Raw genomic sequence first — 576,716 nt, forward strand, 5'->3', positions numbered from 1 at the left:
TGGAAGTTCACAGTTCACGTATTGCTGAAGCCTGGCTTGGAGAATTTTGAGCATTACTTTACTAGCGTGTGAGATGAGTGCAATTGTGCTGTAGTTTGAGCATTCTTTGGCATTGCCTTTCTTTGGGATTGGAATGAAAACTGACCTTTTCTAGTCCTGTGGCCACTGCTGAGTTTTCCAAATTTGCTGGCATATTGAGTGCAGCACTTTCACAGCATCATCTTTCAGGATTTGAAATAGCTCAACTGGAATTCCATCACCTCCACTAGCTTTGTTCGTAGTGATGCTTCCTAAGGCCCACTTGACTTCACATTCCAGGATGTCTGGCTCTAGGTGAGTGATCACACCATCGTGGTTATCTTGGTCGTGAAGATCTTTTTTGTACAGTTCTTCTGTGTTATTAAATAGCACATTATGTAAAAAGCATAATGTTTTTAAAAGGAGTTAGACATAACAGAATACAGAAGATATTATTACATTTATATAAAATTCAAAAAGAATGCTTGAAGCTATGTTTGTTTAGAGATACATGATCAAGTGGTGATTTAGAGGAAAAGCAAGTGTGTGAACAATAAGATGGTGAGGGGAGTGGTCTTAGTGAGGAAGGAGGGGTCTGGGATCAGAAAGGTCATGGTGGGCTTCTGGGGTGCAGACATAGGGAGCAGTCACATCGGTGTTTATTCTGCTCTTCATTAAGCTACAAATTTATATCTTTCTAGATGTGTAGTGTTTCACAATATAAATATAAAAACAATATATTTTGCCTGTAGGAAATTCAGAAAATAGGGAAAGTACAAAATAAAAAAAAGACAGGCCACCTATGATCACTCCTTCTGAAAGTAACCATGGTTGACATTTTGGTGGGAATCATTTTAGAAGGAGTTGACCTTGGTAGTTAAGAAGTGGACTTGGGAATTAAACAGACCCAGCCAGATTCAGATCTTGGCCCCTGCCTTATACTAAAGGTAAAAACTGGGAAAAGGATTAAAGTTCTTCAAAGGGGGAATAATAATACTAATAATAACAATACTTACCTTGGCAAGATGTCATGGGGATCAAATGAAATAATGCATGAAGAACATCTAAACCTAATAAATGTTCAATATGTTAGCTATTTTTAGCTCATTCCAGTCTTTAAAAACTTATGTGTATTATATATGATCTCTGTGTTACATGCATATACGTATAATAAATGTTTTTACAAAATTATGATTGCGCTCTTAACAATTCTGACTTGAGGCGATTTTTTAAAAAGTAATTATCCATCACTGAACTTCTCAGAGGGACGCTTCTGTACAATAAAGCCTGAATAATCTGGTGTAACTTCCAAAGCAGCCTGTAACCAGCGTTGGTCCATCATTCTCCAGAGTGTCTGCCTAAGCCTTGGCTTACCTCACTCCCTTTGCTGGTGCCCCTTCTCCTTGTTTGCTGGTTGAGTTTCTGCTGATTCTTTGGGAACTAGCCTAACTTCTCCTCTGTGAAATGTTCCCAGCTGAGGCAGGAGAGAGCAGTCCTCTCCCTGCAGATTTCCTGGGCCATGGAAGCCTCAGGGGGAGGAGCCCCCATTCCCTTTTAGCTCCAAGGCACAGGTGGAACCTTAGTTACTACTTACCAGTAAGGGTGGTGAACTGGTCCCAGGCTTGTTTCCGGCTGATCGGAAGACCATTAGAAATGAGGCTCAGGTCAGGGCTCAGGGTGGGGATAACCTGCACAGATGCTAGACCTTTGAGCAGAATTTTAAACCCATCAAGGCGGTATGACTCCTTCCTATCTTCTAAAAGCTGAAAACAAACTGCAGATTAAAACATAAGGGCTCATTCTCTCACATAGAAAAAGTCCAGAGATGGTGGTCAGGGCTTGAGAATGGGAGCTGGCTCCCATCTATCTGCTTTTCTTTTCTGGGGGGCTGCATTATGAGAGGTCCCAGCTGCCGGAAACCCAGTTTTCACATGAAGAAATGAACGCTTAGAGAGCTGAGTTCACTTGCCTGAGGTCACAAAAGACGGAATTGGGATTTGAACCAGTTCTGTTTGATTTTGAAGCCCTTGTTCCTTAACTGTCAGGTTGGAATGGGTCTTACTCCCCTTTGGCTTCCCTGGTGGCTCAGACGGTAAAGCGTCTGCCTGCAATATGGGAGACCTGGGTTCGATCCCTGGGTCGGGAAGATCCTCTGGAGAAGGAAATGGCAACCCACTCCAGTACCTGTGCCTGGAAAATCCCGTGGATGGAGGAACCTGGTATGCTACAGTCCATGTGGTCACAAAGAATCAGACATGACTGAGTGACTTCACTTTCCCTTTGGGAAAAAGAGGGCCTGAGAGAGTTAAAATGACTTGGAAAAGATTATAAACCAAGTGAGTAGGAACACCATCAGGACCCAGGCTCCCAACACTTGCTGCTGAGATGCTGACATCATTGCCCAGAACCTCAGAGCAGCACCCCAGGCAAGCTGACTGATGTGGCCCAGATCATCCTCAGGCTCCTGCCCACTCTGTGCCATTCTAACCTAGAGGCATCCGGGCTGATCAAGGCCAGAGGCGGACTGGTGAGGTTCCAGGAGAAGCCGCAGACTTAGCAGGAGGGAGCAAGAAGCATCTTTTGATTTGTGAGCTAAACCCCTTTGATCTGAAAATCAATAAGAGTAAACTGGTTAGAACCACAGAAGCCTTTCTCTGCCGTGCCTTGCCTGCACTAGCTCTTGAACTCGCTGCTGTCCTCAGCACTGTGACTCCCCCCGGGATGGCCCCTGCCCTGGCCCCGGAGGACAAGCAGGCAGCAGATGGAGTTATCATTCTGCCAGCACCAAACTGGCAGTGTTTTCACTGATTCCAGCCCATAGTGTGACTTCAGTATCTCTTCCCCACTGACTAGTAGGGGCAGCTGTCCCAGAGTCATAGCTGTAGGACGAAGGCCTGGATTTAAGAGATCTTTATAGAATATGCCAACTGGACCATAATCAAACTTCCTGGAGACACTACAGGGAGCGCCATAGGACTACTTCAAGACTCCTTAGCCTCGGTCAAGGACTGAGCGCTGTGACCAGCCAGGCATTTGCAGCCTGGGGCCTGTCTGTCCTGTCAATCACTCAGAAACTTTTACTGACCACCTGATCAGTTTCAGGAGCACCTAGGATCAACAGACCCAAAGCTGGAAGGGAATGCTATAGTCAACTTGTCTACTCCTGAATCTCTACGGCAAAGCAGACCTACTGGGAACATTTTCCGGTTGTAAATCATTTGGCAGCACATCCTTAGCACTCTGAATAAGCGCCGAATGAATGAAAATATGAACAATGCTGTAATGAATGACTTAGCCATGAAGTTCTTCAGGAAACTCTGAGAACTCACATCAGCTGTACAGGAGTCGAGACAAGTGTGAGCTCAAGAATCCAGCACCTGGGTGTTCCTGACACTCTCCTCACTGAGCAGGGACCTGTCACCTGATCTCTTGTCCTGTCACGGGCAGATTTCCTTGTCTCTGGTGGGTGTAGTATGGTGATTGAGACAGTGAGTTTCAGCGTCCAGCACATCTGGGTTCAAACCCAGCCTCTGTCACCTGTTAGCTGTGACCTTAAGAAAATTACTTCATCTTTTAGAGACTCAGTTTGTTCATCACCCGAATGGAGCAATAGCTGTACATGCATATTCCTCCTGGTAAAGAATTCTATGAAGAAAAGTAAGGCAGTTTGAGGGGGAGAGGGCATGCAATGGTGGGCTCTGCTCTTAGTATACAATCTCTTCAGGGAAGACCTCACTGATGAAGTTGATGTTTGAGCAGAAACTTAAAGGATATGGAGGAAGAGGCTTTGTGGTCCCAGGGCAGTGCAGTCTAGGTGGAGGGATTATCAAGTGAGAATGCTCTGATACGGGGATGCGCTTTGATGTTGGGTACTATGTGAGAAGAAGTGAATGGGCTCAATGATGGTTTTTGGCCTGAGAAACCGAAAGAATGGACTTTCCATTTATTGAGATGAGAAGGACTGTATTTTATTGTGGGAGAATTTAATTTTTAATAAACTTTTGACATTAGCATAGTTTTTGATATATAGAAAAATTGTGATGATACTATAGATCCCCTCACACCCAGGTTCCCTTATTTGTATTATATATTAGTATACAGTTATCACAATTAGTGAATCAATATTGATACATTAGTGTTGACTGAAGTCCACCCATTATTCAGATTTCTTTGGTTTTTACCTAATGCCCTTTTTCTGTTCTGGGATCCCATCAGGGTACCATAGGACATTCGCAGTCATGTGTCTTTAAGCTTCTCTGTGTCAGTTTTTCAACATTTCCTTGTTGGGTTTTTTAAAAAATGAACTAAGCAGTTGTGAGGAGTGATGGTTAGGTATTTTGTAGAATATCCCTCCACTAGGATTTGTCTAATTTTTCCCTCCTCATAATTAGGGCTGTGATTTATTTGGAGTAAGACCTTAGAACTAGAGTGCTCTGCTTATCGTATCACACCAAGGGCACATTCTACCAACATGAATTATCATGTTGATGTTAAACTTGATCATCATCTGGATAAAATGGTGTTTCTCAGGCTTCTGTACTACAAAGCAACTTTCTTATACCTTTTCCAGGCTGTACTCTCTGAAAGGAAGTCATTCTGTACAATCTACACTTAAGAAATGTTATGATCCACCTCCTTGAGGGCAGAGTATCTTCATAAATTATTTGTAAATTCTTCTGCATTTAGCTAATCTCCTCAATTTACTTATTCATTCAGTCATTTATGTTAGTATGGACTCATGGATTTTTGCTGTATCAGTTCAGTTCAGTTGCTCAGTCGTGTCCGACTCTTTGTGACCTCATGAACTGCAGCACGCCAGGCCTCCCTGTCCATCATCAACTCCCAGAGTTTACCCAAACTCATGTCCATTGAGTCGGTGATGCCATCTAACCGTCTCATCCTCTGTTGTCCCCTTTCCTCTTGCCTTCAATCTTTCCCAACATCAGGGTCTTTTCAAATGAGTCAGCTCTTTGCATCACATGGCCAAAGTATTGGAGTTTCAGCTTCAACATCAGTCCTTCCAATGAACACCCAGGACTGATTTCCTTTAGGATGGACTGGTTGGATCTCCTTGCAGTCCAAGGGACTCTCAAGAGTCTTTTCCAACACCACAGTTCAAAAGCATCAATTTTTTGGCGCTCAGCCTTCTTTATAGTCCAACTCTCACATCCATACATGACTACTGGAAAAACCATAGCCTTGACTAGACGGACCTTTGTTGGCAAAGTAATGTCTCTGCTTTTTAATATGCTCTCTAGGTTGGTCATAGTTTTCTTTCCAAGGAGTAAGAGTCTTTTAATTTCATGGCTGCAATCACCATCTGCAGTGATTTCGGAGCCCACAAAAAGAAAGTCAGCCACTGTTTCCACTGTTTCCCCATCTATTTGCCATGAAATGATGGGACTGGATGCCATGATCTTAGTTTTCTGAATGTTGAGTTTTAAGCCAACGTTTTCACTCTCTTCTTTCACTTTCATCAAGAGGCTCTTTAGTTCTTCTTCACTTTCTGCCATAAGGGTGGTGTCATCTGCATATCTGAGGTTATTGATATTTCTCCTGGCAATCTTGATTCCAACTTGTGCTTCATCCAGCCCAGCGTTTCTCATGATGTACTCTGCATATAAGTTAAACAAGCAGGGTGACAATATACAGCCTTGACTTACTCCTTTTCCTATTTGGAACCAGTCTGTTGTTCCATGTCCAGTTCTAACTGTTGCTTCCTGACCTGCATACAGGTTTCTCAAGAGGCAGGTCAGGTGGTCTGGTATCCCATCTCTTGAAGAATTTTCCACAGTTTATTGTGATCCACACAGTCAAAGGCTTTGGCATAGTCAATAAAGCAGAAATAGATGTTTTTCTGGAACTCTTACTTTTTCAATGATCCAGTGGATGTTGGCAATTTGATCTCTGGTTCCTCTGCCTTTTCTAAAACCAGCTTGAACATCTGGAAGTTCACGGTTCATGTACACTTTGCTGTATACTTTGGGTTATAATCTAGTACTACTTTATTTTGTTGCTGAAGTTGTTTGGCCATTGAGAGTTTTTTCATTTGGCTCCTGTGTCTTTTTGACATATCTGTATCATTATTATTTCCTTACAATTAGTGTGCTCCAGGCTCATCTTGTATATTTTCTTCCCTAGTCTCTAGAATTAGCTATTTCTCCAAGGATCCCTGGTTTCTTTTATTGAAGAATGGTATTACCAAGATCTAGAAACCAGTTCTGCTAGTTGCTACTGGGACATTGTTGTTTCTAGTCCAGGAGCTCAAATTTGGTAATATTTATTTCAAGCCTCTCATTTGATGTCTAAGTTGAGATGTGTACACAAATGGCAGTCCTGTATAGAGGTCTGGAGTTGAGGGAGGGATCTGGGCTGCAGAGGCACGTTTGAGACTCATCATAGTGGAAATGATCATAAAATTACAAGACTGGATGAAACTTCCTAGCAAGCAAAAAATAATTAACGAGAGATGAGGAGTAAGCAAAGAAGGTGAGGTGTGGCCAGTGAGATAGAAAGGCAAGAGGAAAGATTTTTCAAGAAAGAGATAGTGATCAGTTGTGCCAAGTGTTGACAATATTGAGGAGATGGTTGAGTGAAATGAGCACTGAGAATTGATCAGTGGATATAAGCCACGGGGAGGTCATTGGTAATCCTAACCACTACTCTTTTAGGGAAGTGATGGAGACAAAAAAAAGCCTGACAGCTTCAGAGGAGACAGGGAAGAGAGAACCCAGAGACATTGAGTTTGGATAGCTTTGTAGAGTTTTGTTCTAAAGAAGAGTGGAGAAATGGGGCAGTAGATGGAGAGGAATGTGGATCAAGAGAAGTATTTTTTTATTGTAATTTTATATTAGAGTATAGTTGATTAACAATGGTGTGTTAGTTTCAGGTGTACAGCAAAGTCATTCAGTTATACATATACATTATGTATTCTTTTTCAAATTCTTTTGCCATTTACATTATTACAGGCAGTAGGTCCTTGTTGGATATCTATTTTAAATATAGCAGTGCCCCAAATTCCCAATCTATCCTTCTCCCTCTGGTAACTATAAGTTTGTAAGAGAAGGATTTTAAAATTTATCCCTTTTAAAAATAGCTATTACTGTGTGTTTTATTCTTAGGAGAATAATCCAGTGGAAAAGAGAAACAATGGTTCAGTAGCAGCTGGGGACAATAGCTACAGTGTTTATTGAGAACTTACTATTTGCTAGCTGCTAAATGCTTTGCATGTACCATCTTATCACTTCAGTTCAGCTCAGTCACTCAATCATGTCCGACTGTTTGCGACCCCATGAATTGCAGCATGCCAGGCCTCCCTGTCCATCACCAACTCCCGGAGTTCACTCAGACTCACATCCATCGAGTCAGTGATGCCATCCAGCCATCTCATCCTCTGTTGTCCCCTTCTTCTCTTGCCTTCAATATTTCCCAGCATCAGGGTTTTTTCCAATGAGTTAACTCTTCGCAAGAGGTGGCCAAAGTACTGGAGTTTCAGCTTCAGCATCATTCCCTCCAAAGAAATCCCAGGGCTGATCTCCTTCAGAATGGACTGGTTGGATCTCCTTGCAGTCCAAAGGACTCTCAAGAGTCTTCTCCAACACCACAGTTCAAAAGCATCAATTCTTCAGTGCTCAGCCTTCTTCACAGTCCAACTCTCACATCCATACATGACCACAGGAAAAACCATAGCCTTGACTAGGCGGACCTGTGTTGGCAAAGTAATGTCTCTGCTTTTGAATATGCTATCTAGGTTGGTCATAACTTTCCTTCCAAGGAGTAAGTGTCTTTTAATTTCATGGCTGCAGTCACCATCTGCAGTGGTTTTGGAGCCCAAAAAAATAAAGTCTGACACTGTTTCCCCATCTATTTCCCAGGAAGTGATGGAACCAGATGCCATGATCTTTGTTTTCTGAATGTTGAGCTTTAAGCAAACTTTTTCACTCTCCACTTTCACTTTTATCAAGAGACTTTTTAGTTCCTCTTCACTTTCTGCCATAAGGGTGGTGTCATCTGCATATCTGAGGTTATTGATATTTCTCCTGGCAATCTTGATTCCAGCTTGTGTTTCTTCCAGTCCAGTGTTTCTCATGATGTACTCTGCATAGAAGTTAAATAAGCAGGGTGATAATATACAGCCTTGACGTACTCCTTTTCCAGTTTTGAACCAGTGTGTTGTTCCATGTCCAGTTCTAACTATTGCTTCCTGACCTGCATACAGATTTCTCAAGAGGCAGGTCAGGTGGTCTGGTATTCCCATCTCTTTCAGAATTTTCCACAGTTTATTGTGATCCACACAGTCACATAGTCAATAAAGCAGAAATAGATGTTTTTCTGGAGCTCTCTTGCTTTTTCCATGATCCAGCAGATGTTGGCAATTTGATCTCTGGTTCCTCTGCCTTTTCTAAAACCAGCTTGAACATCAGGAAGTTCACAGTTCACATATTGCTGAAGCCTGGCTTGGAGAATTTTGAGCATTACTTTACTCGTGTGTGAGATGAGTGCAATTGTGCGGTAGTTTTGAGCATTCTTTGGCATTGCCTTTCTTTGGGATTGGAATGAAAACTGACCTTTGCCAGTCCTGTGGCCACTGCTGAGTTTTCCAAATTTGCTGGCATATTGAGTGCAGCACTTTCACAGCATCATCTTTCAGGATTTGGAATAGCTCAACTGGAATTTCATCACCTCCACTAGCTTTGTTTGTAATGATGCTTTCTAAGGCCCACTTGACTTCACATTCCAGGATGTCTGGCACTAGGTGAGTGATCACACCATCGTGATTATCTGGGTCGTGAAGCTCTTTTTTGTACAGTTCTTCTGTGTATTCTTGCCACCTCTTCTTAATATCTTCTGCTTCTGTTAGGTCATGCCATTTCTGTCCTTTATCAAGCCCATCTTTGCATGATGTCCAGTGTCCCCTTGGGTATCTCTAATCTTTCCCATTCTGTTGTTTTCCTCTATTTCTTTGCATTATTCACTGAGGAAGGCTTTCTTATCTCTTCTTGCTATTCTTTGGAACTCTGCATTCAGATGCTTATATATTTCCTTTTCTCCTTTGCTTTTCGCTTCTCTTCTTTTCACAGCTATTTGGAAGGCCTCCCCAGACAGCCATTTTGCTTTTTTGCATTTCTTTTCCATGGGGATGGTCTTGATCCGTGTCTGCTGTACAATGTCACGAACCTCATTCCATAGTTCATCAGGCACTCTATCTATCAGGTACTCACAAAACCCTACAAGGTAAACATGATTCTTATTTAGAATACTAGAAAACTGAGGGCCAGAGAGATCAAGCAACTTGGCCAAGGTCTAACAGCTTGTGAATGGCAGATACAAGATTCAAATCCAGGTTTTTTTTTAAACCAAAGTTCATGCTCTTAGCCAATATACTGTCTCTTAAATCTTTGGGAAATTCCCTCTTCTCTTTCCTTCATTTGCTTCTTTCCTCTTCAGAAGAATTTTTAGAACAGTGGACACTGTGTGGGCTGATAACCCTTTCTGTGGTTGGGCTATGGAGCCACCACACTTCTCTTGAGCCACATAAACAAAGCAATAATTTCTGATGTTCCTCTTCTCCTGTGTGGATCCCAAGATCTCTCCAGCCAGCCAGCCAGCCTGCTAGCCCAGGAATATACGGAGCACCTGATAAATGTTAGATGCTAGGGCTACAATAGCAAATGGACACAGTGAACGCCTACTCTCACAAGACTTACCATCCCCTTCCTGAAACCTTTGGACAAAGGAGGCCAGTTCTGGGGTGAAAAGTACCAGTGACCTTTTTCTGTCCTCTGGTCTCAGGCAGGTACTATAAGGAAGGCAGAGGGGTTGGGTGTAGCACAAAATGGACAAGCAGGGACTCTGGTGAAGTGAAAAGTGCATGCCCTACCTCAAGCAGGAGGCCACTCCCGAATTCCTCCTGAATGTGGTCCCCAGGCCATATTGTCAGTGTTGTCAGATATTTGTATTTTGTCCAAAGAAGGTGGAAAATTAACATTTTTATGTGAGAACTCCCAATTTAAAGATCTAGGCAACTTATTCTAATAAATCTTCCCCTGTCTGTTCCCCCTTTTTGTGCCCCCAACGTTCCCCTCTCCCCCATCTGTGGGTCTGATTCACTCTATAGGCTGTTGGTTTGCAATTTTTGCTTTACGGCAACCCAGTGGATTACCTAGCTTGATAGCCCCCGTTTAGGAGATGCAATTTCATCCTTGCTAGTCTTTGATCTTATTAAAAATTCAGATGAGACTTTAGCCTTGCAACTATTACCACTTAAGAATACTTTCTCTGAAATATGCCTTCTGGTTAGTGAAATTACTGAAGTATCCCCAGAGAATGCATGCATAAACATGCATTTAGCTATGTGGGTGTTATGATGTATAGAACAGTCTTATGGACTCTGTGAGAGAGGGAGAGGGTGGGAAGATTTGGGAGAATGGCATTGAAACATGTAAAATATCATGTATGAAACGAGTTGCCAGTCCAGGTTCGATGCACAATACTGGATGCTTGGGGCTGGTACACTGGGACGACCCAGAGGGATGGAATGGGGAGGGAGGAGGGAGGAGGGTTCAGGATGGGGAACACATGTATACCTCTGGCGGATTCATTTTGATATTTGGCAAAACTAATACAGTTATGTAAAGTTTAAAAATAAAATAAAATTAAAAAAAATAAATAAAAGCTACCTTGTTTAAGTAAAAAGCTTGAAAGAAATATATCACAGGAAAACTCTTTGGTGTTTTGGAGCCCACTTTGATAGGAACAGTCAGAGCACGGGAACAGGACAACACAACTCAGAAACTTGGAACTGGGACATAGCCAGTCTTTAATGTCTAGGTCACTGAATTGAATCCACCCGAAGGCAAAGCTGTCTAAAACATGTAACCATCAACTGCTGCTCAGTGGACTGTGTGAAGGACTCGGGATCTTGATTTGCTATCGTATTTAGACTTTCTGTACCACTTTGTGGCTGAGCTTAGGTGCTGCCCTTCACGACATATGCGTAAACGCTACCAGCATGGTCATTCCCTGTTTAGTGGCTGCAGACACCCAAGTGGAGAGAGGATGGGCTTCTGTATTTAGAGAGACCAAGAAGAAGCCAAGATTTAAGTTTTGATCTTGAATGTATGTTCTTTGTCCACCATGTATAATACAGTGTTTCCTATACGCCACGTGTTCTTATATTGCTATGATTCTTATCACAGCTTTGTACCACCTGTGTTCTTATCTATACAATTTAAAAAATGCCCCATATTTTTGCTTAAATAATTAATTTTATAAGGAAAATTTATCTCACCACCATTAATCTGAAACCATTATTACTGGCCATGAATAGAAGCTAACAATAAGGTATGATAAAATTACATAAGCGTTACAGTTTTGTAAATGTTTGTCCGTGTATTAATTGTACTTATTTTGCATGCCGTTAGTGGAATGCACTATGTCTAAAGCCTTCTGTGAGGAAAGAAGAGTATGCTTAGCTTTGAGTGTGTGTAAGCGATAGGTCAGGTTCACCTTCCTCCTGTATCTCTTTCTGGGTAGCTATTAGTTCATTCATGCATTCATTGACTCGACAGTCATTAGATCCCTACTCTGAACCATGCAGTTTCCCAACCCTGTGATCCCCTCCTTTTTTCTTTTTATCTCTCCTGAGTGAGATTATTTCCTTGGGTCATGAATGGTGGGGTGTATTGCCCTGATATTTTGTTATGCTTCTTTGGCTGCAAACTGGGCTGATCTTCAGCCAGAACACACCATAACAGTCATACCAGTTCCTTATGACTGCTGTCTGCCCTGATTGCTCAGGGCATCTGGTTCAAATGGGTTGGTTGCTAAATTTTTTGAATATAACTATTAGTGGCAAGCATCAGAAATTGATTAAAATAAGTTTAAGCAAAGGGGTGTTCATTGGAAGGAACTGAGAGCTCAGAGAATGTTTTAAAGGCTGAAGAATCAGGCTGGGCAGAGCCAGGGCCAATCTGGAGTGCAGCGATGCGGGAGACACCAGCACGGTTAGTACTTGATGCTGCCCAGGAACGGACCCCACAAAGGTCAGGCTCTTGACTCACCACCAATCAAGACATAAAATCCAGAGCATGCCTGACTGCCTCAGGCTTCGGTCAGCTGGACGCAACTTGAGAAGCAGAGTGTTAGGCGCAGGTATTTATATCTCAAAGAAAAGAAGTAAGTTCTCAGAAGGAAATAGAGGTGCTTTTAGAAAAGGGAGGTAGAGGCTGGGTGATCAAAAGGCAAGATGAACCTCCAAATACATTACGTTTTCAGATCTGGCAGAGAAAAACTTAGTATTTCTAAACTTAGAAAAGCTTAAAAGTTGTTTATCAGGGGAATAATTGTGAGATGGGAAGAAGACGAGTTTTGTCATAAACCATAGCATTGGAAAGTAATGGCAATATTTACCCTTTAATCATTTATCAGAAAGAAGTACATTTTTCTCTCTCAGCGATTTTGCATCTCCATTGCATGATTGTACTGACATGGCGTCACTGACTCGATGGACGTGGGTTTGGGTGGACTCCGGGAGTTGGTGATGGACAGGGAGGCCTGGCGTGCTGCTGTTCATGGGGTCTCAAAGAGTCGGACACGACTGAGCGACTGAACTGACTGACTGACTAAACCTGCCTGTTTATTTATTTAATTGGGGTAAAGCTGCATATTTAGTGAGAAAGATCATTGTACCTGGAGTGAAAGTTTCTCATTTCCCCAGGAGTTCCTCTCTGACTTCATGTAGGTAAAACAAATAAACACCCCTGTCCCCACAGAGGTGGGATTTAATGAGTAGGATATTTATCCCAGTTCTTTCACTGAGTAGCTTATGAGAAGAGATCTTTGGCAAGATGCTTTCCAGGAAGCTTTTCTGTAGCCTGAAGCCAAGACAGACTTCCCAGTGTCTCTCCTGGGTTGATGTTACCCAGATTGGTATTCTGAAGCATCCAAATCTTGTGAGGCCTCCCCAGTTCATGAGCATTCCTCCTGATGAACCGACTTTTAGGGACTACTCCTCAGTTTATCAGCCTTGTGGAGAAAAATAGTTTTCTTGATTATTTAGCATCAGGCAGATCAAGCCCCAGATATCTGACTGAATTTTTGACTCAGTAGGTTTGATATTTGGAGTGCTAACTTCAGTTCTCCAGAGTTGTGGTGTGTTGGGTCATTGTTTTATTGTGGCTAGACGAGGAGAAATGGCATGTGTGACTTTAGTCGAAGGGAGACACCAATAGTCAGTCAAGCCAGAAATAGTTTGAGAATGGATTTTTCTAAAGAAAAATGAATCAGTGGTTTTCTAGCTTTTGACACATATATGCGTGTGTGTATGTATGAATATGTATATATATATCTCAGTATACACACACATGCAGGATTCATGAAATAGTACTTTGTGCAAATACACTGTGCTTTTTAAATTTCATCCTTTTCTTTTAAAAATTCTGGTCACAACCCTTTAGTATTGATTTTGCTATAACCACAGTTTTAAAAAGACTGGTATAGATGGTCCAAGTCCAAAGCCAGCACCTTCTGCCCTATTTGCTGTTAGTGGAGCGGTCCACAGTGCTGATTTCTGCCCACTAAATAGATTTGGTATGTGAAAAAAGGCCTCCTAAAAACCTCTTGAGTTAGCCACCAGGAGATGCACTTTTATGCTTGGTTTCTCTTCTTTCCCATCTTGAAAAACATTCTCTGACTGCAGGGCTAGATTTATCAATGCAGAACTCTGTGCAGTGAAAACAGCCCTTGCTTACTGTCAGTCACTGTTCTGAGAAATTTGCCTATGTTATCTCTCTTAATCCTCATAGTAACCATGTTTGCAAGAGGTGGACATCATTCTTAATATTCATTTAAAGATAAATAAGTGAATTCCCGAGGAGATTTCATAACTTGCTCAAGGTTGCACAGTTACAAGGAGGTGGAGTTGAAATTCAATCTAGACCTCTCTGACTTCAAAGATTTTTAATAAAACATTCTCCTTAAGATGTGTGAGTATGAGAGTTGAATAATTTAGATCAATTCCACAGTGTAGTATTTACTTTTTAGCAGAAGGTTCAAATAACAGTACTCAGCCCAGGGCCCAGAACTGTGGCGGCTTGTCACAGGGCACAGCTGCATGAGATGCTCCGTGCGTGACTGGCCAACACCAAGGACTAAGCCTTGCTGATGGCCAAAAACACCTCCCTGTGAACTCAAAGCACCCTGCCATCTGGAGAAATGCTTCTCTTACATTTTGAGGGATTGCTAAACACAGCAAGGCCTCCTGCAGCAAAACATACCTTCCACATGATTATCTGCTGGCTTTGAGATGATCCAGCCAGAAAGAACACAGCCAACTCCAGAGAGTAAGAAGAGAGAACACATGTTCAAAGAGCACCTGCATTTGCCATCCATGTGAATACACCCCCTAGTTCAAACCAAGGAGTTTACCATGGCTTCATAGATGGCTGGTGTTATACCAATGCAAGCTTCCCCAAGGTCACCTGGGAATTGCAATATTTTACAGTCCAGACCTCTGACATGAACCAGATGGCTCCCTTCTTTTTTCATAATAACATGTTTTCGTCTTCTCATCCTCTGTCTGACATTTATGGAGTACCTGGTCAGATGAGCAAAGAAAAATAAGGCAAGGCTCATCTGCTCTTGAAGCTGATGCAGTCTCCTCCCTTCCAGAACTGCCTATCACAGGGCTTTGTGCATTGCCCGAGGCTTCACCTGTCTCTCTCTGCTCTTCTGTTCTGTTTCTGTAAACTCTTCCCTACTTTCCCCAGAGATGATCACAAATTACTGTGGGCAAGGAGACCAGCACATGATGACAGGCAGGATTTTAAAAAAGGAAATTTTCCCTGTGTAGACACTGTAGGCTTGTCTCTCCATGGTTCTTCAGCTTTCAATCAGACATGCCGATTAGATCTCCATAAACAAGCAGAATATCAAATGAGAGTGATTTCAAAATGGTTAAACATAAAAAGTTGTTCGGAAGTCTGCTAACACTGTGGGTTAATATTTCTTTATTTTTTTAGCCACTATATGCAGCATGTGGGATCTTAGTTCCCTAATGAGGGATTGAACTCATAACCTCTGCAATGGAAGTGCAGAGTCTGAACCACTGGACCACCAGCGAAGTCCCATGTGGGTTACTATTTCTTACTCTATGTTCTCCATCTATATGTATTATTCCGCTCTCAACCTGCAATCTCTTACCTACTATACAGGATTCTGGAGACTATTTTGCCATCATCTTTATCAGAGTTGACAAGTAGCACTTACATAGTTTCGGTGGTTGATCAACTGATACTTTATAAGGATAGGTACTGTTGTCTCTTTAGATCTCCCTCTGACTGCACATGGCAGGTGCCGAATACACGTTTGTTGAGTTGATTCATTTAAAAATTGATCTGGGCAAGCACCACCATGACAGTTTCAGTGCCAAGATGTTGGCTACAGCCCAGGTCCGTCTCGAAAGGGTTTTCATGTTCCTGGATGGTATAAAATGGAACAGTCTCAAAAGGAAATATTGATAAAATGAGAACTCTGAGAGTCAGCAAAGCTCTCTGGATTAGAGGCTAAGGTCCTATCAGCCAGTGTCAACCGCTGTCTTTTCTTACAGTGCCCTTTGCTTGTCCTAGGATGTGATTATAGGGATTATAGGAATATAGAAAAGATAGGAAGGCTAAACTTAAGGTTGTGAAATATTACAGTGAGAGAAGGTTGAGGGACATGTGGACAAAAGGTGACTGTTTGAGTTATCTGGAAGATGATTAAAACCTCGTTCCCATCACTGGGCAAACATCCATTCTCAACAACATCTCCTAGAATTCCACAATCCAGACAGAGTGCTCTCTCTCCCCTGTTCTCTCAGGACCCCGGAATGCCCCAAGGGTCTTAGAATTTTAGAGCTAGAAATAACTTTCAATATCACCGAATCCAAGAGATCTTGTCCTATAAGTGAATCTTGGGCTAATTTAATTCCTTCAGTTGTTCATTAATTCAGTCTCTCATCTTAAAGAGCTACTGAATGCCAGGCACTGAGCTTGTGTTGCTACAGGGCCACAGTCGTAAACAAAACAGAAAGAGTTCTGACTATCTTCTTTGCTCTTTGGTAGTTTACATTCTGATGGAGTGATACAGAGAGAAAGCCAGTCAAATAAACAAATAAAATGAGATAGTTTCAGGTCGTGATGAACACTGGGAAGAAGATAAAACCAGGTAGACAAGGTGGAATGGATTGGGAAATCAAGGTCAACATAGGTACACTATGTATGAAGTAGATGGCCGGTGAGGGCCTGCTGTAGAGCACAGGGAAAAAAGAAGGTACGATCTGCTTGTAGGACGTATATATTAAATTAACCTTAAAAAGTGCATTCCAGTATACACTATGCAGACAAATGCTGTTTGGTTCCGCCTATACAAGGTACCTAGACGAGTCAAATTCTTAGAGTCAGAAAGTACATTGGTAGATGCCAGGGGCTTGGGAGGTGGCGAGGGAAAATGGGGAGTTAGAGTTCAACGTAGACAGAGTTTTAGTTTAGGAAAGTAAAAAATTTCGAGAGATGGGTGATGGTGAGAGTTGCACAGCAATGTGAATGTACTTAGTGCCACTGAACTGCACAGTTAAGTATGGTTAAAATAGTATGTTTTATATTATGTGACTTTTACCACAATAAAGAGAATTATTTTTTTAAAGCCAAGAAACAAAGCAAAGCAAGGTAGTGAGACAGGGCCTGGGCAAAGGGACGGCCCTGGGCAGAAGGGAACGCGCCTCTACAGTGAATTTTTGAACTGGGATCTGAGCAATGAGGAGTCAGCCTTGCGAAGGTCAAAGTGAAGAATTTTCTGGTTGCTTCTCTGGCAGATACCTCAAGGTGAGAATAAGCTGTTATATTCAAGAACAGAAGGAAGGCCAGCGTGACTGGATTACAGTGAGGGCAGGGGAGGCGATGCAGTGCTTCTAGCATGCATGATTTTGCAAGTCATGGCCAGGGTGTTTTGAATTTCGTCCTTTGTGCACTGGGAACCACTGGAAAGTGTTAAACAGGGCAGCAAAGTGATCTGATATATTTTTTTAAAGGGCTACTCTAGCTGTTGAGAAAAACAGTCCATTGGAGGTGGCAACAGAGGAGTGTGGAGTATAGGAAAGAGACTTCTGCTATGAGCCAAATGAGTGATAACCCCTCAGTCATATAGTGAGTTAATGGCAGGGCCTGGGGGTAAAAGATTAGATTTGCTTCAATAGTTAATGTATTTGGTACAGTTGAAAAAATTTAAAAATATAAGAATAAATATCATTTATTAAGTGCTTGTTATTGCCAGGCTCTGTGCAACATGCTGCATATGCATCATCTTATTTAATTTTTATCATAATTATGTAAGGTAGATTCTGTTTTTCTTTCTATTTTATGGATGCGGAAATGGAAGCTTCAAGAATTTCAGTATACTGTCCAAGTTCACACACGTGGCAAGTGACAGAAAGGCAGACTGGGGATTAAAATGCACACTAAGTCCCAGAGCCCACAAGCCACAAAGATGAGGCTCATTACTTGTAGTAAGGGCAGTGTTGCTCAAAGGTTAAGCTGGTAAGTGTTGGAACCAGAAAGCCTGCATTCATATCCCACCTCCCTTGTTACTAACTCTGTGACCTCGGGCAAGTCCTTTCTTTTTTTTTTTTTTTTTTTTTTTTAATAATATGCTTGAATTTTTTGCTGTATGACATCCCTCTCCACCCTTTCCCCCTGCCACTTCCCCACCGTGATTAGCAATAAAACTCTGGAAAGAAATAACGACCCGTGGACATTGTCTTTGCAAAGAATGGAAAAGCTGGGAAGACTGGGTCCCCTGTTATAGCCACAATTTAGAGTAGATGGTGCCTGCAGGGGAACAGAAGCTGATTCTCTGGATCCCTGGGAAGAAGGAGAAGTGTTAGGGATATTGTGAACTAGGCCCAATAAGCAGCCTTGGGGCCCAGTAGGCAGAAAGGCCTCCTAGGTTCCTTGGTACACCTGTGGTCTGGTCTCTGAAACCCAAGTTCATTGTTTTCAGTTTGTTCAGAGTCTGTGCTCTTACACCTGAAGGTCAGCAGGGGGCAGTGCAGCCAACGTGTTGCTTGTGAGTGAGGGGCTGCTTGCTTTTCACACAAGGGTCTGAGGAGGAGTTTCTGTGCCTTAAAACTGTGCGTATCTGGGCAGGTTCTGGGTGGATGAATCCACCCTTTCTCTTGTCCAAGATCCTATTCTACCTGCTTTCCTTTTGTCTCCTGTTCTGCTTGGCTTCCTCACCTCTTCTGCTCTGCCTCATATCCCCAGACCTTTTATCTTCATAAAACGTGCTCCTTGCTGCTGCTGCTGCTAAGTCGCCTCAGTCGTGTCCGACTCTGTGCGACCCCATAGACGGCAGCCCACCAGGCTCCCCCGTCCCTGGAATTCTCCAGGCAAGAACACTGGAGTGGGTTGCCATTTCCTTCTCCAATGCATGAAAGTGAAAAATGAAAGTGAAGTCGCTCAGTCGTGTCTGACCCTCAGCGACCCCATGGACTGCAGCCTTCCAGGCTCCTCCATCCATGGGATTTTCCAGGCAGGAGTACTCGAGTGGGGTGCCATTGCCTTGGGTCCTCCTAAATATTCTGTGCGAGAGACAGGGTCAGGTTAAGTATTTGTCATTTGCAGATGAAGGCCGAAGGCAGTGCCTGGTCCCTAGCTCCATCCTTTCCTCCAGTGTTCTCATAGGATATGAAAGCCAATAGCTGAGACTGATCTCATTTACTGTTGTAGGGAAGGCTATTATGCCCCCAGGGCACCACGGGCACTTTGGAATTAGAGCAAAAGCTGCCAGAACAGTAAGCTGAGAAGGGGCTTGATCAGAGTTGTGGACTCTCGGGTCCTATCAATTTCCTAGGGCCCTCCACAGAAAGGATGAAAAATCAAAGGGCTAACCTTTGAATACACACTTGGGACCAGACAGGTACAGATCAATCTTTATGCTTTTTAAGAAGAGAAGCTACCAGAGCCTCTGGTTCAGGGCCCAGGTGGTTGGAGAGAGCCAGCCAGTGCTAAGGCTGTGTCCTTTGTGCAGAAGTGTCGTATTGCCAGCAAGTTTCTGTAGCCCTCTAAGCCTCAGTTTCCTTTCATATGAGGGGCAGTTATAATAGAGCAGTTGTGACAGAGTCCACACATACTCTGCATTCAGCCAGTATTGCTACTGGTGTTGAAATAGGAGGTTTACTGTTTCCATAGCTACTCATTTTGGAAGATGGATTACATTGATGGCCCCGGTTCATGACTCGCCGTATCCACACCCTTTGTGGTTGAGAATTTCTAGTCCCTGCCCTCTCCTGACTCAGGCTCGCCTTGGGTCTTGCTTTGGGCATTAGAATGTGGCATCTGTTAGCCTCAAGCCTCCGGGGCCTTGTAGTCTTCTGCAGTCTCTTACTTGTTTTGAAACCCTGCCACTTCTGTATGAAAAATAATGGGCTGGACTCCTGGAGGATGAGGGCCACGCGGAGCACAGGCCACTTGTCCCAGCTGAGGCCGTCAGACTGGGCTGCAGCCCATAGACCCCCAGTGGTGTGAGAGAGGCCAATTAAGATCAACAGGACTGCCTACCTGACCCATAGCTGACCTCAGCTACTTGAGTATGTCCGACCAGGAGAACTGCTCAGCTGGCCTGTACAGACTCATGAGCAATAACAAGTACTTATTGTTTCATGTTGCTTGGTTTTGAGAGTGTTTACTATGCAGCAATAGCTAACTAATATGTTACTTAAAGGTTTGTGTGTGCCAGTTGAAGAAGAGGGCTTACGCTAGGTGAGACTATTTGAAAGGTTAGTAACTATATTACTCTTTGGAAGATTACTAACTATATTACTGAGTACTTAGGAGAACTTGATATGTATAGAGTCTCAAGTTTAGGCATCATATGTAGTGGTTCAGAGTAAACACTGGAATAAAACAGACCTGGTTCCAAATCCCTGCTCTACCAATTACTAAATGTGTACCTTTGGTCAAATTTCTGAACCATTTCTATGACTCAATTTCCTCTCCCATAAAATGGAGATAATAATGGTTATTGGGAGGGTTGCTGTGATGATAAAGCAAATGTATGCCTAGTGTTTAGGATGGTGCCTGGCACACATTGAGTGCTCAAGAAAGACTACCCACTCTTCCTTTGTTTTTTGACATTTGTTTATTTGGCTGTGTGGAGTCTTAGTTGCTGCATGCAGGATCGTTAGCTGCAGCATGTGGGATCTATTTCCACCACCAGTGATTAAACCCAGGCCCCTTGCATTGAGAGCACAGAGTCTGAGCCACTGGACCACCAGGGAAGTCCCCCAGTTTTCCTGGTAATGGTGAATTTAATCTCCAGAGGACATCTCCACATAGAACCCTGTGGTTGCTGCAGGTCCAGTGGGTAACATAGGCAGGATTTTGCAATTGATTCATTTAAAGCTTTGATAAGAAAATTATGATTACATATATATTCCCCCCTTTTTAATTATAAAAGTAACATACCTTAGGCAAAAGGGAATCTAGGGGGAAACTCCTGATTCAAAGAAAATTTGTATTGTGAGCTGTGACTTATAATTATGAATATTGATCTCTACTTCAGTGCATCAAAGTATACCTTATTATTTTTAAGGAAGAAATGTGCACACCATGCTGAGTTGTGAGACAGGGGCATAAATCTATCTTTGTTGAAAATTATAACAATTTACCTCATATTTAATTGACCAAGGAAGCAAAGCAATTATCCACAATATATGATGTAGGGAAAAAATCATGACTATATGAGCTCTCATGTAAAAGTTTAACTCGGCAGGATATCTCAAAAGGAAATCAGATTTTGGTTTAATATTCAGGACAAAACTTCCTGCCATGATCAATTCCTCACTGGCTTTCAGATGGCATTCACTGATGTTTATTCCTGATGGAGAAAGAAAGCTCCTCTCTCCTGGTGGGGTGGGGGGGCGGTGATGAGGAGTCAAGGTAGAAAGTCTTCCCAGTCTAGAGAGAGGCATGATGTGTCTACTCCTTGTTCCTGAGCAGAATCAGGCTGCATGAGCATTCACTGATTCTGTTGACTCTCAGCTGATTTAATTTAAAAAGTAATCAAAATAAAACTGACCCTTTCCCTAAAAGCTTGGCTTCTTTCATTTTGCCTTCATCATGTAATTGGAGTATGTGATGTTACCTACATGCCTGTGAATATCCACAGTACTGCTGATAACAGTCTAGGGGTTCCTGATCCCTGGAGTGTATCAGGGAGCTCCAGGGTCCTGTTGTAGAGGGAGTGGCAAGTTCCTCCAATCCCCTTACTCACTAGTGGATCTCACCCCTCCTCACACAGATCAGATGGAGGCTCTCCGTCTGTAGGCCACTTGTGTGTGTTATTCCAAGAATCACAGTGAATGCACTTGACATTATCACAAACATTTATCTGTGAGTTGTCTGGAAGAGATACTGACTCCCCAGTGGGCTACAGAGGAAATCTGTGATCACACCAAAGTTTGTGCTAGGCTGCCGTGCGACTCCCGCTCGGGTGATCCTGAGGTTCTTGGGTCACACCTTCCTGCAGCTTCACTCCCGGAGGGCAGCAGTGTGGGTGGGTTGGAAAGAGCTGTTGGGCAACCAGAGTCCAGCAGTGGGGCTGTTCCAGATGTTTATGGAGCATTCCCCCTGGCTTAGTTGGCATTTGGGCCTTATCAGTGGTTAAACAGTATGACTATCACCCCTGGTTACAAGTGACAGAAACCTAAGGTTTTTATTGTACCTGTCCAAATCCAGGAAGCATTGCATGTCTGTCTGTCTGTCTATCTCTCGGTTTCTTCCTCTCGCCCCACTCCCACACCCATATGTGGCTCTGCTTATTTTCAAGCATAGCAAAAGATGGCTGTCTCATAGCTCCTATTTCTGTCCATTTCAAGGCTCTAATAGAAACTAATCAGAGTCTCTGAATCATAATTCTGAATTCCTGGGGGAAAGTATCTAATTGGCCAGGTTTGGGTTAGGTGCATCTCTGGATGGTGGCTAGGGGGTCCCAGTCACATTATGGAATCTTACCATCTTGCCGGCCCCTGTGAGTGATGGGGTCGGCAGTTAGTGGAGAAGGACACGGTGATAGGTGGCTTCTGAGATGGCTCTCAGTGATCATTGTGACTATTGGCATCCACAGGAATTATCCTCTGTGTGATCCCCTCCTCTGGAATGTGAACTGGGTCTGGTGACTATTGCTTCTAAAGTGAACAGACTGCCCAAATTAGGTTGCAGAAGACTGGGACTTTCATCTTGCTCAGACTCTTTCTCTCTGGTTCTTGTTTTATTTGCTCTGGTACAGCAAGCTGCCATGTTGAATTCTGTGGAGAGATTCACGGGGCAAGGAACTGAGGGTGCCAACTGGCCAAGTGCCAGCAAGGAACCAAATCCTGCCAGCAACCCTGAGAGTGGGCTTGGAAGCAGATCCTTTCCCATTCTCTTTCCCTTGAGATGACTACAGTCCCAGCTGACACCTTGATTATAGCTTTGTGAGGGACCCAGAGCCAGAGGCACTCAGCTATGCAGAGATTCCCAACCCATAGAAACTGTAAGATAATGATGTTGTGTTTAGCCGTTAAATTTTACTCTACCATTCCAGAAGATCCACCCCAAAGCGCCTACATTTCGGACTAGTCTGTTATGCAGTGGTAGATAACCAGCTGGGAATGTGGTGACTGGAGGGGCTCTGAGGTCAGTTAGGTTCATGTCTTGTCCTGACTTCACCGTGAGCCAGCTGTGTGGTTTTGTACAAGCTGTTGAACCTGTTCAAGTCGCATTCTCTTCTGTAGAAATGACATAACAGTAATATGGTTGTTGGGAGGGCTAAATGAGTAACCCAGTGCCAGCACCGAGTTTAGTTATATTAATATTCATTCATTCTCTAATATTAATATCAGCAATATCAGCCAAGTTTAGCTATTGTTACTGAGCTTTCACAGCTCTGCTAACTCCATACTCTTGGGTTATTGGTTGCCTCAGTTTCTTCAGAGAAGTGGAGAATTCTGTGCCCTTTACAGGAATGATATAGAGAGGAACATAAAATACCCCCAAAATACCTTTAAAGCAAATAGCTTTTAAACTGGTAAATATGGAGGACTGTTTTCATTTTACTCTTTTCGGTTTCCTGGTAAATAACAATTTCATATCATGGAGAAGTTAAATTACAGAATTCGTGCTCTCCAGTTCCAAGATATCAAAAAATATTTGAGTTGATAGAATTTGTTTTTGCAACTTCCTTCCTACAAAGGCATCCAACAACCTTCTGCAACCAATTATTTTGTGCATGGAAATGCCAGGGCACTAGGCAGGTGGCAATCCATCACCGAGACGGAGCCCGAAGATGAAGAGCAGGGGGGATGATTGTTGGTGCTTAAAAGGTTTCTGCCTTCTGAAGCCAAAGCCCGTTGTGTCAAAGGTTTGATGGGATTTGCTCATTAATTCCAAGCTCCAATGCTCAGTTGCCATGTTTTCATTACTCCTTGGGGATGCTGTTTTTCTCCCACTGGCAGCTGTGGACTTTGTGTGATGGTGGGAGATGTCAGGTTTTCAGATCTCCCACCCATGTCACCTCCATTCCCCCTCTACTTCATCCCAAGACCACTGCCCAAGCCCAGCTTCCCCATGCATCTCCTTCTGCCATGCTGTGGGTTTATTACAGTGTCGGGGGCTCAGCCTGCCTCCTCTCATCTCCACTCCTTCACCCTGCTGGACTCCTTTCCTTCCTGAGCTGGCTGCTGAGTGGCGAGCAGCTTGGCTCACCCATTTTTGCTGTCCCCACTCTTTTCTGTCAAGTACCACAGAATCCCTTTCTGTGTTAAGGGTGACAGTACTCCTGGCTGAGAAAACACAGAACAGAAGAAAGAGTAAATGAGAGGTGTAGTCAGATACCCTTTGAAAAAACATACCAAGATTCTTGAAACGGGCCTGCCACTGCCACAAGGCTGGCGTCTGCTATGTTCATCACATTTCATCTCCTCCCCCACCCAACCTTGTCCCCAAGGATGGTAAAGTGAGATAACCAGTCTCCTCACGATGGAAAAAACACTGCTTTTTTGCTGCCAGAATCACTCTCGCCTGTCACTCAATGAAATAAGCCAGTTGAAAATAATTACCAGCAATGACCAAACAGGGAAAGAGCTTATCCTCATGCTATAAACTGAAAAGCATCCAGCAAAAGGCGGGGGGAGGAGGGCTCGGGATGGGGAGCACATGTGTGCCTGTGGCGGATTCATTTTGGTGTGTGGCAGAACCAATACAATATTGTAAAGTTAAAAAAAAAAAGAAAAGCAGATTTTGGTGTGACTTAGTGCAGCCCCTATACCACCCTTTCCCCCAGAGAGTGATACATAGGGAAACGTTGAGAATTCCCACCATCCCCTGATTTAGACAGCAACAGCACAGCAGGCATAAAACAGATAAAAAAAAGTCTACAGAGGAAATTAATAAGAACATGGATTCAGTAAGACAAGGCTTAAAACAAAACAAAACCCACCTACTTCAGTCATGAAATTTAACAAACCACAAGATGAATAGAGAGGTCAGGAGAGAAGAACTAATGCGACACTAATTACCAGGTGATCATGGAATAAATTCTGTAAGCTCATGAGGGAAAGAAAATCTACATGTCCTTTGAGAATAAAGGAGACGTTTTTAAGCTTGCTCAAACTTTGCACCTAGGTGCCCTCTTCAGAAAAAAAAACAAACTCTTGGAACCATGATAAAAAGACATAAATGGAGAAAGCATAGTAAAAGGAAATGCATCAGCTTTTTATTATGACACCAAGGTTTGGGCCTGTTCAACTGCAAGAGTGCATTCCCATCTATTGACACGGGGAAGGCTGTGGGAAGCAGAGGTGTTTGGGACTGGAACTGGATCTCAGTGAAATCTGAGATGCCTAGGATGCATTCAAGTGGAGGTATTGAGTGGGTAGTTTTGTATATAAGAGACTAGAGGTTGGAAGAAAGATCTAGGTTGGAGATACAGGTCTAGGAATCATAGAGGTAGAGGTAATATTTATGGCTTGAGATTGGATGAGATCACTCAGGGAATTAGTGTAGAGAAGGTCAAGGAATGAGCTGTGGTTAATCTCAATGTTAAGAATCAAGAGAAAGGAGAAATGAACAAAGAATACTAAGCGTGAAAGTCAGTGAGGAAGGAGGTAAACCAGAAGGTGGTGGTGTCAGGAAAGCCAAGGGAAGGGTGGGTATTCAGGAAAAGTAAGTGATGAACTGTGTCAAGTGTAGCTGAGAGATCAGAATAAGATGAGACTTGAAAATTGTCCCCTGCCTTTGGCAATGCAGGAGTCCCAAGTGACCTTAACAAGAGCTGTTTCAGTGGAGTTGTATAGTTGAAAGCTTGATTGGAGAGAATTTAAGAGACAGTTTTCAAGAAATGCTGTTGTATTTGAGGCAAAGAAAAGAGGAGGTAACTGGTTGGGATGGTGGGGTCAAGATAATGCTTTTTTTAATTAACAGATTTTATTTTTTTAAGGCAGTTTAGGTTTACTGAAGATTGAGCAAGTAGTACAGAGTTCTCTCTCCCGTCTTCTCAGGGTTTCCTCTCTTATTAACATCTTGCATTAGTGTGGTATATTTGCTACAACTGAGCCAATATTGGTACAATATTATTAACTAAAGTCTCTAATTTATATTAGGGTTAATTCTTGGTGTCATACAATTCCATGGGTTTTGACATGCATCGTGTCTTGTGCCATTATAGTATCCTACAGAATAGTTCCACTGCTGTAAAAAAAAAAAAAAAAAAAATCCCCTATGCTCCAAGGATAATGCTTTTTAAGATGGGACTGCATATGGTAAATAAAAGGGAAGAGGGACAATTCTAATTCTGTTAAGCAGTTGGCCAGCTGGCTTAGCCTCAGCAGTGAGCTCTGGGTTGAAGAAGTAACTCAAACAGTCATCAGCTTATTTAAGGATTGCCTGGAGATCAATGAGCCACCTTAGCGGGGCATGTAGACTGAGAAGAGTGGAAGGCCTAGTGGAGAACTCTGGGGACACCAACATATAAGGCATAGCCGGAGGTACTGGAGCCCACAAAGAAGTTGAAGGAAGGAGCATAGGAGGAAAACCAGGAGGTTGTGTTGTCACCAAACTCACAGGAGGAGAATGTTCAAAGAAGGAAGACCACAGGGTTGATTAGTGCCAGGAATTCAGTAAGGATAAGGGCAGAGAAGTCCAGGTTGGATGTAGCAATAATGGAGGTTATTTCAGATCTTCAGTGAGAGACTTTAAGGCATATGAAAGAGGAGAAACACATTTTTCATGAGCTAAAGAATTACTGGGAGGTGATGATGTGAAAGCCATGAGCATACAACTCTTTCAAGAACTTTGGCCATGAAGGAGGTAGCAGAGAGATAGGACAATGATTGAAGCAAAACATGAATATGAGAGACTTATTTTCAAGATGGTAGAGACATGCATATGTAAATGTTGATGGAAGCAGGAGAGAGGGTGGGGGGAGAGGCTCCTCTGCGCCTATGGCATGCAGTTCAGCGAGAGAGATACAGGAGAGGGAAATGATTGATTGAATCAGGTCCCCTGATAAGGTGGAAAGACCTTGGACACAGAGGAGGGGTTAGTCTTAGACTTCTATTGAATTATGACAGGAAGACCAGAGAGTAGGTACAGACAAGTTTGGGATGAGTGGCAGAATTCTGAAGGAGTTCTCTCCTGATGGCTTCTGTTTCCTTTGTGAGGGAGGAGGTGAGGTCATCTCCTGTGATGATAGGGTAGGAAATATGAGAAGAATGGGAGAAGTCCAAAGTCTCTGGAAAAGAAAAAGACTAGTCACTTGGAAACACAGAAAGGGAATCAGGGAAATAGAAGGGAGTTTGTTCCATATTCTTCTTTGTCTACTGAAGTGAAGTGAAGAGAAGTCGCTCAGTCGTGTCCGACTCTTTGCGACCCCACGGACTGTAGCCCACCAGGCTCCTCGATCTCTGGGATTTTCCAGCATCAATACTGGGATGGATTGCCATTTCCTTCTCCAGGGGATCTTCCCGACCCAGGGATTGAACCCGGTTCTCCCACATTGTAGGCAGACGCTTTACCATCCAAGCTACCAGGGAAGCCCAAGAAATGTACCTCTTCTCTTTTCAAAATGTTAAGGGGATTCAACATCGGTCTTTACTTCCATCACCAGTCACATCCACAACTGGGCGTTGTTTTTGCTTTGACTCCCTCTCTTCATTCTTTCTGGGGTTATTTCTCCACTCTTCTCCAGTAGCATATTGGGCACCTGCCGACCTGGGGAGCTCATCTTTCAGTATCATATCTTTTTGCCTTTTCATACTGTTCATAGGGTTCTCAAGGCAAGAATACTGAAGTGGTTTGCCATTCCCTTTTACAGAGGACCACGTTTTGTCAGAACTCTCCACTATGACCCGTCCATCTTGGGTGGCCCTACACTGCATGGCTCATAGTTTCATTGAGTTAGATGCTGGACAAGATTGAAGGCAGGAGGAGAAGGGGACGACAGAGGATGAGATGGTTGGATGGCATCACCGACTCAATGGACATGAGTTTGAGCAAGCTCTGGGAGTTGGTGATGTACAGGGAAGCCCAGCAAGCTGCAGTCCATGGGGTCACAAACAGTTGGACATGACTGAGCGACTGAACTGAACTGAAAGGGGATTCAAAATGAGTGATCAAGAAGGTTGTGGATCAGTTGGTCTTGGATTCCTCTAGGTCTCCTGAGAGTCATTTTCAACAAGCTCCTTGCCTCCTTAGTTGGTTCTCTCATGAGCCTTCCTCAGCTCCTGGGCTTGGAGGTGTGAAGGGATTGTTCATGTGAGTCCAGCAGGGACTGTGGAAGTGGAATCAGGATGCTGGGATTCAGGATGAGACAGAGAGGATGTTTAGTGAGGGAACTAGACACATAGGAGTGTCTACTTAGTATCTTCTACAGCAAGGTCCCCAGCCTATGGCCCATGGGCCAGATCTGGCCCACTGCCTGCCTGTGTAACAAATGCATTTCAGTACAGCTATGTCTGTGGTTGCTTTCCAGCTGTAACATCAGAGTTAAATGGTTGTGACAGGGGCCTTATGGCCCACAACGCTGAAAATATTTACTAGCTGGCCTTTTTACAGAAAATGTTTGTCAACCTCTGTTCTAGAGGAAAGATGGAAATGTTTTGGAGGAAGGATAACCTTGAGAAAATCCCAAATTCTGAGTCTGTTTCCTTTTCTGAAAAATAAGGACACCATTCATTAAATCGTTCTTTCATTTAACAAACATTTATCGATTGCTCACTATGTGCCAGAAGCTGGGAGAGAGAGATCAATAAGACCCAGCCTTGTTCTTTCAAAGCCCAATAGCAGAGATAAATGGGTAAGCAAATAGCTGGCATACTTAGAGATAAATGCTCTGTGCGTGCCATGGGGATGAAGGGAGGCGTCTCACCTGGCCCAGATGGATCTGGGAAGGCTTCATAGGAAAACAGAAGAGGAGGGACTCATCACATGGAGGGTTGCTGTGGATGAGGATGAAATCAGCCAGGGATTCTTGCAGGCTGAGGGGAGATCAAGGGGAATGAAGGAGGGTGAGTACTTGGAAGCACCAAGATAGAAAGGGTAGGTGAAGGGAAACAGAGAAGGAGCAGTGAGAGAGGCAGAAGGAGAATCAGGAAAGTGTCAGGAGTACCCGTGGGACACAAAGGGCCCCCCGATTCTACCACCCTGCCCTTGATACCCTGCCCTGACTAACTGATCACTGCCAGTCCAGCAGGGCCCAGATGTGGTTTCACAACTGACTCAACACAGTATTCAGAGCAGGCACCATCAATCAGCATTTGCCCCCGTGATGAAACCCAGGGTGATCTTAAAGTATACACAATCGATTTGTTAATTACAAAGCACCCCCAAATTGTACTGTGGTATTACTATCAACTGTTAGTAAAATAAAATGCAAGAAAAACTCAATAATATGGTAATATGTGTAATTCAACCCAGGCATCAGAATTGAAATCTATTTTGATAATGTAAACATAACACAAAACATAACCTATTTTTAATAGATTCATTATACTCTTTTCAAATTGAATCTGAGATGCACACTCATTCCTGAAAATCATTCATACATATGATTTCATTGAGCAAATGGATTTCTACAGTGTGTGGGAGTTTGAATGGATTGAAGCATGAGGCAGATTGTCCTCTTTTTTTATGCTTAAAAGTTTTGGGAAATATTTCAAACATTCAAAGAAGTAAAGAGAATAATATAACACCCGTGTATCTACTACTTAGATTTTTTGAAGTGCTAGCATTTTGCCACTGCTTCAGAACTTAATAATAAGAGTAAAAACATTGTGGATACAGTTGAGGTCCCTTTTGTGCTTCTTTCTCATCCCTTCTGTCTTCCCAGAGCTTACCACTCTCTGAAAGTTACAGTGTGCATCTTCCTCCTCTGTGGTTTTATATTTTCCCTACATTTGTATCAATAAACATGAAGCAGATTTTTTTCATGTGTTTTTAAACATTACACAAATGGTAAGGCAGTATAAAACTTCTGCCACTTGCCTTTATCATTCTCCTCTGTGTTTTTGAGCAGCAGCCCTGCTGATTTGTGTGTTCATTCATTTTACGAAGCTGGTCCTCTTTACATTCTTTGAAACCTGCCCAAATTGTTAAAGACAGTGAATACATTTGACAGCTTCTCAGTGACAGATATGAAATAATTTGGTCTCAATTGTCTTCTCAGTTTTCGTTTTCTCTTCCTTCATCTCCCTCCCTCTTTTCCTCTCCTGCTCTGTTATGGGTTTTGAATGTAAAAAGAAATAGTGAAAGAAGGAAAATCCTAAAAGGAAGGTCTGCACCCTATCTTCCAGAAAAGAATAGATTTCCCCCCCACCCCACCAGGAGCAGCTAACATTTATCAGATACTAAGTGCAAAAACCTTCACTAAGTGCTTTATATTCATTTGTTAATCCTCAGTGTGACCCTTGGAGATCTTCCTTGCCCCAAGTCACAAAGCTAGTTTGTGAAGATTTTAACCTAGACACTCAGATGGTAGAGCTGATAAAGGCTTAACCCTTCAAAAAGAGAAGCCATATTGAGCCCAAGTAGGGACAGTGTTAGGTGAGCTATTAACAATAAGAATCCCCAGGGTTAGTGCTTTAATAACTTTTGGTATTGATCTCACTTCTAAGTTAAGTATCACAATGATTGTTAATAATAAATAATAACAAAGTACTTACTTTATTCACAAGCTTGAGAGTTAACCTCAGATTAATTTTCTCACCTGAACTTCAGTCACCCATTGATTTCAAACTCCTGCCAGGATATTTCTGCTTGGCTATTCCTCTATCATCCCTTACTCTGTAAGTCCCAAACAGTTATTTCTTTTCTTCTTGACCATTTCTAGTTGCTGCAAATTCTGGCCTCACAGCTTGGTGTCCATGGCTCTCTATACTCTGGTTCTTCACTGCCTGCTGTGGATTGAATTGTATCCCCACAAAATTCATATTTTGAAGCCCTTCCCCTCAATGCGATGCTATTTGGAGATGGGGCCTTTGGGAGGTAACTAGGTTTAGGGACAGGACTGAGCACCTAACACTAAGTTTAGATGAGTTCATGAGTGGGGATTCCCATGATGGGATTAGTGCCCTTGTATGAAGAGACCAGAAAGCTGACTCACTCTCTCTGTGTCTTGTGAGGACACAGTGAGAAGGCAGCCTTCTGCAAGCCAGAAAGAGAGCCCTCACCAGGAACCAATCTTCACGCACCTTGATTTCAGACTCCAGCCTCCAGTACTGTGAGAAACAAAGTTCTGTTGTTTAAGATACCTAGTGTAGGGTATTTGTTATAGCAGCCTAAAATGACTAAGACACTACCTATATAGCATTTTAATCTCATTAAGTTTCTATCCCTTTTGAGCAATTATCCTTCCTCTTGCCTGTTTTTCCACCTGTGTTATTTTTCTGAGCTAGCCTGGGACTTCCTCTACCCAAATAATAGCAGCCTTTTAAGGAAAAAATTAAAGTCTCTTTTCCCTTCCAGTTCCTCCTTCTTTCAGTTCAGTTCAGTCGCTCAGTCGTGTCCAACTCTTTGCGACCCCATGGACTGCAGCATGCCAGGCCTCCCTGTCCATCACCAACTCCTGGAGTTTACCCAAACTCATGTCCATTGAGTCAGTGATACCATCCAACCATCTCATCCTCTGTCATCCCCTTCTCATCCTACCTTCAATCTTTCCCAGCATTAGGGTCTTTTCAAATGAGTCAGCTCTTCACATCAGGTGGCCAAAGTATTGGAGTTTCAGCTTCAATATCAATCCTTCCAATGAGTATTCAGGACTGATTGCCTTTAGGATGGACTGGTTGGATCTCCTTGCAGTCCATGGGACTCTCAGAGTCTTCTCCACCACCACAGTTCAAAAGCATCACTCTTCAACATCCAGCTTTCCTTATAGTCCAACTCTCGCATCCATACGTGACCACTGGAAAAACCATAGCTTGGACTAGATGGACCTTTGTTGGCAAAGTAATGTCTCTGCTTTTGAATATGCTATCTAGGTTGGTCATAACTTTCCTTCCAAGGAGTAAGCGTCTTTTAATTTCATGGCTGCAGTCACCATCTGCAGTGATTTTGGAGCCCCAAAAAATAAAGTCTGACACTATTTCCACTGTTTCCCCATCTATTTCCCATGAAGTGATGGGACCAGATGCCATGATCTTCATTTTCTGAATGTTGAGCTTTAAGCCAACTTTTCACTCTCCTCTTTCACTTTCATCAAGAGGCTTTTTAGTTCCTCTTCACGTTCTGCCATAAAGGGTGGTGTCATCTGCATATCTGAGGTTATTGATATTTCTCCCAGCAATCTTGATTCCAGCTTGTGCTTCATCCAGTTCAGCGTTTCTCATGATGTACTCTGCATATAAGATAAATAAGCAGGGTGACAATATACAGCCTTGACGTACTCCTTTTCCTATTTGGAACCAGTCTGTTGTTCCATGTCCAGTTCTAACTGTTGCTTCCTGACCTGTGTACAGATTTCTCAAGAGGCAGGTCAGGTGGTCTGGTATTCCCATCTCTTTCAGAATTTTCCACAGTTTATTGTGATCCACACAGTCAAAGGCTTTGGCATAGTCAATAAAGCAGAAATAGATGTTTCTCTGGAACTCTCTTGCTTTTTCCATGATCCAGCAGATGTTGGCAATTTGATCTCTGGTTCCTCTGCCTTTTCTAAAACCAGCTTGAACATCTGGTAGTTCACGGTTCACATATTGTTGAAGCCTGGCTTGAAAAAATATTTATTTTAATATATATATATATTTATTTATTTTAATGTAAAAATATTTATTTTTAAAATATTTATTTATTTGGCTGCACTGGGTCTCAGTTGTGGCATGTGCAATCTTTGATCTTTATTGTGGCATGAGGGATGTCTAGTTGCAGTATGAGAAACATTTAGTTGTGGCATTTGAACTCTTAGTTATGGCATGTGGGATCTAATTCACTGACCAGGGATCAGACCTGGGCCCCCTGCATTGGGAGCATGGATCTTAGCTGCTGGACCACCAGGGTGCTGTGCTGTGCTTATTCGCACAGTCATGTCTGACTCCGTATGACATCATGGACTGTAGCCCTCCAGGCTCTTCTGTCCATGGGGATTCTCTAAGCAAGGATACTGGAGTTGGTTGCCATGCTCTTTTCCAGGGGAACTTCCTAACCCAGGGATCGAACCCAGGTCTCCTGCATTGCAGGGAGATTCTTTACTGTCTGAGCCACCAGGGAAGCCCAGACCACCAGGGAGGCTTCTCTATTTGTTTTTTAATGGAAAGAGATACCATTTTTGTCTTTTGTGATACGAATCTCTATTTCCCTCAGTATTTTATTATGAAAAATTTTAATAGAGAAAAGCTGAAAGAATTATGTGTCCACTACCTAGATTTTACAGTTGTGAACATTTTGCTATACTCACTTTATCATTGATCCATCCTTCTATTCATCCACCAACTCATCTTCTGTGTTGTGCATTTCAAAGTAAGGTGCAGATATAATAAACTTCTCCCCTAAACACTTCAGCATGCAAATGGTTAACCTAAAGCTCAATATTTATTTATGACTCTTTTTTATAAAGCAAAATTTTTATTTAGTGGAATGCTAATCTGAATTATACCATTTGATGACTTTTGACAAATACATATACCTCTTAACCTAAATCCCCTATCAAGATACAGAGCATTTCTATTACTCCAGAAAACTCCCTCTGGGGTTTTGGAACCACAATTTGTACATTGTCACCTCACAGAATCTGAGGATGTAATTAGAGACTCAGCAAGTCGATTGGTGATAAATGATCACAGAGGCAGTTTATGTTTTGTTTGCTTTGACAGAGAATTATAATCAGAGTAGAGGCTGGGGAGCCAGTTGTTTTAATTCTTGTATGCTACTTATGTTGTATCATGCCAATTGAAGATGTAAAGAGCTCTTAGGAACTGGAAAGAATAACCAACTGTACCTGGCTTGCACTCAGACACTGTGTATGATCATTAAAATATATTTTTAAAAGTTGATACTAAATGCATTCACATAACTGCATTTTAATATAAATGTGCAAATTAGTACAGGGCCTGGTGATTTTCTTTCAATTCTTTAAAGTTTTAAATATTAATTTAATTCATTTGTAACATTTCATCTATTCCCTCCAAATTAGCAACAATCCATCTTCTTGCTTTTAGGACAAAATGAATAAAACTCATCTTTAAAAAAAATTACTGGCCTACTATAAGCATTTCTGGCCATGAATGTGGACTATAAAGTGGTTTTTAAATTACTGGGGGCAATTTCTAGGAATTCTCTCTGGAACAGATTGGCCTTGGAGTCAGCCGACCTAGGTCCAAACCTTGACTCCACTACTAATTGACTTCATGACCTTCAGCAAATTTTTTAACCACTCTGGTCCTTGATTTCTCTGTTTATAAAATGGAGATGATACATATATTGACCTCATAGAGCTGTTGAGAAGAATAAGTGAAAAATGGCAATTTTCAGGGGTTAGCACATATTATGTACTCAAAGGTTAATGTTGTGATTATTTTAGTAAAAATAGACTCACTATAAGTTTTTTTGTTTGGAATGTTTCTGATATTTATAAACCTTGAGGAACTTGGTGATTGTGTTTAAGGGATTACATATCCTTTGTCTAGTCTTTGGTCCCATGCAAGAGCAATAGCCATAGCTTTTAGTTAATATTTACTAAGGATCAGATGTAAAAAGCAACCAACTCCCATCAGTAGTTAAAATAAAAAAGATTCACAACACAGAAAGTTGGTAAGGATGTGAAGCAACCAGAATGCTTGCATACTGTGGGTAGAGATATAAAATAGTGTAAGCTCTTTGGAAAACTCTTTGGGGGTTTCTTAAAGAGTTACACTTACATCTTCCTCAATGATTCTCAAAATGACAATAATGCTGAGGTTGAGAAATCATGATCTGCTTCATGACCCAATCATATCATGGCTAGATACTTACCCAAAGGTATTTACCCAAGAGTACAGAAAATCAGTTCAGTTCAGTTCAGTCGCTCAGTCATATCCGACTCTTTGCAACCCCATGAATAACAGCACGCCAGGCCTCCCTGTCCATCACCAACTCCCAGAGTTCACTCAAACTCATATCCATCGAGTCGGTGATGCCATCCAGCCATCTCATCCTCTCTTGTCCCCTTCTCCTCCTGCCCCCAATCCCTCCCAGCATCAGGGTCTTTTCCAATGAGTCAACTCTTCACATGAGGTGGCCAAAGTTTTGGAGTTTCAGCTTTAGCATCATATGCTCACAAAAAAAACTTTACTGGAATGCTTTGTTTACTGGAATGCTAAGTCGTGTGACTCTTTTGTGACCCCATGGACTAGCCAACCAGGGTCCTCTGTCCATGGGATTTCCCAAGTAAGAATACTGGAGTGGGTTGCTGTTTCCTTTTCTAGCAGATTGTCCCAACCCAGGGATTGAACCCATGTCTCCTGCATTAGCACAGATTCTTTACCACTGAGCCACCAGGGAAGCCCCACTGGAATGCTTACAACAGGTTTATTCATAATAGGCCCAAACTGGGAATAAACCTCACATGTCCATCAGTAGGAGAATAATAAATTAAACTGTATTCTATCCATACAGTGGCATACTACTTAATAAAAAGGAACAAACTACAGATACAGAAGACAACATGGATGAATATAGTCAGGGTTCAGAACATACTACCCCTAAATAGGGTGCCTTGGCATATTGAATATTTTAAGCTAAAGGAATGTAAGAAGTGGTAGGCACAGGAAAGACTCTGACCTTGCTCTGAAGCAGGTTATAAGAACCTTGGGTGAGAGATGCCCTCCCTATACCTAGAAGAAAGAAACATCCTTCTCTCCAAAGATGGGAGGACTCCAAGAGGAATCTGGAACATACCTTGTGAAATTTTCCCCAGTTTAGTACTCTTGTTGTTGTTCAGTTGTTAACTCATGTCCAACTATCTGTGACCCCATGGACCACAGCACGTCAGGCTCTTCTGTCCTCCACTATCTCTTGGAGTTTGCTCAAATTCATGTCCATTGAGTCAGTGATGCTACCTAACCATCTCATCCTCTGCCACCACCTCTTCCCCCTTTGGTTTCACTCTTTCCCAGCATCAGGGTCTTTACCAATGAGTCAGCTCTCTACATCAGGTGGCCAAATTATTGGAGATTCAGCATCAGTCTTTCCAATGAATATTCAGGGTTGATCTCCTTTAGGATTGACTGGTTCAATCTCTTAGTAGTCCAAGGGACTCTCCAGAGTTTTCTCCAGCACCATGGTTTGAAAGCATCAGTTTTTTGGTGCCCAACCTTCTTTATGGTCCAACTCTCACATCCATACATGATTACTGGGAAAACCATTGCTTTGACTATACGGACCTTTCCTGGCACAGTGATGTCTCCACTTTTGAATACTCTTTCTACGTTTGTCATAGTTTTTCTTCCAAGGAGCGAGCGTCTTTTAATTTCATGGCTGCAGTCACTGTCCACAGTGATTTTGGAAATCACAGCCCAAGAAAATAAAATCTGTTGCTGCTTCTACTTTTTCCCATCTATTTGCCATGAAGTGATGGGAACAGATGCCATGATCTTAGTTTTTTGAATGTTGAGTTTCAAGCCAGCTTTTTCATTCTTAGACTCATTTGTCACACTTTCCCATGACATTCTACTTCTTATCAAACCTAGTATAAAAACACTCAGGTTTAAACCTAGTGTGAGAAACAGTGTTTTTCAGATCCTCATTTCCTTGTGAAGTCTCTCTTGTCATGCAAAACATTAATAAATTCATATGCTTTTCTCTTGTTAATTTATCTTTTGTTACAGAGCCCAAGCCAAGAAACCTAGACTAGTAAAAGAAAGTTTTTTTCCTCTCCTACAATACTAAAAAAAAAAAAACAAAAAATTACAGTGAGTGGAAAGGGGCTGGAAATGAAAATTTCAGACTGTAATGATAGAATATATATGACATCTAGAGTAGGCAAAACTAAAATATAATGTTAGAAAACAGATCAATGTTTGCTTCTTGGGGGTGAGAGATTGATTGGGAAGGGGCTCAAGGGAACTTTCTGGAATAAAACTATACCTGGAAAATTTTTCTAAAAATGGCAACCAACTGGTGTTAGGAAGATCTTGGAAGATCTTTTTTCTTCCAAACAGCTTTGCATTGGTTGCCCATGAAACTCTCCAACCGTTATATTTTCAGTGTTTCATTTTAGCTAGCCAGTATGTAACTGTTTCAATATGGGTTTGGTTTACATCTCTCCAATGACTAATGGAGTTGAGCATGTATTTATGTTTATTGACCTTTTGGATATCATCTTTTTGAAGTTTTTGTTCTGGTCTTTTGCCCATTTTCCTAATGGACGTCTTTTCTCATTTGTTTTAGGCGATATATACTCTGGATGCAATCCTTTGTCACATATGTGTATGGTAAATATACATATACATATATATATATTTCCCCTTCACTCTCAGTGCTGTCTTATGATGAATAAACATTCTTAATTTTAGTGTCAATTTATGTGTATATATATATTTTATGATTATTGCCTTTTCTGTCCTGTTATAAACTTTTTGCCTATTTCAAGATCATGAAGATGTTGTCTTACATTTTCTGCTAAGAGTTATTGTTTGATCTTTAAGATATAGATTGACAATCCAAATGAAATCTGTTTTTGTTTATTATGTGAAGTAAGAGTCCAGATAAAGCCTTTTCCATATAAAATAGATATTCAAATGTCCTAGCATCCTTTTTTAAAAGATAATTTATTTATTTGTTTTGACTGCATGGGGTCTTTGTTACTGCGTGAGGGCTTTCTCTAGTTGTGGCGAGCAGGGGCTTCTCACTGCAGTGGTTTCTCTTTTTGCAGAGCGCAGGCTCTGGGTGTATGGGCTTTGGTAGTTGTGCCACACAGTCTTAGTTGCCCTGTCCCATGTGGGACCTTCCCTGACCAAGGATCAAACCCATGTCTCCTACATTGGCAGGTGGATTATTAACCACTGGACCACCAGGGAAGCTATTTTTTTTTTTGAAAAGACTTTTCTCCACTGATGCATATACTGGAAGAGTTGTAAAATTTGTATGTGTATACACACACACACACACACACACACATGTATATATATGACATAAATGGGTCAAACTCCACATATAGTTCTATATTCTCCTATTTTCATATGACACTTTTGGCATATATAACCTATTAATGGCTGCATAGTAGTGTTAGTCGCTAAGTTGTGACCAACTCTTTGTGACCCATGGACTGTAGCCCGCCAGGGTCTTCTGTGCATGGAATTCTTCAGGCAAGAATACTGGAGTGGGTTGCCATTCCCTTCTCCAGGGCATCTTCCCAACCCAGAGCTCGAACCCAATCTCCTGCATTGCAGACAGATTCTTTATCACCTGAGCCACCAGGGAAGCCCATATATATGCGTTAGTATACAATATTTATTTTTCTCTTTCTGACTTACTTCACCTTGTATAATAGGCTCCAGTATTGTTATTGATGTTATTAAGATGCTATGATAAACATTTTTTTCCCAAAGTGAGTGTCAGTTGTTTTCTAAAGCTAAATTGCTAGGAGTGGGAATTGCTGGGCTAAGGTGCAAGGTTATTTTAAAGTTTGCCTTCTGTAAAAGTGAAAGTGAAAGTTGCTCAGTCATATCCAACTCTTTGTTCCCCCATGGACTGTACAGTCTATGGAGTTCTCCAGCCCAGAATACTGGAGTGGGTAGCCATTCCCTTCTCCAGGGGATCTTCCCAACCCAGGGATTGAACCCCAGGTCTCCCGCATTGCAGGTGGATTCTTTACCCACTGAGCCACCAGGGAAGGCCTTGCGTTCTGTAAGGTAGTAACAGTTTTTGCTCTCCCCCAAAATATGTAAACTTGTTTTCCATATTCTCACCAATAGCCATTTCAGATCTTTTAAACTATTTGCTAAGTTGAGTGAAAATAAACCTTATTTATTATTATTATTTTTTAAAGTCAAATAGCTTTGTGAAGTGAAAGTCACTCAGTTGTGTCTGACTCTTTGCAGCCCCATAGACTATACAGTCCATGGAATTCTCCAGGCCAGAATACTGGAGTGGGTAGCCTTTCCTTTCTCCAGGGAATCTTCCCAACCCAGGGGTCGAACCTAGGTCTCCCGCATTGCAGGCAAATTCTTTACCAACTGAGCTATCAGGAAGCCCAAATAGCTTTGTACTATATCCTTATCGGTTATTTTGCTTTTTGAATGGCCTGTTCAGTCTTCTCCCATTTTTCTTTGAGGTTATCTTGTGAAAGTGAAAAGTGAAAGTGAAGTCGCTCAGTCATGTCTGACTCTTTGCGGGACTGTAGCCTACCGGGCTCCTCTGTCCATGGGATTTTTCTAGGCAAGGGTTCTGGAGTGGGTTGCCATTTCCTTTTCCGGGGAGGTTGTCTTATTCGTTTATAAGTATATGTATGTTATGATAACAGTGTTTTTGTAGTTTCCCTAGTTTGGCTTTTTAACCTCATGTTCTTCTGAGCACCAGTTTTAACTCAGCCAGTGCTAAGAGCTAAATGCTACAGCAAAAGGAGAGAACCTCGGGCGTCCAGGGCCCAGGTGGGCGGGGCCAGCGTGTCTGGGACAGGTTGTCCTCGCCCCATTCCACGCCTCCACCTTCGGGGGGCGGGGCCAAAGGACGCTCGGTGTGAGCGCGCAGTTGCCATAGCGGCCGTTGGGCGGGGGGGCTGGCGCTTCCCAGCTTCAGCACCCAGCGGAGAAACGAAACCGAGAGAGCAGAGGTCTCTTACGAGCATCGCCGACGTGCGTAACGTTGACGTAAGACGCCAGCTCAGCCTTGAGGCGCACGCGCAGTGCGTGTGTTCGGGACTTTGGGCCTCCGTCCGCCGGGGTCTCGCGGCGGCGCGGACTGGAGGTGTGCTTCCGGTCTGCGTGTTCTTAGGGCCGCTCCTTCCTCCTTCTCGACCTTCCGGCGCGCCACCTCCCATCCCAGTGCCGGGGGCTCGGAAGACCTGAAGTAGAGATGCTCTTGGGAATCATCCCCAGGAGTGGAAGTGGAGAATGCCCTCCTTGAGTGAGCAAAGCGAGTGAAGCGCAGCCTCTCTAGACTCTGGGGGCTAAGGTGGGCGTGAGCGAAGGTAATCCAAGCCCACTTTCTGAACCTGGGTCTTCCTTCGACTTTACAGTGAATTAGGCAGAGGCTTGGGCCGGGTCAGGGACTGGGCCGCTCGAATGGAACTTGAGACTCATTTCCACCTAGAGGAAACGAGGTTTTGGGTGCCCCTGGCGCAAAGTAAGGCGCTGGATACACACTAGGCATTATTTTCGCTGTTGCTGTGAGGAGGTGGAGCTGTTGGCACTTCTAAAATTCCTTTGCAAGTGTTAACTGGAGGAGTAACAACTATTAATGAGACTGTGTTAGTCCGGTGAATTTTGCGGGTATTCCCTTCGTGGCTTTGGGCAGGGGTATATAACTTCCTACTCAATTCTGCAAAACAGCAATGATAAAACTGACCCTCGTAGCAGAATGATGATGCCACAAAGCTCTTTCATAAGAGGGACAGAGGAACCTTTTCCAGAGGATCATACTGAAAACTTTTTCCTTGTATCTCGTAAACATATGCATTTTTGTTTTTGTTTTGTGTGAGGTGCTAGAGTGACGTTGAAGTCCTTAGCTAAGACTTATATTCAGAACCTGGTCAGAGGCACGCCTTTTGGGCTAGTCTGATATCCCTTTCGGAGAACCTCTTTAGTTATTCCATGAATACTTACTGAATGCTTTCTGTGTACTGAGCACAGTTCTTACTTCTTAATAAGTGAGTAAAGAAAACAAAGATCCCTGCCCATTGCAGCTTAGGTTGTAGTTTTGGGAAGGCATAAAAAATAGTAAACATAAATAAGTAAATTCCCTGGTGGCTCAGACGGTAAAGTATCTGCCTGATATGCTGGACACCCGGGTTCATTTCCTGGGTCGGGAAGATCCCCTGGAGAAGGAGATGGCAACCCACTCCAGTACTCTTTCCTGGAAAATTTCCAGTGGAGCCTGGCTCCACAGTCCATGGGGGTCGCAAAGAGTTGGACACGACTGAGTGACTTCACGTTCACTTTTTCACTTTCACATGTTAGAAGGAAAAGAGTGTCATAGGAAAAAACAGCAAAGTTCTTACCTTTACCATTGTTAATGGAAGATGCAATTTGAAATTAGAATGGCAACTTAGGCTTCATAGAAAAAATGACACTTCTGTAAATTCTTGAAGGAGATAAGGGAAGGGAAGAGCATTCCAGGTGGAGGGACTGACTGTCCAGACTCCTCTTGCTGTGTGTCTGGGCTTTTAAGTGAACAGCAAGAGAGCCTGTGGGGCTGCAACACAATGAGAAAAAGGGGTAGTAGGAGAAAATTAGGTTAGACATGGGGTGGGGCTGGAGAACAGACATCTTCAAGGGCCTTGTAGGCTATATAGTAAAGACTTTGGCACTTACGCACTTTGAGTGAAATGGGGAGCCATGGCAGCACAGTTTTGAGCAGAGCAGCCATACAATCTAACTTAGCTTTTTCAGAGTTACTCTACTGCTCCTGCTGCTGCTAAGTCGCTCTAATGGGTGTGTTTCAGAATAGAATGGCGGAGGCAAGGGTAGAAGCAAAGAGAGGAGTGAGAAGACTGTGTCAGTAGTTCAGAAGAGAGTTGACAAGTGTTTCTAATCAGAAGGTTGGTATCTGGAGTGAGTGAGAAGCAGTTGGATTCTGGGAATTTGGTAGTAGGAAACAGTGTTTGGATAAGGTGTGTGTTATCAGCCTGAACATTTTTCAACATGCTATGCTGTGCTATGCTCAGTCACTTCAGTCGTGTCTGACTATGTGTGACCCCATAGTTGGCAGCCCACCAGGCTCCCCTGTCCCTGGGATTCTCCAGGCAAGAACACTGGAGTGGGTTGCCATTTCCTCCTCCAATGCATGAAAGTGAAAAGTGAAAGTGAAGTTGCTCAGTCGTGTCCGACTCTTAACAACCCCATGGACTGCAGCCTACCAGGCTCCTCCGTCCATGGGATTTTCCAGGCAAGAGTACTGGAGTGGGGTGCCCTTGCCTTCTCCATTTCAACATGATATACAGTTTATTATAAATATATAATTTTGGTCCATGTTCCACAGGTATAGGTGGGAAGAACAGTGGAGTGTTTGAATCACTTTAGTTGTTCTCCTGTGAAAGTAATTACTTATTAGCTTAGGTAAGATTTCAGAGCTTACTTACAGCCATTAATTGGTATGTGAAGTTAATGACTAAAGTCAGACTTTTTCCAAAATAGAATATAGTTGAAATCTAAAAGTTGTAGTTTCCAGTAAGCAAAGTGTGAATTAGGACAGAATAACTTGTTGTAGTACTCGTGCATTTACTTTTAATTAAAATTTTAGTGAATATGAAAATGCTTCCTTTTTGCCTTCTTTCAGAAGTTTGTCTAAATATTCTAACAGTAAAAAAACAAAAAACAAAATAGATCTAAGGTAAGAAAAATACATTAATAGGTAATTGTGACTGTTATCCACAATTCTGGGGTAAATATATGGTGGCAAACAGAAATGACTAAGATAAATGTTACTTCAGGAAGTTTGCGAGCTCGTGGGCTTTCCTGGTGGCTCAGACAGTAAAGAATCTTCGTGCAATGCAGGAGACCTGGGTTCAATCCCTGGGTTTGAACGATCCCCTGGAGGAGGGCATGGCAACCCACTCCAGTATTCTTGCCTGGAGAATCCCCATGGACAGAGGAGCCTGGTGGGCTACAGTTCATGGGGTCGCAAAGAGTCAGACACAACTGAGCGACTGAGCACAGAAGGGCACAGACAGACTTGTAAGTAATTTAAACAAAATATAAAAGGATGAAAAAGTATTTTGAGGACAAAGTAAATGCTAATGGAATGCAGCCTTCTTTTGTTACTGTTTATTGTGGTGCTCACTTGTCTTTTAGCTCCTGTTTTAATCTTCATACTGATGTAGTATGTATTGAATATGCTAAATAAACGCAGAAGTCATGAACTGAAGCACCTGTTGATTAACACTGCCAACAAGTACCATGTAATACTCATTGCTGTCTCTGCTGGAATTTAGAACTTTTCCAACACTATACCATTAAGCCTTGCTTCCTTCTCTTGCACCCCTTTCCGTTTCCAGTGGACAGATGTTTTTGGTTTCTTAGACAGTATTAGAGCACACAATGTAGAGTGACTATTTGTAATTTATATATTCATTAAGGATATTTCTTCAGTTTAAAATTATTCTATCAAAGTATATTAAATTTTTGTGGCAATAAAAAGATAATATTTTATAATATAAACATGGAGCTGTCTGACCGATCATATGAGGCAGGAGTCTGAAGTTTAGAGTCTGAAGTTTAGGGTGAACTGTAGGTCAGTTTCAGTGCTGAGTGAGAGGCTAACCTGTCAAGTTCACCACAGTTGACAAGTAGTGCGGTGACGGGTGTTTGCTGGTGGGTGGCCTGTAAAGGTGATTTGGTACCACCAAAGTGCATGACTTAGCAGGAGTCAAACCTGGACAGAGGACATATTTGGCAGTCCTCATAGGTGAGTTTAAGTGGGTGGACATATTTGGCAGTCCTCATAGGTGAGTTTAAGTGGGTGGGGACAGAGAGGTCATAGCTGGACCGGTGCTGGGTTCAGGTGCTGGAGTCTCCTGGAAGGAAGTGAGATTTGGAGGGAGCTAAAAAACAGAGCTAAAAGTCATTTGTTAATAGTTTGAGCAAAAGGATAAATCTTCCTCTAAGCATGTGTTTGGGTCCCTGTGGGTGGTGGTCTCAGCCATGGGTTCAGAACTTTGGGGAGGAACTAGGTGGGTTACTTTGGTAATAGGAGCTGCCATTCACTGATGAATGTTCTTTCGTGTATGCTAACATGTTTCATCCTCATCTTAAAAAATAATACCTCAAGTTTTTAAAGAAGAACTGATGTAAAGTTATTTACCCATGGCCACTTTACTAAGCTGTAAATAACAGTACTGGAATTTGAGCCTAGGTTTATTGGACATCAGTGCTTTTATTCTTTCTCTATTTCAAACTGCCTCAATATGTAATGCATTGTATTCACATTATGTACCTATTTTATGTGATTTGTCATGATTGTGATCCAGTTTGCTGTGGATTAGATTTCACTCACTAATAAAATTTGATTCACTTAATTGTGTGTTTTCTTTTTCTAGATTTTAATTTGATTTGAAAATGAGTAAGTGCAGAAAGCAACCACTGGGTTCAAGTCCTGAGACATTCAGCCCAGATGTTCTTGCTGACATTTTTGAACTCTTTGCCAAGAACTTTTCTTATGGCAAACCACTTAATAATGAGTGGCAGTTACCAGATCCCAGTGAGATTTTCACCTGTGACCACACGGAATTCAGTGCATTCCTTGACTTGAAGAACTCCCTAAATGAAGTGAAAAACCTACTGAGTGATAAGAAATTGGATGAGTGGCATGAGCACACGGCTTTCACTAACAAAGCTGGGAAAATAATTTCTCATGTGAGAAAATCTGTAAATGCTGAACTTTGTACTCAAGCATGGTGTAAGTTTCATGAAATTTTGTGCAGCTTTCCACTTATTCCACAGGAAGCTTTTCAGAACGGAAAACTGAATTCTCTACACCTTTGTGAAGCTCCTGGAGCTTTTATAGCTAGTCTCAATCACTACTTAAAATCCCATCGATTCCCCTGTGATTGGAATTGGGTAGCTAATACTCTGAATCCTTACCATGAGGCAAATGACAATCTTACGATGATTATGGATGACCGACTTATTGCAAATACCTTGCGTTGCTGGTACTTTGGTCCAGATAACACTGGTGATATCATGACCTTGAAATATCTGACTGGACTTCAGAATTTCATAAACAGTATGGGTACCATTCACTTGATCACTGCAGACGGAAGTTTTGATTGCCAAGGAAACCCAGGTGAACAAGAAGCTTTAGTCTCTTGTTTGCATTACTGTGAAGCTGTCACTGCTCTGATGACTCTTGGAAATGGTGGCTCTTTTGTTCTGAAGATGTTTACTTTGTTTGAACATTGTTCCATAAATCTTATGTACCTACTAAACTGTTCTTTTGATCAAGTTCATGTTTTCAAACCAGCTACTAGCAAGGCAGGAAACTCAGAAGTCTATGTGGTATGTCTCTACTATAAGGGAAGAGAGACAATCTATCCTCTTTTATCTAAGATGGTGCTGAATTTTGGGTCTGAAATGACCAAGAAAGCTCTCTTTCCCCATCACATGATTCCAGAATCTTTTCTTAGAAAACATGAAGAATGTTGCACATTCTTTCATAAATACCAACTAGAGACTATTTCTGAGAACATTCGTCTGTTTGAGTGCATGGGAAAACGGGAACAAGCAAAGCTGAATAGCTTAAGGGACTATGCTGTTCAGTATTTCATGCAAAAGTTTCAATTGAAGCCTCTTTCCAGAAATAACTGGCTAGTGAAAAAATCTAATATTGGCTGTAGTACAAATACAAAATGGTTTGGGCAGAGAAACAGATATTTTAAAACCTACAATGAAAGGAAAATGCTGGAAACCCTTTCCTGGAAAGATAAGGTGGCCAAAGGGTACTTTAACAGTTGGGCTGAAGAACATGCTACGTATCATCCTGGGCAAAGTTCTCTTTTGGAAGGGACAGCTTTCAATCTTGAGTGTCACTTATGGCAGGTTTTACAGGGAAAGAAACTGCCAAAGGTAAAGTGTTCTCCTTTCTGTGATGGTGAGATTTTAAAGGCTCTTAATGAATCAGTTGAAAAGTCATTAGGAGGAGCCTTGAATTCTGATCTTAAGTTTAGGCCAAAACAGCAGCATTGTTGTTCTTGTCACGTTTTTTCTGAAGAATTGATATTTTCTGAGTTGTTTAGCCTTACCAAGTGCCTTCAGGATCATCAGGATGAAGAACCCAGCACCCAGATAAAGTGCCTGCTAGTGGGCTTCCCAGCTCTCCATAATATCAAAATGCCCATACCATTGGAAGTTCGACTCTTGGAATCAGCTGCACTCATGACTTTTAGCTGTTCATTGCTTCATGATGGAGACCCCACTTACCAGCAATTATTTTTGGACTGCGTACTACATTCCTTGCAGCAGCTTCATACAGGAGATGTTATGATTTTGCCTATACTTTCTTGTTTTACAAGGTTTATGGCTGGTTTGATCTTTGTACTCCACAGCTGTTTTAGATTCATCACATTTTCTTGTCCCATATCCTCTGAGCCCCTGAAGACTTGTGCAGTCCTGCTTTGTGTTGGTTATCAGGATCTTCCAAACCCAGTTTTCCAGTATCTGCAAAATGTGAATGAATTGTTGAGAGATTTGGTTAACACTGAGGCACCCCAGCAGGTTTTACAGTTTGTGCCAATGGAGGTGCTCCTTAAGGGCGCACTACTTGATTTTTTGTGGGATTTGAATGCTGCCATTGCTAAAAGGTACTTGCATTTGATTATTCAAGGAGAGAGAGAAGAAATCATCGGCAGCCTTCAGTTATGAAGTTGATCTCATCCTTTCTGAGATTTAACTTGATGGCTTCTTACAGTTTCCATTGTTATTGCATTCCTTTGCTATTAATTTAAAACCTTCTGTTTTGAAGAAAGGCTAAGTTTTGCATCATTTAAAGTCTCACTTTTTTTCTGGAAAACCCATCAGCTAGTCTGACCTCTAGGGTATAAACACACACAGGCATAGAGCTTCCTATATGGTAGAAGATATGTAATGATGGTATTCAGCCTCATGCAGAGAAGTGTGTATAAGCTTGGACATACCATGCGTGCATATGCAGTTTAGTTGGTTTTATTTATCTGCTTAAGATTTGCACCTGTGTGCTTCAGGTTAGATTTTTTTTTCCAACTAATTTTCTCTCAATGGCTAATACTGTTATGAATTGATAGAGGTCTTTGATGAAAAGAGATGAGCCACTCCTCAGCAACATTAATTTCCTTTAATATTGACCATGTCCGTTACTAGTTTGGGGAACTCATCATTCTAGACATCTTGATATGTGCCATTCATTGTGTTCAGGCCACTGATCCAATTTACTTGTGTGGTTCAAATGAAGCTACTGTGCTGTTTTATAAATATTTTACTAACTAAAGTCCAATTAGAAAGGCTATCAGGACAGCTTTAAACCAAAGATCATATTTAAAACAATGAAGAATTACTGTGTCCAAAACAGTCTTATATGAGTGAAAAGTTTCATTTAGCAATGGAGTGGTGATTTTAGCTTCCAGGAAATAATGTGTGAACAAAAAGATTTTTTTTAAATTGCAAAATAATGTTGATGGTCTCATATTGGGGACATACAAATGTGATGAACGTAGTGAATACTGAGAAATTTTGGCACTTTGAGAATGATGGTATAACATGAACGTTTTTTCAATCTTCACAAATCCTTTTTTCCATATGAAAGTAGCACTTTACCAAAAGATTAACCATGTGATGTTTATTTTTCAGTTATGTTTGATTTCTTTTGCATTAAATGTATGTGTCAATATAATCAGGCTATTATGGCCAACTATGTTAAGCAGATCTTTGTACTTTGAAATTTCACAAGGTGATATATTTGTATTTTCACATGTGCATTTTAGAGATTTTTGTTAGTTATATAAAAAAATAAATATTCTTTGATGTATTTTGTTGATGAATATTAACCTGAAGTTTTTCATGTTCTTTGCTATTTTGAGTTCCATTATAGATTCATGAATAAAGTCATTAGCAGAGAAATTTTGTGTTCGTTCTTTTAAAGAGAATCATAGGGGAATTTAAAAATATAACTTGGAAACACTTTTTTTTAAGGAAAGCTTTAATGGAATCTAATGTTCCTTCATTTTCTCTGATTTGTATTCATTAAAATTTATTCCTTAATGTTGCAATATTTACAGAAGCTCTACTTCGGGAAAGAAATGGAATACTTAAGGGACAGAGGAAGAGGTTATATTTAGTTCTTGACAGGGAGGATGTGAGTGTTGGAGGTAGATTTCTGAAAGAAATGTGATTTCCTACTGGTGACTTTATGAAAGCGGTTACAGTTGTGTAATGGTAGACATCTGATAGAAAATTGGTTACCAAGAGAGAATTAAAAACCACTCTTGGGAAACCATTTTGCACTTAAATAGACTTTATGCCTTGGTTAATGTGGTCCAATACAGTGACTCAGTTTATTTTTACCTGTTTTAACTATTTGATTAGAATGAAGTTGAAAGCCTAGGGCCAGGTTCTGATATTAAAACTTTAAGCCCCTCAAATAAGTATTGAATGCTTAGTTGTTTTTACTGTTAACCTGTGTTGGGATATGTAACATACTGGTGTATACTAGAATGTATTTGGTTTTTAATCAGTGTTTGGGATCAGTTGCTTTTCATCTGGCTTACTGAATTCAGAGTTGCTCTAGACGTGAGATAGAACTCAAGGAAGATTTGAATTGAATGGGGTGTAGCTGACAGGTACCAGTGATCTGTAGAAATTGCTCTGAGAAAAAGGGAAGGAAAAATAATGTCTGAGAAATGGATGAGAAAGTAGAGGAAGACCATAAGATGAGATGATTTGTGTAGGTTATCAAGGTAGTAGTTACTGTTATTAAAAATTTTCGGGGGTCTTGAAATTTTTGACTTAATTGTGATGTTTTTTGAAAAGAATTTTTAACAGCCAGGAAATTTAAATATCACAGTTGTGTTTCCTGACAAACTCAGAGAAAGTGGTCTTAAAATACACTTAATTTCTTCAATATTGTCTTATGTTTTCCAAGAGAAAAGTCTTGTATTTTAGTGGGGGGTTTTATATATCATGCTAATGTCAAAGTTTTGAAAATTTCTGGGTCAATGTAAAATCAAAATTTGTGGACTTTGTCCATCTTTATAGTCATTATTTTGTTTAAAAAGATTTGCATTAAAAGTTTTTTCTACTCTGAAGATAACTAAATGGAACAAAAGTAACACGTTATTAGAGGAGTTGAAAAAAATCTTCATGCTTTTGTTATTTTATTTAATCTTTGATGAGAATACAAGTCCTTTTAAATATTTAAACCTTATCTTTTATTTCCAGATATTTAATTGAATATTTTTAACATTTGTTAAGGTACTGTGGTGTGAGTATATGAAATACCTCACTTTTTTAGAATGAAAGTGTTGATTATAAACCCAATTAAATTCTTATTTTTGTTGTTTAAATACTTAATATTTTTCATTGGTTCTTTAGAAATGGCACTGTATTTTGTTTAGTGTATTTTTGCTTTTTAAGATAAAAGTAAGAAAAAGGAGATGTTTTAGTTTTGTTTCAGTTTTTTGAGTCATTTTAAGCAATAAATGATTATTACTTTTTATAAAACCAGTACATGCTTATAAAGATTTTAACCGAAGCATGAGAGATTTTCTGTTAATTTTTATGTTCTATAGCCCACTAGGCTCCTGTGTCCAGGTTTTCCAGGCAAAAACCTGGATCTCTGGAGTGGATCTCTTCTCCTGTGGATCTTCCTGACCCAGGGATCAAACCCATGGCTCCTGCCACATCTCCTGTGTTGTAGGAGGCAGATTCTTTACTGCTGAGCCACTGGGGAAGCCTAATAAAAAAATAAAACCATTAATTACACTGTTATAATTAGGTCTTAAATTCCCTTTAGATTTAATATAGTAATATCTAGTATATCCTTTATTAAAATGATGAAAAATTATTATACATAGATGGTACTACAGATTTGCAGGGCCTGGCTGAATATTTGTTTATACATAGTTACTACTGCACAGAGACTCAATTATTTGGTAATAGGCCTCCCCACTTTTTTTTTTTTTTTTTCCTTAAGTTAGATTAAAACTCATTTCTGGCTGATCTTAGCAGAATTAACTATAAAACAAAAATTTCAAGGTTCCCGAATAAATTTCTTTTTGGATAGTAGATGCTTTTCTGGTTGGCCTAATGGCCAAGTACCAAAAAGCTAAAAGGTCGATGCTGCGTATAGTCGCTTATAATATCTTGGTATGTTTTAGGGCATGTGATTAAAACAATAATCCTCAATAAATTTATGATTTTGTATTTCTAATCAGTGCACACTTTATATAAAACAGTTTATATTAATGTTTTTAATAAGGAATTTTTCTCCTCATTCTGTTGTTTTTTCTTAGTTTTGGCCAGTACAGAAAATGAAAGTAACTTATCTTTAGATAAGCACAAGTTTATATTGGAACGTTTTGATTTGTAACCGCAAATATGGAAGATACCAACTTTTCTTTATGAATATGAAATATTTTAGTGAAAATATTTGGAAATTACCAGTCACTGAGCATAGGTTAGCATTTGGTTTCATTCAACTGAAAATTTTATGTAAAAGTGTAATCAGCTTATGTTCACATAAAGGTTGTATGTGCGTGTGTGCTAAGTTGCTTCAGATCAGATCAGTCGCTCAGTCGTGTCTGACTCTTTGCAACCCCATGAATCGCAGCACGCCAGGCCTCCCTATCCATCACCAACTCCCGGACTTCACTCAGACTCACGTCCATCGAGTCAGTGATGCCATCCAGCCATCTCATCCTCTGTCGTCCCCTTCTTTTGCCCCCAATCCCTCCCAGCATCAGAGTCTTTTCCAATGAGTCAACTCTTCGCATGAGGTGGCCAAAGTACTGGAGTTTCAGCTTCAGCATCATTCCCGCCAAAGAAATCCCAGGGCTGATCTCCTTCAGAATGGACTGGTTGGATCTCCTTGCAGTCCAAGGGACTCTCAAGAGTCTTTTCCAACACCACAGTTCAAAAGCATCAATTCTTCAGCGCTCAGCCTTCTTCACAGTCCAACTCTCACATCCATACATGACCACAGGAAAAACCATAGCCTTGACTAGATGGACCTTTGTTGGCAAAGTAATGTCTCTGCTTTTGAATATGCTATCTAGGTTGGTCATAACTTTCTTTCCAAGGAGTAAGCGTCTTTTAATTTCATGGCTGCAGTCACCATCTGCAGTGATTTTGGAGCCCAGAAAAATAAAGTCTGACACTGTTTCCACTGTTTCCCCATCTATTTCCCATGAAGTGATGGGACCGGATGCCATGATCTTCATTTTCTGAATGTTGAGCTTTAAGCCAAGTTTTTCACTCTCCACTTTCACTTTCATCAAGAGGCTTTTCAGTTCCTCTTCACCTTCTGCCATAAGGGTGGTGTCATCTGCATATCTGAGGTTATTGATATTTCTCCCAGCAATCTTGATTCCAGCTTGTGCTTCCTCCAGTCCAGCGTTTCTCATGATGTGCTCTGCATATAAGTTAAAGAAATAGGGTGACAATATACAGCCTTGATGAACTCCTTTTCCTATTTGGAACCAGTCTCTTGTTCCATGTCCAGTTCTAGCTGTTGCTTCCTGACCTGCATACAAATTTCTCAAGAGGCAGATCAGGTGGTCTGGTATTCCCATCTCTTTCAGAATTTTCCACAGTTTATTGTGATCCACACAATCAAAGGCTTTAGCATAGTCAATAAAGCAGAAATAGATGCTTTTCTCAGCCCTGTCCAACTCTGTGACCCTATGGATTGTAGCCCTCCAGACTCCCATGTCTATGGGGATTTACCAGGCAAGAATACTGGAGTGGGTTGCTGTGCCTGCCTCCAGGGGATCTTCCTGACTCAAGGATCAAACCTGCGTCTCTTAGTCTCCTGCATTGGCAGGCAGGTTCTTTACCACTAGTGCCACCTGGGAAGCCCAAAAGGTTATATACTCAATTACAAACACAGTGTTCCTCTAATTTGCTGAAGATCTTGATTGTCATGTCTTTATAGCAGCCTAATAGATTAACCTGGTGTAGTCATTCTGTGTTCACTTACACCAAGTGCAGGAGCATGAGTTTAACCTGTTATCAGGGATTTAATAATATTTAATATTGCAGCCATCTGGTGATGTCCATCTGTAGAGTCTTCTCTTGTTTTGTTGGAAAAGAGTATTTGCTGTGACCAGAGCATTCTCTTGGCAAAACTCTGTTAGCCTTTGCTCTGCTTCATTTTGTACTCCAAGGCCAAATTTGCCTGTTATTCCAGGTGTCTCTTGACTTTCTACTTTTGCTTTCGAGTCCCCTATAATGAAAAGGACATCTTTTTTTGGCGTTAGTTCTAGAAAGTCTAATAGGTCTTCATAGAACCATTCAGCTTCTTCAGCATTACTGGTTGGGGCATAGACTTGGATTACTGTGATACTGAATGGTTTGCCTTGGAATCGAGCAGAGATCATTCTGTCGTTTTTGAGGTTGCACCCAAGAACTGCATTTGAGACTCTTTTATTGACTATGATGGTTACTTCATTTCTTCTAAGGGATTATTGCCCACATAGATATAATGGTCATCTGAGTTAAATTCATTCGTTCCAGTACATTTTAGTTGCTGATTCCTAAAATGTTGATGTTCACTCTTGCCATCTCCTGTTTGACCGCTTCCAATTTGCCTTGATTCATGGATCTAACATTCCAGGTTCCTATGCAATATTGCTCTTTACAGCATCAGACTTGACTTCCATCACCAGACATCCACACCTGGGTGTTGTTTTTGCTTTGGCTCTGACTCTTCATTCTTTCTGGAGTTATTTCTTCACTGTAGCATATTGGACACCTACCGACCTGGGGAGTTCATCTTTCGGTGTCATATCTTTATGCCTTTTCATACTGTTCATGGGGTTCTCAAGGCCAGAATTCTGAAGTGGTTTGCCATTCCCTTCTCCAGTGGACCGCACTTGTCAGAACTCTTCACCATGACCCTTGATATCTCCATCATGACACCTGATGCAAAGAACCCACTCACTGGAAAAGACCCTGATGCTAGGAAAGATTGAAGGCAGGAGGAGAAGGGGATGACAGAGAATGAGATGGATGGTATCACAGACTGAATGGACATGAGTTTGAGTAAGCTCTGGGAATTGGTGGTGGACAGGGAAGCCTGACAGGGGTTGCAAAGAGTCGGACATGACTGAGCAACTGAACTGAATATTGCAGCCACATTGTTGGTTTGTGGCTTAAATTTTTTATGACATAGTTAAACACATTTGTCGAGATCGTTCTTTTTCTCTAAACTATTTATGTACACTATGTTGAGCAGATACTTTTATTTTAAAAAGTCTTCATAGCTTTGTGGATAACCCTATTTTGTTTACATGTATATCTACATTGTTTTCCTCTTTAAGATTGTATGTCAACACCTAATTAATTTACTGGGCAAGACAGATGTGCTTTTATTGTCTAGACTTTTGGGAGTTTCTGTTCTGTTGCCAGTGAACTCCAGGGCTGAAAAATTAGTCTTTCTATTAGGCTAGCTTAGAAAATTCAAAACAAGCACAAACATCCTAAAAAATTTCCTTTTTTTTTTTTTTTTTAGAGTAAACATTATTCCTGCAACTATTTAATAACTCTAGTAATGTTAGTCTGTTCCTGGAGCTATTTTTATTGCACATACTTTTTGGGTTGTTCAATTTGAAATTAATTGATTTTTCTATTCTCTAAAACATTTTATTTGTAGTATATATATTTTAATGAAGTATAGGGCTTCCCTGGTGGTTCAGATGGTAAAGAATTCTGCCTGCAATGCAGTAGACCTCGTTTTGATCCCTGAGGCAGAAGGATCCCTTGGAGAGGGTATAGCTATCTACTCCAGTATTCTTACCTGGAGAATCCCATGGACAGAGGAGCCTGGTGAACTAACAGCCCACGCAGTTGCAAAGAGTCAGACACAACTGAATGACTAACAACACACTACTGAGGTATGGTTGATGCACAGTTCAGTCGCTCAGTCATGTCCGACTCTGCGACCCCATGGACTGCAGCATGCCAGGCCTCCCTGTCCACCACCAACTCCTGGAGCTTATGCAAACTCATGTCCATTGAGTCAGTGATGCCATCCAACCATCTATCCTCTGTCATCCCCTTCTCCTCCCACGTCAATCTTTCCCAGCATCAGGTTCTTTTCAAATGAGTTAGCTCTTTGCATCAGGTGGCCAAAGTAAGATTTTCAGCTTCAACATCCGTCCTTCCAATGAATATTCAGGACTGATTTCCTTTAGGATGGACTGGTTGGATCTCCTTGCAGGTCAAGTGACTCTCAAGAGTCTTCTCCAACACCACAGTTCAAAAGCATCAATTCTTCAGTTCTCAGCTTTCTTTATAGTCCAACTCTCACATCCATACATGACCACTGGAAAAATCATAGCTTTGACTAGATGGACCTTTGTAGGCAAAGTAATGTCTCTGCTTTTTAATATGCTGTCTAGGTTGTTCATAACTTTCCCTTCCAAGGAACAAGCATCTTTTAATTTCATGGCTGCAGTCACCATCTGCAGTGATTTGGGACACCCCAAAAATAAAGTCTCTCACTGCTTTATGTTTCTCCATCTATTTCCCATGAAGTGATGGGACCGGATGCCATGATCTTCGTTTTCTGAATGTTGAGCTTTAAGCCAACTTTTTCACTCTCCTCTTTCACTTTCATCAAGAGGCTCTTTAGTTCTTCTTCTCTTTCTGCTGTAAGGGTGGGTTCATCTGCATATCTGAAGTTATTGATATTTCTCCCAGCGATCTTGATTCCAGGTTCTGCTTCATCCAGGCCAGCATTTCTCATGAGGTACTCTGCATATAAGTTAAATAAGCAGGGTGACAATATACAGCCTTGATGTACTCCTTTTCCTATTTGGAACCAGTCTCTTGTTCCATGTCCAATTCTAACTGTTCCTTCCTGACCGGCATACAGATTTCTCAGGAGGCAGGTCAGATGGTCTGGTATTCCCATCTCTTTCAGAATTTTCCACAGTTTATTGTGATCCACACAGTGAAAGTCTTTGGGATAGTCAATAAAGCAAATAGATGTTTTTCTGGAACTCTGTTGCTGTTTTGATGATCCAGCGGATGTTGGCAATTTGATGTCTGGTTCCTCTGCCTTTTCTAAAACCAGCTTAAACGTCTGGAAGTTAATGGTTCACGTATTGTTGAAGCCTGGCTTGGAGAATTTTGAGCATTACTTTACTAGCATGTGAGATGAGTGCAATTGTGTGGTATTTGAGCATTCTTTGGCATTGCCTTTCCTTGGAATTGGAATGAAACTGACCTTTTCTAGTCCTGTGGCCACTGCTGAGTTTTCCAAATTTGCTGGCATAGTGAATGCAGCACTTTCACAGCATCATCTTTCAGGATTTGAAATCACTCAACTGGAATTCCATCACCTCCACTAGCTTTGTTTGTAGTGATGCTTTCTAAGGCCCACTTGACTTCACATTCCTAGGTGAGTGATCACACCATCATGATTATCTTGGTCGTGAATATCCTTTTTGTACAGTTCTTTTGTGTATTCTTGCCACCTCTTCTTAATATCTTCTGCTTCTGTTAGGTCCATACCATTTCTGTCCTTTATTGAGCCCATCTTTGCATGAAATGTTGCCTTGGTATCTCTAATTCTCTTGAAGAGATCTCTAGTCTTTCTCATTCTATTTTCTTCTATTTCTTTGCACTGATCACTGAGGAAGGCTAGTTGATGTGTACAGCATTATATAAATTTTAAGAGCATAACTTAGTAATTCACGATTTGTAAAGATGATATTCCATTTTAGTGGTACTTACATTGTTCTTTCTTTATTTTCTCCATTCTTTCATTTTTACCAGAATTACAAACTCAAGGGCAAGGCATAATGATATACTGATTTTATATCTCAGATTGTCAATACAGATGTCTATAGAATATTATGTGATTTTTTAAAAATTACATAAAACTTTAAAACATATGCAACATTAAAACTAGGTAACAACCCTCCCATGTACCTTCACCCAGCTTCAATAACTATCTATATTTTGTTAAAACTTATTTTATTCTTCCACTTTTTTTTTCTTGGAGTGTTTTAAAACAAATATCTGTAACATACCACACCTGACAAAATTAATAGTCACCCAATACTTAAGTCTGTGTTTAATTTTTATAGTTTGTCTAAAAAATGGCTTTTTCAGTTGATTCAAATAAGGATCCAAATAAAGCTCAGATGTTGCATATACTTAGTATGTCTCCAGAGTCTCTCCATCTTTTGAGTCCCTCTCCCAACATTTTCTTCTCCATGCCAATTTAACTCTTCTATAATTTTGTACATTCTGGATTTGGCTAATTATTTTATCTTTTAACTTGTATCTCTATGCCACACATTTTCTGTGAATTGATAGTTAGATCTAGAGAATTGATTGCCTTTGGCCCCGGTACTTGGTAAGCAGTGTTGTGTTGTATACTTTTTTTTATCATGTCACAAAGCACGAAATGACTGATTGCCCTGTCTCAGTGACGTTAGGATTAGTTAGAGATTCAGGTACTAATTTTATTTCTACACTACTAAGTTTTCTATCAATCTTTCACTTAATAACATTAGCTTCTATTGAATATTGGTTTTTAGCTCTACTAAAGCTGGATGCTTGGGGCTGGTGCACTGGGACGACCCAGAGGGATGGAGGGAGGGGGGTTCAGGATGGGGAACACGTGTATACCTGTGGTGGATTCATGTTGATGTATGGCAAAACCAATACAATATTGTAAAGTAATTAACCTCCAAAAGAAAAAAAAATCCCTACCAAATATCAACAACAACAACAACAAATTCCAAATTAGTGGTTTCTAACCATATTATGCAGAGAAGGCAATAGCACCACACTCCAGTACTCTTGCCTGAAGAATCCCATGGACGGAGGAGCCTGGTAGGCTGCAGTCCATGGGGTCGCTAAGAGTCGGACGTGACTGAGCAACTTCACTTTCACTTTTCACTTTCATGCATTGGAGAAGGCATTGGCAACCCACTCCAGTGTTCTTGCCTGGAGAATCCCAGGGATGGTGGAGCCTGGTGGGCTGCTGTCTATGGGGTTGCACAGAGTCAGACTCGACTGAAGCGTCTTAGCAGCAGCAGCAGCAGCAGCAACCATATTATGTAGTAATTGGACTTTATAATATGTTCTTGAAGTCAGCTGTTTGTTTTTTTCTGAATAGTTTTTTTTTTTCCTGAATAGTTTGTTGTGGATAAGCTGGAGAAATGCTTGCTGTTGTTCAATTGCTCAGTTGTGTCCAACTCTTTGCAACCCCCATGAACTGCATCATGCCAGGCTTCCCTGTCCTTAACTATCTCCCAGAGTTTCCTCTGACTCATGTCTTTTGAGTTGGTGATGCCATCCAAACATCTCATCTTTTTTTTTTTTCAAATGAGTTTTTTGGCCCTTTTTTTGATCTTAGTTTTTTGAATGTTGAGTTTTAAGCCAACTTTTTCACTCTTCTTTCACCTTCATCAGGAGGCTCTTTAGTTCCTCTTTGCTTTCTGCCATAAGAGTGATGTCATCTGAATATCTGAGAGTATTGATATTTCTCCAGGCAATCTTGATTCCAGCTTGTGAGTCATCCAGCCCGGCATTTAGCATGATATACTCTGCATATAAGTTAAATAAGCAGGGTTACAATATACAGCATTGATGTACTCCTTTCCCAATTTTGAACCACTCTGTTGTTCCACATCCAGTTCTAACTGTTGCTTCTTGTCCTGTATACAGGCTTCTCAGGAGACAGGTAAGGTGGTCTGGTATTCCCATCTTTTGAATAATTTTCCACAGTTTGTTGTGATCAATATGGTCAAAGGCTTTCATGTAGTCAATGAAGCAGAAGTAGATATTTTTCTGGAATTCCCTTGCCTTGTCTATGATTCAGTGGATGTTGGCAATTTGATACCTGGTTCCTTTGTCTTTTCTAAATCCAGCTTGTACATCTTAAAGTTCCTAGTTCACATGTTGTTGAAGCCTCGCTTGAAAAATTTTAAGCATGACCTTGCTAGCATGTGAAATGAGTGCAATTGTGTGGTAGTTTGAACATTCTTTGGCATTGTCTTTCTTTTGGGATTGGAATGAAAACTGACCTTTTCTAGTCCTGTGGCCACTGCCAGGTTTTCTGAATTTGCTGGCACATTGAGTGAAGCACTTTAACAGTATCATCTTTTAGGATTTGAAATTGCTCATCTGGAATTCCGTCACTTCTAGCACTTTGTTCATAGTAATGCTTCCTAAGGCCTACTTTAGATCACACTTCAGACTTCAGGATGTCTGCCTGTAGGTGAGTGACCACAGCATAGTGATGATCTGGGTCATTAAGACCTTTTTTTGTATAGTTCTGTGTATTCTTGCCCACCTCTTCTTAATCTCTTCTGCTTCTGTTAGGTCCTTAAGGCATTTTTAATTTTTAAAATTGAGGTTACTAGATCTGCATATATATTACCTACTTATCTTATTAACTGTTCTCTTAATTATACTGCGTGTATTGGCCTGTTACCTACAGGTTGCCACATTAGTAACGTGAAGTGAAGTCGATCAGTTGTGTCCGACTCTTTGCGACCCCATGGACTGTAGCCTATCAGGCTCCTCCATCCATGGAATTTTCCAGGCAAGAGTGCTGGAGTGGATTGCCATTTCCTTCTCCAGGGGATCTTCCCAACCCAGGAATCGAACCCGGGTCTCCCTCATTGCAGGCAAACGCTTTACCATCTGAGCCACCAGGGAAGCCCCATTTAAACCTCATAAAAATTGAGGTTAGTTGATATATAATATTAGTTTCAAGTATACAACATAGTGATTCAAAATTTTTGTGGTTTATACTCCATTTGTAGTATAAAAATATTGGCTGTATTCACTATGCTGTACAATACATCCTTGTAGCTTATTTAATTTATACATAGTAGTCTGTTACCTCTTAATTCCCTACCCCTGTTTTTCCCTCCCTGCATTTGTCCCCCACTGGAAACCACTAGTTTGTTCTCTATATCTGTCAGTCAGTTTCTTTTTTAAAAAATAATTTTATTTATTTATTTAGCTGCTCAGGGTCTTAGTTGTGGTGTGTGGGGTCTAATTTCATGAGCGGCATCAAACCCTGGCCTGCTGCATTGGGAATGTAGAGTCCTAGTCGTTGGACCACCAGGGAAGTCCCTGTCAGTTTCTTTTTTGTTATATTCACTAGTTTAATTTTTAGAGTCCACATACAACATAACATATAGTATTTGTCTTTCTAACATATTTCACTAAACTTAATATTCTCTAGGTTCATCCATGTTGCTAGAAATAGCAAAATTTTGCTCTTTTTTATGGCTGAGTAGAATTCCATTGTGTATGTATACTACATCTTCTTTATCTACCCATCTATTGATGGACACTTAGGTTGTTCCATGTCTTGTCTATTGTATATAATGCTGCTATGAACTTTGGGGTGCATGCATATTTTTGAACTAGTGTTTTTGTTTTCTTTAGACAAATACCTAGGAGTGGAATTGCTGGATCATATGGTAGTTCTATATTTAATTTCTTGAGGAGCCTCCATATTGTTTTTCTTAGCGGCTGCACCAGTTTACCGTCCCACCAACAACATACAAGGGTTCCCTTTTCTTCACATCATTGCCAACATGTTATATGTGATCATTTTGAAGATAGCCATTCTGATTGGGTGAGGTGAGATCTCATTGTGGTTTTGATTAGCATTTCTCTGATGAGTGATAGTGAGCATCTTTCCATGTGCCTGTTGCTGCTGCTACTGCTGCTAAGTCGCTTCAGTCGTGTCCGACTCTGTGCGACCCCATAGACGGCAGCCCACCAGGCTCCACCGTCCCTGAGATTCTCCAGGCAAGAACAGTGGAGTGGGTTGCCATTTTCTTCTCCAATGCATGAAAGTGAAAAAATAAAGTGAAGTCGCTCAGTCGTATCCGACTCCTAGTGACCCCATGGACTGCAGCCTACGAGGCTCCTCCATCCATGGGATTTTCCAGGCAAGAGTACTGGAGTGGGGTGCCATTGCCTTCTCCGATGTGCCTGTTAGCCATCTGTATATCTGGAAAAATGCCTGTTCGGATCATCTGCCCATTTTAAAATCAGGTGTTTTTTTGTATGTTTGTTTTTAAATCAGGTTTTTTTTTTTTAATATATTGAATTTGAGCTGTTTATATATTTCAGATATTAATCCCTTATCAGTCATCAGTTCAGTTCAGTCGCTCAGTTGTGTCCGACTCTTTGTGAGCCCATAGACTACAGCACACCAGGCTTGCCTGTCCATTACCAACTCCTGGAGCTTGCTCAAACCCATGTCCATCGAGTCAGTGATGCCATCCAACCATCTCATCCTCTGTTGTCCCCTTCTCCTCCTGCCTTCAATCTTTCCTAGCATCAGGGTCTTTTCAAAATTATCTTCAGTTCTTTGCATCAGGTGGCCAAAGTATTGGAGCTTCAGCTTCAGTATCAGTCCTTCCAATGAATATTCAGGACTGATTTCTTTTAAGATGGACTGGTTTGATCTTCTTGCTGTCCAAGGGACTCTCTCAAGAGTCTTCTCCAACACCACAGTTCAAAAACATCAATCATCAGTGTTCAGCTTTCTTTGTGGTCCAACTCTCATATCTGTACATGACTGCTAGGAAAACCATTGCTTTGACTAGACAGACCTTTGTTGGCAAAGTAATGTCTCTGCGTTTTAATATGCTGTCTAGGTTTGTCATAGCTTTTCTTCCAAGGAGCAAGCGTCTTTTAATCTCATGGTTGCAGTCATCATCTACAGTGATTTTGGAGCCCAAGAAAATAAAGTCTCTCACTGTTTCCATTTCCCCATCTATTTGCCATGAAGTGATGGGACTGGATGCCATGATCTTAATCTTTTGAATGTTGAGTTTTAAGCCAGCTTTTTCACTCTCCTCTTTCACTTTCAACAAGAGACTCTTTAGTGCCTCTTTGTTTTTTGCCATAAGTGTGGGGTCATCTGCATATCTGAGGTAATTGATATTTCTCCCAGCAATCTTGATTCCAGCTTGTGTTTCATCCAGTCTGGCATTTCTCATGATGTACTCTGCATATAAGTTAAATAAGCAGGGTGACAATATACAGCCTTGACATACTCCTTTTCCAATTTGGAACCAGTCTCTTGTTCCATGTCCAGTTCTAACTGTTGCTTCTTGACCTGGATACAGATTTCTCAGGAGATAGGTAAGGTGGTCTGATATTCCCATCTCTTGAAGAATTTTCCACAGTCATATCATTTGCAAATATCTTCTACCATTCAGTAGAACTTTTTTTTCTTGTTGATGGGATTTGTTTGTTTGTTTGTTTGTTTTGCTGTGTAAAAGCTTTTAATATGGTCCCATTTATTTTTGCTTTTGTTTCCTTTGTAGTAGAAGACAGATCCAAAAATATTTTCTTCTAGGAGTTTTATAGTTTCTGGTCTTATAAATACTTAATTTAAAAAAACACTTCATCAGTTTTCAGATAAGTAAGATGGTGTCTTAGTAACTTCTAGGGGTGACCAGTGAAAATTTTTTTATAGTTTTTAAAAAAAATTATCTTTAGAAACTTCTGGGTGCTTATTTAGATGTATCTTAATGAATTACAGTTATTGTTTTCATTTGATGCTCAAGTTATCCTAATTGGCATGGGTGGGTCAGAGAGAGGATCCTTCAAGTTGATACTAGGTTATTTTTTAAATAATTCAATCTCTGATAATTTCCATACTTTCTGGCACAACTCAGTTCCATCTTTTATAATTTCTGCCCATACCTGCTACCATCCTGACCTTAGTGGGAATGTCTGTAGTACTGTGCTTCTCAAACTTGGTCTCAAGACCCTTTTACCCTTTTAAAAATTATTGAGGAATCCAAAGAACTTTAGTTTATGGGAGTTATATCTGTTGATATTTTCCATATCAGAAATTTAAACTGAGAAATGTTTTATTAATTCAAAAATAATGATAAAACTTTTATGTTAAATATTTTTTTATGAAAAATAATTTTCCAAACAAAAGTCATGAGAAGCATGGCATTGTTTACATTTTTCCAAATCTTTTTTTGTTTATGTGTTTTAATAGAAGACTGCTAGGTTCTCATATCTGTTCTTACATTCAGTCTGTCGCAACACAGTTTTTGTTTTGTTGAAGTACTTAACATCTGGCCTCACATAGCTATGTGGTTGGAAAGGGAGGAGTATTAAGCAGCCCCTTTAGGTAGTTAGGAATATTCTCTGATGCCACACCAGAATCTGACAGATGATAGTTTCTTAAAATTCAGTTGCAATGAAGAATGTTAAAGTAAATTAATGTCCTTTTATACTCTGTTACACTAATATCCATTGGTCTGTCTTGAGCTTTGAGTGGGTCCCTCACAAAACCCACACTTGGTTTTGTAATGCCATGAATTTGTCCTTTGGAAAATATCAGTTCCTTTAGTTTTGCAGATCTTGCAAATGTTGACACATTTGATTATATGGTATCAAAAAAGAATCACATTTTTAAACATCTCAACTAATGTCTCCAACGTAATCTAACTACTGAGAAACTCATGCTCACGATGGTGAACAAAATTTTTCTTAAATTCTGATTTTCACTTGTGTGCTTGAATGTTATGGCAGCAAATATTGTCAGTTGTTTTCCTTGAAGTGATAGATCATTTTATCAATTTTTGAGAAAATATCTGTCAAAAATACGTCTGAATAACTACAGTTTATCTGCTGGTTGTTCTTTAAGGTAAAAATGGTATTCCATGAAAAGTGTAAAGCTTCAATTTACAACTCAGTCTCACAAATGCTTTTCCTGAAGACAGCCATCATGCTTGGATATGCAGCAGAAGTGCTTTGGGTATAGTTTCCATTTCTTCTCCTAGAATATTAAAGACGTGTGCTCAGGGGTCGAGACTTAATGAAATTCATCATGTTTATTACTTCGTCAAAGATATTCTTTTTTAAAATATTTTATTTTGTTTATTTGTAATTGAAGGATAATTGTTTTACAATGTTGTGTTGGTTTCTGCTGTACAACAGTGTGAATCGGCCATCAGTTCAGTTCAGTCTCTCAGTCATGTCCGACTCTTTGCGACCCCATGAATCGCAGCACGCCAGGCCTCCCTGTCCATCACCAACTCCTGGACTTCACTCAGACTCATGTCCATCGAGTCAGTGATGCCATCCAGCCATCTCTTCCTCTGCCGTCCCCTTCTCCTCCTGCCCCCAATCCCTCCCAGCATCAGAGTCTTTTCCAATGAGTCAACTCTTCTCATGAGGTGGCCAAAGTACTGGAATTTCAGCTTTAGCATCATTCCTTCCAAAGAAATCCCAGGGCTGATCTCCTTCAGAATGGACTGGTTGGATCTCCTTGCAGTCCAAGGGACTCTCAAGAGTCTTCTCCAACACCACAGTTCAAAAGCATCAATTCTTCGGCGCTCAGCTTTCTTCACAGTCCAACTCTCACATCCATACATGACCACAGGAAAAACCATAGCTTTGACTAGACGGACCTTTGTTGGCAAAGTAATGTCTCTGCTTTTGAATATGCTATCTAGGTTGGTCATAACTTTCCTTCCAAGGAGTAAGCTTCTTTTAAGTATGTATATATCCCCTCCCTCTTGGAATCCCCGCCAATGCAACCCTTCTGGGTTGTCACAGAGTGCTGGCCTGGGTTCCCTATGTTATATATAGCAGCTTCCCACCATTTATCTGTTTTACACATGGTAGTGTGTATAGTTGGTGATGGACAGGCAGGCCTGGTGTGCTGCAGTCCATGGGGTTGCAAAGAGTCGGACATGACTGAGCGACTGAACTGAACTGAGTGTGTAAAAGTGTATATATGTCAGTGCTGCTCTCAGTTTCTTCCCCCTTCTCCTTTCCCTGCTGTATCCACAAGTTTGTTCTCTATGGCTGCATGTGTATTCCTGCTCTACAAATAAGTTCATCAGTACCATTTTTCTAGATTCCATATATATGCATTATATCAAAGGCACTCTTAAGTAAAAATGGCTTCTCCTCCCCCCACTATAATATGGTGATGAAGAATGACTCTAGTATAGTTTGTTGCCACTATGGTGATTTATGCTGACACCAGCAATTTTGTTCGTTGCTTTTGTATTACATTTACTGTTAACATAGTGAAAAAGGGAAATAAATAATGTCTTGGTTTGGGTCCACACACCACACTTTGAGAACTGGGGCTCTTTTCCCCATTATATCAGCTGCTGAGATTTTACAAATTTATTTTTATTTATATTAATGAGGTAATAGTTACTATTTTTGAGGCTTTTAAAAGCATAAATGAGTGTTTAATTTTTCCATTTTTTAAAATCTGTGAAGATTAGCATAGAGTATATTTTTCTCTTTGGCTCTACTAATATGATTAATTGTATTAATGGATTTCCTAATAGTGAACTCTTATTACATTTCTGAAATAAGCACTGCTTTATCTTGATGGATTATTGGGTTCTGTTTGCTAATACTAATTACAATATTTGCTTTAATATTTACAAATGAGATAGGTTTGTATCTTTGTCTTATTGAGCAGTATTTTTCTGGTTTTGTAATCAATATTATATTTGCTTTATAAAAATAATTTGGATGTTTTCTTTTTTCCCCAACTCTCTGAAGTAGTTTAAATAGTGTTTGCATAATCTTTGAGGTTTAGTAGACTTCTTTGTGAAACAAGCTTAGCTTGGTATGTTTTTGGCAGGGGAACTCTTATGATTTCCTATATTTCTTTTTCCCAGGTGGACTCTAGTGGTAAAGAATCTGCCTGCCAATGCAGGAGACATAAGAGATGCAGGGTCGATACCTGAGTTGGGAAGATCCCCTGGAGAAGAACTGGCAATCTACTCTAGTATTCTTGTGTGGGAAATCCCATGGACAGAGGACCATGGATTTGCAGAGTCAGACTCGACTGAGCATGTGTGCGTGCACACATATTTCTTTTTACAAAATTCATTTGTTTAGAGCCTCTGTTTCTATTAGTGTTAGTTTTGATATATTTACCTAGAGTTTTGCTTATTTCATCTAAATTTTCTCAAGCATTTTCTCTTGTAGAATTGCATAGAGTAGTCTCATAATTTAAAAAAAAATTGCTGTGTTGAGTTTTTCTTTTGTGTGCTTATACTTTTAAAAATCAGGTTAACTCTTTCTATTTTGTTGCTTAATTTTCAGAGAACCAGCTTTTTTGGTTTACTTACTGTTTATTTCTGTTTTCTAACTCATCAATTTCTGCTTAAATTTTTTAATTGAGGTATAATTTATATATAACATTATTTCAAGTGTGCAGCATAGTGATTCAGTATATGTATATATTGCAAAATGACCACCACCACTAGTTAGCATTTGTCATCATACATAAGTTACAAATTTTCTTTTTCTTACAGTGAGAACTTTGAAGATCTACTTTCTTGGCAACTTTCAAGATTACAGTATTAACTACAGACAGTTGACTCTTGACCAACATGGATTTGAACTATATGGGTCTACTTACATGTGGATTTCTTTCACTTAATACATATTATATACATATACTACACTATCCACAGTTGTTTGAATTCGTGGTTGTGGAACTATGTATATGGAAGGTGACTGTAATGTTATACTTGAATTTTCGACTGCATGAAAATTCAGTCCTGGGGACCTGGGACCTGGGACCTATATTCCCTGTATAGGTCACGGGACCTCACTTTTACATTTTTAATTTTGTATATTCTACATATAAATGAGATCATAGGTTGTCTTTCTCTGACTTATTAATATTTCACTTAACATAATACCATTTAGATCCAACCATGTTGTCACAGATGGCAAAGTTATTTTTTTTATGACTGAGTAATCCATTGTATATACACCACATATCCTTCATCCACTCATCTGTTGATGGATAGCTTGCTTCCGTATCTTGGCTATTCTAAATTTAATGCTGCAGTGAACATTGAACATGAAAGTGAAAGTTGCTCAGTCGTGTCTGACTCTGAAACCCCATGGACTATACAGTCCATGGAATTCTCCAGGCCAGAATACTGGAGTGGGTAGGCTTTCCCTTCTCCAGGGGATCTTCCCAACCCAGGGATCGAGCCCAGGTCTCCCACATTGCAGGTGGATTCTTTATCAGCTGAGCCACAAGGGAAGCCCAAGAATACTGGAGTGGGTAGCCTATCCCTTTTCCAGTGGATCTTCCTGACCCAGGAATCAAACCAGGTTCTGAATTGCAGGTGGATTCTTTACCAACTGAGCTATGAGGGAAATGCATATATATGTGTGTGTGTGTGTGTATATATATGTATTTGAATTAGTGTTTTTGTTTTCTTTGGGTATATACCCTGAAGGGAAATTACTGGATTACATGACAGTTTTATTTTTAATTTTTTGAAGGCTGGGGAAGCTGGTTCCTGTTATTGATGAGGGAAACTTTCTAAGGCTGAGGAGTTTCCTCTTAGTACTGAGCAGGGCCAGCCTGGGGGATGGCATTGATGCAGACAAAATGAAACTATTCTTCCTATCTTTTTTGTATGGTTATTTTCAATTTTTTGGCTCTGTTGTGTTGCTGAGTGTGCTGCAGTCCGTGGGGTCACAAAGAGTTGGCACGACTGAGCAACTGAACTGAACTGTGTTGCTGATGCTTCTTAAGTGGACTCCTGAGCTCTCCCAGAGCTATTTTCATTCATGGATCGGTGTCTAATTGTTAACCCTTTGTGGGGGGTGTTTCCTACTCCACAGTCTTGATGAAGTCACTCTTGTTTAGGCCTTTAAAAATGTCACACTATTGTCTTTTAGGTGCATGATTTCTAACAAGATGACTGTTGTAATTGTTATTAATACATTTATTTCTCTTTAGTAATTAATATGTCTTTTTTCCACCTTTGATTGCTTTCAAGATTTTCTCTTTCTTTTGTGTTTTCGGAGGTTGAATTTTAATATGTATACATCTGACTTGGGTATTTATCTTGGTTGGTAGTTTAGATCTATAGTTTGATATATGCCATTAATTTTGGAAATTCTTAGCCATTATCCCTTAAAATATTTATTCTATCCCAGTCTTTGTCTTTTTTCCTTCTGGAGTTGTAATTGCATATCTATTAGATCATTTGTTGTCTTATAGTTCTTGAATGTTATACACTGTTTTTATTTTTAAATGTTTTTTTCTTTGTTCAGTTTGTATATTTTTCAGATTTGCTGATTAAGCTTTGTTAAGTCTACCGAAGAGACTGTCAGTAAGAGTCTTGATCTCTATTACTGTGTTTTTATTTCTAGCCTCTCATTTTTTTTCCTTATAGTTTCCCTTTCTGCTGAAATGACTCATTTGACAATGAGTATTGTCTACTTTTTCCACCAGAGCCTTTGCAATATTTTTCATAGTTATTTAAAATTCCTATCTGATAGTACCAATATCAGTGTCATATGTGAGTCTGGTTCTCTTAATTATTTTGTCTCTTGGCATTGTGGGTTCTTTCTCTTGCTTTTTTGAATACCATGTAAGTGGTATTACTACATAAGTGGTATTATTATTATTTTTTAAATAGGGGAGATAGAGAAGAAGGATCTGCGCAGGGCTCCATGGCCTTCCTGCACAGCTGCTCTTGTCCTCCCCTAAGCCTGTACCATGAGGACTGCTTTCTCAGGATTCCTGTCATAATTTTTTTGTGAGTACCCATTGAAATCTGTTGAAAGAGGGGCCAGTGAGTGATGTGAAGTTCCCTTTATCTGCAGCCTTTAGAGCTCCAAATTCTGTCACCAGCCAGTACTTAGCCTCCACCAATACAATTCTAGGTGAATTCTTCTTACAAGTATTCAAATGCCCCAAGTAAACAAATGCTTGCATTTCCCATCTCCCTGTGGGCATTTGTCTCTCAGATTTGGGGCTAGCTGACATTTCTTCAACTTCAGCTCTTTGATGGATTCAGGAAAGGTCATTGACTTGCAGTTTGTTGAATGTTTTTTTTCAATTGTAAGGTCTTTTTCCAGCTATTGATACCCAAGTAGAAACCAGAAACCCCAAACTTACTCCTTCTTTTTACCCTGCTCACCACCCCCTGCCCCCAGAATCTCTACTGGTAGGATGACTCTTTGTCCTGGTTTACACCAGTATAGTCCCCCTTTCACTCAAGAGTTTTCTTTATTTGAATGGTAAATTGTGTGATCACCCTGTCCTTGAAAATATTACATAATGAGATTTCACTGGGAACATATGTTAACTTTGGATGAATTTGTTTATCTTGGATAAAAATCAAATATTGAAGGTCATCTTGGCTATATTCAAAACGACATGGAGGTGTACATGAAAGACACATCAACCAAATCCAATGTGTAGACTTTGTTTGGGTCCTGTTTTAGTCCAAAATAATTATTTTTACACAATCAGGAGCATTTGAACATGGACTTAGGTATAAATATTGTTATTCAGTTAAGTATTATAAAGATATTACATTATGTTTTTTTAAAAATATTATTTGTCATAAATTCTGATGTATTTGGAAGTGAAATGTTATGATAGTGTGAATTTATTTAAAAATGCTCAAAAATAAAAATGAAGGTGAAGGGAGAGAGAAATTTGATAGGTAAAAACAAGAATGACAAAATATCGATAATTACTGAAGCTAGATAATATATAATTATTTTATTATCTCATATTTATTGTAGTTTTTGTCAACTTCCATAATAAATACTTTAAAAAAGAGAAACAGGAATATAATCAGGAATCTTTTTTTTAAAAGGTAATTATCCTAAAGTTGGGCTTCCTTGGTGGCTCAGATGGTAAAGCATCTGCCTGCAATGCAGGAGACCTGGGTTCATCCCCTGGGTCGGGAAGATCCCCTGGAGAAGAAAATGCAATCCACTCTAGTACTCTTGCCTGAAAAATTTCCGTGGACTGAGGAGCCTGGTAGGCTTCAGTCCATGGGGTCGCAAAGAGTCAGACATGACTGAGCGACTTCACTTTCTTTCACACTTTCTATCCTAGAATTTAAAGTGGTAAAGGTGAAGTTTTCTTGTGGCAGATCAGAGGTCAGGCAGCCCTGCCTAAAATTTCATTTGAAAGCTTCCTGTGCTTCAGTGGGTATTCAGGTAATCAGATAATATGTTACATTACAGGTATAGGGAGGGAGGGGAAAAAAAAGAGGTGAAATGCCATGGTTTTAATGTAGTTCAGTCCTGCAGACCTCCACTGGACCCAGAGGAGGGAATGAACCTTGCAGGTGTCTTATTAATCCTGGTTCAATTTAGTGTCTATTTTGTGCAAACTTGAGCTTCCCTGGTGGCTCGGACGGTAAAGAATCCTCCTGCAGTGCGAGAGACCTGGGTTTGATCCCTAGGTTGGGAAGAAACCTGGAGAAAGAAACAGCTGCCCATTGCAGTATTCTGGCCTGGAGAATTCCATAGACAGAGGAGCCCGCTGGCAGGCCACATCCATGTGGTTGCAAAGAGGTGGACACGACTGAGCAACTTTCACTTCACTTCGTGTAAACTTACCTTAGAAGGGGTATGTTTTGCTTTGCTTTGCTTTTATCCAGGTTCTCAATGTTGCTCTATTCTCTCCTGTTTTCATAATATGGAGAGACAAATGCCTTGGGAAGGGGATATCAAGGCTATAAACTCCATGGGGGCAAGGACTATTCACTGCTTTGAACTAGGGATACCTAGTACCATTACTGTACATGAAAAGCATTTAATAAGTAATGGGTGGTTTATGTCAGCTTCATTTAAAATGAAAACAACATTGTGCAGTTGCATATAGACTACCTTTCTTTCAAATATATGTATGGAAATAATTAGGAGAGGACAGTGATTCTCTCTTCCCCTCTAAAAGTCCTTAGCTCTAGTTCAGCTAAGAAATCAAGAGACTGTAATATCCTGTCTACAGAAAGTTGAAATGACAGGTACCCTTAAATAAACAGGTGTAATTAATCATGGTGCTACTTGTTTTGATGAGCATGCGAGAGTGACAAGTTAATAATAAATCTCCAGCTCATACAGGGGAGGTGGCTAAGGAGATGCTGTGGTTTAATTTACATCTTTGGAAGGCAGCGAAGATTTAATAATCTCTCTGCCTTATATATCAAACTAACACCCCAGAGGCAGAAAAGCAAACCATTTTTAACTGTTAATCTGAGAAGCAATAAAATCTTGTCTCAGGTCAAAAATAAATTGAGTTTCTGGTGGTCTCAATGGACCCTTAGGATGTGTGATTTATTCAGATTCTAAAGCGCTCAAGACCCCTGGGGACCTTGGCTGCAAAACCAGGCAAGCTGGGAACACCATGGGGATTGCCAGTCCAGTCAGAAGACTAGACCGAGGGCAGTGACTGATTTTACCTTAGACTTACCCAATAATTTATTTTACCTTCTGTGTCAGCTACAAATAGATTATGGAATACAAACCTTTGTGAATTTGAGATTCAGTTCTAAATGATTGCTTTAGTTCTGTTTAGGTTAATTGTCATATCTTGTATAGTCACTCAGTCGTGTCCAACTCTTTGTGACCCCATGGACTATAGCCCACCAGGCTCCTGTGTCCGTGGGATTCTCCAGGCAAGAATACTGGAGTGGGTTGCCCTTTCCTTCTCCAGGGGGTCTTCCCAACCCCGGGATTGAACCCGGGTCACCTGCATTACAGGCGGATTCTTTACCGTCTGAGCCAGGGAAGCCCTCACTTCTGTTAATACTTGCTGTTAAAAGCTCAAAAACTGTTTTGAGGTTTTTACTAAGTGTAGGATTTTAACCTGACTAGAGAAACTGGGATACAGGAAGGGAAAATAATCCTTCACGGCACAATGAATCACTTGTGAAGCCTCAAGTGTTCAGACTTCCAGCTCTTTGTTTCTAAAGGAGCTAAACTATGAGGTACATTCAATTTATTAATTTGGAAAACTGCCTCCTTATGGATACCAGTAGAGAAGATGCCATCTTCTTTGTTTAAAGAATGGACCAGAGCTAGTTGAGGATCCCAAGAGAGACACAGAAACAATTTAGAAATAACTTGAGTCACCCACTCCTTGCTTGAAGGGAACCAGACTCTTGGTCTTTGGGGAGCCACCCAAATTGACTGAGGGAAGATGGAGGAAAATTCCCTGGATCCCTGCAGGGTTAATTTATTCAAAAAGGAAATTGAAAAATACTCAACATGCAAAAGTCTTGTGAAGAAAATAAAGGAAAACCACAGAAAATGCCACAGGCTGAGGAAGACCGCCCTTTGGAAGCTGTACCACAGGAGGCAGAAAGAAATCCTCAACCTTCTGAAGAAGGTTTAAGCCAGGAAGCAGAAGGAAACCTTAGAGGAGGGCTGACTCAGCCTGGTTAGGGATATAAAGAGGATGCTCCTATTAAGCATTTAGACCCTGAAGAAATGACAAAAGGAACAGATGAGTTGGAAAGGCTTAGGGAAGACATAAAAAGAATAAGAAGCATGTTTGTGATGATGCATTGGAAGCAAAGACATTCACGCAGCCATCCATATCCCATGTGGTTTAGGCCTTGAATTCTTTTTTGTCCGATATTAAAATCTGGCCCCTGCTTTCTGTTAGCATTTCCTGATGTATCTTTGATTTTTGCTTTATTTTGATCATCTGGTGGAGTTTTGTTTTAGGTAGTTTTCCTTGTTATCAGCATCTGCATTTTGTATTTTGACACATTCTCTAGGTCTATTTTTCGATTGGGAAATTTCACACATATGCATGAAAATATGTTCATTCCAACATAGCAGGTTACAAAGCAGCATATTCAGGTATATCAGTTCAGTTCAGTTCAGTCGCTCAGTCATGTCTGACTCTTTGCGACCCCATGAATCGCAGCACGCCAGGCCTCCCTGTCCATCACCAACTCCTGGACTTCACTCAGACTCACGTCCATCGAGTCAGTGATGCCATCCAGCCATCTCATCCTCTGCCATCCGCTTCTCCTCCTGCCCCCAATCCCTCCCAGCATCAGGGTCTTTTCCAATGAGTCAACTCTTCGCATGAGGTGGCCAAAGTACTGGAGTTTCAGCTTTAGCATCATTCCTTCCAAAGAAATCCCAGGGCTGATCTCCTTCAGAATGGACTGGTTGGATCTCCTTGCAGTCCAAGGGACTCTCAAGAGTCTTCTCCACCACCACAGTTCAAAAGCATCAATTCTTCGGCACTCAGCCTTCTTCACAGTCCAACTCTCACATCCATACATGACCACAGGAAAAACCATAGCCTTGACTAGACGAACCTTTGTTGGCAAAGTAATGTCTCTGCTTTTGAATATGCTATCTAGGTCGGTCATAACTTTCCTTCCAAGGAGTAAGCGTCTTTTAATTTCATGGCTGCAGTCACCATCTGCATGGTCTAGTGCTTTTCTCCACTTTCTTCAATTTAAGTCTGAATTTGGCAATAAGGAATTCATTATTTGAGCCACAGTCAGCTCCCAGTCTTGTTTTTGCTGACTGTATAGAGCTTCTCCATCTCTGGCTGCAAAGGATATAATCAATCTGATTTCAGTGTCGACCATCTGGTGATGTCCATGTGTAGAGTCTTCTCTTGTGTTGTTGGAAGAGGGTGTTTGCTATGACCAGTGCGTTCTCTTGGCAGAACTCTGTTAGCCTTTGCCCTGCTTCATTCTGTACTCCAAGGCCAAATTTGCCTGTTACTCCAGGTGTTTCTTGACTTCCTGCTTTTGCATTCCAGTCCCCTATAATGAAAAGGACATCTTTTTTGGGTGTTAGTTCTAGAAGGTCTTGTAGGTCTTCATAGAACTGTTCAACTTCAGCTTCTTCAGTGTTGCTGTGTTTCTTGACTTCCAACTTTTGCATTCCAGTCCCCTATAATGAAAAGGACATCTTTTTTGGGTGTTAGTTCTAGAAGGTCTTGTAGGTCTTCATAGAACTGTTCAACTTCAGCTTCTTCAGTGTTGCTGGTCAGGGCATAGACTTGGATTACCGTGACATTGAATGGTTTGCCTTGGAAACAAACAGAGATCATTCTGTCGTTTTTGAGATTGCATCCATTTTGGACTCTTGTTGACTATGATGGCTATTCCATTTCTTCTAAGGAATTCCTGCCCACAGTAGTAGATATAATGGTCATCTGAGTTAAATTCACCTATTTTAGTCCATCTTAGTTCACTGATTCCTAGAATGTCCATGTTCACTCTTGTCATCTCCTGTTTGACCACTTCCAATTTGCCTTGATTCATGCACTTAACATTCCAGGTTCCTATGCAATATTGCTCTTTACAGCATCGAACCCTGCTTCCATCACCAGTCCCATTCACAACTGGGTGTTGTTTTTGCTTTGGGTCCATCCCTTCATTCTTCCTGGAGTTATTTCTCCACTGATCTCCAGTAGCATATTGGGCACCTACTGACCTGGGGAGTTCATCTTTCAGTGTCCTATCTTTTTGCCTTTTCATACTGTTCATGGGGTTCTCGAGGCAAGAATACTGAAGTGGTTTGCCATTCCCTTCTCCAGTGGACCACGTTCTGTCAGACCTCTCCACCATGACCCGGCCATCTTGGGTGGCCCCACACGGTATGGCTTAGTTTCATTGAGTTAGACAAGGCTGTGGTCCGTGTGATCAGATTGGCTAGTTGTCTGTGATTGTAGTTTCAGTCTGTCTGCCCTCTGATCCCCTCTCTCAGTGCCTACCGTCTTACTTGGGTTTCTCTTACCTTGGACGTGGGGTCTCTCTTCACAGCTGCTCCAGCAAAGTGCAGCCGCTGCTCCTTACCTCTGATGAGGGTAGCTCCTCTTGGTCACCGCCCCTGCCCTTGGGCGCCGGGTAGCTCCTCTCGGCCGCGCTCATGCGCTGTCACGGCAAAGTCTCAAATTGTGTGTGTATATGTACATGCATATATCAGAAATTTAACTGTACTTGTTTCTGTGTGATGTTTTTTATTTCTTAAATGCATTTTTTTAATGAACACATCACACACATGAAGAGAAAGTTTTTTTTTATTAAGAGTCAATCAAATAATTTGCAACCAGCTTATAAAGTCAATGGGGGCACCTAAACTCTTGATGATAGAACTATTAAAAAAATGTAAACCTCAAAATACCTCTGGATCTCTTAGCCAGAGGAATAAAACGGCAATTATTACAGGGGAAAAAAAAAAAAAAAAGAATGGACCGTAATGATCTCAGAGAAATAGGAAGGTAGAATTATGTGCATTTGCTGTATGTACAAGTGTATTCATTGTTCTAATTTGCTATGAAATAATTTTTATAAAGGAATTAGGTTGTAAAATATGATTTCATCTTTTTACACATGCTGCTTATAATTTCAGCTGAATCACTGTGATGTTTAATGCACTGTTGCAGGAAGTAGAACATAAAAATACTCAATTCCCCTCATCTCCTACCTCCCTCCAGCCCCCATGGCTTTAAATTATTGCAGTAAATTAGGGTTGCATTTTGTCATGTCTTCTAAGGGCACACTGACTGGCATAGCATGAGCTTCAGCCTGTAACTAGCATATCCATTCAACTTAGTAATTAAAAAACCACCAGTATCACCCCAGACATACTTGGGCTGCTTTCACCTGCCTCTGTTTGAGGAAGGCTTTATTCTCCTGGTCAGAAATTTGGGTTGGGTCAGGTAGGAGAATTCTTAGAGGAAGATCCCTTTCTCATTTGTAATTGACTTAGCAAACATCCTTTGCCTCCCTTAGGTCATGAGGATGATGGGACATATAAGGACAGAGGCACAGAGCGCTGTGTCAGTTTCCCATGGCTACTGTAACCAGGTACTTAGTGTCGTAAGCACAAATTTACTATCTTCCTGTTCTGGAGGTCAGAAATCTAAAATCAAGGTATTGGCAGGTGTGTCCTTCTCAAGGCTCTAGGGAAAAGTCTGTTTCCTTGTCTTTTCCAGTTTCTAGAGGCTGCCTGCATTCCCTGGTTCATGGCTCCTTCCTTGAATCACTTCACTTCCTGTTTCTGTTGTCACATCTCCTGCTATTCAATATGATCTCCTCTTTCCCTCTTACAGGGATTCTTGTGATTACATTGAGCCCTGGATAGTCCAGCATAATCTCCTCACCTTAAAATCCTTATTCATACCTGCAAAATCATAGTTTTCATAGAAGGTAACTCATGCATTCCAGGAATTAGGATGTGAATGTATTTGGAGGTGGCTTTATTCAGCACAGAATTTGGCATTGAGTAACTCTGCCACTCTCTATGTTAGTTTGACTATTACGTGAGTTTCTTAATGTTTCTGAATATCAAGTTTCTTTTCTGAGAAATGAAGTAAATAATACCATCTCCTAGGGTTGTGTGAAGGTTGAAAGTGAAAGTGAAGTTGCTCAGTCGTGTCCGACTCTTTGCGACCCCATGAGCTGTAGCCTATCAGGCTCTTCCGTCCATGGGATTTTCCAGGCAAGAATACTGGAGTGGGTTGCCATTTCCTTCTCCAGGAGATCTTCCCCAACCCAGGATTTGAACCCGGGTCTCCCACATCATAGGCAGACACTTTACCGACAGAGCCACCAGGAAAGTCAGGGTTAAATGCCTGAAAACAATTAGCATTGTGTCTGACACGTATTACTAGTTCAATGAACAAGTAGTTAATGGATTATTGTTTTTACTATTCAATGATGAAAGGGCACAGTCTCACCTCTTTGAGGACCTCTCAGTCTAGTGGAGAAGATCAACAGCTGAACAAGTCATTATAAGTCAGCATGAGGCAGTGTTGCATGGACTATATTTGTCACAGGCCACAAGGGTCCTTCATACATGATTTCATTCAGTCTTTTGTAGATGTGTAACTAACATGAGTTTTGGGGCAAAGGAAGGGAAAACATAAAAGGTTGTTCTGAGGCTATGACTGACATGGAATGTCAGGTCCTGGAAGGTTGTGTATTTTTATTTTGATGACCTCATATTTTTTCCTAAGGAAAAACTGTTTACTGCTCTTGAGATAAAATGTTAACTCTCTTGGACTTGGAATATGTGCCATTTCACAAGTTAGGGCCTTGGACGTCTCATACTATATCATATGGTAAAAGGAGAGACAATAGTGTAGGTCTGTAAGTGAAAGTTGAAAGTCTTCCTGTTCCTCTGTCTTCTTGCTGCTGACGTTCACACCTTCCCTCCCCCAATGGGAAAGAGTGATGATCTTTTGGAAATGTTCCAGGATTCTTGTTGGGCCATGTGTGCTGGTAACTGGAGTCCCTGTGTGTGACGAAGTCACATTCTTGAGTGGGTGCCATTTGTGTGTCTCTCCCATCATTGTGGCTTGAGTGGTGAGGACCAGGGTCCACTCTTTTCCTTCTGTGTGCCAGCTGGCCTGAGCACATGTGCTCTCCCTCTTCTGTCTTGTTTCCTAATTCTGCTCTCATTTCACCTAGCCCTTCAGCCACAGGTGACACCAACTCTTCATTTGGCTTCTAGAATATCGCTTTCTTATGTTTTCTTCTGCCTCATGCTCAGTTGGGTCTTTCTCATTTCTCTGACTTAATATTCAAACTTAAAAAAACTCAGTCCCCAAGACCTCTTCTCTTTTCTGTCTCTATTTATCCCTTTTTATGGATTTAAATACTATCTATATATTAATGATGCTGGCATTAGTTTTCCTTTGCTGCTGTAACAAATTACCAGAAACTTAGTGGCTTAAAACAACACTGATTTATTATTTTACAGCTTTTTAGGTTAGAAATTTGACACAGTCTCACTGGGCTACAGTAACTTGTCAACAGAGCTGTGTTCCTTTCTGGAGTCGCCAAGGGAGAATCCATTTCTTTGTTTTTTTTTTCATCTTCTAGAGGCCTTCTACATTCCTTCATTTCAGTTCAGTTCAATCACTCAGTCGTGTCAGACTCTTTGTGACTCCATGGACTGCAGCATGCCAGGCCTCCCTATCCATCACCAGCTCCTGGAGTTTACTCAAACTCATGCCCATTGAGTTAGTGCTGCCATCCAACCATCTCATCCTCTGTCATCCCCTTCTCCTCCCACCTTCAATCTTTACAGGATCTAGGTCTTTTCCAATGAGTCAGTTCTTTGCATCAGGTGGCCAAAGTATTGGAGTTTCAGCTTCAGCATCAGTCCTTTCAATGAACATTCAGGACTGATTTCCCTCAGGATGGAATCTACGTTCCTTAGTTTGTTTTATTCTTTATCCAAATCTTATATCTCTGAATCTTCTTCCTTTGTCAGCTCTCTCTCACCACAGCTGAGAAAAATTCTCTGCTTTTAAGGTCCCATCCGATAAGATTGGGTCCACTCATATAATCCAGGATAATCTCCCCACCTCAAGGTCCATACCCTAACCACATTTGCCAAGTCTTTTTTTGCCATTTAAGAGAATATTTTCACAAGTTTTGAGGATTAGGTCATAGACATCTTTGGAAGAACATTGTTTTACTTACCGCAGTGTCCAAGTAAATGTCTCCAGCCTAGACCATTCTCCTTAACTCTTAAAACCATATATTCAGCCACCTACTTGACATCTCTGTTTGGATGTTTAATAGACATTTCAAAGCTATTTGTCCAGAACTGAGCCCCAAGCAACACACATACACATACACCATACATACATATATATTTATGAGTGTACATAAGAAAAAAACTTGTACATATATATATATGTTTGAAAAGATTTGTCTCTTGACCTTAATTTTGGTGCATGGTATACATCTTATCCCAAAGGTAGAACTGATAATTTGAGACTTCATAATGTATTCTTTTGTTGACTATGATGGCTATTCCATTTCTTCTAAGGGATTCTTGCCCACAGTAGTAGATATAATGGTCATCTGAATTAAATTCACCCATTCCAGTCCATTTTAGTTCGCTGATTCCTAAAATGTCAATGTTCACTCTTGCCATCTCCTGTTTGACCACTTCCAATTTGCTTTGATTCATGGACCCAACATTCCAGGTTCCTATGTAATATTGCTCTTTACAGCATTGGACCTTGCTTCTGTCACCAGTCACATCCACAACTGGGTGCTGTTTTTGCTTTGGCTCCGTCTCTTCATTCTTTCTGGAGTTATTTCTTCACTGTTCTCCAGTAGCATATCGGGCACCTACTGACCTGGAGAGTTCATTTTTCAGTGTTGTATCTTTTTGCCTTTTCATACTCTTCATGGGGTTCTCAAGGCAAGAATACTGAAGTGGTTTGCCATTCCCTTTTCCAGTGGACCACATTTTATCAGAACTCTCCACCATGACCCGTCCATCTTGGGTGGCCCTACACTGCATGGTTCATAGTTTCATTAAATTAGACAAGGCTGTGGTCCATGTGATCATATTGGTTAGTTTTCTGTGATTGTGGTTTCCAGTCTGTCTGCCCTCTGATGGACAAGGATAAGAGGCTTATGGAAGCTTCCTGATGGGAGAGACTGACAGGGGGAAACTGGGTCTTGGATGGAGGGGCCATGCTAAATAAATCTTTAATCTAATTTTCTGTTGATGGGTGGGGCTGTGTTCCCTCCCTGTTATTTGACCTGGGGCCAAACTATGGTGGAGGTAATGAAGATAATGGCAATCTCCTTCAAAAGGTCCCATGTATGCACTGATACTCTCAGTGCCCCCAACCCTGCAGCAGGCCACCACCGACTCCTGGACACTCCTGGGCAAGTCTGGGTCAGTCTCTTGTGGGGTCACTGCTCCTTTCTCCTGGGTCCTGGTGCGCACAAGGTTCTGTTTGTGCCTGCCAAGAGTTTGTTTCCCACCTGTGTAAATTCTGGTGGCTGTATGGTGGGGTCAATGGCAATCTCCTCCAAGAGGGCTTATGCCATACCCAAGTCTACTGCATACAGAGCCCCTGCCCCTACTGCAGCCCTCTGCTAACCCATACCTCCTCAGGAGACACTCAAACACAGTTCTGTCTCAGTCTCTGTGGGGTCTCTGGGACCTGTGCACACAAGGTATGTCTGAGCCCTCTGAGTGTCTCTGGCGGGTAAGGGGTTTGGTTCTAAACACGATTTTGGCCCTCCTACCATCTTGCTGGGGCTTCTCCTTAGCCCTTGGACATACAGTATCTCCTCAAAGTCACTCCAGTGCTGTGCAGTCACCGCACCAGTGCCTACCATCTTGCTGGGGCTTCTCTGGCCTTGGACATTGGTTATCTCCTTACAGTCACTCCAGCACTGTGCAGCTGCCGTTCCAGTGCCACTCAGCTACTGTGGGCAAGAATCCCTTAGAAGAAATGGAGTAGCCATCATAGTCAGTAAAAGAGTCCGAAATGCAGTACTTGGATGGAATCTCAAAAATGACAGAATGATCTCTGTTCATTGCTAAGGCAAACCATTCAGTATCACAGTAATCTAAGTCTATGCCTCGACCAGTAATGCTGAAGAAGCTGAAGTTGAATGGTTCTATGAAGACCTACAAGACCTTCTAGAACTTACACACAAAAAAGATGTCCTTTTCATTATAGGGGACTTGAGTGCAAAAGTAGGAAGTCAAGAAATACCTGGAGTAACAGGCAAATTTGGCCTTGGAGTACAGAATGAAGCAGGGCAAAGGCTAATAGAGTTCTGCCAAGAGAATGTACTGGTCATAGCAGGCACCCTCTTCCAACAACACAAGATAAGACTCTACACATGGACATCACCAGATGGTCAGCACCAAAATCAGATTGATTATATCCTTTGCAGCCAAAGATGGAGAAGCTCTATACAGTCAGCAAAAACAAGACCAGCAGCGGACTGTGGCTCAGATCATGAACTGCTTATTGCCACATTCAGACTGAAATTGAAGAAAGTGGGAAAACCACTAGACCATTCAGGTATGACCTAAATCAAATCCGCTATGACTATACAGTTGAAGTGAGAAATAGATTTAAGGGACTATATCTGATAGACAGAGTGCCTGATAAACTATGGATGGAGGTTCATGATGTTGTACAGGAGGCAGGGATCAAGAACATCCCCAAGAAAAGGAAATGCAAAAAGGCAAAATGGTTGTCTGAGGAGGCTTTACAAATAGCTATGAGAAGAAGAGAAGAAAAAGGCAATGGAGAAAGGGAAAGATATACCCATCTGAATGCAGAGTTCCAAAGACTAGCAAGGAGAAACAAGAAAGCTTTCCTCAGTGATCAGTGCAAAGAAATAGAGGAAAACAATACAGTGGGAAAGACTAGAGATCTCTTCAAGAAAATTAGAGACACCAAAGGAACTTTTCATGCAAAGATGGGCTCAATAAAGGACAGAAATGGTATGACCTAACAGAAGCAGAAGATATTAAGAAGAGGTGGCAAGAATACACAGAACTATACAAAACAGATCTTCACAACCCAGATAATCATGATGGTGTGATCACTCACCTAGAGCCAGACATCCTGGGATGCAAAGTCACATGGGCCTTAGGAACCATCACTACGAACAAAGCTAGTGGAGGTGATAGAATTCCAGTTGAGCTATTTCAAATCCTAAAAGATGATGCTGTGAAAGTGCTGCACTCAGTATGTCAGCAAATTTGGAAAACTCAGCAGTGGCCACAGGGCTAGAAAAGGTGAGTTTTCACTCCAATCCCAAAGAAAGGCAATGCCAAAGAATGTCGAACTACCACACAATTGCACTCATCTTGCACTCTAGCAAGTAATGCTCAAAATTCTCCAAGCCAGGCTTCAACAATACGTGAACCGTGAACTTCCAGATGTTCAAGCTGGATTTAGAAAAGGCAGAAGAACCAGAGATCAAATTCACAACATCCACTGGATCATCGAAAAAGCAAGAGAGTTCCAGAAAAACATTTATTTTTGCTTTATTGACTATGCCAAAGCCTTTGACTGTGTGGATTACAACAAACTGGAAAATTCTTCAAGAGATGGGAATACCAGACCACCTGACCTTCCTCCTGAGAAATCTGTATGTAGGTCAAGAAGCAACAGTTAGAACTGGACATGAAACAACAGACTGGTTCCAAATAGGAAAAGGAGTACGTCAAGGCTGTATATTGTCACTCTGCTTATTTAACTTATATGCAGAGTACATCATGAGAAATGCTGGACTGGATGAAGTACAAGCTGGAATTAAGATTGCCAGGAGAAATATCAATAACCTCAGATATGCAGATGACACCACCCTTATGGCAGAAAGTGAAGAAGAACTAAAGAACCTCTTGATAAAAATGAAAGAGGAGAGTGAAAAAGCTGGCTTAAAACTCAACATTCAGAAAACTAAGATCATGGCATCCAGTCCCATCACTTCACGGCAAATAGATGGGGAAATAGATAAAACAGTGAAAGACTTTATTTTTTTGAGCTCCAAAGTCACTGCAGATGGGTGACTGCAGTCATGAAATTTTAAAAGATGCTTACTCCTTGGAAGAAAAGCTATGACCAATGTAGACAGCATATTAAAAAGCAGAGACATTACTTTGCCACAAAGGTCCATGTAGTCAAAGCTATGGTTATGTGAGAGTTGGACTATAAAGAAAGCTGAGTGCCAAAAAATTGATGCTTTTGAACTGTGGTGTTGGAGAAGACTCTTGAGAGTCCTCTGGACTGCAAGGAGATCCAACCAGTCCAGTGTAAACAAAATCAGTCCTGAATATTCATTGGAAGGACTGATGCTGAAGCTGAAACTCCAATACATTGGCCACCTGATGTGAAGAATTGACTCATTTGAAAAGACTCAGATGCTGGGAAAGATTGAAGGCGGGAGGAGAAGGGGATGACAGAGGATGAGATGATTGGATGGCATCCCCGACTCAATAGATATGAGTTTGAGTAAGCTGAGGCCTGGTGTCCTGCAGTCCATGGGGTCTCAAAGAGTTGGACACGACTGAGCGACTGAACTGAACTGAATGTATTCTTGGCTTTGGCTCAGCTTTTTGTGACATTAAAAGATTATCTGGGACCAACTGCAAAACCTCTTCTTTGTAATCCTGTCTGTGAACCATCAGTGGTATAGCAGGAGGGGTCAATGCAGACATAAGGACTTCCTTCCCTCACTGGGTAGGGGAGCTGGCCTCTGGCCCTCACAGCTGTTCCCTGCTTGAATAGTCATAGTTGCTGGGTGCTCTTTGATATCCTGAGCAGCTGTGACATCAGGCAATTTAGTGCAGAATAATTCATCAATTAATCTCTTGGTTATTGGACATTTGAGATGCTTGTGCCTTTGTTCATACTATAAATGAGGTGGGATGTGGCATGACTCCTGATTGTCACGCATCTCTCAATGGATGGTTGTCCCCCTGCCCAACCAGTGACCCATGGGGACCTCCAGAGCCCAGAGAAGAATAGCAACGGTGTTAGGAGTTGGTGAGACAGATTGCTGTGGTTCATTTGCTAAGTTGTGTCTGACACTTTGTGACCCCATGGACTGCAGCACACCAGGCTTCCCTGTCCTTCACTATCTCCTGGAGTTTGCTCAAACTCATGTCCATTGAGTTGGCAATGCCGTCCAACTATCTCATCCTCTGTCATCCCCATCTCCTCCTGCCCTCAATCTTTCCAGCATCAGGGTTTTTTCCACTGAGTTGGCTCTTCGCATGAGGTGGCCAAAGTAGGCAGCCTGTGGATCATACACAAACCCCTCAACACTGGCAGTGACTCAAGACTTTGTCTGACACCATATGAAGTATATTAGAATGATACTGAGTGAGAGCTAACTTTGGGTCCCCTTTTAAAACTGTAACTGAGAAGTACATTATTTGAAAACTTTAATACTGGAAACACTGGGGACAATGTAGTGTCAGGATATCATGGTTCAAGCTTACTGCTCTCTTGGAATACTTGTAATAAATAAAAGAAATATAAATTGGTGTCTGTGCACTTCAGCAGAATTGTCCAGAGGCCTGCTTTTGCCAAAGCTGAAAAAATCCCTTGGAAATCCTCAGCTTCGCACTTAATTACCACCTCCTTTGGCTGTTTCTCTTCTATTCCTTTTCTCTCTTCCCCCTGTGATTTTCCTTTCTTGTTGCCAAAACACACTTTCTCTTCCAGACACCATCTGTTTTCAGAATATATTTGCATTTCCTTTTTCCTTTCCAGAATGGCCCTCCTTTGCTTCCAGTGTTTTCCCCTCAGTGTACTGCTTCCACTGGCACCCCCATGCATTGGTGGGACGGAAAGCTCTGACCTGCCAAACTGAAATATGACCAGTAACCCAACAGAGACCTTCTGGTCTTGAATGTATGCAGCCACCCTCCTAAGGACCTCGGGGTGCCAGGATTGGTTTGTGGTATGTCTTTAAAACAGCTTTTGTTTTTAACTTCAAAGAGTTCCAAAGTATCAAAAGGAGAAAGTGAAAGTAATTCTCTGCTGTGCCAGTCACATTCCTCAGAGGGGCATGACCTCCTCAGCCACACACAGTGACCGTAGTGACCGCTGTCAACAGTGTGGCTTGTATCCTTCTAGCTGTTTACTATGCACGTATCAAAATGTGCAATATGAATACATAGAAATGCAAAGCAAATTGGATTAATACTATACATATCGTCTGCAGCTTGCTTGCTATTATTTTACGTAAATGTCATGGGCATCTTTTCATGTCAGTACACATATATTTTTCCTTACATCTAACACCTGATATTCTACTGTATGAATGTACAATAATTTATTTACACAACCCATTAATGATACATGATAATTCCAATATCTTATTATTATTTCCAGCACCTAACACATTTATCTTTATCCTTGTACAGCTATATTCTGTAGGACAGTTGGAATTGCTGCATCAAAGGGTACATGTATTTTGAATGTTGCTGAGGACGAAATACATGTTTTAAAGGGTTATGTGTTTTAAACATTGATGTATACCATCCTAAACTTTAAATATAATCACTAATATAAGCACAGCATTTTCTCCCTTCAGTTATCAGATATTATGAGATAAATAATACTAATTTGCAGAGTGTGAAGCATTTCACAAAGTGTTTTTATTCAACTTAACACTCACAGATATTCTATAGGGAGATAGTATTGTCTCTCAGTTTACAGGTGAAGAAACAAGCTCATCAAAGTCAGGTGATTTGCCTAAGGTAGTACCTTTGGGTGGCAGGTCTGGGCTTGAGTCCATCTTTTATCTCCAAGCCTGAAATTCTTTGGCCGACAGCAGTACTGGCTTCTCATGGAAGAGCACCTGCTGCTGTGTGAACTGACTGAGCATAGATGCAGGGGGAGAGGGAGCTTGGAGGCGATACTGGTCTGCCCACCCCTGTGGCATACCCATGGACATACAGACATTTCTGTCTCTGCCATCACTTCCTTGGTGATGTTGTTTGGTCACAGCTTCAGATACTCTCTGTATATCAGTAACTCCTAAACTTATATTTCCAGTTTAGAACTCTCTCCTTGACATATCCTATATGGAACCCTTGATCTCTCCTCCTAAACTTGCTCTGCCTATAGCCATCTCACTTTGCCACTCCCTCAACCTTTCAAGGCCAAGTTCTTTCTTTTTTAAATTAAAGTATAGTTAACTTGCAGTATTTTGTTTCTGGTGTACAGGTGAGTGACCCAATTATACATATATATTCTATTTCACATTCTTTTCCACTGTACTTGATTATAAGATATTTATATAGTTATCTATGCTGTACAGTAGGACCATGTTTATCTATTTTATATATAGTAGTTTGTATCTGTTAATCCTAAACTCCTAATTTATCCCTTTGCTTGCTTTCCCCTTTGGCAACCATAAGTTTGTTTTCTATGTCTGTGAGTCTGTTTCTATTTTATAAGTAAGTCCATTTGTGTCATATTTTAGATCCCACATATACATGGTATCATCTGTTACTTGTCTTTCTCTGTCTGATTTAACTTCATTTAGTATGATCATCTCTAGGTCCATCCAGATTGCTGCAAATGTTCAGGTCCAAATTCTTGATTATTCTTATTCTCTCATACCCCTCATTCACAGAGAATAAGGTGAAGGCTAGATGCCGGTTACTGCCAGGTTTGTAATTAAAATCCAGGCATGCCTTGCTTTAAAATGCACCTCGATCATCCTGCTTTATTCTGATCCCACTAGCCTGAAATGTGGTTCTGATTTGACTCTTATAATTTGTACTCTAGTTTAGGAGTGGTATTTAGACATGAGATCACATTCTTAATAAATTATTTCTCCTGGTTTCTAAGACTGCAAAAATTGAAAGTCTGAGTTAAACTTATTGAAAACATAATCAATTTTAGCTCAGGAGATCATTGTGCCTGGCCTCTTGAAAACAAGTCCTTCCTAGGTCAGTTTTTCCATATTGATGCGTATGTGTTGGGGGAAGAAAAACGGGGATGAGAGGAATTCCAGAGGGAGGCTCTTGCTCTGTTGCTGTTCTCTTCCTATCAAAAGTATGGGATCACAACGAAGGTCTTCCAATGGGAAGGCCACTGATTTAGGGCGTTTAAAGCAGGAGCTGAGGCAAAGTGGTGGATCTTTCTCCATGAAAAGGAGTGCAAACTCATAAGTAACATGGTGAGAAGCTTAAGTTATTGATCAGAAAGGGGGATTTATCTTGTTAAGAGTTGTTGATTTTAATTTTAGCATGTACTTTTGGTGTTTGTGTTTTTGTGCATATGTTTTTGTATAGTAAGAGAACATACTTAGAAAGCAAAAGCTGAACAGTATACATGCTATTTTAATTATAATTCATTTGTCAACTGGGACCTCCCTGGCCTTAGGAAATTTAGGTAAACTTAATTCAAATCCTCAGTTTTCCAGCCTGGTTAGAGTTTGCCTGGGAGAGAGGGAGTTCCTGGAATGGGAGCTTTCCAATGCTAACATTGGAGAAGTCCCACACAAATTGCAACAAGTTGGTTATTCTGAGCTTGACTGAGTCCAGAGCGCTTGCTTAATTTTTTCTTCTACCTTGTTGTGATTCTTGTATAGAGGCTTTCTTGATTCTGTCCCAGGAGGGCCTGCACACAAATCTCAGTTCCTTCATGGATTTCCACAGAAGATTCACTTGGCACTATGAATTTAATGAAGTAAGCACCTTTCCTGAAGACTTAAGATGCACATATTCCAATGAACAGCCTTTAACTGTTTTTTGTTTTGTTTTGTTTTGTTTTGTTTTGTTTTGTTTTTGGTGTTTTAGCATCTTTCTCTTTCTTTCTGTTCCTTTCAACAAAGTAGCAAATTTATTCTCTTATTTTACCCAGAGTATTTCTGCCTCACAAGGTCCTTGGAGGCAGGGGTCCCACCTTTTATTCCATAGGGTACACCAAGAAAGGTGAGTCTCATCTAAGAGGAAGCCTCTTACCCAGCTACTTAGAGAATAAAATCGTGTCCATTATGTTACAGATTGAAGAATATTTTATATGAACATAAGCAAAAAATTTTGACCTGATTTGGAAATTATTAAACTGCCTTCCTTTTTTACTCTTTCCTAAAATCTTGTTAAGATGTAACTCCACCCCCAATTATACAATGTCATTTTTTCCTTCTCTCCTGGAGCTTACCAGTAAAGCCTAAACTGAGGGTAGAGCTTAACTATCTTCTTGTTTTAGGGACATTATGGAATTTTCCCTTGAGGTATGTGGCTTTATGTATTAACAAACCCCTCAGGATCCTGGCTATGCGAGGGGAATCAAGTGTGCAACTTAGAAACAAGTGATGCATCTTAACAGTAAGCATTAAAGATTCACTTCTGACTTGGACGTGATCATAAGAAAGTGTCGAAACCATTCATCAGGAAGGAGCTAGAGGAAAGTGAGGTCAGATGGATGAGACTCTGGATGGCCTGGAACCTCTGAGTTAAAGGTTCTTTTTGGTCTTCTTGGAATTGACACACCTGAGCAGGGATGGGAACCTGTGTATATCAGAGGTCAGAAGTCTCACTTGGTCTCCAGTTCCTCCTACTCTGTATTGTCTGGACTGGGGGAGAAACAAGGGGTGTTACTGTTAGAGAAATTAGTCAAGAGAAGTGGGAGGCATGGGGAAAGGCATCCATGGGAGATAAACGATGGGTCAAGAGAGTATAAAATGTCTAGAAACTTCTAGAAGCCTGTGCCAATGTCCCTGTTTGAAAAGTTGTGGTTTGGAGACTACAGAATAATAATAATAATAACAATAATAGCTAGCATTTATTGCACGCTTGCTATATGCTAGTTGTTGTTTAGTCACTGAGTCATATCTGATTCTTTGCGACCCCAAGGACTGTAGACTGCCAGGCTCCTCCATCCATGACTTGGTGTTTAATGCACACATGGAAAGGTATATAACCTGGAAAATACAAATTGAAACTATAGTGTGATAGTGCTGTAAATCCACTACAACATCTGAAATGAAAATGTCACAAAATTGTTAGGATGTGAAGCAACTGAACTCTCATTCACTGCTAGCAGGGATTTAAATTGGAACAACCACTTTGGAAAACTGATTGGCGATATGTGCTAAAACTGATACCCTTTGACCCAGAAATTCCACTTGAACCAGAAGTGTATGCATGGTTTCACCAAAAGATATGTATAAGAATTTTTGTAGCAGCACTATTTGTGATAGCCCTCAAATGGAAACAGCTGAAATCTTCATCAAGAGTAGAAGGGTAAATAAATCATAGAATATTTGCAAAGTGGCTTAGTAGACAGCAACGAGAGTGAATGAACTCTATGTGCAGCACGATGGATGAATCTCATTTGCTCCTCAAAGTAACTTTATGAGGTAGTTATTATTGTTAATTCCATTTTACAGGTGAGAGAACTGAGCACACAGAGTAAGTTATTGCCTAAGGTCCACGCAACCCGGAAGTGGAGTAACTGGGATTCAAACCCTGGCAATTGAGTTCCAACCCTTAACCACTACACGCCACTACCCCCCAACCTCTGGCTGTATTATCAGCAGATACTTGGTGTGTGTGCTGCTTTAGTATAACACACCCAGAGGCACAGGGTGGAACCGGTGCAAGTGGGCCCTGCAAAAGGCATCTACCAGCTAATTTTGGTCACCATGTCACAGGCTGTGTATAGGCGCTTCACCTAGAGTATAATCCTCACAACAGCCCTCGTTAGTGCGTACTCTTGTGTCCATTATTACAAGTGGGGAGACAGATATGGAGGTTAACTGGTTGTCTGAGGTCATATCACGGGTATGTGATGGAATTAGGATTCCAAGCCAAGTCTGTGTGCTACAGGGTCTGTGCCCTTCACTGTCCCACCATGTGCCTCTCCTCAGCACCAGGAAAGCAAAGCTGCAGGGCCTACATCCTAACAGGAGCCACCACTTCTGGTCACAGAGCTTGAGGTCTTTGAGCTATATCAACTGGCAAAAACTGAAAATTTAAGACCAAACTTGAGGTTTCATGAGGCCATGTGACTTCTAAGTAAAGTGTCTGTCACAGGTTATCTTCACCCACCTTCAAGGGAAAAAGAAGCCTGCATTTCCATGGCCTTGACCACATCTTCCTAGAAACAAGAGATAGATGGAAATCTCTGCAGTTTTGAAGCTATTCCAAATTGCTCCCCAGCATACTGTAAGCATGGCCTCGTTCTAACAGCCAGATCTGAGAGGACTAGTACTGGGAAGAAAGGGAGGGTTACTTAGCAGATGGTGGGGGTGCGTGTGGGGTTCCTTGGTGAATTCTAAAACAGGCATGGGCCTGCACCTCAGGGTTCTCTAATGAGAGGAGCCCAGCCTCTAGGCACTAGCTGCTCGAGAAACAAATATCAGGCCTTCCGGCATTGCCAAGAGCAGAAGACATCAGGGACTCAGGTTCTTTTGCTTGAAGGTTGCTAGAACAATGAGAAGGTAGGAGGGTTGAGGACGTTTTTATATTTCTTCCTGATTGTAGAATTTCTTCATCTCCAGCTGGAACCATTACAGTAGCTTCTTACCTGGCCTCCCTAACTCCAGCCCTTCTCCTCCCTGATTGACCTTTCTCGCAGACCACAGGGAGAAAGTCCGTATCTGAAACTCTGGCTGCCACTTCCTCAAGTACACCATAAAGTTGAATATGGCCATGTCTTTGTAAATGCTGAATCCTCCCACTTGACATGGCATGAGCCTGCTTATCTCTGAAGCCCCAGTATTAAGCTCTGTCTTTGGTGTGACTCTTCCTTACCGTCTCCCTAGGTAAAATTCATTGTTAACTCCTCATCCACTCCCCAAATGATTTTTCTTCCCAATTTTAACATCCCTGCTCTGACAGTGTACTATCATCATTTGCCATCCTATCTCTGGTATAGACTGTGGTCATCTTACAGGCAGGAGCTGGGGCATATTCCTCCCCATATGGCTCACACCTAACAGTACACAGCCTGTCTAACCACTCAGTAAACATCTGTTGGATGAAATCCAAAAGCACAGAGGTTTAAGGTATGTGATCGTGGTGTGTTTGCACCCCGAACACAGCCACTGGAAAATGAAGTGCTCTTCTCTGGCCAGCTTTGCCCTCTCTTGTCACATTGCTATCTCACCCATATATACCCCTTCTGAATTTCAGCATTAGTACTAGAAAGTCTTAGCACAGTGGTAAAGAATCTGCTTGGCAGTGCAGGAGATGCTAGAGATGTGGGTTTGATTCCTGGGTGGGGAAAATTCCCTGGAGAAGGAAATGTCAACCCAGTCCAGTATTCTTGCCTGGGAAGTCTCATGGACAGAGGAGCCTGGAGGGCTGCAGTTCATGGGATTGCAAAGAGTTCAACAAGACTGAGCACACTGTAAGTCTAGCTTTTAAGGGTAGGTGATGAGTTTCTTTCCTCCATCTCAGTTTTCTCATTCAGGTGGGTGGTGGGAGAGGTGACAGAGTTATCAGGGATGAGATCTAATGTAATGAAGTATTTGTGGGTGGGGAACAAGAACTTATTGGTTCCCTGGGCCCCTAGCTCCCTTGCTGCTGCTGTTGCTGCTAAGTCGCTTCAGTCATGTCTGACCCTGTGCGACCCCATAGACGGCAGCCCATCAGACTCCCCCGTCCCTGGGATTCTCCAGGCAAGAACACTGGAGTGGGTTGCCATTTCCTTCTCTAATGCATGAAAGTGAAAAGTGAAAGTGAAGTCGCTCAGTCGTGTCTGACTCTTAGCGACCCCATGGACTGCAGCCTACCAGGCTCCTCCATCCATGGGATTTTTCCAGGCAAGAGTACTGAAGTGGGTTGCCATTGCCTTTTCCGCTAGCTCCCATGATGGGTTAGCAAATATCAAACGCTAACTTTAATCAAAGTTTAATAAGGAAACTTTGAACAAATTTTATTTTTTAGAACAATAAGATAAAGCATATCACTTACTCAGATTGCCTTAGTTTTTACCTAATGTCCTTTTCTGTTCCAGCATGCCACCCATTAAATTTAAGTAATCCTGTTTACGTGGGCTTCTCTCTGCTGTGACGGTTTCTCAGACTTTGTTTTAGATGATCTTGACGGTTTTGAGAAACCCTGGCCATGTATATGGGGCAGAAATGGCAACCTGCTCCAGTATTCTTGCCTGGAAGATTCCATGGACAGAGGAGACTAGTGGGCTACAGTCCATGGAGGTTGCAAAGAATTGGACATGACTGAGACGCTGAACATTCACGCATAGCCATGTATATTGTAGAACATCCCTCAATTGGAATTTGTCTGATGTTTTTCTCATCTTTAGTCTGGAGTTACGGAATTTGAGGAGGAAGATCACAGGTGAAGTGTCATTTTCATCATGTCATAACAGTAGTATAAGCAAACTTTTAAAAATGTGAGCATATAATTACCCTTCCTTCTCCTCAAACTTATGTTCTCTTCTGTATTTCCTAACACGATTACTGCCACCATCACACGCACAGTCACAAAGACTGGAAACTGCACCTACTGTTTCTTCTCCATCTTCCATCTGACTAGCCATCAATTACTAAGGTGCTTCTACTCCAGTAGCTCTGTACTTTCCCCCTTATCTGATTCAAGCGATCTCTGGTTAAATGTGTTATTTTTTTCCATAAACTGTAACCGCAGTTCCCTAACTAGTCTCTCTGATTGCATTTCCTTTCCTCTCCACTTCCTTCTTCCTATCAGTTAACTGTTGGTTCAACATCAACTCCATCTTTGGAAATTTCAAAACGGTATTCCATCACATACACACACTATGTTTAAATTTCTTTTTTAAAAATTTTTATTTATTTTTAAATTGAAGGATTTTTGCTTTACAGAATTTTGTTGTTTTCTGTCAAACCTCAACATGAATCAGCCATAGGTATACATATATCCCCTCCCTCTTGAACCTCCCTCCCATCTCCCTCCTCATCCCACCCCTCTAGGTTGATACAGAGCCCCTGTTTGAGTTTCCTGAGACATACAGCAAATTCCCATTGGCTATCTTACATATGGTAATGTAAGTTTCCATGTTACTCTTTCCATACATCTCACCCTCTCCTCCCCTCTCCCCATGTCCATAGGTGTGTTCTCTATGTCTGTTTATTCATTGCTGCCCTGCAAATAAATTCTTCAGTACCATCTTTCTAGAGTCTGTATATATGCGTTAATATATGATATTTATTTTTTTCTTTCTGACTTACTTTACTCTGTATAATAGGCTCTAGGTTCATCCACCTCATTAGAACTGACTCAAATGCGTTCCTTTTTATGGGTGAATAATATTCCATTGTGTATATGTACTTTATTATTCTTTATTATTCATCAACTTCTTTATTATTCATCAACTTCTTTATTTATTCATCTGTCAATGGACATCTAGGTTGCTTCCATGTTCTAGCTATTGTAAATAGTGCTGCAATGAACAGTGGGATACACGTGTCTTTTTCAGTTTTGGTTTCCTCTGGGTATATGCCTAGGAGTTGGATTGCTGGGTCATATGGTGGTTTTATTCCTAGTTTTTTAAGGAATCTCCATACTGTTTTCCATAGTGGCTCTATCAATGTAATGTTTAAATTTCTTGATGTGGAATTCAAGGCTTTTCTGGGGCTAGCTCCAAATGACCTCATTTCCCATATTAAATATTAGTTCCCTTACTTGATGTTTAATGGTTTTGGAGAATTTATTTATCTCAAAATAAATGGGTGTTTTCTTAAATCTGCCCCCCCAAAAAAATAAATGAAATGATATGTGCATGTATGTGTGTGCATGCACAAGTGATGTGCACACCTCCCTGGGTGTGTGTGCCTCTTCTGGTCATGACTGTAGCTGGGAAAAGAGCTTTGTGCATGGCTTCAAGGCTAGAATGAATAGGACCAGTTCATTTGCTGCATAGTTTGTGTCAAGTTAGAAAAGATGAGAGGGGAAAATAAGGTGAGGAGAAAATACCCTTTCCCAGAAGTGTATGTGGGTGTTTAACAAAGCATCCACTCATTTTCCTTTTCCTTTTTTTGTGTGGCTGAAAACCACAGCATCTGTCGTCTCACAGTTTCTATGGGGCAGGAGTGGTTCGCGGTTTCTCCCAGGGCTGCAGTCAGGGTATTAGCGTCTCTACTCTTTGTTTTGCACTTCAATCACAAACCCTTTCTAAATTCACTGACTAAGCTTCAAGTACTTCAAACTTTACCGAAGAGAGCTTTTGTCACACTATGGGAATGGTGTTTAAATGTAAATTAAATTCTTTCCTGCCTGGGAGAGCCAGTTGTCCATGTCACAAGATGTGAACTGAGTCTATTATGCTTGATTGTATAATATGGCTATCCTAAATTTTAATGAGCAAAAGAAATTAGCTTTCAAATTCCATTTGCAAATTATTTATGTAAGTCTACAGTCTTCATTATTAAAATTTAAAGTGCACAAGGAATTTGTGAAAGTCTCTTGGGCAGTCTGCTGAGGAATGCGTAAGGCCATCTGGGTCAGGGACCACTTTTGTGCCCAACGCTAGACAGAGAAGGGCTAACAGAGATGCAGAAGCAAGAATGGGGAAAGCAGGGGCCACGGCTCTGAGAGTGCTCACACCCAAGACTGGATAAGTCATTGGATTAGTCAATCAGGAAGGCCATTGCTGATTTTGCATATTTAGGCATATTGAGCTGTTTGCAGCTCTGTTATGGGGAAAGGCAGAGATTGTGCAGAAATTGTCACCACTGGTTTGGAAACTTTTCATTTCCTGATCTCCTAAATAATGAAACTGTTTTATGAGAGTGGAACAAAAACTGTGATTCTGGGATGGGAAACAACCGCAGCTCACCTGATAAGAGCAACAACTGTAACCAAACCACCAGTGTTTCCACATTCTTTGGGGATCCCATTTGTCCACAGTATAAAGTCCTTCAGTCTCACATGCTTTTGATAACTGTGTTGCCAGCAACAGAGATAAGGGCTGTTTATTTAGAGTTTAGGTGGTGGTGTGCAGACACTGACAGACCAAGGCAGTTGGTGAGAAACAGGAAGAATACATAGAACACATCATATATTAATAATTTCACTTAATCCATGCAGACTTAGACTCTATGTCCTCATCTTCATTTTGGCTTTCAAGAAACACACAACACACACAGCGCTATCCACCATGTATATGTCAGTCATGTTCCTCTACTAGGTTTTGTCCACATTAGTAGAATAGCTAAGGATATTTCAAAATGCTAATTTTTGATGTATTATCCATGCCATGTCTACCTTTGTTAGTGTAGGTGTGCAATGTTTGATTATACAAATGGTCAGCCATGTTGCTGCTACTCTTTTAAATTTTTGTTTCTCCTGTTTCTGTAGGTGGATTATTTTCTTAAATACTAGCATAATTTTAGATTTTACCTTGTTGTTCATTCCCCACCAAAAGTTGTTGCCCTCAGTTTTCAAAGTCTTAACCATCTCCGGACGGTCAGCAGCTAGGACCAAGTCATGTCAGGGTCATCCTTGGCTGTTATTAACCTCTCTGATATGGCCATCTGCTTTCCTAATGAGGCCTGGGGCTGAGGGCTCTCTGAAGCCGCAGGGTTGGTCTAATGAGAAGACAAGGGCAATGGGTACTTTTAAATTGGACTTTCTTGTCTTGTTTCTTCCCAGGAGTTAGCCTGGACAGCTAATGAAAGACCACTGGCTCAGTGTCTGCTTCCTTCTGGCTCCTTTGCCTTCTTGTCATTAGCCTGGAGGCTGTACCCTTTGATGTTTAGTCTAGCAGGAAAATTAACCCCTGAGAATTTTCCTCTCTTGTTCCTAGTATCAGACACAATTGATAGAGTCTTGGATACCTAGGTGTTTGAGAAATCTGGGCTTAAATGAATGAATGTATGAGTTCTTATATATTCCTTTCTATTCTGTAAAAGGATATAATTATCAGAACAAAATTTTTAAAGAATTTTTATTTGAGTGTAATGGGCTTTACAATGTTGGGTTGGTTTCTGCTGTGCAGCTAAGTGAATCAGTTATATGTATACATATATCCCCTCTTTTTTGGATTTCCTTCCCATTTAGGTCACCACAGAGCATTGAGTGGAGTTCCCCATGCTATACAGTAGGTTCTCATTAGTAATCTATTTTATACATAGTAATGGATATATGTCAAATCCCAATCTCCCAATTCATCCCACCTCCCCTTCTCCCCTCGATATCCATATCTTTGTTCTCTACATCTGTGTCTGTTTCTGCTTTGAAAATAAGTTCATCATTACCATTTTTCTAGATTCCACATATAAGCGATATTATTAATATATGATATTTGTTTTTCTCTTTCTGACTTACTTCACTCTGTATGACAGTCTCTAGGTCCATCCACATCCTGCAAATGGCACGATCTCATCCCTTTTTATGGCTGAGTGATATTCTGTTGTATAATATATCCATTCCGTTGTTGATGGACATTTTAGGTTGCTTTAGGCATGATCTGTTCTAGAGTGAGGATTCAATACAATGTTTGATGAATCCATCAAAGAACCTATTAGTAAGTGAATCAGAATTTTACTTGTCTCTCAACAGCCGCTTTAAATTCAACCTCTCTTAACACTTTCATGACAACTACAGCCAACCATCGCCATGCTCTTCTTAACTGCTCTTGTGTTTGTTGAATGTTTTTATAGAATTTTACAGTGCTGTTTATTTTATGATGTGTTGTACATTAATATTTGCTTGTCTGTGTCCCTTCTCTCCCAGTGATTTTGTAGTATAATTTTCTAGAGAGAATAGATAGTTGTTTTTTCCCCCTCAGGCATGACTAATGTAAACTGGTATGTTTACTATTGATAGTTGCTTGCATATCTATGTGTGCTATTTCACATGCAGACATATTCACTCGTTGTTGTACTGCTATACCTCTGGATCCTACAAAAACAGGAATTCTATTTTGTGAGATTTTCATCAAAGAAAGGAAAACAAATACTGCATCTCTAATTGTGTAACTGCATTATCAACTGTTTTCCTAATAGGGGATGATTTTTACTTTGCCAGGACATTGACAAGAAGCAAAAGCTCTGCTTACAGTTGATTGTCCATGCCCGATGATAGGAGGAATCTTTCACAGACTAGCTCTGGCTACACCTCTTTTAAACTGTAGATCTTCTCTACCACACACTTTTCCAGAGCCACATGACACTTTCATATCATGAATCAATCCTAGATCCTGGGGGTTCTCATCTACTATTTCTTCAATTATGTCTCACTGCCTATAGACACAGCAAGTGTCTGCTATCTTCGCTTAACAAGTGTTGGTCTCTGGGTCTTCTCTTGACAGTTAATCACTAGCAGTATATGTCTGTTGACTGTTCTTGGATTTGCATTTTTAGGAAGTCCAAGGTAGAATAAAATCTGATTTTAAATTTGCTTCTAGCCCAGACACTGACTGTATTGACTAAGGGCATGAAGTCATCCTCAGGACCTGAGATAAGATATGTTTCTCCCCTACAAGCAAAAAACAGTGGGTGATTAAACATGGTGTGGACAGTTTTTTATTCCAAGGCCTAATAACTTTGTAATTAGTCTTTTAATTGTTAAGCTGAGTCTGATGTTCTAGCAGGAGAAGTTCAGTTCTACTAACTGAATAACTATAAATCACTGATATTAAAGGGGCAGGCCTGGGAGATGGCATGCCACAAAGAACCAGAGGGGAAACTGGGAGTTGTGTCATCTTGGTTAAGACTTTAGACCCAAGTCGGACAGACCTAAGTCCTGCCACTTACCACCTGTGTGATTTGGGGCAAGTCACTTACACTTTGTGAGCTTCTGTTCCTCACTTGTGAAATGAAATAGAATAACCCCATGGGATTGTGAGAATTCGTGTATAAAGCACTCTGCACAGAAGCACATAGTAAGCACTTCAGAAATGTTAGGTTCCATTTATTTACTTCTAATGTTTCTGTCTCTTCTAATTCTATATCTCTCATATTTTTGGTTTTTTAAACCTTTTACCAGAACCCAGCTTCTTCAGCTGTTTTTCAACAACAACTCTTGATAGCAGGGGCCAGGGCTTAGTCATTTTCTGCCTAAATAATGCCTAAAAACATCCCTTTGCACATAATAATCCCTCCCATTCATTCAGCAATTTACTATTTCCAAGATGTTTTTCTCTGCTGTATAACTCAGTCTTGAAAACCAGTCTCCGGTGTTCTCTGCTCTTCTGCTGCCACACCCAGCTGGAGCCCAGCAGAGGACCACACACTAGAGGCTCCTCCTGTGGAGATGCCCGGCTGCCTCTGTTGTCATTCAGATCCTACTCCTGGAGTCGCCTCTTCTGAGAGGCCTCTGGCTCATCCCCTCAGTCATTCTCTAGCAGAGCGCCCTGTTGTACTGTTTCAAGCACTTTTCACATCTGATACATTTATTTGTTTGTTTATTTCTTATCCAACTTCTCATGCTGCTACTGCTAAGTCACTTCAGTCGTGTCCGACTCTGTGCGACCCCATGGCAGCTCACCAGGCTCCCGTCCCTGGGATTCTCCAGGCAAGAACACTGGAGTGGGTTGCCATTTCCTTCTCCAGTGCATAAAAGTGAAACGTGAAAGTGAAGTCACTCAGTCATGTCCAACTCTTAGCGACCCCATGGAATGCAGCCTACCAGGCTCCTCCATCCATGGGATTTTCCAGACAAGAGTACTGGAGTGGGGTGCCATTGCCTTCTCCGAACTTCTCATGTTAGAATACAGGTTTTGTGAGAGCAGAAATATCCTCTCTTCCCTTAGGGTGTACATTCTCAACAGGGATGATATTATCCCCAGGGGGCAAAATTATCTTACTCTTGAGGAGACAATTATCTCACTCTTCTTATGTATATAGCACAGATTTATGTGTAGTACACAAATAAATATACAGTATATATATATGGCATTCGAATCTGGGAGGCAGAATTAGGACCAAAAAAGTCTCCTTAGAGGAGCATGGGCTTCCCTTGTGGCTCAGCTGATAAAGAATCCACCTGCAATGCCGGAGACCTGGATTCAGTCCCTGGGTTAGGAAGATCCCCTGGAGAAGGGAAAGGCTACCCACTCCAGTATTCTGGCCTAGAGAATTCCCTGGACTGTACAGTCCATGGGGTCGCAAAGAGTCAGACATGACTGAGCAACTTTTACTTTCACTTAGTGGAGCATAATGAAATAAAAGGTTGAGAACATTGCTTCAAAGTATAGAGCAATGATGAACACAGAGTAGGCTCATAAATACTTTTTTTTTTCTTTGAGTGATTACATTATACCCTTTAATCACTGTAGAAACTGAGGTTCAGAAAGATGAAGCCACTGGCCTCAGGACATGAAGGTAATAGATGATAGAACTGAGTCTCAAACCTAGGTTTCCTCAGTCTCGTGCTTGTTTTACTTAATGCTCAATATATGCTTTCTGAGTTGACTTGAACATATTAAACATTCCCACAAGAGGAAACAAATACTTCCTAAGTGACTAATAGACAGTCTCAGAAAGTCAGTCTATTCAGAAGAATCCAGCTAGCCTTCTCCAGGGACATTAATGATGCTTGGCTCATCTTTGAAATGGGAGTTGGTTCCATCTCCTACTCTTGGTAAAATAAGAATGAAAAGTGAGCAGTATTTTAGTGTCTTAGTAATTGTTTCACAGCATGCCTGGGCCAAAAGGAATAACTAACAACTCCATTTATTAAGTAAACACATCCAAATAGCTTAATAAGCACTTCTGTTCTAACACTTTAGTGCTTGTTGAACACTGCACACCTTCTCAAGCCTTGGAATCATGTAGGCCACCACTAGTCTTATTTTCTGCTACACACTGATTTTCAAGTGGTGCTTGCTTTCATCACAGCAATTACTAAAAACCACCTTTGAAAAGATTTGGTCTTTGGAAACAGTAAAATAAACTAATATCAAAACTGAACTACCTCAAGCACTGGCTTCCCTGGTGGCTCAGACGGTAAAAGTTCTGCCTGCAGTGCAGGAGACCCGGGTTCGATCCCTGCATTGGAAAAAATCCCCTGGAGAAGGAAATGGCAACCCACTCCATTACTCTTGCTTGGAAAATTCCATGGACTGAGGAGCCTGGTAGGCCACAGTCCATGGGGTCGCAAATAGTCAGACATGACTGAACGACTTCACTTTCACCTCAAGCTAGTAGTTTCTGACAGATGTTGCTATGATTTCCATGATGATTTAAAATAACCTGAGATACCCCTCTGAGTTGACGGTGGCACCTGAGGTGCCTCAGTATATGCTTTCTGAGTTGACTTGAAACTCAGCAAGTACTGTGGCAGCAAACCAGGCAAGATCTGATACTGGCTTGAGACAGAGTGGTGGCAGGGGAGTTAGAAAGAAGTGGGAAGATTTGCAGAGAGGTAGAAGTGAAAAATTGAAAGCAAGGAGAGCTGGTCCAGAAATGGTAAATGAACAAGATGTGGAGATAAAGGGAAAAAGATTTGAAAAATGAAGTCTGGCACCTGGATGTTTGGAGAACTCATATGTAGTAGATGGCTTTCTGCCCAGACCACCTTCACTTCCTGGAGAACTGACAGCCACCCTCCACACAGGAGTGGCCCTGGCAGTCATGTTCATCCAGTGTGATCCATCTCTCTGGCAGAAGTGAAGGGGCTCAGTGGATATGTTGTTGTATGTGAGTTAGCCTAAACCAGTTAGATTTTCTCTCCCAGGGATTTGGAATGAAAACTTAATGCAATTGTTTCTTATGGCTGCTGCAACAAACCACCAATAACCAGGTGGCTTCCTGCAATAGAAATAATTCTCTCACCGGCTGGAGGCCAGAAGTCCGAAGTCAAGGCATAGACAGGGCTGCACTTTGGCGGCTCTGGAGAGAAGCCTTCCTTGCTCCTTCCAGTTTCTGATGGCTGTTGGTGGTCGTTGGCTTCCTTGGCCACGTTTCTTCAGGCTTTGCCTTTGTGGTCTCACTGCTGTTTCCCTTTTATGTATCTGTGTCTTCTCCTATTCTCTGTCTTACAAAGCCAGTGAATTTAAGGGTCCACCTGGGTAATTGAGGATAATCTCGAGTTGCTTTACTTAATTACAACTGCAAAGACTCTTTTTATAAGTAAGATATCATCCACAGGGTCTGGATTTTAGGACACAAGCACATTCTTTTAGAGTTACCATTTAACCCACTACACTTAGAGACAGAGATGAATGTGAACCGAGAGTATGGGTATGTGAGGCACTGGGTTGATTGTTTTGCAAGATTTGGGTAGAAAAGTAGGGAAAGACAAATCTAACGTAAAGGAAAAAAATGACATACATGGAGAAGCAGAAACAAAGGGACATTTGGGTCCAGAGAGAAATATGTAGACAGAGGAACCAGGCTTACTTTAGCTTCAGTTTCTATTTTCGGTTCACTTGGTGTTTGTTCAGTTCAGTTCAGTCTTTCAGTTGTGTCCGACTCTTTGCAACCCCATGAACTGCAGCATGCCAGGCTTCCCTGTCCGTCACCAATTCCTGGAGCTTGCTCAAACTCATGTCCATCGAGTCGGTGATGTCATCCAACCATCTCATCCTCTGTTGTCCCCTTCTTCTCCTGCCTTTAATCTTTCCAAGCATCAGGGTTTTTTCCAATGGGTCAGTTCTTTGTATCAGGTGGCCAAAGTACTGCAGCTTCAGCTTCAACATTAGCCCTTCCAATGAACATTCAGGATTGATTTCCTTAGGATTGACTGGTTTGATCTTGCAGTCCAAGGAACTCTCAAGAGTCTTCTCCAACACCACAGTTCAAAAGCATCAATTCTTCGGCTCTCAGCTTTTGTTACAGTCCAATTCTCACATCCATACATGACTACTGGAAAAAACATAGCTTTGACTATGTGGACCTTTGTTGGTAATGTCATGTCTCTGCTTTTTAATATGCTATCTAGGTTTGTCATAGCTTTTCTTCCAAGGAGCAAACTTGTCTTATTTAATCTTCAACAAGCACCTGTAGGGTGCTTGCCCCTGTTTGAAAGATGTGGGAGCTACATGAAGCACAGAGAGGTTAATCAGCAAACTCCACATAAGGAACAAGTTCAGAGCTGGAGTCATCTTATAATAGTAAGAAAAATCATTGCTCATGTATGGAGCAACTACTGTGTTCTGAGTCTTATACACATTTTGCTCTAAGGCCTTTTATAATGATAAGTCTGTGATTTCTGCAGGTTCTTACCCAGGGTCCTCCTCTGCATGGGTCCAGTGGGCCAGGACTGCTGGGGTGGGCTTGGTGTCTTGAGGTCCTCAGGGTTACTGTCCTATTTTGCTCTGAAGTCTGAAAAAGCCTCTGTCTTCATAATCTTGTCTGCTCGCTGACCCAATTATTTGCTCACAACTTAGAAAGAACACGGAGAAGGCAATGGCACCCCACTCCAGTACTCTTGCCTGGAAAATCCCATGGACAGAGGAGCCTGGTAGGCTGCAGTCCATGGGGTCGCTAAAAGTCAGACACAACTGAGCAACTTCCCTTTCACTTTTCACTTTCACGTATTGGAGAAGGAAATGGCAACCCACTCCAGTGTTCTTGCCTGGAGAATCCCAGGGACGGGGAGCCTGGTGGGCTTCTGTCTATGGGGTCACACAGAGTCGGACACGACTGTAGTGACTTAGCATAGAAAGAACAAGGCCCTAGCTTCATCTCTCTCACTTGACCAAAATGTAAGATTCCTTGAGGGGTCAGGCAGCTTAAAACAAATGGAGAACTCTTTACACTTCCTGTTAGCCTTTTTGGTTAAAGAGAAGTCTAGGTTAACAAAAATGATTCCTAAATCTGATCTACTTTTTAATATCATAATTAGCATTCAGTTGGATATCCCTTTCTGCATATGTTTCTTGTTTGTGTTTGTTTTCCCTTGTGTTTGCCTGCCCCTCCATCGCTCTGACACTGAGGCCACACCAGGCTTCCATCGTCGTGCAGCAGCTGCAGCGGGGCTCTGTGGAGGAGCGGCCATGGTCACTGGCCACAGCTCTCGGCAGCCCTGCAAGGCCTCTGGGGATGGGGGCTTATATAGTCTCAGGTCTGATGCCGAGGTTCTGTGTGACTGGATAAATGTTTTCCTCCCCGTAATAGTATACACTTTAATCCTTAACTTTTTTCATCTACTGTTCCATACACTTCAGGTATAACCCATGTTGCTGCCTATATTATAGCCTGTCTCATATATCTTATGTAACCCTAAAGTTAAGCAAGCATGACTTGTGGGTCACAATCATAAAGCTGCTTAACTTTTTTCTTCTAGTCTCCCTTTAAAATGGTCTGTGGGACAAATTGTTTTCCTGCTTTTGGGTGAACTCAGTCGGATGCCAGGACTTTTATGGACACTCTTGGGGGTCAAAACACAGCCTCAATATGTTTGTCTAAAGTGATTATCAAAACTTTTAACTTAAAATTATGGCTTCTTCCTTTTTCAGTTTGGTCCTGATGCAAACAGGAAACCTGCAGGTGGGGAATGAAAGCATGGTCACTTTCTGCTTTTTTTTTCCTGGTGTTTTCTACTTGGGTTCATTGCCAGCCACTGTACCTGTGCCTCCAGTTGAGTTGCCTTTTTCTGGCTCCTCTGAGATTAGATTGGGAGGAGGGAATAGAGAAGGCATCAAAGAAATTGTCACTTGTCTGATCCTGCTTGATTAGGTTGATACTTCCTCTTGTGGGGCACTTTCAAGAGTCAGAAGACTTACCCTCATTACTGGGTGTCTGTACCCTGCATTTCTCTTGGTGGGGGTCAAACTCATTTCTGTTTTGCTTGGTTCTTTGCTTTTCCTTGGTCCGAAGAACCTGACAGTACCCTTAGCTTCCCTGTGCTGAGGCATCCTTGTCTCACCAATTTCGCTCTTAGAAAGGACACCAAATAACCATACACATTTCTTAATAGGAATCTGTAACATCAGAGAAAGCACTCATGCATATTTTTACCCTTAATAAACCCTAGGGGAAGGTGATGGTTTGTTCCCAACCAAGCAGTTCTTCCTTTGCTCTGGTCTCTGCCCACTAGTCCGCTCAACTCTTGCTCTTTAGAACAATTAGGTAGGATTCAGACACAAGCCCACTGTGCCTCTTAATATACTAAACTTATCTAGTGGTCCCCTCAAACCTCACTTTGTGGACTAGAGGTGAGGAAATGGGGCTCAAGCTCTTTGAACAGATCTTCCTTAATCACCTGCTCCTGCCCCTTTTATACGCTTCATGTGTTACTGTCTGCTCTTGTGTAGGTATTGTCTTCTCATGTGTGCTCAGTCGCTCAGTCGTATCTGACTCTGAGTGACCCCACGGATTGCAGCCTTCTGCCTCCTGCCAGGCTTCTCTGTCCATGGTGATTCTCCAGGCAAGAATACTGGGGTGGGTTGCCATGCCCTCCTCCAGGGGATCTTCCAAACCCAGAAATTGAACCGGGTCTCCTGCATTGCAGGCCGATTCTTTACCAGCTGAACTACCAGGGAAGTGTTGTCTTCTTGTGTCTCAGCTCAAATACCATCTCCTCAATGTGAACTTCCCTAACCATCGTGTCTAAAGGGCTCTTTGCCTTAGACATCTCCATCGTATCACCATATTTTATTACTGCATCGTAAAGTGATCTTGTCTATTCATCTGTTGTGTCCCACACCATAAGGAGAACTCTAAGAAATCAGGGACTCTGTCTCAATGATTGCTATCTTCCAGGGGCTAGAAAAGTGTCTCTGTGGTAAATGTACAACCCATAATTAGTGATCAATAGATAATTTATTCAATGAATGAATAAAGGTCAAGAGTTAGAGTCTGGGAGGCGTCTCAAGGCAGGATTTGAATGAGGCCACAGTCTAAGTGGAATCTGGGAAAAACAGCACTATATTTTTATCTGCATTCTCTGAGAAGAAAGATGGGGGTAAATGCATGGAATAGTTATTCTCTTCGACTTTCCTGGGCATCTGGCAGCCTGGGTTCTGTTTCTGGCTCCTTTAAGACTCGATAGTTATGGACCATCCTACTTGGTACAGGGACATAAATTTTTGCAGATAACTTAAGGGTTTACAGACCTCCTGAAGAGGGAAAAGAACTCTTAAAAATTTATGGAGAGATGAAGAACCTCACTGCAACACCGGCAGATAGGCGTTAAATAAGATAATGCATGATGCACTTTTAAAGAACTAGGACAAGTGTCTGGTGAGAGAGGGTGCCTTTGGGGAGAGAAAGTGTCTGATGGAAAGGAAATGGCAACCCACTCCAGTATTCTTGCCTGGAAAATCCCATGGACTGAGGAGCCTGGTAGGCTACAGACCATGGGGTACAAGTATCGCTGTCTGGCGGTTGCTATGGACGCTTGCCTTCTCCAATCATCGAGCGGCTTGCTAAGCTGTGCAGCGCTGAGTGGTTGCTGTGGCAACGGATGGTAACAGCTCCGCTACGAGGCGGCACAGGAGAGCCAGCTGCTTGGAGCCGGGTTGGGAAGCCCTTGCTACAGCGTCTGTGAGTTGGACGCGGGGTCTTGGTGGGGAATGGGGCGCGGAATTGACAGGGGGTGGAGGTCACCGGGGTCGAAGGCCCTCGCAGTGGTCGTGGGGTCGCAATATGACGGGTATGAGGACTGGCTGGGGCATCCCCTCGTGCTCCAGCTCTTTGTCCCAGGGGTTCCCTAAGCTTTCCAGATCCCATCTCTCCCCAGCCTCCTCATGCTCTTTCTCCTCACCCCCTCTCCGATCAATAGTGGAGCCTCCAGTTTCTGTTGGTTCCCCAGAATCTGTGTGGATGAGGAGCAGACATTAGCCTGAAGGAGAGAGTTAGAAGTTCACCTTGCTTCTAACTTCTAATTAGCTCGGCCTTGGGCAAGTCATTTTCTGTATTTCCTTAACGGGAAAATGGGATGCCGTACCCCCTCCTCCCTTCTTCTCAAATGCATTCCCGGTATACCCTGATATGATTTACCTGTGTGGTCTCACTGCATAGCTGCGCCTGTGAAGTGCCTAATGATTAACCGCCCTTTACAGTTCTGCAGTCTGGGTTCATAGAGTGCCCCATGGTTAGAGCTGTCGGTATAACTCTTAACCACCTGGTGTCCCGTTCTCTACGTGTCCTCACTTGTTTTACCTTAGATTTCTTGCTCCCTGCCTCTATAGGGTCTTGGCCTTTTCTCTCCAGAATACTTCAACCAGTATGTATTTTATCTGGATGATTCTTCCCCACTCTCCTTTGCTTTACTCCTTAAAGTCATTGAGATCCTACTTAATGTTTAGTAGTAACCTAGATGTTTTGCAGGAAAAAAAAATGTGATGTTAAGACAGGATTTGTGCTCTTGATGGGCTTATTTAGTAGAGTCATGTTTTACTACTGTATTAGGTTGGGGATGCTAAGGTCAACGTTGAAGGCAAAGCCTTCCTTGCTGCACTTGGGCTTTCTCGAGGTGTGGTGAGCAGCGGCTACTCTGTAGTTGAGGTACGTGGGTTTCTCATTGTGGTGGCTTCTTCTGTTGCAGAGCACCAGCTCTAGACGCACAGGCTTCAGTAATTGTGGGCTTAGCTGCTCTAGGGCATGTGGGATCTTCCCGGACCAGAGATCAAACCGGTGTCCCATGCACCGGCAGGCAGATTCTTAACTGCTGGACCACCAGGGAACTCCCTGTTGCATTATGTCTTTGTTCTAAATTTTGCTGTAGCCTTCATTTCATTCTTAGCTTCTTCCTTGAGAACATTGAAGAGGCTGTTGCTATTCATGTGGCTACCTGGACATCATTCTGCTTGGTGGACTGCTAAAGCCTTAGAATCATTCATGCATCCCTCTGGGCTCTCCTCAGTCTGCACTGGACTGACTGTTGAGCATTGATGAAATGGACACAAGTGTTCTCAGGACTAAAAACCATCTCACCTCATTCTACAGCCCACTGACTAAACAGCAAAGACAATCACCCAGCTATTATAAAGGTTATTTTTTTGTCCTTTTATTTAACTGAATATGAATAAATTGAATTTCCATCATCCCCATTGATATAACTCTTTTGAAGTCTTGTTGTAGAGATTGTACTTGCCCTGTATAGGCATCAACACTTGATATTATCAGTCTTTTAAAACTTTGTCTTTCTTATGGGAAAATAATGTTTACCACTTTGTTGTAATTTACGTTTGCTGGCTTACTAGTGAGATAAAGCAGTTTATGATTATTTACTACTGATAATTGATCTTCTGTGGGTTGTCATTCTTTATCTTTGTCCAATTTAAATCTGACTGTCCTTTTTATATTGATCAGTTGGGGTATTTTACATACCCTTGGTATTGATACTTTGAGATATTGATACTATGTTGAGATAAAATTTAAATTAATATTTTATCCCAGTATGTTCTTAGCTGTTTTAAAAAGTCAGATTTATTATGCGTAATTTACATACTGTAAAATTCACCTCTATTTTTTCTTCTAGTTTTATTGAGATATAATTGACATACAGTACTGTATAAGTTTAAGCTGTATAGCATAATGATTTGACCTATATTCAGGATGAAATGATTATCACAGTAAGTTTAGTCATCATCCATCATCTCATATAGATACAAAATTAAAGAAATATAAACAATTTTACTTGTGATGAGAACTCTTTAGGGTTTATTTTCTTAACAGCTTTCATGTATAACATACAGAAGAGTTAATTGTATTTATCATGTACATTACATCCCTAGTACTTACTTATCTTATAACTGGAAGTTTGTACCTTTTGACTTTCTTCGTCCGGTTCCCCCTCCCTCAACCCATTATTACTGGTAACCTGATCTCTTTTTCTATGAGTTTGCTTGTTTTTGAAGTATAGTTGACCTCCAACACTGTTAGTTCCTGTTATACAACATCATGATTGAATATGTCTGTGCCTTTAAAAATGATCACTACAATAAATCTAGTTATCTGTCACCACTCAAGGATATATAATTATTGAATACATTCCCCACACTGTACGTTTAATACCCATGACCCACTTATTTTGCAACTGGAAATTTGTGCCTCTTAATCTCCGTCACCGATGGCTGTCCTCCCTTCACCTCCTCCCCTCTGGCAACCACCAGAAAAACCATACAGTTTGTTCTCTGGGTCTATGACTATCTTGGTTTTGTTATGTTTATTCATTTGTTTTATTTTTTAGATTTCACATATAAGTGATTACTTTTGGTATTCTTTTTCTGACTTATTTCACTTAGCACAATACCCTCTAGATCCATCCATGTTGTGACAAATGGCAAGATTTCATTCTTTTTATGGCTGAGTAAAATTCCACTGTGTACATATACCACATCTTCTTTATCCGTTTTTCTATTGATGGACATTTGGGTTGCTTCCATATATTGGCTATTGTAATAATGCTGCAGTGAACGTTGGGGTGCATGTGTCTTTTCTAATTAGTGTTTTTGTTTTCTTTGGATAAATACCAAGGAGTGGAATTGCTAAGTCACATTATAATTCTAGTTTTAGTGTTTTGAGGAATCTCCACACTGTTTTCCATAATGGCTGCATCAATTTACATTCCCACCAACAGTGCACAAGGGTTTCCTTTCCTCCACATCCTCACCAAAACTTATTTGTTGTCTTTTGGATGATAGTCTTCTGAGAGGTGTGAGGTCATACCTCATTGTGGTTTTGATTTGCATTTCTCTGATTAGTGATCTTGAGCATCTTTTCGTGAACCTGTCCATCATCTATAAAGAACCCAGAAATGAATCCACACTTATATGGGCAATTAATCTATGACAAAGGAGGCAAAAATATATCATGGGGAAAAGACAGCTCCTTCAGTAAACAGTGTTCAGAAAACTGGACAGCTACATCCAAAGGAATCAAATTGGACTACTCGCTCATACTATGCACAGAAATAAATTCAAAATGGAATAAAGACTGAAATGTAAGACCTGTAACCATAAAACTTCTAGAAGAAAACATAAGCAGTATGCTCTTTGACAATGATCTTGGAAATATTTTTTGGCCATGTCTCCTCAGGCAAGGGAAACAAAAGCAGAAATAAACAAATGGGAATACTTCAAACTAAAAAGCTTTTGCAAAAAAAAAAAAAAAAAAAAAAGCTTTTGCACAGTGAAGGAAACTGACAAAATAAAAGGCCACTTACAGACTGGGAGAAGGTATTTTCAAATGCTATGTCTGATAAGGGATTAATATTAAAATATACAAAGAACTCATATAATTCAATGTCAAAAAAGCAAAAGACCCAACTAAAAATGTTCAGAGGATCTGAATAGACCCTTTTCCAAAATTTATTCCTTTTAGATGTAGATGTACAGTTCTGTGGGTTTTGAAAAATTGCTATGTATCCATGTAAATGTATAGAATGATTCTGTTAACTCAGAAAGTTCTCTTGTTGCTGGTTGTAGTCATTCCCAGAAAAGTCTTTGTATCAACATATGTTATTATAATTTTTGGATAAATACCTGGGAATGTGATTACTAGGTTCTATGGTAAATATATGTTTAATTTTATAAGAAACTGTTTTCCAAATTAACTGTAGCATTTTGCATTTCTACCAGCACAGTATGAAAGTGTCATCTGCTCCACATCCATGACATCTAGTGACAGTCTTGTTCATTTTAATCATTTTTGTAGATGTATAGTGGTTTCTCATTCTGTTTCAAATTTGCATTTCCGTGATGCCTAATGACGTTGAACAGCATGAGTTTATCGATTATTTTATCTCTTCTTTGGTGAAGTTTGCGTTTGTATCTTTTGCCCATGTCTTATTCACTTGTCTTCTTATTGAGTTGCCTTTTGGAGTCAAAAGTTTTAAATTGTGATGAAGTCCAATTCACTATTTTTTCTATTACGTATTATGTTATCTAAAATTCTTCACCTAACCCAAAGTAACACAGATTTTGTTCTGTGTTTTCTTCTTGAAGTTTTATAGATTTAGTTTTACATTTTATTTCATGTTTTGTATATGAGAAAATTTAGAATTATTTAGGGGAAGGCCCAACAATCCCTCTGGCTTATGTGGGAGAGTGATTCATGTGATCACACAGGATAGGGAAAGTTATTACCTATTATTAATTAGTGGTATAGTTTTACGAGCTTCACAGTAGCTTTGAGAATGTTTTTACATGTTAACATAAAAAATATTTAGAAGAGGAAAACTCTCATCAAGTGTGAGAAAACCGACATAGCCTATGAGTGAGTATTGAAGCTATGTTTAAACTGGTAAACTGGGATCTGCATAGAGTAGAGATGCTTGACTCTGGATTTATGTTAATAGTTTTGTTTGTTGTTTGTTTTGAGGTGAAAGTTTTTTCAGGGAGGAGACACACTCCATAGACAGAGTGTGGGCCATCTCAGAAGGCAAGAGAAGCATTCGAGGCACCAGGTTATGGGGTTGTCAATTTTTATAGGGGTGGGTACTTTCATAGGCTAAGAGTGGGAGGAGTATTCCAGCTCTTCTGGGGAAAGGATGGGGACTTCCAGGAATTGGGCCACTGCCCACTTTTTGATGTTTATGGTCATGGTGCCTGTGGGTGTGTCATTTAGCATGCTGATGTGTTTCAGTGAGTGTATACTGAGACTCAGAGTCTAGGGGAAGACAACTGGTCTGCCATCCTGGACCTTGTTGTTTCTGCTGCTGCTGCTGCTGCTGCTAAGTCGCTTTAGCTGTGTTCGACTATGTGCGACCCCATAGACGGCAGCCCACCAGGCTCTCCCATCCCTGGAATTCTGTAGGCAAGAACACTGGAATGGGTTGCCATTTCCTTTTCCAATGCACGAAAGTGAAAAGTGAAAGTGAAGTGGCTCAGTCATGTCCGACTCTTAGTGATCCCATGGACTGAAGCCTGCCAGGCTCCTTCGCCCATGGGATTTTCCAGGCAAGAGTTCTGGAGTGGGGTGCCATCGCCTTCTCCCTGTTGTCTCTACTCAGTTTGTTGTACCCTCAGGCTCTGTCATTCTTTTAAAGGTTGTACCCTGCCCACTTTCCTGCCTCATTCTCCTTTCAGAGATTTTACTCCCATAATCTTTTGGGGAACAGAAAGTCGACAGTCTTCTGTAGCTGCTTCAGTGCTGAGTGGTTACTGAAGTGCTGTGTCGACCCTGCCTGTCAGGGAGTAAGCATTTCTGCATGCCTGATCTAGGGGCCCCAGGGGCAGCATGACTTCTTGTTTTGAGTTGGTATGGGATGGAATCCTCCCATATGGTTCTAGTTGTTATCTTATGTTTATGTTTAGTTTAGATTTTATGTTTATTTTCATCTTTTGGGGAACAGTGTTCATAGCTTTTAACTGATTTGAACCTTGGAGGTTAAAGATCCCTGGTTTAGGACAGCACATTTCGGAGTGCAAGGCACAGTGACACACTCCATCACAGTTGCTGTTGTTAAAAGTGAAGAAGCAGCTGTTTCCGAGGGCAGATTTTTTCTTTCATATATTTTCTCCCAAGATCTATTTCCTCATTAACAGTTGCAAATGAGCTTAGCATTTGGCTGCTCTTCATTTAAATGTCTTGCAAGGGGAAGCCAGGCTTGAAATAAGGCAAAAATCATTGTCGGATCATGACTAGAAGGATTCGAGTTGGACAGAGCATAAGTGAGGAATTGACATGTCGCACAATGCCTCTACCGCAATTTAACTTGAAAAGCTGTGCAGTCAGTCTTTTTACATCTTTGAGGATTTAAAGTGCTTTAGTTCTCTGATTTTTTAAGGGTCATCTTTATCTGTTGCAGTGGTAGAGGAGAGAGGGCTTTTTTAAAGTGTTTCATGTGTGACTGAAAGACTTGTCAGAAAGTATATGGTATTGTTTAAGGGGTGATCTTCATCTTAAAATGAATACCAAAAAGTCAACTCATCTTACTTTGAGGAAAAATTAGTGTGACATGACTAAGAAAGAAATCTCATGTAATTTCACTGTCAGTTCATAAATCTCCTGAATTTTATTTTAAAATCGCATCTTCTTGCTTTAATAGGCTATCTAAAATGTCCTAAATATAAGGTTGCTCTATTAATATTATGATCTCACAGCGTTTATCTCTCTTTATTTTTTTAAACTACTCTTATAAATCCAAGTTAAAAAACTTCGCCCCCAATTTTGTGTTCTGTACAACTATGTTGTTGATGCTTGTTTTTATTATAAACAATCCACCAGGTTTGCGGCAATGACTTTGAAAAATCCTTAATTAAAATAAATTTCAAGGTTAAGCTATTTTTATTCATGCCTGGAAACAATCACCAATACTTGTGGCTTTTAGAATAATAACAGTGTGGTAAGCATATTTCAAAACCAAGAAGGCTGAAATTTATGTTTATGAAAGCCAAAAAATTAGTCTTGCAATACTTTGGAATGTCCCAGGTAATTAATTATAGGTGATGTGTGATTATATGAAACCTCAAAGATTTGAACAGGAGGTAGAAAACAGGAGCCTTAGGTATTTCATTTCTGATATAATCCCTGTCACTCTCAGAGGGAATTAAAGTTTAATAAAAAGGAGTAACAGAGAAATATAATCCAAGAATACTAATTAATAACTTTAGCACCACCAGAATGAGATTCTGTAATAAATAGTAGACTGCCAGTTGCTAAATCATGAAATATTGCAGAGAGGAAAAAGGCAACAACACACTCTTTCACTATATGGCTTCTTATGTTAAAACTGTTAGTGGTAGGGAAGTTTTGTACTTGTTAATCATTTGTGTTTTTGCATCGCTATTTGTAATTACAATTAAACAGATGGTTCCTAAAAAGATCGTGTGCTCTTAGCAATTAAAATCATGGCAGACAGCTTTTCCTCTTCCCCAACATACAATTAAACTGAATAGAATCACACATCCTGTGGATTCCTCTGAGTAAAGGTTCTGTGCAGATTCAAGTAGATGAGCATTCTCTTCCCCAGCCCTGACATTTTAAACCCTGCAAGTTGAGAACAGTGAAGCTGGCAGAGAACTTCCAGACTTGGGTTTTAGAAAGTAGTGAGCCCTCTCTGCTTTCCGCCCAAGTCCTATTCTCACCATATGGGGATTAGTAGAATTTGTTTTTAAGTGGGATCTTTGGAACAACCTAACAACCATTGGATGTATTGTTTCTGATATGGCTTTCTAAATTCTGGGAGCTCAGCTAGCCAGTGAAATTTCTCAAGGGCACAGGAAAATTTGTCTTTTTTTCTTTGTCAGACAACTAATGTTGACTTTTGCTTGTGAAGAAAAAATTCTTTAGAGTTTTTAATCTAAAGAAGATAGAATTTACTTTGAGTTCTGGGGAAAACAAATTCTACCTTAGGTTTCTGTTACAACAAATTAACTTCAGGAGATTTTTCAACAAGGACTCAGCACCCCATGAAATATTTCGCTCACTGATGTATGGCTTTGCGGTTAGTGTCCCTTCCTTGAACCAGACCTCAGCAGTGTTAATGGGTCTCCCCCAGAGGAGCCTGTGGTGATTTGCTCACAGGTGAAACCTTGGAAATGTGTTTTGTTTGCATGAGCATAGATAGGCCCAAGTATATGTTTAATGATTTTTGGGTACAGGCTTTTGTGCCCACAAGTAAGTGGTTATTTGCTGGTGTAATTAACCATCTGCACCTTATTATGAGAGTGCAGCTGGCTAATTATGCCTGGCACTCGTAGGGCAGGTTAAACTTCTCATCTCCATAAAAAGTGGATTTTCAGCAAAGGACACTACCTTTACAAATGAGTCCCTAAATTTAACTAGTTCAGTTTGAGGTCACCACTCATGGGTTTGTTTTGTTTTGTTTAGAAGAGAAATTTATATACGGGTAATGATGTTTCTCTTTGGTAAGTAATGAATACAGAGCCATAGGACAGACTTCCTTTATTATGAGTTAGGCACAAATGATATCCCTGCTGAGTTAAAATTATTTTGGTTTCTCACTTTGGAAAAGTTGTTCATTAGTATGGATTTACAAGTATTAATGAACTTATATGAATGACAACTTGGATCATTCATTGAGACTTCAAATGGAATGATTTGTGTATTAACCATTTCAAAATCATTTTCAGCAATAGTTGTTCATTTTTCTTGTAACTTGTTGGATGGATTGTTTGAGAGAACAGCAGAATGCTGGAGAGCAGAATCTAAAATATCAGTGTAGGTTAAAGTTGCAGTCAATACCAATTAACTAAGTTTGAAGTAGATCTGCTATGGGGAATCTTCCCACATTTGTTTATCCAAAATTGTCTTTAATTTACTCTTGAAAGATACTTTTGCTGACTATAGAATTAAAAGATGGCAGTTTTTTCTTCCAGTAAATTTGATTGCATAATTCTACCATTTTCTGTCTTCCATTATATTGGGAAATTAGCTCTCAATTGAACCATGTCCTCTTTGAACATAATTTGTCTTTTTTTTATTGGCCTTTTAAATGATTTATCTATTTTTAGTTTTCTTTACCATCTCTAAGATGAGTCTAGGTATGGATTTTCTCCCATCTATCTAGCTTGGGATTTAGTGGACTTCTTGAATCTACATATTGGTCTTTTTCAACATTTCGGTAGAATCCTCAGCTATCATTTTTTTAAATATTGCCTCTGACTCATCTCTTTGCTCTCAAGGCTCCAATGATATCAGCTCTTTCTCCTCCATGTCTCTTAACTTCACTTGTATACTTAAGAAATTTCTAAATTTAGTTACTATACCTCTTATTGTTCGATGTTCTTTTTGGATCTTATGAAATCTTCTATATGACTTCCCCCTACAACTTCCCCCTACAATGTTTTATTCTTAAAAGTTTCCAAATCTAAAGAAAACTTGAAATAATAGTACCTAAGTGCCCTTTACTTAGAGTCATTAGTTGTTAACTTTCTGCCACACTTGCTTTTGTGTCCTTTCACATTGCTCCTTTAAATACATTAACAGATACTTTCTAAGAAGAGCAAAATTCTTTCAGGTAATCACAATATTGTTATCACAGTCCATAAGCTTAAAATTAATGCCGTGTTAATAAATTCTGTATTCATTTCCCCCCCAATTTTCAATAATGTTTCCTTTTTCTTTTTAAATTAAATTCAGGATTCAGTCAAGGGTCATGTGCTTCATTGAGTTTTTAAGGTTTTTAGTCTCCTTAGTGTCCAATAGTTCCCCTGACGTATTGGAAGAGGGCAGGGGGACGGTGTAGGTTTTTGCTATTTCGAATATTAACATTTTTGAAGAGTCCATTTGTTTTCACAGAATTGTTGTATCATTTTTTGGTTATAGATTCCTGTGTGCTAAAGAGATCTTCAGGCTTATCTGTTAGTACTTCAGGCCGAGTAATATAGTTATTTCATAGTTTGTATCCATTAAGTACCCTCTGTGAAGTCTTTGATGATCTACTGTCTGTTCGGTTCAGTTCAGTTGCTCACTTGTGTCTGACTCTTTGCGACTCCATGGACTGCAGCATGCCAGGCCTCCTTGTCCATCACCAACTCCAAGAGTTTACTCAAACTCATGTTCATTGAGTCGATGATGCCATCCAACCATCTCATCCTCTTTCGTCCCCTTCTCCTCCCTCCTTCAATCTTTCCCAGCATCAGGGTCTTTTCAAATGAGTCAGTTCTTCACATCATGTGGCCAAAGTATTGGAGTTTCAGCATCAGTCCTTCCAGTAAATATTTAGGACTGATTTCCTTTACGATGGACTGGTTGGATCTCCTTTAGTCCAGGGGACTCTCAAGAATCTTCTCCAACACCACAGTTCAAAAGCATCAATTCTTTGGCACTCAGCTTTCTTTATAATCCAACTCTCACATCCATACATGACTAATGGAAAAACCATAGCTTTGACTACATGGACCTTTGTTGGCAAAGTAATGTCTCTGTTTTTGAATATGCCATCTACGTTGGTCATAACTTTTCTTCCAGGGAGCAAGTGTCTTTTAATTTCATGGCTGCAATCACCATCTACAGTGATTTTGGAGCCCAAAAATATAAAGTCTGTCACGATTTCCACTGTTTCCCCATCTATTTGCCATGAAGTGATGGGACCAGATGCTATGATCTTAGTTTTGTGAATGTTGAGCTTTAAGACAACTTTTTCACTCTCCTCTTTCACTTTGATCAAGAGGCTCTTTAGTTCTTCTTCACTTTCTGCCCTAAGGGTGGTGTCATCTGCATATCTGAGGTTGTTGATATTTCTCTTGGCAATCTTAATTCCAGCTTGTGCTTCATCCAGCCCAACATTTCTCATGATGTTCTCTGCATATAAGTTAAACAAGCAGGGTGACAATATACAGCCTTGATGTACTCCTTTCCTAATTTGGAACCAGTCTGTTGTTCCATGTCCAGTTCTAACTGCTGCTTCCTGACCTACATACAGATGTCTCAAGAGGCAGGTCAGTTGGTCTGGTATTCCCATGCTTTAAGAACTTTTCACAGTTTGTAGTGATCCACACAGTCAAAGCCTTTGGCATAGTTAATAAAGCAAAAATAGGTGTTTTTCTGGAACTCTCTTGCCTTTTCAATGATCTAATGGATGTTGGCAATTTGATCTCTGGTTCCTCTGCCTTTTCTAAATCCAGCTTGAACATCTGGAACTTCACAGTTCATGTACTTTTGAAGCCTGGCTTGGAGAATTTTGAGCATTACTTTACTAGCGTGTGAGGTGAGTGCAATTGTGTGCTAGTTTGAGCATTCTTTGGCATTGCCTTTCTTTGGGATTGGAATGAAGACTGACCTTTTCCAGTCCTGTGGCCACTGCTGAGTTTTCCAAATTTGCTGGCGTATTGAGTGCAGCACTTTCACAGCATCATCTTTTAGGATTTGAAACCACTCAGTTGGAATTCCATCACCTCCACTAGCTTTGTTCATAGTGATGCTTCCTAAGGCCCACTTGACTTTGCATTCCAGGATGTCTGGCTCTAGGTGAGTGATCACACCATTGTGATTATCTGGGTCATGAAGATCTTTTTTGTATAGTTCTTCTGTGTATTCTTGCCACCTCTTCTTAATATCTTCTGCTTCTGTTACCTTCTATATTCTGCTTCTATCTTCTACTGTCTGTAGTTTCTGTTAATTTTGCTCACGGTGTCTTGTTTTCTTGTGTGAGGTCTTGTTTTTTTTTTCTTCATTGTCCTTAAAATATTATTTGTAGGGATTTTAGTTTTTTAGTCTCTGATAGGATGGTGCCTTCCTCCATAGGAGATTTGTATTTGCTTCTGCCAGGCACCTCAGGATTTGTTAGTCTGGGACGACCCTGAACCTAGCTCATGACTTGAAGTTCTGTGGACAACTTAAGTGATAGGACCTGGGCTGCAAATTTGAGTCAGAAGTGACCCCACCTTTTCAGATATTTTTTCCCCCTTGTTTTTCTTTTTATTCTTTCTCTTTTTAGCACCATGATAGATTTTATTGCGGCTTCCTGGGGATGGTGATGGCGTCATCAGTTTTCATTGTGGGCCCCAGGCTAAGGTGAAAAAGGTCTCTAATTGTACTTCCCATCTTGAGTGGAGTATGATCATTGTTTCCTATGTTATTGCCCACCAAGGTCACCAAAACCAAAGCCCAAATTTATCTGGATTAGCAAATGCCCTAAGGCAGAAGTTGGTATGGGTTCTAGTGCTTTGCTCACTTCTCTGGTGTTTGATTTCCTTTAGATTTTGGTCTGGAAATTGTTGACTATATTGAAAACTCTTTAATACTTTAAAGGAGATTAAATTTTTTTTTAAGGATTCCCTCATAGCTCAGTCGGTGAACAATCTGCTTGCAATGCAGGAGATCTGGTTTGATTGTTGGGTCAGGAAGATCCCCTGGAGAAAGAATTTTTAGTTGTGTTCATAGGACTTGTTGGTTCACCTGTTACCTGCCGTTACTGGAAATGGAGGTCCTGTTTAGTTTTAGAAGAAAGTTTATAGTTGTTCTGATTCGAGATATAGGCTGGATACAGATATTTTTCATAATGTTAATGGGAATCGATCTGGCCAAGCCCTTTGAAAGCACCACACTCAGAACTTTCTAGTCAATATATAACACTGTGATAACTGAAAGAAGAAAAATGGCCCTGTAATACACCAGACAGCTCAAGTATAGTGTTTTAGTTTGTAACCAATCTCTGTCATTGGTTTTCATTACTGAATTCTGTTATGACAGCCATCCAATATGAATGAAAGGAATTCCATTTGACATTTTAATAAAAGGTGGACATGCAGGATTTAAGAAGTAGCTGCTTGTGAGGGTGTATGAGACAGTGATCAGTGTGGAAAGCTCTCTCTTGAGCAGGGCTGGGCAGGTGCTGCTCACTTTCTTCTGGGGTTCACCACATCCTTAATGGCTAGTGGAGACTGATGAAAGCATTAGTCCCTTTGTTCACTCATGTTTGTTGAAACCATGGAAGGGTCACTGAGTAAATCCAGATTTGCTCTTATGTGAATGGCTTGCTTTTATTAAAGAGACTCTGTGAAGGGAAATCTGATTCCCAGGCATAATTATTTTTGTCAGAGAATTTGGTTAACAAATAAGATCACTTTTAAATAATGTTGCAAATAACTCTAAGTTGTTAGTACTTGAAGAAAATGATGTAAAATGTATCAATTTCTGTAAAGGATTTTTTCTGTGTAGCCCTCTATAGACTTTCATCCTTCAAAGTGTGAAAATGAAATAATTTTAGTTCTTTCTTCTGGACTCACACATTCTGGATGACCAGAATATTTGGACCCATGTGAGCTTCTGCAGAGACCTTGTCACATGCCAGTCATATTCAAATATGGGCTTGGTAAGAGCAGAATAATTTATATATGGAATTCCTGTCCTGGGTTTTATAATCTCATATCTGATGACTTTTCATGATTTCTAGATTTCTAGGCATCCTGGAGAGTATATCTGATGGTACAAATGAATTAATCTATATAGTGTATATAAATACAAAATGTATAAACTTACTCTCTCATATCCTAATAGAAGTGAGGCATTTTCTACTGTTTTTGGAAATAAAACTCATGTCTTTGCATAGTAGTTATTTATAAATCATCCGCCTAATTGCCAGGAGTAATTTTCAGGTAAATGTAAAAGTCCTAAAAATATAACAGTTATCACTAGAGAGTGTCAGATTTCAAGTGACAGAATCTTACTTCAAATTTCAGTACTGCTCAAACAAAATAAGAAATTTATTAGTTTGTGTAGTTGGGACACTAAGACACTAGGATGGCTCATAAGATCAAAAGATGAGCTATAGATATCAGGGCCTCAAAGTTTAGAACTGCTTTCAATATGATTATGATTCACTTATATTCATCTTTGTTCCTGCCTGTCATCCATGCGTCCTGCTGACATTTCTGCTTTTATCTACATGGCATTGTCCTGCAGAAAACTTTCTCCATGTAGTGGAGAAGATGCCTGCTGATATCTTTAAATTCATTTTCAGCCCAGAAGGTCCGAAGAAAGAACTTCTCTTTCTCAGTGTTCAACTATCACGCAATGGAAGATTCCAGTTGACATTATTAGGGTCACATTGCTCACACTCAGGAACAACCAGAGCATAGGAAAACAGATTACCATGATTGGCCGGGTCTGCCTCTGCCTCTGGAGAGGGCAGTAGGTTCTTATAGAAGGAACAAGAATGGGAGGGAGAAATTAATACTGGACAACTCAAATCCTTTACAAAAATAGATTGTTAAAAAGCATTAAATACTGTTAAAAAGTATTCCTAACTGAGTATGCATTCTTGAATCCAAGTAACATAAACAGATTTGAGAAAATGATCCACTAAACCCATTGTAGTATCATATGAGAAGATAGTTTCTCATGTTAGAAAAATTCTGTAGAGGAATTGATACAGCACACTGGAGGAGAGAACAATTGAATTAGAGATTTTTTTTTTTTTTTTGGTTAGGAATAGAAATTAATACACCCAAGATTTTCCTTTGCTTAGTTAGATTTCTTTCACAAAGAAGTCATTAAGAGATCATAGACTGTAGCTTATTTTTAAATTATTTTTTATCTTTGCTAAACCGGCAGGAGTGCCATTTCATCTGTTATTATTAAAATAAGTCTTCATTGATGTAATGGTTAGATCCAAAAAAGGGATTTTAGTTAGCAGTAAATGATAATTTCAAAATCTCTTCTTCACTGCAACAAATTCAAGAATACATTTGAATCAGTTCTACTGAGGTGGATGAAACTGGAGCCTATTATACAGAGTGAAGTAAGCCAGAAAGAAAAACACCAATACAGTATACTAATGCATATATATGGAATTTAGAAAGATGGTAGCGACAACCCTGTGTGCGAGACAGCAAAAGAGACACAGATGTATAGAACAGTCTTTTGGACTCTGTGGGAGAGGGAGGGGGGGATGATTTGGGCGAATGGCATTGAAACATGTATAATATCATATAAGAAGCGAATCGTCAATCCAGGTTTGATGCAGGATACAGGAAGCTTGGGGCTGGTGCACTGGGACGACCCAGAGGGATGGTACAGGGGGGGAGTTGGGAGGGGGTTCAGGATGGGGAACATGTGTACACCCGTGGCGGATGCATGTTGATGTATGGCAAAACCAATACAATATTGTAAAGAAAAAATAATAATAAAAAAAATTAAAAAAAACTCAACATCATAAATAAATATGCATTTGTTTATGAATTTTCTACAATGAAAATAATATGATTGCCTAGCATTCATAAGCATATAAAATAGATTACTTTTGAGTGATGTGCATTTGTATGTGGATTGAAGTAAATTCTCCAAATGAACATTCATCATGTGTTTCATGAAACCAAAGGCATTCAGAAACCAAAGGCATTCTTACTGTGCTTTTGCAAGCCTACTGGTTTTTAGACTCTGGTGGTAACAGAATCAATGGCATATAAATTAGCAGTTATTTTATTTTAGTAAAGCAAACATGGATTTAAAATAGCTTGTCTGCCATGCTTAAATTAGTATATTTGACAAAATGAACAGGTCTGTCAAAAACTGCTTTTACATGTTATGGTCTGGAACCGTAACTCTCAAGTTATTTATGCTATAGTAATACATTACATTAATTAATTGAAGAAAGAAGGGAAAACCACTAGACCATTCGAGTATGACCTAAATCAAATCCCTTATGACTATACAGTGGAAGTGACAAATAGATTCAAGGGATTAGATCTGATAGACAGAGTGCCTGAAAAACTATGGACAGAGGTTCATGACATTGTACAGGAGGCAAGGGTCAAGACCATCCCTAAGACAAGGAAATGCAAAAAGGCAAAATGGTTGTCTGAGGAGGGCTTACAAATAGCTATGAAAAGAAGATAAGTGAAAGGCAAAGAGGAAATGGAAAGGTATACCCATTTGAATGCAGAGTTCCAAAGAATGGCAAAGAGAGATAAGAAAGCTTTCCTCAGTGATCAGTGCGAAGAAATAGAGGAAAACAATAGAGTGGGAAAGACTAGAGATCTCTTCAAGAAAATTGGAGATACCAAGGGAACATTGCATGCAGAGATGGGCATAATAAAGGACAGAAATTGTATGGTGTTCTTGCCTGGAGAATCCCAGGGATAGGGGAGCCTGGTGGGCTGCCGTCTACGGGGTCACAAAGAGTTGGACACAACTGAAGCGACTTAGCAGCAGCAGCAGCAACAGAAGCAAAAGATATTAAGAAGAGGTGGCAAGAATACACACAAGAACTATACAAAAAAGTCTTTACGACCCAGATAATCACGATGGTGTGATCACTCACCTAGAACCAGACATCCTGGAATGCAAAATCAAGTGGGCCTTAGGAAGCATCACTATGAACAAAGCTAGTGGAGGTGATGGAATTCCAGCTGAGTGGTTTCAAATCCTAAAAGATGATGCTGTGAAAGTGCTGCACTCAATACGCCAGCAAATTTGGAAAACTCAGCAGTGGCCACAGGACTGGAAAAAGTCAGTTTTCATTCCAATCCCAAAGAAAGGCAATGCCAAAGAATGCTCCAACTAGCACACGATTGCACTCACCTCACACGCTAGTAAAGTAATGCTCAAAATTCTCCAAGCCAGGCTTCAACAGCACATTAACTGTGAAGTTCCAGATGTTCAAGCTGGATTTAGAAAAGGCAGAGGAACCAGAGATCAAATTGCCAACATCCGTTGGATCATTGAAAAAGCAAGAGAGTTCCAGAAAAACATTTATTTTTGCTTTATTGACTATGCCAAAGGCTTTGACTGTGTAGATCACTACAAACTGTGAAAAGTTCTTAAAGCATGGGAATACCAGACCACCTGACCTGCTTCTTGAGACATCTGTATGCAGGTCAGGAAGCAGCAGTTAGAACTGGACATGGAACAACAGACTGGTTCCAAATTAGGAAAGGAGTACATCAAGGCTGTATATTTTCACCCTGCTTGTTTAACTTATATGAAGGGTACATCATGAGAAATGCTGGACTGGATGAAGCACAAGCTGGAATCAAGATTTTCAGGAGAAATATCAGTAACCTCAGATAATGCAGATGGCATCACTCTTATGGCAGGAAGTGAAGAAGAACTAAAGAGCCTCTTGATCAAAGTGAAAGAGGAGAGTGAAAAAGTTGGCTTAAAGCTCAACATTCAGAAAATGAAGCTCATGGCATCTGGTCCCATCACTTCATGGTAAATAGATGGGGAAACAATGGAAACAGTGACAGACTTTATATTTTTGGGCTCCAAAATCACTGCAGATGGTGATTGCAGCCATGAAATTAAAAGACGCTTGCTCCTTGGAAGAAAAGTTATGACCAACGTAGATGGCATATTCAAAAGCAGAGACATTACTTTGCCAACAAAGGTCCATGTAGTCAAAGCTATGGTTTTTCCATTAGTCATGTATGGATGTGAGAGTTGGACTATAAAGAAAGCCGAGCACCGAAGAATTGATGCTTTTGAACTATGGTGCTGGAGAAGATGCTTGAGAGCCCCTTGGACTGCAAGGAGATCAAACCAGTCAACCCTAAAGGAAATCAGTCCTGAATATTCATTGAAATGACTGATGCTGAAGCTGAAACTCCAATTCTTTGGCCATCTGATGTGAAGAACTGACTCATTTGAAAAGACCCTGATGCTGGAAAAGATTGAAGGTGGGAGGAGAAGGGGATGACAGAGGATGAGATGGTTGGATGGCATCATCGACTCAATGAACATGAGTTTGAGTAAGCTCCAGGAGTTGGTGATGGACAGGGAAGCCTGGTGTGCTGCAGTCCATGGGGTCGCAAAGAGTTGGACACGACTGAGTGACTGAACTGAACTGGACTGATCATTGAGAAAGAAAACAATAAATGATTAAACTGACCATTAATCATTAAACAAATATTTATTGATTCCATTCCTGGCACTGTTAATATATTAGGCATATATAGTAGTGGTGAGCACAATGGTTGAGGTGTCTGAACTCCGAGAACTTGCTCTCTGGTGAAGACAGATGTAAAAATCTAGTTACACAGGCAATTTATTCATTATATGAGAAGTGCAATTACTCTCAGAACATATAACACGGGGCCTTTCAGGGTGGTCAGGGAAGGCTTTCTAGAGGCAGTGATGTTTCAACTGAGACCTGTAGGATGAGTCCAAGCAGGGGAAAGGGTATAGAATGGCAGGAGATAGTTTCAGAAGTTGTTATCCCTAAGTAACCCTATAGTTGGATCAGGGGAAATGGAGAAGCCTGAGAACCTAGTCAAAATGGGGACAGAGTGTACCAGTAGGGCTAATGGACTTGGAAGAAGAGGCTGGTTATTCCAGAGATGAGAACAATGCATTTCACCATGTCATCTGAGGGTGTCTGTGATAAGTGAGTCTCATAATCCAGATCCATACATGGATCAAGACTCTTTCTGAAAGACAAAGGCCTGTCTAGTCAGAGATATGGTTTTTCCAGTAGTCATGTATGGATGTGAGAGTTGGACCATAAAGAAGACTGAGTGCTGAAGAATTGATGCTTTGAACTGTGGTGTTGCAGAAGACTCTTGAAGAGTCCCTTGGACTGCAACGAGATCAAACCAGTCAACCCTAAAGGAAATCAGTCCTGAATGTTCATTGGAAGGACTGATGCTGAAGCTCCAATACTTTGGCCACCTGATGCTAAGAGCCAACTCATTAGAAAAGACCCTGATGCTGGGAAGGATCGAAGGCAAAGAAGAGAAGGGGATGACAGAGGACGAGATCATCACCGATTCAACAGACATGAGTTTGAGCAAGCTCCGGGAGTTGGTGATGGACAGGGAAGCCTGGCGTGCTGCAGTCCATGGGGTCGCAAAGAGTCAGACACGACTGAGGACTGAATAACAACAAAGCTCGGAGAGTCTCAATTTTAATATACCTGTTCAAAATTTTTTGCTTTTTGGGGTTTTTAAGGTGAGAAGGCGGAGAAGGCAATGGCAGCCCACTCCAGTACTCTTACCTGGAAAATCCCATGGACGGAGGGGCTTGGTGGGCTGCAGTCCATGGGGTCGCTAGGAGTCGGACACAACTGAGTGACTTCACTTTCACTTTTCACTTTCATGCATTGGAGAAGGTAATGGCAACCCACTCCAGTGTTCTTGCCTGGAGAATCCCAGGGACGGGGGAGCCTGGTGGGCTGCCGTCTCTGGGGTCGCACAGAGTCAGACACGACTGAAGCAACTTAGCAGCAGCAGCAGCAAGGTGAGAAGGAGCTAGAAAAACATGCCTTTGGTTGCTTGATAGACAAATTAAAAATGTTTACTTTTGGGCACTTAAATAGCTGCAAGTAGATGCACTAAGTGTGCATCTCAGCTAATGGTAATTGTATATCAACTTTTACCTGAAATGAGACAATCAAGATGTCAAGATATCAGCTCTGTATATCTTAGATAAGTGGCATGAATGGGATATCCAGGTAATTTCAAACATCAAGCCTCTAAGTAGACGTCTACTTGTCCTGGGTGCTGTTTGTATTGTGATTATTTTATATTTTATCTTTGAAGTTTCAAAAAAGTTGGTGTATTGGAAGATTCTTTAGGCGTGGGTTACGATTTCTCCCTTTATACCATCTACACTCAGTGAATGTGGATTTCTGCTTCTAAGAATGATAGACTAGGTAATACAGGCCCACCCTCCTGCTGAGGGTGACTGGAAAAAGTGGACAGATTATAAACAAAGGCCTGCTTCAATTCACTAGAAGGTTAACGTATAGTGAAGTTATCAGGCCACATCCAAGGGCAACAGCAACCCAGGGACTATCCTTTTATAATAAACCAGTGATCTAGTAAGTAAAATGTTTCTCTGAGTTCTGAGGGCCACTGTAGCAAACTAATTGAACCTGAGGCTGGGGTTGTGGAAACTTCTGATTTACAGTCAGTGGGTCAGAAGCACACATGCTGGGCTTGCGACTAGTGTCTGAAGTGTGGGAGCAGTCTATAGGACTAACACTTAACCTTTGGGATTTGATGCCATCTCTATGTAGATAAATTACTTCCTATTGTGGGGAACACCCCTCCTGCCCCTGCCATACCACACACACAAACACACATGCATGTTGGAATTGGTGACCAGAACAAAATACAAAATACAGCTCTATTTTTCTTTTCTTCAGCATGGTCAAATAAGAGGATCTTTCTGAAATTTGTCTCTCTTTTATCTGCCTAGGCTATAAGCCACACATCCTGCAGAGACAGATTGTTTTCAGGACATATTTCAGGGGAAAAGAGCAAAGCCCAATATGAAACCTATGAAATTGAAGAAGTCCAATTTAAAAGAGATCTGACACATAAGAAACCAAGAAGCATAGCAGCTTTAGAAACAGAAGAAAACCAGAAGCAGCAGCAGGATTAAAATATGAAAATTAATCCTTTTACTCCAAGTGCCTAGAGAACCCGTCACTGGTAACAAGTCATGTTGCATTTACTTGAGCATTTTCTGCATTTTTTTCTTCGATATTTTCCTGCTAAAATGGTACTTTGGGGTAAAGAAATATTTATCAACATCCCAGAGTATGTAATGGCCCCTGTCCTCACTTTGGCAGTAACAGAACTTGAAGACATGTGAGCAGTTTCATATGATGCTCTTACTTATTTTTAGCAAGCAAAGTTTAATTAAATGGAATTTCCATCTTTTCTAGTTTTTTTTTAAACCAAACTTTCTGCTAGTAACACTAAGAACAATTATATTTACTGTACAAAGTGACATACAGTTATTATGTCATTTAATCCTCCTAATAAACATAAGAGATAAATGTGGAAGATGGCTTCCAAGATGGCTCCCAATGACCCTTACTTCCTGGTAATTATGTCCCTGTGTGGCCTCTCTCATATGGAATAGGGCTGATCTGTGTGACAAATAGATCTTGCCTAAATGAGAGTGTGTGACTTCTGGGCCACAGAGGACACAGCGCAGCTTCTCCCATTGTCTCTGGGACTACTCTCTGTGGAAGTAGTCAGTCATCGTGCCATGAGGATGCTTAAGCATCCCTGTTGAGAGGCCCATGAGAGAAGGGACTGAAACCTGGAGAAGAAAGGCATTCTAGGTGTTATGTATAAGTCTGGAGGTGTGTGAGCCCCTGAGACTTTGTGATTTGTGAGTTGAGCATAAAGTGCAAGAAGGGCAGGTTTCTGGAATGGATGTCATGCTGAGAACCTTATGGAGTATTCCGGACTAAAGGATTTTAGGTAGGGAAATGGCATTACCAGGTTTTCCCTTTAGAACAGTCACTGTGGCTGCAGTGTAGAGAGTGACTAGGCTGAGGGGGTGGAGTGGGAGTGGACACCCAATTCTGGAGGCAGGGAGGTCAGTTAAGCTGTTGCAGTCACCGAGACAAGCCATGGGAGTAACATTAACAAAGGAAGGCAGCAGGGATAAAAAGGCATAGGTGAATTTGTGAGATATTAGGGGATAGAATCTCAGGGTAGGGGCAGAATAGTGTCCCCTTTGAGAGTGTGGACTCTGGAACCAGAATGACTCTTCTCCTTGCAGCTCTCCCCTTTCCTAGTGTGGGAACTGGGGCAGGTTACTTACCTCCTCTGTGCCTCTGTTTCCTTATCTGGGATATGGGGAGACTAATAGCACCCACATCTAGGTGGTTGTAGTGATACACAGGTGATTGATAGGTATGTGGTATTATTTAATCATGGTATTAATTTGCATTTTCCTGATATCTGGTAATGTTGAACAACTTTTCATATGCTTTTTGCGCTTGATACATCTTCAATGAAATGTCTCCATGTCCTTTGTCTATTTTCTAATTGAATTGTGTGTTAGGTAGAATAATGTCACTTTTCCACCAAGTATGTCCATGTTGAGTCTTCCAATCCATGAACATAGATCTCCTTTTTACTTAGATGCTTTCTGATTTTTTAAATTGGCTCTTTGTCATTTTTAGTATACAAGTCTTGCATATGTTTTGTTCAACTTACTTTGTTTTTGAAGGAATACAGTTATAAATGGTATCGTATTTTGGTTTCCACATCTTTATTGTTAGTATATAGAAATGTGAATGATGTTTGTGTGTTCATACTCACTTGTTAGTTCTAGGAGGTTTGTTGTAGATTCTTTGGGAATATCTATGTAGACAGGCCATCTGCATCTAAGGAGAGTTTTTTTCCTTGTTTTCTGCTCTATATGTTTTTTATTTCTTTTTTTTTTTTCCTTCTAGCATTGACTAGAACTTCTAATACTATGTCTGATAGCCATGGTTAGAGTGGACCTCCTTGCCTTGTCCTCAGTCTTTATGGGGAAAGCATGCAGTCTTTTGCCATTCAGGATGATGTCAACTGGGCTTCCCAGGTGGCTCAGTGGTAAAGAATCTTCCTGCCAGTGCAGGAGTTGGGGGTTCGATCCCGGAGAAGGGAATGGCCTATCCACTCCAGTATTCTCGCCTGGGAAATCCCATGGACAGATGAGCCTGGCGTGCTATAGTCCATGGTGTTGCAAAGGAGTTGGATATGACTTAGTGACTAATCAGCAACAGGGATGTCAGCTGTAAAGTTTTTTGTATATTTTCTTTATTAAGTTACTCTATATTCCTAGTTTTCTGGGAGTTTTTCTTATCATGAATGTTGTTGAATTTTGCCAGATGCTTTTACTACATAAATTGATATGATCATATGATGTTTCTTCTTTAACCTGCTAATGTGATGGATTACATTGAAATTTGAGTGTTTAACTAGACTTATATTCCTGGAATTAAACTATTCGGTCATGGCATATAATTATTTTTCGTATTGCTAAATAACTTGTTAGGATTTTGATAATATTTTGTTAAACTTTTTTTTCACTTATATTCATGACAGATACTGGTTTTTAGGTGTTTTTTGGGTATTACTTTCTTTGTCTGGTTTTGTCTTAGGCCTCATAAAATGAATTGTAAAATGTTCCCTTTTCCATTTTCTGAAAAAGATTGGTAGTATTGGTGTTAATTCTTCTTTAAATGTTTCCTATAATTCTCCAGTGAAACCATCTATGCCTAGAGATTTCTTTTTTTTTCTGAGTTATAAAATTATAAATTCTTTTTCCATAATACTTTGAGTTATTCAGATTATCTGTTCATATTAAGTTGTGGTAGTGTGTTTGAGAAATCGAAGCAATACATCTAAGCTGTCATATTTATGAGTGTGCAGTTGTTTATAGTGTTTCCTTATTATTCTTCTGATATCTATATGGTTTGTCCTTTTTTATTAAATTCCTAATAGTGGTAGTTTGTGTCTTCTTTCTTTACTGGAGGTTTGTCAGTATTATTGGTTTCTCCAGAGAATCAGATCTTTGATTAATTCTCTCTATTGCTTTTCTGTTTTTAATTTTACTGATTTCTGTTCTTATCTTTATTATTTGCTCCTGTTTGCTTTTGTTTTGTTTGGTCATCTTTTTCTTTTTCTGGACGTAGGTGCTTAGATGACATAATTGACTTTTACTGTTTTCTAATCTAAAAAGCCTCTTGATGAAAGTGAAAGAGGAGAGTGAAAAAGTTGGCGTAAAGCTCAACATTCAGAAAACGAAGATCATGGCATCTGGTCCCATCACTTCATGGGAAATAGATGGGAAACAGTGGAAACAGTGTCAGACTTCATTATTTTTGAGCTCCAAAATCACTGCAGATGGTGATTGCAGCCATGAAATTAAAAGACGCTTACTCTTTGGAAGGAAAGTTATGACCAACCTAGATAGCATATTCAAAAGCAGAGATATTACTTTGCCAACAAAAGGTCTGTCTAGTCAAGGCTTTGGTTTTTCCAGTGGTCATGTATGGATGTGAGAGTTGGACTGTGAAGAAAGCTGAGCACCGAAGAATTGATGCTTTTAAACTGTGGTGTTGGAGAAGACTCTTAAGAGTCCCATGGACTGCAAGGAGATCCAACCAGTCCTAAAGGAGACCAGTGCTGGGTGTTCATTGGAAGGACTGATGCTGAGGCTGAAGCTGCAGTACTTTGGCCACCTCATGCAAAGAGTTGACTCATTAGAAAAGACCCTGATGCTGGGAGGATTGGAGGCAGGAGGAGAAGGGGACGACAGAGGATGAGATGGCTGGATGTCATCACTGACTCAATGCACATGAGTTTGGGTGAACTCCGGGCATTGGTGATGGACAGGGAGGACCGGCGTGCTGCAGTTCATGGGGTCACAAAGAGTCGGACACGACTGAGTGACTGCACTGAACTGAACTGAACTAAATCTAAATATTTAGTGTTATAACTTTCAACCTCCTCCAAATTTTGAACTGTTGTGTTTTCATTTTCATTCAATTCAACATACTTTTGGTTTTCCTTCTTTGATTTGTGTTTATTTAGAAATGTGTTGTTTAGTTTCTAAGTATTTGGAGATTTTGTGTTATCTTTCTGTTGTGTGTTTCTAATTTGATTTCACAGTGGTTAACCAGCACCCTCTGTATGATTCCAGTTCTTTTAACTTTGTTGAATTTTATTTCATGGCCTGGAAAATCATCTATCTTTGTATATGTTGCTTGGATACATGAAAAGCATGTACATTTCTGCTGCTGTTGGGCAGACTGTTCCATAAATATTGATTAAATCATGTTGGTTGTGTTATGTTCCTCTATATCTTGTTAATTTTCTGCTTAATATTCACGTTAATAGTTGAGAAAGGCATGTTGAAGTCTCCAACTACAATTGTGGATTTGTATAGTTGTTTTCATTTTTTGTGTCATATATTTTGAAGCTTGGTTCAAGTCATATATTTTAAAAGTTGTCTGGTGCATTTATAATTACGATTGTTGTGTCTCTTTGGTAGATTCACCCTTTGACATTACATAATGTCCCTTTTTGTTCCTGGTCATTTTCTTTGATTTGAAGTCAACTTTATCTAATATTACTATAGCCCTTCTTGCTTTCTTTTGACCAACATTTGCATGATATACGTCCTCCCTCCTTTTGCTTATAATCTATGTATGTCATTATTGTTGAAGCGATTCTCTTAATCATAACTATTGTCTCCATCCCCTCTCAGGTGTTCGTGTTTGCACGCAAGCACTATTTACTAGTTTAGTGAAGTGGGTCATTTTCCTGTAACATTTTCTGCATTCTTGATATGGCTTAATTATGTTCTTACACATGTTCCTCCATTTCCTGGTCTCCTGTACCCTAGCTGGTAGATCTAGAGATTAATTAGATTTAGGTTAAGATTTTTGTTAATAGCGCTACACAGGTGGTGCTGTGTGCTACATCACGTCAGGAGGCACATAATATGTCTGGTTTTCACTCTTTTAGTGTTAAGATTGATGTAGAGGGCTCAGGTGTTGTTAGCCTGTTTGAGCCATTATAAAGTTCTTTAACAACATTCTTCCTAATGGTTCTGGCATTGATGATCCTTCGTTTCATTAGAGGCTGAAAATGGTGATTCTTTTTCTGTCATTTCTTCTGCATTTATTAGCTGGAGTTTGTCTATGAAGAATAATTTCCCCTCATAAACTATTTGGATAACTTATGATGCAATTTGTACAGAAAGGGACAGGATAAATGGTTGATTCTTCCCTGTTATTGTTTCCAAACTAATTAGTTTTGTGTCCTAGCAACTTCCAAAGGTGACCAATGATTGTTTTTTAGTATCTTTTTTGAACTCAGAGTTTTAAAGACGAATCCATTGCACCCTTTGTTTTTGTTTTCCCAAATTGTCCTGTCTTTGGTGAGTGAAAACTCCTTCAAGTTGCTCTGGGCTCCTTAGACTCGACCCCAGTAGCCTTTGGTAACGTCCTTGTCTTTCAGTATAGTAGAATGTCCCGAGTTCATCTCATATATTTCACGCCCCAGACCTTGAGTTACTCGTTTCTCTAAGGCGCATGGTTTCTTTTAGTGGGAAGTAGATTGAAAGACCACGTTACGTCCTGGGACTGCCATTGCTCACTGAGCTTTCATTGCTTCGAGGGTCTTTCAGTAGGCAAGTTATTTAAAAGGAGAAAATAATCATGAGCTGAAACTCGTATTTGCCATTTAAATTTAAGATTATAGTATTTCTTAATATAAGAACTTTTATGGTTTTATTTTTTTTTTATGTTGAAATGCTTGATTCCTAACAATATTGATATTGCTACTTGTTTTTAAAATATTATTACTAATATTAGGACAATAAGACTACTATCCAATGATGATATATAGTCAAAAATCATGTTTTAAGGTTGTTTAGAATAACTGTTTTCTCTTTGTAGTTATGACACCAACTTGATATACAGCAAGGTTTATTTGTTTCACTTTTCAACTTTTAAGGATTGATTTTTTTTTAATGTTTTAAAATATATTTTAACAGCTTTATTGAGATATAATAATTCACATTCAATTCAGGATGCAATTCATCCATTTAAAGTGTACATACAATTCACAGTTTTTAGTATATTCACAAACATGTGCAATTATTACCATAGTCAGTTGTAAACATTTTCATTTCAAAAAGAAATCCCATACCTTTTAGTTATCACTCTTCTATCCCTTCATTCCTCCCAGACCTTTGCAATGACTAATCTACTTTTTCTCTATAGAGATTGTCCTTTTCTGGTCACTTCATGTGAATGGACTCACACAATACATATTTTCGTGTGTGTGTGACTGGCTCATTTTACTTAACAAAATGTTTTTGAGGTTTTTCCAAGTCTCTGTGATCCAAGGGAGTGGTTCAGTCTCACCCTTGGTTCTGGGATTTTCACAAAGGTGTCTTGTCTATGGATAATTGCTGTTAATAGATGGTCTTTTTGTGAGTGGGACTGAAGTTGGCAACTACCTATTCTACCATGTTGGTGATATCACACTTCCTATTTATAATAATTATGTGTATTGTATGTGATTTATCATTAGTCTTTATTTAGTATGTCATCTTTGCTTTTTCTAAAATTCCTTTTGATATTTAGGAACATTAATCTTTATGTTCAGCAGTTTTCTTTGTATGTAAACCCTTTATAGTGCCTATATTTTTATCTCTTGCTGTATAACAAATTACCCCAGATTAATAGGTTAAAACAATATTTGTTTTCTCAGTTTCTGTAGGTCAGGAGTCTAGAAGATGCTTAGCTGGGTGATTCCTACTTAGGGTCTCTCATGCATCTCCAGTCAAGCTTTTGGCCCAGACTGCAGTCATCTCAAGGCTCAACCGGGGCTGGCAACTCTGCCTCCATTCCCATGGTTGTTGGCAGGCCTTAGAAGACCCACTGCCAAGCCCACTCATGTCATTGCTGGCAGGCCTTGGCTCCTCACCACATGGGCCTCTCTATAGGTTTCTCAGTGTCCTTACAGTTAGTAACTGGTGATCCGAGAGAGAGCCAGACAGGGCCCAAGATGGTACCAGTTCTCTTTATAATTGATTTCACATGTGACATCCATCACTTGTGCTGTTTTATATTTGTTACAATACCTAAGTACAGCCCACACACAAGGGGAGAAGGATTATATAAATACCTGAATGCTTAGAAACAGGTATCATTGGCTGCCATCATAGGGGCTTTCTACCACAAATCCCTTAATTCTTCTTTATTCTATCTCATTAAATGGTTTGATTCCTACCTCTTATATGACTACTACTAATCTTAATCTACTTTTTGGCTTTCTTTTCTTAATTTTCATGTAAAATTGTGTCCTTTTTGTTGGATGAGCCCATCCTCTATTATATTCATCAGGAAGGGAACATGTTTGTAATAGTCCCTGGGCTTTGGCGTGTTCAAAACTCCTTTTCTGTAGCCTTGATGATGGAAGGAGAGCTTGGTTGCTTGTAAAATCTCTGGCTCAGGCTTTTTAAAGTTTTTGGAAAATATTCCTCCTCTGTTTGCCCATTTCATGGATTGCTTTTACAAAGTGTACTGACATCTAGTTCTCTTTTTTTCATACATTATTTTGACTTTTTGTCTGGATGCTAATTTTAAAAATTCTTTACACTCTAGTAGTTCTTCCAAGATATATCTCAGAGTTGATCATTTTGGGTCAACCTTCCTGGGTAACCACCAATTCCTTTTGCTTGTTTTTTTAATGGAAAATTTTCTTGGATTATAGTTTTAAATATTTAGTTCTCCTCCTCCAGTACTTTATTTTTCTTCTTCATTGGCTCCAGTTATAGCATGTTAGAACTTCTTTAGCTGTTTTCTATTTCAATCATCTTTTTTTTTCTGATTGTTTTTCTTATTTTAAAATTTCATATTAATTTCTTTGGGTGTTTTATTGCTTTATTTCAGTGTACCTTATTACATTTTCATTCATATCTATTTTCCTTTATGCACCACTTTCCCTTCCAGTTTGGTCTGGTAATGCCTTACTGTCTTTTGAACTTTTAATGCTTTTAAGGTTTTTTAATTTGATGTTTATCCAGCATTTCTCCCCTACAGGGTTAAAAAATCTAGCCTGCTATTACTAAAAATAAAAATCCCTACTTAGTCATAAGTGAAAGTGTGAAAGTGACCCTGTGGCCTGACTATACAGTCCATGGAATTCTCCAGGCTAGAATACTGGAGTGGGTAGCCTTTCCCTTCTCCAGGGGATCTTCCCAACCCAGGGATCGAACCCAGGTCTCCTGCATTGCAGGCACGTTCTTTACCAGCTGAGCCACAAGGGAAGCCCCTACTTAGTCATAAATGGATTCCCAAAGTTGCAAATGTCCTAGTAGAAGTATAAGGAAATATATTCAATGGGGAAATGTCATATTTCTTTGATTTGGAGGTATTGGGCAGCTGATTAATGCCTTATTTATTACTATAAACTTCAGAACATTTTCAGAAACTTCTTCCCCATATCATCTCATGCCGCCTTTTTTAATTCTCTGCCAGCTGTGAAGGCCTGAAGCCTTATATTTATTCTGTTTGAAGGGTGTCATGAGAGAGAATTGTCAAATAAGCAGATAAAGTAGCAAACTATGAAGTATATTTATTGAGCAGTTTTTTGTTTATCTGGGGAAGATAAAAGTACCAAAATGTAAAAGCTGCTTGTGTTTTCATGTCTTCCCTGAGCTTAGTCCAGAATCACTTGTTTTGTCTAAAAGGGGTCCCAGAGTTTGGGATAAGGCTAACTCTAGACTGGCTCATGGAATAGACTCCTACAGTTAAGGCATTGGTTCCAAGTACTGGATGTATTTTTGAAGATCAGTATTTTCTAAACCTTCTTGTATTTGAAAAAGCTTCAAAAAATGTGACCTATATTCAGAAATTAACTGCATTTGTTCTAAAACTTTTTGTTTTTCATTCTTAGGTAAACAGAGGAAATAGCTAAAAATGACAAGTAGAAGTATTGAGGAGTCCATGGGGGCTGTTCATATGGGGTTAGTCAGAACACTTAAAGGATTCCAAAGCAAGATTTTACCACCCATGAGTCCAAAGGTGGTTGCAGAAGATGAAGTAAATCGAATGGTAATGTATCAGAGAATTTCAGAGTAAAGTATCCCCTATGAGAGGAGAAGTATCTCTCAGAAAAATACCTTTCTCCTCTGGAGAATGACAATGGCTGCCTGGCATTCTCAGAATATCAAACAGGATATCAAATATTCTCAGTTTAGTTAACATGGTAGCTTGCTACAGAGCATAGATACCTTTTAAAGCCTGGGAAGTTTTTGAAATTACATACATCAAAGTAGAGGCTTAAATTGCTTACATTAATCAGTTGAAGTAAGACTATACAGACAAAGCAATGAATAGTAGTTGTTCTTGGGTAAGCCCTTGCTGGGTTATTTAAATGATAGGTAACATTTTTTCTCATGAGATTAGAAAGTGTTAAAGCACTTTATGTTCTTATTTGGGTAAGTGGATGTGACTGGCTATTGTATCTGATGATCAGCTGAGAGCTCTTTGGAAACAAGATATGCTCTTATGATTTCTAAAAAGTTCAAACTCATTCCTAGGCAGCACAGTCACACTTCCCAGATCCTTTACATTTTCTAAGACTTCTCTTTAACCAGGTATAACATGATAAACACCCAAAAGCTTTGCTTGCATGTTGTAACTTCGGTTGAGAAATAGAAATGTCTCAGACTCTTTAGCTCTGAAGCCCTTAAGTGATTTTAGAAACCTAGAGTTTTATGCTCTTCTGAGCATAAATGTTAAGCTCATTGGACATGCTCCTGTGCAGTTTCTTGCCCTTCCTCTCCCCAACCCCATGTTCTTTTGTGTGATTCCTTTAAAATCATAAGGAAACGGCAACCATATGTCATTTCAAATTATTGTGCAAAAAGCTCAGAAGTGCATGGGTCCTTCCCTTGTTTGTATTATTTAGTTATTTTAAATGTTTTATAAGGGAACTTAGTGGCATTCCAGAATTATCCTGAAAGCTATAAACACAAATTATTCATTACTGGCACTTAGGAAAACACTTTTTCAGTATTACCACTTATGAATCTTCAGCTCCTGTTGTTTTCAATTCTAGCTGACACCCTCGGAGTTCCTGAAGGAAATGTCCCTCACCACAGAGCAGAGACTGGCCAACACCCGTGTGATGTGCCGACCACAGATCATTGAACTTTTAGATATGAGGGAAACAACACATCAAAAGGTAGCTGCTTTCTGTTGTATTTGTGTATAAGGTAGATCCTGGAATAATGTGACTGTTCTAAAACAGTAAGAACTAAGCAGTACTTATTGTTTTGGGGCCAACTAATCCCTTATTGAATTTGTTTTATATTTTCTTTTTCTACATCTGTTGATGTTGGTATCTATAATTTGATACCAAGAATTGCAGAGTACAAGTAACTTTTGATTAGTCACATTTCTTCCTTAGCTACTTCTGAACACTATGGTTTACATAGTAAGAGTAATCCCGAGAATTATATTAGTCAAGCCCAATTGGGTTATCTTTCTAGAAAAAGAAGTCCCTTCTTAACTGAGCTGTCATTACTAGAAAGGAAGAAGGGGGAATTGTTTATTAAAACAGGCATTTTTGTCTGTTCTGGCTCATTTCCAATAACAAATACATCCTTTTAGTCTGTAAAGAATAGCTATTTTGATGTTTCTGTTTTTGAATGTAAACTATATATTCCAGGCTTTAGGAACATGTTTTTAGAGTGGGTCTTATTTCCTACTTTTAAATTATTTTCTTGAATTATACGCTTCAGTTTTTATGCACAAATTATGGTATGAGCCTCCCTTAGTTGAACTCCTGGAGATTAGACCCCTCTCAAAGGGTTCCTAGCTATTCCTGAGGGTTTTTCAGAGTGATTTCCCTCAAGAGGAGTGATTGCCTCAGGCTGTTTTGCTCTCCTTAGCATGCCATTGCCTCTCCTGTCTAGGATATGCATACAATTTACTCTTTTTCTGAGCCCTGCCAGCTTTAGTTATTCATTGCTTCCTCTTTTTCCCATGCTGCTGCTGCTGCCGCTAAGTCGCTTCAGTCGTGTCCAACTCTGTGCAACCCCATAGACGGCAGCCCACCAGGCTCCCCCGTCCTTGGGATTCTCCAGGCAAGAACACTGGAGTGGGTTGCCACTTCCTTCTCCATAGCCCCCCCTCTAACTTCAAGGCAGGGAACACAGCTTCTTCCAAAGCTAGTTCATCATAATTAAGGGCTATCTGCTTCTCTCCCAGAGCATAACTAAAACCAGACTGTGTGTATTGTTGTGTGCTACTGCTTGTGGATGTGTTTTAATGTATTTTGATTGAGGCTCTTAGTGTACCACATCTCATCTTCTTTCATCTTCTGTTAACTCAGTCAGTTATTTTTTTACTTTATTTTCCTGAGTTTCATTTGTTTCTTATTTAATGAGAGTCATACCTTTCTCATTTCCTCAAGAAGAGATTATGGAAACTCTATGTCCTTTATTTTATATGTTTGACAATATTTGCTTATTGCCTTTAGAGGTGAACTATAGACTTGTTGGATGTACAATTTTTGGGCCACATGTTTTCCCTATAAGAGCTTTGCAGGCATTTTCTTCACTACCTTCTGGTTTTAAATGATGATATGAGGAAACATTGAAAGTGAAAATTGCTCAGTCGTGTCTGACTCTTTGCAACCCCATAGACCTAGTCCATGGAATTCTCTAGGCCAGAATACTGGAGTGGGTAGCCTCCGCAGGGGATCTTCCCAACCCAGGTATCGAACCTAGGTCTCCCACATTGGGGCCGAATTCTTTACCAGCTGAGCCACGAGGGAGAGCCCAAGAATACTGGAGTGGATAGCCTATCCCTTCTCCAGTGGATCTTCCTGACCCAGGAATCGAACCGGGGTCTCCTGCATTGCAGGTGGATTCTTTACCAGCTGAGCTATAATATTAACTTGTGTGCCCAAAGGTTGTTTATTCTTATTTGATATCCAGTGATTTTATTAGGGAGGCTTCCCAGGTGGTGCTAATGGTAAAGAACCTGCCTGCCAGTGCAGGAGATGTAAGAGATGTGGGTTCAATCCCCGGGTCAGGAAGATCCCCTGGAGGAGGAGATGACAACTCACTCCAGTGTTCTTGTCTGGGAAATCCCAAGGACAGAGGAACCTGGTGGCCTATGGTCCATTGGCTCGCACAGAGTCAAACTTAGCATGCATGCAGCATGCACAGTGTTATTAGGATGTGACTAAATTTTTCCTAAAATATTATATCTGTTACTTTTTGCTAGAAAGTTTTCTTGGATTATCAAGTATTCATGCCATTTTTGTGTTTTTTTTTTCCCCTTTAGAAATATCAGTGGTGAAGATGCTGTATCTTCTTTGCCCTTCTTCACCTTGTATTTCCTCTCTAATCCATTTTAAACTTTGTTCATTCCCATTTCATTGTAATTACATTCATCAGCATCCTCTGTATCCCTTCTTTGAAGTGTGTGTGTGTCTTAAAATTCATTCTTAAGCTCGATCAGTTCAACACCTTTGGGTCGTCTCACAGCATTTTACATAGTTAGTATCTTTTTTGTACCTTTTAATTCACTTGTGTCTCAGATATCACACTCCTTTGGCTTTCTTCCTACTTAACTGGTTGCTTTTTTCTTATTTGTTGGCTCTTTCTCGTTTTCCTAATCACTAAACATTGGAGCTCCCCAGTACTTGCTCTTTAAACTTCTTTCTCTTCTGCACTCACTCCTTAGGTGGCCCCTTGTAGGAACGAGGTTTTAAATTTCACCTTTTAAATGATTACCTTCATAATTATATCTCCTACTGTGGTCTAGCCCCTGAACTCTGGATCATATATTCAGCTCAGTGTATGATTGGCAGCTCAAACTTAAAATCTTGAAGATCTAAATTTTGCATTACATTCTTTCCCTAAAGTCATGATCTTTCCTCCATCCACCATGTAATACCTCCATTGATCTGTTTTCCCAGGCCAAAAACCTTGGTGTTATCTCTGATGCCTCTGTTTTTCTCACATCTTATGTGAAATCCAACAAGGCTAGTGATCACAAATACATCTCTATAATCAAACCACTTCTCACCACCTCTGCCACCACCATCCCATCCAACCCATCATCATCTAGACTCCTAAAGTAGCCTCCCTGTGTCCCTCTGATCACCCCATTATCAGTTCTCCACAAAGAAGAGTGGTTTTTTAAAATGTAAACTAGAACAGGTTGCTTCCATGTTGAAAACTGCCTAGAAGCTTCCTGTTACCCTCATAATGAGAAAGTCCTGCAGCATCTGAGCCTGCATCCTTCATAGTCTTTTCCTTTGTCTCTTCTGCAGCTCATTCTCCTCTAACTGCACCTCCTTTTGCTGCTCTTCAAACACTCAAAGATACTTCTTACCCCAGGGTCTTTGCACTTGTTATTCCTTCTAACTGGAATGCTGTTTTCTCAGATCTTTGCATGATTTCAATGCAAATCATTCCATAGAGAGGCCATCCCTTGACTGCCTATCCCCATTCATGCCATCTCCTTGTCCTGCTTCGGCTTTCTTTATAGCTTTAACACTGCCCGACCTTGTTTTATGTATTTTTATTCTTTATCCATTTCCTCAAGAATTTTAGCTTCATGAGGCAGTGGTTTTATTGGCTTTCTTCACTACTGTATGCTCAACATATGGAAAGCATTAGAAATTCAATTAGCATTTATTGAATTGGTGCTTGAATTTTTTATCGCTTTTGATTGCTTAATCTTCCCTGGAACTCTTGAATATTTGCTTTGTGCTCTCTGATTTTTTTCTATTATGTTCTTTGAACTTATGATGAAGTGGTGTAGTTAAGATTCTTATTGTTTTCATGGCAACCAGAAAAGTGAATATTCATTTGACGTTTTCTTTGCTTCTCTTTTTCTTTTTTTGGTGAGTGTTTTTGTATAGATCCTGGTTTATTTGTCATTGTGATTATTATTATCACTCATCTTTGAAATAAAGAACGGAATTCTTCCTGGACTTGCTGTTTTCAGGTAGTTAATGTTGAGGCAGGGCTGGTAGTATTGCAGTCCAATAGGAATTCGCCATGATTCTAGGGGCAGCTCTTTATGAAAGAGGATTGTATGTGTTTGTTTATTTGGAAAGAGGATGAGAAGAAGGGAGGAGATGTGACAGATTTGTGTTAGCCTTTTCTTCCCCCCAGAGTTCCCCAGCTATGATTCTTCTAGCCTGTCTAAATGATGGACTCTTCCTATAAATATGCATATTAGTGTATTTTCCACACACCTGCCAGTGGTTCAGTGTAGATTTTTTTTTTCTTTTAAAATAAAGTGATTGGGTATTTCTTCCCATTAGGGAAGTCCATAGAGTTTCTTTAGTTTCTCTCAATAATGGTTTGTAGATTTTCCAGATAAAGATCTTACACATCTTTCATTGGATTTATTCCTATGTGTTTTATGTTTTAGAATGTGGTTTTAAATGGTATTGTTTATAAATTTCATTTCCTAAATGTTCATTGCTAGTACAAAGAAATATAATTTATTTATGTTGACTTTTTATTCAGTGACCTTGATAAGTCACTTATCAATTCTAATTTATGGGTTATTTTGAATTTTTTAAAATTAATCAATTTTAATTGGAGGATAATTACTTTACAATATTGTGATGGTTTTTTGTCATACATCAACATGAATCAGCCACAGGTATACATGTATCCCCCTCATCCTGAACCCCCCTCCCACATCCCTCCCCACTCTATCTCTGGGTTGTTCCAGAACACCAGCTTTGGGTGCCCTGCTTCATGCATCAAACTTGTTCTGGTCATCTGTTTTACATATGATAATGTATATGTTTCAGTGCTGTTCTCTCAGATCATCCCACCCTCGCCTTCTCCCACTGAATCCAAAAGTCTATTCTTTACATCTGTGTCTCCTTTGCTGCTCTGCATGTAGGATCATCAGTACTATCTTTCTAATATATGTGCATTAATATACAGTATTTTTCATTCTGTTACTCCTTTTAAAGTGTTTCCTTGGTTTTTAGTGTTAATATTCATAGGTATGTGTAGTAATTTCTTATCTTTTCCAGTCATTTCTGCCATTTTGTGACTATATGATTAATTTATTCTTTCAACTGTAGTTTCCAGGAATTGACCTGGATCAGGCGTTATTCCAGCCTTTTCCATCAGAAATCATATTTCAGAACTACACTCCCTGTGAAGTCTATGAGGTCCCACTGGTTTTGAGGAACACTGACACAGTGAGTATGTTTGCTGGGATGGCTGTACCTTTTATGGATATATAAGAAGGGATTAGATAGAATGGGATCCTGTAAGGTCTTAGATAAGCTCTTTAATTTGATAGACCTAGGAAAATAGATGAAGACATGCCCTTTGATTAGGAGCTTGATGAAGTCAGGACTGTTCTGGTTGTTTTGTTGCTAAATGCTCAGTCCCAGGGCAGTACCCGCCATGGTAAGCTCCCATGTGCACTAAGTATTCTGTTGAATAAAGGATTAGCTAGACGAGTGTCATGCAGTTCTCACCAGTGACCATTTGGGAGAGGTTTTCATTTAAGACAGTGCCATTACTATTCATGTTTACATACTCCACATTAGAGCCACTATTTCCCACTATTATAGCCAAAAATTCTAGCTGTAATAAAGGAGGGGAATTAAGTGAAGTCTCTGCAAGAATTAAAGGCAAATGGGAAGACTTGCAGTTATATTCACTACAGTAGCTCATTAAAGGAATCAGTGATGCCTTTCAGAGAAGGTATCAAGTCTACTCATATGAATTGCAGTTGTTGAGCCAATGCGTTTAGATTATGCAAATTATATTAGAAAAAAACTTCAAAAAGAGAAGTTCCCGTTTTCTCTTTTCCATCTCCCGCCTTGTACCTCAGATAGCCTTCAGAATTTGTCTACATATAGATTTGGATGGCTTCTCCCACTGTCTGTTCCTTGTTTCTTTGTGGTTGCAACTGAGGATTTCTTCTCCATCATGATGCCTTTTCCCTTCAGAGATAAATTAGGGTTTATTTCCAGAAAGAGTATTAAATGACCCAAGATTTTCTTCACATATAACAATGATGAAAGAAAGAATAATGCAGAATGTCAGCATGAAGCACAGTTAAGCGTGAAAAGTAATCAGATAGGGAGGAAGACATTAGAGAGATGCTAAATATCAGGTGTTAAGGACAAGTAGAAATACTTATAGGAGACTTAGAACAGTGAGACTAAAATTCTAGGTATGATAAAAGTGGGAAATTAAGTGAAGACTATGCAAGAAATCAAGGCAAATGGGAAGACTTGCAGTTATATTTACTACAGTAACTGATTAAAGGAATCAGTGATGCCTTTCAGAGATCAATGAGGTTATTTAGCGACAGCAAAGTCAGACTTCAGAAGATGGAACATTTAGTTCTTCACTGCAGGAGAGTTAGCCAGAGAAGCTCATGGGATGGAAGCTAAACAGTAGGCAGAGGGAAGAAAAAGAACCCAAGATGTTTATACTCAGGTTCGTATATCTCAAGAAGAGATCAGTTACAGAGGGCTGCCAACCGGTTTAGTTTCTCACTTTCAGTTCTCTTTTTCCCTTTCTCCACTACTTTTGGACTCTTGTTCAAGTTTTTTTAGGCTATTAAAGGCAGAGAGGACCTAGAACAAAAGGTACTCCTCCCTGGCCATCAACAAGAAATGATTGTCAGTGGGTGTAGTGAGCATGTCAAGGATAAGAGGCGTGTGTTAGCCTTGTCTACCAAAGGACACTCAGTTCTTGTGGATAAAACCCACACCTCTTGGACAGATGCTGTTGGAGTATTGGACCCCATGAAAAGAAGGTCCTCATCCAAGAAAGTTCAGCTGCCAACAAGCAGACAGGTTCTCTAGGCCAGGCAGGCTTGTTCTTGGTAAGTTAATCCCAGGGCCCTTGTACAAGGTGGCTGATGTAAGCCTGCTTCTCTACTTCCTATTTCATGAAGGAACCACTGAGATAAATTTAGGACACTGAAAAATGCTCTCTGTGTCACTCACCTTTGGCTTCCTCACTGGCTTGGAATGCCAAAGACAGAGCCTGGTTGTTGTTCTTCTATCTCTTTTGAACACACAAGTTGAAAGGAGGCCATGAACACTCTACAAGCCACAACACAATTCACTTGGGGTACAATTATAAGCACCCAGACTCCAGAGTCAGATTAATCTGGGATCAGATTCCAGGTGGGTGCTCTGCTAGCTGTAGACTTTGGGCAAGTCACTTCACTTCTCCAAGCTATGGGGATAATAATTGCACCCATTTCAGTAGGTTGTTTGGAATATTAAATGAGATAATGGATGTAAAGTATTCAGATCAGTGCCTATTATTAGTAAGCACTAAAGCAGTGTTAGTATTATTACTAGTGTCGCTGTTGTTTTCCTTTCTAGTTTTTAATCCACAGTTATGATCTTACTAAAAGTACTCCCAACAAGCTTATATGACATCAGTTAACACATCATGAATGCCACTGAACTTTTCTCTTAACAGCAAAGCCAGTTCTATTCCTATCAGATATGCACACATCTCTTACTTATCTCCCCAGTCTCTAGTCTTCAGATCTGTCTGAATTCTCTTTGCATTTCTTCTTCCCTTCCACATCTGGGCTCCAGCTTTGAGAGGCTGTGGGGTTTCTTGTTTCCTCATTTTCCATCTGAGACTCCTAGGACAGATTTGAGATTGCTGGATGGCATCATCGACGTGACAGTTAGAACTGGACATGGAACAACAGACTGGTTCCAAATAGGAAAAGAAGTATGTCAAGGCTGTATATTGTCACCCTGTTTATTTAACCTATATGCAGAGTACATCATGAGAAACGCTGGACTGGAAGAAACACAAGCTGGAATCAAGATTGCCGGGAGAAATATCAATAACCTCAGATATGCAGATGACACCACCCTTATGGCAGAAAGTGAAGGGGAACTCAAAAGCCTCTTGATGAAAGTGAAAGTGGAGAGTGAAACACTTGGCTTAAAGCTCAACATTCAGAAAATGAAGATCATGGCATCCGGTCCCATCACTTCATGGGAAATAGATGGGGAAACAGTGTCAGACTTTATTTTTCTGGGCTCCAAAATCACTGCAGATGGTGACTGCTGCCATGAAATTAAAAGACGCTTACTCCTTGGAAGGAAAGTTATGACCAACCTAGATAGCATATTCAAAAGCAGAGACATTACTTTGCCAACAAAGGTCCATCTAGTCAAGGCTATGGTTTTTCCTGTGGTCATGTATGGATGTGAGAGTTGGACTGTGAAGAAGGCTGAGTGCTGAAGAAGTGATGCTTTTGAAGTGTGGTGTTGGAGAAGACTCTTGACAGTCCCTTGGACTGCAAGGAGATCCAACCAGTCCATTCTGAAGGAGATCAGCCCTGGGATTTCTTTGGAAGGAATGATGCTAAAGCTGAAACTCCAGTACTTTGGCCACCTCATGCGAAGAGTTGACTCACTGGAAAAGACTCTGATGCTGGGAGGGATTGGGGGCAGGAGGAGAAGGGGACGACAGAGGATGAGATGGCTGGATGGCATCACTGACTCGATGGACATGAGTCTGAGTGAACTCTGGGAGTTTGTGATGGACAGGGAGGCCTGGCGTGCTGCGATTCATGGTGTCGCAAAAAGTTGGACACGACTGAGCGACTGAACTGAACTAAACTGAACTGAACTTTCTTCTGCTGTCTTTAAATCTTTTTTTTTTTCTTTTAAAAAGAAATCCTCTCCTGTTCCTGTGTCCCTAGAACCTCTACGTCTGACCACCCCTCTTCTCACAGTTACATTTCCTTTATTGCTGGGGGCTGTCCAAGATAGGTCTATGTACTCTGGGTGAGGCAAGCAGGACAGAAGAATAAGACTTTAAAAGGATGGAAGTGTTTGAACCTGCTCCGAGACTGGCCTTGCTGCCAGTCTACCTTCTACTGCCCTCTGTGTTCTTGCTTCACAGTAGTGTTGGGTGGGGCAAACCTGTAGGGAAGGAAAGTAGAGTTAGGCCAGGGTTTGATTCTGAGCTCCATTGCTTGGTGAAGCTGTAACTCTTAGGGAAAGTGTCTGTTTCCTCATCTGAAGAATGAATTGTAATGAAGCTCAAAGGTTATTGCGAGGATCAAGTGGTGCCTCATGTACAGTGGATGAGCCATAGCAGGAGTGCAGTGTGATTTCTTCTCCCAGAGTAGTTCTCAGATGTTGGAAAGTCCAGTGCAGCTCCCCAGTGTGTGTAGGTGGGGTTTTAGATGATTAAGCAGTTAGTTTTCAAAAAATAGTCACATTTAAATAATAAAATAAAATTTTTCAATAATAGTGCCCATTACTGGGTTTTTCTTGCAGATTCCAAGGATGGTGAAAGTTGTTGAGGAAAGTTCACCTTACTTTAAAGTGATCAGCCCCAAAGATATCAGCCACAAAGTCGCTCCAGGAGTGCCATCCGTGTTCCGAATCCTCTTTACACCAGAGGAAAACAAGGTAACAGCAGCGCTGGCAAGACAGCGGTTGGATGCTTGTCGCTGGCAGTTTGTAATTCTGAACATTCACGGAGGTGGTGGCGGTGGTAGTGGTGTTGTCGATGGTGTTGGGGTCATTGATGGTATTGCTGGTGGTAGTGGTGAGAGGAATGGTCAGGGTGGATGAGAGGAGGGGATGGTGCACCACTGGGAACAGGAAAGAACTGTCAAACAGTCATGAGGGCTTATATGAGCTGCAGTAGCCAGACTGTAAAGAAGGGTAGCCTTCTGCATGCTTCCCTGGCACCTACCTCAGCATATTTATGTTGGACAGTGCAGCTGGAGAGGCACCAAAAAGGGAAAGACGTGGTCCAGGTGTAGTGAGCTGAGACAAAGGGTAGAGATCACGGCTTCTTGGGAGTTTGGGATCCTAGTTAGTTACATCCTTCCTCCCCACCCTGTAATTAGTTTAGGAGAGAGACCTAAGATTCAAATGCTGATCACAGTATCGGTCTCATTAATGGCAAAGAATGTGACCAGGACCTGAGGCCCAGAGAAGGCCTCCTTCTGCTCCCTAGTGACAGTGGATAACCAACCCTCGGGGAAGGGCTCACCTCACCAGTAGCTCTGCCCAAGCGCAAGTGGCGAAGCTAGAGCCGAAAGCAGAGGCCTGCCCTGTCTTCTTACCCCTGTCTGCACAGAGCCTGAGCTCAAAAAGAAGCCACTTCCGCCCAGCACCACCACAGCCATCAGGCCTCTAGCCCATTTTCAGGCTCTCTCTCCTCAGTTGTGTAAATTCCAGTTACTTCTGGAAGGAAGAGCTAGCTTGAGGGACTGGGAGGGTGGCTTCTCCCCACCCTTTCTCCAAGAGTGCAAGATTGCAGGTTGCGTTTTCCTCTGTAAGGGGCAAAGTGGGGACTTGTGTGGAAGAGAAAAGGATTTTGCCAGCATGACTGAAGGAACGAGGACAAAAAAAAAAAACAAAAAAAAAAACACAACACACCAAGGCTAAAGTAGGCATAACAAAATGCCAGTGTATATGTCAGGTTAATAGTGTGTAGGCTTATCTGCGGTGTGCCATTACAGGTGGGATCAGAAGAACATGATGGGGATAGTGAACTAGCTTTCACTCCTTTCTTCTCTATCACTAATACTTTTCAGCTGCTGTAAATGTCATTAGCGGTGTTCCTGCTGCTGTTGCTACTGTTTCTACTTTTCTAGAGAGCAGGGATAGAGGATTTACTGTGACCTGCCAAGCGTGGATCACTGTAGTCAGTGGTTAGAAATTTCATTATATAATACTGTTGTTATTAATTTTCCACTTTGTAGTATTACTGTTTATTTCTTGGATTGTGTTTATGAACTTTTAATTTTGTTTGGGGTGTTACCGAAATAACCAAAAAGATAAATAGGTCCAGAAGTAGTGTTTTTTGCTGTACATTATTGAAGTCCTGATTTTTTTTTTCTCCAGGTTCTATATCTGAATATTATCTGTGAAGAGAATGGTTGGATTTAGTTTGGGGGTCAAATTCCTACCCTGTCATTTTATTATAAAAACTGGCTATAGTAAGCCTTTGTGCAGCTTGAAATGTAAAGCTTGCTGGATTCAACGGGTTGGCTTTCCTTAATTTTTTTTCTATGCTGGAGAAGAAAAAAGTCTTCTGTTGAATAAGTATTATTCTACCTGCAGGCAGTCTGACTGAGAAAGGGATACACAGAACTTTCTGAAGAGGTGGAATGTGCTGTGTCATCAGAGGTGTGTGGGTTCCATGGATGAATTCATTTGTCAAAGTTGTACACTCAGTATTTATGCTTTCTCAATATCTAACTTTTACCTTAAAAACTTAAAATGTAGTAATAGCAATAGAAAGGCAAATGGATAGAGGCACAGATGAAGCCCTAAGGCCAGAACGTTAGTTACTGTTGAATCTGGGTGATGAGTACATGGGGTTTGTTATACTCTTCTGTTTTACTTATAAATGTTTTTAATTTCCCCTCATCAAAAACTAAAAGCAAAGGGAGAGATTTTTAGAACTACTTATCTATACAGCAAATAATATATTTTAAGTGAGTTTATACCTATTTTATGGAGAAGGCAATGGCACCCCACTCCAGTACTCTTGCCTGGAAAATCCCATGGATGGAGGAGCCTAGTAGGCTGCAGTCCATGGGGTCACTAAGAGTCGGAAACGACTGAGCGACTTCACTTTCACTTTTCGCTTTCATGCATTGGAGAAGGAAATGGCAACCCACTCCAGTGTTCTTGCCTGAAGAATCCCAGGGACGGGGGAGCCTGGTGGGCTGCCGTCTATGGGGTTGCACAGAGTTGGACACAACTGAAGTGACTTAGCAGTAGCATACCTACTTTATAAATATGAAATGCCAGCATTCCCACTGAGGATTACTCCATGGTTGTATTTCGTGGCTGCTTATCTTACTCCTAGCTTTTTTATTCCCTCTTACATTCCATTTCACCAACATTGCCTGTGGTCTATTGGGAAAGCCCTAATTAAAAATAAATCAGTTAAATGTTGCTTTAGTATTTCTTCTAAGTATTTGAAAGTTATCAAGGATTACATGCATCTGTGAGAGGAGATAGGCTGAGAGTAGTGGCTGACTATGAGAAATTTATACCATTTTCAGTACATTAGGATTTTGTGTTGGATTGGGCTCTAAGCTGTGAATTAATTGACATAATGTGTGTTTCTGAGGATGTAGTGATCCTTTTACTGACTGTCTAAGACTACTGGTGGGTATTTGGGGAAGCACCTGCTGCTAGTTTTGGTCCCCATTTTTCCACAAAGATCCTGCCATCCTGCACCATCAGCAGGGCCCCATTGCAGTAGTTTTTCTGGTTGTCTGGGCATCTACATTTACTCTTACTGTTGGAAAACCAACAGGGTGTGCACAGAACAACCAGCTGGGGTTAGTCCTGCTGTCTTCAGTGCTGATCCAGAATGTAGCAAAGCGTCAGCAAGACCAGATTTATTTTAGGAAGAATAAAAGTCAATCTTTTCACTGTATCATTTTTTCTCCACTTGGCCAAATTGATAGCCAGAGTGCATAAGTGTTTTTCCTCCTATCCCCTGCTGATCTGAACACACTTCATTCTCATTTACCCTCCTCACATCTGGAGGGTGAGATATGTAAATTGCAGCATGCCACAGTTTAATAAGCCAGTCCTCTTTCAATTGGATTTTCAGCCCTCTTTGTATATTAGCATGTCAAAGATTATAATGCAGTATACATTTTTTTTCCCTGTCATCTAGTAATCTAGCTTCCTGGAGATTTAACTTGTTAAGGATGCCAAATACCCAGATAACAGGTGCAGCAAATTCATTTTAGCTTTCCTTATCTCTTTTCACACGGACTTGAAAAAAAAGATTGGATATGTTATTTATCTAATAATCCTAGTGTACATGTCATGGAAGGTAGAAACATAGTAGTCAGTGTTATCATAACACTATAAAATTCTGGAGCCTGGCATCTTTCTTGACCTCTTAAATTTGTATCTTTACTATTAAAAAGAATATAAGAAATACTAGGCTTTTGTAGGAAAGCAAAACTGGGTACATCCTTGGACTTAAGACAGCATTAGTTTGCAACAGTGTTGGCATATGAAAATGGTAGCAGTGGTTTACAGAAAATATGAAGTGATCTATTTTTTTTTTTTTTTTAGTTATTTCGTCACATATCTGACTAGCTTTATTTCTGGAGATTTTAATCATTTTGATTTGCATCAGATTTTATTTACTCTGAAAATGCTTATTTTCAAATGACATATATTTATGTTTTTTAAATTTTATTTTTAAATTTTACATAATTGTATTAGTTTTGCCAAATATCAAAATGAATCCGCCACAGGTATACATGTGTTCTCCATCCTGAACCCTCCTCCCTCCTCCCTCCCCATTCCATCCCTCTGGGTCGTCCCAGTGCACCAGCCCCAAGCATCTAGTATCGTGCATCAAACCTGGACTGGCAACTCGTTTCATACATGATGTTTTACATGTTTCAATGCTTGCTCAGTTGTGTTTTAAGAAAATGCCTAGCTTGTTGTCAGAATAGTTTTCTTGGTTTGTTACTATGAAATTTAAAGAATATGGCCCAAGAAGAATAGAAAAACATTACAATAATTTGTTATCCAGGTGTACATATTTTTTGAAAAAGCTTTAAATTTTTTAATTGGAGAATAATTGCTTGACAATGTTGTGTTGGTTTCTGCCATCAGATCAGATCAGTCGCTCAGTCGTGTCTGACTCTTTGCAACCCCATGAATCGCAGCACGCCAGGCCTCCCTGTCCAGCACCAACTCCCAGAGTTCACTCAGACTCATGTCCATCGAGTCAGTGATGCCATCCAGCCATCTCATCCTCTGTCGTCCCCTTCTTCTCTTGCCCCCAGTCCCTCCCAGCATCAGAGTCTTTTCCAATGAGTCAACTCTTCCCATGAGGTGGCCAAAGTACTGGAGTTTCAGCTTTAGCATCATTCCTTCCAAAGAAATCCCAGGGCTGATCTCCTTCAGAATGGACTGGTTGGATCTCCTTGCAGTCCAAGGGACTCTCAAGAGTCTTCTCCAACACCACAGTTCAAAAGCATCAATTCTTCGGCACTCACCCTTCTTCACAGTCCAACTCTCACATCCATACATGACCACAGGAAAAACCATAGCCTTGACTAGACGGACCTTTGTTGGCAAAGTAATGTCTCTGCTTTTGAATATGCTATCTAGGTTGGTCATAACTTTCCTTCCAAGGAGTAAGCGTCTTTTAATTTCATGGCTGCAGTCACCATCTGCAGTGATGCAAATCAGCCATAAGTATACTATAGTGCTAGCATTTTGAATTAAAATATAGATTTTTTAAATTAAATATATTTTAATATAAATATAAATATAAAATATTAAAATATAAGATTGGCCACAATAAGCAATTCTTGTTGACAAAAATAATGATAGGGATTTAGTTTTCTTCCTGCCTGGAATTCGCCCTCCCTGGTTCTGTCTAGGTTCCCCATGTAATCCAGGTGCTTAGCATAGGGCCTAACATATAGGAAATTGTGATAAATATTTGAAAAGTGAGATAAGTAAGTTCATCTCAAGAAAATAAAAGGTAGTTTCTTCAACTTGAAGATGGTCTAGAGATGATAAAAGCAAAGGCATAAGAAAAAGGAGCTCAAATATCTTTTTGTGCCATCAATGTATTCAGTTCAGTTCAGTTGCTCAGTCATGTCCGACTCTTTGTGACCTCATGGACTGCATGCAAGGCTTCTCTGTCCATTACCAGCTCCTGGAACTTACTCAGACTCATGTCCATCAAGTCGGTGATGCCATCCAACTATCATCCTCTGTTGTCCCCTTCTCCTCCTGCCTTCAGTCTTTCCCAGCATCAAGGTCTTTTCCAGTGAGTCAATTTTTTGCATCAAGTGGCCAAAGTATTGGAGTTTCAGCTTCAGCATCAGTCCTTCCAATGAATATTCAGGACTGATTTCCTTTAGGATGGACTGGTTTGATCTCTTTGCTGTCCCAGGGACTCTAAAGAGTCTTCTTGAACACGACAGTTCAAAAGCATCAGTTCTTCGGCACTCAGCTTTCTTTATGGTCCAACTCTCACATCCATACATGACTACTGGAAAAACTATAGCTTTGACTAGACAGACCTCTGTCAGCAAAGTATTAGATGTATCAATGTATTAGATGTTAACTTTTCCCCTGTCTTTTCAACCAGGAGAAAGATGTCTAGAAGTCTTCTTTAAAAGTGTTTCTCCCCATTTTGTTTCATATCTTCGTAGTGAGTCACATCACTATTTTCTAGCTTTCCCAATTTGATAAATGTCACTTTGTAATATGGCTAATGAGGCTCTTAGGCATTCTCTTTATTAAGAACTCTTGATAGTGTAGTATCCAAATAAAGATATTAATATGAATATTATTTCACTCATTCTACACCAGGCTCAGTGCTATAAGCCAGGATCCAGTGGAGAATAGCAGAAGCTTGGCTTTCTTGGGGGCTTATTCATTCCACAATGAATAAACAGACATATCATTTAATATCAGATAGTGACATGATAGAGAACAGAAAATGGTAGAGAATGGAGACCGTTTCCTTTCAGTAGGAAGATCAGGAGAGACTTCTTCAATGAGGTGACTTTTGGGTAGAGAGCTGAACTGGGCAGATATTGTTGTCTGGGAGCAGAGCATCACTTGTGGAGGCCCTGTGACAGAAGCATGTCTGGCAGCAGGTCAGGGAAGTGGATGGCCTGTGTGACTGGAGGAGAGGAAACTGCTCAGAAAATGGTAGGAGACAAGGTTTGTAGAGGGTGAGACCATGAAGTATCTTAGAAGTCATACAGAGTAGAATAGGAAGCCATCATAAAGTACTTAAGCTATTTTTTAGTATGGAAGCTTTCACCCGTATGCAGGAGTATAGAAAATGGAATAGTGAGGTGTCATCACCCAGATTTTCAAGCTATCAGCATATGACCATCTTGCTTCATCATCCTGTCCCCCTGCCGCAGAGGATTTTGCAGCAACTCCCATACATCATTTCATTGTACTTCATTGTTTGTCTCTAAGTGATAAGGTCCTTTTTAAAAGTTAAATCACAGTATATTTATCACATGTAAAAATTGACAGTAGCTCCTTAATATCATCAAATATCTAGTCAGTATTCAGATCTGCCCAGTTGAGTAATAAACATACGTATATGATGTATATGATGTATTTGATGTATTTGTAGATGTAGATGTGTGTACATATATATGTAGATTTGTATATATGTATATGTTTATTTTTTAAGTTCATTTTCTTAAATTGGGATCCAATCAAGGTACTAAGTGCATCTTCACCAGATTCCATAGAGTGATCCTCCATCCCCCCTGTTTCCTATAGACTAGTAGTTAGATCTAGAGGTTTAGTTAGATTCATGTTTGATTTTTGAGGGGCCGGAATTCTTGGGTGATGTGGTATGTCCTATTGCATCACATCAAGGCACAAAATGTCTGTTGTTATGCTTTATTTTTATAACGATATAATGAACTTCCTGAGGTACAATTCATACAGGAAAGATAGAATAAATGCTTGATTCTTCCCCTTTTTCTACCCTGGTGAGTTTTGATTAGGAATTACGTATCTGACTTACATTTTAAGTTCACTCTGGTCGCTCTGTGGAGAATAGACTGAAGAGGGTGTGAGGTGTAATGGCTAGCTGTGTACCCTTGACATCTATTTTTCTCTTTCCTCATTGGTAAGAGAATCACAAATTTTGATTGGATTCATAGCTGCCAGAGATAAAAGGCTGCTTTTCCCCAGCCTTCTTTGTAGCTGCTGTGTCTACGTGTTGGCCAGTGAGACGTGAACAGGACTTCCAACACGTGTACTTGATGGAAGCCGACCCAGTGGGAGGAGTGAGGAAGGGAAACAGGAACTCAGTTTTATATGTTAAGTTTAAATTTCGCTTTAGACATCCAAGTAGAAATATCAAGGAAGCAGTTGGACACAATGGTCTTCAGTAAAGGGGAAGTGTTGGGGCTACAGGCAAACATTTAAAAATCATAAATCATAAATATAAGTACCACCCTTAGTGGTCAGCAGAGTATGATGCTAAGAAGAAGTAGTCATGAAGTAGGACAGAAACCCAGAGACTGCAGTGCTTCATAGTCCAGATGGATTGTTATTTTTTAGTCACTGAGTTGTGTCTAACTCTTTGCAACTCCATGGACTATAAGCCCACCAGGCTCCTCTGTTCTCCACTATATCCCAGAGTTTGCTCACATTTGTGTCCATTGAGTTGCTGATGCTATCTATTTCTTCCTCCACCCCTTGTCCTTTTGCCTTCAGTCTTTCCCAGCAGGGGGGTCTTTTCCAGTGAGTCAGCTCTTCACATCAGGTGGCCAAAGTATTGGAGCTTCAGTTTTAGCAACAGTCCTTCCAATGAATTTTTGGCGTTGATTTCCTTTAGGATCGACTGGTTTGATCTCCTTAATGTCCAAGGGACTCTCAAGAGCCTTATCCAGCACAACAATTCAAAAGCATCAGTTCTTCAGTGTTCAGCCTTCTTTATTGTCCAGCTCTCACATCTGTACATACTAGAAAAACCATAGCTTTGACTACACAGACCTTTGTCAGCAAAGTGATATCTCTGCTTTTTAATATGGTATCTAGGTTTGTCATAGCTTTCCTTCCAAGGAGCAGCATCTTTTAATTTCATGGCTGCAGTCACCATTCACAGTGATTTTGGAGCCCCCCCAAATAAACTTTACCACTGCTTCACTTTTTCACCTTCTATTTGCCTTGAAGTGAAGGGACCAGATACCATGATCTTAATTTTTTGAATGTTGAGTTTCAAGCCAGCTTTTTCACTCTCCTCCTTCACCCTTATCAAGAGACTCTTTAGTTCCTCTTTACTTTCTGCCAATAGAGTGGTATCATCTACATACCTGAAATTGTTGGTACCTCTCCCAGCAGTCTTGATTCCAGCTTGTGATTCATCCAGCCTGACATTTCATACGATGTACTCTGCATAGAAGTTAAATAAGCAGGGTGACAATATACAGCCTTTTTGTACTCCTTTCCCAATTTGAACCAGTCCATTGTTCCATGTTAGGTTCTAACTGTTACTTCTCGACCTGCACACAGGTTTCTCAGGAGATAGGTGGAGTGGTCTGTTATTCCCATCTCTTTAAGAATTTTTTACAGTTTATTGTGATCCACACAGCCAGAGGCCTTAGTGTAGTCAATAGATAAAGTATATTAAAAAAAGAAGCACTAAAATATTTATGACATTTTGACTCCACTTGTTTGACTTAGTGTGACTAGAATGCTAGATTTCTAATTAAAACAATAGATATGCAACAAGCAACAAATATTTACTCTATAGCACAGGGAACTGTAATCAAGATTTTGTAACAACCTGTCAGTTCAGTTCAGTCGCTCAGTCGTATCCGACTCTTTGTGACCCCGTGAACCACAGCATGCCAGGCCTCCCTGTCTATCACCATTTCCCGGAGTTTACCCAGACTCATGTCCATTGAGTTGGTGATGCCAACTAACCATCTCATCCTCTGTCGTCCCCTTCTCCTCCTGCCTTCAATCTTTCCAAACATCAGGGTCTTTTCAAATGAGTCAGCTCTTCACATCATGTGGCCAAAATATTGGAGTTTCAGCTTCAACATCAGTCCTTCCGATGAACACCCAGGACTGATTTCCTTTAGGATGGACTGGTTGGATCTCCTTGCAGTCCAAGGGACTCTCAAGAGTTTTCTCCAACACCACAGTTCAAAAGCATCAATTCTTCGGCGCTCAGCTTTCTTCACAGTCCAACTCTCACATCCGTACATGACCACTGGAAAACCATAGCCTTGACTAGATGGACCTTTGTTGACAAAGTAATTTCTCTGCTTTTTAAAATGCTGTCTAGGTTGGTCATAACTTTCCTTCCAAGGAGTAAGCGTCTTTTAATTTCATGACTGCAGTCACCATCTGCAGTGATTTTGAAGCCCCCCAAAATAAAGTTCGCCGCTGTTTCCACTGTTTCCCCATATAATTGCCATGAAGTGATGGGACCGGATGACATGATCTTAGTTTTCTGAATGTTTAGTGTTAAGCCAACATTTTCGCTCTCCTCTTTCACTTTCATCAAAGGCTCTTTAATTCTTCACTTTCTGACATAAGAGTGATGTCACCTGCATATCTGAGGTTATTGATATTTCTCCCAGCAATCTTGATTCCAGCTTGTGCTTCCTCCAGCCCAGCGTTTCTCATGATGTACTCTGCATATAAGTTAAATAAGTAGGGTGACAATATACAGCCTTGACGTACTCCTTTTCCTCTTTGGAACCAGTCTGTTGTTCCATGTCCTGTTCTAACTGTTGCTTCCTGACCTGCATACAGGTTTCTCAAGAGGCAGGTCAGGTGGTGTGGTATTCCCATCTCTTTCAAAATTTTCCACAGTTTATTGTGATCTACACAGTCAAAGGCTTTGGCATAGGCAACAAAGCAGAAATAGATGTTTTTCTGGAACTCTCTTGCTTTTTTGATGATCCAGCGGGTGTTGGCAATTTGATCTCTGGTTCCTCTGCCTTTTCTGAAACCAGCTTGAATATCTGGAAGTTCACAGTTCACATATTGCTGAAGCCTGGCCTGGAGAATTTTGAGTGTTACTTTCCTAGCGTGTGAGATGAGTGCAGTTGTGTGGTAGTTTGAGCATTCTTTGTCATTGCCTTTCTTTGGGATTCGATTGAATACTGACCTTTTCCAGTCCTGTGGCCACTGCTGAGTTTTCCAAATTTGTTGATGTATTGAGTGCAGCACCTTCACAACATCATCTTTTAGGATTTGAAGTAGCTCAACTGGAATTCCATCACCTCCACTAGGTTTGTTCATAGTGATGCTTCCTAAGGCCCACTTGACTTCACATTCCAGGATGTCTGGCTCTAGGTGAGTAATCACACCATCATGATTATCTGGGTCATGAAGATCTTTTTTGTATAGTTCTTATGTGTGTTCTTGCCACCTCTTCTTAATATCTTCTGCTTCTGTTAGGTCCATACCATTTCTGTCCTTTATTGAGTCCATATTTGCATGAAATGTTCCTTTGGTGTCTCTAATTTTCTTAAAGAGATCTCTAGTCTTTCCTTTTCTATTGTTTTCCTCTATTTCTTTGCATTGATCTCTGAGGAAGGCTTTCTTATCTCTCCTTGCTATTCTTTGGAACTCTGCATTCAAATGGGTGTATCTTTCCTTTTCTCCTTTGCTTTTCACCTCTCTTCTTTTCACAGCTATTTGTAGGGCTTCCTCAGACAGCCATTTTGCTTTTTTGCATTTCTTTTTCTTGGGGATGGTCTTGATCCCTAATAACCTATAATGGAAAATAATCTGAAAAATAATATATGTGTATATGTATAACTGAATCACTTTGCTGTGCACCTGAAATATTCTAAGTCAACTGTACTTCAATAAAATCAATTTATTATGAAAAACAAAAGTAATCCACTGCGCCCAAAGCTATTAAGAATAGAATAAAGCAAGGATGTGGACTTAGCCTTTGGGTTTGGCAAAGTCATTAGTGACCTCGGTGAGAACAGTTTCTGTGGAATGTTGGGTACAGAAGCCTGATGTGGTGGGTAGAAGAAAGAATGGAAAATGAGGAGGTGGTGATATTGAGTATAATAACACTGTTGAGGAGTTTTGCTATAAAGAGTAATTGGAAAATGGGGCAGTAGCTAGAGGTGGGTGTTGAAATTGAGGGTTGTTTCTTTAATATTTAAGGTGAGGCTATTTAAGCATTGTTATAAGCTGATGTTTATGTAAGCGATTTAAGCACTGTTATAAGCTGATGTTTATTTAAGCAATTTAAGCGTTGTTATAAGCTGTGAATATTCCGTGAAGAGGGAAAATTGCTGCTTCGGGAAAATCCTGAGGTGAGTAAAAAGGTTGATCTAGTATTCGAGGCAAGAAGTTGGTCTTAGATAAGAACAGGAGTGAAGGCAGAGTATATGGACTTAGATACAGGTACACTGGTAGATTTAAGGTAACTCAGCAAAAAAGCTCAAGAGGCTATTAATTACCTTAAATGGATGAATCATGAGGTAACCACATTATTGTTATATACTAATGATAAAAGTGATCAAAATAAATTTGAAATTCCTTGGGTGTCTTCACAAGCCAAAGATCAGAGGTTATTCCCTTTTAATAGATGGAAAAGTGTAGGTGCCCCTAAGAAGCTGAGACCTCAGCTAAATCATATGAAGACTCAAGAGTGATAGAGAATAAGGCTCATGAGACCTGATTAGTCTTGTTTTTAAACTGATTGGGACTTGAGAACTGATTCTTCCCTTTAGAAAGGTAAATTTCAGATTGAGAATATACTATAAAGTAGTTTTAAGTGGATAGGAAATTTATAATGTTTTTCAAGGACAGTGAGTATTAGATGTGCTGAGTCCTAATCATACCTGGTTTTACTGTGTTAGCCCTTCCACCTCAAGTTTAGGAATGGAGAAAAGGCAGAAAGAGGATTGCAAGGGCTTAACCATGGGCTGAGCTCACTCTTGAATGCCTGGGGAGTTGTTTGCTGCCGTAGAAGACACCATTTTTCTTTGCCTAAGACATTAAAGGACAGAATTATTGCCACATTTGCTTTCTGTCATGAAGCTAATATAAAATCAAGATTCATTTTTTCCACTTCTCGGAGTCAAATCTGCCACTTTTGTATTCCACTGCATTTTTTTTTTTTAAAGTTTGGAGGATAGGCATGTTGGAAGGGAGGCTAATGGACAAAAAACTGGATTGGAAATTTCATCTGGAGACCATTTAGCATTTTTAGGATGTAAAGTAATTCATGACTAAGTCTCTCATAGTAGAGGAGAAAGAGTGAGGAATAAATATTTTGGCTCTGAATGGTGGCCTGGTTGCTCTGAATTTAAGTACAGTGGAAGGAAGTACATCAGCTAAAGCAGTTGCTTAGCTTGCAGGCTGATAAATCCTCCCAAGTCACAACACATGGATTAATTTTAAGCCAATAGAGCAATATATAATTGTATATTATATAATCTAATATAGTCATCTTAAATATAGAACTTTAGTGATTAGAATACATTTTTAAGGAGTTGTGTGAAGAATTCCTTCATATTCTTTTATGTGAATTGATTATAAAAAAGTATATAATTCTGATAAAATTTCAAATCTTCCTCATTGGGAAATTTGAAAAGATTTGAACACATCCCTGTGAATATTTCAACTAGCCTCCTACACTATTTTCAGCTGTCTTCAATTCCTTATAGAACAAGATAGAGAATTATGTAAATATAAAAAACATTACTTGCAGATCACCTCTCTTCATGGATTCAGCAGCATCTTTTGTTCTCTCTGTCAAAGCCTCAGTTAATAATATTAAGTTTCCACATATGCCAGCAACTTCCAGTTTCTAATTCCCAACAAAACCTTTGCTTGCTGGGTTTGATCTCCTAAGAAAAAGTGAAAACAGTACTTATCTCTTTAGGATTCTGATGTAATCAGACTAGACTGTTTCATTGTTGAATTTTGTGGAGTTTTCTAGGATCAAGTATGCTTCATGTGACTTGTACCTCCTTATATCTGAATGGCATAATTTTTGAGCCTGCTATTACTGTGCAGAAACCAGAATTAATTGAAGAACTAAGAGTCCAATTCATGAAATTTAAATAAATTTCATGAATACTGCCCACTAATTTTCATGACTTGCTCCTACCTTAGGACCTTTATGTTTGCAACTCCCCTCACCAGGAGCACTGCATTTCTAGATCTTACGTGACTGGGTGTTTTCCTATTCAGGTCTCCATTCAGAGGTCACGTCCTCAGGGAGGCCTTCTTGGCTGTTCTAACCTAAAGCAGCCCCTTCCTGTATTGTCATTTCACCATTTTGCTTTCTTTGAAGTCCGTGTTGTTTTCCAAAATTATCCTGTTCTATCATTATCATCATTAATCACCAGGATTACTATTATTATCCTAACAAGAGTACAAATTGAGTTTTTCCTACATGCCTTGTGCAAATCATTGTGTTTTATGCAACATTTTTGTAATGACAACTACCATGCATTGAATACTTACTACTCACCAAGCACTAGGCTAAGCATTTGTTGTACTAAGCCGGGTCAGTGTCATCTCTTGCTTGGACTGCTGCAGTGGCTTCCTAACTGGCCACCCTTTTTTCATCTTAGCCTCCTTACGGTTCGTTGCCTGCATAGCAGCTAGTCATTCTTCTAAAACAAGTCAGGTGCATCATGATCAGCTTTCACCATCATTCATGTTTTTGGCCGTCCTCAGGTTCTCCCAGTGGCTTACAAACTCCTATGTCATCTGGCCTCCCACCACTTCCTTGCTGTATCTCTAACCCTCCTTGCCTTTTTCCCCTCGGGCCATGGTCTCTGAATCATCCTTTGCTCAAATTACCACCCACCCCCATGGTGTCATTTCTCCCTTCACTTAGGTTTCTGCTGAATTGTCACCTTCTCATAGAGGCCTTTCCCCACTCACTTATACCTAATTTCTCTTCACTCTGCATCATATTACTCATTTGTCTGTCTTCAGTAAATACCTGTTGAGTGTTTACTAAATACCAGGTCCTGTTCTCAACACTGGGTATGTGAAGTCAGTACAATGGGCAGAATCCCTGTCGGCATGGAGATATGGGGTAGGCATAACATAGACTAAATAAATAGGAAGCACGTAAGGTCACTTTGGGAAAGCTAAAGCAAACGAAAGGCTCAGGTTGATGGGACAGGAGAGGGAGAGTTAAGTTTACAGTAGGGCAGGTGGGGGAGGCCTACGGGAGACAGTGGACATTCTGCAAAGTCCTGAAGAAAGTGAGGGAGTGAGCGATGTGAATAACTACATGGAAGCGTGTTCTGCATGGAAGGAGCATTGAATTTGAAGGCTCTGAAGGGAGAGCATGTCTAAAATACTCAAGGAGCAGCAGGAAAGGCTGTAGCTGGGGGACAGGAGCCAGTGGGGGAGGGAAGTATGGCTAGAGAAATGACAGGGGTGCCAGATAATAGCGGTCAGCGCACCCCACCTCTCTGTTTGGGAGATTTTGAACAGAGGAGCCTCCCGAGCTGACATGTCTGACCCTTGTGTGAAAAATAGACTTTTGGGGAGCAAGGTTTGAAATAAAGGGTCCAGTTAGCCCTGAAAAGATTGGAGAGGGTAGGGTCAGGTCAGGATGGCAGAGTAGAGATAGTGAGACCTAATTGTGGTCTAGATATATTTTGAAGGTCAGTCCTATATGTTTACTAAGAAATTGAGAAATAGAGCAATCAAGGATGTCTCATGCCAAGATATTAAATCCAGGTCTCTGGAAGGGTGTAGATGGCAGTACCGAGATGGGGAGGCAGTAAAGGGACAGATTTAAAGTGGAAAGAAGGTCATGATCAGGACCTCAGTCAGCATCGTGGAGCTCTTGTGGGCATGAGAAAAGGCTGCTCCTGTAGACTGATTCAGTAGGCACGGTCAGAGTGAACTGGATTTCAGGCCCCATTCTTTCCCTTGGCAGGGTCTCTCTGTGCACAGTTGTAGGCAATGCATTAGTCAGGGACTTTGCTCTGGGCCATGGTAAGTTTGTAGCCATTGAGATGCTGATTGGGCTGCTGGGTGTGAGTTTGGAGTTCAGGGAGGCAGAAAGACTGCAGATTTAAGGCTGTGTCGTCCATGGGGTCGCGAAGAGTCAGACACGACTGAGTGACTTCACTTTCACTTTTCACTTTCATGCATTGGAGAAGGAAATGGCAACCCACTCCAGTGTTCTTGCCTGGAGAATCCCAGGGACGGGGGAGCCTGGTGGCCTGCCGTATATGGGGTCGCACAGAGTCGGACACGACTGAAGTGACTTAGCAGCAGCAGCAGTAGCAGCATGAGACCACTCCTAGCTGTTTTATCTTTATATTTTTTAATATATTTGTGTATGTATTACATTGTACATTAGATATGCTTTATTTACTCATTCATTGTCTCCGCCATCACTGTGTAAGCTCAAGGTGATCCATGTCTGTGCTTACTACTCAGTTGTACACCCAGACCCAGCTCAGTGCCTGGCACCTGAACACTGATTAACGTGGTTGGATGAATACACTAATTGAGAGTACCACTGCTTTTTACTTGTCCTGTGGATTTCATGAAATTGAGTGCATGGCCTTAAGGTCTAATTTTCAGTTTGTCAGACATTCCTGTTTTCTGCTCAGTACTTCAAGTCCAAAGAGGTTTGAAAACCCTCACCACTGAAAACCATTTGTTATGTGATTACCAAAAGGAAACTTGAGTTCCAAGAGGCCATAATGCTTAATCAGGATTGCCTTGCAGCCAAAAACACATGCTAAAATGATGGGGAAACTTGAAGGAAAATGATCCTGGTTTAGATAGAAACTTCCTTTCACGGTGATTCTGAGCTTCTGGCCTATTCTTGAGGGGACTGTTAACACTTCGCTTTCACGTTTAGGTTTGCTTGTTGGTGAGGGTTTACTTTTAACTTTGGTGCATTGAGGGTAAGAATTCCAATTTCATGAGAGGAGATAGAGGGTGACTTGATTCAGTACTTCTGTTGCATTTATGCATTTAAACTTAAGACAGGGGAAGATAGATGCCCAAGACCTCAGCATTTTTATTTGGAATGGTCAGTAATGGCTTTGCACATGAGGTGAGGTTTGAAGTTGTTCTGTGCTCTTATCTATTGTTGTATAAAGACAGACCACTCCCAAATTCAAGTATTAAGGCTCATAAGACTGTTGTTTAGCTAAACTTGATGGGACCCACTTATGAGTTGAGTAAGCAACTGCTTAACTTGGCTGGGCTCTCTCACATATCTGGTGCCTCAGTCTGGTCTAGCATGGCCCTGGCTGGGATAACTGGGCTGCCATCTTGCAGTAGGCTAGACCAGACTTACTTACATGGCATGATTTCAAGAGCTAGACCGGAAATGCCCAAAACTTCTTGAGGCTTTAGCCTGGACCTGGCATAGCATACCTTCTACCAAATTCCATTGGTCAGAACACAGTTGAAGAAATAGACTCCACTCATGATGGAGAAGCTGTACAGTCATATTGCAAGAGTGTGGTTAGAGACCATTAATTGGAGCTATCAGTCTAATAGATGGCTTGAAGGATAAGTTGGTAGGGTTTAGAAGGAGGACATGAAGTTACTGGTATGAACCTCCTCTGGTCTAAAGAAGAATGCACCTCAACTATCGTGCATCCCACCTCCCTAATGTCTGAGAAACACAAGAAGTATATAAGCTTCTCTGTTGGCTTGTAGGTTTTAATTAATCTCATTGAATTGTAATTAATCTCATTGAAAGTACATCTTTCTTGAGAAGGTTTCATAAAATATATATATATACACATACACTACACTGTTTTCCAAGATGCTTAGCATACAGCCATATTTCTGGTAGTTATCTTGATCATGTTAGTGTTTTCACAAGTAATGATTGTCTCCTTCTCTTGTAGGATTATGCCCATATGTTGACCTGTGTTACTGAAAGAGAAAAGTTTATTGTGCCCATCAAAGCTAGAGGTGCACGAGCCATCATAGATTTTCCTGACAAGCTGAATTTTTCCACTTGCCCTGTCAAATACAGCACTCAGAAGATCCTGCTGGTACGAAACATTGGCAACAAAGATTCTGTATTTCACATCAAAACTCATAGGTATGCATTCCTTCAGCTCTTGGTTTTGATTGATTCTAGCTAAATCTAGTCCACACACGTAATTTCCCAGAGTAGCAGTCAAGATGCAACTGCTTATTACAATCTTCAGTTGCAAGGATGGGAGACCTCCTTGATATGGGGCAGACTTCCTCTTCATCCCATGAGAAAACCAAAATTCAAGATTACCTATTTGGTTAAGGTGGTTTTCTGAAATTCTGGATAAGAGACTGAGCAATAGAGAGATTGTCTAACTTGCTCAAGAGCACACAGCTAGTAAGTGAAGGTGTTCAATGTTAATCTGATTATTTATTTGGTAGCTACAGTGTAGTAGACGGTGAGAGTACTAATATGGACTTCAAGGACCTCTCTTATAAGGCAGGAAAGAACAGTTGTTATGGGACATGAAAATGCTGGCTGATTAGCAGGACCATAATAAGAATGGCCAGCTTGGGAAGACAGGAGACAGAAGGTCAAGTTCTTTTCTATGGCTTTTTGAAAAATAGTGCAGATCCTGGGCTGAATCATGAATTCATTTTCATAAGGGCTTTATCTGTGGAATCCTTTGCTAGTTTAAGGATACATCTCTTCAGAAAGGATTAGCATTTACTTCTGCCTGGTTACCAAAGGTTAGACCACATAGACGTCCTTTCTGGGAATTTCTTGGCTTAGGGTTTCCTGGACTTAGCATGCGTGTCCAAACCCCAAACCTGTAGAAGACACGTGTCCAATATGAATTCCCTAGAGTCCCTCTTTCCCTCCCTTGGAACTCAGATAGACATTTTTCCTTGTGCTAATGTTTTGGTAGCCTTTGACGTTTCTCAGGTTTAAATGGGGATTTTGTTACCAGTCCCCCTGACTTCACCATCCCAAGACCTTTTCTCCTGCTTTAGCAGGGCTGTTAAAACCCAGGCTTCAAGGGCTCAGTAGCCTACTGTTCTGGTTCTTATTTTCCTGAGGATTTGAATCCTGCGGATTTGCCTTTTCTTTCTTTCTTTTTTTTTTACATGCTTAGCTACACATTTGCATAAGTTTTTTTTTTTATCCAGACTTCCTAGGTATTTTCTGGTGGGAGAGTTTTCAGGTTACTTGGTCTGCTATGTTATAAGTAGCAGGGATGCCATAATATATGTTGAGGCACATCCCACAGGAGGGAATTCATGCTTATTCTTACATGTGTCCCAGGAGCATCACTATATGTAAACCAGTTCATGTAGATTCAAGTTTCTGTCTGGCATCATTTGTTCCTGGCTGAAATCTACTTTAATATTTCTTGTAGCACAAATCTAGTAGATATCCTATCAGTTTTTGTCTACCTGAAGAGAAAGCATATTGTCTTCATTTTTGAAAGTTTTTTTCTCTATAGAGTTGTGAATTCTGTATACATTTGATGAATATAGAATTATATGTACATTTTTTAGTACTGGAAAGATGTCACTTTATTGGCTTTTGGCTTACATTTTTCTAATGAGATTTTAGAGATTTCTAGCTTTGTTCGTCTATAGGTCTATAGGTAATTATATCTTTTTCTTGGGCTACCTTCAAGATTTCTGAAGGTATTTGTTTTTTAGCAGTTTAAATGTGATGAATCTAGGTGTGGATTTTGTTTTTGGTTATTTTTTGTTTTAAGAATTTTATTTTGCTTTTATTTTGTTTTGCTTTTAATCCTGCATGACATTCTCTGAGCTTCTTGGATCTTTCACTATTTTTGGAAAATATCAGCTATTATCTCTTCAAATATGTCTTTTGCTTTTGCTCTATCCTCTTTTATCATTTCTTCTGCTTGTAGGAATGCTCTGTCTGCCACAGGTGAACTCCTTGGCACATGTCTCATCTTAATTAGGAGCAGGGCATTGCCCATTTTTGTTTGCCCTGCAATGTCAGCTCTCTTATGGGTTTGAGAAAAATTGTGATTTTGTGGTTTATCTGGTTTTTTTCATTGTTAGGGTTGGAGAAACACTCTTTCAAGCTTTCTTCCTCCTGGGTGGAAGCAGGACTCTGACCCACTTTAGATAAATCAGTCAGCAGAAGCAAAGGAAAAACTCTTGTAAATCAGTGTCTGTTCATATTGTCAAAGTACTTATAAAGCTTTTGTTTGCATTTTGTGGTGAGACTCATATTTTGATTGAAGGGAAGGGAGCAAGTTGTTTAACTGGCTCGCTGTCACTTAGAAAGAACCAATCTCTTTACATTAAGAAAAAAGACTCTTCATAACTGCCATCCATAATACATGTTAAAAACTTCCTGTTACATTGATATTGTTCCAGTGAAAGAGAGAATCCGCATAAGGTGGAAAAACAAACACAGGCAGCATATCTTCCTGAATTGTTTGGCTGAATCTTCAAAACTACACATAAATGGCAATACATTCATATAAAGTAAAATGAAATCACAGAGTTAATAGTATGAATTTGCAGGAAAATATCTAAAGCTTTTGTATCCATACAACTGAAAGTGAATCATAATGTAGAAGCACTTCTAAGGTAAAATGGTGAGCTAACTCAAGGACTAGCCGGGAATCATAATGACATTAGAAACTCATAGTCCCACATTTTAATTTTACAGATGAAAGAAGTAAGGTCTGAGAAGGAAAATGACTTATTCAAGTTCTCCCAGTAAGTTAATAATAAAACTTGGGTTAAAAGCCAACATGGGCCAGTTCTGGCCTTGTTTACCTTAAGATCCATTCCTCACCCTTCCAGACTTTGCTCAGCATCAGTGTTGGGCTGTGTTAGCCCCCTAGCCTGCATACCTGCTGGATGCCAGCTGTGTCTGTCCAGGAGGTGGGAACTAGAAGGAGGTTGGAGAGTGGGAAGGGGTCACAGCATTTCTCTTTCTCCCTCTCTGACTTCAGTAGAGCCCCCAGCAAGCAGGTGCATCTCCTCTACCGTTCTAGTTCCTGTCAGACAGACCTGCCATGGTTCTAACTTCCACCCGGTCCCCAGGATCTGCTAACACTTCCTCCTCTCCTTTTGTCTCCAGCCCAGTGATGGAAGTGGCTTACTGCTGTTACCAATCCCTGAGCTAGTTTGCCATCCTAAGTTGGGCTTTTCATAGCTTTCATCTTCTATATAATCAAATTCAGTTGAATTTCCTGTTCATTTTTGTTTTCCTGTGTAGATTCTGCACCAAATGGTACTTTTATGTTCTTTCCTCTAAATGTGTGTATTCCAACCATAATGTCAATTCTGTGAGTTACTTCCAAATCCTTCCAATAAATCCCCTTTCTGTCTAAGTTAGCCAGAATTGGTGTCTGAGGAATGCAGCTGATTTTGTGGTCACATTGTATTAAATCCGAATGTCTGGGGAGATCCCCTGATGACTACCCTAAAAAACGTGTAGGTGATTATGTTGCCCAGGCAGGACTGAGGACCCCTCTTTCATTGACAGCATGGTTGTCAGCAGACATAGTGGAGCAGTAATAGTTTGGGAAGTCAAAAAGTCTTGCTTCTTTTATGGTCATTATACAGTTAGAAATATCTCTCAGGAAATTGTTTTAAAAAAGCAGATCATATTATTTTCATTGAAATAATAGTTTAATTAATGGCTAAGTTTATAAATAGGTTCATATAAATAACAAAAACTAAAACTCTCTTTATGTGTCTGTTGCTCCCATTAGAATATGAGCTTCTCAAATGCAAGGATTTTATCTCTTTTCATTTGTATGTCCCCAGCATCTAGCAAAGTGTCTAGAATAAATAAGTGCTCAATAAATGTTTATAGGATGCCTAACCAACAGTATATCACAACAACAGAGCTACAACTATAAACCTCTACAATAATTTAAAATAAAAAACATGCTCCAAGTACAATAAAAGAGGCATAATGTTTTTTTTACACTATGAAAGGAGCCTCAATGTGCTGTAAAATATACAGAGAACACAAACAATAACTTATCAACTTTATTACAGATTTGACCTAAAACTCTTGTAGGTACCAGAATAACTTTGACTATTAAAGTAGGATTAATTTTGGAAGGTGAAATAGAAAGAATGAAGAAGCAATTTCAAAATCTAAAATCTCAATTTAGGAATCAATTAATAAGATTCTCTAAAGGAAAAAAATACTAATTTTATACTCAGTGTTTAATATAATACAACCAATATTTAGTCTTCTGCTAAAATATTGAATCATTTGGATGGGATCATTTTAGTTTTTACAAGCAGTTCATAGTGAATTGAACAAAAACACAAAATCTTTCTCATGGCTCATGATTTTTCACAAACCTGAATTCCCTCCCTGATCAAGTATGCAGTATTAATGAGGATGTGATATCAAAACCAGACATTCTGGTAGACAGAGCCAGCCTTATACCCTGGAGGAACAGCACCTTTTACCTCTTTGTAAGATCATTTTCTGGTACTTGGTATTCTCTAGCCTTTTCAGTCTGTCTGCCTTTAGTAAAATGAATACAGAATCAAATTATAGACATGTTTAAGCACCAGAACTTAACACACGCTCTCCAATTAATGTCTGATTTATTGAGGCAGCTTAGGCAGCTCTAAGTAGCAATGGCTGTCCCAGGTGACTTTCTAACCACTGAAGAAGTTTAGTGTAATATAAGCCCAACAATCAGCACAAAAAGGAAGAAACTGTTACCACTCTTTAGAATTAGAATTTCTAGAGGTCCTAAGAAGAGTCCCTTTGTCCACAGAAAATTAACTTAGGTTCTGTAATGTAATACTAATTCATTCCAGAACTGTTATTTTGCTACTGAGAAATGATTGAAAAGAAAATGAAAATACAGTGTAGGAAGAAAAATATTAGGAACTAGGGAAGCAGAGATAGAAGAAAATACTACATTCTTTTTCTCAAAGCCAGGAAGCTGGGGCCAGTTCTTGATTCTTTCTGAGCCTTTAAGAAAGGAAAGAACTTCAAAGACAGTAAGACTCACCTTCATCTCCCATCAAGTAGAAATTCTTAAGATACCAGAAGTCTGCTCCTTCTGTATTCCACCAAAATGGTAGAAAGATTAAGTAAAAATTAGATATATTTTAAATTTCCCTTTAAAAGTTGATTATAATTCAATTCAACATGTTTTGAGAGGCTCTTATGAGTGAATAGCTGTGCATGGGCTGGTGAGAGACACAAAGATAAATCTAACCAGGTGGTTTCCACGTTCAGGGATAGTTTGGGGAGATAGGGAGAACTTGAACTTGATGGCAGGCTTCCATCCCTGCTGTACCACTCACTAGTTGGGTAGCTTTGGGCAACTTGCATGTGCTTTTAGAGCAAACGTTTCTCATGTCTAAAATGCAAATAACAGGACCTGCTTTCTCAAGGTTTTTGAGGACTAAAAGAATTGACAAATATGAAATGCCTACTGTAGTATCCAGCGTAGAGTACATGCTCTTGAAATTTTGTTTGCTTTCTCTTTCCTTTCAAAAGTCTCTAGCTATTGAGAGAGACAGGCATGAAGACTTATTGTAGTACAAAGTAAAAAGTAAAAATAAAGTTACAGCTTCCCCTGAGAGGAAGGAGACTTTATTAATAAGAGGAAGAATCTGAAAAGATTTAAGAGGTAACTCTGAGTGTGGGCTCTGATGGGTGACTTTGGAAAGGAGTATGATGGGGAAAACAGTGAATGTTCTTATACAACTCAAGCAGTTCTGGAATGTGTAAGTAGGGGGCACTGTCTGGCTGGAAGGAAGAGGAGATGCAGTGCTGGGGAGGGTTATGGGTGAAGAGACTAAAACCCTCCCATCCTGTGCACCCCAGCCTGATGTGAAATGTGACAGGTATACAGGACATTTGGACAGATGTATCTGTTTGATGCGGAGAAGGCAATGGCACCCCACTCCAGTACTCTTGCCTGGAGAATCCCATGGATGGAGGAGCCTGGTAGGCTACAGTCCATGGGGTCACTAAGAGTCGGACACGACTGAGTGACTTCACTTTCATTTTTCACTTTCATGCATTGGAGAAGGAAATGGCAACCCACTCCAGTATTCTTGCCTGGAGAATCCCAGGGACAGAGGAGCCTGTTGGGCTGCCGTCTATGGGGTTGCACAGAGTCGGACACAACTGATGTGAGAAAGCCAAAACTGGTTGGAAACAGATTTCTTGGGACTTTAAATGTCCCAAGACTTTAAAGTTGAGTTGAGTAACTTACCCAAACTCATGACTGATGAGTAAACTCATGACTCATGAGTTTGGGTAAGTTGAGTAACTTACCCAAACTCATGACTGATCTGGGTTTTGAATTTATTCAGTTGACTCCAGGCTAGTAAAACTACTACCTTATGGTGCCCCTATAGCAGTGCCTGGAGCTCATAGGAGCAGGATTGGTGCTGAAGGTACAGGAAAAGGACAGACAAAGGAATGGGAAATTAGTGAAAGAAAAGGGCAATCCAAGTAGAGAACACCAGAGAAAATTAACAATTGTCCATGGTAGGAAGCACTTGAGATCCTGCAATGATAATCTGAGGTACCACCAAGTGCTACCCAGACTGTAAGCTCCATACCCTCAAAGAAGAAAGGTTAGGTTTTCTGAAATTAAGTTCATTATCTAAGGGAAGATTTTAAGGAATGAAGACTCTAAAAATGCTTGCATTGAAGTAAATAATCAGAAACAGCTTAGCCTGCCAGATACATTGTCCAGCACATTACTTTGAAAAACAAGCAATTTAAAGAAGTGAAATGGACCATGGAAAGAATTAAATGGGCTGGGTTTCCTGTTTAAAAGGAAGAGCTCTGTAAGTTATTTAAGGTACATCACGATCAGATCCACCTTCTCTCACTGCTCCTTTCCAGGGCAGTTAAACTCAATTATTTCCTGTTCCCAGATCTACCCTGCCTCCTCATAAGGTCTCCTTGCCTAAATTCTATTTTCAAGAGACAGATGTCCCCTTTCCAAATGCTCTCCATCCTTTTCCAGCTTACTCTCACCCAGGAGGCTGACCTGTTTAAGAGGTCAATAGGCTTCTATGCCTTTGGCTTTTGGTTGGGGTCAGTCAGTGGGAGCCCCAGCAGGCAATCAGAAAAAGGATATGAGGTCAAGACAGTTTTCACCCTAGAGTCTTACATGTGAGGCCCCCTGGAATGACTGTAACTCTTGACTAAAGCCCTTGGAGCCTTCTCATAGGCCACCGGTGGGTTTCCAAAACCACTCCTCCTTCTTGGCTCTTTGGGTATTTGTGCTCTTTGGTAAGCGTTCTACTGTTAATAATCCTGGGTGATCGCATCGTCTCTTGTAGTTTCCCTATATCCCTTCACCCTTTTATTATAAATAGACCCTTTGTTAAACTGCACTCATCTCATCCTCATGCAATTGTGTGATCACTTTCCTTTTGAGACTTTGATATGGTTTTTCCATTGTAAAACCTTCTCTTCTCTGAACTCTTCCCAAAACTTGGTTTTTATCTCTTTGAAGGTACTGTTCTTTTGCAAATTACAGTATTTGCATACATGTTATAAGTCCATCCCTCACTGGAATCAGTCAGTAAATGTTCAAAGAATGGCTAAATGGCAAAGATACAAACAAGACTATTATGCACCATTTAAGTTTTTCTTACATTTGTTGTTCTATATCTGTTATTTTAATATTAATATAAAATTTTTCCACATTAAGGAGAAAGTATAATTCTGAATCACTGAATTGTGGTGTAGGGTGTGCTCTGTCTGCAGACCTGGAACTTGTGTTTCCTCTCCCCTTCCCCTCACACTAGTCAGCAGGGTGTTCTGAGGGTGTGTGTCTCCTTGTGTGTTGCAGGCCCTTCTCTGTAGAGCCGTCTGTTGGAACTCTTAATGTAGGAGAGTCCATGCAACTGGAAGTGGATTTTGAACCACAGACTGTGGGCAATCACAGTGAAAGACTTATTGTGCATTACGACACAGGTATGCCATTATTCTTTGGTAAAAGTTCTACATGTTATGAAAGGTTGGATGGAAAACATGATTAAGCAAAATAGGAAATGCTTATTTTGATTGCATTAGATTAAAGCTAAGACCCACAAGGTAAAGAGCTAAAGAGTAAATGCCTCCAGCAGAAATAATGTTGAGCCACATATAAATCCCACCTACCAATTTCTCCAGTGCTTGAAAGCCTGAGAAATACAGGGCTCAGAAGGAAGGGAAGGAAACAGTTACCCAGAAGTTACACTGGTAGACTGAGGTTATTTATATGTAAATGCAAACTCGAAGTTAACTTAATATTCCTTAGGCTTTCAGTTTACTGCTGCCTTTGTCTAACATTTAAAAAATATAAACTCCAGTTCAGAATGTTCTTCTGTGTGCCCTCTAGTCTGTGTAAGATTTGGTTATTTAATCCTTAGAATATGCAAATGTCTTACTTAGCATCTTACTTAAATCTGGGGCTTTGTTGCTGCTAGCATTTTCTTAGAGGCCCTGCCCTGCATAATAATGAATATTCACTTACTGTTTTTGCAGCTATTTGCTCTGTGGTCATGTAGATTGGGCGTACATTATGCCAGTCTCCAAAATTGGTTTGCAAATTAATATATGTTATCTTGTTGTTGTTGTTCAGTCGCTAAGTTGCATCTGACTCTTTTGCGACCCCATGGACTGTAGCCCACCAGGCTCCTCTGTCCTACTATTTATTATTTCATGATTTTTCTCACTTTTTCTCATTTCTTCTTTACCCATTTATGTTGATTGAGCCAGATTGTCTGTATCAGAAGGGCACTGTAGGGAGAAAACAGTGCACAGTCAGGGAAAAATCAGCAAATAACATCCAGGTTCAGAATTGCTGGCTTTGTGGATGTGTGTCTGAGCAGGACCAATCAAGCCCTTGCTTAAGGACCTGTGGGTAAGTGGTTCTGGCTCCACAAAGCCCAACATAACAGCAACTCATAATCAGTGGCACAGTCTATATTTATCTTTAAGGAGTGGCAGCTGCGCTTTCCTGGAGCAGCCCTGAAGAGAGACCCCACGTTCAAGGTAAGAGAAACCCAAGTAAGACGGTAGTCGCTTAGAGAGGGCATCAGAGGGCAGACAGACTGAAACCACAATCACAGACAACTAGCCAATCTGATCACACGGACCACAGCCTTGTCTAACTCAATGAAACTAATCCATGCCGTGTGGGGCCACCCAAGACGGCCGGGTCATGGTGGAGAGGTCTGACAGAATGTGGTCCACTGGAGAAGGGAATGGCAAACCACTTCAGTATTCTTGCCTCAAGAACCCCATGAACAGTATGAAAAGGCAAAAAGATAGAACACTGAAAGATGAACTCTCCCGGTCAGTAGGTGCCCAATATGCTACCGGAGATCAGTGGAGAAATAACTCCAGAAAGAATGAAGGGATGGAGCCCAAGCAAAAACAACACCCAGTTGCAGATGGGACTGGTGATACAAGCAAGATTTGATGCTGTAAAGAGCAATATTGCATAGGAACCTGGAATGTTAGATCCATGAATCAAGGCAAATTGGAAGTCGTCAAACAGGAGATGGCAAGAATGAACATCGACATTCTAGGAATCAGTGAATTAAGATGGACTGGAATAGGTGAATTTAACTCAGATGACCATTATATCTACTACTGTGGGCAGGAATCCCTTAGAAGAAATGGAGTAGCCATCATAGTCAACAGAAAAGTCCTAAATGCAGTACTTGGATGCAATCTCAAAAACGACAGAATGATCTCTGTTTGTTTCCATGGCAAACCATTCAATATCATGGTAATCCAAATCTATGCCCCAACCAGTAACGCTGAAGAAGCTGAAGTTAAATGGTTGTATGAAGACCTACAAGACCTTCTAGAACTAACACCCAAAAAGGATGTCCTTTTCATTATAGGGGACTGGAATGCAAAAGTAGGAAGTCAAGAAACACCTGGAGTAACAGGCAAATTTGGCCTTGGAGTACAGAATGAAGCAGGGCAAAGGCTAACAGAGTTCTGCCAAGAGAATGCACTGGTCATAGCAAACACCCTCTTCCAACAACACAAGAGAAGACTCTACACATGGACATCACCAGATGGTTGACACCAAGATCAGATTGATTATATCCTTTGCAGCCAAAGATGGAGAAGCTCTATACACTCAGCAAAAACAAGACCGGGAGCTGACTGTGGCTCAGATCATGAACTTCTTATTGCCAAATTCAGACTTAAATTGAAGAAAGTGGAGAAAAACACTAGACCACTCTGGTGTTGGAGAAGACTCTTGAGAGTCCCTTGGACTACAAAGAGATCCAAGCAGTCCATCCTAAAGGAAATCAGTCCTGGGTGTTCATTGGAAGGACTGATGTTGAAGCTGAAACTCCAATACTTTGGCCACCTGATGTGAAAAGCTGATTCATTGGAAAAAACCCTAATGCTGGGAAAGTTTGAGGGCAGGAGGAGAAGGAGACGACAGAGGATGAGATGGTTGGATGGCATCACCGACACAATGGACATGGGTTTGGGTAGACTCTGGGAGCTGGTGATGGACAGGGAGGCCTGGCATGCTGTGGTTCATGGGGTCGCAAAGAGTCGGACACGACTGAGTGACTGAACTGAACTGAACTGTGTCCATGCTTCACTGGTTGCTAGCAAGACAGATCTAGCCTGGACTTAGCTTAAGCAGAAGGGGCAAGTTTCAGCCCTGGTAGCCCAATGGGGGAAGATTAAAAGCAGAGTACATAAACCATCATGGATGTCAGTTTTTCAAAGTAGTGCCATTTTAGTCTCCCACTGACAAAGCATGGGAGTTCCATTTGCTTCACACCCTTGCCTGCCCACAGTGTTGTATTGTTCGTTTTAGGCATACTGGATATATAAAGTGATGTCTTCTAGTGGTTTTAGTTTTTATTTCTCTAATGATTAATGATGTTGGGCACCTTTTCATGTGCTTGCTGGCTTTTAATTTATCTTTTAAAATTATGTTTCAAATCTTTTGCTCATTTTTTATTGTTTTTCCTTTTATCATTAATTTGTAAGAGTATTTTACAACTTGTTATTCTGAATACTAATCATCTGTCAAGTGTATGTATTGTTAATCTTCTGTTCCATTCTGTAGATTGCCTTTTCATTTCCCTAATGATATTTCTTGACAAGCTGACATTTTTAATTTTGATGATTATAATCTCTATTATAATTTTTTTTTCTTTTAAGATTAATGCTTTTTGCCTTCTTGCCAAGAAATCGTTACCTTTTCCAGGATCATGAATATGTTCTCTTATGTCCACTTTTATAAGGGCAGTAGTTTTAGCTGCTTTGTTTAAGTTAATGGTTTATCCTTTATTTCATTTTTGCATATGTGTCAGGTGCAGATCATGCTTCTTTATTTTTACCCTGTGGGTTATTAGCCGATCTCCTTTCTATTATTCTGGAATTCCACAACTACTTACTATATTATTCTCTTATATATTCTACTATTTGTCTATTATTTATTCCTTTTAAGCTGTATTTTATGTTTCCCATGTTCTTGTGGACTTCCCTGAATGCTTCCTATGCGTTGTCCCATTCAGTAATTTCTTCTTCAGTGAATACTCATCTGCTGAATTTTAATTTTTCAATTGTTTATAATTGTTTTAATTTCTGAAAGTTTATTTGGTTCTGTCAAATCTGATTGCTCTCTACTCTTATTTTTCATGTTTCCCTTTTATTTCTTTAATATAGTAAATATAGTTATATTGTATATTTAGTAATTCAGCATACTAAGTCTGCTCATCTATTTATTTGTTTATTTTGTTGTTTGCTGTTTCTTATGGTTTTCTATAATGGTATCTGGTAGAGGAGGAAAAATGTCTTTTATCCTCTGTTTTGTTTTTTAAGATGTGGCCCCTGTAACAAAGGACAGATTAACAAGAGAAGAACATAAAAATGTTTTTAATATAAGTTTTATGTGATATGTGAGCAGCTGGTAAAGAATTTGCCTGCAATGAGGGAGACCAGGGTTCGATCCCTGATTTGGGAACATCCCCTGGAGAAGCAAAAGGCCACCACTCCAGTATTCTGGCCTAGAGAGTTCCATGGACTGTATATGTATATCCATGGGGTTGCAAAGAGTCGGACACAACTGAGCAACTTTCACTTGTAACCTACTTGAGCCTTCATAAAGAAATGATCTGAAGAAGTAGTAAAATCTGAATTTCTTTATGCTAGGTTTGCCCTTGAGGGTGGAAAGTTGTGGGAAAATGTGATAGGACCAAACAGTGTTTGAACTAAGCATAGTAAATTGAGGGATACAGTAAGGCCTGTTGATTCAGATTCCTCTTGGTATCCTTCTGTATTTGAAGGTAAACATACTTCTTTCTACCTGGTATTGAAAGGCACTTCTCACATAGGGGATCTTATTATCTGCTTCAGGGGAGGTTAACAAAGTCCCTCTTGCACCTGCCATTTCTTATATTCCTTCAATTTGATATATTTAATATGTCAAGGTGCCTTGTTTGGTGGTAGTATGTTATGGGTCTCATATCTTATGCATCTTTGTGTTTTATAATTTTTGGATTTAGCGTCATCACTTTGGGCAGGTCCTGGACTTTATGTCCTGTCCTAGGCATCCAATGTAATAGTTAAAAACAGAAGTTCAGTTCAGTTCAGTTCAGTTGCTCAGTCGTGTCTGACTCTTTGCAACCCCATGAATCGCAGCACGCCAGGCCTCCCTGTCCATCACCAACTCCCGGAGTTCACCAAAGCTCGTGTGCATCGAGTCGGTGATGCCATCCAGCCATCTCATCCTCTGTCGTCCCCTTCTCCTCCTGCCCCCAATCCCTCCCAGCATCAGGGGCTTTTCCAATGAGTCAACTCTTCGCATGAGGTGGCCAAAGTACTGGAGTTTCAGCCTCAGCATCAGTCCTTCCAATGAACACCCAGGACTGATCGATCTCCTTTAGGATGGACTGGTTGGATCTCCTTGCAGTCCAAGGGACTCGCAAGAGTCTTCTCCAGCACCATAGTTCAAAAGCATCAATTCTTCAGTGCTCAGCTTTCTTCACAGTCCAACTGTCACATCCATACATGACTACTGGAAAAACCATAGCCTTGACTAGACGGACCTTTGTTGGCAAAGTAATATCTCTGCTTTTCAATATGCTATTGAGGTTGGTCATAACTTTCCTTCCAAGGAGTAAGCGTCTTTTAATTTCATGGCTGCAATCACCATCTGCAGTGATTTTGGAGCCCCCCAAAATAAAATCTGCCTATCTGAGGTTATTGATATTTCTCCCAGCAATCTTGATTCCAGCTTGTGCTTCTTCCAGCCCAGCGTTTCTCATGATGTACTCTGCTGCTGCTGCTGCTAAGTCACTTCAGTCATGTCCGACTCTGTGCGACCCCATAGACGGCAGCCCACCAGGCTCCCCCGTCCCTGGGATTCTCCAGGCAAGAACACTGGAGTGGGTTGCCATTTCCTTCTCCAATGCGTGAAAGTGAAAAGTGAAAGTGAAGTCGCTCAGTCGTGTCCGACCCTTAGCGACCCCATGGACTGCAGCCTACCAGGCTCCTCCATCCATGGGATTTTCCAGGCAAGAGTGCTGGAGTGGGTTGCCATTGCCTTCTCCAGATGTACTCTGCATATAAGTTAAATAAGCAGGGTGACAATATACAGCCTTAATGTACTCCTTTTCCTATTTGGAACCAGTCTGTTGTTCCATGTCCAGTTCTAACTCTTGCTTTCTGACCTGCATACAGGTTTCTCAAGAGGCAGGTCAGGTGGTCTGATATTCCCATCTCTTTCAGAATTTCCCACAGTTTATTGTGATCCACACAGTCAAAGCCAAACAGAAGTTCACAGGATAACAAAGGCTGGTAGGGCAAAAGACAGCCTTGGCACTAGATTATTTCCTGATAGTCTTCATTTTGCTTTAATGTTCTTATTTTCCTATCAGGTTAGTGATCAATTTTAAAGTAATTTTAAAAATGTTTTATTGAGTATTTTAGTTATTTCAATCTCTAGTTTAATATGTTGCTTAAAACTGACTCTAATGTATGTCTTTTTTCACATTATAAGCAGCTGTATTTATGCAGTAGTTATATTGCCCATACATCATCAGTAGAATCAAAACTTGACAGAAGACTTCAGTGAGAATCTAATCTAGTCCCTAGCTTTGTTTGCACATGGAATACTGACATCCTAAGAAATTAAGTGGCTTGCCTGTAGCTCATATAAGTAGTCAGAAGCACAGTTAGAACCCAAACTCAGACTCTCAACTCTCTTGCAGTGCTTTTTCCTCCATAGTGGATAATCTCCCTAATCTCTTATCTACATACACATTGTTACTCCCTTAATCTGTTGACTTTAAAATGGAGCTATCTGTACATCGTCCTAGCAGCCCTCAATCAGGGTTTTACTTTTATGCAAGTATTTGGATTGACACACATACTTACATTTATAGTCCCTTGCTAAAGAAAGTGAATATTTGTATATTAAAATTTAGTCATGCATAGAAAAGTTGATTTCTGTACACTGAGGTTCTGGTGTCAGCTTTAATTTTTGAATAAAGTCATTTTCTAAAGATTGCAGACAGAGATAAACTGTCTTGTAGCATTTTCCTTACATGAAAAGAACTGCTGTTAAGAATATGCTTTCATCTTTATTGTGGGTTATCAATGACCAGGACTTATAACCTTTCATTAGTGAAAAACAGTAATGACTACCTAAACACAATTAATCACAGAGCTTTTCCAAGCAGCCTTGATCACATTGGCTTGTCATCTCACTAAATAAGCATTTGATTGAACTTTCTGCAGCTGTTTGAAGTATGAATTGATTTGAGGAGGGAAATTTAGCATCATTTTTTCTTCATACTTCTTCCAACAATGTTCCAGAAGGAGAAGCAGTGATACTCCTCAGCAGGAAGTACTCAATCACTTTTCTAACAGTTGTGTTTGTGCCCTTCCATTGCTGGTCCTCCACTGGATTTAATTATTGATTAAATACAGCTAGGACATGTTGTTTTCTTGACATCTAGAGCTTGAACCAGTGCTCTAGTAATTATGGGGGTCAAGTGTAAATTTCACCAATATCTAATATTTTACTATTATCATTTTCCTGAATCATATCTCTCCCCTCATTTCCTCCTGTGCATGCCCTTCCATAGTGAAATCAAGTTTGTTCAAGCAATTGATTGCACCCCAGGGATGATTTAGTTATATTTTTATTATAGTCAAAAACTAAGAAAGAAATGAAGTAACTTGATGGTTTTTACAAACTACAAACCTCCAGAAGAGATTAGGAACACAGTTTCTCAAGGCTACATTAATAACAGTGAAGCAGAACAAAAACCAAACTAAAACAAAACCAGAACAACTAGTAAATTAGTTCTATCATTTGATTAAAACTGAGAGGTGAAAATGTTGACTATTGGGAGACAAATAGCTGCAGTAGGAAGTGGCAACCCATTCCAGTATTCTTGCCTGGAAAATTCATGGACAGAAGGGCCTCGAGGGCTATAGTCCACGGGCTTGCAAAGAGTTGGACCCAATTGAGCATGCATGCACACATGCACAGGAGACAAAGAAATAATTGCTTAACTTTCACACTTTTCAACTGGGTATTGAGAAACTTTATATAATCTAAGGGTTCAAAGAAATATCAGTATTCAGAATAGGCTTAAAAAAGACATAGGTTCTAAGATTTTGGTTACTTGAATGAGCGTTAGAAGTAGGAACATAGCAGTGTTTTTTTCTTTAATGCCTGGTAATGTTGCTATAACTTAGAGCTGACATTACTGGCATAAATAGGAAGCAGAGCTAATGCATTTATTCAGCATTTTTGAAAATGTTATGTCTTTTATTAAAGTAGAGATAGTTCAAGATCAGAAGTTGGCAAATAGGCTCTTTTCCACAAAGGTGTGATGATGTATTATTAAATATATAAGCAATCATAATATTAATACTTCACAGAGCAGCTTTATGGTCAGTTATATATTTTACTCTAATAAACCATGAAGAAAGTATTTTTTTCCTCCTAAAAGCCAATAAATGAGTACCAAATTATGATACAGTAATTGAGTGTGATATGCTGTCTTGCAGTTAAAACTGCTAAATAATATACATCTGAATATAACTGTTACAGGAAGGGGGACCCCTTCCAGGGCCCAAAACTGGGCTCTTGTCTAACACTCAGAAATGAATTGTCCGAGGAGACACATGTGCTGACAAAGCAAGAGATTTTATTGGGAAAGGGCACCCGTGTGGAGAGCAGTAGGGTAAGGGAACCCAGGAGAACTGCTCTGCCGCGTGGCTTGCAGTCTCGGGTTTTATGGTGATGGGCTAGATTCCGGGTGGTCTTTGGCCAATCATTCTAATTCAGAGTCTTTCCTGGTGGCGCACACATCGCTCAGCCAAGATGGATGCTAGCGAGAGGGATTCTGGGAAGTGGACGGACATGCGGTGTCTCCTTTCGACCTTTCCTGCACTCTTCCAGTTGGTGGTGGCTTATTAGTTTCGTATTCCTTATCAGGATCTCCTGTCATAAAACAACTCATGCAAATGGTTACTATGATGCCTGGCCAGGGTGGGCGGTTTCAATCAGTGTGCTTCCCCTAAGGTAACCATGCAGAATTCACGGGTGGTCCAGTGTTTAGGATCCTGAGCTTCCACAGCAGGGGGCCTGGATTTGATCTCTAGTCAGGGAAATAAGATTTCCTGCATGCTGCCAGGTTAGGCCAAAAAGATGAAAAATAAAAAGCCCTGCTAACTGACTATACTCGTGCAGATTTCCCTGTATGAGCTTTCTGTCATTTGTGCAATTACTACACTGAATTATAAACATGTGCCATTAGAAAATCGAGCAAAACATCATTACTGTTACCAAAAAAAAGAAATGTTGTAACATGGCTTTAGAATCAGTGCAAATATTCCTTGACCTAGGAATATTTTTTTGTCTATATTTTGGTCACAATTTTGTTTTCTTTGTCTCTTATTCCACAGTTTAGGATAGGGAATGGCAGAGACTAGATGGTTAGAGATTGTTTAGATAAGTGGAATGTTTTTGAAAATTACATAGCAAGTGAGAAGTCTCAAATCATTAGATGTTAGTGCTTACAGAGAACATCTCTGTAACTCTCTTCTTTTTGAAGGTGAGTAAACTGAGGCCTGGGCTTCTCTGGTGCCCCAGTAGTAAAGAATCTGCTAGCCAATGTAGGAGGCGTGGGTTGTATCCCTGGGTTGGCAAGAGCCCCTGGAGAAGGGAATGGCAACCCACTCCAGTATTCTTGCCTGGGAAAGCCCATGGAGAAAGGAGCCTGGTGACCTACAGTCCATGGAGTCACAAAAGAGTCAGACATGACTTACTAACAAACAACAAACTGAGGCCCAGAGGCATTAAGTGACGGTACATCTAAGTAAAGTTTGAACTTGAACCAGCTCTTTGGTTCCCTCTGAGGCCAGCAAATTTTCTATAATACAATAATACTTTCTATAATACTATAGTATTAAATTACAGATCAAATTGCAACATCCATTGAATCTTAGAAAAAACAAGAGAATTCCAGAAAAACATCTACTTCTGCTTCATTGACTATGCTAAAGCCTTTGACTGTGTTCAGTTCAGTTCAGTTCAGTCGCTCAGTCGTGTCTGACTCTTTGCAACCCCATGAATCGCAGCACTCCAGGCCTCCCTGTCCATCACCAACTCCCAGAGTTTACCCAGACTCATATCCATCAAGTCAGTGATGCCATCCAGCCATCTCATCCTCTGTTATCCCCTTCTCCTCCTGCCCCCAATCCCTCCCAGCATCAGAGTCTTTTCCAATGAGTCAACTCTTTGCATGAGGTGGCCAAAGTACTGGAGTTTCAGCTTTAGCATCATTCCTTCCAAAGAAATCCCAGGGCTGATCTCCTTCAGAATGGACTGGTTGGATCTCCTTAGATCACAATAAACTTGAAAATTCTTAAAGAGATGGGAATACCAGACTGCCTCCTGAGAAGCCTGTATGCAGGTCAAGAAGCAACAGAACTGGACATGGAACAATGGACTGGTTCCAAATCAGGAAAGCAGTGCATCAAGGCTGTATATTGTCACCTGCTTGTTTAACTTATGTGCAAAGTACATCATGCAAAATGCCGGGCTGGATGAAGCACAAGCTGAATCAAGATGGCTGGGAGAAACATCAGTAACCTCAGATATACAGATGACACCATGCTTATGGCAGAAAGTGAAGAGAAACTAAAGAGACTTTTGATGAAGGTGAAAGATGAGAGTGAAAAACTTGGCTTAAAACTCAACATTCAAAAAACGAAGATCATGGCATCCGGTCCCATCACTTCGTGGCAAATAGATGGGGTCACAATGGAAACAGTGACAGACTTTATTTTCTTGCATTCCAAAGTCACTGCAGATGGTGACTGCAGCCATGAAATTAAAAGATGCTTGCTCCTTGGAAGAAAAGCTATGACCAATGTAGACAGTATATTAAAAAGCAGAGACATTGCTTTGCCAACAAAGGTCCATGTAGTCAAAGCTATGGATTTTGCAGTAGTTATCTATGGATGTGAAAGTTGGACCATAAAGAAGGCTGAGTGTTGAAGAATTGATGCTTTTGAACTGTGGTGTTGAAGACTCTTGAGAGTCCCTTGGACTGCAAGGAGATCAAACCAGTCAATCCTAAAGGAAATCAATCCCAAGTATTCATTGGAAGGACTGACGCTGAAGCTGAAGCTCTAATACTTTGGCTACCTGATGCGAAGAGCTGACTCATTTGGAAAGACCCTGATGCTGGGAAAGATTGAAGGCAGGAGGAGAAGGGGATGACAGAAGATGAGATGGTTGGATGGCATCACCAACTCGATGGACATGAGTTTGAGCAAGCTCCACGAGATGGTTAATGGACAGGGAAGCCTCGTGTGTTGCAGTCCATGGGGTCGCAAAGGGTCGGACACAACTGAGTGACTGAACAGCAAAAACAATACTATAATACTGTAGTATTATAGTATACTGTAATACTAATAATAATTTGCACACTGCCTTCTGTGCAGTTTAAGAATACCGATTTTGGCATTGCCATTGACACTGGTGTGCTGGGTAAGCCAAGATCAAGTTGCATAATTTGTTTCCTGAACCCATCAGAGAAGGAGTACTTCTGAAGATGTTTGATTCAGCAGTTCACATGAGAAGTGAATTTGACCTTGCCGTGACCAGGAGATGAGAAACCCTCTTTCCATCAACTTGCTAGTTCCCTAGAGAATCTATGGCTCCGCTCATATATTTTATTTACTGTCCTCCATTGTCTGAAAGTAACTGAAACCACAGAATGAAATGCATTGTGGATATAGCTGGCTTCACATTTTGGGGGCAAAATTAGTTTTGCTCATGTTTGTTTTTGCTTGATTGATAGTAGCAAAACATGCAAGAAGTAATGAGACCTTCCACAAAATACGTCTTTACTGGAACATAATAAATGACTGTGGCTAACCTCATTTACAGTGACTGCAGAATTCAACCCCTGAAACTGATAAGAAACTATAGTGGTAACAGGCACTCACAGGGCACAAAAAAATACCGATGGTGAGGTACAGTAACCTTAACCATTCTCTCAGGCTTAACACCCTTGCCATCTTTCCTATCACTCGTCTAGCTGGGGAGAGGGGCCCTGTTTACACTTGTCTTCATGAAAGTAGATGTGAATAGCAAGTTCTTCAACAGCTATGGAAGCAAGACAAGAGTTATTGCTTTGTGATCACTTTGTGATCTGATGACTTTTGGAAGATAGTAGTGAAAAAAATCAATATTAGATGGCTCTTGAAAAGAATACAGTGGCTTTTGTTATATTTCTGGGAAGGAACATTTTGCAGTGAGCAACTTAAACTGATGACATTAGTCTGTCTGACGCCTAGATTTGGATGAAATAAGTAAGCCCTGGAATCTTTTTCCTCGGTTAGATTTTTAAACAATGAAATATTTCAAATAAATGAAAAGCACAGAAATAATGTAATCAACAGCCATTATATTTAACATATCTCAACATTTTGCCATATGCTTTTCTTTCAGATGTTTTATAGATAACTAAACTGATTATAGATGTGCAGTTGCTCTGTTATTCTTTTCTAATCTAATTCTCATGTCTTAGTCCTCAGAGGAGCCATACTGGGTGCATATTAATGCCATTCCTGCATATTACTTATTCATAAACCATTGTCTTGAGTAGTCTCAAACTTCTTGTAAATGGTATTATATTGTGTATACCATTTCCCAACTTGACTTTTTCATTCAATATTATCGTTATTTTTGTTTGTTGAAATATTTTTAAAATTTATTTGGCTGTGCTGAGTCTTAGCTGCAGCATGCCGGGATCTTTAGTTCCCTGACCAGGGGTTGAACCCTGGCCCCCTACATTGGGAATGTGGAGTCTTAGCCATTGGACCACCAGGGAAGTCCTTCAACATTATGTTTTAAAGATTTAAACACATAGATATATAGCTCTGATTCATTTTAGCTAATGCAGCATGCTCCAGCATGTGAAAATACTATAGTTTATCGGTACTCCTATTGAATGTTAGGATATTCCTAGTTTTTTGCTATTATAAACAATGCTGCAATGAGTGTCTTGTATATGTCTCATGCAGCTGTGTGAGATTATCCTTAGGGATAAATAACTAGAAGTGAGATTGCTGAGTTACAGGGCAAATGTATCTTGAGCTTTCAGTTCAGTTCAGTTGCTCAGTCATGTCCGACTCTTTGCAACCCCATGGACTGCAGCACTCCAGGCCTCCCTGTCCATCACCAACTCCTGGAGTTTACTCAAAATGACATTTATTGGTCAAGTGGTTGTACCAGTCTGTATTTCTATCAGCAGTATATGAAAATTCTTGTTTTTCTACCTACTTGTCAATATACTGACAAAACAGCATTGTTAAATGGTTTGATTTTTGTTAATCTAATGGTTATGAAATGGTATCTTCTTTTTTTTCTTTTATATTTTTCTTATTACTAGTGCTGTCTAGCACATTTAAATGTTTCCTGGATGCCCTGTAGTCCTTTTTTTACATCAGAGTTTTGGATAAGTAATGTAATCAGATAGCCAAAAAATAAAGCAATATTTGAAAAGTGCATATTGAAAAGTACTATTTCCATCCTACCACATTCACCTGACCTTTCTTTCATTTTATTGGTTTCTTGTATATCTTTCCAGTGTTTTTATACAAATAGATGCAAACTTGAATTCATATTCTTATTTTCCCACCTTACACAAAAATAACATACTGTTGGGTTGGCCAAAATGTTCATTCGAGTTTTTCTGTGTAATATGTTATGAAAAAAAACTAACGAACCTTTTGGCCAAACCAATATGTATATTGTTCTAAACCTTGATTTTTCCACTTAACTGTATATCTTGGGGCTCTTTTCTTTTCACTAGGTACTTTTTAATCCCTGCACAATATTCCACTTTTAGGTGTAACACAGATTTTTTAACCAGCCTTCTCTTGATGAATGCTCTGTTTTTCTCTACTTTGTTGTTATAAGAAACAATACTGTAAGGAATACTCTTCATCTTGTTCTGAATTATCTATATGATAAATTTCTAGAAGTGGGCCATAGGATAGTTTTGTAGTTTGGTTCTAGTATTTGATTCTTTGTGAGTCTGCTTCTATTTTTGTTGTGTATGCTGTTTTTAACTTACAAAGCATTGTTTCTTTGCATGTCTGGTTATGTTTGGCTTTTTTAAAAAAAATGTTGAACAATTTGGAACATTGGATCAGGTACCTTACTCTAAAGAGAAATGAGTTCTTTTGTCCAGGTTTCTGAGGACAAAACCAGTTCGTAACAACCAAAATCAAGGTTTAAAGTCCTCTAAAAGACATAGGCAGTTCCACCATAATACTTTTTTTGTGTGTTAACCTCTCCCTTCGATAGGCCTAGGACTTGGATTTCTATGTCTCTTGCCACCTTCAGAATGATATCTTCTTTGATGAATGATGAATGAAATCAATTAGTATGAAATCAATTAATACATGAAAAGGCGTTCAACATCATCTATAATTAGTTATTCAGTTGCTCAGTCGTGTCTGACTCTTTGTGACCCCATGAACCACAGCACACCAGGCCTCCCTGTTCATTACCAACTCTTGGAGTCCACCCAAACCCACGTCCATTGAGTCGGTGATGCTATCCAACCATCTCATCCTCTGTCGTCCCCTTCTCCTCCCAGCATCAGGGTCTTTTCAAATGAGTCAGTTCTCCGCATCAGGTGGCCAAAGTATTGGAGTTTTAACTTCAACATCAGTCCTTCCAATGAACACCCAGGACTGATTTCCTTTAGGATGGACTGCTTGGATCTCTTTGTAGTCCAAGGGACTCTCAAGAGTCTTCTCCAACACCACAGTTCAAAAGCATCAATTCTACAGCGCTCAGCTTTCTTCACAGTCCAACTCTCACATCCATACATGACCACAGGAAAAACCATAGCCTTGACTAGACAGACCTTTGTTGGTAAAGTAATGTCTCTGCTTTTGAATATGCTATCTAGGTTGGTCATAACTTTCCTTCCAAGGAGTAAGCATCTTTTAATTTCATGGCTGCAGTCATCATCTGCAGTGATTTTGGAGCCCCCCCCCAAAAAAAGTCAGCCACTGTTTTCACTGTTTCCCCATCTAATTGCCATGAAGTGATGGGACCAGATGCCATGATCTTAGTTTTCTGAATGTTGAGTTTTAAGTCAACTTTTTCACTCTCTCACTTTCATCAAAGGCTATTTAGTTCTTTGCTTTCTGCCATAAGAGTGATGTCACCTGCATATCTGAGGTTATTGATACTTCTCTTGGCAATCTTGATTCCAGCTTGTGCTTCCTCCAGCCCAGCATTTCTCATGATGTACTCTGCATATAAGTTAAATAAGTAGGGTGACTATATACAGCCTTGACATACTCCTTTTCCTATTTGGAACCAGTCTGTTGCTCCATGTCCAGTTCTAACTGTTGCTTCCTGACCTACATACAGATTTCTCAAGAGGCAGATCAGGTGGTCTAGTATTCTCATCTCTTTCAGAATTTTCCACAGTTTATTGTGATCCATAATTAAGAGTATGCAAATTAAAGCAACAAGTTTCCACTCATCAGTTAAATTTAACTCATCAAAAAGCTTAAAAGTTGACAAGAATGCATATCTTTATTTGGAAAGGAAGTACATGAAAATATTAGCAGTTCTTTCCTCTAAAAAGCAGGCCTAGGGTTGAGTGAAGGAGGAGAAGTTGTATTCTTTTCATGGTATGTGCTGTTCAGTACTTAAATTTTTAACCTCATGTATATATTTTTTAAATAAAAATGTAACATTTTAGAGGCAAATGCCTAGACACTTAACTTTTTCTTTACACTTTGGGAAACGTTTTGATGTGATCAAAGTAATACGGCCTAAAAAAACGTTTGCACTATATAAAGGGCTATCAGTTTACTAAATACCTGTTCAGTTCATATAGTTGTGAATGTAGCAGAAATATTTGCTAAAAAAAAGTCCAAGTGATTAGACCTTCTGAGTTCTAATTAAAATGGTAGCAGCAAAGATCAACAGACGTTCATGATTTTTAAGGATTTCCTTTTTCTACCTTGATGTCAGAGTAAGGTACTTGCTGTGACATTGCAGAGATCAGATAAAATAAAAGTCTGTAACTTGTGTCTTCTTGGAAGCCCAAGGGCTTTCATATTCCTAGACTCAAGGCAGTTGATGCATCCTGAATGAAATCAAAACTTAAATCACTATGCTGAATAAAGGTGTTCTTAACATTAAAACATTTAAAGTTTTAACCAATACTTTTGTCTTTCTCTTTTTTCTTTTTCATGTAATCACTGTCCAGGCATAAGTATGTATGTATGTGCATGTGTGTTTCATTTTTGTTTTGTTATAATTACTGTTGTTGGAAATATGGTTCCTTTTAAATAGTCAGTTTTCTGTTAATGAAGTTATTAATGCCACCTTTCTGATCCCCTTTGTTTGGACTCAGATCCTCTCATGCTGAGCAGCTCTTCCCAGATGTACTTGGTGCAGTTAATTTAAGAAATCCAGTTTATGCTTGGAATAAAGATGAGGCTAATAGTTATAATTCTAGAACTCAGGTGCCCTCATGGTCAGGTTGTTCGATTTTAAACTATTACAAAGAAGTAAAAGATTGGTAGCACTTACCACAATTCATATTTTATGTATTCTTTTTACAGTAATCAAGAAAGATAGTTTATTTCTCTATAATTGTACCAATCATAACAATTCAGATTTCTGATCACGTCTTATCTCTGACTGACAGGGAAGAGGGGAGAATGAAGTGTCTAATGCTTGTGCAATATTCCCTGACTTCACTGTGGGGGAAAAATAGCTTAGTACCATAGTTCTAGAATAAATCTAAAAGTGCATTTATACTTTGTTAATATTCTAGGTGAAAAAGTGTTTATATCTCTGTATGGAGCTGCCGTAGACATGAACATAAGGTTGGACAAGAATTCCTTGATCCTGGAGAAAACTTACATATCTCTGGCCAATCAGCGAACTGTAACTATTCACAACCACAGTAGCATCATTGCCCATTTCCAGTGGAAGGTATTTGCTACCCAGGAAGAGGAAGACCAAGAAAAGTACAGGTTTGTAAGAAAAATCACTATCCATATAATTTGAAGGAACATGAAACTTAGTTATGAAAATTCTGTGGCTTTTGTGGTAAGTTTCTAACCAACTCAAGCAATGTCAGATGTATTATCATTTGGGTCCAGTATACAATGCCCCTTGTTTCATTTAAAGAACCTAGACTGAACTATGTGAAACACATTGTCTGTCCTCAGTTAATCTTATCCTGCTTATGTTAGTAATTTATCAGTAGCTGGTTTCCTGAATTTTAAAGACCAAATACATCATTCTTCACTATTCTCTCAAAACAAATCTACATGTCTTTATTTCTTTTTATAACCCTAACCAGATCAATCAGTTTTTATAGGGTTTCTAAAAGTAATCTCTTTTGGATTGGGATCATTGTGGACTACTTTTTTCCCAGTGAAAAGAAACTTTCAGAGAAGACAAAGAATGGGGGAAATGAAGGCTTAGATAAAATGGCTTTAATAATTTCAGTTTTAGTAGCATTGCTCAATCCTCACTAACTGTATAACTTAATAGAGGTTTCTTGTTGGTATTTTAATCTGCTGCTTTTTAAAATGATACTTTAGGCAGTGGAGAAAATTAATAAAATGGAAAGCCAAACTTTTAATTAATCTCATCACTGTTAAATTTTTAATATTTCTCTTTTTTACTGAATCTATCATTGACTCTTTTAAACTCCATTTGCAATTTTAGCTTCCCCCATCCTCCCTGAATTAGCACTTTTGCTGCTTTCATTGGAATTTATTTCAATCTTTTTTATTTGCCTCTCCATTTTCATTAAAGATTAGCCCCAAGAAGCTTCAAAGCTCTGTTCAACACCAAGTTAGTATGTGATAAAAATAAAAAGTCTTAGGTCTGTGGAGACCAGGCAGAAATCTCCCAGCGAGCTGTCCCTAATGAATCAGAAGGAGCGGTGACAGGGGTAGGATGCCGCGGACCAGAGGCTTGTCATCCAGACAGTGAGCTTTAATCATCACATTGCCACTGTGCCACCTTTAAAAAGTGAGAAAAGAAAAGCCTTTCCTGCCTAAAAACTTCATGTTGCCTCACAGCGTAGAAACACCAGTAGTTTAAAAAGACAAGAGGAGACCTCTTGTCTATTGCTTCATCGGTCCGGATTCTTCAGCTGGCATGTATGTACCAACAATCAGAATGGTCCAGGTATGTTCAAAGATAAAAAACAGAGCAGGTACAAATGCAGAAACAGCAGTAAAGTAGTGTTTCAGTACCCTCCTTGTGCTGTGGGCATAATCTTTTGGGGAGAAAAGAGTATGCACTATCAGAGAAGAAGTGTTAGTTGGTGGCTCAGTCATGTCCGACTCTTTGCGACCTCATGGACTGTAGCCCACCAGGTTTCTCTGTCCATGGGATTCTCTAGGCAAGAATACTGGAGTGGGTTGCCATTCCCTTCTCCAGGGGATCTTCCCAACTCAGGGATCAAACCCGGGTCTCCTGCATTGCAGGCAGATTCTCTGCAGACTGTCTGGGCCACCAGGGAAAATCATCAGAGGGAAAGCCAGTTTTAATTTCAACTATGTCTTTGTGTTTGACCAAATGTATAGGACGTGACTGATGCCATGCCTATGTCCAAAAGATATGTAAGGAAGTTATTCAATAGTGAAACTCAGGAAAAAGTCAAACCAATTGCTGTCAGAAATTCTAAGAGATTATAATTTTAACCACACGTGAATGGACATTTCTACCCTCCCCCACACTTCTTGTCCCCGCAAACACTCATGGCCCTATCTGTAATATTATCTTTGAGGCTTATTCTTCCTTTTCTTTTGCATTGTCTCCCTTGCTCTTTCTGTTAGATCCTCCTGGCTGTTTTTTTGTTTGTTTGTTTGTTTTGTTTATTTGTTTGCTTTTTTTGTAGCAAGGAAACAATATAATAGAGCATTTTAACCATCACAATTGGAAGCCCAAATTTATCATCGTGGATCATACCCCTCCCTTAAATGATGAACTTGAAAAGTGGCTTCAGATGGCTAAATAAGAATGTTTTGCTGTGTATGGGTGACACACAGCAACATAACTCATATTGCTACAAACTGGATTGGTTGGTCTAAGTGAAGAATGGATTGAATTTTCTGCCCCATCCCCTCTTCCTACCCTTCTCTTAGGGTAAGAGGCCTTATCTCTTATTTGACCAGGTATCTCTTCTCTCCCATGCCTCTCTTGTTCCTTGATACATTCCCAATCATGCCACCAAGTTTCATATTATTAGCCATGGATTCTTGTCCTAGACTAACGAGCAACAAAATGCCCATCACCTCAAACAGCAAAGAAAGAGGCTATTCTTTACTGAACATCTAGTTCATATCTTTGGATAGGTGCCCCTTTCATGGGTGGCTGTACTCTTGCTGTGAGTGTAGATCCTCTCCTCCTCTGTGTGACAAACCCTTAGCTTGTCTCTTAGGCTCACATCAGCAGCAGATCAAGCAGAATGTTCTTGGATAGCTTGCTTATGGGCCAAGGTTTGCTTGTCCCTAAGAAACAGGAAAGGTCCATCTAGTCAAGGCTATGGTTTTTCCTGTGGTCATGTATGGATGTGAGAGTTGGACTGTGAAGAAGGCTGAGCGCCGAAGAACTGATGCTTTTGAACTGTGGTGTTGGAGAAGACTCTTGAGAGTCCCTTGGACTGCAAGGAGATCCAACCAGTCCATTCTGAAGGAGATCAGCCCTGGGATTTCTTTGGAAGGAATGATGCTAAAGCTGAAACTCCAGTACTTTGACCACCTCATGCGAAGAGTTGACTCATTGGAAAAGACTCTGATGCTGGGAGGGATTGGGGGCAGGAGGAGAAGGGGATGACAGAGGATGAGATGGCTGGATGGCATCACTGACTCGATGGACGTGAGTCTGAGTGAACTCCGGGAGTTTGTGATGGACAGGGAGGCCTGGCATGCTGCGATTCATGGGGTCGCAAAGAGTCGGACATGACTGAGCAACTGAACTGAACTGAACTGAAGAAACAGGAGTGAGATCTTTAGCTTCTGGCATAAATTCTCTCTTGAGCTCCCCAGGAAGACCAGTGCAAGAATCCCTGGAATAATCTTTTTATGTTTCTCTGCTACTCCTAGTGGTGAGCGAGCTCTTTTTTCTCCTCTTCCTTCAGTAACCTCTGTAGTTAAGGTGTAGAGAGAAAGCTTGACTTCTGTCCTGAACTTGCAACACAGGTGGTCTAAACGGGCCTTAGGCATACTTTAGGAGACTCACATTTCCCTTTGCAGCATCCCAGTGACTTAAGATTTTAAAACTTCAGTGTAGATTTTAGGTGAATTCAAGAGTCTTCTCACTGCTTTCCAGTTATAACATGGCTTAACACTCATCCCAAGGCATTCATCTAAGGGGCTGAAACTTGCTGCGTGATCACTTCGAGAATTCTAATCCCTTTAGTATTACGGACATCCTCAAGGTCCTATTCCAGCCATCATAGTTTCTTGTTCTCCAGCATCTTGATGCTGTGCCTGAGCAAAGGCACATCTGAGCCCTCTACCTTTCTGGCAATTTATCACTTTCATTCTACAAAGGAAGTCTTCCTCTCTGCCTTCCAAAACATGTTGGTATGAACCTTAGGACACACATTCATATTTGGGGACCTCAGGCTAATCTCAGGCTCCAGACTCTGACAATGGTGATATTATTTCCCCTAGGAAGAAGTTCTGAACTTATTTTTTTTCCATTTTTTTGAACCTTAGGAATCAGATATAAGAACCTTTGAAAATGATCTTTTGGTTCTCTCTCTTTTCTGACATTTTTCTAGGAGTTACAGAAAATTAATCCCTTCAAAAATTGAGACTGAATTCATTCCTCCTTACTTCCTCTATCTTGGCCTTAGGGATTATAAAATATCCTACAAGATACTTCCATCCTCATTCTCATCACAGTTTATTATTTCCAGAGACACAGCATGGGCTTTTGAGGATTTCTGCTCCCCATTTCTCCATCAAGGTCATGGCCATTCTCTCAATAACAGCTGCTCTGGTTCTGGATTCACTGTGTACAAGAACACAGAATCCTCAGTGGAGCCCCCTGCCCCAAAAGTGATTAGCATGGATGTGTTCCAAAGCATTACAGTGTTGGAGATGACATATTTCTCTAAATAAATCAGTTGTATTTTGGCTTTCAGCCTACCACCCAGGTAGTGATAAATTTAATCTCAGTTGTGTTTGGGGAGCTCTTCCAGGTGGCGCCAGTGATAAAGAACCCACCTGCCAATGCAGATTAGACATAAGAGACTCCAGTTCAATCCTGAGTCAGAAGGATCCCTGGGAGAAGGGAATGACAACCCACTCCAGTATTCTTGCCTGGGAATCCCATGGACAGAGGAGCCTGGAGGGCTACAGTCCATGGGGTCACACAGTCAGACACGACTGAAACGACCTAGCACAACACTCCCTTTCCTAGTCATATAAGAACCTAAAGACTTGAGTGGTACTTGGTAAACAGGAAGAGGACCTCTAGTACTTCCTTTATGACAGGCATCACAGAGTTATTAATGCTCTCTGTCCAGTATCACACAGTCCATTTGAAGTTGGATGGCTCCATCCTTTCCATACCAGGTGTGGAGGGGAATGTTTCTGCCAGCCATGATGGCTGAGGTTCTTAGTTTTTAGTCTCGGCATTCAATCACCACCTCTGGGGATGCTGCAAAGGGGCAGGTGCAGGTCTCTAGGGACCCAAGATGAGAGGGCAGAACTGGCTCAACACTGCTGTACTTGAGACACACTGTACTCCCCACTGAGTATGGTCCACTGACTGAACCCTAGTTGATGCCTGAAGGTGATGGATGTTTGGGCTACCAGACCATTTGCAAAATGGGTTAAATCCATGATTTTACTGAAAGAGAAGGCTAGTGTATTGTTACATTCTGTGATGAGAGGCATCTTCATCTGAAAAACAGAACACCTCTGAGTGCAGGAGCCAATGAGTATCAGCCAGACAAGATAGCATAACAATAGACTGAGGTATATAGAAGTCTTTGTTGGAGTCAACCCAGCTCACAGTGGTGTGACACATTGCCTTCTTACATTCAGCCATGGCTGTAATTCTGTATAGATGGCAGAGAGGATGACAGCTGGTGTCCTCACCACCCGCCCCCCCGAACTTCTCATTATACAGTGGTCACTGACTCAAGAGTCCCAACAGCGTGGGAGAAAAGCAGCATTTTTGTGTTGTCCTCCTTTGTTTCCTGGTGTAAGGGTTGAGTTCATCATCCTCCTCAATTCATAAAGCATTATCGTCTTTGGTCCACACAAGGCGTTTTATCCCCACACCCCACTCCCATTAACCCTCATATATAAATGTAATATATATGAGTCCCATTATTTGTTAACCAGTACTTCAATCTGGTACATCAAATTTACCCACATTTTTTGTGTTATTACAAGCACTTTGGTGAACCTCTTTGTTGCTCTTTATTTACATTCATGATTGTTTCTTTAGGATTTGTTCCTAAGGAATCAGATCAGATCAGATCAGTCGCTCAGTCATGTCCGACTCTTTGCGACCCCATGAATTGCAGCACGCCAGGCCTCCCTGTCCATCACAAACTCCCGGAGTTCACTCAGACTCATGTCCATTGAGTCAGTGATGCCATCCAGCCATCTCATCCTCTGTCGTCCCCTTCTCCTCTTGCCCCCAATCCCTCCCAGCATCAGAGTCTGGAAACAATGAGTCAGCTCTTCGCATGAGGTGGCCAAAGTACTGAAGTTTCAGCTTCAGCATCATTCCTTCCAAAGAAATCCCAGGGCTGATCTCCTTCAGAATGGACTGGTTGGATCTCCTTGCAGTCCAAGGGACTCTCAAGAGTCTTCTCCAACACCACAGTTCAAAAGCATCAATTCTTCAGCTCTCAGCCTTCTTCACAGTCCAACTCTCACATCCATACATGACCACAGGAAAAACCATAGCCTTGACTAGACGAACCTTTGTTGGCAGAGTAATGTCTCTGCTTTTGAATATGCTGTCTAGGTTGGTCATAACTTTCCTTTCAAGGAGTAAGCATCTTTTAATTTCATGGCAGCAGTCACAATCTGTAGTGATTTTGGAGCCCAGAAAAATAAAGTCTGACACTGTTTCCACTGTTTCCCCATCTATTTCCCATGAAGTGGTGGGACCGGATGCTATGATCTTCATTTTCTGAATGTTGAGCTTTAAGCCAACTTTTTCACTCTCCACTTTCACTTTCATCAAGAGGCTTTTGAGTTCCTCTTCACTTTCTGCCATCAGGGTGGTGTCATCTGCATATCTGAGATTATTGATATTTCTCCCAGCAATCTTGATTCCAGCTTGTGTTTCTTCCAGTCCAGCATTTCTCATGATGTACTCTGCATATAAGTTAGATAAGCACGGTGACAATATACAGCCTTGACAAACTCATAGATATGTATTAATAAATTCCACCTGGAGGAATACATGATTTCCTCTCTTCCTGTGGACTGAGCTCCTTTAATTTGCCTTGACCTGCCCAGCAGTATAGCACGATGGCTGCTTTGGTTACCTTGTGTTCCATCAAGCAAGAAAAAGGGAGCACATGATGCTTTCTTCACTGGGACCAGAACACACTGAACCCACTTCTTTGACTTCTTTATGCTGTGTGACCAAACGACCCTGAACACTGAAGTTATTTTAGAAAGAGTTATTTGACATTGCTGAGCATATGGTTTGCATGAAGTCAGTTACAAAATAATTGGGGCTGGGACTGGATTTAAGTGACCCTAGCTTCTCACTCAGTATTCACATTACTAAATAATGTCTTTCACCACTGGTAATACTAGAAAAATGCTGGGAAAATGGTCATGTATCCTGGCAGGTCTTGAAATTCAGCCTTCAGATGAAGTCACAGACACAAGGAGTTATGTGAGCATATCTTCAGTAATGAGTAGAAGGTCGTGAAGGCTGCTTTTCTGACTTATCACAAGGGATGTGAAGATCTAGAGAGAGAGAGAGAGAGAGAGAGAGAGAGAGAGAAAGGATGTGTCTCCACTTGTAGTCTGAGTATTTTATAAGTTGACAGCTTGGCAATTGCCTGGGGTTCATAAAGGGAGAAAACTGGCATTTCTTGAGCAACTGCTTTGTTCCAAGAATTACCCCATGTCTTTGATCATATTTAATTCTCAACACATTTTTATGATGGAGGATCTCCTATTCTTTCCATTTTGTTGATGATGGCACTGAGGCTTAGAGGGTTTAAGCAACTCCTGAAGTCACAGAGTGAGTAAATAGAGTGTGGAATTAGTATCAAAACCTAGTCTTTGCTGGCTCCAGATTCTGCAGGTAGTAATGGCTAGGAAAGCTTTCAAGCTAAGCAAGTTTAGAAGAAACAAAAAATTTCCCTTGAAGTATGATAGGCAGGGTAGATGTTAAATATTGAAAAAGCATCCTTGAAAACACAATTACCTAGAGGAAAATATTTGTGCAAATATCTGTAAGGGCTCAGGAGTAAGCATATGAGCATTGAGTAGGATAGGAAGCCTAGGGGACTTCTTGAAGGAAACAAACTGAAGTTCTCGAGAGGATAAGATATAAGGTCTCTCAGCTGGTATTTTACAGTCTCAGGCAAGGAAGGACACCCCAAGGTCATGGGTGAGACTATTCACAAGAGGATGGGCTGGAGGGGAGCCCTTTACTTCATGGAAGTACCTCATAAATCTCATGTTTCTTCTTCTTCTTTTTTTTTTTTAGGGTCTGTGATGATCTTAGCAAAAAGGAAAAGAGTGAGACTGATGAGTTTCTTGAGGAGTGCATTATTGATCCTTCTCTCCGACAACGTCTTTCCATTCTCTCCCGAACTTTTGAGAATCAGAGAAAGCTGGTTCAGGCAGACAGCATGCTCTTCTTGAATACCATTTTCACTATTGAGCCTCTGGTAAGCAAATAAATACAATAAACCTTGCAATAAACGTAGTGGGGAAGGGGGCTTAATGTGATGTGAGTACTCACTCTGAGATTGATAACGGTGTGATCCAAGAGCGTAAAGATTCCATCTGAGGGACCTCATTGTCATTATGTGCCAGTGAATGAAGGTTAATGGTTAGAACACTCAGAGGTGACATTTATAGAGGTCACACTCTATGCCCCAGTTGCTGATAAGCACTTCATACATGATACCTACTTTATCTCATTTATATATATATTATTATCAGTTATAATTAGTCTCCCATTCTATAGATGAGGAAATTAAGAGTTAGAGAAATTGGATAACTTACTGAAGGTCAGGCAATTAGTGTCAGTAGTTAGAAATTTATCCCTGATTGACCTCACTCTAGAGCAGGGTTTCTCAACGTCTTCACTATTGACATTTGGGGCTGGATAATTCTTTGTCCTGTATACTGTAGGATATTTTAATAGCAGCTCTGACTTTTACCCATTGGATGCTAGTTGCAAGAACCAAATCTCCATCCAGATGTCAGATGTCCTCTGGTGGGCAAAATCATTTGAGTGGAAAACTGTTCTGTCCTTAATTCACTCAATAAATACTTATTGACTGCATGTTCTGTACCAGGCACTGCGTACTGGGCATTGATGAACAAAACAGACATTGTCCTTGACCTCACTGTCTAACTACTGAGACCTGAGCTAGAGTTAGAACAGAATCTGTCTGATTCCACAGACTAAATTCTCTCTTTTTTTTTTTTAAGGTATGCAATGTAGTGAATTGATATTTCTATAGATGGTACTCCATTTAAAGTTATTACAAATAATGACTATAATTCCCTGTGCTGTGCAATATATCCTTGTTCCTTATCTTTTTTATACACAGTAGTTTGTATCTCTTAATTCCATACCCCTACCTTGCCCCTCCCCACTCCCTCTTCCTACTGGTATCCACTAATTTGTTTTCTATACCTGTGAGTCTGTTTCTGTGTTGCTGTATATATTTGTTTTTTTTTTCAGGTTCCACATGTAAGTGATAACATAGTATTTGTCATCCCCATCTGACTTATTTCATTAATCATAATACTTTCTTGGTCTATCTACTTGTTGCAAATGGCAGAATTTCATTCTTTTTTATGGCTGAGGAAAACAGAATGGGAAACACTAGAGATCTCTTCAAGAAAATTACAGATACCAAGGGAACATTTCATGCAAAGATGGGCACAATAAAGGACAGAAATGGTATGGACCTAACAGAAGCAGAAGATTTTAAGAAGAGGTGGAAGGAATACACAGAAGAACTGTACAAAAAAGATCTTCACGACCAAGATAATCACAATGGTGTGATCACTCACCTGGAGCCAGACATCCTGGAATGTGAAGTCAAGTGGGCCTTAGAAAGCATCACTACGAACAAAGCTAGAGGAGGTGGTGGAATTCCAGTTGAGCTATTTCATATCCTGAAAGATGATGCTGTGAAAGTGCTGCACTCAACATGCCAGCAAATTTGGAAGACTCAGCAGTGGCCACGGGACTGGAAAAGGTCAGTTTTCATTGCAATTCCAGAGAAAGTGAAAGTGAAATCGCTCAGTCGTGTCTGACTCTTTGCGACCTCATGGACTATAGCCTATCAGTCTCCTCCATCCATGGGATTTTCCAGGCAAGAGTGCTGGAGTGGATTGCCATTTCCTTCTCCAGGGGATCTTCCCGACCCAGGAAATCCGCATTTCCTGGGTCTCCCGCATTGCAGGCAGATGCTTTACTGTCTGAGCCAATGCCAAAGAATGTTCAACTGCTGCTGCTAAGTCACTTCAGTCGTGTCCGACTCTGTGCGATCCCATAGACGGCAGCCCAACAGGCTCCCCCGTCCCTGGGATTCTCCAGGCAAGAACACTGAAGTGGGTTGCCATTTCCTTCTCCAATGCATGAAAGTGAAAAGTCAAAGTGAAGTCGCTCAGTCGTGTCCGACTCTTAGCGACCCCATTAACTACAGCCTACCAGGCTCCTCCATCCATGGGATTTTCCAGGCAAGAGTACTGGAGTGGGGTGCCTTCGCCTTCTCCGAAGAATGTTCAAACTACTGCACAATTGCACTCATCTCACACGCTAGCAAAGTAATGCTGAAAATTCTCCAAGCTAGGCTTCAACAGTATGTGAACTGTGAACTTCCAGATGTTCAAGCTGGATTTAGAAAAGGCAGAGGAACCAGAGATCAAATTGCCAACAACTGTTGGATCACAGAAAAAGCAAGAGAGTTCCAGAAAAACATCTACTTCTGCTTCATTGGCTATGCTAAAGCCTTTGACTGTGTGGATCACAATAAACTGGAAAATTCTGAAAGAGATGGGAATACCAGACCAACTTACCTGTCTCCTGAGAAATCTGTATGTAGGTCAAGAAGCAACAGTTAGAACCGGATGTGGAACAACAGTCTGGTTCCAAATTGGGAAAGGAGTACATCAAGCCTGTATATTGTCACCCTGCTTATTTAACTTATATGCAGAGTACATCATGCGAAATGCCAGACTGGATGAAACACAAGCTGGAATCAATATTACCACAAGAAATATCAATAACCTCAGATAGGCAGGTGACACCACCCTTACGGCAGAAAACAAAGAGGAGCTAAAGAGCCTCTTGATGAAAGTGAAAGAGGAGAGTGAAAAAGCTGGCTTAAAACTCAACATTCAAAAAACTAAGATCATTGCATCTGATCCCATCACTTCATGGCAAATAGATGGGGAAACAATGAAAACCTTGACAGACTTTATTTTTTGGGGCTCCAAAATCACTGCAGATGGTGACTGCAGCCATGAAATTAAAAGACACTTGCTCCTTGGAAGAAAAGCTATGACCAACCTAGACAGCGTATTAAAAAGCAGAGACATTACTTTGCCTACAAAGGTCTGTCTAGTCAAAGCTATGGTTTTTCCAGTAGTCGTGTATGGGTGTGAGAGCTGTACCATAAAGAAAACTAAGTGCTGAAAATTGATGTTTTTGAATTGTGGTGTTGGAGAAGACTCTTGAGAGTCCCTTGGACTGCAAGGAGAGCAAACCAGTCCATCCTAAAGGAAATCAGTCCTGAATATTCATTGGAAGGATTGAAGCTGAAGCTCCAATACTTTGGCCACCTGATGCAAAGAACTGACTCATTGGAAAAGACTCTGATGCTGGGAAAGACTGAAGGCAGGAGGAGAAGGGGACCACAGAGGATGAAATGGTTGGATGGCATCACTGACTCGGTGGACAGGAGTTTGAGTAAACTCCGGTGTTGGTGATGGATAGGGAAGCCTGGCGTGCTGCAGTCTGCGGGGTCACAAAGAGTCAGACACTACTGTGGGACTGAACTGAACTGTATTACACGCCATACAACACCTCATCTTCTTTATCTGTTTGTCTGTTGATGGAATTAGATTGCCATAGATTAATTGACTGTAGGTTTGTGGGTTTATATCTGGGCTCTCTATTCTGTTTCATTGATCTATATGTCTGCTTTCTATTCAGTTTTATTGATCTATGTGCTGGTACCACACTCTTTTGATTAGCTTTTTAGTATGGTCTGAAGTCAGGGAGTGTGATACTTTGAGCTTTGTTCCTTTTTCTTGAGATCGCTTTGGTTATTTGGGGTCTTTTGTGGCCCCAAATAAGTTTTAGGTTTACTTGTTCTAGTTCTTTGAGCAGTGTCATGGGTATTTTAATAGGGATTATATTAAGTCTGTAGATTGTTTTGGATAATATGGCCTTTTTAATGATATTAATTCTTCCAGTCCATGAATACAAGATACTTTTCTACTTATTTGTATCATTTTCTATTTCTTCATCTGTGTCTTTAGTTTTCAGAGTATAGGTCTTTTAATTCCTTCATTAAGTTTATTCCTAGGTATTTTAATCTTTTTAATGCAATTGTAAATGGAATTGTTTTCTTGATTTCTTTTTAAATTGTTCATTATTAGTGTATAGAAAAGCTACAGATTTCTGTATATTAATCTTATAGTCTATAATGTTACCAAATTTATTTATTAGTTCTAGTAGTTTTATGGAAGAGATTTTAGGATTCTTTTTATATAGTATCATGTAATTTGCAAATACTGACAGTTTCACTTCTTCCAATTTAGATTCCTTTTGTGTCTTTACTTATCTGATTTCTGAGGCTGGAACTTCTAATACTATGTTAAATAGAATTGTCAAGCGTGGGCATCCTTGTCTTATTCCTGATTTTAGAGAAACAGCTTTTAGCTTTTTACCACTGATTATTATATTAGCTGTGTATTTATTGTAAATGGGCTTTATTATGTTGAGATATGTTCCCTCTATACCAACTTTGTTCAGAGTTTTTATCAATGGCAGTTGAATTTTGTTGAATGCTTTTTCTGAATCATTTGAGCAGTGATCGTGTGGGGTTTTAACCTTTGTTTTGTTAATGTGGCATGTCACAGTGATTTATTTGTGTATATTGAACTGTCCCTTCATCCCTGGAACAATCCCACTTGATAATGATGTATGATCCTTTTTATATATTGTTAAATTTGGCTTGCTAATATTTTGTTGATGATTTTTGTATGTGTGTCCTTCATAGATATTGGCCTTTAATGGTCTCCTGATTTTTTTTTTTTTTTTGGCAGTATCTTTCTCTGGCTTTACTGGAGGAGGCAGTGGCACCCCACTCCAATATTCTTGCCTGGAAAATCCCATGGACGGAGGAGCCTGGTGGGCTGCAGTCCATGGGGTCGCTAAGAGTCGGACACAACTGAGCGACTTCAGTTTCACTTTTCACTTTCATGCACTGGAGAAGGAAATGGCAACCCACTCCAGTGTTCTTGCCTGGAGAATCCCAGGGACGGGGGAGCCTGGTGGGCTGCCATCTATGGGGTCGCACAGAGTCGGACACGACTGAAGTGACTTAGCTTAGCTTAGCTTCTCTGGCTTTGGTATCAGGGTAATGGACTCATAAGATGAGGTTGGGAGTGTTCCCTCCTGTTTAATTTTTTGGATTAGTTTGAGATTGATAAGTAGTTTAATAGACTCTTCTTTATACGTTTGATAGAATTCCCTGTGAAGCCATGCAGTCTGGGACCTTTTTTCTCTTAAAATTTTTTTGATTACTAATTCAATTTTGATACTAGTAATCGATCTTTCAGATTGTCTATTCTTTTCCTGATTTAAGCTTGGAAGATGATATGTTTCTGGAAATTTACCCATTTCTTCTAGGTTGTCTAATATGTTAACATATGACCATTCATAGTATTCTCTTACAGTTGTTTGTATTTCTGTGATATCAGTTGTAATTTCCCTTCTTTCATTTCTTGTTTTGTTTATTTGCATTCTCCCTCTTTTTCTCTTAATAACCCTGGCTAAAGGCTTATCAGTTTTATTTATCTTGGTGTCACTGATTTTTTTGTTGTTGTTGTTCTCTATTTTATTTAGTTCCTCTCTTATATTTATTTTTTCCTTCCTTCTACTGATTGTAGGGTTTGTTTGGTCTTCTTTTTCTAATTCATTTAGATAATAAGTTATATTGTTTATTTGAAATTTTTCTTGTTTCTTGAGGTACAACTATATTGCTATAAATATATGTCTTAGAACTGCTTTTGCTGTATCCCATGGATTTTGGAAAGCTGTGTATTTATTGTCATTTATTTTGATGTATTTTGATGCTTTCTTTTTTGATTTCTACCATGACCCATTGATTTTTAGTAGCATGTTGTTTAGTCTCCATGTGCTTGTGTTTTACCCATTTTTCTTCCTGTAATTGATTTCTACTTTCATACTGTTGCAGTTGGACACGATGCTTGATATAATTTCCATCTCTTAAATTTGTTTAGACTTGTTTTGTGACTTAGCATGTGATCTGTTCTGGAGAATGTTGCATGTGTACTTGAACAGAATGTATATTGTGCTGCTTTGGAATGGAACGTCCTATAGATATTTATGAAGTACAGCTGGTCTGATATGTCATTTAAGGTCATAGTTTCTTTATTGATTTTCTGTCTGGTGATTGGTCCATTGATGTAAGTGAGATGTTGAAGTCCACTACTATTATTATATTGTTGTAAATTCCTCCCTTTATGTCTGTTAATATGTTTTATACTTTTATGTGCCTATATCACAGAACAAACTCCTGACCACTCTGCCCCACTGCCTCAAAATGAATAACCAGCATCTTCTGTATGTGCTAGGCACTGTATGTTATTTTAAACTTAGCAAGCATAGACTGATATGAGGATAAAGACAATAATAGGAGTTAAGAAAGCCCACAACTAGTTTGAGCTGCTGGATTGTTACCATTCAGATCTGTTGGGCACAAGGACACATTAGAATAAAAAGTCATTTGTGAGAAATGCCACTGACTTATATACAGCAGTTTTCCTTTTATCTGTACCTCGAAATTATGATTACAAGGTATAACATAGAAAAGGTACTCCATGGCTAAGTAAGTTTGAGAAACACTGGGTTCCATATTGTTTGAAAGGCTTATTTTGCTGTTAGATGGCTAAAAGTCTTTCATATAATAATGAGCATTATAAATCTTTAAGAGGAAGCCTTCCCCTTGGAGATATCCTTTGGAACTAATATTTAGTAGAATTGGCTATGTGAATCACTGGTAAAGATTGTCAGGACACTAATTCAGAGGCTGAGGTGATTATCATAGGCTACAAAGTTAGAGTAGGCTTTTTGAGAGCAGAGCCTTGAGTTGGATCTTGCAGAATGGAACTTTTGGAAAACAAAATTGGGGTTTCATTCAAGGAGTGGTTCGTTTAGAGCTCCATTAACGGTTCAATTTTGCTTGAAGTAAAGGGTTCATGTAGGAAAATAAGGTTGGAGATGTGGATTGAGGCTGAATCTTCTCTCATGTCAGAAGACAACCTAGGGTTCAACTGAGCCAAGGGATCTTCAGATATAATGAGTTAGACCAGAAAGAGGTTAAGTCAAGGTGAAAATATAGTCTTGGAAGGACAGGACATGTACCTGTAAAAGTAAGCCATACCCAAAGATGTGAGAAGCTCAAGAAGGCATTACAAATCCCAGGCAAGTAAGTTGCCGAGTGGGACAGAGGCAGGGAGGAGCAATCAGTCAGGGCAATCTTAGACATGGCTGGCAAGGCCCAGAGTGTGGGCAGTCCAAGATTTTTCCCAGCTGGTACAGAGAATCCAGGCTGATGCCTGCTGTCCTTTTATCATAGCCTTCTGGGGTTGGGTGACTCTGGGATGGCAAAGATTGGTAGTCAAAAGGAGGTGGGAGGCCCACAGGTAAGGCTTGTACATATTAAATTCAGAAGTAAAAAGACTAGGCTTAACCTCAGATTTTCTTTTCTTCATGCACAAAACCCAAAGCTTCTCATTGCAGATGTTAAATGTGTTAATATGTGGCATTTAATATTATTTTTGAATTCTAAAATAGGAACTGAATTGGGCACAAGGCATATTTTTACCATTAGGAAGAAAACCACTTTATAAGATAGTGATACACAGATATGATATCTTTTAAATAAATGAGACTAATTTTGTTTATGTTGTATGAAAAGAATCTCCAGGAAGGGGATAATATTTGCTTAGTATATAAGTGATGCTTATAGCATCTGTAATGATTTTATCTTTTCTGTAAAGTATTCAGGCTTTCTTCTCATGATAGTATTTATTAGTTGATTCTTGATAATTTTTGCAAGTTGAAAAATGAAGTCATGAATTTTTCCTAATGTCTTCCTTAGTGTTTTTCTGGTAGAAAGAGCAGAACTCAGTATCTGTTATAGTGAATTATTTATTGATATTAAATTTCCTTTTTTCCTACTTAGAGACCCTGATAGTTTTATAGAAATACAGTTCTTGCGAGTGTAATGCAATCTTACCTTGTAAATTACTTTTGAAGTTATTTGATGGGAAAATTTTGTAACATTAGCTTCTTGACTCAGATGTGAACTATGAGTATTTTCCACCGTTGAGATTTTGGTTTTATGATACAGGTAAATGAATTCAATGAGGGAGCTGGTAAAAGATTTATAGTAGAGATTAGATCTGACCTGAATATTGGAGGAAGGGTAAGATTTAAGAAAGGAAGAAGAATGTTTCCAATTGGTAAAGTTATGGAAACAAAGAAAAGAGAAAGTGTTAGGTTCATAGCCTATTAAATAGCAATGAAATGATAAGTTTGTCTGGAGCCGGTTGTCATGGAGAATATAAGAACTGAGACTGAGAAGGAGAGTTGGCATGTCTGGGCTGCCCTGGCAACCTGTTATGCTATGGCTGACTGTCTCCTACACTGTGTTTCTGTAAACACTGGATCTGACAGGTGGTAGTGTATGTTCCCTGCAAAAAGGGAATTTTGCAGTCAAATAATTTTGGGAAATACTGATTCAAGAGACTGTGACTCTCAAAGGGCAAAGTGCAAACAGTATTTCCCCATGACCAGAGACCCCTTTTGCCAAAAAATATATACTGGAGTCAGTGTTCTGTGGATCCTAGTTTGATAACTGATACTGAGGGTTTCTGAGACTCAGTTCAGTTTTGGATCAGGCACAGGGAGTGTTCAGCGTGTTTCAGAAAGATTATCTTAGCGTCCACTTGTGGATCAAATTGGAGGAGGATGCATAGAGGTGGGATGGGTAGTGCAGGTCAGGCAGGGGAAATTCACTAATGCAGGGAAGGTCAGGAAACTGAACATCTGCTGGCAAGTGGAAGGTGTGCTGTGTGAAGGTGATGCTGACCTGAAACAGCCTGATGACAGTCGGAAAGCAATGGAAATGGCAGATGTGAGAGATGCTCAAAAGAAAGACACCTAAGTGCTTTTTGGTAGACTGGCTATTGAGGGTGAGACATGGTGAAGAATCACATGTCTTCTCAGATATAAACTAGAGTGACTGGGAGAATTATGACTTTAATAGGAACTGGCAAGCCAGAAGTCCTGGGTTTCACTCCTAGCTTTGCCAATAGCAAATGTGACCTTAAGCAAGCCATTTCATCTCCTGTGGCATCAGTTGCCTCGAATACCAGATAAGGATATTTGGGTAGGGCATGTTGATCCTTTTTGGCTAGTAGGTAACGATTCTCTAGTCTGACAGACTCTGAGCTCCTTAAAATCAAGAAGTGCCTTATCCTTATCTGTACCCCATGCATAGCACAGTACCAATTAATGGGTGGATGAAGGAATAAATGAACAAATGGAAATCAGTTAATGATGATAAATTTGGTTCTGAACAGGTTGAATTTGAGATGACACTAGATTTCCAAATAATTTTGAAAATACAGTACTTAATTTGTGGGATGGGAATCAGGTCTGGAGGCAAGATTTGTGAGTATCCTTTGGAGGTCTTCACAGAAGGGATGAAGAGCATATGGAAATTCTAAAATAAGAACAGAGCACAGGAAGAAATTTGCAGCAGGCCTAAGATAGCCCCCAGGTGCTCACCTTTAGAGGCCCTGCAAAGAGGGGAGAGGCTGTTAATTCACAGAGAAGGAAGGCCAAGAGGAGAATCAGCTGGCTGAGAGCTCACCAGGTCATCCTGCATGTCTTTCTACCCTATTATGCCTTGTCCATCACCATTTTCTACTGAAGGATCTTCTGAATCTTGCTCATGTATAAGATCAGTTGTGCCAAATGGCCACTATTTAATTTCTGACAGTTGAGCTATGCATCAGTGATTAGTTTTCTTTATTAGGATGTGATTCTTTTTAATTAGTTTCTTGATATGATCTGAGTTCACAGTAGAAGCAGGGATGATTAAAACCAAGCAGTGCCACCTACTGATCTAACAGTCAGTCTCTAATTGATGGCCTGCTCAAAAAATAAAATTAAAGGTTGTTGTAGGGGTTTAGAGACTACCTTGCTTTCTGTTAGGTCCTTCAGCCTCTTTGTCCACTAAGGAAGGATATTTTCTTCAAATGAGGTTAACTTAAAAAGTAAGTTTAAAAACCAAAAAGAAAAAAAATGGTACTTTAGGGTCTGAAAATAAGTAATAAATGATATGCTTATTTTCTCAGACCTTTGTCTATATATCTGGTTCTTTAAATGCATCAGCTAAAATAGAGGTTAGTTTAGCCCTTATTGTGTTCCTTGCATATTGAGTGTTTTATGGGAACATTGTTCCTCTTTTAGAGGCTCTTTCAATTTAAAGCAAGTAGATTCAAGATTAAGAAATCAATCACTGTCCATAAATTGTCAAAAGGTGGTGAGGGTTTGAATTTAAATCACATTTTGTTTATATGATCTTGTGAGAAGTAGTTTGACTCAGTGCTGTAAGAATGATCCAAAACTCTGGAACTACAGGTTCTTACTCTATTCTATAACCTTTTCACCGCTTGACACCTGGTTGGTTCCACTGTCTCAGTTCACTTTCTTCTCATCATGCTCATTGAATACCATTGCTATAGGGTCTGTTGGGAGAATCTTGGGGAGTTACGCCTGGGCATCTTTGGATCTTGTGTGGTCACAGAGTATAGAAGTGGAAGTTTGTCTTTTGAGAGACCCCAGACATGTTCATTAGTGGAAGAAAGGTATGGGCAAAAACACAAGAAGTAGGCAGTTTTGGGCAAATACATGAAAACTGGATGGAAGGGATTTTTTTTAACTTAGTTTGTAATTTATTGATATTCTAATAGTAATCACTGACATTCTAATAGTAACAAAAATTGTTGTTCTAGTCATTAAAACATGTTGTGTATTACTGCTATTTACATCAAGTTCCTCATGTCAGTTCTTTTGATAACATCTCAAAATACTAATGTCCTTAACCTAAAATTTCCCTTTATTCCTTACCTAGGGAAGGCACTAGGTTCTATAGAATACTGATCATTTCTCAAGCCACCTACATCCACACAGGTTTCTTTCCCCTTTGGGAAAGAATCACAAAATTGAGTCTATTATGCATGCGTTGTGCCTTCCAGAAAAACGAGTGAAATGGACTACTTTCAGAAATGTAATATTCTATTTTACTAGATGGACTCTAGCTGTACAGAATTTTGACAGTCTTATTCTCTAATTTCCTTTGCTTATGTCTCTTGAGTACCTTGAGTGAGAGAGATTTAAAGACAAAAAACACAGTTCTGAGAATTGAGAGGCAGAAGAATATTACAGGGCAAAAAGAGAGAATTAAGATTTGGATTTCCATGGGCATCTAGGAGTCCTCTGAGAAATCACAGCATAGGTGTGATAGCCTTGCTTCTGAACTCTGGTACTGCTACTCAGGTCACATTTTTAAAATGCAGCAATTTTCTGAATGTTGAACACTAGATACTTTCTCAAAAAGAAATGTCTGAGAATTTAAAGATATTTGCCCAAACTGGCCTTAACTGATTGACTGACTGACATCAGGGAAAACATGTCTGCTTCTTTTAGCAAGTGTCTTCCATCAAAGCAGACTTCATCCAGTATTCCTAGGAAGCTTGAGCTTAATTTAACTAAGTCTTTTAAAGGGAGAGAAACTTGATAATTTCTTTATTATCATGTAAGAAACAGTAAACCGTGCTTTGTCGTCACCTAAGCCTGCAGAAAACAGGGGATTCAGCAATTCAGACTTTGAAAGCACAGCTCAAATTTAGTTTACTTTATTTTTCTCAAATTGGCATCGCATGTGAGCTCAGCAGAACTAGGTTGGGTGGGAGCCCAGATGGCTAGCAAAGTGGAAGGATTGAGCTTTTTACTGCAAACCCCTTCCACTTCTCGTACCATTAGTCGTGAGTCACATTGCAAACGTGGGGGCTGACTTCTTGGAAATGGACACCGGAAAGGAGAAAAGAGGACAGGGATGTGCTGAGAACAAACTGTCCTTGACAAGTCATGGCTCTTCCATCAGCATGGTTTTCCCATTCTTCACCCTTTATTATTGTTCATCCTCTCAGATCTTTGTGCGCAGCTAAATCTTTTCCATTTGTGCTGGTATATTCACTGTTGTATTTGAGAACCAGTGGAGGTAGAGGGAGACTTAGGGAAGTCTTAGAACCATCAAGGTTCCTCATGGCTTGTTAAATAAATTAAGACCGTTCTTTGTTGAAAGTGACGCAGGTCTCGCTCTCTCCAGAGGAATGTAGGAACATCACATACAACTACCTCAGCTCCACAAAATCCCACTGGAGTTTTTGCTGTACCTGGGTTGGAGTATCTCACCCAAAAGAGATCTTCTGTGAAACATTCTCCGAGAGATGGCCAAATCTTTTTTTTTTTAAGATTTTTTTTTTAGATGTGGTGGACCGTTTTTTAAAGTCTTTATTGAATTTCTCACAATATTGTTTGTTTTATGTTCTGGTTTTTTGGCGACAAGGCATGTGGGATCTTAGGTCCTTGACCAGGGATGGACCCCACACTCCCTGTGTTGGAAGGTAAAGTCTTAACCACTGGACCTCCAGGGACATCTCCCCGGAATAGCCAGATCTTAAAACCTTGTCTTAAAAACTTTTCTGGTCTGAATCAAAACTTGCCTAAATTCAGTTTCCTCTCCCAGGAGATATACTGAAAGAGAAAAATCTCTTTGCGTGCCATGTGCCAATTCAGTCTTTTCTTTTTTTTTTTTTTAATTTTATTTTATTTTTAAACTTTACATAATTGTATTAGTTTTGCCAAATATCAAAATGAATCCACCACAGGTATACATGTGTTCCCCACCCTGAACCCTCCTCCCTCCTCCCTCCCCGTACCCTCCCTCTGGGTCGTCCCAGTGCACTAGCCCCAGGCATCCAGTATCGTGCATCGAACCTGGACTGGCAACTCGTTTCATACATGATATTTTACATGTTTCAATGCCATTCTCCCAAATCTTCCCACCCTCTCCCTCTCCCACAGAGTCCATAAGACTGTTCTATACATCAGTGTCTCTTTTGCTGTCTCGTACACAGGGTTATTGTTACCATCTTTCTAAATTCCATATATATGCGTTAGTATACTGTATTGGTGTTTTTCTTTCTGGCTTACTTCACTCTGTATAATAGGCTCCAGTTTCATCCACCTCATTAGAACTGATTCAAATGTATTCTTTTTAATGGCTGAGTAATACTCCATTGTGTATATGTACCACTGCTTTCTTATCCATTCATCTGCTGATGGACATCTAGGTTGCTTCCATGTCCTGGCTATTATGAACAGTGCTGCGATGAACATTGGGGTACACGTGTCTCTTTCCCTTCTGGTTTCCTCAGTGTGTATGCCCAGCAGTGGGATTGCTGGATCATAAGGCGGTTCTATTTCCAGTTTTTAAGGAATCTCCACACTGTTCTCCATAGTGGCTGTACTAGTTTGCATTCAGTCTTTTCTTTCAATGATAATTACAATAGTTTACCTTTAGTTTTTAGCTTCTATTTTTTCTTATTTCTCTTTGAGACACTTCTATTAATATTTGCCCCAGGTGACAATAAAGAGAACCTTCCATTGATCTGGAAGGTTCTAAGAAAGTCATTGTGGATTATAGCTGCTAATCAGTGCTTCTGTTTTTTCTCTTATTGTCTAATAGAAATTTGACTTTAACTGGATATTTTTATTTCCCAAGAGAAATTCTTTAAATTTTTCTTAAATACGATAAGATAGCGGAAACCATTCTACCAAAAGAATATTTCCATTTTGGTAGAACCTTATGAAATCCATGACACATTATAGCTGCTCTTGAAGTCATTATTCAGCAACCTTGTTCTGAATCGGCTGTACCCTGACCCAACCGGGACAGCTTGGTGAAAATCCTCCAGCGCCCTTCTCAAGAGCTGCACCATGCTAATGTTGACTGTGTCATTCATAGGGACCTCCTGCCAGTCACCTTCCAGAGCACCTGAAAGTTTGGGTGTGCAGCACGTCCTACTGTGTCCACTGGATGAACACCAGGTCCCACTGGCTTCAGTTAAGCCTGATTGTTGGGTGTAGTGTTTTAAAATTTCTCCTGACAGTTTTTAAAAGCAGAGGCCTCACGTTTTGTTATAATTGCAGCAGGGTTCAGGAAATTAAAGAAAAAAGTACTACAGAATCCCAGCTCTGCCACTTAACTGTTTGATGCAGCCTTGGGTGAGAGACTTAACTTCTCCTTGCCTTGGTTTTCACATGTTTAAAATGGGGATAATACTCCTTCACAAGGTTGTAAAGATTGAACTAAATAGTGTACATCAGCACTTAACACAGTACTGGGAACATGAGCTCTCACTTAATAGAAAATAGAATGGTTTGAAGTTAAATACAGTTCAGTCTTATGTTGTGTCTAATCTCTTGCCAGATTAGAGAGTATGATTGGAAAGTGTAACATTTGAGTGGGCAAACGTTTGGATTATTCTTCTAAATGTAAGTTGGGAATTAAAATGCAGCTGTTTTATGATAAATATAGGCAGAGTCATATTGTAAACTACTTTCCAGATAAAACAGTGTATCCATGTATGTAAGCTCAATTGCTCAGTGATGTCTAACTCTTTGTGACCCTATGCACTACAGTCCACCAGGCTCGTCTGTCCATGGGATTTTCCAGGGAGGAATACTGGAGTAAGTTACAGCCCATTCTTCTTGTACTTTGGGCTTTGATTTTCAAAATTTTTCAAGAAATAATTCTTCATTGGAAAGAAGGAAGGAAGGAGATGGGTAATAGATAGGAGGGGAAAAGGTGATTTTAAAGTATTTTATTTTTATCTAAAGATTTTCAATAGAGAATTTTTAAGTCAGTTCAGTCACTCAGTCATGTCCAACTCTTTGTGAACCCATGGACTGCAGCACACCAGGCTTTCCTGTCCCTCACCAACTCCCAGAGTTTGAGCATCAAGTAGGTAATGTCATCCAATCATCTCATCCTCTGTTATCCCCTTCTCCTCCTGCCATCAGTATTGCCCAGCATCAGGGTCTTTTCCAATGAGTTGGTTCTTGGCATCATATGACCAAAGTATTGCAGCTTTAGCATCAGTCCTTCCAATGAGTATTCAGCACTGATTTCCTTTAGGATTGACTAGTTTGATCTCCTTGTTCCAAGGAGTCTCCAAGGGACTCTCAGGAGTCTTCTCCAACACCACAGTTCAAAAGTATCAATTCTTTGGCACTCAGCTTTCTTTATTGTCCAGCTCTCACATCCATACATGACTACTGGAGAAAGCATAGCTTTGACTAGATGGACCTTTGTTGGCAGAGTATTATCTCTGCTTTTCAATATGCTGTCTAGGTTGGTTATAGCTTTTTTTTTTTCTTTTTTTTACTTTACAATATTGTATTGGTTTTGCCATACATCAACATGCATCCACCATGGGTGTACATGTGTTCCCCATCCTGAACCCCCCTCCCACCTCTCTCCCCATACCATCCCTCTGGGTCATCCTAGTGCACCAGCCCCAAGCTTTCTGTATCCTGCATCAAACCTTTTCTTCCAAGGACCAAGTGTCTTTTAATTTCATGGCTGCAGTCACCATCTGCAGTGATTTTGGAGCCCAAGAAAATAAAGTCTGTCATGGTTTCAATTGTTTCCCCATCTATTTGCCATGAAGTGATAGGACCAGATGCCATGATCTTAGTTTAATAATGTTGAGTTTTAAGCCAACTTTTTCACTCTCCTCTTTCACTTTCATCAAGAGGCTCTTTAGTTCCTCTTTGCTTTCTGCCATAAGGGTGGTGTCATCTGCATATCTGAGGTTATTGATATTTCTCCTGGCCATCTTGATTCCAACTTGTGTTTCATCCAGTCTGGGATTTTGCGTGATATACTCTGCATATAAATTAAATAAGCAGGGTGACAATATACAGCCTTGATGTACTCCTTTCCCAATTTGGAACCAATCTGCTGTTCCATGTCTGGTTCTAACTGTTGTTTCTTGACCTACATACAGATTTCTCAGGAGGCAGGTAAAGTATTCTGGTATTCCCATCTCTTTCAGAATTTTCCAGTTTGTTGTGATCTACACAGTCAAAGGCTTTGGCATAGTCAATAAAGCAGAATTATATGTTTTTTCTGGAACTCTCTTGCTTTTTCAATAATCCAACGGATGTTGGCAATATGATCTCTGTTTTCTCTGCCCTTTCTAAATCCAGCTTGAACATCTGGAAATTCTCACTTCACATACTGTTGAAGCCTAGCTTAGAGAATTTTGAGCATTACTCTGCTAGTGTGTGAGATGAGTACAATTGTGCAGTATTTTGAACATTCTTTGGCATTGCCTTTCTTTGGGATTGGAATGAAAACTGACCTTTTCCAGTCCTGTGGCCACTGCTGAGTGTTCCAAATTTGCTGGCATCTTGAGTGCAGCATCATGTTTTAGGAATTGAAATAGCTCAGCTGGAGTTCCACCACCTCCACTAGCTTTGTTCATAGTGATGCTTCCTAAGGCCCACTTGACTTCACATTCCAGGATGTCTGGCTCTAGGTGAGGGATCACACCATTCTGGTTATCTGGGTCATGAAGATCTTTTTTGTATAGTTCTTCTGTGTATTCTTGCCACTCGTCTTAATATCTTCTGCTTCTGTTAGGTCCATACCATTTCTGTCCTTTATTGTACCCATCTAAGAGGAGAGTGAAAAAGCTGGCTTAAAACTCAACATTCAAATAACTAAGATCATAGCATCCGGTCCCATCACTTCATGCAAATAGATGGGGAAACAATGGAAACAGTGACAGACTTTATTTTCTTGGACTCCAAAATCACTGCAGATGGTGACCACAGCCATGAAATTAAAAGACACTTGCTCCTTAGAAGAAAAGCTTATGACTAACCTAGACAGCATATTGAAAAGTAGAGACATTACTTTGCCTACAAAGGTCTGTCTAGTCAAAGCTATGGTTTTTCTAGAAGTCATGTATGGATGTGAGAGCTGGACCATAACGAAAGCAGAGCACTGAAGAATTGATGCTTTTGAATTGTGGTGTTGGAGAAGACTCTTGAGAGTCCCTTGGACTGCAAGGAGATCCAACCAATCCATCCTAAAGGAAATCAGTCCCGAATATTCACTGGAAGGCCTGATGTTGAAGCTGCAATACTTTGACCACCTGATGCCAAGAACTGACTCATTGGAAAAGACTGTGATGCTGGGCAATATTGAAGGCAGGAGGAGAAGGGGACAACAGAGGATGAGATGGTTGGCATCACCAACTTGATGAACATGAGTTCGAGCAGACTCTGGGAGTTGGTGATGGACAGGGAAGGCTGACATGCTGCAGTCCATGGGGTTGCAAAGAGTCGGACTCGACTGAGTGAACTGAACTGAACTGAACTTGCATGAAATATTCCCTTGGTATCTCTAATTTTCTTGAAGAGATCTCTAGTCTTTCCCATTCTATTGTTTTCCTCTTTTTCTTTTCAGTGATCACTACGAAGGCTTTCTTATCTTTCCTTTCCATTCTTTGGAACTCTGCATTCAGATGGGTATATCTTCCCTTTTCTCCTTTGTCTTTGGCTTCTGTTCTTTTCTCAGCTATTTGTAAGGCCTCCTCAGACCACCATTTTGCCTTTTTGCATTTCTTTTTCTTGGGGTAGTCTTGTTCCTTGTCTTCTGTACAATGTCATGAACCTCGGTTCATAGTTCTTCAGGCACTGTGTCTACAAGATCTAATCCATTGAGTCTATTTGTCACTTCCACTGTACAACTGTAAGGGATTTGATTTAGGTCATACCTGAATGGTCTAATGGTTTTCCCTACTTTCTTCAATTTAAGTCTGAATTTTGCAATAAGGGGCTCATGATCTGAGCCACAGTCAGCTCCCAGTCTTGTTTTTGCTGCTTGTATAGAGCTTCTCCCTCTTCAGCTGCAAAGAATATAATCAATCTGATTTTGGTATTGACCATCTGTTGATGTCCATGTATAGAGTCATCTCTTGTGTTGTTGGAAGAGGGTGTTTTCTGTGACCAACGCATTCTCTTGGCAAAACTCTGTTAGTCTTTTCCCTGCTTCATTTTGTACTCCAAGGCCTAATTTGCCTGTAACTCCAGGTATCTCTTGACTTCCTACTTTTGCATTCCAGTCCCCTATGGTGAAAAGGACATCTTTTTTTGGTGTAAGTTCTAGAAGGTCTTGTAGGTCATCATAGAGACATCATAGAGAATTTCTAAAGGTCCTATTTAATCATTGCCAATATCATTTTTTAAGGAGATCATTTTAATGTGATACCCTTCTCATGATCGTATTAATTGCTTATCATGAACCAGTGGCTGTATGTTCACAAATAGCTTTCAAAATGTCTCTAAACTGTCCCTGTCAAGACACTTGGTTGTTCTTGTCCCAGAAGTTCCATTTCCAGAAATATTTAATATTTGGGCCCAAAACACAAACATAGCAAATTAACTTTAAACTTGAAAATTCAAAGTTGATTTCTTCTAGCAGGTCACTTATAAGTGAAATGTAGTGGTGGTTCTGAGGGGAAAACAAAAGATTAAGACCAAGAAGGAAGATCATTACAGTAAAACTGAAGGCCATTTTACCAGTTATTTTCAACAAACAAGATAATGGGCATCTGCAGATTATATTCTACATTCTCAGTCTCTCATTTGGAGCAGGAAAATGGACAACGATGGGAAAGGAGTTGTTTGTGGAAGGCAAAGGAGAACAGCAGGGGGTTCTGGGTGATGAGGCTGGTTTCACAGGCCTGGGAGGAAATGATACTGATGTCAGAGCCAGCGGGGAACATTCTGAATGTTTTGGCTCTCAGAAAGAAACTTTAGAACTGAGCAATAAAGAAAGAAAAATTCTTTTTCAGAGATGACATAAATGACATGGTAGTTAACTTCAGAAATGTCTGAAAAGTAATATGAAATATATCAAAGATACATAAGTAAAAATGGGATCATCTTAGGCTGATGACCTGTTTCTGGTATTTGCACTCTCAGTGAGTTTTTGCTGTTAAAAAAAAAAATTAAGTTCTTTAACTTTTATTTTAATTCCAGCTAAAAAATAAAAGTGTCCTTCTACATGTTCCGAACTCCTTGATATGACCTTGTGTGAGAAGCATCCCTCTGTGACAGAAAACTGAATGACCATACTTCTGTTTTTTTTTTAATTTTATTTTATTTTTAAACTTTACATAATTGTATTAGTTTTGCCAAATATCAAAATGAATCCGCCACAGGTATACATGTGTTCCCCATCCTGAACCCTCCTCCCTCCTCCCTCCCCATACCATCCCTCTGGGCCGTCCCAGTGCACCAGCCCCAAGCATCCAGTATCGTGCATCGAACCTGGACTGGCAACTCATTTCATACATGATATTTTACATGTTTCAATGCCATTCTCCCAAATCTTCCCACCCTCTCCCTCTCCCACAGAGCCCATAAGACTGTTCTACCAATACAGTATACTAACGCATATATATGGAATTTAGAAAGATGGTAACAATAACCCTGTGTACGAGACAGCAAAAGACATACTTCTGTTTTTACAGATATACTCAGCACTCTTAATGCACATTAGCTGCTACAAGCCCAGGAGAGGGTTTAGAATAGGATTTGTCCTTGAATTATCTCCTGGGGCTCAGTAAAAGCTGTAAATTACTAGCAGATGTCGTAGACACAATAAAACCACTGCTGCCTAGGATAAGGAAGCAAGGTACCCACAGTCGCATTCTCCCAGTCTGAACACCCGGTGGGCTCAGATTCTCTTGTATTGGTCTTCCCTCGCCATGCAGAAGGCTTTCTCAGCCTCCAAGCCATCCATATCAGACAGTCTGCTCCTGGATCACATCCAGATGTTAGTGCTCCTTCCTCTGGGAGATTCTGATAGCCTCTCTGGAGCATGTCTGTCCCACCTTTTCCCAACTCACCAGTTGGAGGAAGGCATGGCAGCCCACTTCAGTATTCTTGCCTGGAGAACCCCATGGGCAGAGAAGCCTGGCAGACTATAGTCCATGGGGTTGCAAAGAATCAGACATGACTGAGTCAGTAAGCACAATCTGATAATCAGACTTCTTTGAAGATGGGGTGTGCAAAAGTGCCTCTGGGATAATACTTAAGTGTATTCCCTTCTTGTGTGCACATGGGCCCTGGATTTTCTTGCTTGAATAATGTTTTTGAAAGTGGTTCAGACCAGGCCAAACCATAAGACTTGAATTTATCCACAGGTAGTGAGCTTATCTGTCTTCCAGCATATCCTTTCTGGGGCATTTCCTACCATTTTGGTGAGGCTTTTCCAGTAGAGATTTTCTAGGGATCCACGATGGCCTCTGTGGTCAAGCAGTTTGAATGGGAACAGGTTAGCTGTATCCATTCTATACTTCCAAACAAAGCAGAGTCTGATCCCTCCAGGGGAATACATTTGTCTTGTGGGTTAGGAGTAAGCCCAGGTCTTCAACCATTCTAAGATGGACTAGCCACTGATATACCACTGAATAGATGAACCACCTTTTCTGCTTGGCCTCTCTGCTCATTCTAGCCACAAACATTCCCAGCACTCCATATCACCAGAATCCCCACAAATCAAAATGGGCCAGGTATTCACTATTTATCAGAAGAGAGCAGATACCAGTTACAAGTTTGGAAAAGGGCTACAGTGAGATGCCCAAATAAGTGAAAGTGCTTCAGATCTGATCAGATCAATCACGTCTGACTCTTTGCGACCCCATGAATCGCAGCACGCCAGGCCTCCCTGTCCATCACAAACTCCCTGAGTTCACTCAGACTCATGTCCATCGAGTCAGTGATGCCATCCAGCCATCTCATCCTCTGTCGTCCCCTTCTCCTCCTGCCCCCAATCCCTCCCAGCATCAGAGTGTTTTCCAGTGAGTCAACTCTTCGTGTGAGGTGGCCAAAGTACTGGAGTTTCAGCTTTAGCATCATTCCTTCCAAAGAAATCCCAGGACTGATCTCCTTTAGAATGGACTGGTTGGATCTCCTTGCAGTCCAAGGGACTCTCAAGAGTCTTCTCCAACACCACAGTTCAAAAGCATCCATTCTTCGGCGCTCAGCTTTCTTCACAAAAGTGCTTAGGACTTCCCTATTCCCTGCATGATCTCAAAAGTCCCTGTCAGATCTAAAACTGTATGACTTTTGGGTTCCAGTTGAGAAGGTGGCAGAAATAGGTTGCAAAGATGAATAGGCAACTGCCAATAACTACACATTGTGCAAACTGAATGGATACAACCAATTCAATAAATATGTTGAACACTTACTCTGAGCCACCTCTGGTTTAGGTGCTGGAGATAGACGAGCACCCACCCTCACAGAGCCTTCATCCTAGTGGGCTGAAGGGATGTGAGAGCTCCCAGGACCCACGTGACCCCCACAGCCCTCACTGCTCCTTCTTGGAGTCTCCATGCCCTTTATTCTCCTGAAGCAGGGACATACAACCTGAGAAGCACACTCACCAGACAGTTACCTTCTTAAGCAAACCCAAATTGACTCTACTTTTGTCTTCCTTGCCCTCTTGTTTGATATCTGCATTTTAAACCACTTTTGTGTCTGCTTACTTCTTTATTCCAACACTGTGTTCATGTCAAGTCAGAATGGAAATAGAACATGCATGTTGGATTGTTGAAACTGGATCCTGATTATTTATCGTCACCTTCCTTAGTTTTTTATTTAGTTGGTAGGAGTGTTTATACATTTTTGGATGTGCTTATCACCGATACTCTACTTGGCCTTATTTATAAAAACCTTAGAAAAAAACACATTTTCTTCCCTAATTTTTCTGATATTTTCATGTTAGTCATTCCAAGTGGCAAAAGAATAACATCAATCATAGCAAGCCATTATTTGCTGAGCTCTTACTGTGTACTAAATGTGGGTCAAAAGCATTTGACGTCATGATCCCTCATCATGGAAGCCCTTTGAGGCAGGTACTATAACGTGTCCTTTTACAGCCCTGAGAGGTTACATGGTTAGTAGAAAATGTTTTTCAAAAGGGTATCTCAAGGGGATTCTGATATTGTCGTATGTTGCATTACAGTTTCGAACCTCAGTTTTCTTATTACAACTTTTGAGTAGTTGGAGTTAAAATGAGAAATAATATCACACAGGATCAGAACCAGAGTTTGATTTGGCCATCATTCTGCCTCAGACCATTGCTATTTTCACAAAATAAGAGTATTTCCTTACGCTGTCACTCAAAGGTTCAGAATGGGGTTTCTCCATCAAGTGAATTAGATAACTTCTTTGCGTGTGAAAAGCAGTATCTGGATCTTATGTAGCTAAAGCACAGATAGCAGTTATCACATATATTTTAAGATATTTGTGTACATTTTTATCATCCCTCTAAGAGATGAGCTCCATGCAATCTTAGACCTTGCCTTTCTTAATCTCTGAAGCCCAACGCTGTACACGCATTGGCATACAATGAATGTTAGTTGAATCTACAAACTTTAGAAAATGCCCTAAGTACTCTAGCTTCCTTTAGTAAGTAATTGTAAATCCATTTACTCACTGAAATGATCTTTGATGCTTTTTTCCAGCTTGTATCACCTCTTGACAAGTAATAGAAATTTCCTATCTATTGGGTAAAGTTGTGCTTTCTTTTATTTTTTGTCAAAATATTTCCTTCAAATTTCCTAGAGTTATAATAACAGCATTTAAAGCAGTGTCTTCCCTTCATCATATTGTTTGTTTGTTTTTTAATTTTATTTTATTTTTAAACTTTACAAAATTGTATTAGTTTTGCCAAATATCAAAATGAATCCGCCACAGGTATACATGTGTTCCCCATCCTGAACCATCCTCCCTCCTCCCTCCCCATTGTTTTTTAATGATTCTTTCATGTTTTTAGGAAGGCGATGTCTGGCCCAATTCATCAGCTGAAATCACTGTGTACTTTAATCCCCAGGAAGCCAAGCTCTACCAGCAGACCATCTACTGTGACATTTCAGGTAAAGACTTCCTTCATGTGGTAAATTCAGGTTACCAAGGGCCCAGCGCATAAAGTGGTGAAGTGCTGTGTGTGTGAGAATATTGGGGTTTATGTGCAGTACATGATATCGGGAGGAGAATAATAGAGGCAAGTTAAGCACTTCATACTTCTTTCTAGAACAGATCAAACTTTGAAGTACCTTATAATTGTGGTGTGCTGGGTGGGGATGGAAAACCATGGATCTAGGTTACCCCTTGATTTTGAGAGCAGTAAGAATATTAGTTGGAATTCTCTTGCTTTTTCTATGATCCAAGCAAGAGAATTTCAACTAATATTCTTATTGCTCTATAAATCAAAGAATAATTTGGATCATAGAAAAAGCAAGAGAATTCCAGAAAAACATCTATTTCTGCTTCACTATGCTAAAGCCTTTGATTGTGTGGATCACAACAAATTGGAAAATTCTTTAAGAGATGGGAATACCAGAACACCTTACCTACCTCCTGAGAAATCTGTATGGAGGTCAAGAAGCAACAGTTAGAACCGGACATGGAACAGTGGATTGGTCCAAATTGGGAAAGGAGTACATCAAGGATGTATATTGTCACCTTGCTTATTTAACTTATATGCAGAGTACATCATGAGAAACACTGGGCTGGATGAAGTACAAGCTGGAATCAAGATTGCCAATAGAATATCAGTAACCTCAGATATGCAGATGACACCACCCTTATGGCAGAAAGCAAAGAGGAACTAAAAAGCCTCTTGATGAAAGTTAAAGAGGAGAGTGGAAAAAGTTGGCTTAATACTCAACATTCAGAAAACTAAGATCATGGCATCTGGTCCCATCACTTCATGGCAAATAGATGGGGAAACAGTGGAAACAGTGAGAGACTTTATTTTCTTGGGCTCCAAAATCACGGCAGATGGTGACTGCAGCCATGAAATTAAAAGACGCTTCCTCATTGGAAGAGAAGCTATGACCAACCTGGACAGTATATTAAAAAGCAGAGACATTTCTTTGCCAAAAAAGGGCTGTCAAGGCTATGGTTTTTCCAGTAGTCATGTATGGATGTGAGAGTTGGATCATAATGAAAGCTGAGCACTGAAGAATTGATGGTTTTGAACTGTGGTGTTGAAGGAGACTCTTGAGAATCCCTCAGACTGCAAGGAGAGCAAACCAGTCAACCCTAAAGGAAATCTGTCCTGAATATTCATTGGAAGGACTGATGCTGAGATGGAAGCTCCAATACTTTGGCCACCTGATGCAAAGAACTGACTCATTTGAAAAGACCCTGATGCTGGGAAAGATTGAGGACAGGAAGAGAAGGGGATGACAGAGGGTGAGATGGTTGGATGGCATCACCGACTTATTGAACCTGAGTTTGAGCAAGCTCTGGATGATGGGTAAGGAAGCCTGTCTCTGGGGTCGCAAAGAGTTGGACATGACTGAGTGACTGAACTGAAGAATATTAGTAGTAACAGTAGTATTTGCTCAATAGTAATAGTATTAGTTGCTCAATCATATCTGACTCTTTGTGACCCCATGAACTGTAGCCCTCCAGGCTCCTCGTGTACGGGATTCTCCAGGCAAGAATGCTGGGGTGGATTGCCACATCCTTCTCCAGAGGATCTGCTTGACCCAGGGATTGAATTCTGGTCTCCTGCATTGCAGGCAGATTCTTTACTATCTGAGCTACAGGGAAGTCCCAGAGTAAGAATATTACTTGACACAAATTCTCACAATGTTATGTTTTATTCTTTTTATAGTATTTGGATAGTTAATTTTTTCCTTTTTAAGTTTTTGTCAGAATAATGCATGCCAAGTGAGATGGGAAGGTAGCCTGGCAGTGGCCAGAGCCACAAAGAAGGTATACTGGTAGGGTGGCAACCTGATGGCTTCAGGAGATTGGATACATATAGAGGAATTAAGCAAAAAAATAAGTATATTGAGGATAACAAGAGCTAGTAATTTTCACTCAGAGAAGGGAAATAGAGATATGGGAAGGAGGAAGCCTAAGATGAGCCCTTTGTTATTGGAGTGGAATGGTAGATGTCATCTTAGTTAATACCAGCAGTAATAGAGCAAATCAACCTCATATAGCACCTGCTAGGATGCAGTGGAAACACAGCATCTCTTCAATGATATTAAATGCTTACTTGGGTCTAATCACAAGGAAGCCTCAGACTAACCCAAGTTGGAGGACAAAACATCATGACATCTGGGTGCAACATGTGAGCCTGGATTGGATTCTTTGCTACAAAGGAGATTATTGAGAGCAAAGGAATATAAAGAAGTTCTTTGTACTACTAAGGAGAGTTTTATATATTTTAAAAATGTTTCAGAATTTTAAAAAAAAGCTGATATCAATAAATAAGTAAAATTACATATAGTAAGATTATAAAGCTAAATAATAGTCTTATTTCTTCAGTATTGCTTTCTAAGAAGTACTTTTAGCTGTTTCTTGCTTATATGGTTATTTGTTGATTTATCAACTTCACATACTACTTTTGAGTCCTCAATATAAAAAATGAGGATTCAGTTCACTTCTATCTTCTCTACCCCTTTGTGGACTTAATAGATTATAATTTACATGCAGTAAAATTCACTTTTTGGATATACAGTTCTGTGAACTTTGGCAGATGTAAACAGTGATGTAGCCACCACCAAAAGCAAGCGTAGAATATTTCCACCACCCAGTAAAATTTCTTCATGCCCCCCTTTGCAGACAGTTCTATCCCCCACCTTAATCCCTGGTAACCCAATTATTTTTATTATATTTATTTTACTTTATGAGGTTTACTTATGGTCTTAAATAGCCTTTACTTATATTTAGAACCATACATTTGTGTCCATCAGCTCTACAATATCCTTGGGTGAGTTGTCTGCCCACTATAGTTCTCCCTCTTCTGTGAGTTCTACTTTTGTGTTGTCATGGTTGATAACCACATTCAAGCCTTCTGTTTTGTCTACATAAATTTTATACACTGGAGGGCCAAACTGTACTCTGGGATTACATTTTATCCTCTATTGGTTGAGTGTTCTGACCTTAAGTTGCTCAAAGAATGTCCCTAAGGTCTGAATCTTGTAGATTCTCTTTCTTGACTGTCCACCACCTTCTCACAACTATACCTCATTTTAACTCACTTCATAATTGACTTGACTCTTCCATACAGTTTTTGGTATTTTCCCCCCTGTGGTTTCTAATTTCTCATTTTTAAAATTTATATCTAAATTTAGGGTTCATGCTCTTCTTCTCCTTGAAGATATTTCCTCAGAGCCCATCAGCTTTCTATTCTAATTTAGATCATTTACTTCCTGCACAGTTTATATCCAGGAGTTTTTTTTTTTTTTTAATTTCCATGTGCGTTCCATTATATCTTTTGACTCTCATTTTACTCAAGTAGTTTCCTCAGAAGGTGTATCTAGATGGGAAACTTTGATCCTTGCATGCAAGAAAATGTCTTATTCTCCCTCCATACCCACTTGATGGGCTTTTCAGGTTGTGCTACAGATAAAGAACCTGTCTGCCAGTGCAGGAGACTTAAGAAACACGGCTTCAATCCCTGGGTCAGGAGGATCCCCTGGAGGAGGGCAGCAAACCACTCCAGTGTTCTTGCCTGCAGAAGCCTATGGACAGAGGAGCCTGGCAGGCTACGGTCCATTGGGTTGCAAAGAGTCGGACACGACTATATTGGCTTAGCATGCACGCATGCACCCACTTGGTAGTTCAGCTGACTAGAATTCTAGGTTCCAAATAATTTCTCCTCAGAACTTTGAAGACCTTGTGCCAAATTTATTATAAAACTTCAGAAGCTTGAAGTCACTCAATTCTCATTCTTTTATAGGTGGCTTGGTATTTCTCTCTTATATTTTCTAGGGTTTTCTTTTTGTATTTGGGATCTGAAATGTTGTGAAGGTATGTCCAAGAGTGAGTTTTTCTAGTTCATTCTCCTCAGCTTTCTATGGGCCAAGTCTGACTACTCATATGTTACTTCAGCTCTGGGAATTTTTTTTTTTTTAACATACTTTCCTCCATCTTTTTCATTTTATTCTTTTGGAAATTTTAATGCTCCAAAGTTAAACATACAGAATTTATCATCTTTTGTCAAAGAACAAGATTTCAATCCTCAAACATGAATAGTAAATGATATTAAACACCATTTAAAGCTATTAAATAAGGATGCCTAGAGAAATACATTTCTGACATTTATTAGTCAGAAAAATCCAGGTAGCTTGTATCTTGCATTCATAGGACTCCTTCCAGTGTTTTCTGGTCTGTGATTGTCTATTTGTATATAAGAATAAGAAAATGGGCTTAATTTTCAGGATAGCTTGTGCTACTTACCTCTTTGTAGGTCTCCCAGGAATATGGCTGTGGTGGTTATTTTAAACTTGGAGGGAGAGTAACAAGAGTGCACAATCATTAGTATCCCCAAGTGCAAAAATCCCACTGTTCTGTTATAACCAGCATGTTTCCAGTCCATATCTATACGTATAGTCACTCTTCTCTTTGTGTAAAGGGGTTAGGCAATTTAGAATGGGCTGCCCAACCCAAGACTGTGCCATTTTCCACTTACCCTAGGTGTGTGTCCCTTCCTGATGATATTTCCCTCACCTCCCCTGGATGTAGCCATCACCTTGACTTTTAAGATAGTCATTTTCTTATTTTCGTGTATTATCACCTATGTATTCATTCCTAAGCAAAACAGCATAGTTTTACTCGTTTTAAAAAATTTTGTCTTACGCTGTTAGTACTTGAAAGATAAAGCCACTCAGTAAATACTGATTAAATGAATGAGCAGATAAGTGAAAAAAAAATGAATGAATGAGTGAATGAATCCTAGTTTGATCTGGTCTCACCCTTGCGCATGGACGCGGGATTCTCAAGATGTCAGTAGGATGAATGTAGAACGCGCTACAGATTTCTGGACTGACCCGTTTCCACGCTTCACATCAGCATCATCGACCCCAGACTACTTAGTGGATCTGGAGGAAATGTTGGTACGTCAGTGTTCAGACATAGGCTGGAAATGGTCCAGTGGCCCCCACATCACAGGTGCTGGGATCTCCCTCCCATCGATGGCTCCCCTGGGATGTCGTCGTGCTTGGCCTTATTCCAGGGGGCTGGCTGCTCTCCAGGAGGTTCCCAAACATTACATAACTAATTGTATTTATCTGTTGTTTTCTTTGCAATTCTGAATTCTGCCACAGAATTCACATCCTGGTTAAAGTGAATGGTGTAATTTTCCATCTGCATGACATTCTTTTTTATTTTGTTAGTGATTTATTTAAAGATATGATTGCCAGGAAAGGGTTTTGTTTGCATAGTAATTCCATATTATCTTCTCTGTAAATTCCATGCAATTCTGTGTGTCTTTTCAAGGGCTGGTGCTGATTCCTTACTATTATCTTCAAAGGGTTGGTGAAACCTCCTGATTTTAGGTCACTAAGAAATACTTCTTAGGCAAATAGAAAAGCTCCTTCCCTTGCTTTAATTTTGTTTTCGTATATGGTTTGAGCACATAAAAGGAGAAACATACAGATATGCTTTTCCTTGTACTTTTTTGCAGAAATGACAGCATACTTTACACAGTAGTCCTAACACTACTTTTTAAATGCTTCTTAGAGTTCTTTTACAAGTGGTTGACCAGAGATTTTGATATTTGGCAAATCTAATACAGTTATGTTAAGTTTAAAAATAAAATAAAATTAAAAAAAAAATAAATAAAATAACATCAAAATAAGCTAAAATAAATAAATAAATAAATAAAAATAAATGCTTCTTAGAGACTATTCCATAACACTAAGTTTAAAAGGGTCATTCTTTTTCATGGTTGTATAGGAATTCTTTGTATTTATATACCAAATTTTACTTTTAACCTTTTGTCACTGACAAATAGAACACAGATTTAGAAATGTACATATTGTGTGCTGTGGTAGGCAGACTGATGGCCTCCCCAAGACGTCCATGTCCCCAGTATCTGTGGATATTTTACATTGCATGGCAAAAGGGAATTAAAGTAGAAAATGGAGTTTAGGTTACTAAAGAGCTAACCTTAAGGTATGGAAAATGTCCTGGGTGACTCAATCAATAATAATCACAAGGGTCCTTAAATGTTCAAGAGGGAGGCTGAAATATCAGGCTCAGTGTCAGAATGCTGCCCTGTATGAAAGATTATACCAGCCATTTCTGGCTTTGAAGCTAAAAAGGCCAAAGAATTCAAGCAGCCTCTAGGAAATAGGTAAAGCAAGAAAAGGTGTTTTCTCCTAGACCCTCTAGAGAGGAACACAGCCCTGCCAACACCTTGATTTTAAGCCAGTGAGACCCATTTTGGATTTGGACCTACCAAACTTTTAAGAGAATAAGTTTATATGTTAAGCCACTGAGTTTGTGGTAGTTTGTTGTAGCAGCATTAGAGGACTAATATACGTGCAAGAAGAATCCATTTCCTCCTCCAGTGCATGAAAGTGAAAAGTGAAAGTGAAGTCCCTCAGTCGTGTTAGACTCTTAGCGACCCCATGGACTGCAGTCCACCAGGCTCCTCCATCCATGGGATTGTCCAGGCAAGAGTACTGGAGTGGGGTGCCATTGCCTTCTCTGAATTATGGAGCATACATTTTGTAACTGCCACCAATATCAATAATAGAATATTTCGAACCTTCTTTAGGCTCCTGTGTGTTCCTTCCCCATCACACTCCCTTCACTCCAACTTCCCCCTAGGTAATCATCATTTTCTCCTTCACGATCATTATCTCCTTGCTTTCACTTATAGTTTATATTCCTGTGTTCAGTTCAGTTCAGTTGCTCAGTCATGTCCGACTCTTTGCGACCCCATGAATCACAGCATGCCAGGCCTCCCTGTCCATCACCAACTCCTGGAGTTCAGTCAGACTCACGTCCATCGAGTCAGTGATGCCATCCAGCCATCTCATCCTCTGTCGTCCCCTTCTCCTCCTGACCCCAATCCCTCCCAGCATCAGAGTCTTTTCCAATGAGTCAACTCTTCGCATGAGGTGGCCAAAGGACTGGAATTTCAGCTTCAGCATTATTCCTTCCAAAGAAATCCAGGGCGGATCTCCTTCAGGATGGACTGGTTGGATCTCGTTGCAGTCCAAGGGACTCTCAAGAGTCTTCTCCAACACCACAGTTCAAAAGCATCAATTCTTTGGCGCTCAGCCTTCTTCACAGTCCAACTCTCACATCCATACATGACCACTGTAAAAACCATAGCCTTAACTAGACAGACCTTTGTTGACAAAGTAATGTCTCTGCCTTTCAATATGCTATCTAGGTTGGTCATAACTTTTCTTCCAAGGAGTAAGCGTCTTTTAATTTCATGGCTGCAGTCACCATCTGCAGTGATTTTGGAGCCCCCCAAAATAAAGTCTGACACTGTTTCTACTGTTTCCCCATCTATTTCCCATGAAGCAATGGGACCAGATGCCATGATCTTCGTTTTCTGAATGTTGTGTAGCTAAATATTACAATTTAGTACTGCCTACTTTTGGAATGTACATAACTGGAATCAACCTACATGTCTCATCCACGTTGCCGCTTGTAGCTCTAGTTGCATTTCATCTTCATTGTTGTGAAGTATTCCATTACATGAATGTGTGTTCAGAGACAGGAAGTGGCTGGGAAGGCCGATGTCATTGGTCTTGAGGGAAGCCTCTTGGAATGCGTGAAATTTAACCCCCATCTCCAAATGCAATTTTTTCTTTGTTTGAAAGCTTCTATAACTGGGCACCATGAGTACAAAGATGCACAAAAGCATAGCTCCTGCCCTCAGAAAGATAGAACGGAGTGGGGGGAACCAACGCAGAAACTAACAGCTATGTAATGCCATACAGTGAATGAATGAAAATTATTGAAACGAATAGCTCTGTCTTGCAGTTTGCATGAAGGTCCCAGAGAAAGTGACCCTTGAAATATTTGTTAGTCAAGTGGAAAAAAAAGGAGGGCCTCGGCATGACAGGCAGGGAAACACTTGTGAAAACAGAGAAACACTATGTAAAAATATGATGAGCATGAAATGACAAAGAATTGTAAGTTCTTAGGGTGCAAATCAGAGAGAAACCGAGATTGGGAGGGGACAGGCAGGGGCAGGAAATGAAGCTGTAGGCTGGTGTATAGTAGGTGGGAACCAGTTCTCAGAGGCCTGCCCTTGACTGGCTGACTAAGAAGCTCAGACTTCATCCTCAGGGAGCAGGGAATCCCTAAAGGGCTCTAGTGGGGAGTGACCAGCTCAGACCTGAATATGGCAAATATAACATCATTAAAACCTTTTCAGTTAATCTGATACTGAATTTTTTTAATTTAAAATTTTCAGATTTTCTTAGAAGTGGTTAAACCTGTATATTAGATATTTATAAAAACTTGCTGGTGGTTTGATCTAGGTCTCAAAGCTGATCTTTCATCCATCTTGACTTTCCTGTGAAATGTGAAAATACCTAAGTTAAAGATTCAGTTCAGTTCAGTTCAGTTGCTCGGTTGTGTCCGACTCTTTGCGACCCCATGAATCGCAGCACACCAGGCCTCCCTGTCCATCACCATCTCCCGGAGTTCACTCAGACTCACGTCCATCGAGTCAGTGATGCCATCCAGCCATCTCATCCTCTGTCATCCCCTTCTCCTCCTGCCCCCAATCCCTCCCAGCATCAGAGTCTTTTCCAATGAGTCAGCTCTTCGCATGAGGTAGCCAAAGATTACCCTTAAAAAAAAAAAAAAAAAAAAAAAAAACTCGAAGGGAAACCACACATATTTGGTTTGAATCACCATATGAGAACTTCAAATGAAGTGACACTTCCTGATTTAAACTGTGAAATATATTGCTAGAGAACATGGCTAATGGGTACTTCAGAGTCAAATTCAGAAAAGCAGCATGGTGGAAGTGACTCCAGATGTACCCACTTCCTTGAAAGGTCCAATTAAGGTGAAACCTCATTGTCTGTTTTCACTCTGTGCATCCCAAGAGAAACATCTGAGTTTTTAGCACAATTTGGGACTTTTGAGGTTTATCCCAATTAAACTAAAGAATGGAGGTTTAGGAAAGAGAAAGTTAAATTACTCAAGTCATTAAAAACGTTTGGGGCATTTCAGAGTATTGGTGGCTCAGTGATAAAGAATCCACCCACCAATGCAGGAGACAGGTTCAAACCCTGTGACAGGAAGATCCCCTGGAGAAGGAAATGGCAACTCACTCCAGTTTTCTTTCCTGGAAAATCCCATGGACAGAGGAGCTGGCAGGCTATAGTGCAGGGGGTTGTGAAAGAGTCGGACACTTTCGACTCAGTGGCTAACACTCTCACTTTCGCTTTCATGTGAGTGATATGCTACATAGTTGTAAGTTGGCTTTCTCAAAACTCATCAGATTGCACCCTGATAATAATATAAGGTACGTTATTCCTATGGATGTGAAATTATTTTCTTAATTAGCTACTTTAAATTACATTCTCAGCTATCAAATATTTCAAACATAAAGAAAAATACAGAGAATAATATACCAGTATCATCTTTTATACTTACCCAAATTTAAGAAAGCTTGAACAAATAGAAATGTTCATGATTTTGGTCAGGAAAATCAACATTATAAAGAAGTCAGTTCTCCCTGTAAATGCAATGTGATCCCAGTGTTAATATAAGTAAGGTGTTTTGTTTTGTTTTGTTTTTTAATTAGGTTCATTCTAAAACTCCTTTAGGGAAGAAGTAAATTCCTAATTGCCTAGAAAATTCTACAGGAATAATGTGGGAGGACTAGCTACACTATACATTGAAGCTTATTTAAAACCTATAGTAAATACAATTGTATGGTTCATGAACATGAAGAGAAGGTAACCATCAAATCAATGTTTATTTTTATTTTCATCCTTATTAATCATCATCAGTAACAGCAGCATGTCCTAATCCCCTAAAATCCTATCCTCCCCCAAATCCATATGTCCCAGTGTCCTATGTGAGCAAAATAAAAACCGTCATTTGCTTAAGTCACTTTGCTCTTTTTATCTTTTGATGCATAACAGTTCAGTTCAGTTCAGTCACTCAGTCATGTCTGACTCTTTGCGACTCCATGAATCGCAGCACGCCAGGCCTCCCTGTCCATCACCAACTCCTGGAGTTCACCCAGACTCACGTCCATCGAGTCAGTGATGCCATCCAGCCATCTCATCCTCTGCCGTCCCCTTTTCCTCCTGCCCCCAATCCCTCCCAGCATCAGAGTCTTTTCCAGTGAGTCAACTCTTCACATGAGGTGGCCAAAGGACTGGAATTTCAGCTTCAGCATCATTCCTTCCAAAGAAATCCCAGGGCTGATCTCCTTCAGAATGGACTGGTTGGATCTCCTTGCAGTCCAAGGGACTCTCAAGAGTCTTCTCCAACACCACACTTCAAAAGCATCAATTCTTCGGCGCTCAGCCTTCTTCACAGTCCAACTGTCACATCCATACACGACCACAGGAAAAACCATAGCCTTGACTAGACGAACCTTTGTTGGCAAAGTAATGTCTCTGCTTTTGAATATGCTATCTAGGTTGGTCATAACTTTCCTTCCAAGGAGTAAGCGTCTTTTAATTTCATGGCTCCAGTCACCATCTGCAGTGATTTTGGAGCCCAGAAAAATAAAGTCTGACAGTGTTTCCACTGTTTCCCCATCTATTTCCCATGAAGTGATGGGACCAGATGCCATGATCTTCGTTTTCTGAATGTTGAGCTTTAAGCCAACTTTTTCACTCTCCACTTTCACTTTCATCAAGAGGCTTTTTAGTTCCTCTTCACTTTCTGCCATAAGGGTGGTGTCATCTGCATGTCTGAGGTTATTGACATTTCTCCTGGCAATCTTGATTCCAGCTTGTGTTTCTTCCAGTCCAGCATTTCTCATGATGTACTCTGCATAGAAGTTAAATAAACAGGGTGACAATATACAGCCTTGATGAACTCCTTTTCCTATTTGGAACCAGTCTGTTGTTCCATGTCCAGTTCTAACTGTTGCTTCCTGACCTGCATACAAATTTCTCAGGATACAGATCAGGTGGTCTGGTATTCCCATCTCTTTCAGAATTTTCCACAGTTTATTGTGATCCACACAGTCAAAGGCTTTGGCATAGTCAATAAAGCAGAAATAGATGTTTTTCTGGAGCTCTCTTGCTTTTTCCATGATCCAGCGGATGTTGGCAATTTGATCTCTGGTTCCTCTGCCTTTTCTAAAACCAGCTTGAACATCAGGAAGTTCACGGTTCACATATTGCTGAAGCCTGGCTTGGAGAATTTTGAGCATTCCTTTACTAGCGTGTGAGATGAGTACAATTGTGCTGTAGTTTGAGCATTCTTTGGCATTGCCTTTCTTTGGGATTGGAATGAAAACTGACCTTTTCCAGTGTGGTGGCCACTGCTGAGTTTTCCAAATTTGCTGGCATATTGAGTGCAGCACTTTCACAGCATCATCTTTCAGGATTTGGAATAGCTCAACTGGAATTCCATCACCTCCACTAGCTTTGTTCATAGTGATGCTTTCTAAGGCCCACTTGACTTCACATTCCAGGATGTCTGGCTCTAGGTCAGTGATCACACCGTGATTATCTGGGTCGTGAAGATCTTTTTTGTACAGTTCTTCTGTGTATTCTTGATGCATAACAGACTACCCTCAATTTAGTGGTTTAAAACAACTAGCAATCACTTAATTTGCTCATAAATCTGTGATTTAGGATTCAACAAGGGCAGCACTATTTGCTCCACATGAGGAAAACTCGGCAAGCTTGAAAGTAGAGGCTGATAGCGTTTTTTAGCTCATCCATATCTGGCACTTGATCCTAGCTGCTGGCAGGGCCCTCACCAGGTTCTGTTTGCTGCAAGCCCTGTTGTGGCCTCTCCGTGTGGCTGCTTCCTTCCTTGTGGCATGAACAATGGACTCAGTTGTTGAGATGAGAAATCTCCTGCAGTCTAATTGTCATTTCTTTTGGTTATCTGTCTTTTTTTTATTAGATTAATATTAAGAATTACTTTATGCTTTGGTGTTGTACAATTTCACCTAAATGGATTTACCTTTTTTTATCCTACTTCAAAGTTGGTATGCTTCTTTAATATAGGAACCTTTTACCTGTGGCGGATTCATTTCGATATTTGGCAAAACTAATACAATATTGTGAAGTTTAAAAATAAAATAAAATTAAAAAAAAAAAAAAGCTCAGTCCCTAAGGCTTGCAGGAACCAAAAAAAAAAAAAAAAAAAAAAAAAGAACCTTTTATCAATTCTGGAAAATTCTCAGCAGTTATCTCTTCAGTGTTTTCATCTCATTATCTCAGTTTTCTCCTTCTGGAAATTCTTTTTTATATATATGTCTTTACCATGGAATCAAAAAAATCTTTTCACTTCTCCTTTATATATTTTTTTCTTTTTGCCCCCTGCAATGAAAGCACAGAGTTTAACCACTGGATCATCAGGGAAGTCCCTCCTTTACATTTTTTCCTTGTGTGATACATTCTGAGTTTTCTCTAAGATTTTTCTCCCAGTTGACTCGTCAGCTATTTCTACTCCATTTATTTAGTTTTTATTTCATCAATTTGGCTTTTCAGTTTTAGAAGTTCTATTTTGTTTTAATACTTTCATTTATCTCCTTCACATGGTTTCTATTCCTTCATCTACATCTTTAAAGATTTTGAGAATGCTACATGTTAGACTTTTTTATTATCTCAAACTTTTGGAATACTAATTTACATATTTGTGGTAACCACTGATTTTCCTCATATTGAACTGATTCTTCAGATGACTTGAAACATAGGTGTTGTTAGCTCATCTTTAGCATGTGCTGTGGAATGAATGTTTGTGTCCCTACCCCCTCACTCCCAAATTCATATTTTGAAATATAGTGCTCAGTGTGATGGTAACTGGAGGGTAGTACCTTTGGATGTGATTAGGACATGAGGGCAGACTCTTCATGAATGTGGTTAGTGCTGTTTATAAAAGAGACCCCAGAAAGCTCCCTTGTCCCTTCTTCCATGTGAGTGAGAATATAGCATCTGTGAACCAGGAAGCAAGCTCTCACCATACGCTGAATCTGCCAGTACCTTGATCTTGGACTTCCCAGCCTCCAGAACTGTGAGAAATAAATGTTTGTTGTTTAACCCTCACAGTCTATGGTATTTTATTATAGCAACCTAAACGAACTTAGCACAGCATAAGTACTAGATCATGAATGGTCCTTCAAAACAATTTTTTATTTCTTCAAGACCTTGCAACTTTTATTTTCTCAGCTTCTAATTCTTTCACTTATGTTGCTGTTTGGTTGCCCAGTTGTGTCCAACTCTGCAACCCCATGGCATACCAGGCCTCCCTGTCCCTCTCCATCTCCCGAAGTTTGCCCAAGTCCATGTCCATTGCATTGGTGATGCCATCCAGCTGTCTCATCCTCTGATGCCCTCTTCTCCTTCTGCACTCAATCTTTCACGTATCAGTTCAGTTCAGTTGGTCAGTCATGTCCAACTCTTTGCGACCCCATGGACTGCAGCACGCCAGGTTTCCCTGTCCATCACCAGCTCCCGGGGTTACTCAAACTCATGTCCATCGAGTTGGTGATGCCATCCAATCATCTCATCCTCTGTCGTCCCCTTCTCCTCCCACTGTCAATCTTTCCCAGCATCAGGGTCTTTTCAAATGAGTCAGTTCTTCGCATCTGGTGGGCGAAGTATTAAAATTTCAGCTTCAGCATCAGTCCTTTCATCTATAATAAAGTGTAGATTTGGATCCTGTACCTATACATGGGACTTTGAGTTCTAGCAGGGGTGTCTTTCCCTTATTCAGACTGCAGGGTAGAAGACAGGCTTCATCACTGTCTCCCTAGCCCTATAGGTAGAATTTTTCTAGTTCCCTTTTTGGAAAGAGGTATCCTTTCCAAGGTCCTGGACTTACGCAAGGATCTAAGTTCAGTTCCTCATTCCCAGATAGGAGCATAGCCATATGCCCTGTTTCTGTGAGGGTACTTAAACTGAAGCCATTACATCATAAGATTGTATATACTTTACAAATCTCTGAGTTCTTTTTTTAATTTCTGAAAGTGAAAATGAAAATCGATCACTAAGTCATGTCTGACTCTTTGATGACCCCATAAACTGTAGCCTGCCAGGCTCCTCTGTTTGTAGGATTTCCCAGGCAAGAATACTGGAGTGGGTTACCATTTCCTTTTCCAGGGGATCTTCCTAACCCAGGGATCAAACCCAGGTCTCCTGCTTGGCACATGAATTTTTTATTTCTAGCACCTGATAAATTCTTCTTTTTTTTTTAAGATTTGGATGAGTATTAAGCTACATGTCTGTCACACTTTTAATAAGTTCTTTTTGTATTTAAAGTGAAAGGATGTGCTGAGTCAGCTTACTCTGCCCTGTTGTCAGAAGTTAATGTAGTTAACAGTGTTTATATATTTCTTGAGGTAGCGTTCTTAGAGAATCTGCATTGAGTCACTCTGGCTGCTCATTAAAAATGTGGGTTCTTGGTTTTCATCTATGTTTATTGCATCGAAATCTGGAGATTGTGCTGAGAGCATCTGTTTTATTGTGGACTAAAAAGTAAGTGTGTAGCAAAGTTGTAGGAAATGATTTATATAGAGAGAAATCAATTGTGTTTCTAGACAGAGAACAATGGGAAATTGAATTTTTAAAAAAGCAATATTACTTACAAAAGCATTAATAAATACAAATTACTTAAAGATAAACTTGACAAAAGATGTGGAAAACTATAAAACATTGCTGAGAGAAATTAAAGACAAAACTGAATGAAGAACTGTACCTTGTTAATATAGGTAAATTAAATATTAAGATGTCATTTTTCTCCAAAATTCATTTATAGATTCAATACAATTCAAATTAAGATCCAAGTTGCTTTTTTTTTTTTGATAGAAATTGACAAACTTATTCTCAAATTCATATGGAAATGCAAAGAATTTAGAATTGTACCAAAACAACTTTGGGATAGAAGAATAAAATTGAAAGGCTAAGCTATGATAATCAGGATAGACACTTTCTAGGTGGCTCAGTGGTAAAGAATCCACCTGCCAATGCAGGATGCACAGTAGATGCAAGTTTGATCCCTGGGTTGGGAAGATTCTCTGAAGGAGGAATGGCAACCAGTATTCTTGTCTTTCAAATTCCATGGACTGACCCTCGTGGGTTACAGTTTATGGGGTCGCAAAGAGTTGGACATGCCTAAGTGACTGAGCATATACACAGTCAAGATAATCCAGGATAATATCCCCATCTCAAAATTCCCAATCACATCTTTTGTCGTGTATGATAGTATTCACCCTTTTGTGGAATGAGGTAACATTTATAGGTTCCAGGAATTAGGACGTGGTTATCTTTGGGGCCATTATTTGGCTACCACAGAGCCTATGTTGCTGCCCAGTTGTTTTAGCTCTTTATGCTTTGTAGTCCATCTTTCCTACTGATTCTAGCACCTGCTGTGTCATAAGTCAAATTTACATATATGTGTGCATTTATTCTGAGTTTTGTATTCTGTCGCCTCAGTTATTTTGCACTGTTTGCCTAATACCACACTCTCTTAATTACAATGTATTTATAATAGATTTTAGTATGTGAAAGGGCAAGTCCTCTCACTTTGTGTTTCTTTAGAAATGTCTTGGTTAATATTGGCCCTTTAATTTTTACACTTAAATTTTATAAAGAACCATCAAATTATACCTACTGGCATTTTGTTTAGTAGCACATTAAAATTATAGACTTAGATCAGTTGGAGAAAACTTGACAATTTTATAACATTGAGTCTTCTCTTCAAAACATAACCTAGTTCTCCATTTATTTAGATCTTTCTTAATATCTTTCAGTAAAGTTTTACAATTTGTTCCTTGAAGGTCTTAAGTATATTTTATTAGATTTATTCCTAGGTACTTTATATTTTTGTTGCTATTTTAAACAATATCTTGAAAGTTAATTTTTGACTGTTGCCCTCTGTAGAAATGCAGTTGATTTTTTACATTAATTTGGTAACCATTAATCTTACTGTGTCTTATTAATTTTAAAAAATGTTTATAGATTCTTTAGGATTTTTCAGGTAAGATCATCCTAAAATGTTAGTAATGATGATTTGTTCTTTCTATTTATACATTTTCCCCCTTTTTCTTGTCTCATTGCACAAGAATGGAGCTCAAGTATCATATTGAACATCTAGTGTATCTTAGATGGCAGGTTTTTGAAAGCCCATGGTTACATTTTCTGGTGTTTGATACAATGTAGTCTAGTACATTCACAGGTTTTAGGGCCTGGAAAGAGATTTTATAGCACATCTCCCTGCTTCTTACCTGTGAAACCAGGACACTATAATCATAAATGAGAAGCTTCCCTATTTTAAAAATATTGTAATATTTTGATCTTCTGTTAAGGAATCTGTCCTTAGAGCTTTCTAGTTCCTGCAGGCTTGTCCACCTTGCTGCCTTTTGCCAAAACAAGAAAAATCCCTGCTTCGAAAATCTTGTGGAAATGTAGCATTTGTAATGTAACACTAAAATTTAAATTAACTCTTGCAAATGCAAGTCTGGGTATTACTTTACTCCTGTTCTGCTCTGGGTTAGGGAAATGGCTAGCTACAAATAAGACAGTCACCTTTGAAGTAATTAATAATTCCCAAAGAAACATTGGCTCACTGCTTTATTATAACACCTCTCCTCTTTTTTTTTTTTTTAAAGGAAGGCAGTCAAGGTAACAGATTGGGAAAGCTTTAAGCCTGACAATAATGAATAGGCTTGCAGTTTATTCCACAATACATTTGCAGTTCTCTTTCTTTGCCATTCTGAAAGTTGGATCTCTGTCAAAATACTTTTCTCTTGACCAGGGAGTATGAATCACTGCCTTCACAACAGGTTTGAAGATTAAAAGTCTAAAATACTGAAGTAGGGTAATAAGGTTTGGACTCTCTGAAAGTTTTACTGATGTTCTTGAGTGTTGTCAAGCTAGCACCTGATCTGTACTTCCAGAGATCACATGGATTGGGGGAACCCTTTGAATAAATCACCTGTCCCAAATATTACAAGCAAGATTACAAGCAAATATTACAATTACAAGATTGCTCTTGTTTCTTGTAATCAAAGCAGTCCTTGCATAATGACCACGGTGTTGCCAAGCACTAGAGGGGACAGAGACGAATGTGTGTGTGCATGTGTGTATGCTCAGTTGTGTCTGACTCCTTGCGACCCCATGGACTGTAGCCCTCCAGACTCTTCTGTCCATGAAATTTCCCAGGCAAGAATACTTGAGTGGGTTTCCATTTCCTTCTCTAGGGGATCTTCCTGACCCAGGGATGGAACCTGTGTCTCCTGGGGCTCCTGCACTGGCAGGTGGATTCTTTACCACTGTGCCACCTGGGAAGCCCAAAGACAAATATCCTTGTTTTTAAAAGGATAGTCATGGAGAGAAGGTATTAAAGATACAGAACCTAAATAGCAATAGAAGACAATGAAACATAAAATATCACAAGGAGTTATAATGATGATATTTAGTTAACTAATAACCAGTAATATCACTTGGTTGTTCAAAATGTATTTGCTGTAATACTGAAAATTACATCTAATGTAGCATCAAAATTATTTCAGATTTTTAAAATGTTACACGCAGAGCAAATACATAATTTTTCCTTAAATAGCTTGAAATTATAGTGGTATAAGGAAAACCTATTAAAGTATCAAATATTTAGAGCATTGATTTTTGAGGGAGAACATGGAGAGACAGAAACTATTCAACACTGTTAATACTATTGATGTTTATGTGTAAAGTAATGCAACCATTCTGGAAGATAATACAGCCATAACTGTCAAACTATCAAATGTGCATCCTTTTGTTCTGGCATTAAACTTCCAATTGTGGTGAGCTGGGTAATTTAGATTAACTTCCTCAGTCTCTCTCTCACATACACACAATCTCAGAGCAACTAAAAGAATAAAATAACTAGAAAAAATATTTTTTTAAACTTGTTTAGAAATCAAAAGAGAGCTGCCAAGACACTGAAGGATTTGTAGGCCAAGATCCATGAGAAGAAAGAAACCAAAACAATCAGATCTGGGGGGATCTCTTTATTCTCAGTGACACTGACTTTTGGGCAGATACTGCACAGACTGAAAAATTAATGGAGTTAGGAAAGAAAACATAGGAGTTCATGGGATGTTCATGAACCCTGGAAATCGCCCATGCATAAAGGTGGGAGTCAGTAAAGTGGGGGCTAGAAATAAGTCCTTAAAAGAACTAGAGCTCAGCTTTGGATCATTTTTCAGAAGTAGATTTGATTAAGATGCTTCTCCACCAAGGTTCCAAGAGATAATTAATCCCTAATCCAACCAGTCCATCCTAAAGGAGATCAGTCCTGGGTATTCATTGGAGGGACTGATGTTGAAGCTGAGACTCCAATACTTTGGCCACCTGATGCGGAGAGCTGACTCATTTGAAAAGACCCTGATGCTGGGAAAGATTGAGGGCAGGAAGAGAAGGGGACGGCAGATGATGAGATGGTTGGATGGCATCACCGACACAATGGACATGGGTTTGGGTAGACTCCGGGACTTAGTGATGGACAGGGAGGCCTGGCGTGCTGTGGTTCATGGGGTCGCAAAGAGTTGGACACAACTGAGCAACTGAACTGAACTGAATCTTCTAAGGTATCTTTTATATATGAGAAATTTAACTTCTCTTCTGTATGTAGGATGGTTCTCTCTACATACTCTTCTTGGTAGAACTGAGAAAATAGTCACTTCAGTGATTTGGTGCAGGGCTTAATTCTGTCACAGACTCTTGCTGCCAGTGGTTAGATTCGGTTATCTGGGATCACTAATATCCCCTAGTTACCACCCAGTTCCTGGAGGAAGATAACATCTTATTAGGGTTTCAAATTATATCTACAGTTTCTTACGTACACTGACCAACCAGCCCTCCATCAAAAATAACCAAGTATATAAGGAGGTAACACAAACTGATGGAATATTAAGGTAAATAATGAGAACAAACCCATAGAGAGCCAAGTAATAGAATTTTTCAGACACAGATTTTTTAAAATGTTCTCACTGAAAACATTGAGCAGAGGCCTGGGAACTACAAAAAATCCAATAGAAAGTCTTGCACTGAAAAGCTATAATGACAAATTAAGAACTCAGTAGATGAATTTAATAGCCTGTTAGGTATAGCCAGAGGTAGATTTTGTAAACTGGAAATTAGATAAAATAATGAGTACACTAAAGCATGTAAGGACAAAATGCAGAAAAGAGCATAAGAACTGAGGGGAATGGGGCAAAAAGCTTGTGTGTATGTGTGTGTAAAGAAATGGGAAAATGAAGCATAAGCATTATTTGAAGAGTTAATGACTTAAAATTTTTCCAAATTGTTGAAAGATATTCATCCATAGATTCAAGAAATGCAGTAAATCTCACAAAGGATAAATCCTAACCACGAGAATGTTATGGTAAAACTGCAGAAAAACAAAGAAAACCTTAAAGCAGTCAGAGAAAAGACATATTATCTCAAATGAGCAATAAGACAATCAACTGAATTCTCAACAGAAATGGTAGAAGACAAGAAAGAATAGCATGATGTCTTCAAAGTGCTTAAAGAAAATATAGAAAACTGATCATAAATGTATTCAATGACATTAGTTACACTATATGTTGTAATGAGAAGTTGGAAACCACTTAAATATCCACAGAAGGGACTGGTTAAAAGTATTTGGTACATCTTTAGGTGATGATATGTAAAAATGTTCCAGATATATTCAGTCAGTTCAGTTCAATCGGTCAGTCATGTCCAACTCTTTGCGACCCCATGAACTGCAGCACCCCAGGCTTCCCTGTCCATCACCAACTCCTGGAGCTTCCTCAAACTCATGTCCATCAAGTCAGTGATGCCATCCAACTATCTCATTCTCTGTCATCCCCTTCTCCTCCCGCCTTCAATCTTTCCCAGCATCAGGGTCTTTTCAAATGACTCAGTTCTTTGCATCAGGTGGACAAAGTATTGGAGTTTCAGCTTCAGCATTAGTCCTGCCAATGAATATTCAGGACTGATCTCCTTTAGGATTAACTGATTTGATCTCCTTGCAGTCCAAGGGGCTCTCAACAGTCTTCTCCAACACTGCAGTACAAAAGCATCAATTCTTCAGCACTCAGCCTTCTTTATGGTCTAACTCTCACATCCATACATGACTACTGGAATAACCATAGCTTTGACTAGACGGACCTTTGTAGGCAAAGTAATATCTCTGCTTTTTAATATGCTGTCTGGGTTGGTCATAACTTTCCTTCCAAGGAGTAAGCGTCTTTTAATTTCATGGCTGCAATCACCATCTGCAGTGATTTTGGAGCTCAAGAAAATAAAGTCTGGATTCCATTTCTTCTACATGAAAGAAGCTGCAAAGTGAGGGTCAGATGAGACTCCTGGACTCAGATCTGTTAATGCCCTGGCTCCTTCTAAATCTAGGAAAGATCAGTGTGAACAAGTCTCTTGGAGCCCCATGTCAACTCTCATCTTATGGTCATATTTTAGAGACCATTTCTCTTTTATTTAGAGATACTATTTTCCTTTATAAGAAATTTAAGGATACAGTTAAAATATGGGGTTGAATTAAAAAAAAAATTTTCCGCTAAAAGATGAGTCTCACTTTCAATATAAGCTGTCCTCTAAAGTTTAGAAAATAATAGTATTTTTGTTTCTCAAAGATAAGCGAATTATTTAGCATTGGTTAAATTATGTGCCCTCAGTCCATTGCAGGGAGCTGTTGCAATAATCTTGACTGTTTTTGTTAATAAGAAGTTGTGGGTGATCTAGGGTAATAGAGCATCACTTAGGTAATAAAATCTAAATTGTTTTTACAGGTCGAGAGATCCGTCTGCCCCTCCGAATCAAAGGGGAAGGAATGGGACCAAAGATTCATTTCAACTTTGAGTTGCTGGATATTGGAAAAGTTTTTGTTGGATCTGTACATTGTTATGAGGTAAACATTAGGATTGTTCACTGAGACTCAGAAGTATGTGCTGTTTTTGTTTGATTTTATGTGTTTTTATTGATAGGAAATTTTTGCCATCATGTTTTTTACTGTTACACCTATTTGGACCCCAAATGATCAGACTCCTCTTCATCCATCCCAGTCTTACTGAAGGAAGCAACTTTTTCCATCCCTTTCAGCCCTTCTAACTTTACAAAAGGCATCAAATTCATAATTTTATTGATTTTATCAGCATCATTTTATGAATGGCAAAGGGGGACGCCATAAATATTATGCATCTCCCTATCTGTTTAATTCTTGTTCTCTGACAACATAAATCCTACAGATCAGAGAATGGAGGACCTTTTACATTTTCCAGAATGTCCTAATGAGGATAGCTATTTTCACACTTCAGAGTTTTCTCTAATTTAAAATTTTAATTTAATTTTCTCTGATTTAAAAACCAATCATCCTGATTCCTGGAAGCAATCTCCCTGTTTTGTCTTTCCAATTAAATAGAAAATGATTTTTTTACATGGTGTTCCCATGGGTTCATGAGGATCAAAATTACTGCAGTGTCATTTCATCATTAAATTCATGTCTAGGACATTTGTTTACACTATATAAAACTATAACCTAGAAAGGTTATTGTAGAAAGATTCCTAAATTGTGTTTATATTTGTATGGATGTAATAACAAAAGCCTTCACTTAATGAGAGACAAACAGGCATCAGGTTCCATGCTTAATTATGTGTGATGGCTACATATGCGTGTGTCGTTTCTAATTTTTATGTACTGTTTTATAAATGAGAAATACGAGGCACATAGCAGTTAATTCAGCATTCTCACCCTTCAGGTGTGTGGACCACACATGTATTATTAGTTCTCTTGGTCCTCACAAAACCCATATGAAGTAGATACAATGACTGTTCCCATTTTATAGCTGAGGCAGGTAGATAAGGTAATGCTACATACTACAACAAACAAATACAATAACATATCTATTTTGTTCCTAACATAAAGTCCCAGATAAACTTGCTCATCAGCAGAGGGCTCTCCTCCTGCAGAGGGTCAGGAACTCAGCCTCCTTCTATCTCATGGCTCTGCCCCGCCTTACCCCTCACATGCGACTTGCAAGATTGCGGTCTCACGTGTAGACACTGACAGTAGAAGAAAGAGCATGGAGGGATGCGCACAAGAGGTTTTTACAGGAGGCAGCACCATCAGTGGCATGTATCACTTTTGTTCACATTCTATTAAGGTCTGTGACTGCAAGGGTGACTGGGAAATGTAGTCTAGCTGTAGGCACAGGAAGAAGAGGATATGGGTCCAGTGAGCAGCCAACTTGACTCGGCCACATTTGTTAAGTAACTTGGCAAGGTCACATAGCTTGGAAATGTTAGTGAGCAGTGAGTGACTAGGGCCCTACATCCTGGGGCAAGAGAAGGCCCTTTGCTGGCTTGTCCATCTCTTGGCATCTCATTATGGGCAAATCCAGTCTACAGGCAACTTACCTCTCAGCCAAGCCTAACCTGGCATGGAAGGTAAGTGCCCAGCTGATGTTGAGAGCTTCCTACTGTGTCATTTGTCATCACATTCATCAGAGTTAAGGATAGCCCAAATGGGATGATTTGAAAGGTAAATAGAGATGTTAATGTCATGTGGACGTGGAATATACCTAAGAGCACACGTTAAATGAAGCGATCAGTTGCGTGACTGTCATAAAATGAAAAGTGGCACACCCACCATGTTGCATTGTGCTGTATTGCATTCTGAAAAAAACAGTCACTTAGAGGGAAACAGGTATGAATTCTTATTGAATTGATATTCTGCCTATAGTTTATCTAGAATAAATTTCACTTATACCATACAGACTGTGTCTTATAGATGCTGCAGCAGAAAAGAGCATTTAGTTCTGATGCAAAATGGATAGGATTTGTCTGAATATAATAATAATTTCTTACAAATTTTAAGAGAAGTGTACTTGAGCCCGTCACTTCCCACCCTCCCACATTTGAACAGTAACAAACCACAGCCAGCTAAATAAGTGTTAAATGAAGTGTAGCATTAGACTGGACAGTTTTGAGAGCTGTGCAGTGCCAGAGAAGGACATGGTAAGGTGCTTCTTATAGGAATATTTTGCACACACTGCGTATTTAATGCTGATGCCTCATTGCATCTCTGTTTCAATTTATTACATTACCTACTTGAGACAAATTTGAATAACTAGCTATTTCTCTTAGTCATTGCTGAGCTTAGCAGATACATAAAGAATAATCCCCAAGCGTATACACTGTTCCCCAGTGTAATTAGAAGAAAAACAAATGAGAGGTGAAGTTCTTCTATAAATTTCCCCCTCTCCAAGGAGTTGGACTACAGGGTAAGAGCGTTACTAGTAATCAGAAGATGTCAGAATTGTCCTGCCAAACAATTTCCTGGATTCCGTATATATAAGCAGTTTCTGGTTTGTCAGGGGGGAGAAGAATGAAATGCATATTCTTGAAAATAGAGTTGGCCCCTTATAGAAAACCTGAGTAAGACAACAGAAAAGGCAGTCCTTGCACCAGCTCAGAGAGGAGAACAAAGGTCCTTCAAGTTACCACCAGTACCTTTGAGCTGCCTTCAAGTTACCACTAGTACATATCAGTTGCATCTTAAGCACAGATAAATATTAAACCCATTCGGCTCAACACTGGGTATATAAATATCAATCACTGTCCTTTGTGAACACTCATGGCCACTCACTAGTCTAAAAGTAATTTAATAAATTTCATTTTCATAGCAATTTGAGAAGTTAGTAGTACTTATATTTTACAGGTAGAGAAATAGGCACAGAGACACTAAGCAGGTTCTGCATGGTCACACAGCTTATAAAGTCAGGGAAAAGCTGGGATTTGAACCCAGGCATTTGACTTCTGAGACCATGGTCATAATCACTTTTCTACATGGTCTTTTTAAAAGGAGTAAAGAATAAAACATGATTCCTATGACCAAGGAACTTAGAACAAGGGAAATGGTAAATAAATGTAAAAAGATGAGTAACATCAAGTAACAGGTATTTTTTGGTGACTCATCCATCTTCTCTTGGCAGGAGCAGTTTCTTCCTTTGCAAGAGCCCCTGTCTCTATCCTACTTATGCTCTTGTTTCCTTCTTCTCTGCTCCTCAGGAGGCAACCTAATCTAGTGGACCCCCTACACCCACCTAAGTCCTATTACCTTGGTTACCTAGTCCTCTTCCCTTATTACAACATCAAACATCTAGTCTGGGCCTTGAGTGCATTATCGCATTTAAAAATATAAATAGACTAGATATCCTCTACCATACCTTCCTACAGCTTTGCCATCCCCATTTTCTCTTTTTACCACTAATATTGTCAAAACAGCAATCTGGAACAGTCAACCACTATTTCCTCTACACCTGCGCACTCCCTAAACATTTGTACTCTGGATTCCACAATCACGCTCTTTTGGAATTACTTTCTTCTTTGAGGGCAGGGATGGCCTAATTAAAAATAAAGTATCTGTAGCATTTTCTCACGGAGAAGGCAATGGCACCCCACTCCAGTACTCTTGCCTGGAAAATCCCATGGATGGAGGAGCCTGGTAGGCTGCAGTCCATGGGGTCGCACAGAGTCGGACACGACTGAAGCAACTTAGCAGCAGCAGCATTTTCTCAAAGCTTATTCTCCTTGACCTCTGTCCACATTCAACCTCTTTTGGAAATTCTCTCTTGGCTTGCTTAGTTCCTGACATGCCTCATATACCTTTTTGAATCTTTCTTCATTATCTCCTCTTTTTTTTCCCTCCAGTGTTTGAGAGTAGCAGGTTGAGGGCACTTTCTACATAGAGAGAATGGCTGTTCACTTGCTCAGGTGCGAACGCTGGCAAGGAATGGAGACTGTGTTCTAGAAGTCCAGGCATAGAACTGTGTGGCAATACTACAGGCTCACGGCAGCACTGTGGCAAGTGGCGGCAGGAGCAGTGGACAGAGCCAGCGTAGAGGCCTCTAAATGCCAAGCATGAGCTTTTTACACACACACCTAGTGTGCAATCAAATATGGGCAAATTGGTTCCAGAAACCAATATATAGGAATAAAACTTCTCTGTAGTAAAACAGTAGCTTGCATAAGCATCCCCAAACAGTTATCCCTCCGTTAGCGTTTGAGATGAAAATATCACAATAGAATGAAATCTAATGGTGCAACAAAGAGAATCTTTGCAATCTGAAATCCACAATTATATCTTATCTACATTATTCAAGCTACATTATAAAGATAGGCTTAGATAGTTCTTGCTCCTCTGTTCTAACTTGATTTTTACTTTTCAGCATGTCACTTAATCCCAGCCTTCTCATGTGTATAAGAGAAAGACCTACCTTCCCTTGATAATTTCATGGATAGAATAAAAGGTATTTTAAGGTTCTTCTTCAGTAGATGTGATTATGATCAGTCTTTATAGCATAAGTATAATACGTATGACTAACTCCATTTTAAAGAGGAGATAAAAACACAAAATTATTTTCTGGCTTGGGACTCCTGTCTTTAAACAGAACACTGTTCATTTTTCCCCTGAAGTTTTTCTTTGGAGCTGTCTTCCTGCAGCTGTCTCTGTGTTGGTGCTTATATGAAAATAAATCGGAGTCCCGTTGCCTACTTTTTTCATTCCTGTCTTTTTGATACAGGCAGTGCTATCCAACAAAGGCAGCATTGATGCCCTCTTCAATGTGATCCCTCCAGTTTCACCTCTGGGGGCCTGCTTTGTTTTCAGCCCCAAAGAAGGCATCATCAAACCAAGCGGAGTCCAGGCTGTCCAGATCTCCTTCAGTTCTGCCATCCTAGGGCACTTTGAAGAAGAGTTCCTAGTCAATGTGAATGGGTCACCTGAGCCTGTGAAATTGACCATTAGGTAAGTTGCTTCTACAAGTAATATGGAAACTGAAGTTTTTACCTACTGCTTTCTTAAACTTTGAAACTAGATCACTTCACCCATTAATGGAGAATTACTAGGTTGACAGAATGTTTATTTTTTGTTAATAACACTATTGATACCTATCTGAAAATAACAATATGACTCCCTACTGATTACTTTTTAAAATCCAGGCACAAACATAAAATGTAAAAATAAAATCCTCTCATAAAATTATTTTAAAAACCAGAACTAGATCATGTCTTGAATATCCATATCTGTCTTTGTTGATATGAATATGTCAATATATAAGGGAGTTTTAAATTTCTACCAGTGTTTCTCTAGTAGACATGTATAACTTCTTGTAACATGGATGCAGCTGCTCTTTTGGGATCTAGTTTTTCTTTAAATTATAACCGTATAAAATAAAGACTTAAATTAGTTTCTGCTTACTCTCTCTGTTTTAGTATGTTTAGGGAAAGTAAGTTACTAACACCTGGATAAAATCATCTTCTATGACTAAGCTTTGGCTGTTACCCTATTAATAGTTTCTCTAAACTTTCATCTTTTGTTTTTTTCCCCATCTTTTGTTTTTATTTTAAGGAAATTATTTAAATGGTCTTACGTCTAATGCCGTCAGAAATGATAAAATCTACTTATAATGTCTGTCAGTCAGTGTGAGACACTTGGAACTTTTGTGCTAGACATCTTTTGATCCCTTCCCTGGCTGCTCTGTTTGTCTTCAGGTTTTAAGAAGAAGTTTTCTGTGACCAGCCCATTGGCAGACCTATAACTTTGTTTCCTGGTGCTTTATAAGTTCATGTCTTCAGAATAGATTGCAGATTCTATTTGGATTCCCACAGCAACAGGTTGTTAATTAGTTGATAGTCTCTCTTATTTTGGTTCCGTAGCCTAGCAGTGAGAAGGCAATGGCAACCCACTCCAGTACTCTTGCCTGGAAAATCCCATGGACAGAGGAGCCTGGTAGGCTGCAGTCCATGGGGTCGCTAAGAGTCGGACTCAACTGAGTGACTTCACTTTCACTTTTCACTTTCATGCATTGGAGAAGGAAATGGCAACTGACTTCAGTGTTCTTGCCTGGAGAATCCCAGGGACAGGGGAGCCTGGTAGGCTGCCAACTGTGGGGCTGCACAGAGTTGGACATGACTGAAGCGACTTAGCAGCAGCAGCAGCCTAGCAGGACCTCACTCCATCCACAGCTGAGGTCTCTCCCTTGGGTTCTAGAGATGACATAGAAAAGAGACAAGCACATTTCTGAGGCCTGAATGATCCTAGGAAAACTTATTGATCTTAAGATATCTACTGAAAATGTAGAATCTTAAGATTGACTCGAAGGTGATTACCATTTCTTCTCAATTCTTTGACCTAACTATCTCTGTTATAGGGTGCATTACATTCTCTCAAAATTCATATGTTGAAGTCCTAACACCCAGTACTTTACAATGCACTTGGACATAAGACTTTTAAAGAAGTAATTAAGGAAAAATGAGGTCATATGAATGGGCCTTAATCTAATATGAATGATGTCCTTGTCAGAAGAGGACATTAGGACAGATACACAAATAGGAAAAGACTGTGGGAAGACACAGGGAGAAGGTACCCATTTGTGAGCAAAAGAGAAAGTTCCTCATAAGAAACAAACCCTGCCAACACATTGATCTTGGACTTCCAGCCCACAGAACTATGAGGAAATAAATATGGACACAGTTAACAACAGATCCCCAAAATACATGAAGCAGAAGCTTACATAATGGAAGAGAGAAATAGGTAATTGAACAGTAATAAATGGAGATGTCACTACCCTACTTTCAATAATGGATAGAACAGCTCACCAGAATATCTTAATAGAAGAGCTGAATAATACCATAAACCAACTACACCTAACAGACACCTGTAGAACTCGCCACCCAACAGGTACACTTGGAGCATTTTCCAGAATAGACCATGAATGAAGCCATAAAGCAACTCTCAATAAATTTTAATAATTTGAATCATGCAGAGTGTGTTCTTCAACTATAAAGGAATAAAATGAAAAATCAAAAGTAGAAGAAAATGTAGAGAATTTACAAATATGTGGAAGTTAAAAAACACTCCTAAATTACCAATAGGTCAAAGAAAAAAATTACAAAATACTTTGAGATAAATGAAAGCAGAACAGAGTACCAAAACTTATGAGCTGTGGTAAAAGTAGTGCTTTGAGGGAAATTGATAGCTGTGAGTGCCTGTATTTAAAAAGAAAAAAGATCTCAAATCAATAACCTAAATTTCTACCTTATGAAACTTGAAAAAGAAGAGCTAACTAAATCCAAAGCAAGCACAAGGAAGGAAATAATAAAGATTAAAGTGGAAATTAATGAAATAAAAAAGAAAAACAATAGAGAAAAATAAAACTGAAAGTTGTTTTTGTTTAACATTGTATTGAAAGTTCTATCCAAGGCAATTAGGCAAGAAAAAGAAATAAAAGATTTCATGTTGAAAAGGAAGAAGTAAAACTATCTCTCTTTGCAGATGATGTGATTTTATATGTAGAATATTCTAAGGATTCCACCAGAAAGCTATAGAGCTAGCAATTGAGTTCAGAAAAATTACACAATATAGGCTCATATACAAAAATCAATTGTATTTCTGGAGAGTAGCAATAAAAATTCAAAAATGAAATTAAGAAAATTCCTCTTACAATAGTTAAAAGAATATCAGTTCAGTTCAGTTCAGTTCAGTTGCTCAGTCGTGTCTGACTCTTTGTGACCCCATGAATCACAGCATGCCAGGCCTCCCTGTCCATCACCAACTCCCAGAGTTTACCCAAACTCGTGAGTCAGTGATGCCATCCAGCCATCTCATCCTCTGTCATCCCCTTCTCCTCCTGCCCCCAATCCCTCCCAGCATCAGGGTCTTTTCAAATGAGTCAACTTTTTGCATGAGGTGGCCGAAGTATTGGAGTTTCGGCCTCAGCATGAGTCCTTCCAGTGAACACCCAGGACTTATCTCCTTTAGGATGGACTGGTTGGATCTCCTTGCAGTCCAAGGGACTCACAAGAGTCTTCTCCAACACCACAGTTCAAAAGCATCAATTCTTCGGCACTCAGCTTTCTTCACAGTCCAACTCTCACATCCATTCATGACCACTGGAAAAACCATAGCCTTGACTAGATGAACCTTTGTTGGCAAAGTAATGTCTCTGCTGAATTTGGTAATAAGGAGTTCATGATCTGAGCCACAGTCAGCTCCTGGTCTTGTTTCTGTTGACTGTATAGAGCTTCTCCATCTTTGGCTGCAAAGAACATAATCAATCTGATTTTGGTGTTGACCATCTGGTGATGTCCATGTGTAGAGTCTTCTCTTGTGTTGTTGGAAGAGGGTGTTTGCTATGACCAGTGCATTTTCTTGGCAAAACTCTATTAGTCTTTGCCCTGCTTCATTCCGTATTCCAAGGCCAAATTTGCCTGTTACTCCAGGTGTTTCTTGACTTCCTACTTTTGCATTCCAGTCCCCTATAATGAAAAGGACACCTTTTTTGGGTGTTAGTTCTAAAAGGTCTTGTAGGTCTTCATAGAACCGTTCAACTTCAGCTTCATCAGCATTACTGGTTGGGGCATAGACTTGGATTACCGTGATATTGAATGGTTTGCCTTGGAAATGAACAGAGATCATTCTGTTGTTTTTGAGATTGCATCCAAGTACTGCATTTCGGACTCTTGTTGACCATGATGGCTACTCCATTTCTTCTGAGGGATTCCTGCCCGCAGTAGTAGATATAATGGTCATCTGAGTTAAATTCACCTATTCCAGTCCATTTCAGTTCGCTGATTCCTAGAATGTCGACATTCATTCTTGTCATCTCTTGTTTGACCACTTCCAATTTGCCTTGATTCATGGACCTGACATTCCAGGTTCCTATGCAATATTGCTCTTTACAGCATTGGACCTTGCTTCTATCACCAGTCACATCCACAGCTGGGTATTGTTTTTGCTTTGGTTCCATCCCTTCATTCTTTCTGGAGTTATTTCTCCACTGATCTCCAGTAGCATATTGGGCACCTACTGACCTGGGGAGTTCCTTTTTCAGTATCCTATCATTTTGCCTTTTCATACTGTTCATGGGGTTCTCAAGGCAAGAATACTGAAGTGGTTTGCCATTCCCTTCTCCAGTGGACCACATTCTGTCAGACCTCTCCACCATGACCCACCCGTTGGGTTGCCCCACTGGCATGGCTTAGTTTCATTGAGTTAGACAAGGCTGTGGTCCTAGTGTGATTAGATTGACTAGTTTTCTGTGAGTATGGTTTCAGTGTGTCTGCCCGCTGATGCCCTCTTGCAACACCTACCATCTTACTTGGGTTTCTCTTACCTTGGATGTGGGAAGTATGGAAAATCACTAGACCATTCAGGTATGACCTAAATCAAATCCCTTATGATTATACAGTGGAAGTGAGAAATAGATTTAAGGGCCTAGATCTGTAGAGTGCCTGATGAACTATGGAATGAGGTTTGTGCCATTGTACAGGAGACAGGGATCAAGACCATCCCCATGGAAAAGAAATGCAGAAAAGCAAAATGGCTGTCTGGGGAGGCCTTACAAATAGCTGTGAAAAGAAGGGAAGTGAAAAGCAAAGGAGAAAAGGAAAAATATAAGCATCTGAATGCAGAGTTCCAAAGAATAGCAAGAAGAGATAAGAAAGCCTTCCTCAGCGAGCAATGCAAAGAAATAGAGGAAAACAACAGAATGGGAAAGACTAGAGATCTCTTCAAGGAAATTAGAGATACCAAGGGAACATTTCATGCAAAGATGGGCTTGATAAAGGACAGAAATGGTATGGCCCTAACAGAAGCAGAAGATATTAAGAAGAGATGGCAAGAATACACAGAAGAACTGTACAAAAAATATCTTCATGACCCAGGTAATCACGATGGTGTGATCACTGACCTAGAGCCAGACATCCTGGAATGTGAAGTCAAGTGGGCCTTAGAAAGCATCACTACGAACAAAGCTAGTGCAGGTGATGGAATTCCAGTTGAACTATTTCAAATCCTGAAAGATGATGCTGTGAAAGTGCTGCACTCAATATGCCAGCAAATTTGGAAAACTCAGCAGTGGCCACAGGACTGGAAAAGGTCAGTTTTCATTCCAATCCCAAAGAAAGGCAATGCCAAAGAATGTTCAAACTACTGCACAATTGCACTCATCTCACACGCTAGTAAAGTAATGCTCAAAATTCTCCAAGCCAGGCTTCAGCAATACGTGAACCATGAACTTCCTGATGTTCAAGCTGGTTTTAGAAAAGGCAGAGGAACCAGAGACCAAATTGCCAACATCCGCTGGATCATGGAAAAGGCAAGAGAGTTCCAGAAAAATGTCTATTTCTGCTTTATTGACTATGCCAAAGCCTTTGACTGTGTGGATCACAATAAACTGTGGAAAATTCTGAAAGAGATGGGAATACCGGACCACCTGACCTGCCTCCTGAGAAATCTGTATGCAGGTCAGGAATCAACAGTTAGAATTGGACATGGAACAACAGACTGGTTCCAAATAGGAAAAGGAGTACATCAAGGCTGTATATTGTCACCCTGCTTATTTAACTTATATGCAGAGTACATCATGAGAAACGCTGGACTGGAAGAAACACAAGCTGGAATCAAGATTGGAATCAAGAAATATCAATAACCTCAGATATGCAGATGACTCCACCCTTATGGCAGAAAGTGAAGAGGGACTAAAAAGCCTCTTGATGAAAGTGGAGAGTGAAAAAGCTGGCTTAAAGCTCAACATTCAGAAAACGAAGATCATGGCATCTGGTCCCATCACTTCACAGGAAATAGATGGGGAAACAGTGGAAACAGTGTCAGACTTTATTTTTTTGGGCTCCAAAATCACTGCAGATGGTGACTGCAGCCATGAAATTAAAAGACGTTTACTCCTTGGAAGGAAAGTTATGACCAAGCTAGATAGCATATTCAAAAGCAGAGACATTACTTTGCCAATAAAGGTCCGTCTAGTCAAGGCTATGGTTTTTCCTGTGGTCATGTATGGATGTGAGAGTTGGACTGTGAAGAAAGCTGAGCGCCGAAGAATTGATGCTTTTGAAGTGTGGTGTTGGAGAAGACTCTTGAGAGTCCCTTGGACTGCAAGGAGATCCAACCAATCCATTCTGAAGGAGATCAGCCCTGGGATTTCTTTGGAGGGAATGATGCTGAAGCTGAAACTCCAGTACTTTGGCCACCTCATGTGAAGAGTTGACTTATTGGAAAAGACTCTGATGCTGGGAGGGATTGGAGCAGGAGGAGAAGGGGACGACCGAGGATGAGATGGCTGGATGGTATCACTGACTCGATGGACATGAGTCTGAGTGGACTCTGGGAGTTTGTGATGGACAGGGAGGCCTGGCATGCTGTGATTCATGGGGTAGCAAAGAGTCGGACACAACTGAGCAACTGAACTGAACTGAATGTCTCTGCTTTTGAATATGCTATCTAGCTTGGTCATAACTTTCCTTCCAAGGAGTAAGTGTCTTTTAATTTCATGACTGCAGTCACCATCTGCAGTGATTTTGGAGCCCAAATAAATAAAGTCTGACACTGTTTCCACTGTTTCCCCATCTATTTCCCATGAAGTGATGGGACCGGATAGCATGATCTTAGTTTTCTGAATGTTGAGCTTTAAGCCAACTTTTTCACTCTCTTCTTTCACTTTCATCAAGAGGCTTTTTAGTTCCTCTTCATTTTCTGCCATAAGGGTGGTGTCATCTGCATATCTGAGGTTATTGATATTTCTTGATTCCAATCTTGATTCCAGCTTGTGCTTTCTCCAGCCCAGCGTTTCTCATGATGTACTCTGCATAGAAGTTAAATAAGCAGGGTGACAATATACAGCCTTGACGTACTCCTTTTCCTATTTGGAACCAGTCTGTTGTTCCATGTCCAGTTCTAACTGTTGCTTCCTGACCTGCATATAGGTTTAGTTGGGAATAAATGTAACAAAAAAAAGTGTTAGACTTGCACATTGAAAACTACAAAACCTCATCAAAAATGAATTTAAAAGAAGACCTAAATAAGTGACATAGATTAGAAGACTTAATATTAACCTATGATGGCAAAATTTCACAAAGTGATGTATAGATTCAACATGATTCTATCAAAATTCCAGCTGTCCTTTTTGCAGTAATTGATGAGCTGATATTAAAGTTTATATGGAAAGGCAAGAAATCCAGAATAGCCAAAATAATTTTTTTAAAAAACCCTAAATTTGGAGAACTTCTATATCCCATTTCAAAACATACTACAGTTTTGATGCCGTAATCAGGAATGTGTTATACTAGTATTAAGATAGACATGTAGATCAATGGCACAGAATTGAGATTCCAAAAATAAATTCATATGGTTATGGTCAGTTTATTTTTATCAAGAATATCAAGAAAATTCAATGGGAAAAAGGATAGTATTTTCAACAAATGATGCTAGAGCATCTGGATATCTACATTGAAAAGAATAAAGCTCCATGGAAGCCCCCCTCCATCTCACACTGTATACAGAATTAATATGGACTTCCCTGGTGGCTCAGATGGTAAAGAATCCACCTGCAATGCAGGAGACCTGGGTTCGATAACTGTGTCAAGAAGATGCCCTGGAGAAGGGAATGGCAACCCACCCCAGTATTCTTACTCAGATAATCCCATGGACAGAGGAGCCTGGTGAGGTACAGTCTATGGAGTCACAAAAGAGTCGGACATGACTAAGCGACTAACACACACATAGACCAAAGACCTAAATGTAACAACTAAAACGATAAAACTTTTAAAGTAAAACATAGTTGTAAATATACATGACTTTGAGATTAGGCAAAGGTTTCTTAAATATGACACCTAAGTATAAGCAATCAAAGGAAAAGTAAGTAAATTAGACTTTATCAGAATTTTTAAATTTTGTGCTTCAAAGGACACTATTAAGAAATGAAAAAAGCAAACTACAAAATGGGAAAAAATATTTGTAAAATCATGTATCTGAAAAGGGGCGTCTACCTAAGGTATATACAGAACACTCACTAACCAAAAGACAACCCAGTTAAAAATGGGCAAACCATCTGAGCAGACTTTTCTCTAAAAAAGATATGCAAATAACTAACACCATATGAATAGACTCTCAACATCATTAATCATCAAGGAGATGCAAATAGAAACCACATTGAGATACAACTTCATACCTGTGTGGATGGCTATAACTTAAAAATAGAAAATAGCAAGTGTTGTAGAGAATGTAGAGAAATAAGAAGCCTCATACACTGATGGTGGGAATGTGAAATTTCCAGCCACTTTGGAACAGTCTGACAGATTTTTCAAAGAGGTAAACTTTGAATTACCTTATAATCTAGCAATCCATTCCTAGATACCTACCCAAGAAAAATGAAAATTGAAATCCACACAAAAACTTGCACGTGAATGTTTAACACTGCATTATTCTTAGTAGCCAAAAGGTGAAAATAATCCAAGTGTCTCCCAGCTGATGAATGGATAAATAAAAGATGGTCTATTCACACAATGGAATGTTATTGAGACCATAAAAAGGAATGAGAAAAGAAAGAAGGATGTACCTGCTGCAACATGGTACCTGTTAAATGGGTGAATTTATAGCATAGGAATTATATTTGAATGAGGCTGTTATTTTTTTTTAATTTCCAAGAGCCTATAATATTGAATAATAGTTCTGTCATTTCATGGGTGAATTTATAAATCTCTCCTCTCTTCTAAAGATCCCAAGCATGCACTATGTAGTGTTGCATGTCACTAGGAGAAGGCACTGGCACCCCACTCCAGTCCTCTTGCCTGGAAAATCCCATGGACAGAGGAGCCTGGTGGGCTGTAGTCCATGGGGTTGCAAAGAGTCGGACACAACTGAGCAACTTCACTTTCACTTTTCACTTTCATGCATTGGAGAAGGAAATGGCAACCCACTCCAGTGTTCTTGCCTGGAGAATCCCAGGAACGGGGGAGCCTGGTGGGCTGCCGTCTATGGGGTTGCACAGAGTCGGACACGACTGAAGCGACTTAGCAGCAGCAGCAATGTCTGAATAGATCAGGATGTACTTGGGTTTTCCACTGTGAATAACAGTTTAGAAATCTTCTAGGAACCTTCCTACAAGTAAGATTGGACTAGTTAATACTCCAGGTATTCTGTGAAGTTTAGGTCTCTTCAGTCTCTGGACCTTACCATTCATACCAGCTCCCATGCTTATTTTTTTTTTTTTTTGAATGTTCATTCCTTGTTTCTTGCAAAGGAAAGGAAAATCTGGCTGTGGAAAGAATGTTTATTTCATCCTAAAACTAATTACAAATTGCTAAGAGAAGTATTCTTGTCTAAATTGCATTTGTCCAGAATTGTTCTAGCATGTCATACCACAAACAGTAATTTTGAAAACTTGGTAAAATATCTGGTGTCACAAATAAATGTCTAATGATAAAGGTTGAAATATGTGTATAATTTATTATTTATTTTCAGTTCCACACAGTAATACTCATTTTACTTATGGCTTTGCCAGGGATACTGTCTTGGGCCTTATAGCCCAGGAAGTCTCTATAAAGTTTATATTGTGGATTCTGAAATTTTATTTCTTGTTCTTTTACTGTCAGGTAATCTTTCCTCAATACCACATAATTTTAGCTAGTATACGTTGAAAGTTATCAAAACTATTGCTGAATTTTTTTCTATTTCTGTTTATTTCTTCTGCTGCATGACACAGTACTTAAAGTGGTTGGATAAACAGCACTGTACAATTGAAGTGGTTTTTTAAAATTACCTATAAACAATTTTGTACTCTCCTATTTTTACATATGTGACTTTATGAAGTTTAACTGTAGCATATTTTTCATTTAGTCTGTTTTACATAACATCATAATAATTCAATCACTCTATTTATTAGTCTTTAAAATTCTAATCTTAACAGACCACTGCATTGGTGTTGGGTACCATCTTGGCAGAGACTGTCCTAGTATTCAGAATCCCTGTTTGAATGGATGTGACAGTGTCTAAGCCCAGTTGGTTCAGCTGCCATTCCGTTAGTTATATGTGCCTTTGAACAAATGCGATTTAACTCTGGTTTTTTTCTGCTTCACTGATTAAACGACTGCATTGTGCAATTTTGTGATCTTCTTTCCTATATCTTTATGCTTTTGTGCACCGCAGACACTTTTGATCTATTTGTTACTTTGGCCTCCCCAAAACTTTTTTTACAAGTATCTAATCTGTAGGCTCATTTGACTTCATTCTCAGCTGGATCCTAATTCCTCCTGAGTACCAGCTGCTCCTTCTGAAACCACTTTGGATTATTAGCATGAAATAGAATAGATGGTCCTGGGAAAGGCTTTTAGAATTGAAACTTCCTGTACTGAGTCTTTGTTGTCATCTCTCCTCCCAGGCTTGCAGGAGCCTCTCAACATATTACAGTCAGATTTCTAGCAGCCGGAAGTGTCACTGGGGCACCAAGTGCATTCAGCGTGGCATGACACACCTACATCACCAGCATCTGGATCTGGGTGGATTAGAAGACTCAGGCTTGGTGGGATTTCTGGTATTTGTGTGTCTATAACTTTTGAAAGCCTGGCACACAAATGGGGAAATATTTCAGTTCTTACCTTTGGTCTAGAGATTTTAGGGACATGGACCATGGAAAAAGGCAAGAATAAGCAAGTACCTGATATATTAGTTTTCTATTGCTGCTGTAACAAATTACCACAAACTCAGCTTAAAGCAATACACACATATTCTAAGTATGGTCTTACTGAGCTAAAATCAAAGTATTGGCCAGGGCTGTGTTTGTTTATGGTAGCTCTTGGGGAGCATTCGTTTCCTAACCTTGTTCGGCTTCTTGATGCCGCCCACAGTCTTCAGCTCATGGTCTCCCTCCTCCATCTTCAAACCTAGTAAAAGCTGGCTGAGTCCTTCTCACATTGCCTCACTCCTACCTTGTCTTCTGCCTCCATGTTCTGATTTTAAAGACCCCAGTGATTACATTGAACCCAACTAGATAATTCAGGCTAATGTCCGTATCTTGCGTGCATGCCTGCTAAGTCACTTATGTCGTGTCCAACTCTCTGCAACCCTATGGATTGTAGCCCTCCAGGCGCCTCAGTCCATGGGGTTCTCCATGCAAGAATACTGGAGTGGATTGCCATGCCCTCCTCCGGGGGATCTTCCCAACCTAGGGATTAAACCTTCATCTCTTACATCTGTAATATCTCTTACATTGGTAGGCAGGTTCTTTACCAATAGCAGCACCTGGTAAGCCCAATTTCCAAATTTTAAGTTCAGTTAATTAGCAACTTCAAGTCCTTCTGCTACCTTAATTATTCTTTGCCATGTAACCTAATATATTCATAGATTTTGGGGGTTGTTAGCACATAGACATCTTTGGGGACCATTATACTATCTACCACACCTGAAGTCAGCTAGAAGCTATGGAATCTCTGTTATTTATTTTAAGCTAGCATCACTCCAAGATCATCACTGCAAGAGCCTTGCATGAGAGGGAAACAGAAAATCAACAGCTAAAGAGTCCTTAAAGCCCACCTATTCCCATCTTCTCTTTTATATGTTAGGGAAATAACCGAGACCTGCAGAGGCAAAGTGATTGACCAAGATCACAGCTAGTTGGTGCTAGGAACTGGATTAAAACAGGTTTATAAAAGTGTGGGCCAAGGAATATTGGTATCATTGATAGTCTTTGATGTCTATACCTGGATTAGACCTATAATTTTTTCTTGTCTGAGTTAATAACTTTTCATGTTGTGTATCTGATCCACATTAACATTTTGTGCCATTAGTTCAGTGATGTATCTTCTCTGCCTCATCACTGGTAGGAATATGGTAGTAAGTTAACCATAGCATCATTTGCTAAAACCCAAAGGTTTGAGAATTGTAAAGGAATTTTAAGAACCATTGTGATTGACCATCATCTCACAGTTTCTGTGAGTCCAAGATGATGCTGTAATTGATTAAATGCCAAATCATGGTTTTCAGTGCTCACTGTTGATTGTTACCACTTCTTGATTGTTACCTTGAAGTCACTGGATTCTCTTTCCATTCCCTCAATGTGTATTCTTACTTCCAGAGGCTGTGTCATTGGACCTACCTTCCATTTTAATGTTCCTGCTCTGCATTTTGGTGATGTTTCCTTTGGTGAGTACTTTTCCATTTTAAATTAGATATTGAGAAAAATTCCTTTTCCCTCTACGTGGGAGGGAGAAGGTTTACAAAGAATTTCTCTTACCATTTTGTGTGGGCAATAGCTAAGAGGTTCTAGAATTGTTCTTCCTCTCTAGCACTTTGGTGCCATTTCCTAGTTTTTAGGTGAAAATTTTAGCCATGTGCTGGACACTAGTTGTCAGGCCATGGGTGTCCACCCCAGTTCCTGCAACAGAACAACAGAATGCTTTATGTTTCACTCCACTATCTGAACATTCTGAACACTCTGTTTTTATGCAGATTTTGACTTGCCACTTTGGCCACACAGCCTGTCAACAGAGATGCTCTCAAATTTAAAGTGAACTCAATGGTGGTTTAAGTCAGGTGTTTTATCACTTCAAACTGAAGACTCTTCTTTATTGTTGTATCGACTTTTTACTCACTTGCTTCCCTGAGTCGTTTTCTCCCATCTGAACTTCCCCAATAATAGAAATGATAACAACAGTGGAAGCAAATTTACTTATTAATTGGTTCTTTCTTGTATTCCAATTGCTGCTAAGTAATAATATAAAATATGACATTTAAACACTTTAGCAATCCTAGGGGGAGGCACTCTTTAAGGTTCCCATTTTAAAGATAGAAGACCTGAGCACTGGAACAGTTAAATAACTCCTAAAGGTCACACAGCAGTAGCAGAATTAGTACTTCAATTGAGATCTATCTAAATCATATTTTGTCAACTTGGGTGTTGACATTTGCACCTAGAGAAGCAAAAATTGATTCCTGGGGGTTGAGAAGGTCCACCCTACCCAACCGAATCTTTTTCCTTGGTATTTATTTCTCTTGTTAGAGAGAATTGAGTCTAATTAAAATCATATTTAATTAACTGATTTGATGATATAAAATTAGTTTATCACAATGGTTCTTTTTGGGAGGTGATAATTTTTTAAAATTGAGAAACCCTGCTGCTACTGCTAAATTGCTTCAGTCGTGTTCGACTGTGCGACCCCATAGACGGCAGCCCACCAGGCTCCCCCATCCCTGGGATTCTCCAGGCAAGAGCACTAGAGTGGGTTGCCATTTCCTTCTCCAATGCATGATAGTGAAAAGTGAAAGGGAAGTCGCTCACTCGTGTCCGACCCTCAGTGACCCCATGGACTCCAGCCTTCCCAGCTCCTCCATCCATGGGATTTTCCAGGCAAGAGTACTGGAGTGGGGTGCCATTGCCTTCTCCAAAGTCTGAATCTTTATTCCTTAATTATTTCCATTTTGTTCTATTGTTTTCCATTTTGACTTTTAATTCTTTTGCTTCATTTCAAGTTGGCCCATCTAACTTGGGGAAAAATAGTTCTTAAGAAAAATCGTAATGCCTTTATAAATTGCTTTAACATGTGGGTGTTGTAAAAGTTTTTGAAAATTCAGAGCACATGTATTTACACAATGCCTGCACCCTGACCTATGTTATATTGGCTAAGGCAAATACCATAAGAAGGTTTATATAAATGAAGTTGAATGTCTCTTCATGTAGAATGTGAAAATGGCTAGAGAGATGTTTACAAATGTGTAGGGCATATTAGAATGATAGACTCCTTTGAAGGAAAATAAAAGTGACCTACAACTTGAAGGGTAACCGTGAAGGGTAACTGTGACAGATGCACAATAAGAGGCGATACAGAAGCTAGACTCTTGTGATTTGAGAGGCTAGAAGATGCTACAGAGCCATGGCCCAAGACTACCCAAGTCTGAGATCTGAGAATTTACTTACCTTCAAAACCCAAGAAGCCTTTTCTTTGAGTTTGGAGACGGATTCCTTAATCTTCTGTCTGTTATGACAAGAAAGGTTAACAATAGCATACCCTTTTTCCTTGCCAACAGGAAATCTAAGGCTGTTTGATTTTCATAACACTTGGGTCAGTGAATTTAAGCTACTTTTCTGTGCTTCTGGATTCTGCACTGACCAAAGTTAGGGACAGTTTTGTAGCAATCTTTCAAAATTATCTTGTGATAATATTTTCAAATTCCAGAATTGGAACTAGAGTCTTCATGACTCCAATACCAGGTATCATGTATTTCTCCAGGTAGATTGGCCTCCTACCACAAAGAAACATGGTTCATTGGAGAATTATTTATTTGAAGCTCTCTAATTATGACCCCACCTATGCAGGTAGGGCTTTGATGAGAGAGATAAAATAAAGCATGTTACTGGCTCAGGGATGAAAGACTAATAGAGGTGTACATTGATAGTTCCAGATGCAAGAGAGAAAAGAACTGTTACAGAAGCCAACCAGACACTGGAGGACTTCTTAAATTATTTCAGGATGACATATATATTGTGTGGAGTTAAGCAAGGTCTGCAGGGACTGTAGTAGGGCTGGGTAGTACGTTAGGGTAGCTGAAGTTGATAATATCATCCCCTTATGGGCACTAAGGCCCATTCTTGAAGAGGTATCAGTTACAGACTAGTGGTGGAGACTTGGCATTTACTTGATTACAGATAAAGATCTAGATTTGGCATCACAGAGTCTGCTGGTATTGATGATATTAGGATATTGTAATTACCATAAAGTAGGTAAGAGGTAATAGTACTATTGGTTGGTATCTAAAATATTTAAAGTATGGCTATAGCAAGCAGAGATAAGAAAGCCTTCCTCAGTGATCAGTGAAAAGAAATAGAGGAAAACAATAGAATGGGAAAGACTAGAGATCTCTTCAAGAAAGTTAGAGATACCAAGGAACATTTCATGCAAAGATGGGCTCAATAAAGGACAGAAATGGTATGGAACTAACAGAAGCAGAAGATATTAAGAAGAGATGGCAAGAATACACAGAAGAACTGTACAAAAAAGATCTTCATGACCAAGATAATCACGATGGTGTGATCACTCACCTAGAGCCAGACATCCTGGAATGTGAAGTCCAGTGGGGCTTAGAAAGCATCACTATGAACAAAGCTAGTGAAGGGGATGGAATTCCAGTTGAGTGATTTCAAATCCTAAAAGATGATGTTGTGAAAGCACTGCACTCAATAGGCCAGCAAATTTGGAAAACTCTGCAGTGGCCACAAGACTGGAAAAGGTCAGTCTTCTTTCCAATCCCAAAGAAAAGCAATGCCAAAGAATGCTCAAACTACTGCGCAGTTGCACTCATCTCACACACTAGTAAAGTAATGCTCAAAATTCTCCAAGCCAGGCTTCAGCAATACGTGAACTGTCAACTTCCAGATGTTCAAGCTGGTTTTAGAAAAGGCAGAGGAACCAGTTGATCAAATTGCCAATATCTGCTGGATCATCGAAAAAGCAAGAGAGTTCCAAAAGAACATCTATTTCTGCTTTATTGACTATGCCAAAGCCTTTGACTGTGTGGATCACAATAAACTGTGGAAAATTCTGAAAGAGATGGGAATACCAGACCACCCGACCTGCCTCTTGAGAAATCTGTGTGCAAGTCAGGAAGCAACAGTTAGAACTGGACATGGAACAACAGACTGGTTCCAAATAGGAAAAGAAGTAGGCTGTATATTGTCAAGGCTGTATATTGTCACCCTGCTTATTTAAATTATATGCAGAGTACATCATGCGAAATGCCAGGCTGGATGAAGCACAAGCTGGAATCAAGATTGCTAGGAAAAATATCAATAACCTCAGATATGCAGATGACACCACCCTTATGGCAGAAAGTGAAAATGAACTAAAGAGCCTCTTGATGAAAGTGAAAGAGGAGAGTGAAAACATTGCTTAAAGCTCAACATTCAGAAAACTAAGATCATGGCATCTGGTCCCATCACTTCATGGCAAATAGATGGGGAAACAGTGGAAACAGTGGGAGAACTTTATTTTTGGGGGCTCCAAAATCACTGCAGATGGTGACTTGAACCATGAAATTAAAAGACACGTGCTCCTTGGAAGAAAAGCTATGACCAAATTAGATAGCATATTAAAAAGCAGAGATATTACTTTGCTGTAATGTCCGTCTAGTCAAGGCTATGGTTTTTCCAGCGGTCATATATGGATGTGAGAGTTGGACTATAAAGAAAGCTGAGCACTGAAGAATTGATGCTTTTGAACTGTGGTGTTGGAGAAGACTCTTGAGAGCCCCTTGGACTGCAAGGAGATCCAACTAGTCCAGCCTAAAGAAGATCAGTCCTGAGTGTTCTTTGGAAAGACTGATGTTGAAGCTGAAACTCCAATACTTTGTTCACCTGATGCAAAGAGCTGACTCATTCAAAAGACCCTGGTGCTGGGAAAGATTGAAGGCGGGAGAAGGCAACAACAGAGGATGAGATGGTTGGATGGCATCACCAACTCAATGGAGCTGAGTTTGGGTAAACTGGGAGTTGGTGATGGACAGGGAGGCCTGGCATGCTGCAGTCCATGGGGTCATAAAGAGTCGAACATGACTGAGCGGCTGAACTAAACTGCTGGAGATTGTGATGGTAGGATTGGATGCTGGATGACATATCTAATAATTAATTAGTTTGACTAACACTACAGTATCAAGAGAGTTAAAGTATAGAATTTGGGTAGTGATTGTCCCTGAAGTAACACTGGGGCATTGATAACTCCTCAGATTGATCAAGGAATGAAATGGACCAAATCATCAGTGGTATGCCAGGTGATAGATCAAATGGGGCAGGATACGTATCTGCAAAGTCATTATTTTTCAGGTGGTACAAGAACTTGCTGAATGAGAATAAGAAATTTGGAAGGCTCTGGGTTCTCAGTGGATTTGACCATTAGATAATTTAGAGAAGTTAGGGTTTGAGGGCAGAGTTGTTGGGATAAATAAATATAAGCATCACAAAATACACACGGCCTCGTATGAACTAACAGTATTTTACTCAAGGAGAAGTATTTAAGTTAACTTTAGGAAGGTATAAAGTAGAGAGTTATGGGCAAAGCTTATTTGTTGTGATCATAGGAAGTTCTTGGAAAAATTGGCAGAAGAGATTATAGTAGGCATAAGCAAAGCCTAGATTTGAGGAAGGGATCATTAGCAGTAAAGGGAAACACAACAGTAGATATCAGAAGGATTAAGGATTAATATGACCTTAAGGTAGCAATAGAGAAAAATATGGCAGAATGATAAGAACGAAAGTATACAAGGTAAAGTGTGAAACTCAGTAATACCAGGTGTGTTGCAAAATCTTGTTCTGTCACTCACAAGCAGAATCTTTCAACTTCATGTAGAGTCTGCTGTTTCTGAGGATCTGAGAATAGCAATCTATTGCTGAAGGTCACTGATTTCTGAAAGTTTATTTTAGCAAATTTCCACTTAAGATCTCCAGCTGTCAGAATTGAACATTTTCCTTCGCAGCCTTGTGATCTTTTGCCCCTAGTTTCCTTAAGTTTCTTCTTCGGGGCTTTCTAGGTCAGATGAAAATGCACATCTTGAATGAGAATCAAACCTCCTGAGACTGCAATCTTTTAAGTAATTATTTAAGTACTGGGAGAGATATGAAGGTGTCTGTTTGAGTCTTTGAGGCATTCTGGCCAAGCATGTTGTTAATTATTTGAAGAAAAGGCACATAGATGTTGATTTTTTTTAAATGTATTAGATGTAAAGTACTTGCATTCAGATGGACAATAGAATAGTAATTCGGATTTGATGCAGCCAGAAACCTAGGAATAACATTTGTATTAATGAATGTTTGATATTTAATAAAGCAATATCCTTTTGGGGGGGGGAGCTTCTACACAAGCAATACAGGCTATTACAAGTAGTTGTATAAGGAATTGTTCTAGCTAGAAGGTTTTAATTGACTTTATTCTCAGAAAAACGTACAGATTCAGTAACGTAGTCTGGGCAGTGGTTTGGAAAGACACATGTGAACCTTTATAGGATCCACTTCCAAATTACACCATACATTTGAAGAGTGTTTATCCTGTAAATGGTAAAGTAAAATAAGAAAGAATCTGTAGTTTTAAGAGTCATTTTGAAAAAGTTAAGAGAAGTCAGATGAAGCAATTTTATGATTGTGAAAATGACTTTCTAGCAATATCTCTGGAATTTCCAAGAATAATCTTTCAAGTGCCCTTAATCACACAATTCTTCCATAAAATGTCTCTTCCAAGGAGGTGTGAAATTATAAGGGAGACGTGGATGTGTTTCCTCCAACAGTCCTAATGTGTAGACAAAGGCTCAGAGAGGGAGAAGTAGATCAGTTCAAAATATCCCCAGCGGTACTGCAGCAGTTACTCCAGGGGACGAGTTGTATTTCATCACAGTAGGTTTCAACATAGAAAGAGAAGTGTTTACATCCAGTAGAAATATGCATGTTTATTCTCTTGTGGTTTTAGAGCATTCTTGTTCTGAAAATGGTAGCAGATACAATGACCACCTAGGGAATCCAAAATCAGAGTTTGGTTTATTGCTTGCCAGGCAAGGAGGAGCCACAGCTCTTAGGAAAAGAGCACGAGTCGCCCTGAACTGAATCTAGGAGGGCTAGAAATAACACCGAAAAGCAGTTTTGTCTCAGGGAGGTGAAAGCTTTGGCCAGCTAGCCTTTGGCCAGCTCAAAAGCAGACCGTAAAGTCTCTCTCAGGAGAGACTATTATTCGATTTTGTGTCATCCACTGTAAGAGCAAGAGCCTCAGACAAGTCTAGGATGAATTATATAATGTGTTGGCAGGCTCTGGGTCACACAGCAAGCAAAACTGCATGGGCTTCTCCTTTCACACACCAGCAAATAAAAAGAGCAAATATACTGCTATTCCTTGGGGGAAATTGTATTTCTATGTAAAAATCAAATGCAAAATGTGCTTCTAGAAGATTACTCAACAAACTGATTATAGAGACTGCCTCTGGAGAGGGGTCTGGATGATGACAGAGTGGTTTGTTTCATGTCTATTGTTGTTACATAGTAAGTGCATAATAAGTACTCATTGAATGAATGAGTGAAATGTATTTATTGGTTGTGCAACTGAAAACAATACCGGGGAGAGTTGGAAATAAATAGCAGTGATGAACTGCCTGTCCAATTCATTTAAGAGCTTTGGCCCTGAGAGGGGAGGTTGAAGTTAAAGGGAAGCTATCATAGGGCATTTATTTCTCACCTTATATTTTGTTTTCCAGGGTTTCCTCATACCTTGATATGTTCCCTCAATAATACCTCCTTGGTCCCCATGACCTTCAAACTGCGTGTCCCTGGGGATGGCGTTGGCCAGCAAAGCATTTCAAGTTGTGAGCAGTATTCAGACAACCAAAAACCATTTTGGAACAAGGATGAATTACCTGTAATAAGACCAAAAGAATTCACCATAACCCCCAGCTGCGGCACCATTCGCTCCCAGGGATTTGCTGCTATCAGGGTAAAGTGCTCAGCCTTCCAGCACATGTAGCCATACAGCTGAACTGTCAAATAGTTACTGAGACCACATCTAGCATTTGCTTTATATGCCCAGTGTCAATGAGAGGGAGTGCCTCTAATTCACATGGAAAAGTGGGTCTATTTCTACAAGGAAGTAAACTACTGTGGCAAAAGAAACCAGATACAAATAGATTGGGCCAAAGAACTGACACTGCTTCAGTAGGTTTCCATCATTCTGAATGCATTGCCTGTATCAGAACAGTGGATTCTAGCAATTTCTGCTAAAATCACTGCTCAGTGCCTAATAGTTCACTCATCAATGCTAAGAGCTCATTAACAATCAGGTCCTCCATTAGACTCAAATCATAGTAAGTATCCAGGTTTCTGCCCCAGATGATATCCAGTTTATTCAAGTTTTTAACCTGAATTTGAGCGTCCTGGTGAATGTGGACGTGATGTTCCCAGCAGTGCTTTAAGGTCCACAGTGTGACGCTTGGCTTCTGGCCTCATAGTGCCAACAGCAGAATTGTTCCAAAGCTAACTGAGAAAGGTTTTAACTGTCTCCCATCATTTACTTTTGCTTCTGGAAGCAGTTAGGTCTAGCAACACTGAAGGCTGCTAATTTTAAGTGATTTTATCTCTTCTGGAAAAGAAAAAAAAATGACTTTACAGCTAAGGTGATAATTTTCTCTTTAGTCATTATCTTTCAATATTTAATTCAGCTGTGAGTTTTACCCCCCAAATTTGCTTTAAATGCTTCATAATACCTCACCATGAATTTATTCATCCTAAATCTATTCTAGGAGGTTTCAGCTTTTCTAAGGGTTTCTTCAGGGCTACAGTGAGGTTTGATATCACATATTGTTGTAACTTCCCATTTGGGCTCCTGTTACAAAATACCAGAGCCAGGGTGGCTTATAAACATCAGAAATTTATTCTTACAGTCTGGAGGCTGGAAGCCCGAGGTCAGAGTACCAGCATGGTAGGGTTCTGGTGAAGGCTATTTTTCAGATTTCAGACTGCTGATGTCTCCTTGTACCCTCACCTGGTGAAGGGATGAGGGAGCTCTCTGGGCCTCTTAGAGGGGCACTCATCCTGCTCAAGAGGGCTCCACCCTCATGACCTCATAACCTCCTAATAATCAGCACTTTGAGAGTTAGGATTTCTGCATGTACCTTTGGGGTGGGAGGTGGGGACATCAGCATTCAGATCAGAGCAGTTGCTAATTGTGACTTGCCCAAGGAGAGGTGCAGCTGCAATGAACGAATTGATTTTTTACAGAGTAGTGCTTAGCTTACATATTACCTACCATTCCCCCCCGTTTTGTGGATCTTCTCCCATGTAGTTCAGGAAGATTCTAGAAGACAGCATCTATCCAGCAGGTTTCTGCCAGAACCACTTCCTCTAACCAGAGCTCAGAGACATAAGTCAGGGTTAGAGCCAGTCCAGGAATCTGGACGCTGTAGTGGCTGCTTCTCTCCAAAGCTGCCAAGTTTTCCTTCCAAATCAGCGACTCCCTCTTTGCTTTATTTTTCCTTTGTATTTCAGAAAGCTTTCTCCAAGCCTCAGTTTTCCCTCCTGATCTGCACTTTAACCACGTCTGTCTGGATTCAAATTTGCATCCAACAATTCCCTTTCCAACCAAAAAAATTTTAATTAGTACCTGATGCATAATTTATAGATAGAAGAGCCATAACCTATGCCAGAAGCTGTTTTCTACACTTACAAGTATCTCTTTCAATACAAATCATTTAAAGCAATTAAAAATTGTGACAAGGCTTCAAAACCCTAAATGTCAAGTTTCACAACAATAAATACAAACATAGGGTAAAATATATTGGTCAGATACTGTCCTTGGATTAACCTTTCTTCAGAGTTTCCTATTTTCTGCTCTAATATGAATACGGGAGGTGGGGAGGAACGACAAGATTTTGGTTAAAAAAAAAAGACTAGTTTATTTCTCACACCATTTTTATCACTGACTTGGTTATATTCATTTATTTTGCCGTAAGTGAAATCTAGCTGTAGTGTTTTATTGTTGTACTGAATTTTCAGAATTTATATAGCCCAGAGGCATAGGGAACACTTTAAATTGCAGTAATTAAAGTTTGTTTGATGTTGATGTCCTTTAGGGCCTGGTTTTCCCTCATGCCAGATCTGTGGCTCCTTTGATACTACCCCCTCAGAATTCAGCAGACCTATTATACCAAAAGCCATTTGTTAGAATCTAACCTGGCCTTTGAAACAACTCAGCATGCCCTGACCCTGAAACGGAACCTGTTTAACTAAAAATGTTAAATGCCATACATCCTCTAATAAAGTACTTAGAAACCACACTCATCCGTGTGGTCCTCTCCTGGTCCGCTTCTCCCCTGTGCAGGGGGAGAGCTGGCCTTTTAGAAGAGCAGCTTTTTACCTTTTTCTTTCCAGGTGACCTTATGCTCCAACACTGTGCAGAAATATGAGCTGGCCTTGGTGGTAGATGTGGAGGGCATCGGGGAGGAAGTGCTGGCGCTCCTAATTACAGCAAGGTATCACACTCACCTGCTTTCTCTTTCCCAGTCTCCCCTAAGCCACCAGTAATGGGCTGGCTCTCGAGAAGGAAGGCGGCACAGGAGCAACCAACCAGTTTACTGCCTTTCCTGGGAAAGGAAGAAGAATCTGATATTGGAGTGACAAAGTTTTATATGAGAAAACGCACCTTTGGTGGAGATATGAGGGGGGATGCGTATGTTAGGTGTTAAGTATAATAGTGTTCTTTAATGGGCCTGATTTTCCATGTGTATACTTGACAAGGTTTTATCAGGAAGAGATGAGCAGTTGCTGGTTTTTATTTTTATCTTTAAAGATAGTACTCCAGAGTTCTGCAGCAGAAAGAGTGGTGCTCATAGCCCTGCTCCAGGACATTGTCAGTAGGACTTAAAGGCAGGCTGCAAGTGGCCCCCCAAAACAAGGCCCTCACTAACATCATAAACTCCTCAGAACCATCACAGCTTGTCTCTCTTTTTTAATAGAGGCAACAGTGGGTCCTGGAGTCAGGTTAAGATCCTGGCTCTGACATTTGTTGACTGTGTCTCCTTCACTAAATGTACAGCCTTTCTCAGCGTAGTGTGTCATGTACTGATGCTGACCATGGTCCTAAATAAAATCATAGGCCGTGCTCTTGCCAAAGTAAGCAAGTGTCCAGATCTGGGACCTGACAGTGTGTATGAAAATACCATCTGAAGGAAACAGGCAGTATTCCAGTACCTAGAGTGTAGGACGTTCATGAACCTTAGGAAGATGTACCTTAAAGAAGGTACAGGTATGCTGGTTGGTGGGGTCATCATAACCAGCACCATTTCCTCTGTCTTGGGCTTGAGTGAAGTCAGGGGACAGCCCTAAAATAACTTGAAGGTCAAGTTCTTGCCACAATCTGCTTCATATTCCCTCCAGAGACTTCACTAATCATTTGTTCAACAACAGTGGAAAAACTCTTTTGTTTGGTCTTCTCTATCCCAAAGTTTGACCTTTTGTCTAGGCTTGCATTTCTTTTCTATTTTTCTTTTATTCTGATACTTTCCAATGCCTGTTCCCTGCAGCTCTAAGTAGAAAATCCTGAATTTTAAAAAGGTGGGGGATGGGTTCTAGGAGGCGATGAGTTTTCTAGCATGTATACTCTGTGACCAAGTCAAATGCTAAGAGTCCTGTCAGCCCCAGTGTTTCAGGTAGTAAAGGATAAGCTTTACCAAAATCACTGGGTCAACTGACAACTCCCATTCTAACTAAAAGTGAACCCTCATCTTGCGCTAAAACCCGAACTTGCGGTCAAGACTCTCGTATCACTACTTTTGGAGCAGTCTGTAGGGACTGCTCAGAGACTCTCAACAGAGGAGCTGCTTTTAGAACGTGCTCCCTAAAGTGATTCTCCCAGAGAGCCAGCAGTGTGACTGGCCAGGCAGGGACCCCAGGCTCATCCTCTCATGCTGAGCCATCAGGGGGTCCCGCGCCATCCCTTCATTCACACCATCTTCTGTGTTGCCCCAGGAAGAGTTGATGCTAATGTCAATCCCTCGAATTATCTTCTTTCTACCTATGAGCAAAAATGGGACTCTGGGAGGGAGAGTAGCTGGCTCCAGGCTGTGCTTGGTGAGGTCAGCATCTGCACCTGGCCCTGCCTGATTCACACGCCAGCACCCCTTACCATGGCACTACCGTGCAAGTGCAGCAGGGCAGGGCAGACCTGGGACTTAACAGACGCAAAATAAAACCCAGGTCACCTAATAATAGGCCAGTCTGCACACACAGGCCTTCCATCCCTCCTCCTCTCCCCACAACACCCCCTTCACACTGAGCACCGCTCTCACAGTGCCCGTTCTGGGTCGAGCAGCTGCCTGAGCCCACTGATCTGAGGCAGCTGTTCTGCATGGAAATTAGAATTATTACCATTATTCAGATGGTGCGAGCTGTTGCTGGTCCTCAGGGGACTCTGACTGGTCCAACGTGTCACAGCGAGTCAGGACCCTGTTTATCATGGAAACAGATCCACTAGCCTAAGGAACTTGTGCTTTGGGGGCTCCTTGCCAGAGAAAAGGCCAAATATGAAAAACAATGGAAATGTTAGTCATTACCCACAAAAGAGAGCGTTTAAGGCGTCCTGCTTCTAGCCCTTTTTTGATTAAAAAGTGGTTACTAGGGGCTTAGAGATGACAGGAGAGAAGATGTGAAAATGATTAATGTAGTTATTAGAGGAACACTACTGTGTGACAGTGACAGATGTGTTTACCTTGGGACTCTGTGTCCTCCATATGTAGACAAGCTCTCCCTTCATCCTTTTCAATTCCTTAATGGGCTCCTTCCCTCGAGCAGGTGTATTGTACCTAACCTCCACGTGGTTAATACAGAGGTGGACTTCGGGCGTTGCTTCCTCAAGTATCCATATAAGAAAACGATCCAGCTTGTCAATGATGACAACCTCCCAGGATGCTACCGGGTCCTGCCTCAGGCGAGTTACTCTATCCGTTTTCAGTGTTGCTTTTCATTCAGTTGAATTCCTTCGGTGAGAAAGAGAAGTCCTTTGAAAGAGCCATTTTCCTGACCACATGATCTACGTAATTCTGATTTTTAACTGTGGGATAACCTGGGGGTGGGGTTATAAAGCCACAGCTGGATTGCCCCCTGTATAAGTGAGCAGCTGCAGGTGGAAACAGTTGTTAATTTCCGAGGGACATTGCCTTTGATAAAGAGGGGAAAGGGTCAATTAGGCCAACATGCAGAAGTTGCACCTGCAAATAATTGCCTGTGAATTCACCATGCATGGGAAATAAGGCAGAGCTGGGAGTTTTCATTTATCTCTATGGCTGTGACTTGAACAGAATCACTAAGATATGCTAATACAGTATTTATAAATGAACTTTTTGTACCAGAAAGCTAGAGATAATATATGAAGGAGAAAGGAGGAACTGTTCCATAATGTTTTATGAAATGGATCTATCCACATGCCATTATACCTATCTAGGTGGGAGACTAAGCACTATACCTATCTAGGTGGGAGACTAAGCACTTAAACACTTGGAAAAACAATTCAAAAATATCTGTATAGACTCGAGTAAATGGAAAGGGACTAATGAGATACGGTTTACCAAGGAAGTGTTTGGGTTTAAAACTCAATTCTATAAGTACTACTCTAATAAAAATTCACGCAGAAAATCAAATGGTTTTATTTGGCTACAAGTGCAAAATAAAAAACCAGTGAGGTGACTCCATGGTGCAATGAATAGTGCACTGGACTTCCAAAAGACTGGTGTTGGGGCCACAGAACCAAGGCAGGTTTAGGCTGCATCAGAGAAACACAGTATTCCACAGCTAAAGGAAGGAGAGAGCCACCTGTCAAAGCAGTGCTGGAGTATTGTCTTCAACTCTTGATAGGATGTTTTTTTTGATGGAAACTTGAAAAATAGAGAATCATGTTTAGAGTAACCAGGTCAACCTACGCCATCTGGAAACCCAAGTCATCTGAGGAGCAGGCAGGGCGTCTAACCTGGAACAGACGATTAACTGGAATGAAATAGCTACCCCTAGTCAAAAGACTCAGTGAAGGCAATGGCACCCCACTCCAGTATTCTTGCCTGGAAAATCCCATGGACCAAGGAGCCTGGTAGGCTGCAGTCCATGGGGTAGCTAAGAGTCAGACACGACTGAGCGACTTCACTTTCACTTTTCACTTTCATGCATTGGAGAAGGAAATGGCAACCCACTCCAGTGTCCTTGTCTGGAGAATCCCAGGGACAGGGGACCCTGGTGGGCTGCCGTCTCTGGGGTCGCACAGAGTCGGACACGACTGAAGCAACTTAGCAGCAGCAGTCAAAGGACTGCTGTATAAAAAAGGGAATTCAAATTATTCTGTGGGCTTCTCTGAGACAAAACCAGAAGCTAAGAATGGGGGTGACAGGAGACACCTTTTCTAGCTTTCAGGTGTTCAACAGCAGAACAGGCTGGCCACTCACAGCACATGGTCACCTAAAGAGCTCAGAACAGAGCCTGAGTCACATAGAGTGATGGGGAAGCTGTTACTGCACAGCTGGGCTGGGAAAGGGTGAGGCGCCAGCCTCAGGGGGACCAAAACAGTAATCAAGCTAGTGTTTTCATGCCACACTTGGCGAAATCAAAAGTATCACAAAAAATCCATGATAAATAAGATATCAAAACATTTGGTAAAGGTAGAATCAGTGTTACTGATTTTCCTCAGGGTCCAGGAAGGCTAGGCAGATTATTGCCACAGAGGGATGTTGAGTTATGATTAGGTCAAGTTGGACCAGACCAGGTACAGAAAAACCATGGGGTGCTCCAGGCAGGTGAAACTGGCCCATCTGTCCTTCCTTCCAGAAGTGGGGTCTCTGAAAAGTGTTTCCCCAAATTATTCAAACTTATTTGACTAGGGGATTTTTTTTAAATTTTTTATTGAAGGATAATTGCTTTACAGAATTCTGTTATTTCCTGTCAAACCTCAACATGAATCAGCCATAGATATACATATGTCCCCTCCCTCTTGAACCTCCCTCCCATCTCCCTCCCCATCCCACCCCTTTAGGTTGATGCAGAGCCCCTGTTTGAGTTTCCTGAGCCATATAGCAAATTCCCATTGGCTATCTATTTTACATATGGTAATGTAAGTTTCCATGTTACTCTTTCCATACATCTCACCCTCTCCTCCCCTCTCCCCATGTCCATAGGTGTGTTCTCTATGTCTCTTTCTCCATTGCTGCCCTGTAAATAAATTCTTCAGAACCATTTTTCTAGATTATGTATATGTGCATTAGAATATGATGTTTATCATTCTCTCTCTGACTTACTTCACTCTGTATAATAGGTTCCAGGTTCATCCACCTCATTAGAACTGACTCAAATGTGTTCCTTTTTGTGGATGAATAATATTCCATTGTGTATATGTACTACAACTTCTTTATCCATTCATCTGTCGATGGACATCTAGCTACTGTAAATAGTGCTGCAATGAACAGTGGGATACATGTGTCTTTTCCAATTCTGGTTTCCTCAGGGTATATGCCTAGGAGTGGGATTGCTGGGTCATATGGTGGTTTTATTCCTAGTTTTTAAAGGAATCTCCATACCATTTTCCATAGTGGCTGTACCAATTTACATTACCACCAACAGTGCAAAAACATTCCCTTTTCTCCACACCCTCTCCAATATTTATTGTTTGTAGACTTTTTGATGACAGCCATTCTGACCGGTGTGAGATGATATCTCATTGTGGTTTTGATTTGCATTTCTCTAATAATGAGTGATGTTGAGCATCTTTTCATGTGTTTGTTAGCCATCTGTATGTCTTTCTAGGTCTTTTTCCCACTTTTTGTTTGGCTTGTTTGTTTTTCTGGCATTGAGTTGTATGAGCTGCTTGTATATTTTGGAAATTAATCTTTTGTCAGTTGTTTCATTTGCTATTATTTTCTCCTGTTCTGAGGGTTGTCTTTTCACCTTGCTTATAGTTTCCTTTGCTGTGCAAAAGCTTTTAAGTTTAATCAGGTCCCACTTGTTTACTTTTGCTTTTATTTGCATTACTCTAGGAGGTGGATCATAGAGGATCTTGCTTTGATTTATGTCATTAAGTGTTCTGCCTATTAGTATTCCTCTGCTTTATTGACTATGCCAAAGCCTTTGATTGTGTGGATCAAAATAAACTGTGGAAAATTCTGAAAGAGATGGGAATACCAGACCACCTGACCTGCCTCTTGAGAAACCTGTATGCAGGTCAGGAAGCAATAGTTAGAACTGGACATAGAACAACAGACTGGTTCTAAATAGGAAAAGGAGTATGTCGAGGCTGTATACTGTCACCCTGCTTATTTAACTTCTGTGCAGAGTACATCATGAGAAACACTGGACTGGAAGAAGCACAAGCTGGAATCAAGATTGCCAGGAGAAATATCAATAACCTCAGATATGCAGATGACACCACCTTGATGGCAGAAAAGAGGAACTAAAAAGCCTCTTGATGAAAGTGAAAGAGGAGAGTGAAAAGATTGGCTTAAAGCTCAACATTCAGAAAATGAAGATCATGGCATCTGGTCCCATCACTTCATGGAAAATAGATGGGGAAACAGTGTCAGACTTTATTTTTTGGGCTCCAAAATCATTGCAGATGGTGACTGCAGCCATGAAATTAAAAGATGTTTACTCCTTGGAAGGAAAGTTATGACCAACCTAGATAGCATATTCAAAAGCAGAGACATTACTTTGCCAATAAAGGTTCGTCTAGTCAAGGCTATGGTTTTTCCTGTGCTCATGTATGGATGTGAGAGTTGGACTGTGAAGAAAGCTGAGTGCCAAAGAATTGATGCTTTTGAACTGTGGTGTTGGAGAAGACTCTTGAGAGTCCCTTGGACTTCAAGGAGATCCAACCAGTCCATTCTGAAGGAGATCAGCCCTGGTTGTTCTTTGGAAGGAATGATGCTAAAGCTGAAACTCCAGTACTTTGGCCACCTCATGTGAAGAGTTGACTCATTGGAAAAGACTCTGATGGTGGGAGGGATTGGGGGCAGGAGGAGAAGGGGACGACAGAGGATGAGATGGTTGGATGGCATCACGGACTCGATGGACGTAAGTTTGAGTGAACTCCAGGAGTTGGTGATGGACAGGCAGGCCTGGAGTGCTGCGATTCATGGGGTCACAAAGAGTCAGACACGACTGAGCGACTGAACTGAACTAAACTGAAGAGTTTTATAGTTTCTGGTCTTACATTTAGGTCTTTGGTCCATTTTGAGTTTATCTTTGTGTGTGGTGTTAGGAAGTGTTCTAATTTCATTCTTTTACATGTAGCTGTTCAGTTTTCCCAGCACCATTTATTGAAGAGGCTGTCTTTGCCCCATTGTATATTCTTTCCTCCTTTGTCAAAAATAAGGTACCCATAGATGCATGGGTTTATTTCTGGGTTTTCTGTGTTGTTCCATTGGTCTATATTTCTGTTTTTGTGCCAGTACCGTTCTATCTTGATGACTGTAGCTTTGTAGTATAATCTGGAGTCAGGAAGGTTGATTCCTCCAGCTCCATTATTCTTTTTCAAGACTGCTTTGGCTATTTGGGGTCTTTTGTGTTTCCATATGAATTGTGGAATTTTTTGTTCTAGTTCTGTGAAAAATACCACTGGTAATTTGATAGGGATCACATTGACTCTGTAGATTGCATTTGGTAGTATAGTCATTTTCACCATGTTGATTCTTCCTACCCAGGAACATGGAATATCTCTCTGTCTGTTTATGTCATCTTTGATTTCTTTCATTAGTGTCTTATAATTTTCTGTGTACAGTTCTTTTGTCTCCTTAGGTAAGTTTATTCCTAGATATTTAATTCTTTTTGTTGCAGTGGTAAATGGGATAGATTCCTTAATTTCTCTTTCTGATATTTCATTGTTAGTATATATAAATGCAAGTGATTTCTGTGTATTGATTTTGTATCCTGAAACTTTGCAAAATTCACTGATTAGCTCTATTAATTTTCTGATACTATCTTTAGGGTTTTCTATGTACAGTATCATGTCATCTGCAAACAGTGAAAGCTTTACTTCTTCTTTTCCGATCTGGATTTCTTTTATTTATTTTTCTTCTCTAACTGCTGTAGCTAGTACTTCCAGAACTATGTTGAATAATACTGGTGAGAGTGGACACCCTGTCTTGTTCCTGATCTTAGGGAGAATGCTTTCAGTTTCTCACTATTGATAATAATGTTTGCTTTAGGCTTATATATATGGCCTTTACTACGTTGAGGTAGGTTCCTTCTATGCCCATTTTTTGAAGAGTTTTAATCATAAATGGTGCTGAATTTTGTCAAAGGCTTTTTCTGCATCTATTAAGATTATCAGTTCAGTTCTGTTCAGTCACTAATCCATGTCTGACTCTTTGCGACCCCATGAACTGCAGCACGCCAGGCCTCTCTGTCCATCACCAACTCCCAGAGTCTACCCAAACCCATGTCCATTGAGTCAGTGATGCCATCCAACCATCTCATCCTCTGTCGTCCCCTTCTCCTCCTGCCCTTAATCTTGCCCAGCATCAGGGTCTTTTCAAATGAGGCAGCACTTTGCATTAGGTGGAGAAAGTATTGGAGTTTCAGCTTCAACATCAGTCCTACCAATGAACACCTAGGACTGATCTCCTTTAGGATGTACTGGTTGGATCTCCTTGCAGTCCAAGGGACTCTCAACAGTCTTCTCCAACACCACAGTTCAAAAGCATCAATTCTTCAGCGCTCAGCCTTCTTCACAGTCCAACTCTCACATCCATACATGACCACTGGAAAAACCATAGCCTTGACTAGATGGACCTGTGTTGGCAAAGTAATGTCTCTGCTTTTCGATATGCTATCTACGTATGTGAACCGTGAACTTCCTGATGTTCAAGCTGGTTTTAGAAAAGGCAGAGGAACCAGAGATCAAATTGCCAACATCTGCTGGATCATGGAAAAAGGAAGAGAGTTCCAGAAAAACATCTATTTCTGCTTTATTGACTATGCCAAAGTCTTTGACTGTGTGGATCACAATAAACTGTGGAAAATTCTTCAAGAGATGGGAATATCAGACTACCTGATCTGCCTCTTGAGAAATTTGTATGCAGGTCAGGAAGCAAGAGTTAGAACTGGACATGGAACAACAGACTGGTTCCAAATAGGAAAAGGAGTACGTCAAGGCTGTATATTGCCACCCTGTTTATTTAACTTATATGCAGAGTACATCATGAGAAACACTGGACTGGAAGAAGCACAAGCTGGAATCAAGATTGCCAGGAGAAATATCAATAACCTCAGATATGCAGATGACACCACCTTGATGGCAGAAAGTGAAGAGGAACTCAAAAGCCTCTTGATGAAAGTGAAAGTGGAGAGTGAAAAAGTTGGCTTAAAGCTCAACATTCAGAAAACGAAGATCATGGCATCTGGTCCCACCACTTCATGGGAAATAGATGGGGAAACAGTGGAAATAGTGTCAGACTTTATTTTTCTGGGCTCCAAAATCATTGCAGATGGTGACTGCAGCCATGAAATTAAAAGATGTTTACTCCTTGGAAGGAAAGTTATGACCAACCTAGATAGTATATTCAAAAACAGAGACATTACTTTGCCAATAAAGGTCCGTCTAGTCAAGGCTATGTTTTTTCCTATGGTCAGGTATGGATGTGGGAGTTGGACTGTGAAGAAGGCTGAGCGCCAAAGAATTGATGCTTTTGAACTGTGGTGTTGGAGAAGACTGTTGAGAGTCCCTTGGACTGCAAGGAGATCCAACCAGTCCATTCTGAAGGAGATCAGCCCTGGGATTTCTTTGGAAGGAATGATGCTAAAGCTGAAACTCCAGTACTTTGGCCACCTCATGTGAAGAGTTGACTCATTGGAAAAGACTCTGATGCTGGGAGGGATTGGGGGCAAGAGGAGAAGGGGACAACGGAGGATGAGATGTCTGGATGGCATCACTGACTTGATGGACGTGAGTCTCAGTGAACTCCGGGAGTTGGTGATGGACAGGCAAGCCTGGCGTGCTGCGATTCATGGGATCACAAAGAGTCAGACACGACTGAGCAACTGATCTGATCTGATCTGATCTGATCTAGGTTGGTCGTAACTTTTCTTCCAAGGAGTAAGTGTCTTTTAATTTCATGGCTGCAGTCACTGTCTGCAGTGATTTTGGAGCCCAGAGAAATAAAGTCAGCCACTGTTTCCACTGTTTCCCCATCTATTTGCCATGAAGTGATGGGACTGGATGCCATGATCTTCGTTTTCTGAATGTTGAGCTTTATCATTTGGTTTTTGTCTTTCAATTTGTTAATATGGCGTATCACATTGATTGATTTGGGTATATGAAGAATCCTTGCATTCCTGGAATAAACCCAACTTGATCATGGTGTATGAGCTTTTTGATGTGTTGCTGAATTCTGTTTGCTAAAATTTTATTGAGGATTTTTGCATCTATGTTCATCAGTGATGTTGGCCTGTAGCTTTCTTTTTTTGTGTTGTCTTTGTCTGGTTTTGGTATCAGGATGATGGTGACCTGGTAGAATGAGTTTGGAAGTATTCCTTCCTCTGTAATTTTTTGAAAGAGTTTTTGAAGAATAGGTATTAGCTCTTCTCTATATGTTTGATAGAATTCTTCTGTGAAGCCATCTGGTCCTGGGCCTTTGTTTTGGGGGAGATTTTTGATCACAGCTTCAATTTCAGTGCTTGTAACTGGGTTGTTCATAATTTCTATTTCTTTCTGGTTCAGTCTTGGAAAATTGAACTTTTCTAAGCATCTTTGCATTTCTTCCAGGTTATCCGTTTTATTGCCATATAGTGGTTCATAGTAGTCTCTTATAATCCTTTGTATTTCTGCATTGTCTGTTGTAAGCTCTCCTTTTTCATTTCTAATTTTGTTGATTTGATTCTTCTCTCTTTTCTTGATGAGTCTGGCTAAAGGCTTGTCAATTTTATCTTCTCAAAGAACCATCTTATAGTTTTATTAATCTTTACTATTGTTTCTTTCATTTCTTTTTCATTTATTTCTGCTCGGATCTTTATTTCTTTCCTTCTACTAATTGTGAGGTTTTTTTCCCTTCATTTTTCCAGCTGTTTTAGGTGTAAAGTTAGGCTGTCTATTCGATGTTTTTCTTGTGTCCTGAGGTAGGATTGTATGGCTTGAAACTTCCCTCTTATAACTGCTTTTGCTGCATCACATAGGTTTTGAGTTGTGTTTTCATTGTAATTTGTTTCTAGAAATTTTTTTATTTCCCTTTTGATTTCTTCAGTAACCTGTTGGTTATTTAGAAACGTGTTGTTTAATCTCCATGTGTTTGTGTTTCTTACAGTTTTTTTCTTGTAATTGATATCTAGTGTCATAGCATTGTGGTTGGAGAAGATGTTTGATACGATTTCAATTTTCTTAAATTTACTGAGGTTTGATTTGTGACCCAAGATGTGGTCTATCCTGGAGAATGTTCCATGTGCACTTGAGAAGAAGGTGTATCCTTCTGCATTTGGATGAAATGTCCTGAAGATATCAATGAGATCCCTCTCATCTAATGTATCATTTAAGCCTTGTGTTTCCTTATTAATTTTCTCTTTTGATGATCTGTCCATTGGTGTAAGTGGGGTGTTAAAGTCTCGTACTATTATTGTGTTACTGTCAATTTCTTCCTTTATGTCTATTAGTGTTTGTCTTATGTATTGAGATGCTCCTATGTTGGGTGCATAGATATTTACAATTGTTATGTCTTCCTCTTGGATTGGTCCTTTGATCATTATGTAGTGTCCTTTCTTATCTCTTGTAATCTTCTTTATTTTAAGGTCTATTTTGTCTGATATGAAGATTGCTACTCCAGCATTCTTTTGCTTCACATTTGCAAGTATATTTTTGGAATATATTTTTCCATCCTCTCACTTTCAGTCTATTTGTGTCTTTAGGTCTGAAGTGGGTTTCTTGTAGACAGCATATATATATGGGTCTTGTTTTTGTATCCATTCAGCCAGTCTGTGTCTTTTGGTTGGAGCATTCCATTTACTTTTAAAGTAATTATTGACATATATATTCCTATTGCCATTTTCTTAAATGTTTAGGGTTGATTTTGCAGATCTTTTTTCTTCTCTTGTATCTCTTGACTATATAAGTCCCTTTAACATTTGTTGTAAAGCTGGTTTGGTGGTACTGCTTGTCTGAAAAGCTTTTGATTTCTCCCTCAGTTTTGAATGAGATCCTTCCTGGGTACAGTAATCTTGGTTGTAGATTTTTCCCTTTGAGTACTTTAAATATATCCTGCCATTCCCTTCTGGTCTGCAGAGTTTCTGCTGAAAGATCAGCTGTTAAACATATGGAGTTTCCCTTGTATGTTACTTGTTGCTTCTCCTTGCTCCTTTTAATAGTCTTTCTTCGTGTTTAGTCTTTGTTAGTTTGATTAGGAGCCTGGTAGGCTGCAGTCCATGGGGTTGCTAAGAGTCGGACACGACTGAGAGAGTTCACTTTCAGTCTTTACTTTCATGCATTGGAGAAGGAAGTGGCAACCCACTTCAGTGTTCTTGCCTGGAGAATCCCAGGGACAGGGGAGCCTGGTGGGCTGCTGTCTATGGGGTCACACAGAGTCAGACATGACTGAAGTGACTTAGCAGCAGCAGCAGCAGCAGCAGTTTGATTAGTATGAGGCTTGGCATGTTTCTCCTTGGGTTTATCCTGTATGGGACTCTTTGTGCCTGTTGGACTTGATTGACTATTTCCTTTTTCATTTTGGGGAAATTTTCAACTATAATCTCTTCAAAATTTCTTATATCCTTTCTTTTTCTCTTCTTCTTCTGGGGCCCCCTATAATTCAAGTGTTGGTGCATTTGATGTTGTCCCAGAGGTCTCTGAGACTGTCCTCAGTTCTTTTCATTCTTTTTACTTTATTCTGCTCTTCAGAAGTTATTTCCACCATTTTATCTTCCAGCTCACTGATTCGTTCTTCTGCTTCAGATATTCTGCTATTGATTCCTTCTAGAGTATGACACGACTGAGTGACTGAACTGAACTGAACCGAGAGTATTTTTAATTTCAGTAATTGTGTTGTTTGTCTCTGCATGTTTATTCTTTAATTCTTCTAGGTCTTTGTTAATTGATTCTTGCACTTTCTCCATTTTGTTTTCAAGGTTTTTGATCATCTTTACTATCACTATTCTGAATTCTTTTTCAGGTAGTTTGCCTAGTTCCTCTTCATTTATTTGGACATCTGTGTTTCTAGTTTGTTCCTTCATTTGTATAGTATTTTTCTGCCTTTTCATTTTTTTTTAAACTTATTGTGTTTGAGGTCTCCTTTTTCCAGGCTTCAAGGTTGAATTCTTTCTTCCTTTTGGTTCTGCCCTCCTAAGGTTGGTCCAGTGGTTTGTGTAAGCTTCTTATAGGTTAAGATTTGTGCTGAGTTTTTGTTTGTTTTTCCTCTGATGGGCCAGGCTGAGTGAGGTGGTAATCCTGTCTGCTGTTGATTGGGTTTGTATTTTTGTTGTTTGGATGAGGCGTCCTGCCCAGGGGGTGCTAATGGTGGTTGAGTGATGCTGGGTCTTGTATTCAGGTGGTTTCCTTTGTGCAAATTCTCACTATATGATACCCTCTAGGGTTAGTTCTCTGGTAGTCGAGGGTCTTGGAGTCAGTGCTCCCACTCCAAAGGCTCAGGCTTGATCTCGTTCAGGGGTGACTCTTGTTTAAGGAAATGTCCCTGTTGTATGTCTGTGGCTTAGAGTTGTATGTTGTGGCTTCTTTCAAGCCTGAACAACTGTGGTAGTGGCCTGGTAGCCCGCTCGGGTGTCCAGGTGGATGACTGAGCAGCCCAGGCGGTGGCTTGGGTGTGGGCTCCCAACCATGGGATTTTTAAAGTTTTATTTGTGTTACATAAAAACTTAGTAATGTGCTGCAGAACAGGGTTCTTAGGAACACACACTAGTAAACAATGGACAACATTCATTCATTCACCTACCTGTTTTTTCCATTTAAAAAACACATACTGAGCATGTGTTTTGGGCCAGAAAGTGGGCAGATATTGAGGAGAGAGGCCCAGGTCATGGCCTAAGATGTTTATAGCCCTTGGAGAAGATGGACATGTTAATAGTGCATGCTGAGGAAAGGGACTGAGGGATGCTCCCTGAGAACAAAGGAAGTGCCTGGACTTTAGGGCCCGGACACCCCTGGGGGTTTCAGGATGAGTTGGGGGCAGGTCAGAGGGTACGGGCATTGCAGAAAGAGTAACCGCAACTGCAAAAGTTTGGAGGTGAAAGCAGTATCATGTGTTCAGGAAATGCCAGTGGCCTCTACTGATGGAGTGTACAGGGGTGAAGTGGATGGGGATTAAAGCATGAAGGTGCAAAAGGCCTGTTCAAGGAATTTGGCCGTGGGAAGGCGTTGTCCTGAGCTAACTCACATTGTGGATGATTCTGCACTTTTCTGGGTCGCACACTTTGGATTTGGGGCTTGTGCACCTCTCTTAGCCAGAGTTGCTTTTGGCTGAATTGAGGTGGTCATCCCCATTCACTTGCTTTAACAAGGGTACATTATAAGACCCTCTGTGGATTCAGGACAATGCTTGTTTCAAAATAATGTCATGTGCTACTGGTTTCATACTGAACCTGAGGCTTGCTTATCCTTCTAGCTTCTCTCCCCCACCAGGTGTATCAGGATGTGCCCGCTGTGCTGCTCTCGAGTCCCACGCCCTGTGGGATCATCCCCCCGCACAGCACGGTTCACATACCTCTGACCCTGGAGACCCAAGTCACTGGGGAATACAGGTCCACAGTTTACATCTCAACCTTTGGGAGCCAGGATCCCCCAATGGTGAGTGCCTGTTTTCAGAATTGCAGTTCTAAGTGCCGTGCTTCTTGTGGGGACATTCTAACCTTTGCCTGTAAGGTACTCACCATATTTGCATATCCTCTAGTTGTTGGTCTTCTACAGTTCTTTGATTTTCTCTCTGCAGTGGTAAAATACCAGGGCTGTTACTTCGGGAATCTGTTTTGTGGACACATCTGAAAATGGTGATTTATAGCAATTGATTTTTCTCACACATACAGACACACCTGGCCCCTCTCCAGACCCATGAAACCAGAATCTCTGAGGACAGAGGACGAGCACACCCCTTCTCAATAGTTCCTACTACAAAGCTAGGTATCCCTCGCTTGCTACATGTGGTCTCTGAGATTGATTTCCTCCACTGCTCACCAGATCTTTTCCTGTAGGTTATTGGATATGTATACACAACTGTATGCTACAGCATATCCTATTATATTCTTGGACTTATATTACCGATTAACCTTAATTACTCCAAGCCTGAGAAAAGGGAGACATGGAAAGCTCTCTGCTGCATGAGCTGAATCAAAGGATGAATCTTGAAGGAAGTTACCCAATAGGCTATGAATTCCTAGCCATCGGATTTACTTGGAAGCTGGGTGGTGTCAACATGCATTTGTTTGAAGTGATTCTGATTGCTTAGAGAGTATAATAAACTAGGGTTTTGCTTTTATCTCTTCCATATAAGATCATGTAGATAAGCCATCTGACATAAAGCAGCATCATTAAGCTGAAAGGTGCCACAGTCCAGGTAACCTGCTAGCCTACACACCTGCCCTGCACAGATGCAGCACAGATGTACCTTGCTGAGCAGGAAACATTTTATGAAAGAAAAAGACCCCCTTCCTTGGGCAGACAGAGTGCCTGGCCGAGAGCACAGCAGAAGGGAAGGAGAACAAGGCAAATCTCAGTCCCTAAGCTGCACAGCTTTGGGTGGTGGGTGCCCCTGTCGTAATGCTAGCACAGCAAAAGGACTGGGACCCAGTTAGCCACATCCAGCCCTGAAGCGCTGGTCCCTAACCCCTCAGTGTTCCTGAGACTGGACTTCTGGTGGCACATACTGAACTGCTATTCTGGTTTCCCATCGGTGTGCGGCTCTGGGCTGACCCAGGGAAGCAAAGCTTTATTTTAAGGGAGGAATTCCATGCTACATCCACGGGTCTGATCAGAGGGGCCATCCTTGTGACCCTTCACTACAGAATATCAGGGAGAAGGACTGTCAATTCTAATAGCAACCTTTTATGTCCCTGCTTTTTATAAAGGGATGCTTAGAAGGTTCCGTTTCAATTTGATTTTAAAGGCCCACCATTTCAGCCATTCCTGTATTCTTTCTCTTGCATGGACTGCAGGTATGTCACTTAAAGAGCATCGGAGAAGGCCCAGTTATCTATGTACATCCCAGTCAAGTTGACTTTGGCAATATCTACGTCCTGAAGGACTCCCTCAGGGTTCTCAACTTGTCTAACCAGTCCTTCATCCCCGCATTTTTCACGGCACACATGGTGAGTAGATTGTGCGCTGTCACGTGACGAAAACACAGCTTTGCCTGTATCTTGGAGGCAGTGGCCTTATTTCAGCAGCATGTCTTTGAAAATGATCTACAGAAGCAGAGATTTACATAGTTCAACTGCATTAAACTGTGTTATTCTCATCCCTAATTCCTCTTCATTATAACCCACTCCTGGGTATGTCTCTTAAAAAAAAAAAAAACCAAAAGCACTAATTAAAAAAAGACACACTCACGCCTATGTTTATAGCAACATTATTGACAATTGCTAAGACATGGAGACAACTATGCCTGGCTTTTCATTTTTTCAAAGCATTCTCTTTTTTCTGTGTATTAAAGTAAAAGACATGTTTTAACACTTAAACTCATTGATTTATAGTCAAACCTCTTAACTATTTTTTATAATGGTTTACATATTACTAGTGAGCACCGACAAAAGACACTAAAATGTATCTTTATGAGAGAGCAGAGTTCTTATGTCTTAGCCTTAATTGTGAACAAAATCTATAGAATAAACTCATAGGAATAAGGGAATAAGAGAATAACATCCTAATTTATCAAGATGGGCATCTTCTCTCTTATCATGTAAAAGTCATAGCCATTCCAAAATGGACCACTCTCTCCCTAAGCCTACCAAGTGACTCTTTCAGTCACAAGAGGCTACCAGTGGCAGTGAGGTCAAGAGACTTCCAGAAGCAACGGTTTGTACTTGGCAGACAGCTGTAAGCCCCTCACGCCGACCCTCATTTGAGACCTTTTTTACTTTGGCATAACTAAATGTGAAACTCATAAGACAGATTCCAGCAGGTCATACTGATTATAAACTACTCTAGGAGAAGGAAAGCTATTGATTACATGATGGGTCAGCACCTTCCCTGAATTTGGAGTGACAGCTCTGCTGATTAAATATGATTAGTTCAAGTATAAGCTCGAGCCAGAATGAAAGGAGGCTTGATTTCCTTGTCAGCAAAGAGCTAGCCAGAAAAATAAAAGAAAAATATATTGGTTTCCTGCATGCTTTATAAGCCTTTCCATCTTCATTCTGCCTACTCCAGCTCTTAATTAGCTTTAGCAAATTGTTTTTGCTAATTAGTTATTATTCAGGCATACACTTAATACTTGTCACCACAGAGGGAGATTAAGGCAAAATTTCCTTCATATGGACCAAATGTGGCTTTTTTATTTCAAGTTCTACTTTCCCTCCTCCATACAAATCTATAACTTCTTCCCCATCGCCAGCATCACCATCAGCAGAACTGCAGTGGACTAAATGTTTGTGCCCTGTGCCACCCCCCAACCCCTGCCACCACCAACTCATGTATTGACATCCTAACCCTCAATGTGATGGTATTAGGAGGTGAAGTTTTGGGGAGGTAAATAGGTCATGAGGATCGAGTCATCATGAATGAGATTAGTGCCCTCACAAAAGAGACCTCAGAGAGCTCTCTCACCCTCTCCATCACTTAAGGCTACAAAGAAAAAAATGGCTGTCTACAACCTGGAAGAGACCTCACACCAGAACCTGACTATATTGACACTCTAATCTCAGACTACCAACCAGAACAGTGAGAAAGAAATTTCTGTTGTTTGTAAACCACCCAGTATAGTATTCTGTTAGAGCAGTCTACATCGACTAAGACACCAACTCATGTTACTCTTAAGGGATGCCTGTCATTGTCACTATAAACTAAAGAATTTATTCTGCCTGTTTGTGCACTGACAGTAGACAGTCATCCTCAATAATAAGCTAGTACAAAATGAAACACACTTTTATGTAATGAGAAAAGACAGATGCATTAAGGAGCATGGTGTAAAGGTTTACTAATGGTATGAAATCCTGACACACATACATAAAGATCAGATGGAGTTGATCGGGGAGCAAGTCTATTCTTCCTCAGTGCCATTTTATCTTCTCTGTCACAAGTGAAAGGGAAGAGACTGGAGAGGCATCTGTAACATGGTAGAGCTCTCTGTACAATGGCATTTGGGATATTTTTTTAAATGTTGGTTGTGATGAAATTGTATGCAGCATTGTTTTATGCTTTGAAAGGAAAAAATCCTCCTCTGGAATGTTAGGATATTAAATTGAAATGAGTCTGGGAAAGAAGGGCAACATTTATCTGAGGGTCTTACATACAGTAGTCACTCAGCAAACAGTGGTTGAGTATCTGAGAGCTGCAGAAGTATTCTGTACCATCAACAGTATGGGTTCTAGTCAGACACATCTGGAATCAAGCCCTAAGTCTGTGTGTGCTAATTCTGGGCACATTGTTTAATCTTTCTGAGGCTTTGGTTCCTTCTCTTTCAGTGGAACTAATAATGGCATCTAGAAGATTAAACATGATAATCTATGTAGAAAGAGCCTGGCGAAAAATAAACATCAGCATTCAGTAAATGGTAGTTTTGATTATTAATGTTGACAGACAAAAAGGTCTAGGTGAAATGGCTTATGGAAAGACTTTTTTATTTTTCTGACACTATATCTTAAGATTTTTTCTATTTCTTAGATAAGAAAGAAAAAGAAATAAGGCACACTCGGAGAGGCCTTAAGATTTCAAATTTAACTGATCCACATAGTACAGTGCTCTATCAGATGGGAGCACTATTGCTGCCTTTTTTCTTACTCTTCATTTGTTTCTGTAATTTTTGACAGTGAAGCCAGCTTATAAAATATAAAACATTTTTATTGATGAATCCATATGTGTTCTTCTACACCAAAGAAAAGAGATTTATTAGCAAATAACTTACTTTAGAAATTTTAGGTTCATTAGCTTTCTGATTCTCGGAGCTTATTTATTCATGTATTTGTGCAGATGCTTCCTGGCACCATGTAAATCATATCTGTGTGCTCAGAGCAGTCCTAGTTCTTTTGTTTAACTATCTTCATGTCTTGTGTTTGACTGAACACCTTTGACTGAGTCTTGAGAAGGCAGTGATTTTCAGAAAGAACATTATTGTCCCTGTTGAAAGATACCTCCTTGTAGCCTTAAAAGATTATTGGTAATCTTAAGAGCTGTGTAATCATAAGAGCTATGTAAGTTACAGAAACCTGTTTCCCTCATATAATCAAACTCTGCTGGCCTTAAAATTCTCACAGACTTCCCCCTACCCCCACTCCCTGCAAAGGGGCAAATTAAGAAGTAGGACAGTTGCTTGACCAATAGGAACTCTCAGCATCTCAGTGACCAAGCCCTTTCAATCAATCTGTCATTCTAAACTCCTTCCCTCTAAGAACAGGGAGAAAGTCTGGGCACAATATGAAAAATCACAAGTTTAAGGGAATGATGGAGCAACAATGCCAGTGACAACAACCCAGAAGAAAAAGGAAGTTAAGAAATTTAAACCCAGCATTTATGACTGCTCTGGTTTCCCTGGTGGCTCAGACAGTAAAGCACCTGCCTGCAATTTGGGAGACCCGGGTTCGATCCCTGGGTCAGGAAGATCTCCTGGAGAAGGAAATGGCAACCCACTCCAGCACTCTTGCCTGGAAAATTTCCATGGACTGAGGAGCCTGGGGGGCTACAGTCCATGGGGTCGCAAAGAGTCAGACACGACTGAGCGACTTCACTTTCTTTCACTTTTCTATATAGTACCAGAAGAGGTTGAAAACTAAAAGGAGCTTTCAGAAAACTCATTGATCTAAGAAGATAAATACTGGAATCAAGACAGGCTAGAGAGATAAAAACTGGAGAAAAATGAACTTGGTAAAACTCTCAAACTTTTGGTTCCGACTAGGAAAAGCTATATTCTGGAAACAAAAGTGACCTAATGCAGACCTCATAATCTCTGTCTGGATGAAGGAGTTCCAGGATTCCTAGTTCCTTCCACATCTTTCTTAGAAGCAAATATATGTTCTTACCAGAAGATGACAACATGATTCTAAGCCTCAAAATATCTCTACAGTTTTCATATACAATGTCAAACAGTTAATTTTAAAATTACCAAGCATAGGATACAAATTAACATAATGCTTAATATACTCAAGGAAATAAAAGGCACAATTTAGAATTTTGGTAGAGATCTAGAAAGTATAAAAGAGAACAAATGGGAATTGAAAACCTGAAAAATGCAATTGAAATTAGGAACTTAGTAGATGAGTTTAACTGTGCATTACATACAGATGAATAGATAACTGTGGAAGTGAAAGTTCAGAAGGAGCTACTCAAAATGAAAATGTAGACAAGTTGGTAAAACAGACAAACTCAGAGAGAGAGGGAAAGGGAAAAAAGCTGTCATTGCCTTCCACAGAAGCAAATGGATAGGGCTCAAACTGCCCAGGTAAGAAGTAACAGTAGATTATAGATGAGAAGGCAAACAGCAAAAGAAAATGCTGAAAATTGACAGCGGTTGCTGTCATTAATGAGCAACAGGGGGATTGATAAGGCTGGGAGGTGGGGTGCAAGAGACTTCTGTTTTTCACAAAAATGCCTTTTCTAGAACCATTTAACTCTGTAAATTGTGTAATGCATATATCTCATAAAAATAAGATTTAAAAATTTAAATCATGCTGCAAGACAGTATGTAGAAGTATGCTACCATTTATGCAAGAAAAAGTATATAAGAAAAAATATAAATATGTATATTTTTTAGTTTTGTTTATAAAGTTTCTCTGAAAAGACAGGCAGAAAACTGGAAACAATGGCTGCCTCTGGGAATGGTAACTAGTGGTCCTGTGCAGGAGAGAGAGACTCATTAGAATCCATTTAAATTCAACACTGGGACATGCATTATTTATTTTTCCAAGAAAAAGCTTCTAAGAAAGAAAGAAACTGGGAATGAAACTAAAGGAGAACAAGCAGAGTTAAAATTAAATGGGCCCTAAAGAGAAGGGTTATCATATCCTTTTAGGATGTGTAATTTATTCAAGAAACAAAAGTGTGTCTTCCCTGTTACACAAATTAGCATCCTTATAAAACAAACAGAAATTAATAAAAGAAAAAAAGTCACTCATATGGCACCCTACCAATAACCGCCATTAAGCTTTTGGTATACATCTTCCAAAACTGTACTGTGTGTGTCTGTCTGTGTATTCCTATCCCCCACCATCAATACTACTTCATTACCAGCTATTTTTATTCAACAGTGTGGTATAGTCAGTTTCTGACATGAATTATTAAGGAATATTCCTACACAGATCATTTACAGTGACTGACTTGATTGCATCATTGGGCTTCACCGCAGTTGATTTAGCTAATCGCCTACCGATAGGTGGTTTCCAGCTTTTCACCACTGTAAACAATGTTCACATCCTAATTGCTGCTCCCATCTTTAGCTGTTTCCTTAGACTAAATTCCTAGAAATGCAATTGCTGGATCAAATGACATGAATGTAACTAAGTCTTGGTAAGTCTTTGGAAATTATCTCCTAGAAAATTTGTACCAGTTTATATCCTACCCCCCTCAGTGTTAAAGAAGGTTACCCTGTCCCAGACCCTTGCTGGCATTTTGTTTGCTAAATCTGGCAGATGAGGGGAAAAAAAACATATTGCTAGTTAAGTTTGTGTTTCTTTGGCTTACTGGTGATACTGAACATTTTCCATGTACTTGTTGACTAACAAGTATTTCTAAGTATCTTCCCCATGCCTGGGACTAATTGTGCTCACTGAAGGGAGAGGCATAAAAATGATCTCTTAGTTCATAAGATCATAAGAATGATCTCTTTCTTCAAAGAATTTTCAATCTCAAAAAAAGAAATGACTACAAAAACAACACAGTATTACAGCGTGCAGTGTTATACATAAGCACAGCGTAAGATGTGGCTAGTGAGTGAGTAAAGTCAAAGTCACTCAGTCATGTTCGACTCTTTGCGACCCCATGGACTATACAGTCCATGGAATTCTCCAGGCCAGAATACTGAAGTGGGTAGCCTTTCCCTTCTCCAGCGGATCTTCCTGAACCAGGAATCGAACCAGGGTCTCCTGCATTGCAGGCAGATTTTTTTTACCAACTGAGCTATCAGGGAAGCCTATAAGAAGTGGCTAATTCTCCCACAAAATTAAAAATGTTTATAGATGGGCACATTCGAGTGGAGAGTTGAGGGGTAAGGAGGAGGAGGACAGGGAAATGGGGTGTACATTTCCAAAGAGCAGCACAGTTAAATGCAGTGATGGTGTACCGCACCTTTGGGGCGATCCAGTGTGGCTGAGGCCAAGGATGCCTGTTGGAAACTGACAGCGCCTGGGAAGTAAGCCTACAAAAGTGCTCCTTAACAAAGAATTTGAAAGAGATCCTCCAGACCAGAGGCTCCTATCTGATGTGCCAGTCTTGATCGCAGGCTGCCTTTGTTTCAAACAAATTGGACTTCCCTGGTGGCTGAGATGCCCTGCAAATACAGGAGATCTGAGTTCAATCCCTGGGTCAGGAAGATCCCCTGGAGGACGGAATGGCAACCCACTCCAGTGTTCTTGCCTGGAGAATCCCGTGGACAGAGGAGCCTGGTGGGCTGCAGTCCATAGGGTTGCAAAGAATCGAACATGACTGAAGCGACTTAGCACACAGTGCCTTTGTTTCAAACAGAAAAGATGACAAATATCCACCATGTTTGGAGGTCCTTGAGCCCTGGAAATTATATATAAAGTTTGGGATATGTATTTAGAGTATGTTTGTATGTGGGAGGTGTGTGTTTGCGTGCGCACATTTTTCTTTGAAGAGATTCCATAGTTTTCCCAAAGAGGGGAAAAATCAGCACTACTAGTCCAGACATTGGAGAGCCACCCAGAATCTCCAGTAGGAGAGGCACAGGATCAGGTCTGTGAAAGACATTCCTGTCAACAAGTTAGGTTGGTCTGGGGGGTGGGGGTGGGACACAAACAGGAAGGTGGACCGGACATGAAATTTTGAATGATAACCTTCTAATAACCACCAGTTACTGAGTATTTATTCTGTGGTAGACAAAGTGCTTGGCACCCATTTTATTAAAAATTAGTACAGAGTCACCTGGCTACAAATGGGCAGAGTCTGCAGTTGACCTGTCGGTCTCCATGTGACTCTGAAGCCCTCTTTTTTAATCATGACCCTCTGTGCCTCTCTTCTAAGGCTCTGTCATCATTTCTTTTGCATTTTATTTCCTAACGTTCAGTTAATTATTTTAAGCAGCAAAGTGACTCACTTCAGGGCAGAGAACCATATGGCTAGAGATACCATTTAGAGGACAAAAAAACAGAAAGGCCTCGGTGACTGTTCATTGTTTTGTTCCACAAAGAATTGATCATCTGCTGAGATAATGGTATAAATCCAAAGAAATCCCTCACTCTGCACTTTGGTTCCTGTTGTTATTTGTGTCCTGTCATCCCGTGGAAGGAAATTCCTGCAGGTTTCAACTGGCAAGTGAGTCATTCTGGAGACAAGTGCACAGTGCTATTTACTTCAAGCTTCCTAGTCATTAGCTCTGCAGGATAGAAGGTCTGCCTGAGTGTATGCGTGCTCATTTATTGATAAAACGACATGTGCAAACACTTCTGTCTTTTGTGGAAAATATGAAATACACGATAGGGTAACTTATCAAAGCACTGGCTGCTTTACCTTGGGACCTGAGTGTTGGTTAAGAAGTGTGCTAATGCCCTGTTGTCAAATAAAAAGCAAATGTTAGCCTTAGATATGTGTAACCTCAGGGAGCAGGGATTAACACTCCTCACCAGTGGGCCTGGAATTCTGAAATGCAAAAGATCAAAACTTTTTGTGTTCTGCACAATCATATGCACATATGCATACCAACCACCTGTATGTGTTGTTCATGAGCTACTGTAATGACTGAAGCATTTTAGCCCCAATTCATAGAAGAAACAGAGGCAACTATTGCTGAAATTTTGGTAGAAGCCTTAGGAAAGCTTTTTTTTTTTTTTTAATCATTTTAGGAACAAATATTTGAAACTCTGCATTAGTTTTCTATTGCTAAGTAAATAATTACTACAGACTTAATGGCTTAATACAACACAGATGTATTACCTCAGTTTCCATGGGTCAGAAATCCAGGCATGACTTGGCTGGGTCCTCCTCCTAGGATCTCAGAAGGCTGAGATGGAGTTGCTGGCTGATCTGCATTCTCTTCTGGAGGTTTGACAAGGGAAAGATCCATTCTGGGCCCCTTCAGATTTGGCAGAGTTTCTTTTCTTGCAGTTGAATGACTGAGGCCCCATTTTCTTGCTGGCTATCAGTCAGGGACCACTGTCAGCTGTTGAGCCCCCTACAGACCCTCTCCTGCTTGGAATCTCCTCATTAGGAAGACCCAGTCCCTTCTAAGGGCTCTCCTGATTAAGTCAGGCCCAATAGGGTAGTCTCTCCTCCTTAACATGAACTGAGTCAGGACCTTTCACAGTAGTGCCTAGATTGGTGTTTGATTGAATAACTAGGAGAAGATAACTGGACACCAGGAGAGGGAGATCTTGGGGGCCATCTTAGATGTCCACCCACTGTGAACCCAATGAGATGCTTCTCTTCTGACAAGAGTATTGTATGTTAAATGCTTCTTAGCATCTATCCTTGTTTTATGAGTTTGGTAATACATGTCACGGGAAATACTATTGAGCCCATAATTATATGTCATGTGGAGCATTTCAGCTCTTGGTAAAATGATGACAGTAGCTGTTACTTACAGGGATTTACTATGTGCGAGACAATGTTCTGAGTTGTATGTGCATCACCTCATTCAATCATCAACTCTTTGCAGAAGTTGTCATCAGTATCATGAGCCACAGGTGGGATAACTGAGGCTGGATACAGTGACGTGACGTGCCCAATGTGTGAGAGCTGGCAAGTGGCAGATCTGGGACTCAAACCACAATGTCTCTCTTCCTTTAGAACCCTCCTTTGTAACCATCAGAACCTTTAAAAGGGTTACAGAGTGTCCTCTGTAGCCAAGATTATCATTCATCGGTTCCCCCTTTAGTCAGATTTGCCATGTAATAACAGAAAATGTCACATAGACCAAGTCCTCCCTAAAAACAAAGGACACCCCTAAGAGCTAAATACCAAAGAGACACAAGGTGAGCATGGTTTAGAGACTGACTTTTGATAAGGACAGTCCAATACCTTAGCAGCAGGCATTTTATTGTGACTTGTTCTTGGATTCTAGGATGTACTTTGCTGCGTGGTTTTATGCCAAACATTGATTAATAAGCTTCATCAAAAAGAAAACTCATCACTTCAGCCCTGGAGAGCAACGTCAGGTCTTCTTTCCAGAGCAGCCAACCTGTGTCAGCAGGAATCAGAATAGAAATGGTGCCCATCCATTGAAAACTAATGTCCCCTGACTTGAAACAGCACTTATGCTGGTGACACCCTCTCTTTACCGTGGACAGAGGGTTGACCTGTGTTACTAGCTAGAGGAGGAAAATAAATGGTTAGAACACGAAAGCTGACATTCACAATGCCCTCTTATGAAAGGCATTTGTTTTTTTGATAAAAGAAGAACAAAAATGGCATTGATTTATGTTTTAATTGTAAGCTAAGCCTCAAACTAAATAGAGTGCTCAAAGGCCACACATTTGGGGAGAAGGGCCATCAGAATGAGATGATCCTGCCTAGAACATTTTTTATTTTTTCTCCTAGCTGCTCCTCCATTTGTCCTAACAGCAGATAGATATGAACTCCAGGCCTGAAATTCCCAGAGAAGTTGAAATGTGATACTTCTACTTCTGTGTTCTGGTGGAGTGAACTGTTCACCTTCCAAAATCTACGACCTAAGGCAGTTGGGGAAGACCTAAGAATATGACAGTAGACTGAACCCACAAAGTCGCTGTAGCAGAAGGTGGCTGATAGTTCACTATGCCTGTCCTCCTTTCCTCTTGAACCAGAGCAGGTGACGTTTCCCAGCCTCCTCTGGAGTTAAGTGTGGCTGCATGACTGAGCTCTGGCCAGTGGAAGTGAGCAGAAGTGATCTGTGCCACTTCGAGGCTTGGTGCATAAAATCTTGGCCCTCGACCCTCCATTCTCTTTATTTTCTTATTGGCTGGGCAGATGTCAGTCAGTGTCCAGACTGCCAAAGAAGCCATGAATTAAACATGACGTTCTCTATTTAGCTGGGGCCCTTGAATGCCTGAATGGAACAGAAACCCATCCTCACTCCTGCCAGCAACTGGAATACATGAGAACAGGAATAATAATAAAATAAATGACTTTTTTTTTTTTTTAAAGCCATTGAGTGTCAGGGGTCTTTCCCTTATAGCAGTTGACATTACTTTATCTAAAATAATCACCTAAACAGATTACTGTGTGTCTTTCAAAGTCAATCTGGACATTAAAATTCTAAAAGACCTCTAGAAATGTGAAAGATTACATCAAATGTTGTCTTTTTATTGTTCTATAGGAGATCAAGCAATTAAATATCTAACTTATTAGCAATTGTATTTCAGCAATTTTTCCTTTCACTGGCTATATAAACAAGTCCCCGTGTTCTCCTTGGAGCCAGCTGTATTATTTTACTAATTTTTTCATTAAAGAGATAAAGAAATCTTTGACAAAATAAAATAAAAGCCTAGAATAAAAAGACTGAAAGTAAAACAAGCAGTTCTAAGTAAGGAGAAGAGCTGGTTGCTCAAGCATGGAATATCTATTTCCATATATAACCTTGATTGTGTAGATCGGACTGAAAATGATACATCAAAGACTCCTGTGTACAATAATAAAAACTCCAATGAAATGAAGCTATAATGACTCATTTAAAAGCACCTATCTGCATTTATAGCTCCTTCGAACTCACTTTTGTGTTATTTCCTATGGTTAATATGTTAGAAGTGAAAGTCACTCAGTCATGTCCAACTCTTTGCGACCCCATGGACTATACAGTCCATGGAATTCTCCTGGCCAGAATACTGGAGTAGGTTTCCCTTCTCCAGGGGATATTCCCAACCCAGGGATTGAACCCACGTCTCCCACATTGCAGGCAGATTCTTTACCATCTGAGCCACCAGGGAAGCCCAATATGTTAGAAGGTATTAGTATTTGTACTTTGGGACTGTGTCTTAGTTCAGGCTACTATAACGAAGTACCAGTAGTCTGGATGGCTTATAAACTACCGAAATTTATTTCTGTAGTGTGGTTGAGTTCTGCCAAGGGCCCTCTTCCACCCCAGGGACTCATAACTTGTCACTGTATCCTCAGAGTGGAGTAGACGAAGTAAATCTTTCATGACTCTTGTGCTGTGCTGTGCTTAATTGCTCAGTCATGTCTGACTCTGAAACCCCATGGACTATGGCCCACTGGGCTCCTCTGTCCATGGGGATTCTCCAGGCAAGAATACTGGAGTGGATTGTCATGCCCTCCTCTAGGGTTTGGGACTCTAAGGATGACAGTAATCTGGTTCATGAGCCCCACCTCCTGATACCATCATACTGAGGAGAGGGTCTCAACATTAATTCAGGGGGAAACACAAAACATCAGTTCGTAACATTCCATCTTGGCTCCTCCAAACTGATGTCCTTCTCACATGAAAAATAAGTTCATTCCATCCCAACAGCCTTAACTTGTTCTAGTATCACCTCTAAGGTCCAGAGTCTTAGCTAACTATCAACTAAATCAGGTATGAATAAGACTCAGAGTACATTCATCCTGAGGTAAAATTCCTCTCTAGCTGTGAACCTGTGAAACCAAACAAGTTAATCTAGCAAGTGCTTTGGGGACTATTTAGATGAAATGGATATATTGTGCATATGAGAACGGCATGAATTTTGGGGCTCTGGGGCAGAATGTCAGAGACTGGATTGTTCATATTCTTCCAAAATTCATATTTGAAACTCTCTCCTCTGGTGTGATGGTGTTAGGAGGTGAGGCCTTTGGGAGGTAATTAGGATTAGATGAGATCATAAGACCTCAGGACAGGATTAGTCCCCTAATAAGGGTCAAAAGAGAGCTACTTCCTCTGCTCTCTCTCCACTGTGTGAGGACACAAGGGAAAAGCCAACAGTCTTCAGTCTGGAAGAGGGCTCTCAGGAGAACTCAACCATGCTGGCACCCTGATCTGGGATTTAGTCTTTGGAATTGTGAGAAATAAATTTTGGTAGTTTATGAGCCACCCAGTCAGTCTATGGTACTTTGTTATAGCAGCCCCAGCTGACTAAGACAGATACTGATGCTGAGAATGGGGCACTCCTGTGACAAATACCTACAAATATGACTGTGGTTTTGGAACTGGGAAATGGGTTGAAGCTATGAGTTTTTTGTTGTTGTTTTTTTTTAACTTTTTATTGACGTGTGTATGTTTGTGTATGTGTATTCTATTTTAGATTCTTTTCCTTTATAGGTTATCGAATAACATTGAGTATAGTTCCCTGTGCTATGCAGTAGGTCCTTTTTGGTTATCTATTTTTTAAAAAATTTATTGGAGTGTAATTGATTTATAATCTTGTGTAGCTTCTGCTGTACAGCATAGTGAATCAGTTATACATGTAAGAGTTTTGAAGCTCATGCTAGAATAAGCCTACATTGCTATGACTGGGCTATCAGACACTGTTTTTTAAAACATGGATAAATTAAGAAGATGCAAAGAAGTTATTTCTTTGAGCCTAAACATGAGCAAAATATAGTGATATTCAATCATGTAGTTTATCTTGCCAGTAATAATTGCTCTATAATCCCCCAAATTAAATTTATGAGAATTATTATTTTTTGTTACTAATATTTTAGGATAAAATTAGGCACAAGTACAAGTCAATTTTATGGAAGGACAGACTTTGCTTACTGTTTTCTTAATATTAAAAGTATTTCACTGGGGCTAATTTACTATGAGGAGAAAAGTTTAAAAATTTTGGAGAAATAGTTTGTCATACAAACATCAACATTTCTTTTGGCAAGTGTTCTGAATAGAGATAATTAGCATACAAACATCTTATCTCAGCCCTGGTTTATCTAGTGTGGTATTTAATGTTTGTTTTCTTTTCTATCTATGTCTCTAGAGATGTCCCATATTAAAAGGTTACGAATAATAGTAGGACTTGTGACTTAGAGTTAAATCTATAATTTCCATTAATACTAAAATTAAAATTGTATCATCATTCATCTACATCCTCTTTATAAACAATTTATAATCTTGAGAACTGTTCTTCTTTGCTTCATTTAATTTATTTGAATTTTAAAATGCAATTTATTAGTTCCCATGCAGACTTTCCAGAGAAGGCAATGGCACCCCACTCCAGTACTCTTGCCTGGGAAATCCCATGGACAGAGGAGCCTGGTGGGCTGCAGTCCATGGGGTCGCTAAGAGTTGGACACGACTGAGTGACTTCACTATCACTTTTCACTTTCATGCATTGGAGAAGGAAATGGCAACCCACTCCATGTTCTTGCCTGGAGAATCCCAGGGATGGGGGAGCCTGGTGGGCTGCCGTCTATGGGGTCACACAGAGTTGGACACGACTGAAGTGACTTAGCAGCAGCAGCAGCATGCAGACTTTCAAGGCAAGAAAAAAATTTAATTAGCATTCTGATCTGTGCAATAGGATTTTCCTCAGCTGTTAATTGGGAAGTTGGCATTTGGGTTTAAATATTAGATTCTCCTTATTTAAGTACCGGTGACCCTGTTCCCAAGAGGGTGACCATTCAGGGCCCACTGACCAAATCCAGTCTCTGAGTTTACACTGGCGCTAGACGTGGGTTATGGTGACATTCCAAGGCACTGTCATCCTACAAGATTCTGCCTACTGAAATTTCTAATTCTTGCCTGCAAATTGCAAAATACATTCTTCTTATTTACAATGAACATCAATCAGTACAACTCTATTCCAAACCCAGGAGATTTCTGATCTGTAACTTTACATTGAACCTCAGCCCTCATGGAGCTACATGTGTTTTTACATTTCTCTTTTTCTTTTTGCTAAGAGAAATACACCATATAAATTAAATAGAGGAAGGATAACTTTGGACTGGAATGCTCTCTCAAATCCAGCCCATTGTGTATATTTTACATTTGTTTTTAAATTGTTGTTTTCTTCTGTCTGCTTTTTTTAAGGAGAGCTTATTCAGAGCTTCCTTACTCAGAAGAGTACAGGGAGCCACGGAAGATTCATGAGGGGATAATCAGATTCTTCTTCAATGGAGTGGAAAGCTTGATTTTGCCACTCCACTATTATCCTGGAAGTTTTGAAATGATCTCTATATCTTTTCTGTTTTCAGCCTTTTCCAAATGCATTGTTAGTCATCGTTAAATATTTTCTATGAATATTTACGCATATAAATATTTCTGAGTAATTTTTTTCTCAAAACAAAACAGTACTGTTAGAATTAATTTAAATAATATAACAATCAAAATAGGGATATGGTGCTTTGTGTTAATTTTGAGATACTGTTTACATGTAAAATGAGAGTGGAACAAATTGAATTTTATTAAGCAATGGCATAATATAGTTAAGGATCATACTCTGTGATAATTAAGCTCAATTTCATATTTAGACAGAAAAGAAAATGTGTCTGGAAATTTATCATACAAAGAATTTCAATATCTTCTGCTCCAAAAATGCAGCTTGTTCTTTATATTTCCCTGAGACACATTCACCGTAGCCTTCTTCTGACTTGCATTTTTGTTTTGCACAGTTGTCTCTGAATCTCATTATTATCAGCTTCTTGAGGGCAGAAACTGTGCTTTGGACATTTTTGTGTCTCCCAAAATATCTGGACCTCAGAACCACTGAGCATGTATTTGGTATATGCACTTAAAAAGTATTTGCTTTTAAGTACATATAAAACAATTTGTTTATCAAATTTGTAGATGACTGGGAAGGATGAAGAAAAGTAGCTAATAAGTTGAATGGCATAATCAGAATTTTAAAAGATCTCCAAAGGCTGAAAAATGTATAAAAAGAAAAGTAAATAATAAAACTGAATAAAAAAAACACTGAAATTAAAATATGCTAGATGTGTTTAACAGTGAATTATATGCAGCTGAAGAAAGAATTATTGAACTGGAAGAGAGCTCAGAGGAAATCATCCAAAATGAAGCACAGGGAGAGAAAGGATGGAAAATGCAGATGAAGCCTGTGAGGACACACTAGGAAAGTCATACCCACATAGAATGGAGTAATATAAAGAAAGAAGAAAGAATGAGTCAGAAACTGTATTTAAACACAAATTGCTGAGAATTTTTCAGAAATAAAGATACCAAACCACAGATTCTGGAAGGGTAGCAAATTCCAAGCAGGATATACAAATAAACTCATAACTGGACACACTGGGATAAAACTGCACCATAATTAATCAAATACAAGGAGAAAAGTCTTAAAAGCAGCCTAGGAAAGTAGATTAACACCAAAGACACAGAGTTTATATTTTTAAATAAGATGCTTATAGCTTGAGTCATTTTTTTAAATTATTCTTGACACGTTAGCCAAATTTTCAACTTCCTTTGGAGCCATAAGAGGTTTTCTTCTTAAGTTGGAGGTGTAATTTAAAGGGCCGTTAAACAAAAGAGGAAGATTCAATTTTTTCTATTTAGCTCCAAGGGAGTGGACCAAATACCAGTATGCTGCTGCTGCTAAGTCACTGCAGTCGTGTCCGACTCCGTGCAACCTCATAGATGGCAGCCCACCAGGCTCCCCCATCCCTGGGATTCTCTAGGCAAGAATACTGGAGTGGGTTGCCATTTCCTTCTCCAATGCATGAAAATGAAAAATCAAAGTGAAGTCGCTCAGTTGTGTCTGACTCTTAGCGACCCCATGGACTGCAGCCTACCAGGCTCCTCCATCCATGGGATTTTCCAGGAAAGAGTACTGGAGTGGGGTGCCATTGCCTTCTCCAAAATACCAGTATATGGAAGGTCAAAAACAAACAGATCTCTGTTTAGTGTAAGGAAGACATACCAGATATTATGGATTGTTAAAAACCAGGGATACGTTACCTTAGTTGATAAATGAGTTCTCTAACATCACAGGATTTGATTAAAAGGCAGATATATGAGTTCATCTAACATATTTATTAAGCATCTACTATGTACCATGCATAATTATAGATAAAAGAACAACTATAACAAAAGAGACAAAAATCCCTTCTACAGAGAATGTATATTGTAGTGCAAGGAGAGAAGAATAATGATAAGTCAGCCATGTACTATGTTAGAAGATGGTAAAAAATGGAGCAGGGTAAAAGTATAAAGAGTACTGAAGGGGGAAGGTTTTCAACTTAAAATGTGATGGTAAACATAAGCTTCATTTCGAAGTGTTGTTCAGTCAAAGACCTTGGGGAGGAAAGAGACTGAGCTATGAGGATCTAAGCAGTTAAAGGGAATACACTGGTAGGAGTCACTTCCAACTCTATTATTTAGTCCTGTAACATGTTTTAAAATAAGTTTGGAATTTTAGCAAATGAAATTCTATTGATTATTTTGAAATAATAGAAACCAAGATGATTTTACATTCTTTTTATTAATGAAAGCTGTTCACCCCTACTATAACATCACAGAAACTTTGCACTTGAAAAACATTTCTTTTAAAAATTCCAAATTCCAGGAAGGATTTTGCACCTTCTGTTGGTGTCTCAGAATTTGGAGATTAGAGCAGATAATTAGTATAAGTTTGTTAGAGAGCTGAGCTGTCATCTTACAAAAAAGATGTAAAGAATCTTCCCAGAGCATTCAAAAGTAGAATTGTAGGTTTGCTCTTCAGAATCATATTCCTTTTTGAAAAAAAGAAAAGCCAACAAACACCCAGCTGCTTTGATTCAAAAAAATAATGTTTGTCTCTGATGTTGAATTCTGCAGTGCCAGGCATCTGAAGTATAGAGGGCTTTGACATGTGCAGAATGAAAAGCCAAGAATATCTTCACAGTTAACTTGTAGTCTTGTTTTGCAGGCACACAAAAAGTCCCTTTGGACCATTGAGCCCAAGGAAGGCATGGTTCCCCCAGAAAGTGATGTCGAACTGACACTGACCGCCAACTTGAACGACATACTGACATTCAAAGACACAGTCGTTTTGGACATTGAAAATAGCAACACCTACAGAATTCCTGTCCAGGCTTCAGGAGTTGGCTCCACCATTGTTTCAGATAAGCCCTTTGCACCAGAACTCAATTTGGGAGCACACTTTAGGTAAAGAAATATCATGGACCAATTCTTATACATATCATATATATTGCATAAGCCAAGCACCACTTCTCCTTCAGAAAATTATTTTTAAGTAAATAGAACTAGCCTCCTCATCTTCACTTTGCCTCCTCCAGGTGGTTCATCAGCTACAGGAAGACATTTTCTAGTCTTAGTTTGGTTACATACTGCAAGCCGTGTCCCTCTGCACTAGAGAAGAGATGGTCCATAAGCAGGGTGTTCTTCTCTAAAACTTAGAGTGGATTCTCTGTGACAGATTTAGAATCTCAACCATGATTTCTCTTCTTTGATTTCAATACAATTTGCTAACATCTCTCCATGAATGTAGAAAATAAAGATGCAACCTAGATATAACATAAATAGAATATAACTGGGAAGGTAAAAATATATTGCAAATGTGTCTTTTCAGGTATTGCAAAGCCAGTGATTTTTTCCTGTATCATGTCCTCTGCTTGCCTCCTTACCATAGCACCAACAATCGAAATGATTGTGGTTGGCTTCACCTGATCACTCAGGAAAAGCTAGAGAGCCTAGATATTTGAATAACAGGTGGTACAGTATAGACACCTCTGAGCAGAATGATGTAAATGTAACTCTTAAAATGTCTGGGGTTTGAAAACTAACCATGGAGGGTATGTGTGGGAATTTGTTCATAGTTCCTCACAAGAGTCACATGTTGTCACTAGTTGACTCTCAGGAGCCAGCTGAATTGGTGCCTGTTTGTTTCAATACTGTGAACAGATGTCAAAGGGATGCTCTTGCCTTCTGGTCTGATGCCCTGAAACCAAGATGGACACACTGTGTTAAGAGAAGGTGTACCTAACAAGATAATATTAGGAGAGCCGTCTCTTCCTGTACGTTAACCATAAGCCAGGGCATTGTCATTGCGTACCATGCCTCTGTTTCCAGATTTCTTTGTTCAGTGCATTCAGATATAATTATAGAAAACATTATACTTCAAACCAGACTTAATTACATGTTCTCCTTAATCTACAAATAGTGTCAAATACCTGAGAAATCTGTTTGCAGGTCAAGAAGCAACAGTTAGAACCAGACATGGAACAACAGACTGGTTCCAAATTGGGAAAGGAGTACATCAAGGCTGTTTATTGTCACCCTACTTATTTAACTTATATGCAGAGTACATCATGAGAAATGCCAGACTGGATGAAGCACAAGCTGGAATCAATATTACTGCGAGAAATATCAATAACCTCAGATACCCTTATGGCATCACCCTTATGACATCACCCTTATGGCAGAAAACAAAGAGGAATTAAAGAGCCTCTTGATGAAAGTGAAAGAGGAGAGTGAAAAAGTTGGCTTAAAACTCAACATTCAAAAAACTAAGATTATGGCATCTGGTCCCATCACTTCATGGCAAATAGATGGGGAAACAATGGAAACAGTGACAGACTTTAGTTTCTTGGGCTCCAAAATCACTGCAGATGGTAACTGCAGCCATGAAGTTGAAAAATGCTTGCTCCTTGGAAGAAAAACTATGACCAACATAGATAGCATATTAAAAAGCAGAGACATTACTTGACTGACAAAGTTATGGTTTTTCCAGTAGTTATGTATAGATGTGAGAGTTGGACTGTAAAGAAAGCTGAGAGCTGAAGAATTGATGCTTTTGAACTGTGGTGTTGGAAAAGACTCTTGAGAGTCCCTTGGACTGCATGAGATCCAACCAGTCCATCCTAAAGGAAATCAGTCCTGAATACTCATTGGAAGGACTGATGCTGAAGCTGAAGCCCAGTACTTTGGCCCCCTGATGCAAAGAACTGACTCATTGGAAAAGACCCCGATGCTGGAAAAGATTGAAGATGGGAGAAGGGGATGACAGGATGAGATGGTTGAATGGTGTCACCAACTCAAAGGATATGAGTTTGAGCAAGCTCCAGGAGTTGGTGAAGGACAGGGAAGCCTGGCATGCTGCAGTCCATGGAGCCACAAAGAGTTGGACATGACTGAGTGACTGAAATGAACTGAGCCCCAAAAGATATTTTGACGCTTGCCTAGAATTGGAGGGTTAGCTGATAGTTTTCTATGAAAACAGAAGCAACCTATAGCTTTTAACTGCCAATTTCTGCCCTGCCTAAACTCTACTGTCCTTCTTTTTGACATAAAATCTTGATGCGAGCAATCTGCAGAAGAGTCATCAAAAGCAAAGGTGGGAAAACTACAGCCCAGTGCCTGTTTCTATAAATAAAGTGTCATTGGATGTATTTTCAGGGCAGAAATGGAGAAGCAGATATAGAGAACAGACTTGTGGACATAGAGGGGGAAGGAGAGGGTGGGACAAAGTGGAAGAGTAGTATTGAAACATGTTCAATACCATATGGAAGACAGCTCGCTAGTGGGAAGATGCTGTACAGTGCAGGAAGCTCACCCCAGTGCTCTGTGACCACCTAGTGGGATGGGATGGGGTCGGGGTGGGAGGGAGGCTCAGGAGGGAGGGGACATATGTATACTATGGCTGATGCGTGTTGTTGTGTAGCAGAAACCAACATAACATTGTAAAGCAATTATCCTCAGATTAAAAATAAATTTTAAAAATAGTGTTATTGGAACACAGCCATGGCTATTCATATACATGTATCTTCTATGGCTTCTTTGACACTGCAATGGAGAGTAGAGTAGTTGTAATGCATCACAAGGCCCAAAAGGTCTAAAATATTTATTATTCAGTCACTTACCGGAAACATTTGCCAACTTTTGGGGCATAAGATCTAAAGAAATACCCAGATGTCACCTTTTCTGATGGCATATTTTTGAACAACAACTTTCAGTTTTCAGAGCTTGTGTTTCTTTGTCAGTAAAATGGGAGTAAATATACTTATTATTCCTGGGTTGCTGTGATGGTTAAAAGATATACCGTGAATAAGTGACAGAGACCCTACATAGTCTATAGGATTTATTACTTGTTATTTCCCCCAAAAGTGTACTTTTAGCCATGAAGGCTAACTACAAAGACTCCAATGAGGAAGCTCTGTTGGACATATATTTAGATAAAAATGGTTATACCTGACAACTGGCACTCATTTTTTATCAAGGTTCAGCTTGCTTATTAGATATGACATCTTTCCAAAGAAGGGCCAGATGAGATGAAAACTCAAAGTCCCTCAAAATTAAAAATAAATTTAAAAAGTCCTGAGATGAGTTTTTCCCTGAAAAGAATATTTTAAAGTAAGCTTATAATCAGTTTAAAAAAAAACACTCAAAAACACATACAAACCACCTCCAAGATCTTATAAATCCCTGTAGCTGGCAAAGAACCAGACAATAAAGAGGTACTTTATTTGTGGAACAGATGAATGAATAAGTGAATGAAATACTAGCATCTTTAAAGCACATGAGTCTAAGAAAAATGACCAGTCTGGCTGGTGTCCTAATCTATTACAATCTCCTTGACTGTAAGGCTTAGAGGATGTTTTGTTTCTCTTTGAAGTTCCCTTCAAATTGAGTCCATCACAAGGCATTTTACTGGTCACTAGAAGTTTACTCAACACAATTTGAAATAAGCTTCTCCTCCAGGAGGTATTTTATTTTCACTCCTCGGAACCGTTTCTTGCAAGTGAAAGTGGTTTTCACATGATCTGTATCTTTGTGTTCTATGGTGGCTTCTGCTGATGAGAAGGACTGAGGACGGATGGAGCCACTTCCCCACAATGCTTCCCTGGCGATGGCAACTCCGGGACTACTAGTGACCCTATGAGTAGATGCTACGTTGTCCTATGACTGTAGCAGCTCCTAATAGCATCACTGTTGAGCCTTTTTACATTACAAAAAAAAAAAAAATACTGATGTCTATTTTTTTGCTCACTTTTTAAGTACTTCCAGAGGGATAAATCCCAAGGGTGTAGACCTGAACAGAACAACCCACAGGGAAGTCCTGTGAATCCCTCCCTCCTCTTTTCCAGCCTGGACACCTATTACTACCACTTCAAGTTGACCAACAAGGGACGTCGGGCCCAACATTTATTCTGGATGAATGAAGATTTCTGTCCAAAAGAAAAGTTGAGCAAGAAGACGCTGGCCAAGAAGGATCATGCTAAGAGCCAGCCCCAGGTCCAGTGCTGCCAGGCACCCAGGGAGCCTCACGGCCCCGTGTTTCAGCTCCACCCCGTCAGGATGGAGCTGTCCCCAGGCCAGACGATTGATGTGATACTCGAAGGCTATTCTACCACTCCCAGGGTAAGAGGATGCCATGTTTAGAAGCTGTTCTTCTCCTAAATAAATCTTTACTGTGTTTCTTAGGTGAATCTCTTGACATTTATCTGAAGGAAGGCTATGGTTTCTCAAGGATTGCATACAGCACTGTGTTACCATGGCAGCACCCATTCCATTCAAGGCTCAGCACTGTGGAGTTTTCTGTTTGTTTCTACAGCTGCCGTGAACCCAATCTTAAAATACCATTTAAAGTAGGTTCTCATCCCCAAAATCAACAAAGCCAGTAGGTCTCTGGTGGAGGGACAACCAGCATTCAGCCAAAGCTAGGCCCCTTATTAACACTTAGCAGTATTCACTTAATATTTATTTTAAAAAATGTTTTTATAGTCACTCTTGCCTGCCTCTCCTATCCAGGTATTGGAATGTCTTCACTTCCTTTCCTCTCAGCCTTAGTTGAAAGATTCACATTTATAATCATCACCTTTTTATGTATGGATAAAAGAGCCACATTTATCTTCAACTCTGATGTTCTGCTGTTATTCACATTATCACCATTCTGCTAAAGACATTTAGGCAGATCCAACCATGTGTTTATTCTTATCACCTCATGGAGGTTAGAAACCATCAAAAACATAAAAATCTGAAATCATTTATAAGCCTCTTCACAAAGACAGACTTTGTGAATGAGAAATGGTGGTTACCTGAGCTTCTGCTCATGTTACCAAATTAGGATGTGACGCTGACCTTTCTCCTCATGAAAAAGGAAACAGTAATAAGTTGTCTCCTAGTAGATGAGATGGGAAATCTGGTCCACTGCTTAGCTCCTCTGGGGTCACAGGGTCACTTGGTTTCACTTAAATTGTTTCTTCACAGAATATTTTCAGGTAAAACACATCCTCAATTTTTAAAAGACAGTTATTTCCCATGGTGGCATGTATAATGTGTTCTTTCTCTCTGTTATTGAGGGGTTCAGCCAACTTTCACTGAGTATGTACACACGACAGACACCACAGTAGGCTCTGAGGATGCAAAGATGAATAGAATGCAGCCCCTCAGCTCAATACTGATGGTCCATTGCAGGAACATGTTTACAATGTCATTGTCAGGAGTTGCGTATTTTTAAAGCCATTAAATCTGAGCTGCTGGGATTCTAAATTCAGTTGTAGCCTTACTAAAAGCTTTGCTGAATGTTCTTCCAAGTTCTGCTACATGAATGAGATGAGTCTTGAATTCATTAACATCTGAAACCTTAGCCAGTCTTCAATAAAGGCTATTCATGATATAAATTCACTTTGGGTCCTTTCTACTTTATAAAAATCTAGGCTTCTTGGGCCCAAAGAAGTATTAATTACCATATATGATTTTTAAATATTCAAATATGTAAGGCAAAATTGTTCCAGTTTCCAGCTAGCTTGGTAAGAAATTGTGTAACTACTGTTGAATTGTGAAGATTTTTGTTTTAACTGAAGTATAGTTGATTTACAGTGTTGTGTTAGCTTCAGGTGTACAGCACAGTGATAGCCCATGAAGGATTTTTATCTGCCTCGTCCATCACTGTATCCAGTCCCTAACAGCCCAAATGCATAATAGATCTTCCATAAACATACTGGATGAACTGGATGTAAATTGAATGTGCCCTCAGGGACAGTCAGAAGTAGACACAGGATCTGCCTTGGCCATATCCCCTCCCTGATATGCACTGCTCAGAAAACTGTGCTCTTCCCTGGTGTCCCCAGGCAAGTAGTTGAGAATGTTTGCTGATGGTTGAGAATTAAGTTTTCTGAACTACGGAGGGTCCACAAATGCTGGTATATCTTGTCCGCAGGTAGTCAAAGAAAAGCTGGTATGCCACACCATCATTGGGACACAAAAGGGGAAGAGCCTGGTGATGACCGTGAGCATCATCTGTGAGTTTGTGGCGCCATTCATCCAGCTCTCCACCAAGCAGCTTGTTTACCGACTGGAGAAGGTCAGTGAGGCTGTGCAGCAGAGGGCCGGGCACTCTCCAGCCAGGGATCCACATGTTCACACTTTCATTTAGGAAGCTAAATCAATGGTAATCCTGTTAGACCCACACCCCACAAGTGTTTTTTCAACTTCAGAGGCCAGTACACATTCAACTAAAAATTCCTAATCTAAGCCTACATTCCTTTGAAAGGTGAATTGCCATGGAAATTCTATTTCCATCATTTCTGATGTATAAGACCAAAATGAAGGGATATTCCATGGACTGAAAATGCATTTCAGTACATCATTTACTCTACATAGGTAAAATTGACATCATAGTACAGAAATGGATGGAGAAGAATTTTTGATAATTACAGTAAGCAGTTAGACTAGCTACCCATTTTTGACTGGCATGTACTGGGCGTTGAGCCATGTTCATTACACACATTTCCCAGTTGTCCCTCACAACAATCTTTGTGGGAAGGTCTGATATCTTTCCTGTGATATACAGGAGGAAACTGAGAGACAAATTAAGCTATTTTGTAGATCACCTAATACTGCTTGAAAATCATTGACTTAAACTATTTGATTCACATTCTTTAATTCATGTGCTTATACCTGTATAAGACTTTATGTGCCATTAAGGGTGAGCAGTAAGTGGGGGAGGCCCAGGACAAGGAAGAGATGGTATGATTGCTGCTCAGGGCCGGGGGCAGGCATGGTTGCGAGGAGAGGGAGATATCACAGCAGGACTCAGCCTACTCCTAAGCAGGTTTCCAGCAGAAAATTATTTACTATTCAAAACAGGTGTGTGTGGGGGGCTGTGTTGGTGCTGAAAATCTGACATAGTCAAAGCTGAGACACTGGTTGAGGTTACAGACTGTAAACAAACTATGAAATTTTAATTGTTTAAATGGCAGTCCTAAACAGTACTATGAAGAAAAGATACAAGGTGCAGTGAGAGCATGTGTCAGGAGACAAGACCTTATTTGTGCATGAGGTAATAAATGACTTCCTTGAGCAAACACATCAAGTTGGGACTTGAAAAACAGCAGTCTGGTGATAAGAGATGGAGAGAGAATTGTAAGGAACAGCACATGCAAAGCGCCTGAGTCAGGAAAGAGCTTGGTCAACATAAAAAAAGCTGGACGTCCACCTTAGACAGAGATTATGCCAAGAATGACAATGAAATCCATCTGGAGAAGTGGGCAGGGGCCAGATGTGTGTGGCATGACTGGGACGTGTGTTGTGAACTTTGGGTTTTGCTCCGGGTGACCATTGGAGGGCTTTGGGGAAGGGAGTGACATGGGCAGATGTATTCATTGAAACAGGCCGCTGAGTGGAATATGTATCCAGACCTACTGTGTGCCAGGCCCTGGGTTGGGTCCTAGAGATGCAACAGTGAGTAGTCCCTCCCTATGAACCTCACAGTCAACAGGGAGGACCAAGCCTTAAGGAAGATCCCACAGGTATGATCTGTGCTGTCATACGAAAGGTCTGGGTATGGCAGTGTCTACCTAGGTCGTGAGGGAACCAACTGGGATTCCTTTTATTAAGAGAGGCTTGAAGGAGAGTGTTCAGAATCATTTGTTCTAGTAGTGTGTTCTGTAAGATTGTTCATATTAAATAAATACCTGTTGAACACCCACCATGCATAAGGTGCTCTGCCAGGAGTGAATAAGAGAGCTTATTGGCTATATGCTCTATGGGATGTATTAACACGATTCAATTCAAGTCAACAAATAATGTGTCAGCACTTAGAGACAAGCGAAAACTCTAACATTTCACAGACTGGTGGAGAATGAAGAAGAAGTAGGATTGCGGTTTCAGTTACAGGATGCTAAACTGACTTTGTATCAAGAGATACCTGAAATAACAGGCAAGTGTGGCCTTGGAGTACAAAATGAAGCAGGGAAAAGGCTAACAGAGTTTTGCCAAGAGAATGCCCTGTTCATAGCAAACACCCTCTTCGAACAACACAAGAGATGATTCTACATGTGGACATCACCAGATGGTCAATACCGAAATCAGATTGATTATATTCTTTGCAGCCGGAGATGGAAAAGCTCTATACAGTCAGCAAAAACAAGACTGGGAGCTGACTGTGGCTCAGACCATGAACTCCTTATTGCTAAATTCAGACTTAAACTGAAGAAAGTAGGGGAAACTACTAGACCATTCAGATATGACCTAGATCAAATCCCTAATGATTATATGGTGGAAGTGACAAATAGATTAAAGGGATTAGATCTGACAGACAGAGTGCCTGAAGAACTGTGGGCGGAGGTTCATGACATTGTAGAGGAGACTGTGATTAAAACTATCCCCAAGAAAAACAAATGCAAAAAGGCAAAATGGTTGCCTGAGGAGGCCTTACAAATAGCTGAGAAAAGAAGCAAAAGGCAAAGGAGAAAAGGAAATATACACCCATTTGAATGCAAAGTTCCAAAGAATAGCAATGAGAGATAAGAAAGCCTCCCTAAATGATCAATGCAAAGAAATAGAGGAAAATGAAAGATTAGGAAAGACTAGAGATCTCTTCAAGAAAATTAGAGATAACAAGCAAGGGAACATTTCATGCAAAGATGGGCACAATAAAGGACAGAAATGCTACGGACCTAACAGAAGCAGAAGATATTAAGAAGAGGTGGAAAGAATACACAGAACCATACAAAAAAGATCTTTACGACCCAGATAACCACGATGGTATGATCACTCACCTAGAGCCAGACATCCTGGAGTTCAAAGTCAAGTGGGCCTTAGGAAGCATCACTGTGAACAAAGCTAGTGGAGGTGGTAAAATTCCAGCTGAGCTATTTCAAATTCTAAAAGATGATGCTGTGAAAGTGTTGCACTCAAAATGCCAGCCAATTTGGAAAACTCAGCAGTGGCCACAGGACTGGAAAAGGTCCGTTTTCATTCCAATCCCAAAGAAAGGTAATGCCAAGGAATGTTCAAACTACTGTGCCGGGATCCAGCCCCGGCTGATTCCGGGTATTCGAAGGAGAGACGGCGTAGGCGAGGATCAGGAAACAACTTCTTAATTAAACTTTAATTAAGGATATAAAGAGTAATAGAATGAGGATAGCACAGTAGGAAAATTCAGTGGAGAAAAGAGGCTAAGTAGCTTGGTTTACGCGAGAGACCAATAAAACTTCAAGACAAGAAGTTTGCACCACTTACGTAGGCCGCAGGCGTCCTTCCGTTCTCCCGAAGGAGAGGAGACACTGAGGCCTCCCAGGTCAGATCTTAGAAGCCCAGGCATAATTAGCAAGCATGGCGGGTTCCGCGCTCCAGATGGAGACTCAGCCAGAATTTGAGAGAGAGAGTGACATGGGGAGACCAAGTTTCGGTGAACAAGGCCTGCACTTTATTTTCCAAAGTAGTTTTTATACCTTAAGTTATGCATAGAGGATAATGGGGGAAGGGGTGGAGTCATGCAAGGACAGCAGTTCCTGGTTCTAATCGAAGCCAGGCTTTCAAACTTATCATATGCAAAAGTTCAGGTGATTGACATCATCTTCTGGCCAGGAGGCCTGTTAACATTTTAAGAAACTTATTTTTCTCTAAAGGTGATTATTCCAAAGTCAGGCACCAGCCTCCAAAAAAGCACTGGACAAAGCTGCATTCCTATAGGGCAAAGGTGAGGTGGGCTCAATCAAGAAAAGAATTAACTCAAGGGTCCAAGGTTACAAACATTGAGGCTACTACTTACATTTCTATACACCCATTATATCAATCAATACACTGCCAAGGACACAGTAGGTAAGGGGTATGGAGACTTAGCAGCAAACATTGGCCCAATAAGTGAAAAACCCTTCACCAATACAATTTCTAATCAATCTTTTAACTACTCAAAGGAATCTGCATTTAGACAGTTTAGAACATCTCCTGCCTCTCACAGTTGGGAGGCTCTGAACAATCACATGTGGCCGGAAAAACCTATTCAGGCAGGCTAGAGGATTTCCAAAGGAGTTTGTAGGTTGAAACACTGTCACACCCAAGAATTATTAACTGGAGCTGTAAGCTAACTCTTTTTTCAGAGAGGAGTAGTGGGGGGCAGCCCCCCATAAAGTCAGAGGTGTAGGTGAAAGCACAAAGCAGGTTTTGGGGGTAGATGCTCGAGAATTTCCAGGGGGACTCCTGAGGCTCGATCCCGCCTTTGCGTGTGCCGAGCCTCCTTCCTCATGACCTTTGCCATGGGCGGAGCTCCTGCTCCCGGCAGTGATAGAATTCCAGTTGAGCTATTCCAGATCCTGAAAGATGATGCTGTGGAAAGTGCTGCACTCAATATGCAATATGCAGTATGCACTCAGTATGCAATATGCTGGCTCCCGGCACTACTGCACAATTGAACTTATCTTACATGCTAACAAAGTAATGCTCAAAATTCTCCAAGCTAGGCTTCAACAGTATGTGAACCTAGAACTGCCAGATGTTCAGGCTGAATTTAGAAAAGGCAGAGGAACCAGAGATTAAATTGCCAACATCTGTTGGATCATAGAAAAAGTAAGAGAGTTCCAGAAAAACATCTACTTCTGCTTTATTGACTACGCCAAAGCCTTTGACTGTGTGGATCACAACAAATTGTGGAAAATTCTTCAAGAGGTGGGAATACCAGAACACTTTCCTTGCCTCCTGAGAAATCCTTTTGCAGATCAAGAAGCAACAGTTAGAACTTGACATGGTACAACAGACTGGTTCCAAATCGGGAAAGGAGTACATCAAGGCTATGTATTGTCACGCTGCTTATTTAACTTTTATGCAGAGTAGATCATGTGAAATGCCAGGCTGAATGAAGCACAAGCTGGAATCAAGATTGCCCAAAAAAATATCAATAACCTCAGATATGCAGATGACATCACCCTTATGACAGAAAGCAAAGAGGAACTAAAGAGCCTCTTGTTTAAAGTGAAAGAGGAGAATGAAAAAATTGACTTAAAACTCAACATTCAGAAAACTAAGATCATGGCATCCGGTCCCATCACTTCATGGCAGATAGATGGGGAAGCAATGGAAGCAGTGAACGACTTTATTTTCTTGGGCTTCAAAATCACTGCAGATGGTGACTGCAGCCATGAACTTAAAAGACGCTTGCTCCTTGGAAGGACAGCTATGACCAACCTAGAGAGTGTATTAAAAAGCAGGAACATTACTTTGCTGACAAAGGTCCATCTGGTCAAAGCTATGGTTTTTTCCAGTAGTCATGTATGAATGTTAGAGTTAGACCATAAAGAAAGCTGAGCGCTGAAGAATTGATGCTTTTGAACTGTGGTGTTGGAGAAGACTCTGGAGAGTCCCTTGGACTAAAGGGTGGTCAAACCAGTCAATCCTAAAAGAAATCAGTCCTGAATATTAATTGGAAGGACTGATGCTGAAGTTTCAATACTTTGGACACCTGATGTGAAGAACTGTCTCATTGGAAAAGACCCTGATGCTGGGAAAGATTGAAGGCAGGAGGAGAGGTTGATGACAGAGGATGAGATGGTTTGATGGCATCACAGACTCAATGGACTTGAGTTTGGGCAAGGAACAGGAGATAGTGATGGACAGGAAAGCCTGGCGTGCTACAGTCCTTGGGGTCGCAAAAAGTGGGTCCATGGTGTCGCAAAGAGTCAAACACGACTGAGAGACTGAGCTGAACTAAAACTGACTTTACAGTCTCCCTGAGACACAAAGAAAACACTACAAGAATTGCTGCTGCAGCTATCAAGTTTTCATTGCTGTTTTAAATTCTTCCTTTTTTAAAGTAATCAGGAAGGATATTTACTGGTGACAGCTGCACGAAATTCGGTGGCATCATATTTTCCCTAAATGTAGCCACTCAGAGAAAATTCAGTGAAGATTTATTGAATAGTTATTCTGTGCAAGACATTGCAGTGTATGCAGCTTAGTTTCTTATTAGATTATTTTTCCCAAAGCTCATACACATGTGTGGATAGTGTTCCTTTTCTTTTCCTTATTTTCTTAAGCCATATTCCTGTTTAAATGTCTTTTGTTTGGATTTATCACTGGAATAAAACAGCAAATATTTTGAATGTGACAGTAACTTGTTGAACTAAGAAATGAATTGAGTCATAAGGCCCTGTTTGTTTTTGCTTTTCTCTACTTCCTGCCAAATGTCACAAGTTTGCAATCTGCCCCACTATGGTATTTTTCATTGTTCATTTCCTGCTCACATTGAATCCATATCAGGGGCAATGAAGAAATGTGACTTCATTACTCAGGATGTGCAGGAGACCCGTTAGGTCTTGGTATTCAGGTTTAATTGCATAATACCCAGTTATCCATTCTTGTCTCCTTGTTTTCAGCTCAAGGCAGTGTATCTGATTTAGCACATTAGACTTTAATGATACCAAGCCTGCCTATGAGAAGAATTTTTCTATAATCGTTTCCTCAGTTTTGATCTACTGTGGAACTGTTGTACCATTCATAAGCCACAGAGATGAAACCACATCTCTGTGGGATTGAAAAGGTCATTTGAAACTAGCAGTCAGTTTGCTTCATGAAGTCCAGCAGCAAATCCTGTCTGCTGATATTTGGCGAGACAAACAAGCCAGAAGGGGTCATTTTAAAATAGAGCAGGTTCTCTGTGCATCGACTCTTTCTCATCATTGTCCTCTAAATGGCCTCTTGCCAAAACAACCGAGTGTGGCTTTTTCTCTTCAAAGTTACCTGCAGTGACACAGCAGGCTGGGAGGAAGGTTGAAGGTGCTGCTCCATCCCTCCCCAACTTGTAATATGCAGTCTGCGAGTGCACAGTGAACCCAGGACCCATGTCACCATGTTAGAGGGAGAGGAACAGTGGCAGCTTCTCTTGGGAGGTTTGAACACTGAAGGAACTTCGGGCATCCACAAAGGGCTAGTGGGGTGCAACTGAGGCAGAAGGCTCAAGCCAACTTTATGGACTGAACATTGTGTCCCCCCAAAATTCATATGTTGATGCCCTAATTCCTTATATAGTGTTGTAAGTGGGCTTTGAGAGTATAAGATCATGGAGGTGGAGCCCTCATGAATGGAATTAGTGCTCTTATAAGAAGGGACAAGGGAGATGATCTGTCTCTCAGCCATGTGAGGACACAGTGAGAAGACGGCTGTCTATACACCAAGAAATAGGCTCACTCCAGACCCTGGATGTGCTGACACCTTGATCTTGGCCTGGCTAGCCTCCAGAACTATTAGACATCAATGGCTGCCGATTTAAACCACCCAGTCTGTGATACTCATTACAGCAGCCTGAACTGACTAAGGCATCATGGACACTTGTCACCCTAGCTCCCTCAGAAAGCCCAGTAGAGGAAAGACTATGCTGGGCAAAAGAGCAGAAACAGAAAAACATGGAATCAGGAGGATTTACCTTAAATTCGAACAAGGAGAAAAAGCAAATCAAAACATTGAGGCCTGGGAAAAATAAGCTAGAGTTGTTGGAAGAGACAGGGAGTGAGAGGGAGCTTGTCGTTGGAGGCCAGAGACTAAGGTTTCCGGTCCCCTCCTACTGATATTAAAGGACCCCCTTTTCAAGATACACAAGTAATAATGTGGATCCCAGAGTCAGAAGGAGAAAACTTCAGTCTGAACAGAAACTTCCAGTTCAAGATCCATTTCTGATGCTTTCTCCAGTTGAAAAATGAAATTTGATCTAACAGAGTGAAAGTGAAGTTGCTCAATCATGTCCGACTCTTCACGACCCCATGGACTGCAGCCTACCAGGCTCCTCTGTCCATGGGATTTTCTAGGCAAGAGTACTGGAGTGGGGTGCTATCACCTTCTCCGAACAGAGTGAAAGGTGCTTCTAAATCACCTCTCCCAGGGTTATCAGGAAAATTTATAGAAAACAGTTATGAGCATTTCTGATATAGCAAGGTGAGTATATTTGCAAATTGGGTGTTTTAAGCATGAAAAAAATATTGTGTAAGAAAAAAAGGTTTTATTCATTATAGTGGTGCATGGATTCTTCCTTAAGATACCACTAACTTTTTAAACTTTTGTTTTATGATGCTGTGGAAGCTTCAGTAGTAGTGGTTCTATTCAGAGGCATGGCTTATATAGGGTTTTTTTTAAACCAGGTAACAAGGAAGTAAGACAATCTAATCTGTATTTTCTGGCTTAACATAGGATCATTTCTAGTGAGATAGATAGATACATACATACATAGACAATTCTATACCTGTATTTTCATCTATATCAATCCCTTGTTAATGTATGGTACACCATGGAGACATGAATCTATGTAATATATAGATACATATTACCTATATTTAGATAGATGGGTGGATAGATGGAGATAATATAAATCCATACATCCATAGATATAAACAGAGAGAAGGCTAAATCAGCTGTTAACAATGAATATCAGACCTTTGTTGCTAAAGGCTTACTGTGGTTTGTTTCCTCTTTTTTTTTTGCAGAAACCTAACACTATCCTCGAACCTGAATACCAGCCCTTGGCCATAAAGAACATTTCCACGCTGCCTGTGAACGTGGTGCTCTCAACAGGTGGACCCTTCTTTATCTGCGAGACTGATAAATCCCTGCTGCCCTCAACTCCTGAGGTAACTAGACAGAGGATGTCCTAACTCCCAGCGGGGAGCCATGTGTGTGATAAAGGAAGAGAATAGTATCAGGGCACTGCCAAATGTCAGTCCAGAAAAAAGTGTAAAGAATCTTGGAAACAGAGAGGAAAAATCTAAAATAAGTCAAATTTCGGTATCAGTTGGTAGTAAAGCTATTATTAATGGTGTAAGAACTTCTCCCTGACTATTTTGATCCTTCCTTTCCTGCCTGTGATGATGAAGCTGATCTTTAGAAAACAGTGACTTCCCAGCAACGAGAGGAAAGATCTTAATGTCCCTCAAATTTGACCAAAATTCAAAGCCCAGGCCCTAAACCAGCCAGCACATCTCCAGATACTGAGAAATGGGAACCAGGCCACAGGAGGAGGCTGTGAGCTCCCCTGGCCGCCGTCTGGGGATGTGGTGTTCCCTGAACAGTCCCACGAGATCATCCATCCTTGGCTGGACGTGCAGACACCAGAGGGAATGACTGGGCCCCGCAGCAGGTGGTGCTGCAGAGGGAAGAGGATTGAAGGAGAGAGCAGCCCCACACTCCATGGTGTTCAGTCTCTCAGGGGGACAGCTAATGGAGAAATGAGATGGAGGAGGCAGGAAGGGCAGGCAGGGTAGAGGGAGCCTGTGACTGAAGGATGTTTGCTGTGGAACATGAGTGGAGATGACTGAGACATGGAGACATGCTCGGGGAGACAAGTGTTTGTGGGAGGTGGGGGATGAGCCACTGGATGGGAGGGTATTGCAGACAGACTGCACCGCCGCCCTCCCCTGCCCTTCCTTCCTCACTGACTCTTTAGGGTCTCATTCAAGCATGACTGCTGGGAGGGGGGAAACAGCTGAGGTCTTTGAACAGAAAAATAAAAGGAGAAGATGATTATAAGCAAGAGGCAGATGAAAACCTCCTGCGAGGGAACCTGTGCAAAGAAGAAAAACACAAAGTACAAACAGGGAGTTTTCTACAGTCTCAGAGAAATGACAGACGATATAACCTGTCTTTAAAAAGAGCTCAAGGACAAGATACAAGGGTTCAAAGAGGAGACGAAGAGTGGACTGAAGAGCAGAGGAAAACAAATGGATGAGAAAATGAAAATCCAGGCACGAGCAGTTTTCTCCGTCTTAGGTCAGACCCCATCTTGTCCCTCCTGAAATCTTAATAAGATAAAAGTAGAAATGTTCAAAAGGAAAGCCACCCAGAATGATAAAATGAAAGAAGAGGGTCGGTGTAACCAATTCATGAGAGATTTAAATTCTATAAGATAGAATGAGGAGGGGAGTGGGTAGACAAAAAGGCAAAGATGTAAAGCATAGGAAATTCTCCAGTGAGGCAAGGCAGTGTGAGTCCTTCCGCCCAGGTAGCCTGGCCTGAGAGGCACCAGCTGTGAACACAAGGGACCCTGTGTGCACCAGCCAGCTGTCCTGACCAACTCCACTCAGAAGACATGGGCAGCGGGCTTTCATCCCAAGACGTAAAGATAAATGCTCTTCCGCAGAGAAACTCATCAAAATGTTCCGGGAATTTAATGTGCCCTGTGTCAGTGTCAATACGTCAGAATAATCCCTGGTATCTGAGTTGTGTGCAATGCCTGATCATCCCCTCTCTGACCAAAAAAGCTCTTCCATAGACCCATCCTGCTACTGGAATTGAGAAATGGTGGCCTTGGGACTGTTGGAACACCAGAGTGGGTCAGGAACAACTGTTTCTTGTAATAAATCATGTAGTACAGTTCGACCTTTTATATTACTTGCACATGTAACTTTAATAAAAGCAATACATATAATTTTAGAAATAACTTCTACAAATCAACAGGAAAAGTACCAACAACCCAGTGGAAAAACAGGAAAAAGAAATGAACAGAGTTCACAAACAGAAAACAGCTCTTAAATATACGAAAGTATGTCCCACTTCACTCATGTTAGAAGAAATGCAAGTTAAAATGACTATGAAACACATTTTTTCCTATCAGACTGGTAAAGAGCAAAAATTGGATCATACTCTATGTTAGGGGGCATGTAGAAACAGGCACCGTGTTGGGGAAGTATACAGTGGAAGACAGTAGAGCTCTCGCTATCAACATTTTAAATGCCCATACCCTCTGACCTCGTCATTCTACTCCTAGGAATTTATCCTATAGACATAGACACAATATACAAGATAATATATATACAAGGATATTCATTGCAACATTGATTATAAGAACAAAAGACTGGGAGTCAATATCTGTCCATAGGAAATTGCTTAGAAAATGATGGCAGAATTTTATGCTGGAATAAAATGCAGCTATTGAAAAACAGTGAGGCAGCTCAGTATGCACCGATGAGTGATCCCCCAGTGGGAAAAGCAATGTGCAGAACAGGAGTGCATAGTATGCTATCATATATGTAAAAAATAAGGGAATACATGTTATTTTATATTCATGTAATCTCTTTATGTTCATACAGGGACAGATAAGACACTCGTGTAATCATAATCGCCTCAGGGGAGGGAAAGAGTTCACTTGAGTTACAGGAGGGGAGATGGGCTTAACATGGTTTTCATTGTCCTGTCTGTTCAAAAATAAAAACGAAATATTGTTTTAAGATTAAAAAAAAAAATAAGGCCACACCCTGTCCTGGAACAAAATGATGTAGAATATTCAACAGGTAGATATATCTTAGTGAAGTTACCAGTCTTACAATTGACCAAAGAATTCAATGGCTTCTAAAGAGAGGAGATCCACCAAGGAAAGATTTTAGACTTACCTTAGACTTCTCCACACTTTCTTATCAATTCTGTTGATCATAAAAGGATGATAGTCAGTTCAGTTGAGTCACTCAGTCATGTCTGACTCTTTGCAAGCCCATGGACTGCAGCATGCCAGACCTCCCTGTCCATCGCCAACTCCTGGAGCTTACTCAAACTCATGTCTGTTGAGTTGATGATGCCATCCAACCATCTCATCCTCTGTCGTCCCCTTCTCCTTTCACCTTCAATCTTTCCCAGCATCAGGGTCTTTTCCTATGAGTCAGTTCTTTGCATCAGGTAGCCAAAGTATTGGAGTTTCAGCATCAGTCCTTCTAATGAACATTCAGGAGTGATTTTTAGGATTAACTGGTTTGATCTCCTTGCCATCCAAGGGGCTCTCAAGAGTCTTCTCCAACACCACAGTTCAAAAGCATCAATTCTTCGGGGCTCAGCTTTCTTTATAGTCCAACTCTCACATCCATACAAGACTACTGGAAAAACCATAGCTTTGAGTAGACGGACCTTTGTCAGCAAAGTAATGTCCCTGCTTTTTAACATGCTGTCTAGATTGGTCATAGCTTTTCTTCCAGGAGCAAGCATCTTTTAATTTCATGGCTGCAGTCACCATCTGCAGTATTTTGGAGCCCAAGAAAATAAAGTCTGTCACTGTTTCCATTGTTTCCCCATCTATTTGCCATGAAGTGATGGGACCAGATGCCATGATCTTAGTTTTCTGAATGTTGAGCTTTAGCCAACTTTTTCCACCCTCCTCTTTCACTTTGATCAAGAGGCTCTTTAGTTCTTCTTCACTTTCTGCCATAAGGGTGGTGTCATCTGCATATCTGAGGTTATTGATATTTCTCCTGGAAATCTTGATTCCAGCTTGTGCTTCATCCAGCCTGGCATTTTGTATGATGTATTCTGCATAAAAGTTAAATAAGCAGGGTGACAATATACAGCCTTGATGTACTTCTTTCCCGATTTGGAACCAGTCTGTTGTTCCATGTCAAGTTCTAACTGTTGCTTCTTAACCTGTGTACAGATTTCTCAGGAGGCAGATAAAGTGATCTGATATTCCAGTCTCTTGAAGAATTTTCCACAATTTGTTGTGATCCACACAGTCAAAGGCTTTGGCATAGTCAATAAAGCAGAAGTAGATGTTTTTCTGGAACTCTCTTACTTTTTCTATGATCCAGTGGATGTTGGCAATTAGATCTGTGGTTCCTCTGCCTTTTCTAAATCCAGCTTGAACATCTGAAATTTAATGGTTCACTTACTGCTGAAGCCTGGCTTGGAGAATTTTGAGCATTACTTTGCTAGTGTGTGAGATGAGTGCAATTGTGCAATAGTTTGAGCATTCTTTGGCATTGTCTTTCTTTGGGATTGGAATGAAAACTGACACTTTCCCATCCTGTGGCTACTGACGAGTTTCCAAACTTGCTGGCATATGGAGTCCAGCACTTTCACAGCATCATCTTTTAGGATTTGAAATCGCTCAACTGGAATTCCATCACCTCCACTAGCTTTGTTCATAGTGATGCTTTCTAAGGCCAACTTGACTTCACACTCTAGGATGTCTGGCTCTAGGTGAGTGATCACACCATCATAGTTATCTGAGTCATAAAGATCTTTTTTATATAGTTCTTCTGTGTATTCTTGCCACCTCTTAATATCTTCTGCTTCTGTTAGGTCCATAGCATTTCTGTGCTTTATTGAACCCATCTTTGCATGAAGAGGGCTTCCCTTGTGGCTCAGCTGGTAAAGAATCTGCCTGCAATGTAGGAGACTTGGGTTTGATCCCTGGGTTGGGAAGATCCCCTGAAGAAGGGAAAGGCAGCCCACTCCAGTATTCTGGCCTGGAGAATTTCATGGACTGTATAGTCCCTGGGGTCACATAGGTCTCCAGTAGCTGGCCGTGATTGTACAGTGGTTAGTACTCGGTGTTGTGGCCACAGCAACCTCGGTTCGAATCTGAGTCACAGCATTGTGGCAACAATGGCACAGCAAGGGGCCTCTCTTTTCAAATTCCTCTGGGGCTTCCCTGGTGGCTCAGATGGTAAAGCGTCTGCCTGCAATGAAGGAGACCTGGGTTCGATCCCTGGGTCAGGAAGATCCCCTAGAGAAGGAAATGGCAACCCACTCCAGTACTCTTGCCTGGAAAATTCCATGGACGGAGGAGCCTGGTAGGCTACAGTCCATGGGATTGCAAAGAGTTGAACATGACTGAGCAGCTTCACTTTCTTTCTCACTGCATGAAATGTTCCCTTGCTTGGTATCTCTAATTTTCTTGAAGAGATCTCTAGTCTTCCCATTCTATTGTTTTCCTCTATTTCTTGCATTGATTGCTGAGGAAAGCTTTCTTATCTCTTTGCTTTTCTTTGTAACTCTGCATTCAAATGGGTATATCTTTCCTTTTCTCCTAACCTTTAACTTTTCTTCTTTCCCCAGCTATTTGTAATGCCTCCTCAGACAACTGTTTTGCCTTTTTGCATTTCTTTTTCTTGGGTATGGTCTTGATTCCTGCCTCCTGTACAATGTCACAAACCTCCGTCCATAGTTCTTCAGGCACTCTGTCTATCAGATCTAATCCCTTGAATCTATTTCTCACTTCCACTGTATAATTGTAAGGGATTTGATTTAGGTCATACCTGAATGGTCTATGGTTTTCCCTACTTTCTTCAATTTAAGTCTGAATTTGGCAATAAGGAGTTTATGATCTGAGCCATAGTCAGCTCCAAGTCTTGTTTTTTGCTAACTGTATTGAGCTTCTCCATTTTTGGCTGCAAAGAATATAATCAGTCTGATTTTGGTATTGACCATCTGGTGATGTCCATGTGTAGAGTCTTCTCTTGTGTTGTTGGAAGAGGGTGTTTGCTATGACCAGTGCATTCTCTTGGCAGAACTCTGTTAGCCTTTTCCCTGCTTCATTCTGTACCCCAAGGGCAAATTTGCCTGTAACTCCAGGTATCTCTTGACTTCCTACTTTTGCTTTCCAGTCCCCTGTAATGAAAAGGACATCTTTTTGGGGTGTTAGCTCTAGGTCTTATAGGTCTTCATAGAACCATTCAACTTCAGCTTCTTCAGCACTATTGGTAGGGGCATAGACTAGGAAAACTGTGATATTAAATGGTTTGCCTTGGAAACGAATGGAGATCATTCTGTTGTTTCTGAGATTGCATCCAAGTACTGCATTTGGGACTCTGTTGACTATGAGGGCTACTCCATTTCTTCTAAGGGATTCTTGCCCACAGTAGTAGATATAATGGTCTTCTGAGTTAAATTCGCCCTTTCCAGTACATTTTAGTTCACTGATTCCTAAAATGTTGATGTTCACTGATATGTAATAACTGGCATTTATATACCCTACACTATGTGCCAGGCACTGCTGTGAACATATCACCAATATATTAACTCATTTAATCCTCTTAGAAAAGAGTTAGGTACTATTACTGCTCCTGTTTTATAGATGGAGAAACTAAAGACTAGGAAAGACAAGCAACTTCGCCCAAGTTCACCGAGTAACTAACTGGCAGAGCCAGAATTTGAACCCAAGCAGTCTGGCTCCAGAGTCCATGATCTTACAATTAATATCTCTTAAATAAGAATTTTTCATAATTTTAAAAGTGAAAACATGATTTTTAAAATAAATTAGTCTAATTCCATTTTTGTAAAATTTTATTTATCCATTCATCATGTCTGGACTAATGTTTTACCAAATATGATCTCTGAGAAATAATATCTGGTGAAATTTTGGGTAAGTTTGTGACTTCTTCTTCGTGCTTTTGTATTTAAACACTAAGCATTGCAATGCCTAGTGCTGCAGGTGCCATGGTCTACAAGAATGGCGTCTAAACTGTGCCAAGCCACCTGTGCCAAGTGGCTGCCAAGGCTCCCAGAGGAGATTAGCCAACTGGGGAGTCATTACCCTCTCTCTGACTCTTCAATCGGGTAATTGGTTTTATCCACTGAAGCCGTCTGATCATGTCAGTGAAGCACACGGTTAAATACCTGAACCTTAAAACTCAGTGGAGAGGAAAGTGCTCTGTAAACAGATTTGTTCTTGTGTTGTATTCTTCCTGACTTCCTCAGGGCACTTTCTACAAAACCAGGAGGTGGCTTTCATGCCGATTAAATGTGGGGATTAAGGGATTCCTAAAAAAGCGAACTCAGGGCCAGGCTTTCTATGGGAAGGTGTTTCTGTGGCCTTGGTATCAAGGAACACATGGGGATTTGAATCAGAGAAGAGAACAAACACAATCTCCCGAACAAACTCTGTACAGCTCTGGAGTGTCATTTTAAGTTGAATAGAAAACAGCGGAAAGTGAATAACACTGTGCGAAGTGTTAGAATTGCAGACGTTAGAAAAGAAATTAAATTACCTAATCTATCCCTTTCTGGGTCACCGTCTACAGAACCCCTCCCCCAGTCCTTTAGAAAGCCTTTTTAAAAATTTTCTTAAGCAAAGAACATTTCCCACTTATCTAGGAAGAGCGTTTTGCAATCTAATTTATTTTCAGTTTTTATATTATTTTCAGAATATTTTATAATAGCTATTCATTGCAGACTTTCCTTTCACAACTCCTCAGTCCTTAGAACCTCACAACGTTTATCAAAATCTCTTCTTTCAAATCATTTTTCTCCAAACTTTTCTTGCTTTCATTTTCAACTATTGAAAAATATGTGTGTGCATAGAGATTGAGATAGAGATGGCTACATATAGATATTGCTATCAGTATGTCAGCTGTTTATGTAAACTGTGGATGCATGGTTATGGATAAAGTGTGTGTGTGTATGTATATATATATTTACATATATGTATGTATGTATGTATGTGTTTCTTGCTAATGTGTGTGTCTGTATGTATGTATATATATGTGTGTGCACATCAGTCAGTTTAGTTCAGTCGTTCAGTTGTGTCTGACTCTTTGCGACCCCATGAATCACAGCACGCCAGGCCTCCCTGTCCATCACCAACTCCCGGAGTCCACCCAAACCCATGTCCATTGAGTCGGTGATGCCATCCAGCCATCTCATCCTCTGTCGTCCCCTTGTCTTCCTGCCCCCAATCCCTCCCAGCATCAAGGTCTTTTCCAATGAGTCAACTCTTCGCATGAGGTGGCCAAAGTATTGGAGTTTCAGCTTCAGCATCAGTCCTTCCAATGAACACCCAGGACTGATCTCCTTTAGGATGGACTGGTTGGATCTCTTTGAAGTCCCAGGGACTCTCAAGAGTCTTCTCCAACACCACAGTTCAAAAGCATCAGTTCTTTGGTGCTCAGCTTTCTTCACAGTCCAACTCTCAAACCCATACATGACCACTGGAAAAACCATAGCCTTGACTAGACGGACCTTTGTTGGCAAAGTAATGTCTCTGCTTTTTAACACGCTATCTAGGTTGGTCATAACTTTCCTTCCAAGGAGTAAGCGTCTTTTAATTTCATGGCTGCAGTCACCATCTGCAATGATTTTGGAGCCCCAAAAAATAAAGTCTGATACTGTTTCCACTGTTTCCCCATCTATTTGCCATGAAGTGATGGGACCAGATGCCATGATCTTAAATTTCTAAATGTTGAGCTTTAAGCCAACGTTTTCACTCTCCTCTTTCACTTTCATCAAGAGGCTCTTTAGTTCTTCTTCACTTTCTGCCATAAGGGTGATGTCATCTGCATATCTTAGGTTATTGATATTTCTCCCGGCAATCTTGATTCCAGCTTGTGCTTCTTCCAGCCCAGCGTTTCTCATGATGTACTCTGCATATAAGTTAAATAAGCAGGGTAACAGTATACAGCCTTGATGTGTAAATAACTTTGCTTGTCCTATATATCAGATTGGAAATGCATAGTGTAGAGGTTGGTAATTCCCCATTATCTTTTTTGTAGCCTGTTAAACTGGAGGTCGGTGAAGTGAAAGACCTGCTGGTCAGATTTGACCCTTCCTACAAAAATGATCTGAACAACTGGGTGGCCGAAGAAGTTTTAGCCATCAAGTATGTGGAGCACCCTCAAGTGGACATCCTGCACCTGCGTGGAGAAGTGAATTACCCCAACCTCACCTTTGAGACCATGGAGCTGGATTTTGGCTGTATCTTGAATGACACTGAGGTGATCCGCTACGTCATGATCACCAACTGCAGCCCCCTGGTTGTGAAGTTTCGCTGGTTCTTCCTGGTGGACGATGAGGAAAATCAGATAAGGTACCAACCAGCAGGGCAATCCTGCAGAGCTCTCCTGTGCTTTCATTTTTTTAAATCTCCTTTGGACTTTGCACTGAGTTTCCTGTATTCTGAGTCCTGGTCTTCCATGAATATTTTCCTTTTTTAACTTCTGTTTATTTATTTCTGGCTTTGCTGGGTTTTCTTTGCTGCATGCGCGCTTTCTCTAGTTGCAACAAGCAGGGGCTACTCTTCAGTGGCGATGCCTGGGTTTCTCACTGTGGTGGCCTCTCTTGTTGCAGAGCACAGGCTCTAGGGTGTGTGGTCCTTCAGTTGTTACAGCTCTTGGGCTCTAGAGCACAGGCTTCAGTAGTTGTGGTTTATGAGCTTAGTTGTTCCACGGCACGTGGAATCTTCCCAAACCAGGACTGAACCAGTGTTGCCTGCATTGGCTGGCAGATTCTTAACTGCTGGACCACCAGGGAAGCCCTCAATAACACTTTCAGTTGGGATAAAGTTCCACAACTAATCACCGACAGAGGAACAAAGAGCCATGGTCCATCCTAGGTTTCACAGGAACAGCAGATAAAATATCCTTGAAAGCCCCAATTGCCACTAGACGAACAAAGTGATATCCCTAAGCCTGCTCTAATTTTGAATCTAGTGGTTGGATCATTAGAGATTTATCACTAAAAATAGTCTTTGTCGAGTTTCCTTAATAAGCATTTCAAACTCAAAGCACAAACCGAGTAGGACAATGCATGAGGCGTGTGCTCCTCTAAACTCTACCTTCTGCATATTTCAGTGGGTTTTGTCCTGGCCCATAAATGTACATTATATGTATAGACATATAGTCATACGTGGGAGTGTATGTGAGAGATGGCAAGCACTGAAAGGGAAAAGCTGTCTTCACAATATTTAGGTTTAAAAGTGTCTCTCCTTTTCACTTAGAAGCTAAATCCAACTTGATTTGAAAAACACTCCTTTATAGAAACGGAAACAGCCTATTTCATTCAGGCCTTAGTAACAGTTTCATCTGGGTCAAAACCCACATTGGTGGCCAGGATGAATGGGCTTCTGCATGTTTCCCTGCTGGATGTTTGGACAGCTCAGTTTTCAACACCTGAATATGAACAGCCATTCTTAACTGAGAATATCTCATGTTGTTTCTTGGCTAGTCGATGCTTCCTATACACAGTCTCATCTTGTGTATGACAGCCATCCTTTCCTTTAGCATGCCTGTTTCCATGGTAACTATGGCTTGCTCTGGATGTCTTCCATAAACATCTGATGATAACCCAGTGTAGCACTGAAGCCGGTTCAGGGCCTGAGTGATGGAGCCTACTCATTTAGGTGCCAACGACTGACTGTTCAGGTTTGGGATGAAATTTTGTAGATGGTGAACGTTTAAAATAATTATGGAAAAATCAGTCAACCTGACCTAATGAGTTTCGACTACCAGATTGTAGAAGTTATTCTGATGAAACACAGCTAAATGAATTTATTCCATCTGGGAGCAGGGGACATGCTTTATTTATTTTTTTGTTTTCGAGAAGCCATTTCCATAATTTAAAATGATGACATTTTGAAAATGTACTTGGCCAGTACTAGAGGTGATACACTTAATTTTTCATTGGCTTAAGCACTCATTTGACCTTTATTTCCCTTTCTTCTTTGTCTTCTAATATCTTGATATTGAGCCTCTTGCTTATATTTCATTTGTTCATTCAGAGAGTCTCTCAGAAACCATTTGATAAGTGACTCTTATACACCAAATACTTAGTGAGGCATCAGAGATACAGAAGTAAGGCATGATCCCTGGACTGAGGCTGTTGGGGGAGCAGGTGTGTAAACCACGGTGGGCACGTGGTGGTGTCAGGCTCTATGAGAAGCCACGGGGATGAGTGCTCACAGGAGTCAGAGAAGACTGCGCTGAGAAGCACAGTTAAATGCTCTAGTCAGAGAAGCCCAGAAACATTCTCAGTTACAGAAATAGCAGGTATAGAAGTTAGGATTCATGGATTCTGTCCCAAGTGACAGGAAACCTGGCTCTATGTAAAAACGAAAAACAGAGTTCATTCACTGGTTGCCACAGCTCAAAATTCCAAGTTCATTTTGGCTTCTGGCCTGGCTTAAAGGAAAGACGCAAAGAATGTCCCTGGTGCCAGTCTCCCTGTCTCAGCTCTGCTCTCCTTCACGTGTTAGCCATGTTCTCAGAGCTGCCAGCACTCCTGGGGCCATGTCTGTGCAATTCTGAGCCACTGGAAAGGAAGATGAGCCTTGGTCCCAGAACTTCCAGGAGATTCACTCTGATGGCACCATCTTAAATCACCTCTCCTGTCCTCTTCCCTCACCAGTCCCGTCGGGAGAGGGTGAAGCACTTGGTTAGCATTGACCTGATTGTGTGCCCCATGCCACGGGCTGCACTGGTGACTGAGAACCGCGTGGGCTGAAAGGGTGGGAGTGGGGCACAGCTCCAGACAAAAGCTGCAGTATGGTGGGAGGAATGCGGGAAAAGCAGATGGCACACACTTGTCAGTGTCCACAGTGGCCATGGCACAGACTTCATCTGTAGGGGGGCAGTCAGGGAGAGGACTCTGGGCAGGTAGACTGGCGGAAGCACGTGAGAGGCCTGGGATTCCATGATAAGGACCTTAGACTCTTTCTTGGAGGCACTGGTGAGATTTGTAATCAGGAGAGTGACAGAGACAGGTTTTCTTGGAAAAAATAACCCTTAGCAGCATTCAGCACAGTTGTCCAACCCTTCCTTCCTGAAACATAATTCCTTTCATGTCTTGAATAGCACCATACTCTCCTGCTTTTCCTCTTGTCCCCTCGACTGACTATTCCGCAGCTCTTGGCCAGCAACAGCTGGAGTTGTGGGGGCACAGGGCTCCCTCCTAGGCCCTCTGCTCCTCCTGGAGTCGCCCCACCCACAGCTTCACTCAGCTCCTGTGGCAGAGGCTTCTGAATATGTATCTCCTCCTAGAACCCTCGGAGTTGCAAGTTTGCCTTCTTGACATCTCCTCTTGGCTGTTTCACAGGTGACTCATGTCCAGTGTACCCCACTCCAAACTCAGGCTCAATCGCCTCCCTGCTTCTCCTCCAGGGCCCCTGTTCCAGTAAATGACCCCACCGTCCTCCTGGGAGGCATCCAGATTTCTTCCTCTTTCTTATCCCATGTGCCCCATCAAATCCATCACCAAATTCTACCTACTCCACCTTCTAAAAACCTCTCATTCCCATTTCCATGGTTGTTACACTAATTGAAGGTACCCTTGCCTCTTCCCTGGACCATTGTGATAGCCTCTGACTGGGTTTTCAGCCTTTAAGGACACCCGTGCTTTTTGAGATTAAGTACAAATACTCACTGTATTCTTCAAGGCTCAACATGTACCACCCCTGCATTCCTCTCCAAGTGTTCCTCACTCTGCTGTCCACTACCACCTTGACATCTTTCTGTTTGCTCACATGCCAGCCTCTTTCCTGCCCCGTGCTGTTATTGCCTCATGCCTTCTCTCTGCTGGAAGCTCTACCTGCTCACTTAGCTAGCCCTGCTGCCTTGTCAAGTCTCAGCTTAAACTTCCTTCCCTGAGAAGCCTTCTCTAAGACCCTTCCCTACTGGAGATCCCCTGTCATAGGCACTGGTAGCCTGTCTCCTCCATGACTCATCACATTTGAACTCTGGCTAAGGTTCAACTCCCCTGCTGGCTCTTAATCCCTGTGAGACTAGGGAGCGCATCTGACCTGTGGCCTCTTTATCCCTGGGCCCAGCACAGTCCATAGCACAGAGTGAGTCTTGAAAGAATATTTTTTAATTAATCAACTTCTCTCCCTGCCCCTGGTATTTGTAGTGAGAGGAGAGTCATTTCATAACTGGTTTAACATTCTTTTCTGTGAGCTTCCTGGCACCTGCCAAATGGAAAGGTTCAAGGCATAAATGTCACCTTGTGTAGAAAAAAATGCCACTTGCTGTCCAGACAGACTCTGTCTGTACAGCCTGTCAGGAAAGCATGAACCACTCATTGACTAAAGGTCACTCTTATCAGATATACCAACACAAACCTTTCATTTCCAATCAGAGTTCCTCTAACCCCCACAACTAATGAAACAAGAGCATACAAGAGGATTTTCCTTTTTATTAGACAGGATATGAGGAGATCTCGACACTGTCAATATTCCTACCTGTCACAGCACACATATATCACACCGAAGGGAGTGTGTGTGTACATGTGTGCAGACATGTGTCTGTGCATTTGGGAGTTTGTGTATATGTGTGAGATTTTGTAGGCAATTCTGACTCCGACATTCAAAGCATCTCTCTTGTTGGAGCATAATTTCTGTTCCAAAAATTTTTCCATCTCATGTAACACATAAAAACAAAGAAGTGAAGTGGGCAAGTGTGTTTGCTGTGCACTCTGTAAGCCTGCCATTGTCTGAAACCCACTCATCTATGTGAGTCCCTGTGCATGACAGGGTTCTAGACTGACTCTGGTAGATGACAGTCCAGTTGCTCACGTGTAGTGAGGAAGCTGGGTGACACATCAGTGCTGGGCACGGCTGCCGGCCTGGCCAGCGCTGTAGGAATGTACCCTTTCTTTGGCCTGACTGCTCAGCTGGATAAGAACATGATGTTTCATGGCATCCGTGTAGAAGGAGAGCAAAGGAACACCCACACTCAAACCAGGCTTTGCTCTGAAGAGACCAAAGAGAGCCAAGCAGATGCTGGCTCAGCTGGCATCTGTGCCCAGACTAAGAGCTGCAGGCTAACGCGATGTTAGAACTTCGAGCATGTGGACCACGTGGTCCCCAAGGACAGCTTTGCCTTTTCATTTCCAAACCAGATTATAAATAAATCAAATACAAGAGCCTAAGGGAGCCCAGCCTGACAGCAAAAGAACATGTATTGTTCTCACACTGATTTTTCTGTGGTGAGCATCATTTATCCAATATTGTGATTGTAAGAGGAGAGTGGAACGGCTGGAAGCGCGATAGAGGGACGCTCATTGCCTGGAGGCTTCTCTCTGTTTCTTCATCACCCCTCACTCTGTCTTGCCTTGGAAGTGGAACTTTTTAAAAGACACGGAGTCAGTGGTAGTTGAGGTCCTGGGCTGTGGAATTGGACATGGCTGGTTATGTCCTCCTAGGTCTGTGCTCCTGTGCCCTGGTTTACTTACCTGTAGAAGGGGGTGATGCAGAAACCGAAAAGAGTTGTTGTGAGCACTATATGTTTATGAAGTGCATGTGTCTCCAAGATGACACTTGAAAGAAAAATCTGCAATTGGTGGCTGTTTTCAGGTCTCAAAAGGTTCCTTCATCTCTGTTCCTTCCCACCAAGGGCTGCTAAGCGAAACCCTCCCCAGGACCCTAAGCGTTAGAACCACAGGATCTTTAGACACCGACATAATGGACTCAGACCCCTTTTCCTTCTAAAGGGTAGAAACTCACTTCCCTGTACCAGGCCACATTCACCAAGGCTGAAGCCGAGCCTTCACAGGCCAAGTGTGGGCAGGATGGCCAGGCCCAGCTTGCCTCCCTGTCCTCCCCACCACTCCTCTCCACAGCCAGGTAAGCCCAGACTCAGGGTCAAGGACAAGCCCTTGCTTTGCCCAAAGGCCCAATCAAGAAAACAAAAATGTTTAGGGGGAAAATAAAACGAGGCTTTATTTTTCTTTCAAAACAAAAATAATTTGATTGAGTCCCTTGGGGCAGGCACTGGGTATCCTTGCACCACAGCCTTCCAGGGCTGCTCAGTACGCTGAGAGCCTAGCCTCTGAGGCAGCCTCCCACTCAGCCACCTGCCCCACCTGACTTGGTGGATGGCTGAGGGTCCCTGAGCCTCGGCTTCCTCATCTGAAACGAGGGCGATTGTAATGGCACCTCCCACATATGGACGTGGTGAGGATTGACTCCACCCCTACTCAGAGCTTAGATCTTCGTCCATCACGTAATAAATGATCAGGAAATGTCAGGTGTTATGGTCATTCCTTTATTGAGGAAATCAGTGGATTGGCACCCCTGTGCAAACACAGGACCTATTTGAGAAGAAGGGTCCCAGAGTTGGCTTGGAGATACCTTCTCCTGAAATCAGTCAAAAGCTACAGAGCCTGAGGGCCACAGGTTATCTCTTGCTGGCCTGAGCATTTATCCCTTTCATAAATAACCCTCTCCCTTCCCCCCAGGCCCTGAACCTCTTGGAATCCTTTAAACTTCTGCAGTCATGGTTTTTTCTTTTCCGCCTTCCAGGAAGTTTGTACAAGAAATTATGGAGCCTGAGGGCTAGAGGACAAGCAGCTCTGTTGAGGGAGCAAGAAGGTCAAAAAAGGGAACAGAAGTGGCCACAGATGGCTTCAGACAAAGTGCCAAGTCAAGCTCATATGCCCCTCCCACCCCCCCTTTTTGCCCTAATTCTCCCCCTGCTTGTATTTGAGCCAGAATGATGATTTTACAGCCCAAAGAATGACTCCAGGGGCACCAGGGACTAACCCTTCACCTGTATGAGCTTCCTTTTGCTGCTGTAGAAGACCACCATAAGCTGATGCCGGCAGGAAGTAGGCAGCACACCTAAAGGATTAGTCTAGATGAGGTTAAGAAAGAGCGTGGAGGCCTGAGGGATAAGGGGTGAGACTTAACCAGAACCTCCGTGGCCTCCCTCACCAGTTCAGGATGTCCTGTGACCTGTTCTTCTGAGTCATGTATGGCTGAGGGTTGAGGGGCAGTTGACCTAAGAATATCCCCTGAGCAGTGGGGCAGAGGTACTGGGGATTAGAACTTCAACATAGTATTTCAAGGGGGACCTTGAATTCAGCTCATAACAGTCTTTAGTTAAAAAAAGTTTAAATCAGCAAATGTATGAGTAAACATTCGAAGAGTAAAAAGGTCATGACATCAGAAGCCCATGAGCCAGGGAAATGGTAACAATATGACTGGAAGGTTCTGCAGGGCCAGTCAGGTCATGCTAAGAAATTTCATTTTTCTTCCAAAATGTGGTGAAAAGCTATGGAAGGGTTTAAATTAAGAGAGTGACATGGGCTACTGTGAACCAGAAACAGCAGTCCTTAGAATAACTGTAACTGCAAGAGGTCATTATCAGCAGGCCCATTAAAGGAGGGACAGACTCATTAAAGACACTTCTATGGGTATACTTAAGAAAGAAGGAAAATTATCTGATATAATGTCTAAGATTCAAGAAAGATTTCTGAACTAAGAAAATGATACATTATGGGTAAAGTTAAACTCCATTAACTACATAAAATGATAATAGTAATGTAAAATCTGGGGGGTAAATATTTCAATATAGGACTGAAATACTGTTCACTATGAAAGAGGACAAATCAAAGATTTTAGGTCTTTGAATTGTTCCAGAAGAGGGAAAAAGTAAAGGGGACAATTACAGTCAATCCAAAGATAAATTTAAAAATTAGGGGAAGGGGTGACATGGAGAAGATACAGAGAAAATTTTTAAAAATTACAAAATAAAATGATAAAATAAATCCAAATGTATCAGTAATTGAAATCAATGTAAATTAAACTAGCTAAGAAAATGGCTGTGCTTCTGGATTTTACTCACAATTATTTTAAAAAGAGATATCTGAAAAATAAGGACATGGTAATGTAAAAGGATGGGAAAGGATAAAACAGGCATATCCTGAGGGGGAGTTCTGACAAACCTATGACACGTCAGTTCAGTTCAGTTCAGTCGCTCAGTCGTGTCCGACTCTTTGCGACCCCATGAATCACAGCACGCCAGGCTTCCCTGTCCATCACCAACTCCCAGAGTTCACTCAGACTCACGTCTGTTGAGTTGGTGATGCCATCCAGCCATCTCATCCTCTGTCGTCCCCTTTTCCTCCTGCCCCCAATCCCTCCCAGCATCAGGGTCTTTTCCAGTGAGTCAACTCTTTGCATGAGGTGGCCAAAGTACTGGAGTTTCAGCTTTAGCATCATTCCTTCCAAAGAACACCCAGGGCTGATCTCCTTTAGAATGGACTGATTGGATCTCCTTGCAGTCCAAGGGACTCTCAAGAGTCTTCTCCAACACCACAGTTCAAAAGCATCAATTCTTCGGCGCTCAGCCTTCTTCACAGTCCAACTCTTACATCCATACATGACCACAGGAAAAACCATAGCTTTGACTAGACGGACCTTTGTTGGCAAAGCAATGTCTCTGCTTTTCAATATGCTATCTAGGTTGGTCATAACTTTCCTTCCAAGGACTAAGTGTCTTTTAATTTCATGGCTGCAGTCATCATCTGCAGTGATTTTGGAGCCCCCAAAAATAAAGTCTGACACTGTTTCCACTGTTTCCCCATCTATTTCCCATGAAGTGATGGGACCAGATGCCATGATCTTCGTTTTCTGAATGTTGAGCTTTAAGCCAACGTTTTCACTCTCCTCTTTTACTTTCATCAAGAGGCTTTTTACTTTCATCAAGAAAGTTCCTCTTCACTTTCTGCCATGAGGGTGGTGTCATCTGCATATCTGAGGTTATTGATATTTCTCCTGGCAATCTTGATTCCAGCTTGTGCTTCTTCCAGCCCAGCGTTTCTCATGGTACTCTGCATAAAAGTTAAATAAGCGGGGTGACACTATGCAGCTTTGACGTACTCCTTTTCCTATTTGGAACCAGTCTGTTTTTCCATGTCCAGTTCTAACTGTTGCCTCCTGACCTGCATATAGGTTTCTCAAGAGGCAGGTCAGGTGGTCTGGGATTTCCATCTCTTTCAGAATTTTCCACAGTTTATTGTGAGCCACACAGTCAAAGGCTTTGGCATAGTCAATAAAGCAGAAGTAGATGTTTTTCTGGAACTCTCTTGCTTTTTCCATGATCCAGCACATGTTGGCAATTTGATCTCTGATTCCTCTGCCTTTTCTAAAACCAGCTTGAACATCAGGAAGTTCACGGTTCACGTATTGCTGAAGCCTGGCTTGGAGAATTTTGAGCATTACTTTACTCGCGTGTGAGATGAGTGCAATTGTGCTGTAGTTTGAGCATTCTTTGGCATTGCCTTTCTTTGGGATTGGAATGAAAACGGACCTTTTCCAGGCCTGTGGCCACTGCTGAGTTTTCCAAATTTGCTGGCATATTGAGTGCAGCACTTTCACAGCATCATCTTTCAGGATTTGAAATCGCTCAACTGGAATTCCATCACCTCCACTAGCTTTGTTCGTAGTGGTGCTTTCTAAGGCCCACTTGATTTCACATTCCAGGATGTCTGGCTGTAGGTGAGTGATCACACCATCGTGATTATCTTGGTCATGAAGCTCTTTTTTGTACAGTTTTTCTGTGTATTCTTGCCACCTCTTCTTAATATCTTCTGCTTCTGTTAGGTCCATACCATTTCTGTTAAAAAATACTATATTTTAACTGACACGTCAGTTAAAATATACTTAATTTTGTATTATCATTTTTAAATTTTTATTCGTGAATAGTTGGTTTACAGTGTTGTTTCTATTGCACAGCAAAGTGAATCAGTTATACACATATATATATCCACTCTTGAAAATTTTAGATTCTTTTCCCATATAGGTCATTGCAGAGTATTGAGTAGAGTTCCCTGTGCTTTAAAATAGGTCCTTATTAGTTATCTCTTTTCTATATAGTAGTGTGTATATGCCAATCCCAATCTCCCAGTGTATCCCTCCCCTCCTCCCCACTTCCCCCCACCCCCGCCCTGGCAACTGTAAAAATAGACTTTGAAACAAAAAAAAAGCATTGCTAGAGATCAAGAAAGTTACTAGGTCATTTTTTAAAAGTTCAGTTCACCAGAAAGATATAATAAATCTAAACTCCACATGTCTCAAAACATAACTTCAAAACACTTGAAGCAGATACTCAGAGGACCACAAGTAGAAGGAGACAAATCTACTGTCTTTAATAACACTCTCTCAAGCAGACAGAAAATCAGCAAGACTATATAGTTTTCATTGCCCCATGGAGTAGCCACCAAGGCTCATGTAGCTATTTAAATTAAAATTTTTTTAATTAAAAATGCAGCTCCTTTGTCACACTCGCCACATTTTAAGTGCTGATAACCACATGTGGGTTAGTGGTTATTGTATTTAATACCATAGATATAGAACATTTCATCACTGCAGAAAGTTTTGTTAGACAACTCTGCTACAGACAGCTTGAACACAATTAACAGGCTCAATATAATTGATATATGTTGAACATCCCACTAAGAAAAACCTCGTCCAGCCCTATGGAACATTTATGAAAAATTACCATATTCTAGGGCTTAAAGCAAATGTCAACAAATATGTTAGAAATTGATAACAAATAGATATTTAAAAACAAATAAACAAGTACATAGGCCTAGACATTTTAAAATACACTTCTGAATAATCTAGGGTGAAAAAAATCACAATGAAATTTAGTAAATACTTAGATTGAATGATGGGCTTCCCTGGTGGCTCATCAGTAAAGAATCCACCTGCAATGCAGAAGATGTGGGTTTGATCCCTGGGTTGGGAAGAGCCTCTGGAGAAGGAAATCACAATCCACTCCAGTATACTTGCCGGGAAAACCCCATGGTTAGAGGTGCCTAGTGGGCTATAGTCCATGGGGTCACAAAGAGTCAGACACAACTTAGTAGATAAACAAGAACAACAGATTGAATGAGGATGGAAAAAAAAAAATAGTGGTAATAAAAGCTGAAGTGTAGTTATAAAAAATTTTTATTGGATTATAGTTGATTTACAATGTTGTGTTAGTTTCAGATGATTCAGTTATGTATATACATATGTTCATTCTTTTTCATCTTCTTTTCTCATATAGGTTATCACAGAATTTGAGTAGTTTCTTCTGGCTATACAGTAGGTCCTTGTTGGTTATCTATCTTTTATATAGTAGTGGTGGGTGGTGGTTTAGTTGCTAAGTCGTGTCCAACTCTTGTGACGCCATGGAGTATAGCCTGCCAGGCTCCTCTGTCCATGGGATTTTCCAGGCAAGAATACTGGAGTGGGTTGCCATTTCCTTCTCCAATATATGGTAGTATGTGTATGTTAATCCCAAACTCCACCTCCCCATGCTTCCTCTTTGGGTTTCAATATCTGTAAGTCTTGTTTGTTTTATAAATAAGTTTATTAGTATCATTTTTAAAAATTAGATTCCACATATGAGTGATATCATATGGTATTTATCTTTCTCTGTCTTTAGTGTGATCATCTATCTCTAGGTGCATCCATTTTGCTACAAATGGCATTATTTTGTTCTTTTATGACTGAGTAAATGTTCCATTATATGTATGTGCCACATCTTCTTTATCCATTCCTCTGTTGATGGACATGTAGGTAACTTCCGTGTCTCAGCTACTGTAAATAGTGCTGCAGAGAACATTGGGGTGCATGTATCTTTTCTAAGTATGGTTTTATTCAGATATATATGCCCAGGAGTGAGATTGTTGGATCATAAGGTAGTTCTGTTTTTTAGGGAATCTCCATACTGTTCTCTATAGTGGTTGTACCAGTTTACATTCCCACAAACAGTGTAGGAGGGTCCCTTTTTCTCTACACCCTCTTCAGCACTTACTGTTTGTAGATTTTTTTGATGATGGACATTTTGACTCATGTAAGGTTATACCTCATAGTTTTGATTTGCATTTCTAGTGATAATTAGTGATGTTGAACATTTTTTCATATGCTTTTTGGCCATCTGTATATCTTCTTTGGAGAAATGTCTATTTGGATCTCCTCCCCATTTTTTGATTGGGTTGTTTGTTTTTTTGACGTAGAATTGCATGAGCTGTTTGTATATTTTGGCGATTAATCCCTTGTCAGTCAGTCACTTTGCAAATATTTTCACCCATTTTGTGGGGACAGGCCAGGCATGCTGCTCAGCATTTTTGAATTCACAGGACAGCCCCCAACAACAAAGAATTATCTATTCGAAATATTGATAGTGCTTCCATTGACAAACTCTACTTTAGATGCTTATGTTATAAAAGAAGGGAGGCTGAAAATTGAGTTGAACATTTACACCTTTAGAAGTTGGGTAAATAGATAATAAATAAAGTCAAAGAGCATAGACAGAAGGAAATACTAAATGTATGACCAGAAACTAATGAAAGAGAAAATTAAATAAAATACAAAGAATCAACAAAGCCAGGAGTTGGCTATTTGAAGAGACTATCAATAAAATTGATAGATTCAAGCAAGACTAACCAAAAAAAGACTCAACTATTGCTAGGAATACACAAGTAACATAACTACAATTATAGCAGATATTAAAAAGCTGAAATTTTCATGAGTAACTTTATGGAAAATTTTGAAAAATTGGATAAATTCCTAGAAAAATACAACTTTTGAAGACTAACTTTAAAAAAAGAAATCCAAATAGTCTTTTAATCATTGAAGAAATTGAATAGTTTCAAGTCTTTCTATAATAAAACAGTAGTCCTGATAGACAAAAGCAAGTTTTTCCAAGCATTCAAGGAACAAATAATTCCCAGCTTACACAAATTATTTTTATATTACTTATTTTTTTTATTGAAGTACAGTTGATGTATAATATTGTATAAATTACAGGTGTATAATATAATGATTCACAATTTTAAAGGTTATATTCCACTAGTAGTTATTATAAAATATTAGCTATGTTTTCCATGTTATACAGTATGTCCTTGTAGTTTATTTTGTACATAATAGTTTCTAACTTTTACTTCCCTACCCCAATATTGCCCATCCCATCTTCCCTCTCCCCACTCGTAACCACTATTTTGTTCTCTATATCTGTGACTCTGTTTCTTTTTTGTTATATTCACTAGTTTGTTGTATTTTTTAGATTCCTCAAATATGATATCATATAGTATTTGTCTTTCTCTGTGTGACTTATTTCAGTTAGCATAATGTTGTTATCCATCCATGTTGTTGGAAATGGCACAATTTCCTTCTTTTATGGCTGATAAGTATTCCATTATACAAACACACACACACACACACACACATGTGTATATATATATATATACATATAGATGACATCTTTATACATTCATTTGTTGATCGACACTTAGGTTGCTTCTGTATCTTGGCAATTGTAAATAATGATGCTACGAACACTGAGGTACATGTATCTTTTCAAATTCATGTTTTTGGTTTTTTTCCAATATATACCTAGGAATGGAATTGGCAGGTCATACGATAGTTTTATTTTTAGGTTCTTGAGAAACCTCCATACTGTTTTTCACAGTGGCTGCATCAACTTATGTTTCCATCAGCAATATTTGAGGATTCCCTTTTCTTCACATCCTTTCCAGCATTTGTTATTTGTGTTCCTTTTTATAACTCTTCTGATAGGTGTGCGGTGATAGCTCATTATAGTTTCAAAAATTTGCATTTCTCTGATAATTAATGATGTTGAACATCCCTTTGTGTGCCTGTTGGACATCTGCATGTCTTCTCTGGGAAAATGTCTATTCAGGTATTCTGCCTATTTTTAAATTAAATTGTTTGTTTTTTTGATGTTGAGTTGTATGAGCTGTTTATATATTTTGGGTATTAACCCCTTATTGGTGATATCATTTGCAAGTATTAAGTACGTCTTTTCATTTTGTTGATGGCTTCCTTTGTTTACACAACTCACAAACTTACATAACTCTTGAGAAATAAAAGAGAAAATATTACTTAAGTCATTTTTTGAAACTAAACTAGCCAAAACCAATTAAGCCAGATCAGAGACATAAATATTTCATGTAATTATCACTCATTAATTAACAAATGTGAATGCAAAATATCCACCAAAATGTTAGCAAACTGAACCCAGCAAAGGATAAAAAGATGGAATATCATGACCAAGTTGGGCTTATTCCAGGAATGCAAGGTTGATTCAAGATATGAAAAATCTAAACATTCATCACTTTACTATTTTAAAGAAATATGGTCCTTTCAATAGATTAAGGAAAACCCATTTAATAAAGCTAAACAACTGTTCATGGGAAAATTCCTCAACTCCATCAAGGAGAATTTGAAAAACAATAATATGTTAAAATTATTTCCTTTAACATCACAAACAAGACAAAGTTGCACTTCTATTCAGTAATTTACTAAAAAGCCTGGCCAGCGCAAGAAGATACAAAAATAAATAAAAGGGGCTAGATTTGGAAAGAAAGAAATGAAACTGCCATGTTATGATTACTTATATAAAAAACTCAAAATAATCCATAGCAGATTATTAGAATTAGGAAAAAAATTTAGTGAGGATGATGGATGGGTATGAGTTATAAAAGCCAAATGCATTTCTGTGTACCAGCAACAAATAAAAAAGAGAATGCAATGAACATTGGGGTACTCGTGTCTCTTTCCCTTCTGGTTTTCTCAGTGTGTATGCCCAGCAGTGGGATTGCTGGATCATAAGGTATGTCTATTTCCAGTTTTTTAAGGAATCTCCACACTGTTCTCCATAGTGGCTGTACTAGTTTGCATTCATTTTGATATTTGGCAAATCTAATACAGTTATGTAAAGTTTAAAAATAAAATAAAATTAAAAAAAAAAAAAAAAAAAAAAAAAAAAGAGAATGCAAAATTTTAAATGTAGGAATAAATTTAACAAACATTGCAAATATCTTTATGTATAAAATAATTTTATTAGAACTCATTTTAAAAGATGTAAATACAAGGTGAGACATACTATGATCTTTGCTTTAAAAGACTCAATTTGTTAAAGATGTTATATTTCTCCCCAAAATTATAGTTTTGATGCACTTATAATCAAAATCCCAACAGGTTGATTCTAAAATATTAATATATGTGCAACAGCAAAGGGACAAGACTAGTCAAATCCCTCCAAAGTGAGAGGTCTTTCTCTACTGGGTAACACGTTAGTATGAAAATATAGTGATTTTAATAGTGTGGTATTGGTGCACAGATAGGCAAATGGACTAAAGAACAGAATAGAGTCCAAAAACAGACCCCTACATGTATGGGAACATAACTAAGTTGAAATCATAAAACAAAGGAGAAGGAATGGTATATTCAGTGAATGATCTAGGGACAATCCACTATCTATGGAGGAAAAAAAGCCTAAATGCATCCCTAAACTCACACTATACAAAAAATTAATTCCATATGGGTTAAAGATATAAAAGTCTGAACTTTAAATATGAAAAAAATGTGGGATGATGCCTTGATGATCTCTGAATAAAGGGGAATTTTTTAAACAAGATAACAAAAGGCTTAAGGTTCAAGATAACAGAAACTTAAAGAAACTTTTCATAGTTTCTGCCTTAAATTTGAGAACTTTTATTCCTTTTTACACCATAGAAAAGAATGAAAGACAAGTTACAAACTGAAAAAGGTTTCAGAATACATATTACCTTAAAATTATTAGAGTACATAAAGCATGCCTTTGAAGGAAAAAACATGTAATTCAATTTTAAAAGGGAGGAAATGAGCAGTTATTTCACAGAAGAGATCTGAATGGCCAGTAAGCGTATCAAAAGATGTTCCATCTTATTAGTAATCTTGAAAATGGAAATTAAAACAACAACTGGGCACCATTGCACACCCGCCATATTAAATGCAATATGGCCATACTGAATGTTGTTGAGGGTGTGGAGGTTAGAAGCACATGCATTGATAATAGGCTTCTAAACCAACACAGTTACTTTGGAAAGCAACATGTCACTCACTGATCATTGATCCTGAACATTCCCAAGGCTATGCCTATCTGGTTTTGTACCATCTTTCTTTGGTTCTGCTTCTGTCCTCAGCCTAGTTGGTCAGTACGTGCCATCAGTTTTTCCTCAAAAGTGTTTCTTGGATCGGTCCTTCCTTCTAGCTCCTAGCCACCCTGTTACTCAGGCATCCGTCCTTCCAGGTTCCCACCGCACTGCTAGACAGCTTGCTTCCCTCTAGCCCACACCACATACTGCTTTTCTTCGGGCTACCGCTTTCATCATCTCATTTCCTTCTCCTGACATCTGTTGCTTTTCAAGGCCAGACTTTCCATCTGTGCTTCTCTCCATCAGTAATCTCTCTCTTACCAGAGAGATTTTTGGCCTCTAGCTTTTTGCCCTCAGCACAAGTGCTCTACATTTTGGAAAGCCCTCCTCTTAATCCTCTTGTGTCAAGCACCATCTCTGTATGAGGAGCCAGAGGAAAACAGTACACAAGTCACACCTTTCACTGCCTTTTTCAATTTAAGCTGGCTTTTGGCCCGTTGCTTAACTGAAACTGCCTCTCTAGGTCAGTAATGATTTCAAACCCAGCTGAAGCCCTTTCTCACTCCACAATGTTCCTTGACATTCACTCTTGTTTTATTGTGAAATTACATCATGTAGGCAAAACCATGTATAACACATGCACATAGCTTAAGAATAATAATGAATTCAACACCTACATCTTATCACCCTCATCATAAATATAACACCATTGGTAAATCTGAAGCCCCTGATGAAAGAGAACAATGTGAGCTCAGCCCCCAGCCGTCCTGCTTATCCTCCATGCTGATGCCCCTGGAAGCCCCCCCCAGGCCTCCCATAGCCCATTTATCTAGAATCTCCTCTCCTGCTATGATGGCCAGCTAAAAACAGGGGATCACATTTGCCTCTGGGACTAATGGGAGGGTTTCACACCATGTTTCCAGTCTGAGCTTCCAGAAATAAGTTCCTGCCTTTGTAGTCAGCCTGCAAGTGACTCCAGTCCAAGAAAAGGGCGACTTTTCACTCTCTTCGTATTTAACTTAAAAGTGATCACCATGTGAGGAATCGTACAGTCTGCTTCTATTTGCAGTTTAATTTAGTCCAATTTCCTGAGATACGTTACCCCATAGAGAAATGAATTGGGCTGCCTTTTCATTTCAATTTTGAGTGTTATAAAACTTCTAGTACTGTTTTTATGTTATTATAGAAGAATTCCAGTTACCTTATTTTAGATTCATTCTTTTTAAGGCATCTTCTCAATGTCTCAAATTCAGTGGAGGGCGTCAGGCTTTTAGATATTCAGTGTGAACTAACCTGGCTTCTAAAGGAATCAGTGGAAAGTTATAGGTACACATCTGAACCTGAGTTAGGATGACATCTGCTTGCTTCATATAGTGATCTGATTTATCCACATGTTTGTATTAATTAAGATTTCCCAACTCCCCCAAAGCTAGCTATCTACTAAGGGCCAGACGTTAAAGAAATTGACAATTTTTTAACGTCTGGCCCTTAGTAGATATAGCTAGCTTTGGGGGAGTTGGGAAATCTTAATTAATACAATCGTGGATAAATCAGATCACAGGGAACTGTGTTCAATGTTATATGGCAGCCTGGATGGGAGGAGAGTTTAGGGGAGAAGAGATACATGTATATGTATGGTCAAGTCGTTTTGTTGTTCACCTAAAACTATCACAATGTTGTTAATTGGCTATACCCCAAAACAAAATAAAAAACTTAAAATTTTTTAAAAGAAGAAATTGACTTTAAAAGCTGTCCTGTTTTAAAAACATTTCTGAAGAGCTTTGAAGCTGATTGTAAGGGAGATTTCACAGCCCACCTGTTCGGCAGCATGTAGCAGTGGAGACACCTTCTGGAGCTTTTATAGAAGTGGTCATTTATCATGGAAATCTCTCTGGAGAGCTTCAAGGTAGACTCTGGGCACACCCCTCCACTCTTACCTTCCAGCAAAACTGTAGGAAGTCACTTCAGGGGCAAGGTCAACTGTGTCTTGCTTTCCATATTTAGATACAATCAGAATGGGTCCCTCCTCTTCCAGAGAAAGCTTTTAGACAATGCACTGTATGTTCCTTATGTTGTAGATTCCATTACTTTTACAATAAAAAAAAAAAAAAAGCCTACTATATGAGTCACTGCCTTGGGCATGGCCTGGCATGAAGTAACCAAGGAGGAGCCTTCTCCTGTTGTCCAGGAAAGTGTTAAGAGCATCAGCTTTGGAGCCAGGCTGACTTAGCTCAGCCACTGACTTACTCTAGTTTTGTCATCTGAAGACTGAAGACCGTCATCATACCTACCTCATCAACCTGTTGTGAAGATTTAACTAGGCAGTCCTTGAAAAGGAAGTGAAAGTATTATTCATTCAGTCATGTCCGACTCATTGCCATCCCATGGACTGTAGCCCACCAAGCTTCTCTGTCCATGGACTTCTCCAGGCAAGAATTCTGGAGTGGATAGCCATTCCCTTCTCCAGGGGATCTTCCCAACCCAGGGATCAAACCCAAATCTCCTGCATTGCAGGAAGATTCTTTATCACCTGAGCCACCTGGGTCAGGAAGATCCCCTGGAGAAGGGAATGGCTACCCACTCCAGTATTCTTGACTGGAGAATTTCACAGACAGAGGAGTCTGGTGGGCTTAAGTTCATGGGGTTCCAAACAGTCAGACACAACTGAGCAACTAAAACACTGGCAGTCCTTAGAAAGTGCTTAATGTGATAGTTGAGAGAGAGTAAGAGATGCTAATTGTTGGCTACGGTTACTTTATTAGGGCCTGTCTTAGTCCATTCGGGCTGCTAAAACAACTATTGCAGACTGGGTGGCTTAAAACGACAGACATTTATTTCTTACAGTTTTGGGTAGGCAAGTTGTTCTTAAAGAACCATGGTGATTCGGTGGATAGCTGCAGGGAGATCCATTGTTCTGGAAGCAGCAGTTCCTTTTGAGAACCTTTAAAAACAGTATAAGTAACTTGAGGTCTCGGCTGTTCGGTTGTGTCTCACCAACGTCCAGCTTAGAACAGGTAGGCCAGTTGGAAGCGTTCTGGGACATAACAGAGGGCTCAGGCAGGCTGCTTTCCGTGTCAGAAAGTGTGTAGGTGCCAGATGGAAGCAGATGATGGTGATGACAGTGATGGAGACCAGAGAAGCAATGAGCTGGGAGTCAGGGCTGGCCACAGTGGAGGTACGCACGACAGGAGGGCGGGGATAGCAGCCACAGTGGCAGGAGAGGTGCTCGTCCTGCTGCCGCTTGATTTTTAGTGTCTTCACATGCCTCTTCCTCTTGGTATTGGGCAGGGAAAGTTGCCAAATGTAAGGGGAACATAGGTGATTGTAGTGTGGCCCCTCCGGCCTCCTATTTCCATCCCCTCTACCTAGCCAGCCACTCAGCCTTGCTCATGGACAGGCTGGGGAGGCGGCAGCAGTGGGGCTGGACCTTGGGCTGCGGTCTGTCAGGATGAGCTCCTCGTCCCAGGGCCATGGTCCTGCCATCCCACCTCCTAATCTGCACAGGACCGTCCCGCTCCACCTCCATCTCCATCTCCATCTCCACCTCCTTGACTAAGGCCACCATTATCTTTTGTCTGAATGTCTAACACTGTTTTCTGTGTGGGCTTCCTGATTCTTATTTTGTTAAAAAAAAAAAAATCATATAAAAACAGAGAACATCCCATTGGGTTATATTTTCCATCACTGCTTACGGCATGGTTCACAGGTTTGGTCGTGCTAGGGCTATTCCCTTCAAATCCCTGCCCCTTTCTACAGCCCAAATGAACTTACTGATCATTTCACTTCCCCATTTAAAACGTTTTAGAAGACTCCCCATTTTCCTGAGGATAAAGTCAGCTCCTTAGTGAGACATACGAGGCCCTTCAGGGTCAAGCCTTCTGCTCCCCGCCCTCCCCTTATTTTGAAAACAAAATGAGAAAACGACCCACAGCAGTCTCTGGTGTCCCATCAGTGCTCCTAGCGTGGGTTCAGAGGTCCAGCTGGAGTTCCAGCAAGTCAAGGCTGTGAATGTGTGCTGTTTGACAAGACTGATTTCATTGTCAAGGTATTTTCTCCTACAATTATACCTCCTACTTCCATTGCTTTAATTTATAATCTGTGCTACATTAAGCAAACCATACATCTTTACTTGTTAGATCTTATCAGGTGGTTTTTTACATTCCCATTCTTCCTCTCAACTATCTGACCTACGCTTCTCTCAATTTCTTAAACCACCCTCTCTCTTTCCTTCCTTCCTGCCCTTCCTCCAACACTGCACCTCGAAAACTGCCCTAGATTAGATAGGCTCCCCCACCCCAGTTCCTGCTTCTAAATGGAGCAGATTATAATCATCACTTTAAATCACATTAAAAGTAGGCAAATTTCGGAGCCTCTCTGAGCACAAACACAAAGCCTCAGCCACGTTTCCATATTTCTTGCCCGGCTTTGTGGTCTTACACTTGCTGATCTTTCCACATTGGGAAGCAAATGACAGACGAAACAGATGGGACTTGCTCAGCACCTTCCCCATCAGCACTCGCTCTGCCACATGAGTGGGCGAGGCGGACTGCAGACATGCACACAGGGAAGACAGCCTGCCTTAGCCCTTCATTGTGGCCCAGAAGGCAGATTCCCACTGGCCACCCATGCTGAGGTGGGACACAACTGCATAGTTGAGACTGTAGGAGATGAGACGCATAACCTCCTCGGCAGCTCAGGGCGGGTGAAGCAGCTCCCCCTGAGCCAGGGCAGTGCTCAGAGAAAGGTGTAACCAGCACCCACAGCACCCAGGGGTGGGCGCATCGTCCCAGTGCACCTAGCCTGTGCAGCACCAGCCTCTGCTGCTGTCAGTAATTTCAAAAAATATTAAGCGTGCGCCAAACAAAACGTACCTGCAGGACCTTTTTATCCAGCCAGTGGCCATTTTCACCCTCTTATATGGACGCTCCCAGAATCCAAGTTTCGATGAATCCGCAAATTAAAAGTCGCTGTCTACTACAAGGGTACCCCTCTTTTTCAAGACCTTGTCTGCACTGCAGAGACTTCAGGGGCTGTGCAACGTACACCATTCCATCTCCAAATGTGGTCTAAACCATGATACACAGCATTACCTGAAACACCAGCCTGTCCTTTGGGGTTTTGTTTTGATGGAACACTGCATCCAGGTGAAGGGAGACCAGGAAAGAAGAGAGGTGGAATTCTTTTAATTTGTAACACAAAAGATTGCATCGATCGTAACTTACCCATGAATTGAAAATAAAATATGGAAAGGGAAATCGCTGAGCCCAAACCAACGTGGCTGACGAACAGTGTGTCTGACATTCACACAGCCCTGTCACCGCTGAGGGGAGGGTTTCTTTGCTGGCTCCTTCAGCAATCCTGACATGGGCAGCTCTGCAACTGGAGCAGTATTGATTTTCCTTGTTTGCCACGCATTCTCTTTTAAAAATAACTGAATCTAATCCTGTTTGGGTCAGCATAACAGGAAAGTAATCATCTGTTCCTGAGAGCAAAATGAAATTTGATCCAAAAAACTCTCCCAACATTCTATTTCAATTCTTTGAAGCAGGTTTTCCATTTTAATGATAAGTTAAAGCCTTCATTATGATGAAGCTTTCTCTGTCTGCTGCCTGTTAGCAGTGGGTCAGCTTTGCTAGTCTCCTTTGTTTGTTTCCAAAAGACCTCTTGCTTCCCCGATGTCCAGGCAGCATTGTCAGCTGAGGTGTTGTTTTCCCTCAGGTCTGCAGACGCTCTACAGCTTCATATTTTTACTTTTCAGATATTCCCATATGCTTTTTCCCCCTATCCAAACCACATCCCAGGGGGGTGCAAATTTTGGATGAGAGTGCTGTTATGTGGGGCAGGGACCTGCAGAGTCTCCCCAGAGAGTCTGCTGCCTGGGGTGATTTAATAAATGCTCCGAATCACCCTCTGCTGGTCTTCACTGTCCCGAGCTGGTTAGACTGAGTGACAGCCCCACATTAATTATCAGCTCCAGCCCTTCACTGTCCTCTGGCCTTTCCTACCCACAATGGGTCCAAATTTGGCTCTACATTAGAATCAACCTGGGAAGACATTAAACATCTAACTCCTGGGCCCTACTGAGACCTGAAGAATCAGAATTTATCCAAGGATGAGGTTCCGGAGTCTAATGAGCCTCCCAGCACCCAGTCCCTCTGTCCTTTGCCTAGAATGGTATGATTTCAGCCCAAGATAATGTCAGCCAGAGACACCTGACCTGAAAGGAGCCAAATGGAAACTTGTGGAAGATAAAAAGAGCTTTTCCACGCTCTTATGAGGCCATCCTGGATGGGGATGGGGTGGAGGTGGAGGTGCAGAAGAGCCAAATCACCCTGCATGTTGCCTTCCTGTTCTTGTTCAACCCTCCATCCATCCATCCAGTCAGACCTGTACTGAGCTCATGCCCCGTATCTAAGATCCTGGGCTTTGTGAGTGGTGAAGAGGAAAGACCTTGAACTCTGCCCTCCAAGAGCTCACAGTGCTTGGGTGGTGCTAGCCCAGTGTTTCCTCAAGAGGAAACCGAACTGGTCTCTCTTTTAGAAAAGAGTAAGCAGGAGTCAACTCAAGTCTTCACCAGGCAAGAAAGTAATGACGTTAATTTTTCCCATCATGCTGATTTTTCTAAATGTGGTAGATAAAACTAGTTTTTAATTTACTGTAATGATACAAGGTTTTCCTTGAAAATAAGCCTACTGATTAACACCACAATGTGCCTTCACTTCATACTCATTTGAATAGTTACAATTTAAAATACTGAATACCAAGTATGGGTGAAGATGTGGGCCAATCAGAACTTTCATCACTGTGGGTGATAATGTAAACTGGTGTAAAGTCACCTTGGAAAATGGGCACTTTCCTATAATTTTAAACATACGTATACCATACAGCCCAGCAGTTCCCTTTCTTGGAATTTACCTGAGAGGAATGAAAGTATAATGTCCACAGAAAGACATGTACTCATTTGTTGTTAGCAACTTTATTTATAGTATTAAAAGCTGGAAAAAGCCAAGGCGTCTTATCAACAAGATGGATAAACACTCTAGTCATCACACACACTGTGGAATACTGCTCAGTGATGAAAAAGAAGAGACTACTGCCCCTTGCAACAGTATAGATGATTCTCAGAACCACTATGCTGAGCAAAAGAAGTCAGACACAGAAGAGTACATATTTAGGATTCCACTTACATGAAACTGTAGGCACAGCTTAATCTACAGTGGTAGAAAGCTGATGAGTGTTCATCTGGAGCCAGGGTTGGGGGTTGACTGGGCAGAGGCACAAGGGAACTTCTTAAGATGATGAACATTTTAAGTGCGGTATACATTAATAAGGTAATGATTATACTGGGAAGGTGTATATATATATGCAAAAATTCATCAAACTGTATGTTTAAAGTGAGTGCATTGTGAATGTTAGCTGTACCTCAATAAAATGGATTTATTAGGTGATACTCAACAAGGCAGAAATCATGAAGTCGGAGGGTAGTGGAACATCTGAAGTTTAGGAAATGGCATTCAGGTGAAGTGGACAGTATCCTAAAAAATGTGCACGTGAAATGCTGTGAAACTTCAGAGGAAGATGGGAAGTGGTGGGAGCTTCATAAAACAGATAACATTTCTCCTGAACCTTTTAAGAAAACATAGACAGCAGATGGGGTCAGAATGAATATCTAAGTGAAATTGGGTTGAAATTAATATCAGGGGCCTGAGATGGGAGAGGGGAGGTATCCTTAAAAAAGCCCCTGCACCCTGGGAAAACTAAGAATGGGGGTGACCCCACCACTTTGGCCTTTGTGAGGTCCATTCTGTGAAAACTGAACATAAGACCTGGACATAAGGCCTTTAGTACCAGCTGGTGCAGTCACCCGCTTTCCCCCTCGGCCCTTGGGGGCTCTGAGAACTGGAGTGGTAACAGAGCAAACTGGCCAGGCCAGGACCAGGGTGAGGCAGTCAAGCCACCCAGAGCAAGCATGATGGGAGGCAGGGTCCCACAAAGGCTAAGCCCTCACTAACAGGACTTGAGAGTGCGTGCCTCGCAACCTTACCCTGCTTTCTGCTCCGCCGGGAGCAGGAGTCCGAGTGACTCATTAATTCCTAGCTGTGCCTGCGTGCCCCTGCAGGCCATGCACTGTGTTAGAGGGCGTATTAGATACAAGTCCCCAGCGAGCTCACAGTCTAGCAGGAAGGGGGAGAACAGTGTGTGAGGGGAAGCCCGGAGGCCACGGGTTCTCAGAGAAAAGACACTTGACCCATATTGGAAGGGGCTGATCAGAAAACTTTTGGAGAAAGTGAAACCTCAGTTATGAAGTGAGGAAGGTCAGTCCAAGAGAGGGGTGGGGCAGTCCCGTCTCGACCTACCTGGTCTAGGAGTTAACAGTTTGGCCTCCAAGAAAGAGCCCACCAGGCACTGACCTGCAACAGCTGATGTGACTGTGTTCCCCCGTCCACCCTATGTTTTGTAGGTTTGCGCTGTCCCAGGGGGAGTCCACCCCAGTAACCCTGGCATCTGGCAGCTCGGCTGCAGTCCCAGCAATAGAGTCCCCCGAGATCGACCTAAGTGATTTTGTTAAGTAAGTGCAAACTCAAAGCCACAATGTGTTTCTTTAAATAGCATTCTTTTCTCTACACTGAATTATATTCTCAAACGCATTCTTCATATCCTTCATTTATTCTTCCAGCAGTTTAATGAGTGGCTCCTCTGTGTTAGAGTCTTTGCTGGGCATCTGTCTGGGATCCAGAGTTAAAAATCATCTCTGCTCTTAGAGAGTATAGCCTCCTGATTCCTGAGGGACTGAATCCTTCCCGTCATGTTGCCTTCTCCATCCGCCTAAGGTCTGCAGCCAGGGTCAGGTCAAGTTTATTTAGAAGGCAGAGAAGGATGTGACAATTGGCCAAACCTGGTAGTCTCACAATAAAAATGTGCTAATAAATGATGAAGCTTAACATTGAGCACGCGGGGGCACATCCAAATTGTCTGAAGGGTTGCCTGAGCTTTTGAGAACTTCTGTAAGTCAGATAAAGGCTTCATAGGCCAGGAAAAAAGGGCTGGGGCCTCTGGAGAATTGGCCAGTCTGAGGCTGTAGACTGGGTGTTTGGGGGCAGGCAGTGACAGAGCACTGACCAGCTTGAGAAAAGTGTCTCTTGAGTGGGAGCCTCACTGACTCTTTGGGGCGCAGCAGAGGAGAGAGGAAGGCAGGGCCAGCATGCAGCTGAAGGCTGTGTTGTGATGGCGGCTGAATGAGTGACTCTCCACATTTCATTAAACTCCCTAGGACTATTATTGTGGATGAAGATGTCGGATCTGAAGAAAGAGAAAACAAAAAAGCACAAGTGCCCCCTCTGGCCATCTCAGATGTACGGTTTCCTTTCCCTGGGGCGAGTGGGCTATGAATCTTTTTCCAGGTCACTTCCCAACCAAACACCCACAGAACCATCACCTCAGTGACAACCCAGACACCTCAGCACATAGACTTTCTCTGTAACGGAAAAGCCAGTTACCCCTGACCTTGGCCGTCATGCATTCTTCCCAGCCCCTAGATAGAGGCTACAAAATGAGAACTGTCTTACATGGTGGAAAAAAAAAAGAGAGAGAAAGAGAGTTTATAAATTCATACTCTTAAATTCTCCTTCTAGAATGATGGCCTAAGGAAATAATCAGGAATGATTATTACAATATACAATACAATATGTATATTGTATATACATAGATGTATATACAAAGATGTATGTTAAAACACTTTAGAAATAGCAAAAAAAAAAAAATTGAGAAAGTAAATTGCTTTGTGTCCATGATGATCTGCAACCTTTTAAAACAGGATTTGTCTCTATAGTGGCAGAGTGGGGGGAAGCAAGCATTTTCACACTTTGTAGATAGGGGTGTGAATTAGTGGAGCCTTTATGACAGGCAGTTTCACAGGTGTATCAAAATTTAATGGACAAAGAAATGGCAACCCACTCCAGTATTCTCACCTGGAAAATCCCATGGATAGAGAAGCCTGGCAGTATACACCATGGGGTTGCAAAGAGTTGGACATCACTTAGCAACTGAGCACATCAAAATTTAAAATACACAGTTCCTCTACTACAGTACTATTCTACACATATACTTTTAGGTTTACATAATGACATGTAACTATCCTTATACATAGCAGCTTTATTGGAAAGAGGAAGAAAATTGGGAACGACTTAATTCTCCCAATGAGAGACTGGTTGAATATATTACATTTGCACAAGGCAATATGATGAAGTCCTTTTTTTTAGAAAATGAGAGCTTTTTTTCCTTTTAATTGATTTTGAGCAATCCCTGATAGTGGAGGTGATGGAATTCCAGTTGAGCTATTTCAAATCCTGAAAGATGATGCTGTGAAAGTGCTGTACTCAATATGCCAGCAAATTTGGAAAACTCAGCAGTGGCCACAGGACTGGAACACCTGTTACTTCAGGTGTTTCTTGACTTCCTACTTTTGCATTCCAGTCCAAAGATGGCCCGATAAAGGACAGAAATGGTATGGACCTAACAGAAGCAGAAGATATTAAGAAGAGGTGGCAGGAATACACAGAAGAACTGTACAAAAAAGATCTTCATGACCAAGATAATCACGATGATGTGATCACTCACTTAGAGCCAGACATCCTGGAATGTGAAGTCAAGTGGGCCTTAGAAAGCATCACTACGAACAAAGCTAGTGCAGGTGATGGAATTCCAGTTGAGCTATTTCAAATCCTGAAAGATGATGCTGTGAAAGTGCTGCACTCAATATGCCAGCAAATTTGGAAAACTCAGCAGTGACCACAGGCCTGGAAAAGGTCAATTTTCATTCCAATCCCAAAGAAAGGCAATGCCAAAGAATGCGCAAACTACCACACAATTGCACTCATCTCATACGCTAGTAAAGTAATGCTCAAAATTCTCCGAGCCAGGCTTCAGCTATACGTGAACCGTGAACTTCCTGATGTTCAAGCTGGTTTTAGAAAAGGCAGAGGAACCAGAGATCAAATTGCCAACATGTGCTGGATCATGGAAAAAGCAAGAGAGTTCCAGAAAAACATCTACTTCTGCTTTATTGACTATGCCAAAGCCTTTGACTGTGTGGATCACAATAAACTGTGGAAAATTCTGAAAGAGATGGGAACACCAGACCACCCGACCTGCCTCTTGAGAAACCTATATGCAGGTCAGGAAGCAACAGTCAGAACTGGACATGGAACAACAGACTGGTTCCAAATTGGAAGGAGTACGTCAAGGCTGTATAGTGTCACCCTGATTATTTAACTTCTATGCAGAGTACATCATGAGAAACGCTGGACTGGAAGAAGCACAAGCTGGAATCGAGATTGCCGGGAGAAATATCAATAACCTCAGATATGCAGATGACACCACCCTTATGGCAGAAAGTGAAGAGAAACTCAAAAGCCTCTTGATGAAAGTGAAAGAGGAGAGTGAAAAAGTTGGCTTAAAGCTCAACATTCAGAAAACGAAGATCATGGCATCCAGTCCCATCACTTCATGGGAAATAGATGGGGAAACAGTGGAAACAGTGTCAGACTTTATTTTTTTGGGCTCCAAAATCACTGCAGATGGTGACTGCAGCCATGAAATTAAAAGACGCTTACTCCTTGGAAGAAAAGTTATGACCAACCTAGATAGCATATTCAAAAGCAGAGACATTACTTTGCCAACAAAGGTCTGTCTAGTCAAGGCTATGGTTTTTCCTGTGGTCATGTATGGATGTGAGAGTTGGACTGTGAAGAAAGCTGAGAGCCAAAGAATTGATGCTTTTGAAGTGTGGTGTTGGAGAAGACTGTTGAGAGTCCCTTGGACTGCAAGGAGATCCAACCAGTCCATTCTGAAGGAGATCAGCCCTGGGTGTTCTTTGGAAGGAATGATGCTAAAGCTGAAACTCCAGTACTTTGGCCACCTCATGCGAAGAGTTGACTCATTGGAAAAGACCCTGATGCTGGGAGGGATCGGGGGCAGGAGGAGAAGGGGATGACAGAGGATGAGATGGCTGGATGGCATCACTGACTCGATGGACATGAGTCTGAGTGAACTCCGGGAGTTGGTGATGGACAGGGAGGCCTGGCGTGCTGTGATTCATGGAGTCGCAAAGAGTCAGACACGACTGAATGACTGAACTGAACTGAACTGATACATTAAGTAAAAATACTACATGTTCCGTTTTTTAAAGTATTTTAAATTATGCTTGTAAAGAATATTTAGTCATATGGGAAGGTGTCAGTCATGCTATAATGTTAACTGAAAAATCAGAATATAAATGTATTTGTATATACTCACACTATGCACACACACATATATATTTAAATCTGCAGAATAACCTAATGATTGATTTGTATTTTGATCTTTTAACCTTTCTATTTATTTTTAAGATGTCATAGAAAATTTAAGAATATAGAAAAATGAAAGCAAAAATTTTCTAAATCCCACCATTCATGAAAAACTTTAGCATTTACCCTCCCAGATATCTCTATTTGCATATGAAAATCTGAGTTAATTTATACACACTCACACTTGCAGGTGTGATACCTAGGCATATGTAATGTCACACATATGAGATGAAATGGTTGCATGGCATCACCAACTCGATAGACATGAGTTTGAGTAAGCTCCAGGAGTTGGTGATGGACAGGGAAGCCTGGCCTGCTGCAGTCCATGGGGTCTCAAAGAGTCGGACACAACTGAGTTACTGAACTGAACTAAATATTACACAAATGGAACTGCTTTTTTACTGATGATATCAGTAATGCACGTCATCCTTGGTTCATAAATGCACACTGCATCATCCTCCACAGGTAGAGGTACCACACACACTTCACTTAAAGTGACCCCCCTACCTGCCTAGTGATAGGCATTTAGTTTACTTCCAGAGTTTTGCTATTATAAATAACACTGCAGTAAACATCCTTGTACATACATCTTGGATGCTTGCCCAGTTATCTCGGAATGGGGGGCGGGGGGCAGGGGATGGGTGGGGGGCAGGGGGCAGGTGGGAGGGGAAAGGTGCTATTTTAAAATATATGCAACCTACTTCATTTTTCTGTCAGTGAAGGGGAGAAGCACATTGATGACAAATTATGAATGCTTACAAGTTTTTCCTCACACCTCGAATCCCTAGGGATCGAGAATGAACTCTGCTGAAACAGAAAGAATAGACGTGAACCAGAGCCACAGGGAGTTTCATGAATCCCCATGGAGCTTTGAGCGGGATGAAATGTTTTCCATTGGGGTAGAAGAAGTAAGTTAACACCTCATGGGCCCTAAAGCCATCTGATATTAACTCTTTTTACTGAGCACCTGCCCCCAAGTTAGAAATTGAAAATTTCCCAAGCACCATTACTGCCTTATCATCATATATTTTCAGAGTGCTGAGTTAGTCACCTTTCGTAGAATCAAGAAAGGTAAAGTGAAGAGTCAGTCTGTAAGCTGGCTGAACTTTAGCCTACCCTTTGCAAAAGACCTTCCTGTGGAATGACTTTCTCTGCAGGTGTTTGATATTTTGCCCCTCTATGGAGTGCTGCGGCCACACAGTAGCCACCAGATATCATTCACCTTCTATGGACACTGTGACATCATTGCGCAGGCTAAGGCTCTGTGCGAAGTGGAAGGAGGACCCACCTATGAGATCATACTAAGGGGAGAGGCCTCCCTGGTCAACTACTCCTTTGACACCAAGGATATTAACTATGGATTACAGGTATTGCCAGCCATCAGGAGGAGATTTTTCTGGGTTTGCCTTCAATATTGGTCAAAGTCCTTGTGCTCTCATCTCTCCTGGAACCTCAGTCTTCATAGTCTCACCATCACCCCTGTCCTTGATCCCTAATCTGCTTCCTAACCCTGATCATCCTTCTACTGCCAACCACGTGCCAGACATTTTCACTTGCTTTTCTTATTGTATCCTCAAATTCTGCATGTTAGACCCTAAAATTTGGATCTTTATTCTCAATCCAAAAGCCCATTCCAGGCTCTTTATTTCTTTCCGTAGGACTCCTCCTTTCTCAGCCCCTTGAGTTTACGACCTCTACGGAATTTTCCACTGCACTCTGTCCCTCGCCTCCCCACATCCTTACACCCTCCAGGGTTTGTTCCTTCATCAAACATAATTCTTCTGAGCTGGTTTTCCTTTCCCATCACCAATACAGTTATCACACTCCAGGATCTCATCAAGCTATGCCTAAATTACTACTCAGACTATGATGTGTGTACGAATCACCTGGAGTCCTGTTCAAGTGCAGATTCTGATTCAGTAGGTCCATGATGGAGCCTGAGACTCTGCATTTCTAACAAGCTCCCAGGTGATGTCGACGCTGCTGGTCCACGGACCCATGAGACAAGGGATTACAATGCATTCCTGGCTTCTACCTATAACCCATCTAAATATCACTGTCAGATAGATTTCCCCCAGATTACATTTTCATGCCATCAATCCCTGAACAGTTAACCCCAGTGGCATTTGGAAAAGCAGCATAGAGAAGAAAACATTGTTCTGTGGTCAGAAGAACTGGGAGGTTATCTTACTTTTACTTCCTACTGACTGTGACTGTCACCTAACCTCTCAAAGTCTCAGCATCCCTCACCTATAAAATGGGAATGGGGTAGCAATTCCTATTTCACCAAGTGGTCAGTACTATGCCTGGATCGGAGAATGCATTCAATCATGAGTCACTCTGTGGATCAGAGCCAGGTTCCTCCACCTGAGTAAGGGTATCCTAAGTCCCTCTATTAACTGATGCTCCCTATATATTGAACTTTATTTCTCATGATTTCCCATTATAAACCATTTATTCGTTTATAGTCAGACTGGTTTACCCACTAGCCCTAATGCACCCCAGCCCTTCCTGCCTCCCTCTTTCCTGTTGTATTATCCCTTTCATTCTCCACTCTGCCAACTCCAAACTCACACATACTCTAAGACCCAGCTCAGCTCCATCCCTCTGTTACCTTCCTCCTACACTACATTCTCTTGGCTATACTTAAGTATAGTCTTTGCCATAATATAATAATATAATTTACTTTCTAAATCTTGCTTTGGAAGAATTGTCAATTCTATGTCTGTACAGCTTCTCTTCCCAGTTAGAATTAGTGTTATGTACTCAGATACTGTATCTCCTACCAAATTTTAATGGGGATTAGACTCCCCATTATATAGCCACTGCAGTGGCACCCCACTCCAGTACTCTTGCCTGGAAAATCCCACAGATGGAGAAGCCTGGTAGGTTGCAGTCCATGGGGTCGCTGAGGGTCGGACACAAGTCGCTGAGCGACTTCACTTTCACTTTTCACTTTCATGCATTGGAGAAGGAAATGGCAACCCACTCCAGTGTTCTTGCCTGGAGAATCCCAGGGGCGGGGGAGCCTGGTGGGCTGCCGTCTCTGGGGTCGCAGAGAGTCTGACACGACTGAAGTGACTTAGCAGTAGTAGCAGCAGCAGCATGTATTATTACTGAATTGCATGTGTACATGTATATTAATAAGTTAAAGACTGTGCTGAAAATCAAATTCACCCAACACCTATTGACACTTTGTGTATCATGTTGACTAAATAGAATTCTCTTTCACTCCTTATCTCCAAGGTCTTCTGGGCGATTGGTTCTGGCTCAGCTCAGAGTGCTTCCTTTGAATCAGCTAGTTCTTGCCCCAGTTTATTCTAAGAGCCCCTTAAGTGGCTTCAGTTTGTGATTATTGGACCTTTTGGGTTGTGTTAGCAAAATCCCAGGAAAAAGAACATGTCTGGCCTATTACTCCCATGTCTCTCTGTAAAAATAGAAACATTCACTCTAGAATTCTGAACTCAAATCTTATCCAAATCTTCTTAATGTAAAAAAGCTTACTTTAAGATCCTCTAATATGAATTCCTTGTGGTAAAGAAACAGAGGTCTAGGGAGGTTACCCACAGCTGTACTAAACTAAATTAGTTGTTAGAAGACCTAAGACTAGAGCCAGACTGCAGGGTCCAGTGCTCCTCCCACCCAGTAGTCACCTGGTTGTGATACTAAAATGTGGATTGGCCCACATCTACCCCCTGCAGGAGGGCATGGCAACCCGCTCCAGTATTTTTGCCTGGAGAATCCCATGGACAGAGCAGCCTGGCGGGCTACAGTCCATGCAGTCTCAAAGAGTCAGACACAACTGAACCAACTTAGTACACGGCACACACCTCATGGAAAATGAAATACATGTACGTGAGGCATGCTTGTCTATTCACCTTGGTCAGAATGACGCCAGAATCTCGGAGGGTGGGTGGCAGGGGAGTCACTCATCTCCTTTTTCTCCTCTCAAGCTGTTTGACCTGGTCACAGAGAAAGAAATCACTCTCAAGAACACTGGGAAAGTTGGCTTTGAGTTCAGGGTTCTGACTGACCCCCAGTCTTCAGCAGACAACCTTCTACCAGGAGTGCCACTCATCCAGCCTCTCTCAGTAAGTAGCCTACCCCACACCCACCCATGACAGCCACCGATCATGGTAGGAGGGGCCCAAACTCAAACCTGTAAGCCACACCCTGGTGTATATAAAATGGTATATAACAGTATATAAAGTTTCATTTTATACATTTTTTATTTCTGTGTTATTGAAGACACAAGATTTAATGACTATTAAGTGTTCTTCCTGGACTGTGTATTTTATCTATTTTAAATAACCACTTTCTTCCCTTTTAATGCTTTTTACTTTGAATTATTCTTTGTTTATTAATATTAATTCACAATATTAACATCGCATCTTTTGAAGTAGCACAGTAGCTGTCTTTCACAAGGTTTGGTATGTTGTTTATACTGTGATTTGGTTCTATACATTTTATAGTAATCATGACTGTATCTTTTTCTTGGTTATATGTTCATTCCATCATTCTGGCTTCCCTGGTAGCTCAGCTAGTAAAGAATCTACCTGCAATGCAGGAGACCCTGGTTTGATTCCTGGGCTGGGAAGATCCCTTGGAGAAGGGATAGGCTACCCACTCCAGTGTTCTTGGGTTTCTATGGTGGCTCAGACAGTAAAGAATCCTCCTGTAATGCAGGAAACCTGGGTTCAGTCCCTGGGTTGGGAAGATCCGCTGGAGGAAGGCTTGGCAACCCATTCCAGTATTCTTGCCTGGAGAATCCCCATGGACAGAGGAGCTTGGCAGGCTCCAGTATTCTTACCCGTGGAGAATCCCCGTGGAGAGAGGAGCGTGGTGGGTTACAGTCCATGGAGTTTGCAAAGAGTCAGACATGACTGAGCGACCAAGTACACAGCACACCTTCATTCTGAGGATCTGTGTCTTTCATTTCTTATCTCTTCAAGTATTGCTTCTACCCTACTTTCTCTAGTCTTTCTCTAGTCTGCTAAAGCAAACGTTAGACATATGTTGGACCTTCTCACTCTGTCCATGTTTCTTAACCTATATTTCACATGTGTATCTCTTTACTCTTTATCTCTCTGTGCTGTTTTCTATATAACTACCTCAGCTCTTTTAGTTACCTAATTTTCTTTTCAATTGAGTATAATCTGTTTAACCCTACTGTCTTAATTTCAGAAATTCCATCTGATTCACCACTTTCACTTGGGATTTTAATTTCTTCATTTATCACTAGTCATTTTGTACATTCTTTTAAATTTTTCTGATTGAGTTATTATTATTCCTATTTATGTGACTGTTGACTCTCTTTCATTATCACTGCTTTCCCTGTATGGTTTGTAATGTTTGGCGTGGGGTCATCTTTAGCTGAGAGTGTTCTCCCTGGGAGAGCCTCATTCACCCTGGATTGTAATGTGACGCTTCCAGGAGTGTTGCGCTTGTTTTTGCCAGGTACCTCAGGGGGTCAGATTTTGAGTTAATATTTTGACCTGGATTAACCACAGTGATCTGTCGGTGTACATTAAGACTCCATAAGTTTGCATGACTCAGGCTTTTTCTTGTCTTCGTTCTCTAATTTTTCCTCAAAGAATATACATCAGTTGTAAACATCAAAAGACAATAAAATATGTTTAAAAATTATTAGAGTTCCCTTCAAAGATGACTTTTAAAGCACTTCTAAATAACTTGAATCTATAATAGCATTTTCCCTGGTTTATATTCTAGGCTGATTTGCCTTTTCTGGTAGTTTTTTTTACCATAAAATTCTCCCACTTTTATTTTCTGATTACTGACCTAGAGTTTTTATTTTGTGACCTTATTCACAATTTTTAAGATTTATTATATGATATTTGATGTATGTAGAAGATATCCATATCACATGTGTTTGACTTACAGAGCATAAAAAAAAAAATGAGTACCCCACCTACCACCCATCTTCAAACTCAGAACATCACTAATATTTTTGAAATCATTTGTGTGTTGGTGCATGCAGTTCAACATACTACAATCTACCCAGGCTCTTTTTGCCTCTCATACTCCTTCTGGCTACCCCCGGGCCTGCAACCACTAGTCTGAATTACATGTTTGTCATTCTCTTTGTAAAATACAGTTCTATTACATATGCATGCATCTTTACATCAAGTACTTTTAGTTTATTAATTTATCAAAACTTCTAAGCACCTGCAATGACCAGGTATTTTTCTAGAACTTGTAGTCGAATAGTAAACAAAACATACAGATATACCTGCCCTCATGGAGATTTCATTTTATGGAATTTTGATTTATCTTGAGCTTTATAAAAATGTCCTCAGTACCTGTAATTTGTGCAATTTTTCCCCCTAATATTTTGTTTTTAAGGCTAGTCTACACTGTTGCATGTAGATATAGTTCATTTATTTTCACTAATGTACATTACTCATTTTGTGACTACTACATGGAAGGTAGTTTTCCTTTTCCCTGTCAAAACACATTTGGGGATTTCCCCCCCCGCCCAAGTTTTGCTGTTAAATAATTCTGCTACAGATACTCTTGTACCTGTGTCCCTGCCAACAGGTGGAAGAGTTTTCACAGAGAATTTTCCTAGGAGTGAAATCTTGAAGTCATAGGCTATGCATTTGTTCAACTTTATAAGGAGGTGCTAACACAGTTTTCATGGTGATTTTTCCTGTGAAAAATCTGGTGATTTCCCACCAGATGTAAATGAGTTTCTTTTGGTTCATAGTCTCACTGAAATTTGGCAAAGTTTGCCAATCTTATGGTTAAAATTTTTTTCATTATGATCTTGATTTTCATTTCCCTGATTACTTATGAGAATAAGCAGCTTTCACTGAGTTGACTTGCTGTTCCGTTTTCCTCTTTTATGAAATGCCTGCCCATATATGCTTCCTATTTTTCTATTGTCTGTCTTTTTCTCACATCTGCATAGGAATGAATCTTGGGAGAGGAGTGTGAGTGGACACTATGGCATACACTAAGCCCTTGGGGTTATTATTCAGTGCATCAAACTGCTGGAAGCAAGAGTCTATTGTAAATTTTACTTAAAGTTCTCTCTGATCTTTCTGCCACATAGGGTTTTATCAGTTCCCATAAAGAGCAAGTATTGAAGGTTTATTACTTACCTGGAGTGCCTGAGATCTTTCAAAGAAGTTTCCAGATACAGATTGCCCACCTGGACCCAGAAAATATTACTCTGAGTGGAGAGGGAATCTTTCCCCGAATCTGCCTCGATCTCCCCAGGAACCTCAAAGGTGCTTCTACCCTCTGTAATATTTCCCCACTGGATGACAAGATGCATTTTAGCTGCTTTTCAAGAGTGCTGGCAGTCTGCATTATTTGTTTGGCAGTCCTCCTTTTGTGTTATTCCTCAGTTGCAAAACACATCAAGAGTTGAAGTTGACTGGATGACCTGAGACAAGTGCAACAAGATATGTCCATGACAGTCCCAGATTAAGACATTTGGCCAATTTCGCCATTATTAAATTACAGAGTGATCAGGACTTCGTACTTCCAAATGCCTTTTCTTCTATGGCATGTTCCTTCCAGCTGCACTCTCTCCCTGAGTTGTCACTCACGTTTGGCCATTGAGAAGGCTACGGCTAATTTTACTGCAAGGAGTACAATTCTCAAAATATAAACTGTAAAGAGAAGCAACCAAGGTTCCAACCCCTTATGCTGGCATTACTCAGTTTGGGCTAATTTAGACTGTTATTTTTTTTTTTTAGACAGTTATTAATTGTCTGCCCACATCCCTAGCCAAGGCTTTTCTGGGCAACATCCAACTCTCGGAGCCATCACTCTGTACCAGAGTATTTCTGTCTTAGCAGATTCTGAAGCTCAACGAAGCAGCTTTTTGAGCCATGGACTAACTGGCTCTTTCTTCCTAACATGGGCTGCAGGATGAGGAGTCAAGAGAAACTTTTCACTCTTGAAGTTCCTTGAAACCCACATTACCTAAGCAGCTTCCGACTAAGCTCTCCCACCTCAGCCTTTCCTCCTACCCCACTCCCCAAAGTCACTAACTCACCTGTTGATTCATTATATCCCAATTGTCTGCTTCCTGAAAATATGAACACAAATGTTAGTAAATCTAAGACCATGTTACTCTCTACCATCTAGAGTTCCAACCAGACATAGGTTAGTCCAGCTCCACATACAATTTCAAGAAGGAAATCCTTTGCCTCATGGCTGAAAACTGGATGCCAATCTGGCCTCTTTATGGCAGTACACATGTTTAACCAATACAGAGCTTTAAAATAATTTAAATCTGAGTATTAGTTGGGTTTTCTCTGCTCCAGTTCACCACAGCCTCAGCACTTCCTGTGATTTCACAGAAGGCACTTTAATTACTTTGTCTACTTGGGCATTTGAATTTGTGCTAGCTTACTGGTGAACTTGGGTGTCTGACATTTCTCCGGCCGTTGCCCATCCTCCCTGATTCGGGGGGGACTGTAGCTTATTTAGTTGTAGTTAAAGCAACTTGAATCAAATATATTCTTTTAGTTAATAAATAATCAACAAACATGAAGACCAGCCTAAGGGTGGCCATCCATCTGGGTTTGTCCAACATGGAGAGGTTTCCCAAGTGGTGCAGCCATCTGTGCTTAAACTGGAGAAATAGCAAGAAAGCTGGGATCCAGCTGGTCACCCCACAACTGACTCAGGATGTTACTGCCATGAAGTTCTTGAGAACTAGACGGTACCTCACTAAAGCATAATGTTATAAACTTCAGTGAGGTCTCTGGTACAAAATATCCTCTGAAGCAGAGAAAACATGGTAGGCGAGGTATCACAAAGTTCACTTCCCTTCTCATTTTATTGACCCTGAGCTTAGAATCTATGTTTTAGGCATAATTCGTATATTTCTAGCCATCCAGATTTACTTCTAATTCCAATCCCCACAGGATGTGAAAAATATGAAATCTTCTTAAATCAGGCCAGAAAAAACCTAGAGAAAGAGTACAATAAATGTGAAACGCTTTATCACTTAGAGACACCAGAGGAGACTGTGCCTGATGACAATTCTTCTGAGGTAAGACTGGCCTCACTCTGCACAGGAACTAGATTCACAGGAAGCTGCAAGGAAAAAAAAAAAAGTTTTTCCCAATGGTAACATCTTATGTAACTATAGAACCATATAGAAACTAGAAAACTGACATTAGTACAAGCCACAGAGCTTATTCAGATTTCATCAGTTTTATATGTACTCGTGTGTCTGTCTGTCTGCATGTCTACATGTGTATGCATATCTGTATGTGTGTGTGATTCTACCCACTTTTTCCATGTATAGCTTTGTGTAAATACCACCACAATTAAAACACAGAAGTGTTTCATCTCCTAAGTATCCCTTGTGCTTGTTAAGGGAAAATAGAATTACAAACAAACTCTCTTTCCAACCCACAATATCTCTCCATGAAGAAAGAATCCAACTTTATTATTGATAAGCATTAAAGTAGAAAGTGCTCCATGTTTCTGCTAGTCTGCTAAGAGATTGCAAAGACAGAAAGAAATCTCAGTCTTTCATGGAGCCAAGCAGATACAATCCCACTATATATAACCCATTATATGCATGTTCTCAAAGTAAACAGTAACTAGTCCTTAAGAACTATAACTAGTCCTCGGGTAAGAGGACTAGACAGCACCATTTGTCACACTTAGTTCATGCTGAACTCACATGGTAATTGGAATGACCATCTGTGTTAGCTAATTGGCTTTACCCAAAGGGAAAACAAACCTCTTGTGTTTTTATGATAGAGTCCTCTAAAGTTGGACTCTGTCCCTCCATGGAAACTGGGAGACGGGGCTCTGTATTCCTTGATGGTGGCACAGAGATGTCAAACCATGTCAAAGAGATGGTTCCCAGGTCCTTGAGAAAGACACTCCTGGGTTATGAAGCTGACAAAAAGCTTACCCTCTAAAAATATTTATATATATATATTTCTTTTTTTTTTTAATTTTATTTTATTTTTAAACTTTACAAAACTGCATTAGTTTTGCCAAACATCAAAATGAATCCGCCACAGGTATACATGTGTTCCCCATCCTGAACCCTCCTCCCTCCTCCCTCCCCATACCATCCCTCTGGGTCGTCCCAGTGCACTAGCCCCAAGCATCCAGTATCGTGCATCGAACCTTTCTAAGAGACAAAGAAAGAACTTGCAAGTTTTCTTAAGTAAATGCTCAAGAAAAGTGAAGCTGGAATAGGTCTCCACCCTTATTTTTAACAGGGAGAATTGAGCCTCTGTATTTTTTTGGCTGTGCCGCACAACTTGTGGGATCTCAGTTCCCAGATTAAACCTGGACCACAACAGTGAAAGTCCAGAATACTAACCACTCAGCAACCGTGAACTCCCTTGAGCCTCTTATTTTTAATTTGTTTTTGCCCTTACATGCTTACATTGATGTAGCCATCCCCAGGCTCCCCACCCATTTCACTTGGCAACCACTATAGTTCTCCATCTCTGTACTCTTGTTATGAGCATAGAAGTTATATAAATGGAATCATACAATATGCAACCTTTGGAGATGTTTTTTTTTCATTCAGCATAATGCCCTTGAGAACCATTAACATAAATAGTTCATTCCTTACTTCACTGCTGAGTAATAGTCCATGGCATAGATGCACAGTTTGTTTAGCCCACTCTATCCTACAATAAAAAATTTAACCCCATAGTTATACTGTATATCTATTTATGTACTCTGACCCCTTGGAGGGCCACAAGCCATTGTAATATCTAAGATTTTCTGACTTTGCCTCCAAAGTAGTTTTTGCCCCCTTGGGGTGAAGTTGCCCCCACTGAGAATGCATATTCTAAAAGAGTTTATTCACGTGCTCTTCTCTCTTGCTCCAGTTAAATGCTTACCTCCAGATGGAAGTAGAGCGACTTATAGTCCAAGACTATGCCATAGAACATCAGAAATCAATTGTCCCTGCTTCCATGGATGACTTCTACCATCGGAGTCGCCGTAAGCCAATCAAGTAAGCGACCTTCCCTGTCACGTTTGTTTCAGAATGTAGCAGAGCTGGTGGTGCCCTCCACCAGAGTGCTCCCTGAATTAATGGTTGATCACATTGGGATGAAATCCACTCGCTTCACATATCTGCTGTTCTCCAGCAGCCAGCCAGCCAGGCAGGTCTCTGCCTCTTAGAAACCTCCCACTTTGTGTAATGGACAGGCTGGGCTTCAGGTGCTTAAGGACCAGCATTGACTGCATTTAGAGATGAGGGCTACAGCAGAAGTGTGGTCTCCTGGGGGAGGTGTCTCGTCCCTAGCCTCCATTCTGGAGAGTGGTGGTTCTCCCAGAAGTCCCCACAGAAGGGACTTCTGCAGAGGGAACAGACGAGAGCCTCATCCTGTCTCACATATGGAAACGTGAGTGGTAAGGAGAGCGTGTTCACTGTTTCAGAGTCCAGCTACCAGAATACATCCTGGACTTTGGCTACATCATCCTCGGTGACGTCCAAACCCACATCATCAAGATCACCAACACCAGTCACTTTCCAGTGTCCTTCCATGCAGAGAAGCGTGTCCTTCATGACACAGGTGACCAGGCTGGAGACCCTTCCTATTGTATGCTGTCATTTCTGACAAGGTGCCCAGCTGTACTGTCCTGGAGAGGTGGTTATGTTTCTTCTGGGATCAACTGAAAGAAGTGTTGGGCTATTAGTCAACACTTTGAGGGATTGTCCTGGCTCAGATGGGCTCTCTCTAGAGCAGCTCTTGATTGCTACTTTTCCTTCCCACAAAGAAGTTTTGTTTGTCTTGGTCCAGGCTTTAGTATTGAGCTAGATCGTGTGAAGAATCTGCCTTACTGTGAAACGGAAACATTTGAAGTGCGATTTGACACACAAGGGGGCAATGTTTCTGTTGGCAACAAAGAGGTCATTCTGCCCATCAAGGTAAGACGCGCCACTGGGTCCAGCTGATCCTCCCCAGCTTCCAGCCCTGCTTGCTGACCACCCTGTGATGATCCCAACTATTTCAAAGCCATGATTCTTCCTCCAAGCCTGTGCTATGTGGTAACAGCAATTTTATGCCCACCCTAGGTGGTTGGAGGGCCACCAGTTCACATCTGTCTGCAAGCCAAGGTGACCATTCCCAGTATGACCCTGTCTTGTGGAAAAGTGGAGTTTGCCACGATTCAGTGTGGACAGTGCCTTGTGGAAACTATTCAGCTTTCCAATCACCTCCAAGTCCCTTGTGAATGGTTTGTCCAGAGCCATAAGCAAGTTGTTAGCAAGGTAAGTGAGTTTTGGCCCGTTGTCGCCTTCTTCCCATCTCCATTTATGCCAGTTTTATAGTTCTAGACTTTCACTCTCTTCATTTCACCCTCAAAGACTTTCAGTGACAACCACTGCCTCCTGAATAAAATGTCGGCCCTCAGCCCAACACTCAAGGGCCTATCGGGTCATGCTGTCTGGCAAATATCCTATTGATCTTGGTGTCCCGGGTTCCACACATCCCCTGACACCTGGGAGGTAATCAGTAAACATGGGTTGAGTGAGTGGAATGGAATCGTTTTCCAAAGAAAATGATCTAATTGTCTAATATTACTTCACCAGCTGGAGAAACACATGCCAAAATACTTAAGACGCAAACTGTGTGCTGAATTAAAGCCAAAGACACGGATCTTTGAGATTCAGCCCACTTCAGGGGTCTTGGATCCTGGTGAGAGGTCCAACATGCAAGTGAAATTCATGCCCAAAGAGGAGGTAAGCTTTAAAGAAATATAGTCAGACTCCCTGGATCTCTCTGAGATTTACTCGAAGTCCATGCTTAATTGATCTCCAGGGAAGTTTTGAGTGACCCGTCCCTCGTTGTTCTGCTTATGACATCCAATACTCTGGTTCATACCGGAGCTGTCGTCCTGGTGGTTAGGAGCACCGCTGCTGCCGATTCCTATCTAACACCCTGACTTCTATCAGTAGACCTGGCTTAGTGGCCTTCTTCCTTTGTGCTTGGAGGGAGCATGATTTTGGGCAAATTACTCAGCCTCACTAGACCTCAGTTTGCTCACAGATAAAATGAAAAATAATAATATCATATGTCCCCAAATCCCTTATTGCAATTTCAAAATCCAATAAGACCTAGAAACGGGGGTGGGGGGGTAGAATTTCATAAGTTTCAGACCCAAATTCATTTGGCAGAAAAACCTCATCTGAGCTGACATGAAACTACTTAACCTTTATTTACCCGCCTTGGTTTGCAGACTCAAACACTACAGCCACAGAAATAATAATGTGCTTGATTCCAGGGGACCCTGCAGAGGATACTTTATAACATAGGGCATGCAGTATGTTTACCTTTTTAAAAATCTGAATTTTTAAAGCATCTGGCCCCTAGGGTTTCAGGTAAGACATTATTGACCTGCAATAGCTACCTCCTAGGGTCATTTTGAAGAGGAAATGAATTACTGTGAATAAAATGCACAGCATTCTGCTCTATATGTCCTGGCTCAATATCTACTTACTATTATCATCAGTAGTTGTGATAATAATAAGTACTTCCTGATAAACATACTCCCTGGGCCTCACAAATGTCTCTTTTGCTGCTGCTGCTACTCCTGACAAAGAACACAGTGAAAAATGATAAAATCCTAGAACCAGAGAGGATCTCAAGAGGTTACACTGTAAAGACTTTTGCTCAAAGCCTAATGCATTTGGGAGATGTTTTTCCTCTATTCTTTTAAAAGAAGAAATGGATGTGAGTTTTATAAAACACCTATAGTTAACTCCTGTTTTCCGGGTAACAGGTTTGATGAGATGCTTAAGAATCTAGTGAGAAGAAAGAAAAGTGAATGGTTTCATATCTGATTCTAAAATAGAGTCCCTGTTTCTAATATCATCAAAATCTCTCTGATCCTTTAAAAGAAAAGAAAACTAACGTGTTTGTCATTCTTAGGAAGTCCTAAGACTATGAGCGGGGTTACTCAAGATTTTGGACGTCTTACTGAATGAAAGAATTATCAGTAAATATAGTAAAAAACATAGATTTGTTTGCACAATTCCATAAATGCTGAATTAGAATTGATCAAAATTAATAAAATATTTCCACCAAATGGGAGAGGAATTTTTTACGCATCATTTTTATTGAAGTATAGCTAACTTACAGTATACAATGTTGTGTTAGTTTCAAGTGCACAGCAAAGTGATTCAGTTATATATAAATATATATATATATTCTTTTTTAGACTCTTGTCTATTATAGGTTGTTAAAAGATATTGAGTAGAGTTTACTGTTCTATACAATAGGTCCTTGTTGGTTTACCTGTTTTGTTAATGGTGGTTCATATAAGTTAATCCCAAAGGCTTTATTTTTGCCCCCACCCCACTATCCCTTTTGGAAACCATGAATTTGTTTTCTGTGGCCCAGTTTGTTTCTGCTTTGTAAATGAGTTCATTTGTATCACTTTTTTAGATTCCACATATGTGATAGCATATGATATTTGCCTTTGGCTTACTTCACTTAGTATCTCTAGGTCCATCCATGTTGCTAATGGTATTATTTCATTCTTTTTTATTCCATTGTACATATGTACCCCATCATCTTTATGCATTCATCTTTTGATGGACATTTAGGTTGCTTCCATATCTTGACTATTGTAAACAGTGCTGTTATGAACATTGGAATGCAATGTTGGGAGAGAAATTTACTGGCTGTGTACAAGGGCTTCCCAGGTGGAGCTAGTGGTGAAGAACCCACCTGCCAATACAGGAGACATAAGAGACGCAGTTTCAATCCCTGGGTCAGAAGATCCCCTGGAGAAGGAAATGGTAACCCATTCCGGTATTCTTGCCTGGAAAGTCCCATGGACAGAAGAGCCTGGCAGGCTACAGTCCATATGATCACAAAGAATGAGACGCGACTGAAGTGACTGAGCACACACACATACTAGGAACTGGTTAGCCTTGCAATCCATACGATCCATACCTTTATCTGCACCAGCACCGGGAGCACAGAGAAACTATTGGTGTCCCCACTAACAACTCCTAGACATTATAACGTGTTCTGAATACAAGGAGATGAATGAAATGTTTTAGAACTATTTCCCTAAAAAGCAGTTAAATATATAGAAGTTTGGATCACATAAGATGCTAAACTCATAATTATATAGAAAAGCTTCACAGCCAATAATTCATTTTCTTACTCTCTCCAACAATAGGTATTTTTTGAACTTGTATCCACATCCTTACACATTCCATCCATCTGATTTTCCCCTTTAAACTAAGGTATTCAAAAGCTCCCCAAATTGCTCAGTCAATCATGCCATCCAAACCCAAGCCATGGGCCCAAGTTTCACAATAACCTGGGCATCTGGTTAAAAGTGCAGAACTCCCACCCTTTCTCTGCCAAGTCAAGGTCTCTAGGAATGGGCCTGTGAATATGCATTTTAATAGATTTCTCAGTGAAACCAGATTAGGGTAACTGGTGTCACTGTCACCTGGTATTGGATTGTAATTGTATGAGATGAATTGATTGCCCTAGCTGATCATCTCTGACCAGTTGCTTAACTGTATCTTCAAATAATAGAAGTATGATCATTCAGATTCTCTAAGAAACAGACTTGGAGTCAAGAATTTGAGTGTAAGCTATAGGAAGTGTAGGGGATACTAATAGAGAAGTAGAAAGTGATGAGGAAAAGGAAGGCAGCTAATAGGGTGTGAGATTGAGCCAGCTACCTTGGACACTGGATCTTAATCCCACTGCAAACTCAGAGAAAATATACAAAACGCACATTTCAGAATTTTCCTTCCCCAGGAGTGAGGGAGCTCAGGTCTTCATACAGTAACTCCCGAGAATCGTTGACTGAGGATTGTTCCCAGAAGGTGGTATTTCTCCAGCATTTCTGCCCTGCCTTGCCCTGCCCTATACTTATGGGACACAGGGCCCATGAAAGGAGAGTCCAGAGGTGCAGATAATGGCAGTGGGACATCTGAGCACATTGGAGGTCCTGAAGGGTATGAGAACAACATTCTGAGGACTGTGGTAAAGCACTGGTACAGTGCCTGGCATGCTAGATTCCCAGCATTAACACTCTAATCTAAATTGTTCTCATGCTGTTTTATAAGAAAAGTTCTCTTTCTTAATCTAAACAGAATCCATTTTGTTCTCCAGTGGTTATCAGTTTTACCTGACACACAACAGAAACAGATTCAGATGCTTGTTTTGTTTTTATGTTTCCCAGAAAGTCTACAGCCAAACCTTGGTGTTCCAGATTGCCCAGAGTGCTCAAAAGCTTACTCTGCTGGTGGAGGGGCAAGGTCTAGAACCACGCTTGGAGTTTAGTCCCTCGGTTCTGGAGCTGGGGCCCCTGCTGCCCTACGCAGCTGGAGATGAGGCCGAGGTGGTGGTGAAGAATCCCTGCAGCTTTCCCATTGAGTTTTACTCCTTAGAATTTGACCAGCAATATCTTGTAGAAGAGAAGGTGAGCACAGACTGAAACCAAACTCCATTTTCCTACACATGCTGGGCCCTGCCAGGTACTCTCCTATCTGCTTGGACAACTCCTGACCTTTGCTCCTTCTTCCTATGAACCCTTCCCTGTCAATTTAAAGACCACTTCACAGTCTTTCCTGACCTACTTCCGTTGCCTTGAGAGAATTCATTGCTTCTTTGTGATCTCATCATACATTTTAAACAACTAATTGAAAAACTAATTCCTGCTTATAGTTAAAACAGTAAAGAACATATGCCACAGTTATTGTATTTGAAGTGAGGTTCTTGTGGACAGCATATATTTGGGTCATCTTTTTAATATACTCTGGCAGTGTCTAAATTGGGGTATTTATATATTACATTATATTTAATGTAATCACGTTAGGACTTAAGTCTGCCTTTTTTCCCCCAAGTTGGTTCTGGGCTGCATATTTTACAATTGCTCCGCTTTATCCATTTTTTTTTTAATTTAATTTTTTAGAGCAGTTTTAGATTCTCAGCAAAATTGAGGGGAAGGTGCAGAGATGTCTCATATCTCCCCTCCCCGCACACAGGCATAACCTCCCCTATTATCAACCTCTCTCACTAGAATGGTACATTTGTTACCATTGATGAACTTGTGTGACATCCTAACCACCCAAAGTCCATAGTTTACAGTCCACTCTCGGTACATTCTAGGGATGTAGACAAATGTACAAGTATCCATCATTATAGTGTCGTATAAAGTATTTTTATTGCCCTAAATATCCTCTGTGCTCCACCTGTTCATCCCCCCTCCTCCCAACCCCTGGTAACCATTGATCTTTTTACTGTCTCTGTAGTTTTGCCTTTTCCAGGATGCCATATAGGTGGAGTCATATCGTATGTAGACATTCACACTGGCTTCTTTCACTTAGTAGTATGCATTTAAGATCTGCTTCCTCTGGACTCTCCACCAACTTGGCCTTTGAATATTGTCTTTACATCCAGTGTTTATGCTCTGCCCAATTTGGATTCTGTATCCAGAAATTTTCTTCCAAGTGGGACTCTGTCCCTCTGGAAGCAAGCTAGGTAATATTAGGTAATATTAAGTGTTCAATGGCTTGTGTTGGCTCAACAGCCTTCACTGTGGGCCAGGGTCTGGGGAAAGCAGAATCTGAGGCTCTGAGATTTGCATGCAGAAGGTTTATCAGGGAGCGGTCTCAGGGATGATCCTGTGAAGAGTAAGGACCGTAGGCCTGGGTAGACGAGGAGATAAACTGTGACGATGTGGCACAGGGAGTTCAGCTGATCCCACAGGACGCTGTGCACCTGGGCTGGCTCTTTAACGCTGGCCTGGTTGAAGCAAGTTGGCCAGGCCTTTGTGTCTCTATGTCAGCCAATCTTTGGACCAGTCCTTGCTTTCCCCACTGATCTGCTGTGCCGCCTGTGTCCGGTATCAAAGCTCTGCATACACATGGGTCTATTCTGAACTCTCTCCTCTATTTCAGTTTGTCTGTCCCAGCATCTATACCTCCCAGTCTGTTGCTCCAGCTTCATAAGTCCTGATATCTGGTAGGACAGTCCTCTCTGTTTTTCTTCATTAGCATTTTAACTATCCTTAGCCCTCTGTTCTTCCATGTAAATTTTAGAATAAGCTCATTAATATTGGTTTTCAAACAACTAAAATTGGTGATCTTGGAGAATGGTTACCTAACTGATTTTTCACACCAGTAACTTAGGAAGTAATTGCTTTCTAGGAGTTGACTTTGCTGTCTTCTATACTAAATATACATACATCCTAGAGTAGCTGGATTTAGTAGAAAAACAGGTTGCCCCAATTAAACTTGACTTCCAGATAAACAATGTGGGACAAATTCATACTTTAAAAATTATCAGTTATTTTATCTGTAATTCAAATTTAACTAGGCATCTTATGCTTCATCTGACAACCCTAGTATACATCTGTCTCTATGTTTCTCTCTCAAACACACACACACACACACACACATACACACATACACACACGTATGCACATACATACCTAATGCCATTTTACCTGTTTTTCTCTATATCCTCTATTTATGAGACAACCTTTTTTTTTTTTTTAATAACATGTCACTCAAAGTGGATAATTGAGTTCTGTACTTTTGTCAATGGGGAAAAAAACAAAAGAAAAACAGTAAATGTTGTTTTTAAAAACAAGGAGAAAATTATTTTCCACATGGGAAATGCCCAGACACAAAATCCTATACCCCCTATATATATCCCCTATATCCAGGACTCAACCTTACACTTTAGACCCCTGAAGAGGACCCTACCGTTTGAGGTCCAGAAAGTGTTTGTGCACACCACAGCCTTGGGTAGAAGTAGGGCTTTCATGAGGTGGATGGCAGGCCCACGTGGGGCTGTGGGGAGGAAGCTTCCAGTCAGACCAACAGCAACTCCCGTTCTTGCGCAGATCTTGCGAACACTGAAGGGCTATGATTCCTACAACTCTCTGCTGCTGCCTCCTCGCCTTCCGGGGGAGAAGCTGCCCCCAGAGGTGTATGAGTACTTCAGGGAGATAAAGCGATCCAAAGAGGAGCAGATGAAGGTGAAATATCTGGAGACTCTGGCGCAGGAGAACGGTGAGAACTCAACGGCTCTGGAGCCCCTCGCTTCTTTAAGATATCTCTACTGGGAGATGAACCAGTTACTGAACACCCGCCAGGTGCCAGGCAGGCTTCAGGTGTCCTGGGGATTTCCTTTCTAACCCTTACAGAATGGCCCTGTTGTCCCCATTGTATGGATGCGCACGCTGGGACACATTCTGCTCTCACTGGAGTCTGGTGGGGAGTCGAGGCTTAAAAACAGCTAATGCAGATATAGAAGGATGCTTGCTAGATGCTTGCAAGCTCTGTGCTGAGGGCTTCACACATACAAATGAGAGAGGAAGCACTGAAAAGCCAGGCCCACAGTTTTAAGTGGCAAAACCAGCACTCAAACCCAGATCTCTCTGACTCTGGAGTCCATGACAGTAACCACTCTACTCCACAGCCTCCAAGTGTGTGCCTAGGTGATGCAAGGTAATCTGTCACGCATGGTGGACATTAGTGCCCTACGAGAGGTAGGGGTGGGAGTTCACATGAGGAAGGACCCTCCATGATCATAACCTCAATCACAAAGCTAGACTGTGCTCTTATAATCTTGCCCTTTCTTGCCCAGCATCCCCAGGCTATCCGTTATCTGCCCAGGGGCCCCCTTGTGTACACTTAAACATCAGGGTTCCAGGGTGACCTGCAGGGTGACCTGTAGGATCGTGTAGCTTGTTGGGGTGCTTGCTTGTCTTCCCTTCTTCCCTGTGCCCTCATCCTGGAAATTCACCTTCCCCATTCTTTCTTTCTTTCTTCTGCATAATAGTCATCATGTGTATTTTCTTCACACCCATCTCCCCCTCTAGACAAGAAGCCCCCAAAAGGCAGTGACCATGTATTCCCCAGTGTAAACACAGTGCATGGACCAGCACCTGATACATCATAGTGTCCGATAAATGTGTGCTGTTAAAGTGAATGGGTGAAGTCCGTTTCTCCTGCCCTTAAAGCTGTCTTATTGTCTCTCAGGGAGACAGAAGCTAGTTGGAGAACATTAGTTTGCTCTAAAAGGAGAGGAAAGAAGAAGGCTGCCTGTCCACCCAGTCTTCTGGTTGTATTCACTGAGCATATTGTTCTCCAGAACTGCCATTGCAGATACCACAGACTGGGGGGCTTAACCAAATGAAACATTTTCTTATGATTCTGGAGGCTAGAGATCTAAGATTAAGGTGCTGGTGGAGTTGTTTTCTATGACCCTCCCTTCTTCACTTGTAGATGGCTGTCTTCCCACTCTGTGTTCACAGGGACTTCCCCCTGTGTGTCTGTGTCTCAATCTCTTCCTGTAAGAACACCAGTTGTGTTGGGCTGTGGATGGACTGGGGCACTCACATGACCTCATTTTAACTTAATTACCTATTTAAAGGCTGTGTCTTCAAGTAGTCACATTCTGGCATACCGGGGTGGGGGTGAGGGGCTTAGGACTTCAGCAAATAACTTTTATGGAAACTAGTTAAGTCCATAACAAGCACCCATTGTGTTCTGAGCACTGAGTTGACGTGCTGGAAGGGAGATCAGTGAAACCAGTCCCTGCCTTTGAGAGCTCACAGTCAGGAAGGGGTGGGGGATGGACCCAGAATTGCCTGGTAGCCCAAGGCAGAGAGCCCTAGAAGCTTTAGGGCAGAGAGGATTTAGTGAGGGTCAGGAAGGGCCCTGTTGCTCTCATCCCTGTCCTCCGCACCTTTCCATTTGGCCCATGAAAAGTTGGTCTGGAGCTGCGACCTGAGGGCCAGCAAGAGTCCAGGGAAGCGCTCGCTCTGCTCCTCCCCAGCACCTCTCTGAGCTCCTGCTCACTCTACTGTCACAGAGAGGGTCCATCGTCCTCTGCTTCCAGACCACGTCCAGGGAAGGCTAGCAGCTCCAAGTTGCACTGGTGCCATTCCCAGGGGAGCTACAACCTCTCTGACTCAAATCCAAAATTAAACAAAGAGGATGCCTAAGCTCCAGGGCAGAGCGGACCTTGTACAATGACAACCCAATGCACCCACTGAAACTCTGTGGAATCAGGACAGTGAGGAGGGTTCGGGGCAAATAAAGTAGTAGATATGCTCAGCAATGCTCATGAAAAGGAGGAAAGCAGGCTACAAATTGGTGTGCGTAAAGTATGATCCCATCTTCAGTTTGGAAAAATTAAAAATCTGAGAGGCTGCGGCTCTTCCACTCTGGTATCCGATGAAGCTGCCATTCCTGTACTACCATTTTTTGGTATCGCTTTCTGCAGCTAAATTTTATCATTTTTGCTCTTTGAAATTTCCCAGATTTTCTGGAGCGAATGTATAATTTTGGTATCTTTTTTTTTAATGTTAAAATGTGGAAATGCTCTGGGCAGAGAAACTTGGAGGCAGACTGACTGCAGTTCTTTTCAATTTGGGTCAGATGGCCCAGGCTGACGGTAACCAGTTCAGTGATTCTCCTCTTTGTCTCTCTTCCCTTCTTTGCCCCATCTCCCTGGTCCTCTTCCTGACTCTTCCTGTGTGCTTCCATCCTTTTCCCCCGGCAGAAGAGGATGATGGTCCCTTGTCAGAGCAGGGCACTTCGGCGAGCACAAAGAGGACCTCGCTCAGCCGAGGGATCTCTGTCACGTCCAACCTGGAAGAGCGGCACATCCCAATGGTCGAGTCCAAGACCCACCCGGAGGAAGAGGAGGATGAGGAGAGCCTGGAAAAACTCATGTTGCAAAGTAATCATGCATTTTAATGTTTGGGTACCAGTTCCTTCTAAGCAAAAGTGGAAAGTCTGTTCAGCGTCTTTCACCTTTCTCCATAAAATGCATTTAACTAGCACGGTCATGCGTTGATTCTACAGTTTGAGCAGGCCATCATTTATTTAGCCGTATCCCTTACAATTGCAAACACTAGTTTCCAGTGTTATTTTTAAGCAGGAGAGATTCCCCCAAATGGGATTAAGAATCAGAGAGTAATCTGTGTTTTCAATTCTAGTAGCTACGGACAAATTATTAGCCAAAAAGGGTACTTTCATCTGCTATGAGGTGAGTGACGCTGGCAGCAACATCTGCAGCAGATTGTGCTGGTCATTTTAAAATAACATGTAGACTAAGAAAAGTCATCCCATTTTCATCAGAACCCGTGTGAATTGTGGGTGTGTCCACACGCACGCATATGCGCACGTGTATTTTTAATTTGTAGCTGACAAGATTCAGAGTACTGACAGCCACTCTATGGAGGAGGTTGGAGAAGTAGAGAACAACCCAGTGAGCAAGGCCATTGCTCGCTACCTGGGCATTGACATCTCTGCAGAAGGCCGCATGGCCAAGAACCGGAAAGGCATCGCCATCATCATCCATGGGACGCCCTTGTCAGGTATGCACAGGCCTAAAGAGTTGCCCCTTTGGGAGAAATTTACAGTGAAATTTGCAAGTGCAGCTTTTGAGGCAATAAAATACTCTTCTGTTTGAGATTTATGTAACAAAGAAAGAATTATCCCTAAATTGTTACATTGCCAACTTCAAAGATACAAAGTTAGAGAAAGAGCAGGGACATCTCATTTTTAATTAATACATCTCTGAATTGTTGGAGCTTGTATTCTTTCAATAATTTAATAGCATTAAAATATTAAAGAAAAATCCAAGACATTAAGTCGTTTAAGAAGAGTGGTGGGGGAAATATGTATAAACTCTTTGCTGCTGCTGCTGCTTCTAAGTTGCTCCAGGTGTGTATGACTCTGTGCGACCCCATAGACGGCAGCCCACCAGGCTCCCCCATCCCTGGGATTCTGTAGGCAAGAACACTGGAGTGGGTTGCCGTTTCCTTCTTCAATGCATGAAAGTGAAAGTGAAGTCGCTCAGTAGTGTCCGACTTTTAATGACCCCATGGACTGCAGCCCACCAGGTTCCTCCATCCATGGGATTTTCCAGGCAAGAGTACTGGAGTGGGTTGCCATGTCCTTCTCCACAAACTCTTTGACCTTGCAGTATTATTTCTAAAAATTTCTCTTAGGAAAGTAATCATATGGATAAAGACTAACTACATTCGGTGTTCTCTGCAACATTGTCGGCCATACTAAAAATTTGGGAGCAGTTGAAGTATACAGTATGAAGTATACAGTATATTAGTATGGGGGACTAGTTAATTAAACCATAGTAGATTCTCTAGGACATGACTGAAGTGACTTCACACGCATGCATTCATGTAGTAAATTATATCACCTTTAAAAACAGGGTCCTGTACACCCATTTTCATGGCAGCATTACTCACAATAGCCCAACGGTCCATTGATGGATGAGTGGATAAACTAAATGTGGTACAATGGGATATTATTCACCCATAAAAGGAGGGAAATTCTCACACACACTAAAACATAGATGAACCTTGAAGACATTATGCTAAGTGAAATAAGCAAGACGTGAAATAGCAATTACTGTTTGATTCCATTTATATAAGGACCCTAGAGTCATTGTCGGAGAAGGCAATGGCACCCCACTCCAGTACTCTTGCCTGGAAAATCCCATGGACAGAAGAGCTTGGAAGGCTGCAGTCCATGGGGTCGCTGAGGGTCGGACACGACTGAGCGACTTCACTTTCACTTTTCACTTTCATGCATTGGAGAAGAAAATGGCAACCCACTCCAGTGTTCTTGCCTGGAGAATCCCAGGGACGGGGGAGCCTGGTGGGCTGCCGTCTATGGGGTCGCACAGAGTCAGACACGACTGAAGCGACTTAGCAACAGCAGCAGCAGAGTCATTGTATTTATAGAGACATAAAGTAGGATGGTGATTTCCAGAGGCTGAGCAAAGGGAGGAATGAGAGCTTATTGTTTAATGGCACAGAATTCCAGTTTGGAAAGATGAAAAATGCTGGAGATGGATGGTGGTGATGGTTGCACAACACTGGGAATATACTTAGCTTTTTAAGCTGTGCACTTAAAACAGTTAAAATGGTAAATTTTGAATGTATACTATGACAATTTTAAAAAGTACCACTGAAGTGTATTAAATAAATAGAAAAAGGCTCATGATATATCATTTTAAGTGGAAAAAAATCATGCTTACAATTTGTAATCTCTGTTCATTTCCTATTGCTACTGTAACAAATAACCATAAATTTAGTGACTTAAAACTTTGGTAAGAGTTCTGGAGATCAGAAGTCTAAAATGCGTCAACAGGGGTTCATCCTTTCTCGAAGCCATAGGGGGAGAATCCATTTCCTTGCCTTTTCTTGTTTCTAGAAAAGTTATCTTCATTCCTTAGCTCATGGGCTCTTCCTCCATCTTCAAAACCAGCCTCATAGCATCTTCTAGTCTGTCTGTCTCTCTTTCTCTTTGTTTTCATCATCACATCACCTGTTCTCACTCTGACCACCCTGCTTCTCTTGTAAGGACCCTTGTTATTACATTGGGCCCACCCAGATAACCCAGAGCACTCCCCCACATCAAGATCCTTAATTTAATCACACCTGCAAAGTCCCTTTACCATATAAGGTACCATATTACAGGCTCTGGGCTTCCCTGGTGGCTCAGTCAGTAAAGAGTCTGCCTGCAATATGGAAGACCTGGGTTCAATCCCTGTGTTGGGAAGATCCCCTGGAGGAGGAAAAGGCTACCCAGTCCAGTATTCCTGCCTGGAAAATCTCCATGGACAGAGGAGCCTGGTGGGTTACAGTCCATGGGGTCACCAAGAGTCAGACACGACTGAGTGACTGAGCACAGCACATCACAGGCTTCAGGGATCAGGATGTGGACATCTTAGGGTGGGGGATTATTCAGTCTACCACCTAGCCCACTACTTTTTTTATAAGAAATGTAAATAAAATAGTTACAGATGCATAAATAGCAGCCATATGTTAACTATAATCTCTCTGGATGAGTAAATTATGGATCTTTTTTTCTTCTGTTATTTCTGAATTTTCTGCTTTCTTTTTTTAATGAGCAGGTATTTTGAATGAGAAAAACAGACATCAACACAAATTATTCTTTAAACCAAAAAAGTCTCTTCCCAGTAGAATGAGGGAAGTAAGAGCTACAAGATTTTTAAAGTTCATCTTTTAGAATCACTTTTTAAGCTGAGGAGAAAATCCAGAGGGAATGTGGATTGCCATAGCACATGGCTATTCAGGGGTAGAATTAGGACCAGAACCCCTAGTTATGACTCCTGGCTCAAGTCTTCCCTCTTTTCTTGGCTGCTACATGAGAGACTTAGAGGCCGGGACCTTGGAGAGGTCACTTTATAGGAGCCTCTGACCTAGAAACTTCTTCTGTTGAGAACAGTGAGCAAATGAGAGCTGTGAAATTCAATCCCCTGACCTTTTTTGTAGGAAAGTCAGCCACCGCAGTCAACATGGCCAGGTACTACAGTGCTGCCTGCCTGAACCTTGACTCTGTCATGCTGGAAGCCATCTCTGACAGCAACAACGTCGCAGGCATCCGCGCCCGGGAGCTCTGCATTCGGGCTGCCATAGAGCAGTCCATGAAGGAGGAAGAGTCTGGTGAGAGCCATTTCCTCTGACTCTTTGTGGCCAACTGGCCCTAATCCCACTGGTGATACTCAGTTTACCCCCACCCCCCACGCCGAGCTTTTCTCCCACAGCTCCACTGAAGGCTGACTTATAACCTGTTGCCCATCAGCAGCCCAGAGAATTCTCTCCCACAGACATCCACTCTCCTGGATGCCCAGTGCACTTGGCACTACAGGGAGCAGGGTGAGGATGGCCCACATCTTTGTGGGTGACCCCTGGAGTGGGGACTGACATGCAGAGCAGAGGACAGTATATAACAGAAGTACCAGCTTCTGCAGCAGACCAACTTTGAGATAATTGAGTTCCAACAAGCATCTGGGGAAGTTTTCAGGGAAATAGGCTTTGAAGGAGGAGAATGTTGACAGGCAAAGATGAAGATAAGGACATTCCAGACCAAGAGAGCAGGGACGGTAAGTTAGAGGTGGGAAGACAGGTTGAGGGCAATCACAGTTGACCTTAGTGCTGAGATGAGGCATTTGGATTGTAAACTGAAGGAAAAGAGGAATTGGGCACTTTTCACCCTGTGGGAGAAATAGCCAGAAAGTCACAGGAGGAAAGGCACTCTCATGGTATCTTGTAAAGAAAGCAGTAGTGAGGCTGAATGTGCGTGGGGCTGAGAGTGACCTGCATGGCAGGGAATTGAAAGAGGGGGAGGCGTTCAAGGTGGCCACACTCAATGACCAGTCACAGAAACCAGAAAGAGAGTTACGCCATTTATCAAGACAGGGAACATGGGGGAGGAGAAAGCTTACTGGAGAGGAAAATTAGGTTTTTAAACCCCATAGTAGTAGTACTTACTACTAAGTACTAAGTAGTGTGGCCCTACCCACCAGAGGTTAAGAATCCTGACTCCCTCAGATCCTCTAAAGACCTGCGGGGCAGGAGAGCAGCTGCTCAGTGGGAAAAAATCTATGGACTATAAAGCTGAGTGCCTGCTGAGAGTAGACTCATTCTTTTAATAGGAATGTTTAGAACAGCATGATGTCATTCCTGATGGTGTCCCACGCTTACTAGTTCATAGACCTGGCTGGGGCTTTCAGGAGAAATGGGAGATTCTTTGCCAGGAAGATGAGAGAAACAGCTTTTTAGTGGTGTAGGGAAGAAAAAATTTTCTCTCCACTTTTCTGATTTCTTGACTGAGTGCCCCTGTAATAAAAAGCAAATTAACAAGAGAAGAACAAGTTTATTAACATGTATGCTTCGTGTGTCCATGGGCAATATACTCAGGGGGGAAATGAATGGCTTTAGAATTCAGAAGTAAATACCACCTAATAGGGAAAGGAAAGGGGCTTGTGGTCCTGTTGGGGAGGGTCAGTGGTTTTTAGGAAAGATGATGGGGCCTTAGGAGGATGGATGGGAGGTATGATGACTTCTGATGGTTTGGGTGTAGTGTGGACTTGAGTCTTTCTTCTGTGATGAGAGTCCATCTCCCTGGTCGATGAAACTTCCCTGGACGGGATTTGTGACAGTGGAGCTTCTTAGGGAGACTCTGTCTTTGAGTGGCTAGGGGGAGGTCAGAGAAAGCCACTCCTTGCATTTACTGCTTTTTTCAAGTGCCTACAGCTTAGAATAGCCAGTATGTCAAAGCAGCATGTTTTGAGGTTGCGTATCCTGAGCGCCTATAGTCTTTTTTGGGGGTGGCATATTCTGGCACCCTTTAGTGGGAACCCCAAGCTGCATCATAATCTCAGTTCTGTTAGATTTTTTTGATTTCCTTTTCTATCAAACTGCGTTACTCAGAGGTCTTTGGAGCTGTGTTGATGTCCCTTGACAAATCATAAATTTGAACTCCCTGAGAAAGTAATGTCAAGCTAAAGGCTTAAAGATTGGGAGAGACTTCCTCAACAAAGTGAGAGATGTGGCTGCTGAAGTATAGGAAATCAGTCAGTCCAGAAAGTTCCAGAAAGAGAAGAGAGAGATGGACACAGGGCAGGATGGGACCTTGGAGAACACTTATCTTTCAGGAGCAGGCAGAGGCAGCGAAGCCAGGGGAAGTGGAGAAGGCAGAGTGAGGGTCAGAGGCAGGGGCAATCAGAAGGGCTGCTGGAGGGGGGGCCAGAAGGACTTTGATGTCTCTCCAGAGCCCTAGTTAAGAGTCTCGGGGACCCTTCCCGCTTTATTTTTCTCATAGTCCTTATCCCTAGTTAACATACTATTTATTCTACTTACTCTGCTGTCAGTCTTCCCCCTACCCCAGCGGGAATGTGAGCTTCCAAGGCAGAGATTTGTGTTAGTTTTTGTTGCTAATGTATTCCTGGCATCTAGAGCAGTGCCTGGCGCATAGCAGACACAGTAAATATTTACAAACATGTATTAAATCAGTAAGTGAATATAATCAGAGGTAGCTGAAAGTTCAAATCAAATGATCCCTGAGAAGAGGACAGCTATAGTTCATAGTTCAGAAGTCACTGGTGACTTCATAGAAAGCCCTTTCAATGGTGGGGGTTAAATCCAGACCTACATGTGCCGTTTGCTGTGAAGTCAGCTGACTGTACTGAGGTGGAAGTGACCAGTCTAAACCTATGGGTCTCACACAGGACCCGCTGGCCGCTTGAAATGTGCCAAGTCCAAACTGAGATGTGCTGTAAGTGTATGATACGTGCTGGATTTTGAAGATTTAGTGAGAATAAAAGACTGTAAAACAGCACAGTAATAATCATGAGAGGTTTCCTGGGCAGGCAAGGCTGTAGTCGTACCAGCAGTTTCGGAAATGATTACCTTCTGGGCTGGAAGAGAAGGTGGGGCAAAGTCTTGTGGGATCCCCTGAGAAGATGAGCAGTGTAGGCCGGGGCTCCAGCCCAGACTGGGCACACACCCCCCATCATCACCATCCACCCCCAGTGGTGGAGCCCCTTCTCCCAGCCCTGCTGGACAAGCCGCAAGTGGAGGTGGCTGTGCCATCCCCAGAAGAATCACACCAGGTTTCAACTTGCCATCCTCCCTATTATTTCCTTATTATCCTGAGGTGATTTTCAATATAAACCCACTCTCTCCGTGTAGCCCAGGAGGCTACTGCTGCGAGTCAAAATGCCGTGGGACAAATGCGACTCAGCAATGAGACCCTGAGCAAGTTAACTTCAGAATGCACTCTGGTAACACCCGAAGTGAAACCTACCAAGCCTGTGCGTGGGAGTGTGCTACTCACCAAGGGCAAGGCAGAGAGCCATGGCTCTGGGTCTCAGAAGCAGCATCACCAGCACTCGTCTGAAACGCCCCAGGTACAAATCAGGGCTCCCCAGAAGGAGGGTTGGGATCCCCCCTCCTCCTCCCCCCTAACCCCCCTCCTTCTCCTACCCCTCCTCCTCCTGGCATCTTGCATCTGGGTCAGCACAACCTCATTCCTACAGGTGCCCTGGCCAGGCAGGCCTGGGTACTGCCCCTGTACCATTCCTGAAAGGAGTATTCTTCTACCAGGTGTGAAGCAGGTCAGGTCCTGGCAAAGTGAAGATAAATAAAGCAAAACCCTGCACTCAGGCTGAACTAAGAGCCTGATGAGGGTGATCACCACACATTTTATTTGGAATAAAATGAGATTAGGACAAAAGAGGTATGTAAAAAGAATTAGGTTAAACCATACGAAATTGATATGAAATTGACAGTATTCAACCACTTGAGACCTCTGTTGCAACAACTTCATGTGGTTCAACCTACTTCTAAAGGAATGTTAAGGATGGACCCACTAATATAAATTGTGGGAGGGCTGCAGGGGAGTCTTGAAAAGTCATAAGGAAGCCAGAGAGTTTGAGTCATGTGCCGAGGGACTTCAAGAACAATCTCAGCTGAATAGCAGGGGCTGAAGCCAGAAAGAGTGGGTGGCACAGTGGATTGTTGGTAGGAACCAGAGTCAGATGAGTGCAAGCTTCTGAGATATTTGAAAGAAAGGGAGAAAAGATCAAATAATCATTAGAGGAGCAAACCCAGGGTCAAGAGAGTTCTTTCTGTGAAAGGAGGTAGAGGCGCAAGCTGGTTCTGTAAAGATGGGAACTCCTGGAGAAGTATCAGATGATGATCTTCCCAAGAGGGAAAGAGATTCCAAGGAAACGTGGCGGGGGAGACCAGGATTAAGCATAGTTAAAGGAAATTGGTGCCATCTTCCTCTAGAGTCAGTAAAGGTGTGAAAATAGATACAGCTACTTGTGGAGGAAGCAGGGTGGAGAGTGGAAGTGAACAAATGTTTGAACGAATGAACAAATGTTTGCTGTTCAATACACATACAAGGCATCTTCCACAGTGTTCCTACTCGAAACTTACAGCAGTTATTCAAGTGAGATAGGAATCTTCCAGTTTACAGTACAACCCCCATTTTATAGATGAGGAAATGAGACCCAGAGATTAGATGATTCTCCCAAGGTCACGTGGCCTGTTAAGTGGAGGAGTTGTTGAAACACCAGACTTCTGGATTCTGACTCCTGATCCTTCTCTCTCGAAACAGGTTTCCTCCAGCCCTCTCCCCGCGGGGCCCACGCAGCGTCGACTCAGTGTCAGCGCCAGTGTTGGAGGTGATACCGGGCTCGTGAGCTGCGTGCTCCCTGAGGAGCTATTCACTCAGATCCTGGCCGACCGAATTCAGGTGCCTCCACACCTACCTGCGTGGAGATGCAGGGCTGACACGCCTGTCCCCCTGCTGTAAGCCAAGGTTCTGAGCCATTGCCCACACACAGCAGCTCAGAACCCAGGGGCCTCAGAGAGGAAGGATGGGTTTCCTCACCCTCTTTTGTCCTTTTGATAGCCCTCGTCAGTCTCTGACCCTGGCTGTCTGCTGGCTGAAACCACACTCACCTTAAGGACCAGTGAGCAGAAGGTAGCACATTCAAAACACACACGTGTACAGAGTCATGGTACAGCCCTCAGAAGTATGTTAAAGATCATAACGTGGAGCCATGATAAGTTAGAATTTGGAGTGATGTTAATTGTGGTAAAAACAAGTGTTTACACAACTCAGTTGGTAAAGAATCTACCTGCAGTGCAAGAGACCCAGGCTCAGTTCCCGGGCCGGGAATATCCCCTGGAGGAGGAAGTGGCAATCCACTCCAGTATTCTTGCCTGGAGAATCCCATGAACAGAGGAGCCTGGCCGGCCACAGTCCAGGGGATGCAAAGGGTTGGATGTGCCTAAACTACCACCACCATGTTATTAACTGAGAAAATCAGATTATTAAATAGTATGTAAACCATAATTATATTTCTCTAAAAATATTTATAAATGTGTATCATACACATAATAAAAATCCTTAAAATACATGTTAACTGTGGTTATCTTTGGCTAGCAACATTACAGGTTTTTAGTCTTCATACATTTCTGAATTATTTTATAATGATATATGGCTCTTAAAGTCAGAAACACAGTAACTGTTTCTTTTTGTTTTGATTTTCCATTAGTGTTGTTGGTGTCCAACTCTTTGTGACCCCATGAACCACAGCACGCCAGGCCTCCCTGTCCATCACCAACTCCCGGAGTCCACCCAGACCCATGTCCATTGAGTTGGTGATGCCATCCAACCATCTCATCCTCTTTCATCACCTTCTCCTCCTGCCCTCAATCTTTCCCAGCATCAGGGTCTTTTCCAATGAGTCAGATCTTCACATCAGGTGGCCAAAGTATTGGAGTTTCAGCTTCAACATCAGTCCCTCCAATGAATACCCAGGACTGATCTCCTTTAGGACGGACTGTTGGATCTCCTTGCAGTCCCAGGGACTCTCAAGAGTCTTCTCCAACACCACAGTTCAAAAGCATCAATTCTTCGGCTCTTAGCTTTCTTTATAGTCCAAATATCACATCCATACATGACCACTGGAAAAATCATAGCCTTGACTAGATGGACCTTTGTTGGCAAAGTAATGTCTCTGCTTTTTAAAATGCTGTCTAGGTTGGTCATAACTTTCCTTCCAAGGAGTAAGCATCTTTTCACTTCATGGCTGCAGTCACCATCTGCAGTGATTTTGGAGCCCAGAAAAATAAAGTCTGACACTGTTTCCCCATCTATTTGCCATGAAGTGATGGGACCAGATGCCATGATCTTAGTTTTCTGAATGTTGAGCTTTAAGCCAACTTTTTCACTGTCCTCTTTCACTTTCATCAAGAGGCTCTTTAGTTCTTCTCTACTTTCTGCCATAAGGGTGGTGTCATCTGCATATCTGAGGTTATTGATATTTCCCCCGGCAATCTTTATTCCAGCTTGTGCTTCTTCTGGCCCAGTGTTTCTCATGATGTACCCTGCACATAAGTTAAATAAGCAGGGTGACAATATACAGCCTTGACGTACTCCTTTTCCTATTTGGAACCAGTCTGTTGTTCCATGTCCAGTTCTAACTGTTGCTTCCTGACCTGCATACAGGTTTCTCAAGAGGCAGATCAGGTGGTCTGGTATTCCCATCTCTTGAAGAATTTTCCACAGTTGATTGTGATCCACACAGCCAAAAGCTTTGGCATAGTTAATAAAGCAGAAATAGATGTTTTTCTGGAACTCTCTTGCTTTTTCCATGATCCAGCAGATGTTGGCAATTTGATCTCTGGTTCCTCTGCCTTTTCTAAAACCAGCTTGAACATCCGGAAGTTCACGGTTCACGTACTGCTGAAGCCTGGTTTGGAGAATTTGAAGCATTACTTTACTAGCGTGTGAGATGAGTGCAATTGTGCAGTAGTTTGAGCATTCTTTGGCATTGCCTTTCTTTGGGATTGGGATGAAAACTGACCTTTTCCAGTCCTGTGGCCACTTCTCAGTTTTCCAAATACATATTGTACTTGAAAAGAAAACTAAATCACCAGAATTTGGGAGGGTTTGCTGCTTATGGATTACAGAAAACTAAATTGCTTACCAGGTCCTAGAGTTCTGTGTTTGCTTTGGTTTGCCAGAATGGGCCACAGTATTAATTGCACATTTAAGTACACAAAAATTCGACTTGAGTTTCGCAGAAGAGGAGGAATGTAATCACCAGAAATGATTCATGTTAAGGTTTGAACTCGCTACTGCGTTAAAGGTGCCATTGCTCTCAGCTCATTTGAACACAGTGGTCTAGTAAGTGTGCAGGTGTTTCATGCACCCCAAGTAAAGGCTGAGACCACTGGTAAAACCCAAAGTAAGCCAGGAGAGCTGTGCTACTCATAGAACTGGCCTCTGATGAGATACAGAGTTTGCGCTACTTCCTTTATTGACAAAGTCTTCCCTATGAGGAAAAAAAAAAATGGCAGCTAAACTAAATAGTATATGTACTGATTGCAGTAGTTGATTTTCTGACACAGGATTCTTGTCTCATCAGAAAGTGGTAGTAATCAGTGTCTAGCCCACGGTGGCCAGTCTCTGCACTACACTTTAAGTAACGCTGCAGCACAGCCAAGGCCTGTTCTACAGTAGTTACTGTTACCAAAATCATTACACTCCAAGGCAGGAAAACCATTAAGATAAAAAAGGCCCATCTGCTACCACTGCCTTTGCTGCAGAAGGACACCTTTTATACACATCTTCCTTCTCTGTGTTTCATGGATCTTCCCAGATTCTCATCTTAACATTATTTGTTTTCTTGATTTCTACAGAGACAGAATAAATCCTTTACTCTGCAGATATGTATGGCAAAGATCTTTCATGACTGCTGAAACATTTTTATTTTTCTCTCGTTTAATTACAGCCCCATTGAATCTGGCAGGTGGGAAGGCAGTGGAACTTTCATCTGGGCCCAGAACCAATGGTTCTGGGTCTGCAGAACCAATGGCAGCACCTGTAAAAGCAGCAGCAAAAGAAAAAATAGCTTCCTTCTTGGGGAACAGATGATCTTGTGGCCACAGTAACTGTTTGTGCTCTGGTTTCAGCTGAGTGACTGCTACCGAGGAGTGGTGTTTGACAGCCTGGAGACACTCTTTGCTCGGAACGCAGCTACCGCTCTTCTCTGCCTGTTGAAGGCCATCGGCAATCGGGAGCACATCTATGTCATCAACATGGCCCAGGATTACGCAGCCATGAAGGCCCAGGAAAAAGCCAAAAATGAGCAAGAAGGTAAGGCCATCCCCTCCTGGGCTGTCCTTCTAAGCCCTATAAATCTTTCCTTTAAACAGAGCTCTAGGCTTTTTACATTCCTTCCCTGCTGTGAGCACCCATTAGGCTTATGTTGCTACATCTGCCATCTCATTGGTGCCCCACCTCTGCCCTGGAGGGTGGCTGGGAGTTCTTATTTCCACTTTGCATGTGAGGCAATTGAGACAGAAGGGACCTGTTGAGAGATGATAGAAGGAAGGATGGAACCCAGCTCTTCTCACCATAGGCATCTTCCTCTTTCCCCCGACATCACATTACATCCCTTCATCTTCTCTGTAATTACAGCCTACCTGAGGGTATCACAGGGCTTCCAGGTGGCTCAGTGGTAAAGAATCCACCTGCCAATGCAGAAGATACAGGAGGTTTCAGTCACTGGGTTGGGACAGTCTCCTGGATGGCAACCCACTCCAGTATTCTTGCTGGAAAAGTCCTATGGACAGAGGAGCCTAGCTGGCTACAGTCCATGTGGCTGCAAAAAGTCAGACATGACTGAGCAACTGAGCACTGACTGAGAGAGCCACATCACAGGTCCCATCCTTACTCAGGTGACCCGTTCATTAGCTTGTCGGTTTTAAGCCCACTGTGAATTTCCTGTAAGACCAGAGTAGAGCTTGTAACTTTAGGAAACAGTTTCTACATTCTAGCCTATTGTGTACCAGGCACTGCAGCAGATTGTGTACACTTAAAATGTCTTTAAAGGACACTTTGGGTCATTTAGTCCTGACAAAGATTATTGCCCCCATTCTACAGATGTGGAAAACGAGGCTCACAGATATCAAAAGTTTTGTGTAAGATCACAGAGCATATTAGTAAGATCTGCGTAACTCTGAGTTCTTTGCTTTTTTGTCATTCCAGTGGCCTGTAAAAAATTTTCAATGATTGAAAAGTGCATACACACATACACAAAGAAAGTAATGTTAGCTTAAGTTCCAAATTTAGACAAAAGCAGACCCAGCAGATCTTGGCCCCCAAGGGAGAGGACGGCACTACCCCTCAGAGGCAGAATCCTGCTTCAGCCTCAGCTCCAGTCATATCACTGCCCTTCCTCACTCAGCCTTGCCTCTGTCTTCCAGAACAGTCTGCACCTTTTCCTTTTAAGGAAATATTTACAAACACTGAGCTATCTTAGTTCATAGTGAAGTGAAAGCTGCTCAGTTGTATCTGACTCTCTGCGACCCCATGGACTATGCAGTCCGTGGAATTCTCTAGGCCAGAATACTGGAGTGGGTAGCCTTTCCCTTTTCCAGGGGATCTTCCCAACCCAGGGATCAAAGCAGAACTCAAAGACTGCTTCCTTTTATTCTCATCCAGAGATTGACCAGGCATCTCTCAGCAATATTTCAACCTCCAGATTCCTAGTTTCCAGAAAACTCATTTCCCATCAACAATCAACTTTTGAAAGAAAGTATCTCTTTTCATTTTCTCAATTACCTGTAGTTTTCACAGTTGCAATATAGGTTCCTATTCCCTTAATCATTTTAAAAAGTCCTGAGGCAGCATACAATATTATTATATTAGAATCTAGCTGTTATTGAACATTTATGATTGTGCCAGGCACTGGGCCACATGCCTTACATGATTGCTTATTTGATCCCCACAACAGCCCTGTGAAGGAGGAATTATTATTCTGATCTGTTACTATCCTCTGTAAGTGTTAGAGACTAAGAACTCAAGATGTAGATCTCTGAGCCCAAAGCTCAAACTTAGGGAAGCACCAGGACAGACTGTGGTGCCTGTGACATGTGCAGAAGCAGCCCAGAGCCTTCGTGCCAAGTGTGAGCCACACTTCAGGACCTGGAATCTGCAGGGTGTGGAAGTTGACAGTTCTGTCACCTGAGCACTTTGGTGGCTTGTGTTAGTAATGGGTAAAGTCAGTGGGTGGTATATTACTTTCCTATTACTCCTGTAATACACTGCTTCAAGCTTGATGACTCACCACAGATTTGTTCTCTGACAGTTCTGGGAGTCAGAAGTCCTAAAATTGAGGTGTCAGCAGGGCCATGTTCCTCTGGAGGCTCTAGGGGAGAATCCTTCTCGCCTTTTCTGGCTCCTAGAGGCCCCCTGCATTCCTCGGCTCGTGATTCCTACCTCGCAACTCTCTGACCTCTGCCTCATTGTCCCCTCTTCTTCTCTGACCCTGACCCTCCTGCCTGCCTCTGGTGGACCTCTGTGATTATATTGGGCCCACTCAGATAATCCAGGGTCATCACCCCAACTCAAGATCCTTAATTTACTTACATTTGCAAAGTTCTTTCTGCCATGTAATGTGACATATTCACAGGTTCTGGGCATTAGCACGTGAACCTCTTTGGGGCCTATGTTCAGCCTACCACAGATGGAAACCACTGTGGGAACTGTGTGAGTTCAGGAAAGCCCACCAGAGATTAGGAGGCCGCCTGTGGTACCCGCCGCCTCTCCCTGTCACACACGCACCACAGCCTGCTTAGGCAAGAGCTAAACCACTGGGGTCCCTGCAGCCAAAGGTGGTGAGTGAGTTTTTCCCACCCTCCTGTTTGCTCCCCACAGAGCACAAACGCAGAGAAGCGCAGAAGAGAGAGAAGGAGCGTCTCCAAAGCATGGATGAGGAAGAATATGATGCCTTGACAGAGGAGGAGAAAATAACCTTCAACCGAGAGGTTCAGCAAGCCCTGCGGGAGAGGAAGAGGAGGTCAGTGTCCGGGGCTGGTCAGAAGGGAAGCACTGCCACTGGGAGCAGTTTCCGTCAGGCACACAGCCCATCCTGGAGGCTGGGGTCATCGGGGCCACGGGAGACCTGGGAGGATGACTTGCTGAGAGCAGAAACAGGTATCTTGCACAACCAGGGTGCTGGTTGCTGCAGCCTTCCCACGCCTCCATTCTCCTGTCCTTCCTTCTTTCTGGGGGACCTGTGGGACCCAGGGCTAGAGGCTGTAGTGTAAAAAGAGGAGGGGCTTCTGGCCCCTGCCCTCCTGCTGTCTTCCCTGAGAGCTACGGCTCATCAGCCTCTGTGCTCAGGTGTCCACAGATGGTGACCCCGAGGGCCACTCTTGTGGGCATGGTGGTTGCCCTCCATAACTTAGCCATTTCTCCTCCTTTCCTGGCCAGCATCTTGGCCTTTGGTAGTGCCGTCCATACCGAGGTCTGACTGCCACTCCCACTTGCTCCTTAGCCTGGGCAGTTCAGCAGAGACCCTGGGTAGGCTCCCAGGCCAGTGCTCTCAGCCACCTCCTGTGCCCATCCCTGGGGACCACACAGGACTGACTGAATCCCCTCCATACCGCCCATGAGACATGGCCCACAATTGGATGCTGTCTCCGATACAGGTGGGCAGTGTCCTGTCCTCAGATCTTCAGACATGCCAAGGGATTGAGGGGGGTCTACTGCCTACCCCTCCCTAGGATTCCAAACACTGGTGGGGGGGCAAGATGCTACCTGTAATTTAATCCGCTTTTCTCCTCTCCCTCTACCTCCAGACTCCTCCCACTGGCCCCCAAAGAGCTTTTATGTCCTCTACAGTATCAGTATATATATATATATACCCACATCTCCTGCATGGTCTACTGTAAACATGCCTGGGCCTCAGGAATCCCAGCTTTGGGATTCCAAAAGAATCGCTTTTTTTTTTTTTTTTTTTCTCATTCAGATCATTTACTTTCAGGCATTCATCTCACAGTGGACTTAGAAAATGCAAATCTGATTCTCAGAGCTCAGCAGTGACTTGTTTGTAACGCACACACACACAAAGTGATGAAGTAATGATGAGTCAGCTTCAGTGAGCAGAAAGCCACAGCAGCCGGAACAACCAGGGATTCCCAGAGATGAAAACAAATGGATTCCGTATCTTCATCCCCTCCACTCTTTGTTTATACATGGTGCCCAGGCTTGGTGCCCTCTCTGCCGTTAGCAGCAGGGCAGACACGGCTGAATCCATAGCTGGAAAGGAAAGAAAGAGAGAGAAGGAGAGGAACGTGGCCTTCAGCTCTAGCACCATGGCTCCAAGTGGGCCACAGTGGGGACGGCTGTGGAAAACATCATTTCTTCTTGTCTACACCTCAGACATGAGTGTAGAAAGCTGGGCCTCATCTGTACTGATATCAGAACAATCTTTGAAAGTTGTTTTTTAAGAGTGATAACATCTAGCTTATTTATAGCCCTTGCCTCACTCTCCTGTGAAAGGAGATTGAAATAGAATTAGAGATCAGTTGAGAATTCCTCTTAGTTGAACATCAGATATCAGTTTTACTAAATGACTATTCAAAGGTAGATGTGAACCATCCTTTCCTCCTTTCTTCCCTTCTTTTCTTCTCTTCCCTTCCATCTTCCTTCCTTCCTATAACATCCAGCTTTCTTTTGTTCTTTCCTGGTTTTTGTGCTGAAGAAAACTCTGCGCCACGTTCCCCCACCAGGTGATTGCAGCAGGGGAGGGGCTCGGGCAGGCCCCTCTGAACTCTTTTCTTCTCTGCCTGACTTAATGAAGGGAGCTAGAGAGACTGGCAAAGGAGATGCAGGAAAAGAAGCTACAGCAGGAACTTGAGCGACAGAAGGAAGAAGATGAGCTAAAACGGAAGAATAAAAAGCCAAAGCAGGGACCCGTAAAGGAGGAGCCGTCCACGAAGAAATCTCAGATACCAAGCCGGCAGGTAGCAACCCTCCCTGGCCCCTCAGCGGCAGGCAGGTGCAGAGTGGCCCGCCACCAGAGCTAGCATATCAGCCCAGCACATCTCCCCTCCAGAAAGCTGGCCTAGGAGTGTGCAGACTCTGTGGTGGAGCAAAAGGCAGGAGGAGAGGGATCAGCATTTTCTGAGCACTGACTGTGTGCCCCGTGCTTTCTTGTGCTTCCCATAATCCTGTCCTGTTACATCCTGTCCTTCCTCAGAGGTTCAGAGACATGAACCCCATCCAGAATTTAACAGGACGAGCTGTAACAGTTGTGTGCGTGCACAGATCTGGCTCCTTCTGCTGTCTCCTGCATCCCCCTGGATGGTGTTAAATAGACTGGTGGTGAAGAGCTGTTTGCAGTGAGCCACCAAGTCAGTGTGTTCAACCAGGAGCTGATCCTTGACCGCAGTCAAGGGAGATGCTCCAGCATAAGCTGTCCTTGTGAGTATCAGTCTGCCTGTCACGTCTCTGCCCACTGTGATATACGGTACCCAGGCTTGGTGCAGACTGGCCAGAGCAACGTCCAGGGTAGCGCTAGTGGCTGAGGGTTGTGGCTAGCTGGGGTGCACAGTGGCCACTCCAGCCCCGAGAGTTCTGAGGGAAAAACTAAAGCCAGACTCCCAGACGAGGTGCAGACTGGTCCCAGGAGGCAGGTGGAAGAGCAGAGGAATCAGTGTCCAGGAGTCCCCATCAGGTAGAGCTCAGGAAGGAGCATGTCTGAGCACTTAAAACTTAGGCACCAAAACAAGGATAAGAAACAGGCTCCTGCAAGCTTCCAAATGCAAGTCCTCCCCTCAGTAGGCGCTTCTTCCACACTCAGTCCACTTCCACTTGGAACAGGATATCTAGGCAGAACTCTGTAGATGGGAACATACAGCAGGCACCCAGCCCTCCACTCCCCCACACAAATAAGGCAATCCACCCACTCCAGGAGACAGCGTTGCCCGTACTGTTGTGTCAGCTCTCTCCAGGCTGTAGAGACGGACATTTAGCGGGGAGCTGATGCAGTGCAGAGAGGGGATAACCAGCCTGGGCCTCTCATGCCTCCACACCTGAGCTTATCAAAGAACGACCCCCAGACCTGTGAAGCCTCCTGGAGGGTTTCATCAGGAGGGGAGAAAATCAGAATCCACAAAGCAGTAACAAAAAGAATAAGGTTGGTTTCTCTCTGCAAGGTTCATTAGATAAAATACAGGTTTGTTTAAGAGGCTGCAGTGTAGCCAGATTCTGAAACCCTGTCTGTCCCCAGCAGCACTGATTAATCTGTATACATAATCTGTATAATTTTAATAACTTGGCACTACAAGACCTTTTACTCTGTGACAGACACTGTTACAAGCTTTTTACATGTACTCACACATTTAACTTTCAGTGGTCCTCTGGGGTAGTTATTAATATTACTGTCAACACGATACAGATGGGCCCAAGATGTGGCTTGCTCACCCATGGTCACACAGCTAACAATTGTGAGACCAGGTTTGGACCACTAAACTCAGTGGCCTCTCCAGAGGAAAGGCTCGTCTTGAGCATCTTTTCCTGTTGATCCTTCAGAGCAGCAGCTGTCAACCAGGAGTGAGCATTACAGCTGCTATGCATAATGCCCGGCCCCAGCTGGCTCTATGACAAGGAAGGACCACAGAGTGAATCTTCTGAGAAAGGCCCCCACACAATCCATAGGCACAGCCCTGGTGTGCATATGAGGGGCTGGAATCCTATGAGGCCATCTTACAAAGCAGAATGCCCTCTTTCTCCTTCTTTTGCGATTTGCTCTCCCCGAAAGAACTGTTTTAAGAATGTTTTATGTGTTTTTGCCTTCTAGATTCTTACTTTTTCCAAACTAGAGGTGAAGATGGACGCAGTAGAAAGAAAAGTGTCCGTCAGAGAGCAGGTAGCTGTGGAAAAGGAAGAATGGATAAGAGGAGGAGGAACCTCTTGTCAGATATCAACACACTTTGGTTTCCTCTTGTCCAGGAGCAAGAAGACAGCGAGGGGGACCTCCCGAAGGACACTGACAAGAACATGGCCCAGAAGTTTAAGACCTTCGAGCTGACCCTGAAGGACATCCAGAATATCCTCACGTACTGGGACCGGAAGCAGGGAGTTCTGCTGCATCACATCGGCGCTGAGGACATGAGCCATGAGGACGGGGCCGACCAGCGCCAGGTTCCCTCCGGAGGACGCCGAGGCCGCAAGGACCGGGAGCGGGAGCGTGCGGAGAAGGAGCGAGCCGAGAGGGAGCGCCTGGAACGGGAGAGGGCCGAGAGGGAGCGGCTGGAGAAGCTCCGCGCCCAGGAGGAGCGCAGCGACAGAGGCGAGGGCGAGGAGGAGGACCACGAAGGGAAGAAGGATCTGGGTGTGCCGTTCATAAACATCCAGACGCCTGACTCCGAAGGCTCGAGCTGGAAGCAGGCCCTGGAAAATGAGAGGCTTCCTAAAGGGGAACAGGTACAGACTTTCCTCCAAGACAGAGATGTAACGGTCAGGTAGCCAGGCAGACGTACAGAGCTAGTCCTTGTAAATGTGTTTTTAACACAAAATCCAGATCCCCTTAATTCCATTCATCTCTGATATCCCTTTGAATATAAAACAAAAATGGCTAAAAGGACCTTTTTCTATGTGATGAAGTATCCATAGGAGGTTCCACAGATCTAAACTATTCCATCTAACCTTATAAAAAGCCACTCATAAAGTTAATTTTAGTATTGACAATACTCTGTTATGGGTTGGCAAGGCAGGTATACTTCGGGGGTGATGCAAATGGCTCAACTATTCTAAAATTTCTTTCCCATAAGCTTCCCACCATGACAGAAATTATACGACCAGACAGCTTCTTGTTCCTAGAAACAAAAGCATCGTATTCAGAAACCCCTTTGGCAGTGATTTGGAGGGGATGGTTATTATAACCTTTCATCCCGGGACAAACTTTTTCGGTGAAACACCAAAAACAAATATTTGAGGCTACAGGTCATATAGTCTCTGTCCCAAACACCCACCCCCAACAATGGATATGACTGGAGATGACTCTGTTCAGATACAGCTTGATTTACAAAAGCAGGTAGCAAGCCAGATTTGAACAGGGGGGCTGCAGTCTACCCACTGGTTTAGTTTGGTATTTATCAGAAACTAGATGCAACCTTCCAGTACTTTGGCCACCTCATGTGAAGAGCTGACTCATTGGAAAAGACTCTGATGCTGGGAGGGATTGGGGGCAGGAGGAGAAGGGGACGACAGAGGATGAGATGGCTGGATGGCATCACTGACTCGATGGACGTGAGTCTGAGTGAACTCTGGGAGTTGGTGATGGACAGGGAGGCCTGGCGTGCTGCGGTTCATGGGGTCGCAAAGAGTCGGACACGACTGAGCGACTGAACTGAACTGAACTGAACTGAGATACAACCTTAAAAGTAGAGAGCAGAGCCTGAGAGGAACCATGAGTTAGACTTGTTTAAAGAACTTCCTGCATCTATTAACTTAATAGGGGATGCAAATTATTCATCCCTTTCCTCACAGATATTCTGAATCCTGGGAGTTAACTCTAGCTACATGTTAGTCAGGAAGTGTCTTCAACTTTCTGACCAAGAGAGTTAGCAACACAGGATTACATGAAGATAGTTACTTGCTCGAGCTAATAGCCTGTTTGGTCCACTCAGGTGGCCTCATGGTTGTGATGACAACAGTTAATCAAGGGATAGCATCCTTTTTCTGAGGGTTTTACAAGCTGAGGAGGAAATTGCTACCAGATTTTCAAGCCATCTGCTCTGGATGGCTCTCATTCATTATATATCCGAGTAGAATGGGAAATGCTACACGAATAAGTTGACTCTCTCAAGTTTCTATTTTGACTTCTCTCTTCATTCCCATCTTTCACGCCATCCCCAGAACTTTGATGTGCTTTTTTTTTTCTTTGCTGTATATCACCTGCTCTAGCCCTAACCCTCTTTTACCTTTGAAAAGAAAGAACACTTAAAGGTAGAAGAAATATTAACAGGGGATCTGAAAATAAATGAAACAGCTCTATACTATAGACATCAGAATAGTAAGAGATGGTCTCTTTAAACAGAGGTTTGAGTCCCAGCTGTGTGCTAGGCCATGTGCTATATCAGCCTAGCTCCAGTCCTAATGAACTTTACAGTCCAGTTGCAGAGATAAGACCGTCAAGCAATCATAATAAAGTGACAAAGGTTATGATAAGGGAGGGAGCCTGAAGCCCATAGCAAGAGCCCCAGCTGGGTCTGGAGGTGTGGGGTCTGAAAAGACCTGCAGAGCTGTGTCAGAGGCCCATTACACACCATCCCTGACGCATGCCTATATCAGGGCATCTCCTGAGAAAGTCGAGAGAAAGGAGGGAGGGTCTCACCATCCTGTGCTCTTTCAGGGAGGCTGTTAGGGGTAGCCTGCCCTCTACACCAGAAATTCATCTTGATGTTTTCCTTTAGATCCTAGACATCTTGGGCCTGGGTTCCTCTGGACCACCTATCCCACCACCTGCTTTATACTCAATCATCTCCTACCCTGTGAAGCGACAGCCTTTGGCCATGACAGAAATCCTGAAGCATTTCGTGTTTATAACTCCACCCTCTGAAGACTTCTCCCTGATGGAGGAGAAAAGAGAAGTGGAAGCAGAAACAGAGCTTTCAACCACCCCAGGCTCCTCAAAGGTAAATGGAGAAACTTACCCTCCTGACCTTGGCGAGACTTCATATGGGCCCTCCATGCAGCCAAAAATTGAGCCCGGGGTTGATGTCAAGCTCACCAGGGTGTTTGCCTCCACTCACTTGGGATTCCACCCAAGCCTCCCTGAGCTGCACCTTCCCTGGGTCTGACTCTTCCTATGCCCCCAATTAGAGACTAAAAATGACACTTGTTGATTCGCTCTGAAGCCCATTTGCAAAAAAAAAAAAAAGTGAAACTAGCTCTTTTAAAAAGGTAGCAGAATGTATTGTGAAGCTAAGGTAATTCACACAGAGCAGAAGAATACAAGAGTCAACAGACACAAGGAAACACACGCCATTAGAGAAAGAAAAGACTATTAAGAAATTATATGGGGAAGATTGGATAATTTGGATAAAGTTGCTTTTTATCTCCTTGCCTGACACAGTGCAGTAAAAGTAATTCCACCTAGATTAAAAGGATAAGTGATCAAAATGAAATCATGTAAAAGTAGAAAATTGATTTTTACATATACAGTTAATGGAATAAATTAAAAAAGAAAAATAGATTTGACTAGTAATATGAAGAATGCATGGATATTAAAAATTACAGAGAGGCTTTCTGTTCCCAGAGGAGTAGTTCAGTTCTGTCGCTTAGTCATGGCCAACTCTTTGTGACCGCATGGACTGCAGCACGCCAGGCTTCCCTGTCCATCACCAACTCCCGGAGCCTACTTAAACTCATGTCCGTAGCATTGGTGATGCCATATGACCATCTCACCCTCTGTCATCTCCTTCTCTTCCCACCTTCAATCTTTCCCAGCATCAGCATCTTTTCCAATGAGTTGGTTCTTCACATCAGGTGGTCAAAGAGGAGTATGGGGGCCAAAATTTGAATTGCCTCCTAGCTTTCTTCCTATAAACCATGCATGTTAGCAAAAAAAACAAAATCAGCAGCAAATAAAGCTATCTATAGGCCCTGCTTACACCTCAATTAGGTAACAGAGAGCCCCAAACTTCAGTTTGGTAGTAAACAGACAATCAACATCAGGTCTCAGCACTGGGGGCAGGCCTTACTTGGGCAGAGTCCAATAAAAAGGTAAAAAAGAAAATATTGCCACCATCAGAGGTGACTACTACACCAACCTCTTTTCTGAAAATTGAACCTTAAGGGGAAAGAGTTTAGCTTTCTTTAACTTACAGTTTTAGAAGGAACTCAGGCTCATCTCCAGTGCATGAAGGAAAGCTCTTCTTTCTAGGAGAATGGCAGCTGAAATTATAGAAAGAATGGTAGAATTAGAAAGGCACCGTTCTGATAATCCCCAATGACGTACTTGATTAAGGAGTGCCAGGGGATTCCTGGAGTGCTGGTTTGCTGGAGAACAAGACACTCACTCTGAGCCAGAGCGTCGTCCCATGGGTGGCTAGCTGGCTGCAGAGAGGGAAGTCCGCTTTGCCATGGCCAAGATCTGCGAGCATCGCTGCGGCCACACAGACACCCTTTGCGTCTGTAATCGTGAGTCAACCTGACATCATTTGTTGCCCAGTGTGACAGAGTATGATGCGCACAGCATCCTCTCTGAATCTAATCAAGTTTTTAAATCTTTTTTTCAGCTTACATGAAATACAGGAAATAAGTAAGTTTTAAGGGACACTCTGAGAACAGTCAAAAGATTTGCAGACTATGGAATATTCTGTCATGATACAGATTTGGTCTATGAAAAAAAATCAGTGTGATTGGGAGGTAATGAGAAATATAGATTAAAAAAAAATACTACAGAAGCACAACAACAAAATGCAGTATGGGAACACACTCCAGACCAGCTTCCAGCTTTCTCTGGAGCGTTGGCCTCCCTTCAGGGAGTCGGGTACCAGAGAAAGCCCTAGACTCCTCTCCACATTTCCCTCCTACAATAGTGTCATAGTCTGGGCCCTGCCATTCTCAGCAGTCGCCAGCATCTTGAACCTGGTGAGGTCACCCCAGACTGCAAGCAGAGAGGTCACCCCAAACCGCAGGCAATGTCATGGGCATTCCTGTCTCCTGCTTCTGTGGTCGTAAGATGAATGTTTAAGACCCTGTGCTCATTTTCAATTTAAGACCCAGGAGGAGCAAATCACCTTGTCTAAAGGGAGCAAACAGAAAACGAAAGAAAAAGAGAAAGAAAAGACGGATCAGCCGCGTGAGACTCAGAAGGAGAAACGCCGCATGGCCTTCAACAGGAAGGGCCTTTCTGCAGGAACTTCTGGAACCATTGCTCCGCTGTCAGATGTAGAGCAGAACAACTTAACTGGGCAGCATTCCCAGGAGAAATTCACCAGGTGGGCCTCGGAGCCACCCAGGGAGGGGAAGGCCAAAGCTCCAAATGAGGGTGTGGCTCTCACAGCCTCAGATGGGAACCGGGTTGTCCTGACTGTTAAGGACCTCCGTGGCGGTCAAGGATGACCATGCCTAACCGCAGCAGGACCAGACTTCTCCCAGGCAACAGTCCTGTCTTCTCTTGGCCCAAAGGAAGCATCCTCACAGTAAAAGCATGTGTGGTCATTTTCAGGCTGAATCATTTCCGGTGGATCGTGCCTGCCAACGGTGAGGTGACATTGCGCCTACACTTCTGTTCCAACGATCTTGGGATCTTTGACCAAACATTTAACTTTGAGATCCTTGGAACTCACCGCCAGTACCAGCTTTACTGCCGAGGTGTCAGCACTTACCCATACATTTGCCAAGACCCAAAGTAAGTGTATTTTGTTCTTAAAGAAAAGATTGGCGGATACATTTTTGTTTTCCCCCATGGGACTTTGAACAAGGTGCGTCTTAATAGAAATGTGGAACCGGGGCAGCATCCCAGGCCCTCTTATACTGGGCTCCAGAGCCATGGACACTGAGTCACAGAAATGACACGGTACCATGTGGCTAAAATAGAATGCTAGCAGATGTGAAGGGCAAGGGGATATCTTCCTGTGTGAAGTTAGTTGGTTTATTTAACTATTAAGCAAATATAAACAGATTTTATATTTGCTGTAGGACTTTTATCCTGTAACCTCAGTATATGTGGGTATCTCCACAGGCAGATTTTTTTCCTGAGTACCAAACACTGAGCCCCTTATGCACCACATAAAGGCCCCTGGCTTGAGCAAGCCAGGGGACTTTTTATAGCTTGTACACCTAGAGGAGTTTTGGTGTTTTTTTTTTTTTGCAATTCTCACCAAGGGGCCACGTCAGACAGGGAACTCAGAAGCTGGTTAAGATCCACCAGAACTAGATTTCCTTAGGGTTTCTCAGGACTTCTTCTAGCTAGGCACACTAGAACAGGAAGTCCAGCTCAGTTTCATCATCAGCCCCATTATGAAAGACACTACTGGGAATATTTTTTTCTCAGGTTCAAACTGTACTGTCTTCCCTCAGGGTTGGTTCCATAAATGTCCTCAAATTAAGAGTCGTTCCAGAAATGTCCTCAAATTAAGAGTTGTTCTGTCTCCAGACTCCTTGACCCTTTGCTGAACAGGGAATGTTGGGTTCATGTATACATCATGTGGAGGCATTCAGACACTTCTCTCCTCTTTCTCCTCTGTGTTCAGGGTGGTATTCCCTCAGCAGAAGATGGAAATGAAGGCAAATGAGGTCATCTTTAAGAAGTATATTGTGAGCATGGAGAGGTTTCACTTCGGACCACTGCTTTGTGGGAAATCAAGAGATAAGTAAGTGTTCCATTATTTCAAAGCAGATTTCAGACTGCTGGGTTGGATGCATGAGGAGTACAAGCCAGGGTGCCTGTGTATTAATAGTAGATCCAGCTCTTACTGACATTGCCTCAGGCAGCCCTGATCCACAGATCAGGAGAAGTGGGTTCTTGTGCCCCAAGTTTCTGCTAAGCTCTCAAGTGATTGAGGATGCTGTTTTCCCAGATGGGGTGGCCTAGAGGAAGACCCAGTTTGGGTAGGGGAAGGGTAGAATGTAGAGTTTACTTGGGTGTGTGTTCAGTTTGAGATGCTTGAGAGATACAGCTAGAAGCCACAGAAAGCAAGGCATAGTCTATATGGTTTTTGTTGTTGTTGTTGTTGTTTTTTGAAGTTATTTCAGATGACAGATTTAATTCTTTTCCTTACAAGTAAAAGCTGCAATTACCACATTAGAACTTCAATGCAGAATATCTAATACATATAGAGCTTCAGTCTCAGGCCTTGAGGAGTTGTGAATGAAAGTTACCACACCGTTGGAGTCTGTGGATATCAGTATATTGTCCTTTCCCTTCCACCATTCCATCTTTCCGGTTTCCAGTGTAGACAAATTCCATTAGGAGTGGTACGAATACCTACTCCATTTCTTGCAAAGATTCCAGAAAATGTTCTTGTACCATCCCCGTCTAACACACAGGGGTGATTTTCTGGACTCTGCAGTTTCCTCTAGACCACCAGCTTTGTCTACCTCCTTCATGTTATAAATATCGAAGGTGAGATTCCAGAGGTGTGAGGCGACCTTCCCAAAGACTCAGAGCCAGAATCTGGCAAAACCAAGACTGGAACCCAAGATTTTGGACCTTGATCTTCAGCAGAAGTGGGACCTCTTCTCCAGGAGGGACTTTGAAAGTGAGCCAGAGGATCATCAGTGTAATTGAACAGGCAACAGAAAGCTGTTGTAGTCCTGGGAGCAGGAGTGTGAAGTCATGCCTTTTTTTTTTTTAATTTTATTTTATTTTTAAACTTTACAATATTGTATTGGTTTTGCCAAATATCAAAATGAATCCGCCACAGGTATACATGTGTTCCCATCCTGAACCCTCCTCCCTCCTCCCTCCCCATTCCATCCCTCTGGGTCGTCCCAGTGCACCAGCCCCAAGTATCCAGTACCGTGCATCGAACCTGGACTGGCAACTCGTTTCATACATGATATTTTACATGTTTCAATGCCATTCTCCCAAATCATCCCACCCTATCCCTCTCCCACAGAGTCCAAAAGACTGCTCTATACATCAGTGTCTCTTTTGCTGTCTCATATACAGGGTTATTGTTACCATCTTTCTAAATTCCATATATATGTGTTAGTATACTGTATTGGTGTTTTTCTTTCTGGCTTACTTCACTCTGTATAATAGGCTCCAGTTTCATCCACCTCATTAGAACTGATTCAAATGTATTCTTTTTAATGGCTGAGTAATACTCCATTGTGTATATGTACCACAGCTTTCTTATCCATTCATCTGCTGATGGGCATCTAGGTTGCTTCCATGTCCTGGCTATTATAAACAGTGCTGCGATGAACATTGGGGTACATGTGTCTCTTTCAATTCTGGTTTCCTCAGTGTGTATGCCCAGCAGTGGGATTGCTGGATCATAAGGCGGTTCTATTTCCAGTTTTTTAAGGAATCTCCACACTGTTCTCCATAGTGGCTGTACTAGTTTGCATTCCCACCAACAGTGTAAGAGGGTTCCCTTTTCTCCACACCCTCTCCAGCATTTATTGCTTGTAGACTTTTGGATCGCAGCCATTCTGACTGGCGTGAAATAGTACCTCATAGTGGTTTTGATTTGCATTTCTCTGATAATGAGTGATGTTGAGCATCTTTTCATGTGTTTGTTAGCCATCTGTATGTCTTCTTTGGAGAAATGTCTGTTTAGTTCTTTGGCCCATTTTTTGATTGGGTCATTTATTTTTCTGGAATTGAGCTGTAGGAGTTGCTTGTATATTTTTGAGATTAGTTGTTTGTCAGTTGCTTCGTTTGCTATTATCTTCTCCCATTCTGAAGGCTGTCTTTTCACCTTGCTTATAGTTTCCTTTGTTGTGCAGAAGCTTTTAAGTTTAATTAGGTCCCATTTGTTTATTTTTGCTTTTATTTCCAATATTCTGGGAGGTGGGTCATAGAGGATCCTGCTGTGATGTATGTTGGCGAGTGTTTTGCCTATGTTCTCCTCTAGGAGTTTTATAGTTTCTGGTCTTACATTTAGATCTTTAATCCATTTTGAGTTTATTTTTGTGTATGGTGTTAGAAAGTGTTCTCGTTTCATTCTTTTACAAGTGGTTGACCAGTTTTCCCAGCACCACTTGTTAAAGAGATTGTTTTTAATCCATTGTATATTCTTGCCTCCTTTGTCAAAGATAAGGTGTCCATGTGTGTGTGGATTTATCTCTGGGCTTTCTATTTTGTTCCATTGATCTATATTTCTGTATTTGTGCCAGTACCATACTGTCTTGATGACTGTGGCTTTGTAGTAGAGCCTGAAGTCAGGCAGGTTGATTCCTCCAGTTCCATTCTTCTTTCTCAAGATAGCTTTGGCTATTCGAGGTTTTTTGTATTTCCATACAAATTGTGAAATTATTTGTTCTAGCTCTGTGAAGAATACCGTTGGTAGCTTGATAGGGATTGCATTGAATCTATAAATTGCTTTGGGTAGTATACTCATTTTCACTATATTGATTCGTCCAATCCATGAACATGGTATATTTCTCCATCTATTAGTGTCCTCTTTGATTTCTTTCACCAGTGTTTTATAGTTTTCTATATATAGGTCTTTAGTTTCTTTAGGTAGATATATTCCTAAGTATTTTATTCTTTCTGTTGCAATGGTGAATGGAATTGTTTCCTTAATTTCTCTTTCTGTTTTCTCATTATTAGTGTATAGGAATGCAAGGGATTTCTGTGTGTTAATTTTATATCCTGCAACTTTACTGTAATCATTGATTAGTTCTAGTAATTTTCTGGTGGAGTCTTTAGGGTTTTCTATGTAGAGGATCATGTCATCTGCAAACAGTGAGAGTTTTACTTCTTCTTTTCCAATTTGGATTCCTTTTATTTCTTTTTCTGCTCTGATTGCTGTGGCCAAAACTTCCAAAACTATGTTGAATAGTAATGGTGAAAGTGGGCACCCTTGTCTTGTTCCTGACTTTAGAGGAAATGCTTTCAATTTTTCACCATTGAGGATAATGTTTGCTGTGGGTTTGTCATATATAGCTTTTATTATGTTGAGGTATGTTCCTTCTAGTCCTGCTTTCTGGAGAGTTTTTATCATAAATGGATGTTGAATTTTGTCAAAGGCTTTCTCTGCATCTATTGATATAATCATATGGTTTTTATTTTCCAATTTGTTATGTGGTGTATTACATTGATTGATTTGCAGATATTGAAGAATCCTTGCATCCCTGGGATAAAGCCCACTTGATAATGGTGTATGATCTTTTTAATGTGTTGTTGGATTCTGATTGCTAGAATTTTGTTAAGGATTTTTGCATCTATATTCACCGGTGATATTGGCCTGTAGTTTTCTTTTTTTGTGGGATCTTTGTCAGGTTTTGATATTAGGGTGATGGTGGCCTCATAGAATGAGTTTGGAAGTTTACCTTCCTCTGCAATTTTCTGGAAGAGTTTGAGCAGGATAGGTGTTAGCTCTTCTCTAAATTTTCAGTAGAATTCAGCTGTGAAGCCATCTGGACCTGGGCTTTTGTTTGCTGGAAGATTTTTGATTACAGTTTCAATTTCCATGCTTGTGATGGGTCTGTTAAGATTTTCTATTTCTTCCTGGTCCAGTTTTGGGAAGTTGTACTTTTCTAAGAATTTGTCCATTTCTTCCACGTTGTCCATTTTATTGGCATATAATTGTTGATAGTAGTCTCCTATGATCCTTTGTATTTCTGTGTTGTCTGTTGTGATCTCTCCATTTTCATTTCTAATTTTATTGATTTGATTTTTCTCCCTTTGTTTCTTGATGAGTCTGGCTAATGGTTTGTCAATTTTATTTATCCTTTCAAAGAACCAGCTTTTGGCTTTGTTGATTTTTGCTTTGGTCTCTTTTATTTCTTTTGCATTTATTTCTGCCCTAATTTTTAAGATTTCTTCTACTAACCCTGGGGTTCTTCATTTCTTCCTTTTCTAGTTGCTTTAGGTGTAGAGTTAAGTTATTTATTTGACTTTTTTCTTGTTTCTTGAGGTATGCCTGTATTGCTATGAACTTTCCCCTTAGGACTGCTTTTACAGTGTCCCACAGGTTTTGGGTTGTTGTGTTTTCATTTTCATTCATTTCTATGCAAATTTTGATTTCTTTTTTGATTTCTTCTGTGATTTGTTGGTTATTCAGCAGCGTGTTATTCAGCCTCCATATGTTGGAATTTTTAATAGTTTTTCTCCTGTAATTGAGATCTAATCTTACTGCATTGTGGTCAGAAAAGATGCTTGGAATGATTTCAATTTTTTTGAATTTACCAAGGCTAGCTTTATGGCCCAGGATGTGATCTATCCTGGAGAAGGTTCCATGTGCGCTTGAGAAAAAGGTGAAATTCATTGTTTTGGGATGAAATGTCCTATAGATATCAATTAGGTCTAACTGGTCTATTGTATCGTTTAAGGTTTGTGTTTCCTTGTTAATTTTCTGTTTAGTTGATCTATCCATAGGTGTGAGTGGGGTATTAAAGTCTCCCACTATTATTGTGTTATTGTTAATTTCTCCTTTCATACTTGTTAGCATTTGTCTTACATATTGTGGTGCTCCCGTGTTGGGTGCATATATATTTATAATTGTTATATCTTCTTCTTGGATTGATCCTTTGATCATTATGTAGTGACCCTCTTTGTCTCTTTTCACAGCCTTTGTTTTAAAGTCTATTTTATCTGATATGAGTATTGCTACTCCTGCTTTCTTTTGGTCCCTATTTGCATGGAAAATCTTTTTCCAGCCCTTCACTTTCAGTCCGTATGTGTCCCCTGTTTTGAGGTGGGTCTCTTGTAAACAGCATATGTAGGGGTCTTGTTTTGTATTCATTCAGCCAGTCTTTGTCTTTTGGTTGGGGCATTCAACCCATTTACGTTTAAGGTAATTATTGATAAGTATGATCCTGTTGCCATTTACTTTATTGTTTTGGGTTCGAATTTATACACCGTTTTTGTGTTTCCTGTCTAGAGAATATCCTTTAGTATTTGTTGGAGAGCTGGTTTGGTGGTGCTGAATTCTCTCAGCTTTTGCTTGTCTGTAAAGCTTTTGATTTCTCCTTCATATTTGAATGAGATCCTTGCTGGGTACAGTAATCTAGGCTGTAGGTAATTTTCTTTCATCACTTTAAGTATGTCTTTCCATTCCCTCCATGGCTTGGAGAGTTTCTATTGAAAGATCAGCTGTTATCCTTATGGGAATTCCCTTGTGTGTATTTGTTGTTTTTCCCTTGCTGCTTTTAATATTTGTTCTTTGTGTTTGATCTTTGTTAATTTGATTAATATGTGTCTTGGGGTGTTTCGCCTTGGGTTTATCCTGTTTGGGACTCTCTGGGTTTCTTGGACTTGAGTGATTATTTCCTTCCCCATTTTAGGGAAGTTTTCAACTATTATCTCCTCAAGTATTTTCTCATGGTTTTTCTTTTTGTCTTCTTCTTCTGGGACCCCTATGATTCGAATGTTGTAGCGTTTAATATTGTCCTGGAGGTCTCTGAGATTGTCCTCATTTCTTTTAATTCGTTTTTCTTTTTTCCTCTCTGATTCATTTATTTCTACCATTCTATCTTCTAATTCTACTATTTGTTGCCTCCAGAGTGTTTTTAATTTCATTTATTGCATTATTCATTATATATTGACTCTTTTTTATTTCTTCTAGGTCCTTGTTAAACCTTTCTTGCATCTTCTCAATCCTTGTCTCCAGGCTATTTATCTGTGATTCCATTTTGATTTCAAGATTTTGGATCAATTTCACTATCATTATTCGGAATTCTTTATCAGGTAGATTCCCTATCTCTTCCTCTTTTGTTTGGTTTGGTGGGCATTTATCCTGTTCCTTTACCTGCTGGGTATTCCTCTGTCTCTTCATCTTGTTTAAATTGCTGAGTTTGGGGTGTCCTTTCTGTATTCTGGCAGTTTGTGGAGTTCTCTTTATTGTGACGTTTCCTCGCTCTGTGTGGGTTTGTACAGGTGGCTTGTCAAGGTTTCTTGATTAGGGAAGCTTGTGTCGGTGTTCTGGTGGGTGGAGCTGTATTTCTTCTCTCTGGAGTGCAATGAAGTGTCCAGTAATGAGTTATGGGGTGTCTATGGTTTTGGGGTGACTTTGGGCAGCCTGTATCTTGGAGCTCAGGGCTGTGTTCCTTGATGCTGGAGAATTTGCTTGGTATGTCTTGCCCTGGAACTTGTTGGCCCTTGTATGGTGCTTGGTTTTAGTGCAGGTATGGAGGCGTTTGATGAACTCCTGTCAATTCATGTTCCTTGGAGTCAGGAGTTCCCTGGAGTCAAGGTTTGGACTTAAGCCTCCTGCTTCCAGTTATTGGTCTTATTTTTACAGTAGTTTCAAAACTTCTCCTTCCATACAGCACCATTGATAAAACATCTACATTAAAGATGAAAAGTTTCTCCACCATGAGGGTCACCCAGAGAGGTTCACAGCGTTACATGGAGAAGAGAAGAGGGAGGAGGGAGTTAGAGGTGACCCGAATGAGATGAGGTGGAATCAATAGTGGAGAGAGTGGGCTAGAGTAGAGAATGGAATTTCAAAAATACAATGTTAAAGAAAAGAAGAAAAAAAAAAAACAAGGTCACAAAAATTATAAAAAATATATATATGAAGTTTGCTTTAAAAAAAATCTTTTTTTTTTTGCAAAGTAATAGTAGGTTATAAAAGTGAAAATTAAAGGAAAAATAGAGAACTTAAATTTTTTTTTAATTAAAAAAAAAAAGAAAGAATGATCGTTAAAAATAGTAAAAATATATCTAGGACTGTCTCTGGTTTTGTTGTGGGTATTGTGGGGTCAGTTCATTTTCGGCTAGTTCCTTCCTCCGACTTATATTTCTCAAGATCTATAGGCCCCTTCCTATGTATTCAGTACTAACCACAGGGTTTTAATCTATTGCCTGTAGCTTCCAAGGTGGTTCCCTCTGTTATAGCTTCTTCTGTTTGCTGGTCTCTTCAGTGTCTGGTTTCCGCCCTGACACGAAGGGGACAGTGGTGGACACTTTTTTTTTTAGGCTCACTTGTTCAGTTGCGCTGTGGGGAGGGAGGGACGCTGCAAACAAATAACACTGGCGTGTGCTCGCAGTGCCTCAGCCACACTGGGTCTGCCCCCGCTCATGGTGCGTGTAGCCTCCCTGCCCACACTGCTCAGGCTCTAGGTTGCTCCGCCGGGAACCATCCGTGGCCGGCCCTGGGCTGCTTGCACCTCCCAGGTCCAAGCCATTCAGATTCAAGCACTCTGGTAGTCCTCAGAGGCGCAGACTCGGTTGGGCTTGCGTTTTGTGCCCTTCCCAGGTCTGAGCAGCTCAGATGATGAGGTGTTTAGCAAGCACGATTGCTGTGACTTATCACCTCCCCGCCGCTCGGTTATCTAGATGTACAACCGGCGCACCTTCTCAGGTGGATGTTGACCGTCCAGACCCCCAAGAAGTTTTAGTTAGCAAAGAAGCCTGCTTACAGTTTTATGGATAATGTCTCTCTGAGGCTGCGATTGACCCCTTCTGGCTCTGGCTGCCTGTCACCAGAAGGGGATGGTCTGCAGCCGGCTATCTCTGTTCAGTCCTTTGTTCCCTGCACAGGCCTGGCGGTGTCTTAGGTTAGGGCTGGCTTTTCACGTGGTAGATATCCCACAGTCTGGTTTGCTAGCCGGAATTATTTCGCTCAGATAGCGCTCAGGGTATTCAGGCCAGATCCTTACTCTAAGCGATGCAGCCCGCGCCGCGCCTCCCTGCCCAGCCCCCGCTTGCTAGTGGCGTGTGCAGGCGTCTGCGCTGCTTCTCCGCTGGGGGAGTTACCATAGGGCTCGCAATCTGCAGGTTTTAATTGTTTATTTATTTTTCCTCCCTGTTATGTTGCCCTCTGTGCTTCCAAGGCTCGGCACAGATTCGGCAGTGAGAAGGTTTCCTGGTGTTTGGAAACTTCTCTCTTTTTAAAACTCCCTTCCTGGACAGAACTCCATCCCTCCCTCTTTTGTCTCTTTTTTTTTCTTTTATATTTTTTCCTACCTCCTTTCGAAGACTTGGGTTGCTTTTCTGGGTGCCTGATGTCCTCTGCCGGCATTCAGAAGTTGTTTTGTGGAATTTACTCGGCATTTAAATGTTCTTTTGATGAATTTGTGGGGGAGAAAGTGCTCTCCCCGTCCTAGTCCTCCACCATCTTAGCTCCTCCTATATGGTTTTGGTTCTCAGAGGAGAGTCTGTTTCAAGACAAAAAAATGCCGTGGGTCTGATGAGATCACCTAAATGAGAGTATGCAGTAAGGCGAGAAGGACCATGGATGAAGCCCTAAAGAATTCTACCACTCACAAGAGATAAGAGGGCAGGGGCTACTGGTGGAAACCGGGGGAGCATGGTGTCCTGGAGCCACGAGAAGAGGGCGTGGCCATCATGTTGATTGTGGCAGGGAGGGTGGAAAGGTGATGACATCAGCATCCAAGGGGCTTAACAACACGGAAGGCATAGGACTCTCTCAGGGGCTTTCTGAGGATGAAACCCAAGTAAAGTGAGTTGAGGAGTGAGTGGGAGGTGAGAGAATAGAGACAGAGTGTGGAGGTGGTTCTTTGGAGAAGCTTGACTGTAAAGGGAGATGGAGGCAGCTGAGGACAGGAGGGTGACCTGGAGTGCAGGGAAGGCTGTTCGTTCACTGTTGTTCTTATGATGTTTAGATGTCAAGGGGTGAAGTAGGGAGGAAGAAGCTAGAGTTTCCAGAGAAAGTCAGGGCGGTGAGTGGTGCAGCTCCCTGAAACAACATGAGAGGTGAAGATGCTGGCTTTGCCAGGAAGAGGGACCAGCATCACATCGGAGGAAGGTGATATGGCTTCAGGTGCAGGTAGGGTCACAGGTTTGGCTGGAATGGTGAGGAGTTTCCCATGCAACCATTTTCTCCATAGTGAATGATGTGAGGTCATCCCTAACAGTGAGGCAAGTGGAAGGAAGTTTAAAATGTTGGGAAAATGCAGTAGGTATGAAACAGGTTTTATGCAAAGTAGGAGAGGGAGAATATTATAGAAATAGATTAAAATTAACTGGCAGAACTGGGGGCCCAGCTTAGGTTAATGGTCATAAATATTTAGTGATACAAGTTTTTTTTTTTTAAGTCATATATAAATTGCTTATTATATAGGCAGAAAGGTGAGACCAAAAACAGAACCAGGATCTCAACCATGTCTTAATTCCATCTAGCATTTATTGTGATAAGTGGCAAGTGATTATTTCTATGCTTACTTGGTGAAATTAATGAGCCAAGTTAGTTCTCCATTCCCTTCATAATCTCCTGTTTATTTCCTAAGATATTGGACTAGAAAATGAAGTTGAAGAGAGTTACCTGCTGATGGAGAGGATCCTTAAGACCCAGTAGAAAGGCTTACACAAGAGAAGGGATGGGAGTCAGGTTGATGGACGTGATGTACACCCATCAGCAGCCGGAGGTGGGATTCAGGAAAATGATGGCCAGTTCAGAGAGGCCTATGTTCAGAGCAGCATTGGAATTAAGTAGGGTATGAGGCCAGACAGCCGTGATCCAGGAGGGCAATTACAGTGGCCCCTAAACGAGTATCATTTATCTTTTAAGTCTTGCTGAGCCTCAACATCCTCATGTGCAGAACGGGAAAATAATAGCCCCTACTGCACAGTTTTGGAAAGACCGAACTAGAGAGTACACATGTAACTTTTAGCAAAGTACTTGGTGGTGATAATTAACAGTGAGATGTGAAGGCCACCACCTCTCTGGCAGTTACACAGAGAAAGCTCTGTCTCTCGGATTTCATCTCTGCCATGCCTTCTCCTTCCTTCCTCCATTGCAGACTGTCCAGAGCTCTGCAGACTGTGTGTGGGCACAGTGGTGCCATGCTTTCCTGATCTGTGCTGTCACCTCCAGCGATTGTGTGTCCGTTGATGTTCCCTGTGCCTTCTCTGGCTGCTTTTCTGTTTGGCACAATTAACTGGGCAGTTTTCAGTGCTTACAGTGCTCCACTCAGCGGGTCTCTCCCTAAAGTACTAGGGAACAGAAACAGCCCTGAACAGTGAGCAGTGTCAAATGCATCTACGTCAAAACAGTAGCATCCTGTGCGAGTGTAGGAAAAGGTGGTAAATGAGGTCTTCTCTAAGATATGAAATAACAGGTCACTCAAATGATCATCTCTCTTGGAAGCATAAGCACTGGGAAGGATAGAGCTGCAGAATTCTTAGTTAGAAATCTTTGCCGTAGTAACAACTGCCATTTATTGGGCATTTGTTATCTGCAGCTGTCCTCAGAGCATTAGGTGCTCCATCTTGATATCAAGAGTAGCGAATATACTCTTGATATTTCATTTGATACTTGAAATCCTAAGAATTTTTATCATCCCATCTTAAAGATGAGACCAAGGTTTGGGGTGAGTTTGTGGGGGAGCAGTCAGGTCACAGCTGCAAGTCTTCACCATAAGGTTTGTGTTCGTAGCCTCCACTGCCTCTGTGTAGCCACTTTATCCTTTGAAATCGCCTTGCACCTCACAGTCTGCTTTTCCACCTGAATTCTCAGCCAGTCCTCACAGCCACATCCCTAATTTTTATTCACTTCCAGGTACAAGTCCTCCTTGTTCCCAGGCAACATGGAGACACTGACAATCCTGAACAGCTCCCCAATGGTTGTGGAGGTGTATTTCTGTTTTCAGAATGACATCAAAGCAAACACCTACTTCCTGGAGCCCATCAACATGATTCTGAAACCCAATGAGAAGCAGGTACAGTCACGTGGAAGCAAGTCTACCAGGGCAAGGCTTTCCTTTGAAGTTTGAGGCCTTGGCATCCTGGATATAAATGTTCTTTGTTTTGACTCTCCCATTAGATACTGAATGTATGGGCCTACCCTACTGCAGTCGGTGTCTTTGAAGACAGCATTGTCTGCTGCATCAAGGGGAACCCCGAGCCGGCTGTCTTCAAGTTAAGCTGCCAGGGTGTCCGCCCAGAATTGGAGCTGGATCCCAGACAGTTGCATTTTGACCGGCTCTTGCTGCACAGGTCAGAGTTCTAGATAATTCCAGGACTGGAATGAAATTTAAAGAACATTTAGTTCTAAAGTGACCAACTCATCCTGATCTGCTTGGGACCTGCCTGGTTTTAGTGTTGAAAGTCCTCCATTCCGGGAGACTTCTGGTCCTGTGCAAATCGGGATGGGTGATAACCCTCTGAGTTCACAGGTTGTCAGCTTGGGTTCAGTGAATGGACTGCAGGCTGTTTAAGGACTTCTCTAAGATCAACTGCCAAAGTGTGTGCATATTTGTGTTTTTTTCAGAAGGGCTAGCTTTTTTCAGATTTTCAGTCCATTACCCTAAAAGGTTAACAATCTTAGCTCTAGAAATTTAAAGGACAAGCAGAAAACACTAGACCAGACCTAGAACTTACACAATCATTCATGGAAATTATATTATTCTAAATAGGGAATGTTTATTTCTGAGGCAGCTGGGTGAGTATATTGATTCATGTATCCTGCGTTCCCTGATCATCACAAGTAAGCCCCGTTCCCTGCAATAAATAGTAATAAACTGGTACGAATTGAAATAACTGGAAGTGTTTTTTCTGACTTGCCATAATAAATCAAAATTGTTCGAAATTGACAGAATTTCCTTTGGTCTCTGCAGAAAAGACTCCAAGGCAGTTCTTCTCCGCAACATCACACTCCTGCCCCTGGCCTGGAGGATCACCAGCCTAGAGCACCTGGGCGAAGACTTCAGTGTGTCCACCATGCAGGGGATCATAGCCGCCAAGTCTGAGTATAGCCTTCAGGTGCAGTTCCAGCCCTCCAAACCTGTCAATGTCAAGAAGGCAATCCGGTTGGAGGTGAGGCTTCATATGTCTTCAGACCTGGTCACCAAGATGTGTACACATTGGGTTCACTGACGCCCACACTGCCAACTCACTGACACACCAAGGCAGTTCTCCATGTTACACGCTCCCGTCTAATCTATGTTTGACAACCCACAGCGCCCTGCTCTGCTTCTCTTCCCAGGTTATATTCCTTCAACATCCACACGAGGAAATGCCTTGCTTTTTGGTCACTCTGAAAAGCACTCTGGTGAACGTTATTTGATTTCTGTATCTCTTAAATTGTCCTTATTTCCCCCAATTACAAAACTTAATCCCCCTCTCCTTCCCCTGCCATCCAGTAGAGTAGCAAAGGAAATAGGATGCTCTGGGTACTTGGTCTCTGTCAATAGAGAAGAACTATATAAATTCTGGATCTGACAACCCAAGTTCTTTGTCTTACCTTCCCCTCCTGCTACCAGCCCTTCTTGTCATCTCTGCCAGAGGCTGAGCATCACAAGAAAGAAGGTAAACTCAAGCAGTCCAATTTGTTTCATGAAACATTGGCAGAATGCTTGATGAAAGGAAAGATGGAAACTCTGAATTAAAACTTGAGTTTGGTGACAGCTACAGATTTCCCCCTGGCCCCTTAGTAAGACACCAGCCGTGGGGAGCTGGCCACTTAGCTTTCCAGCCTGGGGCTTCAGCAGAGAGGCAGGTGGTCTCCAGGCAGATTCAAGGAGCCACACCCACTGCCCAGTGGCTCTTCCCCTTGAAATAGACCCTTTACTGCCTCATCATCAGTCTCAAGAGTCAACAATCTGATCCAGCTAAAGACTGACACCAGTTCAGATGTTCCTCAGGACAGTGAGGGAAGTGCCCCCATCAGGGATGACCACAGAGGGGACAGCAATCTGGAGACGTACCGCCATCAGGGACAATAGAGGGGACAGAAGTCAGCTGGAGGCTAGGAGTCTTGCTTTTATTTATTTTTTTCAACTTTTCCAACTTTAATAGTAGTGATGTTCTTTTTTTTTTTAATCTGAAATTTCCAAAAGAGAGACATTAAGCACTCATTTAATATGAAAAATCTGACACTTTTATCATAGGTTGAATCATAAATAAAGAACAAAGCAGTTCAGATTTATAAAATGAGTTAAAGCAATTTAGAATATAAAAGATTTTCTTTCAACTGTCAGAAAAAATGCTCTTCAGGTTTATTTGACTTAAAAGTTCAAAGAAGACTTTCCTACTGTGTACTCACAACCCAAACTTAGTAAGGTGGTGCCAGTGATACAGATTATTGAAACCCAGTGAGTAGACAAGATGGAAAATGCAGTCCCTCTTCCTCAACCTTTTATTGATTGCCTACACCAGCCCTCCCCCAAAGGATGTTACAAAGAGCACTCAGCCTACACAAATGCTCAGTAAACAAAAGCTAAATACATTGCAAAAACGTTTCTTACCATAGCCCCTTCTAAATGATCCCCTCCTGCAGATTCTTTAGTCTCTGACTCCCAAGAACCCTGCGGGTCTTGCCCTCACTAAAGAATGTCTCTTACCCTGACAGGTTTTGGACGCAGACAACCTCGTTGGTGTCGTTCAGATTGAAAACATCCTGATCTTTGCCGAGTCCTATGACGTTGCCTTAGACATCACCTTCCCCAAAGGTCTGTTGACCCCGCCAAAGAAAGAGTGTTTATAGGTCACATCTTTTAGGGCAGTGTGTTTCCTGTGTAGAGAAAGACCAGTGATTATTGGAGAGAAAGGTGGAATTGAGGTAAATAGCAGGCAAACTCAAGTGATGTTAGCAGTGTTACTACAAATATTAATCTCTCCAACTGGAGACAATAATGGGTGGTCAAAATTTAAAATTTGAAGAGTTCTTTTCTGAGCAGTCATCTGAGAGTGAGTTCTTATCTGCCTTTTTATGTTGCTTTTCTGTCACCACCCTAACAAATTACCACGAACTTTGTGGCTTAAAACAATACAGATCTATTATCTTACAGTTCTGTAGGTCAGCAGTCCAAAATGGCTCTCCCTCGGCTAAAACCAGAGTGTTGCAGGGCAACTGTCCCTTCTGGAGCCTTTGGGAGACAACCCATTTCCTTGCTTTTTCCACCTTCAGGGAGGCACACACATCCTTTAGCTCATGGTCCCCTTCCTCCCTCTTCAAAGCCAGCAATGTTGGGTCCAGTCCTTCTCATTCTGCCGTCTCTCTGGTTCTCCCACTTCCGTCTCTCTCTTCTGCCTTTATGAACCACTGTGATTACTTGGGGTCCCCCCAGAGGCTCCAGGAAATTCTCCCTTATTTTAAAGACAGATGATTGCCAATCTTGATTCCATCTAATACCTTAATTTCCCCCTTTGCCACAAAAACTGGCATATTTACAGGTTCTGGGTATTAGGACATGGGCATCTTTGATGGGGGAGGTGCCAGGCCTTATTCTGCCTACCACACTGCCCCAACACCCAGGTTAGGGCCCTCCTTTCTCTGATAGGTCTCCTACTCAGCACGACTCATAGAATATTAGAGCTACATGTTTGCCTTGATGTCATTGGTCTTACATACAGCATTATTTATAATAATGGAAGATTAGGAATACCCTAAGTGTCTATCTGTAATGGAATATTATTATTGTTGGAATAATATTGTAAATTATGAAATAGCCATATCATAGTATATTGTGCACATGGGGAGATTTTAGTTACATGGGGAAATGATTATAATGTAATACAAAGTATAACAATATGAATTTATGCATTATGTCCCAACTCTTTACATTATACATGTGATTCAAAAGATTTTTTTTTAAACACTGGGAGTTTTAGCTAATGAGAGACATGAAAGGAAGAAGAGCAGTCCTAAGGTGGAAGCTAGAGGGAGCCACCCAGTTGAACTGAGTACAGGAGAAGTGTCTGTTGTTTGTTTGCTAAGACTCAATTCCAAGAAGTTTTTCTAGCCACAATGTTTTTAAAAAACAGATTCTCTGAAATTGTCACCATGGATTTTCCATGTGAACTTCAATAGGCAGTTCCCGTGCTTCTCGCTCCCATGCTCACTCACCCCTTCCCACCCTGGCCCCTGCCTTCTTCAGGAGCTGAAGGAGGCCTTGATTTGGGGATTGTGAAAGTCATGGACGAGGTGAAGCAGCCCCTGCAGCTGAAGAACCGTGGGAAATATGAGATCATGTTCAGGTAACCTAAAAAGTATCAAGCATATGGTCGTCCACATCCTCTCATGGCGAGAGGAGTGTTGCCTGAGAGAGTTTTTTTTAAAAAGTCGATGAAGGAAATTCTAAGAACCATCTCTGCTGTTAGCCTCTCTTAGCTTCAAATGAATGGAATCCCAGCTGCTCTGCAGGTTGAGCCACAGGGGCCTGGGCGTGGGGAAGAGCCTGGCAGAGAGGTTGGAGGAGGAGATACTGGGGTGGGAGGAGGTCTTAGGGGTTGAGAGAGAGACTGGAGATGGGGGCCCTGGCCTCAAGCCATCCTGCCCACCTTCCAGCTCCTGTCTGTTTCATAAGCTGATGGTCTATGTAAGATTTCACATTAAGAAGGGATTGTCTGTTTTTCTTTCTTAATGTTAAGAACTATTATATTATAGATTCCAAATGACAGCCTGGTGGAAGACAGCTCCAGCTTGTACTCTTTAGATTAAAAATAAAACCCCTAAATAAAGAAGGCTCCTCAAGGAGGAAGAAGTGGCTCTGGGGCAGGGAGGGAGGAGGTCCTCAGGCAGCGCCAGCACCCATAGCTGGTCGATGTTATGGAAGGTTGTCCTTTGCCCAGAAGAATTTGAAGTTGATAAAGGGACTTCCCCTGCCACACAGACTTAATAGAAACTCCGTATATTCATGAGTGTTTCATTTCAGTTCAAAGAATGCTGAAACTAGAGAGGTCCCACCTCAATACTGCTGTTTCTTAGAACTAGAAAATGAAATAAGTTAATATAAATAAATGCTAAACAAACCTAGAAGAAAGCCACAGTCACTTTGGAATTAGCGCTAAATGGAATCTTGCCCGTTGTGAGTTTTATTTTATAGATTATGAGAGGTGTTACCCCTGCTCTTTTAGGCTGCATGGAACAGTCTCCCTCAAGTTGGAGCAGGTGATCAGGGTTCAGTGCAAGGATGTGCAGGGAGGTGAGGCGGCTGAGGCAGCATGCACGCTGCAGTGAGGGGCCAGATCTCCTGGAGTGAGCATGGGGACAACATGGGTCCCTATGGCAGCTCCACGCATCTTGCCTCGGCTTAGGTTTCTTGCTCCAGCTCCAGTCCCCAAGCTTTTCTCTTCGGCCTCTCATCTCACCTGCACTGGGCCAGGGCTGCGCTTCTGAATACCTCGGTTGCATGATTTCTGCCCCTGCCTTTCTGTCCTTTCTTAGATCCCCCAGCTTCTGCATCACTGTTCCCTCTATGTCTACTGCATTCAGTCTTAGAGCAAGGAGGGAGACAGAGAGAGAGAGAGGGAGACAGAGAGGCAGGGGGAGGGAGAAATGAATTGATCTGGTCCTTATCCAATATCACATGTTCCTGTTAGAGCTCTCCTTCAAGGACATCTCTTAACCACGGGCTGGAGATGGCTATCTTTGCCTCAAGCCTCAGTGCCTGGCCTGGTCAATCCTGGCTAAGGAGTGGTCACGGAATACAGAGCACAGTGAACACTGCTGGCATAGTGGTTAAACAGGGCTGGGGGTGTGGCAGGCACTTACCAGTCTAGAGTCTCATCTCTGGTGTCTTGAGCTCCTTAGATAATGACTAAAACTGACTTTTTCTTCTTGTCACTCAGCTTTTCTGTGGACTCCTTAGGGCTTTCTGCAACCAATATAAGTTCCATGATCACAGTCCAACCCAAGAAGGGCTCACTGACCACGACAGAAAAGCCCACAAATGTCCAGGTGCTCTTCCATGCAAAAAAGGAAGTGAAAATCGAGAACCAGCCAGTTTTGCGCTGTCAGGTAAGAGAGCTTGAAGGGATGACTCACACAGTGGCAGGTACCAAAATGAAGCTTGTGTAGTCTAACCCATGCCCTAAGGGGGAAAGGGAGGGCTGACTCTGTGGCCACCAGAAGGGATTCACCAGGGCTTGGGGATTCACAGGCACAGATAGGTCAGGTGGGAGGTGTTCAGAGTCATCAGAAATTGAAGCTCCAGAGAAGAAATGTGGCCCCTGGTCTTTGGAAGAGACCAGACCAGAGACAGGGAGGCTGAGTTCAGTCATCAGTGCAAAAGAAAAGGGGGAAGTGAAAATGGGAGGCGGGGTTGGTACATGTGGACCCATAGCTGGTACACAGTAAGTTTCACGTTAGCATTTGCTTTTATTATCAATGCAGTTATATAAAGAGAATAAAGAATGTGGCTTCGTGTCAATGAAGAAAATAAGGAATGGAGTAGACAGCCATAGAAACTATGCTGGCACCTGTTATTCTGGTAGCTGACATCTTCCCAATCTGTCTTCCCTTTCTAGATTATTGAGCCTAATATCTCAGAAGGAGGTGAAATTATTGCCAGCATCCCGATTAAGTTTTCTGTGACTGCGGTGTTCTCCAAGTACAACATCAGCCCCTCCTCCATCATCAACTTCGGGGCTTTGATCTATGGCACTCGTAAAAGCGCCTTCTTCACCATAGAAAATCAAGGCATGATCGACTTCAAGTATGCCCTGTATAGGCTGACAGGGGAGAGCCCCCTTCATCAGAAGAAAGTGTAAGACAAGTATTTACTTAACTCAAAACATCCCCTGGTTAATTGGTGCTTTTTATTCTCCCATGAGCTTTCATATATTTTATCTAAACTCATCCACCCAGTCCCCCTTTGTGGGTGAGGTTACTAAGGTTTAGAAATGGCACATCCAAGATTATCAAAAAAATCACCAGTGAATCTCAGTTCTGAACCCTCATCTCTGACTCCAAATTTCACATGCTTTTCAACTGCTGTCCAATATGCAATACATTTTAATTGAATAAATGTAAAGTCCTCTGCATGGGATTGTGTCTGTTGCCTCGGTGCTCCGAGTGTGCTACGTTACTTACCAGTAAGTCACTTCCTGTCTGTCATTCTGTAGAAATCCAGGGATGATTATAACAGCAAGCTAAATCAAAAGAAATCATGGTGTTTCATGATGAGGGGGTGGCAAAGAGTACCCTAGAAATTTGGACTAGAGAAGGCCTGGTGAGGCCTCCACCTTCCTGGGACTATCTTTACCTTGTCCCCATGAAGACAATCACTATAACCAACTTAATAATTGTTCCAACAAAGAACTGTAATTATCACAAAGCAGTTGTCAGTCAACTAACCGAAACAGTTCATGTTTTTGAGTGCTTTTGGCTTTCATCTGATTGTCATATTCTTTTTTTGACAAATTAGGGACTATTTTTGCCAATTCCCAGGCACTTTGTCTTGACTTTCTAATGAACTGACTTTGTCAATAGTCATTTAAGACTGACTTTCTAATTAATTTTTTAAATCACACAGCTTTACATTGTTTGTAATAATTTCATATTTTGGTGGGTCTCCTCTTCCATTTTGGCAAATATTTACAATTATTATTTACTTGCAGTAATTTTAATGTCCTTATGAGTCATATGTAATATGCATAATTTCTGCATACTTTTCTCACACTTGTTAAATGAGTTTGGCTGTTAATAAATAAGCTGACCATGCTCCCTGATGCCCTCTGGGCAAGGAAAGGCCCTTTCCTCCATTCCAAGAAGAAGGGACCTTGCAAGCAAGCAGGTAGGTGGTATTTCATGATCACCCCACCCTGAGAGTGTATTCCCACTTCTTTAATCAGAGCCACCCATGTCAGACATGCAAGATCCCGGGAAAGCGAGAACTTTTACAAGACTGGACCTTCCAAAACAACCAAGTTCTCTGACTCTGTTCCGAAAGACATGAACGTCACAAGCCAGGTGAGCACCCTTTTCTTTGTTCAACAGAAACCCTGTAAGGCCTCCTGCAAACTAGTTCTTCCAACAGATAACTCCCTAAGATACCAGGATTTGAATTTTCAACATTCCTACTGTGGCAGGAACATTAACTAGTTATAATGAAACTATCACTTTCATATTAAAATAAGGAATTATGACTTACTTTGGATATCCTCTTTTGCTTTAAAACCTTCATTGGTTCCTCATTCCTTTACAATTAGTGTCTACTCTTCATAAGTATTTTAATCAAGAATCTTTTGTTGGACTTCCCTGGTGGTGCAGTGGATAAGAATCCCCCTGCCAATGCAGGGGACGAGGGTCCGAAGATTCCACAGGAGGATTCCACATGCCACAGAGCAATTAGGCCTGTGTTCCACAACTACTGAGCTTGGGTGCTGCAACTACCAAGCCCATGCACCCAGAGCCTGTACTCTGCAACCGGAGAAGCCCCTGCAACGAGAAAGCCGCACGCTGCAACAAAGAGTAGCCCCTGCTCCCTGCAACTTGAGAAGCTCACACAAAGCAACGAAGACACAGCACAGCCAGAAATAATCATTTGTTGATGCAAAACAGAAGCCCATTCAGATTGGCTTAAATAAAAGGAGATTTGAAGACTTTTACTTCTGGTAATATGAAGTAGATGATTTTCCCCTATTCTTACAAATAAGTACGACTAAAAGCCATGAACATTACATATAAAACAAACAGAAGACTGAGAAACAGAGAAAAAACCATCACACCAGCTAAGGTTCTTGGGACCCAATAGACATCACAGTGATGAGTTCCCTGAGATTTCTTTTTACTTCATACTTCTCAGATTTGGTACTGAGGGAGCCAGCAATCCAGAAACATCAACAAGCACAGACCAAAAGCCTGCTCTCACTAGCCAAAGAACCAGGAAAAGGGTAGTCTAGCAAGACAGGAATGTTCAAATAAGAGCTGTAATGTTACAGTCAAACATGACAGAGAAATCTGTGGTCCTACACCACATATTTCAAGAAAAGACCCACAAGGAACCTAGACTTCCCACTCAATTCAGGCTGTAATGAGGTCAAAGTGATGTCCAAGAACACTCAGCAGAGACCCAGACATTCATTAGCCACCACCACCTCTGCCATTGTCAACAGAGACACCAATTGGGAAGCCTTGACTTGCACTCCAACCGTGTGGAAATGAGCTGCCCTTCCCTTCCCCACAGTGGACCTCCTACTCTGTGGAATCAGCAGAACAGTAATGAGACAATATTACCCTTCCCCCACCGCCGCCCCGAGGGTGATACTGGTCTAAGACTAGTGGGAAACGGGAACTCCCACCCTGGCCTGGCAGCAGTAAGAAGTCCAGTGTGGAATCTGGACTACTGTCGCCACCCAAGAGGTGTCAGAGAAAGCCAGCCCAAAGAGAAGGTTAGTAGGATCCAGAGTCTCATAATATAATATCCAAAATGTCCAGGTTTCCACTGAAAATCCCTCAGCATATCAAGAACCTGGAAGATCTCAAACTAAGTGAAAATAGATAAGCAATAGATGCCAACACCGAGATGACCAAAATGTTAGAGTTATATGACAAAGATGGTAAAGCAACCAACATAAAAATGCTTCAAAGCACAATTACAATAGGGCAAAAAAAGGAAGAAAGCTCCTAAGAGGAGCTCCTAAGAGGAGCACTCCAGAGGAGTGCATGATAACAAGCCATGCTTTGAGCAGATTCTGTGCCCATTGCTTTGTTAACTGCTTCTTGCACATTCTTTCATTGAAGCCTCCGGCGGTCTCAGGGTAAAGGCTTTAGCTCCATTTTCTGGATAAAACTAAGACTCAGAGAAGTCACTTGACCAAGGTCCAACAGTTAATACCCAAGAGGGTTTGAAGGCTGCGATTCAAACCCAGGACTATCTGACTCAAAGGTCGATACTTTTAAGCCCTGCCCCTCTGCTTGGAGCTTCCCATCTGGATAAGTGTTATACTATGTGGGAGTTGGTGATGGACAGGGAGTCCTGGCATGCTGCGATTCATGGGGTCGCAAAGAGTCGGACACGACTGAGTGACTGATCTGATCTCTGATGTGGAATATGTCTATTTCCTTAAAACTCCCACTTACCCATGATTGTTCAGAAGGAATATGTATAGAAAGAAGCGCTGAGAGAGCCTGTTCCTGAAGGAGTGTCCCCCCCTCCCCTCCTCCAGGCCCTCCCTGCCTCCAGGAGCACAGCTGGAGCCCAGAGAGAGCTTATGGGGAGGGCCTCCCAACCCCACCACCCAGTCCTTCTTGACACCATCTCATGGCTGGTGGAAGGGCTCAGACCTTGCCACTTACTCTGCCTCCGCCCCTCCTGCAGGCTCGCTTCACCCATGGGATGTTCACCGTGTACCCTGGGTTTGGTACCATCCCTTCCGGAGGGATACAGGTCATCACTGTTGACTGTGTGGCTGACCCCGTGGGAAGATGTGAAGAGTTCATAGCAATTGATATCTCTGACCGAGATCCAAGAGACCAGCCCGCTGGCATCCCATACAGCCTGTTGGCTGAAGCCTGTCAGCCAGGTACTGAGCTCTCAGATGGGGCAGCATCCCTTAAAAGACCTTCCTCTGTAACAGACCCCTCCCCCTGCAGGCACCGAATAGACATTGCTAGGCTTCTTCCTTTGGGACCGTAGAACTTCCTGTGGTGTCTTCAGCCATATTTTTCCTTAAGACTTACAGGGCATGTGCACACCTAGAAGAGGAGGTGCAGCTTTAAACTCCAGGTCTTCCTGAGTTTGGTCCAGGATTCTCAGATGGACGGTGTTATCTGGGAATCGTGGTGTGATGGGGTGTGGCACAGGGTGACCCAGGAATACCGAATTCTGCTCATCTGAGATCTTGCTGGGTTCGAGTGGCCAGGCCACTCCCTGTGCAAATGTGCACAAAGAACAATGATCAGTGACAGAGCAAGTTTGGAGCAAGAGACAGCTCTTCCTGCTTTGGTTCTAGGTCCCCAGCAAACTTGCACCAAAGTGAGCTGAAAGCCTCCTTCTTTCCTCAGCTCACCCCAGATCTCATCCTCCTTTCTATTGGAAGAAGAAGGTGGTTGGAGTCTGGAGATCAGCAAAAGCAGTCCAAAAAGGAAGAGAAGATAGAATTTGTCCCACCCCTCACACTCCCTTATGTGAATCCCCCTGTCTCTCCCCTGTGATCGTCCTTTGTCAGAGTCTAAATCTCCAAGTTAGGGATTACAGAGAGTAGAAACCAGGCACTTAGGCTCCATCTCACAGTCTTCCCTCCACTCCCCAGCCTTTGTGACTGACAACAATGGCTTGATATTTGAGGAGCACCAGCTCTGTAGCAGCACCAACCTGAACAGCATCCTGCAGACCATAGAGAGCGGGGGCTTGTATGTGGAGGATGAGAACAAGTTCATCTTCTGCAACGTCCTGGTGGGCCACCAGGCCAAGGCTCGGTTCAAGATCTGCAATGTGGGAAAGATCGCCTGTGATGTGAACCTCGTGGTTAAGCCCATCTCCAGTAAGGTAGGACGCCCCAGTCCACTTGATCGGACTGGTCCACTGTGGCCCTGGTCCACTGTGGTTGGCGTAAAGCCAGGGCGGGAGCTCTTGGAAACCCCTGCTGTGGAGCCTGCATCTCTAGTGGGAATTTTCTGGCTCTCAGCCTCCCTGGAAGTTGTGTGAGGGGACATACGTTTGTCCCAGTGGAAGTCTCTCTGGGTACCTTGTGATAAACGGGTTCACATGACAGAGCCGAACACTCCTGCACCAGACACTCGCCATGTCTACAGGATAGAGCAAGGTAGTGCCAGCTCTGGCACGAAAGAGGTTTGGGAGATGTCACTCTATAAAGTGTAAGATGAGGTGAGCATTTATTGAGCTCCTGCTGTATTCTGAGCACTGCGCTGATGTTCGTTTATCTCATTTCACCCTCAGAAGTTTGTATTATCAGATTTTCTCCCCGTTTTATAGTTAGGAAAATTGAGACTCAAAAATGCTGCATTCTTCCCCTAGGTCCCAGAGCCTAGAGATATATAGCTTGGTTTAAAACGAAGCTTCATCCACTTAGTAGCAGAAGTGAAAATCGCTCAGTCATGTCTGACCCTTTGTGACCCCCTGGACTGTAGCTCACCAAGCTCCTCTGTCCATGGGATTCTCCAGGCAAGAATACTGGAGTGGGTTGCCATGCCCTTCTCCAGGGGATTTTCCTGACCCAAGCATCGAACCCAGGTCTGCTGCATTGCAGGCAAATTCTTTCCCATCTGAGTCAATACCAGCTAGAAAATAAGTGCCTATCTTGGGCTCTGCCAGACCAAAACTGCCTTCCCTCTCTGGGTTGGACCACACTGAGACACTGTTTCCTTGCCGTGGAACAGAAAATTCAGGAGACCAAGAGAAAGGACTGAGTCAGTGGGTTTCACTCCCTGTTAATTTCCGATCAGTGTGCTGCAAACACTGCTGAGTGTCTCTCAGCCACATCAGTTCTCTAGTCAAAGGTAGAGTCTTGACCCGGGTGGTCCTTGTGCCCCAGAGTCACATGAGAGTAAGTTCTTACAGCTAACAGTGGTGGCGAGGTGACCTAGAGGATTGGCCAGCCTAGAGCTGACGGTAGTGTGCGTTCTTGGGGAACGGTCACTGCAGAGGGCCAGGGCTTGGGAGACTGTCATCACTCTCTGGCCTTCTTGGGACAGGAAAGGGCAGCTTTCTCCCTGTTCCATTGCTAAAAACATAAGAAATGAGCAAGCCTGACTTCTAAACAAAGATAGGTTTTTAACAGGGATTTGTAGACATTATGTTGTTGTCCTCCTCTGTTTTTTTCTTTTTTTACATGAAGCAGAATTTTAATTTCTGGCTCTTACAAGACCTTTTACAGTAACTCAAAAATAAAGGGATGGAACAAGTCTTATCATTCCAATCTACCCAATGTAACTCATTAGTTACCCAGGCACCAGTTCCTCTGTATTTCTTCCACCCCTTTGGGAAAAGGGACTACAGAGAAGCCTAGCACCTCTTGAGCAGTTCCATTCATTCCATGAATCAGTAGGCACTGATGTGCTTCACCTTCTAGCCCAGGCTTCAGAGCTTGCACTGTATTAACCTTTGGTGATGGGTGCATCCCTAGCTGAATCTGCCCTCACATGGCCTCAGGGGCCCAGTGACCAAGGCCCACACTTTTCCAGACAAATGCATGCTGTCATCCTTCCTTAATGTGCAGATTATCCTTTGGAAAGGGCAAAGAAATTATACTCTCAGCTTAAGAGCAAGAAGGAATAGTCAGTCTTGAATCCCACCTGCCTCCCATGAGAATAAAAAATCCTTTTGAGGTCATACCCACAGTCTTCCCCAAACATTGCTCCAAGACAGGAGCAGATAAAGTGCTGCAGAAGGTGGTTCTAACTAGCACTCTTAAAATTGCAAAGAGCAGAAGCCCACTCAGAATGGCCCCACCATAACAAGGTTTGCCTCAGTGAATCCGAGACCTCACACGCAGGATGGAACACAGCCTGTGGCCAGAGGCCTGGGAGACTGACTGGAGTTGTCACCTGAAATCAAACTTTCAGAAGATCATCTGCCAAAGGCCACGCGTCTCTCACACATGGTGTCTCCATTGCTCCTTTCTCTCGTCTGGCTTCTAGCCCAAGCCTCACATCAGTAACCACCAGAAGTCTCTGGCATTTTAAATTTATTTGTGTGTGTGTGTGTGTGTGTGTGTGTGAGAGAGAGAGAGAGAGAGAGAGAGAGAGAGAGAGAGAGAAAAGTGGGGGTGGGGTGGGGTGGATCTGCTATCCAAGATACAGTTTAGTTCATCTAATTGCAAAGACCACAAGTCTGGCCAAGTCCAGCCAATTAATGCTTACGGTTGGGTCCCCAAGAACCCAGGCCACACCTTCCAGGAGCAGGATTGTCCAAGTAGTGGGACATGCCTGCACAGAGCTTAGAGGAGGGAAGTCACAGCAGGGCTAGTAGAGATGAGCAGCAAGCCCTGTGCAAACATCGAGTGGTATACACACCAGTCCCTGCTCCCCTTCCCCTTTCCAGGTCTTTGCCCGCATCACAGACATCTTTGAAGTGGAACCCAACAAGATGTGTGTTGCTAGCCGCTCACACGCCTTTGCCACAGTGTCCTTCACCCCACAGACCATGCAGACCTACCAGTGCATCTTTGAGGCCACCTTGGATGGCTTGCCCAGGTACCAGCTACCCAGCTCCCCTCCTCCAGCAGGGCTGCAGGCCATGCTGTCTGTGGAATGTCCTTCCTGCCTTGCTAGGCTGACAGGCCTCTATCTTCCCGTTCCCTGCAGCATCCTGGCCAAGAACCGAAGCCTTGTGTTTGATATTGTTGGAGAGGGGAACCTCCCTCGGGTGACTGTTGTGCGACCAGTTCTCTACAACCAGTATGGAAATCTCTTACTTCTCTTTAAGAGGCTTCTGCTTGGTCGTTCAGAGACACTGCCTCTTATCCTCAAGAACAGTGGTGCCATCCCCGCCAAGGTACTGCTGGAGGGTGAGCATGGGGTGAAAAGGGAGAGTCTTCTAGAAGCGAGACTTTTGATGTTGGGGTCTCTGCCATCCCTAACTTGTGAGGACTTCTTTCATGTTCCTCATATGGGAATGTGGGTAAGACATGGCGCGTGCAGAGGGAACCGGGGTTGGTCTGATTACTGGGACACTGATGCAAGGCACACTGGAAATGACGTTGCAAGGCGGTGAGCAGCGATATACACCAGGCTGAATGAATAGGATTATGGGTGTTCTGAGTGTCTTTATTTTTTAACTTTTTTTTCTGTAATGAACACTGCATTTGCAATAAAGAAAAAAAAAAATGAAAGAAACTTCATCAGGGGTGAGAGATATAACATCTGAAGGGACTTTGGGTTCAGCACTTAAGTTTTTATTTTACAGAAAAGGTGATAAATCGTTTAAGTATTATTCAAAGAACTGTAGGACTTTTGAAAATGACCTACTCCTATCTAGAAGATACTGGTTTTTAGGAACTCACGTTCATGCAAGTCCTCATAAAGTGATGAATATTCATTTCCATTTTATTTTTGTTGTTGCATTAGTTGCTTAGTTGTGTCCAACTCTTTGAGACCCCCATGGACTGCAGCCCACCAGGCTCCACTGTCCATGGAATTCTCCAGGCAAGAATACTGGAGGGGGTAGCCTTTCCCTTCTCCAGGGGATCTTCTCAACCCAGAGATTGAACCTGGGTCTCCTGTATCACAGGCAGATTCTTTATCATCTGAGCCACCAGGAAAGCTGTCATTCCCACTTTATTAGTCTAATTTATATTTTACAACTGATTTGTCAATAAAAGAGGGCTTCGCAGCCCCATTTTAACACTACATAGCTGGGTGTTCCAGAAAGTCCCCATACCCTCTGGACCTCTGCTTCCTTATTTGAATAGCAAGAGCTGAGCTAAAATTTTTATTTCTCCTTTCCAGGTCTAATATTTATTATCTCTCTCAATAAGAAACTCAAAACAGTGAGGCCTAGGCACAATGATTTGGGGTTAAGAGGGGTACTTCCCCAACTCAGTTCCAAATGCATGAGCAACCTGTAAACTTCACGCTCCATCTTGTCTTCCTTCTGCCAGCTGCATGTTGACCTACAGGACCAACTAGGAGTCTTCTCCCTGAAAGGGAAGCCTTCTACCTCCTACATCTACATCACAGAGGAAAACAAACCACAAGCAAAAGGTAAGTAGGGTGAGTATAGCTTCTGGAGAGCAACGGGTGCCGGTAGCCGTTTTGTTAGGAATTAATGTGTACTCAGCCTGAGTCAGATGCTCAGCCTTGTCACCAGCGGCCTCTCTAGGCAAGACTCCTTCCCACACAAGGGCTGCTTTCCCTTGAGTCCAGGTCTTTACAGATACGTATTCCTTTAAATTGACTCTAGATCATGTCTGTCACTTCTCATTGCAGCAAAGAAAGCTCACACAGCTTCCCTGGTTGTTCCTCCTGGAGAAGTAGCTGAATTTGATGTTGTTTTCCACTCCAAGAAAGTAGGGAGAGTGGCAGGCACCCTTCACTTGTCAGTGATCAACAACCAGTACGAGGATACAGTCATCCACATGGCGGGAGAGGGCTATGAGGATGACATCACCTTGGACAACATCCACGGGCTGGTGGCTTCCTCCAGCCAGGAGTCCTCAGATATCTCTGAGGCCAATGAGGAAAGCACCATGGAAGACTTGGTGGCAGGTGAGAGAAGAGCAACGAGGTGTTGACGACTGTTGGCCCTTGGGTCATTTTTATCATTTTATTTTTTAAGATTTTTTTTAGATGTGGACTATTTTTAAAGTCTATATTGAATTTATTACAACATTGCCTCTGTTTTATTTTTTGACCACGAGGTGTGTGGGATCTTAGTTCCCTGACCAGGGATCAAACCCTCAACCCCTATATTGAAAGGCAAAGTCTCAACCACTGGACCACCAAGGAAGTTCCTCTTGGGTCATTTTAAATAAGAATGAAATTTAAACAACAGATTGGCTAGCTTCCTGGGAGTTTAGGATGGCATCTCCTCCTTGTTACTGTTTGCTCCCTCAGGCCTGGCTCAGTCACCACATCCTCCATGTGTTCCCTCTAGGAACATTTGTTGAGCATCAGTGTGCATGTGCCTGGAGTTCCAGAGAATAATTAATAAGAGAGTCTACCCCATAGGGAACTTTTTCTGTGAGCTCAAATTCCAATTTAGTTAGTTAATAAGTGAAATTTAAATTCCAGATTAGCTAAGAAGTGAATACATGTATCTCTGGAATTTTCCCTGTCTGTATTTTCGAGCTGGCTTGTGTTGGTATTGTCTGTTTCATCTGTATCATGTGTCCTAGACATTCTAAAGGAAATGGTCTGCTGGTTGAATTAGAGAACGTGTAAGTTTGTGCTTCCCCTAGACTGTTCCTTGCAGCCTCACTACTAAACATGCTGTCAGAACCTACAGCATCGGCATCACCTGGGAGTCACTAGAAATGGGAGTTTCAGACTCACCCCAGCACCTCAGACCTATTGAATGAGAATTTGCTGTTTAACAAGATCCCTCGGTGATCTGTGTGTGTGTTAGAGCTGAAGACGTGCTGCTCTGTATTCTGTCAGGCACCACTGCTGCATTTGGTTAGCTGCATTCATTGGGCAGGAGAAAATGTACTTCATCATTATTATCAAAAAGCATCCGTCAGAACCCTGACTGTAGCTGACTGCTGTGAAGTGAGTTATAAACACAGTCTCACAGTTTTTCTAGGAGCTTAATTCCAGTCCCAGAATGTAGCATCAGGCAGTCCCTACAGCAGGGGTTAAAATCAGTGCTCCTCATGAATCTGGTGTTTTCACCTCTGTTTGCAGCTACAGGGTGGCATCTCTCTTATCAGGGGTCAAGCGGGAGCCAGCCATGAACCCTAGTTCAGAAATCAGATTCCATTTACTTCTAATAGGGTTATCAGGTTTGGAAAATCAGAATACAGCAGTCCCCATTAAATTTGAATTTTAGATATTAAACATGGATTTTAGGTAAACCATATATAACTTTGAGTATATTTATGTCCCCAGATTTTGCCTCGGACATTACTTATACTAAAAATTACTTGTCATTTATTTGTAATTCAAATTCAATGGGCACTCCTGCATTCTGCATGGCAGTTCCAAGCCTTAATAGTACTGTTTCAGCAAACGGAGTTGAGGGGGTGGTTGTGTTTTCCTTTGTACAGATGGAGGTGAGGACCAGGATGGGTGGGTGGATGGAAGGATGGTCAATAGATGCTCCCGTAGGAGAGAAAGCATGCTGCCAAGGGACTCCAGGTTTCCCGGATGACCATCCGAGGAGGGCAGGGTCGCACAAGGGTGAGGTACAGGCCCCTCAGGGGAAGGAGCCTGCAAGACAAGGGGGGACTCACTGCCCCCTGCTTCTGCCCCCTAGCTGCTCTGCTGAATCACATCCAGTTCGGGGACTGCCACATTGGAACCAGCTATAATGTGAGCTTCAGCATCACAAATCACAGCCAAGCGAATGTGATACGGTTTGAATGGCCGCTTTTAGCTACTGTTTCTTTCTCCCCACAGGTAAGTGAAGGACAGTCCTTGTTTTCCACACTCCCTTAGGCCTACACCAACCCTGACTTGACTGTTGACCCATCCCACAGATACATGGGATGGGGTGGATGTGTCCCTCACTCACACTTGGTACCAGAAGGGTCCCCTCTGGCCTAAGAAAAGAGAGTGAGGTCTGCCAAGTCGATGGCTAGGCCGATGCTGAGAAATTCCATGATGAAATAGTGTTCACTATGATGAAAATAGGGTTGACCTTGTGGACTCCTGAAAAGGTCCCAGGGGCTCCCAAGGGTCACTAGATCACACTTGACAACTGCTAAGGTACCATGTACATCTGTCCATAATTTGTATGGATCATATGATTAAGAAGTACAGATGGTTAAGAGTATGGTATCTGGCACCATCCTACCTGGATCTGAATCCAGATATTCTAATATTAATGGTATGACCTTGAGCAACTTACCAGTTTCCTTGCCTATAAAATAGGGGTTATAGCTGCACATCTATAGAGTTGTCATGGGGGTTCGTAGAATTTTGTAAAGGTTTAGAATAGTACATGAAGCATGTAACAGTTTGATGATATTAGTTCCTCATGTTTTGCTTTTTATTTCTCATAGTATTGCATTGTATGAATATTTATTTTTTTATTGGGGTATAATTGCTTTGCAGTGTTGTATTAGTTACTGCTGTACAATGAAGTGACTCAGCTATGTGTATACTTATATCCCTTCCCTCTTGAGTTTCCCTCCCACCCTACTATCCCACCCCTCTTAAGTCATCGCAGAGCACTGGGCTGAGCTCTCTGAGCTATATAGCTAGCTGCTCTTGCTTTTATGATGCTATTTCTAAGAACCTCATGTACATATTTAAGATGATCTACATGTATGTTCTTGAATGATGCATTTTTGCCAGGACTTTGGCTCTACCCCTAGAATGGCACCATCAGGCATGAAGAGTCCTCAAGATTGAATTCCCCCAAATACTAATACAAGGCTCTTCCACAGATGGGCCACCTCCACCCTGGCTGTGCCAAGGACGTAGTGGTGACCATGAAGTCAGACGTGCCCATCAACCTGAAGAAGATGGGGGTCAAGTGCAAGGTCTCCAAGATCATGTTTCCGCTCCCTGCAGACCAAGTACCTGACTGGGATGACCGCATGCGGACGGTCAAGTGGGTGGACGTGCCCAGAAACACTCCCGGGACTTTCACTACAAAACGAAAAGTGAGTAGGAGCACCAAGCCCCTAGACTGGCCAGGCTGCCGCGCTTAGATGCCTACTGCTGTCGTGTTCAGTGTCTCATCATTTCGTTCTTTCATGGAAGAAAGAAACCGTCCCCAGTCACCTGACCTGGGGTTCCAAAGCGGCAAACTGAACTTCCAAGCATGCCTCCTGCCATCCTCACCACACATACCACACAAACCACTCATCTTCATTGGCAGAGCTTTCGTGTAAGTCTCAGTATCTAGTTTCTAGATGAGCAAGTCCCCCACCTTTTTCTATTTCAGAAACCTCACGACTCGTCTTTTAGCTGCTTCCTTTTTCCCTCAGTGTCCAGAATTAAGTTAATCTCTTGTTTGGTCCATGCATGCCACTCCTTTCATTATTCCTTAGTTGGTTTCTTTTTAATAAAATAATAAACAGAGATGAACCCATACCCAACACAGGAATATAACCAGGATTACCTGTGTGCTTCTCAGCCATTCCTTCCCACCAACCGAGAGGTGGTCACTATCCCAGGATCTTGTTTGCTCATTCCCTTGATTTTTGTTTTTAGTGCTTGTTTAAATTAACCTGTGTGTTCTGCATATTGTTTCAGTGTGGTTTAGAACTTTATTTTTTATAGGTTATTGGGTGTGGTCATTTGTGTTGCTGCGTTTGGCTGTAACACACCCATGTCACTGCTATGTAGAATTACATTATTATTTACCCATTCTTCTTTTGAAAATTACTTAAGGTTTGCTACTGTGGACAGTATTTCTGTGAGCATTATAGTTCAGGTCACATGGTCTTCATTTGCAAGAGTTTATATTCCTAAACTGAGTCACGGGAAGTGGAAATGCTGAGCCATAGGGTATGTGAAAGCTCAGCTTTCCAAGATAAAGTCCAAGTGCTTCCACAGAAGCTCTCTGCTAGCAGGAGTAAAAATTGGTACAGCCCACTTTGGACAACACAGGCATTATCTTGGAAAAACATGATATTAGTTATTTTAGTTTTGATAAGCTCTTTTGTTCCTATGGTGGCGGTTTATAGTTTAGCCGCTAAGTTGTGTCCGACTCTTTGTGACCCCATGGACTGTAGCCCACCAGCCTGCTCTGTCCATGGGATTTTCCAGGCAAGAATACTGGAGTGGATTGCCATTTCCTTCTCCAGGGGATCTTCCCAACCCAGGAATCGAACCCAGGTCTCCTGCATTGCAGGCAGATTCTTTACCAACTGAGCTATGAGGGAAATATCCTCATCATATTTATCACTTATCTTTTCACTTTCTTTAGTGTATCTTTTCATGATTATCTCCATACTGTTTTGTTCTAAAGTATTTTGATTATTCTTGGCCCTTTGTTTTTCTAAATAATTTTTGAATCCATTTAAACAAGTACTATGAAAACCCTGATGGAAACCTGATTGGAATTGGATTGTATCTATAAATCAGTTTAAGAAAAATTGATCATTTTATAACATTAATTCATCAAGGTGTATCTCTCTTTCAATATCAGTATCAGTTCAGTCACTCAGTCGTGTCCGATTCTTTGCGACCCCATGAACCGCAGCACTCCGGGCCTCCCTGTCCATCACCAGCTGCCAGAGTCTACCCAAACCCATGTCTGTTGAGTTGGTGATGCCATCCAACCATCTCATCCTGTCGTCCCCTTGTTCTGCCCTCAACCTTTCCCAGCATCAGGGTCTTTTCAAATGAGTCAGCTCTTTGCATCAGGTGGACAAAGTATTGGAGTTTCGGCTTCAACATCAGTCCTTCCAATGAACACCCAGGACTGATCTCCTTTAGGATGGACTGGTTGGATCTCCTTGCAGTCCAAGGGACTCTCAAGAGTCTTCTCCAACACCACAGTTCAAAAGCATCAATTCTTTGGCGCTCAGCTTTCTTCACAGTCCAGCTCTCACATCCATACATGACTACTGGAAAAACCATAGCCTTGATTAGACGGACCTTTGTTGACAAAGTAATGTCTCTGCTTTTTAATATGCCATCTAGTTTGATCATAACTTTCCTCCCAGGGAGTAAGTGTCTTTTAATTTCATGGCTGCAATCACCATCTGCAGTGATTTTGGAGCCCACTGCCCATACAAACAGTGAAAGTGAAAGTCGCTCTTTAGGTCTTTTTAAAGATTTTTTTTTTTTTTTTGGCTACTGCTCAGTTTCTTTAATATTAATAAGACTCTTTAGGATTTTTTAAATTTGTTTTTGAGTCCTTTTCTTAATATTTATTTATTTGGCTGCATTGGGTCTTAGCTGTATCACGCAGGCTCTTTGTTATGGGATCTATCGTTGCACTGTGAGGGCTTCTCTCTAGCTGTGGTGTGTAGGCTTTAGTTGCCTGTGTGTGGCATGTGGGACCTTAGTTCCCTGACAAGGGATCGAACCTGCGTCCCCTGCATTGCAAGGCAGATTCTTAACCACTGGGCCACCAGGGAAGTCCCTTGAGTCTGTTTTATTAAATTATTTTTCTAGGAATTTTCCCTTCAACTAAGTTTTCATATGTATCTTCATAAAATTATTTATAATGTTTTAATCATGTTTAAGTATCTGTAGGGTAGACAGTGATGTGTCCTTTTTCATTTGATGTTGGTTATTTTTATTCTGTCTTTCTTTTATTCTTCTTGATCATTCTCACCAGAGTTTTTCTTAATCTTTTCAAATTAACAGCTTTTAGTTTCACTGATCCTCTCTGTTTTAGATTTATTTTCTGTTTTATTAATATCTGTTCCTATCTTTATGATTCCTTTTTTATAACCTTTTTTGGAGTGTATCTGACCCCAAAACTCATGCCTGTGCAGTAGTTTGCTCTCAGTAATTTTGTGTTACTCAGTTTCTTCCTTTCCCATTTATGAGTCATTTTAGGTTTGACCTCATCAGATATCCTGGAACTTGGGTTTGTGGGCTGGTGCTCACTTGCTTGGGTAGGATGAAGCACTGTCTCATCTCCCCATCATTCCCATGAGGCAGCTGGCTCTGCATCACTGAGGACATGGCTGTCTTTGTTGCAGGTGATAGAGACTGATCCCGAGCCGGCTTACTCAGTCCTAGAAGAGAACTATCGAGAACTGCAGCTGCAAATCAGTGCCCACGTGAATTTCGCCTCATATAAGTGCCAGACTACCGATGTGCACTTTAAGGAAACCCTGGTTTACCAGACTCGAGTGTTTGAGTGAGTCATCAGAAGCCTCCTGACGCTCTTAGAGTAGTCCTTTCATTCCATCATTCACTCACTCAAACATTTATTCCGTGTCCACGACAGCACAGACCAGACATAACATCTGTGTAGCACGCACCAGAGGGTCTTCGTAGGTCCAACAAAATACTCAGACCCACAAAACTATTCAAGTTCACACTTGAAATCAAGATGTAGACTTGATTCAGCTTCAGTGGGAACAGTCCTTGCAATGGTCCGTATCACCACCCAAAAACTATTCTTATTGCCCAACTCTCTGCCCCAAGTGACAGCTCAGACAGTATCCATGTTGGTGGGCATAAGGTTCATCTTAGCTTGGAAGGCCGTGACCAACAGAAGCCAACATTTCTCACAAGCACTCCGTGGCTATAGCTTCCAGGATTCCTGCAAGGGACCTGCCCGGTTACAAGAGTCACTACACTCAGAGAACCCCAGTGCTATGGCTTCCCTCCAGGTATCATGATTTCTCCCAGCCCTGAAGCAAGTTAGCAATCAAGGGTCATTTTTACTGTAAACAACGTTGTCTCATAATATAGATGATATTTCTCTCTTATCAGGCTTCCACGGACACAGAACTCAAAAACTAATTCAAAGTCAAAACTGTACTTAGAAGGAGAAGGGGTTATGTTAACCCTTTATTCACACTCAGTTGGTACAAGGATGCATGGGTCCTGCTCTCAAAGAGCTCACAGTGGGTGTTGGGGGAATGGGTGAAAATGGTTGAATTGATGGTTACAGTCCAATGCTCTGGGTTTGCAGTAAGCATCCCAAAAGCAGACCAAGATATGGGGAGAGACAAGTGTCTGGGAAGGCTTCCTAAAGTGGTGGACCAGCTGAACTTCAGAGGACAAATAAGAGGTGGCCAGGTGAAGTGAGAAAAAGGGTCTTCAGGCAGAGAGAAGGCCTGTGACTCTTCTTTGAGAATTACAAACACAAAAGTGTAAACCACTGACATTTCTACTTTGTAAAAATTGGTAATTAATTGTTCAACTCATTCTGCACTTTGGCCCTTAATGTATCCTCTCAAATTATCATAGAACCAAAAGCTAGGAGACAGGAAGTGGGATCTTCTGCTGGTGGCCATTTCACCTACCGTGGGGGTCACCAAACTCTGGCCCACGGCCCAAACTCAGCAGCTGCTTATTTTTGTAGATACAGTTATGCTGTATGTTGTGTGGGCACACAGTCAAGCTTGTTTGTCTATTATCATCCAAGGCTGCTTCCACAGCAAAGGGAGCAGCTACTGCGGAGACCTCTGGCTCATGATGCCCAAAACCTTTACAGAAATGTTTTGTTCACCCCTGGGCCTAAACCAAGAGTGCTTCTACTGGAAGTATCCTGTGCCGCTGAGATTTCTCCCCTTCATAAAAATTTGCTTTAGCCTAAAGACCAGTGCTCATAAATTCACATAGTTCATAAATTCACACAAGCCCCTGAGGCCAAAACACTTGACTTCATGCACAACTACATGGTCTACCTGGACTGGATATAGGGCATCTAATCCTTCAGCCCCTCCCTTGGACCTATTCCCCCTGCCCCCGAGTCCCAGCTCCCACTTCTCCCCTAAAATGGGGAAGAATGTGTGTGTTTTTTTCTCACTTGCACAACCATTTCCTTGAATCATCCTCTTGTGACTGTCTGTGATCACGTTTAACAGTGACTCCAGAAAAAGCTTCTGTCTCCCAGTTCTTACCACAGAGCAGGAAAACCTGGGGCACGACGAGGATTCGCTAATTCAGAATCTGAGACAAGTCAGTAGCTCAGCCAGTGAAGACACTTCAGGCGGGGGTCAAATGATTTCTGACCATGAGGACATTATTTCTGGGGGAAAGTAATTCCGGAAGGTAGAGGCCTTGGAGTTTTCACCTGAGGGAGATACTGTATTATGAATGGATTTTGTTTCCTCTCCCATGGGAATTTTTCAGGATGACCACGATGCAGGCTGAGAGCTCAAGGCACAGTGTGCCAGGGGTATGCAAGACGAATGAAGAGCTAAACATCTGGATTCTTTGGCTTGTAATAGCTATGTATATATTTTTGTGCTTTAGAAGGAACTATAATTTTAAATCACATGCTTGATTTCAAATAAAATTGCCTTTGAAGAAACATTTAGGAAACAAAGTGACTTGACTTTAAAAAAAAGTTAATGGTACAGATGATGTGCAGACAGGACAAAAACCGTCTTCAACGTGTTTCTCACATCCGTTCCCTGATCTGTTTGCAGGTTTGAACTGATTAATTCAGGAAATGTGCAGCTGGCATTCAACTGGATCTCAGAAGAGACAGCAAAGGCTGTCAGCTTTGCCATGCCAGACAACCAAGGTAAGTGAGGTGACAGGTAAAACCCAGGGCTTGAGCTGGGCCCCCAATTAGTAGAAGAGTCTGGTTCACGGAGAAGCAAGCACTGCTCCAACCGCCCCCTTGGTAGCAAAGAAGCAGAGCAGAGGCCCCCTAGCGTCTGCAGAGCCAAAGGGGCCCAAGAAACTCCAGAACTGAACTCTGCCTCCTTGGGCCCCACAAAGCTGGTACCCCCTCTCACAGATCCCTCGGAGTCTTTTCTTTTAGATCTTAACCTTCTAGAAATCACAGACTCTTGGAGAAGCTAATGAAATCTGTGAACTGACTCCCCAGAAAAACACACACCCATGCCCAGTTTGCAGTTGGTACATGTAAAGAGAACCCAGCCCTTGGTGGGCAAATGTCCAGTACTACTCTTTCAGTTTGGAGATTCCCGTGGACTCTTTCCAATGGACTCTTTTTCATGGACACTCCAGATTGTGAACCCCTGCTTTAAAGCAATGATGCTCCAAAAAATTATTTCACAGCCCATTATTCTTAAGGCAGATGACCCACAGACATCTACTTGACCCATACCCTTGAGTAAAAAGGAAAAACACTTGAAAATGTGATGTAATTAATAAAGAAGTATTTTTCATGAATCTCCTGTGAGACACAGCTAATTCCTTACCCGTGGGGCCCAAAGTCAAGTATACCGGCTAGGAGAGGTGAGCCCACAGACCCCATAGAGAGTGCCTAAGGACCTATATGAGTGGGCTGCCATCACCGCCCTCCCACTGCAAATGCAGAACATCACTGGCACTCTTCTCTGCCCCCAGGTTTCTCCCAAAGAGACCAGCTTAGCCAGGCCACGCTGCACACGCTCAGCACAGTGGACAGTGCCATGGACCACTGGAATGAAACTTCCCTGCCACCCTTCTCTGTGGAGCCCATCTCGGGTACCGTGCCAGTGGGGAAGACTCAGAAGCTCAAAGTAAAATTCTCCCCACTGGAAGTTGGAGACTTTGAGAGCAATCTTTTCTGCCAGTAAGGAGACTCTCTCCTAACCCCTCTTCTGTCCCACTACGACCACCATTCTTTCACCCCAGCCCCATCTAGAGCCCCACACTACCACATTTCCCTCTGGAAAACAAGAGGAGTCTGGTCTTTTGTATTGTTCATCAACCCCCTGTGGACCCTGCCTCCTGCCCACCTGCCCCTTCCCAGCTACACGCAGGATTCCACTGGGGCAACCGAATGGTGGGCAGCCAGCTGGGCTCCAGTCCTGGGCAAGCATGGCCTTGGAAAAGCTTTCTTTTACCTTTTCTGAGGCTCAGTTTCCTCCTATGTAAAATGCAAATAACAGTACCCACTCTGTAGAGTTGTTGTGAAAATGAAATGAGCTAATTCAAGTGAAGAGCTTAGAACGGTGCCCAGCGCACAATAAGTACAGTTAAGCATCTGGTGGTAGTGGTGACGGAGGAGGTGGGCCTGGAACATAGGAAGAGAGGAGCAGATGGAGTCCAGGTCAGTTAGAGGAGAGCTGATCCAATAATATCTGGCAATGAAAGTCCCTGGGGGCTCCACGGAGGACACCTGCCTTAGAGGAAGTCTGTGACCCATGGCGTGGGGTGGCAGAGACCTACGTGAACCATAAGACCTGTGGAAAACATGCAGTCACACCTGCAGAGACCCTTCCCACACCTGGGCCACCTGAGCTCGGTGCTGGGGATAGAGGTCTGCTCACATCTCATTCACTTTCTCCGAGGAGCTCAGGGTAGTTTTTTGTTTTGTTTTGTTTTCTTAAGGATGCCTGGGTCCTTTTTCGTGTCCCATTAGATGCCAATGAAAGAGCTCAGAGGGAAAGACTCTGTGCTGACTTTATAGCAGGGAGGTTTTCTCACCATTGGTAAAGGAAGTAACTTGAGGCCAAAATAAGGCAAGCTGTTGTTCAGTCACTTGGTCGTGTCCAACTCTTTGCGACCCCATGGATTGCAGCACGCTAGGCTTCCCTGTCCTTCACCATCTCCTGGAGCTTGCTCAAACTCATGTCCATTGATTCTGTGATGCCATCCAAGCATCTCGTCCTCTGTTGTCCCCTTCTCCTGCCTTCAATCTTTCCCAGCATCAGGGTCTTTTCTGAGGCACCCAGAAGGAACCAGAATTCAGGCTCCCTGTACTCAGCCCATGCATGTATTTATCCCTGTTGCGATTAATTAGTGAATACCTACTGTGTATCATGTACGCCTCAAGGCACTGCGGTTTTGTTGTCAACCAGACAGACCCATTCTCTGTGCTCATGGAGCTCCCATTCTCGTGGACGTCATATCCATTTCCAACCACAAAAGCAAGAACTGATTAAAGAGTTAAAAATAGATCAAAATAACCTTATTCTCTCAGGATTCCTAACCTGCCACCCGGAGAGCATGGCCCAGTCCTGTCAGCCAAAGGGCGGAGCTCCCTGCCCATCTGCCATTTTGACCTGAAAGATTCAGACTACATCATCGGTCATCGGCGCAACCCAGACCTCCGAGGGCCTAGTGGTGGGGCTCTGGATCCAAACACCCGGGTGATTGAGTTCACCAGCGTGGGCATAGGAGGGAAGAATCTCCGGTGAGTGGTGTGGGTTTGCACTGCTAAGTCGCCTCAGTCATGTCTGACTCTGTGCGACCCCATAGACGGCAGCCCACCAGGTTCTGCCATCCCTGTGATACTCCAGGCAAGAATACTGAAGTGGGCTGCCATTTCCTTCTCCAATGCATAAAAGTGAAAAATGAAAGTGAAGTCGCTCAGTCATGTCCAACTCTTAGCGATCCCATGGACTGCAGCCTACCAGGCTCCTCTGTCCATGGGATTTTCCAGGCAAGAGTACTGGAGTGGGGTGCCATTGCCTTCTCCCGGGTTTGCACTAGTTGAGTTCATATCAGTTCATCTTTCTAAAAACCCGGAGGGAAAAATTCAGAGAGGCAAGCTAGACTGACAGCTAGAAGCACACTTGCTATCCCAGGGGTTGACTTTATAGAGAATTTTTCCGGTGAGGAAGTGGATTTCTGTCTCCTTAGTTTTGACACTCAGGAAATTTGAAAGACATAAAGCATGATCCCTGACCACCACCTAGACCACAGAGGATCACTGGGACAGAAGGGTCCTTGGTGGTGTTATTACTCCAAAGTCCAGAACTAGAGCCACACGTGGGACCCCCAAGTGAGATGCAGTTTTTGTTTCTACAGTAACAAAGTGGCCGAAACAGTTCTGATCCCCACATAAGGGGACTGTGCTAGGGAACAGTCTAGAAAGGTTTCTCTTAATCCGCAAGCCCCTCTCTCACTCTCTGCTGTCGCTTCTTCCCCTTGGGCAGGACCTTTACAATACTAAACCCGACCAGTAGCGCCTATGCCTTTTCCTGGGTCTCTGAAGAAATTGAAAGTCTCCAGAACCCTCCAGCCTTCACGTGCCTTACAGAAAAGGGCCTCATCCTCCCTGAAAAGAAAGCTGAGGTATGTGTGAATGGGGACCGCTCGACCCAGGGCTTTATTCATCCCATCCGCCTCTGCAGAGCAGGTGTGCTGCAGAGCATGGTAGAGTTAGGGAGGGCAGCCTGAGGGTGTGTCCGTCGACAAGTGTTTCTAAGGTGGTTACTGTATGTTAGCCAGTCCTCATGAACAGGACAAACCTGAGCCATCTTGGTTGGCCGTGGAGAGACAGAGAGCTTTAGTATTTGAAGTTTTAAAAATTGATATTTCAAAAGCAAGGAAAAGAGAGCTGGACACCAGTGCCTGGGGACTCTAGGACTCATACAATAGCAAGGAGCCGAGTTATTTTTGTCCAGGGACTGACAGCCGTGAAAGAACAGAGATGTATCTTTACTTGGTCAGGCCAAAGGGCAAAAGAGAACAGCAGAATCATGTCCCACGATTTAATCCTAATGTCTACACAGTGATTTAGAGCAGAGGGTCATATTTAAAGAAATACAATCTTGCTGGCCAAAGCAGCTCTGTGGGCCCCGTGTCCTATAAATTCTACAGAGAATATTGGGGGCAGAAATAAATCCATGAAACAAAGATTACAAATTGAGATGCCTTCAGAAAGATCATAAAAATGGAGAGCACAGGCCAAGGGTCAATGACAGGGAATGGTGGGCACCAGGGTTGGCTGGCCACAGTGCTTCTCTGGGGACAAATCACCACACACAGCAGTGAGCCCAGGATTGCCAGTTCTCCCGAACTTTTCAGGAAAATTCCGAATTCTACCTGAATCTTTCCATTTTTACATGCTATCCCAAGACATGGCAGCCTAGCCAGCAGACCCTTGGAAATAGAAATGAGCGGGGCAGAAGCCCTTAGAAATACTTGGTGGACTGGGCAAACAGACATGGATGTTACTGGTACAGCCAAACTTATGTGCCCTTACAAAGACAGGGGAGAGGAAGCGACGACCTAGTAATGTCACCCGGCACAACCCCAGGGCTGGCATGCCTTTAAGGTACGTGGAGCAAACACACAGAAGCGCCTCTAACCACCGTGCTCCAAACTGTCTTCTTAGGTTATCTTCCAGTTCACACCTTCCCATCTGGACATCTCGGAGGCATTCTGGACTTTCTTAATCCCTGAACACAACATCACAGTCCCTTTCCTGCTGGTAGGCAAAGCCACTGACCCTCTCATCAATTTGGACAAGTCACATATCAACTTCAGTTGTCTCCTCATTGGTAAGGCTGCCCCGCTGGTTTGTATATTTTAGAGTTGGCATGACCTGTGGGGGAGGGGTGTTCCCCCTAGCAGGGGAACTCTTCCTGGTATCTTCTAGAAGCATGTCAGAGGGCCTCTTTTTGCTATTCACAGGGCCACAGAATATTTAACCTCTCAATCTAATTTCCATCAAGTGTCTTCTAAACCTACACACTAATAACCTAAGAACATTGAGGGAGCTTGCTGCAGAGCCTACTTGGAAGATTCCCTTGGGGTCTGGATTGACTAGTTTATCCCCAGAGCCCCATACTAGCCCCATCCTACTTGCATGTGCCCCCAGACTGTGGCCCACAGTGGTCACACCCCTCTGCCATCCTTTCACACTCTTGCCCAGTTCAGCAAATATTGTTGAGCCCCACATGGGAGCCAGGCACTCTTCTGTGAGCTGGGAATGCAGAGGACAAAGCCCATGTCCTGATCTTCATGATGGTTACATTCTAGTAGCAGGAAGCAGGCTACCAAGAAATGAAAAGGTGAAATATGTAGCAGGTCAGGTGTGGATAAGTGTTCCAAAGAATAAAATAGAGTCGGGGGAAAAGGAGTGCCAGCGGGCAGTGGGAAGGTGACATTTGGGCAGAGACTTGAAATAAAGGAAATGATGGGCAAGTCCCCCTATAATACTGTGACGCTGTCACATGGATGTGATGTTTTGTGTATGTGTGTGTGTGTGAGAAGTACAACTGAAGTCAGAGGATTTGTTTTAGTAATTCATTAGGCTAGTTATAAAAGTAGCATTCTTTATAAGTCAATCAGTGTGGTGTTGTATAAGGAAAAATACAATAATCACTGCCCGCCTCCCTCATTCTTCCCTTTCCATCAGAGGAAACCATTGTGAACAGCATGGTGTGTATTATTTCCATGCATTTCTTACACTGATACATATAATAGGTAGGAGGAGATTGTAGCATTTAATCTGGTTTTGAACAAGTAAGTGGGCAATGTGGCATAAGAATAACAGCAAGACAATTTGGGGATGCAACGGTGGTGCATTTCAATATAATTATTACGTCACAGATTAAAGAAGAACCAGGTACTGGCACGTGCCAAAGAGTCATTGCTAAAAATTCAGCAGACGTTCTCAACAAAAACTCTAGTAGTAAAGTAGGAATAGAGGGAAAAAAACTTCAACAAAGATTAACCAAAATCAAGAGGCAAATATCACCTGGTAATAAAGCACTGAAGCCACTTCAATTAAAGTCAGGACTTAGGCAAGAATGGTCATTGTCACTGTCATTATTGGACCCTTTGTTAGTGGTTTTAGCAAGTACAATAAAATAAGAAAATTAAATATTTGGCATAAACATTGGGGAAAAAAAGAGACAAAATTGTCTCATTATGCTATTGCTAATGACAGCATACATAGATAAGCTCAAGAGACTCTAGAGAAAAGCAAAACACTTCTAGAACCAGCAGGATAATTTAGGAAGTGGCTGTTTGCAAGTCGTATGCAAAAATCAATGGTTTCTCTTTCTTTTAGCAGTAAGCACCTAGAAACAAACAGAAAATTCCGTTCAATACTGATAAGACCTATATAATAGCTAAGGATAAATGTAACAAGAAAAGCACAGGACCTATATGAATAAAACTGTAAAATGTTATTAAAATGCCCTCAAGCAGAATCTGAACATTTGTCCATTCTCCCAAAAATTAAATACAAATTTAATCAAGTTCTCAATAAAATCCCAGCTAGTGTTGTCTAAGAAAACACAGGATGCACAGCTTAATTTGAATTTCAGATAACAAGGAATGATTGTTTAGTATAAATATGTCCCATGCAATATTTGGGACATACTTATACTAAAAAAAATTGTTTACTAAACCTGGCAACCTTAATCCTAAAGGATTGAGTTAAGGGCAGAATTTGGTAAAGTGATTCTAAAGTTTATGTAGAAAAATAAATGCTCCACAGTAGTCAAGGAAAGTAAGAAAAAGAAAACTAGTGATAAGAGATACGTTAGTCAGGGCCCTGTCAGGACACCCGTGACACACCTGAAATTTAATTCAAGTGGGTCCGATGCACAGATGTTTCATAGAGATACGGGCAGAGCAGAGGGGCCTACAAACCCCCATTAACAAAAGCAGGAAGGCATTGAGTCTAAAGGAGCAAGAAGGATCCCAGGAGAGCTACAACCCAGGCCAAGTGGCCACCTACGAGGAGCAGACAGTTGATGGGGTACAGTTTTAGAAGGAAGAGCTGCAGCGCCTTGAGAGGAAGAACACTTGTAGAGTAAAAAGAAGGAAGAGAGGTGGCCAAAGGCTGAGGAATTTGGCAGAGGGAAGAAAAGAAGCTGGAGAATCCCTTCTAAGCAGGCTTCCTCTCGCCTGCTGAGGTGCGTCAGGAGCAGGCACGAGGCCTCCTCTGAGGGTGGTGTTTCCTCCTCAGGCAGGGAAGCCAGGGAGACTGTGAAGATCATCAACAAGGAGGAGCAGGAGTTCCACTTTGCCTTCCAGGACACCTCCCGGTATTCTGAAGCTTTCAGCAACAGCCTGGTTGTATGTCCCATGGAAGGCTGGGTCCCCCCACTGTCCAGGTAAAAGAAAGGAAGCCCCCAGGACTGCCCTTGCCCAATGGCAGGGGTCCCAGGCCTACTAGCCAGGAGAATCAGGTTCCTTTAGAGAGCCCCGTCTCTGAAGTCTCTCTCAACTCTAAAATTTGGAGCTTCCCAGTTGAAGCTAGTGGTAAAGAACCCACTTGCCAGTTTAGGAGACAGAAGAGATGTGGGTTTGATCCCTGGGTCGAGAAGATCTCCTGGAGGAGGGCATGGCAACCCTTTCCAGTATTCTTGCCTGGAGAATCCCATAGACAGAGGAGCTTGGCGGGCTATAGTCCATAGCATCACAAAGAGTCAGATACTACTGAAGCAACTTAGCAGAGTGTCCTATCTCTGAAGTCTCTGCCACCTCTAAAATTGAGACATTACAGTTCCATCTCTGTCCTGCTTATCCCCTGTTGATAATTTTCATGATGAGTCATAGAACACTGAGAACTTTAAGCCCTTTTTCTCAGTATTTTCTTATGTTTATATTCTTCTCCACACTGTCCACTGTGTTTGTGAATCCCTAAAGCAGTGGCCTGCCGTGCCTGGCAAACTTTCAGAATTCACCCTGATTTGGAGTTAGGCTGCCTTCCCCTCCTAGTGTATGTTGATCTATGGGGCTTATCTTCTTCAGCTTCTTTAACAGATTGGTCTAGTTACCCAGTCTGCTGTCATCTTCCCCAACCAGGTTCCCAATTGATATTTTCTTCACACCGAAGAAAGAAGGAGATGTGAACTTTAATTTGATCTGCAATGTGAAAAAGAAAGCCCACCCTCTGACCTTAAATGTCAAGGCTGAGGGCTACTCTGTGAACGTGGAGGTCAAATGCAAGGACAGGAACGGCTCCGTCACTCTCCTGACTCCCAACCAGACTACCATTGTCAACTTCTATGAGGTAAAGGTGTGAGAAGGCCCTGCTCTTTCTGCTTCCACACTGGCTGGGAAAAGCAATGCATGTGAGCACCCAGAATGTGTATGGCTTTGATGTGAAAAGAAAGCTTTTCACATGATATGATAAGAAAGCTTTTCTTATTTTACTTTTCAGGGGGCAGAGAGATGGTAGGGAAGGGGAAGAATGCTTATCTTAAACATACAGGAAGGAGGTTTTGCTACCAAGTGATCTCTAAGAATTCAGCTGTCATCTTCCTCTTCAGATAGGAAGGACTCCAGCACTTTGTAGCTCCTCCTGGACTCTGGCTGCGTTATGCTAATGATACTCACTCAGCTCACTAACACCATGGGTTGTCGCTGCTTCCCAAAGGGTATTTCCCCCAACACGTTACATACCCTGACTCCAGAGAAGGGAACCATGGTTTGCACTCACTCAACATACAGCTCTGTTCTCCCTCAGGTGGAATTGAATGAGTGTGTCCGGTGTGAATTCAGCTTTATCAACACTGGAAAGTTCAACTTCAGCTTCCAGGCGGAGCTGTCTGGCCCTAGATCCCTGCTACAGTACTTGGAATTTTCACCCACCGATGGCAGTGTGGACGTGGGGCAGAGTGCACACGCCTCCCTGTCTTTCCGGCCATTAAAGAAATGTGTCTTGAAGGGTCTGGAACTCAAAATCAAGGTGAGGTATTAATTAACATTGTCCGACACTGAACGCACTCACAACATTCTGTCTTGAGAACTGTGTCTGATGTCCATCCTTAGCTGCAAGGCAGGATGGGAAGTCAAGCATGTTTCCCAGGCAAGTTGGCAGCCAATCGGAATCCTGCTAATGAGGAAGCCCCAGGAAGCAGATGTTGGGTGGGAACTGACAGGTCTCTGCACACCCCTCTGCCTTCGAGCTGAGTTATTGCTGCAATGATTCAAGAGCCAATGTGGGGCCTGGTTGCAGAGTCATCCACCTTGGTTTCCTTAAAGAAACTTAGAGCCTGAATCAGAATCTCTGAATCAGAATCTCTGTAGAGATTCTGCACATGGAGTCCTGGGACCTGAATTCTTTTAAAGCACCTGACTGCTTCCCTCCTTCACCTGAGGGTGTAAGGGCCCTTTTCTCTCACTTCTCCCTGTCATCTCTACTGGATACTGGACATTCTCTCCCTGACAGATCAGCCACGGTCCAACATTTACGTGCACCATCTCAGGCTTTGCTGTGAGCCCAGCTGTCCATTTCTCCTTCACCAGCTACAACTTTGGCACCTGCTTCATCTACCAAGCTGGCATGCCCCCATACAAGCAAACCCTGCTTGTCACCAACAAGGAGGAGACAGCTATGAGGTAAGCAGACTTGCCAGAGCTTCCAGATGATTCTGCCACTCCTGCGGGTCCTACAGCCTCCACACAGCTGAGGTCCTGCCAAGACAGAGAAAGGATTATAAGCACCTCTAGCACAGATGGGCATGAATCCTGAGTATCCTTTCCTCACTGCTAATACTGATATTTGGATAGCCATGAACTACTCTGCTTAAAAAAAAAAAAAATCCTCTTCTGGAAGTGAGGAGGACAATGCCACGTGACCTGACAAGAGGCTTGATGACTTGCATTTATTTTCCCCATGTAATAAATGTGGGAACTCAGATTTGGAGAGTTAAAAAGTTAATTTCTTGGGCCAGTGACCTTGCGGTAAAAGGCAGATCTATACTGAGCTTTGGAGAAGGCAATGGCAACCCACTCCAGTGTTCTTGCCTGGAGAATCCCAGGGACGGGGGAGCCTGGTGGGCTGCCATCTGTGGGGTCGCACAGAGTCGGACACAACTGAAGCGACTTAGCAGCACCAACAGCATACTGAGCCTTAGCCCTCTGATTCAAATCCAGCCTCTCTGTACCATCCCTGTGTAGAATGTTCCAATCCAGATTTCTGGGCCCTATTCCAGACCTAACAAAACAGAATCTCCAGAGACAGGCCCAGAGACCTGTGTTTATTAAAAGTTCTCTAGATCAGTGCGCTGCAATTGAACTGAAACTTCAGTTTCAGAAAAATTGTCTATCTGCAGTGTCCAATATGGCGGCCTGTAGCTACATATGGCTATGGAGCCCTTGAAATGTGCCTAATGCCACCAAGGAACAGGATTTTTTATTTTAATTAATTTTAATTTAATAGCCACATGTCTAGTGGCTACCATATCAAATAGCACAGGTTCAAATCCCAGTTCTTCCCTAGCTATGTGACCTCAAGCAAATTTTTTTTGCTTTTTTTTTTTAATTAATTTTTATTGGAGCATAGTTGTTTTACAATGTTGCGTTGGTTTCTGCTGTATAGCAAAGTAAATCAACTGTATGTATATATACATCCCCACTTTTTTGGATTTCCCTCCCATTCAGATCCCTGCAGAGCATTTAATGTAGTTCCTTGTGCTATACAGAAGGTTCTCATTGGTTATGTTTTATATATAGTAGTGTGTATATGTCAATCTCAGTCTCCCAATTCATCCCACCCACCCTTTCCTCCTTTGGTATCCATACATTTGTTCTCTATATTTGTGTCTCTATTTCCACTTTGCAAAAAATGTTCATCAGCATCATTTTTCTAGATTCCACATATAATATATGATTTTTTTTTTCTCTTTTTGTATGACAGTCTCTAGGTCCATCCACATTTCTGCAAAGGGCACAGTTTTGTTCCTTTTTATGACTGAGTAGTATTCCATTGTACCTATATACCACATCTTCTTTATCCATTCCTCTGTTGATGGGCATTTAGGTTGCCTCCATGTCCTAGCTATTGTACGTAGTGCTCTATGAATGTTGGGGTGCTCGTGTCTATTTGTTTTTTGTTTAAGTCCTTATTGAATTTTTCACAGTATTGCTTCTGTTTTATGTTTTGGTTTTTTGGCCATGAGAAATGTGGGGTCTTAGCTCCCTGGCCACTAATGGAGTCTGCACCCCCTGTGTTGGAAGGTGAAGTCTTTTAACCGCTGGACTGCCAAGGAAGTCCCTATCTTTTTGAATTATGGTTTTCTCCGTATCTATGCATAGGAGTCCTATGATAGACCCATTTCTAGGTCATATGTTTTTGGATTTTTAAGGAACCTCTATTCTGTTCTCCATAATGGCTGTATAAATTTACATTCCCACCAACAGTGTAAGAGTTCCCTTTTCTCCACACCCTATTCAGCATTTATTGTTAGTATTATTTTTTGATGATGGATATTTTGACCAGTGTGAGGTGATACCTCATTGTAGTTTTGATTTGCATTTCTCTAATAATTAGTAATGTTGAGCATCTTTTCATGTGTTGTTGGCCATCTGTATGTCTTCTTTGGAGAAATATCTATTTAGGTCTTCCACCCATTTTTTGATTGGGTGTTTTTTTTTTAATTGAACTGCATGAGCTGTTTGTATACTTTGGAGACTAAATAATCCCTTGTCTGTTGCTCAATTTGCAAATATATGCTCCCATTCTGATGGATGTCTTTTCATCTTATTTAGGGTTTCATTTACTGTGCAAGAGTTTTTAAGTTTAATTAGGTCCCATTTGTTTATTTTTGTTTTTTTTTTTTTCGTTACTCTAGGAGGTGGGTCAAAAAAGATCTTGCTATGGTTCATGTCAAAGAGTGTTCTTCCTGTGTTTTTTTCTAGAGTTTTATAGCATCCAGCCTTGCGTTTAGGTCTTTATAAACTCTCGGTGCCGCCGTCTCCTTGCCTGCAGTGGGGGATAATAATAGTACCTCCCCATGGGTTATTAGGAGGATTCATTAGCTCATTTAGAGAGAGTACTTAGTGCCTGGAACATAGGAAATGCTCGGCTATTTTTATCTGCTGCTACTTTTGTGGCAGTGATTCTGGTGGTGATGACGATTCTCCTGAATGTTACATTACAGGAGTGTCATGTAATTTTAAATACTAATTTAAACTCTTATCTGCCTATATTCCTTCTTGCCTAATTTAATTGAATCTGACTCTTACTTTGTTTTGGGCATTATACTCTATTTACTGCCTTAGCTAGAGTCCTTCTCTAAATACTTGGAAGACAGATGAGGAGGGATTGTAATGGAGGTCTAGGTGCCTCCCACCCACAGATGCAGGAGGGTGGACGTGATCTTTGAAGGTCCCTTCTAGTTGAGCTATTAGTAATAATAGTAACAAGAGCTCACCGCTAGAATGTTTCCTCTTTGCCTGTAGTGGCTGATTTAGTCACTTTATCTCATTTAATCCTCACAACAGCTTCATGAGAAAGAGGTCGCTACTCTCATTTTACAGATGAGGCAACAGGGACCCAGACAGGCTGAGTAACTGTCCTCAGGCCACATGGAAGTTGGGGCTGGAGTCTGGGTCCACACTCTTGTCTGACTCTGGACACATCCTCCTCCCCACCGTGCTTTGCCACCCAGTTACTCCAGGAAGCACACCCTTCTTCCAGGAAGCTACCACACATGAGCTGCGTTATCAAGGAAGAGAGGGTGAGAGAGTGAAAGGAGCCCTGGGTAAAAGGTCATGAGACTGCCTTTGAGGCCTGGTTCTGCCAAGGTCTCCGGATGTGATCTGGGGGAAGTGACTCAGTCGTGCCCAGGAGACTGTAGGCTGGACCACTGCCGCAGTCCCTTCCAGCCCTGAAATTCCAACTCCAGGACAACACGGCAGGACATCCCGCAGTGGGTCCAGCTCAGAGAAGCAAGGGGCTCATTCCCTCTATGTCAGCCATTCGAGAGCTCACACAGCTTCCTTCTGATTTCCTCCAGCTTGGATTGTTTGTACACCAACACCAGCCACCTCGAGGTGAACTTCCGAGTCGATGTGATAAAGCCAGGAAAGACACTGGAGATCCCCATCACCTTTTATCCTCGAGAAACTATCAGTTATCGAGAACTCATCCCCTTTGAAATCAATGGGCTCTCGCAGCAAGTAGTTGAAATCAAAGGGAAAGGAACGGAAATGAAGGTGAGCGACAGCTGGGGGGATCATCGGGCTTGGCACCACCCCCCTTGCCCTTCTCAGCCACCTTGCCCACCCGAGCCCACACTCCTCCGACTCCATGTCTCCTGCCCCCTGGCTGCTCTGTCAGAGGTCAGCCAGTCCCATCAAGACAGATCAGACCCAAGAGAACCACATAGATCTTGCCAGTACCAAATGTTACTGTATCAAAGGACACAAGTAATCACAGGCACTGCAGAAACATTCTTTTTCTTGGAGAAGTTTGAGACTATCAGATGCAGCATCCCAAGCAAGTCCTCTTCCTCCCACATGAGAGCATGCAGTGTTTTCAGGTTACAGTTAAGGTTTGTTTGAAGCGCTGTATGCAGACGTAAGTTTCAGTTATGGGACATCGTTCCCTAAGACCACATAGACTGACATTCTCCAGCCAGCCCCAACTCCCAGGATCCCGTCTGACTGAGGGCCTTCCTTCTAACCAGGTGCTCCTGGCAGGAAGGGGATGGTCTGGTTCCACCACTTATCCTTTCTTCCCCATGTCCAGTATACATTTCACGTGTCTGTCTGGTGGGAGTTTTTGCATTTATTAGGCAGTTTTAGAAGACTGAAGACCTTCTGCAATCCTCAGCAATGCATGGGACATTTCAGCAACCAAGAGGAAATGGGAGGGGTGTGTTCCTGGCATCCTTTCCATCAATCCTGGGGAGCCACAAGATCGGGCCACCTGGTGTGTCTCAGCCAAGCCAGTGGCGGGGTCTCTTCTGATGTCGTGGTTTCTTTCATGTCATGGTTTCTTTCATTTCTTGGTTTCATTCATTCACTCGCTCAGCACTCATTTATGTCAGGTGCTTTGAGGAGTCTTAAACGTGTTCTCTGACCTCCAGGAGCTTACACGCTGGGGCCAGAGACTCTTACCTTTGTAGACAACATGGAAGCCTGCAGGCGGGATGGACAGATCCCATCTTTCCATTAGGGGGAGGGGTGCTGCTTATTGACTGGTCAAGTGACAGTGACTCGTGGGTGCTGTTTATGTGGGTCACACCATCCTGGAGGGCAAGGCCCAGCCTGATCTCAGCCTGATGCAGGCCAGCACTTTGATCAGGGCTTTAGATGGGGACTTTAAGGCGTATCTGTTTTTCCCACCTCCGCTGCCATGGTCATCTCTCTCTCTTCAAGGCTCTGTCTTCTGCCCTCTTCCAGTCCCTCTCCACAGAGGAGCAAGCCAAGGCACACTCACAAGATACCCATCTGATGGGAGCACTCCAGGCTGCACTGGCTTCCCACTTCTCCCAGAAAAACACCCGATCCCCCTCCAAACTATCTTCCTGTGTTCCCCACCTCGCTCCCAGCCACAGGCCTGACCAGGCCACTCCCTCCAGCTCAGGGCCTTGCCACAGCTTGTCTCCTCCTTTGGGGTGCAGCCCCACGCCACCCTGACTTAAATCCAGATGCTACCCTTCCAGCAGCTCCCCGTGTGAGCACGCCTTCCTCAGGGAGGCCTCCCTCACCCTCAGACTGGCTCAACCCTTTGTACCCCGAGCCTTTCCTTCTTAACGTCTTTGAGCCCAGCTGTAAGTATGTAATTGTGCAACAAGTTGTTTAGTGCACATTTTATGCACATAAATGTTTGTTGAGTGAGTGAGGGCGAAGGCCCATCCAGTGTGAAGAAAGAGGGACACAGGAAGAGAGGGAACCACCCTTGCCTCACTAGGGTCAGTTCAGTTCAGTCGCTCAGTCGTGTCCGACTCTTTGTGACACCATGAATCACAGCACGCCAGGCCTCCCTGACCATCACCAACTCCCGGAGTTCACTCAGATTCACGTCCATCCAGTCAGTGATGCCATCCAGCCATCTCATCCTCTGTCGTCCCCTTCTCCTCCTGCCCCCAATCCCTCCCAGCATCAAAGTCTTTTCCAATGAGTCAACTCTTCGCATGAGGTGGCCAAAGTACTGGAATTTCAGCTTTAGCATCATTCCTTCCAAAGAAATCCCAGGGCTGATCTCCTTCAGAATGGACTGGTTGGATCTCCTTGCAGTCCAAGGGACTCTCAAGAGTCTTCTCCAACACCACACTTCAAAAGCATCAATTCTTTGGCGCTCAGCTTTCTTCACAGTCCAACTCTCACATCCATACATGACCACAGGAAAAACCATAGCCTTGACTAGACGGACCTTTGTTGGCAAAGTAATGTCTCTGCTTTTGAATACGCTATCTAGGTTGGTCATAACTTTTCTTCCAAGGAGTAAGCATCTTTTAATTTCATGGCTGCAGTCACCATCTGCAGTGATTTTGGAGCCCAAAAAAATAAAGTCTGACACTGTTTCCACTGTTTCTCCATCTATTTCCCATGAAGTGATGGGACCGGATGCCATGATCTTCGTTTTCTGAATGTTGAGCTTTAAGCCAACTTTTTCACTTTCCTCTTTCACTTTCATCAAGAGGCTTTTTAGTTCCTCTTCACTTTCTGCCATAAGGATGGTGTCATCTGCATATCTGAGGTTATTGATATTTCTCCCGGCAGTCTTGATTCCAGCTTGTGTTTCTTCCAGTCCAGCGTTTCTCATGATGTACTCTGCATATAAGTTAAATAAGCAGGGTGACAATATACAGCCTTGACGTACTCCTTTTCCTATTTGGAACCAGTCTGTTGTTCCATGTCCAGTTCTAACTGTTGCTTCCTGACCTGCATACAGATTTCTCAAGAGGCAGGTCAGGTGGTCTGGTATTCCCATCTCTTTCAGAATTTTCACAGTTTATTGTGATCCACACAGTCAAAGGCTTTGGCATAGTCAATAAAGCAGAAATAGATTTTTTTTTTTTATATTTCTCTTTCTCATTAACTTCTGACCCCTCCCTCCCTCCCTGCTCTCTTTCTGGTCCACAGATTTTAGTCCTAGATCCAGCCAATAAGATTTTGAAGTTAAGAGCCATCCTACCTGGACAGGTGGTGAAAAAAATGGTTTCCATCATGAACAACAGCCAAGCCCAGCTCACATTTAACCTGTCAGTCATGTTCTCGGCAGAACTCCAGGAAACCAAGGTTGGTGATCAGGGTCCCAGCGGCGTCTTCATGCCTCCGCACCTCACGATTCTCAGGCAGCTTCCGTGGGCCAGGCCATTCCAAGCGCTCTCCCTGTCTGATCACCTTCATAAAAAATGGTATAGGGGAGCCCCTGTCACTCCCCTTTTGCATGTAGGGAAACCACAGCTTGGAGAGCCTCCTCCTCTAGAGGGTGAGAGTGACACACACAAGTGCCCTTGATAGCATCCGGAAGATCTGGGCGCAAGTGAATATACATACATCTTCATGACCGGAAATTTGAAAAATATGGAAAATCACAAAGAAAAACATTTGGTCTATAATGTCATACCCCGAAATAATCACTTAACATTATTGTGCCTTTCTTTCCCCTGTTTTTCCTACACATTTTAAAAATAAATTACCAACTTTCAGATTGTTTTGAAACCTGCTTTTACCATCTACCAGTAACTCCTAAACATTGTTTCATTTGTTCATCTGTACCTTCATTACATAGATGAACCAAGCCTCTATTTCTGCTCATTTCAGGTGTTCCTGGTTTTTAAATTTTATTTTATTTTATAAGCAACATTGTAATATTCATTTAAACAAACCTTTGTGTGCACCCATGACTCTCTGCTGAGCATATACTCCTAGAAGTGGGCTTCTTGGACCAAAAGGAAGAGTGTGTTTCAATATACATCATTCATCTGCCCCCGAAAGGCTGTCCCTCTTTCCACTGGAGTCCGCTATGTGAGAGAAACATGCCTGTTGCTAAATCCATGTCCTCAGGCTCCCTGCATAAGGAACCCACAGCCCCGGCTGCCTGCTTCCTCTCACAGTGTTTGGATGGCCCTTTGAAATGGGACCAGATGTATTTCATCTTGAGGATGGACTGTATCCATTCCTTCATTCAGTTCATTCTTACGTTTACTCAGTAATCCATCCTCACAGCAGGACCTCAGAAATGGAGCTCCAGGAGTACCCCACCCTCAGCTGCTGAGACTTGTTGTCGTTTTGTCCAGGTCATCACCTTGTCACCATTCCGCAACATCACTCTGAAGCCCAAAGAGGTTCAGAAGCTGGAAGTCACCTTCGCCCCACTAAAGCGTGTCCCTCCCTTCTCCGAGGAGGTGTTCATGGAGTGCATGGGGCTCCTGCGGCCCCTTTTCCTCATCAGTGGCTGCTGCCAGGCCCTGGAGATCTCCCTAGACCAGGAGCATCTTCCCTTTGGACCAGTCGTGTGTCAGACACAAGCCACGCGTCGCATCCTCATGTTGAACACGGGTGACGTGGGTGCAAGGTAGGAGAGTCCCCTGGGCCTGGGTTCCCATTAACTATCCCAGGACCCTCTAAAGTGGGTATTTGGTGGTCCCCATGCCACAGATGGAGTTAAGGCTCAAAAATGGTGCCCACCAGCAGGTGCTTGCCCAGTCACCATTCAGCACATTGCCACAGCCGTGCCTGCTGCACACTGCCCACCTGCAGGGGGCGCCCTTCACACCAGCTGCAGGGGAACAGTGCCCTGAAGCTGTGATGTGGCAGCCTTGGCACTGGAAGCACTGGTCTGCACCATCCTGCCTGGACCAAGGGCCAGACCACAGAGGGGTGACCACAGGGCCAGCAGGTCCCAGGGCCACCAGGATCAGGGGCAGCTCTCATGTGAAGGGATTGTCTGCACCCTCTTGGATCAGACCCGAGAGGCAGTGCAGGGATCGGTCATGGCTACCAGCTCGGGAGGGTTCCAGTCCTGGCCTGACCATGTCCTAGCTGTGTGACCTCAGGCACCCATTTAAATGTGTTCATGCGCATGCTCCCCCAGTGGGTGTGACTTGTGGACAGAAAGATAAGATGCACCACTTTCCACCCTTCTCAGCCCCTAGGGAGAGCAAAGAGGTCGCACCCAGGAATGACTTGGCCTTGGTCCAACACCCCAGCTTTTCCTGGCAGTCTTCCTTCTCCTAGGTCCCAGGAAGGGCACAAGGGGATGAACCTCCCACCTGAAAACCAGACACAGACTCTCTTCTCAGCAGCACTGAGAATACAACTGGGATATTAATAAACTGTCTCTCTTGTCTCCTGTCTTGGAAAAGGTTCAAATGGGATACCAAAAAACTTGAGCCTCTGTTCTCCATCAGCCCGGAAGAGGGCTATATCACCGCAGGCATGGAGGTTTCTTTTGAAGTGACTTACCATCCTACCGAGGTGGGCAAGGAGATTCTCCACAAAAACTTGCTCTGCTTCATCCAGGGAGGCAGTCCTCTGAGCCTAACCCTGTCTGGAGTGTGTGTGGGACCACCTTCAGTAAAAGAGGTCAGTAGGTGCTGCCAACAGATGGACCAATGGTGGAATGGCCCAGCAAGCCCCACGAGAGAACTCAGTCAGACTCTGTTCAAACAGTCCTCAGTGCCCACATCAAACATGCAGACCTGCTCCCTCCTCCACAGGGCCTCTGCACGTGCTCTTCCCACTGCTGACATACTCCTTTTCCCCTCTCCATTTAGTTAATTCCTATTTATTCTTCAACTCTCAACCCAAGCATCTCATTCTCAAGGAAGGGTATACTGACATCTCTGGCTAGATCACATTCTGCCATGAGCTCTGTAAGTAAAGGGTGACACCTGGGTTAACCTCTGCTCACCCTGTCGCTGGAAGCCCTAGCAGCGGAGACCTGATAGCTCCTGGCAACGTTGCTTATGGTCATAATGACACCTGAGCTCCATCTCTTGCTGTTTCAACAATGTTATGTACGTGGAGTCACGCAGTATGTTATAAAAGTGTATGTACAAGTCTTGGCAAGAATATATACTTTCATTTTCTTGGGTGAATATGTAAGAGTGAAATGGCTGGATCATAGGGTAGGTACACGTTTGCCTGTTTAAGAACTTACCAAATTGTTTTCCAAAGTGGTTGTGTCATCTTATGTCCCCATCAGCCACCTCAGACGTTTCTACTTGCACCACATCCTTGCCAATGCTTGATATGGTCAGGTTTTTTTTAAATTTTAGTCATTCTAACAGGTACATGATCATATCTTGTGGTTTTAAATTTGGATTTCCCTGGCTAATGGTGTCAAGCATCTTTTCAGGTACTTCATGGCCATCCATCTATCTTCTTTATTGAAGTATCTGTTCCAGTCGTTTTCATTTGGGTTGTTTGTTTTCTTGTTTTACCGTGTTTTGAGAGCTCTGTGTATATTCAGGACATAAGTTTTGAATTTATATCCTCAATCTGTTTAGAGTTCATTTTTGTATGTAGTATAAGATTATGGATCAAAATTCAAAAAATCCATTTTTTGTACACAGATATCCAGTTGTTCCAGAACCATTTACTTAATAGATTGTCCTTTCTCCACTAAATTGCCTTTGCACTTTGGTAAAAAACCAATTGGTCATATATGTGTGGGTCTCTTGGTAAACTATTCTCATCCCCTTGGTGAACCTTTGATTCCCTTTATAGCAGTGTATTGTCCATGTTGCTGATTCAATGGCTAGTTCTCACTGCTCATCTTACTTGACTTGTCAATAGCATTTGAACACGCTGAACAAGCCCCTCGTCCTTCAAGCACTTCCTTCGTTATGTGGCCTCCAGGATACTGCCCTCTCCTGGTTTTCCTCCCACTTTAATAGTTGCTGCGTCTCATCTCCCCTTCTGGTTTTTCTTAACATTGGCGTGTGTAGGATTTTAAGAATTGGTCCTAAAATTCCTTCTTTTTTTCTAAATACACTTACTTCTTGATGATCTTATCCAGTTTCTTGGCTTTAAAAAAAAATTTGCTATACTGACAGCTCCCAAATGCGTGTGTGTGTGTGTGTGTGTGTGTAAACTTTGCTTTGAACCCCAGACTTGTAAATTCCGCTGCCTGCGTGAGGTGTCCATCTTCTTCCAGGTGGTGAATTTCACCTGCCAGGTGCGCTCCAAGCACACACAGACCATCATGCTTTCGAACCGCAGCAACCAGACCTGGAATCTGCACCCCATCATTGAGGGTGAGCACTGGGAGGGGCCCGAGTTCATCACCCTGGAGCCTCACCAGCAAAACAAGCCCTACGAGATCACCTACCGGCCCCGCAGCATGAACGTGGAGAGCCGCAAACATCAGGTGGGTTGAGCCCCACCTCCCACATGGGTTTCCTGGCATGGTCGGAGGAAGGAGCTGTGGGAGAGAGAACGTCAGGACAAGGGGGGAACCCTACAAATAATGTGGAAACCACAGGGAACTGTGTCCACAGCTTATCAAGACCAAAGCTTCCCTTTTTGTCCATGTATTTTCATGTTGAGGGGCTTCTCTTGTAACCAGAGGCTCATCTCTGAAATGAAGTCCCGGATGAAGCACCAAGAAATTAATACTTAATTTAAGTGCACAAGTAACATCAAGGTGACTGTGATAAAGATTTAAAAAGGAAGCCACAATCTTCTACTACCCTCACAAAAAAAGAACTGTTTTCTTCTGTCTTCTTTACCAATCCTTACTCAGAGACAGCCGTGGCTGCCCTCACAGCATCCTCAGTTCTGCATCCTGCTTACTTGCACATTGCATCACATCATGAGCATGTTTCTGTTTAGCTGTATAATCTCCATGATAATCATTTTTACTGGTTGACTAATATTTCATTGAATGACAGTTCCATAATTTATTTAACACCCCCAGTTATTGGATGTTTAAGTTATCTCTAAATTTTCATCAGTAGAAGCGATTCTAATATACGTGTGCATCCCCGATGGCTCAGTGGCAAGGAATCTGCCTGCAGTGCAGGAGCTGCAAAAGACTGGCTCGATCCCTGGGTTGGGAAGGTCCCCTGGAGGAGAAATGGCAACCCACTCCAATATCCCTGCTTGAAAAATCCCGTGGAGAGAGGAGCCTGGCGGGCTACAGTCCAAAGGGTCACGAAGAGTCAGTCACGACTGAGTGACTGAGCGCACACGTTTATGTATAACTTCTTCCTCTGCAGGGATTTTTCTTCAGTAAGTTCCCTGGGATGAGATTCCTGGTTCGAATACACATGAACATGTTTATGACTCTTGGAAACATATTATGAGGCTGCTTTCCAAAAGTGTTAAACCTGTTTGCATAACTTCGTTAATCCTGTGTCGCTGCCATGCCTGAGAGGTAGCTGATAAAGGCTGCTCTGTGTCATGCTCACCACTGCTGTTCTTCTCTTAGGGCACCCTCTTCTTCCCCCTCCCAGATGGGACTGGCTGGCTATACATGCTGCACGGGACTTCCGAGCTCCCCAAGGCTGTGGCCAATATCTACCGTGAAGTGCCATGTAAGACACCCTACACTGAGCTCCTGCCAGTCACCAACTGGCTGAACAAGCCCCAGAGGTGAGAGAATAGGTGGGGGATGAAGAGGGGATGGAGGGAGGACCCACAGTGTCGAGTCTGGCCCTTTGTGCTGCCGCCAGCCATTGCCTGACCTGCGCCCCACAGAGCGTGTCCTGTTCAGGGCTGCCTGTGAGCAGCTGATGCCTTGTAAATCTCCTGGAAGGGTGCCAGGAACAAAAGAAGTCCTCAATAAATGTTAGCTGTTATTATTGTCAAAATGATAATCGTGGTGGTTATTATTGAGAACCCTGTCGTATCACATCAGCCACTGGCCAGATCCTCAGATCTTGTACTTGCAGAGAGAAAAGAAGCTGGAGGAGCTGGAGGCCAGCCAGGTCCCCTTCTTTTATGGAAAAGGAGCCAAAAGCTGGGAGAAGAGAGCTACCTGCTCGGCATAGTGGATAAAGGCCCAGACCCACATTTGAATGCTAGTTCTGCCTATAACTCGGCATTGTTACCTGAGCATGGCATCTTCCTTCTCTCCGCCCCAACTTCTTCCCTAGTAAAATAGAGAGGATAACGAGATGTACCTCCTACAGACACTGGCGACTAAAAGCTTGTAATGTAACCCATGTGGAGCAGGACTCAGTACCTGGCACATAATAGGGAGTTGTTAAGTGGTAGTTCCTGTTATTACTAGTGACAGTGTGGAGGCTAGAACGCTGGACCCACATGCTTTCTGTGAAATCAAGAGTGGACAAGGTACCTTGCCTTCTTTCCTTTGGGCAAACTGTCTCATTTCGTCCTCTCTTCTTGCACCCCTGTGTTCCCCCAGATTCCGGGTCATTGTGGAAATATTGAAACCAGAGAAGCCTGACCTGACTGTCACCTTAAAGGGCCTTGATTACATTGATGTGCTGTCCTCCTCCAAGAAAGATTACAAGCTGAACTTCTTCTCCTACAAGGAGGGACTGTACACAGCAAAGGTATCCACACACTAAAGGCACTGCCCTGCGACTCTGGAGGTTTGGCCCTGAGGTTGATGATCCTGGTGTTGGGAGGGAAGATATACCCTCCCTTATCCTGCGAGACTGACCATTTAGGGGGACCAGACCCTTTAAGATGAGACTAGATAGCCAGCCAACATGTAGGCCCATAACAAGCCCTCAAGGTGGCAGAATCATGAAAACCCTGGAGCAGTAGGTAACACTGGGCATCAGACACCAGACCACAATAATAAGAGCGAAAGATGAGAGAGCGCCCGGCATCAGGCTGAGCCCTCGACACAGCTAGTGACGTCAGAGCCAGGATTCATCTCAGAGCCAGTGACTGCAGGACTCCACAGGGTCCTTCACGCATGGACCGTTCCTCCTGACTCATTCATCAGTTCAACAAGCATCTCTTGAGCACACGTGCCATATGCTATACTACATGCTGATAACATAGCAGTGATCAAAAACAGGCAGAGTCTCTGTTCTCCTGGAACACACATTCCAGCGGAGGAGATGAGCATTCATCATGTGACTGCACTCTGAATGGGTAATTTCCAAATGGCGTAAGTGCTTGGAGGAAAAGGACTGCATGGTTCAGCGGCTCACTGAGAGGTCAGGGCTGAAGAGAACTTACAGGAATTATCCACCTACAGACAGTGCTTGACACCAAGATGGAGGATGGAATCACCTAGGGGAAGATTTTAAAGTGAAAAGAACAGCACATGAGCACAAAGAAATGGCAAGAATGAAGGGAAATAATGACAAGTACTGGCAAGGGTGTAGAGAAGAGGGATCTTTCATGTGTTGCCGGTGGGAGAGAAATAGTGAAGCTACTCCGGAAGACAGTCTGGCAGCTCCTCAAGTGGATAAACATAGAGTTACCATAGAATTCAGCAATGTATTCCCCAAATAAGAGAAAACATATGTCCACACAAAAGCCCATATGTAAACGTTCATAGCAGCACTATTCATAAGAGCCAAACAATGGAAACAACCTCATTTCCATCCACTGGTGAACGAGAAATACAGTGGAATATTCTTTGGCAATAAAAAGTGATAGGAAGCGAGTACTGGGGCAGGCAGCACTGCAGTGAGCCCTGCAAACATCACACTGTGTGAACAAAGCCAGCCACAAACGGCTACCTGTTGTGTGGTTTTTTTTAATATGAAATGTCCAGAATAGGAAAGTCTATAGGAACAGAAAGTAGACTAGCGGTGCCTAGGACTAGAGGCGACGGGTTAGGGGGACATGGGAATGATCGTTACTGGATAAAGGGGTTCTTTTGAGGGCGATGAAGATGAGTGGTGAAGGTTGGACCACTTTGTGAATATACTAAAAAAGCACTAAATGGTACACTGTAAACGGGTAGATTCTATAACATGTGAGTTGTATCTTAATAAAGCTGAAAGGAATTATGAGACATAAAGTACAAATCAAGTTCTAATACCCATCTTATAGAAGCGCCTGGAACAGAAAAACATGACAATAAAGGGAAGAAATACTCTTCAAAATGATTGGGGGGAAAATCCAGAGCTATTTGACAAAGTCTGAATCCTGTAGTTGAAGAAGCCCAGTTTATGGAATGAGCCTGTGATTATCCCCTCTGCCTCGGGACAGTTTCCTGATTGCAGCATGGTGAGCTAGTCTGAGCAAAGCGTATCAGGTTTGGTGACTGAGGAGGAGAGGGTTAATAGTCGGGGCAGTTGGACGGGGGGAAGATTATCTGAAAAAGTAATGGTTGAAATTTCCCTGATTTTATTTTTTTATAAAACAATTTACAAATCCAAGAAATTTGGTAGAGTTTTCACAGGAGAAACAAAGAAAATCATGCCTGTGCACATCATAGTAGAACTGCTGAAAACCAAAGATAAATAGAAAACAACCAGATTAAAAAGTTCTATTATGTACAGGGAGACACCAATAAAAAATGACCACTGACTCAGAAATAATGGCAGCACTCTGAAAAGTGCTGAAAGAAGAGATTGTCAACCTAGAAATCTTTATTCACTGAAAATATCCTTTGAAACAGACAGTAAAATAGACATGTTCAGATAAAAAAAAAAAGGATGAGAGAATTCATTGCCAGCCCACTTGCCTTGCTGTAAAACATACTAATGGGTATTCTTCAGTCAAAAGAAAATGATGCCAGGTGGGGACGTGGATATCCACTGGAAGGGAAGAAGAGCTCTAAAAATAGCAAATAAGTGCGTAAATATGAAACATATATATTTTTATTCTTAGAACTTTCTTAAAAAGACAACTGGCAGTTTATAGTAAATATAATAACATTGTAAGGTGGACGAATGCATGTAGACATAAAAGATACGGCAACAAAAGCCCAAAAGATGGGATGGGTAGGTAAATGAGATTATACCTCAGTAAGATTATTGCATTTATGAAGTAGGATGTGTGAGATCAGAAACCTAATGCGTCAGTTACGAAGTGGGAAGCGATAAAATACCAACTCTACAGGAAATGTTGATAAGTTGTCAGTTCTAGAGCAACTACTAAAACTATGTCATTTAAAAATAGAGCTAAGAAGCCATAGAGGAAATAAAATATATCCCAAGAGATTTCACATTGATCCATAAGAAGGCAGAAAAGTAGCAACGAAGGAATTAAAAAAATAAGAGACAAATGGGAAGGAATAGCAAGAGGGCTGACTTCAACCTAAACATATAAATGATTGCTTTAAACACAAAACAACACTCCTATCAAAATGCAGAGGAGGTCAGAGCACTCTAAAGACAAGAAGAGGTCAAAAATAAAAAGGCAGGTATGTAAGGAACTATTATCACCTAACAAAGATAAACAACTCAAGGGATTAAAAAGGACAAAAAACTGGAATCCTCTACCTCACAGAAGTAAATGTCTGAGTGGCCAGGAAGCACAGGGGAAGATGCTGAATGTCATTAGACATCCAGGAAAAGAACTGTGAAAGGGGGGCAACTTGTCCACAAGTCAGATGTGGGCTGCAAGTGTGAGCTCTGGAGGCAAGCCAACCTGGGCTCAAATCCTGGTTCTGATAATTTTTTGCACAAGACCCTGGGCAAGATAACTTCTAAAGTTTCCTCATCTTTAGAAAAATCAGTGAGGGAAATAGTAATGTTGCCCACAAGCTGTGTGAATTAAAGAAGTACCTCCAGGGCTTGTTGTTGTCATTCAGTTGCCGAGTTGTGTCCAGTCCTTTGCAACCCCATGGACGGCAGCACACCAGGCTTCTCTGTCCTTCACTGTCTCCCTGAGTTTGCTCACATTCGTGTCCATTGAGTTGGTGATGCTCTCTAACCATCTCATTCTCTGCTACCCTCTTCTCCTCCTGCCTTCAATCTTTCCCAGCATCAGGATCTTTTCCAGCGAGTCGGCTCTTCACATCAGGTGGCCAAAGTATTGAAGCTTCAGCTCCAGCATCAGTCCTTTCAGTGAATATTCAGAGTTGATTTCCTTTAGGATTGACTGGTTTGATCTCCTTGCTTTCCAAGGGATTCTCAAGAGTCTTCTCCAGCACCACAATTCAAAAGCATCAATTCTTCGGCGCTCAGCCTTCTTTATGGTCCAACTTCCAGTGCCTAGGACACAGTAATCATTAAGTGTTAGATGCCATTATTAGTAGTAGTAGTATTGATGTATTAACTGTTCCAGCAGTAGCAGGAATAGGGGTGAAACCCACCACAGCATGAACCTCTTGAGGTCCTGCTTGTTCTCCAGGAGCACTCGCTGTCCCCACTGAGAACACCTTCCTCCTCAGCCCTAGACCGTGCTGCTCTCGCCTCTTCTAAAGCAGCCCAGGTTCCTCCATGCCTGCGCACCTGGAAGGAGCCAGAGCAGAACACCTGAAGAGAAAGGCTGGGTGGCGGGGTTCACGTAGGCTGGGAGGGCCCATGCTTCACATGCCCAGGCATTGCTAACGGAGAGAAGGATCCTGTCGATGGTGGAAGACCCCGAACTAACCCCTCTGCTCCGCCTCACTTCCTCCCACTCTCTCTGTGAATCCAGGTGATCTTCCGAAATGAGGTGACCAACGAGTTCTTATACTACACGTTGAGTTTCAGGGTCATCCCTTCAGGCGTCATCAAAACCATTGAGATGGTGAGCCCCATCCGGCAGAGCACCTCGGCCTTCATCAAGGTGGAAAACCCCCTGCCTTACATGGTGACCTTCTCCACGGAATGCAGGATGCCCGACATCAGCCTGCCCTCCCAGTTCGTGGTGCCCGCCAACTCTGAGGTATGGCCCTGCCTGTGGGGGCTCCCCACTGGACATCTGTGATGGAGACTCTGCCCAGGGGGCCTCTGGACCCACTTCTGCATCCTTGAGTCGGGGCAGCCTGGCAGTGATCAGGAGGGTGGAAGACGACCGATCCATCATGGTCCTATTCTCTCCCTTCCCCTGCCACCGAAGTCCTCATATAAACCAGGGCCACATAGAGCTTTGGCTCAGGCATGTTAAAGGAAATTATTTATTAGCCTCTGGGGCTTCCCTGGTAGCTCAGACAGTAAAAATCTGCCCTCATTTCAGGAGACCCAGCTTCCATCCCTGGGTCGGGAAGATCCCCTGGAGAAGGAAATGGCAACCCACTCCAGTATTCTTGCCTGGAGAATTCCATGGACAGAGGAGCCTGGTGGGCTACAGCCCATGGGGTCGCAGAGAGTCGGACACGACTGAACGAGTAATACTAGCTGTCTCTGTTACATGTTTGTTTGCCCTGCTCAATTTAAATTATTTTTCTTACTTTTCCTAATTATATAAGTCACATGGAATATATGTAGTGAAAAGGACAGCAAGGTACACTTAATAGTGTTACTGGATCAGTTGATAATATTTTTATTAGATGTGTTGTATGTATGTTCAGTAAGGAAACTGGCATCCAGTTTTCCTTTCTTCTGTTAGCCTTGTTGGAGTCTGATGTACAGATTATGTTCGTTGAGGTAGGTTTCCTCCTATTCTTTTCTATGGGAGAATTTGTGGAATATTAGATTGGTAAAAAGAAAGCTTTGTGATCCTGGAATTTTGTTAAGGGAAATTTTTTTTTACTATTGATTAATGGTTATAGGACTGTATGGATTTTCTTTATCTTTTTGAGTCTGTTGTGGCAAATTATATTTGTTTACACATTTGTCCATTTTCATCAAATATTTTTAATTGTGGTAAAATCATGTAAATTTTAACACTGCATTTTTTTCTGTTAAACATCTACAACAACTTTAACGATATCCTCTTTATTTTTCAATAAGACCCAGTTTTTTAAGAAACAATATCTGTTCATGACAAAAAAGACTATTTTATCTCTATGTACATGAAACAGAAAATAAAAGTCCCAGGACTTCCTGGCAGTCCAGTGCTTAAGACTCCATGCTTCCACTGCAGGGACCACAGATACAATCCCTGGTCAGGGAACTAAGACGCTACATGCCACTTGGCATGCCCCCCCCCCAAAAACAAGAATAGAAAAGTCCCCAAAATCTCATTTCCCCAACTCTAAGACAATTACTGGTAACAGTTCAATATAGCCTTGCTGTGTCTTTTGTATACATATGTAGAAATATTCCTCTCCACAACAATGAACTCATATACATTTCTGGAATCTTCTTTTTTTCCACTTAAAATATTATTACCACCTTTTATTTCAATGATTAGAGCTTTGGTGTTTCCTTTTTAATGGCTACATAATATTCCACTGAAGTGAGTAACGTATAATTTATTTATCCAGTCTTTTACTGCTAATACATTGAAATTATTGACCTTATTTTGCTTTTATAAGCAACACTCTTTGGTTCTTGTTTTGTTTTGCTTTGGATGACAATAGAGGAAGCAGAATGCCTCCTCTAAATGATGGTAGAACCCCAGAAGCTGGTTGGAGATTGTCCATGAGCAGAGAAGGAGCTGCCTGACTTTTAGCCCTTCTGCTCCCCCAGCCTACCCACTCCTGTCTCTGTAATTATGCTTCTCAAGAGAGGATCCAGTACCTATTTTTATATTCAGAGAGATTCCAGATACAGAAATATCCCAACTAGGGAAAAATTCCAGGGAGTAAAAGTGGGCTGGTTTGGACAGAGGTTCTCCAGGCTCAAGATCAGTGTGAGCATCTACTGCCGACCTGCTCTGAGGTCCCCAAAGGGGCAGAGGAGGGACGGACATTCAGCATCACAGGAGCCTCTGTCTTCTCTCGCAGGGGACCTTCACATTTGAATTCCAGCCCCTGAAAGCTGGAGAAAGCTTCGGGAAACTGACACTGCACAACAGCGAGCTGGGTTACTACCCATATGAGCTCAATTTGAAAGCCTTGCCAGCACTGCCTGAAAAGCCCGTCCACTTCCAGGCTGTTCTTGGCAGCGGCCAGAGCATCTTTGCCAAGTTCACCAATTACACTCGGCAGAAGACAGAATACTACTGCAGGGTGAGCAGCCCGGCCCCACCCTCTGCCCTCCGCTTTCCAGAAGTCTGGGCTCAGAAACAGCGGGAGCGGGACACTGGGGTGCAGAAATATGAAACTCCTACTTAGGGCCTTCATCTAGTTGAAAACTCCCAGCTAGAAACAGAGTATCAGAAAAAATATCAGGTCTGGGTTCTTCCTCACAGACTTTCTAGTTTAACAAGCTGGAGTGTGGTGGGCGGGGGTGGGGAGGTGGGGGGTGTGGGCAGCGTTGCTCAGCAGTCGGTGCAGAGATAGTTGGTTTTGGGGAGGTTCTGTTTCAGTAGTTAATCCTGTATTCACACTGATGTAATAGGTAGCATATATGGAACACTTGGCTATGGGCCAGGCTCAGTTTTACATGCATATTTAAAAAATCCTGACAGCTATCCTGTGAGAGTATTGGTAAGTTATTGGTAAGCTCTACTGAGAGCTCAGTGGTCATGAGTACACGTTGTGAAATCCAACAGACCTGGATTTGAATCTTCACTTCACTGTTTATTCTTTGTATGAATATCTTACCAATACTCAAATGTTCCAGTCATAGGAGCAAAGGCGTGAAGAGAAGGCCTGAACTGGCACCTAAACACACCGGTGTGGAAGGGATGCCTTGCACTTCTGTTCTCAGCTTATTATCCAGAACTCGCGCCCCACCCCTTCCCCGCCCCCATCCCCGAGGAGCCAGAATGTCCAGTCCTCCTTGCCTATGGAAGGAAAGGAGTGCAGGCACAGGGGATCAGCACCAAGGGCCGCTGCCCACATCGCCCTGCCTCAGTTTCTCTTGGCCTTGGTTCTTCTTAGTAAACTAGGGATAAACTAGTAATACCTACTCTTCAAGAGAGTCACAAGGCCTCGACTTTTGTACAGCCTGCCCTGCCTTACACAAGCCTAGGTTGCTCATGTCGGAGGCTGGTGGGGCTGGGGAGGCCCAGAGCTGCAGGCTTGCTCTTCAGGGTCTAGGGTGAGCCGAGCACATGTGTTCCCCTTTCAGACCGACAGTCCAGACTTCCACACGGAAAAGGTCATCTACGCGGCGCCTGGGGCGCAGGGCGGCACGGAGGTCAGCGTGGAGGTGTACTTCGAGCCCAGCCACCTGGGCGAGAGCAAGGGCATCCTGACCCTGTCGTCGCTCGCGGGTGGCGAGTACACCATCCCCCTCTTCGGGGTGGCTCTGGCCCCCAAGCCACAAGGCCCCTTCCTGATCCGAGCCGGCTACAGCATCGTCATCCCCTTCAAGAACGTCTTCTACCGCCCGGTCACCTTCTCCTTCATCGTGGAGAACAACGCGTTCTCCATCCGCGCCACGGACTCTGTGAAGCCCAAGAAGATCAACAACATCACAGTCTACTTCGAAGGAAACCCATCGGGCAGCAAAACCCCCATCACCAGCAAGCTGATTGTGACCTGCCCGCCCGGAGAAGGCAGCGACACTGCAACTAAGTGGGTTTATTACCTGAAGGGGATCACCCCGTAGTGTGAACCAGGGTTGGCAGCGTCATCAAAAAGCCATCTCATCAGCCGTTAAGACCTTTGTGTTGTTCTAAGCCCCACAAAGAATAAAGGAAATAATGAGAATTCTAAAGGTACTATCTCCAGTTCAATTATAAGGGCACTTATTTTCACATTATATGAATTCCAAATATCTATATGAAATACAGATACTCCATGTTTAACACAGTAACCATATAAAACAGAGCTATATTTTACTTTGCAAGAGCAAGTCTCTAAATTTGGTTTCTTAATATACCTGCAAAGCCCAGGCACTGTGTAATAGTCCCCACGTTTAATAAGGTGACCTTCCCTCACACGGCACTTAGCAGCACATGATTCTGGGGCCCCGCAGTTTCTTTTTAAAACCCACGATGGCTTCAGGAGCCCTTAGCCATGACTCTGTTTTGACACTGTATTTTATTCTGCTTTCATATGAAAGCCAAACAGGTCACTACTTTCAAAGCAAAGAGCAGATACATCAAGCCAGTTTTTGCAGGGACAAAAGTTGGGGTGCTCCCCAATCTCTGGGTCCCTGATCTATTTCCCATAGAAAGTTCTCACAGAAGGCCAGATCCTGAAGAGATGCTAATAGAGATCCCAGGTCCCCAACCCCACTCAGCTTGTGGAGCAGTGAGTCTCTGCCTAATTCTGGTCCAGACCCCACCTCCCCAAATACTGATTTAATCAGTCCAGGGAGGGACCTGGCATCTTTTTAGCTTGTATAGCAGAGTTGAGAAGCAGTGCTACAGATCAAAAGCCACCTGGCCAGGCATGCTGAGCCAGTCAGGAATCTGCTTCCAGGGGGACCATGTCTCAGGTTGATACGTTTTAACTGCAGCTGTCTTGCGTGCTCACAAAGGGTGACAGTCTGGCTGGTGCCCTTCTTCAGAGGGAAGGCACCATGGAGGCCCCAGCTCTGGGGAGAGTGCCTCCCTGGACTCTCCCTGGGGCCCTGCAGTGGTCTTAATAGAGCCACTCACCTCTTGGCACCACCTGTTGACATAAAAGTGGTTGAAGACTGGCCCTCAGGCATAGGAGTGGAGGGCCAACAGGCTTCTGCACAAATGCACACACACACCTATGCCTGAGGGTTCCCAGCCTCCACCTCCTCCCCTCTCCTCATCCACTCCACCTGCAAGAGAAGAAGGAGGCATAAAAGAACCTCCATGGCCTTTTGGGAATGGATGTGCCCAAGAGGTGGCACTCAGAAATGATCCCTGGACCGACAGCCTGAGGATCGCCTGGGAATTTATTAAAAATGCAAGTTCTCAGGGCCGGCCCCAGACCTACTGAGTCAGAAACCCCAAGGGTGTGGCCCAGAAACCTGTGTTTTTAACAAGACATGGCTTCTGGAGGTGTTTTCTAATGGACAGAGATTCTCCCACCTCTTTGTACCTCCCTCCGACCCTCAGCCCATTACGCTTGACACACAGCTATACCAGATGAAGCCTCTCCTAAAGAGGCTGCACACACACACTTGAAAGCTCATTTTTGTGACCCCTGAAGACCGTGCTGATAGGAATAAAGCTGAAGAACAAGACAGCAGGGTACTCCCAGTGATTAAACGAGCAGCACGCCAAGGGGCACAGAGTAAGGAGCACGCCCTCTAACCACCCAGTAGAGAGTCCAAAGAAACCAATGGTTCTCAAGCTCACTATCGGTCAGAATGACCCCGAGGACTTGCTGACCACAGACTGCCGGGCCCCACCCTCAGAGGGCCTGATTTAGTAGGTTTGAGTGGCCTGAGAATTTGCCAGGTTCTGAGGGATGCCATCGCTGCCCAAGTGAGGATCCCACGTGGTCATCACAGCTCTGAAGCCTGGGCCTCCTCACATCAGTGGCACCTAGGAATGCAGACTCTCAGGCCCGCCTGGACCTACTGAGTCAGAATCTGCATGTTGATGCCCTCCTGGGTGGGGGTGGGGGCTGCGTGCACAGTGCAGAGATCGCGGCTGTAAAGGCCCCAGGAGAACTGGAGCCTTTGCTGAGCCCACAGCCCCTAAAGCTCTTCATTAGAGCCCTGGAGAGAATCTCACCAACTCTGCCTACAGCCTAGTGAGTGAGATGGGCACCTCCCCTCAAAAGTGCCCCCTCCCACCCATTCCCCAGAGGCAGATCTGGGGGGAGGGGAGCCATTGGCCCACCACCAGCTGCTTCTAAAAGGGTAAACCTTTTCAACACTTTTAAACCCCGTATAATAAACAGTTCTTAAGACTGCAGGAAAGAGGGAGGAAGCTGTGCAGAAGCTGACTAAAACATCCATGGTCCAAGTGCAGTGAGACTCAAGATTTCTCTAAATGCGAGGGTCAAGACTCAGCTATGTTCCCTTGAGGCTGTGGGGCTCCCAGCCACCACCCTAGACACTAGTTGCTACAGAAACCGGTCACTTCCCAGTATCACCACCAGCGAAACAGTGCCTTTAGGTGGCCAGGGGCAACTCCCCTGCTTCAGCCGCGTCCTGCTCCCACCAGCCACTGAGTCTAGGGCCCAAGCCTCATCGGCCTGGAGACATACGTCCCTGGGACCAAGCACCCAGCCCAGACCCTGCCCCAGCATGAACCCGCTTCCGGGATGACTTGAGATGGGGTACATCGCTTTCCTGTACGTGGTTCTTACATTTCCTTGGCCTCAAAAGAGGCAATGACGAAAATCATTTCATATTGGTAATATTGGCATTCCATTGGTTTGGAATGGCAGAATAGCGCAACAGAGGGCTGGAGGGGAGGCGTGGTGAAAACAAGCATCCTGACAAAAGCTCGTAGAAGTTGCATTTGAAAGAACACTTTCTCAGCAAAGCAGACCAAGAGACATCTCACTGAGGAGTGCTGAGAAAATATCAGGGCCCAGGTGGCACAGTCCCAGAGACCATGGTGCTTGGAAAACGATTGTGAATGCGGCCCCCTGACGCCATTCGTTCTACACGGAGGCCCTGGGGAGTATGGCATCCTGGTGAGTCTAGACACTTCTCTGGGCTAGACGGGCCTCAGGTCGGAGGTGATTATATTGTGACACCACGAGGGCCTACCAGATACTAAGAAATGCCAAATGTGGGATTTCCCAAGCCTCTTAGACCCTCAACATATTGCCCTGACACTCCAGCAAAATCACACTGCTGTTGGAGAAGCTGCTTTGTGTAGTTCAAGATTCAGGGACCGTGTCTTACAGTCTCACAAGCCCCTTCTTGGTATATAATGCCCGTAAGTTATGTGTTGCTAACCAGGTGTCATCACACATGTGCAGATGAGTTGCAACCAATGTGAAATGATGGCCAGTGTGTAAGCAGACATACTAATTATCCACTAGTCTGGAACAGTCTGAGCACAGCAGGCCTGGCCAGGACTGGTCCCCACGGACAGAGAAGTGAGCGCATAGAGAAGGCAGTGGAGACCCTTGGGTTTTGTTCTCAGTATCCCTGCCAAATTACAGGTGGAGAACTTAACTAGTCGACACTTTCCAAGATATCAGAGAAACAACAATAGCAGTTATTTCCAGGAACTTCTGAACTAAAGGTAGGACAAAACATTGATTTGGGCCTTAAGCAAAAAACTGGTTTCTTAGCAACCTAGGCCAGAATGTGATTTCAGAAGAAAAGAGTTTCTTCTGGTAAAAAAATAAACATCTCCTTATTGTTTCAATTATTTAAAAACTCTATCACATTATGACCCATGAGAAATTCAGTTCACCTTTAAGAAAAAGCCAAACCAAACAGCAAAAGAAACATGAAGAATTATATTAGATATGGGTCTAGGGGAAATGAGCACACAGTAGAGAAATAGACCCAAATTGTTCCCATTGGTTATTTTTTCATTGTTTTACATCAACCATCATCAAAATTCTAGACATAAACCTTACAAGACATTTAGAAATGCCCTTATCAGTGCTACTTGGTGTCAAGGTACAGGAAGGAAGCTGCTAAGCCGTGCATTGTCTTCTGGAGATGAATCTGTATTTGGAGCAGTTTTCAGATTGTTGCTGCACCCACCTTTATTTGTAAGGTTATATTGGCAGGGGTTTTAAAAGCTGTGATGATCCCACCAGTAAAGGAAAGAACAATTTATGTTTTATAAAAATATATCACTATTCAAGCCCATGATTTTAAGGCATAAGCAAGGTTGAAACAGTTCTATGAAGACCTACAAGACCTTTTAGAACCAACACCCAACACTGATGTCCTTTTCATTATAAGGGACTGCAATGCAAAAGTAGGAAGTCAGGAAACACCTGGAGTAACAGGCAAATTTGGCCTTGGAGTACAGAATGAAGCAGGGCAAAGGCTAATAGAGTTTTGCCAAGAGAACGCACTGGTCATAAAAAACACCCTCTTCCAACAACACAAGAAGACTACACATGGACATCACTAGATGGCAAACACCGAAATCAGATTGATTATGTTCTTTGCAGCCAAAGATGGAGAAGCTCTATGCAGTCAGCAAAAACAAGACCAGGAGCTGACTGTGGCTCAGATCATGAACTCCTTATTACCAAATTCAGACTTAAGTTGAAGAAAGTAGGGAAAACCACTAGACTACTCAGGAATGACCTAAATCAAATCCCTTGCAATTATACAGTGGAAGTGAGAAATAGATTTAAGGGACTAGATCTGATAGACAGAGTGCCTGATGAACTATGGACAGAGGTTCATGACATTGTACAGGAGGCAGTGATCAAGACCATCCTCAAGAAAAAGAAATGCAAAAAAGCAAAATGGCTGTCTGGGGAGGCTTTACAAATATCTGGGGAAAAAAGAGTAGCGAAAAGCAAAGGAGAAAAGGAAAGTTATATCCATTTGAATGCAGAGTTCCAAAGAATAGCAAGGAGAGATAAGAAAGCCTTCCTCAGCGATCAATGCAAAGAAATAGAGGAAAACAATAGAATGGAAAGACTAGAGATCTCTTCAAGAAAATTAGAAATACCAAGGGGCATTTCATGCAAAGATGGGCTCAATAAAGGACAGAAATGGTATGGACTTAACAGAAGCAGAAGATATTAAGAGGTGGCAAGAATACACAGAAGAACTGTACAAAAAAGATCTTCACGACCCAGATAATCACCTTGGTGTGATCACTCACCTAGAGCCACACATCCTGGAATGCGAAGTCAAGTGAGCCTTAGAAAGCATCACTACGAACAAAGCTAGTGGAGGTGATGGAATTCCAGTTGAGCGATTTCAAATCCTAAAAGATGAAGCTGTGAAAGTGCTGCACTCAATATGTCAGCAAATTTGGAAAACTCAGCAGTGGCCACAGGACTGGAAAAGGTCAGTTTTCATTCCAGTCCCAAAGAAAGGCAATGCCAAAGAATGCGCAAACTACCACACAATTGCATTCATCTCACATGCTAGTAAAGTAATGCTCAAAATTCTCCAAGCCAGGCTTCAGCAATACATGAATCATGAACTTCCAGATATTCAAGCTGGTTTTAGAAAAGGCAGAGGAACTAGAGATCAAATTGCCAACATCCACTGGATCATGGAAAAAGCAAGAGAGTTCCAGAAAAACATCTATTTCTGCCTTATTGACTATGCCAAAGCCTTTGACTGTGTGGATCACAACAAACTGTGGAAAATTCTTCAAGAGATGGGACTACCAGACTACCTGACCTGCCTCTTGAGAAATCTGTATGCAGGTCAGGAAGCAACAGTTAGAAATGGACATGGAACAATGGACTGGTTCCAAATAGGAAAAGAGTACATCAAGGTTGTATATTGTCACCCTGCTTATTTAATTTATATGCAGAGTACATCATGAGAAATGCTGGACTGGATAAAGCACAAGCTGGAATCAAGATTGCCGGGAGAAATATCAATAACCTCAGATATGCAGATGACATCACCCTTATGACAGAAAGTGAAGAAGAACTAAAGAGCCTCTTGATGAAAGTGAAAGAGGAGAGTGAAAAAGTTGGCTTAAAGCTCAACATTCAGAAAACTAAGATCATGGCATCCGGTCCCATCACTTCATGGGAAATAGATGGGGAAACAGTGGCTGACTTTATTTTTTTGGGCTCCAAAATCACTGCAGATGGTGACTGCAACCATGAAATTAAAAGACGCTTACTCCTTGGAAGGGAAGTTATGACCAACCTAGACAGCGTGTTAAAAAGCAGAGACATTACTTTGCCAACAAAGGTCTTTGTAGTCAAGGCTATGGTTTTTCCAGTAGTCATGTATGGATGTGAGAGTTGGACTATCAACAAAGGTGAGCGCCACAGAATTGATGCTTTTGAACTGTGGTGTTGGAGAAGACTCCTGAGAGTCCCTTGGACTGCAAGGAGATCCAACCAGTCCATCCTAAAGGAGATCAGTCCTGAGTGTTCATTGGAAGGATTGATATTGAAGCTGAAACTCAATGCTTTGTCTACCTGATGCAAAGAGCTGACTCATTTGAAAAGACCCTGATGCTGGGAAAGATTGGGGGCAGGAGGAGAAGGGGACGACAGAGGATGAGATGGTTGGATGGCATCACCGACTCAATGGACATGAGTTTTGATAAACTCCAGGAATTGGTGATGGACAGGGAGGCCTGGCATGCTGCAACCCATGGGGTCACAAAGAGTTGGATGCGACTGAGCGACTGAACTGAACTGAAGGTTGAAATAGGAATTTAAGATTTTTAAAAGTACTTGTTAAAGAAAGAACTGGTTAAATAATAGTATAAGTGGCTAATATGTACCTTCTTTTTTCTCCTGTGCTACACAGTAGGTTCTCATTAGTTACTCATTTTATTCTATTTTTTTATTGAAGTATAATTGCTTTGTGATGTTGTGTTAGTTTTTGCTGTACAATGAAGGGAGTCAGCTATATGTATACATATATCTTCCCTCTTGGACCTCCCTCCCCTGCCCCGCTCACCCAACTAGGTCATCACAGAACACTGCGATGAGCTCCCTGTGCTATACAGCAGGTTCCCATGAGCTATTTTACCCATGGTCGTGTATATATGTCAATCCTAACCTCCCAATTTGTCTCACCCTCCCCTCTCCCCTGGCTCTCCCCCCATCGCTATGTCCATATGTCCATTTTCTACATCTGTGTCTCTTCCTGCCCTGGAAATAGGTTCATCTGTGCCATTTTTTCTAGATTCCACATATATACATCAATATACAATATCTGTTTTCTAATTTACTCTGTATGACAGACTCTAGGCCCATCCACATCTCTATAACTGATCCAATTTCATTCCTTTTTATGGTTGAGTAATTGTTGTTGTTCAGTTGCTAAGTCGTGTCCAACTCTTTTTGACCTCATGGACTGTAGCACACCAGGCTCCTCTGTCCTCCGCTACCTACCAGAGTTTGCTGAAACTCATGTCCATTGAGTCAGTGATGCTATCTAACCTTCTCATCCTCTGCCGCCCCCTTCTCATTTTGCCTTCAGTCTTCCTAAGAATCAGGGTCTTTTCTAAGGAGTCAATTCTTCATATCAAGTGGCCAAAGTATTGGAGCTTTAGCATCAGCATCAGTCCTGCCAATGAATATTCAGGGTTGATTTCCTTTAGAATTGACTGGTTTGATCTCCTTGCAGTCCAAGGGACTCTCAAGAGTCTTCTCCAGCACCACAGTTCAAAGGCATCAGTTCTTCAGCACTCAGCCTTCTTTTGATCCAGCATTCACGTCCATACATGACTACTGGAAAAAGTCCATAGCTTTGACTAATGTGCACCTTTGTCGGCAAAGCGACAGCTCCGCTTTTTGACATGCTGTCTGGTTTATCATAGCTTTCCTCCCAAGGAGCAGCATGTGTCTTTTACTTTCATGGCTGCAGTCACCATCTGCAGTGATTTTGGAGCCCAAAAAATAAAATCTGTCACTGCTTCCACTTTTTCGCCTTCTATTTGCCATGAAGTGATGGGAGCAATATTCTATTGCATATATGTTTACCACAACTTCTTCATCCATTCATCTGTCATTGGACATTTAAGTTGTTCCTGTGTCCTGGCTATTGTAAATAGTGCTGCAATGAACACTGGGGTATGTGTGTAATTTTGAATTATGGTTTTCTCAGGGTATATCCTCAGTAGTGAGATTGCTGGGTCATAAGGTAGTACTATTTTCAGATTTTTAAGGAACCTGCAGACTGTTCTCCACAATGGCTGTATCAGTTTCCATTCCCACCAACAGTGTAAGAGGGATCCCTTTTTTCTACACCCTATCCAGCATTTTCTGTTTGTAGATTTTTTTAGTGATGGCCATTCTGACTGGTGTAAGGAGGTACCTCATTGTACTTTTGATCTTCATTTCTCTAATAATTAGTGATGTTGAGTATCTTTTCATGTGTCTCTTGGCCATGTGTATGTCTTCTTTGGAAAGATGTCTATTTAGGTCTTCCACCCATTTTCTGATTGGATTGTTTATTTCTTTGGTATTTGATTAGGCTGTTTGTTTCTTTGGTATGAGCTGTTTGTATATTTTGCATATTAATCCCTTGTCAGTTGCTTCATTTGCAAATATTTTCTCCCATTCTGAGGGATGTCTTTTCTTCTAGTTTGTGGTTTCCTTTGCTGTGCAAAAGCTTTTACATTTACTGAGTCCTATTTGTTTATTTTTATTTTCATTACTCTAGGAGGTGGGTCAAAAAAGGTTTTGCTATAGTTTATGTCAGAGTGTTCTGCCTGTGTTTTCCTCCACGAGTTTTATAGTGTCCAGCCTTACATTTAGGTCTTTAATCCATTTTGAATTTATTTTAGTGTATGGTATTAGGGAGTGTTCTAATTTCATTCTTTTACAGGTAGCTGTCCAGTTTTCCCAGCACCACTTACTGAAGAGACTGTCTTTTCCCCGTTGTGTATTCGTGCCTCCTTGGTCATAGATTAGTTGACCACAGGTGCATGGACTTGGTCTGTGTTTCTGTTTTTGTGCCAGTATCATACTGTCTGGATTACTGTAGCTTTTTAGTATAAGCTGAACTCAGGGAGCCCGATTCCCCCAACTTCATTTTTCTTTCTCAAGATTGCTTTGGCTATTCGGTGTCTTTTGTGTTTCCAAATAAATTGTAAAAATTTTTGAGTCTAATTCTGTGAAAATGCCATTGGTAATCGGATAGGGGTTGCACTGAATCTGTAGGTTGCTTTGAGTAGTATAGTCATTTTCACAATATTGATTCTTCCAATCTGAGAACATGGTATATCTCTCCATCTCTTTGTGTGTGTGTGTGTGTGTGTGTGTGTGTGTGTGTGTGTGTGTGTTTTCTCATCAGTGTCTTATTGTTTTCTGAGTACTGGTCTTTTTTCCTCCTTAGGTAGGTTTATTCCTAGGTATTTTATTCTTTTTTGTTGCAGTGGTAAATGGGATTGTTTCCTTTATTTCTTTTTCTGATCTTTCCTTGCTAGTGTATAGGGATGCAAGAGATTTCTGTGCTTTAATTTTGTACCCTGCAGCTTTGCCAGATGCATGGATTAGCACCAGTGGTTTTCTGGTAGCATCTTTAGGATTTTCTATGTACAGTATCATGTTATCTGCAAACACTGACAGTTTAACTTCTTTTTCAATCTGGATTTCTTTTATTTCTCTTTCATCTTTGATTGCCATGGGTAGCCTGGAGAATCCCAGGGATGGGGGAGCCTGGTGGGCTGCCGTCTATGGGGTCACACAGAGTCGGACACGACTGAAGCGACTTAGCAGCAGCAGCAGCAGCACTTCCAGAACTATGTTGAACAATAGTGGTGAGAACGGCCACCCTTGTTTTGTTACTGGTCTTGGAGGAAGCGCTTTCAGCCTGTTGCCCGTGAGAGCGACGCTGTCATGGAGTTGTCACGAGGCCTTTATTACGTGAGGTAGTTTCCCTTTGTGTCCACTTTCTGAGGAGTTTTTATTACAAATGGTTATTGACTTTTGTCAAAAGGCTTTTCTGCATCTATTGAGTTGATCATCTGGTTTTTATTCCTCAGTTTGCATCCCTGGGGTAAATCTCACTCGATCGTGGTGTGTGAGCCTTTAAATGTGTTGTTGGATTCTGTTTGCTAGCATTTTGTTGAGGCTTTGTGTCTATGTTCATCAGTGGTATTGGCCTGTGATTTTCTTTTTGTGTGATATCTTTGTCTGGTGCCCAGCAGGCACTCTGCAAGAACCACTCCAGACCCTCCCCCCAGCACCCCGCTGCACCTGCAGACTCCACGTCCCCCTACTCCACCGTCTTGGCCAAAGTTTAATTTATAAACTAGACACAGGAAGAGAATGTCCTCATGGCCAGCATTACTACTCTTGCATTTTAGAATGGTTATTAAGTAAAATAAGAGCCTTCCCTGGTGGCTCAGATGGTAAAGAATCTGTCTGCAATGCAGGAGACCTGGGTTTAACCCTGGGTCAGGAAGATCCCCTGGAGAAAGAAATGGCAACCCGCTCCAGTCTACTTGCCTGGAGAATTCCATGAACAGAAGAGCATGGTGGGCTAGAGTCCATGGGGTTGCAAAGAGTCAGACATGACTGAGCGACTAACACAAGGGTTCCTTGAACATAATAAGCACTGCAATACTGGACAGTCGATCTGATAACCCAGACTGTCCAGTATGACAGCTATCAGGTTGGTAGGTAGCACGTACAGCATGAGTATACTGGAGGAAGGGGTGATTCATGTCCTGGTGGGAAGCACGCGATTTCCTCTCGACACTCAGAATGGCGTATAGCTTAAAACTTCCAAATCATTTCTTCCTGGAGTTGATCATTTAATATTATGGACCTGTGGTTGACCGCTGGTAACTGAAACCTCAGCGGATGGGGGACCACTGTATGTATCACCGTGCTCTGACATTCTGCTTTTTTCAGGATCTACAAGATAAGGTGTTAAACCTCAAACCTTTTTTTAAGATTCTTCTGCTGTTATTTTACACTTGTATTTTTTTCCAGCCAAACCTTTGTGATAAAGTCAGGTGGGTGGGCAGTTTCAGAAACGTAGAGAGACAGACTGTGAAAGTGGAGGAATGCCAGTCTATGTATCAGGAAATACAAATGGTAATTCTGTCCTGCCCAATGCAGTAGTCACGGGCCATGCGTGGCTCTTTAGTTGCATGATCACGGACAAATAAAAAATGTAAACCAAGTTCTTCATTCACACCACCCATATCTCACATGTAGCTGTCCACTGCCACGATGGACAGTGTAGAGTGTAGAATGTACCCGTCACTGCAGAATGCACTAAGCTAGTCTGTGGTGTGACATTCTTTGACTTGGGCAAATTCCTCAACTCAGGGTTTCTTAACCTCAGCACTGTTGACGTTTGGGGACAGGTAACTTTTGGCTGTGGTGGGCCGTCTTGTGCTGCTTTTAGCAGCATCTCTGTGCTCTGTCCACTAAGCATCATAGCTTTCCATCAGTTGTGTAACCAAAACTGTCTCCGAGCATTGCTGTTTGTCTCCTGGGGATGCATAGTCACCCCGGTTGAGAACCACTGCCTTAACTGCTTTGGGGTTTAGTTTCATCATCGACTAAAGGGGGTTTTGCTATAAGAAGAGGACCCTCCCATAAGTCTAACATTCAGCATGTCCAGAACACCTAGCTGCTTCTCTCATCAAGTGCCGCTTTCTTGAGCACCATCTTTCTCCGCCGCTGCTTGTCATCACCCTGCCTCTTGCCAATGCCAGCAAGTTGCACTGAAGAGTATTGCTCTAATGAGTGGGAGACCCAGAGCTGATGTATAGACTTGTCTCCGTGTCCATGGTTTTACTGGGTGAAGGTACAGTGGCACCTGGTTTTGTCCATCACTAGCTCTGCTTCTCAAAAACCCCTGGTTTCATCATAGCCTGAGTTGAGTCCCTAAACAGAGGCGTTTATCTCCACATGATTGTTGCCTCCTGCACATCCTATGTAGGGTCTTCTGGAAGGATGTTGTCTTCACTGGGATGCATCTTGCATTTGACATTGCCCTTGGCTCGTGGAGTCAGGGAAACCCCTTAGGGCCTTAACTGGACTATGAACTCAAGAGCAGAGACCCTGTTTTATTAACCCTCAGCACTTGGCACAGTGCTTGGCAGCATTGGACAGTTGGCATCTAGATAAATAAATGACCATATATTTTTGGTGGGGAAATAAGATGGTAGTCTAAGGACTTTGCTACTCCAAAGTATAGTCGGCAGACCAGCAGCATCTGGATCCCCTGGAGGCTCACTAGGGACATATTCCCCAGCCTCACCCCAAGCCTATGGATCAGAATCTGCATTTTAATGCCATCCCTGGTGATCTGGGCATGCAATAAGAGTTGGAGAGCACTGGTCTAGAAGACTCTGCACTCAGTTTGTAGCCTTCTTCAGGGACAGAGGGACTTAACACGAGCTTTACCTGAGAGCTTTCTGGTGTCTCTGCTTATAAGGACACTGGTCCTCTTGGATCAGGGCCACATCATTATGACTGACTTAACTACTTTCCTTTAGGTCCTGTCTCCAAACACTGCCACCAGGGCTATATGAATTGGGGGGCAGGGGGGACAAAATTTAGTCCATAATATCGATCATTTTAAAAAGTGATCATTGTGAAATGCTGCCTGCCTTAGTTGAGGGGAGGAGGACTTGGCCATCTCACACCCTTTATCTCATTTATCTTGTGCAGCTGCCCGATGAGCTAGGTAGCGCCACCTCATTTCACAGATGAGGAAACAGAGGCTCCTCGAGGTTGATTTATCTTCCTAAGGTTTCACAGCTAGAACCTGGAGTCCAAACATCTGTGCAGGTGACAGAGCTGGTGCTGCGTAGGCTGCTGGAGTGAGGGATTAAAATTCCTAATAAGGCGAGGGAGTTTTATCTTCACGGTAGGCCTCTCAGACACTGAAGACACAGAGTCAGATGTTTGGCTCGCCGGAAGGACCCCAGACTCTAGAATCTCAAGAGCCAGTTGCACACAGGGCTGAGAGCCCACGGTCCTGGCTCTGGCACGCCCACGAGCTTTCTCAGAGATAAGGTCCTGAGGCTCAGGTTTTAAAATGGCTGTGGAAGATTCTTCAGGCTGTCGGTTTCAAGGGGTCTAGTCACTGATCATGGAGAAGGCAATGCCACCCCACTCCAGTACTCTTGCCTGGAAAATCCCATGGACAGAGGAGCCTGGTAGATTGCAGTCCATGAGGTCGCTAAGAGTCGAACACGACTGAAGCAACTTAGCAGCAGCAGCAGTCACTGATCAATCCTGAGGACAAGGTTGGTGAGACCCTGGGCCCTGCTCTCCAGGAGAGTCTAGAGCCAGAGAGAAATGCCAGCAGGCACTCTGACCAGCGCAGTGGGTGCTCCCTCAGCAGGGAATTCTGCCCAACACTGCGGTGACAGGCCGCCAACTGCAGGCTGAGGGAGACGATGCCACTCATGGTGACCGGAGTGGGCTCACTGCCAAGTCTCTGGTGTTCCTGAACTTCGAGTTCCAAAACCTAGCAAGCTTTGGAGGGTGCCCAGGCCACATGCCCTGAAGACATCAAAGCCTAAGGGGGGCCCAAGATTAGTGCTCCTGAGAGGTGCATTGTGCCTGCTGGAAAGGTAGGGGGGGGAGGCCGGGAACGCTGGGCTCTGCAATCGTATCAGGGTTGAATAGTTGAGTCTGACCTAGATCACTGGAACCTACCACCTCAGTAGGGAGAACTATTTACTGCCAAATGGCCATAGACAGTTTTTCAAGTATGAGTCAGAATTCTACCCACCACTGTTCTTTACCAGCTGTAGGATCTCAACGAATTGCTTCATCTGCGGGTCACAGATGGGCAACCCAGGGCTGTGTCCTGGCAGACCTTGTTGATTTGGCTTTGATCATGATAATGTTTTAAAATATTTCGTTTGTTCTTTTTCTTCCACTTTTGTGAAAGTGTCGGCATTATTTTCATTCTTTGAGGTAAGCTTGGTTTTGCTATTCCCTTTGTTTTGTAACTTGGGGGTTTCTTGCTCTTTTTTAAAAAATTCATTTTATTGAACTATATACTTTAGAGAGCTGTTCCAGCACAGAGTGCCCTCCATTTCTGAGTGAAAGAGGCTTGGTGTAGGGGGCCTGCCTGGAAGTGAAGACTGTGGTCCAACTAGTGGGAACCAGGCACGCAGGATCCTCAGGGGGCTCATTTGCTTGAACATCCTCCCCAGCTCCCTCCACACATACATGGCAGCCTTGGGGACTAGACTGCTCAGGCCGCAGGGAGGAGACAGCAGCCCCGAGGACTGACGCCTAAGGGGAGTGGAGGAGACATTTATTTTTCATTTCCTATCATGGAATTTTTGTTCTCTATTGGAACATATTGATTTGGAGTGTTGTGTTAATCACAGGCGTACAGCAAGTTGATTCAGTTAACATACACATGTGCCTGTCTTTTTAGGGTTCTCTTCCACAGAGTTTGAGAGGGTATTGAGTACAGTTTCTTGTTTATAGAGCACATCCTTGTTCATTATTCTTTTTCTCTTGTCTGTGTATTTATCTGTATAGAAGAGTACATGGGTCAATCCCAAACTTCTCAGTGATCTCTCCACAATCACCTGGCCTTCCCATTTGGTAAGGGAAGTTTCTTTTCTAAGCATCTGTTTCTGTTTGATCCAAGAGTTCATTTGTACCCATCAGGAGACTTCACCTGTATGTGATGTCGCGTGCTTTTTGTCTTTCTCTGACGACGTGACTTAGTGCGCCCACCTCCAGGTCCGCGTCCTTGTTGCTGCAACCGGCACCACTGCACTCTCTTGTGAGGGTTCCGGTCATAGTCCATGAATGTGTGCGGCACATCTTTAGCCTCCCTTCTTCTGTGGCTTGAGGTTTCTGTTGCTTGTGTGCCTTGGCTGTTGTAAACAGCACCGTAAAGAACGTTGGGATGCATGTGTGTCCCAGAGGGGTGCTTTGCCTAGGGTCTAGGCCCCAGAGGCAGATCGCAGCATCCTGGGCTGCTTTTTGCTTTTAAAGGAGGCTGCATGCCCTTGTCCATAGTGGCTCTTGTCAAGTGCATCCCCCGCTGCAGCTCTAGGAGTGTTCCCTGGTCTCCTGGCCTTCTGCAGTATTTATTGTTTGTACATTTTCCTCCAACTGCTACTAACCAGAGCTCCTTGTAGTTCTGGTATGCCTTCCTCTTTCAACTGGGCGGCCCAGGATTTCCACAGGAGGGGGATTTGTTTAAGCGTAAGCAAAATTTGCCATTTGAAATTGGCTCCTGAAGGTCGGCCTTCTTTTGAATTCTGTTTCTGCTGCCTCCTGCGTGTCATCTGTCCAGCAAAGGGATCATTTAGAGCAGAGCAGCTCTGGTGAATATGAAATACCCATAGGTCCTGGATTTGGGGTTGTTGTTTCCTAGGATGGCCACAAGGGGGCAGCACTTATTCGTGCCCCGCTCTGCCTATTGGGGAAACCTGCTGCTGCTGCTGCTAAGTCGCTTCAGTCGTGTCCAACTCTGTGCGACCCCATAGACGGCAGCCCAGCAGGCTCCCCGTCCCTGGGATTCTCCAGGCAAGAACACTGGAGTGGGTTGCCATTTCCTTCTCCAATGCATGAAAGTGAAGAGTGAAAGTGAAGTCACTCAGTCGTGTCCGACTCTTAGCGACCCTGTGGACTGTAGCCCACCAGCCTCCTCCGTCCATGGGATTTTCCAAGCAAGAGTACTGGAGTGGGGTGCCATCGCCTTCTCCTGAGCCCTGGCAAATGCGTGTTCCTGGGCTAGAAATTATTGTGGAAAGGGCAGGATAGATGCAAAGGGCCAGAGTGTCATTCCTTCTGCCCCTTACCCTTCTCCCTCCAGACCTATCCCATCCCCTGCCAAAGTCTTATGCTGAGGCAGCTGTCCTAGGCAGGTGGAGCCTCTCTAGGGAGAGAGGCTGGAAGTAGGAACCCCCTGAGCAAAAGAGGGGAAGATAGGGTGACTTTTCAAACCTCTTCCAACACAGAGAGTCCACAATTTTCTAGGTGCAGGAGACTTGCTTTATGTGTAGCGGGACCACTTGAATTTTAAGGTGGTGGTCTCAGGCAGTCAAGATATCACTGTGCTCCTTGGCTGGCACAACCTTTCCAGCTCCCCCATGAAGACCTCAGTTTGACCCGGAAGTCAAGCCCATTAAGGCCCAGGGATGAGAGAGCAGCGCAGGGGTCTGAGACCTGAGGAGAACGCAGGGACGCTGGTTTGGGGGTTTTTCTTCTCAAGTAATTTTTATTTTCTGTTCGAGTCAGTCCTGAATTTAACTAGAGTCTGTCCTGAGTGTGGTACTCATTTTGGCCTGACTCTGGTCCACACTCAGGCCTACCTATGGTCCACACAAGCCTGCCTCTGGTCCACTGAGGACTGATTCTTCTCAACACTATGGCCTGAATCCATACACATGAGGCCTGATGTGGTCTACAACGAGGCCTCACTCTTGTCCACACTGAGGGCTGACTATGGTACTCAGTCCTGACTCTGTTTCACTTTGAGAACTGACTCTAGTCCATGCTGAGGCCTGACTGTGGTCCACACTCAGGCCGTCTCTGGTCCACACTCACACCTGGCTCTCGTCCACACTCAGGCCTGCCAGTGTTCCACAGGAGGGCCTGGCTCTTGGCCACACTAATGCCTGCCTTCACCCACACTAAGTCCTGACTCTGGTTCAGTTAGGCCTGACTCTGTTCCACACTGAGGCATCACTCTGATCCATACTCAGGCCTGGCTCTGGTCCAGCCTCAGGCCTGGCTCTGGTCCACACTCAGACCTATAGATGGTCCACCCTGAGGCCTGACTCGATACACACTGAGGCCTGACTGTGTCTAAACTGGGCCTGACCCTGGTCCACACTGAAGGCTGACTGTGGTACTCAGTCCTGACTCTAGTCCACGCAGAGGCCTAAGTCTGGTCCACCCTGAGGCCTGAGTCTGGTCCACTCTGAGGCTTCACTCTGGTCCATGCTCAGGTCTGGCTCTGGTCCACAATCAGGCCTGCCTTTGGTCCATACAGAGGGCTATTTCTCGTCCACACTCAGGCCTGGCTCTGGTCCACACTCAGGCCTGACACCCGTCAAACTGAGGCTGACTGTGGACCACACTGAGGCTGCACTCTGGTCCACACAGGCCTGACCCTCATCCACGTTGAGTCCCGAATCTATACACACTGAGGCCTGACTCTGGTCCACACTAAGGCTGCCTTTCGTCCACACTCAGGCCTGACTCTGGTCCTCACATATTCCTGACCGTTGTACTCACTTAGGCCTGACTCTGGTCCATACTAACACCTTACTAAGGTCCACTAAGGCCTGATCCTGACATATTCTTGACTCTGGTACTCACTTAGGCCTGACCTGATTCTAGTCTTAGGTCTTACTCTGGTCCACATCAAGACCTGACTCTGGTTGTAGCAAAGGCCTGTCTCGTGGTAACACAGGCCTAACTCTGGGCCTCACAAAGGAAGGCTTTAGTCTGTCCCTCCCTCAGTCTCTGAGTCAGTCTTCTCTATGGCCTATACATCTTAAATCAACTCTACTCAAAAATAAGTTAAAATTACTGGTGGGCTGCAGGTAAGTGAGAAACTGTCACAAGATTTCAAAGCCGTTATCAACACGGGACTATATACAGTGTCATCTGTTTAGCCTCCACGCCTAGTGAGAGATCTGGAGAAGCTACTGCTGTTCTGAAGACAGCTGCACCTCAGTGACATTGGCAGCACGAGGAACAATAACCAAGACAGCTAAGCAGCTACGGGGCGAGGACAGAGGACGGTAGAGGAGAGAGGACGGTAGAGGAGAGAGGACGGTAGAGGAGAGAGGATGGTAAAGGAGAGATGACCGTAGAGGAGAGATGATGGTAGAGGAGAGAGGACGGTAAAGAAGAGGCGGTTCAGATACGCAAGGCAGTGTCATTCTGCCGTAAAATACGATCAAATAATGCCTTTTCCAGCCACAGCAACTGAAAAACACATGATCATGATCTTGGAAAGACAGCAGTGAGCGGTCCTGAAGAGAAACCTTAGCTCCCTGCTCAGGAATTGAACCTGGGTAGCCTGGATGAACACCAGGATTCCCGACCATGAGACCACCAGTGGCCAGAGGCTAGAAGCAAAGTGACCCTGTGTCTTTTCCCCATTTGAAACCAAGACTATTTTAAGGAGGCAAGAGGTGTAAATACATATATGAAGTCCATTATTACAGACACAGCACAACCTGTGGGAGAGCATGCGGAAACCCAGTTTAAGACAGAAGCAGGACAGAGACACAACCGAGAGAAGCCTGGGCATCTGAGGGGCACAGGAAGAGGGGTTGCGAGTCGCTCACCTGGGGCAGCCCTCCCGCGTCTGTGGTTACCTTTCACCAACTGTCTCGTTTCTTGCTTCACACACATCTGACTCGTCTAGGACCCTGCCCAAGGTGAGGGCACAACTTTTTGCTAAGATTGACCCCACAGTAGAAGCCTGTGGGTGCACATCCACACTTATTATGGGGTGGGGCCCCCTCCCTCTTTGGCCTCCAAGGAGCCTTCCTACACCTGTGCACACAGGGAAGTCTTCCTGACTTCAGGCGTAGGCACCTTATCTTTATTCCAGCAGCGCTCAGCCTCGGCCATTAGCTTGAGTGGGTGAAAACAAAGCTTCAGTTTCACTCCACTTGACAAACACCAGCGGTCCAGCCCAGAGGCCCCTCATTCTCCCACCTCAAATCCCTCTGAGAGACATGAACCCCAGAAACCTTTATTGGGAGGGTGAAGCTCTGTCTTCTGCAGTTTCTTCAAGCTGGCGTGGGGCTTGTAGACCCTATCTAGCTGGGCCATGGAGCTCTCACCCTGTCTCATTTAGGGGCCTCAGAGGGACTTCTGTTGTTACTCCTGAAGGATCTGTTCTGAGGATTCGCTGGAATCTCTGCATCACCATCATCTTGGTGTGAAACTGTAGTAATTTGAAAGAGACAAATTTAACAAGTAGATTTTTTTTTTTAATTTTTAAACTTTACAATATTGTATTAGTTTTGCCAAATATCGAAATGAATCCGCCACTAACAAGTAGATTTAAAAAGGCAGGAGCCAAAGGTCAGGAAAGAATTATTTTGACCGGGGGCCCAAGCAGGAGTGAGAAGCAGGTTATGTTTTTTACAAATTTTAGTCCTGGTCCAGATAGAGTCCATGCTTGAGCCACCCTGTCCGAAGGAATGGAACCTTTGGTTGTGGTCTGACATATTTTTGGTATCATTTTTATTAGCCCAGAGTGACTGATGTAGGTGTGACAGGCCACTCAACTTCAGAAGTAGTTGGAGAAGTGACAACCTGAATATTAATATACAAAGTTGATCTCATTTATTTCCAGGAGAATAAGCTTGAATCCCAGCCTACACCTGGCACTTCAAGGAGACTTGCAGGCTTGTAGCCAGTTGCCTGGTTTTATCTAAGTTGGTTTTGATGTGTTATTAACACTTAAACCAAAGCATCTTCCCCTTGGTCCTTTAATGCAAATCTTTTGTCACCTTCTAGATCTATATTTCTTCTATTTTTTCCCCCATTTATAAACAACCAACTGTAGAACAGAATTATTATCATTACTTTTTTATAACAAAAACATCTCCAGTCTTTATATCTTCTCTCACTGACAACATATATCTTACTTGCTTTATGCACCAAAATAATTTCCTTGTCACTTTAGTAGCTTTTAACCTTTAAAAAACCTTGACTCCTAGTGAAAACCAAGAAGAAAGCAATTGTTAACTTTTTATCGTATTGGCACTCTCTAATTAGCAAACTCAGGAACATATTTTAGAATCTCTAAAAACATGTATTTTTCCAAAGTTCAATTTCTTTTCTCAATATAATACAAAGGATGTGTCTAATAAACCCAAATATCTTTAGTTTTTTTCTTGTAATTAGAATTATGTGATTTGTAAGTACTTACTTTTAAGTCAGTTAAATAGAGCTCACTTACAAATTAACCTCAGCAATATTATCCAAAGACAAAGACACACGGAGGCATACATAAATCGAAACAGACAGCAATCTTATAGTTTTCCACTTAAGATTTAGTATAAAATGTCTCTTGCCCCTTTTCTTTTTCTTGGCTTGATTTTCTACTAATCTACCGGAGGCTAAAGTCTCAGGGAAAATAGGCTGTGTATCTCCCGGTCAAGATAAAAGCTTCAGGCTTTTTTCTTGGTATATTTTTATTTTCTCAGGGTCAGAGTTCTGGGGAAAAAAAAAAAAAAGTATTTCAACAAGCCAGCTTTTCCTAACTGCACATGCAGAAGGAACCAGTTTTGCAATTTAAAAAAAGTTTCATTTTAACCCATTTTCTCTGGAATCTAAAGAATATCACCGCCACCTAGTGTCAGAAACTGTCATCTCTCCTTTCTGTAGTCCTGGTTTCATGGCTAACACACAGACCGAACACGCTCAGATTGGCCCTAGTAACAGGAGCAGGCTGGCTGATAAAGCGCTGTCCCAGCGCGGGCTTGCCCTCTGGCAGCCGGGGTCTTAGTTTGATCAGAAGGGTCCGAAGGAATAAGGGAACATGGAGGAATAGGGGACGCTTGGTTCTTTTCCCACCTTCTTCTCACTGCTACATATCAAACAGACAAAAAGGACCTTCTGAATAGCACAGGAAGTCAACTGAACACACTGTGATAATCTATATGGGAAAGAAGAATAGACGTATGTCTGTATATAACTGAATCAAGTTCCTGTACACCAAAACCAAACACGATATCGGAAATCAGGTCTGCTCCAAAAGAAAATAAAAAATTACAAAAAAAAAAAAAAAAAAAAAAAAAAAAAAGGAGCGTGAAGAAATGCTGCCGCCTTGTGGGCACTTTCGGTAACAACAACTGAAAAGCCTGTTCTGCTGCTGCTGCTGCTGCTAATGGGCACCAGGTCTGTGAGAGCTTCCTTGGTGGCTCAGCTGTTAAAGAATCCGCCTGCGATGTGGGACACCTGGGTTCGGTCCCTGGGTTGGAAAGACCCTCTGGAGAAGGGAAAGGCTACCCACGCCAGTATTCTGGCCTGGAGAATTCCACGGACTGTATAGTCCATGGGGGTCACAAAGAGTTGGACACGACCGAACAACTTTGACTTCACTGTGAGGATATAAGGAAAAAACACCTGTCCTTAACAAATCTCCTCCGCTTCAATGATGGCTCAGTTCATAAAGAATCCGCCTGCAATGCGGGAGACCTGGGTTTGATCCCTAGGTTGGGAAGATCCCCTGGAGAAGGGAAAGGCTACCCACCCCAGAATTCTGGCCTGGAGAATTCCATGGACTGTATAGTCCATAGGGTGGCAAAGAGTTGGACACAACTGAGTGACTTACACTTTTCACTTTCATTCAGTAAATGTCCTCAGGTAGGTCCTGGAAAAAGTATTCAAAATGGGGCAGATGGTCAAGAACCCCACCGTGACTTGAAAGGTGTTACTCACACTCTTTAAAAATAATCACATGAAAAGATTTTATATCTCTAAGTCCTATAGAAATGCAAATCAAAACTGCAAACTACCTCAGATTGGCTTTTGGCAAAAAGTCTACAAACAATAAATGCTGGAGAGGGTGTGAAGAAAAGGGAGCCCTCCTGCACTGATGCTGCATGATAAATTGCTAACAGCCAGGATGGAGGACAGTGTGGAGGTTCCTTAAACAAGTGGAAAGAGAATGACATGGGGACACACCCTAAACCCAAGCAGAAAAACATACTCCAAATCAATTAAAGATCTAAATGAAGGACAGACACTATAAACCTCTTCAGAGAAATACAGGCAGAACACGCTTTGCTATAAATCACAGCCAGTTTGCTTTGGATTCATTCTTGGAATAATGAAAACCAAAACCAAACAAATGGGACCTCATTAACCTTAAAAGTATTTGAGCAGCAGTTCAGTTCAGTCGTTCAGTCGTGTCCGACTCTTTGCGACCCCATGAATCGCAGCACGCCAGGTCTCCCTGTCCATCACCAACTCCCGGAGTTCACTCAGACTCACGTCCATCGTGAGCACCAGGGTAAACCATAAATGAAAGAAAAAGACAGTGCTCAGAATCGGGGGAAAAAGTGTTTGCAAATGGAGATATCCACAACAGGCAAACACCTCATGCAGCTCAATATCAAAAAACAAATAACTCAACAGAAAAAATGGGCCAAAGATATAATTGACATTTCTCCAGAGAAGGCATCCAGGCAGCCGTAAGGCACCTGAAAAGATGCCCAGCATCCCTAATCATTAGAGAAATGCAAATCAAAAGTTCAATGACGTATCACTTCACGCCAGTCAGCGTGGCCACTTCAAAAATTCGACAACAATAAATGCTGGAGGGGCTGTGGAGAGAAGGGAACCCTCCTACACTGTGAGTGGGAAAGTAAATGAGCACATCCACTCTGGAGAACAGTATGGAGGGTCCGTGAAACACTCAACAACAAAGTGCCAAGTGACCCAGCCATCTCACACCTGGGTGTGGATCCTCAGAAACCAAGTGTTCAAAAGATACTGCGTGCCAACAATCATGGCAACACCAGGTACAATATCCAAGATACAAAAGAAACCTGAGTGTAGAAGGTCAGGTGAAGGGGTAAAGAAGATGGGGCACGCATACCCAAGACAGGGCTACCCAGCCATAAAAAGGATGAAAGAATGCCACCTCCAGCCACAGAGAGAAGAGAGATGATCACTCACTGAGACAAAGACAAGCATCACATGTTATCCCTTCTAGGTGGAATCCAAACATGGACACAATGAACTTCTTTACAAAACAGATTAAACAGCTTTACAGACTTAGTAAAGAAACTCATGGTTACCAAAAATGAAAGATGTGGGGGCGGGGAGAAATTAGCAGGTTGAGAATAACATACACACAGTACTATTTACAAAATAACCCACAAGGACCCACTGTAGGGCACAAGGAACCCTACTCAACAATCTTGAATAACCTATTGAGGGCAGGAGGAGAAGGGGACGACAGAGGATGAGATGGTTGGATGGTGTCACTGACTCAATGGACATGAGTTTGAACAAGCTCCAGGAGTTGGTGATGGACAGGGAGGCCTGGCGCGCTGCAGTCCATGGGGTCACAAAGAGTCGGACACGACTGAGCGACTGAACTGATGAGAAACGAACCCGAAAAGAACGTATACACATCTACATACAAATTAATTAGGTTGTTGTACAATAAGAGAAAAGGGGGCTTCCCAGATGGTGCTAGTGGTTAAGAACCCACCAGTGAAAGCAGGCAGACATAAGAGTCGTGGGTTCAATCCCTGTGGTCAGAAGATCCCCTGGAGGAGGGCCTGGCAACCCACTCCAGTATTCTTATCTGGAGAAGCCCATGGACAGACGAGCCTGGTCAGTTATAGCCCATCAGGTCCCAGAGTCGGACACAGACACTGAAGCTAATTAGCACACACACACACACACAAACCCCATAACAATGCAAATCACCTATACACTGGAATTCAAAATAAACAAAAAAAAAGACAAAAGAACTGCTGACTCCATTCCCCTCATGCCTTGGGTACCTGGGCTAGTGTCAGATCCCTGGAGCCTGAGCAGGCTTGGGTCCCCAAGCTGGACTGTGGTGGGGCTGAGGGAGCTGGGGACGGTGTCCAGGCAATGTGCCCCAGCCACCCTCCATGGACCTGGACTTCCTGTTCCCCTCTGCACGAGCCCACAATCTCCAGACCCAGGGTGGCCCTCCTGCAGCAAAACCAAGCCTAGTGCCCCCAAAGGATGGTGGAGTGTCTGGCCTGGAAGAGCTTTTGCAAGGTCCCCTGGGCTCCATGTCTCCTGCTGGCAGGGTTCCCACCTCCAGCCTCCTTCCTTAGGGTTGCCCACTTGAGGAGGACAGCACCCTCAGCAGAGTGGTGCAGCAATCACTGGGATGTGTCCAGGGGATGAAGACTAAGGGGGAAGAAGTAAGGTAACACAAGCCTTGGGTGTTTCCATTCTAGTTGACAACCAAGAACTGGACTTGCCCTAAGGCCCTGGTTGCCCAGGTAACTACAGTTGGGCATGATGAAATGCTGCCGCCTTGTGGCCATTCCTTGTAACAACCACCTGAAAACCTGGGCTGATGGGCTCTTAAGACTCACAAAGCCTGCAGGGCTGGAAATGACACCTGCCCTCAAGAAATGCCCTGGGACAAATCACCAGAAAAGAATTCAAAACGGGGCTAACTTGATGTCAATTTCAAGAGGTTAATTGTACTCACAAGGTAGGAGGTAAAAAGCCCATGGAAAGATACTCAACATCAATAATTATTAAAGAAATGCAAATTAAAACCAGGATGCGGTATCACCTCACACGGCTCAGAATGGCCATCCTCAAGAGATCTTCAAAGGTTAAATGCTGCTGAGGGCAAGGGGAATGGGAACCATCTTACACTGTAGGCAGGGTTGCAAGTGGGCAGGTGTAGCCACGAAGAGAATATTTGGAGTCTCCTTAAAACACAAAATACAGAGTTACCACATTTTGGGGCAACCCCACTCCTTGCTTTGACCTGGAAAAAATCCTAATTCAAAGAGAATACATGCACCGCTATTTTCAGGGCAGCACTATGCACAATAGCCAAGACATAACATTAACCAAAATATCCATCGATAGATAAATGAAGACTAACTGGTCCATCTGTACAATGGAATACACTCATAAGTCAAAAAAAAAAAAAAAAAAAAAGAGAGAGAGAGAAGGAAAAACGCCATTGGCAGCAGCATGGATGGACCAAGACATTATCTTACTAAGTGAGGTTAGAGATAGAAAGACAAATATCCTAAAATATTACTTACAGGTGGAAGCCAGAAATTCATGCAAGTGAAATAATTTGCAAATAAAAACAGACTCAGTTAAAAAACCAACTCATGATTATTTCTTTTTAAAGTTGTGGGGAGGGATACACTAAGAAGGATTAAAAGGTACGCGTTACTAAGTATCAAATAGGTAATATAAAAGGCCCAACTGAATAGCGCAGGAAGTCGATGGGACAAATTGGGATAACCTTCATGAGAAAAGACGCCGGAAAAGAACAGGTAAATGTCTATATCTGCTTGAAAAAAATGTCATTATACGTCTATATCTGTTTGAAAAAAATGTCCATTTAGATCTTTGGCCCATTTTTGTTGTGTTTTTTTAATTGAGCTGCATGTGCCGTTTGATTTGCAGATGAATTACTTGATATATTTGCTTGCAAACTTATTTTTTCCATCCTGAGGCTCTGAGGGTTGTCCTTTTGATTATGCTTTCCCTTGCATAAATTAATGCAAATACAACCTCGGAAATCAACTCTATTAGAAAATAAAAATTGAAATACCACAAAAAAAAAAAAAAAGAGGGAGAAGAAATGCTGCCGCCTTGTGGCCGCTTTTGGTAACAACTTAAAACCTGCGCTGATGGGCACTTAACTTCCCAGGCCTGTGGAAAGTAAGGAAAAAACACCTGTTCTCAACAAATGTCCTGGGGTGGGTCCTGGGAGAAGATTCAAAACTGGGCAGACGGGCAGGAGGCCAACACCAAGAGGTCAGTTTTACTCTCTCACTGTTTTAAGAAACAATCACATGAAAAGATTTCAACATCGTGAAATCTTAGAGAAATGCAAATTAAAGCACAGCGAGGTACCACCCACACTGGTCAGAACGGCCTTTGTTGAAAAGCCTACAAACAATAAATGCTGGAGACGATGTGGAGAAAGGGGAGCCTCCTGCACTGATGCTGGCAAAGTAAACTGTTAACAGCCCGGATGCAGGACGGGGTGGAGGCTCCGAAAACAAACTAAAAGAGAATGAAATTACGTCACTCCATAACTGTTGAACGAAAAATAATTCCACGTTGGTTAAAGAACTAAACGGAGGGAGGATTAGGCCCCACCTCTAGAGGAAAACGTAGGAAGAACAAGCCTTGACATAAATCGCAACAAGTTCTTTTTGGATCCACCCCTTAGAATAATTAAAAATAGAAAAACAAAACCTCAATAAAAGGGCCTCGTTAACCTTAAAAGCACTTGCACAGCAAGGGAAAACATAAACAAATGGACAACCCTCAGAACCTCAGAATGGAAAAAATAAGTTTGCAAGCAAATATATCAACAAGTAATTCATCTGCAAAACAAGCACACAGCACATGCGACTCAATAAAAAATAAAATACAACAGAAAAATGGGCCAAAGATCTAAATGGACATTTTTTCAAAGAATGCATTCAGATACCTTAAAGCACATGAAAAGATGCTCAGTGTCACTAATGATTCGAGAAATGCCAATCAAAACAACGAGGTATTTGCTCACATCATTGAAAATGACCATCTTCCAAAAGATCTATGAAGATTACACTCTGCCCGCGGGCGTTGGGGACAGGGAACCCTCCTACTCTAGGGCAGGGATGTAAGTCGGTAGGTGCAGAAAGAAAACAGGAAGGAGACTCCTTAAAACAGTGAATACAGACTTCCCGCCCCCTCTGGCATGCCCACTGAGATCCAGAGAAAATAAAAGTTTTAAATGACATGTGTGTGCACTTGCCGTGTCCAGCACAGCGGGTGAGAAAGACCTGAAACGGGGCGAGCGCCTAATGAGAAGACAGACATGTGTAATTCGGCAAGCGGGGAGTCAGGAGGCCCTCCTGCTCTGCATGGCAGGAAGACAAAATGGCTCCTTTCAGCCCGCACTTTTATTGGCAGAAGTCACATGAGATCACTAGGGAATAGCTATGCTGGGGAGTTTAATCAGCGCCCCATAAAGAGGGAGTAAAGTTAAGGCTCTGCTGTTGATCAGCAACGTCTTGTTTTGTTTCCATGGGGACGGACGCAGGGGAAGGCAGTGAAGCGGAGCAAAGAGCATGCACGTCCTGCCCCAAGAATGTTCGTTTGGCATGTTTACCAAGGCAATCACGAGGGCACAGTCTGCCGCACCCTCGAGTCATGGGGCAGGTTCTGGTCTCGGCTCCGCCAGGCTGCAACATGCACCCTTATTTTCAGGGCGGCACTAGTCACAATATCCAAGACAGAACATAAACCAAAACGTCCATCAATAGAAAAGTGAAGCGTAACTGGTCCAGCTAGACACTGGAATACATTCAGCTGTCAACAAGAAAGAAAAAGTGGAGTAGCATGGATGGACTGACAGATTTAAGGTACCGAGTCAAGTAGGTGAGAGAGGGAAAGAGAAATATCACTTACAAGTGGAATCTGTAAATTCATTCAAATAAACTGATTTGTAAACAGAAACAGACTCATAGACTTAGAAAACGAACTTACGATTATTAAAATCAGAAGGTAGGAGAAAGAAGACATTAAAAGGTTGGGATTAACATACACACACACTACTTATTATCAGATAGAATATCCCAAAGGACCTACTGTTAGCACAGGGACGTCTACTGGACACACTGTAATAACCTATGTGGGAAAAGACCCTGAAGAAGAACAGATAATCTGTGTATAACTGAACCAAATTCCTGTTCACTGAAAACAAACAGCAGAAATCCAATCTACTGCAACAGAAAAAAAAAAAAAAAAAAAAAGGACTGCGGGGAAATGCTGCCGCCTTGTGGCCACGTTTCGTAACAACAACTGAAAAACCTGTGCTGATGGGTATTTAATACTCCCCAGGCCTGAGGGGATGGATGGAAGGAAAAAACATCTGTCCTCAACAAAAGTCCTCGGGTAGGTCTGGGGAAAAAAATTCAAAACAGGGCAGACAGTCGAGAGGCCAATCTCCAGAGGTCAGTTTTTCATTCATACCTTTTTTTTTTTAATCACATGGAAACCTTTCAACATGGAGTAATTTTAAAGAAATGAGAATCAAAACTAGAGCTAAGTATGAGCTCACACCGGTCAGAATGGCTTTTGTTAAAAACTCTACAAAAAGTAAATGGTGGAGAGGTTTTAGAGAAAAATAAATTATCCTACGCTGATGCTGTCAATGTAAATTGTTAGCAGCCAGAACAGAGAACAGGGTGGAAGTTCCTTAAACGAGGGAAAAGTGAATGAAACTATGTCTCTTTCTAACCTCACACAGAAAATAAACTCCAAATATATTAAAGAGCTAAATGGAGGGATGGATACTCTAAACTTCTTGAGAAAAATATGGGCAAAACAGGTTTTGAAATCACAGAAAACTTCTTGGTTTCACTCTTAGAAAAATGAAAAATAAAACAAAACTCAACAAAAGTAATCTCATTAACCTCAAAAGCTTTTGCACAGCAAGGGAAATTCTAAATGAAAGAAAAAGACAACCCTCAAAGGGGGGGAAATGGTTATGATCAAATTTAAAAACAATTTATTCATCTCCAAACATGGAAATAGTTCATTCAGCTCAACATCAAAAAACAAACTCAATAGAAAAACAGGCCAAAGATCTAAACAGACATTTGTCTTAAGGCATCCAGATGGCAATACAGCTTATGAAAAGATGCTCAGCATCACTGTTAGAGAAATGTGACAAATCAAAACTACGAGATATCAACTCACACCCCTCAGAATGGCCATCCTCCAAAAGATCTACAAAGATTAAGTGTTGCCCAGGGCATGGGGAACGGAATTCTACAGTCCACAGATCTCCAGGCCAGAATACTGGAGTAGGTATTCATTCCCTTCTCCAGGGGATCTTCCCGACCCAGGGATTAAACCCAGGTCTCCCGCATTGCAGGTGGATTCTTTACCAGCTGAGTCACCAAGGAAGCCCCCTACACTGTGGGTGGGGAGGTAAATGAGTGTGTGCAACCAGGAAGGAAAAGAGTACGGCAATTCCTTAAAATACTAAATATAGAGTCACCACAAGATCCGGCAAGGCCACACCTTGCCTTAGATCTGTATAAAATAATAATTTAAAATGATACTTGCAACCCTATTTTCAAGGCAGTACTTATTGACAATACTTAGTAGAGGGCATCAACCAAAATGTCCACGAATAGAAAAATGAAGAGTAACTGGTCCATCTACATACTGGAATACACTCAGTCATCAAAAAGAGCAAAAAATGTGATTGTCATCAGGATGGAGAGACCTAGATTTATCATACTGAGTGAAGTCAGTCAGAGAAAGAAAGGAAAATATGAAATCACAGGTGGAATCTATAAATTCATACAATTGAACTAATTTACACACAGAAACAGACTCACAGACTTAGAAAACCCATTTATGATTATTAAAATAAAAGGTAGAGGAATGGAGACATTTAGAAGTTGGGAGATTAACAGATACACACTATTACCAAAGATAATCCGAAAGGACCTATTGAATAGCACAGGGAAGTCCACTGAACACCCTGAGACAACCTCTGTGGTCAGACCTTGAAAAAGAATAGATACAGGTCTATGTATAACCGAATAAAGTTCCTGTAAACCTAAAACAAACAGAACAACAGAAAGCAACTCTACTCCAAAGTGGGGGGGGGGGGGGGGGGGACCCACTAAATTAAAAAAAAAAAAAAGCGTGGCGCATGAAGAAATGCTGCCATCTTGTGGTCCCTTTTGGTAACTACAGTTGAAAACATCTCATCTGGGCACTTCATATTCCCCAGGCAGAGGGATAGAAGGAAAAAACAGCTGTTTTCAACAAATATCCTTGGGTAGGTCCTGAGAGGAGATTCAAAACAGGGCAGACGGTCAAGAGGCCACTCTGTAGGGGTCAGTTTTACTCACACTGCTTAAAAAAAATTAGTAGAAAAGTTTCACCTCCTGAAATCATAGAGAAATGCAGATCAAAATTATGAGGTATTGCCTCTCACCGACCGGATTGGCCTTTCTTTAAAAGTCTACAAACAGTAAATCCTGGAGAGGCTGTGGAGAAAAGGGAACCCTCATACACTGATGCTAGCAATGTAAAATGTGGACAGCCACTGTGGAGTACGAGGTGGAAGCTCCTTAAACCGGGGAAAAGAGAATGAAATCATGACAACTCCCTAACCCCATACAGAAAAAGAAACTGGAAATCAATTAAAAATCTAAATGGTGGGATGATTACTGTAAACCTCTTGAGGGAAAATATACATAGAACATGTTTTGATGCAAATCACAGCAAGTTCTATTTGGATCCACCACTTAGAGTAATGAAAAATAAAAGTCAACAAAAGGCACCTCATGGACCGAAAAAGCATCTGCAGAGCAAGGGAAACCCTAAAGGAAAGAAAAAGTCAACCCTCAGAGTGGGAAAAAAAATGTTAGCAAACTAAGACCCACAGGGACTTCATCTCCAAAACATGCAAACTGCTCAGGCAGTTCAATATCAAAACACCAAACAACCCTACAGAAAAATGGGCCAAATATCTAAATATACACTGCTCCAAAGAAGGCATAAAAAAGGCCATTAAGCACATTAAAAGATGCTCAGCATCACTAATTATTAAAGAAATGCAAATCAACACGACAATAAGGTATCAGCTCCCACCCCTCAGAATGTCCATCTTCCAAAAGATCTACAAAGATTAAATGCTGCCGTGGCCGAGGGGAACGGGGAATCCTCCTGCGCTGTGGATGGGTGGGTGCAGCCACAAAGGAACGTGATATGCAAGTTTCTTAAAATATTAAATACATATTAACCACATGATCTGGCAGGCCCACTCCTTGTCTTAATCTGGAGAAAATCATCATTTTAAATGATACACGCACCTCTTTTTTTCAAGGCAGCACTATGGACAATAGCCAAGACAGAGCGTCAACCAAAACGCTCATCAATAGAGAAATGAACTCACTGATCCATCGAGACACTGCAATATACTCAGGCATCAAAAAGAAGGAGAACTGCCATGGTCAGCAGCATCAGTGGACCAAGAGATTCATCATACACAGTGAATCAGTCAGAGAGGGAAACAAAAATATCGTATCACCTACAGGTGGAATCTATAAAGTCATATGAATGAACAAATGTATAAACAGAAATAGACTCATGAAGAAAACCAACTTATGATTATTAAGAAAAAAAGTAGGGGAAGGGAGACATTAAGAGTTTGGGATTAACATATACACACAAGAAGTCCAAAAGGACCTACAGGATACCACAGGGAAGTCTACTAAACACACTGAAATAAGCTATATGGGAAAAGACCCAGAAATACATCTACAGTTATTTCTATAGAATAGACATAAATCTATGTATAACTGAGACAAGTTGCTAAAGTAAACCTAAAACAAACACAAGAACGGAAATCAACCGTATGCCAGTAGAAAACAAAAATTAAATTTGTCTAAAAAAAAAAAAAAATGGCGCGTGAAGAAATGCTGCCACCTTGTGGCCGCTTTTGCTAACTACAACTGAAAAACCTGTGCTCAGATCAGATCAGATCAGATCGGTCGCTCAGTCGTGTCCAACTCTTTCCGACTCAATCAATCGCAGCACGCCAGGCCTCCCTGTCCATCACAAACTCCCGGAGTTCACTCAGACTCACGTCCATCGAGTCGGTGATGCCATCCAGCCATCTCATCCTCTGTCGTCCCCTTCTCCTCCTGCCCCCAATCCCTCCCAGCATCAGGGTCTTTTCCAATGAATCAACTCTTCGCATGAGGTGGCCAAAGTACTGGAGTTTCAGCTTTAGCATCATTCCTTCCAAAGAAATCCCAGGGCTGATCTCCTTCAGAATGGACTGGTTGGATCTCCTTGCAGCCCAAGGGACTCTCAAGAGTCTTCTCCAACACCACAGTTCAAAAGCATCAATTCTTCGGTGCTCAGCCTTCTTCACAGTCCAACTCTCACATCCATACATGACCATAGGATAAACCATAGCCTTGACTAGACAGACCTTTGTTGGCAAAGTAATGTCTCTGCTTTTGAATATGCTATCTAGGTTGGTCATAACTTTCCTTCCAAGGAGTAAGCGTCTTTTAATTTCATGGCTGCAGTCACCATCTGCAGTGATTTTGGAGCCCAGAAAAATAAAGTCTGACACTGTTTCCACTGTTTCCCCATCTATGGTGGGCATTTATTAATAATATTCCCCTGGAAGCAGAAAAGAAAGGCAATGCCAAAGAATGTTCAAATTACCACACAGTTGCACTCATCTCACACGCTAGCAAATTAATGCTCAAAATCCTCCAACCTAGGCTTCAACAGTACGTGAACTGAGAACTTCCAGGTGTTCAAGTTGGATTTAGAAAACACAGAGGAACCAGAGTTCAAATCGCCAACATCCTTTGGATCATAGAAAAAGCAAGAGAATTCCCAAAACATCTACTTCTTATTCACTGACTACCCAAAGCCTTTGACTATGTGGATCAAAACAAACTGTGGAAAATTCTTCAAGAGATGGGACTCAGACCACCTGACCTGCCTCCTGAGAAACCTGTATGCAGGTCAAGAAGCAATAGTTAGAACTGGACATGGAACAACAGACTGGTTCCAAATAGGAAAAGGAGTACATCAAGGCTGTATATTGTCACCCTGCTTATTTAGCTTATATGCAGAGTACATCATGCGAAATGCCGTGCTGGATGAAGCACAAGCTGGAATCAAGATTGCTGGAAGAAATATCAATAACCTCAGATATGCAGATGCCACCACCCTTATGGAACAAAGTGAAGAGGAATTGAAGAGCCTCTTGATGAAAGTGCAAGAGGCGAGTGAAAAAGCTGGCTTAAAACTCAACATTCAAAAAACTAAGATCATGGCATCCAGTTTCATTACTTCATGGCAAATAGATGGGGAAACAATGGAAACAGTGACACACTTTACTTTCTTGGGCTCCAAAATCACTGCAGATGGTGACTGCAGCCATGAAATTAAGAGACACTTGCTCCTTGGAAGAAAAGCTATGACAAACCTAGACAGCATATTAAAAAGCAGAGACATTACTTTGCCAGCAAAGGTCCATCTTAATCAAAGCAATGGTTTTTTCCAGAGTCATGTATGGACGTGAGAGCTGGACTGAAAAGAAAGCTGAGTGCTGAAGAATTGATGCTTTCGAACTATGGTGTTGGAGAAGACTCTTGAGAATCTCTTGGACAGCAAGGAGATCAAACCACTCAAACCTAAAGGAAGTCAACCCTGAATATTCATTCAGAGGACTGATGCTGAAATTGAAGTTCCAGTACTTTGGCCATGCACTGGGAAGAACCGACTCATTGGAAAATATCGTGATGCTCTAAAAGATTGAGGGCAGGACTGCGAGTTGCAGTCCGCAGGGTCGCAAAGAGTCGGACAGGACTGAGTGACTGAACTGAACTGAAGGGGATATAAGGAAATGCACCTGTCCTCAACAAATATCCTCGGATAGGTCCTGGAAAAAGAATTCAAAACAGAGCAGACAATCAAGAGGCCAATCTCCTGAGGTCAGTTTTACTCACGTTGATTTTTTTTTTAATCACATGAACAGGTTTCAGCATCATGAAATCTTAAAGAAATACAAATCAAAATTACTATGCTGTATCAGCTCACACAGGTCAGGATAGCTTTTGTCAAAAAGTCTACAAACAGTAAATCCTGAAGAGGTTATGAAGAATAGGAAATCTTCCTCCTGTGATGATGCTGGGAAGGTAAATTGTTAATTGCCAGGATGGCAGACAGGGTGGAGGTCTTTAAATGGTGAAAAGAAAATGCAATTACATCACTCCCTCACCTCACACAGAAAAAGAAACTCCAAATGGATTAAAGAGCTAAGGGGAGGGGTGATTCCTCTAAACCTCTTGAGGAAAATACAGGCGGAACAAGCTTTGACATAAGTCACAGGAAATTCTTTTTGGATCAACTGTTACAATAAGGAAAAATAAAAGAAAACTCAAAAGGGAGCTTGTTCACCTCAAAAGCATTTGCACAGCAAGGAAAACACTAAGCAAAGGAAAAAGAGAACCCTCAAAATAAAGAAAAAATATTTGCCACCGAATGTAAAAACAAGGAATTCATCTCCAAAACACGCAAACAGTTCATGCAACTCAATATCAAAAGCCAATCAACCCAACAGAAAACAGGCTAGAGATCTAAATGGACATTACTTGTTCAAAGAAGGCATCCACATGGCCACAAAGCACATGAAAAGATGCTCGGCATCACTGTTAGAGAAATGCCGATGGAAACTGCAACACGGCCTCAGCTTACTCACGCAGAATGACCATCCTCCAAAAGACCTACAAAGATTAAACTGCTGCCTAGGGCAAGGGGAACAAGGAATCCTCCTACACGGTGGGCGTGGATGCAAATGAGTGGGTACACCCACAAAGGGAGACACTACGGAGATTCCTTCAAACTCCGTAATATAGAGTTACCACCTGATTCAGCCAGCCCACTCTTGCCTTAGATCCCAAGAAAATGATAATTTAAAATACTTGCACCCCTGTTTTCAGGGCAGCACTGCTGACAACATCCAATCAGAGCATCAGCCCATTTTAGCCGAAAATGACACCTAAAAGTTGAAGAATCAAAAATCTCTATCCCAGACCAAGCACTCCATGTGGTGTGGTTTTCCAAATTTAACTGGTTCCTTAGGCTTCCCTGCTGGCTCAGATGGTAAAGAATCTGCCTGCAATACAGGAAACCAGGGTTTGATCCCTTGGTTGGGAAGATCCCCTGGAGAAGGAAATAACAGCCCACTCTAGCATTCTTGCCTGGAGAATTCCAAGGATAAAGGAGCCTGGCAGGCTACATACAGTCCATGAGGTCGCAAATATTCAGACATGACTGAGCGACTAACACTTATACTTTCTTAGACTCTCAGAATTTTTTCATAAAGGAGTCCCCCAAGCCTAATTCACTCCACCTAAAACTCAAACCAGCTTTGATTCTTCTGTCATCTTCATTTCAATAGGTAAACATTGTTTTTATCAGGTTAATGTGGAAATTATCTGTAACTCCCCTTAGCCCCGACCGCCAACCACAACCAATTACTTCCCAAGGCTTATAGGTTACAATCCCTATACATGTCTCAAACCAATCATCTTTTCCTGTTTAATCTATCCCTTCATTTCTACTCTGAATATTAGAAAAAAATGAATATGGCACAGGTCCTGTCTTTGAAGGTCTGATTTTCATAGCAGGAAAAATAATTATTTCATTCTTTCTCCATACACCTTCCATGGGTGCCATACCTACCTTTACTGAGTTGATTATTAATTCAATATTGGGATTCCCTGGTGGCCCACTGGTAATGAATCTGCCTGCCAATGCAGGAGACTCGGATTAGATCCCTGGGTCAGGAAGATCCCCTGGAGGAGAGCATGGCAACCCACTTCAGTATTCTTGCCTGGGAAATCCCATGGATAGAAGAGCGTGGTGGGCTACAGTCCATGGGGTCACAAAGAGTCAGACACGACTTGGCGACTAAAACAGCAATTAATTCAATAACCAGACAAAGACGGCATTGCTACTGTAATTTAAGGGGTGGAAGGCAGGAGTGGTCATCAACACCTTATAGTCCATACCTGACCACAGACATCTATCTAGTCTCAAATGTCAGTGGTGCCGCCGGGAAACACTGACCTAGGCCCCACAGTGAACAACTGACACCTGTTCATACCAAGTTTCTGGACCTGTCCTCCAACCCTCTTCCAAGATCAGGAATACACAATACCAAAGGGGTTTTTTTTTGTTGTTGTTGTTGTTGTTTTGCCAGTGAGAATGCTATGGCCTGAATGAACCAGAATGTCTAGAAGTTAAGCAAGGGGCTTTGCAGAAAGACTGCCTCTGTTGGCTAGGACTTTAAAGCCCTAAGAACAGTGCCTGGTGTAGATTTCTAACAGGAAAGAGAGAGCAAAGCAGTCAATCCTAAACAAAATCAACCCTGAATATTCATTGGAAGGACTGATGATGGAGCTGAAGCACCAATACTTTGGACACCTGATGCTAAGAGCTGATTCACTGGAAAAGACCCTGATGCTGGGAAAGACTGACAGCAGGAGAAGCGGGCAACAGAGGATGAGATGGGTGGATGGCATCACCAACTCAATGAACATGGATTTGAGCAAACTCAGGGAGATAGTGAAGGTCAGAGAAGCCTGGCGTGCTGCAGTCCATAGGATCTCAAAGATTCAGACATGACTGAGCAACCAAACAACAGGCTCAGGGCTTGGCTTTCTCAGTACAAGTCAGGGTGGAACCTCAGCCCTCACCCTGGATGCAGACTCGGAACTTTCACTGGCACTGACACCCAGTTCAAATGTGCAGTCAGTCAGTCCACATGCAGTATAAACGCTCCCTAGAAAGATTTTCATTGGCAGAGATGGCAGGCTAATCTCAGATCTATGGTTTGGAAATCTTCCCCTAGGGCACAAGGTAGGACTTCTGGGGGTTGTGAAAAGATTTTTTTTTTTCTACTGCTGTCATTCTTGAAAAATATTCACATTAACTTACTAAGCTATCTATTTGTGGGAAACTCAGAAGTAATACATTCTTTTCCAGGTATCCATGGCTTTGAAGCTCCAATACTTCGGCCACCTTATGCTAAGAGCTGATTCATTGGAAAAGACCCTGATGCTGGGAAAGATTGAAGGCAAGAGGAGAAGGGGACGACAGAGGATGAGATGGTTGGAAGGCATCACAGGCTAAATGGATATGGGTTTGAGCAGGCTCCAGGAGTTGGTGATGGACAGGGAAGCCTGGTGTGCTGCAGTCCATGGGGTCTCAAAGAGTCGGACATGACTGAGGGACTGAACTGAACTGAACTGAATTTGATATGTTAAGATATTAAAATTAACTTTACCATTTCTTTTTTTTTCCCAAATGTGGCTACTCAAAGATGTTAAATTATCTTTCTGACTTGCTTAATATTTCCATCAGACAGGGTGCTCAGGGCTGGTGCACTGGGATGACCCTGAGGGATGGGATGGGGAGGGAGGTGGGAGGGAGGTTCAGGATGGGGAATATATGTACACTCATGGCTGATTCATGTGAATGTATGGCAAAAATCACTACAATATTGTAAAGTAACTAGCCTCCCATTGAAATAAATAAATTTTAAAAATTTTCTATCAGGTGGACTCCAAGGATGTTTTTTAAGTTTTTAAATTTTTATTTTATATTGGAGTATAGTTGATTTATAATGCTCTGTTTCAGGTATATAGCAAAATGATTCCATTATACACATAAATATAACTGTTCTTTTCCCATATAGGTTATTACAGAATATTGAGTAGAGTTCCCTGTGCTATAGAGTAGGTTCTTATTGATTATCTACTTTATATATAGGCAGGCTCTAAGGTAGGTTTTTTTTTTTTCTTTATTATTTCTTTACTTATTTTTCTATGTTTGGCCACAAAATAGAAAAGCAGGACCTCAGTTCCCCAACCAGGGATCAAACTCGTGCCTGCTACAGTGGAAGCGTGGAGGCTCAGCCACTGTACCTCTGCGGTGCAGGGTGTTGACCAGGGTGTTCTATGCCTGAGAATGGGCAGAGGGACACGGATGATTAGAGACATACAGGTCAAAGAAGTGAGAAGCCAAGTTATAGAGGAGATCCTCCATGTACAACTAGCGGGAAGCTGCTGTACAATACAAGAAGCCCAGCCTGGTGCTCTGTGATGACCCAGAAGGGATGCATGCGAGGGAGGCTCAGAGGGAGGGGACAAATGCGTACTTACGGCTAATTCACGATGATGCACAGTAGACACCAAGGCAACACTGTAAGGCAATTATCCTCCAATTAAAAAGAAAAAAGAAAAATCATTCATGTAGAAATTGAAACCATCCAAAATGACAGGGATAAATGTTGGGAGAGACACAAGCTGTGTGCTTAAAAAATTTAAGGAATGAGAGGCATCCAGGAGAAATATCAGGTGGTATGATCTAAAGGGGGGCTTCCCTGGTGGCTCAGATGGTAAAGAATCTGCCTGCCAATGCAGGAGACATGGATTTGATCTCTGGGTTGGGAAGATCCCCTGGAGAAGGGCATGGCAACCCACCCCAGTATTCTTGCCTAGAGAGCCCCATGGACAGAGGAGCCCAGAGGGTACAGTCCACGGGGTCGCAAAGAGCTGGATGCAACTGAGCAACTGAACGAAAAATAAGAACGATCGAAAGGGTACCTGTGCCCGCCAATGTCTGGCCATCCCCTCCTGCAGACAGTGAGCACCCAACAGGGAATAATTCACCTCAGGTGCTGTGTATGCTATGAACCGGATTCTCCAAGGCCTCACCCAAAGGTGAGACCATCTCTAGGGAATGCGGCACATGGTCCAGGCTCAGGGACATCAGATTCTGGTTATGAACAATAGACATGAACATGTCTTCAAACCGGGTACCCACCGAGACATAGGTCAACCTGCAGAAAGACAAAACAGCGGGAGAGTTGCAGCCTCGGTCCCACACAGAGTATGCGCCTCTTCTCTGTGTCATTCTTCCTGCCCTCCCTCTTCAGGCCAAAACAGATTCTCAGCGTTTATCCCATGCTGCTGTCCACCTCAGACTCCCAGCCAGGTCAGGGGATGTCTGTTAATTTCAAAGTCAGGTTGTCCAAGGACCTACTGTAGAACACAGGGAACTCTGTTCAATATTATGCATCACCTTAAATGGGAAAAAAGAATTTGAAAAGGAATAGATATGTATTTCTTGGACTGCAAGGAGATCAAATCAGTTAATCCTAAAGGAAATCAATCCTGAATATTCATTGGAAAGACTGATGCTGAAGCCTGAAGCTCCAATACTTTGTTTACCTGATGCAAAGAGTTGACTCATTGGAAAAGACCCTGATGCCGGAAAAGATTAAAGGCAGGACGAGAAGGGGATGAGAGAGGATGAGATGGTTGGATACCATCACTGATTCAGTGGACATGAACTCGGGCAAACTCCAGGAGATGGTGAGGGTCAGGGAAGCCTGGTGTGCTGTAGTCCATGGGGTTGCAAAGAGCCAGACATGACTGAGTGACTGAAAAATGACAACAGGGGAAAAGAACTTCTCCGCTGATCATCTCAATGTCAGATAACCATTTGTAACATAAGCTATGTATGAAGAATATTCTATTCGATCTATACCAGGCTCTGATAGGAAGCCTTTCAAATATGGGGAGATGGGGACTTCCCTGGTGGTCCAGTGGCTAAGACTCTGCACTCCCAATACAGGGGGCCCAGATTCAATCCCCAGTCAGGGAACTAGGAACCACATGCCATCAGTAAAGAGCTCGCATGCCGCAACGAAGGCTTGGTGCAGATAGATAGATGCATGCATGCTCAGTCAGTCCTGTCCAACTCTTTGTGACCCCGTGGACTACAGCCCACAAGGCTCCTCTGACCATGGGATTTCCCAGGCAAGAATTATGGAGTGGACTGCCATTTCCTTCTCCAGGGAATCATCCCGACCCAAGGATGGAACCCACATCTTCCTGCGTTGGCAGGCGGATTCTTTACCACTGAGCCACCTGGGATACCCAGAGATGGAAGGGGGTAACTATTATTCCCGGGGGAACATCTGGGGTGGGGTAAACCAGCACCTACCAGAGTATCTGAAGGCGACAGCAGGGATGTTTCAGAGCTTTCACAGGATCCGTTCTGACACGTCATCAAGGTCACCGTTACAGATTTCCAGCTCCCAGAGGCTCTCCTTAGTGTGCAGTAGGTTGCAGAGGTCTCTCCAACAGGCAAGGGTCCTCATTGTACTACTTGGAGGAAAAACAGCATTCTCTAGAGGAACAAATTCAACTCCAGCCATTTCAAAGATAACACATACTCTAAAATATCTTCTCAGGGAATTCTCTGGAGGGCCAGTGGTCAGGACTCTGCACTTTCACTGCTGAGGGTGTGAGTTAGAGTCTTTGTTGGGGAACTAAGATCCCACAAGTTGTGTGGCTTGCAGACAGGCAAATAAGTAAGTAAATGAATAAGGGGCCTTCCCTGGTGGTCCAGTGGTTAATAATCCTTCTTGCAATGCAAGTGACATCGGTTCAATCTCTGGTCCGGGAAGATCCCACATACTGCAGAGCAACTAAGCCCGTGCACCCCAACTATTGAGCCTGCACTCTAGAGCCCAGGAGCCACAGCTACTGAGCCCAAGTGCTGCAACCACTGAAGCCTGAGTGCCCGAGAGTCTGCGCTCTGAAACAAGAGAAGCCACCACAATGAGAAGCCCGTGCACTGCGGCTAGAGGGGAGCTCCCACTCGCCACAATGAGAAAAGCCGACACAGCAATGAACACCCAGCACAGCCAAACACAAAATAAATAAATAAATCTTTAAAAAAGTAAATAAATAAGAACATAAGTAAGTGAATAATATATCTTTTGAGAGCGCCTGTTACCTGACTCAGACTTAATACTTGGAAGAAATAAAGTATGGTGAAGTGTGAAAGACGATAGACCCACAAAAGCATCAATAGTCACTGCGTCTGTAGGCAGGCGAGATACAACTTATGAAGGGCAGCGTCTCTGAGTGTGAGGATGCTCATTATTAAGAAACATCAGTATGAATGACACACGTTGCACGTTACCTACAACTATGAACATCTCTAAGAAATTCGCAAGCATGACTCATACAACTATGAACATCTCTAAGAAATTCATAAGCATGACTTCAGTTCCTCTGCACAACTGAAAAGCGGAGGTCAAACCAGTGATTCTTAAAGAAGGGACGTTTTGGACACTTGGCAATGTCTGAAGATATGTTTTATCATCACTACCGGAGAGAGGGAATAAGTTCTAGTGTTTTCTTGTGGGTAGAGGTCAATGTTACTACTGAACAGGGCAGTCCCTGACCACAAAGAATTATCTGGCTCAAAATGTCATAAATATTGACATTTAATTCAGAAACCCTGAGTTAAACAGAAGTAGAGAGATTTTAAAAATCACTGGTTCAATAAGAGACTAGATCAATTTCTTCATGGCCTTCAGCCTCTTGTTATAGTCAACAAGCAGTAGAATTATGGGCAGGTTTTAGGAATACAGGAATGAACAACTTTTTATAGAGGACTCCACCTGTGCCCAGACACACAGACACATGTGCCCCAGTGTTCATCGCAGCATTATTCTAGGACATGGAAGCAACCTATATGTCCATTGACAGGTGACTGGATAAAGAAGTTGCGGTACATATATACAATGGAATATTACTCAGCCATAAAAGGAAAGCATTTGAGTCGGTTCTAATGAGGTGGATGAACCTAGAGCTATTATACAGAGTGAAGTAAGTCAGAAAGAAAAAAAAACAAGTATCATATATTAACACATATATATGGATCTAGAAAGATGGTACTGATGAACCTATTTGCAGAGCAGGAGAGAGATGCAGACACAGAGAACAGACTTGTGAGCACAGCAGGGGAAGAAGAGGGTGGGACGAACTGAGAGAATAGCATGGAAACATTTGTTACCATGTAGAAAATCAGATAGCCAGTGGGAATTTGCTGTATGACACAGGGAGCTCAAATCCGATGCTCTGTGATGACCAAGAGGGGCGGGATGGGGTAGGAGGTGGGGGGGAGGTTCAAGAGAGAGGAGACATATACGTATCTACGGCTGATGCGTGTTGCTATATGGCAGAAACCAACAGAACATTGTAAAGCAATTATCCCCCAATTAAAAATAAATTTTAAAATATTTAAGTAATAATTCATTTCCGTTCAGTTGCTCAGTCGTGTCCAACTCTTTGCGACCCCGTGAACCGCAGCACGCCAGGCCTCCCTGGCCATCACCAACTCCAGGAGTCCACCCAAACCCATGTCCATTGAGCCGGTGATGCCATCTAGCCATCTCATCTTCTGTCGTCCCCTTCCCCTCCTGCCCTCAATCTTTCCCAGCATCAGGGGCTTTTCCAATGAGTCAGTTCTTGGCATCAGGTGGCCAAAGTAATAATTTAAATCCTTAAAAAATTTTTTAAAAAAGAAAGAAAAGAAAATTCACCTGGAAGTTAGCCTTTTTGGCTGTTTGTCTTTAAAGATGTATTGAATACTCAACTCAGTTTTCTGTAGAAAATGGCAATGCTCCAGACAATATAATGAAACCAAGAGATCTTTGTGTTTTTGAATATAAGTGGTAACTTCTAAAAAAGAGCCCGTTATCCGTTTCACAAATTCTTCATCCTGATTCTCAACGAGACAACAGAACAGAGGCATGTGGTGCTCCACTGCTTTTGGATTATCACCCAAATTATTTCATTTTCTCTAGGAAGTACTGATTAAATTCTCCTGTCAACAGGTGATAGTCAAAGGCTGTCTCAAAAATTTTTCTCATTAAGAAGACCAAAAATAGAAGTAATTACCAGGCTAAAGTCATTGTGTCTTTATCTTCTCTCTTTATACAATTCACAGATGGAAGGAATCGGACACTCAGTTAATATCAGCATATACGCTATGGACGTACAACTCCTGGATTTTCAAGTGTACGAACATGTGATGGTCTTTATGGTTGCTGCTTGGCAAAAGAATCTTCAGGGCCTTCAACTCAGGAACATGAGCAGCAGTAAACCCAGCACTCCCGAGGTCCCCATTACTAAAACGCAGGATGACACAACCCTTCCAAGGCCAGCAAACACTGGCATTCCAGGAGGACTCAGCAGCACCGACAGGCACTAACTGCAGCCTTCCACGCCAGTGTGTTGGCAAGAAAGCGGGCATATAAGTCAGTGAGCATTTGGCATGAGAATTTCCCATCATCCCCTGTCTCCATCTACCAACTCAGGGCCATGCAAGTGACCCAGCATAAGCTGGGCACGTGGCACAGGTCCACAAACGCATCCTTCTCTTGCACCAGCCTGAGAGTGGTCAGAGCTTTCCATCTGTCCTTGAAGAATAAGGTGAAGTACTTCCTCCTCTTTTCATTGGGGAACTTCAGGGTCACGGAGTAGTTGTTCTCCTTTGTGAACGCTCTCCTGGCAGCCTCATGTTCGGGCCAGGAGGGGACAAGGAATGAGGAGTTGGCATCATCTTTCTTTTCAACAAATAGGACAGGAGCAGCAGCAGCAACACCTGCTTTCTGCTGTCGCCGCACACGGCGGATTCATGGTCGACGGTCAGATCAGTCTCCACGTTGTCCATGTCCTTGAGGACAAAGAGGAGCTTCCTGGGATTGTACAGAATGGGAAAGCAAAAGAAGCAAAGATCAGAATCCAACAGGAGCCTGGCCACTGGGTCAGTCCTTGGCAATCAGCTCAACCAAGCTGCACGCAGCCATCAGATCTATGTTGTGAGAAGGGAGATGAACTGTGTATAAGAGGACGCCTTCCCAGATGTCCCCGTGTGTCCACTGTAACAGCATTACTTTACAATCATCACTTTGCCAGCAGCCTTCTCTCCCACCAGGAACATGTTCCAGCCCTTTCAATATCGTTACTAGGATTATACACAGTATTAAGTATGCTGAGACCACCGACTATCATTTCTTGGTAGAACTTATTGTGAACTTTTTCAAAAAGGCATTTTTTTCCCACTATGGGAGGGTTTTTTCCCTTGAGGAGGACTTCATAGCTTTCTTTGATACCTAAGTCAACGAGCACAGGGCAGAAGAAATATAGAACAGATTAAAAATTCAATGTACAAATATTATATATATATATATATATATATATGTCCTGTCTTTGGCACCTGGAGCCTCCCCTACCTCAGGTTCTCGTACTGCCCAACCCAGTGTCAGGCTGACTGAAGCCCTCCTCTTGGCTCCTATGGGCAAAGTGTGGAGGCCTCCTTCACTGATGCTCCAAAAGCAAAGATCAACAGGTGTCCAGGTGTGTGTTAAAGATGTATCCTCCATCAATACATTTAGCTCCTGGAGGTCCTCACCGAATCCAAAGGCCTGAGACAGAGAAGCCACTTCAAGCTCACAAAGAGGGCTGCAGCACCCAGCCCCCAAGCCCTGACGGAAGACTAGCGCTCTGAATAAAGGGGGCCTGGCCACCAATACTTCACTGACAGCCTTGTGAATGTGGGTAATACGGAGATGGAAAACAATTCAGAGTCCAGCCTGAATCACTCTCCTGCTGACCAGCTCCACGTCCCAGGGCTTCAGATGCCTGAGACTGCTCAGAGGGCTCCCACCCAGGTGGAGCAGCCCTCGGGACAGAGGGCACACGGAGGACCTTTCCCAGGACCTGAGTCCTCTAGCGCCAGGTTACATGAGAGCTGAAGTAAGAGTCCCCAGGGCTCCTTCAAGCAAAACACAGGGGTCTAGAGAAACCTCGGGGCTTATGCGAGACAAATGTTTATCAGGTGATTTAAAAAGAACATAAAAGGAACATAGTCTCAGTAGTTATGAAAATGTTAAGTTTGAACACGCATGAAGCTGCAATATTGCTCCATCACAGGGAACACGGAAAGTGTTTTTCAGCTCCGAATTCCCACATCTCTGCTGAAATTCCTCATCTTTACACCCATGTTTTCCTTCTTTTTCTCTAAGCTATTTGATGTATTTGTAATACTATTCCATTTTATTTCTTTATTCTTATTTCTTTGGTCGTGCTGGGTTGTCGTTGCTATGCATGGGCTTTCCCTAGTCTCAAAGACGGGGGCTACTCTTCATGCAGCGCATGGGTTCTCACTGTGGTGGCTTCTCTTGTTGCTGAGCGCAGGCTCGGCTCTAGGTGCACGGGCTTCAATAGCTGAAGCTCAGGAGCTTAGTTGCTCCGCAGCATGTGGAAACTTCCCCAGATCAGGGATAGAACCTGTGTCCCCTGCTCTGGCAAGTGGATTCTTATCCACTGTCTCACCAGGCAAGTCCTATAATAGTATTTTAAAGGCTGTGTCTTTCAATTCAAACATCTGGGTCAGCTACAGCTCTGGTAGTGGCCATTCTTTTCTCTTGATTATGGTCAGAGTTCCTGCATGTCCTATATACTGTGTTTTTTTCTTTTTTTTTTTTACATCTTAAGCTGTATGGTGTATATTAAAGAACAGAAGAGAAGAGAGAAGACCACCCCTACTTCCCATAGGGCTTTGAGATGCAATACAAAACCAGGTCTCTTCACTTTCCAGTCCATCCCACTTCATTTGGGGTGATTTTATATCAGCTCCTTCTACCTCCCAGTTCCCCACATTTTGAACTAGCCTGGACACACACATATGTAAACACTCAGCTCTTCAGCCAGGAGCCAATGACAACTTACCCTAAGTTAAGCACAGGTGAGGAGAAACGAGCTGCACACACACACGCCCATGAAGCCCACAGAGGGTTCCCTATAAATCCTTTAAGTGCCTCAAGAGTTACCCCACATATCCACCAAAGGAGACCTCTTAAGACCTCAAAGAGCCTCCTGTGTGTTCAGATGTTGTTGTTTAGTTGCTCAATTGTGTCTCTTTTGTGATCCCATGGACTGTAGCCCACCAGGTTCCTCTCTCCAAGGGGTTTCCCAGGCAAGAATACTGGAGTGGGTTGCCATTTCCTTCTCCAGGGGATCTTCCTGACCTAGAGACCAAACCTGGATCTCCGGCATTGCAGGTGAAAATCTTTATCACTGAGCCACCAGGGAAGCCCATGTCGATACTGCATCACGAAAACCAAAACCAAGTATTTCCCAGGGGGTTCAGCTCAGCGTGAAATTTCTTCAGGGAACTGGGCAGATCTATAAGAGTTGCATTTTAGACCCGTGGGATCAAGGTAGCCTTGAAGTGTGACATCTGGATGTTGACTGAGCGACCTGGCTTTCAGACACTGCAATTTGACCACACATGACATGTATTATAGTCCTTGCTATTCAAAAACCTAAATGGCTGATCTGAAATTGATTTAGAGCATGGCACTGCCTCTTGACCAGAGAGACTGACATGGCATCCTCCTTTACATGTCAGTTCTTCGCTTCCTGTAGCTAAAACACCCAGTTACCCAGCAGGAGAGGGTTTGCCTGAAAGAAATGTCCAATGTCAGCGCTAGGGCCTTACTGCCTAGTCTCTTCACTCTGCCAGAGTGGGCAGTGACACGAGCAAGCCTAAAGAATGATCGCTGGGGCCGCTGTGTCCAGGTCACCCTAGCACCACCACCATTCCCAGCTCCTCTTGTCCACATGCCACATCTGGACCAGTTTACAGACCAGAGGCAAAGCAGGGCCAGGGATGTTCATAACCTTGAGCCTGAGGGACTTTCAGCTTTGTAGGGATGAAGATAATAACTCTCGTTTCTCAAACCGTGCTATCTATGCCACGCCATTGAACATGGGCATCATCTCACTGGGTGCTCACAGGCACCCTAGGATACTGCTGTCAACCCATTGCAGACAAGGCCTTCCTGTTGTAGAAAAGCAGCAAAGACAGGCCTTATCCCTCTTTAATCATTTAAAGGAAACACAGAAGAAAAATTTACAAATATATATATAAATGTGTATATACATATGTGTATCTATGTATATACACATATATAAGTATGTGCAATATATAAAATAACATGCTGACTTTTTTGAACTTTGAAGATTACAACTTTCATTGAAATTAAAGCTTTCCATGCTCTCACTGCAGGTGTGCTGGTATTTCTTCAGGATCATTACCTTTTCTTACATTTAAAGGAATGGCAGAAAATCTAGTAACAATGTCTTTCTTTAATCCAAAAGTGGAGGAAAAGGAATGCATAAAAAATTTTTTTTTCCACTGTATTGTCAGAGGCTGTTAGATAAATTATTTCTATTGATCGAGTTATGTTTATTTATAAGGAGTGTCCTAATTTTCATGCATATGCACTTATTTAATAGCTGAGGCTTAATCTTTTTGACTTTACATATGAAATTTTCCTTGAGTGCTCAATCTAATAGCCTGACTGTCTTAAAGCAGCAATCAAAAGAAACTTGTACAAATATAACAAAATGTTAACTGTATAATCTAAGAGCATAAGAATAGTCACTATAGACTTCTTTCCATTTTTCTGCATATTTGAAGATCTGTACAATAAGTTGTTCAAGGATAGGGGAAAGTCACCTGCATGATACTAACAAATCTTGAATTCCCATGGAATGCTCACAAGGTTGCTAGTGGGAAAACGGGTATCCGTGTTTGAAAGCTATAAAGAAAAAAATTAAGGAAGTCTTATTTTCACTGAGAAAAATTTATAAAATGGACAAAAAAAAGAATCTCTCACAAGTTCACTTACACAGGTATAGAAACTTTCAGTATATTATTATAATTCTTTTCAATCCTTTTTGTATATATACTATTTGTACCATTTGGTTATATACTTTAATATTTTGAACACTTTTTAAAAAATAGAATGTCATTTGATTAATGGCTGCATGGTATTCCATGATATAAGTTATATAAAGATACCATATTATAGTTTCCAAACTTATTCAGCAAAATTGCCTGGGAAAATTCTTTGGAACCCACCAACTAAATAAGAATCTCCAGGGATGGCAAAGAATATGAATTTTTGAAGCTTATCCTGTGATTATAATACATTTAATTAACCTAATTAATTAGCACATACTTCATTTGTTTAATCCCTTATTTTCAAAAGTTTTCAAATTTCTGCTAAACAACAATCACAATAACATACCTGTAAGGACAGGCATCTCTCTGCATACATATACAGTTATTTCCTGAGGACAATTAAGTAGTTTTTTGCTTTTTAAAAAGAATTTAGTAATCAGGGACTATGGAGTAACTACAGTTCAGGGAGTGCTCACCCCACCACAGTCAGAGAATTCTACAGGAGACTCATCTAGGGTCAACTGGAAGTTAAGACTCCTAACAACCCTTGAAAAAGTCTTACAGACAGGTCTGCCTTCTCCCTTATCTCCATAATCACAAAGGTCCTGCTCAAAAGGGCCTCCTTGCGTATAGCACTGAAATTGGCTCTTGCTATCTTCTGCTGTTGTGTGTTTTAAAATACAGATATGTTACTTCCTTCTGTGTGGATCACAACAAACTGTAGAAAATTCTTAAAGTGATGGGAGTACCAGACCACCTTATTTGTCTCCTGAGAAACTTGTATGCAGATCAAGAAGCAACAGTTAGAACTGGACATGAACAAGGGACTGGTTCCAAATTGGGAAAGGGGTTTGTCAAGGCTGCATATTGTCACCCTGCTTATTTAACCTATAGGCAGAGTATATCATGTGAAATGCTGGGCTGGATGAATCACAAGCTGGAATCAAGATGGATGAGAAAAATATCAACAACCTCAGATAAGCAGATGATGCCAATCTAATGGCAGAAAGTAAAAAGGAACTAAAGAGCCTCTTGATGAGGGTGAAAGAGGAAAGTAAAAAGCTGGCTTAAAACTCAAGATTCAAAAAATCAAGATCATGGTATCTGGTCCCATCACTTCACGGCAAATAGATGGGGAAAAAGTGGAAACAGTGACAGATTTTATTTTCTTGGGCTTCAAAATCACTGCAGACAGTGACTGCAACTATGAAATTAAAAGATGCTTGCTCCTTAGAAGGAAAGTCATGACAAACCTAGACAGCGTATTCAAAAGCAGAGACATAACTTTGTCAACAAAGGTCTGTATAGTCAAAGCTATAGTTTCTCCAGTAGTCACGTATGGAAGTGATATTTAGACCATAAAGAAGGCTGAGCAATGAAGAATTAATTCTTTCAAACTGTGGTGCTGGAGAAGACTCTTGAGAGTCCCTTGGACTACAAGGAGATCAGACCAGTCAATCCCAAAGGAAATCAACCCTGAATATGCATTGGAAGAACTGATGCTAAAGCTGAAGCTCCAATACTTTGGCCACCTGATGGGAAGAGCCAACTCACTGGAAAAGACCCTGATGCTGGGAAAGACTGAAGGCAAAAGGAGAAGGGGGTGGCAGAGGATGAAATGGTTAGAGAGCATCACCAACACAAAGGACATGAATTTGACCAAACTCCAAGAGATAGTGAAGGACAGAGGAGCCTGATGTGCTGCAGGTCACAGACACGACTTAGCAACTGAACAACAAGGAATGATAGTTCACATAACTAACCCCAAGAGCAGTTTCTTAAACTTAGTCCCAGAGATTCCTAGGTATTTTCAGGGGTCTGCAAGTGCAACACATTTTGGTTTCAATGCTGCTTCCATTTTGGTGGTAATATACATATAAGGTAAATGCTAGACAAGTCACTCAATATCAGGGCCTGCAGTCTAATGTTTAATACCAAAATGATACAAGGTCACCACTCAAAGAAACTTAAGCCAATGTTTCTAAAACTAGAATGTGTGGACATTCTCCCAGGGTTCCTTGAGAAAACTTTTCCTTTAAAGGGAGCAATGGCACCCCACTCCAGTACTCTTGCCTGGAAAATCCTATGGACCGAGGAGCCTGGTAGGCGGCAGTCCATGAGGTCGCGAAGAGTCGAACACGACTGAGCGACTTCAGTTTCACTTTTCACTTTCATGCATTGGAGAAGGAAATGGCAAGCCACTCCAGTGTTCTTGCCTGGAGAATCCCAGGGACGGGGGAGCCTGGTGGGCTGCCGTCTATGGGGTCGCACAGAGTCGGACACGACTGAAGCAACTTAGCAGCAGCAGCAGCAGCATACCGTACTGAAAACTGAGAACCACCTGCTTAGAAGACAAGTGTCATACTGCTTTTCCTTCCAGAGCAGCACCCAGCCCAGGCTCAGCACTGGGCAGAAGTTCAGGCTGCATGATTCTGTGCACCATCGGATCACTTGTAAGAGATCTCACTAGGCCTTCCAGCCACATTTCTTGAACCCATCTCCAGGGCAATAATAATCCATTCCTTGCCTTTTACCTTATTGACAGAACCCAGTATTTCAGAGACCATCAAGCCCAACCCCACTCACAGTACACGGGAAAAGTGAGGCCCCGAGGTGGAAAGTGCCTTAAGCGAGATCACACAGCTAGCTAGCAGCAGAGACAAACAAGAACTTCCTACCCCACCTTCCGTGCCTCCGCTGACCCTGTAGAGAGCACTAATTAGGGATCGCACAGAACTCATTTCCTCCACCACCACCACCATCCCCAAACCCATTTCCACCCTCCTCGCGTCCCCAACCTCCCTCCGTCCTCTCCAAGTCGACTCGTCTCGCTCTATTCCAGGACTTCACAAACTCCACACTCCCCAACTCCAACCCTACTGCTTCTGGCAGTCCCTCGCCTACAAAACACACAAACTGAGAGAGCGCCATCAGACAGCGACTCGGTCATCTCGCAGTACACCGTGCGCGGGGGTACTGCGCACGCGCAGGCGTCATCTAAGTCGGCGCGCGTTAGTGACGTCACGGGCGGTGCCACCCCTGAGCCAGGAGCCCGAGACTCCAGCTCCGAGTAGCAGGTCGTCCGTCTGTCAACCTGCTTCCCGCGCGACTTCGGGCACAAGGAACGTCTGCGCCACAAACTTGGACGAGAGAGGCTCTAGTGGTCGAGGGCTGCTGAAGAAAGTAGAGACGGGTGAAGAGTGAGCGACGCCTGAAGGAGACGTCAGCAGAGCGCACCGGAAGCGGTCCGAGAATGACGAGTAAGCCGGGTTGAGGGCCACGAAACTGGAGAGGGGTGGGGTGTTAGAGAGCCGGAGACTAGGTCTCAGTATTGGTGGGTGACTGGGTTGCAGGGGAGTCTGGACGGAACTGCCGTGGCCATTGTCCCGCCTTCTAGAAGTGTAACTGTGGCCCGGAGTCCCGATTGGCCTGGCGCAGCCTTTGAGCTAGAAACTGATGTCGGGTTCTCTGGGCCGGAGGAGGGGGAGGGGGGCTCCCTGCTCCCTGGTGAGTGGTGCTAGAGGGGGGCCCAAGGCCTTGGTCTGACTTGGCTGCTGTCTCCCATGGTGGCGTGGTCCCTTTTCCTCTCTACAACCCGGTTTCCCCTTTTGTAACGGTTGGTGGCATCACCGACTCAATGGACATGAGTTTGAGCAAGCTCCGGGAGTTGGTGATGGACAGGGAAGCCTGGTGTGCTGCAGTCCATGTGGTCGCAAAGAGTCGGACAGGACTGAGCGACTGTACTGAACTGAAGGTACTGATAATGGTGCCTGACCAGCCAGCTGTTCTGTGAACGACCCTTTTCTGGTGTAAAGCGCAGAGGGTGCGCTGGGGAACAATACCACTAACTTTGAGAGTTTGAGCACTGAGGAGGTGAGCAAGCACCCTAGGCAATGTATATAGTCAGGGGAGTGACACCGTTAAAACTGGATTTTAAGTTCCACTTCTGCCTCTTGATCTACGTGATCGAGTTAAGTGTCTCAGCATATCTGAACTTCCAGTTTTCTCAGGGCATAACAGGAATGTGTGTGTGTGTGCTTAGTCATGTCCAACTCTTTGCAGCCCCATGGACTGTAGCCCACCAGGTTCCTCTGCCCATGGGATTTTCCAGGCAAGAATACTGGAATGGGTTGCCTCCTCCAAGGGATCTTCCCAACCCAGGGATTGAACCCATTTCTCTTGTGTCTCCTGCATTGGCAGGCGAATTCTTTACCACTGGCACCACCTGGGACTATATAGTAGGAATAATAACGCCTTTAAAATGGTCACTCAGAAAGTATGAGATAAAATATACATAGCTTTTAATTGGTCATGGTAGGTATTGAGGGCTCAGTAACTGTTAGATGTCTGATACAGGAGAGAAAAAAAGGCCTCTGGGTTTAACGCTAGGCACCTGTGACAGGTGCAGTCATTCCTGGGGTTCCATACCCTGCAAGTTACTTTCTACAAACAGATTTCAATCCCTGTCTTCCAGTTGAGGGAGAGTCATACTCTGTATATAAAACTTGTAACCCCCTTGGTTTGTTTGTTCAAATGTATTCAGGGAAGCACAACAGAGCTGGGATGGAAGAGTGTAGTGTGAACCATATTTTCTAGTCCTTTGGCCCTTAAACCAGGCCTTTGTCTCATTCTTTCAACACCCATATTCTGTCCCCAATGCTGTGGTTTTCTTCTTCAGAAGAAATTAAGAAACAAGAGTGTGAAAGTTTTTGAAGGTTGAAACCATGTTGAGCAATATGTATTTTGAGCTTGAAGAAAGCTCTGTGGTATTTTATCAATTTAGGACACCATCAGTTGTATGATACATCTCAGCTTCATTGATAATAAAATGTGAAAAGTCTTTTTTTAAACATCAAACAGTAAACAAAATGTAATAGTTTCAACTGTCCTCATCCTGAAAAGCCCTGTCACATAACTGTTAAATGAGATACATTCTTAGAGTTCTAGAGCAACAGATTCCAGAGACTCTGACACATTCAAGTTTGAGAAGCACTGAAGCACACCACTGGGACTGCTAGGGTGGATGGATGTGGCTGGAGGGTAGGACCTTAGACATCTTGAGAAAGCTCTGGTGCTGTGCTCTTTGTACCACCTGTCTTCTGTCCCTCAATAAGCAAAGTGCTTTTCCTGGTTAGGAAAGTCTTAGGATTTACAGCCATAGCCAACGGGATTGATCTTTCCATGTTTGTGTGTGTGTTTTACCCCCCTAGGTGTGGTCTACCATGCCTTTTCTCAGAAGGAGGCAAAAGAGCTCGACGTTCAGGTACGGTGCTTGGCAGGGGCTCTGGGAGCAACAGAGGTGATGGCAAAGATGGCTCAGCGGCTTCTTAACTTTCCCACAGTTTACTCCTCGCGTCTCAGCAGACATGTTAGGTTTAATCCAGGTCTGCTGTTCTGCTGGCCTGCTTTCCCGGAGTCAGGTGTGGTAAACTGGGACTTCTTGAGGTGTGTCACCTCACCATGTGGGGGACACCAGGCTGTGCTCCCCTGAAGCCTGTCATGGTGAGCACTGTCATTTGACCTTGTTACTCTGCCTGCTTCACTCCTGAAGAGGGAAGACAGATCATATTTCAGAAGTGTAATTTATGGATCGTATCTGAGTGCTACAGACATACTTTGTCAGTTGGGCAGAAGGTTCACTGGTGACTCATAATGAGGGAGTTACTTAGGAAATCAAGATTTTGAAAGATTGATATACCTTTATTTGGCTTCTGCATGAAAGGTGGGCCACTTAGGTGTTTAAAGAATCAAATGTCCTCTCACAATAATAATAGCGATGATAGTGAATTTTTACTTAGCATTTAAAAGCACAGAGCTGAAGCTGACTGCCCTCCTTACTGTGGGGAACCTTGAAGATTGTGGGTATCACATTTATGCCCATCTCCCACCCATCCCCAAGCCCACGTCTGCTCCATGAAATGAGAGCTCAATTACTATCGACACATGAGCTCCAAGGTGTTTGCAGCCCAGTTAGTGCAAAAGAAGTCCAGGAAAGGCTCTGCCAAGAGGGAGAGCCTCAGTAGAACCTCAGTGCTCCCTGGGGCTGTGGCACACATCTGGGCAAAGGCACTGGAATGAGGAAGAGACTGGTGGAACTTCAACCTGAGGGACAGCAGTGCATGTTCTGTCAAGAATTACACGCAGTCATGACAGTTACTTTGCCCAGAAGCTCTCTCTAAGCTCAGGCGCTCAGTCACAGCCACATGATGCTCTGCTCTGTGTGGAGAAGCGTGAACGTGCAGGGCTGACAGTTTCTTTCTTCATGCAATGCCAGAACCAACTAGGAGAGTACCAAGCCACGTCTGCAAGGCTGAAGACTCAATAAAGAGTATTAATGATACGGCCAGTGTCAAAATTGCTGCGGCTGGGCCCAACCTGGAGTTCTTGATGATGCTGTTTTTTCCTAGTGTTAGGGTCATTTCCTTTGAGGCCATCGCTTGCCTTCATTTGATCATGGTTGATTAAATACTGTTGCCTTATTGTTTTTCAAGCTTTCCTCCCTTTCAAGGATGAGCGAAGTCTTTTTGTCCATTTGGGTTTTTGCTGTGGCTTTTTGTTTTTGTTCTTAACTAACCTCAAAGAAGTAAAGTAGGAAGTTGGAGTCTGAGGTGATCGATCTGTGTGGCAGTCACAAATTGACATTTAAATGTGGCTTTCACTTCTGGCCAGCTGGTTTGGCGGACACTCGGCCAACAAGAGGCTGTGTGGGCCTCCGTGGGTAGATAGGTGGGTCGGCGAAGGTGGCCACCTGCTGTTGCGGTGGTGTGTGGGAGAGCCCAGGGCCCTGGGTGGCCCCAGCCAGGGCAGCACTGCACCGTCTTGTCCCCAAGCAGCACTCGGGAGCCCAGCGGGCCGAGGCCTTTGTGAGGGCCTTCCTGAAGCGGAGCATGCCCCGCATGAGCCAGCAAGCCCTAGAGGACCACCTGCAACGCAAGGCCGTTGTCCTGGAATACTTCACTCACCGGAAGCAAAAGGAGAAGAGAAAGAAATCTAAAGGCCTTTCTGCCAAGCAGAGGAGGGCGCTGCGGCTCTTTGACATTAAACCAGAGCAGCAGAGGTATGGCGAGCTTTTCCTGCCTTTCCATGCCAGCGGTGTAACCTTCCTAGTACTGAGTACGGATTTGGAAAGCTAGGGCTTTCCTGGTGGCTCAGACCGTAGAGAGTCGGCCTGCAACGCGGGAGGCCCAGGTTTGATCCATGGGTCGGGAAGATCCCCTGGAGAAGGAAATGGCAACCCACTCCAGTATTCTCGCTGGAAAATCCTATGGACGGAGGAGCCTGGTGGGCTACCATCCATAGGGTTGCAGAGTCTGGCACGGCTGAGCAACTTCACTTTGGGAAGTTAGGCAGCCCCTGTTCCGCCTAAGCTAAGAGAGCCTCTCCCATTTCTGCCACAAGGGGGCAGCCTTCCTTTACCAATTCAGACCTTTTTGAATTTGGCTTCTGTCCTATCCTTAACTAATAAGGCCAGTGCCAAAAGTGAGTCTGTCGCCCATGACAACGGGGCGACAGTTTTCTTAGAACAAAAGGAACTGATACTTCTTAACATGTATCTCTCTGTAGCTTTTAATAGCACTAGACAGTCACCCACTGGGGTTTTATTGCCAAAGAACGTGCTGCCCATGTGTTTCAGAAGTTTCTGAGAGAGACATCACTCTCTGTGGGAGGACATGTTCCTCCCTCCAGCTGACACTCTATCCTTCCTTGGCTACAGTTCTGCATTTGCATGTCTTAGGACTGTTCATATGCTTTGGTTCCAAAATCTGTAGCCAAATAGCCTCCCACATCCCACAAGACAGAATCTGTCACTTTGTTCATGGCCCCCTCACAAAATCAGCTGAGTTTGGGGAGGAGGAAGGGACTGCTGCCTGCCCCTGGTGTGCCTCGCCCCTGTCCCTACCGATGGAGTCCACTTTGGGTTTCAGCCTGAGGTTCTCATTTCCTCTAACCAGTAGCTTCGTTAAGCGGATTCCTCATGAAGCATCAGGAAGGCCCATTCGGGGTCCTCTCACCTGCTTCCTCCCTGGCACCCTACCACTTCTCACCCTCCAGACAGACCCTGTCACCTTGCACATGGACTTATGACAACCAGCCACTCCTGTTTACTGAGGACTTACTGGGATCAGCTTCCTATAACAGAAAACCTCAGAACAGCAGTTACTTAAACAATAAGCCAGTAGCAGTGGCGCCTTTTCTGCTGTGAAAAGTCCAGTTGACTACCATCCTGGGCTGGTGCAGCAGGCAGCTCCACAGCCATCAGACACCCCGGAGTGCAGCCTTGGGTGCGTCCTTGCTGCTGCACCAGCTTTATCTAAGGTGTCTGCTTGAGCGCCAGCCGTCACGGCTGCATCTAACCAGCAGGAAAGATGAAGGGGCAAAGGAAGGCAACGTCTTTCTCGTCTCATTAGCAAAAACTTAGCCTTGAGAGTGTTCTACTGGAGAGGAAACTAAGATTTAAGAGGTGAAAGTACTGGATTTCAGTGTGGTTATAGGAAGCAGAACTAGGATTTGCACCCAGGCCCCAGTGATCCAGGTCATTGTCCTTGGCATCAAGCCAAGCTCTGTGCTCTTTGGATGTTATATTGTCATATATTATAAATGTCACATGGCCTAACTTTTTACCTCTATCTGAATTTGCCACAGATACAGTCTTTTTCTCCCTCTACATGAACTCTGGAAACAGTACATCCGGGATCTATGCAACGGCCTCAAACCAGACACGTGAGTTGCAATTCTGAAGCCTTGCCCTTTGGAGCAGAACCTAAGGGACCCTGCTATTAGCATTTCCTGGCTGCAGAAGTCTGTAGACCTGTTTACTTCTTTCAGAATTTATCATCATGGTATACACTGAAAGCTTGTATTTACCTCTTAGGCAGCCACAGATGATCCAGGCCAAGCTTCTAAAGGCAGACCTTCACGGCGCTATTATTTCAGGTAATTTGCCCAAAGAGCACGTCATCCGGGTGCCCAAGCCATCCTTCAGTGCCAGTTCCTTTCACTGCTGAGATCCCCACATCACCAGCACTTAGGGTAGGAGATGACTATAGACATCTTAGTCCATTCTGGCCACTTGTTGGATACTCTTAAATGGCCTCTGTGTGCCTTCTCCACACAGAGACCCCTGCTGGTATCCACACACAGCCTGCTACCTTGAACAGTCCCGTGGTTTTAAATGTCAGCTCTGGACCAGCAGTCCCCAAATTGTCACCTCCAGCACAGACCTTACCCTTGAACTCTTTGAATTCAACTGTCTGCTGGATATAGCCACCCAGCTGGGCAGTAGTCACTGTAAACTGTACACGTCCAAAACAGAAGCCTGGGCCTCTCCTCAGATCAGCCCTTCCCCTGGTCTTTGTCGTCTCAGTTGCCACTGAGGTCGGTGTCAGTGACACCACTGAGCACTGCTGAGGGCCACGGTAGCAGCGCACCGCTCCCCTGCTGGTTCAGGCCGAAAGCCTAGGGCGCATCCACACCTCTCTCCTCATCCGCACCTCCGAGATGTGAGCACACCCTAACATCCAAATCTAAGCCGCTGCTCCTCCCCTGGATTATTGCAAAGCCGCCTGACCCTCTTCCTACCAGCACACTGCTCCTCCCCTGACCAGGCAGCCAGAGGGAGGATTTTTTTAACTGAAAAAGTTCTGTCCCTTCTGCCTCTTTACTGTGGTCCAAACAGCCTGTCCAGTCTCCTTGGGCAGCAGGTCTAACCACACTGGCCAGCTTTCTGCTTCTCACCAGGCCTGGCCCTGCCTCAGGGTCTTAGCATTTGCTTCTTCCCTCTGCCCAGGAGTTCTTTGTGCTCACAGATTGATTCTTTCTTGTTATTTGGGTCTCTGTTCAGATGTCACTTCCCAGGGGTCTACCATTACTAAAGGTGACCCCTCTCCCCCATTACCCGGCCCTTGTTTTTTTTTTCGTAGCACTCATCACTTCAGAAAATACAGTTGTCTGTATTTGTTACCCCTCCCACATTAGAACAACAGCTCCCTGAGAGCAGGACCCAGGACTGCCCTTTTCACTACTGTGCCCAGCACCTGCCTAGGACAGTGCCAGACACAGCAGGTGTTCCGTGACCATGTACTGGCTACGCGGGAGATGGGTTGCAGGAGGTGAGGGGCCTGCTGCCGTGGTGGCAGCTCATTGCTGGGTGACCTGTAGTGGCTGCCCATTCTGGCCAGAGTATAGGAGGTTACAGGAAGACCATGGTGAACAGGTGTTCATTCAGGTCCTGTAAGTGAGACTTGGCCTTGCCAGAGCAACCCAACTGTGGGTCTTGGTGGTATTGGATACATGTGTGACCTCTTGGCTCCAGAATCCTGCCTAGGACCCTGTGGCAGCAGGCCCTCTGAAGGACACCTTATCAGAGCAGCACAGAGGCTATAACGCACCCAGTAAGGGACTGGGAAACCTGGGTTTGTCCATGCCCAGCTGAGTAGCCAGCACTTAGGACAGGAGTGCTGCCCCTCGCCATGCCCCGCCTGGTGCCCTTTCTTCCTCTGCTGGCTCAAGGTTGGGAACAGAGCCCTCATCCCCGACAGGCCTGGCTGCCTGTGGCTCCGCTAATAGCACAGAGGCCTGAGCCCTGAACTGCCCTTTTCCTTTGCAGTTACAAAATCCAAGTGCCCCTCCTATGTGGGTGTTACAGGGATCCTTCTACAAGAAACAAAGCATGTTTTCAAAATCATCACTAAAGAAGACCGCCTGAAAGGTACGTGACTGCATGGCCGTGGCTAGGGCCGCCACAGCCAGCTCGTCGGCCCTTTCCTCAGGACTCTAAAGGTAGTTTGGCCTTTCAAGTCAGCAGATCCCTGCCTGTCTTACATCTCAAGCCTGGAGAGACCATCCTGGCACCCAAGGCTCTCCCTGAGACACTTGTCAGCCCAGCCATCATGGCCAGATATGATCAAGGGAAGGAAGGGTTGCTTGGCTGTGCCTCCAGACACCTGGGTCTGTTTCCAGGACTGAGACTCTCCACCTGCCCAAAGGCTGCTGCTTCCCAGAGGATTGTAGCCAGAGAGCTAGTAGGGAGGAAGCCAAGGCAGCGCCTGCCCATGGAGTTCCCAGAGCCCGCGCCCTGGGATCCAGGGACTCGAGTCCCCGCTCATCTGCCCGTTGTGCTCACCGCTCTGGCAGAGGAGCACCTGGTCTGTCAGGATTCCCACACCCCCGCCTTGCCCACGAATCCAGAGATTTCAAAACCGCAGTGGGGGTTGTTCCTTTAATTTTTGACCCTTGGATTTCTTGCGGCTTGCTTCCGTTTCCCTATATGTTCCTCTGCTCTCATTTAAACCTCAGAAAGTGGTGCACAGGTTTCCCCAGGAAGCATAAAGCCATGAGTCTGTCTGCAGGTTATGTGGTAAGACCTGTTTGTGGCAGTTTTTCTGGGAGTTTTTGATTCTGGGAGTTTGGTTCATAGCCTTTCACCCTGAAAACTAGGTGTTGAGTTATATTTAAAACGTGAGTACATTGGCCTTCTGGTAGAATCATCACCTTCATCCTGGTATTGTTAACTTTGTGGGTTCCTCCATTTCCTAATGTCTTCCCTAGTAGCTTTGTTTATTTTCTAATACAAACATCTTGGGAATGATAGTTTCTGTAAAAGTGAACTAACTGCCAGAATTTTTTCCTTATCCTTTTTCTCTTACTTTTTTTCAGTTATCCCCAAGCTAAACTGTGTGTTCACCGTGGAGATCGATGGCTTCATTTCCTACATTTATGGTAGCAAATTCCAGCTACGGTCAAGTGAGCGGTCTGCAAAAAAGTTCAAAGCCAAGGGAACAATTGACCTGTGAGCTGTTGCTGCCTAAGGGGATTATTTATTCCAGCCGAAGACTGGAAACATCCACCTTTCAGGAAAGAGATGGTCAGGCCAGTTCTGGTTATAGACCACTTCCAGCCAGTTTAAATCAGCGTTAAGGACACTTAGTCATCTGGGAAGAAGCACACTGTACTGAGCACAGAATTCAGGGACCAGAGGGATGTGTCTTTGTAGATGCTCTTGTTTTTATACTAATCCCATGGAGAGAAAAGATCGGCAGAAAGCACCAGGATTAACACAAGTTGACCTAAATAGTTTATTTGGTTTTCCTTTCTCATACTTTTCTGTGTTTTCAGAATGTTGTTTGATAAATCAGTAGTTTGTATGATAATAAAATATGCGTGTGGGCATGAACAGGCCACAGGAGTGATTTCTGCAGCACAGCCAGGACGGAAGGGAAGAGAGGCCTGAGGCTCTCCCTGGCTTGTGCCTTTACTTTGCTCTGGGTGCCATGAGGCCCCGAGTCTCACTAGTTCAGAGGTGCCTGCATCTTCGATGCGTCACTTTAAATCATGCCTTCTGTCAAGCTCTGTGACCTAACCAAGGTTTACTTTGCTGTTTCTAGAAAGCAGAAGAAAGTTCCAGTACAGGGAGCTTAAGCCTATGGAGTGTTCTCAATTCCTGAGTCTATTAGGTTCCAGAGGAAGGTGGACTGAAGGGAAAATAAGACTACAGCCTTTCCCAAGGTCTAACTTGCTAGGAAAGCCTGAGTCCCCAACGGTGCCGCCTTAGGTGACTTGGTTCCATTTCTGCTGCCAAAAAGCATGGCTCTCCAGGCTGACCCTAGGCCTGTGGGCAGTGTGCCCGTGGGCCAGTAGATGGGGCCCTTCTACGCAGGCCTGAGTACAAACACGCCGAATGAGAACGGTGGGGACCAGCCTTCCGGGTCTGCTATTAAAAAAGCCGTGTGGCTTAGAAGGCCCTATCACCGTTTCCTTTAGCAGCAGGTGTTTGCCAGTCAGCAAGGTGAAGGCAGAGCACTCCTGATGACAAACTGGTGGCAAATCATGTGCTTTTTGCTTCCACACCAAGAGAAGCAGCAACGCCAGAGCTTTACTTTCTCAGCCTTTCCCGCTCAGACTCCACATGGGACAAGACACGGCAAAGGGAGTGTGAACACTCATTTCACATCAGCTGGAGAACAGAGAAAAGGCCTGGCTGTGCCTCCTGAAGGCTGAGCCCACCGAGAGTCTCCCACGGTCATACACGCCTGGCAGCTCGACCCCGCTTCCCTCTCTGCTGTCCCTCACTTAGCAGGAGGGTCTGGGTCTCCTGGGGTGTTCTCCGCAGTCTAGCCACCGTTGCCTGTGGTTTGGAGCACAGTTCCCAGCACCACCTCAGACAGGGCATCCTGACCCAGTGACAGCCATTGGGTGTGGCCACAAGGACATCAGAGTCAGAGCACTTTCTTGCCTGGGCCCTCACCACCTGAGAGGGGTCAAGCTGGGATTTGAACCCTATAGTCTAGCTCCAGAGCCACACGTTTTAGGATGGGAAGCGACTTCGAGAGTGTATCCTTTATTACCTGGGTTCCCGCTTTCTGAGGGAATCTCTTGTCTTTCCCATAATACGGCTTCTGTTCTTCCGGCTGTCTGAAAGTGCCACACTGGTAACAGCATAGGTGCTATCACTTCTAAATCCCACTGCTCTTACCCACCCCTCTGCAATGTAAAAGGCGGCCAATGTTGTATAAATATACAGTTGCTTTCCAGAAAAGTTGTTGGAACCAATTGCCATGTGAAATCTGTTTTTCATTTGGCTCAGACTCAAGTTTCCATGTGAGTGGCTGTTTAGTTTGTAGACTTCTCTCCCCCTCCCCAAGGAGACTTGGTGAGAACGCTCACCTGCCACAAAGCTGCTGCTGCTGTGCTGCCTGTTTCTGGGAGACCCTTTTGTCCCTAGGGGCCATGAGGCCCTGTGCCCCATGGACCACGCCGTCCTCAAAGGCAGAGGAGGGGGTGAGGAGGGCCCAGGCTGGGCTGGGCGCTGACTGTGAGTGAGCGAGCCCGATGAAACTGTACTAAACACTGCGCAGGCAGGTGCATGGGGCTGGCCATGTCCCCGTGGCTGCAGCACAGGGCTTGTCTTGGAGAGCAGTGTAGTTCTTTGCAGTCCAGTCTCGCCCATCTCCACTGCCCAGGGAGCAGAGCTCCAGCAGAGCTGGGGCCCTGGACACATAGGCTACTCTGAGACACAGTGAAATTTGCCTTGTGTATAAGCCTTCATGCAGGGGAGAACCCTGTGCCCCAAGAGAGGCCTGTGAAGCAACAGAAGAGTTAACACCATGGGACAAGACAGGAGACGTGGGTACAGTGACCCACTGTCCCCCCCCCAAGAGCGAGCGGGCCCCAGGCCCTTTACATCCCCTAGGGCCAGTTCTGAGAAGGACACAGCCACAGTGCAGGGCCTGCAGAGGACAGGCCAGCGCCTCTAGGGCAGGAAAAGGATGAAGCACCTGGAGGGTGAGAGGGGCAGCGTGGGCCATGCCTTATTAGCCCAGCCTGCTATAACAATACTGCAGGGAGTCAGCTTAATCAACAGACATTTCTTTTCTCATTGTTCTGGAGGCCGGACGTCCAAGATTAAGGTGCCGTCAGGGTTGCTGTCTGGTAAGAGCTTTCTTCTTGGCCGCATCACTGTGTCCTCAGATGACCACCTGTGTGCACTCGGGGAGAGGTGAGAGGAGATCGCTGATGTCTCTGCCTCTTATAAAGACACCAGTCTTATGGAATTAAAGCCCCACCTTCCTAAGCTTATTTAACTTTAATTACCTCCTTAAAGGCCCAGGGCTTCAACAGAGGAATCTGGAGGGACCATGATTCAGTCTATAACAGCCATGGAGGTGTCCCAGGTGGGACAGACTAGTTGTGCCCTGCACCCTGACCCACATCCTCAGATACTGGCCTGGCCCAGCCTTCCCACACCCGTCTATGGGGTGCTCAGACCATTAGCCAGTTCATCCAACCCACCTGCTGGACCCTGAGCTCCCATCACCACAGGATTCCAGAATTTGCTCATGGAACTTCAACTCAGCTGCTCCCTCCAATACCAGGAGCTCAGACGGTTCCAGCTTCTCTTACATTTCTGCAAACAGCTCCTCTTCCCAAGCCCTCTTCTTGGGGCCAGGCAGAGTCTGGTTGGGAAAGGAAATGAACACACAGGTGGGCAGAGTGGGCAAGGGAGGCTCCCTGGAGGTGGCTCTGGATCCAGGCAGTTGTGGGATGTTTAAGAGCGCGGTCACACAGGCTCGGCAGGGGCCTGCAGGGCCAACATGGAGGACCCAGGAAATCACCTGCCCAGAGGGCCTGGGGCCAGCAGAGGAGAGACAGGAAAGGCTCTGGGGCTATGGCTACCAAACTCAGGAGATGCCCAACAGGAGAGGAGAGATGGCGGGAGCCGCTAGAAAAGTTCTACTGCATTGGGGCAGGCTGTGGAATTGTGCTGATCCAGTCACCCAGTTCTGAAGTCTTCCAAGGCCTTAGTAGCACCATCTGTCAAGTGTGGCCTTGAGACTAGATCAGGGCTTCCTGAAGTGGGATTCTGGCACTACCTGTGTGAGAATCTGCAGGATATGTGTTAAAAGCAGCCAGATTCTGGGCTGCAATCATACTCCACGGGTGGAGCCCAGACAGCTTTCTGTTTCTCTAAGACCCCAGCTGGTTCCTCCAATCGTTGATGTTTGAGGATGCTGGACTCCAGATGGTATCTGAAGTCTTTTCCAGCTCTGACATCTGGACTGTGATTTAAGGTTTGGGCCTCTCGGGATGGTGCTTTCTGAATGCTGGAAAAGATTGTCAAATGACTGATCTCTCAGGTTTTGAAGAGTAAACATGAGCATTCCCCCCAAAAGCCATAAATTATGGTAAAAAGCTTGCTTTCTGGACAATGGCTTTAGTTCTAATTTAGTTTGCATTTCTTAACTATAATGTCTAATTAAGACATCTGTTAAATGTCTATAATATTAATTTAATAGAGGGGGTTCTAATAGAACTGTATTGGAATTGTCCATTTAATTAACCTCATGGGCCTTTAATGGATGTCTTAAATAGACATCATTAACAAGAGTGCTAGACAAATTAAAATTAGAGTCAATAACATTCTTGGTAATTTTTCCTGAGCTGTGAAGGACAAGCACTGCTAAGTAGACAGACACAGAGATGGGAGTGTTGGTTCTGTTATCCCCGGCGGGGTCTGCAGTGGACAAGGCCCCAGGCACGGCTCAACCATGCCGTGTCCTGGTCAGCTCTGCCCAAAGAGGGTCCAGCCATCAGAGGCAGTTCTCAGGAGCACAGTCCTGCTCTGCCCGCTTCGTCTACCTTTCACAGAAAACATTTGCTGACCCGGTCCTTCAGACAGCTCCTGGCTGTGGGAAGGAAATGGAGGAAGGAGGGACTCAGCCAGAGATTCTCACTAGATACCATAGCTGTGTGGATCAGGAGAGGTGGCACACTCTAGTGAGTAGGACTGGCTGCAAGGGGTGGGCAGAATAGGGTGAAATGGGATGAAAGTAAAACATTCTATCACTTTTGGCCCCCCCGCCTCCCCACCTCCCCCCACCCCGCTCCACTAAACTAAAAGCCAAATCATATTGGCTTTTTAGTGGAGCTAAACAGCTCCCACTAAACAGCTCCCACTCAAATGAACTATAGCTTTCCAGAATCAGTAGTCAGTTCTCTCTTAGTTCATCTCTCATCCGCTTTTGTCATGACTAATCATTCCCTGCCTCTCAAAACACCTCCGAAGCCCCACACTCCCTGACTTTCCTCCTGCCTCTCTGGCCACACCTTCTCAAGTGTTCTTTCATGGTTTCTTGTCCTGTTCCAAACTTTCAAATGTTGGTTAAGCCCTGAACTCCAGCTTTGGACTCTTCTGCATTTGCTCTGTAGCTGGTCTCATCCACAATTTCAAATACACTTGACTCTCAAAATCATATTGGCAGCCTAGCTGCCTCCTAACCCCAGACCCAAGTCTGTAACTGTATTGTCTGCCTCCCCACCCCGTTCCAGTGTGAACTTCTGAAGGACGACTTTGTACTGATCTCTGCTGTCTCCCCAGTGATGTAGAAACACTGTCTGAACCCTAACAGGTGCTCCATGAGGGAATGAACGCAAGTGCACGTTGAAAGCTCCACCTGCAGATCTCATGGCCCCCCAGCCCACCCCAGCCTGATATGGCAGTACACAGAGCTACTGACTTTCCTTTGCTCCCACCTCAGTGAATGGCCTCCTGGCTCTCCCATTACTTAAGCCAGAAACCCAGGCATCATCCTCTCTTGCATTCATGCCCCCCAACCCGTCTTCCATAAAGTGCTTCCATAAAGGGCCCTCCTTCCAGCCCTCCTTGCTATCTCCCTGCTCCCACCTGCTCTCATCTCAACCAACAGCCACAGCCCCTCCCTACCGCCACCCCCCACCACCGCCTCCACGTGGGGCCCGACCACAGCCGACATGACCTTTGTGAAGCATGACTCAGATCTTATCGCCCTTCTGCTCAAAACCCGCAGGTAGACTTCCCAGTGCTCTTTGAATTAAAGCCAGCTTCTGACCAGGGTCATCGGGGCCCTCTCCAGCCCTGGCCTAGCCCACCTCCCCAGTGTCCCACCCCCACGCCTTCTCTGCATAGCCCTACTCTGTGTTGGCACCTGTCACTCAGCCTGGGACGCTCTTCCCCTGGACTTGCAACCACAAGGCAGCCCCTCTGTATTCAACTCTCCACAACTGGCCTCCCTCAGAGCGGCCTCCTCTGAGCAGCCCCACGCCAGCCCCTCTCGTATGATTCCATCTTACATTTTCTGTAGCATTTCTTAGTATCTAACAATCTTGCCTGTTATTTACTGTCATCTTCTTCCACTAGAATATGAGTCCCGTGAACACCTGGACTTCGCTTGTCTCGTTTGGCATTATAACCATTGTTTCCTCAGTGCATAAGTGTTCAGTTAAATAGTTCCTGTCTGACAAAAAAAAAAAAAAAAAAAAACAAGGAGCCAAGAGTATGGCTTGATGATGGATAAGGGTTGACACACAGCAGCTGTGACGCTGGCCATGACCCCCTCCAGCCCAGACAATACCCCACCAACCACTGCCACACTTGTCCACAGCAGAGCAGAACTGTGTCCTGCGACCCAGAGGCTCCACACCTTCCACACTGGCAGGCATCCCAGGCAGCAGCGATGCCCCGTGTCATCGGGCCTGCCCTTCCGTCTACTCAGCCAGATACACTCAGCTGTGACATGCAGTGTGTGTGGCCAGCGCTCCTCTGCCCTTTCCAGCTTCACAGGCTGGAGCCCCGGGTGTGAGGGGAAGCAGGTGTGGCTGGTGCAGGTGACCCAGCCCGAGAGTGTGCTGAGCTCAAGAAGCTCAGTAATCAATCAGGAAACTCGAACTCAGGGTCCAACTTACTCTTGACTTGCAGGTTCAGCCACAAAGGATGTGGAAAAAACAGTGTGTTCATGGTAGTTTTATTTAATCTATACAGATTAACATGCATCCTCTGCCAGAAGAAAGGGGAGAGAAATGATGTTGCAGATGGAGCTGCGTGTGGCCCTGCCCTCCCATTCAGTGGAAGCTTGCCCTGCAGTGCTGTGAGATGGAAAGCATCCTCAGTTGCCCTCTGCCTCCCCAGAAAGTGTGTGGCTGTGGTGATGTTCACAACAACACAGACCCTAAGCCTGAGGTGTGCTGGAGGGGCTCCCCAGCCCGGGAGAGTTGACGTGTGCCTCTCTTCCCAGCTTCACTATACCATTCACGTCAGCAACTCGAGACCAGCCATGGTGTGAATATTTAGACCACACTACCAATCAGGGCTTGTTCACCATTTTCCAGCTTGCCACCTGAAACACCAGTCAGCTCCTCTGTGTGCAGGAGAGGCTATGATAAGTTCCGGCCCTGTGAGCATGACCTTCTGAGGGAGGAGGGCCTGTCCCTGCAGGAGATGTGACAACATGATTTGAGCCTGGAGTGTTGTTTGATGCCTAGCCCACAGAAGACGGGACACCGTGGCCTGGGGACTGGAAACATGATTTGCATATGCCGTCTGATAACTCGCAGGGCTATGAATTTAGGATCTGTGTCCTTTCTGTGTGTGAGTCCCTTATGTGGGTGCTGCATATGTTTCTACAAGTTAAGCATCTCCCAGAAATCTTGTTTTTTGATGGTAGCTGGGTTACCCTAACAGCTCTTGCTCAAGGATCATGGATTGAAAGTGAGGAAACTCAAAGTCCTGAGAAATGTGGTGTGTCACCAACTTCACAGTTTTAACACCTCCCTCTCAAAATATGTGCTCTTTCCCTCTGCCCTGGGCCTCCACGACCAAGAAGTTAGCAGCGCTGTTACTAGGGTGTGATCACCACAGACGTCCTCGTCCCCACCCATCAGAAGCTCTAGCGGGTGTGACAGACAGCAAGTGGTGGGAACGGTTATTTTGGGGGCTGCAGAGCGGGGTGGCAGGGGTGGAAAACAGGACCTACCAGGGGAAGCTGGTAGGTCTGGAGGTGGAGCAGGTTTCCCTGGGGACCTGACCTTAAGATGAGGCCAGAGGGCTGAGCTGGAGCCAGGCAGGCAAAGGGACCTCCTACAGAGGAACTGGAGGCAGGCAGAGGGGCGTGGGTAGGGGAAGAGTACTGACTGCAGCTGAAGGCTTTGGATACTGGGCAGGGCGGCAGGAAGCCAGGGTCAGGGGGAGGAGAGGAGACAAGGGTGAGCTGGAGCTGGCCATGGCCAGGCCTGGAGGACCAGCAAGGAGGCTGTCCCTGTGAGGGAGCAGAGTGCCAGCCTCAGGGATACACATAAGCAGGTTTGAAGGGTGCACACCACTCCCCACGGACAAGGCCTTGTGTTCACAAGCCTCCCACATGAGCCGCCACCTGAGTCTCCATTCACAGCCTTGTGCCCTGTAAGGTGGAGCCTTACAGGTCAGTAAGCAGAGGGTGGCCTCAGCCAGCCAGGCTGTAAGTGGAGGGGCTGGAACACGGCCAGCAGGGCCAAGGAGGTGGGAGGAGGCTGCAGTTGAGCTGTCTCGGACAAGAAAGAGCCAGTGGGCCGGTGGGGAATGAAGGAGGAACCCCTGGGCAGCAGGAAATGAAGAGGAAGATGGGAAAGCTGGGCCAAGAACAGGGAGTGGTGTGGGCACCCTTCTGAGATGTCCTCAGCTGCTTTGGCCCTGTCGCTTAGGCAAGCCACCACCTCTGCAGTGCCTGTGTCCCCATCTGTAAAATAAGCGTCACAAATAAAGCACAATGAGTAAGGTTTACTCTGTGGGACTTCCCTGGAGGGCAAGTGGTTAAGAATCGCCTTCCAATGCAGGGGGATGCGGATTTGATCTCTGGTTGAAGAACTGAGATTCATGTGCTGCAGGGCAATTAAGCCTCCACGCCACAACTGGAGAGAAGTCCACGCTTTGCATAAAAGAGACCATGTGCCGCAACAAAGACTCAACACAGTCAAATAAATAATTTAAAGAAGATTTACTCTGTGTGTGTGTGTGTGTGTGTGTGCTCAGTGTGCTGAGTCACTCAGTTGTGTCTGACTAACTTTGCAACCCTGTAGCCTGACAGACTCCTCTGTCCATGGCCTTTTCCAGACAAGAATACTGAAGTGGGTTGCCATTTCCTACTCCATTGACTGTGCATATTACCCCCAGATTTGGAGAGTTCCCACAATATATGGTCTCTTCTTTAACACACACAGGAGCTTTCACTTGTCCAAGCTGCCCCTCTGTGACTACACTCTTGGTGGAGCCTTGGCACTGGTCATCTGTTTGCTGGCCAAGGACACTAGAGATTAATCCACCCAGGATGGCACAATGGTGGCTGGATCACGTGGGTAGGCCTTTCTCCCGACATCAGCTATTCTTCTGGAATTTGATAAAGACTCCCTTTCCCCCTGAATTTAAAGCCCTGGTGTTGCTTGCCAGGGTAAGAACAGGACTGATTTTTGCAAAATAGGAGCCCCTGCCAGCTCCTGGCTCCTGGCGGCGTTTGCTGCAGAATTTACAGGCTGTAATAACTATTGAACATCCTATTATCCGGCTGCCTAATTAATGTAAATGATAGTTACCGTCCGCTCACCGAGGCTGATGTTTCTCGGAGGAGGCTCTGCCAGCCGCCCGGGCCCCATTCCAGGGACGTTTATAGTGGCAGCCCCAATTCTGACTTTGTGGAGTAACAGGTAAGTCATGGCCTTAAATAATGAAGACAGAGAGCTAATGGGCCCCAAGAACTGAGGAAGCTTAGTCTCGAGGCCCCAGATCAGATGAGAGAGACACTCCCACCAAGGTTCTTTTTCTCAGACCCAGAGGCTCAACTGTTCCCTGAAACCCAGTGGCAACATTTCCCAGGCCTTCCAGCAGGGAGACCAAGGAATGTTTCTCCCAGAAACACTGAACAGAGAATTAAATCCTAAAATTCCTGCCACCCTCCAGCTTCACCTCTCCCTCACTTCCAGACTAGGGGACCAGCTTGTCCAGGTTTTGCCCAGACTGCGAGTTCAGTGGCTCAGTTGTGTCTGACTCTTTGCGACCCCCATGAATCGCAGCACGCCAGGCCTCCCTGTCCATCACCAACTCCTGGAGTTCACCCAGACTCACGTCCATCGAGTCAGTGATGCCATCTAGCCATCTCATCCTCTGTTGTCCCCTTCTCCTCCTGCCCCCAATCCCTCCCAGCATCAGAGTCTTTTCCAATGAGTCAACTCTTCGCATGAGGTGGCCAAAGTACTGGAGTTTCAGCTTTCGCATCATTCCTTCCAAAGAAATCTCAGGGCTGATCTCCTTCAGAATGGACTGGTTGGATCTCCTTGCAGTCCAAGGGACTCTCAAGAGTCTTCTCCAACACCACAGTTCAAAAGCATCAATTCTTTGGCGCTCAGCCTTCTTCACAGTCCAACTCTCACATCCATACATGACCACAGGAAAAACCATAGCCTTGACTAGACAGACCTTTGTTGGCAAAGTAATGTCTCTGCTTTTGAATATGCTATCTAGGTTGGTCATAACTTTCCTTCCAAGGAGAAAGCGTCTTTTAATTTCATGGCTGCAGTCACCATCTGCAGTGATTTTGGAGCCCAGAAAAATAAAGTCTGACACTGTTTCCACTGTTTCCCCATTTATTTCCCATGAAGTGATGGGACCGGATGCCATGATCTTTATTTTCTGAATGTTGAACTTCAAGCCAACTTTTTCACTCTCCACTTTCACATTCATCAAGAGGCTTTTGAGTTCCTCTTCACTTTCTGCCATAAGGGTGGTGTCATCCACATATCTGAGGTTATTGATATTTCCCCCGGCAATCTTGATTCCAGCTTGTGTTTCTTCCAGTCCAGCGTTTCTCATGATGTACTCTGCATAGAAGTTAAATAAGCAAGGTGACAATACACAGCCTTGACGAACTCCTTTTCCTATTTGGAACCAGTCTGTTGTTCCATGTCCAGTTCAAACTGTTGCTTCCTGACCTGCATACAGATTTCTCAAGAGGCAGATCAGGTGGTCTGGTATTCCCATCTCTTTCAGAATTTTCCACAGTTTATTGTGATCCACACAGTCAAAGGCTTTGGCGTAGTCAATAAAGCGGAAATAGATGTTTTTCTGGAACTCTCTTGCTTTTTCCATGATCCAGCGGATGTTGGCAATTTGATCTCTGGTTCCTCTGCCTTTTCTAAAACCAGCTTGAACATCAGAAGTCCCAAGCAAATCTACAAGGATGGACTTTCCTGTTCACTATCTGGCTCCTTTTAGCTCCTGGGGGTAGGGAGCACTATGGATGCCGCCGTCTCAGGAAGGCCTTCTCAGACCACCTTGCCTCAGTTGATCCCCTTCCCCCCAGTGCTAGGGAACAAAGCCCACAGGTCTGTCCCACCCTGTAGTGATGGCTGGCCTTGCAGTGGCTGCCCACACTTCCCTGCCCCAGTCATGGTTGGCACACAGGACAGGTCGGGGCTGGCCTCTCTTCAGAAGAACCTGTATCCAGGTCAGTGGCTGCTCGATCCTAGCTGCACATTTCAACCATGTAGGGAGCTTCCAGAACAGTTCCGAAGGCAAGACCTCACCTTCCCAAAATTAAGCCAGAATTCCTCAGGGGCAGGGCCCTGGCATCTGCATGTTTTTAATCAGTGGTAGAAAAATCTGGGTTCAGATGCCAACTGAGACACTCCCCAGCAGCGTGGCCTTGGGCAAGTCACTTGGCCTCTGAGAGTCGGGACTTCCTCTCTGCCCAGTGGGAATGTCTCCCCTGTGTTGTAAGAAGTGAAGAGGGCCAGGCACAGTAAGTCTCATTAAGATTTGCTCTGTCCTGGCTCTTTCTACTGCTGAATGGATAGTTCATGAGCATCAAGAATCAATCTGGAAAAAAAAAAGAACCAGTCTAAGAGCTGGGGCTTTGGAATTAGCTGCACCTCACCACTGCAGACATGTGGCCGAGGTCTCCAAGGTGACCACAGCTCCACCCAGGTCTGATAGACTGGGCTAGGTGCCCCTTAGTCCAGATACCAGGGGCCTGAATTTGTCACGACCCTTCTACAGGTGTTATAAACACACACCTGCCTCCTTGACTGTGAGCTCTGAGAAACCCACTCTGAGTCCCAGGGCTCAGCACAAAGCAGGCTCTGTGCAGGTGCCTGGGGGCGGGTGTCAGCTAGGGCACAGACAGCTGTTTTAGCCAGATGCTCATGGATCATCTCAAAGCCACCTCTGTGGCAGGACCGTGCTTCTGAAAAGCTTCCCTTGAACACTTCACCTAGTGACCCACCTGCAGGCCAGCACATGTCCAAGCATGCCTTGCAGAGGACACTTTGGGCAAATGTTTTTTTAAAAAGTCTATTCCAAAAACCTCAGTGAATCAATGTTAGCAGGTGGTGATGATCATTCTTTTTTTTTTTTTTTCCTTTTTGAAAAGATAGAATAAACTATGGAATAAAATACCAAAGCAAATTGCACATTTTATTGTAATAAAGTCAGGAAACTTTATTTCCTCACATTTTGTTTAGTCCTATGTGAAAATGGAGGTCTCCAGGCACAAGGAACACTGCATTGGGTCCGTGTTAGGGAGCTCTGCGCCAACATCTGGTACAAGGGACAGTGAAGGCATGTAAACAGGAAAATAGTGTTCAGAAGAATGAGGGAGCAAGCAAAGGGCACTACAAATTATCAAGATTGGAGCTGGATTTCAGCTCCAGTTTCTTACTCCATTACCATTCTCCTAATTCATCCACACCTCTGTGGAACCCAGTGGTCTGCTCTGGCTCAGGAGCACTGAGGTGGGCGAGTCTTCTCCACTTTGGTCCCATGCATACAAGGTCTCTGAGCTGCAGTTCCAGGAATCACTGACTTTGGCCTTTGACCACTGAATGCATCAGCTGGGGCTGTTTTGGTTGAAAGTAACAGAAAACCCAACTCAAACTGGTGAAACAAAAAGGGAATTTATTGTACCCCATAATTGAAAGGTCAGAGTAGAACTGCCTTCAAGAATGGTTTGATCCAAATGTCTTCAGATCCCTTTCTCTCTTGTCATATCTTTGCTCTGTGCTGTCTGCTTGCTTGGACAGATTCTCCCTTCATAGCAGCAGCAATCCGCACATTCTCTCAGTCTAGCTGAGGTCTAGCTAGAAACAAAAGGAATGTTTCTTTCTGGTAGCCCTTCCTCCAGTCCTAGGACTCCTTCACCCTGATTTGACCATTTAGATCAGGTCTCTGTCTCCCTACTCTGCGGCTGGGGCATCCAAGGCACTGATTGGCCAGGCCTAGGTCACATGCTTCTGCCCTGGAAACACCTGAATGGATTATGGAACAAGGGATGGTCCTTGAAAGGCATCAAGGAGTTATTTTTAAAAAGAAAGGAGGATGGATGCTGGTGTCAATGATAATAGTAATAGATGCCCACTCCACTGAGCTCTTAAAGGAGGAACCAGTTGCAGCACAGTGAGGGGCTCTGGGATGGATTGGTAGCAACAATGGAGCTGAGCTGGAACTACATTTCCCAGCATTCCCTTTCGTGCATGGTCTCAGTGTGAGAGGCCACAAGAGGCCTTCTTCCTGAGAGTTGGAGGTGGAAGTGCAGCGGCAGCATCTCTTCGGAGCTCTAAGTTTGGTGCTGGTCATGAGGTGCCACTGTTGCTGACCTTGTTGGCTCACAGGGCTGGTGCAGCCTACAACTGGGCCTATGGAGCTTCCAGCTCCTGCTGGGCCCTCCTCCAGCTTCTCTGGTCCTGGGCCTTTAAAAAGGATGCCAGCACCTCTTGCAGAACACCCTCATGGGTGAAACTGGAGGTGGAGACACAGTGAGGGCCTGATGCAGCGCCAACCTCCCAGGGCCATTTCATCCTTACATCACCTGCCCCAACACACACACACACGTTATATGCATCATCCTTTCCCAGTCACCTGCCCTGCAGGCTCCCGGGTCCAGGATCAGACACAGAAGTAATGGCCTCATGCCATCTGTTTAACCAACTCCCACAGGAGGATGAGGTCAAGGCTCTATAATAAATCCTTTATGATATATAGTCTCACAGAGGTTCTGTTCCTCTGATGGACCCCTGACACAAAAGTTTCTGAGCTTCTGGCTCTGAAATTATCCTGATGAGCTCATGAATGATACATAGGACCAATGCCAGGAGCAGCCTTCTCCCCCCTGCCTACAAGGATTCCTGGGTCACCCCACTTCAGTTAGACATGCAAGTCCTTGGAAGAAGCTTTGGCCCTGGTAGAAAACCTGGGCTAGAGTCACCCCATCAGGACACAGGATCATCTGGGTGAAGAATATCTTCCCCACAGCCACTGCCACCTCCCTCCCCTGGCTTATGCCAATGAAAATGAGTTCACCGTGTGTATCTCACTATTTATAAATGTGGTCACAGATACTTTTACAGAGGTATAGGTCTTTGCAGTTAACTAGCCAGAACCTTGGAGAAGGCAATGACACCCCACTCCAGTACTCTTGCCTGGAAAATCCCATGGACCAAGGAGCCTGGTTGGCTGCAGTCCATGGGGTCTCTAAGAGTCAGACATGACTGAGCGACTTCCCTTTCACTTTTCACTTTCATGCATTGGAGAAGGAAATGGCAACCCACTCCAGTGTTCTTGCCTGGAGAATCCCAGGGACAGTGGAGCCTGATGGGCTGCCGTCTATGGGGTCGCACAGAGTTGGACACGACTGAAGCGACTTAGCAGCAGCAGCAGCAGCAGCCAGAACCCATTCCCCATCCAAACAAGGCTCTAAGTCAATCATAGTCATTAAATTATCCTTGGCAGGGACTGGTTTATAAACAGCCCTATTCTGGCCAACGAGAGCAATTGTGACAATCGTTAGCGCTGTTTCTAGTTCTTCCCACTTCTGGCAGGGGAATATTTGTTTCCTGGTCTCCTTGTGGCCAAGTGGGTCGATAAAACTAACCTTAGCCAATGAGTCATGAGACAAAGCTCTGTGTGTCACTTCTGAGGCAGAGCATTTAACTGCTGGTGAGAGCCCTTTGCACAGCAACCAACAACATCCAAGACGGCGGCTACTCCCTCAGCCAGGAATCTGAAAGTCTTCAGCGAGACAGCCCTCTACAGATCTGCTCTGTCACGCAACATAAGTGAAAATAAAGCTTTGTAGTTTTAAGTCACTAGCACTTTGAGATTTTTGGTTACTGCTGTGTAATTTAATTTATCTTGGCTGTTACAAAATTCTTCTAGGGGCTCAGGTTCAGTGTCTCTTTCTAAGAATGAGGTACATATAGAAAGAAAGCCAATACTCCCTTCTTGTTCCTCTAGATGGTGCTATGTAGGGATCCTGAAGAGCCTCTTGATGAAGATGAAAGAGGAGAGTGAAAAGGCTGGCTTAAAACTCAACATTCAGAAAACTAAGATCATGGCATCCCATCCCATCACTTCATGGCAAATAGATGAGGAAACAATGAAAACAGTGACAGACTTTATTTTCTTGGGCTCCAAAATCACAGCAGATGGTGACTGCAGCCATGAAATTAAAAGACACTTGCTCCTTGAAAGAAAAGCTATGACCAACCTAGAGAGTGTATTAAAAAAAGCAGAGACATTACTTTGCCAACAAAGGTCCATCTAGTCAAAGCTATGGTTTTTCCAGTAGTCATGTATGAATGTGAGTTGAACCATAAAGAAAGCTGAGTGCCAAAGAATTGATGCTTTTGAGTTGTGCTGTTGGAGAAGACTCTTGAGAGTCCCTTGGACTGCAAGGAGATCCAACCAGTCAATCCTAAAGGAAGTAAGTCCTGAATATTCACTGGAAGGACTGATGCTGAAGCTGAAGTTCCAATACTTTGGCCACATGATGTTATGAGCCGACTCATTAGAAAAGACCCTGATGCTGGGAAAGATTGAAGGCAGGAGGAAAAGATGACAGAGGATGAGACGGTTGCATGGCATCACCGACTCAATGGGCCTGAGTTTGAGCAAGCTCTAGGAGGTGGTGAAGGACATGGAAGCCCAGCGTGCTGCAGCCCATGGGGTCGCAAGAGTCGGACACGACTGAGCGACTGAACAATTGCATAGCACTTGGAACTCTCTCAATGGTATGTGGCAGACTGGATGGGAAGGGAGTTTGGGGGAGAATGGATCCATATATATGTATCACTGAGTGCCTTCACTGTTCGCCTGAAACTATCACATCGTTAACCAGCTGTACCCCAATACAAAAATAGAAAGTTAAAAAATAAATAAACAAAAACACCCCAGCTGATAAATGGTGTGGACACAGTTCTTCCTCAGGAAAATTTTGAAGGGATTAGTTTCAAACCAACTTTACCTGTGAAGAATCTACACCCAGAAAGGAGAAAACTCTCAAAGCCACATGCCCTCTCCTCCCGATCTGAAAGCTAAGAAGGATGAAAGTATGTATTAGTCAGTTGGAAGTGTCAAAACCAAACTCAGAATTGGCCCCTGTGAAAAAAAAGTGTGGAGGGCAGAAAAAATTGGCTTATGTGACTGAAAAGGATGAGGGCATTGTAACTTCAGACATGGCTGGACTCAGGGCTCAAAGATTCTGTTAGGGATATGCTTTTCTCCATCTCTCAATCACGTTTTCCTCCATGTCAGCTTTACTCTCACTCGGATCAACTTATCTTAGGGAATGTTGGTCATATCAGATTGGCCAAAGCTTCCCAGTGTCGGGACAGCTCTTTCCCAGGAGCATAGCAACGGCTATGAGCGTAGCCTGGCTCAGATCGTGTGCACATCGCTGAACCAACTGCAGGGGGAGGACACGGCTCTCTAGTCCAGCAGACTCACATCTCATAACTACCTCCAGGGCCCAGACTGGGGTCAATCCTCTCGTAATGAAAGGAATGATGGGAGAGAAAGGCTCAGTTTCCCCAAAGAAAACGGGTATTTCTGCCAGAAGGGAGAGAGGACGCCATGCAGGAGAAAACAGTGAATAAAGATATCTGTGTAGGCCCGGTGTACTTGGTTTTAATGTGGAGGCTGGGCTGGGCCAGGGATGTTAGTTGGTGTTCACCAGGAAAAAGCCAGAGACAGGGCTTTTAATGCAAGTAGTTTATTTGGGAGGTAAAGACAAACACTGGCAGGGGAGAGAGGAAGTGAGACAGGTAAGAGAGGGCTGCCAACAAAGGGTTTCCAGGCATGCTGGAGTTGTGAGCAACTGCAGGAGACCCCACCTCAGGCATCCTACCTGAAGTGTGAGGAAGCTGGGTTATTAATCCACCAAAGCTAGCGGTGAGGGCTGCCGCAGCAGGTTGATTCCTGGAATGCCTGTGGATTTTCTGTCCTGAAATTTACCAGGGAGCTCTGGTAAACAGATCCAGAGACTGGTTGTTGGCCTTCAATTTACAGGATATGTGTGGGCACCGAGTATTTGTTACAGAATTAACATCATTAGGCCAGCACTGTCTGCTATACAAGTAACCACTTCAAATCCTACCAACAACTCGGAGGGGCAACTTTAAACATCCAAGTGCTCTGAAAAGCCTCAGGAAGTGGCCCTCAGCTGGTGAGATGAAAGGGTACATATTCGAATCCTGGACGTGTGGCTCTGAGATCAATGCTGTCCCCATGAAGAAGAAAGAAGAAAGTGTAGTCAGTCATGTCCGACTCTCTGTGCTCCCATGGATTGGAGCCCGCCAGGCTCCTCTGTCCATGGGATTCTCCAGGCAAGAATACTGGCATGGGTTTCCTTGCCCTTCTCTAGGAGATCTTCCTGACCTAGGGATCGAACCCAGGTCTCCCACATTGCAAACAGATTCTTTACCATCTGAGTCACCAGGGAAGCTGTCCCCATAGACTCCACAGATTCATCAGGGTTATTTTAAGCCACCACCAGTCTCTGCCAACTTCTCAGAGAAGGAAAACTGAGCAGCCACTTCAGAGACCCTCAAGGGCCTGCCTTTACCAATAGTCACTTTCTAGGTTGATTCTGGGCTCTCTTTGCACCCACTGTGATCACAGTCAAGGCCTCCCCTTCTGTGATAGCCGCTCTTCCCAGAGTCTCTTTTCAGGAATGTTTTTCTGCAGATGCTAATGAATGACCCTTAAATTTCCCAGGAAAGGCTGCCTCTTTTTGAAGTGGTTGAAGATCTCCGCTCTTGATTGCAATCTTCCCAGAGCTGATTTTGGCCACTTGGCTCATTTCTGAAGTGATGATGGGGGTGGGAGGAGAGGAGAGTGAGGAGAAGACAAGCACTGGGGGCTCAGCTCTCCTACAGAACTGCAATTTCAGGACGCAGTTTTTCAGTCAATCAGAATTGTGAGATAGAGAAAAGAACTTTATTTTCAGTTTGGGGCTCAGTTTCTCCCTGGTTTGTACTCCAATGTAAGCCATCCTATTCCTGTAAAAATCATGACTTGTAAAGATTTGCCACATTTTTGGTGATTTTATCATATGAACAAAATTATTTCTAGAAGTCTCATCCCTAATTTTTAAAATTAAAGTCTACAGGGAAAGGTGACTTAAGTTGGAGAAATTTGTATTACATGTAATTTTTACAAGTCACATCCATACACTCATAGATGTCGGAACGCTTGTGAAGCACTTGCCAGGCAATGTTGCTTGGATTAACAAATTTAAGCTTCACAACAACCCAAAGAGGTCAACGCCATCATTATTCCCATTTTGCAAATAGGAAAACTGAGGTTTAGAGAGGTTAAGTCACTAGCCCAAAGTAGGGCTGGGATTTGAATTGTGGCAGCTTGGCCTCAGAGTATGGGCCCTTTAATGGTATTCTCCATTCACAGATGGATCATAGGGAGGCACTTGGGCCTCTGCAGACACACTCTCGCCCGCCACACACGTGCATACACGCCTCCAGCGCTTCGGTGCACCTGAGCACACACACGATCCCTTCTGCAGCCTCTCTCCCACACCGTGGTGAGTCCTGGCACAGACGACTGAGGGAAGGCTCTGCTCTCACAGCCTCATCTGGGTGCTGGGACCCTCATCTCCTTGTTTAAAGCCCAGCCCCCACTCACACTGTCTTCTTCACACCCCACATGTGAGAGGGCGGCCCCAGCCTCTCCAGCACCACCATCCACTCTGATCCCCTCATCACATTGTAAGGCAGGTGGGAAACTGTTCACTTGGGGAAACTGAGGCCCAGAGAAAAAAAGCAAGTGGCCCAGAGGCATCCTAGGAGCTCCAGGTGCCAAGCCCCAACCACTGGGGTTCCCTGGGCAGGGACTGAGCAGGGCTGGCAGCTCTTAGGGCTCCTCTGGCAGCCCTGGGCATGCAAGTTAAGGCCCCAGCTGGGGTTCTGACCTTTTGGAGGGTCTGTCACAGCACAGGGCTGTCATCCCAACACCAAGTCAAGCCTGAGGGTTGCTCTTGTTTTATAACCCACGTGTCCCGCCCACGTGCCTCCCAGCCCGTCACCCTCCACAGCCCGCAGACCGGCCTCGCAGGATGTTCCTGTTTAGCCTCGACCCTGAATGCCAGCGGCCAGCACGGCAGCCAGAGCTATAAATCTCTGCTTCCTCTTCCAGCTCCCGGGCTCTCCCTCACCCTTTGTGCGGCTGGAGGTTTTATGGGAAGACAAAAAATAAAAAAATAATAAAAACCCAAAAAAATAAATTACTCGGGAATTTGTTTTTAATTAAGCAATAAGGCTCGATGGGGCCTGGCTGCTGCCTCATAAAGCTGCTCCCGGGGTGTGGGGAGGCATTCGGTCCAGATGAGTGCCTCAAATCAGCCTGGAATGTGATTAGATGATTACTCCCCGGAGTTAATACGAGATGATCTTCCCCAGAGTTGTCTTATTGCTATTATAAAAAGTCTGCAGGCAGGAGGGGAGAGGAGTGCCTTTGCTTCTTGGAAAAGATGAAAACGCCGATTCTAGCTGTCAGGGTGACTTCAGGGCCTGAGCTGCCTGCCCCTGCCTCCCCTCCTTCACCACACCTGCTCAAATGGCGGAACCCACCACGCTGGATGAATGCGAACATCTTTCAAAACAAATGGGTCCCGATACATGGGAAATAGGATGTGTCTCAGGGAAGTGGGCCAGGGGGATCCGGGGGAGATACAAGGAAATCTCACTTTAAGATACTTTCTCCTCTCCTGCCAAGAGCAGCAGCAAGCTGTCCTCTCTCCCAGGGCAGCTCAGTGCGTCTCACCAGTGCTACAGAGACTAAAAGTGTTAATGTCTGTGAATTTTCGAACATCTATCCTCATCTCTCTCTGTCTCTCATTTCTCATCTCTAAGTGTTTTTTAAAATATATTTCATTTTGCCAGATAAAAATTCATCAAAAATATTTATTATATATATATATATAAAATAAACCAGTTAACAGTTGGAGAAAATCACTAGATTAGTGACAGGACAGTTACTTCAAAAGAGAATGATTTGAATATCAATGGGTTAAGAAAATTGATAAAATAATTTAAGATATATATATATTTTTTAAAAATAATAATTAAAGAAGATATACATATGTATACATATATGTATTCCCTGGTGGCTCAGAGGATAAAGCATCTGCCTGCCATGCGGGAGACCAGGGTTCAATCCCTGGGTTGGGAAGATCCCCTGGAGAAGGAAATGGCAACCCACTCCAGTATTCTTGCCTGGAGAATCCCATGGACAGAGGAGCCTGGCCGGCTACAGTCCACAGGGTCGCAAAGAGTTGGACACGACTGATCGAGTTCATTTCACTTCCTATCAGTTCAGTTCAGTCGCTCAGTCGTGTCTGACTCTTTGCGACCCCATGAATCGAAGCACACCAGGCCTCCCTGTCCATCACCAGCTCCCGGAGTTCACCCAGACTCAAGTCCATCAAGTCAGTGATGCCATCCAGCCATCTCATCCTCTGTCATCCCCTTCTTCTCCTGCCCCCAATCCCTCCCAGAATCAGAGTCTTTTCCAATGAGTCAACTCTTCGCATGAGGTGGCCAAAGTACTGGAGTTTCCACTTCAGCATCATTCCCTCCAAAGAAATCCCAGGGCTGATCTCCTTCAGAATGGACTGGTTGGATCTCCTTGCAGTCCAAGGGACTCTCAAGAGTCTTCTCCAACACCACACTTCAAAAGCATCAATTCTTTGGCGCTCAGCCTTCTTCACAGTCCAACTCTCACATCCATACATGACCACAGGAAAAACCATAGCCTTGACTAGACGGACCTTTGTTGGCAAAGTAATGTCTCTGCTTTTGAATATGCTATCTAGCTTGGTCATAACTTTCCTTCCAAGGAGTAAGTGTCTTTTAATTTCATGGCTGCAGTCACCATCTGCAGTGATTTTGGAGCCCAGAAAAATAAAGTCTGACACTGTTTCCACTGTTTCCCCATCTATTTCCCATGAAGTGATGGGACCGGATGCCATGATCTTCATTTTCTGAATGTTGAGCTTTAAGCCAACTTTTTCACTCTCCACTTTCACTTTCATCAAGAGGCTTTTGAGTTCCTCTTCACTTTCTGTCATAAGGGTGGTATCATCTGCATATATGAGGTTATTGATATTTCTCCTGGCAATCTTGATTCCAGCTTGTGTTTCTTCCAGTCCAGTGTTTCTCATGATGTACTCTGTATAGAAGTTAAATAAGCAGGGTGACAATATACAGCCTTGACGTACTCCTTTTCCCATTTGGAACCAGTCTGTTGTTCCATGCCCAGTTCGAACTGTTGCTTCCTGACCTGCATACAGATTTCTCAAAAGGCAGATCAGGTGGTCTGGTATTCCCATCTCTTTCAGAATTTTCCACAGTTTATTGTGATCCACACAATCAAAGGCTTTGGCATAGTCAATAAAGCAGAAATAGATGTTTTTCTGGAACTCTCTTGCTTTTTCTATGATCCAGCGGATGTTGGCAATTTGATCTCTGGTTCCTCTGCCTTTTCTAAAACCAACTTGAACTTCAGGAAGTTCACGTTTCACGTATTGCTAAAGCCTGGCTTGGAGAATTTTGAATATTACTTCATATATATATACATATATATATAATTTTTCAAAACTGTGCCTTACAACCCACAAGGAAGAGTCAGAAGAGGGGCATGTCATATCAAGTGATCACATTTTATCTGAAGATATGTCCTCCAAACCAACATGACTCAACCTTTGTTCATCCTAAGCATGTTTGGGTAGTTGCAAGCATAACCCACATTTTGTTAAATGGAAGCTAAACATTTTCATAATTTTATTTCCTTTTTTTTTTAACACAAAGGCACTTTTTTCTTTTTAAATTTTCTTTCTTATTGTGTCCCCATTTGAGCTGACTCACTTTAAGGGGCCTTTCTCTGATAGTGGTTCTCCTCAGATAATGAGGACATGTGTAATGAAGAGAGGTACAGATGTATTCTAAGGTTAAATTTCATGCTCCATCAGAAAATTTCTAAGGGAAAGAGCGCTCATAAATAGTAGACATATGCAAGCACTTTCAAAAGCAATTGTGATGCCAAAGTCAAGAGGGATCCCTCTTAAAGAAAACAAGTTATGAATGTAATGAGTCTGGCTGAAACTCCAAGCAGAGCTCAACACGTTGCCACCAGAACATTTCTAGTACATTCCCTAACTCTAGCCTGTGCTCCGACATGCCTGTGTGCATGCTAAGTCACTTCAGTTGGATCTAACTCTTTACGACCCTCAGACTGCAGCCCACCAGGCTCCTCTGTCCATGGGATTTTGCAGGCAAGAATACTGGAGTGGGCTGCCATGCTCCTAAGGGAGACTTAAGTCAACCACAACAGGAACAGCGTTGCATGTTATGGGTGTGCACATGGGGAATGAACCCAAGTCACTTGTCCTCTGGGTCTTAGTCTCCAAGGAAGCAGAATCACAGAAGATCACACTGCTGGGCAGCAGAGCAGTGAGGGGATTAGTGAGGATGCAGTGGAAGGAGGAACTGGAGCAGGAGTCCCAGGGAAGCCTCTGCAGTGGGAGGGACAGTTCACCTGAGGCCTGAAGGCTGGATCTCCCAGGCGAACCTCAGAGTGAAGGGTGTTTCAGGAGAGGAAGCAGCGGAGATTCAGAGATGTGAGAGGGCGACTGAGCACGTCTAGCTGGGCCGCTGACAGCCTGTACACTGGGGAAGAACCAAGCCTTGGGTATTAACTCTCATGAAGAAGAACTGCCCCATATCCAGTGTCAGATCTTTGGTCATTCAAACCTCTGAGTGCTGAGGAAGAAGCAGCCTCAGAGGGCTGCCGGTATGTGTGGGAGCCACAGCTTTCTGTGGCCAGACCTGGATATCCAAGGTGATCCCCAGGGAGAAGCCCAGGAGAAGGGGCTGGGCCTTGCAGCTCCTGGGCAGTCATAATACCAGAGAATGAAAACACCATCTCCTGGCGGCCCTCTGTAAAAAGGAGCAGAGTCAAGAAGGGCCCTGGTCACCCACTGCACTCTGATCTGAGAACAGACACAGGCCAAGGCTCCCACACTGCGGTGAGACCTTCCTCAAAGCTGGGCAGGAGCAAGAGAGAAATAAGCAAAGAAGCAGTCATCATGGCCATGGCTCCACATTCAGCGGAGCTGGCGATAAGCTGGGCACTCAGAACTACAACAGGAAAATCTGACCCACTTTATTTGGTAGCTTTGTTCCATTCACTTTGGATAAGGTTTCTCTCCAGAGGCACTGCAGACATTGGGGCTGGATAATTCTTTGTTGTGGGGCTGCCCTGTGCATAGTAGGGTGTTTAGCAGCATCCCTGGCCTCTATCTAGAAGCCGGAATTACTGCCCTCCATTTGTGGCAACCGGAAATGCTCACAGACCTTACCCAATGTCCTCTGGGAAGGAAAACCATCCACACTTGAACACCATTGGTTTTAAACATAAATCTTGTGAGGAACATCTTTAGGCCATTCAAGAGACCCAGGTGCCTGATCTGCTCATATAAGCCTGAAGGGTTGTTTTGCTCAATGAGAAGTCCTATAAAATTCAAAGGGGATTGTGTTGTGGGCAGTAGATTTTAAAAAATAACCTCCAAACTCCCCTTCTAGACTGACAACCAAAGAAAAGTGCCCTCTCTGGACTCACGTAGCCTATAGGACACAGCGTGGCAAGTAAAGGTTGGATTTCAGTCTTCTCATCTCTGCTGGGCATCTTTGTGTGGTAAACAACCTCCCAACTGTATGCAATGACCATTAAACCCCATCTGGGTTCAGAATTGGGGGATGTTCAAAACCAAAGGAAAGTGGAGGATAAATACATTCTGGATTTTTGTTAGATGCCATACTGCCGATTGGGAAATTCTGTTTTTTGCTTTACATGATGAATTCAGTAAACTGTAAATTGAATAAGGAGGTTTGGACTCCAGAAATTCAAACAGGCTTTGCACAGGTGAAACTCTCTCTTGACACTGACTGTAGCCAGAGGCCCATGTGACTCTGATGCTCATGTTGGCAGGGAGGAAGGGAACAGAAGGTTCCGGGCAGTCATAATACCAGAGAATGAAAAGCAGAAGGGACCTACTTTCTCAAACAGGAAATAGATATTCCCAAATCACTCCCAGATCACAATGCAAAAAGCAGTCATAAAAATAGCTCATCCTTACACACAGCCTGTTATATGCCTGCCCTGCTGTAGACACTTCCTGTGTGTCAGTTCACCCACTCTGAACTTGAATGACCTCCACCTTGAAGAAGCAGAAAATTCTGTCCTTAACTTCAAGCTGCCTTAACTTCCCTGCCTCGAAGTGCTTATTGTTCAGTTGCTCAGTTGTGTCCGACTATTTGCAACCCCATGGAGTGCAAGACGCCAGGCTTCTCTGTCCATAACAATCTCCCAGAGTTTGCTCAAACTCATGTCCATTGAATCGGTGATGCCATCCAACCATCTCATCCTCTGTTGCTCCCTTCTCCTCTGTCCCTCAATCTTTCCCAGCACTGGGGTCTTTTCTAATGAATTGTCTCTTCCCATCAGGTGGCCAAAGGATTGGAGTTTCAGCTTCAGCATCAGTCCTTCCAGTGAATGTTCAGGACTAATTTTCTTTAGGATGGACTGGTTGGATCTCCTTCAGTCCAAGGGACTCTAAAGAGTCTTCTCCAACATCACAGTTTAAAAGCATCAATTCTTCAGTGTTCAGCTTTCTTTATAGCCCAACTCTCACATCCATACATGACTACTGGAAAAACCATAGCTTTGACTAGATGGACCTTTGTTGGCAAAGTAATGTCTTTGCTTCTTAATATGCTGTCTAGGTTGGTCATAGCTTTTCTTTCAAGGAGTAAGCGTCTTTTAATTTCATGGCTGCAATCACCATCTGCAATGATTTTGGAGTCCCCCCAAATAAAGTCTGTCACTATTTCCATTGTTTCCTCATCTATTTGGCATGAAGTGATGGAACAGGATGCCATGATCTTAGTTTTTTAAATGTTGAGTTTTAAGCCAGCTTTGTCCACTGTCCTCTTTCACCTTCATCAAGAGACTCCTTAGTTCCTCTTCACTTTCTGCCATTAGAGTGGGGTCATCTGCACATCTGAGGTTATTGATATTTCTCCTGGCAATCTTGATTCCAGTTTGAGCTTCATCCAGCCCAGCATTTCACATGATGTACTCTGCATAGAAGTTAATTAAGCAGGGTGACAATATACAGCTTTGACATACTCCTTTCCCAATTTTGAAACAGGTACTTGGAAGCCCTCAGTCCAGTCTGAGATTGACTATCAGTCAGTGTGTGCACTCAGTGGTGTCTGTCTCTTTGTGACCCCATAGCTGGAGCCAGTCAGGCTCCTCTGTCCATGGGATTCTCCAGGCAAGAATACTGAGTGAGTTGCCATTTCCTTCTCCAGAGGGGGTCTTCCCAACCCAGAGATCAAACCTGTGTCTCTTGTGTCTCCTGCATTGGCAGGCAGATTCTTTACCACTGTCCCACCTAGGAAGCATGAGACTGATTACAAAAGCTTTTTAAGAAGCCTAGATGGCTGAGAGAAAATACCTAAATGAGATCAAAGTGGCTGAGTCGGGGGAGAGTAGGACACGTGAGGGAGGTACATCAAGATAAACTTTGGGTGCATTGCTGTTTACATTTTTAAACTTTGCAATTCAATTTGGTAAAACATTTAGATTTTGGACTACTCTTTTGTTGTTATTGTTGTTTGTTTTACAGTATTTTCATTTCAGAAAGACACACACTTTCAAGGATCTTTATGCAACACAAGGGCTTCCCTGGTAACTCAGGTGGTAAAGAATCAGACTGCAAGGAAGGAGACGGGGTTTGATCCATGGGTTGGGAAGAGCCCCTGGAGAAGGGAATTGCTACCCACTCCAGTATTCTTGTCTAGAGAATTCCACGGACAGAGGAGCCTGGTAGGCTACAGTTCTTGGGGTTGCAAAGATTCCAACACAACTGAGGGACTAACTCTACTTTCACTAGGCAATGCAAAGGCTAAACCTGACACTAGCCATGTCAAACTCTCTGTGTAATTACTTATATTCATGCCAGGCTTTCAGAACTGCCCTATGAGCTGTTCCTGGGAGGGGGAATGAAGGGAGAGCTGGGTCAGTGTCTCTCCATTAGGTGGTTAAATCAACCTGTTGCCCATGGTTCCTACAGGCAAATCTTTGAGGTCTGCTTCCTAGTTACCAAATAAACAATACTCACTCTGGATGGCAAAGCAGTTGAGACAAGAGACCTGCTAGCACAGGTGGGCAGTGTCTTTACCTCATTAGTTCAGTTCAGTTCAGTCGCTCAGTCGTGTCCGACTCTTTGCAACCCAATGAATCGCAGCACGCCAGACCTCCCTGTCCATCACCAACTCCCAGAGTTCACCCAGACTCATCCATCGAGTCAGTGATGCCATCCAGCCATCTCATCCTCTGTCATCCCCTTCTCCTCCTGCCCCCAATCCCTCCCAGAATCAGAGTCTTTTCCAATGAGTCAGCTCTTCGCATGAGGTGGCCAAAGTACTGGAGTTTCCGCTTTAGCATCATTCCATCCAAAGAAATCCCAGGACTGATCTCCTTCAGAATGGACTGGTTGGATCTCCTTGCAGTCCAAGGGACTCTCAAGAGTCTTCTCCAACACCACACTTCAAAAGAATCAATTCTTCGGCGCTCAGCCTTCTTCACAGTCCAACTCTCACATCCATACATGACCACAGGAAAAACCATAGCCTTGACTAGACGGACCTTTGTTGGCAAAGTAATGTCTCTGCTTTTCAATATGCTATCTAGCTTGGTCATAACTTTCCTTCCAAGGAGTAAGTGTCTTTTAATTTCATGGCTGCAGTCACCATCTGCAGTGATTTTGGAGCCCAGAAAAATAAAGTCTGACACTGTTTCCACTGTCTCCCCATCTATTTCCCATGAAGTGATGGGACCGGATGCCATGATCTTCGTTTTCTGAATGTTGAGCTTTAAGCCAACTTTTTCACTCTCCACTTTCACTTTCATCAAGAGGCTGTTGAGTTCCTCTTCACTTTCTGCCATAAGGGTGGTGTTATCTGCATATCTGAGGTTATTGATATTTCTCCTGGCAATCTTGATTCCAGCTTGTGTTTCTTCCAGTCCAGCGTTTCTCATGATGTACTCTGCATACAAGTTAAATAAACAGGGTGACAATATACAGCCTTGACGTACTCCTTTTCCCATTTGGAACCAGTCTGTTGTTTCATATCCAGTTCGAACTGTTGCTTCCTGACCTGCATACAGATTTCTCAAGAGGCAGATCAGGTGGTCTGGTATTCCCATCTCTTTCAGAATTTTCCACAGTTTCTTGTGATCCACACAGTCAAAGGCTTTGGCGTAGTCAATAAAGCGGAAATAGATGTTTTTCTGGAATTCTCTTGCTTTTTCTATGATCCAGCGGATGTTGGCAATTTGATCTCTGGTTCCTCTGCCTTTTCTAAAACCAGCTTGAACATCAGGAAGTTCACGGTTCACGTATTGCTGAAGCCTGGCTTGGAGAATTTTGAGCATTCCTTTACTAGCGTGTGAGATGAGTGCAATTGTGTGGTAGTTTGAGCATTCTTTGGCATTGCCTTTCTTTGGAATTGGAATGAAAACTGACCTTTTCCAGTCCTGTGGCCACTGCTGAGTTTTCCAAATTTGCTGGCATATTGAGTGCAGCACTTTCACAGCATCATCTTTCAGGATTTGAAATAGCTCAACTGGAATTCCATCACCTCCACTAGCTTTGTTTGTAGTGATGCTTTCTAAGGCCTATTTGACTTCACATTCCAGGATGTCTGGCTCTAGGTCAGTGATCACACCATCGTGATTATCTGGGTCATGAAGATCTTTTTTGTACAGTTCTTCTGTGTATTCTTGCCGCCTCTTCTTAATATCTTCTGCTTCTGTTAGGTCCATACCATTTCTGTCCTTTATCGAGCCCATCTTTGCATGAAATGTTCCCTCGGTATCTCTAATTTTCTTGAAGAGATCTCTAGTCTTTCCCATTCTGTTGTTTTTCCTCTATTTCTTTGCATTGATTGCTGAGGAAGGCTTTCTTGTCTCTTCTTGCTATTCTTTGGAACTCGGCATTCAGATGTTATATCTTTCCTTTTCTCCTTTGCTTTTTGCTTCTCTTCTTTTCACAGCTATTTGTAAGGCCTCCTCAGACAGCCATTTTTGCTTTTTTGCATTTCTTTTCCATGGGGATGGTCTTGATCCCTGTCTCTTGTACAATGTCACGAACCTCAGTCCATAGTTCATCAGGCACTCTATCTATCAGATCTAGGCTCTTAAATCTATTTCTCACTTCCACTGTATAATCATAAGGGATTTGATTTAGGTCATACCTGAATGGTCTAGTGGTTTTCCCTACTTTCTTCAATTTAATTCTTTACCTCATGGAGAGACACTAACCCAACCCTCCCTTCATTCCCCCTCCCAGGCTGGAACAGCTCATGGGTCTCGTGCAAAGCTTAGTACTGACTTAAATAGGAAATAGGGGCAGTTTTGCCCTGGGATCTAGATTTTTTTTTTTCATTGCAATTAAAAGAAATCAAAGTACAGTGCAGTTCTAGATGGGGAGATAGTTCTACATTTTTCTTCAGACAGCAGTCATCTATTTTCTGAATCCCTATAGAATCTGTAGCTGGAGAAAATTAGAGCAATGGCTACATGATTGTTCTGTGGTCCATCTCTAACTGCACTGCTCCTCAGGAAAAGTCAAAACAAGGAGGGAAAGCAGGTGGCTTCCTACAGTGAGACCCAGGGGATGGCAGGGGTGTGGAAGACAGTCGTAACTTCTGTGTCTCCTCCCAAAGTCATGCCTGCTAATAACCTCAGTCTTGTTTTCTCCACTGGAAGGTATTACTCAGTAGTCCCTCTAGGATTCTGTCCTCTCACTCTCTTCTCCCTTAGAGTTCTGAGGTTTGGAGACCAGGAGTTAGGGAAGAGTTACGAACTAGGTTCATTTCTGAAATTTTGTTTTCTTAAATCTGGTTGCTCCCCTCCTTTTTTTTTTTTTAAGATTGATTGATTGATTTTTAGCTACACAGGTGCTCGGTGGTTGCGAGAAGGTTGTCTCTAGTTACGGCGAGCAGGGGCTACTCTCCAGTTGCAGTGCCCTGGCTCCTCATTGCAGTGGCCTCTCTAGTTACCCAGTACGGGCTCCAGAGCGCCTGGGCAGGCTCAGCAGTTGTGGCACACGGGCTTAACTGCCCCCTGGCATATGAGATCTTAGTTCCCAAGCCAGGATCGAGCCCATGTCCCCTGCATTGGCAGGTGGATTCCTAATCATAGGATCACCAGGGAAGTCCCTGGTTGCTCCTGTAGAAACATTTTTGGCAGGATATTTTGCCCTGGCCTTTGCAAGACCATTTCTATTCCTAGGTTGCTGTTTGTTTTGTCTAGTGGTGCTTTATTTCATTTGATATGGGACGTTTTTGCATTTTGTTATTGCTGTATGTCTTTGATTTTGATTTTGCTGATTTATCTTTATTTATTCAGTGTTCTGCTTGCTAAGATTCAAGGGAGGGAAATTCTGACTTCTTACCTGGGAAATTCTCTTCTGTGACTTTGGAAAAGAGAACGGAAGTTCTAACTCCTGGGCTCCTAGTCAGGAAACAGCTGAAGAATTCTTAGGAGAAGTCTTTTGTTTACAGAAAAATCTGTTAACAAATACTTGTAACAGGTTTATTAATAGAAACAAGAAACTGGAAATGGTCTAAAAATCCTTTATGTGGTGGATGGTATATCAATACAATTAAATGAAAAGCAACTCAGTCAAAATAGGGAATAAACTATTGTAAACCCAGCAACAAGGATAAATCTCAAATGCATCATGCTAAAAAAAAAAATCCCAGACTCAAAGGCTCTTTGCTTCTCTTGAGTAAATATTTATGAATTAGGTTCCTGGGTCACAGGTGAGAGTATGTTTAGCTTCTTAAGACATTGTCAAACTATTTCTCAAGCTTTTGCACTATTTTGCATTCTTAGTAGCCGTGTATGACAGTCCAATTGATCTTCACTCTCATCATCCCCCAGTATTACCATTTCTTTTTTTTTTTGGTTCTGGTTTGATTTTTAGAGACATTCAGATAGGTATGCAGTGATATACAACTGTGGTTTTAATTTGTCTTTCCCTAACGTGTAATGATGTTGAGCATTCTGTTACTGTTTCTTAAGAAAAACTACAGCAGCATCTTCATAAATGCCCCATGAAACCTCCCTGCTTAGACTCCTTAAAGAAAAGAAGGAAGAATGACAATGTTTTCAACAAATGATGCTGGAATAGATAGCAAAGAAATGAACTTAGACCTATGTCTTATACAAATATTAACTCATAATAGATTGCTGACATTAATGTAAAATGTCAAATTATAAAACTTTGAGAAGAAAACAGAAAATCTTTGTGAGTTTGGGTTAAGCAAAGGATTAACACCGAAATCATGATCCACATAGGAAAAAATGATAAATTACACTTCTTCAAAATTAAACTTTTTCTCTGTGAAAGACACTTTTAAAATAAAAAGAAAAGCCACAGACAGGGGGTTCAGTTCAGTTCATTTCAGTCGCTCAGTCGTGTCCGACTCTTTGCAAACCCATGAATCGCAGCACGCCAGGCCTCCCTGTCCATCATCAACTCCTGGAGTTCACTCAGACTCACGTCCATCGAGTCAGTGATGCCATCCAGCCATCTCATCCTCTGTCGTCCCCTTCTCCTCCTGACCCCAATCCCTCCCAGCATCAGAGTCTTTTCCAATGAGTCAACTCTTCGCATGAGGTGGCCAAAGTACTGGAGTTTCAGCTTTAGCATCATTCCGTCCAAAGAAATCCCAGGGTTGATCTCCTTCAGAATGGACTGGTTGGTTCTCCTTGCAGTCCAAGGGACTCTCAAGAGTCTTCTCCAACACCACACTTCAAAAGCATCAATTCTTCGACGCTCAGCCTTCTTCACAGTCCAACTCTCACATCCATACATGACCACAGGAAAAACCATAGCCTTGACTAGACGGACCTTTGTTGGCAAAGTAATGTCTCTGCTTTTGAATATGCTATCCAGCTTGGTCATAACTTTCCTTCCAAGGAGTAAGCGTCTTTTAATTTCATGGCTGCAGTCACCATCTGCAGTGATTTTGGAGCCCCCCAAAATAAAGTCTGACACTGTTTCCACTGTCTCCCCATCTATTTCCCATGAAGTGGTGGGACCGGATGCCATGATCTTCGTTTTCTGAATGTTGAGCTTTAAGCCAACTTTTTCACCCTCCTCTTTCACCTTCATCAAGAGGCTTTTCAGTTCCTCTTCACTTTCTGCCACAAGGGTGGTGTCATCTGCATATCTGAGGTTATTGATATTTCTCCCGGCAATCTTGATTCCAGCTTGTGTTTCTTCCAGTCCAGCGTTTCTCATGATGTACTCTGCATAGAAGTTAAATAAGCAGGGTGACAATATACAGCCTTGATGTACTCCTTTTCCTATTGGGAACCAGTCTGTTGTTCCATGTCCAGTTCGAACTGTTGCTTCCTGACCTGCATACAGATTTCTCAAGAGGCAGGTCAGGTGGTCTGGTATTCCCATCTCTTTCAGAATTTTCCACAGTTTATTGTGATCCACACAGTCAAAGGCTTTGGCGTAGTCAATAAAGCGGAAATAGATGTTTTTCTGGAACTCTCTTGCTTTTTCCATGATCCAGCGGATGTTGGCAATTTGATCTCTGGTTCCTCTGCCTTTTCTAAAACCAGCTTGAAAATCAAAAAGTTCATGGTTCACGTATTGCTGAAGCCTGGCTTGGAGAATTGGGTAAATACTTGCAAATCACATACTTGACAAAGGGATATAGATCCAAAATACATAAAGAACTCTCAAAACTCAACAAAAAAGGAAGTAGCCCAATTACAATATGGTCAAAATATTCCAGTAGATGCTTTACCAATGGATATATATGGATTGCAAATACACACATGAAAAATACTCAAAAAAAGACTAAAAGCATTATAGGGAATTCCCTGGAGGTCCACTGATTAGGATTCTGTGTTTTCTCTGCCAAGGCCTGGGTTCAATCCCTGGTCAGGGAACCAAGATCCCACAAGTCATGGATTAAAAAAGAGAAAAAAAAAGAAAAAACAAAAAAAAACAAAAAAAAAACCCCACTGTAGCATTTGCATAAAAACAGACACAAAGATTAGTGAATCAGGATTGAGAGTGCAAAATAAACTGATGAATATATAATCAATTTAGGACAAAGGAGTCAAAAATATACAATGGGGGAAGGATAATCTCTGGGATAAAAGGTGTTGGTAAAACTGGACATACCATACACAAAATTTCACACACCATACACAAAAATGTACTCAAAATAGATTAAAGACTTGAATACAAGGCCTGAAACCATAAAACTCCTAGAAGAAAACATAGGTAGTAAGCTCCTTGACATAGACCTTGGTGATGATCTTTTTAATTTAAGATGGAAAGCAAAGGAGACAGAGGCAACAATAAACAAATGTGACTACATCTAACTAAAAAGCTTCTGCACAGCAAAGGAAACTATCCACAAAATGAAAAGGTTGAATGGGAGAAAATATCTACAGACCATGTTTCTGCCAAGGAGTTAATATCCAAAAAATATAAAGAACTCATGCAACTCAATAGCAAACAATCAGTCTGATTTTAAAATAGACAGAGGATCTGAATAGACATGTTTCCAAAGAAGACATACAGATGGCCATGGATACATGAAAAGATGTTCAACATCACTAATCATCAGGGAAGTCCACATCAAAGGCACAATGATTTATCACCTCATAACTGTCAAAATGGCTATTATCAAAAATATAAGAAACAACAAGTGTTGGTGAGAATGTGAAGAAAAGGAAACCCTTTTGCACTGTTGGTGGGAATGTAAATTGGTGCAGCCAGTTTGGAAAACAGTATGAAGATTCCTCAAAATATTAAAAACAGAATTACCATATGGTTTAGCCATTCTACTTCTGGATGTTTATTGAAAAGAAATGAAAACACTAACTTGAAAAGATATATGCATCTTATGATCACTGAAATATTATTTATAACAGATAAGATGTGGAAGCAACTTAAGTGTCTATGGAGAGATGAATAATAAATATGTAGTATGTGCTAAGTCACCTCAGTCATGTCTGACTCTAAGTGACCCTATGAAATACAGCCAGCCAGGCTCCTCTGTCCATGGGATTCTCCAGGCAAGAATACTGGAGTGGGTTGCCATCCCCTCCTCCAGGGGATCTTCCCCACCCAAGGATTGAACCCATGTCTCTTATGTCTCCTGCGTTGGAAGGCAGGTTCTTTACCACTAGCACCACCTGGTAAGCCCAAATACATAGTATAAATGTAAGTTGAATATCATTGAGTTAGACAATACCGTGTCCGAGGTTAGGACCTAGAGCCAGACATCCTGGAATGTGAAGTCAAGTGGGCCTTAGAAAGCATCACTACGAACAAAGCTAGTGGAGGTGATGGAATTTCAGTTGAGCTCTTTCAAATCCTGAAAGATGATGCTGTGAAAGTGCTGCACTCAATATGCCAGCAAATTTGGAAAACTCAGCAGTGGCCACAGGACTGGAAAAGGTCAGTTTTCATTCCAATCCCAAAGAAAGGCAATGCCAAAGAATGCTCAAACTACCACACAATTGCACTCATCTCACACGCTAGTAAAGGAATGCTCAAAATTCTCCAAGCCAGGCTTCAGCAATACGTGAACCGTGAACTTCCTGATGTTCAAGCTGGTTTTAGAAAAGGCAGAGGAACCAGAGATCAAATTGCCAACATCCGCTGGATCATGGAAAAAGCAAGAGAGTTCCAGAAAAACATCTATTTCTGCTTTATTGACTATGCCAAAGCTTTTGACGGTGTGGATCACAAGAAACTGTGGAAAATCCTGAAAGAGATGGGAATACCAGACCACCTGATCTGCCTCTTGAGAAATCTGTATGCAGGTCAGGAAGCAACAGTTTGAACTGGACATGAAACAACAGACTGGTTCCAAATAGGAAAAGGAGTACATCAAGGCTGTACATTGTCACCCTGCTTATTTAACTTCTATGCAGAGTACATCATGAGAAACGCTGGACTGGAAGAAGCACAAGCTGGAATCAAGATTGCCAGGAGAAGTATCAATAACCTCAGATATGCAGATGACACCACCCTTGTGGCAGAAAGTGCAGAGGAACTAAAAAGCCTCTTGATGAAGGTGAAAGAGGAGAGTGAAAAAGTTGGCTTAAAGCTCAACATTCAGAAAATGAAGATCATGGCATCCGGTCCCATCACTTCATGGGAAATAGACGGGGAAACAGTGGAAACAGTGTCAGACTTTATTTTTCTGGGCTCCAAAATCACTGCAGATGGTGACTGCAGCCATGAAATTAAAAGACACTTACTCCTTGGAAGGAAAGTTATGACCAAGCTGGATAGCATATTCAAAAGCAGAGACATTACTTTGCCAACAAAGGTCCATCTAGTCAAGGCTATGGTTTTTCCTGTGGTCATGTATGGATGTGAGAGTCGGACCGTGAAGAAAGCTGAGCATCGAAGAATTGATGCTTTTGAAGTGTGGTGTTGGAGAAGACTCTTGAGAGTCCCTTGGACTGCAAGGAGATCCAACCAGTCCATTCTGAAGGAGATCAACCCTGGGAGTTCTTTGGACAGAATGATGCTGAAGCTGAAACTCCAGTACTTTGGCCACCTCATGCGAAGAGTTGACTCATTGGAAAAGACTCTGATGCTGGGAGGGATTGGGGTCAGGAGGAGAAGGGGACGACAGAGGATGAGATGGCTGGATGGCATCACTGACTCGATGGACATGAGTCTGAGTGAACTCTGGGAGTTGGTGATGGACAGGGAGGCCTGGCGTGCTGCGATTCTTGGGGTCGCAAAGAGTCAGACACGACTGAGCGACTGAACTGAACTGAATTGAATATATTATACTCCCATAGAAAAAGAAAAAAATCTTGCTATTTGTGACAATATTAATGGGCCTAGAGGGCATTAAACCAAGTGAATTAAGTCAAAGAAAGACAAATACTGTATGATTTCACTTTTATGTGGCATCAAAAAAAAAAAAAAAAAAATCTCCTAGATACAGAATACAGTGGTTGCCAGAGGCGTAAGTGAAAGCAGTTGGTTCTCTTAGCAACCTGCCCCCACACCTAGGTGCATCCCAAAGGTCACCTCATTAACATAACAAGAGACAGTTTTATAGCTCTGGATACTTAGGAAACACCAAAAGTTTTAGGAGCTCTGTACCAGAAACAGGGGACTGACCAAATATATTTTTTTTATAAATCACCATATCACATGTCACATGCATTTTCATTCAGCCTTCACTGTCTGGGCACAGCGTAGGGGAGAAAAGCCCAGTTAGATTGCTTGCTCTCTCCTGTCCCTAGTTGGCTGCCCCACACAGACTCCAGGGCCGCTCTGGGAGAGGCACCGGGAAACACCAGTAGACAGCATGTCCTTCGAGAACCACACTCAGTCCTCAGAGTCCAAACACTGGCAGGGAGCTGGACTGTGGGATGCATGCCCTCAAATAGCGCTCAGAGCAGATTTTTTAAAGCTACATCGATTTTACTTTATTGAGGTATAGCATATATATAATACAGAGGATAAATCTTAAGATTTATGTTCAAACTTCAGTGGATTGTTCTATAAATGTTTATATACGCATGTGTGTTTGCGTGTGTCAGTCACTCAGTCGTGTCTGACTCTTTGCGACCTCATGGACTACAGCCCTCCAGGTTCCTCTCTCCACGGAATTCTCCAGGCAAGAGTATTGGAGTGGGTTGCCATTCCCTTCTTCAGGGGATCTTCCTGACCGAGGGATTGAACCCAGGTCTCTGCCTTGCAGGCAGATTCTTTACCATCTGAGCCACCAGGGAAGCCCCTATGTGTGTGTACACATGCGGAATCATCACCAAACTCCAGATAGTGTCTGGGACATTCATCCCTATGAGATACATATTTTCTTTCGTATAGCAGTAATTTTATTACTTGGAGGAGGACATAGCAACCCACTCCAGTATTCTTACCTGGAGAATTCCATGGATAGAGGAGTCTGGCAGGCTACAGTCCATGGGGTCTCAAAGATTCAGACATGACTGAGCAACTAACACACACACACACACACACACACACACATTCTTCTTACTGTGGAGGAGTATCCAATCATATGAATACACCACTGTCTATTACCCATTTACTGTTGGTGGACACGAGTCTTATTCATTATGGAGCTATTATGAATAATGTTTTTATAACATTCTGTCAACCACAAGTTGGCACTTGCCATGGGCACCTGCCATCTACCTCTCCAAGGATTAAATCATGTGCTGCTGCAACTCCTAACCTTTAATACCTTCAAGGTGGAGAGCAGAAATGAGGCTTGGAAAAAAAAAAAAAAAGGCAAGACAAGTGTTCAGATAGATATTTTCAGGAGCAGATTTTATGAGCCCAATTCTTGTATCTCCCATATCTAGAAAAGTACTAAATTCCTTTATGGTGGCAATTATTCCTCTTGACTAGCAAAAGCTTCACTAGTAGAAAGCTTTTGGAAAAATATGTGTTTGGTTGCATGCATTCCTCCTTCACCAAAATCACATATATACTGAATTTTCCCCCTTGCCTCTTTGGAGGAGTTTCTCAGAGTTATCTGAGGTGCTGTCTCCCGGGCTGCAGTCCTCATTTTGCACCAAATAAAAACGTCATTCACAACTCTCACATTGTGCACTTTTTTTTAAAGTTGACAATTCTTTCCTTTAATCCGTCAATTATTTATTGCTTTATTTTTGGCTGTGCTGGGTCTTCACTGCTGCATGCGTGTTTTCTCTAGCTGCAGTGAGTGAGGGCTGCTCTTCATTGCGGTGTGAGGACTTATTGTGGTGGCTTCTCTTGTGGAGCATGGGCTCAAGGGCACACGGACTTCAGAAGTTTTGGCACAAGGGATTACTTGCTCCATGGCATGCAGACTTCCCTGATCCTGCAAGCCACAACTACTGAGCCTGTGCTCTGCAACAAGTCACTGTAGTGAGAATCCAGAGCACCGCAACCTAGAGAATAACCCCTTGCTGCTGTTGTTGTTCAGCCGCAAAGTTGTGTCTGACTCTTTGCGGCCCCATGCACTATAGCACACCAGGCTCCTCTATCCTCCACTATCTCCCAGAGTTTGCTCAAATTCAGGTGCATTGAGTCAGTGATGCTATCTAACCATCTCATCCTCTGCCGCCCCCTTCTCTTTTTGCCTTCAATCTTTATCAGCGTCAGAGTCTTTTCCAGTGAATAGGCTCTTTGTATCAGGTGGCCAAGGTACTGGAACTTCAGCTTCATCAACAGTCCTTTCAAGGAATATTCAGGGTTAGTTTCCTTTAGGATTGATGGGTTTGATCTCCTTGCAATCCAAGGGACTCTCAAAAGTCTCCTGCACCACAATTCAAAAGCATCAGTTCTTCAGCACTCAGACTTCTTTATGGTCGAACTCTAATATCCATACATGACTACTGGAAAAATCATAGCTTTGACTATATGGACATTTGTCCCTTTGTTGGCAAAGTGATGTCTCTGCTTTTGAATACACTGTCTAGGTTTTGTCATAGCTTTCCTTCCAAAGAGCAAGCGTCTTTTAATTTCATGGTTGCAGCCACTGTCTGCAGTGACTTTGGAGCCCAAGAAAATAAAATCTGTCATTGCTTCTTATTGGCCATAAAGTGATGGGACCAGATACCATGATCTTAGTTTTTTTAATGTTGAGTTTCAAGCCAGCTTTTTCACTCTCCTTTCACTCTCATCAAAAGGTTCGTTAGTTCCTCTTCACTTTCTGCCATTTCTCTAATGGCAGAGAGTAGGCCTACTCACCACAACTAGAGAAAGCCTGTGCACAGCAACGAAGACCCAGCGCAGCCAAAAATAAATATATATTTTTTTAATTTAAAAAGACAAAATCCAATGTGCTAGCCAAGCAAAAAGGGTCTGTGAGCCTGCAGGCAGCTAGTATGCAACCTCTGCCCCAAAGGGCTCTCCATTGCCCCACCCCTTACACACACCTGGAAGCCAGGTTCTCTGAGCATCCGGGTAGAGTCCCTTTGTAGTCCAGGGATCATCGCCCAAGCAGTGGTTCCCACCTCTCCACCCCAAATCTACCCAACAGTAATATCCTTGAATTATTGCCCACAAAGTCCATGGTGTATAGGTTGTTAATATGATTATGATTATTGTCATCATCACCACCACCATTATTTGGACATGCACAAATGTAAAAGGTACAGATTTCAAAAGACCTGTTAGTTATCTAGTACTACATAACAAATTATCTCAAAATTCATTGGCTTGAAACAATAAACATTTATTATACCACATGACTTCTGTGGGTCAGGAATTAGGAAGTGGCTCAGCTGAAAGGTCCTGCCTCAAGGTCTCTCAGGAGGTTGCAGTTAAGATAAGAGCCTGGGCTGCAGCCACCTAAGGGCTTCTTTGGGGCTGGACGCTCTCCTTCCAGGCTGGCTTGCTCACACACTTGCAAGCTGGTGCTGGCTGTCGGCAGGAGGGCTCTGTTTCTCACCCCAGGGTTCCTTGCACAGGGTTGCTCACCATCCTCATGACTAAGCAGCTGCCTTCCGCAGAGCCAGTGATCCAAGACAGCATGGCAGAAGACACTATGTCTTTTATGACATATTTTGGAAAAGTCACACGCTGTTATTCCCTATTGGTTACACAGGCTCATAGGTTCACACCATCCAATGTGGACTGTGAACATCACAAGGGTATAAAATGTGAGTCTCCCTCTCATGGCTTTGAGTCACTAATTCTCTCTTCCACAGTCAACCACGGGGACCAGTTTTTTGTGAATTCTGCCAGCAATATTTTTCATACACACTCACACAGGAAATCACACTTATTTTTGCACCTTACTTTTTTCACTCACTGTATCTTGGAAATCCTTCCACATCAGGACATAATGACCTGCCTCTTTCCCTTTAAGTGTGACAAGCCATTCTATGGCATGCATAATTTATTTAACCATTCTCCTATTGATTAACATCTGGGTTATCCTCACTGCTTCTCCCCTGCTTCTCCATCAAAGCTGCAACGAATAAATGAGCACAAGTCCTTCTGCACTAGAATAAATATCTAGAATTTATTAGACATACATGTCTAGACTGGACTAGCCGGACAGAAGGGTCCTGACCTCTTTCGTGTGGTAGCTGCTGCTGCATTGCTGTCCATGGAGGCTGGATAGAACAACTAACCTTCCCACCAGCAAAAGTGTCAGTTTTATGAAGCACTGAGGGGTAATGGCCAAAAATGTGGAATCTCTTGGGCAGCTGAGTAAGTAATTAAAATGGACTATCACGTGGAATCTAAAAAGAAATGATACAAACAAACTTACTTGCAAAATAGAAAGAGACTCACAGACTTAGAGAACAAACTTCTGGTTGCTGGGCAGGGGGGAGGTGAAGGATGCAGGGAAGGGAAGGTTAGGGAACTTGGGGTGGTCATGTACACACTGCTTTATTTAAAATGGATAATCAACAAGGACCTAGAGTACAGCACAGGGAACTCTGCTCAGTGTTCTGTGGCAGCCTGGATGGGAGGGGACTTTGGGGGAGAATGGATACATGTATGTGTGTGGCTGAGTCCCTTCCCTGTTCACCTGAAACGGTCACAACATTGTTAACTGGCTGTACTCCAATATACAGTAAAAAGTTTAAAATAAAAAAAACAAGTGAGGGGGAAAAAATGGAATATCACCCATCCTTGCTATTTGAAACTTTCTCTGGTCACACTTCTCAGAGGGCTTCGCCTGGCCCTCTCTTGCACGTTGAGCTGGGCTTTTTTTCTCTCTCTAGCTTTCTTGCTCCTGACCCCCAAAATTCCTCTTCTTGCCTCAAATGCTTCTGATGAGAATTCTTTGCCAGCCAGTCCCCCAAAGCTGAATTTTTTAATGCCAAAATAATGATCCAAGATGTGTTATCCAACCAAGACCATTCTCACCAGAGATGACCTCTGCCCTCTGCTCGAGGCGAGCAGTTCTCACTCCTCAAGGATAAGCCTGTGTTCCCAGGTCTGCCCTTGCTCCACTGTGAGTGCCTCAAGGGCAGAAACAGTGCCTCATTCATCATGGCATGTGCTGCTTGGGGTGACAAAAAGAGTGTCCAATAACTATTTGTTGAATGAATGGATGATGCAGATAGAACCTTGTTAAACCAGTACTGGCAGAGGCCTCTTAGCTTTCCTCCATTTGAGAAGCTAGGTGTGTCTAAATCACTGTGAAGAATATATTTAGGTGAACGCGTATATTTCCGTCACCCGAAGCATTTTTCAAAGGGCATTGTTTCTTTTCGTCTCTCTTGTTTTCCGGTTTGGCTCAGTCAGAGCCTCATGGAGACACCCCTGATGAGAAACAGAAACAAAAATGCCCACAAACATGAAAAGGATGCGCAGGTTGGGAATGACAAACACGGGGCAAACTTACACACGGAACAGAATAAATATTGACATTGCAGAGAGGGGGAGGGGAGAGGAAACCGCTGCAGTTCCAGTTCCCTGGTTTAGCAGAGTATAGATGTCTTTGTGGTTTCAAATCCAATAATTCAGCAATCCAAAATCCAAACGTTTTGAAATATTTTCCTTTGAAATCATAGTTTCCTAATATCTCAGGTGTCCTTCCTTAAAACCAATCTTCATAACCATTTGAACAGAAATTTTCCCCCAATGCCCACATTTCCATAGCCTTGAGACTCAGTCTCAGCTGTGTAACTGACAAAGAAGGCAGCATGGAGAATCATGAAAACTTGACTAATTCCAAATCTGCCCGTTATACGCAGGATGGCCCCTGTTTCCCTTTTTTCTTTGTTTTCCCCCACTTTCTGTTTTGAATATTTTCAAACCAATGGAAGAGCTGCAGGTAAAGTATGATGAACAGCTGTAAGTCAGGGGTCAGCAAACTCCAGCCTGTCGCTTGTTTTATATCTTTAGTGGTTGGAAAAAACTCAGAAGAAACTTTCAAGACGCGTGAAAATGACATGACAATCAGACAAGTGAAGTCTACCGAGGGCTTGTGCACAATGTCCTGTCCTCTGGACGAAGGCAGAGGAGAGTAGTTGCCACAGGGATCCTGGCTCCCAAAGCTCAGAACATTTACCATTTGACCCTTCACTGACCTCTGACCTAAGGTCATCAATTGTTACTATTTGCTCCTTCTGTTTTCTCTCCCTCTTGCTGAGACATTTGCACCTTCATCTCAGTAATTCACCCTTCCAAGCTTTGGCCTCTGTCTCACTTTCTCTAGCCCAAAGCTGGGAATGACAGGTCCAGCCTGGGGAGAAATAGGATGATAAGTGTTTAGCCCACCCTGCTTGACACTTACACAGAACTTAAAAACTGCTCCAATAAAAAAATTCCTGGCATTTTCCACAGAAGTGATTACTAGAACCCCTAAACTGAGCCTGGTGCTCTCCTGAAAGCCTAGTGCCTGAAGTCTGGAAGCCAGCCTTCCCTGAGAAAGGGCTTCTTACCCGAGGTGCAGAAAAAGCTTCAGGCGGACTTAATTTTTTCCACATCTTGTGGCTTGGCTGACTCAGCCTCTGCCTTTTCCTGAGTCACGAGTTTTTCCTCTTATTTGGAGGAGTCGGCCCTCCACCCGGTCTTCTCCACCCACAGCCCGTCCCTGGTGAGAAGCAGTAGACAGCCAGAGGATCGGAGTCCATGCTGCCTCCTGGGGTTTCCTGGTGCTCCCCCCAGTTCTGTAGAATGTCAGCACTGGAAGGAAGGGGCCCTGGACCAGCAGTGAGAAAGGCTAATTGGGCTCTCCTGACTCCAGAACCAACAGCTGTACATATTCTCTCTGGTTTTCCAGAATCATGTAAGGGCCTCTCTTTCCTGGACACCTGCTCTGTGCCAAGCACACAGTCAGATGCCAGAGACCTGTTCACAGGGCTTTCCAGCTCCATTCCTACAGCCACCCCACCCCAGGCAGGGCCCACCTTCCTGGAGAAGCTCCCCCCAGTTAGGGAGGTGGTAGGTCTAGCACTGAGGAAGTCACCAACATGGCCTTGAAAACTAACCTCCAGGTCCCCCCATCCCTGCCCCCTGGGTGACAAGCATGTGTACACTTGGCATGGCATTTCCTAGTGTCTCAATGTCCCAAATGACCTTCCTGGTTCTAACTCAGTTTCTGGGATCTTGGGGCCTTGTCTCTCCCTCCTCTGTCCGGTGCAGAGGCTTAACTTTACCACCAGAAGTCATAAACTCAAATGCTATTCAATTGCAGGTACATAAGCGGGTAAAGTGGGGTGAGAGGGAAGCCATGGAGAATGGTGGGGACAGAGGTGAGCGGGAGAACACGTACCCCATTTAAAGGGGGCAGCCCTGAGTGGAGAGAGGGGACCAGCTCTTTCAAATCCTGATTTAAGAGGAGCTGAAAATCCTGATATTTCTGTGTAATCTCTCAAGATGAAGTGCTGGCAATACATTTTATAAGTATTTACGTACTTTTGTGAGGCTGTGGCTTCAGTTGGGTGAGGGTAATAGCTGGGAAGGTGGTGGAGTTGGGGATGCTGTGGTGGGGTAAGTGGACTCTCCAAGGTCACAGGTGGTGGCCCTCTTACTTGCCCATCCATCGCCTCCGCTCCTCCTCTTTCTCTTAGCCTCTCCCTGTTCTCTCCTCCCTTACTCCAACCCCTTCCCCTGTGGGAATGTGCCCATGTCCTGGCCCCACTCCACTCTGGCTGGGAAAGGCAGATCCCCAGCACTGGGCCCCACCTCACAGCCTCTACCCACACCACCCAGGAGAGCAGGTCACCCTCCTACTCAGCTCATGCTCCCAGCACCAGCCGTCCAGGCCCCAGCCCTGGGCAGAGTCTGAGGTCTGGACCCAGGCGCTTCCTCCTGCGTTGGTCCTGGCCCAGCATGCGCTGCCCTGGCCTGAGCCAGCCCCTCTTCACAGTTATCAGGCTCTGCCCTATTTGGCAAGGCAAACTCATCTGTGCCATAGACATTTACTAAAGGCTGAACTCCGTTCTCAGCACTGGAGAAAGGGAGGAATGAACAAGATGGGTACAGTCCAGCCCACAGGGCTCACAATCTAGGTGGGGCAGACAAGCCATGAACATGTAAACAAGCGATCTAATTGGATGACTTTAGGTTGAGAGATGTGGTTTACAAAATAACAAAATGGGAGTGAGGCAGATGAAGGTGACCTCAGAGATCAGGGAAGCCTCTGAGGAGGTGACAGTTTGAGTTGGATCTCAATCCCAAAAATGCAGCCATGAGAAGATCTGGCGGCAAAAAGGAAGTGCAAAGGCCCAGAGGTGAGAACAACCTTGGGGTTTTGAGGAACAGGAAGAAGCTAGTGTGAAATAAAGTGTTGAGAGGAGGCCAGAAGGAGGTGAAGACAACCCTCCAGGAGTGATGACTCTGAGGCTTGGACTTTCATTTCAGCTCAGTGTTGCGGGGTGGGTGGGGGAGGGTGGAGAAAGAGGACAAAACCGGTTGATAATGTTGGAGCTAGGTGATGGATACATGGAGTCCATTAGTCTCTTTCCTTCAGTGTATATTTGAAAGTTTCCACTATACAAGTTTAAAATATAAAACATAAAATGCTTCAGAATTTTAATATTATGATTATCAATCTCTCGATTGCTGAGACAGGACTATACCAGCCAGCAGCAGGGAGTCCCACCAGCGACGGCGGAAGGCACAGTAATGCCACCGACTCCCTCCCCAACCCCTTCCCTGGCCCAAAGGCCCCAGTTGGGTGAGTTCGAAGTCTCCTGCGGGGCCGGAGTGCGGAGCGCGGTGGCGGAAAGGGAGACTGAGGGGCTTAAGTCTGGGTTGCCAGTCCCGGGAGAGAGCGACAAGGAAGCCCCACGCCCGCACCGCCTAAAGCGCCAACCCACCCAAACGCACTCGAAGTCTGGCCGCTCGGCACGCGCACATTTCTCTGGAACTCCGACTCCGAGAGTTGGCGTCCAGGCTCCGCCCCCGCCTCGCGCCCAGGCTCCGATAGGCGGAGCCGCCGGGGCGGGGGGCGTGTCGAGGAGAGTTGGAAGGCGGCGGGGGGGTTGGCCCCCTCCGGCAAGCGGAACGCGGTAGCGGAGTGCGGTCTGTCTGGCCGGCTGCCTGGTGGGGCGCGAGACGCGAGGGGCCCCGGCTGAGGAGGTAAGGGTCACCAGCCAGGCCGGGGCGCCCGGAGCAAGCGGGTTTTCGGCCGACTGCCTCCCAGCTCCCCCGGGCTCCTCGTCTAGGTGGCCCCTGGACTCGGGCGGGGCGGTCGCGCGCCCGGTGCCATCTCGGATTCTGGCCCCGAGCAAAGGCACAGACCAAGGCGCTTATTGCTGGCTGGTGGGGCTGGAGGCGGGGCGGGGGCTGCCAGGAGCTCCAAGGACAGAGGGGTGAAAACGGGTAAGGGGGTCTCCGACGTCGAGGCAGGGTGCCCGGGGGATGCACGAAGTGAGAGCAGAAACGGTCTGGAGACGCTGTGGGCGTTGAGGCCCGGGGCAGCAAGGATCTCAGCGCTCCTGCTGTCTGGGGAGGGTTCGGGGATTCCTGACTCACGCCATCGTGGGGGCCGCCACTCTTGGTCCCAGTCTGCAGGGTATGGAGCAGTGGGCAGAGATAGTTTGGCCCAGGGAAGCGGGGAGGAGAGGCAGGGTGGTAGCGCTTTCCGGGTGGCCTGGGTGCTCGCTGGCCCTTGAAGCGCCTGAGTTTGTGACTTTTGGTGGGAGTTGTCAAAGAAAACAAGGCCAGGCTTAATCTCCAATTTCACAGAGGAAGTACTGAGGCTGACGCAGAGAGAGGTGGCAGTTCCTTCCCAGCCTGGAATCACCCGGAATCTCCTTCCCTTTCTCTCTCCCTGAACACCTTAAGAGCTGTGCAGGGGAGAGTTGTCATCCAGCCACTTTTTCAGATGGGAAAGTGGATGCCCTGAGTCACTTTGTAACTTGATCAGGGATATATTCGTTTGGAATTTGAACAGCATTGTTATCTCATCACCAGGAGGTCAGAAGCCAGGGAAGAGGGGAGGATGATTGCTGGCTAATTTCCACTTAATGTTGGCATGTTCCTGGGCATGCAATTTCCACTGGGGTTGTCTCTGACTTCAGTCTGTGTCCCTGCACACATCAGCCCCCAGGGCTGCCAGGATGGGCAATTGAGGCAGCCCAGCTGAGCTAAGGGACTTGTGCAACCAAGCCCACTACAAGGAAGGGGCTGGGCAGCTCAGCCAAGCTAATGGACCCGCCCAAGCCACCCCTTGACCTGGGTGGAGAGGGTTGGGGGTTGGAGATCAGGCATTTGGAGAGGGGCCCTGCCCTCTGAACTTGAGGATTTCGGATTCTATTTTCAGCAGCTCATGGTTGTCTTGGAGCTGGGACTTTGGGCAGTGACTTTGATGATGGAGGTGGCACCTTCCCCAATGGGGCTTTTGTGAAGAATCAGCATGATAATACTTGGCAGTGTGCTTCCCGTTGTGCCTGGTGAGCTGTAAGCTCTTCAGTTAATGGCACCCCTGGTTTATTTTCCGTATTACTATTCTTTTCATGGAGGAGGGCTTTCCAGGAAGCATAGAACTGGACAAGCCTAAGGGGTGGCCCCTCTGGAAGGAAAGGACACTTGGATTGTACTTGGAGAAAAACTCAGATCCTCATCTTGGCCTGTGGACCTGCAAGACTGGCTCCTACAGCACCTTTAACCTTACTTGTTACTCCTCCTGCCTCCATAGTCAGGTCATTGAGCTGTTCCCTCAGGCCTCTGCATGGCTAAAATCCTTCACATTCAGGCTGGTGCAGGGTCACTTCCTCACCAGGCCTTTCCTGACCACCACCCTCACCCTAGCCTTGCTCAGCACATCAGCCCTTTTCTTTGTGGCATTCACAATCAGAAATCACCTTGTTGATTTATTGATACTTTCTATCCTGGCTGTCGCACCAGGCTGTCTGATACTGAAAGGTCTGGTCCCTAGCTACCGGCTGTAACCTGGTGCCTAGTCCTGCCTAGTAGAGCTGTGCCAGGCACATAGTAGGACTTTAGTAAATATTTAGAAGGTAAGTCAGGTAGGCATGAAGACAACGTGGTCCAGGTTGGGACTGGAGGGAATGAGGGTCAGGTGATACATCAGTCCTGCCCTAATCTGGGGAAGCCAAGGGATAGTCCAAAGGGCCAACACCCTGACTCCCTCTGTGACCTTGGCCAGGTAACTCCCTCTCTGATAAGCAATGTCCCCAACTGTAGCTCTTAATGGAAGGATGGACCTGAGTGCCCCTCCCAGGTCCTACTATACAGGGTTCCCAGGTTGGGGCCCCAGACAGCTCTTCGAATCTCAAAGTCTGTGTCCAAGTGGAGGAGACTAGCTCCATCAGGACATGGCCCCATGTCAGGTGCGTCCCTGGAGCAGGCACATTATGCATTTGACAGTATGTGGTGGTATAGATCAGGAGTCTGCAAACTTTTTCTGTGAAGGGCCAAATGGTAAATATTCTAGGTTTTGCAGGCCAATCTCTGTTGCATGTGGCTATGTTCCAATAAATTGTTTTTAGAAAAGCTGGCAGTGGTTTGGACCTGGTGTCGATTTGCTACCTCTGGTGTAGATCATGTGTGACACCTCAACTGTCAGGCATAGAACCCTGGCCACCCAGTGACACGTGGAGCATGGCTTACTCACTGAGAGAGCCGTTGGCCTATTCAGATGGTGGGATCACTGGTGTTCAGGAAGGCCAGCCCTGGAGCCTGCCCCACTTCAAAAACATGCAAGAAAGAGCTGGCCTGTTTACTTCTTTGCTCCCAGACACTGGCCCTTCATGAGTGTCCACCTTCTGTCAGCACTTGGGGTACCACACAGGGGTCAGCACAGGTTGTCCTAAGGCAGGCAGCCACAAAAGGAATGGGCACAGGCTCAGCTCTCCCTCCGCCCTGTCCTAAGGGAGGGCAGTTCACTTCTTTAGTGAGAAAAATAAAAAGAGGATTTCTCATCTGCTGGGAGGGGTGGGGGATGGGGAGGTGGGGTTGCTGCCACATTTACCAAGAAAATCTCCTGGGGTTTCCCCTGGGGGTCCAGTGGCTAAGACTCCACACTTCCCCTGCAGGGGGGTGCAGGTTGGAAATAAGCTGTTGACATGGCCAAGAAAAAAATCTCCAGGCCATGTTAAACCAGGTGTGAAGTGAAGTTCTGGTTGTGGTGGCAGCCGTGGCGGGCGGATGTCGGGGAGCTCCCCAGGAGGATGCCGTGTGCTGGCCCCTGCTGGCCTCACCCCAGCTGCTACTTGCTGAAGGCCCCCGGAGGAGGAGGCACGAAAGCCTTCCCACTACCCCGTCAGTATGTGGGCTCAGCTCAGAGACCAGACCCCTTTCATGATCACCAGGTACTCCCCATCCTTCCTGGGCCATGTTTTGCTGCCAACAGCTGAACGGGGTCTACCAGGGCCTGGAGGGGGTCTGTAAACCACTGACGAGGGACCCAGCAGTGTGAGGCATCCTGGGGCCTCCTACAAGGGACAGGGAGACAGTGTTATAGGCCCTCCCCTGCCCAAAGCTTTCCCCTTCATGGGCGCTGCCCCTCACTTCCTCCGTGCCGCCCACCTGGGTAACATCTAGTCAGAGGTGGATTCTGGGCGAGTGTGCCTCCAGAGCTCACCCAACCCCACCAGGCCAGGGTTACAGGGGGGTGGGGGGATGCCTGCTCTTCTTTCCACATAAAGTCCATCTGCCTCGGTGCTGCGTGTTAGGCCTCGGTGTGTGGCTACAAGATTGGGGTTTCACCCACTTCTGCTAGCTGGCGACGCCCAGGAGTTTTGGAGGGAACAAGTCGTGTTCCATCCTGAGATGTTCATCCTAGCATGTCCTGCAGCCTGGGCCCTGCTGCTGTGTGCTCAGGGGAGGCCCAGGCAGGTCACCTACTGAGAGGCCAGTAGAGCTTACAGCTGTTGACCCAGACATTATACTATAATTCTTTTCTTTTTGAGGACCTTATATTTAGAAAGAGAGAAGGAAAAAGCTCATGTTCCCACTTCCCAGAATTGATTGGTACTGGGACTTTATCACATATGCTGCTGCCTTTTTTTTTTTAATGAAAGAAATAAAATATTGTAGATAAAGCTGAAATCTTTGATCCAACATGCCTAATGATATTCAGGTGTCCTCCCCCAGGCCATTTTTCTCCTGATCTTGCTTTGTGTCCATCTCTTTTTGTAAACCATCTTAACCATTTTTAAGCTTACAGTTCAGGAGTATTACGTATATTCCTATTGGTGTGAAATATCTCCAGAATTCTTTCCATCTTGCAAAACTGAAACTCTAAAGGCATTAAATAACAACTCTCTCCCTCTCACCCCTCCTCCCCTGCTCTTCCTCCTTCTCCACCCCTAGCCCCGGTAACCACCTTGCTACTTTCTGTTTCTATGAGTTTGACTACTATAGATATATCATATTAGTGGAATCATGCGGTATTTGTCTTTTTGTGACTAGCTTATTTTAGTTGGCATAATGTCTTCAAGATCCATCCATATTGTAGCAAGTGATGGGATTTTTTTTTTAAGGCTGAATAATATTCCATTGTGTGTCCATACCACATTTTGTTTATCCATTCATCCATCAACGGACACTTGGGTTGCTTCCACTGCTTGACTGTTGTGAATAATGCTGCTATGATCATGGGTGTGCAAATGCCATTTGGAGATCCTGCTTTCAATTCTTTGGATAAATAATCAGAAGTGGATTGCTGAATCATATGGTAGTTCTATTTTTAATTTTTAGAGGGGCCTCCATACTTTTTTCCCCAGTGACTGCACCAATTTACATTCCCACCCACAGTGCATGAAAGGTTCTAACTTTTCCACATTCCCTTGCCAACACTTGTTTCCTGTTTTTGTTTTTTTTGTAGCAGCCATCCTCATGGGTGCAAGGCTCCATCCTGTCCACTTTTATTTACAGATATAGTTTGTGAACACTTCTTAAATGCATAATTACTGCATACACAGGGTCAGATCGTTCTGCAGGGTGCTTTTTCCACTCAGCATTTGGTGTCTATTGTCGCTCCATGTTGACCCACGTGGATTGGGTGCTGACAGTAGCCCATTGTGTGAATGCACCCAGCTCGCCCTTTGTTCTGCCCTTTCCCCTCTGCCAAGAATCTCTGTTGTCGCTGCCACGGGTCGCAAAGTCACTGCTGTTGGTGCCTCTCCCTCTGCTCTGCTCTGAGCTTCTCCAACGGAACCCTCATCTAGCCTGTCCCAGGGGTCCTGGGGGTGGCCTCTGAAATGTTGCCAGACTGTCCACAACAGGGACATGGTGACTGGTCCTAATAGGATGGCCCAGGGCTGTCACTGATAATCAGCTGGGTTTGCAACATGCAGCCCAGTTCAGCAGCCTAAAAATAGTGGTTCTTACATAAGGTGGTGTGGACAGCACTTCTCAGGACAGCTTGTGGTCTGAAAGGGGCAAGCGATACGTGCCTCGGGGCTGAGCGCCCCTGTTGTGTAATGCATCCAGCCCCCGCACTGGCCCCACTTCAGTCTCCCACAGGTGGCCAGACTTACGGAACTGCAGTGTGGTGACCTAGAAACTCTGTGAGTGTGATCGGTTTGGTCAGGGGCGTGCTCTCTGCTTGTATGCACGTGGTGGTGGCGGTGGCGGCGGCGGCTGTGGGGTCTGCTCTCTTCTGCTTCCTCTTCAGAGACAGGAGGCAGTGGCTCATTCCTCCCACAGTGGGCCTGAGAGAAGTTTGGTTCAGTCATTCACTAGCCGCTCAGGAAGCACCTACTGTGTGCTTAGCACTGTTCCAGGTATTGGGGATACAGTGAATAAGAAAAGAATCCTGTTCTGATGGAATTTAGAAGTGGGTGAGGGAAATAGGAAACATGCAAGCAAATGATGGATAGACAAGAAAATATCAGGTCCTGATAAATCCTGTGAAGAAAAAGCAAAATAGGGTAACATCCTACAGAAGGGGTTGGCAAACTTTCTCTGTAAAGACAGTAAATTTTAGGTTCTATGACTGTGTGGTCTCTATCACAGCTCTCAGTTCTGTTGTTGCAGCAGGAAAGCAGCACAGACCACTGTAAATGAATGACATGGCTCTGTTCCAATAAAGCTTTATTCACAAAACCAGGCTGTGGGCCAGATTTGACCCTCAGGCCATGATCTGCCAACCCTTTCCTGGATTGCGGGAGACGTTGCCTGAGTTGGGGTTGTCAGAGAGACTCTTTCAGAAAGGGAGATAGCCTTGCTGGAGTTGTGTGGTGAGAACTGGGGCAACTAGGGCCAAGTGTGAGCGAGAAAAATGATGGACCTTGCTCATTGGTTGAATGATGGGAGTACAGGAAAGAGGAGATTCAAGGATGAGTCCTAGATTTCGGGCTTCCACAACTAGGTGAATGGTGGTTTGTTTCTGAAAAGAAGAGGAGCTGGTGGGAGGTCACGGGGGCAGCTCAGGGGACAGCTGGGACTACAGGCTTGACCTGGGTCAGCAGTGTTTGGGTGTCTTCAATGCTGTGAGTCTGGCGAGTCAAAGGGACAGAGCAGAGGAGGCCCAGGTGAGATCTGGGGCTACCACGTGGAGTGCTTGGCAGAGGAGGATAGAGGCCTCTTGCTCCTTGCGGGAGGGCTCTGGGCAGTGTGGTCTCCAGCGGTGCAGGCTCTGGGCTTCCTGCTTCCTAACAGAGCCTCAGTTTCCTTCTGTCAACGGTAATTCTACGAGCTAGGGTTGGTGTGAGGACAAGTTGAGACAGTCATGATTGACATGGAAGCACTCTGCAGTGGTGCCTGGGATGCTGGTGTTGGTGATGTTCCATCAGAACAGGAGCCTTCTTTTATTCACTGCATCCCCAGTGCATGGAATGGTGCTAAGCGCACAGTAGTTGCTTCCTGAGTGGCTCGTGAATGGGTCCACGGGCTGAGTGAGTGGGTTGCAGGGTCTGTGATGCTTTGGCTTGGTAGATAGGGGAGTCAGTGACCTTTGGGTTTGCAGCATTCCATTGTCTGGCATTCCCCAGCTGGTACAGTCTCCTCCTTCTGCCTGAGACAGGCCCAAAGCACTGGGTAGTTAGTGCTCCCGCAAGCCCCTGATGGGAGTTGGCGCTCAGTGTCCTTGTCCCTTGGGCGGTGGATAGTGTTGAGGCTTGTTCTACCCTGTCTTCCAAGGCTCCCCAAGGGTTGAGCCTCTGCCCCTCCGCCCCCACTCAGTCACACATCTTTACTACTGCTTTCCCATCCTGGACTGGCTTCCACACACCCCTCACCTCCCAGTAACTCCATGTCTAAGGGGTGGCTTCTGGAGCAGCCAGTTTCCTTGGTTGAGTGGTACATCTGGGCCTCCTGGGTTGCAGAGGGGGTAATTAGTGGGTTGTCTGACCTATGGGTTGGGGAACTGGGGGTTGGGGGTGGTCTTGACCCCAAGCTATGCCAGAGCAAGCTGACACCTCCTCTGCCGCTCCTCCCACAGCCGAGTGGCCCAAGATGGTGGACCACCTGGCAAACACGGAGATCAACAGCCAGCGCATCGCAGCTGTCGAGAGCTGCTTCGGGGCATCGGGGCAGCCACTGGCCCTGCCGGGCCGAGTGCTGCTGGGTGAGGGCGTACTGACCAAGGAGTGCCGCAAGAAGGCCAAACCGCGCATCTTCTTCCTCTTCAACGACATCCTGGTGTACGGCAGCATCGTGCTGAACAAGCGTAAGTACCGCAGCCAGCACATCATTCCGCTGGAGGAGGTTACACTGGAGACGCTGCCGGAGACTCTGCAGGCCAAGAACCGCTGGATGATCAAGACGGCCAAGAAGTCCTTCGTGGTGTCGGCTGCCTCCGCCACGGAACGCCAGGAGTGGATCAGCCACATCGAGGAGTGCGTGCGGCGGCAGCTGCTGGCCACGGGCCTGCAGCCCAGCACGGAGCACGCGGCGCCCTGGATCCCCGACAAGGCCACGGACATCTGCATGCGCTGCACGCAGACGCGCTTCTCGGCGCTCACTCGGCGGCACCACTGCCGCAAATGCGGCTTTGTGGTCTGCGCCGAGTGCTCCCGCGAGCGCTTCCTCCTGCCGCGCCTCTCGCCCAAGCCCCTGCGCGTCTGCAGCCTCTGCTTCCGCGAGCTGGCCGCCCAGAAGCGGAAGGAAGACGTGGAGGAGCAGGGCCTCGGGTCCCCCGGGCCGTCGGCCCACCTGGCGGGGGCCGTCTGCGGGGCGTCCAGTGGAGACGATGATGACTCAGACGAGGACAGGGAGGGCAGTGGGGATGGGGACTGGCCCAGCCACGTGGAGTTCTACGCCTCGGGCGTGTCCTGGTCATCCTTCCACAGCTGACCCCAGGTCTGCAGCCATGAGGGAGGGCTTCCCTGGTCACTTCGGTCCAAACAGATGCCTCTGCCCGGACCCCTGAGAGGGCAGAGTTCCCCAAGCTGCCCAGCCCCCCGAAGGGCCCTCCCTACCCCAGGGGACCCTACCCCATGGGTAGTGGGCACAGCGGAAGTGGCTCCTTTTCTCCGAACCCCCAGTGCCTCTTTTTGGATATTGGCATCCTTCTAGTTCCACTTAAGGTAATTACCTTTTCATTTAGCAAGCCCCAAATACCTAGGCCTCTTGGGAACAAATGTCCTTTCTCAGCCATTTGAGCTGTAGCTCCAGAATTAGACGATCCCAGGCACCTTTAGGGGCAAGAGAGAAGGTAGGACTGGAGTGATGTCCCTGTTTTCTGAGGCCTTCAACCACCACACCTGGCCCTGCCCCCTTGTAGAGAAGACTGTGGGTCCAGAGAGGCTTCCAGGAAACCAGCACCTACCCACCCACCCTGCTGATGCCCACCTGTCTGGCTGGCTGGGCCTTGTCAGGCCAGGCATGTGAGCTCACCCAGAGCAAGGCAGGAGACTGCCATGCTGTGGGTGCCCGCCAGCCCCAGGGACTGCAGTCTGAGCTCTCCATGGTCCAGGGCGGCCTGCCCAGGCCTCTGGTCCAGTCTGAGCTCTCTCTAGGTATCTGATGCCTCTCAGTCCTGTCTTTCTTCCTCCCTCTGCTGGGGAAAGCAGTGTTTTCTGTTAGGACTCTTATTGCAAGTGACAGAAACCCTGGCCAGACTGAATTAATAATAAAAAGGTTTATTCACGCATGTGGTTGAAAAGTCCAGGAGTATTCTTAACTTCAGACGCAATTCTGTGATCAAGGAATGAAACCATGCTAGGTGGCCAATGTCAACAACTGTCCACCACACTGGGCATTCCTGAGAATGCTGGCAGTTCCAGTGGGCTCAGATGTTCGCACCTCACCATGGCTGGTTCCCAGGAATGGAGCCCTGGCCATCCAGGCATTGTGACTATGGCCTAGCACCTGCAGCCCTGTTCACCTGATGTGCGTTATCTAAACAGGCAGCAAGTAAGGAAAAGGAGCCAGCTATGTATGAGCCTTCAAGGTTTAAAGCTCTCCCATGTGGTCTCCTTTCCAGGCCCGCCCCTGGGTATGGTGCCATCGAGTGGGTAAATCCCAAGCACAGCAAGCTGCCTTGCTCAGCAAATGTATGTTGGGGCTAGAGCTTGAATGGCAGCCTCCTGATGCCTGGCCCGCACCCAGCCATGGAATTGTGGTCCTTCAAGACAGTCTCCTGTACCAGCTCCTCCCCCCATAGCCTAGCTGGCCTTAGCCACTGTGGCAGAGAGGGGGTCACTGTCAGCTAGAAGTGGTGACTTTGGGGCCAGGAAAGCTCCCCCAGCCCACACGGTGCAGTGCCTGAAACCCCACCATCGGCTCCAGTCCCTGGGTGAGCAGTTGTCCTCCCGGCCCAGTTCTCAGTCATTCACTTGCAGACAGAACCCTGAAGATCTCCTTCGAGTGCTAACTCTGATTCAGCAGGCCAGGCCCGCTGCCAGGGGTGGCAACACTCCAGCCGGCTCTTGAGTGGATCCACTGCCATGAGGGAGAGCGGGAAAGGCAAAGTGTGAGGCACCCAGGGCCTGCCTATGGTCTGACCCGCAGGGCAGAGGGACCAGGTAGGAAGGGTCAGAAATGCTTCCAAGAAATTACAAGCCCTTGGCCTCCCTGAGCCTCACAAACTGGTTCAGGCAGTTCTGCCTGGACAGAGGGCTCAGGGCAGGTTCAGGGTGCAGGGCAACTTAACTAAAGCTGGATCAGCTTGGAAGGCCCGGCCAGGCAGTTCTGTCCCTTCACCCAGAGTCGGTGCCCAGGCAGGGAGTGCCCAGCTCCGGCCACCAGTCTCTTGGGCACTGCCCCACCCCCTGAGAACCTCTCTTGCCTGGTAAACAGGGAGTAGAAGCACCAGGACAGCGTTCCTTTGGTCAGGAGAGGATTTCCACAGCTGATTCCAGGTGCCAGCGGCCTTCTCATAGCTGCCTGCCAGAGGGGCACAGGGCACTGGGGCAGGTGAGGCCGTGCCCTATTCACCAAGCTGGGCAGGGGCTGGCCCCGCCCTCAGCCTTCCACCCTCAGGTCTGCTTCCCTTGTGACCCCAGCCACCAGACTGTGGCTTCCCTGAGCCCTGAGTTGTTAGGTCCTGGAAGGAGCCAAGGGCTTGGGTGGCCAGTAATAGCCTTTAGAGGCCCTTCATTCACGCAGACTCACTCATGGCCGTATGCTGCACCAGGGACTGGAGACAGCCTGAGTGAAAGGCTCAAGTTCTCAGCTCTCAAGGAACGTGCAGCCTGGCAGGGGAGACCGAGAGGTCCAGAAGCAGGTGGTATTGGTTTTGGTGTGAGCTGTGAGTGGGGCATGGACTGGGGCAAGCAGCATGCGGGAGGAGGGCAGTAATCGCAGGGGTGAGCTCACCCCTCACCCGAATGGTGAGATGAGTGAGTGAGGCCAGGGGGCCAGGGTGGCATTCCAGACTCCACTGCGGGGAACAGCAAGTGCAGAGGCTGTGAGGAGGGGAGGAGCCTGTGTGTTCTGGAGCAGCTTGGCCGGACTGAAGCTGGGGGTGGGGGTGGGGGTGGGGGTGATGCACTGGAAGCTGCGGGAGCCTTCAGCAGGGTGGCAGGTCTGCTCTTTGCTTTCAGGAGCTTTCCCTGGTGCCTAAGTACAGATGACTGAGTTGGGAGAGTGGCCAGGAAGCCTCCTGCTCCCCCTGAGGTCCCCAAGGGGTGGCCTTGGCTTCTCTAAGGCCACATCTGCCTACCACAGTAGATGGCAGAAGGCATGCCTTGGCTGCCCTCAACTTATCCCAAAGGGCTGGCCCATGCCCTGTTCTGCAAGATGCTCTGACGATAACAGATGGTACCCTTGGAAGCAAAGTAAAAGCCCTGGGCAGAACGTTTGCCCTGGGTCAACACATGAGGTGGAGCAGCGATCGGCTGCAGCAACTGAAGCGCGGAGTGGAATGTGCCTGAGGAGTCAGGACCTCCGGAAAGGGAAGACGTGGCTCCAGGTAGGGAAGGCACCGCCTTGGGAGACCCCATCTCTGACTCCTTTCGGTTTTGTTTCCTTTAGAGACAACCTCATCAGCCTGACTTGGGTCAAGGGCCAGGCCAGGTCCTGGCTCCACCCTGCTTCACACCCCATCTGTCACCTCCCATCCCCCACCACTGTTCTTAGAAGGGGCTGCAGTACTCTTGCCTGGAAAATCCCATGGACGGAGGAGCCTGGTGGGCTGCAGTCCATGGGGTCACTAAGAGTCGGACACGACTGAGCGACTTCACTTGCACTTTTCACTTTCATGCATTGGAGAAGGAAATGGCAACCCACTCCAGTGTTCTTGCCTGGAGAATCCCAGGGATGGGGGAGCCTGGTGGGCTGCCGTCTCTGGGGTTGCACAGAGTCGGACACGACTGAAGCGACTTAGCAGCAGCAGCAGCAGCTGCGAGCCAGGCCACAGGGGTCTGAGCCTTCCTCACCCATCTCCCCAGCAGCAGGTGTCATCCAAGACTCGAGCTGCCTTCAGTTGGGGTCACACAGCTGACCCTTGCCCTTGGCCACCAGTGGAGGAAGAGGTCAGGAGCTCTCAGGCCAAATCAGTGCCTGCTGCTCGTGGATGTTCTCTCCCCAGGATGATGCCTTAGGTCTGGCTGCAGGGCTGGGTCTGCTGGGCCTCATCCAGGCCTTCACACTCTCTCCTGGGGCTTCACTTGCAGGCCTGGCAAGGGCACAAGAGCCAACTGTCCTGCCAGCCAAGTGCTCCAGTTCATCACCCAGGAATCTTTCCCCTCAGCTGGGCATGGACTCCATGTCCTTGCCAGCAGCTAAGGATGCTAATAGGCTTTGAGCCCTGGGAGGGCCTGCCTTGCCCCTCCTCCTCAGAGAGGCAAGCTGGACGAGGGTCTGAGGACCAGGCCCATGCATTTGAGAGGGCATGGAGCCGCTACCACCTTAGTGTTTCCTGGAGCGCCCTTGCTGGAAGCAGCCCAGATGGAAGTCGCTCCAGGTGGAAAGTGAACTTGCAGTGTTGACCTCAGGCCATTTTGGGACTGACACCCCTAGGCAGGGGTGCCATGTTCCTGCAGTACTCAGCTATTAGGGGAGGCCTCCTCAGGGGGTGAGCCCGTGGCCTCTACCTGTAAGTTTTGGCTGTTGGGATTTTTAGAGCTGAGTTTTCTTGAATAGGACCCACTGCATGTGTGCTGATAACATTTGGGTGTTCTCTGCCACAGGCAGGCAAGGGATTGACAGGACCCAAGGAATATTATCTCTCGTTGATGATGATGATGGTGGGTACTGGTGCTGATGGGAGCTGTGGCTGCCACTTATTGAGACCCACCTGTGCACTGGTTCCAGGGAAGCAGACCCAATCACACAAGACTATCCTAAGGTCCCAGGACAGCTGTGTGGTCATGGAGGGCTTCCTCGAGGAGGTGGTGTTTGGTTGAACCTCAGAGAAGGGCAGGACTTTATTAGAGAGGGTGGTAGCTCCCATGAGGTCTAGGAGTCTGGGTCTTTTTGTTAACCATACCCTCATCCCTGGCATTAAACATTTGTTGATTGAATAAATGAATCAAGTAAGAAATGGGCTAGGGTGTTGGGGCAGAGGGGATGACAAGGAAATGGGAATTGGGTCTCACTCCTGGAGCCTCCAGTCAAGCTCTGGGTGAGAACCTTGGCCTCCTTCTGGAGGGTTGAGGACTAGCCCCTCCCCCAAGACACTGACTGTTGACCTCTCAGGCAGGGCAGGAAGTGCTCACCCACCCCTACCCAGGCAGAACTTTCTGGAAAGCTGTCATCACACCTGTTTGTAGAGGCCCAATGGCGCCACTGGGGGTGTCATCCAGATCAGCATCAGAGGATTTCTGGCAGCCTGGTCTTTCTCCTGCCCTAACCTGTTCCCTGGGACATGGACAGAAAGAGGCTGCAGGGGAGGCCAGGGCCTCTCTTGGCTTCAGCCACTGGGCAGGGTGGGAGTGAGTGGGAGGTTGACCCAGTTCTCAGCCAGAACCCAGGGTCTCTCAGGCCACGCTCGCAGAGCAAAGCAGTCACTTCCGCTGGCCCACCTCTATCCCAGGCCTGCAGGAAGTGGCCTTTCTGAGGGCTGCACGCAGGGCAGGGACCTGGCTGTATCTGGGGCTTTTCCCACCTGATCAGCAGGCTCTCTGGGTTCCCCGAAGCCTCCCTCCTCAGAACCTGTAGGCTGGCCCATGCCTTTCCTGATACCCAGGCCCTCATCTGTGAAGGGCCCCCACTCTCCCCATGCCCGCCCTGCCTCAGCCCTGAGCAGATTCAGTGAGACCTGTGCTCGGAGGGCAGAACATAGGGCCAGAGGTGAGGGAGAGGGGTCTCTCTCACCAAGCCCAACAGAGCTAGGCTCTGGGCTTCTCGAGCTGCTTGCTAGCTCTGTGCCCACCATTCCCTCTGCCCATGGACTTAGCTCCCCTGTGAACCCCAGTGCAGCTGCACCTCCACTCTGCTGCCTTCCTGGGATGCCCTGCGTCAGCACGGCTGTCGCATTTGTGCTCCCAGGGCACCTGCAGCCCTGCTCCAGCTTCCCTACCCTCCAGGAGATGCCTGTGTGGGCCTGTGCCCATCAGAGCCAGCCCTCAAGCCTGAGCCACTCAGGGCAGGGGCAGCTCAGTCATCATTCATCTGTGGCCATCATCCCCCTGCAGTTCCCAGCCCAAGCCCTGTGCCACTGCCCATTCCATAGATGCTTCTCTTCTAGGAGGAGATGGCCTTGACTTCTAGCTCCTGGGGGCTGTTGGCAGGATGCTGGGTTTGCAGGGGCAGCCCCTGTGGCCACAGCTGACCCTGTCGGCTTTGGGTAACCTGCTTGTCTGGCCTCCATTGGCACCTGCACTCAGGCCTTCTAGCCAGGCACCGAGGTGTCTCCTGGTCCTTCCCTTGCCTGTCTCCCACCCTCCTATGCCCATCCAGGCAACCCAGGTCCAAACTGGGGGGTGGGGGGCAGCCTTTGATGATCTGAGGCACTGAAGGAGCTTCCTTAGGGCCATGGAGGTGAGTGTGGGCCAGGCTGTGCCCCTCTCCCCCACACCCACCAACCCCTTGTCCTGCCTCCCACTTCCCCCCTCCTGGGCTCCCCATCTCAAAACCTCAGGCTGGCTTTGGATCAATCTAGAAGGGAGGAACAGACAGTGAGGACCCGAGAAGGAGAGGAGAGGAGAGTGAAGCCCACAGGAGGCTCTCAGAGCTCTTCTTTCTCCGTTCTCGGGCCCTGGGGGCAGGTGTATCCCCAGCCCTCGGGAGTCAGGGTCAACGCCTCGCGAGAAGCCAAGGCCAGGCAGTGTCCTGAGTCCTCCAGATCCTATCTCCTGCTGGCTGCCCCACACCACGGAGCCCAGCTCTGACTAGAATGTTCTAATGCTAAAGACAGAAAGGCAGGCTGGTAGGCGAGGGCAGGGGGGCGGGGGTGGGGAGGACAGAGCAAGGGCAGACCAAGCCAGACGTTTCTGGGCAAAAACAAGAGGAAATTTCAGTCCTTGGAACGTCAACTTAGGGATCCTGCCAGATGTTCTGACCCTGAAGAAGAGGCTTCCCAGAGACTAGTTCCTGCCCACTGTGGCTCCCAAGCGGGGTGATGGGGGGTTGGGGGGCAGTGGGAGTCAGAGGCCACCCATCCTTGCTGCCCATTCTTTCTCAGTACCGGGGGTCCTCTGGATGCCCACAGCAATGCCCAGGGCTGTGGAAATCAGTGGTTCCAGGAT

The 576,716-nt window shown here is 42.7% G+C and overlaps 4 protein-coding genes, 1 long non-coding RNA gene and 2 pseudogenes across 15 annotated transcripts; 5 read left to right on the top strand and 2 right to left on the bottom strand.

The window, feature by feature from the left end:
• Positions 1–39,533: 39,533 nt before the first annotated feature.
• Positions 39,534–47,299, top strand: CMTR2 (cap methyltransferase 2). 2 transcript variants are annotated; one of them, XM_055554111.1, is made up of 2 exons: positions 39,534–39,668; positions 43,750–47,299. In XM_055554111.1, exon 2 carries the CDS (start codon positions 43,769–43,771, stop codon positions 46,067–46,069), a length of 2,301 nt encoding a protein of 766 aa, XP_055410086.1. In that variant the 5' UTR covers positions 39,534–39,668; positions 43,750–43,768; the 3' UTR covers positions 46,070–47,299. The 2 variants fall into 2 exon arrangements, with proteins under 2 accessions (XP_055410086.1, XP_055410085.1); XM_055554110.1 differs by having other exon boundaries at positions 39,551–39,684.
• HYDIN (HYDIN axonemal central pair apparatus protein) lies at positions 39,552–459,470 on the top strand. Its single transcript, XM_055554109.1, is given in 89 exon segments — positions 39,552–39,684; positions 66,850–66,969; positions 131,877–132,034; positions 133,044–133,169; positions 138,060–138,179; positions 142,272–142,406; positions 159,353–159,552; positions 167,261–167,385; positions 183,798–183,999; positions 191,699–191,882; positions 214,497–214,596; positions 235,425–235,543; positions 240,216–240,439; positions 252,558–252,625; positions 259,703–259,938; positions 262,368–262,468; positions 264,786–264,921; positions 276,577–276,741; positions 278,103–278,255; positions 295,029–295,267; positions 299,206–299,479; positions 299,569–299,706; positions 301,281–301,424; positions 309,811–309,954; positions 318,571–318,884; positions 342,963–343,070; positions 343,773–343,859; positions 347,642–347,753; positions 348,003–348,212; positions 350,799–350,936; positions 353,921–354,098; positions 355,752–355,879; positions 357,699–357,826; positions 358,255–358,391; positions 358,620–358,747; positions 358,895–359,089; positions 359,411–359,560; positions 363,034–363,273; positions 365,704–365,872; positions 368,373–368,552; positions 369,019–369,192; positions 372,142–372,312; positions 375,343–375,560; positions 376,775–376,912; positions 380,146–380,329; positions 382,895–383,036; positions 384,825–384,987; positions 386,826–386,913; positions 386,916–387,451; positions 389,443–389,664; positions 391,754–391,974; positions 392,205–392,387; positions 393,232–393,351; positions 404,122–404,281; positions 404,386–404,558; positions 405,179–405,377; positions 406,912–407,011; positions 408,440–408,539; positions 410,133–410,301; positions 410,811–411,049; positions 412,137–412,254; positions 414,605–414,809; positions 415,539–415,774; positions 418,289–418,440; positions 418,552–418,741; positions 419,847–419,949; positions 420,175–420,453; positions 422,162–422,304; positions 423,297–423,515; positions 426,519–426,679; positions 428,928–429,025; positions 429,820–430,027; positions 431,381–431,593; positions 432,339–432,477; positions 433,523–433,688; positions 436,112–436,259; positions 436,954–437,161; positions 437,618–437,839; positions 438,323–438,492; positions 441,894–442,092; positions 444,970–445,125; positions 446,130–446,407; positions 447,198–447,417; positions 448,994–449,206; positions 450,269–450,432; positions 451,208–451,358; positions 455,362–455,592; positions 457,538–457,762; positions 458,769–459,470. Coding segments are annotated over 87 exon segments (15,468 nt in total). The 5' UTR covers positions 39,552–39,684; positions 66,850–66,969; positions 131,877–131,899; the 3' UTR covers positions 459,252–459,470.
• On the top strand, positions 70,388–70,798 carry LOC129632470 (transcription elongation factor A protein-like 8; annotated as a pseudogene).
• Positions 258,377–264,928, bottom strand: LOC129632471 (uncharacterized). Of its 6 annotated transcripts, XR_008704536.1 has the most exons (6): positions 264,703–264,928; positions 262,354–262,579; positions 261,113–261,190; positions 260,360–260,580; positions 259,684–259,861; positions 258,377–258,968 (listed from the first exon to the last, which is right to left on the bottom strand). It is a non-coding gene; the product is annotated as an uncharacterized LOC129632471 (long non-coding RNA). The 6 variants fall into 6 exon arrangements; XR_008704535.1 differs by lacking the exon at positions 261,113–261,190 and having other exon boundaries at positions 262,482–262,579; XR_008704534.1 differs by lacking the exon at positions 261,113–261,190.
• A 40,288-nt stretch (positions 459,471–499,758) lies between the features above and the next one.
• LOC129630619 (NACHT, LRR and PYD domains-containing protein 11-like) lies at positions 499,759–502,342 on the bottom strand (annotated as a pseudogene).
• Positions 502,343–509,019: 6,677 nt separating this feature from the next.
• POP4 (POP4 homolog, ribonuclease P/MRP subunit) lies at positions 509,020–518,218 on the top strand. 2 transcript variants are annotated; one of them, XM_055552533.1, is made up of 7 exons: positions 509,020–509,301; positions 511,252–511,304; positions 512,872–513,098; positions 514,685–514,762; positions 514,914–514,975; positions 516,648–516,749; positions 517,697–518,218. In XM_055552533.1, exons 1-7 carry the CDS (start codon positions 509,295–509,297, stop codon positions 517,831–517,833), a joined length of 666 nt encoding a protein of 221 aa, XP_055408508.1. In that variant the 5' UTR covers positions 509,020–509,294; the 3' UTR covers positions 517,834–518,218. The 2 variants fall into 2 exon arrangements, with proteins under 2 accessions (XP_055408508.1, XP_055408509.1); XM_055552534.1 differs by having other exon boundaries at positions 509,021–509,301; positions 512,875–513,098.
• Positions 518,219–560,842: 42,624 nt separating this feature from the next.
• PLEKHF1 (pleckstrin homology and FYVE domain containing 1) lies at positions 560,843–570,737 on the top strand. Of its 4 annotated transcripts, XM_055552790.1 has the most exons (3): positions 560,843–560,960; positions 561,301–561,406; positions 569,084–570,737. In XM_055552790.1, exons 2-3 carry the CDS (start codon positions 561,355–561,357, stop codon positions 569,935–569,937), a joined length of 906 nt encoding a protein of 301 aa, XP_055408765.1. In that variant the 5' UTR covers positions 560,843–560,960; positions 561,301–561,354; the 3' UTR covers positions 569,938–570,737. The 4 variants fall into 4 exon arrangements, with proteins under 4 accessions (XP_055408765.1, XP_055408766.1, XP_055408767.1 ...); XM_055552791.1 differs by lacking the exon at positions 561,301–561,406 and having other exon boundaries at positions 560,887–560,960; XM_055552792.1 differs by lacking the exons at positions 560,843–560,960; positions 561,301–561,406 and adding an exon at positions 561,684–561,810.
• Positions 570,738–576,716: the final 5,979 nt, after the last annotated feature.

The sequence above is a fragment of the Bubalus kerabau genome, chromosome 17 (genome assembly GCF_029407905.1).
Source record: "Bubalus kerabau isolate K-KA32 ecotype Philippines breed swamp buffalo chromosome 17, PCC_UOA_SB_1v2, whole genome shotgun sequence".
Classification (NCBI taxonomy): domain Eukaryota; kingdom Metazoa; phylum Chordata; class Mammalia; order Artiodactyla; family Bovidae; genus Bubalus; species Bubalus kerabau.

What these genes read in the sequence shown, in the direction of transcription:
- CMTR2 (XM_055554111.1), top strand. Translation starts at nt 43,769, where the DNA reads ATGAGTAAGTGCAGAAAGCAACCACTGGGTTCAAGTCCTGAGACATTC.
- PLEKHF1 (XM_055552790.1), top strand. Translation starts at nt 561,355, where the DNA reads ATGCCACCGACTCCCTCCCCAACCCCTTCCCTGGCCCAAAGGCCCCAG. An exon ending in GGCCCAAAGGCCCCAGTTGG is followed by an intron (nt 561,407 to 569,083) that starts GTGAGTTCGAAG and finishes CTCCTCCCACAG; the next exon opens with CCGAGTGGCCCAAGATGGTG.
- POP4 (XM_055552533.1), top strand. An exon ending in ATTAAACCAGAGCAGCAGAG is followed by an intron (nt 513,099 to 514,684) that starts GTATGGCGAGCT and finishes AATTTGCCACAG; the next exon opens with ATACAGTCTTTTTCTCCCTC. An exon ending in TCACGGCGCTATTATTTCAG is followed by an intron (nt 514,976 to 516,647) that starts GTAATTTGCCCA and finishes TTTCCTTTGCAG; the next exon opens with TTACAAAATCCAAGTGCCCC.